General features: G+C 43.6%; 1 protein-coding gene, 1 long non-coding RNA gene and 2 other non-coding genes across 8 annotated transcripts; 3 read left to right on the top strand and 1 right to left on the bottom strand.

The window, feature by feature from the left end:
* Window positions 1–196,948: 196,948 nt before the first annotated feature.
* On the bottom strand, window positions 196,949–210,157 carry LOC117981510 (uncharacterized). 2 transcript variants are annotated; one of them, XR_008626516.2, is made up of 4 exons: window positions 208,190–210,057; window positions 204,375–204,775; window positions 201,255–201,499; window positions 196,949–200,459 (listed from the first exon to the last, which is right to left on the bottom strand). It is a non-coding gene; the product is annotated as an uncharacterized LOC117981510 (long non-coding RNA). The 2 variants fall into 2 exon arrangements; XR_004673076.3 differs by lacking the exon at window positions 204,375–204,775 and having other exon boundaries at window positions 208,190–210,157.
* A 27,567-nt stretch (window positions 210,158–237,724) lies between these two features.
* On the top strand, window positions 237,725–237,794 carry MIR30D (microRNA mir-30d). The gene has a single exon (NR_106588.1). It is a non-coding gene; the product is annotated as a microRNA mir-30d (primary transcript).
* A 4,264-nt stretch (window positions 237,795–242,058) lies between these two features.
* MIR30B (microRNA mir-30b) lies at window positions 242,059–242,146 on the top strand. Its single transcript, NR_106526.1, has one exon. It is a non-coding gene; the product is annotated as a microRNA mir-30b (primary transcript).
* A 6-nt stretch (window positions 242,147–242,152) lies between these two features.
* ZFAT (zinc finger and AT-hook domain containing) lies at window positions 242,153–563,843 on the top strand. Of its 4 annotated transcripts, none has more exons than XM_063606918.1 (18): window positions 242,153–243,510; window positions 280,052–280,267; window positions 325,426–329,954; window positions 385,336–385,512; window positions 405,549–405,800; window positions 432,728–432,913; window positions 434,506–434,656; window positions 440,450–441,906; window positions 442,716–442,948; window positions 453,388–453,475; window positions 455,348–455,497; window positions 459,725–459,898; window positions 478,300–478,388; window positions 510,756–510,894; window positions 522,752–522,870; window positions 531,117–531,243; window positions 533,972–534,102; window positions 562,910–563,843. In XM_063606918.1, the coding sequence occupies exons 3-18, from the start codon at window positions 329,936–329,938 to the stop codon at window positions 563,147–563,149; spliced, it is 3,732 nt and encodes a 1,243-aa protein (XP_063462988.1). In that variant the 5' UTR covers window positions 242,153–243,510; window positions 280,052–280,267; window positions 325,426–329,935; the 3' UTR covers window positions 563,150–563,843. The 4 variants fall into 4 exon arrangements, with proteins under 4 accessions (XP_063462988.1, XP_054972947.1, XP_024785713.2 ...); XM_055116972.3 differs by having other exon boundaries at window positions 280,052–280,277; XM_024929945.4 differs by lacking the exons at window positions 242,153–243,510; window positions 280,052–280,267; window positions 325,426–329,954 and adding an exon at window positions 345,991–346,388.
* Window positions 563,844–576,716: the final 12,873 nt, after the last annotated feature.

Genomic DNA, 576,716 nt, shown 5'->3' with positions numbered 1-576,716 from the left:
AGATCCTGGAGGGACTGATGGCTGGAGGCTGCCTGCTGACCTCACTGCCCCAGCTGGGCATCGAATCCTCTCTTGAAGGAGTATCTGGGGTCATCTCCATGTCTGCCCCAGGCCCCTCCTTACACCTCTCAGGTCCGCTTCTCCATGTGGAGCATTCTTCTCAGGCACTACAGCCACTTTGTTCATATCCCCATCCTTCCAGGCTGGGGTGACAATGACATATACAGGCCACTGTCAAATGGGGGGATCATTGCGTCTCCTTGTTGTTTGATGATGTGTGCTCTCTGATGGGCGTTAGACTGTAAGACAAAGATCTTCAACGATTGAGCCCACTCCCTCTACCCAGCCGCCTGCCTCCCACTGAGACTCTGTTGCTCTGGTTTTCTAATTGCTCTCCTTCCAGACCTCCACCCAGGCCATTTGCCATTGCCCATAAATCTCTATACATCTAATGTGATATGGTTTGGCTCTATCCCCACCCTAATCTTATCTGGAATTGTAGCTCCAGTAATTCCCATGTGTTGTGGGAGGGACCAGGTGGGAGATAATCGAATCATGGGAGCAGATGCCCCCATACTGTTCTCATGGTAGTGAATAAGTCTCATGAGATCTGACGGTTTTATAAGGGGTTTCCCCTTTTGCTTGGCTCTCATTCTTGTCTGCCACCGTGTAAGATGTGACTTTCACCTTCCACCATGATTGTGAGGCCTCCCTAGCCATGTGGAACTGTGAGTTCATTAAACCTCTTTTTATAAATCACCAGTCCTGGGTATATTTTTATCACCAGCATGAAAACGGACTAATACATAGCCTCAGGCCACTTCTCCTCCCATGCAATGTAGATGACCAGAGGCTGTACCTGAACTTCAGCCCTTTGGGGTAATTTTCTCTCACCACTGTCTTTCAAGGCCACCCCGAGTGAGGCTATCAATTCCAGTTTGCAGTCACATCTAAGGAGGTGATCTAAGGAGTCACAACTAATACCAAAACCAATCTCAGGCTTTTTCCTCTTCCTTCAACTGGTTATAGGGCACTGTCCCAAACAGCCAGAGGCATGGGCTGAGTGGGGGGTGCTGATGGCACAATGACAGGGCTGTGGGTTTCTGCATGACCCACTCATGTTCCTTACCTGTCCTTCTGCCTCTACTCAGGCTGGGTCCCAGATGGACCAATTCTAACACACTGCAGAGTAAAACTGGGTGTGCCCAATGCTATAACTCAGTGAGTCGCCTAGGACCCGGCTCGTGATACCCAGTTCTGGTTATTTGGCAGCTTGATGTCTCATGGGGAGATGATTTATCTCTCTCAGGGCCCAGAAGCACGACAGGCATTGTTTTCATAAAGTGAAGCATTCCCTGCTGGGGATGGCCTGGCCTTTCTCCCCATTTCCAGGCTGTGCTGATTCTCCCTTTGGAGCTTGCCATAAATGCTACATGGTGTCTCTGTTCCCATCACTGATACCCCCACCATCTGTGATTAAGGTTAGGACCTTGAGATGCAGAGACCATCCTGGGTTATCCCAGTAACCAATTGAATCACATGAGTCCTTACATGTGGAAAAGGAAGGCAAGAGAGTCAGAGGCATGCAGAGGTGAAAGAAGAGGCTGGAGAGATTTTCTTGTGTGAGAAGGACTCCAACTGCTGCTGCTGGCTTTGAAGATGGGGGAAGAGGGTTACGGGCAAAATAAAAATTTGGGGGCTTCTATAAGCCAAGAACAGCCCTCAGTTTACAACCTATAGGAAAAGGGGAACCTTGGTCCTACAACTGCAAGGAACCGAATTTTGCCAACAACCTGTATGGAAAGGAAACAGATTCTCCCTAAAACCTCTAGAAAGGAAGGTAACCTGCTGATGCCTTGGTTTAGCCCAAGGTCCAGAGACCCACACTGCACTTCTGACCTACAGAAACAGTGAGATAGCAAGGTTGTGTTGTTTCAAGCTGCAGTTTGTGACAACAGTGATGGGAAGTGGATATACTGTCTGCGCTCTGCCACTGCCAGCAATGGGGTTCACACGGTCAGCTGGGAAGTGAATGACCCAGCTCCAAAACCCCATCTTAGCTTCTGTCACAGATTCAGTATTGCAGAAGCAAATGCTGAGATAGAGATTGGGGTGCGAGATATTTAGTGGGAATTTGCACTGTGAAAGGAAAGGGAGGAAGCAAGACTAGGCAAAAGGAGAAGGTGAACTGCAAGACAAGCTTGACAAAGCCTCAGCCAAGCCAGCACGGAGCTCTGGAACAAGCTGCCCATTAGAGTTGTCCAGTGTCAGGCCCAAGTGACCAGGACTTAATATCATGCCTCAATTACTCACAAGATGTGGCTGCCCCTGCTGGAGGATGTGACTTAGAATGAAGCTGATCCTGAACGAGCCGACAGCTGGAGGCTGTCTTCTTACTGTAATCTGGCCAACTTCTGATCACGCTCTTGTCCTGAGCAGCTAGTCTTGCCTTGAAGGAGGATCTGCATGGCACCCCTCGATGTCTCTCATAGTCCCTTCATGCTAGAGGTAATAAAGATTAAACTATTTGCTCAGTGTCACACAGAAAATGATGGGCAGAGTTGGGTCTACAGCCCAAGTTTCCTGAAGCTTTTCCTAATATCACAGTTTTGACTAATAACACAGTTCTGCCTTTGGAGAACATTATGGGGCTTCTAGATAATGTGCCAGAAGCGAACATAATCAGTGAACTCCAATCAAGAGGGACTTTAAGGGGCCTTCAGTATAACCCCTGGCCTAAGACAGAGGTACCCTGTAAAGCATCCCTCATGCTGCCGGCCTGGGTCCCAAACTTGCCTACCTTCCATTGAAAAATGTTCTGATCCTTTCTGACTATAATTCCTGGTAACTTACTAATCAGTAAGGCCATATATGTGAAACATATTGAAATTTGCAAAGCATAGTACCTCAGTCTCTAGAGTGTTCAGTGCCATTCCTATTTAGGACAATGCCTCTATCTGCATCTGGGCAAGACTGGGCTTTGATTTTCATTTCAGGCCTGTGGCTCTGTACCACCCATTCCTTTACTGTTCCCCTAGTTCTTTCCTCCTCTCACTTTTGGTGGCACTGCCTGGGTCTCTTGTTCATCCTGCTTATTTCCTCCATCATGTCTGCATTTCTCGGCAGCACCACACTGCTAGAAGTGGGACATGAATGTACATAATGGAATATAATTTCTGGGCGTATTATATTCATAACAAGAGGGGTAATGCCACACAGATGAGGTCACATCTGGATATTAGGTCCAGAAAGGTGTGAAGATGTAGGATCATATGACCAGAGGGTGCTCTGATATGATACTGATAAAATACATGAATACTATATGCCATGATATGATACTAATAAAATACATGATAAAATACTATATTCCATGCCATGAGAAACTATAACATGTGCATAGACCAACATAATTTACCAAATACTTATATAACAATCTCCTCACTTGGTTCTTCCTATAACCCTGTGGGATGTAAGAGACCTATTTTATTCTCCTGGAACTTCCATTTCCTCACCCGGAGCTCCAAGCTACCTTTGTGATAAGAAATGACTGAAGGGAACAAAGAAGCTAAGCGTGGATGGAACTATGTTTCCACATTTAAAGACCTATTGTCTGGAAGATATATTAGAACTCGGAGGACACTGAATCTTTGGCCCTAGTTTTCACCATCAGCATGACACACACAGCCTCATCTTGCATGGCCTCACTGTGGGAAAACTGTACTCCCCGCCTCTTGACTTTGGGCTTCACCATATAACTTGATTTGGTCAGTTGCAAATGTGACAAAACCACAGTCTTGAGCCTAAGCCCTAAGAGTCCTCACATGTTGCTGCTTGCCTTCTTATAGTTTTACCATTTGCCATGAGAGGGGCATGCACCAGCTGGCCTGCTAGTCCTGGGGCAAGATGGGAGACCCATGAGGCAGAGCTTTCCGGCCACCGCAGGCTGAAGCGGAGCCGCCCTATGCAACATGGAGAGCTTCTGCTGTTCATAGTACCATGGACGCAAAGAGAAATTGTCTTAACCCTTGCGGGAGCTGAGTCCAGTAGAGAGGTATAGCATCATCAGCCACTGAGTTCACAAAGCTTGTGGTCCATGTAGAGTCTTCCCTGTCTCTCCTACACCTCCTAGTAGATTGTTTCTTTGTTCCAAATATTTGCTGCACCTCTCTGAGATAAAATTACACTTCCTGTCACATTAATGCCAGGCTTGGCCATGTGACTTTTTTTTGGCCAATGGTGTATGAGTGGAGGTGACATGTGCCACTTCTAAACAGAAGCCATTCAAGGGCCATTGCATAATACTATTATTTCTCTCTGCCACAAGCCTAAGACAGGGCTTCACCTTCAGCTCCAGCGACAGAAGGAAGACCACGTGGATCAGAGATGCAGTTGATGCATACAAGCAGCCAAAAAGCATATGGAAAACATGCTCATTACCACTGATCATTAGAGAAATGCAAATCAAAACCACAATGAGATACTATCTCATACCAGTCAGACTGGCTATTATTAAAGTCAAAAAGCAGCATGTTGGCAGGGCTGTGAAGAAAAGAGAACACTTATTACGCTGTTGATGGGAATGAAAATTAGTTCAGCCACTGTGGAGAGCAGTTTGGGGATTTCTTAAAGAACTAAGAATGGAATTACCATTTGACCCAGTAATTTCATTACTAGGTATCTACCAAAAGGAAAATAAATCATTCTTCCAAAAACACACATACACCTGTATGTTCATCACAGCACTATTCACAATAGCAAAGACATAGAACCAACCTAGGTGCCCATCAACAGTGGACTGTATAAAGAAAATATGGTACATATACACTGTGGAGTAGTATGCAACCATAAAAAGAATGAAATCACGTTCTTTGCAGCAACATGGATGCAGCTGGAGGCCATTATCCTAAGGAAACTAATGTAGAAAGAGAAAACCAAAATACCCCATATTTTAAGTGGGAACTAAACAATAAGTACATATGGGCATAAAGGTGGGAACTACAGACAATGCAGACTCCAAAAGCAGAAAGGGAGAGAAAGGGCAAGGGCTGAAAATCTACCTATTGAGTACTATGCTCACTTTCTGGATGACAGGTTCAACTGCACCCCAAACTTCAGCATCACACAATATACCCATGCAACAAACCTGCATATGTACCTCCGAATCCATAATAGAAGTTGAAAAAAATTATCACAAGCCTAATAATGTCATCCCTAGCTTAAAATGCAAGGCTGGGCACGGTGGCTTATGCCTGTAATCCTAGCACTTTGGGAGGCCGAGCGGACAGATCACTTGAGCCTGAGAATTCAAGGCCAGCCTGGGCAACATAGTGAAACCCTGTCTCTAAAAAAAAAATTTTATTTTTTAATTTTAAAAATGGCCATGAGGGTATGTGCCTGTAGTCCCAGCTACTGAGGAGGCTAAGGTGGGAGGATGGCTTAAATCTGAGAGGTGTAGGTTGCAGTGAGCCAAGATGGTGCCACTGCACTCCAGCCTGGGCAACAGAGCAAGACTCCATCTCAAAAATGAAAAATAAAATGCATCTGAAACTCAAAACTTTCAGAAAGCCTTCAACTCTGGCTGAACACAGGAGGCTGTTCCTGATGCAGTCTCCAGCCCCCACTTACCCCTTGCTCTGACCACGCCTCACGCCAGAGTCTGCCCTTGGTCACTCAGAGCTGCTGGCCTTTCCTCTGGCAGGTCCTGCACTCCTCTGACCCTTCCTCCAAGAAAGCCCTTCACATAGATAGCCTCATCTTCCTCCTCCTCTCTGCCAAAGACCAGCCAAAGCTCTGCCTTTTGTAAGAATCATTCCCACATCCCTCAGCCCAATATTGTCCTCTCAATCTTTGCTGCAAAACAAAATCTTGTGGGGAGCTTAAAAAAAAAAATACTGACACTCAGGTCCCACCACCAGAGATACTGAATTAATTGTCTGGGACAGGACCTGGACAACAGTATCTTTTTAATTCTCCCCGGGTGATTTTAATACGCAGCCCGGGCTGAGGACTATTTGCATTCTTCTATTTTAATTGCACTTCCCCTGAGCACCCGCACTCCCTGTGTTCCCCTACTTATTACTCTGTATTGTAATATTCTGTTCATTTTTCTGACTCCCTAACTCATCTAAGGGCTCTTCAAGGGCTACGCTCACATCCTTTCCATCTCCTATCCTCCAGGGCTTAGCTCACAACACATGTGTGTTGACAGCTGCAGTTCCCCAAGTCAGGTAACTTCTCCCTGCACCCCACCCTGCCTGTGCCCCCTGAAGCCTCACTTTCCAGCCACCTCAAACTGCAGTGCTTGACTCAGTGGCTCTGAAATGACTGAATTGCTCAGCTGCATCTTTCTCCAGCAGTTTTTCTTCTGTCTCTGCTCTCTTGGGCTTTGACACTTGGGTTCTCCAATGCTTACAGTATCAGTGTGAACAGCTGCTGCTTTGCCTAAAAGCACTTCAGTGAAGTGCTAGAAAATCCCTGGAAATTGCTCTCCCCCATCCCCTGCCAAGCCAAGCTCACTGCGTTGAAGAGAAAAGGACTCCAGGGGAGGAGGTGCTGCTGTCTCTCCTCTGAGCAGAGACCCTGCAGACCTCAAGGCCAAGGGCCCCCACCCTCCTTCCAAACACATCCAAATCTCTGCATCCATCTCACTCCACCATTCTAAGGCATAGCTCACTTCTGCTTCCACATTTGATTTAATCTTAAGGGAGAGGGGGTTATCATTCTCACTTTACGGGTGAATAAAGGTCAGTCAGAGATCCTCCCATTGCAGCTTGGCCTCTTCATTGCCCTGTGACCTTAGGTTACTTAACCTCCCAGGTTAGAAGACAAAAGGAGGAGGGCAGAGCTCCCAGGAGTCAGGCTGGTCTACGGGGCCTGCCCATCTCTTTCCCATCTTCTGAGTCACTATTTTGCTGAAGCAACCCTGCTGTTAAAGTCACTGACAGCGGGGCAGTTTGAGCTAGCCACAAGGCCCTCTTTCCTCCCCCTGAATGGTGGGGCACCAGCTTTGGAGTCAGACAGACCAGAGTTCAAATCTGGGCTGTGTTTCTCAATACCTGTGTAACCTTGGGTGTGCTTTTTACCCTTCCTAAGGTCCCCTTTTCTCTTCTACCAAAATGGAATGGTACAATTTGACCTCCCAGAGGAATGGTAAATAAACAGGGAGCTGGGCCTATGTGAGGGCCCCTCAAACCTCAAATGCTGGCTCCTCCCCCGTCCCAGCCCTGGAGATGGAAAAAGTCTCCAAGGCAATTGCTGCAGGATGGAACCTGCCCCCACCCACTGAGTTCTCCCCTGACAATTCTGTATTTGCTTCCCTGTGGCTGATGCCATTCACAGCCCCAGCAGTGAGCACCTGTGATTCACAGCCCAGCCATGAGCCCTTCCCTTTCCCAGGGACACCAGCAACTTCTAGCAACCTCCTCCCAGTCTTGCTTTGTCCTTAGCTCTGACCAAGGTGCTGCCAGCTGAGAAAGCTGCTCTGTAGAGCAGGCTCCAGCTACCATCAATTTCCCCATCAGTGGTAACTGCAGCATTCCTCCTGGACACGAGATCAAGACTCTGCAAGCTCACAGCAAGTGAAGGCTGCACAGTTGCAGCCCATCGCAGGGGGGTGCCTGAGTGCTCACTCAGAGTGGACCCTTCTTTTCTCCATTTGCTCCAAGAGTTCAGGGACTAGTCTCTGGCTCAACACTTTGGAATCATTTTTTGTTCTGATGTCCTGTGTCAAAACTAAGTTATCTTTTGAGCCTGGGGGAAGTGGTGGCTTTTCCCTGGGTGCTGTCTGCTCCTCTGCCTCCTCACTGTGTGTACAACAGAGCATGGGAGTCATTCCTGTCTTCAAGACTCAGCTTTACCACTTCCTTGCTGTGTCTCTTTGGGCAAGTTACTTAACCTTTCTGGGCTTTTGTCCTCCTCCATTATGTGAAGATTTGGATTGTTAGACTGTTCTTGCAAGGTTGTGTGAAGATCAAGTGAACTGCTGCAGATGAATGTCCAGCCCGGCGGGTGGCATCAGAAGTGCCCGCTAAGAGGGTGTAACTGTGGCCAAGAGAGCCAGCCGCAGCAGGGCACATGTAGAAGGCAGCTTTGTTCTTCCCACCTCTGCCTTTCGTCCCTGTGGGGCTGACTCACTCCTTGGTTTTGGGGGAGGAAAGGACTCTGACTCTCAGACAGTGCTTAGGTACTAACAAATCATTTCATGTTGTAGCTTTTAAAATGTCCAGTCCAGTCCAACATCAAAACCTGAAAGCCTCATCCTATTTAAAACATCTCTTCCCAAATATCCACCTGTCCTCGGCTGAGACACCAGTTCTGCAGAAAGAGCAGTGCCAGCTCTGTCACTATCTCTCCTCTCTTCCTCCTCTACCCTGGAGGCTGCTGGATCCTCCAGACCTGGATGGGAAGATGGAGAGAGACTACTGGGAGGAGAGATAAGGGGCGTAAAATGTCCTCTTTGACTCTAGTTGCCATCCAGCATGGATGTGCTATGGGTGGGACAGGTGTCTAAATGCTCACCCCTTCCCTCATGGAGCTCTTTTGTGAGCTGCTTGGAGATGTATACACTGGGGACCCATGACTGCAGTTCCATAGCTTGGGTGATGCTACTTCTCACTCATGATTTCTGATGTCCTCATCCCCTGGCTTCCAGGGGACCATCCCAGGACATGCCTGGGCCCATAGCTGGCTCCCGGGCCCTGCATCCTCTACATGTCCCTTATTCTATTCCCAGGCACCACGCCTACCTCCAAGTGCCAGAGGCAGGGCTCTCCACAGGGTGCTCAGGGAGCCCTTCCTCCCTTACCAGGCATAACGTGGGGGAAAGCCTGCATGCCTGCCCCATGAGGAGGACACAGGAATCCCCAGCATGTGACATTCTCCCTAAAGAGAGCCCTCACCTTCCTACCGATCAACTTCCCAGTGACTCTGTCCTACCCTTCAGGGAAGTGATGAGTTAGGGTTTTTGGACTCATTTGGGGGCCACACCTTAGTAAGTTCATAAATTATCCATTATCATTTTTTAGGATCTGCAACCACTTAATACCACTTGTTCTCAACCCTGGAGGTTTGGCCAAATTTAGGTAACAAAAAGCCACCATTTACCTTATCATTAGGTTAGTTGTAACTGTCATTATTCCCAAGCAGAATGAGTCCCCGGCTCGAGCTCCCAGGGCCCTCACCATCCTGTCCCTTCCATGACCCCATCCCAGTGCTTCCTATTTTGTGCTTCATGTTTATCTTCCCACCAGACTATGAGCTGCTGGAGGGCAAGCCTGTGCCTCCTTCCCCTCTGGGTCCTCAGAACCCAGGATATCACAGTCATCAACCAGTGCACTTTTCTTCAATTAATGGATGAGCATCTTAAATGACACTGGTATCATTTAACAGCCAGATACCAGGTCTCGCTTACATGGAAGGAGCAGCCTACGGGTGCTGCGAAGTGTAACAATAAATGGATGTGATGCTAATCAGAAAGCTCCATGGCAACAGCAGGAATAATTACTCCAGTAACTAATGCTTGCTGAGTCAGATGAGCTGCTACAGCTGGCACACCTATAGTCTGTCCTGACAGGTGGCAAGGGCATTATTAGTTTCCCATCTTACAGATGAGGAAACTAAGGTATGTAGGGCTTAAGTATGAGCTAAGAATTCTAGGATTATAAAGCCAAAAGCTGAGCAGATTTCAGAGAAGGGTTCAGAGCCGTGAGGGATCTCCCCTCTTGAAAATGTTCAGAAAAGTCTTCATGGAGGAGAGGACAGTGTGGCAGTTCCTCCAAGAGCTAAAAACAGGACTACCATTCAATCTGGCAATCCCATTACTGGGTAAAAACCAAGAGGAATATAAATTCTATTATAAAGACACATGCACACATGTGTTCATGGCAGCACTATCCACAATAGCAAAGACATGGAATCAACCTAAATGCCACTGGATAAAGGAAATGTGATACGTATACATCATGGAATACTATGCAGCCATAAAAAAGAATGAGATCATGTCTTCTGTGGGAATATGGATGGAGCTTACCCTTAGCAAACTGACACAGGAACAGAAAACCAAATACCACATGTTCTCACTCATAAATGGGAGCGAAATGATGAGAAGTAAGAATACATAGACACATAGAGGGGAACAACACATACGGGGGCTTATCAGAGGGTAGAGGGTGGGAAGGGGGAAGAGGATCAGGAAAAATAACTCATGGGTACGAGGCTTAATACCTGGGTGATAAAATAATCTGTACACCAAACCCCCATGACATGAGTTTACCTATATAACAATCCTGCTCATGTAGCCCTGAACCTAAAATTAAAGTTTAAAAAATGTGGGTCCGAGTTGCATGAGTGGACAGGGAAAGAAGCCTGCCAGGTGGATAAACTGCGGCCTGGAGAGGCAAAAGCACATTGACCAACAAGAACCCATGGCATGGGGCATGCTCTGGGGCCAACCAAGAATTCCATGTTGTCCAGGATATGACGGATTTGAGATCCAAAGGGGTGCAGGAGTTTGGATTTGTTCACAGGCAATGGGAAAGCACTGAGGATTTTGAGTGAATCAGAGCTCTTTTCTAGAAGATTAATCTGACAGCTCGTTTCCTGAAGTGAGAGACAGAGACAGACTGGAGAAGGCAACTAATTAGAAGATACTTTAATTATGCAGCAGACATTCACTGAATAGAAAGGGCCAGAAGAAAACTTAGAAATCATTGTTTGTAACTTTGCTCCGCACACTAGACTGAGTTCTCTCAGGCAAATGAGTGTTATGTTCAACTACGTTTTTCAAAACTGAACACAATGCTCAGTAATAAGGCGGTAAGTACACTCATCCTGAATGAATGAAGCAATAGGTGAATGAACAAATGAATGAGTGGCACCTTCCTTGAGCGAGTCACACCTGAGGATCAGCACTGATTAAGGGGAGTGGGTGGGAGGAAGGGATGATTTGACAGAACTGAAGGGTGCTCAGTTGTATCCAGAAAGGAGAAGGAAGAAGGCACTCGACAGTGAGCTTTTGCCTCCCAGGGGCCTAGTTTCTCCACTTGTCCATCAATCAGTGGCAGAGAAGGGTGGGCAAGATGATCCCCAAGTCCCTCCTAGATCCTCTATTCTGGGATTTGATGAGAACCCAACCTCCTTGCTCTCCACCCCTGCTGCTTCCCTTCAATGCTAAAAAGACCCAGGAGGAATGGAGTCTCTGCTGGCAGAAAGGGCTGGGGGCACAGCCTTGCAGGTCCAAAGCCGACTTCTTTACCTGCCTCCAAAGGCAGCTTTGCCTGGGTTATTCTGGGCCAGTGTCATGGCACCAAGCTCCCTTTCTTCTCTCCATACCAGGCTTTTATGAAAGTCCCTAACGAGCCTTGTGCTATTATACATTTTAGAAATCTCATCTAATAGGGCTCATGAAGTATAAATTAACCCTAAGGAGCAGAACTGCATTAATCCCTGTGGTGATTATGCATTAGCCAAAGAATTTCTTTGCCTATTTTAAGCAGCTGAACCCAGACCGTCTGGGGTGCTTTTCTACTTTGTCTCTCTTGCCAGCCATTCATTTAGATCATCCCATGGTACATATCCCCTCCACTCCCTCCCCCACCCATCCACGCACGCCAGCTGCAGAGGCTGTGTGATGCAATGGAAAGGGCACAGGCCTTGTGTCCAGCAGAACCTGGCTCTCAGGCCAGTCTCTCACTGTCCACATGATCTTAGTCAAGTCACCTAGCTGCCCTGAGTTCTGGCTACCCGATTTGAATCAGTGGTATTAAAAGCAACTTTCTGGGGTGTCTGAGATTCTAAATAACATTAACAGAGCACCACATGCATAGTAGGCCCTCAACCCCAGCGAGTTCTTTTTCCTCCTACTGTCATTGCCTTACTGTGTTAATAGCACCCAAGCTGAGGATGGCTGATAAAAAAAGTCGCTTGGGGTGGGAAACAGCCAGAAAAGTTTCAGCTTCAGGTTCATGCTCCACAGCTGAAAATAGAATTAATTAATATTCTGAATGCATTAATGAGGTCTTCGAAATCAGGTAAAGAAAAAACTACTGTACATTCATCAAAGGTGTGTTGTACCTAGCTGAGGACTTTCTGGGAAAGAAACGAAGGTGTGCCAACCCACATCACCCGCCACTTTAAGCTTGCGTTATTCTACTTTCTGAATCAAAAACTATAATTATAGACTTGTCTTGCAAGCAGCCAGAGATTTTCTCCTGAGAAGTTCGAAAACACTGCTATTCCAGGGACATCAGCTCATGAGGAACAGTATCACCCGGGTCCCCAGCCACTCAGTGAATGGACCCCCATCTACCATTGCAAACACAAAAAACAAGACACAAAAGACACTGGGTGTGGCCTGACCCCCTCACCCACCACCTGACATGAAGACAACTTATACCTCACCGTGCTTTACCCTACACAAGACCATCTTGTAGATTTTATCTCCTGTGAAAATCCCAGCAATTCTGAGGGCAAGGCTGAGGGAAGAAAGGAACATCATGCCCCCTTGACAATTAAGAAATCACAAAGCCAAAGACAGAACCAGAACCCAGTCCTGTGTTTTCTGCACCACCTTGGACAGCCATGGGCAAATGTGGCCTTTTATCATCCTCAAATGTTGTCAGCTCCGAATAGTGAGTGCAGCTCCCTGATTAGCCTGGATGCTCCTTGAAGACCAGGATCTTCGGCTCCATGTTGAACAAAGAAGAGTCTTGAGTAGAGAACCCATGCTTAATCCTTGTTATTGCTAATTGCATATCAATAAATAAGTTATTGTAAAATGATCTCATTCTGTACTTCCTCCTTGCAATGAACCTGTGAGGTAAGCACATTTTTATCCCCATTTTATAAAGGAGAAAACTGAGTCTCAGGAAGGGTAAGTGGCTTGAACCCAGGACTTGGGTATTAAGCAGCAAACCTGAGAGTCAATGCTAGGTGTGACTCCAGCTCTTTCAATTCAATGTGGTTTATTTATGCATTCGCTCTATAAACACTTGGGTGCCAAGCCCAAAGCAACACCACAGTGGGCAGACATGCTGTTGTGGAACTGCTGTGCCCCATCTGGCCGTCACTCATCTAATCCAAACATCTTTGTGCAGATGCAGCCACATGAAACAAAACAAATGCATCTTACTAGTTGAGCAAGTACATTGATGCCCAAAAGGCCATATTGACTTGGTTTCGGTCTTTGTGAGTATTCCTTTTATTTGTCTTTGGTTCCTCTTTAGTGGAAAGGGTGTCCTAGCACCTTCCCAGGCAGCTTCTCTGGAGATCGGCCCCCAATCACTAAGGAGGATCCACATGGGACAAGGGGAAAAGCAGCAAGCTGGAATTCACATAAGCAGGGTCCTGTTCTCATTATGGTCCCACCTAGCATGTATGTCCTTAGGCCAGTCATGTGGCTTCTTCATTTTTACACCCTAATTTTTAAAATGAAAAGTTGAATTAACAAGTCTATTTTATAAGACCAAATGCACAAATCCTTTTGAAAAAACAACTCAGTTTTTCAATTTAATTTTTATTGTAGTAATGTGTATATAACATAAATTTTAACTATTTTAACCATTTCTAAGTGTACAATTCGGTGGCATCAAGAACTTTTACAATGTTATGCAACTATCATCACCACACATTTCCATAACAGTTTCATCTTCTCAAACTGAAGTTCTGTTCCCTTTAAGCCCTCACTTCCCTTTTTCCCTACCCCCAGCACCTGGTAACACAATTCTATTTTCTGTCGCTATGAATTTGACTATTGTATTCAGCTGTTCTTTCATTGCTATAAAGGAATACCTGAGACTCCGTAATTTATAAAGAAAAGAAGTTTCATTGGCTTACGGTTCTGCAGACTTTACAGGAAGCACGGTGCTGGCATTTGCTTGGCTTCTGGTAAAGCCTCAGGGAGATTTCAATCATGGCAAAAGGCAAAGGGGGAACAAGCATGTCATGTGGCAAAAGCAAGACCTAGAGAGGGTGGGGAGGGGGAGCTGCCAAACACTTTTAAATAATCAGATCTCGCAAGAACTCACTATCACAAAGACAGCACCGAGCCATGAGGGATCAGTCCCCATGGCCCAAACACCTCCCACCAGGCTCTACCTCCAGCATTAAAGATTACAATTCAACATGAGATTTGGGTGGGAACAAATATCCAAACTAGATCAACTACTCTAGGAGCCTTATATAAGTGGAATCATATGTATCCAATGTGTATTCTTTTACATCCTTTTTTTTTTTTTTTTTTTTTTTTTTTGAGATGGAGTATTGCTCTGTGGCCCAGCCTGGAGTGCAGTGGCACGATCTGGGCTCACTGTAACCTCTGCCTCTCGGGTTCAAACGATTCTCCTGCCTAAGCCTCTTGAGTAGCTGGGACTACATGTGTGTACCACCATGCCCGGCTAATTTGTGTATTTTTAGTAGAGACGGAGTTTCACCATGTTGGCCAGGCTGGTCTCGAACTCCTAACCTCAAGTGATCTGCCTGCCTCAGCCTCCCAAAGTGCTGAGATTACAGGTGTGAGCCACTGTACCTGGCCTCAATGTGTATTCATTTATGTCTGGCTTATTTTACTTAGCATAACCAGGAATCACTATTGAATACAAAGATCAACCCATCATACCAACCCCACACCTGGGAATAGAGCTGTAGAGATTATAAGAGTTTCACATGCCTTATCTCCTGTATGCCTTACCACAACTTTGACATGATCTCCACTTAACCAATAAGGAAAATGACATGAAGCTCGAGTAATTTGGTCAAAGAGTGACAGAGACAAATCTGTCCACAGATCTTCCAACCAAGTTCAGGGATCTTTCTAAATTTACTCCTGAGACTTCAAACAGTGAGAAAACCTGAGTGTGTTAGGCTGTTCTTGTGTTGCTATAAAGAAATACACGAGACTGGGTAATTTAGAAAGAAAAGAGGTTTAATTGGCTCAAGGTTCCACAGGCTGTACAAGAAGAATGAAGTGGGCATCAGCTCAGCTTCTGAGGAGGAGTCAGGAAATGTACAATCATGGTGGAAGGTGAAGGGGAAGCTAGCACTTCACATGGCTGGAGCAGGAGGAAGAGAGAGAGGTGGGGAGACCTGCTACACATTTTTAAACAACCAGATCTCATGATAACTCACTCACTCACTATTACAAGAACAGCAGCAAGGAGATGGTGCTAATTCTTTTTTGTAGGGGCAGTCCTGGGCGTCCTAGGATGTTTAGCATCATCCTTGACCTCTACCCACTAGATGCCGACATCACCACCCAAGTTCTGGCACCAAAGATGTCTCCAGACACAGCTTAGTGTCTCCTGGGTGCACAATCGCCCCTAGTTGAAAACCACTGGTTTAACCCATGCCAGGTACTGGAAAACAGAGATGAATGGAACAAGGCTTTTCCTCTGGGAGATCCCAGTCTAGAGGCTCTGACATGAGGACCAGTACTTACCTTAGGCAAGCATGAGAGCAGGAAAACAGTTGGCATGTGGGAATCTGATGTTAGCGTGCTTTGACTGCAGTAAGATGTGTAGGCTGGAGGGGGCAGTGGGTGGGGAATGCAGTTAGGAGGCAACCATGATGAGGTGGAGAACAAACAGGAACAGGGGTGACAGGCTGGGGGGTCTGGACAGACCCAGGAGATTAGCCCAGTAGGACAGCAACACACGCATAGAGTGGAGGGTAAGGTTGTGGCTGTAATTAATGCAATGTGGATAGGGTCTGAATAGGGCCAGATTTTCTCCTCTGTGAATCGGGGGCCATATGAGCTCCCAGGTCCCTTGCTGTTCTGACACTCTGCAACTTGAACATTCCAGAGACAGGAGCCCAGGGACTGACAGGCTGCTCCTCTTCCTCCCACTCTCTCACTCCTTCCTCTCCCTTCCCTTGTTCCACACATCTCTACAAAGCAGAAAAGAGAAAGCCAATGTTCCTCCTGGATCCCAGGAGGCTTAGGCCTAGGGCTTTCCTGTTCCCAGTCCTCCCACTGGGAAGGCTCACAGAGCCTCCTCCAGCTCCAGCGTGTGGGGGCCGCTGAGCAGGACATGGGTGACTCACACTGAGCAGATAATGAGCTCTGGTGACAATGGACCCAGCATCAAAGGGAGAAATGGTACCTCTCCCAGGGCTAGGGCTTGGGCCCATGGGGCTCCGTGGGATGGAGGCTGAGTGAGTTTGACGGTTTCCCAGGCATCATCCTGTCCTTCCTCCCCCAGTCCTACCACCCCCACCAGGAACTGCCAGGAAGTCTTGCTCTTTTAAATGGTGCATTTTGCAGTTAAAACCGGAGGCCCTTTGAGGCTAGAAACCGGAGGCTCCATCCTTGACTTCAGCTGTCTAGCTTTTCCTTTCAGTACAAGCTTTAGCCCTGCCTCAATGCTTAAAATATCAAAATGTGTGTTTTCTATGCCCATCTGGTCACTGATCCTCTCAGCTCAGTCAACCCACTCATTCCACAGACCTTGGCTGACCATTAGAAGTCAGCCGTGAATAACTGCACATGTTCCAGCCATTATTGCAAGGTGACTGGCATATTCTCTACACGTGGTGGCCTTGTAGCTATGTCAAGTACCGTGTTGTTAAGACTGCAATGTTGTAGTCTACAGTGTTGTTAAGATCACAATGAAAGAATAATAGACTGATAAGAAAGCAGGACCCTGAGACAAAGAGAATGTAGGCAAAGGATGGCATATTTTTTAACCTGCCACAAAATAACCCTGACTACATCAGGAAGGCGTCGGTCATGCCGAGAAACAATGGCACATGCACGCTGGATGTGTGACAGTGTGATCATGAAACTGTGTGCAGGAAGGAAACCAACAGGAAATAGTGCAGAAACCATGGGCTAGCAAAAGCAGGGAGCGGTTATCACCCCCACATCCAAAGAAGCAAAGGGGTGAAGGGAGAAGTTACCAGAATCCACAGATAGTAGCTGCATGGAGAATGCCTCCCAACAGGAGCTGGGGTCTTTGGTAAAGAAGTGCTGCTGACAGAGAGGGTGCCAGGAGAGAAAATTCCCCAACCCCGCTTCTCTCCTTCCCTTGTGTTTCATCCCTGAGCTCCCTACTGGTCAAAGGCAACTTTAAATCAAAGCACAGATGAATCTGTTGATGCAGTTCCTACAGCCAGCATCCCCCAACTTCCCTTAAAGTTTATGGTCTGGGCCTCATTGGCAGTCCTTTACTTCAGACAGATGGGAAAGGAAAAAAAGGGATGGGCAATGGAGACAAAAGGCAGTGAGTCCTCCCCTCCATACCCCGGCCAAGTACTTAGAGATGAGGAAATACTTTTAGTATCTTTAGTAGAGACTTCCTGTTGGTCTCTTCAGCATCTCTTCAGTAGTTTCCCCCTACTCTTTCATGACAGCTCCTATAAAGCTAACCCCAGCTCCAGGTATGGAAGAGGCAGATTTCACTAAGCCAATCAGAACATTCCATTCCCCTGAATGATAAAATGAGCATTTGATATAATCCAGTCCAATTTGACTATACAACTTTTCCTTGGAATTCTGGAAAATGACATTCCAGGTTTTCTGCTGGATGTAAATAAGGAAGAATGGGAGAGCCCTAGGAGGTGGGGGCAGAGAGCTTGGGGCCATAAAAAAAAGTCAACATCAAGTTGAGGTAGAGACCATCAGAGGCAGAGTAGAGAGATAGATTGAGAGCAGGGACTTGGTGGCATCACTAGCTATTGAACAAGCCTCTCAGACAGAAGCCCTGCCTTCCTGCTTTTCAGCTAAATGTCAATAAATTCCCAGTGTGAGCTGGATCTTCTTGTACTTAAAAGCAAAAATGCTTCAGCTGAGACATCCTCCAAGAATTAAGAAAATAACCAAATACGTAATTGAAAGAGACAATGTATCTATCAGGCCCATGAGGAAACATGGATTGAAGGGAGTTTGGTCAGCAATGTTTAAGCATCTTACTTCCGCATGGAAAATGGGAAAGAAGGCTATCTTCAGCTGAGTATGACTAACACTGTCCAGACAGAGATACCATCTACAGGGGGACAAGACCATTTTTGTCACCAGAGAGGCCTGAACTATATGAGCTTGGGCAAGTGAGCTTTAAAGCAATGGAATTCTAAGAATTAACAAGAACCAAGGACTCTTCATTCTCAGTTCCATTGCATCTGTGTACGGCTGATGGGGCCCATCTAGGGAAGAAACTGCAAGTGGTTTTAGATGATGAGGGCACATCCCAGAATGTAAAAAGCCACAAGCTTATAGGACATTCATATTTCTCACTGAAAAGAAATGACCCTCTTTGTAAATGAGTGTTTGGGTATTTGGTTTGATATATAAAGCGGTGTGTGTGTGTGCATCTGTGTTTGGCTCATGTCAGTCCATCATTGCAAGTTTCTTATATTGTGCTCAGAAATTCCTGTTCAAGAACCTGTAGAAGCTCTTGGAGTCAAATCCATGACAGCAATGCCACTCATGAGGCTTTCTGACAAGTGACCACTCAGCCTCCTCCTGGCACTTTCACCCCACTGCCTTGCTGCCTTCTTCCCCCGGACTGAGCAACATGAGGAACCAAGCTAACTAGGGGCAGGCGAATGGGTGAAAAGATACAGGCTTAGGTTTGAAAATCCATGATTATCAACCCATGTAGTCTGAAACTTTGAGAAGGGAGGCTCCATAAATCAACTGGGTGCCCCTGGCTTGATGTCATGGAGGTGTTACCTCCAGACATCAACACTTACTGTCCTTAGGGCAGGCTGCAACAGCTCAATGTCATGATAGCTAGTGGCTCTCTCAGTCCATCTCAGCACTTGAACTGCTGGGCCAGGCAGAAAGAAGTAAAATGGGATATCAGGGGGGCCTGAACCTTGGGCAGAAGCAGAAAGGACTATAAGGATTCTGAGCCTTTTCATTTATTTATTTAACAAACATTTATTTTTGTGCATCTTTTATATGCAAGAATTGTACCAGGTAAGGAATTAGTCATTGCTTCATTCAATAAACATTTATGGAGCATACACTTGCCAGGTACTATGTGAGATAAACATGAACAAGTCAGGATCTAGGCCATTCCATTGTGCCCATGGTAGAGTGTTCCTAATTCTGTGGGATTTGTCCTAACTGGACACAAGTGGTTTTAGATTTTAAATGCTACATGAAGAATCTTTCTTTATGCACAGATAGGGCATTAAATATCTGAATTGCATAGTATGAAAGTCATTCATTTTTTCATGTTTTTCCAAACACTTTGATTACTTTGAGAATAAAGGCTCAGCCTCATGCCATGTAGCAGTACTCGTCTTATTAAAACTTGCCGATTTTCCTTTCTGAGAGAGAGAGAGAGAGAAAATTTGTCTTAGGTACAGAGCTTTTAAAAACAAAATCCAAAAAAATGTATTTTTTCCCATACACACTTATGTTTTGTTAGAATTGGTTAGCTTTTACTTGACACTTGACTTTTTGTCATTTTTTTAATTGACATGAAATATTTGTTAGGTGAAATAAGCCAGGCACAGAAAGACAAATATCTCCTGTTCCCACTCATATGTGGAAGCTTAAAAAGTGGATTTCAGGGAGGTAGAGAGTAGAATGCTAGTTAACAGAGGCTGGGAAGGGCGTGAGGGTGATGGGGAGATGAAGACAGGTTGGCTAGTGGGCACAAAGGTAAAGTTAGGTAGAAGAAATCAGTTGTAATGTTCAATAGAGGAGTAGGGTGAATATAGTTAATGACAGTGTATTGTATATTTCAAAAGAGCCAAAAGAAAAGACTTGAAATGTTCCCAACAAATAGAAATAATAAATGCTCAGGGTGATGGGTACCCTAAACACCCTAACATGATCATTACACATTCTATGCATGTAACGAAATATCACATGTACTCCAGGGAGAATCTAATACTATTGTTTTGTTATTCCTAGTTTTTATTTTTATGGTGACTTCTTTAAGTAATAATACTTGTTTTTAAAGAAAAATTACAAATAATAAGTCAGCTGGCACATAAGTATGGTAAAAATTGTAAATGATTGAATTTTAGGAAAATAACAACATTGTATTGTGCTATTCTTTACCAAAGTTTTAGTAAATTCTTCACACTATGGGAGAATTATACAGCTCTACCCTGATTAACTCAGGAGTGGTCTTGTGACTTATTGGCCAGCAAAATGTGGGTAGAAGTAGCATATGTCATTTTCAGGAAGAAACTTTAAGAGCCATTATGTAGTTTGCTGTGCCCCCTTTCTTTCTTCCATGAGACAAGCCATGTTATGAGAGAGCCTGCCCCATCAGTCTGGATGCTGCATTGAAGATGACATTGAATGGAGACAATCAAGCCTTGATGAACATGAAGCATGAGTGTGAAATAAACTTGGTTGTTGTAAGCCACTGAGACTTAGTCCATCCTGACTGATACAAAGAGCCACAGCAGGATCTGATAAAAAGATGCAACAGCCCAGAACAGTCCAGCCCCACTCCTGGAAAAAAAACTTTAGTCACCTTTAGTTACCTGTTTCTAACTGTACTTCCCGCCAAACTACTCACCTGGTAACTCTGGCTCATACCCCTGCTCTCTTTAAAACAGTCAGTCGGAATTAGCTTAGACTGTGCAGTCCAACCCTAGCCAATAGGGGAAAAACACAGCAGTAGGGGCTACCTGCATCAGGAATAAAAAACTCTTCCCCACCCTTGTTCAGGTGTGCTCTCGCCATTACTCCATTCACGAGTCACACCCTTCTATAGAAGTAAAAATTGCCTTGCTGAGAAAATTAAATTTATGCTTGAGTGCTATTTCTTTGCGGCACTGAAAATTTATTTGTAACAGAAGCAAAGTGCCATGCACTTTGTACCTTTTCTCTCACTGGATCTTCTGAGGACTGATTTATCTCCCATTTTATAGATGAAAACACTAAGACTCATCCCACAAAGTCAGCCAGCCAGTAACTGATGGAGCCAGGACTCAAATCCAAAGCTCTTGAGCTAAATCTAGTAACTTCCTGTTGTGGTTTCTGTATAAGACACTGGAAACACAAGGCTGGAAAAATGCCACCAGCTACATGCATTTTCATCATACGTGCCTCGATATTTATTGGAAATGTGGACTATAAAGGCTTCAGCTAATGAAATTAGATTCACCCCCACATTCATCATCTTCTCTGCATTTGCAACATCCAAATTGAATCTGGGGTGGAGATGGAAGAATTCATCAGGACTGAGATAATTCAGTGAATGCTGCAGTGGGGTTTCTCAACAGCCCATGCAGGCTGAGTGTCACAGTGATTGGAGAATATACAATCATCTTTCTAAAGCCAGGGATTAGAATCTTTTTAACCATGACTAGATGGCCTAACACTTGGCTAAACCCAGTGACATAATACTCAAACAGTTGTTAATCATAAGCTATGCTCCCAAAACCTCTCCTTCCTTTTCTTCTCTTTCTCCTTCCTTTCTTGCTTCCCTGTTTCACAGCCTCCATTCTTAACCTGGGAGTAAGTGTAGTAGTCAATCCATTCTCTGTTGAGTGGCTGAAATAAGCAAAGAGGAAGGATGAAGAAAAGGTGGATGGAGAGGAAGAAATGATGAAGAAAATGTGGAGAAGGAAATGGAGGTAAATTGACCACCTGCTATATGTTATGCACCCTTATAGACATGAGTTTATGTACATTCTGTGGTATCACTCTCAGGGCACTCTGGAGAGATGGCCCCAACACCATCACCAAATAGTGATGCTTTTTCTGCAGCTGCTAGGGTAAGGAAGAGATAAAAGCACTTTAAGGGAGTTAACAGATTCAATCTCTTGGCCACATAGCCCAAAATGGCCAAGAAAAAAAGTTGTGTTCGTGGCACAAACTGTCAAAAAGAATATCTTTGAAGGTAAAGTAGGCTTTCCCAGTCCTACTCTGTAACCTTACTAACCACTGCAATGCTGTTTTAAAAGTGTAGTTCTCCTACCCATGCTTAAATGCCCTTAATATTCTTCAGGTTTAGTTGATTCATTTACTCAATATTATTTCAAGAAGTAGTTACTGAGTGCCTGCTATATGCCAGGCACTATTGCAGACGTTAGGAATACAGCAGTGTACAAAAAAAAAAAAAAAAAAAAAGACAAAAAAATATTGTCCTGCTGGACCTTGCATTCTGGTAAATGGAGACAGACATTAAACAAAATATCAAGCAAAATATAAAATACTTTAGAAAGTGTTAAGTGTATGGATAAAAGTTAAGTAATTCAGAGAAGTCAGGAGTGTTGGAGGGAAGTGGGATGTAATTTTAAATAGAACACTCAGGAAAGGACTCACTGGAAATACATTTGAACAATGACTTAAAGAAAGTGAAGCAGCCAGTTATGCAGATGTCTGAAGGTGCAGCACTTCAGGTAGAGGGAACAGGATGTGCATAAGACCTGAGGCATGAGGATGCCAGTGTGTTCAAGAACAACATGGAGATTCAGTGGAACAAAGAGCAGTCAGCGGGAGAGGGGCAGCGATGGGAGATTGCATCAAAAGGAAAACAAGAGGATAGATCATGTTGGCCTCAAAGGACTCTCTCAGCTTCTACTCCAAAGACTGTCAGCAGCGGATGAGTTTTGTACACAAGAATGACATAATATGACTTGCATTTTAACCAAATATTTCTTACTGTTGTGTTAAAGATAAGACAGGTGGAAGCAAGGGCATAGGTCAGGGGCTATTCTATTAATCCAGGCAAGTTGCTCAAGAGATCAGGAAACTGGCTATGCTACTTCCACAAAGTTCTGGAAATTTGTTTCTTCTTTCTACTCTCCACTGTCTCCATCATAGTTCAAGTTCTTATTGGCACTAGTGTTTCTATTACATTGGCTTCTTAACTGGTCTCTCTGTCTCTAGTCTTGTCCCCTGAGATAGTCAGGATAGGAGAGGCTGTGTTGCAGCAACGGATAAATCCTGGAATCTCAGAGACTTGATACAAGAAAGGAGTATTCTTATTTATACCAGCATGTGATGTGAGTCAGGCTAGCTTCTTCCACCTTTTGTCTGTATGCTTTGAAGCATGTGGCCTCCAAGCTCTTCACAGAAGAAGAAGAAAGAAATGAAAGATCTTAGTAAGAAAGTCCTTAGAAATAGCTTACAATTCTCTGCCCACCCTCTGTTTGGCCAGAATTCCATAATATGGTTCCAACCTGCTTTCCCAGAAAGCTGGGAATGTAGAGTGGCTCCTAAATATTGGATGTGCATTAGCATTCTCCACCACACATCCTTCCAGTCATTGTGCTCTTTCTAAAGCAGAAATATCTCCGTGTCCCCGTCATGCTCCTAACTTGGTGATGTAGCTCTACCCCACCACAGTTTAACATATTATCAGTGGGTCTTTCCTTAGCTTTTCCTCCTCTTCCTGATGTCTTCCACTTTATAAATAGATACTCTTGCCTAAAGCTTCCTGACTATCCTTTCTCCTGTTTTTAAGATGGAGTCTCACTCTGTCACCCAAGCTGGAGTACAGTGGCCCCAGGCTGGAGTACAGTGGCATGATCTCAGCTCACTGCAACCTCCGCTTCCCAGGTTCGAGCGATTCTCCTGCCTCAGCCTCCTGAGTAGCTGGGATTATAAGCACCCACCACCATGCCCAGCTAATTTTTGTATTTTTAGTAGACACAGGGTTTCACCATGTTGGCCAGGCTGGTCTCAAACTCCTGACCTCAGGTGATCCGCCTGACTCGGCCTCCCAAAGTGCTAGGATTACAGGCATGAGCCACCACATCCAGACATCTTTAACTAATAAAACCATGACCACAAGATGTAGTTCTTAAGCTTCAATGTACTCTGAGGAACACTATTGTTTTTGTAATTAGTTCTAGGATATTGCCCAGGAATCTGGATTTTTAAAACAAATAGGTAGTGGTTCATTGGCCACATGTTTAAAGAACTGATAAAAGACAACCAACAGTGCCTTCAGAGTCCAGAATGAAGGCTCAGAAAACTAAGATGGCAGGTAGGTACCAAAGTCAGGGTTCAAATTCAGACTTGTCTCAAAAACCAGTGCTTATTTAAATAAATTCAGGAATAATGTTATAACCCAGTACGAGAATGGGGATTTAAGAATAATAATGGTCTTTATGATTGCCTTCGAGTTCTTCCATTCTCCTTTTCATGGCTTTTCAGCCTGTGGAGGATTCTGTCAGGTTCAAAATCCCAGACCTCACTGATATCTCAGTGACAGAATGAGAACAGCTACATATAGCAAAGAGTGAGGCTGAACAACTGTCCACTCACTTCTAGTTTCACTAAGAGAAAGATTCTTACAAAGATTCAGGTGCAACACTTCTGTCAAGAGTCCCTTTTAATCATCCATTTATGCATCTGTCTTCCCTGGTAGACACTCCTTTATGGCAAGAGTTAGGTCTTATGCATCTCTGCATTTATGGGATAACTGCATTTGGAATAAGCGTGCACCTGCCTTATAAAGGGTCTACAGCAGAAAGAATGGAAAGGAACTGCTGTTCCAAGGATTGCTAAGACTTGTCCAAGATTCTAACCCTGAGAGCTGGCCCTATAGCCTATGGCTTCATCCAACACTCTGAATGTCTACACTGTGCAAAGCACCATGCTAGGCTAGAAGATGTAATGAGAAATGAACTACTTTTCTTCTCTCAAAGGGCTCATGGTTGGGCCCAGCAGCGGTGTGAATGGTCAGTAGGATGCCAACAACTCTATATTCCTTCCCTCCATACCTTCATACCCAGGCCTTTACATACTTATCTGTATCACAAAGGCTATGTCCAAAGAAACTCGAATATAACCACTGTAAGTACTAGCCTTTGCAGGGAACCTAGGGTTCTCCACTCCAGTGTAACTTTCCACAGCCTACTGCTATAACTTTAGTTTCTCCATATGTTAAAAAATAGTGTTGGGCCAAAGAAAAATCTGAGGCTTCTTTGAGCTCCAAAATTCTATTCAGACCTCTAGAATTGGATGTCATGCAGAGGCCACCTTGTTAATTCAAACCTAGAGAAGAAATTCTCCTAAGTATAGAATCATTTACCACTTGCAGGAAGAACTGAACAGAACTCAAGCTGTTCAAGTTTCTTTCTCCTTGGCCAAGCACGATTTCATTGCAAAACTCTTCGGTGGGATTTTTTTAAGTTTCCAAAGAGGCTCTAAAGACTTTTTGGACATTCATCTGTACTTGTATACCATATGGTTTGAATTTAGTAGGAAGAAGTCAAGAACAGACAGAACAAGCCTCTCGTGCCAAGCACCCAGTAATTTAGAAAGTTTCAAGAAAATGGATAGTTCAAAAATGTCATACAAAAAAAATTGGGGGCAGAATGGACATATACAATTAAACAGAGAGAATGAATGTTCTGGAAGTCTGAGGTATCAGACTGTCTGCAAAATAAACGACCCCAAATCTTCATGGCTTGAGTCAACAACTACTTACTTAGCTGACTCTTCTGTAGGTCAGTGGTTTGGGTCGGGGACCTGGATAGCTTTTCTGGTCTTGGCTGGACTATCATGTCCAGGGGTTTGGCTGCAATAGCTCATCCTAGCTTCATGGGGCCTATTGTAAGCGCATGATTGTTCACATGTGCCTAGTAAGAGTGCTAAGAGAGTAGATGTTTCTCAAGTCTCAGGGTTGCTGCTGTCCCATTGGCCAAACAAATCCCACGGCTGCTCCAGATCCTAAGGGTAAAGAAAATTCCCAGTTCTTAAGGGGACGAGCTTAAAAAGTGATGTAAATTTGAAGATACAGAGAGTGGAAGAGTTTGTGCTCAGTTTTACAATCTACCACACTTAGACACATGGGAATTGGATTAAATTTGCTGAGATTTTACCTTGAAAAGTGAAGACTCGAGGTGAGGGGATGTTGGAAGAAATAGGTCAGCAAAATGTGAGCATTATTTTCAAATTTCTAAAGAGATATCATTGGTAAGAAGAATGGCATATGTTCTGAAGACAGAAGTATTATGGTTTAATGTGTACAAGCCACATGAGGCAAAAGGGAGAGTGCTTGAATCATCAGAGCTGCCCATAATACATAAGGAGAAGGGTGCAGACATTTATTGAGCACCTACCATGAATCAGATAATATGACATTTTCTCATTTAATGCACTCAATAATACATTATCTCCCATATTTTAGAGATGAGTCTCAAAGGGGTGAAGTGACTTTGATCAAGCTCACAGAACTAAGAAGTGACAGCTCTGAGATTTGAACCCAAATCTCTTCGATACCAAAATCCATGCTCTTTTGACAATATCATGCTGCTTTAGAGCTCCTGAAAGGAAAAGAGGCACCCAGGTTCAATGTGGAAATAGATGTTTGTAGTGAGGGTATATGGGGCAGTGCAGCCGTGTGGGGAAATGTCTCAGCAGCTCCTCACATCCCTGTACCCATCTCCTGCCTCTATTTCCAGCCCCCTGTCTGGCTCCCTTTGCCCTTCCAACCCCAGAAATCAGAGACATCAATCTCCACTAAGAGATACTGCTTTACAGCTTGTAAATTGCATTCAAGTTCAGCTACAAGGCTGGGCCTTTCTCTGAATGGTTTGTAATTTAAAGAATCCACATTATGAATTTCCAAGATGTCATAATGAGTGCTACCATTTTCTTAGCACTTGATATACCATCCCTTATCCTCACCAAAACCCACTAGGTCACTACAATTATCATTTTACAGATTTTTTTTTTTTTTTTTTTTTTTGGCGACAGAGTCTCACTCTGTCACCTGGGTTGGAGTACAATAGCACGATCTTGGCTCACTGCAACCTCTGCCTTCCAGGTTCAGGCAATTCTCTTGCCTCAGCCTCCCAAGTAGCTGGGATTACAGGCACCCACCACCATGCCTGGCTAATTTATTTTTTGAATTTTTAGTAAAGATGGGGTTTTGCCATGTTGGCCAGGCTGGTCTCAAACTCCTGACCTCAGGTGATTCACCCGCCTCAGCCTCCCAAAGTGCTGGGATTACAGGCATGAGCCCCCACACCTGGCCCATTTTACAGATTTTAAAAATTAAAAACAAAAAAAAAACAAAAAAAAACACAAAAGAAACTAAAGCTCAGGATTCAAGTTTATCTAAAAAAAAAGAAAAAAGAAAAAAGAAAAAAGAAAAATCAATACTTTTCCCACCATACTATACCCCTTCTTGAAAGAGTAGATGTTGGGACCCTCCCAGGCTATATGAAAGTGGATGGTAGAGATAGTTTTTTATTGAGTAGATGTTCCTTGAATTATACCATACTACCATAGCTGATGCATCAGAAATTCTGGTGCATAAATGAATTAGATCCAATAATTCTTGTCATTAACTTTAAAAGGTTTTAGCAGATCCTTAAAACTTTCTTTATTATAGAAAATTTCAAATACATATAAAAGTAAAGCAAATAGCATGATTAACCCCCTTGTACCCGTCACCTGGCTTCAGTCATGTTTAACATATGGCCAATTTAATTTCTTGGCAGATTTTTAAGAGATAATTCCCAAACCTATGATTGATAATGTGCTGCTTCTGCTTCTCCAAATTAATAGTCAGGGAGTGTTGGAGCAGGAAGGCCCTTCCCAGCATCATCTTGGATGAACTTTTCCTTTTCAAAGAAGAAGGCTGGGGCCCAGAGACAGAACTGGCTTTCCTCAAGGTCACACAAGAAGGTAGTGGAAAAGGAAGGCTTAGCACCAGGGCTTCTGGCTGCCTGGACCAGCCACCTCTGAGGAATCAGGGTGCCTGCTCGGTACCCACACCCTAAGCAACCACAGCCACCTCCAGAGGAGAAACAGGAGGTCAGAGTGGATTGGAATTGGACTCCAGCCAACAGGCTCAATGGACTTTGTCAGCCAGGCCATCCTCTGACCTCCCTACTGTTTCAAGGGTAATTAACCAGCCAAATGTGTTCCCTCTGCTGAGACTCAGTGCCCAAATAATTACACCCCCCCCCAACTACTGGTGACCAGATCACCCCTGAGAGGTCCCACTCGGCCCTCCAATGTCACATTCTTCATTAACTCAGCTTTCCTGATTTGAAAATGTGATGCTTCTCAAAACTGGCAGCTCCTGAAAAGACTTTGCCAGTTGGTGCTAGTGGCATATTACCAGGTACAAAATGATCTTCTCCCCTGGGTGAATGGGAGACAATAACTCAGGGTTTAGATAGTGCTGAGACATGGCATGCAATGGTCCTTCTCAAATTGGAAACCTAAAGAGATACCTGGTCTTGCAGGGGGATCCTGGAAGCCACGAGATACACATCTTCTGGAAAAGAAATCTACTTTAACAGCAACCACCAGATCTGGAGTTTGTAGAGGTAGAACCACATGTTGGGTGCTATGCTAGCTGTAAAGAATTACCTGCATTGATTTGTTTAATCTTCACAATAACCCAATGAGGTAGGTACTATGGTTTTCCCCATGGTAAGGAAACTGAGGCACAGAGAGATTAAGTAACTTCTTGAAAGCCACAGAGCTGCTAAGTAGCAGGTAGTACTAATTAGAATAATAGGGCTTAAAATGCTATATACATTTTAGGAGAGAGTTATCACATGTGCAAGGTTATTATTAAAGCCAAAACTATGAAAGTTCAACAGAGATGGGTATAAGCCAGTGTGTATTTGAGTCCTTGACTCTGTGATCCAGATGTGTATTAGTCTGTTTTCACACTGCTGATAAAGACATACCCGAGACTGGGAAGAAAAAGAGGTTTAATGGAATTACAGTTCCACGTGGCTGGGGAGGCCTCACAGTCATGGCAGAAGGCAAGGAGGAGCATGTCACATCTTACATGGATGGCAGCAGGCAAAGAGAGCTTGTCCAGGGGAACTCCTCTTTATAAAAACATCAGATCTCATGAGACTTATTCACTATCATGAGAACAGCATGGAAAAGACCCGTCCTCATAATTCAATTACCTCCCACCAGGTTCCTCCCACGACATATGGGAATTGTTGGAGTTACCATTTAAGATGAGATTTGGGTGGGGACACAGCCAAACCATATCATTCTGCCCCTGGTCCCTCCCAAATCTCATGTCTTCAAATTTCAAAACCAATCATGCCTTCCCAACAGTCCCCAAAAGTCTTAACTCATTTCAGCATTAACTCAAAAGTCCACAGTACAAAGTCTCATCTAAGACAAGGCAAGTCCCTTCCACCTACGAGCCTGTAAAATCAAAAGCATGCTAGTTACTTTTTAGATACAATGGGGGTACAGGTATTGAGTAAATACAGCCTTTCCAAATGGGAGAAATTGACTAAAGCAAAGGGCCTAGAGGGCCCATTCAAGTCTGAAATCTAGCAGGCAGTCAAATCTTAAAGCTCCAAAATGATCTCCTTTGACTCCATGTCTCACTTCCAGGTCACACTGATGCAAGAGGTGGGTTCCCATGGTCTTGGGCAGTTCTGGCCCTGTGGCTTTGCAGGGTACAGCCTCCCTCCTGGCTGCTTTCACAGGATGGCATTGTGTGTCTATGGCTTTTCCAGGCACACATTGCAAGCTGCTGGTGGATCTACTATTTGGGGGTTTGGAAGATGGTGGCCCTCTTCTCATAGCTTCACTAGGCAGTGTCCCAGTAGGAATTCTGTGCTGGGGCTCTGACCCCACATTTCCCTTTTGCACTGCCCTAGCAGAGGTTCTCCATGAGGGCCCCACCCTTACAACAAACTTCTGCCTGGTCATCCAGACGTTTCCATACATCCTCTGAAATCTAGGCAGAGGTTTCCAAACCTCAACTCTTGACTTCGTGGGCTCGCAGGCTTAACACCATATGGAAGCTGCCAGGGCTTGGGGCTTGCACCCTTTGAAGCCACAGCTTGAGCTCTACATTGGCCCTTTTCAGCCATGGCTGGAGTGGCTGGGACACAGGATGCCAAATCCCTTGACTGAACATAGCAGAGGGACCCTGGACCTGGCCCACAAGACCATTTTTTCCTCCTAAGCCTCCAGACCTGTGATGGAAGGGGTTGCAACAAAGGTCTCTGTCATGTCTTAGAGACATTTTCCCTATTGTCTTGGTGATTAACAGTCAGCTCCTCCTCACTTATGCAAATTTCTGCCGCTGGCTTGAATTTCTTCTCAGAAAATGGGGTTTTCTTTTCTATTGCATTGGCAGGCCGCACATTTTCTGAACTTGTATGCTCCGTTTCCCTTATAAAACTGAATGCCTTTAACAGCACCCAAGTCACCTCTTGAATGCTTTGCTGCTTAGAAATTCCTTCCATCAGATAGCCTAAATCATCTCTCTCAAGTTCAAAGTTCCACAAATTGCTAGGGCAGGGGCAAAATGTTACCAGTCTCTTTGCTAAAACATAACAGGAGTCACCTTTGCTCCAATTCCCAACAAGTTTCTTATCTGCATCTGAGACTACCTCAGCCTGGATTTCATTGTCCATATCATTATCAGCATTTTGGCAAAGCCATTCAACAAGTGTCTAGAGAGTTCCAAACTTTCCCACATTTCCCTGTCTTCTTCTGAGCCCTCCAAACTGTTCCAACCTCTGCCTGTTACCCAGTTCCAAAGTAGCTTCCACATTTTTGTGTATCTTTCCATTAGCACCCCACTCCTGGTACCAATTTACTATATTAGTCCATTTTCACACTACTGATAAAGAAATACTCGAGACTGGGAAGAAAAAGAGGTTTGGCGGAATTACAGTTCCACATGGCTGGGGAGCCCTCACAACCATGACAGAAGGCAAGAAGGAGCAAGTCACATCTTACATGGATGGTGACAGGCAAAGAGAGCTTGTGCAGGGGAACTCCTCTTTATAAAACCATCAGATCTCATGAGACTTATTCACTAGCAAGAGAATAGCATGAGAAAGACCTGCCCCTATGATTTAATTACCTCCTACTGGGTCCTTCCTGTGGCATGTGGGAATTGTGAGAGTTATAATTCAAGATGAAATTTGGGTAGGGACATGGCCAACCACATCATTATGGAAAATGCCAAAGGAATTTAGAAAAGTAAAAAGAGCAATAAAACTTGTGGAAGAGGACTTCAGGATGGGACACAATATTTGGAGAGAAACTACATTTACGCAATCTTTTCTCAGCTCCTGTCACTTAATCTTGAGAATATATTTTAATGTGGGGATAAATATATATACCATTTTATAGATAAAGAAAGCAAGACTCACTGGTGATAAGTGACTTGCCAAGTACCTAAGTAGGCATTAGGTCTGACTCCATATCCAGAGTACTTTCCAACCCATCCCAGCAGAGCTGATTTTAAATCTGAGGTATGCCCTTGTTTCTCAAGAGGGTATCACAGTTACAGCCCCAGGGAAGCCCACAGTGAATAGGGTGATCCTAATTCCTGCCTTGTCCAGGACAGTCCTAGTTTATACTTGTTGTCCTAACATAATTGGTATCAATACTCTTTTTCACTTTTAAAGGTATTCCTGTTTGAAGGAAAGATTATAAAGCCACCTGAAGCCTGAGCACTGCTTTCTCAGATACAGATTTTTGCAGTTACAGATAACTGCAAAGTGGAACAATGAGTCCCTGCAACCTTCCTCCCTCTCAGGAACATTGTTGGAGAGCCCTTAATGAGGAATAAGAGCTACAGATGAGACTAAATTTAGAACAACATGTGTAGAGAAACTTTCTAGTTTATTCCACCCACTCTCACCTCCAGCCCCAACTAACTGTGGTAGAAGTGATTGTTTTCTGGTGGAAGGTTCAGGAAGAAGCAATCTAAGAAACAAGGGTAAGAGAGAAACAGAACTGGCTGTTTGCCCTTCCCTGGCTAGATACTTGAATTCATTAAACATTTGGGAATTACAAGAACCTTGCAGCAAATCACCTAGCCCCTTCTCTATTACTAAGGTGACCCAGATTCCTTCACCTGTTAGATCATTTTACAAGTCATTGCCAACATCATTCTGCAAACCAACAGCAACTTTTCTGAAATGCCTTTCCCACCACCCATCCATTTCTCAGGAAGACAGTGTTAAGAAAGCAAACCAAGATAACTTTGATGCCCCAGGGCTGCCATTTCTCAGGGTGCAGGCTAACAAAAGTCCAGTGCAATAGAGTTAGAAGACCAAAGGCTTAGAGCCAGGCAGACCTAGGGGTAAATCCCAGCTCTGTGCCAAGCCAGCTGTGGGCTCCAATATTATTTTTTCTGACAAAGGGAAGAAAACCAAATTGCCCCTGATGAGATTGGAAACTGTGGCTCTAAGAAGTCTCACGTTGGAGTCTAGCATTTTATCTTATCAGAAGCTCAGATGGTCACTTAGTTCACCTTATTACTTCATTAAGAATGAGCAGTGATTAATAAAATAACATCTTCCCATACACTACTTGTAGAAATGTTAATTTCTACAAGTGTTAATTATTAATCTGTAGAAAGCATTACAGATTCAAAGTTCTCAGGTCCTATGAACAGAATTCAGACAACTGCTCCTTACCTGTTTATAGGAGAGAGACAGGAATATGTACTTTTCTCCCTTCTTTCTTTGAGATACACTGGGTGAGGCCCAAAGCCCAGCCAAGCTATGTTTAGAGAGGCATAATGATGCAAAACTTTGGAACAAGGCCAATTAATGTTCCAGCAGGTGGCTGTGGACCTTCAGCTAATTATTTTAAGCTCTCTTTGCCTCAGTATCCTTAGCTATAAAATGGAAACAATGCCATTATATACCTGCATTGTAAAACTTAGGCAATATGATTGTAACATGACTTAGGCAATAAAAGATGTGGGGAGAGCACACACAGGTGCTACCCATCAAAACGCTTATCAGTCATCCATTCTTCATCCCCTGCCATCTTCTTCCCTGAGTTCTCAGGGCAACATTGAAATCCTCCAGCTTCAGCTTCTGACTATCTACATGCTGTAGGGAGTTCTACCAATCAAATGTCACATGAGACAAACATAAGTGTTCACTGTGTTAAACCACTGAGATTTGGAAGTTTATTCATGATAGTATATATCAGTTAGCTATTTCTATGAAACAAACAACTTCTAGACTTAGTGGCCTCTACAAACTTCATACAAATTTATGTCCCTCCCTTCAATTTATATGTTAAAATCCTAATCCCCAACATGGTGCTATTTGGAAGTGAGGCCTTTGGGAGATAATTAGGTTATTAGAGTAGAGTCCTCATTATGAGATTAATGCCCTTATAGGAAGGGACACCAGAGAGTTTGCTTTCTGTTTCTGCTCTCCACCACCTGAGGATACAGCAAGAAGGAAGCAAACCAGGAAGAGAGCTGTCACCAGAACCTAACCCTACTGACATCCTGATCTTGGACTTCTAAAACTTCTAGTTTCTGAAACTATAAGAAAATAATAATAATCCCTATTGTTTAAGCCACCCAGTCTATAGTTTCATGTTAAAGAAGCCTGGAATGACTAGGACAGTGGCTTAAAACCACCATCATTAATTATAGCTCACAAATCAATGGGTCACGAGGGCAGTTTTGCTTATCTTGGCTTGGCATTATTTGACCTCAGCTGGGCTCAGTCATTCATCTGAAGTCAATTGCCAGGTTGGCAGTGGGATAGCTGGTCTAGAATGGCTTGGCTGAGGGTTATTTCACTTCACTTCATGTGGTCTCTCATACTCCAGCAGGTTAACCCAGGTTGGTTCTCATGGCAGTGGCAAGAGCACGCATGGCCTCTTGATGGCTAGGCTTGGAATTCACCAGTGTCACTCCTGCCACATTTTATTCACCAGACCAAGTCACAAGGCCAACCGAATTCATGGAGTGAGGAAATAGTAGTCCATTCTCTTCACTGGAGAAGCAGCCAGGTCACATTGAGAGAGGCTGAGAATTGGGATCATCTTTGCAATCAACCTGCGACATAGCAGCTAGTGTCACCTTAACTACTATTGTCACACACAGCTGGTCATGACAGAGACAGGATTCAGTTCCAGGCCTGACTCATGTCGAAATGGGAGCCCTTTTTTGGATTACTATTTTAGTACCTCAAGGAAAACAAAACAGATTTGATAAAATCAATAAAAACATTTTTATGCAAATGTCCTGAAGCTGCACATGGATGGAAAATTTTCCCTCTCTCCTCTCATTCTCCAGGGTATCTTCAAGGCTGCTGAAGAGGTGGAAGCAGCTTTATTTTACTACTTTCCAGGTTTAGTTCTTCAAACATGCAGTCACCTCCCTAACTAGTTTTAATTAGATGCATGGTTCATATTAGGTCACAACAAACACAAAAGTTGAGTAATTTTAATAGGATCCACGAGTCACTTCCAATAAAGCTGGCTTTGTGGTTACCTGGGTGATGGCTGTTCCATCTCTACCTGAGTTGTCAGGTAGCTGACTGAATTCCAAATGTGGGATGATCTGAACAGAAAGGTAGAAAACCTCCTGCATTCTGTGGACCTTAGGCCTCTTCGTGGCAGGGGTTATAACTTCCTCCACTTTCTGGAAGTAGGTGGCCCAGGTTGGCTTTAAAAGAACCAAGTTTTTCCACTTCTCTAACCAGACAAGCCTTTTCTGAAGCTTCAGGCATCCCTTGGAGCTCCCAGCTTTGCCCATCTCAAAGACCCACCATCAGAGAACAGCTAACTTAGAAGCACCTGATAAATCATTGTCAAGTTCCACTATTTCATAGAAGGGATGATTGATGTCCCAAGAAGAAAGGCTACTTACCCAACTCCAGCAGTGCTCAGACCAGTCTGGATGAAGGTACCATGGTATAACAGAGAAGGCATGGTCCTTAGATTCAGCCAGATCTATAAATTCCAGCCAAAGCTCTCCCAGTCACCACTGTGTGACCTGAGGCAAGTACCCAACCTCTCTGTGCCTTAGTTTGCCCTTTAAAAAGGCCAAGAAGGTTTACCTTTCTTGCAGGATCATTGTGGTATTTTAAGCGAGATAGCATATAGAAAGTCCCTACTAGATTTCCTGAGACACAGTAGGTGATCAACAGGAGATAATTAATATTATTCCCACAGCCAGAGTGGGAATGGAGGTTGTGGTGCAAAGAAAACAAGAGCAATGGATATTTCCTAAGTAGCAATGGACAAGAATGTCTTTTCCTGAAATCCATAATTGCCTTCAATATAATCCAGGTTTCTTAAAGAGCAGGAATTTGGTCTGTTTTATTTGCTGCTATATTCTCAGAAGCTGAATAAAGAGGACAATAACCATTTGTAGTATGAACAGAGAGATTACTCTTAGGTCACCGGTAAAATGTATTATGCACAAGTGGTTCTTTTCTCTCTAGAGGGTAGGTTAGAAACTCAAAAGAGATGCTATCCATAAAACTCACTTTCCCACCATCATCAAATTAACACATAAAGGAGGCAGACAGTGCAGCTGAAATGCTAAGTATAAGGTCCACAGACCAGAGAATCCTGGACGAGAAGTCCAGCTCAGTGAAACCTTAATGTGTTATTTAAGCTCTTTGAGCCTCCATTTTCTACATACATAATGAGAGTGATAAAATTGTCTCTTTCAAAGGGTTGGTGTAAGAAAGGTGAGCAAGGATGCTTGTTCAGCTTAGTGCCTGACACAGAGTGAGGGCTCTGTCAATGGGAACTGCAACATGCAAAAATAAATACAGCCCCACATCCTAATCTTCCTCTTTGTGGGAGGTGAGGCCAGCTTCTCTGTTGGGCATCCTCGTTGGCTCAGCTAAGAAAAGAGGCCAAAAACAGACCACGGGGACCCTCCCAAGGCCCCCTGCCTCACTGTGTGTCCTCTCTAGCTGTAAGCCACAAAAACCTAGTCTATTACAAATGAGCCAGTGGTCACAAGATATTTATCTGCCAGGTAGGGGAAAGGGAACAAAACGTATCAGCGGACACCAGTTCTGTACAGGGACCTTCTTGTGTGTTATGTGCCCCTCAGAATTAAGGATGAAAGGACCCAAGCCATGGATGATGCTTCCTCATTCACACTGAAAAACAGGCAAAGAACAACCCATGTCATGACCCAAATCTCATGACTGTTTGGAATCCCTAGGCTTGCGTGTTTATATCGTTTTTTCATTCAACCTTATCTCACTACTTTATGTTTTCTCTGTTTTATTATATAAATTTTAATAGAATACCTCAAATACTTGGTGAAGATAAGTATTAATCAATCAATAATCCCACTTAGCCTTTCAACAACCCTAGGAAAAAGGCATCATTATCTCCTCTTTATATGTGTAGGAAATAGTCCCACGGAGGTGAAGTGACCTGCCCACTATCTCACAGGTATCATCAAGGGCAGAGTGAAAGTCAAAACCATGTCAGTCCGGCCCCTGGGCCCATTTTGTTTCTGCTGCACCAGGACCCTCTCACCCAGATCGCTGGGCCCTCTGCACTCCTCGATGCTGTGGGCCTCCTCCTCCTCTCTCTGCAGGAAACCACTTCTGTACTTAGAATTAGCTCTTTGGGGTGAATTATCAGAAAAAGAATTCTGGAGTCGAAGGCTATGAACATATTTATAGCTCTTGCCCAAATGCTGTGTGAAGGTAGGGCTTCATGTTCCTGGGGCCCAAGGAAGGAACATGATTGCAAGACCACAGAGCCCATTAGAGCTGGAACCAGCTCTAACATTAGAGCAACCAGCTCCCCCCACTCAGAACCTCTCACTTTTTCTAAAACCTAGTGCCGCCTCCCACACGTGGAATGTTTGAAGGACACTGCAGTAGCTCCCCACCCTTTCCCAAAAGTCTCCCTGCTATATTACGGCATTCAAAACCCTCACAGCTGACCTGCAGAGTCCCAGCACGAGGTTTCCCAGGAAAGACAAGGAATGATCACCAGCACATCAGTGGGGAAGGCTGATCATTTAACGTCTGTACCACTGACATGTCAGGGATGTAGCACTCTATGAAACTGAGATCCAGGATGGGGTGAGGAGGCAGAACCACCATTTCTCTTCCAGGGATTCTGCTTAAGCATAATAGTCCCCTCTAATAAGGCAAAGTATGCAGACAACGTGCACTAGATGTTTGCACAGAAAACCATCTGTCTCAAACCATGCTGTTCTCCCCCTTGTTCCACTTTAGCTTGGCTTGGCCCCAGTTTCTGTATCTGCCAAATTTAATAAAGTACGGACTCAGGGCTGTTGCAAAGATGAAATAACACAGGTAAAGTGCTGTCACCATGCCAAACAAATAACCAGTTTTAATCAATGGGAATTTGCATGTGTTAACTCAATCTGTAGTGTTTTACAGTTTACGATGATCTTCACATTTATGTCAGTTACAATGGTTTCAGTAAGAGATAGGTCTTAAATGCCTGACACTAATCCCAGATGGGGTATAAGAAGGAGGAATAAGATCACCAAGACTGACTCCAGCTTTTACTTGACTCCCTCTACCTGGGTTCTAGGGTGACCAGATGTCCCTGTTTGCCAGGGGCAGTTCTGGTTTACTCCTGTTACACTGGGGTAATAATAGCTTCCCCCTTTATTCCCAAGAGTGTACTGGTTTGGATGACAAGCTCTATGATCACCCTACTGATCATCCTATGATCAGCAGTTCTATATTTAGAGTGTTGGTGATGAGAAAACGGTTAGAAGCTTGGATTCTGTATCCTGAGTTCTTCACTTTGTTGCTGGGTGAACTTGGGCACATTATTTAATCTCTATGAATCTCAGGCTCCTCATCTATACAGTGAGGAGAAATCAGGGCCCACTTTTGTAGAGTTGCTGTGAAGGTGAAAGGAGAGATGCACATAAAAATGTGTGCCCGACACAGAGTGAATACAGAATAGGTATTAATCAATGATATTAGCTCTTCTGGAAAAAATAATTACTTGCTCAAAATGCTTCCGGAGTCATGTTTTGGCAGGTTTGACCCATCAGAAAGTTCAAAAGGTAAAGGACCTAGTAGTCTCATAAATAATAGTCTCATTCAAACATACAGTCAGCAGGGCTCCAGGCATTTCTGAGTCATTAAAGATGCTGGCTGAGAATGTTGACACCAGTGAAATTTTGCCCTCAGCTTTCTTCATAGAGTCACTGCTGATGATTGCTGGTGATTGGCGGCTGTTTCTTCCACCACAGGATGTGTTAAATAGTTGCAGTTGGTCAGCGTTGTATGGAAGTCTTGGATGGCTATATTTAACTTGGACTGTAACAATGCTGGAAGGAGTGAAGTTGTCCATGACCTTGGCTATTCATTACCCTCTGTGACTCCCTCCTAGTGAGCCTGACTCTCCTTTGGTCTGCTTTAATCCCTGTACATGCAGAACAAGGGACACAGGCAGGAGCTAAGGAAGGATGACTTTTCATCTGCATAAAGCCCTAGGGCTCCAGCACAGAAGAGCTGCAAAGGGCTCTGCCTGGACACAACTCTCATTTCACACATGGGAAATCGGGGCACAGAGAAGTTCAGAAATGTGCACAAGGTTACAAAGCAAGTTAATAGAAGAGTAGGACCCAGGACTTCTAGCCTGCAGCCATTCCTCCTGCTACATCAAGCTTTACTTTCTGTTCAAAGGAGTCCTTAAAGGCTTACCAGATCCTCTTCATGCCCCTTCCCCAATTGGCTCAGCCATGCTTTGCCTCGAGGAAGATCACCTGCCACCAGTCATATTCTTGGAGATCAAAAGAGAAGATTTCCATAGAGAGAGGCTGTGTGCTCCTTACTAGCCTTACAGAAGCAATCCTGTTGTCAACCCCTCCCCTGGCTTAACCAGCCAGAACTTCTGCCACCATGGTCCCCCATGTCATGTGGCTTGACCCAGTAGTGCCCTGCCTCATGCCTCATACCACCAGCCTCTTGCCTCATATGCAGAGCTTTGTCAACACTAAGGTGCAAAACATTTGACAGCCCCTTTCATACTCTCCAGCTCACCCAGCTATGTCCATTAGGCTGCAGGCTAGCTGGGAATGTTTGGCTCACACCCAATCACCATTACCACTGCTATGGTGGGCCTTGCTTTCCAGAGGATCGGTTAACGAAACTCAGCAGTGCTGGAGAATTAACTCCTACTGGGTGACCTGTGACCATTTAGAGATGGGAGACAGGAAAAAGCAAGAATTTTATTCCCTTTCTTCTCTGAATGGACTCTTTCAAGATGCAATGTTTCTGTGTGGCCCTCTCAAAGATGTCCTGCATGACCCAGCAAATGGCTGGATTTCTTGTGAAGCTGTGGGCAGCTCAGTGCCTCACCTTATATGTGTTTTCCCTCTATCCCTGCCTCAGTTTCCCTTTTACCTCCAGTCTTTCTTCTCTGAGATCTTACTCGCCAATAAAGCCTTAGCGTATGTGTTTTGCCTCAGGCTCTGTTTTCCAAGAAACCCATACTAAGACAAAGGTAAATTCTGGTGAAAGTCACATTGAGACCTGAGGTCACAGCAGGACTGGGAAAGCCCAAATAATGATAGTGTGAGCACATAAGGCCAGGGGTGGCTGTCTACTTCATTCTCAGATGTACTCCAAGCTTCTAGGACAGTGCCTGGAGACAGCAGCACTCAGTAAATATTTGTAGAATGGACAATTAATACTGTGAATTTTTATAGGGCTTTCTAGTTAAAAAGTGCTTTCACATACATAATTATCACATGATTCCCAGGACACTCCTATGAGGGATTGATAAGAAGCTTGGACCCATTTTTGCATATGAGGAAACTGAGCCTTGAAGAGCTAGTCCAAGCTTCCACAACTGGCTAGTTGGAACTTGGAAACTTGAACAAAACTCTCTGGGCTGTCCTTTTGGAAGTGTTTTCATTCTACTAAGGAAATCAGTCCAACAAGGCAAATATTAAGGGTTGAGAAACTACTAGAGTCTGTGGTTGGCAGAAGGTCTGAAATTTCATTAGATGGAGAAGTTGAATCCAAGCATCAGAGGGAATAAGTGGTGACGTCACTCTGCTTCTGTGGCCAGGTCTCCCTCTGTCTCCAGCATTAAGGAAGGAGGGGCTGATTCCACTGATGTAAGGAGGGGTCTTTGAGAGTGAGGCAAGAGAGACAGTGAGGTTTACAAAGTTTACCAAGCGCTCACACACATTATCTCACTTAATGCACACAACCATCTGAAGTGAGTGAATGTATTCGTTTGTTTTTGCTGCATAACAAACCATTCCAAAGCTTAATGGCTTAAAACCCTGATTTATTTAGCTCATGGTTCTGCAGGTTAGCAGTTTAGACTGGACTTAGCTGAGAGGCTTTCTGTTCTTATTGGATTCACTCATTAATATGTGGTCTGCAAAGTCAGCTGGGGGCTAGCTGGCCAAAGGCAGCTCCACTAGGGATAACTCGCCTCTGCTCCATGTGGGCTCTCATTCTCCAGCATGGAGGCATGGGCTTAATCTCATGCAGGAAGCAAGGGTCCAAGATGGCTAGAAGAAGCATGCAAGGCTTCTTGAGTTTCAGACTCCAGACTGGCACACTGTCATTTCCACTGCATTCCGTTAACAAAAGCAAGTCAAAAAGCCTGATCCAACTATAGCGGTAGGGACACACACACCAACATTGAAGGAAAAAATTGCAAAGTCACATTTCAAAGAATACAAATGTAGAGAAGTAAGAAAAATAGTAACTACTTTTCATTTTACTACAATGATGTTATCCTAGTTTTACAGCTGAGGAAATAAGAGTTCCCAGAGGTGAGTGATTTGCCCACAGCCACACAGCTCAAATGCGGAAGGGTTGGAACAGAAACCCAGGACTCTTCCTTCTAAACCCAGAGTAGGTAATAGGGCAGAACATCCTGTTCAGCCCCGAGGAGGATCCCCAAGACCAGCAAGGTGGGTCCCTGCCTCAAGACACTTACGGATGAGTAGAGGAGAAAAGTCAGGCAGAAAACTAAGGTCCAATGTGCTAAAGGCCAGGAGAGAGATGCCAAAACTCACTGGCGGATGCAAAGATGAAAGATATTCTGCAAGAAAACAAAGATTGATAACAGGCAATGGAGTATTACTCACTTAAAAAAAAATCACATTCCCACAGAAGGCAGCTCTGTGCTTGGGTGTGGAAGTCTGAATTGAGGGACAGACTGTAAGTAGGAGGGAAGGAATTGTGAGAGAAGGAAGTCCCATCCCTGAAGCCATGTGTGTGTCCATCCAAAGGTGCCCGTGGGAACTGGACTGGAATTGCTGTCCAGTCATTATTGCAGTTATGTCTGTTGCTGCTTGGTTAGGTTTGGTTTTTCTTTTGGATTTTGTTTTGAAGCTATCAAAATGGCCACTTAAAAATTTTGAAGAGATTTCTGCCTTCTAGGTTGGGGAGCTGTCTATAGGACAAACTGCTCCCCTTGTTCTGGAAGGATCGTCATAGATTTGCAAGTTAAGGTAGGTGCCCACCCATTGTTCTTTTGAAAACAAGCTTCAGGCCTCTCAGAGGCCCAGGAGTCACTGGGCTGGCCCAGAGACTCAGAGATCCCTGGAGGTCCTGAGAAGAGGTTGGTTGGAGGATTAGGGGATGCTTTCCGCCATCTTACAGGGCAAGCCAGAGCCAAGTGGGGACACAGCAACTGCATAAGAGACCATGAGATGGGGTTTAGGCCCCTAGACTCCAAGGACAGTTGCCTGCAACTGCAATGGAAATGTGTGTGCCACATTTGGAGGAGGTATACGAGGGAATAGAGATGTGGCCTCCTTTATCAAGGCCAAGATGGGACTCGGTACTGATTAGCCTCAGAGGAGCACTGTGCCCCAAAAACAGGCAATGTCCTGTGGATACTTGGCTTAGACATCAGTCAGATTAGGAAGGATGAGCTCATGCAGTAATTTGGTTATAAACAGAAAGTACTGTAGTATTTTGTAGTCAGAGATTAGTGAGACCTGCAGCAGATTAGATATACATGGCTCTTACAGGGCACTCAAAATATAATTGGTGCTCCAGAGAAGATTATTTAATTAATTAATTAGGTGAAAGTAATACCTAAAAAAAAAAAATTTAAAAAACAGGTCTTAAAGAGCAGAGGAGAGGAATTCCTTTACTTAAAGGGAAATGATGAACTCAGTGATTCAACCAGACTAGCTATCATCTCTTTGTTCCAGCTCCTACCAGCCTCCTCCTCAGCAGACCCTCCCTGGTGGTAAGATGAGCAAGAGCAGCCTCAATGCCCTCTTCCAACCTCCCAGCAACATCTCATGCACCTCTTGGCTCTAATGCATTCACATGTTTGTCCCTGAACCATTCACTGTGGCCACTGTTCTAGGTCATAGGATCTAGAACACACAAAAGCAGTACTGGCATTTCGTTCCACAAACAACAGCAAAGAGGGAAAGGAGACTGGATCTCCAGACAAAAATCAGAGGTTCTTGCAAGAAGAAGAGTATATGAACACTGGGCCGAGCATCCACGTCCACCATCCGAAACACACAACGCTGTGTTCCTTTATAACCCCATCTAAACTCTGTTTGCTTATGGACAGAAAGATGATGATAAATGAAACCTTGCAGAGTTTTTTGTGTAATTTAAAATAAATAACATAAAAGCCAAGAACAGTTTCCAGCAGAAAGCAGGAATCAAGAGCGTCACATGAAATATAATTTTCTTCAGTTTCATCAGACTTAGTTTTATTATTATTATACAGATATTTATTCCCCTTTCTTTAAATAAACTTGTCAGTAATCTCTTTATTAGGACACAAATGTGACTTCTTCTGAATAAAACAAATGTATTATCCCCTGTCAAGTTCAGAGACATCCAAGGTTAGCAACATTCTTTAGCATGAACCATGAAGGAGGGCCAAGAGTAGAGGCTCAGGGAATTTTCCACAGGCCTTGAAGAGCAGTCCAAGTTATAAAAAGAATGTTCATGTTTAAAAATTAAATGTTTGGTTTAAATATTTAAATGTTCCATTTATCCCCCTGCCTGGTTGTTAATTCAGTATTAAAACAGAAGAGGAGTTGATTTACAACCCCTGACATTGGCCTCCAGGGCTTTCTGAGAAGGAGCTCTGAATTCTTTCTTCAGAGTAATAATCAGTTTCCTAGTTCACCACTTCCTGGGCATCGCCTCTATTCTAGCCATCAGAATAGATGCTTTGCATCTGTCAATTCATTTCCTCTTTACCTTAGATCTGCAAAGAAACCATCATCCCCCCATTGCACAGGTGAGGGGACTAAGGCTCAGAGAGGTTAAGTTAGTTTGTCTAAGATGACCCAGCTAGCCCCTGACAGAGATGGGATATGGAACACTGATCCAGGCCTGCCTGATATTAAAGTCTATATCATTTTATCTGCAAGATACTGAAAAATCACAGGTCAGAAAATCAGATGTCAAACCTGTCTGGATGTAGGGTGGCACCATCCCTGGGATACCTATTTGGCCTCATTGCCAGTTGCTCTAGGGAATGTATAGAAATCTGGTTAGGGTCCAAGAAAGTGCTTACAAAAAATGAAAGATTGAAAGATTAAAATGAGTCTGTGTTATAAATCAAGCACAGCAAAGACGGGCGTTTTGAAGTAGCACTTAAAGACACATCATCAGCAAAGTAATGAGATATTTATTGTCTTCAAGATTTACTGGCATTCTAATAAATGCCAGAATTGACATCCATCGGCGTGGGCATACGATTCTGCCAGAATGAGAAGCTTGAGCATTCCTCTTAATACTTAGGAGGAAAACACTAGTGCAGGCTGTGGCTCACAGGATGTGTCCTTTCTGGTCATTCTGTGGGTCTTTGTAGGAGAGAAACTTGTGCCAACTTCAGAGTTTTCAATATCAGAACAGGAAGGGACCTGAGAACTCTTCTCAGCCATCCAGGGTAAAGTTAGGACCAGAGAGGGGAAGTAAGTTGCCCGAGGCCACTCAGCAAATTGATGGTGAACAGTGAGCTCTAACCCAAGATGCCTGACTCCTATGCAGGCCTCTGCCATCAGCTTCTGCAATGTGCACTTATAGGTGCCTATGCCTTCAACACCTCCTATGTTTGGCTGAAATTTTCCAATTTGTGGCTTTTTTCCTAAGCCTTTCAAAAACAGAAGAAAGTATTTTCTAGTAACCCCTGATTGACAAGAGACTGCAAGCTGGTGCTATGACACAGGCCAGAGGAGGTAAGAGTGAAGTCTCTTAACCAAGTAAGAAAGAAGAGTGGTAGACAGAGCTAGTCATTCACCTTGGGAAAGAGCAGTCCACAGGCCACACCTGTATAATTATAGCAGTCACAGGGGGTGTCGACAGCTCTAGGAACTCAGAAAAGAGACAGATGACTGTATACCTAGTGCTTCTAATGGCCACATAGGAATGAAGAAGTAGAGACCAAAAGTCTTTCCAGACAGGGCCTAAAGAGAGCAGAAGGTTTCACAGTGACATAAATTCCCGCAAGATTGTCCTAGAGTCATAGATGGCATGACCAGCATCTCACACACACACACACACACACACACACACACACTCATATGCCAAACTTAAAGGATGTCCTGTGCATTGTAGGATATGTAGTAGCATCCCTGATCTCTACCCTGCAGATACTTGTACCCCACCATGCCTGCCTAATTATAAATAACCAAAAAATGTCTCAGGCACTGTCCAATACCACTTTACCTCATTTATCAATGACCTAAGATGATCATTGATAATATTTCATGAGTTCAGCTTAGCATTTATTTAAAAGTTGTTTTGATAGCATTCTCGATTTGAATGGAATAATGATACTCAAAGTACCTTAGTTCTCTTAATGAGGAACTCTATCTATGTTTTCAATTATATACATTTAAGGCAAAAGCAAACCACCTCCATGGTTAACAATGCTTCTGAGAAGTTCAGAAGTTTGAACCATCTGGTCATCACTGTATTACATCCTTCCACCTGGTACTAACACACATTTTGTTTGAGAGCAAAGCAAATAAACAACAATTCAAAGGTTTTCAAGGGCTGCTTTGAGAAATTGCATTCTGTCTACACAGTGATTGAAATATTAGGCTGATTTTCAGAATCTCCAATAAAAACTCTGTAAAGGTACAATTTTGTAGGCCCTTTCTGGGCTTTCCAAGGGATGCGGCCCTGTAATCTGTATTTAACAAAAGAAATCTCCCCAGGAGGCTGGGCGCAGTGGCTCACACCTGTAATCCTAGCACTTTGGGAGGCCGAGGCAGGCAAATCATGAGGTCAGGAGATCGAGACCATCCTGGCTAACATGGTGAAACCCCATCTGTACTAAAAAAAATACAAAAAATTAGCTGGGTGTGGTGGTGGGCACCTGTAGTCCCAGCTACTTGGGAGACTGAGGCAGGAGAATGGCATGAACCTGGGAGGCGGAGGTTGCAGTGAAAAAAAAAAAAGAAAGAAATCTCCTCAGGAGAGACATGTCTAGATGGGTGAAGGAAATATTGCTACAGGATTGACATTCTTTGTTGTTACTAAAGATCAAAAGGACCCTGTTCCTACCATTGCATCATTGCAGCAGTGGGTGATTCGGTGATACATAAACACAGCATTTTGCAATAATTAACAGTATCCAGATCTATTCACCAAAGAGCCACTTTATAAACACAAGTTGAGAGCCAAGTTTTGTAAGTCCATTTTTAAACAAATGAAACTGATCAACAACTCCTGCTAACACAGTGAATTATGTCCTAAACAGTGGGGAGGGTGTCCAGCCCTGACCCCTTACTCAGGGAGTACTTGAGGCTCTCCCAGACACATCTATCGAGGGCAGGACCAAACAGGAAGTCAGGAGGTCTGCGTTCAAGACTTTGCCCCACCACTCACTAGCCATGTGACCCTGGGATGTTATTTTACCTCTCCAGCTCTCAATTTCCCTATCTGTAAAATCAAACTAAATAACATGGCCAATGAAACAAATTCAAGCCTAAAGTGCATTACATAATTGCCCAACAAGGCACAGCTATATAGAAGCGGAAGTGGGACCGGAACTCCAACTACCTACCTTGTGCTCTTCTCCCCACATGGCCTGCAGGGTGAGCCTCTCTGCTTGTACTGAGCAACTTGCCAGGATCATGAGCCTCTTTCGATTATTTCTTTAAAAGAATGAAGAGATCTTGAGGACTGATAGCCTAACTTCTATCTGCCCCTCAATCAAGATGAGCCCTTGAAAATTTCCTCATCCTTGGGCATTGCTCTCCTTCCCTAGTAACTGAGTGGGTTTGACTAAATGAATGAGGAAGACATAAGGAGGCCTCATTCCCGCAGCAGGTGCTGCAGATGCTATTCATTGCCACCCAGAAACCGCTCTCCTGACTTTGTTCCTTGCCCATGGGCCTGCCCTTTGTCCCGGATGCCATATGTCAGGCCCAGGGGATGGCTCAGGAGGATTCCCAGGCCCTTTTCCAGCCACTTCCCAAGAATCCCTTGAAGCTAGGGGTGACCCCGGAATCCAGCTTTGCCTAAAGAAACCTACAGCAAAGTCTGAGGAGGAGTTTCTGGGAAAGCTTTTGATTTCCTGGTGAAAGCAACAGACAGAAGACGAGAGATTCCTGGCTCTGCCCCTTTACCCTGACAACGCACTCAGGCTTCCTGGAGCAGCTGCAGACATCATGGAAATACCAGGAGGCAACAGGCATGAGATAAAGCGAAGATGGCAGCAGGGAAAGCTAGAAGCTGCCAAAATCCTCAAAGACGTGGCAGAGCTTCCTAACCAACCCCAAAAATGCCTCCCTGGGGACCTCTAGTTACATAAACATTAAATGTCCTTTTGGTTGAAGCAACTGTTAGCTAAAGGCCCTGTAAAGCTGTACAAATGCAAACATCTGTTTGCTTTGCTTTGCTTGGGGCTGGAATTATATTCATTGATGTGGCCATGGTGATTATCTCCTGCTGATCAGAAGCTCTTATCAGCAGCTCCATGTGTCTTTGAGTAATAACGAACGGGTCAAATGTACTGCTTTATAATAAATGCAGTTTGTTTGGTAGACAGAAATATTTTCAAATATGGAGCCCCTGAGGGGAGAAGAGAAATATAAACAAAGCTGTGGTGGTGACAAGAGAAAAAGAAGGCTGCTGTCCCCATGCCAGCCACTCCATTTCTTGGTCATGAACCTTAATCTTTGAGCACTTACTTTGTGCCAGGTTCTGTACAAGGTTATGGGGGCCAATATGAACAAGACAGGCAAGGGCTCACCTTCTTACAGGTCAAAGAAGAGTGTTGTCACAGATTATACAAGAAGGGGTTATAGGTGAGATGAAGATTACAAAGGAGGCTTTAACAGCAGAGGGGACTAACTCACTGAAGGCCAGAAAGATGTTTCTCAGGAAGGGACTTTTTGTCTGATACCTAAAAAGTGAAGAAGAGCCTAGAGTGGTGAAGGAAATTGTTCCAGAACAAGGGAATAATTATTCAATTCTCAGAACAATCCTATGCTATATATATGATGAGATTATCATTTCCATTTGTATCAGTCAGGATAGGTTAGGTTATGCTGTGGTAACAAACAACCTAGAAATCTTTAAAGGTTTAAAGCGAAACAGTTTATTTCTCACTCATACTTACATGACCACCACAGGTCAGCAGGGAGTTCTGCACATCATAATTCCTCAGGGACCCAGGCTGATGGAGACTGCCTAGATCCATTCTTCCACAGTCACAGAGACTAGGAAAGAGAAACATGGCAAGCCGTGCACTGACTCTTTAAAGCTTTCCCCCAGAAGTATCACATGTCACTTTTGGACACGTTTCATTGGTCAAAGCAAATCATGGGTTCACAAAGGTAATCCCCCAGCAGAAATGGGGCATACAATATAGGTGATCAGCGATATATTCTACTACCCCATTGCAGAGATTAAAAAGCAGAGGTGTGCATGGAATACTATGCAAACATGAAAAAGGATGAGTTCATGTCCTTTGCAGGGACATGGATGAAGCTGGAAACCATCATTCTCAGCAAACTAACACAAGAACAGAAAACAAAACACCACATGTTCTCATTCATAAGTGGGAGCTGAACAATGAGAACACATGGACACAAGGAGGGGAACATCACATACCAGGGCCTGTTGGGGCATGGGGGTCCAGGGGAGGGATAGCATAAGGAGAAATTTCTAATGTAGATGGTGGGTTGATAGATGCAGCAAACCACCATGGCACGTGTATACCTATGCAACAAAACTGCATGCTCTGCACATGTACCCCAGAACTTAAAGTATAATTTTTTAAAAAGCAGAGGTGTGAAGAGGTTATGTGATTTATCCGAGGTCACGCAGCTAGAAGGTGACAGAACAGAAGTTCAAAATCAGGATTTCGAACTCTTAAGTCTAGAGCACATTCCCCAAATGACCCCAAATGAATCTAAGTGATTGTCCATCTCGGAAATGCTATTGCAGACGCTCAAGAAGAACCACACTTCCTGTGGCTACTAATCTCTGTGTGCTGGCCAGACTAAGCAAATTACTGACCATAATACCCATTCAGAGAAGTTTCCTTCTCACCAGCTTGGTTATCAGAACAGACAGTCTGGGTTCCCCAGTCCTGCCCTTATGGTTCTGAGCCATACTCCCCTTCTTAAATCTGCTGCTGTGAAAATTAAAGACATCTGCGGGTCTGTGCTGCCAAGACCGCACCCCCGCCCCTTCCACAGGCACCTTCTTCTTGGAACAACAGGTTCCTGGTTTACCCAGCGCAGAAAGCTGCTGTCACCACCATGGCTTGTTCCCAATTGGTTTCTGGCTCCTCACCTCCTCCGAGATGAGCTGCTGCTTCCGATTCTTAGATCCCTGGCAGAATTTTCTTGGTCTCTGTCCCCGACCCAAGCCCAGAATCAGGTAATAGTCACATACACTGTAGACATCTGTGAGGACTGCAAGCCAAGACCTTAGCCAGTCCCCACATTTGTGGTGGCAAATTGTTTCTCCAAATGCAGTAACATATCATCAAAATATTTAAGAGACCCGGTTAGACCTCCAGTGACCCTTTTGGGAAACCACGCAGGACATTTTAAAATCTATTTAAATAAATTCTGTCACTGAAATAAATTCAACATTGCACTCCACATCCAATCAGACAGGGAATTCTGCTGGCTTTGCCTTCAAAGTACATCCACTTGCCCAGGCCACCGTCAGCTCTCGCATGGATGCCTGCAAGAGCCTCCAACCTGGACTCCTCATTTCTTCCTGTCTTTCCCCTGCTTTCATCAATTTTCCACATGCCACAGTAATTCTTTCCAAACACAGGTCACCGCAAGGCACTGTCTGCTGCAAACTTTCCAGTGACCTCCCACACCCTCCAAGTGGAGGCTGAGGTGAGTAGAATTAATTGGCCTACTGGCGCTCACATGCTCTCCTTGTGGCCCTCTGAGTCTTTGCATATGTGTCACCCTCTCTATGGGGATCCCTGCATGTCCCCCTTATTTAAAACTGAGCCACCAACCCTAACCACCCTGCCCTCCACTGTACCCCTTCCCTGCTATATTTTCCTCCCTAGCACCAGTCACCATCCAACACAGAATATGTCTATTGTTTACGTAGCTTATTGCCCACTCCACCCACTTGAATGAAAGCTCTGTGAGAATAGAGTTGTTTGTCCTTTTTTGTTCAGTGCTATAATGATGCTGTCCATAGAACAGTGCCTGGCACGTGGTAGGTGCCCACTCAATATTGATTCAATATAGGAATTCTATGACATCCTAATGGCAGTCACCTCAACCATGAACCTTCCTAAGCCTGAAAAGAAACAATGGTGAAGGCTCTGCCACTTAATGGCTGTGACACTATGGGAAAATTACCTAGCTCCTGCGAGCTTCCGTTTCTCTGCAAAATGAGACACTTACCATTCTGCCAGGTGTTTGTGAGGAGTAAGTGAGACAATGCATGTGGAGCATAACACCGTGTCTGGCCCAGAATTCACGCTTGAGAATGGTAGCAGCTCTTCTTAATTATTACATGATAGCACATAGATGCCACACGGCTGTGGCGAGTGGCAATGGGGCCACTTGAGGCTCACTCACCAGCTGGGTGCTTGCTTTTAGTTGATCTTACAGCCCTTGAAATTCAAACTTAGCCTCAATAAAGTTACAAATTATCATATCACATGAATGCTCAGGGACTCTGCCAAATAGTCAAAATTACAAGGTTAAGCTTCAAAAACCAAGGTTTCCTGAAATATTAATTAACATTGGAAAAAGAAGCAACACCAAGGGAAATGAGAAAAACTTGGAGATAATTTGTAGAATTGTAGAATTGCAGAATTTCAAGTAGCAGAAACCTTACAGAATGCCCATTCTTAACCCTGCTGTACAGATGACTCTTATGGTTCTTTCCCAGCTCATAGGGGACATCTGAATTTGCGGCGACTGCTTTACTTCCAATTGGCTACATTTGCAAAACCTATCCTGGACAAGGGCAGATGGGGAGCAGAAATCCTCAGCCCGAACTGCAGTCCCATGCAGTAGCCAACACCACAGGCCTTGTCTCTTTCTCTCATCCCCTTGAGCAGCAGCCACACATTTAAATTGCAACATCCCTCTTGTCCTTCCAGGTGGCTCAGCACTGGTATGGCAAAGCTGTGTCTCTTCTGTCACTGCCACATTGAAAGGAGGGAAGTCTTCAGAGGCCATCAGATCAGCATTGGGTTCAGGTATGAGATCCACACGAAGGTGCATGGGTTTTGGGGCCAGATGTCTCTGAATTAATCACTGGCTCTACCTTCATTAGCTGTGTTTTTAGACAAATCTACCAGCCTTTCCCTCCTCAGAAAGAAACGGGGGTGTCAAACACAATGTTCAGGGCTACTATGAAGAACAAAAACAGCATATGCAACAGTCTGGCTCAGAGTAGGCCACTGATAAGTTGTAGCATTTTTATTAGATTATAAATTATCTCTTGCTTCTATCCACCCTTCTGCATCTCATGCCTGGACCACTGCAGAATCACCTGCCAAGTCTACCTGCCCATAGTCTTGGCCTTCCCATTCATCCTGCAATGCAGTCAAAGAAATGTTGTCCAAAGCCCAGACACAGTCATGCCACTTTTTTGCTTAAATCCCCATAATAGTTCCAAAGGGCCATAGAATTCACTGTGCAAGAGAATATGAAGAGATGGGCACCACCAGAGCTGAGAAAACCTAGTCTTTTAAATACTTTGCAAGGACATGCCCTATGGGCTACGCCAAACTTGCCACAATCATATCTTCTTACATAGATTCTTTGATTCAACAAACATCCATTGGGCACTTATTCCAGGGACGTACTGCGTTGAGTGCTGAGCATGCCGACATGGAAAAGGTAAATTCTTGCCCTCAAAGGTGGCAGTCTACTCAGAGAGGCCCAAGGGCTTTTGGGTGTTACATCTGCACAGTGCAGAATAGGACCTCAGAGAAGGTGTTTATCACCAGGAAGCAGTCAGGAAAGATTCTTAGAACAGGTTATATTTGTGATTATAGGATAAGATAAGTCCCTTCCTTGAGAGAACACAAGATTCATCAGAAATGTGAGTCTTCCTCTAAGAAGAGAATCAGCTTTCAATTAATGGGAACCTATGAGGCAAATCACCTGGATTAAAAGTGCTCTGTTATTCAGATGTGCTATAAAATATTTTAGGTTATGCTGATAAGAAAACAACCAAAGCTTCTGCCCTAAACACTGACTAATTGAGCTGAAATGAAGGTCTCAAGCAGGATTTAACCATGTTCTGATGTTGATCCTAAGCAGAAAATGTCCTCTATGGTTTTCCTTTTTTTTGTATTATAAAGAGATATCACTGTCAGAGCTCTTAGTTGCAAGCAACAGAAGCCAACTCTGACTGATAAAGCAGTAAATAAGTTGCTGAAAGAAGTTTGGATGCATAATAATTACAAAAGGAGAAATGGTAACTTTACAGTAGAGAAAGAGACCTGGCTGACACCACCTTAATCAAGTGATCAAAGAAACACCAGGAGTAATGAGGCTGATCAACATCGTGTGCCTCCCAATATGATACACTAAGAAGAAGATATCACTTCTGTGGTACTCCTGACAAAAATGTATGATATGACTTAAATCATGAGGAAATAACAGACAAACCCAAACTGAGGAAACTTTTACAAAATAAAACACCTGTTTGCACTCTGAACCAGTGTAAATATCGTTATAGAAAAATAAATACTGAGGAACTATTTGGATTGAAGGAGACTAAAGATTTATGACAATAGCCAGGCGCGGTGGCTCACGCTTGTAATCCCAGCACTCTGGGAGGCCGAGGCGGGCGGATCACAAGGTCAGGAGATCGAGACCATGGTGAAACCCTGTCTCTACTAAAAATACAAAAAATTAGCCAGGCGTGGTGGTGGGCGCCTGTAGTTCCAGCTACTCGGGAGGCTGAGGCAGGAGAATGGCGTGAACCCGGAAGGCGGAGCTTGCAGTGAGCCAAGATCGCGCCACTGCACTCCAGCCTGGGGGACAGAGCGAGACTCCGTCTCAAAAAAAAAAAAAGATTTATGACAATAAAATATCATATGTAATCCTAGATTGGATCCTGAAACAGAAAATGATGGTTGTTTGTTTTTTGGTTTTTATATTTGTCTTTTGGGTTTTGGTTTTTTGTTTGTTTGGTTGTTTTGTTTTGTTTTGTTTTGCTTTATAGGACAATTTTGATATTAATCAGAATTTGATAAATGTCTACAGATTTGGGTGATAGAATTATATCCATATGAATTTCCTGATTTTGATCATTGTACTAAGGGTGATACTAGAGAAAGTGGGTTGGAAGGAGGGTTAACTCAGAGACTTGCGAGGAGAGCTGGTGAGTCAACTTTGAGCTTAAGCTTTCAGGAGCATCCTGAATGGCTGCTAGGGAAACCATGGTTCCAGCTCTTACTGCCTTTTAGCTGTAGCCCACCTTCAACACTAGAAACCAAAGGCCCTCAGCAAAAGGAACTTCTGAGCCAGGAACCTGATGGGCACCCAGGACCCTCCCAAAGCTGGTGCTTCTGCCATGACCTTTTGCAGCAAAATGGGCCAGTAGAGAGTCAGATTTTTATTTCTCACTTTCAAATCCCATCTTGTGCAGGGGCTAACGATCAGTGGAACTTGTTAAACATATAAATGGTCTGGGTTTGAGCTGCAAGGGAGGCTGCAAAATCAAATTTGCTCATTCTGTGTTGATGATGTGAAACTCATAAAGCAATAATTTCCCCCCAAACATCGAGAGGTTGCCAATCAGACAACATGACTAATGTCCACTAAAAGGCAAGCATTCTTTTACAGTCAAATTATTTTATTACAGAGTCAGCCTTTACTCACCTAAGTTGTAAATCTTTATGTTTGTGTGGTTGTCAAAGTTTGTAAGATATGCTTTAGCTTACTTTGGAAAGTCATAAAATATGGCTAAGGAAAGATATAATGATAGTTCATAAATTCTACTTACTATTACTCATTTCAGGCACAACTGAAGTCAAAATTGCCCAGTTTAAAATAAACTTTTTTTTCTTTTCTCTCTAGATATTTGTTCTCCAACCATTATAAAATCTGTTCGTTTTCGAGGTGGACATTACAATTCATTGTCTTCTTTCTGCAGAAGTTTACAACAAGCTTGAATCAAATAAAAATGCTTTTGACCATTTCTAAGCCTAAAGCAACAGGGAGCCCTGTTTATTTCTACACGCTGAAGCAGTAAAGAGAAAGATGAATAGGTGTTCCCACACAGAAAGAACAGGGCAGCCAGCAGTTCTCACACCCTGGTATTACTACTAAGAATCACCCATCATATTTGCCAAAATCCAGATCCTTGAGCTCCAGCCTCCAGAAAGTGATTCAGCAGGAATGTGCTAAGGTCTGGGTTCCGCACTTTCAGCAAAATTCCTAAGTTTGTCTAAGGTAAATGGTACACAGTTGACACTTTGAGACACTCCAGAGGAAGGGGTATGGAAGAGCCTCCCAGGCAGGTAGTGTAGCATGAATAAAATCAAGCAGGTATGGATCTCTCTGGCACCTTCAAAGGATTGCGAGCAGTTCAGAATGGGGTGGCCAGGGAGATGAATCAGGAGACCACAGCTGGGAGGAACTGGGCAAGTCCACGTGACTGACAAAAATGACCTTCCACAGAAAAACAACAGAAAAGATATTTCTAAACTCAACCTGACCAGTGCTGCTTAGTCAGCCCATGAAAATCACACCTGCTGGCTTCCTACAGGTCTCTTTTAAAAAATTTATGTATTTATCCATGTATTTTTGCCACCTTTGGTGCTGATTATCCACCCCCCAATGTTCATCCCCCAGCAACAAAGACTAAGATTCTCGCTTCGACAGCCTCTCCCCTCATGGTGTGCCTTTTGTCCTGAGAAGAAAACAATGTGCTTTTATCTGGTGCTCCACCTCTGCGCCCAGTAGAGTAGGGTTGCCTTCCACCCCAGGCATGCTGAGCCTCTCCTCCCACAGAGTTCAGATCCCAGGTCCAGAGCTGTTTCTTTCTCAGTCCTCAACACCCACATTGTGACAGAAATGCATTTGCCTTATTCTGAATCAAAAGCCCCTTTCTCCACCCTCCACAACTCTCTTTCCCTAGATCGATGGGATTAGAAATGGCTGATTTAATTAGTCCAGTCACAGCCTTGCTTTATTACTTTCTCATTTACAATGAAATAATGGGGAGCAAATGAAAGCGATTTGTCATTATCTAAGGACCCAATGAGGCTGGGGAGGATGCCAGTCTCTGGAATCAGCTGCAGTCCTTCCTGGAGGCAGACAAGGGAAATCGCTGCCTTTCGAAGAAAATCAGGATTTGTGACAGTTTGTGGAGTCCAGCAGGCAGCTTCACTGCCCGCAAAGGCAGCTGAGACCAATAGCCCCTGGACCTCAGGATTCCTAATAATCACCCCAGGGACCTGAGTGGGACATTCATTCCTGCCACTTTCTGTATGACCATGGACAGTGCGCTGAACTTTGCTAAACTTCAGGCTTGAGTCTGCATTAGAATCACCTCTGGAGAATTTCTACATAGTGATACTCAGTTGCCACCCCAGTGATTGTGAGTCCTCAGGCCCAAGTGGATCCAGGAGTCCTCTATTTTAGATGATGTCCAGATGATTCTGATGCATGCTGACCCTGAGAACCCCTGAACTGGACATACACAGCCCTTGGTCCTCGTGGACCACACTGGCCTCATTCCTGATGCACACACTTGTATACGTCATGAGAGAACATTTCCCAGCTCCGTATTATACATGTGCTGTTTTCTCTGCCTAGGACTTCCTTTTTCTCCTTCACTCTCACTCTTGTCTTCAACTAGCAAACTCTTCCACATTATAAAAGGTTCCAAACAAATATTACCACCTCTGTACTGTTTGTCCTGATTCTCACAGGCAGAAGTTGTCACTCTCTCTTCTTTGTGCACAGAGCACTTCCTACAACCCTTCCTCAGAGTGCACATTTCATTACGTTTCACATATCTTCCCCTCCACTAGATAATGAGATCCATGGACTCGTATTCCACTCATCTCCATATCCTCAGAACCCAAAAAAGCATCTGGCACATGAGCAGATGTATTAGTCCATTCTCACACTCCTATAAAGATCTACCCAAGACTGCATAATTTATAAAGAAAAGAAGTTTAATTGACTCACAATTCCATATAGCTGGGGAGCCCTCAAGGAACTTACAATCATGGCTGAAAGGGAAGCAGGCACATCTTCACAAGACAGCAGGAAAGAGTGTGAGCATGAAGGAAAAAATTACCATTTATAAAACAGATCTCATGAGAATTCACTCACTATCACAAGAACAGCATGGGGGAAACGAACCACATAATCCAATCACTTCCCTCCTTCGACACAGGGGGATTACAATTTGAGATGAGATTTGGATAGGGATACAGAGCCAAACCATATAAGTGGGTATTCAAAATGTGCATGTTGGGTAAAATAATGAATAAAAAATAAATTTTCAGCCAATTCTATTGTCTATTAAGCCCCAGCTTAATATAGTACAAGATAAAATGTACTATTGTCTGAGTGATGTGATTTCAGAGAGATCAATAACTCTCTCTACACCCCAAAATAGCTTCCCCCAAATCCCATTATGGTGCATGAAATTCTCACCATTACTGTATTCATTTAATTAAAAAATATTGATTGTGACAAGAACTCTATAAGATAAGCTTGAAATTGTGGTTGGATCCAGTCTAGCATTCCCATCTGAGCACAGCAGTGGGAGGAGCTCCTTTTAATATGGAAGGAAACACTATACCATGGAAGGTTTTAAGGAAGAGTTTCTGGCACTTGGAGAATTGGTGGCCTCATTCTCTGAGAAAAGGAAGAAACCCAGGAGGAGGAGCAGATGGAGTGGATGGAAAAAGATAATGAGTTCATTTGGGGGCATAATGAGTGTGCCTCAAGGGAGGTGGCCAGTAAGTGATGGATACAAGGATCTGGGGCTCAGAGGAGAAGTGCCCTGGGAGATTATAATTAGGAAGTTACCCAAGTGTGAGCAGATCCAGACCATGCAGTGGAGTAGATGACATCACACGTGGAAAGTTTGCAGCATAAGCCAAAGATAAATATAGGAGAAATCTTTTAGTAAAGAGAAGTTAAGGCACCTGACATTTAGCTAAGCACTTCAATGTAATCCTCCCCATATGCCTACCACTGTGCCTGTCATATCATCTTGCTCAAGTAACATTGTTGAATGACTGAATAAATGGACTTTGGGTTGTAAGTACTATTACTATGTTCATTTTCTTGGTAAGGCAACTACAGCATAGAAAGCAAAATGACTTAACCAGGATTATAAATAGTAAGAGGTAGAGCTGTACTTCAAACTTAATTTTGTCTGATTTAGGGGTCAAACTTTGCTATCCTTCTTATGACATCATTTGAGGTGACAGCTGCTGGCAGCCATGCTAGTTCCTGACAACTACATAAAGAGGTTGACAGTGACATGCTGGAGCTGGCTCAGACCAGCTCATGGAAGCTGACTGTGCACACCTCATCCCAATGCTGTAGTCAAGCGACTTCATGTTGGTAGCTTAAAATTGGCTACCATTGTTGGAAGTGTTTACACCATGGAAATTTGCAAATGCTACAAATCAGGGGTTTTCGTTGTTGTTGTTTTGTTCTTGCTGTTGTAACTTGTTTGCCTTTAGAAAGACAGTTTTTAAATCTTTGCCTGGACACCACTGAAGGGAAGCCAGAGCCTATTATTCCCATTTTGCAGAGGAAAGAGACCCAGGTGGTTAAACTGTTGAAATCCTCAGGTGGTTACAATTCTCTTTTGTATTGCACATGATAAAACTGAAGCCTCTAAAATTAAATGAGTCAGATGAAGTAACATAGCTAGTGAGTGCATATTGTTGTATACAGCTGGTATGCATTTATTTTGTTTGCTGTAAAGTGTTAAGGTGGGAGGTGGAGAGGAGATAAGATCAGTCCTCCCCAGTTGCAGGGAATAAGGGGTGTATTACCTGTAGAGAATTTAAAATCTTCAGTAAAGTTGACAAAATGTGTGTCTGCTCTTTATTAACACCATATTCTAGCAATTCTAAACAATGTCAGTAAGAAAGTCTCCTCCCCCTGGGAAGAGACTTGCTCTCATCCTCCTTTTAGTACACCACCAGCTGATTTTTTTAAATACATGTATCTGTTTCATAAAGGTTTTCACATACATTGGCATAAGTTGTTCATAATGTCCTTTTTGTCTTTTTAATGTAAGCTACAAATTTTATCACTGAATATATTTTTAATATGTATTTTAAATATTTTTTACTATCTCCATCACCCATTCCGCAGGTTTGTCCATTTTGTTAATATTTTCAAAGAACCAGCTTTTGGATTTGTTGATGTTTGCTATTTTTTATTTTCAATGTCATTAATTTCTGTTTATATCATTATTATTTTGCGCTTTTCCTTCTCCAGTTTACCCTGTTGTTCTTTTTCTAACTTCTTAAGTTGGAATCTTAGCTAATTGTTTAACCCTTTACTCTTGTTCTGTTTCTAACTTCTTCAGTTGGAGTCTTAGCTAATTGTTTAACCCTTTACTCTTGTTCTGTTTCTAACTTCTTCAGTTGGAGTCTTAGCTAATGGTTTGGCCTTTAGCTTTTTCCAATACAAACATTTCAGTCTATAGTTCACTTCCAAGTAACCATTTTGATGCATACCATGTTTTCAAATGAAATATTTTTATATCATTTTCTCCTAAATATTTCTTCTTGGGCGCATGAGTTGTATAGAATCAAAGATTTGTTTTCCAAACGTATGAGGGTTTTAGTTATACTTTTGTTAATAATTTCTTGGCTATTCTCATTGAAGTCAGAAAACAAAGTTTTTATGATAGCAAATATCTGAATGTTTTGCTTGGTTTTGTGGCCTAATGTATGTTAGTTTTCATATGCTCCTTGAACGAGTGAAAAACTGCTGTTTTCTGCAATTGTTGGGTAAAACGCCCTAGATGTATCTTTTAGCTCAAGCTTCATAATTGTATTGTCTGAATCTTACTTATCCTTACTGATGATTTGGGTATTTACACTATCAATTATTGAGAGTAAAGTGTTAAAAATCTCCTGTGGTGCGGGAATTATCTATTTATTTTTCTAGTTCTGTCAATCTTTGCCTCATATAGATTGTGGCTATGTAATTTGATAGACACAAGCGTAATTAGTTTTATCTTCCTAGGAATGGAAACTTATTTCATTATATAGTGAATCTCTTTATCTCTAGCAAAAGTATTTTCTTAAACTAATTTTTACGTAATATTGCAACAGTTTTGCCAAATTCTTCTGTGTAGTATTTGCCAAGAATATAATTATGGGCATTTTTGTCTTTTTCATGTCCTATGTTTGAGGTCATTATGAATATCACGTTGATAGATTTTTATAAACAAGTATGATAATATTTGTCTTCATAGCACTTGTGGATATACTTGGGTTTATCCCTATCATTAAGTTCTGTGCTATGTGTATCTTACATGTTTCCTTTGCTCCTTTTCCTTATATTATTTTACTTTTTAATTGATATTTTTCTCATTCCATGTATTTCTATCTACTGGATGAGAAGTTATGGCCTATATTTCTAGCTCATCCTAGAAATTCTAAAATGTTTATTTAGCACACTTAGCATTTCAGAATCTAAGATGTTGGAACATTTTTATTCCCTTCACTCCCTTCTGATCTTATGTTCTATTATGCTTGTGTATTTTACTTACATTCTTTAAAACTCCACAACATATCATTTTTACTGTTCTATATTATTAAAGTTTGTTTTGATTTACCCATATATTTACTGCTTTCCTTACCATCATTTCTTCTTGCATCTCAAACCTTCCATCTGGAATTATTTTTGTTCTGCCTAAAATACAATCTTCATGATGACTTCACTGAGTGTTAGTTGGTGGTCAATTTTCTCAGTTTTTGCCTATCTAAAAAAGTCCCTTCTTTTCTCCTCATTCTTGAGAGATATTTAAATTATCAGTTATTTTTTCATAGCACTTTGAATATATTATTCTACTGTTTTCTATGTTCCATTGTAGCTATTAAGAAATCAGCTGTTGGTGTATTTGCTGTTTCTTTGTAAATTACCTGTATGTTTTTTCTCTGTGCTCTTATGATCTTCTCTCTTTGGCATTCTGCAATTCTATCAGGCTGTGCCTAGGTGTGTTTTTTATTTTATTTTATCCTGCCTGAGATTCACCAGAACTTCCACATTTGCAGATGTGTGTCTTTCATCAATGTAGGATAATTCTCAACCATTATTTTTTCAAATATTACCTCTACCCTGTTCTCTCCCCTCTCCATCTGAAATTGTAAACTGATGTTCACAGCTTCTCATTTAAATCCCACACAAGTTAATCTTGCTTCCTTTTTTTTTTGCATCTCTTTATCTCTAATTGGTACACCCTGAGTAATTTCTGTAAGTCTATCTTCTGGTAAACTGATTCTTTCTTCAGTTGTGTACGATATGCTGTTAAATTCTATCTATTGAGTTTTTAATTTCAATTATTTTTCATTCATAAAAATTGTTTTGGTTTTTTATTCAAATCTAATTATTTACATTTGTTGTTCTTATGCTTTCCTCATTTTCAATTTATTTATTTATTTCAATATAGAAACATCTTAACTGGGTAACCTGGCCCAGATAACTTCAATATCTGATCTCACAGTCTGTTATTTATTCTTACTGGTTCTCACTCAAGATGCCTTGGTGTGTGTGTGTGTGTGTGTGTGTGTGTGTGTGTGTGTGTGTGTGTGTGTGTGTGTATGTTGGGGGAAGATTTTGTGACTCTTAACATCAGCTCATATTTCTTGGAACTCTATCAGTGGGAATTCTTTGAGGCCGGAGTTAAAGGTGAGTTCTTTCAGAAATAATTTGTATTTCCCTATAATAGTCTTCTGAAAGTTCTATCAACTTAGAGCCATTTAAAATTAATTTATTGGCTTAAAATTTTGTTGAACGACCCAGAGAGGGTGAATTTGGGCTGCAAACCCCAGTGAGGACTGGTTTCTCAAATTTTCCTCTGTTGTTGATTTCTAATGTAATTCTTCTATGGTCAGAAAACATACTTTGCATTATTTCAATTTATTTAAATTTACTGAGACTCGTTTTATGGCCTACCACATAAAGAATATATACTTGAATGTGTATTTTGTGGCTGGGCAGACTGGCTTATGCCTATAATCCCAGCCCTTTGGGAGACCTAGGCAGGAGGATCTTTTGAAAGTGAGGAGTCCAAGACCAGCAACACAACACAGCAAGACCATACTCCACAAAAAAAAAAAAAAAAAAAAATTAAAAATTAGCCAGGCATCATGACATATAGCTGTAGTCCTAGCTACTTAGGGAGACTGAAGTGGGAGGATCACTTGAGCCCAGGCACTCAAAGTTACAGTGATTTCTCATTATGCCATTGCACTCTAACCTGGGTGACAGAGCGAAACTCTGTCTCTTAAAAAAACAAAAAAAGTGTACATTCTACTATTGTTGGGTAGAGTGTTCTACAGAGGTCAGTTAAGTCATGTTAGTTGAGTTAGTTGGTAGTGTTATTTTAATTCTTCCATGTCCTTCCTGATTTTTTGCTTATTATATTTTCTATTAGTTATTGCGAGTAAGTACTGAAATCTTCAATTATTATTGTCAAATTTTCTATTGCACCTTTTAATCCTTTTGTTTTTAGAGCTCTGTTGTTAGTCGCATATATGTTTATCATTTTTATAGCTTCCTGATAAACTGAACCTTTATCACTATTAAATATCTCTCTTTGTCTCTAGTAACATCCATTTTATTTTAAAGCCTATTTTGTCTAATGCTACTATAGCCACTCCAGCTTGTTAGTAGAGACACTCCAGCTTGGATACTGTTTGATAATATATCTTTTTAATTTTTTTTACTTTCAACCTACTTGTGTTTTGAGTCTAAAGTGGTTCTTTTGTAGACACCATATGGTCAGATCCTGGGATGTTTTCATCTAGTCTTACAATCTCTGCCTTCTAACTGGAGTATTTAATATAACAATCGATGTGATTGGATTTATGTTTGCCCTGTTGTTGTTTATTTTCTATATGTTTCTGTCATTTTTGTTGCTCTGCTTCTCCTTTACTGCCTTCTTTTGTGTTAAATAGATGTATATTAACCTATTATTCTCTATAACTCAGCTCAGAGTTACCTCCACCTGGAATCCTTTCCTGACACAGTCCCCAATCTAGCCCATGTCCCGGACTAGATTGGAAGTTTTTCTCTGGGTTCCCATTGCCAAAGCAGAAGCAACAGTAGTCTCTGAGCTTCTCAAAGGAAAAAAAATTATTTTTCCATCACTACATTCTCACACAGAGGCTGGCACATATAGGAGTTCAATTAATGCTTGTTTAGGGATAAAGAAAATAAGTAAACAATTGCAATTTTTTGTGCTGAGATGAAAAAAAGCACAAAATGCTCAAAGACCCCAAGAAAGGAAGGATCTAACTTAAACTTAAGGTCAGGGCATCTTTCCTAGGACCCACGAGATGAATAGCAGTTAGTCTATCAGGAGAGAATGATATACCAGGAAGACAGAACTAATGTAGTGTTTTGCAATATAGAGATTATGTGCCATCATGGAAGATAATTTTAGGTGGTATACGGAAACCTATATATATATATATATATATAAAATATATTATATATTATATTCTATTATTATTATATATTATATTATATATAATATTATATATATTATATATTATATTATTATATATTATATATAAATATTATATATAAATATAATATAATATAATATTATATTATATTTATATATAATATTTATATATTTTATATATATATATATATATTTTTTTTTTTAAGATGGAGTCTCCCTCTGTCACCCAGCCTGGAGTGCAGTGACACAATCTCGGCTCACTACAACCTCTGCCTCCTGGGTTCAAGTGATTCTCCTGCTTCAGTCTCTTGAGTAGCTGGGACTACAGGGGCACACTACCATGCCTGGCTAATTTTTTGTATTTTAGTAGAGATGGGGTTTCACCTTGTTGCCCAGGCTGGTCTTGAACTCCTGAGCTCAGGCAATCTGCCTGCCTCAGCCTCCCAAAGTGCTGGGATTACAGGTGTGAGCCACCATGCCCGGCCAAAACCTTTATACTTTTATTTCATTGGTTATACATTTATTTTCATATGAATTAGAAAAAAACTATGCACCCAGCATATGCGCACATACACACATCTACTATGTCAAACCCATGCTCTCACACCTATTGTTGCTCAAAATCTACTTTGTAAGTAACAATTAATCTTAAAATAAATATTAACTGAATAGTGGCTCCATTGGTATATGAAAGTGGCAGCATTGTGAAAGTGATATTTAAATGCCTGGAGTTTGGGAAGCACTGAGCTAAAACACAGAGATGTGAACAAGCATGGTGAGGTAGATGCTGCAGACAGTTGAAACCGGCAGAACTATCAATTATATGTGGGGATAGTGTGAGGAAGAGGCTGAGTGGCTGGAAAGGAGCCATATCATACCCTGCTTTAAACACTTGCCAAATAATTTGGGGTATCCTCCAAGGGCAGTGTGTGGGGGAGAGGACAGAATCAGCGAGATCATTAGGATTTGGGTTGAGCAAATGAAACACTCAGTCCAATACTTTAAAAGTCTTGAGCTAGAAGAGAATAATTTGAATGTCCCTACCCTAAAGATAAATATTTAAGGTGATGAATATCCCAGTAACCCTGATTTAATGTTTACACATTATACCAGTGTGTCAAATTATCACACATAACCCCAAAGTATGTATATCTATTACATATCAATAACAAATAAAAAGATTTAAAACAATAAAAGCCTTGAGAAATACTTACCAGCTGAAATAATCAGACATGTAAATCAAGATAAATGTAGAGCATATTCATGGTAACATCATCTATGTTGGTGAAAAACTATAAACTAAATAGGGAACAAAAGATCGAAGCCAGGCATGGTGGCTCACAACTGTAATCCCAGCACTTTGGGAGGCCAAGGTGGGCATATCACTTGAGGCCAAGAGTTCAAGATCAGCCTGGCTAACATAGTGAAAGTCTGTATCTACTAAAAATACAAAAAATTAGCTGGGTGTGGCAGCACATGCCTTTGATCCCAGCTACTCAGGATGCTGAGGCACAAGAATTGCTTGAACCCAGGAAGCAGAGGTTGCAGTGAGCTGAGATCACGCCAATGCACTCCAGCCTGAGTGATAGAGAAGACCCTGTCTCAAAGAAAAAAATAAAAAGTACACCGCAGTAGATCCATGCCTGAAGGATACAGTCATCAAAGTCATTTTTAAAAAATATGCTATGACATGGGAGAAATGCTCACAACTAAAGTTAAGTTTAATACATGAATATAAATCTGTATATTCAGCAAGGCATATGTTCATTACAGGAAAAATAAATGGTAAGAAAAAGTATCTATAAGTATATTTATATCATGGTTCTATCTGGGAATATGCTCACCATTTTAAAAAAAACTTTTTTAAAGTTTACTATTTTCTACAATTTCTACCACAAATAATACTATTTTTTATTTACTTTTATAGATGGAGAAAAGTTATTTTAAAAAAGAAAAGGATATTTTCACAAAGATAGAACCAAACACAAAGAAGGAAGCTTTGACCTCTCCTAAAACCAAAGCCAAACAGAGGCTTTAAAGGCCAAGAAGGCAGTGCTAAAAAACACTCATGCCAAAAAACAAATGAAAATTGCATATCATCCACATTTCAGTGGAATAAGATACTGTGGCTCTCAAGGCAGCCCAAATTCTCTAAGAGCACCACCAGGGGAAACAAGCCTGACCAGTACTCCATCATCAAATTTCCCCTGACAATGGAGTTGGCCATGGAGAAGATCAAAGGCAACAGCACACTTATGTTCACTGTAGACGTCAAGGCCAATAAGCACCAGATCAAACAAGCTGTGATGAAGCTCTATGACCTTGACTGGCCAAGGTCGACACCCTGATCTGGTCTGATTGAGTGAAGAGGAGTGCATTTGATTTGCCCTAAGATGCTTTGGATATTACCAGCAAAATTGCGATCATGTAACAGAGTCCAGCTGACTAATCCTAAATATAACAATTTTTTTCACCACCAAAATAAAGGAGAAAAAAAAAAGGAAAAGGAAATCACTGAGGACTATTCATTGCTACCCCTGTAATAATCTCCCCCGAAAAAAAGAAAAGGAACAGATCTTGAGACTAATTTTAAAAATCAGAGGGTGTGTTCAAATTTCCTTTTGTAGTCACTCCCCTTTTGTCCCCTGCTGTGGGAGTGCTAATACAAGGATCTGGGCTTTTGTTCCTGGAACCCTGGGCTAATCTTTGTCAATAATGGCTTCTTGGAACTATTTTCTGAACCAAAATGGAGGGCATGGAACAGAAGGAGAGATTTCTGACCAGTCCCCAATGTCTGTCCTGTACAAACGAACTTTTAAAGGGAGACAGAATAGAGAAAATGAAAATTAAATGTAAGAAAAAAATAACTCTTTCTTATATTCATGCTAATTATTTTAATTATCTGATCCTTTTTTAAGGAATGGAGTAAAATAAAATTTAGATTGCCGGGCACGGTGGCTCATGCCTGTAATCCCAGCACTTTGGGAGGTCGAGATGGGCCGATCATGAGGTCAGGAGGTTGAGACCATCCAGGCTAACATGGTGAAACCCCATCTCTACTAAAAATAAAAATAAAAAAATTAGCCGGGCGTGGTGGCAGGCACCTGTAGTCCCAGCTACTCAGGAGGCTGAGGCAGGAGAATGGCGTGAACCCTGGAGGCAGAGCTTGCAGTGAGCCAAGATTGCGCCACTGCACTCCAGCCTGGGCGACAGAGCGAGACTCTGTCTCAAAAAATAAATAAATAAAATAAAATAAAATGAAATTTAGATTTATATTTTTTATAATTTAAGGATAAGCATTCTTTAATGTTATCCTTTTCCTCTTTATTCATTAGTGAAATCACAGACTCTCAGGCTTGGGAAGGGCCTTCAAGTTCATCTGGTGCAATCCTTTCCTTTTGCAGAAGGAAAACTGAAACTCAATTCCGAGTTGATTCGGAATTTCATAAAGGAAACAACATAAGGATGAGAATGAGGAGGAACAACTGGGTTGTTATAAAAAATTACATGATTTGAAATTATGCAGAATGTTAATATTTCTTAGCCACATAACCTTAAATAAAATGTCTTATTGGCACTGAGACTCAACTCTATAATTGTAAATTGGGATAATATTAATCACTGAGTGAATGTCTGGAAAACAGTAAGCAAGTCCTGTGTATACAGTTAGGTCTTGAAATCAGCCAGATACTGTGCTACGCAGGTGACACAAGCTTCATACAACACTGCACATTGAGCGTTCATACCAACCACATAAGGTCAGGAGTTCATACTGCCATCCCTGTGTTACAAACCAAGAATCCAAGTTACAGAGCTAGAAAGCGGCAGAGTCAAAATGTATACACAATTCACCAATTCAAGAATCAGAGCTATTAAATGTCAAAAGTACTATAAAAATTGCCAAGTTCTCAACATGTAAAGATTTGGTATTTTTCTAACTATCCAAAGTGATTGGGGTTTTTCTCAGGTTCAAACTCAATCTGAACTGGCAGCTTTGCCTCCAGAATGCTTTGCTAAGTGATAACTCAGGCTCATTCCAAGTGGTCTGTAAAGATCATTTCATCTTAGATGTGCACATCTTGATCTTCTCTTGGTGTAGACAGACACAGGACCAAGGCAGTCCCAGGAAGGAAACTGAAGTACAACTCTTAGAGATGACCACTGACTGGGAGCCAAGAGTCCACAGTCCTATTACTGGCTCCACCACTGATAACCCTCATGACCGTGGATGTGGTCATTGTCCTTGCCAAACCTCAATTTCTGCATCCAAAAACGGGAACTGAGATAGCAGAGTTGTGCAGCGGAAGCATGCTGGGCCCATAAAATGGGAACTGATGTCAAATAAGGACCCATGTGTCTTAGCCAGATATTGACAAGTTTAGAAGGGAACTTCAAGATCCCTAAGCTCCAGGGGTCATAAACTGAATGCCTCTAGGGGCTAGGCAGGCCACATAAATGAGGGAAACAACTTCAGTGTAGTACAGTAGGGAGCAGTGGGGATTGTGGTAAACCAAGGAGATTCATGAAAAGAACTGTCAAGTTCCAGCTCTGTTGCAGAAATGTGGACCTACGACTTCTAGATCTCTCCGTTACCAAAAGAAGGCAGCAATTTGGTGTTTTATGAAACCTATTCTAAATTTTTAGTGTTGACAAGTAACTCAGTTTTTTTTGTATGCGTACTCTCTACACTAAACACACAAGTCTGAGGGTAGTTAAGGCCCTTGGGCCGATGGTTTGCACCCTCTGACTCAAACCCACATCCTCCTCATCCCAGGCTAAGGCACTGAGGTTCAGTGAGGTGAATAGAGTGGCCTCTCATGTCCAGTGCTGTAACCCAAACGTCCTATCACCCACTTGTAGCTTTTTTCATAGCACCTTGCCACTGCTCCTTTGAGTCCTTGGCGAAGACTGGAAAATGGAAGATTATAAATTAACCTAGCGAGCAGCAAACTTCAGCCTCCCCTCTCAGCCTGCCAGTGTCATGTGGCTAGAGTGCAAGGCACAGAAGAGATGATTCAATATCTCATTTTCTGACATGCCAGGAGTAACCGGTGGGAGGAAAGAGATGCTGGGCTCACGTCACAGTTGCAGGGAAATTTATTTCTGTTTCAGACATTGATGTATCTGCATATTCATAAAAGTCTCAATCATTAATCCAGCAATACCCACAATTTCCTGTCTATTTTCTCAGGTGTTACCTCTTTCTTATCTGCTGAGTAAAGAATACCCCCAAATGGCTGTGTTCCTTTCTCCCACAGAAAGATACGCTGTTGCCAAGAGAACCAGATTCAGAAGTCAGAACCATGGAGAATAAAAGGCATCAGGTTATGCTGGAACAATTATGCCCAAGACCCTAATTGGATTATCAGTAGCCCAAAATTCAGCTTTAAGCAATTATCTATTCCATGCCCACTGAAAAAAAAAATGCACAAGCACAAGTCATTTCTTAGCTGTCCTTCCTGGCAAGGGGGAGAAAAAGGTTCTTCTTGCAATGTGTGGGAGATTTCTATTAATGAGGCAGAAAACAAATTCTTGGAGGAAAAAAAAAATTACATACATCCACACAACGTGTTACTGCATTTTCTTCCATTATAAAAAGATTTTTTAAAAGTCTAAGAAAGCGAATAATTTAAATCTCTATTCATAGCCCAGTACTGTACTGAGGCCTGCAAAAGATCAGATAATTCTTTTCAAATTTCATAAATTATTTCTGTGAATCATCAGACTTCAATTAAAGACAGCATGAATTACAGGCCTTCCATGTGCCAGCCCCTATGCTGGGTACAGAGCTGAGTGGGATTAATTGGTGAGCCCTCCCAAGAGCTTGGAGTCTCTGAGCTCAGAGCCTTGGGGTTAGAGAAACCAGCACTACCCAGACCATTATAGAACCACGAAACTTGGGTGAGTCTGGACATGTATATCAAGGGCTTTGTAAACAGGAGACAGAACAAGGAACAATGCCTGGGAAAGTCAAGGAAGGCTGCCTGGAGGAGATGACACAAATATTGAAGGATGAGTAAGAGTTCGCAGGACTAGCAAAGTAGTGGATTGTCATTATGATCAGAGAAGACAAGTAATACATGGTCACAAGGTTGAAAATTCTTGTTGGTTCAGGGGCCCCTGGGTAACTGACAACAGGGTCCCATGGTGCACAGGATGTCATGCAGCTCCTGTAATTTTGTGCAAAGTGTTTTTGTCATCATTATCTCATTTAACCTAGAATAGTCCAAAGCCCATGAGGCCAGTACTTGAACTGAGAACTTCCCATATGCCAGCCACATGGGTAAGTGTTTTTATATATAAAATTTCACTTCCTTTTCCGATCAAGCCTTTGCAGGAGATTTCCTTCCTAACCCCGTCTTGCAGACTGGGGAAGGCAGTGGGCCATTGGTAACCTTCCCCAGGTCATGAAGCAGTAGAGGGGGAGAGCTGGGATTCATACCTGGGCAGCTGGCTCCAAGACCACACTCTGTCCCATGCATGTGCCACCATGTGACACCAAGCAAAGCCCATTAGTGAGTTGTTGCTAGGATGAGGACTGAAGCCCCAGGAGGTCAATGGAGAACACGAGGCCCACATTATAAGACAAACTGCCTCAATTGTTCACTCTCATGATGGCTTGTTAATGCATCCTCTGTGCCATCCTGGGAATGGTGGGGCAGATGGAAGCCAGGGTCACTTGAGGCTGGAGTTATTGAAATTGGCTCAAAGAATTAATGACTAGCTACAAAAAGGCACAGAGGATACAGGCAGGGTCTGAATTTGGGGCTCTATCCACATCTCCAATGCTCTGGCTCTTTCTACTTGACTGTGTGGTCCAAAGTGAGCAGCTTCCAAAATGCCCCATGCAGCCTAAAGTCTCTAGGGATAGCAGAAGCTTAGGAAAATAGGGATCAGATAGCACCAGCCCCTGTGACATTTCTAATCAGTGGCTGCCCTCCTCCTGTCACACAGGCCTTGGGATTGCCTCTTCCTCAGCACAGTAGCTCTGATGGGAATTCTCCTTGTTGGCTTATCAGAGTGACCCTCAGAAGAGGGGCTGACACAAAAGTCTCCCCAGGACATTTCTATTTAATTATTTATTCCTAACTTTGGCCTCTTCCTCCCTCTTCACAAACACCAACAAAACCTCATCCCAAAACCTTTTAAAGAGTAGGAAGTAGGCCAACTCTGAGGCAGGGAGTAAATTTGAGTCTTGACTCCACATTTTATTAACCTCTTGGGAATAGAGGCTCCTCAGCTATAAAATGGGATTTATTCATTCAACACATATTTCTTGAGCACCTACAATGTACCAGAGACATAGAATTCATAGTTAGCAAAACAGAGTCCCTGCCTCATAAAACCTACAGTCTAGCAGGAAAGAAAGGCAATGAAATCAGCCATTACAATCAATTTGATAAGTGTTTGGGCAGAGGAAGCCTAAGTCTTAAGCTAGGAGGGTGATATTTCCAACCTTTATCCATGCAGTTTGAAAGCAGATCTTCCACATCCAATGACTGGAAGCATTTTGAAAGAAATGTGGTTAGGACCAAGAGGCTGTGGGACAAGGATAAACTTTAGATTCAGACAAGACTAGGTACCACCATTTACTAGACATGCTATTCCCTATCTGCAAAATGGGTATACTAGCAAGACCTACTTTCCAGGTTGATTTATTTATTTATTTATTTATTGAGAGTGAAATGAGATCATGTCTGTTATTCTTTTCTTTTTTATTTTGTTTAAGACAGTGTCTCACACTCTGTCACCTAGGCTCTTTAGTGCAGTGCCACAGTCACATCTCACTGCAGCTTCAAACTCCTACAATTCTCCCACCTCAGCTTCCCAAGTAGCTGGGAAGACAGGCACATGCCACCATGCCAGGCTAATATTTTTATGTTTATTTTTATTTTGTAGATATGAAATCTTGCTTTGTTGCCCAGGCTGGTCTTGAACTCCTGGCCTTGAGCAATCCTCCTGCCTTGGCCTCCCAAAGTGTTGGGATTAGAGGCATGAGCCACTGCACCTGGCCCATGTCAGTTCTGAATCTGGCACATTGCAGGCATTCAGTCCACACTCATCCCTGTCCTCCGTGTCCATCAGTGCAGGTTGCAGCACATGGCAAGGCTTGAGCTTGGAGTAGTAACAGGAGACACACAGTCACTGAGACAAATCCTCTTCTTTTAATCAGTCCCTTGTAAATGTAGTAAATCCTACAATGTGCAGGAAGCAGAATGAGCCCTCAAAAAAGCATATATTAAAATACAAAAAAAAAATCTAGTTTTAATCACAACTGGGGGACCAATTTCCTGTGTTAATTAATCTTGTGAAGATCAGAGTTTGATGAAATAAGTAAATTACAAGCGATGGCAAAACACTGAAGTGGAAGTGGTTCATGCTCTTATAAATGACGTTACCGTAATCCTGCCCTTATCCTCAGGGGATACGTAACAAGACAACCAGCAGACGCCTGCAACTGAGTATTGAACTGAACCCTTATATGTACTGGGTTTTTTTTCCTATGCATGTGTATCTATGATAAAGTTTAATTTGAAAATTAAGCACCATAAGAGATGAACAATAATAACTAATAATAAAATAGAACAATGATAACAATATGCCAACGTCACTACTCTTGCTCTTTGAGGTCATTATCAAGTAAAAGATGGATTACTTGAACACAGGCACTGTGATACCACGACGGTCGATTTAATAACTGAGATGGCTGCTAGATGACTAATGGGCAGCTAGTGCGTACAGCATAGAAACACTGGACAAGGGGATGATTCATGTCGTGGGCCGGATGGAGCAAGATAGTGTGAGACTTCACCATGCTACTTAGAATAGCATGCAATTCAAAACTTATGAATTGCTTATTCCTGGAATTTTCCATTTAATATTTTTGGGCCATGATAACTGAAACCACAGAAAGCAAAACTGTAGATAAAGGGTAACTGCTGTATATTTGTTGTAGTTTCAAAGCTGGGCCATGTTGGGTTTTTTGTATTTTTTATCAATATATCATAGTTATGTATATTTTAGGGGGTACATGTGATATTTTGATACCTATGTATAATATATAATGATCAAATCAGGGTAATTGTAATGTCCATCACCTCAAACATTTTTTTTCTTATTTGGGAACATTACAATTCTTTTCTTCTAGCTTGGGTCTTGTCGTTTAATGGAGTTTATGATAAATTATGGTGATGATGTGCTGATGAAAAAAGTCACTCTTAGTTCCATTTATGTGGGCATCATAGAAAGACAAGGACTGTTGCAGACAGAAAGATTAAGATAAAAATCTCATCTCAGAGGCCATGCGTGGTGGTTCACACCTGTAATCCCAGCACTGGGAGGCCAAGGCAGGTGGATCATGAGGTCAGGAGATAGAGACCATCCTGGCCAACATGGTGAAACCCTGTCTCTACTACAAATACAAAAAGTATCTGGGTGTGGTGGCACATGCCTGTAATCCCAGCTACGCAGGAGGCTGAGGCAGGAGAATCGCTTGAACACGGGAGGTGGAGATTGCAGTGAGCCAACATCACGCCACTGCACTCCAGCCTGGTGACAGAGTGAGACTCCATCTCAAAAAAAAAAAAAAAATCTCTTCTCAGTCACTTTCAGCTGTGTGATCTTGGTGAAGTTAATTTACGTCTCTAAGTTGCCATGTTCTCATCTGCAAAACAATACATTTTCTGTAGCATGGTGTTCTAAGGATTGAAAATGACAGCCCATGTCAAGTTCCTGAAATATCACAGGAGCTCAAAAATATGTGAATCCTGGTTAGTGACATTAGCTTCCCTGCCACACATCTGGATGCCTGAGTCCCAGCCTCTTAGCCATTTCACATAGCCAAGCATTTTCTGACCCAGGAATCATGCTCATCTCTGCAGAACTTGCTGTATTAGGCTGTTCTTGCATTGCTGTAAAGCAAAACTTGAGGCTTGGCAATTTACAAAGAGAAGAGATTCAATTGGCTCACAATTCTGCAGGCTATACAAGAAGCATGGTGCTTACATCTGCTTCTGGTGAGGCCTCAGGGAGCTTTTACTCATGGCGGAAGGCAAGGAGGGAGCAGACGTGCCATTTGACGAGAGCCAGAGCAAGGGTGGTGGGAGGTGCCACATACTTTTAAACAACCAGATCCCACAGAACTCACTCACTATCACAACAACAGCACCAATCCATGAGGAATCCCACCACCATGACCCAAACACCTCCCACCAGGCCCCACCTCTAGCATTGGGGATTACATTTCAACACAAGATTTGGGCAGGATAGATATCCAGCACCCCTAAAACTGCCCTTCTACCCATGAACAGCAGCACCCTCAGCTCCTTCCTCTTCCCCTCAACATTCTCCTGTGTCTTCAGTCTTCCTTTCAGGTAAGGGTATCTCTTCTCCTATCTAAGACCAGCCCCTCAAGACTATACTTTCAGGGAACATTTCTATGGTTCATTACTAAGACAAGTCCCTCAACCCATGCCCGCAGACCTGACCAGTCTAAATCCACCCTATGTTCACCCTCCTCACGTTCTAGCAGGGCAGCAGGCACCCTCTACAGACCTCCTCCCACTGCTTAACATGCTTCTGTCAGGCCTCTGAGCCCAAGCCTGCATGAATACATCCAGATGTCCTGAAGCAAGTGAAGAATCTCAAAAGAAGTGAAAATGGCCGGTTCCTGCCTTAACTGATGACATTACCTTGTGAAATTCCTTCTCCTGGCTCATCCTGGCTCAAAAGCTCCGCCACTGAGCACCTTGTGACCCCCACCCCTGCCAGCCAGAGAACAACCCCCTTTGACTGTAATTTTCCACTACCTACCCAAATCCTATAAAACGGCCCTACCCCTATTTCCCTTCACTGACTCTGTTTTCGGACTCAGCCCACCGGCACCCAGGTGATTAAAAAGCTTTATTGCTCACACAAAGCCTGTCTGGTGGTCTCTTCACACTAACCCATGCGCATGAAAGCCTCAGAGGGCCTCTCCTACTCCCCCCTCCTTTCCATGCTCCTCTATCACTCCTCACGAAAAACAGAACGCATTTCTTGCCTCTCAGCCTAAGTCCATTGAGCTTGCACCTCCAGGCTGTCCCTTAATGTCTCAATCCTTCATCCAGGCCATAATGCCCAAGTTCCTTTGGCTCTGAGAAGCAACAGGCCTGCCCTGGCCACTGCCCAGCACACTCATCCAATAGAGCCATGTCCCCAGCCCTTGGCAGGAAGGACCTGACAGAGCGCCCACACTTTATCTGTGACTATGCTCCATCACCAGCTTTCTGTCACTTGCAACATAAGAGTGCTGATTATTGTACTCCTAATTTTTTAACATCTAGCAGGTCAGGCTGGTCACAGTAGCTCATGCCTGTAATCCCAGCGCTTTTGGAGGCAAAGGCAAGAGGATCACTTAAGCCCAGGAGTTCGAGACCAGCCTAGGCAACATAGGGATACCTTGTCTCTATTAAAAATTTAAAAAATTAGCCCAGCATGGTAGCACACACCTATAATCCCAGCTGCTATGGAGGCTGAGGCAGGAGGATCACTTGAGTCTGTAAAGTTGGGGCTGCAGTGAGCTGTGTTTGCACCACAGAACTCCAGCCTGGGCAAGATCTTGTCTCATAAATAAATAATAAAATAAAATCTAGCAGGTGAACTAATAAGTCCCCTAAGCCTCCCTTTTGGAGGTGATCAGTGATGTCCATCTGAAACCTGAAACTAGGAGTCCTCCTGGACTTGGAAGATTCCGAGGCAGGAGGATAGGGCTCGGAGGCAGGGAACATAATGCCGATCCACGCTGACTTCCTGGAACTAAATCAAATGACAGCACTTCAGCAATGACAGGAATGTGAATGGCTTTGTAACTTCATCCTCTCCATTCACGCCATTTACACTTTGTAACTTCACACTCATCCTCTCCATTTACATAGACCACACGCACTAAGTAACATCCTCTCCATTTACAATAGGGCACATTCTGAGTAAATGACTCTGTTACTTCACTTCATTCTCTTCATTTGCACAGAAATACACCAAGTAACCAATGGGAAACATCTAGAGAATTGAAACCCAAAAAAATTCTGTAACTGAGGCTCTTGAGGCCCTATGCTCAGGCTACTCCTACACTGTGGAATGTACCTTCATTCTCAATAAATCTCTGCTTTTGCTTTCCTTGCTTTCTGTGTTTTGTCCAATTCTTTGTTTGAGATGCCAAGGACCTGGACACCTTCTGCCAGTAACAATTCCATGGGGCTGGGAGACAAGCAGAGGAGCAGGGCCTCTTGTCCACAGCTGCAGGTTGCACTGAATCAAGAGTAAATTTAGAGTCAAGAAGGAGTGAGGTCCGGAGGTCTGTAAGCCCAAGAAAGGTTTGGACAGCTTGCCAAGCTGAGAGGAAGGCCTGGGAAAGGATTCAGAGCCAGCATGTGAGGCCAGGGAGTCCTGGAGCCCAGGAGCCAATTGCAGAAAGTGAGAAGCCAGGAAGCCAAGTATCAGGTGGACCTCAAGTGGGCTGCTGCTCATGGGCCTGTGGAGAAAGAAGGCTTTACTTAAGAAGCCAGAGATAAGCATGGACCACCTCCTCACTGCCAAACTCAGTGATTGCTTCCCTGAACTCTTCCTCCACAAATGCCTACTGTTTGATCTTCTTCACCACACTTCCTGCCTGAAACTCCCCTCTTTGGCATCCTCCTCACTCTTGGCTTCTTCTCTGGACCCAATTTTCCCTTGATTCTTTGCTCTTCATCCTCTCAGATTTTCCATGGCCAATACAATCACCAGACTAGTAGGTGAAAGAATAGGACCTGGGTCTTCTGACTCCTGATGACTCTGCTAATGCCATTGCTATTGGACAGCAAGCAGCTAATAAAACAAAGACCATTCCATCAAAAATATTCATCAAACACCTTGTATGGGACTGGACTACACCAAGCGTGATGGAGAGTTCCTATGAGTGGCCTCCAAGGAGCATTAGATTAGAAGGTGGCTGGAGGGTGGATATTTTCATACACAGAGACAAAGCTCCCCATCCCACAACAGATCCAGAGTCTGTTTTGGACCACAGGGAAGGAAGGCCCTTCTCCAGGATTCTGATGAGCATTTGGTACCCAACAACTGTTCCCACATGCACTTGTACTGGAATTGGCTTTTCTGTGGCTGCTGCATGCTGTATCTGCAAAACTATCAGCTTCACCATCAATCCCCAAGCTTGTATGGTCTCTGAATTATTTAATGCCACATTCCAAGAGGCTGTGAATAATGGAATGGTGTGTAAATAATCTTATCTCTGTCTCTACATGCAGAGATTGTGGAGGGGGCATCTAGAGAGGCTCTATGCTGCCAGAATCTTACAACACCTGTGCATGATTAAAAACCAAGCCAAATGCCCCCTAGATAACTGCTGTTCCCCAGTGGGTGAAAGAATCAAGCAAGCGTCTCATCATATTTCTCATGTGGAGAGAAGCAATTATATATCAGGTTTCAGGTTCAAATGCCTCTAGGATAATTACAGCACTACTTTAGAGCTGTATAGAGCCTGACAGATTTACCCAGTTCTTTCCCCTGCCTGTGAGAGGGGCAGGCTGGTTTTCCTAATTGACAAACAAGGACTGAACCCCAGAGAGATTACCTGGCTTACGGGATGGGCAGACAACAAACCTGGGGCTCAGGCCTCCTGACAACTCCTCCAGCATGCTTTCTTCCCGTGACATGGCTATCTGGGCATCGTGCAATTGTGCATTTGCCTTCCAGTCATTGTGCAGTAGCACTGTGACCTGCCCACATATCAGGTGCCTCTTAGTTTTGGCCAGATTTTTGTGTGGGTATGGGAAAGGGAATTCTGTTTTCTTGAAGTCCCATACCATGTATCAGACACTTGACCTACTTAGGTAAAGCAAGCCATTGAGGTAAATGAAAGAGAATGAGAATACACAGGGAATATAGTGCTTTTTCAATGCACTATAGTGTGGCGGAAACAACCTTTGGCCCAAAAATCAAGAATTATAAGAAAAAGTTCTGATTCTGCCATTACCAGCTGTATCCTCTTAGAGAAGTCTCTTATCATTCTGAGCATCCATTTTTTATTCAATAAAATAGGATAAATAATAATTTACCCACAGTGTTGCCGTGCAGCTAAAATGGGAACCATGTACATCAGTGGAAGTGTTATCTCCAATTATTAACTCATGTCTTCAGGATTGCCAGGGTGATGCAAAGATTACTCAACAGGCTGTAGTAATTGGGGAGAATTTTCAATCCTTCTAGAGGCAAGGGGCCCCAAAGAGGCAGAAACAGTGCCTCAACTATGAGGCACTGAAACAGTCCAGGTTAATCAAAAATCTCCCATTTTAACCCTTCCAAGTCCTCTCCCAATTTCAAAATCTCCCATGATAAAAACCCACTTCCCTTGGTGAGGATGAAGGAAAATATGGTCAGAAATGATGGAAGGAATAAAGTTCCCCCACTGTGATCTTCACCTTCATTTCTGAAGTATTTATCCTCAAAGGTCTTCCTTCTTTTCTTGGAGCTCTCGATCTCTTGTGATAACTCATCTACCTAAGACCTTAAAGGAGTCCAGTTGGAACTGTGTCTCAGTAGACATCATGGGTTCTCTCTCATGCCCACCTCCACAGGACATCTGACTACCAAAATCACATAGATATCAACTAGGTGGTGGGTGAACAACATTTTAAGTTAATTAAGGAAAGTGGGTTATTGTAGGGAGGCTCTATTCAAAAAAGAAGGAAATCCGGTATGACAGAGAGATGAAACATTGCCTAATTGGGAGAACAATTGGGAAGAACTATTAACCAGAATAGACTCAATTCCAGACACCCCACCGCTTAAGTGTCAAGACCAGAATAGCTCCTCAGGTCTGATCAATGATTCCACTTCCTCCTCAACACCGAAGGAGTTTTAAGGTACGATAATAAAGAATTATACAAAATGGGAGGCTCACTCCACCTGTTCTCACACTTTCTCCCCCTCTTCTCTACCCAGTTTTATTGCAGCATTGAATTGTGATTATATCTGATAGTTCTGTGAGCATTCCAAAGGGAGAAATTGTATTTCTTTTTCTTTTATTTACAAAAATGTGCTGAACATCTCCACATCACACAATTGGTCCACAGATAACTTTAAAACAGCATATAAAAATAAGTTTCTTACCTACCCCTTAGACTTGTTCTTCCTCCTAATACCCTATCTCAACTGGTGACACCACAGACACCGTAATCACCAGGCAAGAAGGTGAGGAGTGACCCATGACCCATCTCACCCCTTCATGTCCTACATCTATCAACCCTAAATCTTAGTTTTCTCTTAGTCTTCACTTAACTCCTTGATATGTGTTGAGTTTCTTGTATGTGCCTGCCATGCATTCTGCAAGCTCTAGGAAAATCATGGTGGTCAAAATGGACATAATGCCCTCCCTCATGGTTCAAATTCAGCTCCACCCCTTACTAGCTTGGGCAGATTATGTATTATCTGTGCAACTCAGGGTTCTCATCTGAAAAATGGAGATAAAAATAGCACCTACCTCAGAGGATTGCTATGAAGATTCAATAGATGGTGTATCAGTCTGTTCTCATGCTGCTATAAAGATCTATCTGAGACTGAGTAATTTATAAATGAAAGAGGTTTAATTGACTCACAGTTCAGCATGGCTGGGGAGGCCTCAGGAAACTTACAATCATGGTGGAAGGGGAAGCAAACATGTCCTTCCTCACATGGCAGCAGCAAGGAGAAGTGCTGAGCAAAAGGGGCAAAAGCCCCATATAAAACCATCAGTTCTCATGAGAACTCACTCACTATCATGAGAACAGCATGAGGGTGACTGCCCCCATGATTCAATTACCTCCCACCAGGTCCCTCCCATGACAGATGGGGATTATGGGAACTACAATTCAAGATGAGATTTGGGTGGGAACACAGCCAAACCATATTAGATGGGTTAGTATGTGTAAAGCACATGGAACATAGTTAAGTGCTGTGTGTTTCCTATCATATTAATTCCAATTGCAGTAAGTGATACTAAAGAATTTAGGTTCCTCCAGGGTGTCCTGTTGACCTCACACGTATCTACTTAAAACAGGTAGACAAAGCCCCAACTTAGTCTGAGTCTTGGCGGAACACTTATGGATCCTTCCAGAACAGGGGAGGATGGATAGCTTGTAAGGGGCTACTCAAGTTCCTGTGACTCACCTCCCCATCTGCCCGAGAGGCTGTCTGGAGGCACTTTCTCATGACCTCTCCAGTTCTGATGAGTTATAAGGCCTCTTACCCCACCCCTCTAGGGTATGGCTGAGAATAGATAGAACCATGTTGCTGCACTCAGCCATGGGTATCCCACCACTTGTGTTGCATTGTCCTCTGGCCCCTATGGCTTAGGACTTCTTGGTATGTGGAACAAAGACCACAGGGAGAGGCATCTTTGGCTGCTTTTCCTTTCACTATATAAGTAATTAACTGCTCAAACCTAAGCATGGCCTGTTTTTCCTTTACTGGACAAATCCATCGGGACTTTGGCCTCAAATTGGCCTTGTCCTTAAAAAAGAGAAGGAAATTGTTTTGTGCAATTAGAAGAACAACAGAGAAACCAGGGCGGCTCTTCACTGACCGGCCCCCACCTTTAGCCCATCAGTGTACACTGTCATTTCTGTATTTAATGTACCTCATCTGATCTCTCTGCCTCCACTCTTGCTCCTTCCTGCCAAGTTTCCTCAGAGGAATCAGAGCAACACAGAGAATAATATTTGTCCCCTGCTTCTTCAAGTATCTTTAAAGACTTCTGATTTTATCAAATAAATGCAATTTTTAATCAATGGCCTACAAGAGCCATCATGACCTGGTTCTGCCAATGTCTCCAGCATCAGCTGAGACTCAACTCACCCTATCACCAACTGAGCTCTCGTCATGCAGGCCTTCTCCTGCCCGGTCATCAAACATGAGGAGATCTGCACCTCAGAGCCTCTGCATAGGCTGCCCTTCCCTCCTTCTGAGATAAGGGGAAGAGAAGATGGCAGAGGACTGCAAAGAGTAGGGGAGGAAACACAACAAAAGAGCAATGACAGTGAGCAACTGGAAATGTTGGACAGTAACCCAGAGAGACTGGTACCAGGAACTCGGTGAGGGGAATGTGCTGGAAGGAAAGATTGCTGTACTCAACAGCACAACGAGAGCTCCTGTAAGGAGAGGGCTCCCAAGTATTCAACAATTCAGCACCATGTCTGGTCATGGGTGGGCTGATGAAGACCAGTCCTGGCACATTGCAGAGGGTGGGGTATGTGGGCGGTCAAAGCCAGCCCAGAGTGGGTTGAAAGGAATCAATGAAAACTGAGAGGGAGAGGTAGGCTGCAGATGCAGGAGAAAAAGGGAAAACCACCAGAGTGAAGCTGTGAGAAGGTGGGAGAGGATAGATTTCAGAGGACAAGTGGAGGGGGTAGCCTTGATGAGAGGAAGAGGCTCTAGAAACAAGAGGGAGAGAGAGAAGAGAGGGTGTCTTAGATGCTTTATCTGCCATTTGTCTCCAATTTGACTCCAGACTTCTCAAAATTCACCAAATACATCATATTGGTATTCCTTTCTGCAGGCTTTTGCTTGGGCTCTTCTCTTCCGTGAATGTCCTTTGTTTTTGTTTTTTTTTTCTTTTTATTTTTTTTAAGATAGGGTCTCACTCTATTGCCCAGGCTGAGTGCAGTGGCAGGATCATGACTCACTGCAGCCTCAACCTCCCAGGCTCAAGCAGTCCTCCCACCTTAGCCTCTCAAGGAGCTGTGACTACAGGAGTGCACCACCATGTCTGGCTAATTGTTTACTTTTTGTACAGACAGAGTCTTGCTATGTTGCCTCGGCTGGTCTCGAACTCCTGGACTCAAGCAGTCTTCCTGCCTCAGCCTCCCAAACTGCTGGGATTACAGGAGGGAGCCACCACACCCAGCCTATGAATGCCCTTTCTGCTCTCCTTTGCCTACTAACTCTCAGTGACTTTATGTGCATACTTTAAGGACACCCCTTCCCCTCCTAGGTGCTATATTTCTCATCTCACTTCCCAAAACCTAGTGTGCCTCACTCCATCACTACACTTGCCAATTTGTCTTATATTTACAATCTTAGCTATTTATTTTCATCTTGAGGGGGCATTAACTGTATGTGGGTAAGACAGTAATCCTATTTATATCTGCATCCCCAGTGATGCCTAACACAGAACTGGCACACTGTAAGCATTTGATGAATGACTGGAGTCAGAAGCCCTGGATTGAGTCACAGCTTTGTGTTTCTTTTCTCTGTGTACATTTAAGCAAATCATTTCATCTGTCTGTGCTTCTGTTACTTAAACTACAGATGAGGGGCTAAACCCAGTTGGACACTGAAGGAATTCTGTGGGATATTGAATATCACAGTGCTTTGAAAAATAACACAATTTAAATGTTATATATTATCACCCATTGCCATCATGTCTTATGGGGAGCTGGCCCTTTCAACCTAATTAGCTCCAACAGGGGTATCTATGATACTATACTTTGATTTGGATTTTTGAGAAATTGAAGAGGTGAAGATGTAGTAAAATAAGACCTGGAATTGAGACCAAGTCCCTAAATAGACTTGGGACTTGAAGCAAATCACTTAGTTGGTCAATTTCATCAATCACAAATACTTACTGAACAGTGACCATCATCAGCCACTGGAGATGCCAAAGTGAAAAGAAGGTTCAGGCCCCACCTAGAGGGTGAGAGACTTGCAAATCAACAGTAAGAGCTCAGTATCTCCTGGTAACTGCCACAGTGGGAATGGGACAGGGAAGGGCACCAGCACCACAAATGTAGCAAGAGGCATTTGGGAGGCTTCTAAAGCTGAAGCTGCAATTTGGAGAATGGGTGGGGCTGGCCACAGAGAGCCCAGGTGTATTACTCAGTGTTCTCTAAAGGGACAGAACTAATAGGATATATGTATATAGGAAGGGGAGTTTATTAGGAGAATTGACTCACACCATCGCAAGGTGAAGTACCACAATAGGCTGTCTGCAAGCTGAGGAGCAAGGAAACCAGTTCAAGTCCCAAAACCTCAAATTTAGGGAAGCTGACAGTACAGCCTTCAGTCTGTGGCCAAAGGCCCAAGAGCCCCTGGCAAATCACTGGTATAAGTCCAAGAGTCCAAAAGCTGATGAACTTGGAGTCTGATGTTTGAGGGCAGGAAGCATCCAACCCGGGAGAAAGATGAAGGCCAGAAGACTCAACAAGTCTCTTCATTCCACTTTCTTCTGCCTGCTTTATTCTAGCCATGCTGACAGCTGATTAGATGGTGCCAATCCAGATAGAGGGTGGGTCTGCCTCTCCCAGTCCACCAACTCAAATGTTAATATCCTTTGGCAACACCCTCACAGATGCACCCAGGAACAATAATTTGCATCCTTCAATCCAATCAACTTGACACTCAATGTTAACCATCACACCAGGGAAGGTTCTTTTTTTTTTTTTTTTTTTTTTTTTTATGAGATAGGGTCTCACTCTGTTGCCCAGGCTGCAGGCTGCAGTGGTGCAATCACAGCTCACAGCAGCCTCCACCTCCCCCACTTAAGTGATCTTCCCACTTTACCCTCCCAAGTAGCTTGGACTACAGATGCACACCACTGGCTAATTTTTTATTTTTCATAGAGATGGGGTCTCACTATGTTGCCCTGGCTGGTCCTGAATTCCTGCATAGACAAAGGGGTAGAAGTGTGAGACAGGCAGACATTAAGGGGTCCCCTTAACTACAGCCTGGTGAAATTCTGAAGCAGAGAAGCCAGCTAAGGTATGCTCAGACTCCGGTCTTGCAGAAACTGAGATAATAAATATGTGTAATTTAAACCTACTAAGTTTGTGTCAATTTGCTACACAGCAAAAGAAACCTATATAAAGTGTGGGGAAACAATGGAACATTGTTAATCTCAGAAGGGACATGACCATCTCCTAAACTTTGGTTTTCCCAGGTGTAAAGTTGGAACTGTAACAACATCAGACAGCCCTACTTCACAGAACCATTGCAAGCCCCACTGAGATGTTAGCCTCAGAAGGGTTTGTAAATTGCCACACACCATAAGGTTGCTGGTCAGTAGCATTCCATTTCCTTACACACACTTAACCACAAAGTTCCCAGAGTGGACCTCATACCTACTTAGAAAGAGTAACACATTGAGAACTAGCCAAGATCTTTTCATACTCCCAAAGCAATGCTCTTTCTTGCCTCTGAGCCTTTGGCTGGGCTGTTTCTTCTGCTGGAGCACTCTTTCCTCCCCACCTCCTATTCACCACTCCTGCACCTGGCTAGCTCCTACTTCCCATACACTTTTCAGTTTCTAGCTCTCCCAGCCTCCCTTCCAAGGCAAGGTGACCATCCACCATCTCACCCTCCCTCCATGCCCCCCGGCACCCTCCACAAACTTGTGTCATCCTTGACTACAGTCTCCTATTTGCCTGTTTGTCTCCCATCCCACATCCTTATGAGCCGTGACCTTCTTAAAATCAAGAATTATATCTGAAGTCACCTTCATGCCTTTAATATCTGGCACAATGCCCAGTGTGCAGTAGGTGGGATTATACTAACATATAAAATATTTTATTAATATATATATATCAATATACATAGTGTGGGCCGGCTTCCTTTTCTAGCAGCACTGATATGCGCAGGGGAGCAAACTCCACCAACAGTCTTCCCCCAGGGAAATAGATACATTTATAATGTATTCCCTGTAAGAAGAGGGTGTGTGGGGGCTTGTTTAAACTTTTTTCTTAAAAACAAAAGCAATTGGAGAGTATTTGGCTTTCTTACAGGTACAGGCAGCCCTCCTGCTCTGGGCTCCCTCAGGCAGCTGCCAGAGAAAGTTTGCGGCTGCCTGAGTCGCTTTCTCTTCTGAGTTGTCAACTCAACAGCTTTGGAGCAGCCTTCCTGAGAGGTGGGAGGAAGGGGTGGTGGCTTTGCTAGTATTTAGATTGAGAAAAGGAAGCCTTCATTACACAGAGACTGGGACCGTTCCCACTATCTCGGGAAGGTATAAGAGAGATCCAGGTAGAGGGGTGAGGAAGGAGGGTGCGTGCCAACCCCACAGCAGAGGCACCAGCACTGCAGGCCCAAGGGTCCTGGTGGAGCTGAAGACAGGGAGGCAGTGTGATCCCACTTCTGCTTTACGCCTCCCCTGGGAGCCCTGGGACTCTTCTTGGATGAAGCCACAAAACAGAGCCAACACCATTCCCCTCTCACTCCCACTTGTAGGTGGGACTTTGCTGCCATTCCAGCCTGGATTTGAATCCAGACCCCACTATTGCCAGCTGCATGACCCAAAGCCAGTCAACCAATCCTGCAGAAACCCTGTTTCCCATCTAAGAATGGAAGTGGTAATCCCAGCCTCACAGGGTTGTTGAGACAATTCAACGAGGTTAAATATGCATGAAGCCCAGAACATGAGATGATTTCTAAATGTCAGTTCCCGATCTCCCAGCTACTTCCCCCTGGCACGGCAGCCACCTGAGCCCAAAGGAAAATGTATTCCTGAAAGAAAATGAGATGCTACATGGGATGGTCCTCGGAGATGAGTAAAACTCCAATGTGCAAAGTGTAGTCACCATGATTACTATTGAAGAAAACAAAATGAAAAACAAGTATCGTACAAAGGAAAAGTGCAGTGCCCGCGAGCCTGCTGTGTTCACTGCTTGCATGTGTATAGAGCACTGCAGAGCACCCAAGCTGCTACACACATTTTGTTTCACCTGACCCTTGGACAATATCCATATTTCAATATTTCCTGCATCTTACAATAGTGGAAACTGAGGCTCCACTATTGTAGGACTCAGGGGGACTGGAAATCAACTTCACGTTCCTAGAATTATATGTTCTTTCCTCCCCACCACACTCTATCCATGAACACTTCTGATCATCTCAGACAGGGAGGAATCCACCAGAGACTGTCGGATCCCTTGCCCTGTGTGTCTCCCACCGTGGAGCCAATACACACATTCCCCTGGTCTCTCCAGTCATTGCTAAATTAGAGCAATTTCAGTTGCACATGAAACAAACCCAACTCAAACAAGTTGAACAGAAAGAACTGATTGACTCCCATGCCTGAGATATGCAGGGGTAGTCAGACTTAAGTCACAACTGGGTTCAGGTGACCCATGGATAACGACAGTCAGGTTGAAAACACAAGGTGTCACAGACATCTGCTGTCACACTCCTTCTTTCCCAGTCTCAAGCCTTCTGCAGCAAAGCCGGCACCTTCCCATACCCTCCACTCCAAACAAAACAGTCTACACAGCACCCCCCAAACACACACGGAGCATTCACACTTCTGAGAATCACCTTAAAGAGGTTGTGCCTCTGAAAATCTCTGTCTCACCTCGTTTTCTTTCTTTCTAAAGTCTTTCTGTTACTGAAGACACACAGTGATTATCCCTCCTCTGTGAGGCCTTCTCTGATCTCTCTTTGCTGTGAGCTACAGTTTTCTAAGGTCTTAGAGGATTGATGTTGCATGGGGTCTGATGGGGCAGATTTAGAGTCCTGGGGTCTGTTTTTAAGTGAGAGAAGCTGTTACTATTCGCAAGTTGCCTACTACTTTTTTCTATATTTATAAAGAACACAACAAAACTTTAGATAAACCACTTTTAGTGGCCCTTTTAATTATTTACTTGTAAAGCTAGTAGGAAGAGTGCAGTGTGGGAGGGGTACACTGGAGCTTTTTTTTGAGATGGAGTCTTGCTCTGTCGCCCAGGCTGGAGTGCAGTGGCGCAATCTTGGCTCACTGCAGCCTCTGCCTCCCGGGTTCCAGTGATTCTCCTGCCTCAGTCTCCTGGGTAGCTGGGATTACAGGCACATGCCACCACACCCGGCTAATTTTTGTATTTTTCGTAGAGACAGGGTTTCACCATGTTGGCCAGGCTTCTCGAACTCCTGACCTCGGGTGATCCGCCTGCCTCAGCCTCCCAAAGTGCTGGGATTACAGGCTTGAGCCACCATACCTGGCCCACTGAGGCTTTTTTAACTTAACTAAAGTGGTCTTTCTCCTCTAAGAAGGACACAGGGATATTGGCCTAAGGACCCAAGAGCCTCTTGAGAATAAAATTACTTAGACCCAAATCCTGAATCTTTTGATGTTCAATGTTGATGGAACTTGTCTGGATACCTAGGGGGCTGCAATGGGGGTAGCCAGCAAACGGAGCTGATGAATCTGGTCCACAGGCCAGACCGACTCTTCTGCCACCTGGGCCCAGAGTGGGCTGGCCCTCTTGAGCTCTCTCCTATAGCCCTTGAGTGGGTGGGTAAGTCAGAGCGCACCTGCTCTGCAGGCCTGCTGTTCTTCATTTCTGCAGGAGGGGAAGAAAGATCCACTTTCGTCTCAATTAGAAGCCATAGTCTCCAACTCAGTTTTACAGAGGCCCCATATTTTAGAAATCCTAATGTATTTGCCCAAAGTCGTAAAGGTGTACTTTCTCATTTCACCTCTGTTTTTTGCATATATGCTTCCTCAGTTTGAACCCCAAACATGAGAAGACTGAAGATGTGTGTTTTATGGTGCCTTTAGAACTTATCCCAGGTCTCTGTTTTGCTTTGTTTCTTTTTTCCTACTGGGTTGGGGGCAGCAAGGACAAAACCCAGAACTTCCCCAGGAGCCTCCCTGGCCTGTGGCTAGGAGAGGATCCCAGCACTGAGGACTCTGTAGCATTGTGGGTCTGTGTCCTCCCTAAGCCTAATACACCTCCCACTTGGAGGTGCACACTCCCATTCATTCCTCAGCAACACTTTATTTATGGTGCCCAATGTCTGGGATAAAGAAAGTGGATTGAGAGGGACTAAGCAACCAGCCTGAGGCTGCACCCTATGTGAGTGGCAGCCCCAAGCTTCCGGCCAGATCTCCATGTCTAGGTCTAGTGCCCAGGGTGGCTTTTTATTCAGGAGATTAAGGTGACATGTGACACCTGCTTCTAACTTGTCAAGCATTGGTTCCATGTGCTTTATACAATAAAAGAACAAGATATATCTTTAAAAAATAATTGGTATACAACATTCAAGAAATTAAATAGACAAATCAACTTTTGTTTTGTTAGGAAGCTGATCTTGTCAATATTCTCCTTGGGTCTTCTAGACCCCTCTCTCCAAAATCAATTGAAAGGGGTTCTGAGGAGCAGTGAGTTGGCCCTGGGCTGAGCTTGCCTTCCTGAGGACACTCCTCTTTGCAAGATCTTCCCGACTCACCCCTGATGCCTGCTCGCCCTCACCCCACTGCCCCACACCCTCAGCTTTGCTGTCACTCTGTGTTCATTTCTTCCCTCTTTCTCTGTCTCAATGTCCCCACCTCCCTTCTGTTTGCCCTGTCTCTCTGCATCTCTTTCACAGCCATACACATAAATTCACTTTATGTTTTATGCATTGAAGCTAGTTGCCTTCAATGGGGTGGAGGGACAGCTGTCCTGAAAAAATAAAATTTGGCCAATATCATCAGGTGGTGGTAGTTTTCCTTAAGCCCTTAAATTCCCTTTTCTCTCTCTGTGTCAAGACAATCTTCTCTGAAGAACAAAAGCATATGGATCTTAATAACTGGGGAGGTTGCTGCACTGAGGCCCTGATTCTTCCTCCTGTGTCTTTACTAATCTGCCTCTACAGTGCCTCAGGCCAGTGCCCTGAGTGTCCTTGCTAGATATTAGCACAGCCTCTCCCAGTCCTTCCCTGGACTTCAAAACCACTCAGGCTCAGCTCCTTGGCCCAGGGCAGCACAGGCTCTCCCTGTTGGACAGCCTCAGCTGCGTCTGCCTATGGAAGAGCCTCCATTGGGGAATGCTCACCTGGGGTAGAGATGGGGAGGCCAGCTGAGGGAGAGAGACTGTCCTGCACTGATTGAAGGGCTGTTGCTGCAAAGGTCAGCTCAGCTGTGCAGGGCTCTCCATCTGTTACAGCTGATGATGCCACAGCTGGCCAACAATGGCATGACCCTCCAGGGAATTCCTGTCTCAGCATCCATCTGACTTCTAAGGAAAGCTGCACTTACAGACGTGTCATATGCAGGTCTTGAGTGACAGGCCACCTGTCACACTCACTGCCTCCCATCGAGGTCTTCTCTCTCTTCCTCAGCATGGTGATTTTTTTTCCTTGCTTTGATTGGACCCATGGATGTGTTGACTGTAGCAGAAATGGGAACCGCAGCTAATCAGCCCACTGATGGCCATCCAGGCGCCGCCCCCACACCAGTTCCATGATGCCGCATGGAAAAGGCATAGGCCTAAAGTGAGACCTGGGCTCCAATCCCAGCTCCACTGCTCCAGCCATCTGACCAGGTCAGTTACTTGGTTTCTGTTTCCTAGCAGGAAATAGGTGTCTCACTCAAGCTGAGTGTGGTGAGGAGAGTTTAACCAAGGACTCTTGGTTGCAAGGAAGAGCCGGACTTGAGGAAAGCTAAAGGATGAATGACAGGCAGGGATGCTTATCGACTCAAGGCTACAAGGGCCGAGAGGAGGGGCTACTGTTTGGGGACAGCTGCCTGACGAGAGCTGTGGCCTTCAGTAGAGGGACACAGCCAACCCACAGCATAAATCCATGGCATACTGTCCTCCCACTGACAAACCCGGCCAGAAGCCAGAGGACCAGGGGGCCCATGGAAGCAGTCCATAGGGGTCAGCTCTGCGAGCACAGGGCTAAGGATTTGGAGAAAGGACAGGAGATATCCAGCTTACTCTATCTAAGCTGCAGTTTCCCCACCTGTAAAACAGAAAAATAACTATAGGATTATCAGACAAGTCAACAAAATAACACAAGCAAATGTCTTATTGTGGCATCCGGAACACAGGAGCTGGACAATACTTTCTTTCACCATGACCCAGAACCCTGCGCCTGTCTGGTTCTGCCTTAACCCAAATCAGGATACATCCCTTCACCCAGAATCTCCCCTAGGAATGGCCTGGTTTGCAGCAAAAGTCAATTCTCACTAGCCATTCAGGATGTAACTTTGTTTAGAAAACACTGACAACTTTTTATTTTATTTTTTTGGGGATGGAGTTTTGCTCTTGTTGCCCAGGCTGGAGTGCAATGGCGCCATCTGATCTCAGCTCACTGCAACCTCCACCTCCCAGGTTCAAGCAATTCTCATGCCTCAGCCTCCCAAGTATCTGGGATTACAGGCATGTGCCACCCTGCCCATGTTAGTAGAGACAGGGTTTCACCATGTTGGTCAGGCTGGTCTCGAACTCCTGATCTCAGGTGATCCACCCACCTAGGCACCCCAAAATGCTGGGATTACAGGTGTGGGCCATCATGCCCAGCCGATAATTTATTGTATATTTCAAAATAGCTAGAAGAGAATTGTAATGCTCCCAATACAAAGAAAAGATAAATGTTTAAGGTGATAGATATCCCAGTTTCCCTCATTTGACCATTATACATTGTATACAGTTATCAAAATATCAGATGCACCTCCAAAATATATGCAACTATTATATATCAATAAAAAACAAAACATTGATACCTAATGTTTAAACAATGGGTTACACAGCACTTAGTCTGATTTAACACTCACAGCCACCCTGGGAAGTAAACGTGTGCTCGACTCCATATTACAGATGAGGAACTGAGGCTCAGATTAATTGCTTTGCCCAAGATATTTGCATCATGAATAAGAGAGCCAAGAATCAAACACTAATCTTCACCTTCCAGGTCTGTGTCTCTTTGCATTTATTCTACACTTCTCACCTATAAGGGGAGTGTGGTATATTCCCTTCTTAGTTTTCTGACCCACCTGAAGGAGATGGGCCCCCTCCTCTGTGGCAGACACTGGCGTATTCCACCCAAATCCCCTCGGAACTCTTTCCTGAGCATCCTTCCCCGGGCTTCAGTGTGCTTTGTGTTTGCAACCCTTAACCTGAAACTTTTCAAGAGAGGAGTCTCCTCAAGGTACTGGCACCACTTTGTCCTGTGCTCAAGGAAAGTGGGATGCGCCTGGGAGTTCGTATCTCCCTCGTGGAAACCCTTAGCTCTTGACTGTGACCACAGCCATGGGCGCTGGAGACTGATCACCCTGTTCCCTTGCCTCAAGGCATGGCCACTTTGAGGCTGAGGGTATCCATAGCTTCTTTATGGAATCAGGCTGAAGGTGCCTATCTCAGGACTTTGCTGAAATCACACCCTTGCTTGGCCTCTTCCCTCCCTGACTCCTTCATTAGCTTCTCCTGAGAGCACTTTCTTAAGAAATCACCTGCATGCAAGTTCTCATATCGAGATCTGCAACTGCGGACCCCAACCCAAGACATCCCTTATTCTAAAGCCTCTTCATTGGAACTAGAAATATCCTCATAACAGAGTGATAGTCGAATGGGACCACCTCTCCCCAAGTCAGAGGCAGCTTCTTTTCTGCTCTAGATCTTCAGGCTTTCTGTGAAATCACACACTATTCTAAAATTGCAAACAGTCATTCTCCAGCAGAGCCCACAAGAATCCAGGAGAATCTCCATGATTTCTGGCCACAGGTTCACCCAGATAAGCATAGCACACAATTTCTTACATGACTTTTCTCAAGGACACACAAATAGTCCTAATTCCCCTCAAATTCTATCTCTCCTTTGCAGGCTCAGGCCTGAAATTTCACTATCAGGGTTTTGATTGCTGCTCCAACAAAACATCCTCACTGGAGTCACACTTGAAGCTGTTATCTCAAAGCTGTTACACTTTAATTTGAATGAAATATCAGTTTCTTCATCTACAAAACAAAGATAACACCACAATCTTGGGAGCTTGGAGCAAAGATATAAGGGCTATGGAAAACTATCAAAATTTAAGTAAGTGTCCTTATCCCCATGACCATTTCACCAGGGGCCTTTTTAGGCTGAAAGGCATTGTTGCTTTCACCCCTTCCAGCCTGTGGAGATTGAGGCTGGGTAAACCAAGCAAATCAATGACAATGCTTTCTACTGCGAGGAGCAGAGTACCTGACTCAGAATGCTTAGGCAATAAGGAAGTTCACATAACCCAAATCTCAACAGGTTTTCTAGCACAGGTTAAGTCACAGCTCAATGACCTTAACAAGGACCCATGGTCTCCATGTTGTATTTTCAGCATACCATTGTCAGTCAGATGGCTTGTTCCTCAGGCTAGACACTCTCATGGTCAAAAGAAGGCTCAACATCAATTTCCAATTTGCATTAGCAACTTTTCAATTAGTATTAGAAAAATGCAAATTGACACCACAAGGAGATACTCTAACACATCTATTCAAATAGAGAAGATTTAAAAATTTGACCATACCCAGAGTTGGTGAGGATGTGAAGGAACTGGAATCGGAAGGAAGGAATTGGAAATTTTACACATGCTGATGAGAATGTAAAATAGTACAACCACCTTGTAAAAGAGTTGGCAATGTCTTTAAAACTTAAATACAGGCTGGATGCGGCAGCTCACGCCTGTAATCCCAGCACTTCGGGAGGCCGAGGCAGGCTGATCACTTGAGGTCAGGAATTTGAGACAAGGCTGGCCAACAAGGCAAAACCCTGTCTCTACTAAAAATACAAAAAAAAAAAAAGAAGTCACACGTGGTAGCACATGCCTGTAATCCCAACTATTAGGGAGACTGAATGAGGCACAATTGTTTGAACTCAGCGGGTGGAGGTTGCAGTGAGCCAAGATCATGCCACAGCACTCCAGCATGGGGGACAGAGCGAGACTCCATCTCAAAAAAAAAAGTTAAATACATACTCACTATATGATCCAATCATTCCACTACCCAAGAGAAATGAAAGCATGTGTTCATACAAAGGCCTGTATATGAATTTTCATAGCAGCGTCACCTGTAATAGCCAAAAACTGGAAACAGCCCAAAGTTCATGAAGAGAATAAACAAATTGTGGTACATCCACACAATTGAATACCACTCAGCAATGAACAGGAATGATACACTTGGCAACACAGATGAATCTCAAAGGAATTACACTGTGTGAAAAGAGCCAGACAAGAAAGAGAACATATCATACATTTGTATAAAAATCTAGGAAGTGCACACTAACGTACAGTGACAGAGAGCAAGTCAGTGGTGGCCAGGGGATGGGATGGCAGAAGGAACAGGAGAGAAAAATCAAAGGGGCCTGGAGAAACACTTTTGGGGCCGATTCATGTGTTTGCTATCTTGATTGTGATGACAGTTTCACAGTGTACATATCTCTTAGTTTGCGCTGCTATAACAACATACCTGAGACTAAGTACTTTACAAAGAACAGAAATGGATTTCTCACTGATCTAGAGGCTGGAAGTCCAAGATCAAGGCACCTGGAGGTTCTGCTGTCTGGTGTGGGCTGTTCTGTTTCCAAGATGGTACCCTGATGCTGCGTCTTCCAGAGGGAAGAAATGCTGTGTCCTCACATCACAGAAAAGACAGAAGAGGAAAAGGGACCAAACTCCCTCAGTCAGCCCGTTTTACACCGGCATTAACTTATGATGAAGGTGGACCTCTTGTGACCTAAACACCTCCCAAAAGCCCCACCTCTCAACACTTGCATTGGGGATTAAGTTTCCACCACATGAATTTGGGGGGACACATTCAGACCATGTCACTACATATGCTAAAATGTGTTAAATTGTATGCTTTAAATATATGCCATTTACTGTGTATCAATTATGCCTCACTAATGATCTTTTTTTTAAAAAAGTACTTCAGCAGCATGGAGCATGGAAAATAGCAACAACATAGAATGGTTTGGCAGAGGTCAAAAATAGTTCCCCTCCCCTTGAGAAAACCCAATGAAATATTTAGTCACGGACCAGAAAACATCCTTTAGCAAACAGAAGGATTGTGTTCATTTGTGTCCACCGACATATTTCTTTTTTTTTTTTTTTTTTGAGATGGAGTCTTGCTCTCTCTAGCCCAGGCTGGAGTGCAGTGGTGCAATCTCAGCTCACTGCAACTTCCACCTCCCGGGTTCAAGCAATTCTCTTCCTTGGCCTCCCGAGTAGCTGGGATTACAGGTACCCGCCGCCACGCCTGGCTAATTTTTGTATTTTTAGTAGAGATGGGTTTCACCGTCTTGGCCAGGCTGGTCTTGAACTCCTGACCTCATGATCCACCCGCCTTGGACTCCCAAAGTGCTGGGATTACAGGCATGAGTCACCGCGCCCAGCCTGTTCACAGACATATTTCTTGAATGTCTATTATGTGCCATTCACGTGCTAAATGTCGGGGACTCAACAATGAAGACCTCCCTCTCAATAATCCAAACTCCAGCAGAGAAGGCTGGCAAAGAGCAGCAACAACAAAGCAGCATCTGCACTCATGCCCCAAAGCATCACATCTCCTGGCCCTACACACTGATCAATTTTGCTGAACTGCACTCTTTCTTGTGCTGACCACCCAACCCCTTTGGGGAACATATCCTTTGTTTTAATTATCTTCTATCATTGGTTAAGCTACCATTGGTTAAGCTATAATCAAGTGACTGTCAGTAAAGATTATACAATTCTCTGTCTGTTCATGTCATACACTGACTTTGAAGACACTCAACCATCATACCCTGAACTCATCAACCACATCTACTATTCCCTCTTTGAATCCACCTTCCCTCCCATTAATAGAATGGGAACAAGCATGTTACAGCAATAGGAGCATAAATAGGTTATCAGACATAGCCAGATCCTAACCCATCTCACCACTACATTATCTATATAATTTTGGGAAGGTAATAAACCTCACTGGGCCTTCATTTTTCTATATATGCAATGGGGATAATATATAATTTCCAGGGTTAGTGGGAAGACAAAAGATAATGCATGTGAGAACCAAGCACAAGGCCTAGCACATAGTAGGTGCTCAGCAAACTGAAACTATCACCATGATCATAATGATTCCCATTCAACCTTCATGATTTATTAGCATCGTGTCCTTGGGTGATTATGTTACTGCTGTCATGCCATTTCTTCATTTGAAATGTGAAGGTTATGATGCTTATTTCACAGGCTGTATGTCAGGTTCATTATGAAAGTAGCATTAGAAAGTTACTATATTAGCATCAACTGAATACTTGCTAATCGCCAAGCAATGTGCTTTGTGTTGATGCAAAAGAGATGAAAAAAGGCATAGTCCCTGGCCTCTAGGAGCTCAGAAAGTGTAGGCAGCAAGTTAAGCTATAGTGAGAGAGAAGGAAGTTCTTGGAGGATATGGAACATAGAGAGGTACTTCTCCCAAACTAGAATAGACGAGAGATCAGAAAGGGCTTCCTGGAGGGTGTACTATCTGTAGAGTTTCTCCAAGGAGTAGGGGAGATGAAATGTCTTCCAAACAGATGGTCAATAAGAGCCGGTCATATCAGAGAACTGCACATGGTTTGGCCCAGCTGATGCTGAGAGGTGAAGTGCTGCACCCACCATCCTGACCACAGAAGGCACCCAGAAAAGGCTGGTCTCCCCTTCCCTTCTCTTCCCCAGGCATTGCCTGCCCTGTCAGCAGTTGGCACGGAGGTGCACTTGCAGCAGAAGCCCACCTGTCACTATTGCAGGATTGACCCGTGGGCAGGTGTCCCCCGCAGATATGACATCCCTCCTCCTGGCAGGCCCTCTGAAGTGACTCCCTGCTGTGGGCACTGACACAGCCTGGTGACAATTACAGAGTGAGAGAGACTCCTCGCCATGGGGCTTTCAGATTGGTGCCATTATCCTCATGTAACATTTATATTCCCCTTTGTCCTCCGTGGCCCTTACGACTTCTGCTCATGATTACTCACAGAGCATCATTTCTGCGGAAGAATTCAGGAAAGAAAAAAGTTCTAGATGCCTTTAATCTGCTCCCTCTTCAGGCCCCTTTATTAAGCTGCCCCCTGTTTCCCACCCCACACCCCTGGGATGGCTGATTACCCATGACAGATTGAGAACCGGGGAGAGAAGCAGCCAGCATCATGGAACGCATGCTGGGCACCATATGACACCTCACACGTACCCATGGTCATATGGTGAAACAGATATCATCATCTGCATCTCCACTTTACAGACGGGGCCTTAGAGGGGGAAGCGACTTATCCAAATCACAGAGATCACGGATAACATAGCTAGGATTTTAACCTGAGTGTGTTTGGCTCCAAAGTGTTTGCTCTTTCTCCATACCAAAATAGCTTCTGAACCCCAAACATGAGGTAGAGACGGAAGGAATGTGCTTAGCTCTTGTAGAAGTTCTTCTAAAACCATTCAGTGGCTTGTGTGCCGCTCCTTCCAGGACTGACAAAGTGAGTGGTGATGATGCTGTAAAGAGCAGCAAAGCAGGAGTCTTAAGAAGTTCTAAAGTAAGTGAGTGATGCTCAGATTTACATTTTTAAAAGAGCACTCAATCTTCTGGGTAGAGGACAGATTATAGAAAGCAACACAGGCAGCACAGAGACCAATTAGGAGGCTGCTGTCAAAGTCAGAGGGAGCACTGGTGGAGCTTGGCGCATTTGGAGCAGCAGGGAAGATGAAGAGAAGGAGGTAGATTCCGAATCTCTCTGAAGGATAGCACCCACAGGTCTCACTCACTTGTGGGCTGAATGTGGGGGTGAAGTGGTGACATGAATTACAAAGGATTCCTGGGACTTGGGCTTGAGTGATTTGGAGGATGGTGGTGACATTTCAAGATGGTAAACACGAAGGGTAGAACATCCGTGGAGGTGAGGTGGGAAAATTAAGACTTTTTGATATATTAAGTTGAGGTGCCCATTAGTCATCTAAGTGGAGACGTCAAGTAGCAGGAGATGTGAGTCTGCAGCAGGGGTGTCAGTGCTGAAGAGAAATTTGGAAGTTATTATCATGAAGATGGTATTTAAAGCCGTGGAAATGGATGGAGTCACCTAAGGAGAGCGTGTATAGGTAAAGAAGAAAAAAGGACCCAGAAGTGAGCCCTGGCATGGTCATCAGACTGGGGCTCAGACCCAGAGCAGAGGAGGGAGACCCAGCAAAGACAACAAGGGAACACAACCAGGGAGGGCAGAGCAGGGCCTGGACAGGGCTGTGAGTGAAGCCAACGTCATTATCCACGTGGAATATTGCAGGGAAATAAGGGAGATGACTGACAAGACCCTTAGAGTTGCTGGTCTAGAGGCTGACCATGACCCAACAAAGCACAAGTGGAGGGTCCCATTCAGCCCAACTGGAGGAGGTGGAAGAGGAAATGAGAGATTGGAAGTAAAAATGCATGAAAGAAGTGATTCTCTGATGGAGAGAAAAGTAACAGAAGCAAGTGGGGAATATGAAAAGGCAGGAGATATTAGCACATGGTATTATTCTGAAAGAATAATTCTAAATAGAGGAGTAAAGTCCTATAATCCAGTCCACAGTGAAAGTTTGCCCTTTGATAGAAGCTGGGGCCATTCATCGGCTGAAAAGGGAGGAAAGGAAGGTGGGAAGAGGATTCCCAATGGGACTGCTTCTTGTGAATTACGTAAGCAATTCAACCAGCTGAGAATGAAGATGGGGAAAACCTAGTGGGGTATTGAGGAGAAAGTCCTTTTCTGAGCATGAGAAATAATATCTAAGTGTAGCAGGGTTGTCAACCACACTTGAGTGTCCATCTGCAGTTACACGCCATACTCTTCCTGCAGGACCAGTCTCAGTGCTGTCTCCAGTTCATTCGGCTGCGTAGGAACAGATAGGATGGACAGTGCACATCTGAGCTTAATCAGGGTTGGGGTTTGGCTGGGTCAGTTAAGCAGACGAGAGATGCATGGACATTAGAAGTATTTGCAAAGAGTGATTTTAATGATGGTCCTTAGAAGATAATGTGTGCCTGAGAGGAAAAGAGGTCATGAGGGGGTGACTGATCATGAAAATGGGGTAGATGGATGAATGGCAATGAAATGGAGCCACTGGGAGCTGGGGCACTGAGTCTGTCACCTGCAGGGGTCAGGGGTGTGCCCAGAAAGCACTGTATTCTAAAGGGATGTTTCAAAGATGCTGCAAACACCAAGGTGTAGCACTGGAGTGAGTGGCTGGGGGAAGAGGTGGAGGAACACAGAGGCCAGTGAGTTCCAGGGCACTGTTCTGTTCCAGGTGCTAGACTCTGTCTGGAGGCCTCTGCCCAGAATCCTCATCACCAGCTTTGAATTGCCTGCTTCTTACCCTCAGGTCTCAACTCAAGTGCCTCCTTCTCAGAGGAGCCCCCTCCGCTACCACACCATGACCATCCTTTGATGCATCAGCCCCCTCCAGCCCTCCATTATTTTCCATCACAATGCACACAAAGTTTCCTTCTTCCATTGCACCAGATGGCACTTGCAATTATTTTGTGTATGTGTTTACTCATCTATTTGTTTCCTTACCCTTCCCTCCCACAGAAACACAAATGCTCTAACATCAGGACCTGCATCTTGTTTTGCCCTGAACCCCCAACACATTATATGCATCAGTAAACCTTTGTTAAATAAATGAGAGTAAGTCTGAAGTTCCTAACCTGTGCCTGGCACAAATGAGATGCCCTCCCCTGCAGAGGATCAATCCCCCTCATTCTTCCTCACTTGTAATCTCTGAGGTCGACAGGGCAGGTGGGTGCTTGAGCATTAATCAAAGTATGAAACAGGCAGACGTGGGATGTGGAAAGTGAAAAACACAAAGGCAGAAACGTGCCTGTGCAATCGGGAGGTCTGTGCGCGTGGCCCAGGTCTGAACTGGATTCTCTATGTGACCTTGTAGTACCTCCCCTCTCTCTACCTCCCACTCCCCAGGCTGTGTCTACTCACCTGTCAAAGGTGAGGACTGGACTAAATCTGCAGTTTTCAAATCTTTCTTTTTGAATTAGCAGAACTTCTTGGATAAACCCTTTAGCGCTGATTTAGATATAAAATAGATCAATGGGGCTAGTAATATTAAGAGGTTGGTAGAATCCAGCACCCCACAGATCAACCCCCCTACCCAGGGACCTCCACACCAGTTTCTCAGGCCTCTCCCAGGGCCCTGTGGCTCCATGGGACACAGTTTGGAAGCTGCTGGTCTAGACTCCTTGGATCTCCATGGTGGGCATGCCCTGCAGGTGCAGCCCTTTATGGGTCCCTCATCCTCCTAAAGAGACCGTCTCCTGGTGACAGAGCTCAGCCCTAAGGCCCCTCTGGCTGGGACACTGCTTTCTCCGTGATCCTGATGGGTGCTAACAGCAATTAGCAGGGAGAGAAATTTCCCTGTAGAAAGATGGGAACATTTATCAGGCACTTCACGCCAGGAGCCAGAACACGGCACAGAATTCATTAGTGTTTAGGGCAAGTAAGCTGTCCCATTCTCACCCAAGGGTTAAAGGGAAATCCAAACTCTATAAATAAGGGCTATTAGGGCGTTTTAAATCTTGGTTTGCACCAAAGTGGAGTTTCTATCTCTTTAATTTGCCATCCTATTCCCTGGGCATGTCAGGGCTGATGTGAGTTTAGGGTTTTTTATTAAATCAAGCACCTGTCAGGTGGAAGTTTGTTTCACTGGCAATGTGTGGCCAAACCAGACACCAGTGGATGTCCAGCAGGTCCCTCAGCTGCAGAGCTTCTGAACAGCCTGCCTCTGCTAGCATCCTAACGGCTCGACTGTAACAAATCACATTAAGGGTTCTTAGCATATCCAAATACTGGCACCTTGCATCTGTCTTTCGTCTCTCCTTTCCCACTCACAGGGATGGTTGTGAGTCATTTCATGAATGTGTGTTGAGCACCTTCTATGTAGCAGACACTGTGCCATACCCTGGAGATGCAGAGCTATTTTATTCATATCTAAAGTCTCTGCTTTCAAGGAAATCTGAGTATTGGAGGTGAGTCAAGAAGGAAACTGGCCCCTGCAGGAGAGTGTGATGGTTGGGGATGTGTCTGTTACGCAGAGTCAGAGGAGTGGCACCCAATCCAGGCTCAGGATGTTCAAGAGAGCTTCTCAAAGCAAGAATACCCAAGGAAGAAGCAACCCACGGGGAAAAGCATTCCCAGGAGCAGGAACTGCATGTGCAAAGTCACAGAGGAGGATAGAGCAGGTTGGACTTGGGGTGCTGAAAGTGTGGAGAGGCTGGAGATTTGCAGACAAGTTGGTGCAGAGAAACGAGGCCAAAGAATGAGGCAGGGCAGGGCCTTGAAGGCTTGGAGGCTTCATGAAGGAATCTGAACTTTAGCCTGAAGAAACAAGCGATCAAAAGAAGTTCTAATGCTGTAATAGCAAGCAGCCTTATGTGGAAATATTCACTGCAACAGTTAATGCTCTAGGCCGGGCGCAGTGGCTCACGCCTGTAATTCCAGCACTTTGGGAGGCTGAGGAGGGCAGATCACGAGGTCAGGAGATCGAGAATACAGTGAAACCCCGTCTCTACTAAAAATACAAAAAAAAAAAAAAAAATTAGCCGGGCATGGTGGCAGGCGCCTGTAGTCCCAGCTACTTGGGAGGCTGAGGCAGGAGAATGGCGTGAACCCGGGAGGCGGAGCTTGCAGTGAGCCGAGATTGCGCCACTGTACTCCAGCCTGGGTGACAGAGTGAGACTCCGTCTCAAAAAAACAAAAAAAAAAACAAAAAAAAAATAGTTAATGCTCTTCTAGTCGCAAGTTACAAAAATTCAACTCTAACTGGCCTAAACAGTGAAACTCTAGAGATTCAGTTGCATTCAAGCATAAATGGATCCAGGTGCTCCAGTGATACCACCAGGACCAGTCTTGCCGTGGCTGGGATCTGTGCTAGCTTCAATGCCAGAAAGACCCTTTTCCTTGTACCTGCAGGTAGTTCCAGGCCAACCTAACAGCTGGTATTAGCTAACATGCATGATTGCCTACCCCATCCTGACAGTATTCTAAATATTTTCTAAATATTCAGTCATTTAGAACTCAGAATAACTCTGTAAGGTGGGTGCTTTTTAAATGCTTTTTCATAGATGACAAATTGAGGCACTGAGAGGTTAACTTACCCAAAATCATGCAGTTAATGCTGCAGTATAAATGTGTCCCCCAAAAATCATGTATTGAAACATAATTATTGATGTGATTAAGAGATGGGGTGTTTAGGAGGTGATTAAGTCATAAAGGTGGAGCCCTCAGGAATGAGATTAATGACTTTATAAAAGAAATTTGAGAAAGCTGCTGTCCCCTTTTGCCCTTCCATCTCTTCTGCAACAAGGACACAGAGTTCCCGAAGAGGAATGGGCCTTTACTGGATGCCAAACCTGCCAGCACCTTGATCTTAGACTTCTCAACTTCCAGAACTGTGAAAAATTAATTTTTATTGTTTATATATTACCCAAACTAAGGTATCTTGTTCTGGCAGTGGGAATGGACAAAGGGCTAGTAAATGGCAGAGCTGAAATAAGAACCCGAGTTTGATTCTAGAGCCCATACAACTTACAGGCACCTTTAACCACCCCTGTGGGATCTTTCCAGCTTGTAATTGCAGCAGAAAGACTGTCTTCCTGATTGTTCCAGCATAGACTCAGTCGTCAGACTGATTTGGGATTCACGCCCATCCCCCTAAACCAATCACTAAATCCAGAGAAATCGAATTTGACAAATGGCCGGGCCTGGGTGCCTCCTGAATCCAGGAGAGTAGGGTAGCCTAACCCAAATCTCATGAATTCAGAAACCAGAGGAGGGGTCCCCCCAAAGAAAAATCAATGTGGTGTTACTGGAAAGAAAAGGGATAGCCAGAGAGAAGAAAACAAAAAATCAACAGCAACAACAATAACAATAATAATAACAATAACCTGATATGCGCACCTCTCATTCCATTTTACAAAGCCCTTTCTCATTCATTAGGCACTATGATCTCCAGTACAACTCTTTAAGAAAATAACAAAGGATTATTAGATCCACCTTTCAAATAAGGAACCACATTTGGAGCAGTAAAACAAGTCTCCCAAGATCACAGTGAGGAATTGAGGGCCAGAACTTTCTCAGATGCCATTAGTCATGCATTCTCAGCCTTCCATGGCTCACTGTCGCCTCCCCTTCCATCCTTGCTGCACTTGGAGCAAATGGGGGTGTTAATGACAAAAACTGGGCTTGAGCTCTGGCTCTGTCAGGTTCTCTGAATTTTCCCACCAACCCCAGGCAACAGGTGCAATTGATCCATCTTCAGATCTGAGGCTCAGAGGTGGGCAAGGGTGCAGGCCACACCATTGGTGGAGGTGAAGTATCTCCCCGCAACTCCCATCCAGACCATGCCTTATAAGCAGGAGACATCCTCCCCAACCAAACTCCCTTATTGCTTTCCCCACACGTTTCCCTGGATCCTTGGGCCTGGCTCCCACTGCTCCACATGGCACTGTAGTATAGTGTGGAAAACAGGGTCCGGGCAGAGGACACCCCACACTGAGCAGCAGGGGAGCATCTGTGGACAAAAGGTGGTCAGAGGCTGAGTGAGGAGGAAGCTGAGTGACACCAAGGTCAGGTCTCAGATATCAGAAGCAGCATTTGTAAAGTAAAATAAAAACAAATGTCCTCTAAGTCTCTATCACATGCTGAGCCCTGTGCAAAGCACTTAAAGCCCCTTGTATGCCCCATACCATGTCATCTCCATCACCACTGCACAAGGGAGAAATCAGTGTCTCAACTCAGCTGAAGTTACAGCTAACCCCCTAGGCGGGCTCAGCGCTAAGCCCCTTACATGTGTCTGCTCATTTAATCCTAGTAGCAGCACAAGGAGGCCAGGGCTACCCTCATCCGCTTTTGCAGATGAGCCTTAGTGTTGTGAAGTCACTTCCCTAAGGTTGCTCAACAAGTAAATGCAGAGGCAGTCCTGGAGCCATATCTAGAGACCCCAGAACCCATGACCTGGCCCCACATCCAATCTGTCCCTGAGTCAGAAGGGCGAGGTGAAGCTAGAAAAGAGAGAGGGGCCCTCGCCAGAAGCCGGGAGAATCAAGGCAGGACAGAGGGTATTCAAGGGCAGTATGGGCAAGTGGTGCTGAATCAAAGCCACAACCAGAGACAGGAGGCTGCAGGACTCTGAGGTGTGGGCTCAGGGCCAGCACAGGGCAGGGTGGTGGCTTAAAAGGTCTATCCTGGACACCATGCTCTTCTTGCCTCTCTGTGGACACCCAGGATGTCCCCCTGTCACCTCTGGAAACCATGTCCTTCACTGCCTGGCCCAGCCCTCACCTCCATGGAAGGCTTCTGGCTTCTCCAGCTGGTTCAGGGTCCCACAATTGTCCGAAGCCCTCTATCACCCTTGGTCTGCTCCATTACAGGGCAGCACTCCATTTACTCTGTTATTCAGTGGTCATTGTTTCAGATGCCACAGAACTGGGAAAGTAGGAGCTGGAGGGAGAGTTCACTCATTCATTCAATACAAATGCATGGCACCTCCTGCATGGTGACACAGAGGTGGATGAAACAAAAATGTTCCCTGTCACAGATGCAGATGCTGTTGTTTTCCTGCCATGACCCCCTCAGCCCACCTGGAGTGAGCTCCTGATGACGATTCCCATACATGCCAACAGCTCACTGCATCTCTCTATCTGAGAATGCTCTCATCTCAGAGCCTGAGGCAGGCTGGATATGCCAGGAATCAATGTTTCAGGAGCAGTCATAGACCAACGAGGTTGGAAGTTGGTGGATAAAGACCCCAGCATTGTCATCCTGAAGTGGAAAAGTTGTCAGATGTGTCTAAAACAGTCTCCCAGAGGTCCCCAGTGAGACAAAGTCCCAGTCACCTGCTGACAGCAGTGACCACTCATCAATAAGACTTTCCTCCCTTCCTCACATTCCTTCCCTCACTTATTCCAGGGCTTCCTAATAAACTAACTGCCCCCAATACTTATCTCAAGGTCTGCCTTGTAGGGGAACTCTACCCTTGTATAGTCCAGTAAGAAGACAACATCTAGAAAATCCTAACTCCTTATTTTACACTTGAAGGAGCTGAACCCCGAAGAGAATAAGCTTCCTTGGTATGTCCATTTTAACTCCATGTCTGTAGTAGGATCTTCTCCAAAGCTGAGACAACTCCTGTCGTATATTTCTTTGGTGTTACTCAGTGCTGGGAACATGGTTGGAGCCCTATAAATACACATTGAGTTGAATTGAATAGTAAATGCTATAGACTTCCCCCAGTCCTGAGGGGAACAAAAGGGCTGGTTTCCAGAGGGCTGCAAATTAGCTCCATCCAGGTGCATGCACCTGGGCTTAGCTGATTCTATCTTGAACACCCGGAAATGAATACATGCAGCTGATTCTTTTCAGTGCAATCGTACAGACCTGTGTTTATATTATGGTCCCCGGCACTGGGCAAATTACTTCATGCATTCATTCCACAAGTATTTTCTGAGCAACTGCAAGGTGCCAGGCACTGTGTGAGCCACTGGGGACATATATAAAGATCATTAAGGTCATCACTGCATGGAGCTTATACTCCAATGGGGGAGATAAAAACAAGCCAGTAAATAAAAACCATCATTTCAGATTCCTAATCTGTAAAATGGGAAGAGGGGACGTTCCTCTTGGCACTCCAGAGAGGCGTGAATGAGCCAAGCCAGGAGAAGCACCTGCACAGGGTTTAGGGTGCGTAAATTTAGGTTCTTTTCTTCCCCCACCCCAGGTTTGAAGCCAAGGTTTTCTAAGGGAGGAGGCAGAGGCAGGAACAGGGACTAGAAATAGTAACTCGGAGCTATATTTCAGGCACCTCTTTGCTCCTACCTTTCTCCATCTCTCCAAGGAGGGAAAAAAGCCATTCTAGTTGACAGATTCCAGGACAACAAGCCAATGTTGCCAGTAATGAAGATTTCAGAGAGTAGAGTTAAAAGGTCAGTAAGTGAATTAGCTCTTGTTTCTCCTCCTTCTGCAAATCCAAAGTGCTAAGAGCTAGGGTAAGTGATAAGAGCTAGGGTTAGGGAGCTGTCCTGAGCTCGGGTCTCATTATCTCTCCCTCCCTCCCTCCCTCCCAAGGTTTTTGCCTTCTCCTATAGGCAACCTAAGCCGGCTCAGGGTTAGATATGAAAGAGGACAGCTCTCTCTCCTCTCTCTCCTCTCTCTCTCCCCACCACCTACCCCCTACCTGCCCCCTGCCCTGTGTTCCTTTCCCACTAGGTATCAGAGCTGCTCTCTATTCATTCTAAGGTTTGCCCACTGAGATAATAAAGAGTTTAGGAGGACAAACTCCACAGACAAACTGCCACCTTTAGTCACTTGTGACCTTAAGAAAATGACTTAGCCTCTTCACAGCCCAATTTTTTCATCTGTCAAATGGGTGCAATAACAATGATTTTCATCTCAAAGGATAACGGAGAGGTAGCTCATGGATTGCTAGGTGTAACTCTAACTTCCAGCTGTTTTGAATAGAACGGGGCAGGAAGCTTCTTAGGCTATTATCAAGCCAAAGCATCCCCTATAAATCCCTGGGCCCCGTAAGGCTCAGCTGGCAATCCTAGGCTGTTTGCCTTCCCGTTTCTATTAGTGCATATGTTCCTCCCTCCACTGCTGTTTACTTGGGCTCCATTTGGTTATTCATGGGATAATATCACCGAGAAACACCCCAGCCTCACCCCGATGTCTAACATAACCCCTTCCCTCTCTCTATGATCGCAAAGATTTTGTTGTGATTTTCCCTTCTGGTGGGAAGGCTCAATACATCAAGAAATGCCTCCCCTCTCCTACCTTTGCCCTGACAAGCATCAAGACAGAAAAATAACCACTTACCCTTTCCAGACAAGGCCCCCAAATCTGCTAGGAATTGCCTACCTCTCCCACTCCCCTGCTCCCACTCACACACGCTTTTCCCCAGTCTCTGGGGCCAGGCAGAGGTGGGGCTGGGGAACTCCAACTCCTAACCACCCCTGAGCTGTGGCACTGACTGAATTAATTCAAGAGGTGGATGGCAGCCATTCAGCCTGAAGGCCACCTGTGCTCCAAATTTGAAAATCCATTCACTGGGGAAAAGCTGAGAGTCCCAAAGAGAGTCAATGGATTTTCGTTCACCGAACATTGCTTTGGGCAAATAAGCAATTTTATTTCCCCTTCCCCACCTCCTTGAAAACATCAATGAAGTGTTTTGTGGTGTTGCTGACAGCACATGTCACTTCGGAACTGAAAATAAAGTCTTCTTTGAGCTATTTATAACTGACTGGCAAATAGAAGATGGTGGGATGGGAGCTATGAAGAAATCCGAGATTAGTGAAGCGAGCTGAGAGCCAGCCCCTTCAGCTCCCAGCTGTGCAGCTCTGCAGGAGCCACTTAGAGTCTCTGGCCCCAGGTCCTCATCTATAAAGGAGGACAGATGAACCCCGCCCACCTCCCTGAAGAGGGAGCAAGGATGGGGCATGGAGAGGATGAGGAAGGGAAATAAGAGAGAGACATGTACATGCTTTGCAAGGAAAGGTGGGGGGGTCTTTATGAGCTGTTAAGTGCCCATGCAAGTGACATTTCAGAGACCTTGAGGGATCCTTCTTAAAGCAGGGGTTTTTAACTTGAGGTTGAAGATCTAAACAGCTTTAAGGGGCCCGGGAACCACCTGTAATTATATGCATTGTTTGTAGTGCAGGGTGCATCTCTCAAAAGAGAAGGTCTTTAAATTACATCAAAGTCTCAAAAGAAATGGGGTCATGTTGTTCAAAGGGTACAAACTTTCAGTTATCAGGTGAATAAGTTCAGGGGAATCTAATGTATAGCATAGATTATATATGTATATAATGTATAGCACGGACTACAGTTAATAATACCTTATTTTTTACTTGAACTTTGCTAAGGGAGCAGATCTTAAGTGTCCTTTCCACACACATAGACACAATGGTAACTAAGTGTAGTGAAGGGTGTGTCAATTAATTTGCTTGTGGTAACCATTAACCAATGTATACGTATATAAAATCAACATGTGTATATCTTGAATATATACCATTTTGATATTTCAATTATACCTAAATAAAGCTGGGGGAAAAAAATTATCAAAAAGCATTCAGAGGCTGGGCGCAATGGCTCACACCTGCAATCCCAGCACTTTGGGAGGCTGAGGCAGGCGGATCACAAGGTCAGGAGATCAAGACCATCCTGGCTAACATGGTGAAACCCCGTCTCTACTGAAAAATACAAAAAATTAGCCAGGCATGGTGGTAGGCGCCTGTAGTCTCAGCTACTCGGGAGGCTGAGGCAGGAGAATGGCATGAACCCGGGGGGTGGAGCTTGTAGTGAGCTGAGATTACGCAGCTGCACTCCAGCCTGGGTGACACAGCGAGACTCCGTCTCAAAAAAAAAAAAAAAAAAAAAAAAAAAGAATTCAGAGAGTTTAAATCCAACATCCTAGATGGGGAAGAAGGCTGCAAACTCAGATGCCCACCGAATCCAGGTAGGTGGTTTGGGTGGAAGCTGGGCAAGGAACCAAATGAATGGACCCGTGTGGACAGCGGCAACCTGGCAGCTCCAGCCCCAACAAAGGCAGTAACCACTACTCAGAGATTATTGTCAATCTGGAATGTGGGCCCAAGAGCTCCTGATTCTTTATTTGTTTTTTCGGTTGTTTCTTTGTTTTTGAGGCAGGGTCTCATTCCATTGTCCAGGCTGGAGTGCAGTGGCACAATCTTAGCTCACCACAGCCTTAACCTCCTGGACTTAAGCGATCCTCCCACCTCAGCCTCCAAATCAGCCAGGACCACAGATGTGTGCCACCATGCCCAGCTAATTTTTGTATTTTTTGTATAGACGGGGTTTTGCCATTCTGCCCAGTCTGTCTTTATTTGGTTTTAAGACAAAAATAGAAAATCCAGATTTTTATTTATAATCATCTACCTATTTTCTTTCCTTTAGCTAATTCACAGCTTTAAAATTGTTTGGGTTTGGCCAGGCGTGGTGGCTGATACCTGTAATCCTAGCACTTTGGGTGATCAAGGCGGGTGGATCACCTGCGGTCAGGAGTTCAAGACCAGCCTGGCCAACATGGTGAAACCCCATCTCTACTCAAAATACAAAAAAAAAAAAAAAAAAATTAGCTGAGTGTGATGGCACACTCCTGTAATCCCAGCTACTTGGGAGGCTAAGGCAGGAGAATCACTTGAACCCGGGAGGTGGAGGTTGCAGTGAGCCAAGATCGCACCACTGCACTCCAGCCTGGGTGACACAGTGAGACTCCATCTCAAAAAAAAAAAAAATTGTTGGGTTCAATACAACACATCAGCAGGCTGCATTCACCCTGAACACCCCACTGTGTAAATTCTATTCTAGAGTCACTTGGGGAGACGTCTCATAGCTGCTCAAGAGGAACCCAAGACCAGCATCGTGATTCCAAAATGATGCCATCATAAGCTCTCTTGAGGCCCCTGATGTCACCATCTTTCCACATGTTCACCTCTTCTGGGAACTGTACTTTCCATCAGCTCCTCCCTCTGACTCCCATTAGATCCATTTCCAAATACCTATCCACTGACCCTCAGAGCCTCCTCTGATTCAAGCTTCTGCTCATCTCCTGGACCTGCCTGGTGTGTACCTACCTATCACTCCATCATCAGCATGGCAGCCAGCTGGTTCCCGGCCACAAGCCTTTCCCTTCTTTGTGCATACAGGCAATCATGAGATGTGGCTGTCCGGCCTCTGCTACACACAACAATAAAGAAGTTACTTCACCTCCTTGAACCTCAGTTCCCAAACAGGTTCCAATTCATGTTGATGGTCCTATTACTCACCAGGAACTCTAGGCCCCACTCCATTCTTTCCCTTGAATTCATTAATTGGATCCCAATTGTTTTTTTTTATCTCTGGGGAGGAATCAGTGTGTTGTAGGTGTGGAGAAAGATGCCAGAAGTGCTCCTCCAAAACCTTTCCCTCTTGAGAAGTAGGATTTCCATTCTCCCTGCAGAAACACTAAGAGTTGGAGATAAGAGTTCCCTAGCAATGCAGCCATTCACTATTTGCAACAAGACTGAAAACGAATTGCTTATCCTTTGGAGACAAGGTCCAAAATCTGTTTAAACAACACCCTTGCTGTTGTCTGCATGGTTTTGGCCAGGCATAAAGAAGGGAATGTAGTTTTTTGTTTAATGCCCTCATCTTCCTTGCTGGATCCTAAGTTTCACAAGGGCAGGGTCTGTATTTGTCCTGTGCACTTCTGAGACCTCAGTTCCTGGCAGAGGTCCTGGCATGTGGCTAGAGCTCAAGAGATGGTTGTTGAAATGAATTAAATCTGCTGACAGTGACACCTGGCAAGCTACCACTCCCAAGTTTTCTCATCCCCAGGCTAAATGTGCCTCAGAGTCTTGAGCCTCTCCTGACCCCACAATCACTCCAGGGAACGAGTCCCCACTTTATAGTGACCCCACCCAAACATAATACTCCACAAAAGGTTGAGCGGCCCAAGGCCCTCAGCGCAAGACTTTCCTCTCCCCTGCAGACCGCCTTCTTCTCTGCACATGCCTGGGACAAGACTTATATTTCTGACAGCACCATCACTTCACTGCCTGTGGTCCAGGACAGAGCTGCAAGGAAGAGGTTCCGGAGCAGCCTGCTAAAGCTAACAAAATGGTTCCTGTGTATGGAGGGAGCTGCTGCCCCACAGACAAGTGACAGAAAAATTAATCTTTTTACAGATGAGTAGACAAAGGCCTGGAGACAGATGTGTCACCTCAAGAATGGGGTGTGGAATTGATTGTAGAGAGAAGGGGTCCCCCAGAGGGATAAATAGTGAGCTGTCGTTGTTCATGCTCTGTAGTTTGAAAACAGCTAAACCTCCAGAAACAGAAAGACAAGATTAGAGCAAAATGTGTCACTGAAGGTTTTGTTTTTTTCTTCTATTTTAGACAATTTATTGGGGTATGATTGACATAAAAAGCTGTACATAATTAATGTATACAACCTGATAAGTTGTATTTTTGTTTTGTTTTTTTGAGACAGGGCCTTGCTATGTTGCCTAGGCTGGTCTTGAACTCCTGGATTCAAGCAATCCTCTTGCTCTGGCCTCCCAAAGTGCTGGGATTACAGTTGTGAGCCACCCTGATGACTTTAGATTAAGTATACACTCGTGAAATCATCACCACAGTCAATTCCATAAACATACGCATCACCTCCAAGAATGTCCTCCTGCTCCCTTTATTTTTTTTACTTGTGTCTTTCTTTTGTAGTAACTGGTAATCCCATTTCTAGATCTATATACCCAGCAATTGAAATCAGGATCTCAAAGAACTATCAGCACTCTCATGTTTATTGCAGCATTATTCTCAATAGCCAATACCTAGAAATAACCAAAGTGTCCATAGGAAGACGAATGAATAAAGAAAATGTGCTATATACATTCAGTGGAATGTTATTCAGTCATTAAAAATAAGAAAATCTTGCCAGTGGTGAGAACAGGGTTGGAGCTGGAGGACATTATGCTAAGTGAAATAAGCCAGACATAGAAGGATAAATACTACTGGAGGTTTTCATGAGATCTGGCTTGGTGACAGGGCAGGGTAATGAATGGAGAAGTAGTTTTGACTCAAAAGATTTACCTTTAGGTCCTATAAAATCCATGGAAATAACCTTAATTTCTTCAAGCCGAAATTTCTTTCTCCATAGTGGCAGACTGAATTGGATCCAGTTCTTCAGACTCCAGTACAAATACTCTGCATCCACCCTCCCTAGCCATGCCTTTGCTTTGACTCGGCCATGTGCCCTGCCTTAGGGAATGGAATGTTAGCTGTCATGACAGGAGGGGAGAATTGAGATGAGATTGGGCTGCCATTGGGCCTACTTCTGTGCTCTGGTGATCTGCCTTGACCTGAGCTTCCCTGAGGTGCAGTATCTATTCCTTCAGCCCAGGACCCAGAACTGAGTTCAACCTGCAGGCTGGAGCAAGGCTCAGCCAGTCCCACAGAGCCACCCTACGGAGCCTAGCCGAGATCAGCCTATCCACAGTCAATCAGAAAACCCATGAACAAAGGGAATAAATACTCATTGTTTTATACTAGTGGGAGTCTATGGCTGATTTCTACACAGAGAAAAAGACTGAATACTGGTGAAATGACAGCAGCATCAATTCTGATGAACTCTTTGCATCATGCTCTGAATCAGAAGTCATGGTAGTAGACAGAGTCTCTTGCACATTATAACACATGACAAATGTAAGGTGTTTATTTATTGTTATTGGGTAAATAATCCAAATGTGTCTCAAATGGAGTGAAAAGAAGAACGTGATTAAATGTAAACAAAAAAGTAAAGTATATTATTTAATTTGTCACTTCAGTCTTTTTACAAAGATCTGCTCATACCCCTTCTCTACTTAAAACTCTCTGTTACTTACAAGGTGTCATAGACGCCTTGTCAGGCACTGGTGGCTTTTAATGTGGCTTCATCATGCCTCTCCCACCTTCTATTTGGCCTCTCACTCACCCCACATATGGCTCACTGTATATTCCAAGAGCCAAAATTGGACTAAAACATGACGCCCTAAATACCTCAAAACCTTTTACCCTCTGTGAGTTTGGACAAGGCATTGCTATTTCTCAAGTGCCGCCTCCTCTCTGAAGCTGCTTCTGCCTTCCTTGGGCAGAGTCAGCCACTCTCTCCTCTAGCTCTCACAGTTCATAATCCTTTGAGCATGTATCCCGTGCTGTGGTAGACTGCTGCCTAGTAACCCTTCAAGGAACTATTTCTTCCAGAATCCATGCCCTTATAGAGTCCCTTCCCACTAATAGATTATAACAAAATTGTCATTGTAACCTTTCTAGGGCTAGCCCGTAATTTAGCCTGGCAACTTCTGCTTCCTCCCTCTCAGAAGTTTCTTCTAGAAACCCAGCCACCATGTCATGAGGCAGCCCAAGCAGCCACGTCGAGAAGGCTACATGAATGAGAACTGTGGCCCCTGCCTGACAACTCCAGCTAGGCTCTGATCAAGCCTCTCAACGATTCCAGCCTTCTAGACACCCCCAAAGTTCCAGCCCCAACTGAGCTCCCAGTTGAGTTTCCACATGAGGGAAGCCTTCTCAGCACCCCAGCAAGGCAACGTGGAGAAGAAAAGTTGCCCAATAAACCCAGAAAATCATGAATAGTAATATGCCACTAATTGTTTTAAGCCACTAAATGTGAGGGTGGTTTCTGATGCAACCAAAGATGACTGAAACACCTCTGTCTGTCAGGGCTCTCAGTTGCGAACAACAGAATTGATTCAGTCTTTTATTAAAGGAAACTTAGACAATGAAAGAATTTCTGAGAGGGCCCTAAAATCATGCCTGAAGGCTATATATCCAGTAACAAAATCTTATTTACTGCACTGATGGCTCTGATGGAGTCCCAGTGTTGCTGGCCTAACATGGTCACCTTGACTAACACCATGTTTACTACAGTCAAGAGGTCCACCCCTTAACCTGAATGTCTCTTCATCATCATCACTAGAATGGATTTCAAGTTTTGTCTGCTTCTTTATGTCCCACTTTTAAATCCAAGTTTGATGTCATTCCTTCTGAGGAATAGAAACTGGGTCATGTACTATATCCTACCTTTAAAGGAACCATGAAAAGTGAGTATATTAGTTTGCTATTGCTACCATAATAATACACTTGGTGGCTTACATGGCAAAAATCTATTTTCTTTCAGTCTCAACGTCAGAAGTGTCAATGGGCTAAAAATCAAGATATTGAGCAGTCTGTGTTCCTTCTGGAAACCCTAAGGGAGAACCCATTACTTGCCTTTTCCAGCTTCTAGAGGCTGACTGCATTCCTTGGCTCATGGTCCCCTTCACATCATTCTGACCTCTGTTTCCATCCTTACGTCGTCTCCTCTGAATATGCTTCTCTTGCTTCCCTCTGCTTATAAGGACCCTTGTGATTGCTTTGGGCCCTCCAAGATAATCCAAGATAATCCTCCATCTTGATATCACTAACTTAATCAAATCTTTAAAGTCTTCTCTGCCATGCAAGTTGACATTTGATAGGTTCTGGGGATTAGGACCTGCACATCTTTGGGTGGCCATTATTTTACCCAACATAGTGAGTTTCTGAATTTAATCTTAGAAAGATAGAATTCAAAAAGTAGAAAATTCTTCAAAAATGGAAAACAAAATCAGCGACTTTACTAGTGCTGCTTACACATATGTTATGTTTCTGTTTCTTTCTGGTTACATAGGATATTGCACATTCTTGTCCCTATTGAAAAGAGTCATGCCCATGCAACTTGCTTTGGCCATTGAAAAACAAGCAGAAATGGATGGCAGTCTTACTTTTAGCAGTGCAAAGCTCATCATGCTCTTTGTCTTTCCTGTCATAGTCACTGGCGAACAGCAGCCTCTCTACCAACCTGAGTCCCAGAGTAAGGCAGAACCCCCAGATGACCTATGACGGACATGCAACATTGATGAGAAATAAATTTTGTTGTGTTAAGCTACTAAGATTTGGGGGCCTAAATTAGCTCATCCCAGTGTTCAAAATATTCAGGAAAGCCTAAAGCAGGTTTACTACACACTATTTTGTAATTGTATGCTTCCAAGTATGTCTCTAAGAATGTTTATCCACTGGTCACAATGGAGCTATCTTGATCAAGATCCAGCAACAATTAGTGAATTCAAAGATCAAACTAAAATCCTCTCAATGCAACTTGGTATATAATCCCATAACTCCTGAATGCATTCATGCATGCCCACACATACATATACACACACACACAGAGAACAAGGCTATCTGTCATCACAGAGAAGCTGCTCCTTCATTGCCTTCTTCTAGGTTCCCAGCTGTTACACGACCCCAGGCCAGGAAAGCCAGTGGACTGCAGGAGAGAAATGACAACACTGATTCTAACTTGCTAGGTTGCTCGGAAGCCTAAATGGGGATGAAGAGCTAAGTCAACTGACAGGGAAGAGAGATGCCCAGCTGAATAAATAGACTTAACAAGCTGGTTATAACTGTGTCTGCCACAACTCCGCACCTCCAGGAAATATAAGAAGACAGAAATCCAGACAGCCTGAGTCCTGGTGAGGCAAGCTAGTTAAGGGCCAGGAAAATCCTCCCCCACATATGTACTCACTAGAAAGGTCTTTACTGAGGATGGGTGTTTGCCAGAGAGCCAGGCCTGGAAGACAGCTTGAAGGAAAAAGGAGAAAACTGTTGTGTGCGGGGGTGTGATGTGGGGGCCTGTGTATGTCAGCATGGGGGTCAGGATGGGTAGGGAATATAGAACACAATTTGTCCTAGAAATCAGTCCAGAACCTTTCCTCCAATGGGGAAGTTAGCACAGGGGCAATTCTCAGTGAGCGTGGTAGAGACGGGCTTCTGTAATTTGGGGGTAGCTCGGTGGTTAACATGATTTTACAATCACATAGCCAGGCTTAAATCCTAACCACTGAAAATGTTCAGGGAGCTAAAAAGACCAAATTTAAGCTTCATGTATGTCACATATCTTACTGATTTTTGTTTATCTTGCGTTTAGTACTGTGCTGAAACATAAATGCCATTCCTCTATTCAGTCATGCATTCATTCATTCATTCCTTTTTTCTTTCTTTTGAGAAACATGAATGGAGCAGCTACCCTGAAATCTTGGAAGAAATAAATAAGGCACAATATTTTCCCTTAAAGGACATGCCAGATGATACAATAATATAAAAGTTAACCATAGAGCAAGGGTCTCCAAAGTGGAAGAAGGGGCACATTTACCAGGATACTATAATATAAAAAGTTAACCATAGAGCAGGGGTCTCTAAAGTGGAAGAAGGGGCACATTTACCAGGATACTATAATATAAAAAGTTAACCATAGAGCAGGGGTCTACAAAGTGGAAGAAGGGGCACATTTACCAGGATACTATAATATATAAAGTTAACCATAGAGCAGGGGTCTCCAAAGTGGAAGAAAGAGCACATTTACCAGCTGTACCCAAGACAACCACTTGGATAGAAAAAGAAAATATTCAAACTTCTATTTCTATTTATTTTTCTCTAATATTTTCTAAGTTTGTATTTTATGTATGCCTTATAATTTGTACAATAAAACGACACAGTGGCACTTGTAAATAATAAATAAATGGAGGAATATGCAAGAAAATATATTTTGAAGATGTGTGCTCAAAATTTGATAGAATGCACAATCAAAATCCTGGAGATTTTAGATTTCCTGGTTAAGAGGACAGCAAGATAAGAGCATCGGATTCATCCTCATCTACCTTCCGATTGAAATACTTATGAAAATAGACCCAAGAGAGCTAAAGGTACAATAACTGTGAAAGCCAGAAATAATGTTCAGTTATCTACCACAGCCCAAGAGAAATTTCTACTAAGTGAACAATAAGTGAGGCTATGAAGCAGAACAATAACGTCAGCAAGAAGACAGATTCCCAAACATCTCCATGGCATCCACCTACCTCAGAAACCATAGCTTCTTTATCACAAGGAAGGACAGCCAGGGAGCTGTATTAACTATCCAATGCTGTGTCACAGATAATCTAACATTTAGTGGCTTTAAAAAACAATCAATTCTTACCTCTCTTAGTTCAGCACATCAGGAACATAGAAGCAGCTCAGTTGGGCACTTCTGGCTCATGGTCTCTCCGGTGACTGCTGTCAGATATCAGCTGGCATGCCAGTCATCTATAATGATGGACTGAGGCCAGAAGCCCCACGTCCTTCCAAGGATGCTCACCCACGTGGCCAGCAAGTTGGAAATGGCCAGTTGGTTTCTTTTCAGGCAGGCTCTCCACAGAGCTTCTTGAGTGTCCTTTCAACATGGCAGCTGGCTTCTTTCAGAGAGAATGATCTAAGAGGCCATGCTGGAAGCTGCAATGCATTTTATGACCTAACCTTGGGAATCACACACTATTACCTCCACCATATTCTGTTGGTCACACAGGCCAGCCCTGTTTCCATGTGGAAAAGAACTACACAGGGCATAAATATTAGAAGTAGGGATCACCAAGGCCACAGTAAAGGCTGACAGTAAAGGCTGACTGCCACAGAAGCAAATTCACTGAAGGTAAGTTTTGATGGGACCAGGGCCCTTTTTCTGTCTCTATCACTTTCTCTCTCTCTTTCTCTCTCTCTCTCTCTCTCTCTCTGTCACATGTATCTCCTCCATTAGTTTTTATCTGTCCACATTTTCCTAAGGATTACAACATCCATTTGTAAAAGAGGGAAAATTTTTATGGAGTTCGCAACTAGCACCAACGAAGGATTTATATGTAGAATCTCTATAGACATATCCCTAATAGGTTACTTAGGAAAAAAGAAAAACCCCTGTGAGTATGAGTTCAGCGAGAACCAAGGCAACAAAGGAGATGCCCAGACCACTGCTCGAGACTAGAGAGATAACTTTATTTTTGAAAAGATTTCTCCTACATTTCCCTTAATTCTGCAGCCTCCACTGGCAGAGGTCAGTGTTCCAAGGACCAACAAAGGATTAACTTGCAAGGGACACTGGCATGGATTTGCCAACACAGAAGACAAGACTTCCTTTCCCAGCCAGCAGTGGGTGGGTTCTTGCCTCCTGATGCCCGACTACCTCAATGAAGCCATTTCCATATAGAGTATAAGGTTCTGTAACTTTCAGAACCCACTCCAAGTGAATTCCTACACCAGGGAGGTATACTCCCCGTATCAGGGAGGTTCTTAGATGCAAACAACATAATTCATTCTGCCTAATATAAGCATGAAACAAATGTATTAAAGGCTGGTGGATAGCATGAAACAAACATATTAAAGGCTGGCGGATAGCACAAAACATCTCTGAGAAGAGCAAAGAACTGACCCTGAAGCTACAAAGTCCAAACACACTTAAGAGGATTATTTAACCAAATCATCACCACCATTGCTACAGTGTAGCTAGATGATCAGGACTGGATGACAACAATCCTATCACTGCTGCGCCCGAAGAACCCAATAGCCCCACCACTTTCAGAACAAGAATCTTCCCTTTCCAGACTAAAGCTTCATATTGCTCATTTTGGATTCCACATCTCAACCAGATTGATCTGACTATAAGGACTGAGGTCTCCTGCCTTTATGCAGCTGGAAGCAGGCCTCAGGATAAAATATTCTGGATTCTACTTTGAGAAAGCAGGAGAAATAATTAAGATATAGTGATGTTATTTAAAAGATACTGGGCAGCTACAAATGACATATGTCAATTGCAGAGACAAAATGAACATAATTAATATAAATTAGTGAGAAGGAAAAGGGAAGGTGTTTTTCCCCACCTACCCCGTCCAGATCAGAAGTAGGTATTGCTAACATTGCTGTTTATTGGACCTCATGAAATCCCAGTGAAGTAAACTGCTCAGGATTATGAGGCTCAGGAAGAGATCAAAGTAGACAAGATATCCATCACAGGAGACCCTGCTAAACATCTAGACATAAAGAAAAGATGTCTCCCTCAGCACTTGTATCTGCATCTCTACAGGGGATTCCACGGGCATTTATCTTGGACCCAGAGATAGAAAACCTCAGCCTTGTAGGCTAAAAATGTGCCCATCTTCATCCACAAGCATCCTGTTATAATTTCTTTCACATAGACTCTAGGAACGCACATTTGTTTTATTTGTTTGTTTTTGTTTGTTTGTTTTTGAGATGGAGTCTTGCTCTGTCGCCCAGGCTGGCGTGCAGTGGCACCATCTCAGCTCACTGCAAGTTCCTCCTCCCAGGTTCACACCATTCTCCTGCCTCAGTTTCTGAGTAGCTGGGACTACAGGTGCCCGCCACCACACCCGGTTAATTTTTTGTATTTTTAGTAGAGACGGGGTTTCACTGTGTTAGCTAGGATGGTATCGATCTCCTGACCTCGTGATCCACCTGCCTCGGCCTCCCAAAGTGCTGGGATTACAGGCATGAGCCACCGCGCCTGGCCAGGAATGCACATGTTTTATATATCAAAATGCATGTGTAAATTTATTTTCCCATTCCTTTTCACCAAAGCCACTCCCAAGCAGAGCTCCAGATAAGCAGAACAGAACCAGAGGTACTAGGTGCAGTGGTTCTTTGTCATGTTTTGGCTACCCAAAATGTAAATTTCCTTCCTCTTTGGCAGTAATCCCCAAACTGTATTACAGTCTTGGTGATAAGCACAGTGTATAGAAACCTCAGGAGCCCTGGTAACCCCTCTCCTCGGTACGCAGCAGCTGGGCAGCCACACAACCTAGGCTTATCCAACGGGATTCTCCTATCTTGAACGCTGAAGCTCCCGTGTGTTCTCAGCTACCTTCCCTCCCGTGGTGTCTGTCATTTTTGTGAGCCTGGTTTCCAGCCTTTTCATCAGTCCTGTATCTCACCAGCACACTTCCCAAAGGTCATCTTCTTGCTTAAGTTATGCAGAGTCAGTTATGCAGTCAAAACACCCATGAGCAGTACAGCCTTAATGTAATTCTAATCATTAAAGAATTCAAAGTTTTGTTAGCCTACCCAGCTTCATCAGGGTCAACGAACAGGTTTTGTTAGACTTTCTGAAAGGCCTTCATGTTTCAACAAACGTCATTGTTTGCACCCTCTGAGCCAAGCACTGTCCTAGATAATGGAGACTCAAAGATGAATCGGCAGCCATTCTCTCTCTCCAGGAGTTTGCAGTTAGAAGGAGTTCAAAGCTGTTTTAATGCCCCCCATGATCATTACTATCTTTCAGACACCTAGGAATCAGGTTAGAAACCACTAATCTAATCAAATCTCATTTTATATAAGAAAAAACTAAGAACCAGAGAGGTAAAGAGATTTCTCCAAAGTTAGGACCGGAACTCAACTTCCAAAATCCTACGCCAAAGCTCTTTCCACTTCATCATCCCACCTGCATGAGACTGAAGCAGCAGACGTCACCTGCCCATTTGTTGATTTTTGCCAACTGGCCGACACTGAGATGCTGGCAAGCAGACTTGTGAATGCCCAGTTAAGCCCAGCTGGGGTCATCTGCAAAATGGAACACTACCTGCGGAGGAAAACAGTCTCACGGAGGCCCTGCAGAGACGCTATGGAGGACAGGCTTAGAGCAAGCGAGTCCAAAAGAGGAACGGGAACGGAAGAAGACATGGAAGCTGATCTGCCTGCCTTCCCAGCACACACCCAGGAACATATGGCCTGTAATTAGCCACCCGGGAGATGGTTATGGAGCCACAAATGGAGAATTACGGCTTCAGGGGCTTCAGGTGAGAAACCTCGGCAGGAAGCCCAGCCTTCAGAAGACAGAAAAGCCTGTTTTCATGCAAATGCCTTCAGTAATCATAAACAAAGGGAGATAGGCAGGGGCTTAGGGATGACAGAGCACGGGGAGCTGTGGCTCTACCAGATGTGTAACTGGAAGGTCTTCGAGGCCCCGCAGCCCTTCTGGCATTCCTCACCTGGGCACCCCACCTGATTTATCACAGGACTGCAATCTGGCAACCCTCAGGGACATGACTGAGCCTGTGGTTCCAATAACCCTGATTTTCGTGGTTGGGAAGATCCACTTTACACATAAGAATTAGCCACCATTCCTCTGAACCGAGTTCATTTTGCCTCTTTGCCTCCAGCCCCTTCTACCCCATGCTAAGTGGAGGAGGAGCAGAGGTAGCAGACACTCCCCAGGCCTGAATCCTGTGACCACCACTTCCTGGCTAAAGGCGGTCACTTCACTTCTATTTTCTCGTTTCCTATCTGTAAAATGGGGACCATGTTGTACGGAAAACAGGAGCTACTACTTTGAAAGCTGTTAGGCATGTGTCTTGCTTATCATACAGACTCAATAAGGGTGAGAGGTCTCTGTCGATATCCCCACCTCACAGATGCCTTTAGCTCACTCGTATCCAATTCGGTTGCACTGTCTTACTGCTCTAGTCCTTCTCGGCTTTCCTCTCACCTCACATACCCTCCCACAATTCAAACTCCCCTCCACCTCTGTGCCTTTGATAATCACACTTGGAGTTCCTTTCCCCCTCATTTCTGCACCTCTATAACCTACCCCACCACCTAGACTCAGAACCAATGGTAGTTCTTCAGAAAGCATCCCGCATAGCAAAGACAGAAATAACCAATCCCTTCTCAGCTGTCGTGATGAATCCGCTCCCTTATGGCTCTGGGCACTCTCTTCCCTGTATTAGAATCATTTATGCCTGTTACCTCTCCCAATCCCCAACTACCTACTGCGTGGAGCAGCAGGGGCTTGGAAAATATTCATAGAATGGGTGCACAAAAGAAGAAAGGGATAATGTTTGCTCTGTGTAGGTTCCGGTTTCCTCTGACCTGTCCCCGTCATCCTCCACTCTGCCCAAACCTTCTTGCTCAGCCAAGAAGCACCATTCACTCACTCTTCTGCAAGCATCTGCAGATGTGCGCTTTCAAACCCACCATATGCCAAGTCCTGAGAGGGAGGTTTCAAAGGAAAGTCAAAGCTCCAGCTGGCCTTGCCTGAATGAGAAAAAAGGAGTAGGGCAGAAGTGAAGGGTGCAAGTATGTACACTGATGGGTCAGGGAGCTGTCGACACAGGCACAGACTGCAGAAGTTGGAGTAATGGAAGATAAGCCAGAATTGGCTGGCTGGGCCCGGCGCAGTGGCTCATGCCTGTAATCCCAGCACTTTGGGAGGCTGAGGCAGGTGGATCACTTGAAGTCAGGAGTTCGAGACAAGCCTAGGTAACATGGAGTAACCCTGTCTCTACTGAAAATACAAAAAATTAGCCGGGCGTGGTGGTGTGCACCTGTGGTCCCAGCTACTCAGGAGGCTGAGGCTGGAGAATCTCTTGAACCCAGGAGACAGAGGTTGCAGTGAGCTGAGATGGCACCACTGCACTCCAGCCTGGGTGACAGAGCAAGACTCTGTCTCAACAAAAAAAAAAAAAAAAAAAAAAAGGAGAAGAAGAAGAATTGGCTGACTGAGGTCAGACCATGAAGCTCTTGCTAAAGAAATTAGGTTATGTTCTATAAACAGTGGGGAGTCCATGAGGATTCATTGGAGATGATTTCTAATAAAGTTCTGAGCATGATGACTGATACAGAGTGAGTGTTCAATAAATGTTAACTATTATCATCATTATTAATTTAATGGACATCTTAGGTCTAGGGAGGTAGCCATTGGATGCTTTGAAATGAAAATATCCAGGTAATTATACTCAAGTTCTACTTCTTCCCCCAACTCACTGTATGACCTCATGCAAGTCTCTCGACCTGTCTGAACCTCTCTGGGCTCCAGTTTCCTTATCCGTAAAATGAAGGGGCTGCACTTGGTCATCTCTGTCTTTGTGAACACCAAAAATCTGAGACAGGTCTCAGTCAATTTAGGAAGTTTATTTTGCCAAAGTTAAGGATGCGCACCCATGACAGACTCAGGAGGTCCTGAGGATATGTGCCTAAGGTGGTCAGGGCACAGCTTGGTTTCATACATTTTAGGGAGACATGAGACATCAATCAACATACATAAGATGAACATTGATTTGGTCCAGAAAAGTAGGACAACTCAAAGCAAAGGCAAGGCAACTGGCAGGGAGGGGGCTCCCGGGTCATAGGTAGATAAGAGACAAATGGTTGCCTTCTTTTGAGTTTCTGATTACCCTCTCCAAAGAAGGCAATAAGATATGCATTTATCTCAGTGAGGGGTGACTTTGAATAGAATAGGAGGCAGGTTTGCCCTAAGCAGTTCCCAGTTTGACTTTTCCCATTAGCTTAGTGATCTGGGGGCCCCAAGATTTATTTTCCTTTCACATCTTCCTCCTTTAACGATCCCTTATCCTGAGACTCAGCTTCTCCTGCAGATCTCGATGACCTGTCCTTTCTGTGAACACCCCTTCCTGGGCTGTGCCACACACATCTATGTTCTCTTGCATCATTCATCATTGTTCCAGTTTCCAGAGTTTCTGATCCACCCAGAAACCACATCTCTATTCAGATCTTCCCATCAAGACCTACAAAACAACTGAGCACCCAGAACATTCCCAATAGCTATTGATTTAGGACGAGTCACAACATTAGGAAAACGAGGAGTCAAAATTCAGCCTTGTCTTAGCAATAATAATGATAAAAAGGAGGGGGACCAGGAGGAGGAGCTAATACTGAGTGTCCAGCCTGGGCCTGGCTATTCAAAGCATTTCACATCTGTAGCAGACATGGCTGTCAGTCCAAAGAGTCAGATGTGTAAGGTCCTTGGAGCAGGCTGCGCTATGGTCAAGCCATTGTAACCCCTGTGACCCACACATACACATCCAGAAGGTCTCCTGGAGTCAGAAAGTCTGGGACAACGGGAAAACCACAAAAGAGGAAAAACAGCCAGTTCCTGTCTTAGCTGATTAGCCAACCTTGCCACATTCTACCATTGTAACATGCTCTACCCTAACTGATCAATCAACCTCGTGACACTGTGCTCTGTGACCCCTCCCACCTTGTGATAATGTACCTTGGGACATTCTTCCCCTGCCCACAATAAAGGGCCCCTAACTGTAACTTTCCACTGCTTACCCCTAACCTGTAAAACTAGCTCCAATCCCACCACCCTCCACTGACTCCCTTTTTGGACTCAGCCCACTCACACCCAAGTGAATAAACAGCCTTGTTGCTCACACTTAGCCTGTTCAGGTTGTCTCTTCAATTAGACGCACGCGTAACAAGATGGTTAAGAAATATGTATCTTCTTTAAACTCAACATAATTTCAGCGTTGTACCCCTATCCCATGTGGGCTGTCAGAAAATCCCTTTTTGATCATTTTTTAGGCCCCTTCACTTTTTAAGGTGGACCCAGTCCCAGGAATCCCATGTGGTTCCCACAGGGCAGGGAGCAGCTTCTCCTCCATACTCATTCCTAGTTGCCAATGCCACTCTCATCCTCCAACCACACGGTGGCCCCTCAGAGTCAGGTGACTGCAGCTGCACAGCTTGGGCATGGGGAAACCTTTGATGACATCAGCACCCCAAGACCCAGGGCCCCGTTTTTCAACATCCTTTCTTGTCATTCTGCTCCTCCTCCTCTCCAGGCTCTACTTGCACTGTGAGCACCCTGGCTGTGGTCCTTCCTTCCTCTTTTTGATATGCTGGAGTCATGGGCCACACCTGTTTTCCCTCACCCTCTAGGAGCCTAGACCCTTAGCCCTCCTCCTACCCAACCCAACCCTGCTCAGGGAAATCTCTGAGTCTGGCAGGCAGAGTCCTCACCTCTTCCTGCTCCCAGAAGTTTCTCCTCCCTCAAGTCCTGGCCTCCTTCTTACTTTTGCATTTTGATTACTCACTACTCCTAGAGCCTAAACATTTTGAAAAAAAATAAATAAATATCTTTCCTAGAAGAAAGCCTTCTTCAGATTTCCTAGAGGGTGAGGGGGAAATGGGTGTGGTCCATCATTCCAGTACATCAAAGAGAGGAAGGAAGTGCCCCAGACAGGGTGCTCTTGAGGGCCATCTGAGAGCAGAGCCTGAAGCACAGCATCATGGACGATAAAGAAACAAATAGACATGGGTGTGTGCCAATAAAACTTTTTTATGGACACTGAAATTTTTCACATGCCACAAAATATTATTCTTCTTTTGACTTTTTAAAAACCATTTAAAATGTAAAAACAAATCTTAAAAATGTTATTAAAAACAAACACAAAAAGTGCTCACAGGCCTTACAAGAAGAGGCAGCTCAACAGACTTGGCCCAGGGGCCATAGTTTGCCAATCCCTGGTGTGGAGGAACGAGCACTGGATATGGAATCCGGCAGCTATGTTCCATTCCTGCCTCTACCTCATCCTGGCCCTTGAGCAAGTCATTTCAGGTTTCTTGGTTTCTTTTATCCTCAAAAGGCTTGAGATATAATAGCGTACTTGTCATAGGACTGTTGTGAGCTTTAACTGATATACAGTGGAAAGGGCTATTAGGCACAAATACCCCAAGATTATAAAGGCTAAGTTAGGGCAGCAGTGACCCTTTCTTATTATGGAAGAAAAACCTGGCATCTGGAAAGTATGAAATAGTAGGGGAGAAATAGGTTCCGGAATCAGAAAAGTCCCAGGTTCCAGCCCTGACCCAGCCACACAGAAACATATAACTTTGACAGAGTTACTCGGACTCTCTGAACCTTCAGTTTCTTCATCTATAAAATATTGTTAACATGCCCACCTTACAAGCTTTTTGGAAGATTATTTCAATGGCATAAAAAGTACTTGTCATATAGAGACAGAAAAAAATGGCAGCTATTATTTATTCCAATGCTGTCTTGATCTTTTTTTAATTTCAAATTTCTGTTTTTCAGAGATGAAGCCAAAGTTCTTTATCAAAAGCATGCCTGCTTGCTGTCTCCAAAACATCTCTTTTAATGGTTCCCCTGGGCTTCAACACAACATGCCCCCTTCCTCCCCAAGGGAAACCTTGTTGCTGGAAAGTGGGGCAACCCTTTGAACTGGCATTCTTTTTCCATGCTGAGAAATAACACTGGGCAGCATGCTGGGAGTTTTTTGTTTCCTATCTCTCCTCCCTAGAGTTGCCCTTTCTGGGTCTGAGGCTGACAAAGGACTGGCAGGGGGAGAGGCTGCCCACTGGCATGGCCTGGGGAGGGGGAATTATCCGCTCAGGCCTCGTTGCAGCTGCAGGGGCCTCAGGGCCCTGCCGGCTTTGGGGTCAGGCTGATTATGTGTTCCAGCCAGCTGTGTCTTTGATCTGACACAAACAGGCCTGGGATGGACCAGGCTTCTCTTCTTGCTGAGAAAGTTTCTGGATGTGTCATTTTGGTGGAGGCCTGTTTGGGGCTAGAAGCTTGATGTGACTAAAGGATCCATGATGCTTTAGTAGAGGACAGGCTGATGGAAGAAACTCCTGGTTGTCTGATTGTCTTGGTCTTCACAGGGAGATGGATGGGCCCAGGGCTGGGGTTTGCAGCCAAGAAACTGGAGTCAGGATAGAGGCCAGGATCAAGAATAGCCAGAGTGACATGAGCCCTAAGAAAGCTGTGGCCAGAGAAAAACAGAAAGCTGGGCTTAGGCACTGACTCCAATGAATGAGGATAGAGCCCAAGGTCAAGGCAAAGTCCAAGAGTTGGGTGCCTTCAGTCCATGTGGGTCAAGCACCTTCCCTTCCCCAGAGGCTGGGACAGGTCCTGGGACTGTGTGACAAATATGACTCCAGTCACCTGAAGAACTTGCTTTCCAGGCAAAGAAGTGTTCACATGTAGGCACCGAGATGTGTTCCCTAGCCCATCTCACTGTATTCATGGGCACACAGCTAATCCTTATTCCCTAGCTTATTTGCAATGTGAGCCATGTGACCAAGCTCCAGCCAGCGGATGCGGGTGATGGGGATGTGGTCAGGCCTGGCCCACAAAATGCTCCCACAGCCTCTTCTTCCTTTGGTGGCCAAATGCAGGGTCTAACAGAGGGCCCCCAGGCCCAGGACGAGAGCAGATCCACAACATGGGAGGAACCTGGGTCACTGAATGACCCCATAGAAGACCACCTGTGACTAGGAGCATCTGCAACAGACTTGGTGAGAATAAGAAATAAACCTTTAACAGGTAAATCACTGGGATTCAGGAGTTGGCTTGTTACAGCGGTTAACCTGTCCTGACTAATAATCATGTTCTAAAAATATATAATAAGAGCCATGGTCACGGTGCTATAGAACAAGATGACTGAAGAAAATAAAATCCAACCTCCTTCCAGCTGCAAAGTTTTAAGATTTCAGCATTCTCCAGGCCCTAATCTGGGATGTTCTTGGTCAAACCTGAGCTGCTGCTGGAATTAGTCTCTGGGTCCCCCACAGATTCAGCCTGCTGTCCACTCCTGATTCATTCAGCCCCCCGCAGGTGCTGGCTGCTCCCACAGCTCCTAGAGGTCCTCAGCCTGTTTCTTCAGGGTCTCTGACAGCTGCCCATGATGATCTTCCCTAGGCAGAGTTGTGCCTTCCTCACCAGGCTGTGGTCTCCTTAAAGACAAGGACTGTCTGCTTCTCCAGTATCCAACTGAGAACAGAGAAGAAAGCAAGGCTTGTCTCTCTGCTTGATTAACAAACAGATGGCATGCTTCCGTGTCCTCCAGAGCTGACCAGGTGGATGACTATCATCTTGCACTGTTCTCCACATCTTACTGCCTGCCCTGGCCTATCTATCTGTGCTGTGGTAGCTTGCAAGTGGCCATGCATTCCCTCCACTTGGGCACGTGCTCCTTTGCAATGGGTCTTAGCCACTCTTTCTATCAAATAGTGGGATTTATTGCTCCCACCTTGAATCTAGGCATGGCCATGTGACTTGCCTTAGCCTAGAGGACAACAGCAAACATAATACAAGCTGACACTTGAAAAGCATATGTACATTGGGATCTGCTCTTCTTTGCTCCTCAGGAATCTTCTGCCATCATGTGAACAAGCTTGGGCTACCCTCTTGGAGAATGAGGCACCAGGTGGAGAGTCCCAGCTGTTGCATTAGAGACCCTGATAAGAGAGCAAAGCCATTCTAGAGCACTCAAACATAGCCACACCAGCTCAGAACAGAAGACCACCCAGTCAATCCACAGAATAATAGAAAAAAAAAGAAGAAGAAATGCTTGCTATCTTCCCCGACTACATTTGGCATGGTTTGTTATGCAGCAAAAGTTAACTGACACATGTGTGCAGTCACCCATGACAGATCTTTCTGAGAATTAGGAAACCGAAGCTGTCATGGATGAACTCCAGCCAGCCATCCCCTAAAGCCCTTCCTTCCTGTGAGGCTGGGAAAATGGGAAAGTAGATCATTTCCTCTTTTTTTCTACCTGCATGGAGTGCTGTAGGTGAGAACTGCCTTGAGAACTACGTGCCAGTAACTCTCGCACGGTCAGCTCTCACCAAAACCTTGAGCACTGGAAAAGAAGAAAAGGTAGCCAGCGGGCTTCCATTTGCCCTGCACACACCCATGCACACAGATGCACATATACACATATGCACATGCCCGTGTTGCATGCACACACACGGACACATGCACACAGTTTTTGCATCACTGGCAGCAGAGCGGAACAACTCCGATTCATTCACGAGCTGGGAGAACCTAAGATGGGAATCAGAGGTGTCAAATAAAAGCAGAAACAGATGAGTTAGTATTCAAAATTCACTTTCTGAAATCCTAATGCACTGTTCAAGCTGGAAAAGCAAACTTTGGAAATGAACACTTTCTCCAAGTTTGTCTTTCCTAGGCAAGAGTCTCTGTGCACCAGCAAATGCATGCCTGGCACTTACATTACATTATACTATATTATGTCATATTATACTACATACATTAATAAATTTAAGTATAAAATATATTTAGCCTAATTACTTCATGTTTCAGGGCTGTGTTGGGGCCTGTACATAAACAAATAAAATAGAAATAGTCCCTACCTAAAAGAGGTGATTATCTGGTGGCTCTGTAAAGTAGTTCTTCAATGTCCCATTATTCCTATATGTGACCATTATTTATTTAACATATATTATGTGCTACTCCTTGTGATACAGAGAGAATAAGACACAATGCCTGCTCTCATTAAGTTTATATCTGGTGAATATCCTCCGGACCCATAAGCCAGTGAGGAAACCTGAGCTCAGAGAAGTGTGATAACTTGTTGTAAGTCACACAGAACAGCTGAAATTCAAGCCCATGTCTCCTGCTTCCATCTGGGAGTGATCATTCCACACATCTCACTGTAGTGAATCCAGAGGGAAGGAGGTCATCCCTGTCTTTACTTTGGAGCAGGTGGCAGAGCCTCTCGCTCTTTTGCTTTAGCTATTGGTTGGTGGAATACAGCACTAATGGCAGTTAATTGCATTATAAGAGTGACAGTGTATTAGCATTTTAAATAGCAACGGTGCCAGTTAGACTTTGTTGGTTGCAAGCAACAGAAAGTCCATCTGGCTAACTTTAGGGAAAAAAAAAAAACCCAGGGAAGGATATGGAGTAGCTCTAAGCATCTGCAGCAAAGCGGAACAGCCTGCTTCAGAAAGGTCAGCAAGGAGAGCAGCTTCCAGGTCCTGGTCACCACCAGGAGAAATGGCTCTAGCCATTTATTCTTTCTCAGTTTCTGCTTCCTGTAACTCCACTCAAGACTCAGATTCCTGGAGGAGAGAACCTGACTGGCTAAGCTTGAGGTTCATGCCCACATTTGACAGTCCCACTGAAACTTCACATCCTGGGGGAGCAACTCCCAAATGGGAATCAGGGTGCAGCTGCCAGAAGGAAGTAGAATGGCTGGTGAGCAGGCCAAGAAAATAATCACTAGAGACCTTGTCCAAGAAAATAATCACTAGAGACCTTGTGGGTACAGGAGCCAAGAGTCATGCAAATGGTGGGATGTAGATTGTGCTTTCCAAAGATGGTTGCACCAATATAAATATCATCACATATACTTTTCTTAGAGTGTGACACCCCTTCATCAAGGAGGATCTCTGTTATCTTCCCTTGAACCCAGGCAAACTTTTGTAACTCCCTCAACCAATAAAATGTGGCAGAAGTGATGCTGCATGGTAGGCGTCCCCCTGGCTCACCCACTCTGTGTCAGCATGCAAGCCTTTGGGAGCTGTGAGCCACCATGTTGAATAGGACATTCAGAAGGGTTGAGATCCTAGCTATATGACAGGCACTATGATATATGTTCTCATTCTCAAGTTTTAATGCTCATAACAACACTGAAGATAGGTGGCATTATTCTCTCCCTGCAGGAAAAATAAAAATTAAATTAAAAACCATGAGACTCAGACAAGAAGAGATTTGCTAGGATTGATACCCAGGTCACTCCTGACTCCAGAGATCCTAAGTCTTTTTTTTTTTTTTTTTAACCAGTAACTCGACCTGATTCTCTGATGATGTTTCTGTTTTCTAAAAGCACCCCAGTTATGCTGCCTAGTGAAACCAGCTGGAGGTAAGCTTGGAAGGCCAGGGATCAGGACCCAGATCTGCCTTGAAATCACTGTGTGACCTTGACCCCACTCTGAGACCATTTAATCATAAAGAGGGACAGCAAGCCTGGCTCTGAGACCTTGCAGGGGTGGAGTGGGGATCAGATGTGTTTCCAGATATAAAAATGCTTTAAAGAGGAAAACGGCCCAACCAATATAATACAGTACTTCTCCTGCGTGCATCAGATCTTGCTGAGAGCAGAATTCTAAAACCGTCTGAACTCTCTAAGCATTCAGAACTTGTGGAGAGGAAGAACAAGGTGTATAATTTTTTGTTGTCATTGCTTTAGAAGCTCAAAGTAGGATTGGAAAATCGCGACTTCTAAGGCTCACAGCTTTGAGTTTCTGCGGACAGCTGGGCCTGGAGATGATGTCATCTGGCATGAGTGAGAAAGCCTCCCTTTAGCAAAAAGTGATTTGCAGGAAGGGAATTTCTGCACTCTGCGTGTGGGCAAGAGATGACCAAATGTTCCCTGACATTCGTGCTTGATTACCTGTAAAATGAGGCCCCATCCTTAACCGTCCATGGGGAGAACAGAATATCAAACCACAGGAGACCATGTCCACTCTAACCCCAAAACTGAGATCCTGCATGTGAACATACTTTGAAAACAGAATATCGAGAAAGAATTTGAAATATATATGAAGATTTACAGGCATGCTTATCAGGTCACTGTTTACAATATAAAAAGTAGACAGAGCCTGACACTTCACATGAGTGAATTGATCAAATCAATTTTATGATATATCCATGTATTAGAATATTGAGATGCTACTAAAAGGATGTTTGCAAAGACTTTTTAATGGGTTGAGGAAATGTTAATAATGTTGAAGGTAATGCCAGGGGACAAAGCGGCCTGAGCATAATGGCTGAGCTCCAGACGTACACGAGTAACTGATTGGGATGAGAAAGAACACAGCCAGCAGACAGGGTTAGGGAGGAAACTGACTTTTCATCATTCATCTTTTAGTAACTTTTGAATCTTCAGATGGAGAAGAGCCATCGATTCCTAGTGCAGTAAAGTAAATAAGACCCACACTAAGACAAAGTATTCTAAGATCCTGCGAACTTCCACATCAAGAAACAAAGTCATGTACAAAGAAACTGGAATCAGAATACCATCAGACTATTTTCAATGGAAGGATTAAAATAAAGACATTTGCAAATATTTGCAGTCAAGAAGTTATCTTTTCTGTTTGTTTGTTTTTAGGAGACAGGGTATTGCTTTGTTACCCAAGAGTGCAGTGGCAGGATCATAGCTCACTGCAGCCTCAAACTCCTGGGCTCAAGCAATCCTTCCACCTCAGCCTCCCTAGTAGCTAGGACTATAGGCGTGAACTACCACAGCCAGCTAATTTTTTTCATTTTTTTACTTTTGTAGAGACGGGGTCTCACCATGTTGCCCAAACTGTTCTCAAACTCCTGTTCCCAAGCAATCCTTCCACCTTAGCCTCCCAAAGTGCTGGGATTACAGGTGAGCCTCCACACCCAGCCTAAGAAGTTACCTTGTTATCCTGTATGCAACTTTTCTTGGAAAGCTACTGGAGGTTACACTGGAGCAATCCAAGAAAGTAAGTCAAGAGGAATATAGGAAATGTAATGCAGGCAAAGGGAGGATCTAAACAGCACAATATCCAGGCCTGGAGGAGCCCCACTCTACACTGGGGAAGGGGCCAAAACATACCTGGAGGAAGGTCTTCAGGCAAATAAAATGGGTTGAGGGCATTTGTGACCTTAGTTCATGTAAAAATGGTAAATAGTAGATACTTAGAAAACTAAATGAAATACATGACACAATTTTTAACTACAGGAAAGTATAGTACACTCCTTAACTCAGAGTTGGAAAACACCTACAAAGTATCATGAAGCATGTGTTAGCTGCGGTTCTCTGAGAAGTGTACACTACAAGAGGTAAAAGAGATGTGTTGGAGAAAACACCTGTAAAGGAGAAAGGGGAGGAAATGTTAAGACCTGGCAGTTCTGATATTTTGGAAAAAAAAGAAAGTTAACAAGAACATTTTGGATAGGCCAATGTGGAGTCTTCCAGCCAAAGTTCCTCATTAAGAATCTCACACCTAGAAGAAAGGTGCCAGAATTACTACCCACGCATTGGGTACTACTTGACTGGGGACAGCTGAAGGAAGCCTGATGTGGGGCAGTTCCAATAGGACAGCAGCTTGGAACCACAGCAAGAGACTGGAGTGGTGAATCTTCAGGACCACTGTCATGTAAATACTGAGTATTGATACAAACAACTAACACTGAAGGAAAGGAGAGGGGAAATTGGAGGCGGTGTTGCAGAGAGAGGGAGCAATCACAAGACTCCTCCAGGTGATGCCCTACATTTCTCAGCTTCACGAGAAGTAAGGGTAAGGCCATTGACAGGACCACAGGCGATGAGCAGAAGTGGAATGTGTCCCTTTCAAGCGAAGGAGATAAGAACCTGAGGGCTTTATCCATCATGCTTTTTCCCTGGGCAGTGAATTTTGCAGCCACATGTTGCGATGGTGATGGCACATGATGGAGTTAAGCTTAGGTCATTCAGTCACTAGAGGGAGGGCAGCCCCCACATCCAGATGCACATTCATCCCACCTACCTGCCTCCCCAGGACACAACTTGGCCACTTAAAGAAGACCCTGGCACTGCCCTCCTTGCCTCATCTCCTAATACCAGCAACTGTCCTCAGCATCCCCCATGACACCCTCTGCAGTGGGAGCCAAAGCACCTCGGACGTTCAGATTCAACCAGAACAAGCCCAGGTCTGGCCCCCCAGCCACTTCAAGATGCAGGATGAAGGATTGTGCTCTGAGTCGTGGAGTCTGGTTTCTCCATCAGCCCCCAGAGCACCTGCATATCACATCCGGAAAGTGCAGAAGAGTTAACCCTCCTGGAGCAAATTTTGACCAATGAGAGGCAGGAGATGAGAAAGAGCTGGCAGCTATATTCTGTCCCTTCTTCCCCGTGATGGATTGTTCTGAGTTGTGGTTCACTAAGGACACCCTACATGACCAAGTAACCAAATGTGTATTGCTTTTTTTTTTTTTTTTCTGAGATGGCTTTTGCTTTTGTCACCCAGGCTGGAGTGCAATGGTATGATCTCGGCTCACTGCAACCTCCTCTTCTTGGGTTCAAGCAATTTTCCTGCCTCAGCCTCCTGAGTAGCTGGGATTACAGGTGCCCACCACCATGCCCAGCTAATTTTTGCATTTTTAGTAGAGACGGGGTTTCACCATGTTGGACAGGCTGGTCTCAAACTCCCGACCTCAGGTGATCCACCCACCTTGGCCTCCCAAAGTGCTGGGATTACAGGTGTAAGCCACTACATCCAGCCCCCAAACGTCTTTTCTTGTGGAGTTCCAGTAGCTCCATGATGCATCCTTGCCTTCATTTTCTCCCCCTGTCTGCTTTTCTTCTGTTCACGCTCTCTTGCTGTCCTGGGCTTGCACCTCACAACAAAGCCCTGGCATGTAAGCTTTGCCTTGAGCTCTGTGTTCTGTGGCTAAGACGCCTTTGGAGGATACTTCTTGGGTCTTTGGGAAACAGGGAAGATCAAGGGGAAGAAGTGACTGAAGATAGGAAGAGGCCAAGCCCTGTGTGTAGGAGTCAGAAAGCAGAGCCTAGAATGGACAGCATTTCTGAATAGCTCAGAAAGGGAATAAAGAAGCACAAAGCAAGAAAACAGCTGAGATAACAGCTGGGATGGGAGAGTGATGGGAGAACACTGAGCTGTAGGACACCTCATGATGGCGTCTGAAGCAGGACAGCGGCTGAGGCCCTGGGCCTGCAGAACACCACACACCCCAGTGATGATGACAAGAGCTGCAGTGTCTATGAAGGGCTTCATTAACACTCTGGTGCCAGAAATGGCATATTTTCATGTATTTTTAAATAAAAATAAATTTGTGTCAGCCTCATCAGCCAAGATTGGCAATGAACCCATTCTCAGATAATGAGTGGAGGGATCTGGGAGACCTCCCACCTCCCTGGAGACTCTAAAATGATGCAAATAGTTAGCACATTATTGAGCGCTTACTGTATACCACCTGCTGTTCCACCCACTTCATGTATATTAACTCATTTAATCCCCATGACAACATTTTGGGTTAGGCACTATTAGCATTTCCATGCAATTGATAAGGAAACTGATTAACTTGCCCAAGGTCAAGGTAGTGACAGAGAAAGATCTCATCTCAAGTACTGTGCCTCTAAATCTCATGTTATTAACGCACACACCATAACACATGTGATGTGAGGTTTTTACAATCAAAAACATGAGGAAGTTCCTCTGGTCTATCAAGGCTGCCGTGGCAGCTCCCAGTTCTCCTTGTCAAGTACTTTAGGGTCCATTTGAAGGGAAAGGCTTCGTTGGGGACCACACTTCCCCTGAACCTGGAGATCTTTACCAGGAGAAGTCAACCAGAGCCCACACCACAGCACAAGTAGGCTCAGTCCACCCAGAACCTTCCTACTGTATCCCATCTCAAGGTCTCACTGCCTCGGCATCTCCCTCATCCCACCCTCCCATATTCATCGTTGTGGCTCAGGAAGTTCAACGCTCCTTTTCCAGTGTTGAGCCTGTGTCCTTCTCTCCTCTGGAAAATCAGCTTCCACTCCCACCCCAACCAGGAAAGAGCTGAGCCTCCACCCATGGGTCAGTTCCACCCTGGGAAAAGGGAGAGCAATCCCCCAAAGATATGAAGTCTTCCTCTTACTTTCAGGAAAAGGAAAATAGTGCTTTGTGATTCGTGATGGTGGGGAACTATTGTAGAGGTTTCACCCTGTATAACCCTAGAAAATGCTGTTCATATTCACAGTCATCATAGATGTAACTATTAAGAGCATCTCCAGAAGACAAAAACAGAGTATCTTGAGGGAGGGAAGGACTTTGCAAATTCATAGCAAGGTATCTTTAGGGCTAGAGGTGGGGTTGGGAGGAGTCTATTACAAAGCAAAAGGGGGAAATTCACTACACCATTAATTTCTCAATAAGACATCCAGTTATTGAGTGAACATTTACTGGGCACCTCCTATATCCAGGTACATGTCTAAGGACTTTCTATTCAGTATGTCAATCTTCAAAACAATCCTGTGAAGCAGGCAACATCATCACCACCATTTTACTGATCGGAAAATCAAGAGAGTTATTTGTTCAAAGCTATACAGCTAATAAGCAGCGAAGCTGGGATTTGACCTCATGTCTGCCCACTTTGCCAGCCCTCACTCTTCTGTGGATGACAAAGGTGCACCAGGACTCAGCCTTGTGCAAGAAGCAATCAAAGGAGGCCTGCAACAACAGAGGCACATAATTTTTGCATGAAGCCACAGTCTTACCAATGGCCCTTTTCATGGGGTTTCTTGATGGTGGGATCATTCATGTGGAGGCTACATGCACAGAAACCTAATCAGAGACCAGTACTGCCAACTGACATGCATGACTTTGGACACACTGGTTAACATATCAGAGCCTCAAGTTTCCTTCCCTGCAAAACTGGGGCTGATGCTGGTTGTCTTGCAATATGAGGGGGATTAGAAAATGTATCCTATATAAAGTGCCTGAAACATTAACAAATGTAACTTTCTTTACCAATACCAACTCTCCTCATTCTTAAATTCCCTATCATTGAGTCTCTAAGGAATCTGCCTTTTCAGTTAAATTCCTTGAGTGAGCTTTTTAAAGAGAGACTTGAGCTGGGTTTTATTATCCGATGCTGATAACACTTTTGATGTGTATCAATCATTTTCATTTGTAAGGTGGGTGGATTTTATATATCCATATCTATCTGCTGGGAGAAAAATCTTTAAAGCTTCAAGATGGGATTTTAAAAACATCTTTATAAAAGAAAAAAAGCAAAAGTTTAACCTTCAAGGAAAATAAAAGAGAACATGAAGTCTATACTTGAACACACACAACATCCAAAAAAAAAAAAAAAACCTGAGCCTGAGATTGCAAATGTACAACCTCGACACCAATTGTTTGGACAGTATAAAAAGGATGGTTTTCATCTGCATTGGTAAAGGAGGCAGCTTAACACATTGCATGAGGCCATAAAATCTGTCCCTATCAGCAGCACTGACGTGGGGCCGGAAACCCCCTTATTAGAGATGTTCCATTCATTCATTTATTCTTTCTGTCATCTATTCTCCTCACTCATTCTTTCATCTAAAAATCTCTTCTCAAGTGATTACCATGTGCCAGGCACTGTGTTAGCTGCTGAGAGTATGGAAATGACTGACAGTCCCATTGCAGATATCCACTTTACAGATAGAGAAACAGGCATGTTCAGATAATGACAATATAAAGTGAGTTTTATCTATGACAGGCTAAAAGAGCAATAGAAACGGAAAAAATAAGACTCAATTCAAAGACAAACACGTGACAAATATAATTTTTGTGTTGTGAGGTGTAATGAACAAGCACAGAATTAAGAAGACTTCACATTGGCTGAGGGTATTAGAAAAAGCTGGGCACTGGGGTCAGAGGGGGTGGGGTGGTCTCAGAGCTGCAATAGTAACTCTCTAGCAGACCAGGAAAAGAAAGTGTCCTGGCATTTTTGTCCCCTGGTAAAAGATGAATTATGCTGCAGGAGTAATCCAGGTCATCCTGATTGCCCATTTGTGTACTTGCTTCTGTATTCTTTAGTCTACCTGATTATTTTCCAGGTTAAGGCTGTAAAGATGTAGAACACAGGACAGGTTGAAGTGTAGCATGGAAAAGACCTGAAGTGGTGCTATGGTCTGAATATTTGTGTCCCTCCAAATTTCATGTGTTAAAACTTAATCACTAATATGATATCATTAAGAGGTGTTGCTCACATAAACAGTTATGAATACATGATCATCTCAATATACACAGGGAAAGCATTTGATAATATTCAGCATCCCTAGATTAAAACCCTCAACAAAATTGTCATAGAAGGGACATAAGTCAAAGTAATAAAAACCATCTATGACAAACCCACAGCCAACATCATAGTGAATGGGGAAAAATTGAAAGCATTCCCCCTAAGAATTGGAACAAGACAAGGATGCCCACTTTTACCACTTCTAGTCAACACAGTACTGGAAGTCCTAGCCAGAGCAATCAGACAAGAGAAAAAAAATTAAGGGAATCCAAATTGGAAAAGAGGAAGTCAAACTGTTACTGTTCACCAATGATGTGATTGTATACCTAGAGAAACCTAAAGACTCACCCAGAAAGCTCCTGAATCTGATAAATAAATTCAGTAGTCTCAGGATACAAAATCAATGTACAAAATCAGTAGCACTGCTATACACTAATAGCAACCAAGCTGAGAACCAAATCAAGAACTCAATCCCTTTACAACCACTGCAAAAAATAAAACAAAATACTTAGGAATATACCTAACCAAAGAAGTGAAAGATCTCTACAGGGAAAACCACCAAACACTGCTGAAAGTAATCATAGATGACACAAACAAATGGAAACCCATGCCATGTTCATAGATGGATAGAATCAATATTGTGAAAATGATCATACCACCAAAAGCATCTACAGATTCAGTGTAATTCTCATCAAAATACCATCATCATTCTACACCTAACTAGAAAAAACAATGCTAAAATTTTTATGGAACCAAAAAAAAGAGCCTGCCAGCCAAAGCAATACTAAGCAAAAAGAACAAATCTGGAGGCATCACATTACCAGACTTCAAATTATATTACAAGGCTATAGTCACCAAAACAGCATGGTACTGGTATAAAAATAGGCATGTAGGCCCACAGAACAGATTAGAGAACCCAGAATAAAGCCAAATACAGCCAACTGATCTTTGCCAAAGCATACCAAAACATAAAGTGGGACAGGACACCCTATCGAATAAATGGTGCTGGGATAACTAGCAAGCCACAGTAGAAGAATGAAACTGGATCCTCTTCTCTCACCTTATACAAAAATCAACTCAAGATGGATCAAAGGCTTAAATCTAAGACCTGAAACCATAAATATTCTAGAAGATAACACCAGAAAAACTTCCAGACATTGGCTTAAGCAAAGAATTTGTGACTAAGAATCCAAAAGCAAATTTGACACAAATAAAAATAAATTGGACCTAATTAGACTAAAAAGCTTCTGCACAGCAAAATAAATAATCAGCAGAGTAAACATACAACCCAGAGAGTGGGAGAAAATATTCTCAAACTATGCATCTGACAAAGAACTAATACCCAGAATCTACAAGGAACTCAAACAAATCAGAAAGAAAAAAGCAAATAATCCCGTCAAAAAGTGGGCAAAGGACATGAATAGACAATAAAAAAGAGGAAATACAACCAGCCAACAAACATGAAAAAATGCTCAACATTACTAATTATCAGGGAAATGCAAATTAAAACCACAATGAGATACCACCTTACTCCTGCAAGAATGACCATAATTTAAAAAATTAAAAATAATAGATGTTGACATGGATGTGGTGAAAAGGGGACACTTTTACAGTGCTGGTGGGAAGTATGGAGATTCCTTAAAGAACTAAAAGCAAAACTACCATTCAGTCCAGCAATCCCAGTAATGGGTATCTACCCAAAGGAAAATAAGTCATTATATGAAAAAGACAAATGCACATGTGTGTTTATAGCAGCACAATTCACAATTGCAAAAATATGGAACCAACATAAATATCCATCAACCAATGACTGGATAAAGAAAATGTGGTTTATATGCCCCATGGAATACTACTCAGCCATAAACCAAAATGAAATAATGGCTTTTGCAGCAACTTGGGCAGAGTTGGAGGTCATTATTCTAAGTGAAGTAACTCAGGAATGGAAAACCAAATACCATATGTTCTAACTTATAAATGGGAGCCAAGCTATCAGGAGGCAAAGGCATAAGAATGATATAATGGACTTTGTGGGCTCAAGAGGAAGGGTGGGAAGAGGGTGACAGGTAAAAGACTATACTTTGGGTACAGTGTGTACACTGCTTGGGTGACAAGTGCACCGAAATCTCAGAAATCATCACTAAATAATTTATTCATGTAACTGAAATCCACCTATACAAAAACTATTGAAATATAAAAATAAAAATAAATTTAAAAATTTTTTTAAATGAGATGTTACCTTTAGGTGCTGATTAAGTCATGAGGGCAGAGTCCTCGTGAACAGGATTAGTGACCTTATAAAGAGGTGCAAGGCCATGGAATACTATGCAGCCATAAAAAGGAATGAGATCATGTCCTTTGCAGGGACATGGATGAAGCTGGAAGCCATTATCCTCAGCAAATTAACACAGGAACAGAAAACCAAACACCACATGTTCTCATTCATAAGTGGGAGCTGAACAATGAGAACACATGGACACAGGGAGGGGAACATCACACACCAAGGCCTGTTGCCGGGGGTGGGGGGTTGAATGGGGGGCGGTGGGAAGGGGAGGGAAAGCATCAGGACAAATAGCTAATGCATGTGTGCATGTGGAGCTTAATGCCTAGGTAACAGGTTAATAGGTGCAGCAAATCACCATAGCACACGTTTACCTTTGTAGCAAGCCGGCACATATCCCAGAACTTAAATAAAATTTAAAAAATAAAAATAAATAAATAAAAAATGAAGAAGTGAAAGGGAACTATTGGCCCCTGCCACCCTGAAAGGACTCAGCAAGAGGCCTCACCTGTAAAGTAGAAAAGAGCCCTCACTAGACACTAGATTTGCTGGTGCCTTAATCTTGGAGTTCCTCACTTCCAGAATTGTGAGAAAGAAGGTTCTATTATGTATAAATTACCCAGCCTAAGATATTTTGTTCTAGCAGCCCAATGGACTAAGATAAGCATCATCTGCTCTAACCTTGTCTTTTACAAATCAGTGATTTTAGGCCCAGAAAGGTTAAGAGATTTGCTGAACGCCACAAGGCAAATCAAGACCTAGAACATAGGTTTCCCAGTTCCTCGAAGGGCCTCCCACTTTAAAAGCATATCACAGTATAGGAAGAGCCTCACATACCCTGACAGAGTGGCTATTAGTGTCCCTATACTACAGAGGAGAATACAGAGGCCGGAGATGGGAAGTGAGTTGCCTAAAATCACACAGTGCAAGTTCCAGGCAGAACCAGCACTAGCTAGAACCGAAAGCTCCGGAGCGCTTTCCGTTATGTGACACTGCCGCCTAGGGGCAGTCTAGAGCAAGTGACCCAAGGAAGGCGGACTTTGGGCAGGTGGCAGGGCCACAGTGGGGAAAGAGGGATGCTGGGAGCAGCCTCAGAGGCGACTTTCATCTACTTCCACCCTAGCCAGGGGTGGCCACAGTTCTGCCTCCCGCTGCTGCCCACAGACTTAAAACGTCCTGCACGCCCCTCCAGGGACACTCTTGTAAGTTATACACTCTAATGTTGCCAAACTAAAATTGAGACTGAAAGTAGGTGCAGCTTTCGCTAAAGGGATCATTTTTCATCCACCTCATGATGAAGCACATGGAGCGAGGAAGACATATTCCTTTGAAATAGTTGGCAGCAGCCTGTGGGTTTTCACAATGAATCTGTGACTCACGGCATAGGCAAGGTGGTGGCGTTCAGTCCTGCAGGTACCATCACGCAAGAACAGGTACAAGGGAGGTGGAATGCAGCTAATCATCTGCCCTGTGCACAGATGCAAAATGCATTGATCATTTTTGTGTAACATTATACACAATAAATCTAACTGTTGGTAGCACCACCCTTTTGAATAATGGATCATCACAGAGCAGATAGAGGCAACAGAGGGACCCTACTGCAGATCAATAGCACAGCCTAGTGGCGATCTAAGAGATGGCAACTTCATCTCGCCATCATCACAGGCTCATAGGAAGCACAGGATATCCTCATTTTTGGTGGGATATCAAATTCTAAAAAAGGCTAAGCTACTCAAGCTTAACAGTTCTACCAACATTTTTGTCTTTTTAATTTTTTTATTTTTAATTACTGTGGTTACATAATAGTTGCACATATTTATGGGGTACATATATTTTGATACAAACATACAATGTGTAATGATCAAATCAGTGTAACTGGGGTATCCATCACACCAAGCATTTATCATTTCTTTGTATTAGGAACATTTGAATTCTACTCTTTTAGTTACTTTGAAACATACAATAGATTATGGTTAGCTACAGTCTCCCTATTGCACTACTGAAGCTAAATCTTATTTCTATTTAACTGTATTTGTATACCCATTAACCATCTCCTTTATATCCTCCACCTCTACTACCCTTCCCAGCCTCCGGTAATCATCATTCTACTCAATCTTCATGAGTTCCATTTTTTTTTAGCTCCCGTAAATTGGTAAGAACATATGATATCTGTTTTTCCATGTCTGGCTTACTTCACTTAACATAATGTCCTCCAGTTCCATCTATGTTGTTGCAAATGACAGGATTTAATTTTGTATGGCGGAATAATATTCCATTGTGTATATATACCACATTTTCTTTATCCATTCATTCATTGATGGACACTTAGGTTGATTCTATGTCTTGGCTATTGTGAATAGTGCCACAATAAACACGGGAGTGCAGATATCTCTCCAGCATTTTAATTGTCCTGCTCTGTGCCAGACACTGACCCAGACTTCAGAGAATCAATAATGAACAGAACATAGTAAGAGATGAGACTCAAATTATTTGAGAAGGATCTGAGAGAAACTAGAAGAGCGAGGTCACAGTGCCTGACCTACTCAGCAGTTCATAATCAGGTCAACAAATCTTTAGCAATTCTGCCCTTTTTTTGGGGGGTCACACATGCAAAATTATTTCCTCTATGTAACAATTCTGAAGAGTAAATTATATACATAAGTGTAATCCTTGATATAATTTTAATTACCTGAAGGAGTTGTCCTTAGCTCTTCTGAAGTCACATACCCACTGAAAGTCTGATGAAATCTATGGATTCAGTCCACCAGAAAATGCACCCACATAATATATAGCAAAATGCTGCATACAATTCAAAAGTTTTTCAGAAACTATGATGCTTCTCCAAGCACTCAAGTAACAGTTCCTATTTGAAAGGGTTTTTCTGTCTTGATCACTTGGAAAGCTATGCTTTTTGCTTTTTTTTTTTTTTTTTTTTGAGACAAGGTCTCACTCTGTTACCCAAGCTGGAGTGCAGTGGTGCGATCGCAGTTCACTGCAGCCTCCGCCTCCTGGGTTCAAGCAACTCTCCTGCTTCAGCCACCCAAGTAGCTGGGATTACAGGTGTGTGCCACCATGCCTGGCTAATTTTTGTATTTTTAGTGGAGACAAGGTTTTGCCATATTGCCCAGGCTGGTGTCATACTCCTGAGCTCAAGTGATCTGCCTACCTCTGCCTCCCAGAGTTCTGGGATTACAGGCATGAGCCACTGCACCTGGCCTGAAATCTATGCTTAGAGAAAAATGACATTTTCTACTTTAAAGTATTTTGACATTAACTTGAAGATAAGGGTAATTCATTAATTAAATAAGAGAAATTATCAAGCACCTGCAACATACTCAAAGCTACTTGTAGAGTTGGCAAGGGATGCAGAAGTATAAACTCTATGCCCTCCTATAGAGAGCCTGGATAAGACAGATGTTCAGGGCCCAGGCTGTGGGTTCACATTCTTGCTTCATCACCAGGACAACCACTCAACCTCTCTGAGCCTTGGTTTTCTCATCTGCCAATGAAAGTGATGATTACAAGTCCCTCACCAGGCTCTTGTGGGAATTGATGTAAATCACAGTGTCTGGAAGATACTAAAAGCTCAATGAATGGTTTTTTATTGTGAACATTACAGTTAGGATGAATTAATGATTTAATCCACCCAATAACAATTTACCCATTGCCCACTGTTTACCTGGTGACTAATACTAAGTGTTGGGGATACAGATTTGGCCAGGTGTCTGATTGCGTAGCCAGACCCTAGTTTCTGAAGCTTAGTCCAAGGACAGGCACCAAGGTTGTCACCCAGAAGCTTGTTAAACATGTGGGATATCTCAGGCCCCTCCCCAGAACTACTGAATTTTAGCAAGATACCCAGGCGATTCATAAATGCTTTAAACTTTGAGAAATCCTGCAGTAGATCTTGAAAAAAGGGAGACTCCCTCTGAAAAAGTGGCCTTGCTTCCTGGTCTAGATGGATTCAGAAAGAGCTTGAAGCAAATCCTCTTTGTTCTACAAATGGTGACTTTTGTGGCCCCTCTTTGTAATATAAATGTGTCCCTGGAAGAAAAAATATAACAGGACTATTTGGTGACATCACAAAGGTTGTCTCTCCAAGTACCCCTCCTCTGTAGACAAGGCTTGGGAGAAATGCTCATTCGCCAAGAGACAAGGAGACCAGAAATTCCCACACATTCCTTTTGAAGAGTCAATGCTATTGGAACCTCTCTTGTAAACTAAGGTGGTCACAAAAGGTCCCCTGGCAGGAAAGAGAACCACAAGGGAGCCCAACACAAAGGAAGAACTGGGACAACCTGCTCAACTCCAAGGCCCAGGGGAGGTTCTGGATTGAAGAAGCAGGTGCTGGGATCATGTCTGAAGAGGCCAGAGGTCTACCCTCAGGCTAAGACAAGAACAATGAGAGAACATGCAAAGTCAGACGAAAGAGAGCATGGAAGAGCATGCTTGGTGGAGCTGTAGGGGGTAGGTCATCTACCTTGTGACACCCTGTGCCCCCACAGAGACCTGGATTCACAAAGAGGTCATTGCAGAAGTGGGCAAGAATACGCCAGACTTGGGACCCACTGGCAGAGGTAGCAGGAGCAAGGTAGCCAAATGCCATGGCCCCGCCGTAGGTTCATCAGTCTCCAGTTCCCTTTCTAGCTGGCATATGTGAGCAGGACAAGTTCCGTGGGAATAAATAAGCACCAGGAGTTTAATCAAATCCAGACTCTGCCTCAAGATCCCATGGTCTAGTGGGGCTGTGGGCATGTGAATACAAAAATGAATCCTTACAGCAGGAGCCACTACCCCCATATCCCAACAAGGATTTGCAGCCTGGAAGAGGTTAAAGCCCTTGAAGAAGGCCACAGACAGTGTAGGTGGAAAAGCCAAGAGTGACATCCAAATCAATCCCAAACTCTGCTTTTTACAAACTATCCACCTGCTATACAGGGTCCCTCTGCTGAGGAGAAAGCCACAACATTTTTGTAAGTATAAATTCAGTAACCAACAAAAAGACCATCAACATTCTCCAGGAACACAAAAGAGGGACCAAGTTGGTGTTAGGACATCAGGAAAACAGCCCACTCTTTGCACCATGCCTTGAAGAATTGGGGCAGCCAGAGAAGGAACAGAGAAGAGGACTTAGACCTGGGTTACATCGAGCTGAAGCTTGAGGATGAAGTGAGCATGAGGCTACAAAAGCAGGTGAAGGCCAGATCTCTGAGGAGCTGGAGGAGTGTCTTATGAACTTGAGCTTAGTTGGGCCACAGAAGGAAGCAACTGGGGCTTTGGGGAAGGAGCCCTACTTGGGCCTTTGTTTAAGAATGATCTCCCTGGGGGGCCGGGTGTGGTGGCTCACGCCTGTAATCCCAGCACTTTGGGAGGCCGAGGCCGGTGGATCACGAGGTCAGGAGATCAAGACCATCCTGGCTAACACGGTGACAACCCATCTCTACTAAAAAAAAATACAAAAAATTAACCGGGCGTGGTGGCGGGCACCTGTAGTCCCAGCTACTCGGGAGACTGAGGCAAGAGAATGGTGTGAACCCAGGAGGCGGAGCTTGCAGTGAGCCGAGATCGCGCCACTGCACTCCAGCCTGGGCAACAAAGCGAGACTCCGTCTCAAAAAAAAAAAAAAAAAAAAAAGAATGAGCTCCCTGGGGACCACAGGAAAGATGGTTTGAGGTAAGAGATTGAAGGCAGGAGATTCCATGAGAAGATGTCCCCAGGACTGAACTAGACAGTTGAGAAGAGGAGAAACTCTTGGGAGGCATTTTAGAGGGAAAACAGATAAGTCTTAGTGACTCAGAGGAGAGGAAATGAGCAGGAGGGGAATGAATACGCCTCCAAGCTTCAAACCTCATTAGGTTCGAAGCCAGTTGAAGAAGAGCAGCTGTTGGGAAAAAAGGGAAAAGTTCTGAGGGCTGGCCCCTGAAGCACTCTGCCTAGTGGCTTGTCACTTTCTTTCTTTTCTTATTTTGCATTCTCCTGGCAGTCCAGCAAGAAAATACCCTAAAACCTGAAGCACCCAGAAAGGTCAGAGAGAGCAGGCAGAGCCCCACGAGCAGGCATGTTCCATCAGTTTGAGACATGAGGTATCTTCTGCCAGGGTCCACAGGAGCAGAAGACCAGAGAATAAATCCATCCTCTCTCTGATACCATCTTTATGTGGTTTCAGCACACTTCTGTCCGAAATCAAGTCAATTCAATTCAGCAAACATTTTGAGTACCAACTATATGCCCCGGCTAGGCACTGGGGGTATGCAGATGATAATAAAAAGCCCAGTACAGTAGAATGAACAATGTGTCCCCAAAATTCGTGTCCACCTGGAGCATCGGAATATGACCTTATTTGGAAGTAGGGTCTTTGTAGATGTCATTAGTGAACCTAAGATAAAGTTTACTATTGGATTAGAGTGGGACTGGTATTCCTTATAAGAGAAGAAGACACAGAGACTCACAGAGAAGAGACTATGTGAGGATGAAGGCAGAGACTGGAGTGATGCGTCTACAAGCCAAGGAATGCCAGGGATTGCTGGGAGTCACCAGAGCCAGGAAGAAGCAAAGAAGGATCCTCCCCTAGAGCCTTCATAGGGAGTGTGGCTCTGTCCACACCTCAATTTAGGACTTCTAGCCTCCAGAACTGTGAGAGAAAGTCGCTGGTTTTAAGCCACCCAGTGTGTGATAATTTGTCTTGGCATCCCTAAGAAATTAATATACCCAGCATATGGAGAGAGGCCACCTGCAGAACAAAGCCAAGAAAAGACATGGAAAGAAAGAGAGCTCTAAGGGCTTCAACTGAACCCCTGGATCTAGCTGTGCCTGAAGCTAGACTGTCCTTGGACCTGGCAGCTACAGGAAATGCTCTGTTCCCTTCTATGTAGCTATTCTCACTTAGTTCTCCATCAGGGCAAGTCAAAGAGGCCCGATTATTCATTCTCTTGTTCCTACTACTAACGGTTCTGAGAAGCTGAGCTTACTACCAATTTGCCAAGAAAAGAGTCAGCTCACCAAGCACTGTGGCAAGCCACATAATATTCCCGCAGTGACAGCATTGAGGTCTTTTGAAAATGTTATGAGAGTCAATTTCTGCCATATACTTACTTCATTCAATTTATTAAACAAATTTTACCATCTCTGAAAAGGGTAGAAATGAATTTTCCTTAGCTCTTATGTTTAAAGTTTGATTAAAACTAAAGTTGTACAACCAGACACCACAAACGTTGTTCTTTACGAAGAATCTTAACGAGAAGCTGTTAACCCAAATCCTTTTGAAAACTTGAAGTGCTGGATTAACCTTTACCTTTTATTTAGGAAAAAGAAAAAAAGACAGAGAAAAAGTTTGCAAATATTTATATAGCAATTATCAGAGTTAAGTTAAATTTACACTTTTTTGTACCTGAGTCATCAGGTTACATTTTTACCTATACCTATTTACCAAGGGATATTATTTCCAATAATATTAATGATTCCAAGGGTCATCGACTTGTAACCTTGGGACTATAAATATTTGTTATATGAAGCTACATGTGCTAGAATGCTTAACTATAGAGAACCATGTTCATTCACTTAAAGCTGTCATCTGTGTTTGCCATAAGTAGGCAAGTCCCGTAAATTGCCATAAATAGGAAAGTCATCCTGACCAACTTTGTCATAGTTAACCCATTGCCTATGACCTCACTCTAGATTTTAATATCTCAGTAGTATAAAGATGATGCAGATTTTATTAGAATTAGGAAAATATCTACAGGAGTTTCTTTTTCTAAAAGTTATCTGCAAGTAAAAAGTGTAATAAATGACCTAAAATATTAACATTCAAACAAGACAGAATCTATAGGCAAGACTCAATGAATGCTAAAACTAGTGGTAAAAGTTGAAGGTAACAAGATAATTACCTAAGTTTCTAATAATTTCCCCAGAATAGCAATTTTGGAGCAGAAAAACTTGGCAGAAATTGCCTTAACCAAGTGATCAAAGTTAACATCCTCAATTATAGAAAAAAACATCATCATGTGCCTTCTGATATGAAGCACAGTGAAGAATAAAGCATCACTTCTGTGGTCTTTTTTGTCAAAAAGAAACCTTAATCTAATCACAAGGAACCATCAGACAAATTGAGGAAAAATCTACAAAATAATTGTCTTGCACCCTTCAAAAATGTCAGTGTCAGTCTGGTGCAGTGGCTCATGCCTGTAATCTCAACACTTTGGGAGGACAAGCGGGGAGGACAGCTTGAGGCGAGGAGTTCAAGACCCACCTGGGCAACATAGCAAGACCCCATCTCTACCAAAAAAATTAAAAATTAGCTGCCTGTGCGGGTACATGCCTGTAGTCTCAGCTACTCGGAAGACTGAGATGGGAAGATTGCTTGAACTCGGGCGTTCGAGACTGCAATGAGCTATGATCACACCACTGTACTCCTTCAGCCTGGGCAACAGAGAAACACCCTGTCTCAAAAAAATAATAATTTTATTAAAAAAGAAAAAAAAAGTCAGTGTCATAAAGACTTAGGAAGTGTCTCAGATTAAAGGAGGCTACAGCAATGTGACAACTGAATGCAATGAGAGATCTGGATTGTATTTTGCTACTAAGGGCATTATGGAGACAGTGGATAGAAGAGTACAATGATAGCATTGCATCAATGTTAGTCTTCTGATTTTAATGTTTACACTGTGGATTATGTAAAAGAATGCCCTGATTTCAGGAAATGCAAACTGACATATTCAGAGAGAGATAGGAATTGTATCTACAACTTACTCTCAAATGGGTCAGAACAAAATATAATAGGAGAGAGGGAGAGAGCAAGAGAACTTCCTATATTCAAATTCTCCATCTCAAAGCTTGATTCCTAAATGACACACTCCTATTCATATAAGGGGTGATCTAAGAAAGGAGATTCTAAAAGGAAACTTTGAACTGTATCATCTGCTGGCCAACAAAGAGGACCCATTGCTGGTAGCAAATGGAACACTCATGGTTTCCTGCAAAGTAGCCACGCAACTGTGAAAACATTCGCCAGGGGTGATATGGGATTCTAGAGAGCTGCACCATTCAATATGGCAGGCAGTAACCACATGCAGCTATTGAGTACTTGAAATGTGGAAGGTGGAAGGAGAAGAAATCAAAAGGCTCATAGAAATGGACACGCTAGAGTATATATATTATTTAAGACTAGAACCCCAGCAGATGACTATGCATCATGGGAGGGCCTGAAAGACTCTCCATTAGAGGAACAGCAGCATTATTACAAAGCTCAATGGTGGCTCTCCTCTGTAGTCCTGAAGGTATGGCAGAGGATAGGAAATGCTGTTATGTATCTGGGCTCCCTGGCAAAATGGAAATAATAGGATCTTGAAATAATAGGGGCTGGGTGGTGGTACTTTTCCACCAGAAGCAAGTTGAGTACAATTGTCATGATGAGTGGCAAAGTCAGATGACAGCCAAGGAGACAACAAAGAATATTCATTACAGAAGAAGCACTAAACAAGAAGACAGAATGACTCAGCCCATTGATGTCGTTCAGACTACATTACCAGCCATTCGTTAATGGAACAATGGATACCTAAGTGAAGCAGTCATGGTGGCAGGAATTATGGCCATGAATGGGCTCAATTGTATCTGATAGACTCACCAATCTGATAAAGACATGGACAACAGAGAACAACATGGAACCCCTGATACATCATCATTCCTCAAGGAAACCAACCAGCCTCTAAATGGCAAATTGACTATATTGGACCCCTTCCACTTGGAGGGAACACCAATTTATCTCCACTGGAATCAACACACATATTCCAAGTATGACTTTACCTGTCCTTGTAAGTCAATACCACTCAGCCAAAACCACTACATGAGGACTTACAAAGTATTTGATCTACTGGCATGTAGACCTGTATAACATCACCTTGGACCTAAACAGATACATTAGTAGGCACTAACCACAAGATCTGCCAGTCCTATTATATACCACATCACTTTGCAGCTGCTGGTCTGACTGAGCAGTGGAACAGCCCGTTTTAGATACCAACTTGGAAAGAATGTCCCGTTAGGACGAGGCACCATCTCCCAGAATGCAGCATGTACTCTAAATCAACAGTCTTATACAACTGGAGTCCCAAACCATAGGTCTGGAAACCAAGAGGTGGAAGAATGAGTGACCCCACTTACCATCACTCTCAGTAACCTACTGGGGGATTACACGCTTCCTGTTCCCACTCTTCTGGGGTCTGTGGATTGGAGGTCTTGGCTTTAGGAGAAAGTGCTCAGACCCACACTGGTGAGGGTCTGGGTCTTGTTACCAGGTAAGTCATTAGCACATAGACAGAGGGTGAATGATTCTGATTGTTGTGGTTTGGATTTGTGTCCTGCTCAAATCTCATGTCGAATTGTAATCCCCAATGTTGGAGGAGCGTGATTGGATCATGGGGACAGATTTCCCCCTTGCTGTTCTGGTGATAGTGAGTGAGCTCCCAAAGGATCTGGTTGTTTAAAAGTGGGTAGCACCTCCCCATTTGCTCTATTCCTCCTGCTCTGACCACATAAGACCTGCCTGCTTCCCCTTCTACCATGATTGAAAGTTTCCTGAGGCCTCCCCAGCCATGCTTCCTGTACAGCCTGTGGAAACATGAGCCAATTAAACCTCTTTTCTTTATAAATTACCCAGTCTCCAGGAGTTCTTTATAGGAGTACAAGAACAGACTAATACACTGATTGACATGAAGAAGTAGGTTTGTTCTACCATGGAGGCAGGAAGCTGTGCTTCAGGAATTCATTCGAAGAGGAGCAAGGCAGGTGGAACAATTGGAGGTCTTGGTGCCTCCAAGACCAAGAGTAGCTACAGAAATCCCACCAACCAAACACTGATGAGGACAAAGCAACTGAGGACCTCAGTGCTATGGAGATGAAGGTCTGAATCGCCCCAGCAGGCTGACTCATATATGGTTTGCTTCACTAATCCTTGTGTGTCTTTTTTAGACTTGTCTGGACACCAAGAGGAATGTGGGAGCCTTTGGAATGTTTCGAGCAGAGCAGTGACATGGCCTGACTTAAAATTTACAGGACATAGGTGCTGGTTTACAAATTCACAGAAACAGACTACGATGAAGAGAATAGACAAGGGAGGGCAAAGGCAGAGGCAAGAGTTGTCTGGGGGCTGTGGCAAGCATCTAACCAGAGACAGTGGCGGATAGGCAGGGAGCAGCAGCGGAAGCAGAGGCAGGAGACTTTCCTGTCTGATCAGGTGTGGAGCGTGAAGATAAAAGATACAGCAAGATGACCCCAATGTATGGAGCCTGAACAACCAGAAGGATGGTGGTGCTGGTAAGTAAAATGGAGGAACCTATGGGTGAGGTGAGGTGAGGAGGATTGGGAGTGCAGTGTTGGCCTTGTAAAGTCCATGTTACTGGCTCCTGGGAGGACTCCTCCTCTTTTCTGAGTGTTTCTGGTGGGCTCATCAGTCATGGTACACAACAGCAAAGGCAAATGACTCAGTCTGACGAAGCCTCAGCTATTGGTTCAGAGATGGGTTGCAGCCCAAGTGGGGCCAGTTAGATTCCTCTATGGGATTGATATGCAGACAGAAAAGTTCTCTTCCTATGACGTGCCTAAGCTGAGAAGCCACGAGCCTAGAGCTGCCAAAAGCTGCCTAGCCCAACTCATGGGAAAGAACTTGCCTGTGAAATGAAATTCAGGAAAGACAAGTGGAACAAAGAGTTGAAAAGAAGTTTTATTTATTATGTCTTTAAACTACCCTGGATCCAGCCTTACCTGGAGGTCACAAATCCCCACTGATTACTGAGCCAATCATCTATCTATTGCCTTTCAGCATCAAATGTCTTCTCCATTACCTACTCTGCAAAGATAGACCTGGATCTTTTCAATACCCTTCTCTTTGCCAGTTGGTATAACATTAAGATTTATCAGTAGAGGGGGTTGGAGAGACACTACAGGAGGGAGTGAATTTTTTTTCCCTCCTGGTCCCAGGATGCAAATTGGGCCAACTCCTAGGACACACACAGCTTCCCTCTGGGTCTAGCTCCAGCAGCACAGATGGCTCCCCGAGCGCCTGGCTCCTGCAGGGCGCAGCAGCATCCCTTGGCAGCCCTCAGGTGACTTTGCAGCACAGTGCCGCTGGTGAGACATCTCCCTGTGAGCACCTTTCCTTGAACCCCTGAGAGCAGAGATTTCTGGCAAGTTCTGGAGGGCTTGTTTCCAGTAACACTGGCATGGCAGCACAGCAACTTTCTGCTCTTCAGCAAGCTTCAGCCAAGCCACTTCCAACCCAGTTCTGATCTCAGCCTCAGGAGTGGTGGCTGCTCCTTATATCAGCTAGCGCTATATCCTTTCAGTTCTCTTGCTTTTTTCAAGCCAATGCCTCATTACTCTAATCCCTTGTTACAATCAACGCTTCTTTATATCAAACTGACCCTGTTCATGTGTATTTGTGGATTTCTGTCTCTTTATGGTAGCCTAATACAACACCATTTACATGATAAAGCCCCTGTTTGCTTAAGCTACTTTATTTCTATCCCTTGCAGCTGACAGAGTCTGAAAACTGATGCACAAGTAGAGAAACAATTAAAATTACTTTAATATTGCCGAGGCCTGGCTGCCATGAGTAGTCAGGGAGGATTCTTAATTCATCTAGAGAAGATGATGCCTAAGCTGAATTTGAAGGCCACACCACCCACATTTATCCCCTTTCTACACCATAATGCCTGGGCCACTGAGGCCTAGCTGAGAGGATGGTTTGCTCCAGAAAATGTTCCCAGGGCTCTCAGTTAGAAGTTCCCCTCCTCACTCAGAACCTCCCACCAACTTGCCCGTGATCCGTCATAGGACACTTGGCCCCTCCAAGCTTGCATCACAGCCATGTACATGCCTGACTTAGGTGGCAGAGACTGCTGGTATGCACCAGCATCCGTGCTCTCTTCTTCTCCCAGAGCACAAAAACTGCATTTCCAACCTCGCTTGCAATTCAGTGTGTTCACATGACTGAGTTCAGGCCACGGGAATATGAGCAAGTGAAGTACACATCTGAGTTGACCCACTGTGCCCTCCCATTCACAATTCTGACTTCCTTTCCCTCTCTATCAAACTGAACGCAGAGAATTCCAAGGACCCAGAGAAGAAGGGAGCCACAAGATTGGAGGAACCTGGGTCTCTGAATGTCTGTGAGGGACCCGCCCTGACACACCCTGCATCTGAAAGTGATGTGTGTGAAAAATAAACATTTGTGGTGTTAAGTGACTGAATTTTCAGTGAGATTTCATCTGTCATAATCACATATCTTTATTTCTCCACTAAGCCAAGAGGTGTTCAAAAGAAAACCCTGTGTTGTACTCATCTCTGGACACCAAGTCCCTGGCTGCAGTATGTACTCAGCAAATATTCTTTTGGTATATTCCAAGATATCTGCCTTATTCTCAGTCTTTTGAAATTTAAGTGAAATGTGTTTAAGCTTCACCTCCATTGCAATCTCTTTAGGGACTTAGGAGAAGAGTGAGGGAGAGAAGTAAAGAAGAGTTTTTGTTTTCCTTGTTGTCCGTGGCTCTAAGTTCTTACTTTCCTGCTTCTTGTCCCTGTTTTGTACCCTCTTGCCCTAGATGGGACTCTTGACTCTTCCTCTTGATTTGTACAAAGAAACTTACTTGTATGAGGTATGTGACTCTCTGGAGGAATTTACTGAATATTTGAGGAGAGAAGAAAGGGAGTATTGCACACAATGCAAATGCAAATAATGCAAGTTAATTGTTCCTAAAAATTATTTTGGAGGATGACATCAGTGGCAATGGTGAGGTAAGGACGTCGAAAAATCCACTCTTCCATAAAAGCCACACGAACACTGGCAAGAATTGCCAAAATCTATTTTTTCAGGACTCTTAAACAAAGGCTTGTAGCAAGCTGGGAAGCATTTACTCAAGTAAAGCAGCTGAATCTTATTATTATTTTTTTTAACGTGAGCCATGTAGAATCTTAACCTGCCCTATTTCCATTCCCCCATTCCTCTGCTCCACACCACGCTTGAAAACCAACAGCCCTAAATCACAGTGAAAAACAGCAGACTGCAAGCCACTGGAAGGCAGTAGAATTGGACTGAAGCTCTTCCAAATGCTCATTTTGAAAAGACTGAGACTATTTGACCTCTCTGGTATTTCACTGGAAAACTTTATTTGCAGAACTTGTCTTTATTTGACTGACTCAGAGCTTTCCCAGTGGGCATTTGTGAAAAATATTTAGTGGCAATTGTTAAACATGGTAGCTGCCTGAGGCAGTAATCACAGTTGGGACCAACAATAGGCTGACCAACTTAAAAAAGGAAAATAGGGGAATGAGATGTCCAATGGGGGCTTTGCAAAGTTCCTGGGAATCTAGAAGGTCACATGCATGTGTGGGGCTGTACTCATGCCCAGGAAAGACCCAAGTGGGCCCTAAGCTCTCACTTCTGACTCACCTTGAGGTTTTATGCAAACAGGAAGTAAAGGCTAAGGCAGAATTGTAAGCTACTTAAACGAACATTGAATGCATGTCCCAAACACACAAAGAGCCCTTTGGTATAGTCTAGGAGACTCATTGGTCCCAGGCATTAAAGGAAATAACTCTCTGATTATTCACTGACCACTAAATTAATCAAGTGGAGATGGCAATGGCCCCAAACAGCAAAGAATAGAGACTTTATATAATTAGTTTAGGGAAGTCACTCAGCAAACCAACAGCAACAACAATAACAATAAATAATAATGGCAGGTACGGTGGCTCATGCTTGTATTCCCAGAACTTTGGGAGGCCGAGGTGGGCAGATCATGACGTCAGGAGTTCAAGACATGCCTGGTTAACATAGTGAAACCCCGTCTGTACTAAAAATACAAAAAAAAAAAAATTAGCCAGGCATGGTGTTGGGTGGCTGTAATCCCAGCTACTTGAGAGGCTGAGGCAAGAGAATAGCTTGAACCCAGGAGGCAGAGGTTGCAGTGGGCAGAGATCATGCCACTGCACTCCAGCCTGGGTGACAGTGCAAGACTCCATCTCAAAATAATAATAATGATAATAATAACGACAACAAAAGTATTATTGTTTAGTGACTTTGTTTATTGTTGTTGTTATTATAAAAGTCTTTTAAATAATGATGGTGATGATGATGATGATGCCTGTGCTACTGTGCTATTCATGGAAATACCTTAGGTTTCACTTTTCACAGCTGTAGTTATCCAGGGTCAACTGTGGTCCAAAAATTTGTGAAAAATTCTAGGAATACACAATTTGTAAGTTTTAAATTGTGCACCTTTCTGAGTAGCACAATAAAATCTCATGCCATCCCACTCCATCCCACGTGGGACATGAATCATCCCTTTGTCCAGGGTGTCCACACTGTATGGGCTACCTGCCCACTAGTCACTTAGGAACTGTCTCATATATCAAATCGATTCTGACAGCACCATCGTGCTTATGTTCAAGTAATCCTTATTTTACTTAATAACAATTCATCTATGCTAAAGAGAAGGTGTAAACTGTTTTCCTTTAAGTAAAAAGGTGAAAGTTCTCTAATTAACAAGGAAAGGAAAAAGATGTATGCTTAGATTGGTAAGATCCACAATGCAAACAAATCTATCCAGGAAACTGTGGAGAAGGAGAAAGAAATTCATACTAGTTTTGCTGTCATACATCACACTGCAAAAGTTGCAGCTACAGTGTGTGCTAAATGCTTAGTTAAGATGGAAAAAACATTAAATTTATGAGTAGAAGACATGAACAGAAAACATGTTCCAACTGAAGACAATGTGTTCTTCCAGAAAGTATTGAGCCTGTACAAAGACTTCAGCAAGGAGGTCCCTGAAACAAGTGGCACCAAGACATTTACAGCAAGTAAGGGATGGCTACATAGATTAAGGAATATAGAAGGTCAATAGTAGGCTAATGTTACATCTCAATGCCTACATCATTCACTTCACTTTCTCTCATTACATAGGCATTGTATCATCTTATCACAAGAAGTGAGTGAGTACAGTACAATAAGATATTTTGAAAGAAAAAGAGAGAAACCACATTCACATAACTTTTGTTACGCATATTGTTAGAAGTTTCCTATTTTATTGTTGTTCATCTCTTACTGTGCCTAATTTATAAATTAAACATCACTATAGATATATATGTAGAGAAGAAACATAGTATATATAGTATTTGATATTATGCACGTTTTTAGGCGTCCACTGTGGATCTTTAAATATATCCCCTGTGAACAAGGGGGGCGGGGGTGTTATTCTGTCAGAAAAATGAGATACAAATTATTTTCTTAAAAGAACCAGATAGAAATTTTAGAGATGAAAATTATAATAACTGTCCCAAACTTAAGAGATGTAGTTTAAAAAAACAAAGCAAATGAAATGGAAAATTCACTAGATGGATTCCACAGCAGATTTGAATAGGCAGAAGAAAAAAATCAGCGAACTTGAGGATGGATCAGTTGAGATTATCCAGTCTGAGGAACAGAAGAAAAAAAAAGAATGGGCCGGGCGCGGTGGCTCACGCCTGTAATCCCAGCACTTTGGGAGGCCGAGACAGGTGGATCACTTGAGGTCAGGAGTTCTAGACCATACTGGCTAACACGGTGAAACCCTGTCTCTACTAAAAATACAAAAAATCAGCTGGGCGAGGTGGCGGGTGCCTGTAGTCCCAGCTACTTGGGAGGCTGAGGCAGGAGAATGGTGTGAACCCAGGAGGCGGAGCTTGCAGTGAGCCGAGATCGCGCCACTGCACTCCAGCCTGGGCGACAGAGCTAGACACCATCTCAAAAAAAAAAAAGAAGAAAAATGAACAGAGTCTCAGAGACCTGTGGGACACTATCAAGTGTATCAACATACACATAATAAGAATCCCAAAAGTTAAAGATAAATAGATGAGTGCATAAAAATATTTGAAGAAATAACCAAAAGTTTCTCAAATTTGATTTAAATACATTAATCTGCACCTATAAGAAGCTCCACAAACTCCAAAGAGGATAAATTCAAAGATATCCACACTTACACACATCATAATCAAATTGTTCAAAGCCAAAGAGAAAATCTTAAAAGAAGTATAATTAATAATATAATTAATTAATTAATAATTTTACTTCTATTAAGATTTCTCACCAGAAACTATGAAGGCCCGAAGGAAGTAGGGTGACATATTCAAACTACTGAAAGAAAAAAACTCAAGAATTCTATCTCCAACAAAATCCTCTCATGATAAAAACAGTTAACTAGGCATAGAAGGGAACTTCTTCAACTTCTAAAAGCCATCTACAAAAAGCAACAGCTAACATCATACTTAATGATGAAAAAATGAAAGTTTTCCCTTTAAGATCTGGAAAAAGAGAAGAATGTCCATTCTCCCCACTTATATGAGCATTGTACTGGGAATTCTAACCAGGACCATTAAGCTAGAAAAGGAAATAAAAGGCATCCAGATTGGACAGTAAAAAGTGAGTCTATCTTTATGCAGATGACATTGTCTTGTAAATAGAGCTAATAAATGAGTTCAGCAATGTTGTAGGATATAAGATCAATACAAAAATCGGTTGTATTTCTTTCTGTACGCTAACAATGAATCATCTGAAAATGAAACTAAGAAAACCAGTTCACTTATGAGAGCATCAAAATAAATACTTACGAATAAATTTTTTAAAAGAAGTGCCAGATTTATAAACTTAAAAATGCAAAATATTGTTGAAAAGAATTAAAGACCTAAGTAAATGGACAGCAGTCCATGTTCTTAGATTGGAAGACTTAATATTGTGAGGATGGCCACACTCCCCAGTACGCGCATACTCCCCAGAGCCCCCTACAGATGGAATGCGACCCAGTTAAATCCCAGCTACCTTTCATGTTGGCAGAAATTAACAAGCTGATCCTAAAATTCATATTGAAATGCCCAGAACCCAGAGTTGCCAAAGCAATCTTGAAAAGGAAGGACAAACTTGGAGAACTCACACTTACCAATTTTAAATCATATTACAAAGCTATAGTAATTAAGAGAGTGTAGTATCGGAATAAGGATAGACATGCAGAAGAATGGAACTCAGAGCCCAGAAACACACTCTTAAATGTATGATCAATTAATTTTCAGCATGTGCCATGATAATTCAATGGGGAAAATAAAAACCTTTTCAACAAATGGTACTGGATATCCACATGCATGCAAAAGAATGAATGTGGACCTTCACCTTACACATATATAAAAACGAACTCAAAATAGATGAGACCAACACGTAAGAGCTAAAACTATAAAACATTTAGAAGAAAGAAAGAGATATACATCTTCATTACCTTGGATTAGGCAATGACTTCTTAGATGTGATACCAAAATCACAAATGACACAAGTGTGAAAAAATTGGACTTCATCAAAACTAAAAACTTTTGTATTTCAAATGACACTATCAAGAAAGAAAAAGCAACAACCCACAGAATGGAAGAATATATTTGCAAATCATATATCTACTAAGGGACTTGTATCCAGAATATATTTTTAAAAAACTCTTACAAGTCAACAATAGAAAGATAAATAATTCCATTTTTAAAGGGTAAAAAATTTAAGTAGATATTTCCACAAAGAATATATGCAAATGGATAATATATACATGAAAAGATAATATTATTAGTTATTAGAGAAATGCAAATCAAAACCACAATGAGGTATTACTTCACACACACTAAGATGGCCATAATTTTTTAATTAAAAATAACAAGCATTGGCCAGGAGGTGGAGAAATTACAACCTTCATGCATAGCTAGTGATAATGTAAAATGGTGTGGCCACTTCCTCAAAAAATTAAACACAGAGTTGCCATATGACCCAGCAATTCCACTCCTAAGTATACACAAGAGAAGTGAAAACATATGTTCACACTAAACCTGGACAGGAATGTTCATAGTAGTGTTACTTGAATAGCAAAAAAGGAAGAAACAATCCAAATGCCCATCGACTGATGAGTGGGTAAACAAAATGTGGTCACTCCATGCAGGCAAATATTACTGAGCCATTAAAAAAAATGAAGTACTGATCCATGCTACGACATGGATGAATTTTAGAAACATTATGCTAAGTGAAAAATGACAGACACAAAAGACCACATATTGGTGATTCCATTCATAATGTCTAGAATAGGCAAATGTGTAAAGACAGAGGGCAGATTCATGGTTGCCGGGGCCTGGAGGGCGAGGTGGGGGAATAGGGAGTATTGCTAATGGGTACAATGTTTCATTTTAGAGAGATAAAAATGTTCTGGAATTAGATAGAGCTGATAGTTGCACAACTTCGTGAATACACTAAAAACCATTCATTTGCACAATTCAAGAGGGTAAGTTTTTTGGTGTGTGAATTATATCTTAATTTTTTAGAATGTAAGCATAAATTATTTAGTATTTATCTCCTCAAATACTAGCCTGTTGCTGCATTGCCTGCTTTCCCCCCTCTCTTCTTCTATCTCTCCTTTACCACCAGCAACAACATCAAATAACTATTTTATTCACCTGAGCAATTCATCTCTCTCCAGCCCATACCCCATGACTTAGCTCTGTCTGCATACTTGCACCCGAAGGGCTCACCAATATGTTTTAATATTATGACCCATGTTCTTCAGTCATATCAGTCAGAAAAGAGGGGTGCAGAGGGCGATTCTGTAATCAGGCTCTGTGTTCAAAGATTGGCTCATCCCTTGGGCAAGCTCTTGACCCCTCTGTGCTTGAGTTTCTTCATTACATGGTGGGCCTAATCATAGCAGTATTTCAGTGTTTTGTTGGGCAAAGTAAATGAGATGGTAAGATTAATATCTTACATTTGTTTTTTCATGGCATGTACTGTTATAGTAATTTAATGCTTATTGGGCTATTCGTATATGCCAGGCATTATCATCATTACTCATCACAACAAGATAGGTATTTTTGTTATTAAAATCCCATAAGCCATAGTCACTTTCAAGGAAATGGAAGAGCAGGATTCAGACACAGGCCCCTCTTAATCACAAGACAGCATACTCAGCAACTCAGCTAACTCTTGCACCGTTCTCTGTGCACTAAGAACTATTATCTCCATTTGACAGATGAATAAGTTGAGGCAGAGAAAGACTCAGCCCTCAGGCCTGTAAGCACTCAATAAATGTTAGCTAGCAGCAGGATCAACTCATAATGATTTCTTATTCCAATTCTGTGTGAATTGTTACACACACACACACACACATCCCTTTTGAAGGCACTAGTGGCCAGCCACCTTTGCTTTGGTTCTAATTAATGTTATTCCTCCTCTATTAAACACAGAGGGTAATATATCAGACTCGGTGCCTTCCAGAAGCTCATAGTATACCCAGGGAAGACAGATGTGTCCTCCCAGATCGCGCAAATGTAAGGCAGGGGCTGAAACATAACATCTGCAGGTCCTGCACATAACAGTTCTCAGTAGACAAGTGAAAGCTGGGTGGATGACCACTGATAACTGAGAAGGCAGAAGTTATTTCTAGATGGAGATACAGGAGAATATCATGGAAGATATGGTGTTTGCCAGGTGTGTGAATGGAAGGTACATGGAGTGAAGCACAGTAAATATGCTGATTGCTAAGTAAACAGTGTAGAGAACAACACAACATTCTGTTTGGGAACTATAGGCTTGTCATTTTGCATGTAGCCACTAGAGGGAAGTCCAATACACGTTGGCATTTAGAAGAAAGTTGGTTTTGGTTTTAATCTTGTTTCTTTCTTTACCAGGCCAGATCTTCAACAAGGTCTTCTAAGTTTGTAGCATCCAGGGATTTGATTCATTCTGAGCACTCCTAATATCCCTGCACATTAAGGGGTCTTGGCTAAAATGTTCATTTGTGACATTCGTATGAAAGAATGACAAAGATTTTTTTTTTCTAAGCATGACCGGCTCCCTCTCCTCCCCACTCCAGTGCTCCAGTAAGAGGATCCTGAGCACCTTCTCTTCTTCCCCGAAGCTTTCCTCACCCTAAACAGCTTCTACTCATTTCACTTCCCTGTGAGTCTCCCCAAGCAGAGCAGACAAACTTAATTGTTCCATTAATATTTATTACATTGCATTGTAATTGTTTGTATTGTCTTCAGATTTCTTCATAGTTAGAAGATTACTCTTATTTTTTAATGTATCTCATATGCATTTCACAAAAGGCTGGAGGGCTTGATCTGCCTGTGTCTTTTAGCTGTCGGGGAAACCAACTGTCACACCCCTGCTGGCCTGTGCTGGACCAGTCGTTTCCCTGTCTCACCCACAGAAGGGGCACTCCTGGAGGCTGGGGGTGTATTATCCCAGACTGCTTGGTATCCTCAGTGCTAGCTAGCAAAGTACCTCAGTGCTAGCTAGCAAAATAAAGAACAAGAGAATGAATGGAATCACCATTCTGATCCCTGACCAGGGCTCTGGCTGTCAGGACTCACTATCTTGCCACAAGGTTTTTACCTGCTGGAATGCCTAGAACCAAGGTCAAGGGACTAGTGTCCATGGAATGGCAGCATCTCAGCATATCATGTCCCTACTCCATCTTCCAGCCTTCATGGCTTCCTAATACACCTGGAATAAAACTCTGACTCCTCCTCATGATCTACAGGGCCCTACATGATTATTCAGCCTCCTCTTTTATTTCGTTTCCTACTGCCCTCCCCACCCCTATGCTCCCAACTGCACAGCCTCTGTCTTCACACACACCCTGCCCGTCCTGCTCCTACCTGGGCCTTGGCACACACAGGTTCCTCTCCCTGTAACACCCTTCCTTCCTATGATCCCTGGGCTGGCTCTGTTTTATTATCCAGATCTCATTTTCAGTGTCACTTCTTTGTGAGGCCTCACCTGGTCATCCAACCCAAAATAGACACTCATCATCCCTGCTCACAGCATCCAGTGTTAATGCTCTGCATAGCATCCACCTGGGTTTCCCTGTGTTGGTTTGCTTATTGTCTGGTGCCCCAGCAAGACAATAAGATCCAAGAGAGCAGGGATCCAGGAGAACAGGGACCCTTCACCAGCACATCCCTAGTGCCCAATACAGAGCTTGGTCCAGAGCGGACCAAGATTTCTCGAACAAATGCTCCCAGGATGAAACCTGCAGCTTCCTCTGGATTGATGTGTCTGCCCTCCTACCCCACACCCTGCTGCCTCCAGACCTTGCCCTTCAACCACAACAAGACAAGACACACAGAAGGAGGCAAAGTTTCCAAGAAGAAGTAAGGTTGGGGGAAAGGGTGCTGGGCTGATGGAACAGGGATCTGGGATTTAAGAGCCAGCAAATGCACCTCTGGAAGCTTTCAGATGGCTCTGCATTTTCAGAGGTCAGCAAGAGAGCAACACAGCAGCACAGAGCAGGGGCGAGGCAACTAGAGGGCCTGGATTTGAACCCCAGCTGCTCTACTTACTAGGGATGACCTGAGACAAATTATTTCACTTCCCCATGCCTCAGTTTCCTTGCCTTTAAAATGGAGATGATAATTATAATACTTACCTTGAAAAGTTTTGGTGAATGTCATTTACTTAATGCTTTTACAGATTATGAACAAATTTTAGCTGTTATTATTAATACTTGCCCTATTATATCAAGAGGGTTATTTGTGCATGTGTGTGTCCCTAGAGGAACTGTCAACTCTAGTAGGAAAAGGAGGGTGACTGTGCCCTGTTCTTCCCGAGTGCCCAGAACCTTCCACCATGTGTGACACATCCTTTGATCAACTGGTCTCTTATCTCAGTTGAAAACCAAGAGTTCCGGGATGCAGGGGCCTTTGAGTCCTCTTGCACCTGGCAGGAGCTCTGTTCTACTTGGACGTGCTTCTGTTTCCTCACCTTTTAATTTATCTACCTTTAACAAGCCATGGACAAGTTCCCTCATTTTCTAAAAGGAGCCACTTTGCAAGAGTGGGCTGGACCCATACGCCAGGAGATGCAGCTATGTCAAACATTGAAATAGAGGCCTTTCCTTTCAGGTGATTTCAACTTCCCCCAACTCCTCTTGAACAGCATTGCTCCATCTCAAGACCTCACAGAAAATCTCTCTCTGAGAGGAATGTAATGTATGTCCCATGGAATTGCCAATATTGCAGCCAATTTCCGAGGAAAATTGCCTCTATCCATCAAAGCAGCCCTGAGCCAATGTGCATTAGTGAGGAAGACCCAGGCCAGACTCTCCGGAGGGTTGTCTCAAAGGCAGTGGGAAGAAAGCCCATTGCTTGAATGAAATAAAATAAGACAAGAAAGGAAGGAAAAGAAGAACCATCCCAAATCAATAAAAGTCTCCTCAGATAGTCCCTTCACCACCCAGGACAAAACCAGGGCCAGACACTATCCTACAGTCCAGGCAAGTGGGTTTTTCAGCCACCTTCTCCCAGGTGGGAAACAGGAGTAGTAAGACAGGTCAGGAGTTTAGGAGGCTGCAGGACCATCATTGCATGGGTGGCTACCCCTAAGCAAGTAGACTCTGGGCCAGGCCCCTTCAGGGAGACCAACCAGGCTGCTCTTCCCTCCCCTCTCATCCATCAATTCCAAGCCTGCCAGAGAGGGGTGATGCAGACATCCCTCCAGAGAGATCAATAATGAAGAACACAACCAATAATCACATTCCTCCAGAATCCATTCGGGCATTTCCTCAGGGTTGATAGGATAACCCAGTGGTAGTCTCGAAACAATGAGACTCAGCTGAGAGGGGCACCTGAGCTTCTGTCACTCACAGGATCTTCTGAGCTGTGAGAGCAGTGACTCTGTCCAGCACCGAGCTAACCCCTTTAACACCTGTACCTACCCGTGGAACCTCACGACTACTTACTTACATTTACAAATGACTCAACAGAGGCTCAGAGAGGCTAAGAAAAGTGTCCAAAGTCTCAGGATTTGTGGCTAAGGTTTGAACCCAGCTCCCCCAGAACCTTTCCACTCCAGTGCTCTGGCTCCTCTCTCTGGGCCTCGGTTTCTTTGTCTGTACAATGGGAAGAACACTGCTTCTGTCACAGGGTTTGCCAAAGATAATTCAGGTCATGAAAGCATCTGGCAGCTGACACGAGGCTTCACACAGTATGAACTCAAAAAAGGAATTGTCTTTCATGCTCATGTCAGGCAACTCAGCCACAGCTTAACACAGACAACTCTGCTTTGGATTAACTCTTCCTCTGCTGGGCCAGATATTGTGCCCTCCCTGAGAGAAGATGGCCCCACACTGACTTCCACATCCCTACTCCTGACACAGTGCTTGGATACGATGGTGCATGATTACTGTTTCTGGGACTGAACTGCATTCACTGGCCTTAGCCTGAATGGGGAAGATGAAGAGATTGAAATATTTTCTGGTGAGGCTTATAACAAGCAATAAACTCTGAGCCTCGTTAAGCCCGGCAGCAAAATGAAAAGATGAAGCCAAAAAGGATCCTGCTCCTCAAAGCAATCAGTGCATTCCAGCACTTGATCTGTTCAGGTAGCTCAGCCACAGTGGAAGACACATTTTCTTTCTTTTCATTGAGAAAGAGAGCGGCAACTTGGGCCTTGGCTGGAATCAGGAGCCTCTCCGTTTACATGGCTGTTTGGATGGAAAATTTGGATCAAAGCTGCAAGACCCTTGCAGGCTACCTCTTGAGTGAGTTGGGAGCTTAAGTGATCAAATGACTTCCAGGGGTGGATATCCCTAGTTGGCCAATGATGAAAGCCAAGTGCTTCCTGCAGTCACCCAGCAAAACTGCTGGAAAACAAAAAATCGTATTCACTATTCTCATGTGCACAACCTCAGCTTCATTCAGGAAGCACTTACAGAGCTGACTCTTAATACATTCACGGAACTGAGCTAAGTACTGCAGGGAAACAAGGGGCTGTGATAGTACAGTAGAAAGGGTGTGCACTTGGAACCTAGAGTCTGGGTTTAAATTCTAGCCCTGCCACCTTGCCATAGAATGACCTTAGGTGAGTCACTCCAACCCTGAAGACCTAGTTCCCTCTTTGGCAAAGTGAGTCGGGAAGATTTGGGCAGTCATAGTCAGATATTACATGTCATATGATTCCATTGGAACAGACCATAGACAAATGATACCTGCTCTCAACTCTGCTCTGCAGATCAATCACAATCTTGGAGGCAGCAGGTGAAACCAAGCAGGTTTGCTGGTGCTGATTTTATGTATTATCATTTCATCAAGAGTTGTGTGGATGACAAAGAAGAACCTCTACCATACAGGATGTTCTTTTCCTAATCAGCTTTCTCTGACCATTTGCCAGCTGCCTCCTCTTCGTTCAGGTTAACTATACCTGGTTCAGGTTAAATACACCTGTCTTAGGTTAACTAAGGAGGCCCTTTTATTCAGAAATATTTCAGAAAATAAAGAAATCATTGAGAATGACAGAAACCAAGCTAGAATGAAACATATACAATTTGAAATCTGGGCTAAAATACAACATACCACTACATTGGGGATTTCAAAATATCAATACACAGAAGAATATTGGCAACATTTTGGAAACAGTTGAGAATGTTCATGGGATTCACTTCAGTGCCTTCTCCCTAGGAGTAGGGAAAGCCTCAGCTATGCAGGAAGATGGGAGATTTTTCTGTCCCTCTCCTGCCCAGCTGCTTTTCTTCATGCATCATGCCATGAACAAGGCAGATTGTTCTCCAAGAGATGGAGTCTTCTCAGAGACAGCATGACGGTGAGTCAGCTAGGGGTGTTCGAAAGAACATGAGTAGAGAACCCAGACCAGGGTTTAAATCCACATCACATCATCTGAGGTTGTGTGGCTCAACTTGAACCACAGTTATCACATTTATAAAATGAGAATAACCATACCTAATTCATAGGGTGATAGAGATAACTCTAGGCAACACACTGGTAAAGCACTCAACACATAGAAGCTCCCAATATATGATGACGATTCTTATGATCTCTTAGTGGAGAGTCCGGCCAAGCATATGTTATTCTATTCAGGATGCTATAACAAAAATGCCATAGACTGAGTGGCTTAAACAACAAACATTTACCTCACACTGTTGTGAAGACTGAGGAATCCAAGTTCGAGGTGCTGGCAGACTTGGGGTCTAGTGAGGGCTTCCTGGTTCATAGATGGCCATCTTCTCCCTGTATTCTCACATGGCAAAAAAATAAAAATAAAAATGAGAGTTCTCTCTGGGGTCCTTTTTCCAAGGGTAATAATCCCATTCATAAGGGCTTCATCCTTATGACCTAAGCACCTCCCAGAGGCCCCACCTCCTAATAACATCACATTTGAGGGCAGGATTTCAACATTTGAATTTTTGGGGGACACAAACATTCAGTTCATTGCAAGGGGCTAAGTCTGGTCAGCTTTGCAGAGTCAGAAATCAGATTGTATCATCCCATGGAGAGTTTAAGCCACATACCTTGAGGCTGAAACAAATAAAAATGTTAATTTACTCATTTACACTGAGAAATCACTGCTCTGGTGTATTAGTTTCCAACAGCTGCTGTAACAAAACCACAAATTTAGTGGCTTACAACATCACCAGTGTATGATCTTACAGTTCAGCAGATCAGAAATCTTGCATGGGTCTCATTGTTGGCAGGAAAATTACTTTTGGGGGCTCTAAGGCAGGATCCCTTTTCTTTCTCCTCCAGCTTCTAGGGGCCTCCTGCACTCCCTGGTTCATGGCCCCTTCCTCCGTCTTCAAAGCCAGTAACAGTGGGCTGAATCCTTCTCAGCTTACATCCTTCTAACCTCACTCTTCTTCTGCCTTCCTCTTCCACTTTTAAGGACCCTTGTGATTACCTTGAGCCCACCCAGATAATCTAGAATAACCTCCCTAATTTAAAGTCAGCTGATTAGAAACTATAATCCCATTTGCAACCTTAACTTGCCTTTGCTGTGTAACACAGCATAGTCACAGTTCCCGGGGATGAAGATGTGAACATCTTTGGTTCCACCTACCACACATGAGAACAAGAATACTTGAGTCCATTTCACCACTCCATGATTTCCCCGTAGGCAGGCTTACCCACAGGCTTGGTGAGCATGCAACTGGAGCCTAGGTGGTGTCAGGCTTACACAGTCAATGGTATCTACCTCCACCATGGGCATAACTTGACCAATGGACCCAGAAACCAGTATGACTCCCACCCTGATGAAAGCTGGATAGGGTCCTGGTGATATTTATCATCTGTGACTCCCTTTGCCATCCCTCCAAGTCCGACAAACCACTGCTGACACCACCAGCCAGTGCCAACTTCTGATGGTCCCATCCATTTTCTCCCTCTTTTTTTTTTTTTTTGGAGATGGAGTCTTGCACTGTTGCCCGGGCTGGAGTGCAATGGTGCGATCCCCACTTTCTCTTTAAAGGTTAATCCTAAGTGTTAAGTGGCTGTGTAGTAAATGTGTCCCCTGCCCCCTGCCAAAAATTGATATTTTGAAACTATAATTCTCAGTGTGGTGGTATTTAGAGATGAGGTCTTTGGGCAGTAATTAGGTCATGATGGTGGAGCCCCAGGATGGAATTAGTGCCCTCATAGGAAGAGATAGGAGTTTGCTTCCTCTCTCTGTGCTGTCCACCATGTGAGGACACAGCAAGACGACAGCCGTCAGAAAACCACGAAAAGAGCCCCCAACAGAACTCAATCACACTGACACTCTGATCTAGAACTTCCTAGGCTCCAAAACTGTGAGAAATATTCTCTGTTGTTTAAGCCAGCCAGTCTATGATAATGTGTTATAGCTGCCCTGGCCAATCAAGACAGGTGGCCTGAGTGTCTTCATGCTAAAATCGCTACATTTTGCACCACTCTTTTCTGATCCATTAAGTGTGGAATTTAAAGTTCAACTCTCCATGTGTAGAAGTATGTTTCCCGATTCTTAGGAAACTTCTAACTATGACCCCTAAGTCCTCACAACATCATTGATTCACTCCTGTGCATACTCATGGGGGACTTCTTTGTGTCAAGCACAGTGATATAACAGGGGGTGAATCAGACATGGCCCATCCCTCAAAAACCTCACCCTGCTTTGAGCCACATAGGACTGCACAACACTGATCATATAAGACACACCATACCACAATCTTCAAGAGGGGAGAGACAACTGTAAGCGAGGGTGAGCAGGGAAGAGCCACTAATGCCATGACGTGGCCATTTCAACACTAATTGAGTCATTTGACTGTGGAAGGCTTTGTACTGTGACCCATTTTTATAATGCCCAGATTTCAATTGTAAGCAATTTTCCCTTAATTTTGAATACTAACTAAAAGGAAAAGAACAAATGGTTTGTTCTTAGGATCATACAATAGGTATGAAACCGTATGCTATATTTTTTCAGTTGCCAAGTTCTTAATTATGTTCTTTATGTTGTGCATAATGATGAGTATCTATTGTGTTTTTTTTAGGATCACTAGGCAGGTATTATCTTTTATCAGGTACCAACAACAGCTGACATTTACTGAGTGCTTACTTCTTGCTGGGCACTGTGCCTAGCATTTTACATGTCTCTCATCACTCAATCTTCACAACAATGCTATGAGATTGTGCTGTTATCTTGACTTTGCATATGAGAAAAACGATGCTTACAGAGATTAAAAAAATTTCCCAAGACCACATAGCTGGTCAAGGGTAGAGTCCAAATTTGAACCCAGGGAGTCCAACATCAGAGGCTCTGAACTTACAGACTTTGCAAACTCCATGCATCACTTACCCTTAAATATAGGGTCTTACTAACAAAAGATAAACTGGAATATTAAAAAAAAAGAGAGAGAGGCATGTCAGCAAGGAGGGCTACTTGGAGAAAGCAGTTTAAAGAACAATAAGGCTGGGTGCGGTGGTTCACGCCTGTAATCCCAGCACTTTGGGAGGCCTAGGCAGGTGAATCGCCTGAGGTCAGAAGTTCAAGACCAGCCTAGCCAACATGGTGAAACCCCGTCTCTACTAAAAATACAAAAATCAGCCGGGGTGGTGGCATTTGCCTGTAATCCCAGCTACTCAGGAGGCTGAGGCAGGAGAATCACTTGAACTTGGGAGGTGGAGGGCGCAGTGAGCTGAGATTGTGCCACTGCATTACAGCCTAGGCAACAAAGCAAGACTCCGTCTCAAAAAAAAAAAAAAAAAAAAGTAGGCTTTTTACAGGAGGATTTGCACTACAAGTAGAAGAGACAGTAATCATAGTCTGCATTTATTTATTTATTTATTTATTTATTTATTTGGAGACAGTCTCACTCTGTCACCCAGGCTAGTGCACAGTGGTGCAATCTCGGCTCATTGCAACCTCTGCCTCCTGGGCTCAAGCAGTTCTCATGCCTCAGCCTCCCAAGTAGCTGGGACTACAGGTGTGCACCATGATGTTGGCTAATTTTTGTATTTTTAGTAGAGATGGGGTTTCACCATGTTGCCCAGACTGGTCTCAAACTCCTGAGCTCAGGAAATCCACCTTCTTTGGCATCCCAAAGTACTAGGATTACAGGTGTGAGCCACTGTGCCCAGCTGTAATCTGCTTTTTAAAGTCGTGGTTAAAGTATATATAACATAAAATTTACCATCTTAGCCATTTTTAAATGTACAGTAAATAAATTCACATGGTTGTGCAATCACCACCATCCTTTTCTGGAAGGTTTTTCATCTTACAAAACTGAAACTGTATCCATTAAACAATAACTCCCTACTCCTCTCCCCTCCAGCCCCTGGCAACCACCATACTACTTTCTGTTTCTATGAATTTCACTACACTAGATACCTCATAGGAGTGGAATCATAAAGTACATGTCTTTTAGTTGCTGGCTTATTTTACTTAGTATAATGTCCTCAAGGTTCATTCACATTGCAGCATGTGTCAGAACTGTCTTCCTTTTTAAGGCTGAATAATATTCAATTGCGTGTGTATGTCACATTTTGGTTATTTGCTCACCTGCTGATGGACACTTGGGTTGCTTCCACCTTTTAGCTGTTGTAAATAATGCTGCGATGAATATTCATGCACAGACTTTTTTTGAGATCCTGCTTTCAATTATTTAGGGTACATATCCAGAAGTGGAATTCCTTGATCATACAGTAATTCTATTTCTAATTTTTTTAGTAACCTCCATATTGTTTTCCACAGCAGTTGCACTATTTTACAGTCTTACCAACCGTGCCCAAGGGTTCCAATTTCTCCACATCCTTTCCAACATTTGTTATTTTCTGTTTTTTTTTAAATGGTTGCTTCTAATTGATTGCAAAGTGGTATCTCATTGTAGATTTGATTTATATTTCCCTAATGATTAGTGATGTTGAGCATCTTTTCAGGAGCTTCTTGGCCATTAGCAATCATAATATTGATGTCCTCACCAATGTCTACAATGAAAATACTGATTAGACACAAACCCTCATTCAGGGCTCCTTTGAGGATTAAATGAGAAAGTAAGCATGGAAAAACTAACATGATACCTGGCAAGAAATGGGTATGCAATGAATGGTAACACTGTATCCATTATCTGTTGACAGCACAGTGCTGCATAAAAATCACCTAAACTCAGCAGCTTTAAAACAACAACCACCTATTACTCTTCACAAACTTATGAGGTAGCTGATGATTCTACTCTTGACTGGGCTTTCTCACACATCTACAGTCAGCTGCAGGTTGGATAGGCAGCTCTGATTTTGGTCAGACTCTTTCACACTTTTGGAGTTTGACTGGCTCTAAGCTGGTCTAAGTTTCAGCTGGAATGGCTCAGCTCTCCTTTACATGTCTCTCACTTTCTCTCCCAGTAGATTAGCTCAGGCATGGCCTCAGGGCAACGTTAGGGGCCCAGCAGAAACCTGCAAGCACATTTCTGCTAATGTTAAGTTTGCCACTTCCCACTGGCTAAAACAAGAGTGGTAGGAAGGATTCTAAGATGAGCCCCCAGTGAGTCACGCCCGTGTATAATCCCCTACTCATGGATACAGGTGGAACCTAGGACTTGCTTCTGGCCAATAGAATACAAGGAGCCCTTCAAAAAGTTTATGGACATGGCATATTTAAGAAAACTATGCATGGATTTCAAAATTTTTGCACCAAAATGAAACCATACTGCCTTGTTATGTTAACAGGATTTAATTTGAGGCCCTAAGAAGGATAAAACATCCGTTTGAAAAGAGCCCCTATCAGAGCAACATGAATTCTGCTAAAAATGAAGCAGGAACAAACATCAAATTTACAGTGAAGCTTGAATGAAAGAATGGTGAAATCATTGATGTTTTGTGAAAAGTTTATGGGGACAATGCCCCTAAGAAATCAGCAAATTACAAATGGATAACTTGTTTTAAGAAGGGATGAGATGATGTTGAAAATGAAAGACCACAGTGGCAGACCATCCACATCAATTTGTGAGGAATAAATTAGTCTTGTTCATACCCTAATTGAAAAGAACCAACAATTAACACCAGAAACAATGGCCAACACCATAGATATCTCAGTTGGTTTGGCTTACACAATTTTGACTGAAAAATTAAAGTTGAACAAACTTTCCATTCAATAGGTGCTAAAACTGTTGCACTCAGATCAACTGCAGACAAGAGGAAAACTTTCAATGGAAATTTTAAACATCTGGGATCAAGATGCTAAAGCTGGCTGGATAAAGTGGCTCATGCCTTTAATCCCAGCACTCTGGGAGGCTGAGACACGAGTATCATTTGAGACCAGGAGTTTGAGACAAGCCTAGATAACATAGTAAGACCTTGTCTCTACAAAAAATAAACAAAATTAGCCAGATGTGGTGGTGTATAACTGTAGTACAGCTACTCAGGAGGCTGAGGTGGGAGTATGGTTTCAGCCTCAGAGGTTGTGGCTGCAGTGAGCCAAGATCATACCACTGCACTCCAGTCTGGGTGACAGAGCAAGACCCTGTTTCAGGAAAAAAAAAAAAAAGGACCCTAAAGCATTTATTTAAAGAATTTTAACAGGAAATGAAACATGGCTTTACCAGTATAATCCTGAAGACAAAATACAATCAAAGCCATGGCTACCAAGAGATGAAAGTTTACAGTCAAAGCAAAAGTGGTGGGGTCAAGACCAAGAGTCATGGCAATGGTTCTGGGGGATGCTCAAGGAACTTTGCCTGACTTTCTGGAAGACCAAGGAGCAATAACATGTGCTTGTTTTGAGAGTGTTTGGAGAAAGTTAGCCAAAGCTTTAGCAGAAAAATGCCTGGGAATGCTTCACCAGAGTCTTTCAACAGTGCTGCTTCTCATTCTTCTCATCAACCAAGGAAAATTCTGCAAGAGTTTTGAAGGGAAATCACTAGGCATTCACCTTACACTCCTGACCTGACTTCTTCTGACTTATTTTTTGTATCCTAATCTTAAAAAAAAATCTTTAAATGGCATCCATTTTTCTTCAGTTAATAATGTTAAAAGACTGCATTGACATGGTTAAATTCCCAGGACCCTCAGTTCTTTAGGGATGAACTAAATGACTTTTTTTTTTTTTTTTTTTTTTTGAGACGGAGACTTGCTCTGTCACCCAGGCTGGAGTACACTGGCCTGATCTCGGTTCACTGTAACCTCTGCCTCCCAGGTTCACGCCATTCTCCTGTCTCAGCCTCCTGAGTAACTGGGACTACAGGTGCCCACCATCACACCTGGCTAATTTTTTGTATTTTTAGTAGAGACGGGGTTTCACCGTGTTAGCCGGGATGGTCTCTATCTCCTGACCTCATGATCTGCCCGCCTCGGCATCCCAAAGTGCTGAGATTACAGGTGTGAGCCACCACGCCCGGCCATGACTTTTATAATCACTTACAAAGGTTTCTTGAACTTGATGGAACTTGTGTTGGGAAATAAAGATTATACTTTTAAATTTGTATCTTTTAATTCCATTTTTCTGTGAACTTTTGGAAGTCCCCTCATATGGTATATAGGTGTTGGAATAGTCATTGTCATGATCTCATTATGTTCTGTAAGACTCCATCACAGAGAACATAAATAAGAGATTCTCCTGCTGGCCTTGAAGAAGTGAGCTGTCACAGTGTAAGAGGGCCATGTGGCAAGGAACAGCCAGTGACATCTAGGAGCTGAGAGTTGTCCCCAGCTACCAGCCAACAAGAAAATGAGGACGTTAGTGCTATGACTGCAAGGAACTAACTTCTGTCAACAAACGATGTGACCTTGGAAGAGGATCCTGAGCTGCAGAAAAGAAGGTAGCACAGCTGATTCCTTGATTGCAGCCTTGTGAGACCCTAAATAAAGGGCCCCTTTAACCCTGCTCAGATTCCTGACCCACAGAAACTGTGGGAAATAAGAAAGATACTTTGTTTTAGGCTGGTAAGATCGTAGTAATGTGTTACACAACATAGACATCTAATACAGCAGTTGACGTTGTTAATCCCAGAGTCAGCATGGGAGAGCATTACTAAAAAGTAGAATAAAAAGAGGCATGAATAATTGGGGCTATTAATGCAATCAATCCGTCATACTCTCTAAGCGCTGGGGGTGGGGGCAACCCTTTGTTAAAATAGCACTGCACCAACATGTTTATATGCTCTACAGACTTGGCATCGCTGTTCTGTTTCTTATTTTCCAGCACTCATAAACAACCTGACTATGACAACTGCAGACTCAAAAAAGGAGTGAGCTGAGAAACAGAGTCAGTATACTGCATAGGAGCAAGAACTCTTGAGCCAGATATCATGGGTTCAATTCCCAGCTCTCACACATGTCAGCTGTGTGACTCTGGACAAGTTCCTTATTCTCCCTGTGCCTTAATGGTATCAATGAAAAAAATATTATAATACTATCCACTCTCAGGGTTTTTGTGGAAATTACATAAGTTAATTTAATATATGTAAAACACTTAGAACAGTGCATGGCACACTGTAAATACTACATTTGCCACATCATTCTAATTATTTTCAAATGATTAGCCAATATAACAATTACAGTCACTCCAACAGAATATTCAAGTAAGAAGAAACCCTATTCCTTGATACTACAGAGGAACACACATATTCTTTATGCACTTCAAAATACAAGACATGGCCGGGTGTGGTGGCTCACGCCTGTAATCCCAGCACTTTGGGAGGCCAAGGTGGGTGGATCACGAGGTCAGGAGATTGAGACCATCATGGCTAACTCGGTGAAACCCCATCTCTACCAAAAAACAAAAAATTAGCCGGGCGTGGTGGCGGGTGCCTGTAGTCCCAGCTACTCGGGAGGCTGAGGCAGGAGAATGGCGTGAACCCGGGAGGCGGAGCTTGCAGTGAGCCAAGATCGCACCACTGCACTCCAGCCTGGGCAACAGAGCAAGACTCCGTCTCAAAAAAAAAAAAAAAAACACAAGACATATAGAAAAATATACAACTAAATTACTTGCCCCTAAAATATATAATCAGTAAAATGTCTTATAGAGAAGAACAAAAAATAAACAAGAACCTACACCATTTTCACAGTAAAATTTTTTTAGTACTGCAAGCCTCATAGAATAATCCTATTTTATTGAGATTTTGGAACTTATCATGAAGACTTACTAACAAATTCTAGTTCTTGCCCTTTCATTTCCAAGGAATATATCATTTAAAGCATAGTCTTTATAATGCTTGTAATAGAGCACACAATTGCCTCATTTTCGTAAGTCAACGTGGGAGTTCTGCATTTTTCCCCTGTAATTAGGACAAGCAGTCAGGCTTTGGAAGGACAGGCAGTGCTCTTGGTGTCAAAGAAACTGGAGTCCTTCAGGCTCTACCACTTGCAACTTGAGGGAACTTCGAAACATGGTCAAAGCTGCCTGAGCCTCAGTTTCCCTGATAACATTAACACACCCTGCTTCACAAGATAAGAATAAAGACCAGAGGAGGCAAAAGGATGCAAATGGGGCTTTTAAAACAGCATGTCTAGTTAGGGTCCTATCAAGAGACAGAAACTCTACCAGTTATTTTAACAGAGAGACCTTGATACAAAGAATCATTAACCAAGTACTGGGTAGAAAAAAAGGGGGAGCACTAAGAAGTACAACAGCAGCAACTGTCAAAGCAGCTCCCAACCCAAGGGCTAGGAAACAGAAGAAAAGATCGGGATTATTAGAATGTAGAATTTCTGAGGAGGGAGGCCCTCTGGAGCTTGAACGCAGATGTCTAAAGAAGGGGCTCCAGTTGGTAGGTACTGGGGGTGCAAGAAGGCTGATCCCAGGAGTGTGGAATGCCTGCAACCTGAAACCAAGGGGACTCGAGTCCACTATTGCTGCTGGGGTCATTCTTGGACAGAGGATGCAGAGATGCCCAAGGCTTTCTTCCTCTCTCACACCCCCATCCAAGAACCTAAATTCAGAGCCAGTGGACAGGGTAGAAATGTGGTTTGCAGAGTCCCAGCCCCAGCATCATAAATCAGAGTAGCAAAGGGTGGGTTTGGAGCTGAGAGTCAGTAACTCAATGTCCAACAGAAAAAGATAAAGTATTAAACCTGTAGCCAGAGCCAGGTGTGGTGGCGTGCTACTTGGGAGACTGAGGCAGGAGGATCGCTTAACACAATAATCTCATTTTCACAAGTCAAGGTGGGACTCCTGCATTTTTCCCTTGTAATTAGGACAAGCAGTCAGGCTTTGGAAGGACAGGCAGTGCCTTGGAGTCAAAGAACCTGAAGTCATTCAGGCTGCACCACTTGCAACTTGAGGAAACTGAAACATGGCCAAAGAGCCCAGGAGATCAGGGTTATAATGCACTGAGTGCACCTGTGAATAGCCACTGCACTCCAGCCTGGGCAACACGGTGAGACTCTATGCCTAAAAAAATTTAAACACATGGTCAGCAATCTCCTGGTTACAGTGGCAAGCCCCTGCTCTCTGGGCCACAATTTTATCTGTAAAATTGCAACACTGGACTTAGGCACTAGATGATTCATCGCTAACACTGGAGCTTCTGAGAGTGTGACCCTTATAAAAACTTCAACAGGCTTTCAGGTTCCCCTTCTGGAAGGGAGCCTTTCCCTGGTTTATTTTTCTTTAAAAGAGAAAGAGAATGAGAAAAAGAAAGACACACAAATGGGTTTCCTGGAGACTAAGCTTGGATTGGAAGAGTCCACAGGTTCCTGGAATCTCAGGAACCAAAGACAGATCCCATGATTTCCAGGTGTGGGGATCACAGGAAGGGGCCTGGCCAGCCTGGGGATAATCTCCGGGTCTTGTGTGGACGTGCCAGACTTTCTCAGGCCCCTCTGAGAGTGACCAGTGACCAGGTGACCTCTGAAGTCCTCACCTGGACCACTGGTGCCCACCTATTGTGCTCGTCCACGCTAGCTTCTGACTCTGCCTCCTACAAAATCCAGCCACATGGACCTCCTGCCTCTTTCTCACACTCACGGAGCTCCCACCCACCTCAGCGCCTTTGCACAAACCTTCTTTCTGTCTGGAATGCCCTGTGTCAGATCTTTGCAAGCCTCTCATAATTCAGGTCTCAGTTCAAATCACCCTTTTTCTGAGAGACAGTCATCCCTGCCTTCCACCTCTCTCCTACGCTTTGACATTTGACCTTGCTTCCTCTCCTTCATAGTAAATATCACCATTTTACATTTATGTAGTTGCTCACTTGTTCATCTTCTATTTTTCCCACGTAGGATTAAGACACTGAGAGTGAGCCAGGTATGGTGGCTCATGCCTTTAATCCCAGGACTTTGGGAGGCTGAGTCAGGCAGATCACCTGAGGTCAGGAGTTTGAGACCAGCCTGACCAACATAGAGAAATCCTGTCTCTACTAAAAATACAAAATTAGCCGGGTGTAGTGGCGGGCCCCTGTAATCCCAGCTACTCGGGAGGCTGAGGCAGGAGAATTGCTTGAACCCGAGAGGCAGAGGTTGTGGTGAGCCGAGATTGTGCCATCGCACTCCAGCCTGGGCAACAAGGGCGAAACTCTGTCTCAAAAAAAATAAATAAATAAAAATAAAAATAAATTTTAAAAAAAGACACTGAGCGTGGCAACCTTATCTGTCTTGTTCACAGTTCACCAAGTATCTTGTTCACCACATCCAGTACTATGCCTGACCCATGATAAGTCCTCAAGAAATATTTATGGAATGAATGGATGAATAAGTAACATACTTTCAACTGCTTGAAGGTGGGCTCTGAGCCCTGACTTTCAAATTCCTGAGAGCATATAGCAAGGCATTGAGTACACACATGGCACTTAATAAATTCCTGATTGAAGTATTCCATCCAGCAGCTCTCTCTGTGCCCCTGGAACAATGTCAATGCCTTCACAACTTCAGACCAGCCACTCGCTTTGGGAATGGGGGAGGAACAAGGAGACCTAATCTCCAGGTTAGGGAAGACACCTAACCTGCAGTCCAGTGGTTCTTACACACGAGTTCACATAGAGTCACCTGAAGGGTTGGTTCAAACAGAAATTGCTGGGTCCCACCCTCAGGGTTTCTGATTCAGTAGGTCTGGGGTGGGACTCAAGAATTTGCGTTGTAAACAAGTCCCCAGGGATGCTGATGCTGCTAGTCCGGGGACCACACTTGGAGAATCACTGTTTTACAGCTCACCAGGTAATTACAGGGGCAGCCAGAGTTGAGAAACACTGCTGCAATTTGCACCTCACAAAATTGTTGTAGAGATCAAATGTAATTATTAGGCAAAGTGTGTAGCGCCATGGCTGGTACCCAGTTAGTGCCAAATGGTGTTCCCTCGCACCCTTACCTCTTACCTGGAAAGCCAAACAGCCTCCCAGCCATCTGTTTGCCTCCACTTTCTTTTTTCTTTTCCTTTCTTTTTCTTTTCTTGAGACAGAGTCTCACTCTGCCCCCTAAGCTGGAGTGCAGTGGTGTGATCTCGGCTCACTGCAACCTCCACTTGCCAGATTCGAGCAATTCTCATGCCTCAGCCTCCCGAGTTGCTAGGATTACAGGCATGTGCCACCATGCCCAGCTAATTTTTGTATTTTTAGTAGAGACAGGGTTTTTCCATGTTGGCCAGGCTGGTCTCAAACTCCTGGACTCAAGTGATCTGCCCATCTCAGCCTCCCAAAGTGCTGGGATTACAGGCGTGAGCCACCTTGCCCACTGCCTCTACTTTCCTCTGTGCAGTCAATTTCCTCACAACACCTCCAGAAACATAATCCTTAAATGCAAATCTGACATAACTGCTCTCTTTAAAACACTGCAATGCTTCCCTAATGCCTATAGATTGAATCCAAATGGAATCCATGAAATAGAAGGCTTTTCACAATTTACACCCACCCATTTATTCTTCTTCTCAATAACTCTAAGCAACCCTAATTGAATAGAACCAACCCTAATTTGTTGAGAGAAACCTGTTGTGGTATTATCTATCAAGTATTCAGACTGGTACAGGGGGAAGGAATGGAAGCTGTGTGGTTAGGTGGCTGTGATTCACATTCTAGCTCTGCCCCTTCTTGCTGTGTGACCTGGAACATGTTAGTTCACCTCTCTGTCCTGTGTCTTCAGTCATGAAGGAAGGAGAAGAGCAATCCTTTCCTGGTGCGTTGTTAAGTGAAATAATCTATGAAAAGCACTTAGCACGGGGCCCAGCATGCACTAAGTATTCAGTAAAATGTTACTATCAGAGAGTGCTAGAAACAGAAAAGATAAAAATGACCACTGATGTTATCAGCAAAGTACAGGAGAAGACTTGAGGTGGAGATAAGAGAGTGGAAAGATCCATGCCTCAGAGTGGATTAGGGGCCTTCGTCTTCCTTCTCTTGGTTGTTATATACACCCCATCCCAGGACAGAGTATCTTCATATACTTTTCCTCCTAGATCTCTCTTGTTCTCTATAGACTATGATCTCCTTGTGGCCAGGGACTATGTCTTACTCACCCAAAGGAAGGAAATTTCAAAGAGCTCTCCTGTATGAGAGATACCACACTCATTCTTTAGCTCCATGGAATGAAAACAAACAAGATAGTTGTCATGGTCAGGCGGGAAGGGGGTCCTAGGAAGAGTCATCCCCAGCAAGCCTGCTCTCCTTTCCCACAAATTGAGTGGTCTTCTCCCTATTGGCCATGCCTCCATGAGACCCCTGAAGATGAGTGCCCAGTGTGGAACCTAAGAAAGTCTTGCCTCTACCCTCAGCCAGAATTTTCCCTACTCCCTTCCCCTCTCAAGCTCTCCATCACATTTCTTTTTTATTTCAGACAGGGTCTTGCTCTGCTGCTCAGACTGGAGTGCAGTGGCGCAATGATGGCTCACTGCAGCCTTGACCTCCTGGGCACAGACAATCCTCCTTCTTCAGCCTCCCAAGTAGCTGGGACCACAGATGCATGCCACCAGCCCTGGCTAATTTTTGTATTTTTTGTAGAGATGGGGACTCACTATGTTTCCCAGGCTGGTTTCAGAATGCATTTCTTATTTACACGTCTCTGTTCCTAGAGTTTAGGCTATCTCTATGAAGTGCTATTAAGATAATGTTATCCATCCTTATAACTAGACATAAACAGAAATAAAACAAAAAGCAGTACAAGAAAACACAAGGAGTATTGGTACATAATTCAATATAAGAACAAGCTTGCAAACTGCTAAAGCTGTCAACAGAAGCAAGGTTTGTGGTGGAGGGAGTGAGCCCCTGCATTTGGGGTCTGCAAGTAGAAGCTGCAACCACCTATTCAGAAAGCTCTGCAGTGTCTTCTGCAAAGCCAGATGTGAAGTTGGACTAAGCACTGGATGTCTTCTCTGGGCTCTTCCCAGTAAAATATCCTGTGTACCAGGGTGAAGAGTTCCCTCTCTGAATTTCTAGTTATTTTGTTCACACAGAAATGGGAGAGAAACCTGGGAAACAGCCATCCCAAGTCAGAGGATCCCCAGCCTGGTCTGCTCCACTGTCCCTGGACACTGCATGCTGGTTGGCTCTTTGGGCCTGGCTGACCCTCACTCAGGACACACTCCTAGGCCGGCTCCATAGAAATGCCAGGTATGTAATCTCTTAATTGGAAACTTGGCAGAGAATAAGGGCAATTCATTGGCTCCACTGCCTATGCCTACAGGTAGGCAGGCAGGGGAGAAAAGAGTATCTGGCCAGAACAAGGAATGCCAATTTCCACTTGGCAAACGGGGCAGATATTTCAGAGAGGACCACGGGGCAATTCTAACCAGCTATCACAAAAGCCAGGCATTGTTCTAACCCTTTGCCCCCATGTGAACCCTCTTGTCTAGCCAGGCCAGTCTGACCTGTCCTCTGAACATGTCGTGCTTACCTCTGCCTCCGCCCATGCACACGCTGTTCCCTCACCTGCAGTGCTAACAACCCACCCACATCCTACCCATCCTCCCAACCCCAGCTAGAGCCCAGCTCCTTTCTGAAACCACCCAGACCCATCAGACCACAGGGGTCTCTGCAACTCCAAGACCACCTACTGGCTATGGTAATAAGAACAACCACAGCTGTCATGTGTTAAGCTCTTAGTATGTGACAGACGACAACGTGGTGGACACTTTACACACATCTTGCCCATTCTCAAAACAAACATGGAAGGAAGGGAGGATGAGTGTCTCACTTTAGAGACTTCACTATTTGCTAAGCTAGTACATGGCAAAGCCAGGGGGCTTCCTGGCCCCAAATCCCATATTCTTTCTATGCCAAAATCAAATGTAATTTTTTTTTTCTTATAGGCTCCCCTTGCCCATGGGAAAGAGCACAAGCTTCTTGAGACCTAGGATTATGTCTTCTTGTCATCCACTGTCCCACAAACTGCTTAAAGTCAGGTATGGGTAAAATTTCCCTATAAAATTTCCCTTGCATCTGATCTATTTCAAATTAGATTTCTTGACACCAAAGAGTCGTAGAAAATACAATTTGGAGGTTTACTTCTTACTGTACAGCCATAGATTCTTGAGCAAGAGCGGGCATCAAAAGGTCAACCAGAGTGAGTAATAAGGCTACAGCCTGGGCATTCTCATATGAAGGAACGGCTGTGTCTGTGCAAATGTCCAGCCCAGGCATTTGAAGGACTTAGGGAAATAAATGAAATCTTCTCAAACTCTTTTGGGAAAGGTATAGAGATATATATTTAGAAGGCATGTTATGCAAGAACTCTCAGGGCAGCTGGACCATGAGAAAACATCACTTTAGTGCTGTTCAGACTGTAAGTCATGCAATTAGCCAGACAATGTTGTTCCTCTCACTGCTCGGTCCCACTCTGTGCCAGCCCCACCCTGTGAATGCTCCATACCAAGCCTGTCCAGCATTTTAATTAAGAATCTTGGAATGTTTTGCCTCTGTGACACACATAAACTGCCTAGCATTATGCCTGACACGTGTTAGGGCCCAGTTGGAGGAACATATTGGCATTCATGTAAAGAGACCTTGAAGAGCATCTAGAACAAGGTCTAGAAACTCCAAGGTCTCCAGGGCCTGGCGGGGTTATATAGAAGAGTGAAAAACCACCATACAAGTTTAGTGATGACTGGCAGCTAACTGCAACCTCTGCCTCAGGGAGCCCACACAGAGTAATGGGAGCCTCACAGTGGACAGCACAAGGGCTTTCCCTAGCTAAAGACACAGTGGCTCCTCTGTCTGCCTGGTAGCTACCAGATAAAGCCAGGCCCAGATTTGTTGGCCTGACTTCAGGGAAATTTTCAGGGAAGCCATAAATCCTCATTTTTGTGTGTGAAATCTGCCAATTGTTTTATATAATTTTTGTTTTGTTTTGTTTTTTAGACAGGGTCTAGCTCTGTCACCCAGGCTGGAGTGCAGAAGCAAGATCTCAGCTCACTGCAAAATCTGCCTCCCAAGCTCTAATGATGCTTTCACCTCAGCCTCCCAAGTAGCTGGGACTGCAGGTGTATACCACCATGGCCGGCTAATTTGTATATTTTTTGTAGAGACCATGTTGCCCAGGCTGGTCTCAAACTTGTGAGTGCAACTGATTCGCCCACCTCAGCGTCCCAAAGTGCTGGGATTACAGGTGTGAGCCACCATGCCTGGCCAAAATCTGCCCATGTTTTAATATTGGCAATTATTTAAACCATTTTGTAAATGTTGCCTGGGTCAAACATACCTGGTTGTGGGTCAGATCCTGCCTGAAGATGGCCAGTTCGTGACCCTTCCATAGACGCAGGACCTGAGTCCGGAGAGGTAAGACAATCTGCCAGGACCACAGCACATGATCACCAGAGGCAGCACAGGGACCGGAGCTCCCGCTGCCAGGCCAGGCCACTTTCCACTCCAGCCCTTGCGCTGCAGTGTCTCAGCAGGTGCAGAGCCCCCACCAGGGTTGCTCCACTGAGACACACCTGCAAGGTCACTAGAAGCCCACACCTCTGCCAAAGTCCCTGAATGTCACCTCTCTAACCCACAACTCTGCTTCCCAATTGCTTCTTGGAATCACACCTAATCTTCTGGCCTGAGCATAGCCTTCTTTCCCTTCTACCATGCTTCCTCCAAGGTCATTCTGGGAGCTTTAGAATTTGACTCATTTATTTGCCAACATGCCATGAGCAGCCAGTCTATGCCAGGAACTGCACTCAGCCTCAGAGACACACAGTGAATCAGACCCAGGCTCTGTTTTGCAGAGCTGTGATAGTTAATTGTTACTTGTCAACTTGGCTAGAATATGGCACCCAGACGTTTGGTCAAATATTGGTTTAGATGTCACTGTGAGGGTATTCTTTAGATAAGATTAACATTCCAATCAGTAGACTTTGAGGAAAGCAGCTTATCCTTTATAATTTGGGTGGGCCTCATCTAATCAGTTGACAGGCTTAAGAGAAAGAGACTGAGGTCCCTGGGGGAGAAAATTCTGCCTTTACGCTGTCTTTGGACTCTAACTACAATATCACCTCTTCCCTAAGTCTCCAACCTGCTGGCCTGTCCTGTAGATTTCAGACTTGCCAGCCCCAAGAATTGCATGAGCCAATTCCTGAATATAAATCTGCACACATACATTCTATTGGTTCTGTTCCTCTGGAGAATCCTGACTATTAATAATATAGAAGTTCATAGTCTAGTGAGCTGCTTTTTACCACTTCTTTTCATCATGTTAAATCATGTTGGATATGAAGGCAAATGAAGCAATGGGTGATTCTTCCCCCCAGACTTGTAAGCAAGATTTTGTGTATCTGTGCTGTGTGGATTTTTCTAAGAAAAGTGTCAAAGCATTTTGAAACTCCACAAAATTCAAGGAATACAAAATTTCCTAGTCTTGAACAGCCCTTCTAGCTCTGGTATTCTGTAATTCTGTGGGACGTAAAGTGTTTCTGTGGTTTGTTTTTCTCTTCTTGGCCAAGGACCTAGAAAGTTTTGGTATTCATTCCAAATAGAACCATTGAGGAAAAACATAATGAGCCCCAAATCCAGAATGTGATGTTTGTGGGTCTAAATTCTATCCTGGCCATTTGCTAGCTCAATGATCCAGGGCATGCCACCTCTCTGAGCCTCAATTTTCTCATCTGTAGAATGGAAATAATACTACTACTCCACAGTTGCTGTGAATCTTAAATGAGATGGCAAATGTGACTTTGGCCAGCAAAGGGTCTGACCAACCAAGGTATCAGTAAATGTTAATTTACTCATTTATGCATACAGATACCTGCAAGTCTTGGGGAACTACCAACCTCAGCTTGCAGCTCTTCAGCACAAGCCCTCCAGGGTCAAGCTGCTGTCCTCTCAGTCATAGACACCCTTGCACCCTGACTGGGTTTGATCCCAAAACCATAAAGAAAAAAACATAATCCATATGCTCTTTTAAATATAAAATAAATACTTTCTTCTTGTAGAGGCAGCCTCACTTTTCTTGTCTGGCAATTGGAGATAATCAGACTTCCCCTAAAGAATTGTCACAATGCCAGGATGCAAGGTTCTTACAAATGCCTGTGTCTGTCCTTCCTCAAATCCAGAAGGCAGAGAGCAAGTGGCAGCCTGGAGCCTGATACCTACAGAGACTGGATTGTGCCTGACAGCTTTCTGGTTCCCAGGCCCTGTTTGTCCCTATATAAGACAAGGTTGATAAAACTAGGCACCTCAGTAGCTGAGCTCAATGGCTCATGACTGTAACCTCAGCAATCTGGGAGGCTGAAGCAGAAGGACTGCTTGAGCCCAGGAGTTCGAGATTAGCCTGAGCAACATAGAAAGACCCTGTCTCTAAAAAAATTTTTTCAATACAAAATAAATTAGCTGAATGTGGTGTTGCACATCTGAAGTCCCAGCTACTTGAGAGACTGAGGCAGAAGGATCCATTGAGCCCAGGAGTTACAGGCTCCCGTGAGCTATGGTCACACCACTGTACTCTACCCTGGGAAACAGAGACACTATCTCTAAAAAACAAACAAACAAACAAACAAATCTAGGCATCTCAGAGTTTGCAAGGATTTAATGAGACAAGTCATTCAAGGCTTAGGCCCCCATCTAATGCAGTTATAAGCAGGGATTATTATTATTATTATCCTATGTTTTGCAGGGAAATGTGGGCACTAAATTGCTCAAAGTTCTTGCTATGAATTTATCTTTTGCCTAATCTCTTATGAATTGACATTCTCTTACCTGCCACCAAGAAAGTCCTGGCAAATGCCTTTTGAAAACATACTTCTCACTTTACATCTTATTTTTTTTGTTTGTTTTTGTTTTTGTGGGGTTTTTTGTTTCTTTCTTTTGGAGATAAGGTCTCCCTATGTTACCCAGGCTGGTGTCAAATTCCTGGGCTCAAACAATCTTCCCATCTTGGCCTCTCAAAGTGCTGAAATTACAGGTGTGAGGCCCTATGCCGGGCCTTCACTTTACGTCTTGGATTATGGAGCTGGGCAGGCAATTAGGTCTCATCTCCAGTTCCAGATGGAACATTTGTGATCCAAGAGGTGAAGCCACTGCTGGGTGAGGCATGGCTAGGAGGCAGTGGAAGAGTCAGCCCTGCCCAGTTGTTTCTGCTTCATCTTGCTGACAGCATGAGAGTCAGCAGCAGCAAAGAAACTTGGCAAGAGCTGCTTGGTCAGGGGGTCACAGAGCAGGAGAAGGCATGGGAATTCTATCCTTAATTGTATCCTGTTTGACTTGGCCCTCCCTATGGCGGGCAAAGCCAAACTGCCAGCAGAGCTCTTGCCCCTTGGTGGACATCAGGAATTTTGACTTCTAATTCTGGCTGATTACTTTGGAGAAGTTGCCTAGCCTCTCTCTTCCCATCTTCCCATTAATAAGTCTGGGATAATAATAGCTTCCTCTCTTTGGGGGACATTTCAATGGCTTTTTTAAAAACAAGGTTACATCATTTGTTCTCCTTAATTTGTTGTGTTTGGATAGGCAAGGAATGGTTTGAAGCCAGCAGCCAGTAATCGCTAATAACACTGACAATTTGTAAAAAAAAATGAACAGCTAAATGCATTTCAAGACTGGATCTCTATCTCTTACTGAAACAGTCCCCTGGAAGTGGGTTTAGCCTATGTTCAGTTATGATATGGCTGTGGTAGAAGCTGAACTTGAATAGAAAGAGCCTCTTGAACGGAGAGTTAGAAATCGCCCAGGTGAGGCTGGGAGACCTTGGTGAGGTCATTTTATCAATCTGAGTCTCCATTTCTTCCATTATAAATCAAGAAAGTTATACTGATAGACTTTAGGGTCTTCCTCAGTGATACTGCTCAGACTTTCCTGTAATAATCATTTAATGAAAGGAATTCTCAGTAACTCTGGCCCCTCTGAACCCACACTCTTTCCAGTCATCCTCCAGGCAGCTACCAGCACAAATCTCATCATGTCACTCCCTGGTTGAACTTCTTCTGATGGCAGAGAAAGAAACATGAGAATCATTGTGTATCCACGCAAAGGTATAGCATGCAGCTATTTAAAATGATATAGAAAACAGAGCTTTCAACAATATGAAAATAAAGAGTTTATATTTGGTGACGAAGTCAGAATACAAAATCATGCACTAGTATCTCAATGGTTGAAAATGCTAAAGACAACGGCTAGAAGGAGATATCACAAGATGTTAATAGTGGTTCATTGACTCGACCTACTAAGCGCAAAAGCTAGGACTTGAACCTGGGTCCCAGTTTAGAGAGGATGTGGGTGAGTTGTTCGAGAATTTGCATGTGATAGGAAGTGCCCAAATGTCCTGAAAAGTTCAAAGGCAAAGGAGTATTAGAATTGCGACATGGGCCTAGAGAACCTATTTAGAGAAGTCACCTCTACTTTGTGTCCATGTACTTTGCCATGGACTTTAATAGTTAATGCCTTTTTTCTAGATCATTCATTTTATTCCTTTTCTTCAACAATATTTCTACACATAATAAGACAGCATGTTTTATTCTTCCTTTAGACTAATTCTCCAAATATCTGTGGAAGATGAGCAATACATTTTTGGTAACTTAAGCAGTGAATCTTTTTTCATTAGATAACTATTAGAGATCCTAATTTGAGAGTTCAGACAAAAGTCATGTCCAGTATCTTTGGGCTAGACCACTGTTTTTAAAATTATACTCTCTTTAAAATGACAAGTTATGTATTCTGGTCTTAGCATTTCAAAAAACCTGAGGTGCTCCAGGGCACCAAACCTAACAACCCCTCTTCCACTAATTACCTATGGTTTTCTGGACACAGGAATAATTGTCACACTCATTGGTTGCAGGCATGTCTCTTGGGCTGAGGTTCACATACTAGACAACAGGGGCTAATATGATCTAGATAAGTATAGTCATAAGAGGTAGGCAAAAATCACTGGGTGTATTATTTTCTTAAAATAAAAAGGTCAACTTAAACAGACAAAACTACTCCATTTCATCAGATGATGGGTTACAAGGCCTTGATGCAGGAAAGCACTTTCACCGAAATGATCAAGGAGGAACCATTCATTCAAGTTAAACAGTACTCTATAGGGTGAATCTCTCAAAACAGAAAAAAACAGGACAGGACACCAGGCAGTATTTTCTTGGAAGCAGTATTGTGTGTGGATCGGGAGGCCTGTGCTTGAATCCCAGCTCTTATACTTCCTCACTGTGGGGTTTTTGCAAATTTCCAGCCCCTGCCAAGCTTCATTACTGCCATCAAAACAAATGGGGTTAACAGATCTAGCACATAACTGGCACTCCAGAAGTGAGTGGAATATAAAATTAAACATGGAAGGAAAATCAATAGCCCTTGTTACATATAAATTTTAAAATATTATGTATAATATTATATATAGATATTAAATATAATTATATATTATATATAAATGTCATATATATATCCAAAAGCTTTCAAAAATAAGAACACCATGCTTATCTGTCATTGTACATTACTAAGAGCAACTTCAGAGCTCGTGGGTTCAGATGTTTTCAACCTGGGGCCATGCACCTCTATGGGTTCCATAGATGTGCAGCCTTCCAAGGTAAGATGTTATCTGTATCCTTGCCTTCCCAGTATTTATTGCTCTGTCTTATGGTAACAATGGCCTAATTTTCTTTTGGGAAACCACCCCCATTCTGCTCTCCACCAAGATCAACTGGAGCCCACCCACTCCATGTAATAGTGACAAGCATGGGGCCAGCCGAGCATCCAACCCCCTACCCACAGGGGTTGTGTTGGGGCTGGGCCAGACATTTACCAGGACCATAAAAAAAGGTTGTGCTTTTTCTATTGGGGTTGCTAGGTGGGTAGAATACCAGCCTGTGCTGCTGATGGATATCTTTGCCATCACTGGGAGAGACCCTTCCTAAAAAGAAAGCCAAAAACTCAGAGAGCAGAGGCAAGATATAGACCTAAGTTCCTCCTGGCATCTTTGAGCTCCTGGTGCAGCATGTCTAGGCCACTTCTACTCCAGGATTTATGAGGACCATGAACTATTACATTGCTTTTTGGTAGGTGCCAATTTGAGCTGGGTCTCTGTTACTGGTGAAGAAAAGAATCCTAACCAATACAGGAAATTTCATCAATTCCTTGAAATATATGCAAATTTTGCATAAGTATGCTTATTTTCCTGGACAGAAGGAAAACCCATTCTTAATGGGCTTCTGCACTAGAAAAATTAAAACTGCCTGTTCTAATCCAATGCCCTCATTTTACAGATGAAAAAGCCAAGACCCAGAGAAAGAGTCATTGCCCCAGGTCACATAACAAGTGGGTGACACGGACCGGAACCCAGTTCTACTAACTCTTGTCCTCACCAGTGGATCCCAACATCGGACCCCCCAGCGGCATCACCGGGGTGCTACTGACCATCACCTGCTCAGGTTCTCCCCTAGATCAGGTAAGTCAGAATATCTGCAGAGCAGATTTGAGCACTAGTATTCTCAAAAGCTCCCTGGAGGACTCACATGTGCAGCTAGGGTGAGAACCCTTTCTTAGGATATGAAAACAAAGATGAAGAAACACAATCCAACTGATCCAATACTCATAAATTAAAATTAAACAAATACCTAACATCAAATATCTTATACCACTTGAACACTGAGCTAGGTGTGGGGGTGCAAAATTGAAAAGGACACAATACCTGCCCTGAAAATAACTTCCTCTCTTGTGTAAAAGAAAGTGAGAACCATCCATCAAAGAAAGTGCTGCATTTCATCAGCCGCAGAATGGAATTCTTGGCAGCCCTGCCTTCAAATCTCAGCCACCTGCCTCTCTCTTCATCTCTCGAATTGAGTAAACAAGTCCTTTAGAAGACACAGTCAAGTATTTGCGTCTGTTTGAAATAGTCCCCTTTAGGGAACGTAAGGCATTTAAGTATATTTACAAAAATTCCTCTTGAGGAATGCAGTATATAGATAAGTTCATTCCTATATTTTTCAAAGGAGACGCTACTGTTATGAGGTCTTTTTACATCATCTCCCTGAACTGTCTCACCCTATTTCCACTCGATTTTCCACCTATTACAGGAATTGTCATGTGTTAAGACTTCAACCCAATAAGTATTTACGAATCCCCTCCATGTCCCAAGCTCTTTGCTGAGTGCTTGGGGATGGAAAGGATAAACAAGGATACCAAAAGGAAAAAAACAAAGTTACTGCTTTCAAAGAGCTAACAGTCAAATGAGGGACAACATGTTAGTATTCATTTCTAACAAAAGCAAGCTGTGATAAATGTTTAATTATGGTTATAACTCCACTTATTAAGTGTCTGCCATGTGCCAGGCACCTTACTAAGTACTGTACATACCTTATGACATTCCGTTCTTATGACCCCACTGTTGAGTAGCTGTCATCTATCTGCATTCCACAGGTAAGAAAACAGACTTGGAGCCACCTACTCATCTACCCAGTCTCAGCTAGTTAGCAGCAGAGCCATGATTGGCTGTTGGGTCTGCTTAATTCCAAACAGGTCCTGAGCACCCCCAGCTGAGTACGGACTACATCAGGATCCAGGAAAACCAGGTTCATGATGGAGCCTCACTGCACATTTCTCCATACTGGAATACAGACGTGAAGATAAGAAACAAGATTCCTGCCCTTAAGGAGCTCATGTCTAGGAGGGAAACTCAAACAACAATTTTAGGGAGTGTTAATCACTTTTTAAATCAAAGAATTGGTATCATAGAAAATAACTGGTACTGGGGAAAGCATAAGAAATTGTATCTGGGGAAATTTTTGAAGTCAAGATCGGCAGAAATGGATGAAAGAAATAAGGTGAGGGATCTAGAAATTGGGAGGTAGTTGTAGCTAACAATGCTAACACCTCTCACCTGCAGCCTTCTCCAGAGGATGGCCCTTGGACAAATTGGAGTCATCTCACCTGGAGATCACTTTGGTGCAAAGACAAAAGGCACCCCACCCCTCAACCTATAACAAATACATTACTGAGTCTTATCAAGGTAAAGTAACTTGTCCAACGTCATGCAATCAATAGGTGGTGCACCTGGAATTCAAACTCCCAAGCTGGGCCAAGCTGGGCCAGCACGTTTGTTCCTCAGCCTGCCTTGTCCCATCGCATTTGATAAAGCCACACTTGAGAGGGAGTGACATCATCTAAGCCATGGTAGTATTTCTGGAGCCCATGGAAATGCCTGAATCCTGCCCCATCAATTACCCTTCCTGAGTAAAGAAGTCCTAAAAGATAGATCTACAAGAAACAGTGGTCATATAGGAAACAAACGAACAAAAAACCTTTTCGTTATTAGCTAAGCCAGCAACTGGCACCTGAATTCAATCTTCCCTGGTACAGGTGAATTAAAATACACAGATTAGATCAGAGGCTAAGTGTAGCCTCTCTCGCCCCCACCCCCCGCCCCGGCCAAAAAAATCAAATTTTGACTCTTCTCACTCTCTTCTCCATATTTAGGGTGCAAAAATGTGGGCTGACACTATGTTAGAAGCAGCTTCATTAATACTGCTCCCCTAAATGGAAATGATAAAATTTGTGAATGAGGTTGCCTGCCAGCCTTTTCTATCTGGCACAGTTGTGCTGTCCAATACAGGAGCTATTAGCTACATGAAGTTATTTAGATTTGGGCTTAAATTAATTAGAATTAGATACAATTGAAAATTCAAGTCTTCAGTCACATTAGCCACATTTCAAGTACTCAAAAGCCGCACACAACTAGTGGCTTCCATAGCAGACAGTGCAGATGTAGGCAATTTCCACCATTGCAGCAAGAGGACACAAGAGAGAGAAACAGAGTGGGGAGAAGAGTCTCAGACCCTCTGTCTCAGAGGGGCAGGCAAAGCTCAGTTTACCCAACCAGCTCTAGTTGCAAAAGGGAAGTGTGAAGAGGGACAGGAGAACCAGTCTCTACCCTTCAACACACAATGAACCCACCCAGTGGCACTCGTGGGTGTAGCCTAATCTGTACTTCAGGCTCCAACCAATAAATGCACATTTCCCCTCAAGGAGGAACAGAGGTAGGGCAGGCAGCAAAGGATCTGGTACTACTTTCAAGGTGTATATGATACTCCTATTAACCAAAAAATCAAATTAAAGATAAAGGAATGATCTGCAGCCTGGAGTAAGTTCATTTGCCATCCAGAATAAATGCAAAATTCTGGAGAAGACTGAACTGATTGACCCCATTAGGGTTAGGTGCCCAGCTTTGGATTAGTCACGATGGTGGGGTTTTAAGAACCTGGCATCCAAGCATGTGGCTGTGTGATTGAATCATGACTACTACTTACGTACTTCCCTCTACAACAGACAGACAAAAAAGCAGGGACTGCTACACTGAGGCCTTATCCCTCACTTCCCTTCTTATGTTTGTAAGTCAGCCCTGGCTGGTTTGTCTCTGGCCTTTGAGATTTTTGAGAACAAACATTCTGTTTCCTTCCTTCACTGTGCCCAGCATGATACCTAACTCATAGCCCTTCATGCTTCTCAATAAATGTTTAACTGCATGGCAGGAGATGGCATTTACTGAGCCTACCTTAGGCCAGGGACAATGCTATGTGCTCCTGATATGGTTTTGATGGGTCCCCACCTGAATCCCATCTTGAATTGAGGCTCCCATAATTCTTATGTGTTGTGTGAGGGACCCAGTGGATGATAATCAAATCATGGGTGTGGTTTCCCCCATACTGTTTTTGTGGTAGTAAATAAGTCTCATGAAATCAGATGTTTTTATAACGGGTTTCCCCTTTAGCTTGGCTGTCATCCTCTCTTGTGTGCTACCATATAAGATGTGCCTTTCACCTGCCACAATTGTGAGACCTCCCCAGCCACGAGGAACTGTGAGTCCATTAAACCTCTTTTTCTTTATGAGTTACCCAGCCTGGGGTATATCTTTATCAGCATCGTGAAAATGGACTAATACAGCTCCATACACACTGACTAATTTAATCATTACAGCAATCTTATGGGGTGGATTTTATTCACCCTCCTTTCCAGATGAAGAAACAATCTTATCCAGGTAAAATAACTTGCTCAAGGGCACATAACGAGTAAGTGATGAACTTGGAATTCAGACTCGCATCTATATGACTTCTCATGATGCTAAATATTTTAAAATGGACGAATGAATATTACCACAATTGATTTGATTAAATATCAAAAACTACCCACAAAATAATTGTTTAAAATTTTATTCAACTGGGCAAAATGACTCACACCTGTAACCCATAATTTTGGGAGTCTGAGGTGGGATGATTGCTTGAGCCCAGGAGTTCAACACCAGCCTGGGCAACATGTGAGACCCCATCTCTACAAAAACAAATTTTTTTAATTAGTCAGGCCTGGTGGCACACACCTGTAGTCCCAGCTACTTGTGAGGCTGAGGTGGGAGGATCGCTTGAGCCTGGGAAGTGGAGGCTGCAGTGAGCCATGACTGTACCACTACACTCCAACCTGGGTGACAGAGAAAGACCCTGTCTAAAAAAAAAATGTGCTATCAGAAAGTGGATAAATATGAGGCTATGTTCAGAATAACTTTTGAGTACTGCAATTGATGTCTGTTTTCTGTGAAGACAAAGCCATAGTCATACAATATTTAAGAAGCAAAAGCGTGGGCAGGTACTACATTAAATACAGCTTAATTAATAATGATGTTCTAAATGGAAATGATACAAGTATGAATAAAGCTGCCCACCAGCCTGTTCTATTTGGCACAGCCAGACTATTCTTAGGCTCTTACCTGTTTTCATTATGTAGTTGACCTCGGAATGTCAATGATTTATGGTATAATTGATACATAATTGGCATCCAGGGTTCCCTTGCAGTTTATATTTCTTTGCTGGAACCAGTAGCTAAAGAATAAAAGTTATCTCTAACTTCTTCAAATTCTTTGTTTCCTAACTCAAACCTTAGCTCCTACAATACTCTTTGACATGTAGCCTGTATTTTAGTCTGCTCACTAGTCCTAAGAGAGGCCTTGCACAGTCCTTCTTCTACACCTTTCCTCCTGCTATGAGCCCTCACCTAGGACTCATTTAGCCCTATACTTTCTTCAAGACTCAATTAAACTCACACAAAGATGAATGTCAATAGGTTCAAATATTCCTCTCCTACCACTGCCCTAGGAAATATTTAATATTTAACATAGAAAGTGCCAAGCGCTGCAAAATGTGAGCTCTAGTTTCATTTTGGACTTTGTGTCAGTCAGCTTTTGCTGTGTAACAAATAAGAACAAAAATCTTGGTGTCATCTACATGACAGCTGGAGTTCATCTGATCCAGCTGATTTAGATAAATAAGGCATGTTATTCTCATGGCAAAAAAAAAACAAAAAAAAACAAGGGCATGAGAGCAAGCCTAACAATACTAGCATATTTGAATCTTCCACTCATATCACCTCTGTGAACATCCTACTGGCCAAAACTAATCACGAGGCCAAGGCCAAAGTTAGGGAGTATAGAAAGTACTTTCCTGCCACAGGGTAGGGGGAGGAGAATGCATATTTACTGAACAATAATCTAATCTTTACAGACACTACCATATATTTTAAATGTCCCTTCTTTTGCCACAGCAGTCTAGAGAATGCAAATTAAATGAGAGGAGAATACCATCCAAAGCACTTAGATCTCAGAGAAACACAGCAGAGCTGCTGCACACACAGCCTTTCACTGGGTAATGAGTAAAGTAGATGAAACACTTGGAGAGCAAGTTGAAAGGCAGCAAAGGCTTCTCAGCAATAATGTGTTATTAGCAGGGACTTAGAGGGAACCCCAAGCTGGTGGTGCCATACACAGATGATGGGAGCATAAATTGATGAAAATATTTTATAGGGGAAGTTGACAATATGTATCACAATTTGTAAATGTACATGCCCTTTGATCCAGCAATCCCACTGCTAAGAATATGCTCTATGGATAAAATCAAGTAAGTATACACAGATTATACTCATTTGTTTGCTGTAGCAAAATAATTTGAAAATAAAAATAAATAAAAGCAGAAAAGAAAAATTGAGTATCCATCTCTAAAGCTCTGGTTAAATGAATGATGGTATATTCATGCAACATATTATAGTCATTAAAAATAAGTCTATACATGCTAATTTGTTCATTCAAAAAAATATGTACTGTATGCTCACAATATACCAAGTCCTGTTCTTGGCACTGACAATGTAACAGAAAATTAGATATTCAGGATCTTTCTTCTCAAGGAGAGAGAGTAGTGGGAGATGATTAATAAGTCAATACATAAATGTGATAATCTCAGGAAGTGATAGAGCAAAAATATAACAGGATGGTATGCAAAAGGGAGCCTAGGAGAGAGATCACCTTGAATGGGGGTCTCTGGAAGACCTCTATGAGGAAGAGATGTTTGTACTGATTCCTGCATATCAAGAAAGGAAGGCCAATCCTTCCTCAAAGGGCATGAAGACATAGGGGAAGAACATTCTAGAAAGAGGAAACAGCAAAGGCCCTGAGGTGAAAATGAGCTTGTTTTATTCAAGGAAATGACAAAAAGTTAGTGTGGTTGGAGCAGTGAGTGGGAAAAACAGTGGTAAAAGATGAAGTAGGAGAAGAACTACAAGATCTAGGTCTCTGTTCCACCGCCTACATTTTTGTCTTCGGTTTCTTCATCTGTAAAATGGAGTTACTAATCATTGACAGCTTTTATCTCCGGCATGTCCACAAGAAGTTCTGTGCAATAGGCAGGGCAGGCATTATCATTCCCACTTTACAGATGAGGAAACCAAGATTCCAAAAGTTTTGTAACTTTGCCCCCAGTCACATATTTTGTAGTCAGCAGAATCAAGACTCAAATCCAGATTCCTGATGGCTATCACAGCACTCCTTTTGCTGCAGCACAATCTATCCCACCTTGTTTGTGTATTTCAACTCACAAAAGCCCTAAATTTGGCTGTGAATCTTTACCATCTCCAATTCTTTTTTTTTTTTTTTCTTTGAGACAGTATCTCACTCTGTTGCCCAGGCCAGAGTGCAATGGCCCCATCAAAGCTCCCTGTAGCCTCGACCTCCCAGGCTCAAGCAATACTCCCACCTCAGTCCCCAAGTAGCTGGGACTACAGGCACATGCCACCATGCCTGGCTAACTGTGTGTGTGTGTGTGTGTGTGTGTGTGTGTGTGTGTGTGTGTGTGTAGAGATGAGGTTTCACTGTTACCCAGGCTGGTCTCTAACTCCTGAGCTCAAGTGATCCACCTGCCTCAGCCTCCCAAAGGGGTGGGATTACAGGCATGAGCCACCATGCCTGGCCTCCAATTCTTAGTAAGAAGGATTTAACCCCAGTGTTGTGGATAAACTGAGTTTTCCCATCTGCAGCTTAGAGTCGCCCATGGGTTTTATTTCCAATATAACTTGTTGCTTATATATTTATCTCTCCTACCAAAATATGAAAAGGCAACATGCTGAAACTGTCCATGGTGTAGGACACAGATGGACAGAGAAGACACAGGGTTGAATGTACACAGAGGGACACCAACAGTACCTGCACTATACATCCAAGATCAAACAGCTTCTAAATTGTGGGACTAGGATTTGAACTGCTATCCATCCAAGTCAAAAGTGTGTGCTTTTTTCAATCCTTGGGATAAAGGACCATGTGAAGTACCTGATTCACGGAACTGGCTTGATTAACTTTAGCTGCAATTGTGGTATTGCACACTGTGTTCATAGAAGGGTCTCTCCCTGGCCAGCAGTCACCCAGTATGATGGCAACGAATCCAACTAAAGGATCCATGGGATTAAAAAGGTCAGATTGTGGGGATTTCAGATGATTCTCATGCTATCAATCCTCCCGCCATAATTTGCACAAAAGCCTGGCAGTCTCGCTCCATTTCTCAGAGCAGAATCTGCTGGGGATCGGGAGATTAATCAGACTTCATTAATTCTGCAAAATAAACCATGACATGTTTACCCGTGCACTTAGAGGCATTATCATAAATCACCAAAATTAAATCTCACCTGTCTAAGTAGAGGAGCAGCCTGCAACAGAAGGTCACAGCATCAATGGCTTCTTGATGGCTTCATTTCTTTCTGGGGCCTTCCTGTGACCAGCAGGACCAGCTGCACTGTGCTCCAGTTTGGTCATTAACAGAATCATGAACATTATTAGCCCAGTGGTTTTGAAGAGACTCTAGTGTGTGTGTTTATTTTTGCATAAAGACTAAGCTACATTCAGAGGAGATTAGCATTTTGAGAGGCAATTATTTGTTTTTTCATGCCATAGCTTCTTAAGTTAAAGCCTGCATATGCCTTAGAGATCTCTAGAACAAACATGAGGCCCAGAAGGGGCTAGTATTTTGTCCAAGGCCACACAAGTCATTCATGGCAGGTCTGGGACTAGAACTAGGGACTTCTAATTCTCAGTCTGGGGCTCTTCCCATTCCAATGCATCTGCATAGGGACTTGGGGTAAATAAGAACATATTCAGAAATATTTACTCCCTCCTGGAGGACTGTACTGCCTAGCTTTTGTCTTGGCCATGTGACTTCCTTCAGTCAAGGGAATGGAAGCAGACCCACTACAAGCAGCAGTGAGATGTGCTTCTCTGCTTTTGGCATGAGAAGGCTCTACCCTGGTAGGCCCACAAGTCTGAGGAAGATGGAGAACCATGGAGCAGACTCAGACCCAGCTGTAGCTTGGAGGAGTCCAGTCCAGCCCAGCCTAGAGCAGCTGGTCTCCAGTTGACTCGTAGACATGGTAGTAAAATAAGTGTCTAGGTCTCAGAGTTTTGTGGTTGCATAGTATGCAACAGTAGTTGGTTGATTCAAGGCTCATCCTGCAAACACATGTGGGATTCCTGTGATGTAGAATGATGCATTAGAAGCCTGGGCTTTGGCAGGGTTGAGTTTAAATCTTGGTTGGGGCATTTAGTTACCGAGAGATCTCGGGAAAGTCACTGAAGCTCTCTGAGACTCAATTTCTTGAACACAGAAATGAAAGAAATAATACTTACCTGTAGAGGGGTGATCAGAATTTGAAATTCAGAATTTTATTGTAATTTCCTAGCCCATTGCAGGTTTTAGATTGCAAACCTCTGGCTGGAGAGTTGGGAAAGGTTTGCTGTAACATTAAAAATCAGTAATGTCAGAAGTGCATTCTCTTCTGCCTTGATCATAAAACCTTGATTTTTAGCTGGGCATATGACACCCCAAATAAAAACTATATTTTCCAGATTTCTTTGCAGCTAGTGTGATTTGTGAGGAAGTTTTGGCTAAGAAGATGTAAGTAGAGTGTCACATACAACTTCTGAGATATGTCCTTAAAAAGAGAGAAGACATCCTTTCCCCCTTCCTCTTTCTTACTGGTTTGAATGTGGACATGATGGCTGTAGCTCAAGCAAACATTCTGAAACATGAGTAGGAAACCAAATGCCATTTAAGGCAGGAAGGAGAGGGGGAAAAGCCTAGGTTCTGAAACCTTGGTACTAGGCTGGACTATCTGCCTATGGACTTCAACATAAGAGGAAAAAAAATCCTATTATACTAACTTGACTGAGCCCCTACTATTTGTGGCAGCCCTATGCAGCATCACTTGGGAGCTTATTAGAAATGCAAAGTCCCCCCTCCAGACCCACTGAATCAGAATCTCAGGCGAGGGGCCCACAAATCTGTGCTTTAACAAGCTCTCCAGGTGATTCTTATGGTCACCGGAGTTTGAGGAGCATTGATTTAGAGTTTTCCAGCACATACACCTCACCTGCTAACTGATAGAGCCGTCCTTAATTGCAGGTTTTGTCAAGAACTTGGTGAAGGTTTAAAAGGCAGATGAAATAAAGCCAGGAAGGATGGCAAAGCCAATAACTGACAGTGTCAAGATGGAAAATGATTCTGACAAGGTGGAACACTGGACCAAAGCCAAGCAGATGAAATTTAATGGGGATATATATATAAATCAAATAAAAAGGTTCTTTTTTATTGAAGGAAATATAAAATGTTCCATTCTTTGACTTCTTAAATTAAAAAGAGAAAATATAAAATTACATATTTTAAAATACAACAAATAAAGCTATAAATCAATCCCAATTATGGCTAGTTAAAGGAATGAGAGGAGGAAGATCAGGAGAGGAAAAGTGAGAAAAACCCAAAGTAATAAAGAGACACAGAGTCAATGACAGAAAGGAAGAGGACTGGGAATCCACTTTCGAATCAATCTGTGGATCCTGAGATGATCTTCACACCTAGAGGGAACCATAATTACAAGTCAGATTTTATTGAGACTTACCATGGGCCAGGCACTACATTATGTGTGTTACTCACGTTTATCCTGTGAGGAACTCTATTATTATCATTGTTTTCCAGATGCAGAAACTGAAGCCGCCAGAGGTTGAGTATGTTCCCCAAGGCCACACAGCTAGCACAACTGGAAGCAGGATATGAACCCCGTGGCCAGATTTCAGGGCTGTGACCTGCAGCTGCCCTGGTATTTTCTACTGTCTGATGCTGCTTCATGAAGCATGCTTCACGCTTGATACTGATCAGTTTCACAGAAACTGGTTTTCATAAGAATAAGGAAATCGATTGCCTCACATAACATTAAGTCCAGAGGTAAGAGGCATCCAGGTGCAGTATAATTATCAGTTCAAAGATGTTATCATAGACGTGAGTTCTTTCCATTCCTGTGCTCTGCTGTCCTCAGCACCTGGCTTCATCCTAAGGCTGGGTCCCCTCATAGTGCCAAGACAGTAGCTAAAAAATCCGTGGTCTTAAAGCTTTGTGCTCCATGTTCATGTCAGCAACGGTGAGAAATCTTTACATGAAGCATGTAAAATACTGAAGTATATATCCTTTAATTTAGTCTTATTGTATCGATTTAGGCAAATGACCATGCTTAAACAATAGGAGACATTAAGAAGAATGCTACGAGCTGATTGGGATAGATGACTCAGGACTTAATGCTGCAGTCAGGGATGGGGTCACCAACCGGGGCTCTCTGGTACCCAGAACAGATGGGCTCTGTTATTAGTTATAGTGATTCTCTCTCTTTTTTTCTCCAAAACAAATCAAGTTTCCTCACTTGTTTGAATCCTACAAAATTATCAAACAGTGAGAAAAATCATAAAATATTCATTAGAAAGCACTTTGGATATAAAACAATAAACCCCTCTTTACAACTCTTAGCCTTACCACACCTTCAGAAGCATCATAAGGGAAGATACTCTGGGGCAGTAAACCTTGTGCTTTGCTTTGACAAATAAAATTCTAACCTGTAAAAGGGGCCAGCCTGTAGAGGTGGCAGATACTGGAGGAGGGAGGCAGCCAGCATTTGCTGAAAGTCTATTTGCCAGGAATAATGCTACATTCTTGATTATTTTAATTATTACAAGGAGGTACTATTGATGCAGGATTTTTTGGGTGTTGCTTCACCAGTTGGTGACCTCTGCAGCCAGCGATGCCCCTGCCCAGTGCCATGCTTGGCTCTGGGCTCACCGCAAGAGGTACTCCACCACTTGGCCCGGCAGCTGTGTTTGGCCTGCACTCCAGCCTGTGGGTGGGCCGGGCATGTCTTGACCTGCTCCCACATTCGGCACCAACATCTGGACAAAGGGAACATGGTGGCAACCGAAAAACTCGGATGCCAGCTACCCCAAAGCCCCTAAGGGGGTATTACAGCATGTTAACAGTTCTTTCAGTCCTGTCCCAACAAACTGGGGCATGTGGCACCCAGCAGCTCCCTCTCCCATTGCTTGGTGAGCAGGAGGGGAGTGCTACAGGGTTACAGCTCTGTTCACATTCAACATTTGGTGGGTCCTGAGTTCTTGTCCCACACCCAGGAAGAATGAGGTTATGCTAACAGCTGTTGGGTGAGCAAGATGAAGAGTTTTATTGAGTGATGAAACAGCTCTCAGCAGAGAGGGGAACCTGAGTTGGCCTCCCCCTACCCAAAGTTGGGGAGTCTCACCCACCTGAAGGCGGGAGGTCCTCCAAGTGTGGTTGAGTCTGGGGTTTTTATGAGCTCAGAATGGGGGAGTGCATGCTGATTGGTTTGTGAGTATGCAAAAAAAGGCTGAAAAAAGGCACCACTCAAGGATGGGCATGACAGTGCAAATAACAAATTAGGGAAGGGTAGGTATATGTAAAATAGGTGAAGAGTGGGGATCAACCAGAGGAAAGCACACCAAATAGGAAGAGAGGATCTCAATCCAGTCCGTGGATTTATCTGAGACTTGTAGCTTGGCTTTCAGGCTTTAAATTCTCTTTGGTTTGAAGGTCCAGTTTCACCAGGGACCTGCCCCTATTTTCCTAGGCATTTGACTGCCTCCTGCCACTATCACTATTATCCCCATTTTATAAGATGAGGGAACAAAGCCTCAGAATTGCTTGCAATTTTCTCATTGTCATTCAGATGGCAAAGTGGCAGAGCTGGACTTCAAACTCGAGTCTATCTGACTCTATAACCCAAGTTCTATCCACCACATCATACTGGCTCCACCCCAGACCCTTTCTGTTTGCTGAAATTATAAGTATTGAACTTTTAAACTGTGAAATCTTGGCTACTTCTTACTTTCTGTCTGACCTATGTTAGTTACAAGAGCTACTCTCAGATTATAATAGATTTTATTTTTTAAAGTCTATTTATTGAACACTTACTATGCACAAAGAAATGCTTTATGTATATAAACTCAATTTATCCTGCCAATAAACTCATGATGCAGTTTATTACAGAGAATGTTTTTAGTTACAGGTGATTAAATCGGAAATCAAACTAGTTAAAGTCAGAACCAACAGAGGAAAGGGGAATTTATTTCTCAGAAAACTGGGAAAATGGGAAAAGCAGGGATGCAATAACTTCAAGCATGGCTGGATTTGGACTTCCAGTGGAATTATCAGGGATGTCTCCCTCTGATCTCTCTGCTCTGCTTGTCTTAATTTGGCTCCATTTACATTGGGTCTGGAGACTCCTAGACATCTATCAGGATTGTGTCTTTCTTGGTTTTCCTTGGCTTCATTCTCCATATAAGGTCTAACTATGTAGTAGACAAGATGGCTGCCAGAAATCTCAGCATCTCCTCTGCATAGCTGAGCATCCCCAGAACAAGAGTCTAAGCCAGTTTTCAGTATTCTTTGAAGTTTGAAAATGCTGAAATCCTAGGGTGTCGTTGTTGTTGTTGTTGTAATATAGTCTTACTGGTTTTTAAAATAATTTATGTCTTTAAATCAACCACTCAATTTACATTAAAATGTGCAGATTACAAATCTGGACACGTCAGTGAGTCATCATAGGCAACCACATTGTATATTATCAAGCTTCCATGGCTTACTCTAGTTTGAAGACTCTCCAAAGAAGGACAATATGGCTGTGACAGCACTGAAATTGAGATGTGTCTCTTTACATCAGCATTTTCAAATATTCATGATGAAAAACCTTTGAGAAATGTTCCTAAAAACAAAACCTGGAGATTGAAATTTTTTAAAAATTGATGTCTGCCCCTTCTATTAAAAAAAAGTTTCCAGCTTCATCCATGTCCCTACAAAGGACATGAACTCATCATTTTTTATGGCTGCATAGTATTCCATGGTGTATATGTGCCACATTTTCTTAATCTAGTCTATCATTGTTGGACATTTGGCTTGGTTCCAAGTCTTTGCTATTGTAACCATCATTCTCAGCAAACTATAGCAAGGACAAAAAACCACACACCTCATGTTCTCACTCATAGGTGGGAATTGAGCAATGAGAACACTTGGACACAGGAAGGGGAACATCACACATCAGGGCCTGTTGTGGGGTGGGGGGAGGGAGGAGGGATAGCATTAGGAGATATACCTAATGTTAAATGACGAGTTAATGGGTGCAGCACACCAACGTGGCACATGTATACATATGTAACTAACCTGCACGTTGTGCACATGTACCCTAAAACTTCAAGTATAATAAAAAAAAGTTGTTCAGAAAAAGACCCTCAAAGTTTTCAAACAGGAAATGAAACTGTTTTAAAGTTGAAAATGTCGGGGTTAACTATCTGTAGTCAGCTTATGCCTCTCATTGCCCTTGCCCCAGTCCCTCAGTGGGTACCGCAAGAAGTAGCTGTCTTTGCTATGTGAATTTTTCCCCCAACAAGTATACTCATGATTCACAGTTGTCTGAAACCCACCCTGATTTGTAGAATTCACCTGAAATATTTTTTATCTGGAATATATCTGCCACCCCATTTTTCTAGTTTTTTTTTCCTTCATATTCCCAAATCTCTAAAGATTCTAGAGAACATTTGCTGAGTAGGTTGCATATACCAGGTGCTGTCCCAGGTCCTGGGAATACAGATGTCTTCATCTGTTTTGTGTTGCTACCTAAGCAATTCAATTCTGTTGAATACCTAAGACCGGGTAATTTACAAGGAATAAAAAGAGGTTTATGGAGCTTACAGTCATGCAGGCTGGGAAGTACAAGATCCAGCAGCCCATCTGGTGAGGACTTGGTGCTGCTTTGACTCCCGGTGGAAAGCAGAAGGAAGGGGAAGCAGAAGCGTACAAAGACACCAAACACGAGAGGCAGCCTCACTTTATAACAACCAGCTTTCACGAGAACTAATTCATTCCCAAGAGACCTAATCTAGTCTCTCCAGAGAAGGACACTAATCATCTTAATGACCTAATTAAAGTTTGGATAAAGGCCCCACCTCCCAACACCCATTACATTGGCAGTTAAATTCCAACATGTGTTCTGCATGGAAACTCATGCAAAGGAAAAAAAAATAACACATCCAAACTACAGCAACAGATGAGAACAAAATACAGGCATGTTCTGCAGTGGAGGGGAAGACAGGCAGCCTAGTGAGTAGATCTAACTACCTGTATCATAGAACCTGCAGGATACTGTGGGAGCAAATAGGAGGGCAGTTCCCAGATCGCTCCCCCAACGCTGGGGCTCATTCTACTTTTCCTCAGTGGTAAATGCACCATCCTGGAGCTGCTATCACTCACAGGACACCACCTCAAGCTGGAGATGTTGTACCTCTGTGTGACAGGGTATTAGGTACCAAGTGGATCTTGTTTTTTCCTCTTTGGGCCCACAGCAGAGAACCCAGGTCCTTAGTACCCCATACTCTGAGTTCAGAGAACAGGCAGAGAAAGGCCTGGTTGCTTCCCTTCCTGCCTTTGCCCCCTGCCCTCCCACTCTCACAAGCCTGACTGAGCAGAGTCATTTCAGCAAAACCAGCACCCCAACCCTCAAAGACAAAATAAGAGGAGTGTAGGGAGGGAGTAAATCGTTACTTCTAGCTGGAGCTGTATGAGGGGGTGGTGGGCACTACCCAGTGGATTTCTTCTCCAAAATCAAGGACAGAACTTGTAAGGTTTGGGGATGCTTTGTCACCCCTCCTGCACTTCTCCACACACGTTCTCCACTGACCTGGAGACTGGTCATCAGTGGTCATCTTTTGGGGGTTGGAGAATGAGGTGAGGAGATGGCACAGTGAGGTGGTGAGGAGGACGATGACCAGGTCAGGACTGCCCCCAAGTTGCAATTCTCAAGACCTACAGGAAGGCGATCCTCAGGGGATTTTGAGCCCTGGAGTTGAAGAGCTTGGGAAAGCCAGTATTTTTGGAGCAATGGCATCCCTAGGGACCCACGCAGCAGAAGGGGAAGGAGGACCATACAAGGCCCACAGAGGAATACACACGGTGCCTCCTGCTGGGGGACCCCAGAGTCTGCTCCTGGTGAGGGAGGCACCCCAACCCTCATGAAGCTCAGTGGACAGGAATAGCAGTCATGGCCACCCAAGGGGAGGACAGCAACTATACCACGGACATCCACGTGAGGGAGCATCTGTCTTGCTTTCTTTCCTCCTCTGGGGGAGTAGAGACAAGTACAGACTGGGCCCCCTCTGCCACTTGAACTTCCTATGCCACGAGTTCCACCTGTCCTGACAGGAATGGAGAGGGTCAAAATATTAAAATAGACAGAGGAACTAGAGGCAACTGTTCCTTTGAACAGAAACAACAGGAAAGTTATGGAATTGAAACCAAAGTTGCTATGGAGAACAAGAGTAGTAGCAACTATTGAAAAAACGAAACCATGTTATGTTTATACCCCCAATTAGTTAATACTCCTCACTAAACCAGGGAAAGTATTTTGTTGCCTTTGCTGAATTTAAAATAGGCTCTTACAAGAGTTACTGATGAAAAGCACTTAGAACCATACTTGGAACATAATAAGACCTCCAAAAATATGAGCAAATATAGGAAGTACTAGCAGTAGTAATAGTAGTAGGGTATTTTCATCATATAACTGGTGTCCTAGTCAGTTCAGTCTATCATAATAAAATACCATTAATTGGGCAGCTAGTGAACAGTAATTTATTTGTCACTAGTTTGGAGGCTGGTAAGTCCGAGATCAAGGTGCTGACAGATTCCACGCCTGGTGAGGACCTGTTTCCTGATTCTTACATGGCTTCTTCTCACCATGTCCTCACATGGTGAAACAGGCAAGCTAGCTCTCTTTGGGGCTTCTCTTATGAGGGGTTTGTGCCAATCACCTTCTAACAGCCTTACCTTCAAACACCATCACATCAGTGATTAGGTTTCAACACATAAATTTTGAAGAACACAAACATTCAGGCCGCAGCAACTGGATAGAATTTTCAAAACATATATAAAGGATTTCCATAACCTCTCTTTCATGTGATCTACAAAAGAACCCAGCAGAATAGGTAAAGAGGGTGTTATTATCCCCACTTGAAGATGAGGGAACTGAGACTCCTTGAGAGTATGAGTTTTTTCCAAAAAATCTCATACATATGAACCTAGAATCGAAGCCTTCTGACTCCTATGTTTTTTTTTCCATGACCAGCTTTGTAAATCACAGAGAGAAGAAGGAGAATGAGATGAAAGAGAATGAAAAGGAAAGATTGGAGAGGGAAGGATGAAGAAAGAGAGCTAATCATTTCATTGACTATGCACCATGAGCCCTGAGTATCCTGGGATTTTCAGATACTCTTTTTTTCTTTCTTTTTTTTTTTTTTTTTGAGGCTAAGATTACATACACTTCCATGTATACATAGAAACTTGTTGTATTAGTCAGCTTGGGCTGAGTTGTGTTGCAATAATATCCCCCAAATCTTCAGGGCTTACAACAATAATGGCTTCTCTCTGGCTTGTGTTCATGCCCTTTGAAGATCAGCTGCAGCCCTGCTCCATGTTCTCTTTATGCTAGAATCAAGACCAAAGGAACAACCTTGAGCTGTGGCACACCAGAATCGTGGTAGAGGCACACGAGAAATGTCAGAATCAGAGGATGGCACTTAAAGTTTTTATCTGGAAGCGGCAATTATCATTTTCACTCACATAAAATGGACCAAATCCAGAAACATGGCTAATAAGCCTGATGTCAATGGAGCAGGAAGAATACCTTCTCACAGTGGGGGCCACCAGGCAGGCCCTAAAAAAAGAAGAGAAACAAAGTTTTGGATAAATAGTGCAATCTACCAGAATTCTGCATCATGAGTCTCCACTTTCCTCTATTTGTAAGCAAAATACATCTATTCTTTCCCATAGGGATGCCAGATTAAATACAGGATGCCCAGCTAAATTTAAATTCCAGATCAACAATGGGTAATTTTTTAGGTTAAGTATGCCCAAAATATTTTTTTTCTTTTTTTTTTATTATTATTATACTTTAAGTTTTAGGGTACATGTGCACAATGTGCAGGTTAGTTACAAATGTATACATGTGCCATGCTGGTGTGCTGCACCCATTAACTCGTCATTTAGCATTAGGTATATCTCCTAATGCTATCCCTCCCCCCTTCCCCCACCCCACAACAGTCCCCAGAGTGTGATGTTCCCCTTCCTGTGTCCACGTGTCCTCACTGTTCAATTCCCATCTATGAGTGGAAAATATTGCACAGTGAGATATACTAAAAATTTTTTCATTGTTTATCTGAAATTCCATTGTAACTAGGAATCCTATATTTTAATTTACAAAATCTGGCAACCCTACTCAAGAAAAATAACCTAAAGATTCCATTCGGTTACAGCATCAGGCTTGAATTCCATGAGCTCATGGAGTTCTCTACACCAGGCCCAGATGTTCATTCTCTTGAGAGCAAAACCTATGGATCAAAAAGACAAGTTATCTGCCCCTCATATGCCCAGTGTATCATGGTGAAACAGGATACCTAAAACAAACACTCCCATTCAGAAAGTGAGAGGAGAAGAGGAACGCAGAAGTCACCTGTCCATGGCAATTCTGAAAGTCCCTTGGGCAGAAGTTGCAGACTACCTTCCACCGAGACTGGAAACGTTCTTTGATTAGGACTTGATTCTGGACCTAGAACAATAACACTCGATCTATTGTTCTGCATGGTGCTTGGCACTGTCCTCCGGGAGGTTTTTCCTTTTCAATTGTTCTCCTAAAGCATTTTTTGTAAAGGACAATATGTCCTCTTTGGAAGCTGGCCAGGCTTCTCTGTCTTCTTCCTACAGAAAGTTGGAAATCCAAAGGTCATTTCAAGTCTCAAACAGTTACAATCTATTTTAGTATGAGCCGGTGACTCTTTTGGCAATATAACTTTCTCACATTCTTATCTATTTGATTCCAAACAGCCTCATGTGCCAATGGCCACATCCGTAATTCTTTCCTAGTTGCGACTTTCCCTCTAGACTTAATTGCAGGTAACTTAAATTTATCTGGCTCCAATGAAAGAACTACACTTAGAATCTCTTTTCCCTAAGTCATTTTGTCCAACTCGAAGGATTTAATTGGTGCCACTGTAATCAGTTGAGAGGTTTTAATAGAGGAACAATACCTTTGATTGGTCCTTGCCACAAGGCTCAATTTTAGTCAGTCTTTGTCACTTAAAGACATTTCCAGTTTTATCTTTTGTTGTTTGGAAATCAAAATCAATTACACCCTCTAGTCCTCTGAGTTCTGAAATTTCTGGACCCTTTCTACTCCCTTTGATCTCCCCGAAATGGACAATTCCTACCTAAGCTCAACTTTCATATCATTTCACTACGTGCAGCCCACAGCAACTTAGGCATGAGAGTAACATTCCGTTTCACAACTTTGCCTAAAGCCATAAACTCATTTAGTGCATTATCTGTCTTCCTAGGGATTAAAGGTGACAGTTTTACCTAATACCTTGCCACTAGATAACACAGGTTGCCATTTTTCCATCCAACAATGTTATTTTTTGCTTTCCACTCCCAAGCCTCAGAATTCATGCGACATAATTTAGGTTTCCTGCTATGGCAGCAACTCAGTGATAAGTCTTAATTGCTGTATTAATTAGCTTAGCCTAAGTTGTGATGGAGTAACAACAAACACATCCAAAAATCTTACAATAAGAAAGATTTATTCCTTGCATATGTCCATGTCCTTTACAGGTTGGCTGTCATTTTGTAATATGTCATCTTTTTCTAGGACTTAGACTGAAGAAGCAGACATTATCTGGGACATGTTGGCTTGGGGCAAAGTAAAAAGTAAAAAAAAAAAAAAAAAGAAGGCACATATTCCTCTACTTGGAAATGGTATATGTACTTCTGGCTACATTCCATTGACCAAAGCAAGTCACGTGGTCAGGATGAACTTTTTTTTCTTTTTTCCTTCTATGCACTTTATTATTTTTTTAAATTTTCCCATAGGTTATTGGGGTACAGGTGGTGCTTGGTTACATGAGTCAGTTCTTTAGTGGTGATTTGTGAGATTTTGGTGCACCCATCACCCAAGCAGTATACACTGCACCATATTTGTAGTTTTTTATCCCTCGAAGATGGACTTCTGATGGGTGAAAAATATACTAGTCTCACAGGGAAGAGTAGTGGGGAGTAGACCCACAGTGAAGGACAGCAGATACTTTTGAGCAAATAATAGAATCTACCCAGTAATGTGCTGATAAATATTTAACAACTGCCTCTCTGGAGGAACAGAAGCCCTGATTTGTACATTTGTCAATTTCCATGGTATAAATACTCTCACCGTGGCCAATTTCAAGTCACCAGTGTCATGTCATCAAATGTAAAATTAGAAAGAGACATGTACAATTAGCTCTTGTGAGCCACTATGAGCATGCTACAGCATACCACTGAATCAACCTCAGTTGAAATCAATTATTTGCTAAACATAAGTTGACTTAGGCCTGTTCCACAATATGAAGAACCCCTGCAGTCTTGCTGTGGATTATAACAAGGGAGGAGACTATTATGTGACTCAGCATAAACCTGCCTTAAATCTAAACTGAGGATTTGCAGTAGGGATGAGGAAGACTAGACGACTCAAAATTAAGTCTTCATATTATTTGCTATTTCAGCATTAATTGGAAAATTCAAGGGGACAGTAAGAATGTGAGATTGAAATAAAAATAGTATTTTGCCTCTATAAATAAGATTCAGCCCCAGGCTCCTCTTCTGCAGAAATTCTTATTAAGGACTTGGCTCTCCTCCAAGAAAAGTAAGGTAGAAATCATTCAAAACCCTTTACTTCCAAATTATTCCTGATAGGAGCTGCTTGATGAGTATAGCTCTCTAGTTTTGTATGTTTACAATTTTCTAATAAAAGGCTTGTTTAAAATATCCCTGAGCTAGGAAGTAGCTCTTACATACTTAAGTCTTAAGCCATTTTTTTTCAAAGACTATTCCTTTTTTTTTTGAGACTGAATCTCTCTGTAGCACAGGGTGGAGGGCAGTGGTGCAAACACAGCTCACTGCAGCCTCCACCTCCCAGGCCCAAGTGATCGTCCTGCCTCAGCCTCCCATGTAGTGGGAACTACAGGCACCCACCACCATGCCCACTAGTTTTTGTATTTTTTTGTAGAGACAGGGTTTTGCATTTTGCCCAGGCTGGTCTCAAATTCCTGGGCTTAAGCAATCCTCCTGCCTGGGCCTCCCAAAGTGCTGGGATTACAGGCGTGAGCTACCATGCCTAGCCCATGTATTCTTTAAGTACACTGACATCATCTCTGTGGGTGGTAACACTGGGCAAGTTGCTTATGTGTACTGAATTTGTTTCTCCAGCGATAGGACGGGATAATAACATCTACCTTACAAAGCGATTACGAAGCTTAAATATCTGGCATACATAAAGTATCTAGCAAAGCACTTGCACATGGTGGTCACTCAATAAACAGTTATTAGCATTCACTAATGAGGATACTGATTAGAATTATCATGATTATTACTGAGCCATGAAACTAGAGGTTTTAAGTTACTATTTAAAATAGTGCAAGACTTTATTCAATAGCCTCAGAGCATTTGGCACGAATAATTTGGCTGTTGATTTTGAGTGCATTTGACAGGAATGACTTTTGCAGCTCCCCTGGATGCATGGATGTTATTGTAATTTAACAAAACTCACCTCTCTAGTTGCTAGTGCATTTTGTCTGTTGGCCTCAAGTTTGGCTCAAATTGTCAGGCCAATGGAAAGACTGAATGCTTTGCCTCCGGGCAAAATTGTGGCCTGCAGAGGGTGGACCCTGCATTGCATCTCAGCGAGAACGGAAAGCTCACTCAGCATGCTGCAGTCTTTCATACTGACTTTGACATAAAACATCGGGCGGAAATTCCACTTCTGACTCTGCAGTAATTGTGGAGGAGCCAGAGGGCCATCCAAACACAGATGTCTGGCATGACGCTGCACACCTCATGAGGTCACAGGACAGACATTGCAGAGAGATCGTGATGATCATGCATAAAGGAGAGCCCACCATCTTCAGGACGCAACTCATTCATTCTTCCTCCTTCATTGTTCCTGAGTTACTGTGAATAGTCAAGATTATTGTTTCAGACTTTTTCCAATGTCTTGACTTACAATGGCGAGAAAGATGTTGATGCTGGTAATAATAGTAAAAATGGTGAAAGTTTTTCCAGAGTTTCAAATGATGGAACTCTGCATCCTACTATTCTGTAGCATGTGTGAGTACGTGTGTGTGTGTGTGTGTATGTGAGTATGTGAGTGTCTGTGTGATTCTACATATGTATGTGTGTATTGATTCCTCCTGAGTAGCCCCCCCCAACCCTTTTTTTTTTAACTAAGTATGTCAGCTTCTGGAACTGCACATAACAGTTTTCCAGCAGTGACACTCATGCATAGCACAGCCATCAAAGACCTGGAAGCCATGTAATACAGCTGACCTTTGAACTAGGGGAACAACCCCTGTATGCGCAGTCAAAACTCCCAAGCATAACTTTTGAATCCCCAAAAACATAACCATTAATAGCCTACTGTTAACCAGAAGTCTTACTGATAACATAAACAGTCGATTAACCCATATTTTGTTTGTTATATGTATTATATACTGTGTTCTTATAATAAAGTAAGCTAGAGAAAATAACGTTAATGAAAAAATCGTAAGGAAGAGAAAATATATTTCCTCTTCATTAAGCAGAAGTGGATCATCATAAAGCTCTCCATCCTCATCATCTTCATGTTGAGTAGGATGAGGAAGAGGAGAAAGAGGAAAGGTTGGTTGTACTGTCAGCAATGGCAGAGGCAGAAGAAAATCCAAGTATAGCAGCTCAACGAAGGTCAAACCGGGTGGTTCAAGGGTCAACTGTAAAGACTACTAGAGGCAGAGGCTCACTTAATTGCGTGTTCAGAAATTAAGAGTTTAACATTATTAGAATATGCAAAGGCATACAGAGTGACATAATGGACTTTATATCACTTTATATCATTTATATATAATGGACTCAGAAGCAAGAGGGTGGGAGTGGGGAGCCAGGGATAAAAACACTACACATTAGGTACAATGTACAGTACTTGGGTGATGGGAGCACTGAAATCTCAGAATTCATCACTATATAACTCATCCATGTAGCCAAAAATGACTTGTATCCTAAAAGCTATTGAAAAAAAGAATTTAAAATTGTTACTATGAGCAGCTCCACAAATTTGGGGTGCAAATATGGTCATATTATTTACTTTTCCAATTAATTCACTGAGTAAAGCCTGCTGCTATAACAACAACAAACAAACAAATTTTCAGTTATTTCTCGCTCATATAACCATCTAAATTAGATGTTTCTGGTTGGAGGGCAGCTTTCCTCTACAGAATGATCCAGGGCTCAAAGCATAATTATACTCTCTTTTCTGGCCAGTGGGGTCTTGCACCCACTCTACTAAGGTAGCTTTCCCTAGGGCTCCCAGAAGACTCCTAACGAAGCCAACTTAACTTTCTGTTAACCTCTTCTGATAACGCCAGGAGGAAAAAAATTATGTAAAAGCTTTATATTCACTGAGGCATCCTACTATATTGAATTGTCTGAAATGAAAGAACATTTCATCTCCAGATTTTAATAGATGATTGTCTATGAAATAAAGAGGATTTAGAGGCCAGGCACGGTGGGTCATGCCTGTAATACCAGCACTTTGGGAGGCTGAGGCAGGCAAATCACTTGAGGTCAAGAGTTCTAGACCAGCATGGCCAACATGGTGAAACCCCATCTCTACTAAAAATACAAAATCAACCAGACATGGTGGCGGGCGCCTGTAATCCCAGCTACTCAGGAGGCTGAGGTAGGAGAAGTGCTTGAACCCTGGAGGTGGAGGTGGCAGTGAGCCGAGATCGTGCCACTACACTCCAGCCTGGGCGACAGAGCCAGACTCCATCTCTAAAAAAGAGGATATAGAGGGCATCTTCATATCATAAAATGGCATAAACTGAAAAAAACATAAACATAAGCTGAGATTTTAAAGAAATCAGTTAATGGTGTTTCTAAGATTTGTAGTTGGTGCTCAATACATTTATAGAACCAGGCTTTTGAATCATGCCTGAAACTTAGCAGCTCAATTGTCATTTTTTAGAATAAATAAATGGTAATGACATCAGTCTAATAAGCATTTTGAAACATGCACAAATCTTTAGATATAAAATTTGTACATTAAAATAAGTTTTTGAGATGACCATTGGTAGATATCCTATAAATGTTTATTTCTATTATCGAAGATACCATCAGGATAATTTGGATTGCCAAAGTAGACAGAGACATGCCATGTACATGTCACTCAGGACTGCTACATATGTTCATAGAGGTTGAGCACTGCACAGTCCCAGAGGATGCCATTCACAGACTCCCATGCAAATAGCTTCCCTGGGTTTGTGCAGTGCATACTGTGCATGCAGCTGCCTAATTTGAATACATCAGTCCTAACAGGCCGTAAGGGTAGTACAGCTGATTCACCCTGTTCATCACCAGGACTGATTGAGCTGGTCTGGCTGAATACTGCGTTCTCACTTCATGTCCCCGCGGCTTCCTCGTTTACCACCTCCTCCCACAAGCTTACGTTCTTGGAAAGATATTGGCCTTCCCTGATAGAAGCACCCTCCTGTCAAGGGTGTGCTTATAACCTCACCTGAGCCCATGCACACTCCAGAGGACTCTCAGTAATCCTGGAGCAGGAGAGCCCCTAAAATGGGAACTGAATGTTCTTTCTCTCTTAGTAATAAGGTACTTAAATACACACACAGTGGCATTTTTTTTTAACCCAACTTTTTGAGGATTGCCTATTAAATACCAAGAGACATCTTAGCTCTGTAATTCACAATGTCACTAATTCAAAGATGTTCTCATTGTTTAGCCTCCAAAAAAGCCTTAGATGGGTCCTTCAGATCCCAAAGGCCAATTTTAAACATCTTATCCTTATATGTTCAATATTTATATTCTAAAACATAAAATGTAAGTTCTAAGTCTCTCTATAGAGTCTGGGGTGTGTTGGAAGTTGGGATAGATGGGCCTAAGATGAGGCAAAAAGACCAGTTAGGAAGGAGGTTTTGGTAAGAGTCCAGGTGAGAGATACAAGAGCTCACCCTAAGGTAGTGACCAAGGGCGTGGAGGAGAGTTAATCGCTCTCACTACCATTTAAGAGGAAGACTTTATGGGACTTGAAGACTGACAAATAAAGATAAGGATAAACTGCAAATAACTTCAAGATCATGCTACTGGGCATTTGCTCGTGCCATAGTATGACGAGGGATAAAAGGACTAGGTATGGTGAGGACTTGCACATGGAGAGAGTTAAACAGCATATCAAGAGGGGAACAATACTGGATGCAAGCATACCACCAGGCTTTCCATTTTTGTGCCAAATTAGACAAAGGGACAAATAGTACAAATTCAAAGTAAGCAAACGCTGTTTGATTTCAAAATTCCTCTTTGAGCAACATCACTTACCTACCTTGGAGTAATCTGTCTCTCATTCTTAACAACATGTGGAAAGCTCTCATCCTAGATCCATAGTGGCAGCTGTTGAAAACATTACAACTTCTTCCTCAATGCATTTCCTACTTCTTCTTAATGTCTTATGCTACTGCCAAAGCCTTCTTTCATTGCACGAGTGTGACCATGTAATTTCTGGTGCATTTTAGAGTAATCCAAGATTTATTGGAAATTCTTAACTTCCCAGAAAATTCCTGGTTTTGAGGTATAAATATAAAAATAAAGTATGCCCCTAATAATTTTATAAGATAGGCAGGGAGCTCACTCAGCCATTCAATAGCTAGTTGTTGAGTGGTGTTGTTACTGAGGAACAGGTTGGAAATTCGATGTGGAACTAGACAGGGTTCCTGCCATTCAAGAGTTTTACAATCTGAAGGGAAAGGAAAATAAATCAAGCCTTAAAGGATTGGGTAATAAGTGATATATTGATCCATATGAACAGCCAACTCATACATGAATGTTAGAGAAACTTTTTGTAGGTGATAATATGCATAAATAGTAGAACACAAAACTAGAAACAGTGTTTAAAGCAAGGTAGCTGCCAAATGCTGTAGAAAAGATACTAATGTATTCCAAAGAAGTAGACCACCAAGATTTTTTGGAAGACACTGCATTTAACTTGGGAAGGTCAAGTGAATAATTCCTGGGACATGGGAAACTTCAGGGCTTATTTAAGATACTGGGTGACATCATTTACCAAGATCAAGTATACGTTTGGGGCTACAAGACAGGGAGACAGACACATACTTTTTTAAAAAGTTAACAGCATAGCTAAAATTACATAGTACTACAACATTCAAGAAATACTGCCTGGCAGTAAGTGATTAAGAGCTAAATTAGAGGAATGGGCTGGAACTCTCAGTGTGTCTGAATCCCAAGGTGCCTGACTGCACAGCCCTGAGGTCACAGGATCCTTGCCTGCTGGGAGAACCTTACTACTTGATGGATGCTGGGTAAATGCTGGTTAATTGAGTTAATCTTTCTTCAGCTAGTTAGAGACGTGGAGGACCTGGAGCTCCTTGCTGTTTACACCTTAACCAAAATGTAGGGGCCCCAAGGGAACTGAGGAAAGCACCCCACCTTATTGCTCGTTCAGATGCAAATTCAGAAGCTGAACAACTGCCCTCCAAAAGTTGCACCAAGGCCCTTATGTCCAGCTCTAAACCTTTGCGGGGATGGGAGGGAGGTGAGGACTACCAAGTGATCCACAGATCACAAGCGATGCTCGTTAAGGTGGTTTTTCTGAAATGTTTTATTACCCCTGCTTAAGGGAAGGCTTTGTAGGACAAAGAGTATTGAACTTGAAGCCTGGGTCTCCACCACTACCTGACCTTGAGTGAGTCATTTAGTTTATTTAATCTCTTTGAGTCCCGTGTTCCCAGTTGTACAATATGGAGGTTGTGGGCTCCATAATAATAGCTAGGCATTTAGGATCTATAACGTGCCAGGTGAGGCGTTTTCCGCGTTATCTCTTTTGATCCTCACAACTACCTTGGTAGACTTCACTAATCCCATTTTACCCGAGACGTTCGGTTGAGAGCGCTTTGATGGCATGCCCAATATCACGCAGCGAAGGTGGCGGATCCGGATTCCACTTCAAAGCTGCCTGACCCTAACACTACGCAGCCCCAGTTTGATCGCAGGTAACCTCCTCCGAGATTTCCCTCAACTGCCCGCTCGGTTCCTTCTCCGCCTCTCCTCGCTTCACGGGCGTCCAAAGCGCCCCTTCGGGTACCGGACATGCTCAGTAACGCATGAAGACTTTTCGCTCTGCCTCGGGAAATTTTTCACGCCGCTCCGGGAGCCGAGCCCGCCCCGCCCACGGCTCCTCCTCACGGGATTGGTCAAATTCCCGGAGGCAGCGAGGGAAGGGAGGCAGGCGGAGGTCCAAATTACCTCCCAAACCCCAGCGCTCTGGGCGCGCGCGCCCCGAGAGTGCGTGCCTGCGTGCGTGCGTGTGAGTGAGCACGTGAGGGCCCCAGAACGTGCACAGTGGGCGGGGACAGGAAATGGGAAGCGAGGGGCGGGGGTTGCCGTTGCCATGGCAGTGACGTCAGGCGTCGGGGAGCGAACCCGGCCCCTTCCCCACGCGCGCGCGCACACACACACAGAGACATGCACACGCGCGCGCACAGCCGCTCTCCCTCAGACACACTGGAGGGAAAGGTCAAACTAAAGGCGAGGGAGCAGAGAGACCGGAGGGAGCCGCTGCCGCCGCCGCGCGCCATGACGGACGCGGCGGAGGCTGCTTTCTCAGTGCGGACGCCGCCGAGCCCCCGCTCTCGCCGCGCCCCCTGCCCCCCGCCCCTCGCGCGCCCCTCACCCCGGCGCTGGCGCGTCCCCGCGCCCTCTCCCCCGGCCGCTCCAGGCGCGCCTCGGGCTCGGGGCGCGGGGCGCCGGGAGCGGGAGGGTGGGGGCCGCGGCGGGCCGGCGGCCTCCTCGCCCGACCCCCGACCCCGGGCCAGGTGAGTGCCTTGGGGCGTGAGAGGGCGTCCGGAGCGGAGAGGACACCGGGCGCTCAGCCCCCCGCCTGACCCCCTTCCGGGGCGCTGACAGGCTCTCGGGACACGGCCTCTGGGGGGCGTCGTGGGGTCACTTGTGTCGGTGGGTGCTTTTTTGGCGCCCCCGTCCCTCAGGGTCGGGCGTCCGAGTCGTGGGGGGCTCGGGGCCGGGAAGTGGGCGCTGCGGTGCGGCCCTGGAGTGCAGCCGCGGCGACAGGGCATGGGGCGGGCGGCGGGAGGCAGGTGGGCCCCTCCCCGGGGCTCGTGAAGTGGGGGGACCTGGCGTGGGGGCCGCGGGAAGCTTTCGGGAAATGTTTGTCCGGCAGTTGCAAGAAACTCTGCCCTCGGGACGAGGCGCCTTGCTTTTTGCCGGGGCCAGCGAAAGTGGCGGATTTCACAGCAAAACTCGGGTGAAGCCAGGCTGGACCGGCCGGGAGTGAGAGAGGCCGGGAGCACCCGTCTGGATGGGGACCAGAGATGAACGAATCCGCCTGTGTGTAGCACCAGGGCATGATGTGTGCACGTTGCTATGCCAGTGTTTAATGTTTGTTGCTTATGGTTATTTTAGGACTAAATGATAAAAAAGTTACTTGGGAGAGAGGGAACTGCTTGATTTGACATGAGTTCTTCACTTGTGCATGCAGGAAATACATTAATCCTGTACACACACAACTGAATTTATGTCCAGTGGACTTTACAAATAATATACACAAAATTCTAAAGCCCCGAAGCAAGGTGATGTGTGTCTGAAGAGTTTCAGGTGTCAGGCTCCGTGTTCCGTGGGAACAAAATAGGAGGACACCGAAGTACTTGATATGCCCAAGCAGTCATCTTTTTGTAATAAGCTTTGGATCCCATCAAAGTGGAGTTTAGTTGTAACTGCCAGGGTTAAGTAATCGCATTGACCCGGTGCCACCCACCAGTTTGGAGCTTCTCTGAAAGTAATTTACGAGACAGTCCTGTGCTGATTGTGAATAACCAGTGCTTTTGCTGATTTTTTTCCTTTTTAATTTTACACTGTCATCATGTATGTGTATGCTACCTGCTTACCAAACGTTAGAATGAATTATGCATAGTTAAACTCTCCACTAAATCACTAAATCAGGTACTAGTTGTGGCATGTCTTTAAAAATATATATATTTGAATGTTACCTGGAAATTACCGATATAATGGTTTCAAGCTGATAGGGATTTTTTGAACTTAAGTCTAGCATAAACATTATCCCAAGTGGATGTGTTTTAAAATTTAAATCTCATCTAAGAAAACTTCCTGGTTTGTGAAAGGTGCAGGATTGTGATGATAGCTGAGGAAATGCCAGAGAGAATTTTTGGTAGAGAATAAGAGAACGACCTGTGAATTTGGTGTTAACCAGCAGTCTCGGCATATACACACTTGCTCCTTACCTAAGCATTTCTGATATGTGGGTGCTTTTTCTGTTGATTATGTATCTTTGGTTATTTGTCATTTTCAAAAAGTTTCCTCAACAGAGGACCCTCACTTTGAAATTGAGTCCCTGTGGCATGTAGCCGGGATACCAAAAGTTTTCAGCACCAGATGCAGAGAGAGATCAGTCCCTTTGGGATCTTGTTAATTCTTTCTGTGCAGCTACTTTTGTGCTGTGAGGTCTCTTTTACATCTTGCTCCTATTGGCCATAGCTGACATATGTCTGTATACAGTCCTGTAGTGGGGTACTTAATTGTTACAACCTGAAAAGATTATTTCTTGTAATATATAAATAAGTTTTTATGTTTTTCTCTCTTCTCTCTTTTTCAAGGGAACTGTAGAATTGGACAAATCAACACTTAGCATGTCCCCCTCCTGTAGGTCTTGTTGACCTTGGTGGCATCGTGGAGGTCATATGTTCATGGAGATAAACAGTTGTTGAACGGTTTACTCCAGGTGGTAAAAACACATGGATGGGAAAGTGATTTGGGCTGTGCGTATCTTGGTTTTTTAAAAAATCATTTTTATCGAGCGTTTATTGTGATCATGGCCAAAAATAAAATAATTCTTTGACTTTTTTTTGAAATACTATACACACATTTCTATATTACATTTTTAAGAATTGCTTATTTTTCAATTTTTCTAGTATTTCTTGTATATTCTACCACAGGTGAACAACTCATTTTTTGGGTGACATTTTTAGAGCTTGCTTGAGGGGCACTAGAAAGAAGGGCAGTAATGTGATGTGAATGTTTCAGCTTAGGAAAACAGCTGTGCTCTACTTTAAGAAATTTGACATTTAAAAGTGTAAGATTGCAAAACAAATTAATTACTAGTTGGTTATATTATGTGAGAATTTTAAAAAAGGGATTCACTAAAAGTTGCTTTCAAATACTTAATCCCTTTAAATGGTATTTATCAAATGTGATTTGATTTGTGAATAATCAGTTGGCATACAACAATTTAGGAACAGATTTTTGGCATATGTAAGGGTTATCAGTGTGTTCTTTGAATTCTCTCTTTACCAAAAGTATTTGGGGACAAAGTTAAATTCAGTGTTGTTCCACTTATATGCCACCTATAATGGTTTAACTGAGTGGGAAAATTGTCATCTGATTTATCCCATATCATTTAAGGCAGCGGTGTCCAATCTTTTGGCCTCCCTGGGCCACATTGGAAGAAGAAGAATTGTCTTGGGCCACACATCAAATGCATTAACAATAACTAATGAGCTTAAAAAATTGCAACAAAAATTTCATATTTTTAGAAAGTTTACACATTTGTGTTGGGCCTCATTCAAAGCTGTCCTGGGCCATGGGTTGGACAAGCCTGATTTAAGGAGTACATTGAAGCCTAATTAAAATGCTTTTCACCACTGAGTAAAATTTTATGATCAGGTTTGTCAGGAACCTCATCCAAGGTAGTTTAGTTAGTGGAGTATCAAAAGCACCTTGTTGTCAGACACTCTCACTAGGACAGTGGTCCCCCAGCAGAGGCCAACAAGCAGTTATACCCAAACTTCAGCAAAATCAAAATAAGTAGATTTGGTCTAAAGTCCACAAGCAGTAAAAACCGTTACCTTGAAATTTTCTGTAGGTGCAAATTATTCTTCAGAATTAAAGGCTTGATTTTCCTAAGCTGTAATTCTGTTTGAGTCACTTGTGAAAAATGCTATTTTGGTAAAAGAACAACTATGTATTCTTTCAAAGGAGTTTTTTCCCTTTGTGTTAATGCATTTGCGTTTATTTGGAATTGCAGGAGATGATGAATGAAGTACTTGGGAAGTTTAATTCAGAAATCATTTTGCTTTGCTTATGTAGAAAAAAAAGGAATGTGAGGTTAATAGGAGAACTTATTTGTGGGTTAGTTCGTACTTCATGTGGGGATAAGGAGGAAAGGGAAGAAGTAGCCGCAAACTTTATTAAGGATAACTAATCAAGTTTCATTTGATTTATACTGTTCATGCCTGGCTTGGGTAACAGTGACGCCTTCACCTTTTCCTAGTTTTCGAGAAATTTTATTCTTAGAGAAGGGATTTGAAGGATAAGAGCTAAGCATCAGGGCATACAAGAAGTAAAAATTATCTTCAGAATGCTTAATAGTATTTTGTTTTGTTTTTATGCATTAGAAAGCAAGAAATTATTTTAATACTGAATATGGGTCAAAGCCCAACTTCGGGATACTGGGCATGGTTTCATACCTCTTAGCAAAATTGAATATTATAAAAATGGAAGGAACAGCTTGAATGGTGCCATTGATTTTTTTAGTACAGGCTCTTAGTTCCTCAATTGAACAAATGAGTAAAAATGAAGATTAAAGAAGAGATGATATTAAAAGAAGTGTTTTCCATTTTTTAAAAAAATCCCAAGGGACTGTCTCAAATGATTGTTAATTTCAGAACATAGATTAAAAAGTACATTACATTGGATTTATGATTAATGAGGACACAATTACAATTTTTAAAAAATACATGTAAAAAAGGTGAGTATACTACTGCAGTTTACAAATATTTGTGCCAAGATATGTGAGGCTAGCGGTAATGATTAGAAATTATAATTGGAAGTGAAGACTGATTTATGTTCTCAATTTCATTATTTAAGCCAATGTCACTTTTAAAATGTCACTTAATTTTTCTGTTCCCAATGTTCTTTTCAATAAAATGCAATCATTAGTGCACCATACTTTATGTAAACTGGGGTTTCAAAATAATATTAACTAGACTTTTTTTTTTTTTTTTTTTTTTTTTTTTTTTTTTTTTTAGACAGAGTCTCACTCTGTCACCCAGGCTGGAGTGCAGTGGCACGATTTTGGCTCAATGCAACCTGCGCCTCCCGGGTTCAAGCAATTCTCCTGCCTCAGCCTCCCAAGTAGCTGAGATTACAGGCACCCACCACCACGCCTGTCTAATTTTTGTATTTTTAGTAGAGACGGGATTTCACCATGTTGGCCAGGCTGGTCTCAAACTCCTGACCTCAGGTGATCCGCCCGCCTGGGCCCCCCAAAGTGCTGGGATTACAGGTGTTAGCCAGCGTGCCCAGCCAATTTACTAGATTTCTTAAGCATAAAATATTATCTAATAATATGTATATGTATGGGATTTTTTAAAAGTTTAGATTTTGTGATCTGCAGAACTGTAGGCAACAGTTTTTAAAAATAAGAAAGGCTGAGTTCAGGCCAGGCGTGGTGGCTCATGCCTGTAATCCCAGCACTTTGGGAGGCCGAGATGGGCAGATTGCCTGAGCTCAGGAATTCAAGACCAGCCTGGTGAAACCCTGTCTCTACAAAAATAACAAAACAATTAGCTGGATGTGGTGGCACACGCCTGTAGTCCCAGCTACTTGGGGGGCTAAGGTGGGAGGATCGCTTGAGCCCAGGAGGTTGAGGCTGCAGTGAGCCGAGATCACGCCACTACACTCCAGTCTGGGATGACAAAGCAAGACCCTGTCTCCCTCTCCGGACACCCCTAAAAAAGAAAGGCTGAGTTCAGAGTTTTAGTCATGGGTGACCCTATAAATTGCAATTTCTTTTTCTCCCTAAAGGGTTTTCTTTCACTATTACATGTTTGTGTTTTCCTGATTCCACTCATGCTACTGTTAGGTGTTGAATCATCTTACCTATAGCGTCAATACAAAGTTCATTTGTAAAAACTGTTCCGTTTATTTTCTCCCAGCTGTTTCATCTGAGAAATTGTTTGAATTTCAGTTGCCGAATGTAGTTTAATCGGTTACTCTAAATAGAAAGGTTATTGCAATTTTCACAAACTAGGGGAAATATAAATTTATCTTAAGTTTATGAACATTTTTATATTCCTGTGGGGACAACTAAGCACAGTATGTATAATTTAATATCTCTGTTGGCATTTGTTCTAAGTTAAATTTATTTGCTGTATTGTTAAAATCAATGTAGTAAGGTGTACAGTCTTTTAAAAACAAATGTTTTTCTGTGGAATATTTTTCAAAAGGACCTGAAAAACATGCTCTTAAATAGATGGAGTGGAAATTTTACTATTAAATTGAATATATAGTTAAATGTGTGATACTGGTATTGTTTTGATTGTTTTTATTTTACATGTGAGGATTTTTTACATGTTTCTGTGGAACTACGTTTAAGTAGGTTTTAATTTTGATTTATAAACAAGCTTCTCTAAAAGAAAAAAGTTGTTTTGTTCTTTGTGATTATATGGTAGTCCTCAGACTTTTGTAGTTGAAAGAAGTAGAAATGAGTGATTTATTAAGCTGTTTATGTAAAATGACTAGTTGGAGCATGTGATGTAATTTATTTTTACTATAATGTGCGGAGATGTCTTCATCCCAAACAAATTTATAGCTGAATCATTTGCTATTTTTTGCAAATTTAGGGAATCTGGAATGTGCCCAGAAATGAACTGTTGATTGCCAAGTGTTCGATTGAGTAAATATCATATGTAAATGGTATTTTGCTTGTAATGACATACTGTTACTGATTAAGGACCATTTCTTTTTTTTTTTTTTTTTGAAACGGAGTCTGGCTCTGTCGCCCAGGCTGGAGTGCAGTGGCGCAATCTCCGCTCACTGCAAGCTCCGCCTCCCGGGTTCACGCCATTCTCCTGCCTCAGCCTCCTGAGTAGCTGGGACTACAGGCGCCCGCCACCACGCCCGGCTAATTTTTTTGTATTTTTAGTAGAGAAGGGGTTTCGCCGTGTTAGCCAGGATAGTCTTGATCTCCTGACCTCGTGATCCGCCCGCCTCGGCCTCCCAAAGTGCTGGGATTACAGGCGTGAGCCACCGCGCCCGGCCTAAGGACCATTTCTTAAGTATGCCTGTAAGTAAATATACTACACATATTGGTCAAATGATGTATTGACAGCTTTAATTTGTAGCGTATGCTTCTCTCACTCCTTTCTCCTTTTAGTAATTGTCAATTGTTTGTCTTCAGCCGTATTCTGTGAGTGAACTTTTAATGCGCTGATAGAGTGCTCCAGGGTTGTTGTTTTCTAATGTTTTATGTGATGGAGTAAAGAAATAACTATCTGAGATCCTTGTGTAACTCTTATTCTGTGTTAAACATTGTTTTGAACATTTCTTTTCAAACTGTTAATTATAAAGCAGATGATTCTTTAAAAATTCTTAAGACTGAGTGATTGTGTTCCCCACAAATGTTAGTACTGGGAGGGAAGGGGGTAAAGGTAAAGAGAAAGATCATAGGGATTAGTTTAGATTGTATAAAGTAAGTGTAATTGTTTCGTTCTAAAACATGTTGAGCTAATCATTGTATGCCTTTTCCCTGGGATTATAACCTTGATTGTTAATTCACGCTTCTCACTGTGAAGAGTCAGGAGTAGTGAATTGTAAGAGAGGCATATGTACCTCTTTAACCAGTTTTACATGTTATTGCTGGGAATATTAGATGGCAATAAGGAAGATAAATAGTTTCACAATGATGATCATTTTTAGTAATCACATTTAGATTTCCAAATTTTATAAGGTGGAAGAATAGACACCATAGCTATAGATGGAGAAGGGCTTTTAGACAGAAGGTCGTTGTTAGGAAAATTCAAGTTTATCAATCTTGGAAAAAAAATTACAGTTATGCCAGTTACATTCTATGCCTTACAGCACTGCACTGTACCAGTTTTGAATATTCTGTGCCCATAAATACACTAGTATTTGTCCAAACATGAATTCTGACTTTTAGGTTAGAAAATGTGTTCATTTAAATTATAGTTTTAACTTGAGTGAAAAGGCTGGTAATTTTTATCTTCCTTTTTCTGTATTATAATTTTTTGTCATTAATTTTGAAGATCTCATGCTCTATATGATTAGTTCTTTATATGACTATTTCTGTAATTGATGAACAACTACTAGAATGAATTATTGTACTTGAGCACTTAGAATCATGTCAGGAGAGGCATGAAGTAAGTAGAACGTATTTGTGTAGAGATAATAAATTTACTTTCTAAAGCAGTGATTTTGAAACTCTTTTGCCGAGAGTGTGCTGGAGGAAGTCAAGCATTTCATCCCGGTTTCAACCAGTGCTGTTTTATTTTGATTAATTTTAAGCGTGGAAGTTTGCATAGTATTTCAGTTGAGCAAGGTTCTGTTGTTTAAAAATACGGTAGCCTCTATTGTTACCATATTTGATCTTATCACTTGCCTGCTTAAATCCTTGCTATTTTTTTATTGTTATTACGACTGATAAGACTTTTCTTTCCCTAGCTCCAACTTTGTTCTTTATCTCTGATCACTTTTTCCTTTCCATGTAAACCCTGCATTCTAATTCTACTTAAATTGTTTGATGTTCCCTGAGAGGAAAATGTTATTTTTACATCTGCATGCCTTTGCACATGGAACTGCCACCATTCTCACTTGAGCTAGGCAGCACTCAATTCCCTTGGAACCTTGGTCATCTTTCCATAAAAGCAGTTATTACATTGTTTTGTAACCGTGGCCTCCCTTGAGAGCAGAGACCATCTAATTTATCTTGTATTCATACTACTTGGTGTTTATTCAGTATTCAAATGTCTGTTGAATTATTGCATTTAGAATTTGAGAAGTAGTAAAATTACTTTAATAAACACTAATGTGAATAAAATATCCCAGATCTAGTTCTGTGCGAAAGAGTTTTAGTGACAGTGTCAGACATTATGCTAAATATATAAAAGGCACCCATTTGCACTTATCATGAAGTATAATAAATCCAAAATATTTTTTAAAATTATATGAGGTTCTAGTGGCTTAAGTGATATCTTAGATTCAGTGATCTGATCTTAAAAGTTGATTGTGAAAGCATTTTAATAATTCTATACAGCCTTGGCTGCCTGTGATAATATTTTATATGTGATTAAAGCTGATAGACTTAAAGGGGCCTTCAAGTGTCAAGATATGTAATTCAGCAATACCAACTCTAAAGGTAGAATGGAACCTGGAGCTATCCTGCCTGAATTCCTATCACTCTCCTGTCTCTCAGTAGCTGTGTTGTCTTAGGCAAGTTACTTAACCATTCTATACCTCCTTTTTCTCATCAGTAAAATGAAGACAATGATAATATCACTTTATATGGCTGTGGTGAAGAGTAGCCAGGAATTAATGTATATAAGCACTTAAAAGAATGCCTGACATACAGAAAATACTCAATACATGTTAACTGTAATTAATTTGAAGTGGCTTCTTAAATCAATATTTATTGTGCATCATTTTCATCTTTTAAAGATAATTGCTTTCATACTTGAGCATCTAATTTTTTTAAAACTTAAGATTTTTAGTTAGTTACTGTGTTTTAGACTGGCAATTGTTTCAGTACTTTCCAAAAGTACTATCTCTACTGAGGTATTGTCCTGTCTCCCAGTGAAATGTAGGCTGTTCCCGTTGGATGGATTGACATGGGAGATTTGAAACTAGTTCTCCTGATTTCTGAGCTTATCATTGAGTTCCCATGACCAGGTGTTGGTAGTGTCCACAACAGAGCAGGAAGACAAATAGTACAGAATTCCAGTGGCAAGTTCTTAAGCCTTAACCTGTACTCTAAGTCAGTCCTAAACTTTCATATTCCTTAGTAGAGAACAGATGTTCCCCTTTTTTTCCCCCACATTTTCCTTTTTTGGCTTGGGAGAATAGATTTTTTAAAAATCTGAATTTATATTCCAAAAAGGCATGTGCAAGTTAATTTTCCTAAGTCAATGAAGCCGCTTTTTAATCTTACTTTGTAAGATGCATACCTGCAGTGAGAGAAGTAGGTAGGGCTTTAGTAATTTGTGTCAGGAACCATGTCCTATTAAATCCTGTGAAAATATGCACATGTAGTACACAAAGAAAAATTTAAGGGAAGAAGAGTTTTTTCCGAGTTATTTTATAAAGTATTCTTTATAAAAGTATATTTCTTGTAATAATCCTCCATCTGTCCTTCTAGCCCACCTTTACTTTCTCACACTTATGCTCTCATAACAATTAAAATATAATCAAAGTTACTTGGGTAACTTAAAAATTTTTCATTATAGGAAGGAAATGTGTTTTGAGAATCAGAAATTTTTCAAATGTTAATAAATTTTAGTGTTTTTTATGCCAGCTGTGAGTTGAAGATGAGGGGCTGGGATATAAAGCTAAATCAGGTACTTATCTTTATTACTTATGACCTACTAGGGTGTCCAGAGTATGCAGAGAACATATGGGAATTTGGAAGCTGGGAATGGAGACTGGAAAAGTGCTGGATTTTGAATAGTGCCAGGAAATAAAGGAAGACTTAGCAAGGGATCATTTTTCAATGCCAGTGACATGCTGTGTAATAGTCTACCATGGGAAATTTGAATGCTTATACAATTGGTCAGTATACTAATATTGTCTTGTAATTTGAACACTAACTCTTAATATTAACAATTTTTTTCTCGACAGCCGTCGTAGGAACTTTTAAAATAGGTTTTGCATTTCCCCTGAAAATGGTGAGTCAGGTCATATTAGGAAAAATAAATTCTAGAATAAATACAATTTTGATTAAACCTGTTTTCTCTATAAAAACCCAAGACGCTGTATCTATCTTTAATGTTATCTATTGTTAAAATTTCATTTCCCTCAACAGCATGCGTTTCCATGTTTATTAGACCAAACAACTCTTGTTTTACTTCTTACCTTTGTTTTTCCTTGTTGTTGTTATTTAATTAGAAAAGAAATGCTGTTTGGGCCTTTTCATATGCCTCAAAAATGTTTGGTTACACAGAGGAGTGAGTTAGATTTATAGGACTCACACCCAATTTGATCTCCTCAAGTGCATTTCTAACCATGTTTTCATCCACTTTTCCTTGTTTTAGGTTTCTCATAGAAATAGCTTTTCATTGAGCTAAATGTATTTCCTCTCTTACTCGTTCTTGGAAATCTAGGACTATGTATGTGAAACTTCTTATTCTTGTACACAATAACTCTTAAGTATTTGAAAATGACTGTTCTACTTCAGTCTTCTTTTTTGCCAAACTGAGGGAAAAAATTCTTTTTTTTTTTTTTTAAACTGCATGCATGTGACGTGGTTTACAGACCTTTCCCCATCCATATCGCTCTACTCATGACAAAGTTTTTGTCAGTTTACCTCTGAAAATACAGTGGCCAGAACTGAACTGACTACTTCCGATGTGGTCTGACCATTGCTGAATACAGTGAAGCTATTATCTAGGATACTGTGTTTCTATTAATGTAGTCTGAAATTTGCATTGCATTTTTTTGGCAGCCACATTACCCTTTGATCACATTCAGCTTATGATCAACTAAAATCTTGTCTTTTTTTCATGTGAATTACTTTAAGTCTAATCTTTGTCACTCTTTACTTGCCAGTTGATGCTTTGAAAGTAAATGTAGGATATTATGTATTGCATTACTATAAAACTTTAAATGAATTTATATATCTGAAGATGTCACCATTTGTATAAAATAGCACAGTTTTCATGGTGTTTTCACATCTATTTAATCTTCACAACAACCATCTGAGAATCAGAAAAACTGACTTTCCACTAAGTCTAGAATTGGCACATGTAGAACTTCATTGCAAGCTTTTTGATTCCAGATCTCATGCTCATCTCATCATTATTCATTCACTTAATATGCATTTAGTGTGTCCATTCGTATATGGTAGGTACCATGTGGTGCTGGTGTGTCAGGGGCGAGACACATTACAGTCTCTATCCTTGTGTTTATGATCTGGTGTATAAATACTACCAATTACTAGGCACTTTTCATAAGGAAGGCACTGTGGTAGACTATTATTTCAAAAATATTTATTGCTTCTCTCTATCAGGGTTCTTTCTGTAGTCGGATTATACTTCTCATTCTGTTGACATCAGGTTTGACCATTTGGCTTTCCTTGACCAATAAAATGTTAAAGTGACATGTCCCATGTTTGAGCACATATTTTTCATCCTGTGGTTCTGCCAGTGGCCCTTGACCCTCTGTCATGGAACCAGCATGACTTAGCTATGGCTGGTCCCAGAATAATGGAGCAGAGCTGAAGCCAATCTGTGATAAGTATATAAGTGTGAGATAAATACTGTGCTGTAAGGCACCATGATTTTGGACATTTGTTACCATGGCAGAATATAGTTCAAGCGATGATACTGGCATCACTCAAGGTGCTGTATGATGATGATAAGACTTGGGCATTGTCCTAAAGGAGCTTACAGTCTTGGTAGATGTATTACATTTCCACAGGTTATTGGGAGTTGAGGAAAAGGAGAGTAATATTACATAAGGATCTTTGAAGTTGAGGATCTTTCCTGACCTCCATCTCATCCCTAGGCTGAATCAGTCAATATGTTTTAAACCCTGGGTTTGTGATCCACTACTCACTGTCACAACCTCTTATTGTCCAAAATTTGATAGGCATATTTTCTATGCCCTCATTCAAATCACCTTTTTTAAAACAAACATTTAAGAGGATGAACTTCTACAGAATTGTGATTATGAGCTTCCTTCATAAATCTATTAATCAGCATTTAATAGCAAGCTAAGAATATACCCAGTTAAACTGTTTCTCTATTATCCAGAAAGATATCATGATGTCCTAGATTCTATGTGAATTTTATTTGTGAGCATTTAAATTTCCCATTGTCATGTCTATGTGTGCTTCTCACTCTGCATGGGATTTTAAAGAAACAAAGCCTTGGCTGGGATTCCAAAAGGAATCTTTTTTTTTTCTTCCCCCCCCCCCGAGAAGCTAAGGAATACATACATGGCCAGGGTTCAGAAGAGTTTTGAAACCTTTGAAATAATTACATGTAAAATTTTATGTAAATATACATTGTTCTGGTCCCTAGCTTTCATCATATTATCAAAGGAAATCAAAAACTCCCCTGGAAGGTTGTAAACCCTGTTGAAGAGTGAGACTAGAAGTAGAACAAGGATCTGAAGAGCACCAATATTTAAGGGACAAGTGGAATAGGAGCCCAGAAAGAAGTCAGAGAAAGTGTAGTTAATTAGAATATTTGAGGAGCGAGAGCAAATGTAATGTCAGAGAAACCAGTTCCTTATTAATCAGAGCTTTTGTGGCGTGTTGGGGGGCGGCGGGGGGGGTGGTAAATCCGGCAGTTCTCATGGCGTTTCATTGTGATTCCTTGGAAATTACCAAATCTGCAGATACATTTAATGTCTTGGGATAATATTTTTCTTGACCTATAAACATGAATGTAAAGTGATTATTTTTCTTTTGCTGTCTCCTTCCTATCTTGGACTTTGATTTTTCTTTTAATCCGTATCCTTCACAGATTAAAAGATCATTCTTTTTTTTCCTTTTTTTTTTCCTTCACCCCCTTCCTCTTCCCCTTCCCACTCCCAGACCGATTCAAGGCAGGAGTAAAACAATTATGTAGGTTATCTGTTAGCAGTTTTATTGCAAGTAAGTAACCTGGCTTTTGTTTGTTGTTGTTGAGAATGTATTTAAGTCTTTTTATTGTCCTTAACACTTTTGGCAAGTCTCTATTTTTATTGAAACAACTTTATTGACATATAGTTGTTATACAATAAATGGCATATATTATAATGTGCAGTTTGTTAAGTTTTGACATGTGTTTATCCATGAGACCATCACCACAGTCAAGACACTAAACATATACCCCAAAAGTTTTTTGATGTCCCTTGATAACCCTCCCCTGCATTCTCTAGGCAACCATTATCTGTTTTCTTTTACTTTACATTGGTATGCATGTCTTAGAATACAATATGCACTCCTTTTGTCTGGCTACTTTCACCCAGCATTATTTGGAGATTCATCCATGTTGTACCATGCACCAATAGTTACTCTTTCTTATTGGTAAGTAGTATTTCATTGTATGGATATACCACATTTTGTGTATCCATTCACCTTTTGATAATCTATTTGGGTTGATTCCAGTGTTTGACTTTTAAAGTAAAGCTTCTATGAATATGTATGTACATGTCTTTGTATGGACATAAACTTTTCATTTCTCTGGGCATACACCTAGGAGTAGAATGGCTGAATCATATGGTAGCTATATGTTCTATATCTACCTAGTTTCTTCTTAAACTGCCGATGGTTTTCCAAAGTGGCGGTACCATTTGACATTCCCACCAGCATTATGCTATCATTTGGTGCAGTCAGTCTTTTTAATTATTGCCATTCTAATTAGTGAGTAGTGGTGGTTTTAATTTGCATTTCTCTAATGACTGCTGATGGTTAGCATCCTTACATATGTTTATTTGCCATCCCTTTCTCTTTTGGGAAGCATCTGTTCAAATCTTTTACCCGTTAAAAAAATCTGGTTGGTTGTTTTCTTACTGCATTCTGAGGGTTCTTATGTATAAATCCTTTATCAAATTTATGATTTGCAAATATTTTTCCAGTCTATGGTTTGTCTCTTCATTCTCTTAGCAATGTCTTTTGAAGGGCAAAGGTTTTAATTTTGATATCTAATTTATCAGTTCTTTTATGGATTGTACTTTTGGTACTGTATCTAAAAATGTTTTTTTGCGTAATTCAAGGTCAACAAAGGTTTTCTCCTGTGCTTTCTCCCTGTAGTTTTAGGTTTTCTATCTAAATATAGTGATCCATTTTGAGTTAAGTTTTGAGTATAGAAAACTTTTCTATCTGGATGTTCTTAAAACACCATTTGTTGAAAATTTATCCTTTTTCTATTGAATTCCCTTTTCCCCCTGTGAATAATCAGTTGACTTTATATATGTAGTAGTTCTATTTTGGACTCGATTTTGTTCCATTGAGGTATTTGTTGATCTTGACACCAGTGCTGCACTGCGTTGATTATTCAGTGTTGAAATCATGTAGTCTTCCAATTTTCTTTTTTTCAAAGTTATTTTTGCTAGTCTAGGTATTTTACATTTCCTTATGAATTTTAGAATAAGTGTCAGTTTTTTTAAAAAGCTTGCTTGACGTTTTGATTGGAATTGCAGTGAATCTGTAGGTCAATTTGGAAAGAATTGACATTTAAAAATTATTGAGTCTTCTGACCCATGAACATGGTATAGCACTCGGTTTAGGGCTTCATTAATTTCTCTCAGTAATGTTTGGTAGTTTATAGGATGCAAGTGTTTTATATTTTGGTCTCGTATATGCCTCTGTAAGTTGGGTTCTGCAGAGAAACAATAAGGGTGCGTTTGTGTGTGTGTGTGTGTGTGTGTGTGTGTGTGTGTAGAGAGAGAGAGACAGAGAGATTGATTTTAAGAAATTGGCTCGTGATTGTGGTGGGTGGCAAGTCCAAAATTCATAGAATTGGCAGGCAGGATGGAACCTTAGGCAGGATTTCTCTTACAGTCTTGAGATAGAATTCCTTCTTCCTTAGGTTATCTGGTTTTGCTCTGAAGGCCTCATTTGATTGGATGAGGCCCACCCAGTTATGGAGGAGAGCTCTTTTTCTTAATGTCGACTGATATCGTTAATCACATCTACAGAATAGCAACAGCTAGACTAGTGTTTGATCAACTGGGCAGCATAGCCTAGCCAAGTTGACACATTAAGTTAACTACTAATATCATTGCAATCTCTGAATATTTCATATTTTAAAATACTATTGTAAATGGTATACTTTTTTTTTTTTTTGAGATGGAGTCTTACTCTGTCGCCCAGGCAGGAGTGCAGTGGCGTGATCTCAGCTCACTGCAACCTCCGCCTCCCGAGTTCAAGCCATTCTCCTGCCTCGGCCTTCTGAGTAGCTGGGATTATAGGCATGCACCACCATGCCCAGTTAATTTTTGTATTTTTGGTAGAGACTGGGTTCCACCATATTGGCCAGGCTGGTCTCGAACTCCTGACCTCCTGATCCACCTACTTTGGCCTCTCAGTGTTGGGATTACAGGCATGAGCCACCGTGCCTGGCCAGTGGTATGCATTTTTAAGCTCAGTTTCTGATTGATGCTAGTTCACTATTGCTTTTTAAAAAAATACTTTAGCCTTCTTTTCATTATTAAACTCATATGACTAGCAGCCTTTTCATTTGAAATTAGGATTACCCTCTATTTTTAGACATATCCTTTAAAAATATGAATTTTTTAAAGAAAAGTCCTAATGTTGTTACTTAATCTCTCACTTTTTTTTATCTTTTTACTGGAATCATCTGACAGAAATGGCAATTTCATTTCAAGAGTCTTGTCTTATTTTTCTGGGCCATGTTCTGGTTGTTTTTTTCATCACAGGATTGTAACAGTCCTTAAATATTTTAGAGATTAAAATTCTAGGTCAATTTAGAGCATAATTGGCAAAATAGACATGTTACCAAAAACAGAGATATAGGAAGTTTGGGAGAGAAGTTAAGGTTCATATTTTAGGTATGACCTTTCTGCTAGTCTCTTTCTTTGATAAAGTCATTTAATTTCTTTGAGTCCTAGTTCCTCATCTGTAAAGTAGAGTAATATCCACTTCCTGTGGAGTTGTCATGAAGTTAAATGAGATGCTTTGTGTAAAGAGCCTGGACTAGTGCTGCTAAATAGATGCAGCTCCCTTTACTATATTTTTATTTATTCAGTAAATATTTGACACTCACTATATGCCAGACACTGTTCCAGACTCTGGAATTACAGGAGTGAAAAGATAGGCAACATTCCTATTCTTACAGAGCCTCTATGTTGGCTGTTCTGACAGAAGAGGAAGATAAACAAGGAAAGGAATAAACTAAACAATTTCAGATTGTAGTAAGAAGTGTAAAGAAAATCAAAGAGTGCTTGGTAATAAAGAATTGCTGTGGTGAAAGCCCACTTCAGGCTAAGCAGTCAGGGAAGACCTCTTTAAAAAGGTGACATTTGAGTAGAAATGCCCTTAGGATTTTGGAGAAACTAGGCATGTGGAGATCTGAGTGAAAAAGTTTCCTGGCAGAGAGAAGAGATAGTGCAAAGCCTCTAAAGTGAGAAAAATGTGACAAATTGAGAGAATTGAATGAAGCCTAGAGGTGCTGATTGCAAGTAGTGGAGAAGTCAGAGAGGACCAGCTAGTGTAGGGTCTTACAAGCCACAATAAGAAGAATGGATTTTATTCTAGGTGCAGAGAGAAGCCACTGGAGGGTTTTAAAACAGAGGTGTTGTGATCATTAGGTGGAAATGTTGCTGTGGACTTTCAGAAATGAGAACTTAGCTGTGAAACATTAGCAAACTAAATACTAGCAACTTGGATTTCTAGTTGGCCAAGAAACATGAGGGTAAACAACTTATTTTCCCTGATAAAAAAATCCCAGCAAGTCTCTAACAAAAGCAAGTCTAGGTTATCTAGAGCAAATACCATTTTATATCTTTTTAATTTTACTAAGACTTGTTATGCAATTATAGATATTACAGATGTTTTCAAAAATAGTGCTTTGTGGATTGTTTTCCTTTTATGAGTCCATGTGGCAATTGACTAGCATAGCAGTAAAAAGTACAACTCTGGTTTCAGATACGAGCATGATGATTGATCACATAGAAGCATTAAGTTAATATTAACAAGGATCTATTGCCAGAATATATTTCATTATAGGATTTTGAAATTATTTAGCTGAATGGACCTTAAGAGTTGGTCTTTTTTCCTTTATAGAAGAGGGAACTTAGATTCAAAGGGGTTAAGTGATTCACATTATTTAAACATTTAAAAAATAAACCTGGATTTTACTATTCTTCTAGTTGTAGGATGACAGGTTCTTGAGGCAAAATGTGGAATGAGAGAAGATAGTGACATCTGTTTGCTTTGTATCTGCTGCCTTCTCTGTTGCTCATTTATTTTACATCTATGCTGTTTCACACTTATCTTTGGACTTAGGGTATTGGGATGTGTCAAACAGTTGCTCCCTTAGTGTGGAAACAGACAAGTAAACACAGTTGCTACACAAGTTGCAGGCATCATATGATAAAGGCAAGCTTAGTGTGTTGTGGAGGGCATGATGGGTGTGTCTGTTAAGTGTCCCTGTTTAGAATCTGTTTACATACAGAGTTGAATGTCCTTGGCTTCTCATTTCAATTTAATATATATTATATTGCCTTGGCTGTTAGGCCTTTCTTGCACTTGTTTGCCTCCCAGCCATAAGCCAGTTTGAAGGCCATGATCCATCAGGTCTAGTGGGTTAATCCATGTCTGACCAGTAAGACCTACCTATCTTGACAGTCACCATGATGACAGCATGTCTTATTTTAAATAGAAACCTGGTTAGAGACTAATATAAGAATAGTTGGTCTTGAATAGATGTATTCCTTCTCTTAAGCGAGGTAGGTTTTATTAAGCCTTGTATTTTGAAAAATCCTGAAAGGAAATTGAGAAACAGCTATCATTTTGTTAATTTTGGCTCCTTTTACTGTATTTTATTTTGAAGTATAGCCATTCCTAAGAACGCTAGCACATGAGTTCATTGTTGATGTTATAACATATTCTGAATCTTAAAACAAGGTACCAAAAATACATTCATAGAACAAGTAGATAAAGTAGCACTGCTATAATTAGGGAAAAATGGTAGTTTTCTTGTAAGCCCTTTCTCTTTCAAGAGCTTATAATTTTCTGTAAAAACCAAACATTATCCTTTGGGCACGTGTGTTTTATTCTTTCTCTTGATTCTGTGTTATAAAGTTTGATTAAAAAGGAAAGATATTAACTTTTTGTCTCCCACACAAAGAATGTTCATAATTGTAATTTTTGGGTATGACTTGTTGCCATACCCTTGAGCCTCCCTTTGTTTAAAGAGTAATAATATATATATATATTTTAATCTATAAAGAAGTATCTTTGACGTGTGTGTGTGTGTATGTGTATAAAATCAAAACGGCATACATTTTTGAGAATATTTAGTGATTCCTGAAGACTGTATTATAGTTGTATAAAGAATTAGATGGCAGGCCAGGCACGGTGGCTCACGCCTCTAATCCCAGCACTTTGGGAGGCGGCTGAGGCAGGTGGATCAACTGAGGTCAGGAGTTGGAGACCAGCCTGGCCAACATGGTGAAACCCCGTCTCTACTAAAAATACAAAAAAATTAGCTGGGCGTGGTGGCCCACACCTGTAATCCTAGCTACTCAGGAGGCTGAGGCAGGAGAATCACTTGAACGGGGAAGCGGAGGTTGCAGTGAACTGAGATTGCGCCATTGCACTGCAGCCTAGGCAACAAGAGTGAAACTCTGTTTCAAAAGAAAGAATTAGATGGCAATAGCTTTAGCAATCTAATGTGGTAGGTGTTCTGGCATTATCTATCTCTTTGGTCACATGAGGATAAGGCTGCCCATCTCGGTTATCCATGTCCTGGGCCTTAGGAAGAAGGGAGCCAGAATCTTAGAAATTTGAACTGAGAAAATTGAACGCAAGTTAGCAGCCTAAAATATAAAACCGATATAAAAATACAACCAGATTGTGTATGAATTATTGTTTTCTCATCTTTATTTTGTGCAGATCAAGAAACTGAACTGTGCAAGTATTTTCTGTGAAAGGGTGAATAAGCTATCCAAAGTGAGTGATTTTAGCCTGTGTAGAAAACATCTCCAGCTGTGTTAAATATAAAGCTGTCAGTTCTTTGAATATCTCCTTGCAATAATTAATCATCCTTCTCAGTTAACAGCACAGACAGTACAGCACAGGTAAGAGAGTAGGCTCTGGAGCCAGTCTACCAATGCTGTTGTGACTCTGGGTACATTGCTTTCTGTCTCTCATTTCTCATTTACAAAAAGAGGATAGATAACACTAGTACCTACCTAATAGTGTTGTTATGGGGATTAAATTAGTTAATATATATAAAACACTTAGAACATTGCCTCAGAGATAGTAAGCACCATGTATTTACTGTTTGTTGCTGCATATCTATTATACGATTGATTGATTGATTGATTGATTGAGACAGAGTCTTGCTCTGTTGCCCAGGCTGGAGTACAGTGGCACAATCTTGGCTCACTGCAACCTCTGCCTCTAGGGGTTCAAATGATTCTCCTGCCTCAGTCACCTGAGTATCTGGGATTACAGGTATGCGCCACCATGCCCAATTAATTTTTGTATTTTTAGTAGAGACAGGGTTTCACCATGTTGGCCAGGCAGGCTGTTCTCGAACTCCTGGACTCAAGTGATTTGCCCGCCTTGGCCTCCCAAAGTGCTGGGATTACAGGCATGAGCCACTGTGCCTGGCTGTATAATACATTTTAAGTGGCTGGTTTTATTAGTTAAGTTCTCGCAGAGAATTTGGCATTTGAACTGGTCCTTGAAGGATAAATAGGATTTGTAAAAGTGAAACATAAAGAATTGAAAATGGTAAAAGCTATGTGAATTAAGTTGTTAAGAGGAAGTAAAGAATCTTTGTTTCCATTTATTGCATACTAGCTATGTGCCTGCCTCTGAGCTTAGCATTTGATGATCATTACATTATCTTATTCAATCCTCATAATAACCCTCCAAGATAGGTATTTTATTTTATTTTATTTTATTTTATTTTATTTTATTGATACGGAGTCTTGCTCTTGTCGCCCAGGCTGCAGTGCAGTGGTGCGATCTCGGCTCACTGCAACCTCTGCCTCCCAGGTTCAGGCTATTCTCCTGTGTCAGCTTCTCGAGTAGCTGGGATTACAGGCGCCTGCCATGATGCCCAGCTAATTTTTGTATTTTTAGTAGAGACAGAGTTTCACCATGTTGGCCAGGCTGGTCTTGAACTCCTGACCTCAGGTGATCCACCCGCCTCAGCCTCCCAAAGTGCTAGGATCACAGGCAAGATAGGTATTTTAAATTGTCATTTAACAGATGGCAAATAGCCACAGAAAAGTAAAGCCACTTTTTCAAACTCACGAAGTCAAATGTTTGGCCTAGTTCTGTCAGACTGTAAAGCCCATGCTTTTAATTGTTATCTAATACTGCTTTCCTATCAGTAGACTATCAGATTATCATTCCTAAAGATATTTAAAAGAATGGGTGCTCTAGGGTTGGAGTTCAAAACATTAATAGAATTTTACTATTAAGGATGCATGTGATCACTTTGCTGCTGTGAGAGACTCTGGATGCTGTGTTTGCTGGTCATTTCAAAGGCTGAAGAGAAACAGACATGCCTGTCCTTGCCAAATACATTGTTTCCCCTATCATTCTGTCACTATGGAAGTACTTGTTTTTTCTGACCTGGGAATAATGGTATTGTGGTTATTGGCGTTTTTGTTATCTTTCTTACTAGAAATTATGCAGATATCCCCAATTATATCCAGATGCACACCTTAGATTCCAAATTTTGTTGCCTGGGATTGACTGAGTACCCTTTTGAGTTCCCTGCATCAGAGACATGTTTACAGTTGTGCTTCCCAGTCTTCAGCATTTATGGTTTCATGTTTGTCAAATTTGTTTGAAGTATAAAAGCGATAATCTTAATTCTGTTACTGATCATTCCTTCATTCTCTAGCTTAATTTGTCACATCATCTTTCTTTTGAAACGTTTAGGGAATTAATAAATTAATAATTTTATACTCATTCTTTTTCCACTCACATATCTCACTGGCTTTATTCAGAATTAAATTTTTTTTGGTCCCTGTGTACTATTTCCTTCTATTAATTAACTGACGGTTGTTTCTCTCTTCTGTGTTTTTGATGCTTTTTTTTTTCTTTTACTGTTTAAAACTTTTTCAGAAGATGTAGCGAGTGACTCAGGTGCTAGCTAGTGTTACTGATTTCCCCCCCATGTTAGTTAATACCATGTCAAATATAACTGAAGAACTCTGTTGTACTCACAGATTATGCCCCTCATGGTCAGCAGACTATTCAGATACAGACTTTCAGGGGGAAGGTTTTCAAAAAAGTGTGGCTGCAATCTGTAAATGCTTTTAACATCTGCACATTGCATTACTGTTTTTAAATGTTTTTATACCCACATCATTTTATTTAATATTCACAACTATTCTGTGAGAGCTTTATTCTTTTATGTTGTAGGGTTTTCTTATTTTACAGATTGGGAAACTGGTGTGGAGCGGTTAAATGACTTACTCAAGATTACATAGCTAGTTATAAGTGGAAGGACAAGGATTTGAAGGAACAGGTGTGGCCTCTTCCAGGAAACAGTATAAATAGTCAGACTTTGTGAAGGATAAATTGGTAGGAGAGTCATTTATCTCACTTGTCTGTAAAGAGGATTCTTTTTCTCAAGTAGAGCGTGAAGTAGATTATTTACTAGAAAAGCTTGAAAATGCATTTCAGAAAATTAAAACTGCTTTGAAATTAGGTGCATAATAAGAATTGTTTCAGAGCCTGGCATCCGTTGGACATTACACACATATTCTCTGTCAATGAGGTTTACAGTTAAGGTCTCTTCAATCCTTATTTTCTGAAATCTCTTTTTGCTTATATATTGAGACTGAAGTTAGCAATTTTCCTCCAGGTGTGGACTTTGAAAATTAAATATACTTATTGAAATGTAGGTTGTGTTTATATAGTGCTACCCTCCAGGATTCTTGGAAATTTAAATGTATTATTGTATGTATGAATCATGGAATGCACTATAGAATCTATAGTGGTTATCAGTTTTGTTTTGGGTGTAGTTCATGGTGTTTACTTAAGTCTCTAAAGCAGAGTTTAGGATCTCTGCATTTCAGTTATCTGAGTGCTGTGGGGCTACATACCCACTCAGATTCTCTTGTTCTAAGTGGTCTTAACACTCAGTTAGCTCTATGTGTTGGTGGTGACAAATTTTACTATATTTATGACCTAGGTCTTTGAGTGGGCACTGTTTCAAGAATCTAAGAAGGTACTGGCTACTATTCAACTCACTATCGGTTTCAATTATGGTCAGAGAATTTTGAAAACAAAAATTCTGAATGCCCTATAGTTTAGTAAAAAGTAGTTGATCCTTTTGTTCAAAGCACTCTCCCACTTCACCTCCCCTCTAGGTTTGAAGCATTCCTATGCAGACAGTTTACCGACATGATAAACAAAATTATCCATCCTAGGATTTTAATGTTACCATCGCCCTCCACTCAAAATGCAATATGCATTTAGTCTGTAATAGCATCACTCCATTTTAAGTGAATAGTTGTTTCAGCTTTGATTTGTAATCACAATTAAGGTAAATTATCCTTGTTTGCCTAGGACTGCCCTGGTTTTAAAACTCAAAATCTCTCGTCCAAGGAACCCTCTCAGTCCCGGACAAACCAGAACAATTTCTTAAAATACTATTTAGGACAACTGGTCACCCTAACGGCAAGGCTGTGTTGTTGATTAGGCTTTAGGCATGTTATTGAGACTATAGACTAAGCTCAGATCAATGGTTTTGAAGATTCTGTATGGGTCAGGATTACCTGGAGTACTTGTTAAACAGACTGCTGGCTCCCATCCCCCTAGTTTGGATGGAGTAGGTCTGGAGTGGGGGTCTGAGAATTACTTTAGTAACAGTTGCCTAAGCCATGCTGACGCTGCTGGTTAGGAGAGTGCATTGAGAACCACTGGCCTAGATCAGGCTGTGTGCTGTGTGAGTATATGATGATGCTTGGTTCAGAATTGTGGAGAATGGGGAGCTGTGTTTCTCTGCCTCACAGGTCTAAGCACCAATAACACCAAAGGGTATTTGTATCTGAACTGTGCTCATACAGCACAAGAAGAGACGTGCTCCTGTTAGAGGTGACAGAAGTAGGGGAAGGATTAAAAACAGTCTAGCTGCCGAATCCTTCATAGTATGGATATATTTTGATTGTTTATAGTATCTTAGGCAAACTTTGATTTGATAATTAATTTGAGTCTTATAGTCACAACATCTGAAATGGATACTTCAGAAAGCAGATATTCATTATTATAGCAGAACTGATTATAGCTGGGTTTAGCAGGGATATAATGGTAGCCATCTTGCCTACTTCTCAGTTATCACTGTAAAAATCTAGTTACATAAAAGGTGTGAGCATGCGGTACAAATAAGATGTCATGGTGATGATTAAAGCGTACTTTGTTGTTGGACAGTATGTTTCACAGTGCTTTCATCTTCATGTTCCATTTGGTTGTTTTCAGGTGTCTTCAGAATTCAGCAAAGTAGATGGGATGCAGACGTTACCATTCCCTGAGACTCTTGCTACGATCTTACAGACTTCATTGTGCCAGGCTTAGATGTCTTCAGAGTCACCAGGTACTTGGTTGTTCCTAGATAGTGGGCCTGCCTGATCAGGATTTGGTACTTTTCCCACTGAAATAAAATTGTTTTGCCTAAGCCTCATTTTGTGTGTCAAGAAAATAAAGGCAAAAGAGTAAGTGCTGTGCTCCTAATCCACAGCTAGCTGGTAGTCAGCAGCCTGGGAGGCTGAGTCTCTGGTCTCCTAGTCTCAACCTTCTAGGCAGTGAGCATTGTTAATCACATAACAGGCCCTCCTTGGACTCCTTGGCTTGCTCGTCTTTGTTTCTTCCAGGGCCTAGCGTTCACATCCACACACATACTACATACGTTTCTGCATGTGTGCGTGTGCATGTCAGGGAAACCAGAATTTGTTCTCAGCTCCTTACTCATGTGAGCTTAGCGAAATCGTTTCTCCAATCTGTACCTTCTTCTTCATCTGTAAAATAGAATTATCATCTGCTCTGCTACTAACCTTAAAAGTAGTTACTGCATAAGGATGAGAAAATGTATAAAAACACTTTGAAGCTTTTGTTACAAAGGGCAGTTAGTAATAATGAGTAAATGATAAATAAGCCTTATAGAACAGGAAGCCTTTTCATCTTTCTGTCCTAAACACCCTTCTATTTTATAAATTTTTCAAGTAGATTAAGTTTATTAATTTAGATAATGTTTTCTTTTTCTTTTTGTCTCTGCTCTATTTATTTAACATTGGATATATAGAGAATGGTAATTATTATTGAATGGATTGAAAACAAGAATAGAGTCTCTTTGGGAGTATCTGTGTGTGTGTGTTTTTTTTTTTTTTCCATGTAATTGGAGGCATTTTCTGCTCCATGGTCGGTTTCTAGTGGTTTGTGAATTCTTGCCTTCTGCCAAGTGTTTTCTCCCTGTCACCACCCTGCTACTACTCTTTGTGTTTACCTTCCCAGCTGCCCTGCCTTATTTCAGAGTTCAGAGTCAAATTGTAGCCAACCATTTCTGAGAGCCTTCCTAGACATCACTGAATTTCAGCTGATTAATAGATTTAAGGGATGCGAAATCTAGGCCAATTCAGAATTTTACTTCATTTGAGGGTTTTTTTTCCAGAATATTTATCTTAAGTTACAAAATGTTGTTTCCTGTTAATTGTTTTCTTATGTATTCTGGTAAAATTTTATAAACCCAGTAAAACTCTCTTATAACAATACTCTTGGGGGATAATGGCTTGTATTCGTTCTGGATCATCACATAGGAAGAGATGTGTTTAGGTATCTAACTTGGTTTCAGCATTGTACTTGAGACATCTGTGGTAGGACAGAATCTGTGGCAAATGTGGCATGGCATACATTATATATGGATATTCATAAACTGCCTTTGATAGATTGACAAACATTTCCAGTTACTGAACCAGTAGCACTGTTCCAGTCAGTAGCTCAGTAATATCCATTTTTTTGTCTGTACAGCAGATTGTATGTATGCATGTGTGTTTTGCCCATTTTTATAAAAATGTGTTAAAAGTAAAATGCTAATGCTGATAGAAAATTGACCCGCAAATATGTAATGTTTTTGACAAAGATGGAAATCATAAAGCATGCCAAAAATGGTAAACCTTTAGCTTCAGCTATCCCCTCATTAGACTTTACCTTCTTACTGTGTATTATTACAAAGATTGTGTCTAGAAGATATTTTATAATGATAGAAGGTATTTTATAATAGGGTTTCTTATCACATATACTTAATATTCAACTTCTGTACATTTAATTTTCATGTTTCCTCAAGAATATATTATACAAAGTCATAGCATTTGACAAAATTCCTTCATAACGCTGAAGAAAATATTCTATGTATTGTTTGTGTGAGTTAAATACAGTGGCTCTGATAAAAATGTCTTTTGATCAGTCTTTAAAAAAATTAAACTGAGAACAGGAAGGTAAAGGAGAGATTTGGAGACTTGTGGTAACTGGTTTATTGCAACTTAATGTGCAGCATCCTCATTAGTCAAGTATCATGTGCCTACCTAGGCATGAAATAGCTATTTTTTTCCTGATTTAAATCTGGAAAGTTTCAGTTGTAGTACAGTTTGAATAGTTGTTGTTGTAAATAGCCACTGGACTTTTTAAAACAGTATTTTTCTTCAAAAACAGTGAAGGTCATCTTGTACCCATAGAGACCACATGTACTTTCCTCATTATTTCCAGCATTATTTATATAATGGGTAGAGTTATTTACAACATTAAACAAAAAGTATTTCAGAGAGCAACCATTAAATATTATCACAGGGTAAATATCAGCAACTGAAATCCTTTTCTCATAGTTTCTCAAAAAACTTGGTATTAGGAAATTAGTAGTCTCTCAGAATTTGTATATTGGTTTTCTTCAGTAGTTATTCTGTAGAGTGTGTGTGTACATATGCATGCTCATGTATGTATGTATGTTCATTTCTTAAATCATTTCATAAATCACTGTGACTTAATTGTGGACTTTAATTGTTTTCATAGTTTTTTTCCCCAAAAGAAGGTTACTTTACATATTTTATTTTATTTTTATTTTTTTTGAGACAGGGTCTCACTCTGTCGCCCAGTCTGCAGTGCAGTGGCATGAGCTCAGCTCACTGCAGCCTCCACCTCCCAAGCTCAGGGATCCTCTTACCTCAGCCTCCCGAATAGCTGGGACCACAGGCATGCACCACCACACCCAGCTAATATGTTGTATGTTTTTAGAGATAGGGTTTTGCCACTTAGCCCAAGTCTGGTCTTGAACTCCTGGACTCAAGCGATCTACCCATCCACCTGCCTCGGCCTCCCAAAGTGCTGTGATTATAGACATGAGCCACTGTGCCTGGCAATTTTACATATTTTAAGTTAAAGCAAATCTTGGTTTTTGATGGAATGCAGATTTACTTATATTTCACTTAGTCTTTTTCCTTTCTTTCAGAAAAGTGGTGTGGAAACAAAATGGTTTTAGTATATTGCCTTATAAACAAATTTAAGATCCTGAGTTTCTTTTATTATCCTCTTTGTTTTGCTCATTTCCTTGAACTGTACATCCCTAACCTAAATCAGCTGGAGACAGGGGAAGAAAGTGTTAGATTCTTACTCAGTTTAGATCCTCTGCCAGGAAAACCCACTCTATTCATTGTCAACTAAATTAACGCTTTTTTAAATAAAAGGAGTCATTTTTAACAATAACGTCAGGGCAGCAGGCATCCATGAGATGTATGGTCACTGATCATTAGGGTTATCATTCTAATGCGTTTACTATTTTGAAACTCTAGGGAGAAGAAAACAGAAGAAAACTTATTTTTGCATATGTTGGAAAAATGTGTCCTCATGTAGGATATCAGGGTAATATCTTTAATGTTTCATACTTACCAAGATAAATTTGTAATGCATATTTTCTTTTAAAATTAGATTATTTAGGAGAAATTGCACTTGGTGAACCACTTACTCTTTAATTATTAGCATTAACTTTATCATTTTTGTTTCAAGATGTCACAGCTATTGTTCAGCACTAGAAATTATATAAATTATTAGCTGAAGATGATGACTGGCAACATTTATGTCTGTTCCTCCTCTTAAATTTCTTGTTCAGAAAGTCTGTTGTTGTAAACATCCCCGACTGGAAGCTGTAAGACACAGCTAAGCTTTCAGTCAGATGTTTGCTGCTACCGGCTATTCACAGACATCCTCTTGATATAATTCTGTCCCGGAGTGGAGTTGAGGAGGCTATAAAATGTGTGGGAAAACCTCAGAAATCTTTAGCTGCATTCTTTTACTGCACTGACAGTGCACGTATTATGATAGTTGAATGTAGGGTGCTCTCCTAATAACAGGATATGCCGTCTCGAGCTTCCCAGACTTAGCGTGCTGCTGCTGGGCCTTAGAGAATTTAGTTAAATAAAAAGTGTCCCCGCCTATTCCTGTTTCTGCCCTGTCAATGAAATTTTAGTCTTTATAACCTTTCCAAGTAGGCTGGAGTTTAACATCCCAACAATTCAGGAGACTGATTTTCTCCATTGTAAATTCTGTGGAAGTTCTGGAGAATAATTTCATCACTACCACCCAGCAGTATGCAATCTAGAAATTTCAGCTTTCCCTACACTTAAAAGAGATGTGTGTGCAACATTTTTCTCCGTCCTCTTAGCCCCCCACTTCCTGTTCCCCTCACCCTGAGTGATATTACAGCTCCTAATCAGAACTCTCCTCTAAGAAAAACTGCAAGACGTCAAGCCACTAAGCCTGTTTACATTTGCTAATGGGTATGCATGTCTTTTTATATTAATATTTTTCCTAAGTATTTTCAGATTGTTGCTTTCAGATTTATTGCTTCCTCCTTAAAATATAGCTGCCCTGAAAGCAGCTGTATTGTATCTATTTTTTGTGTTTCCCCACAGATCTGAATAATCCAGGGCTTTTCTCACAGATGACACTCAGTGTGGACTAATTGATAATGTATAATTTTATAGCAGCTATTTTCTGAGTTTTAAAAAATTGTTATTTTATTTCTGTTAGTCTTTCAGACACTGGAAAACATTTCTATTTTATTGGCATTTTTCTTTTCAATAAAGCATTGGTTTTTTAAAATCATTTAGTTTTATTAAACTGCTAAACATACTATGTTAGGTTCCATACATGATTAAACCAAAAGATAAAGGTCTTGCCAATCTAATGTATTTACATGCTTATTTTCTTTGATTAGATTATAAGCTTTCTGAGGTCAGAGACATTAAATCTTGATAATTCTATTTTTTCCTGTTATAAACAGCAAGTAAAGCACCTTGCATGTATAGTACTTTAGTAATGATTTTATATTATCTTATTGCAGCAGTGTCTACTGTTTCCTCTTATCTTTTATCCAGATGAGCAAATGACAGTTTTGGTCATAATGTAGTTACCCAAGATGTATTTGTGCTACAGCTTTTATTTTTTAAATGCTCTTTTGTTAGAGTAGTAGTTTATAAGACTTATTTGGGGATGGGGGTCAGTTGCTTCAGACTCAGGTGGCTTTCCAACTTGTAAATACAATTTTCAGGCTGGATGATTAGCATGCATCAAGCATCCCTTCCTATGAACTCTAAATAAAGCAGATTTATTGCATATTCTGTGGCCCTCTGTTTTAGCACATTGGAAACCTTAGACTCAAATAGCAGTGAAAGGATAGTTATTGCTGAGCTCAGAAGTCTTCCCTGCCAAAGGTAGAATGTAATGTGTTCTGTGGTGATAGGATTATTTTGTTTGACCAGGTGACACTGTTTATTTCTTATGAAAAATTTTGATATACAGCTTTAAAATTTAGTAAGATGGATGCATAATTTATACAGTGAAATTTGAAAGGTTTTTCAAAATGATAAGGCCAAACCTAAGCTAAATGAGGGGGTAGGCATTCTTTATAATAAAGCTGTTATACTCTGCCCAGCTAGGCCAGTTATCCCTAGATGCTACAGATTAATGGGGCAATCTGTGTTATGTAACATTTGTTCTATATTATTCTGCCTCTAATGAGGTGAATCAAAGACGACGTCAGTTTTAATTCTGGATGCCCTTGCTTCAGTGTAGTATAATACATAGGTACAGCCTTTTTTAGTAGTCTTCAGATGGCTTCTTTATGTTTTTATATTGAAGAACCACTAACTTCCCATTGGCCTATAAGGTTAGCAATTGATTATTTATAGCAAATGGCTTGAAATGTTAGATCATCAGTATTTGTCAATAAGCCTGTAATAACTTGTTTCCCTAGCCCTTAACTTAGTGTTGAAGAAAAAAATTGTGTTATTCATTGATAGGACTTAGAAAGCACAGAAATTACTTATTATTTAAGATTTGTTCTACCAATTGATATTTAAAGTAAAACATTTTTAGTTACTGAACACCATTCTGTAAATGACAATATTTTATCCTGAGTATATGGTCTGAAATGACTTAGGGACAACTTTTTAAAGCAAATAACTAATTACAAAATTGGGTCTTCCAATTTATTTCAAATTAGATGCTTTTGTACAAATATTCTTGGTTAGAAATAGTCATATAAATACACTGTTGGACTTGTTCTCATTGATCTCCATGCTTCAGTTCCTTCTACATGAGTCATGGGCTTGAGGTTACCCAGAAATGGACTGTGAACCTATAAACCCCAGCATGCATGTGGTATTGCATCGAGCATGTTCTGTGATTCCCTTCTACTCTTGTTACAGCTTTATTCATTGGATCAATGTGCATTATTTGCTGTGTGTGCTCAGGTAATATTTTTGTTTCTTTTTTTTAGTTTGAATATCAGTTTGGGCTTAGTTACTTTTTAAAATAAGGCTGTTTCAGATAGTCTCTGCCACACTTTGCCTAGCCTGGTTAATTGTGGGTGGACCCATGCTACATGTTTTGGCATTGCCTTTTTCTTATCTGTACCATATTACAAACTTCCTAGTAATTTGACATTCACTGCTGTCTTTGCTTTAGCTTTCCAACAGGTTTGGTGAAACAGTCCATTGCTGTTCAATATCAGCTTGCATCAGAATTACTTGGAGGGCTTATTGATTAAAACACAGATTGCTGGGCCCTGCAAAAAAAGTTTCTGATTCAGTAGGTCTGGGGTGGAACATGAGAATGTGCTTTTCCCCCCACAGTTCCCAAGTACTGCTGATGCTGCTCCTCTAGGCCCATGCTTTCAGAATCACAGAGCTCATCTTACATTCTTTTCCTGCTAGATATTATGCCCAATTAATACATGAAGTAAAACAGAAAAATCCTTAACTTAAAAACATGTATTAATCCAGAAGTTTGATTATAAAAAGGTTTGTTGAAAATGTGAGACCATTTTTTCTCCCAGAGAAAAAGTATATTAATTGTCTAGCTGGGAGGGGCCTATTTGAATGTGTTTTCAGAGAAAAGCAGAAGAAAAAAATACGGTTGTAATAGAAGTAGTTAAAACAGAAAAGCAGTATGGTTGTAGAGTGGGGTGGTGGGGAGGTATATGTGTATTTAATCTTGAGAACCAATGCTTTTGGAAAACAGCCCGAAGGGACAAGAGACTAGTAGAGACTGGCGAGGTTCCTGAAAGTCCTGGGTTACCTGTGAAATGCCAAAGATTTTTAAAGTTTGCTGGCAGTGGTTATTATATGTAGTTTTACTTCCAAATTTGAAGATTTCCTCTTCTTTGATGCAAGTGTGTTGGTAGGACCACGGATAATAGTTAGTAGAGATATTTGTGGGAATATATTTTTAATCAGAAAGAATGCAAAAAGAGGGGGAGACATTTCTTTGAGACACCTTAATGACACTGGGAACAGTAGAAGGTGGAAAGAGATCAGAGTGTGGGAAAGATGTGCCTGAGATGAAATTATCTGAATTCTGAATGTGGGGGAGAAGATGAGGAGAGGGTTGAGGGGGAGGAGAGATGACTAAGCTCCTCACAGTGTTTCATTAACTGTCTTTTACCTAAAGGAGGAATCTTCTTAATGAAGATTGGTTGATGCATCATACTGGTCATCAAGTAAGTTCTTATAAATGCAAGTTTGATTGTTTTGAAGGGAAGGATATAGGAAGGCTGGATAATCAGCTACATTTAGATATGGAACGCTACAGGATGTCTGCATTTATTGTTGTAAATTCCTTTGGTGAAAAACGTTATCACTTCTTTGTGACTAGCCTGGGCAATATAGTGAGACCTTGTCTCTAAAAAAAATTTTTTTAATAAGAAAAATTAGCCAGGCATAGTAGCGTGCCTGTAGTGCCCCCCACCGCCCTGGACACGCCCCCACTTCCAAAAAAACAAACACCCATCTCACTTCTGCCTTTTCCTTGGATTCTACACTTTCTCTCAGGATATCTTTCCGATTGAGTCTTGCCTCATTTATGTGAATGCTGTGCCTGTTCTTTTTTTCAACAGAGTCTTATGTAAAGAACTGTACAAACTTAGTAAAGAGTTTAAGTCCTGCTTTAAACCAAGTTTCAGTTCATGTAAACATCCTACACTCAGCTGTAATACATGGATTGGCTGGGAGGTGGATGTTTACTTCAGCTGACTTGGAATATCAACCAATTAACATTGATAAAAGATTTGGCAAGAATAGTATACAGAGGCTTGAATTTTTAATGTAATTAATGTAATTAAAGGTTTGTGGAAATGTGAGACCATTTTGTTCTCCCAGAGAAAAAGTGTGTTAATTGTCTAGCTGGCAGGGATCTACTTGAATATGTTTGCAGAGAAAAGCAGAAGAAAGCATGGTTGCAGTAGGAGTAGTTAAAACAGAAAAACAGTATGCTTATAGAGGGAAAATTACCCTAAATTTATTAAAAATTTATTAAAATTCCTTTAAATTTGTTACTCAATTTAAATTTTTATTGTATCTTTTCAATTTTGCTATAGCACTAACATGACATAAGGCTCTGGGTATTGGGACAAAAGAATGCCCTTGTTTGGTAGTTGGGGTCGGGTTTGTAGTATTGCAGTGTGCTTTAGCAAGCATGGGCTTTGACATCAGACATTTGTTGCCATCTGGACTCCACAAGTGAATTTGCTACGGGATTTGGAGGAGGGAAAGGCACTGTTTCCATACCTCAGTGGTTTTCTCATCTGCAAAATAGGTATGTGATTGCATGGATTGACTTATATGATGAATATAAAGTTGTTCATTAGTACAGTACCTGTCATATTAAGTACTCAATAAATGCTAGTTATTATTAATGCTGTGTTTTAGGTGTTCAGTAAATAGTTGCCATAATGCTTAAAGCAGACATAACTTGTTTTTATTTTAGCAATAAAGATGATGCCAACTTTTTGGTTTAATGGAAATGTTTTGAATCTTTGATATTGTTGTAATATAGTGGCAAAGAATTTTGAATCCCAGCTTCTGGAGCTCATATCTTGATTCTGCGAGTTACTTCGCTGTGTTACTTTGGGGGAAGTTATTAATCTCTCTGTGCCTCAGTTTCCTCAGTCAACTAAATTGAAATTATAATAGCACCTACCTGATAGGATTGTTGAGACTAAATGAGGTAACAATTTAAAAATAAGCTAATACCTGATAATTAGTTCTATATATGTATTGATTGGTCTAAACGTTATTTCCATTTTCATGTCTTTACTTAAAATACTGAAAATTAATTTTTTATAGCTTTGTTTTTCAGTTCCATGAAATCAGCCTGCCTTTTCTTTTTTTGGTGATGCATCCACATTCTGTATAGGTAAAAAGCAAAACAAACAAGTATAAAACGAGAATTATGTAAGAAGTACACACATCCTAGCAGCTTGGCAAGTGTCTGTATGCTCTTGCCTGTGCCTAAATCCAGAATTAGAATTCATGTTTGGTGCTCCTGTGGAAGATGTCTAAATGTTATGAGAAATACATGATTAAATAAAAATGTGAAATGAAAGCATGGAGACTTGTTGAAGGTGAGTGCTGCTTTTCTAATTATATATTTTGTTTGTTTAATGAACAATTTGTTATTTTCTTTGTCATTACGAGACAGCTGTTTTATTCTGTACTTAGGTGCAAAGCATACTGTGTTTTAGTGAGCTCCACATGTTAATTTGAAACTTGCCAAATTTTTACATTATTTTATAATTTATAGTACTTTGAGAAACATATTGCAATGCATTACAAAGCATATAATGTAAAGGTAGTTTTATGAAGTGTTTTTCTCCCAAATTAAGCATATTTGGGAATTGCCCATCAATTTGTTTTTGAGCCTCAGTGCATAAAATATAGAATTTTTCTTTCATATGCTAGATGTGAAAAATACTCAGCATATGCATGTGGTTTAGGCTACAAAATAGCCTGTAGGTTAAATTCCTAATTCTAGTGTTTAATTCATTGCCTTTTTTCTTCTTGTTTAATAGCCATATGTTTATATCTTTATATTACATACATTCCTGATTATATAATAAGGTCTTTGATCATGTGGGCTATCAGATTTGCCTCACTTTGTCTCTTAGAAGAAGCTATACGTGAAACTATGTTGTACTTAAGTGAAAATTTGAGTATTTTTCTTGTTTGAATTAATGCAGTGAAACATTCTACTTACAGTTAACTGTCTCCCACCCTTACAGGAAGGTACATGCCTTCATTTTTTAAAACACTGTATATTTATTAGAATTGTTACAGAATTTTAGTAAATATATTCTAATCACATATTTTCTGATTAATGTGTGCTTATCAGTTTTAAATGTTATGAAATCTGGATATATGTTAAAATGTCTCAGTTTTCCCCTCTTGTTTACCATATTGCCATTTGGTATTAATAGATAACATAATGTAAAATTGGATGTCTTTGATAATTTTGGGATATGTTCTGAAATTAAACTTGAACTTTTTTCTGTGAATTTTGAAGATATGGTATCTTATAATTATTTGGTGAGCATTTGGCATGAATTATTTAGCTTCTCCCCTGTTTATGATTTATTTCTCTTCTCATCGATTTCCAATAGGAAAATGTTATGATTCTAAATGTCTCCTGTAGACTTCAGTAATTGAAAAACGTCAGTTAAGATGGAGGGAATCTGTAATATATAATAGAGTTTATCTTTTAGTTATGTTCATTTCCACTTTTTTAATGTTTTTTTTTTTTTAGTAAATGTCAAAGTGTTACTCAGTGCAACATATTATGCAATATTATAATCAACTAACCTCTTCATTGATAATGACTTCATATTGAGAGGTTTTTTAAATCTAGAAATATTCTTGTTTTAAATTCCAGGTTAAAATGTAAAGGTATTTTTATTTTTTTAATTTTAATTCTTCTCAAAGCTACTAGTACATTATAAAACAACAATTTCACATTTAGAATTTTTATATGTCTATAAATTAGGATTATTTTTTAATATTAGCCTTAACTTTCTTTAACTTTTATGGAAAACAACTAGTCCCAAGGGTATTTTTACTGTTTAATATACATTATTCCTGTGATTCAAAATCTGAGCAGTAGAACCTGTTGAGCTACTTAACTTTCTGTCTTGGGACTATCCAGGTGCAGTTATAACTGGTTTCAAAGTTGTGACCTTTTCCTTGCTTGTTTCAAAATCATTCCTTAAAAAATGTTCAGTATTTTTCTTTTGTCAAAAAATATTTAAAAACAGGATTTGTGGGTTGTTCTGTTTTTTAAAATTAGTTTGAGAAACTTCCTTTGCCACTTGTTTTCTGTGAAAATGTTGTAAGAGCTCAAATTCCCTGGGGGTAGGGAGGACTTTTATAAGGTTTTTTTGGTTGAAGGGTATAAAAGGCATTTAAAAGGTATACAGTTACTTTTATTTCGATATCCCAGTCATTTTGACATTATGATAAGCTTTCCCCACTTTATAGGTTATCTGAAAATTTGGTGGGGGGCGGGTATCTTATTTATACTTAATATAACAAAATTATTTTCCTATGTGTAGTCAATAGCACATACAAAAAATTATCTCCTGTTTGTAGTTAGTAGCACAGTCAGTAGTCACCAAAATACTGAGTTATTTTTCAAGTAAAGGTATGAGTATGAATGAGAAACAGTTTGTGGGTTGGGTATTGTCAGTCCTTCTTTTTCAGATAACTTTCTAAATGGTCATTCAATCTGTAATCTTAAACTTTTTTAATGTTATAAATTCTTCAAATCAGTATTTGTATTAAATGCAGTGACCAGACTATGTCACTGATATAATATCGTGATTAGATGTGCAGAAGACTATGTTACATGGATGATAAATGAACTTTTAACATATAGAAATTAATATCAGATTAAACTAAAACATTAAGCAAAGTTAATACATGCTTGCATACATATATATATATTTATTTATTAATGATATGTGGAGAATCTTTGTGCTTCATAGTCACTAGACCTAAAGTAGAAGCAGTTGTCAAGAATGTCCAACTGCTATTCATCTTCGTGGCCAAAGTAAATTTCAGATTTTTTTTTGTAATGGTTTTCTTTAGTCTCTTTATTAACCCATCATCATGACAAGTCTGTCAAGTGACACATGTGAAAAGCAGATGTCCTTTCTTATTCCTGGTGCTTCCTGAGGAGGCAGTGCAATGCAGGAGAAGGAACATTATTAGAGATAAAGGAAAAAACCAGAAGTGCTTTCTCCTCTCACATTCCACTCAACACTTCTCTCACCAAATGTGTGTGGGGATTTCTCTCCACCAACAACCAGCAGTTCTTTACCGCAGATTCTCCAGTGGATACCACCCAGGTGTCCTCTAATTCAGTTCAATTCTGACATTATCTACTGGGAGATAGTGTCAGATCCCGCAAGTGGAGGGCTCAGTCCTACAAGACTACCTTACTTCAGATGTCAGTCACAAGCAGTTAGCGGTTTGTGATTCTGACCAACTGGCTAGAGGTCCCCCTCCTCAAGTGTGATTAATTTGCTAGAGCAGCTCACAGAATTCAGGGTGAACACTTTATTTACATTTACCCATTTATTATAAAGGATATTATGAAGAATACAGATGAACTGCCAGAAAGACAAGGAGCATAGGCAAGATACTGAGAAGGGTCACGGAGCTTCTGTGCCTTCTCCAGGTGCACCACCCTCTGGGAATAATCAGTTCATGTGTTCAGCTATCTCGAAGCTCATTCGAACCCTGTCCTTCTGAGTTTCTGTGGAGGCTTCATTACGTTAAGGTTCAGAAATCAATACCCCAAAATATGGGGCTTTGACATGCTGAATTAAAGAAGCAGCCTCAAGGCCTCTTGGCCTTCTCCAGCTCTCCTCACCCAAATCCTGTCTCTCCCAAAGCACAAGATGAGGCTGTTCACCAAAGTTCCCTTATTTACCTAGAAACTGGACCTTAAAGAGGAACACAGTTGCCTGCGATTCCATCCCTGTAATTTTATTAACCAGAGATTAAAACTTATATCACAGAGGAAGAGACTGAAAATTAAACACCACACCTGGAGCCCAGATGACCTGTCCCAATCTATTATCTGTTCTCCAGTCCCATTTAGTTCCCAAAGGGAATCATTTACAAACCATTGTCTGATCTTCAGGCCCATTTATTTACAGCTCCCCCTCTTTCCCCAATGAAAATGATACTTAAGTGTCAGCCATCTATCGGCTCTTTGAGTTTTCACATTTTGTATGACTCCTGTGCACACACATGCATGTAATAACTTTGTTATACTTGTTAACTTTTTTTCATTATAGGGGTATCCACCATGATTATATATGATGGGGAGGAAAGGGATTACTCCATTTCTGCCCCTGCAGTCTGTAGGCATGATTGATTACATCATTGGTCGCCGGTGATTAACTCAATCTCCAAGCCCTGTCGTGTCCCTGGAGGTTGGAGGGTGGCACTGAAAGCTCCAACCATCTCATCATGCTTTGATCTTTCCGATGACCAGACCCCACCCTGAAGCTATCTACGGGTCCCCAGCAACATTCATTTCGTTATCATACAAATGACATTCTTACAATTTCAGAGATTCCAAGGGCTTTAGGAAATGGAGATGAAGAGCAAATATATATTTCACAATATCACAAACATACCCTTGGGAATTAGACCTCTGATCTAATCTAGGCTCCCTCACTTGCGATTTTTGTGACCTTGAACAAGTTGTTCATCTTTTCTGGATAGTTCTCTGTTAAAAAAATTAAAATAAAAAAATGGTGGCTATCAGGTTGTTAGGAGGACTAGATAAGAGAACTATGTGAAGGACCCTGCACAGTGCTAGCAACAAAGTTGTTTAGTAAGTACTATTTCAATTTATTTTGCTTCCAAGCTCATGTGAGCTCCCTCAGTGTGTACCACCAAATCATATGATGTGTATCCCAGTCAAATCTTAAAGGTCATCCACCTTGAATCTTTAAGTTAATTGATGTGTGTTTTTAAAACTGCATTATAAGAATGTTAGGGTTTTTGTTTTGATCCTATGGAAGTTAAACTTTTTTACGCAAGCATTCAACTGTTTAGCTTCAAACTGAACAGATAAATAGTCTGTATTATTTCATTATGTATTAAAAAATGATTAAGCCTGCCTCAGGCAGTTCAGACAAAGCAGGTAAAAGATTATCAAGGAGTAACATTAGAAAACACTAATCAGAGTGCCTAAAAAGCTTTATGCGGTCCAGGTTGTACAGGGATGTTGGAACAGTAAAACAAACAAAACATTACAAGGTATGAAGCGTTCGAGATAGGTAGAATAGAGCAGGTTATATTAGAGAAGTCTCTTCTAAAATTGTGTTGGCTAGCCTGGGATTTGAACTTATACCGTGTATGTATGTCCATGTGTAACAGGTTGAACATGCAAGAAGCAGTGTTCATAAAAGGTGGCAAACTTGTTTTACTTGTTTCTCAGTCTTTTCAGATCAGTACTTATAAAACACTGGTATTTACAGTAAATATCTTATATTAAATATTAGCTAACCCTATTAAATTGTGTGTCCTTGTGCTGCAGTCATTTAATGACCTCATTCTTTGGTAAGTTGGCATGTGATTTGAGATAGCTCTAAGTGCTAATGGATTGTTTGAAGGAGTTAAAGGCAAAACCAGGAAGAGAAAACTATTTTTAGGAAAAAGGGATCATACAACAGGCCTTAAATAGAAGAAATGAGATATCTCTGTCTTTACTATGTAACCTTTAATTCCTTACACATTTTGACTTCATGTTTTTTGTATGTAAATGAGAATGTTATAGTCTTGTAAATTCCTTTTCCTCTGTGACTACATTCAGTTATTTATTTTATTGTGTGTTTGTGCATGTCGATAGAGCACAGTATTTAGTAGAATGAGTTATTGGTTAAACCACCTGGATTCATTTGTAAAATGGGGCCACCTGTCTCTTACATTGTAATGAGGATTTGATTCGATAATCTAGATAAATCACTTAGCACAAGAGTCTCCAGCCCCCGGACTCTTGAGTGGTACTGGTCTGTGGCCTGTTAGGCACTGGGCTGCACAGCAGGAGGTGAGCAGGGAGCAAGCTAGCACTAGGGCCCAAGCTCCGCCTCCTGTTGGATCAGTGGCAGCATTAGATACTCATAGGAGCACAAACCCTGTTGTGAACTGTGCGTGTGAGGGATCTAGGTTTCGTGCTCCTTACAAGAATCTAATTAATGCCCGATGAGCTGAGGTGGAACAGTTTCTTCCCAAAACCGTCTCAGGAAACCCGTCCCTGGTGCCAAAATTTGGGGGACCTCTGACGTAGCACACTATCTGGCACATACCAAGCACTCAGAAAATATCCAATTTCTCAAAACTCAGTTCCAGTGTCAAGTCTTAATAGTATATCTTGGAACTCCAAGGTAGTTGGTCCTCTCTTTGTGCCATAAATGTGCCTTGTACTCAGTAGTGCTAAATTGCTATCACTAGTGCTAAATGTACTACTAATTCATCTGTGTGTCCACTTCCCTTCTTAGATTGTGAGCTCCTTGAGGACAGAGATGGGTTTACTCATATTTATAAATTCATTGGCATGATAAATATTTGCTGAAAGAATAAAATTGTATTCTTATTTTTTAAGCAGGGTCCCCTCCACCTCTGAGTGGAAGATGGTCTGGGAGCAAAGGTGTCAGGTCTTCTAAAAAATCTGGCCACATTCTCAACCCACCACACCCCCGCTTTTTTAAACAGCTGTTTAATTGCCATTGTAATCCTAAGGATTGGATCCATTTTTCACTTCCCTTTTTCACACTTTTTTCTTTTACTAAGAAAATAAAGTAATAAAGTGACTGCCAAATGGAGAAAACTGTCCACTAAATATGAATTAATAAGTGCTATGATCAGAAATTGTGTAAAAGCAACATAATGGCACTATAAAAAGGTATTATCTTAGAATCAAAAACCTTGGGTTTATATTATAGCCCTGCTACTTTCCAGTCATATGACAGTGATCAAGCTATATTACCTCTTTGGCTTGACAAAATAGGGGTCATCTCTATTTCTGGCTTGTTATGATTGATGTGAAATATTCATACAAACTACCACTGTGCTTGGTAAGTAGAAGACACTCAAATATGTCTTGGAGTTACAGTTAATACTGTATCGTTTAAATTTGAGAAAAACCAACTTTAAAAAATCACATAGATACAGTTTTTTACTGCTAGAAATTTTATTTAAATTAGTTGATACTCTTGGTTAGGTAATGAAAAACAATGGTTTTATCTCCATTATGCTGTGATAGGGAAGAGTAACACAGTTAAAATGGCAAAGGCATACCTGACAATTAAAATGCATAGTTAAAGGCTAATACTTCCTGAACACAAGAAGACAAGTCTCTGCTTGATACTACTCTCCACAGTTAAATCATTGATACTTTGTGCCATACAGTGAAAACAGAACCATCTAGGTGTTCACAGATTGTATTTTTCCTTATGAAAGGTAGAAGGTTAGAGAAAATTATTCTCAATACAATTAATATAAATAAAATTGGTTATTAGGTGCCTTTTACTTAGGCAGTAAGGGCATATGAAGCTTCATTACCAATGAGAATTTTGTCAAAATTATTTCCCAGTTACCGTGTTTTAAAACAACCTCTCAGAATTCCCCACTTCTAATTTCTCCTTTCTATTCTACCAGTTTTACTCCATACCTTTTTGCTAAATAAACATTTTCTTCCAACTCTGAGTTTGGTGTTTTTTTCATTTGATCTGCTCTTCAAAGTGTATCAGCTAGTGATTGAATTAGGCTATGGTGTAACAGAGAACTCTAAGACAGTAGCTTAAACAAGATTTTTTTTTAACCCCTAAGTCTTGCTGCCTTTTTCACAAAGACAAAGCTTTTTCAGAAACTCCCAGCTTATGTCTCATTTGCCACAACTGCGTAACATGGCTATCTTTTAGCTGTAAGAGATGCTGAGAAACATAGTTTTTTTGCTGGGCATATTGTCACTGAGCAAAATCAAAGTTTTATTTGGATCATTGTACTTACAATTCACCTTTTATGGCAATTTAAGTAGTCATTTGTCATAGATTGGAGGATTTCCTGGAAGGGTGAAGAACTTCTATATAGGTTACTTATTCTGACTAACATAAATTATCCTACCACCACCATCCCATAACTCTAAACTTATAGAGATGTCATAGAAAACAACAAATATACACACAGCTAACCACAAAAGAAAAAGGAAATCCCAGCTGCCAGAAGTGAAGAAAAAACAGCCAGAATAGTGAACTCAGCAGCTGAAGGTACACTGACCTAGGGGGATGATAGTGTTGGCTGTGGGTCTCACCAATGGACCCTGAGACTTTAACAGCAAGAGATATGGCCTGACTATACAGGGAAGCTGGGACTGAGACCTACACAAAGCCAAGACCTTAGAAGGTGCTCCAGCCTCAGGAAGGAGGATGAGCAAACTTCTACACAATAACCCAGGGAAGCTACAAAGTTGTCTGAACCCAAGACTTTAGGGTGGAGAAAGAGGAAGGTGTCTGTGAGAAAGAGTTGAAGTTTACATTTCAGTTTTGCTTTCAGAATATCCATGCTTAGCTTAAAAATGTGAGGCACATTAAGTTACTGCTTTAATAAAGGAATGAATGAAATGTACAGAAGTATGTGTTCTCGGGGCCTCTTTTAAAGTCATTAGGGGAAAGAATTGGCATATATTCAGACACATTTGAAGAAATTATATATTTTTGGAGATGGAGTCTTGCTCTATCGCATGGCATGATCATGGCTTACTGCAGCCTCAATTTCGTGGGCTCAGGTGATCCTCCCATGTAAGCCTCCCGAGTAGCTGGGACCACAGGCATGTACCACCTTGCCCGGCTAGTTTTTAAAATTTTTATAGAGATGGAGTCTCACTGTGTTGCCCAAGCTGGTCTCGAACTCCTGGGCTCAAGTGATCTTCCCACCTTGGCCTCCCAAAGTGTTACGATTATGGGCATGAGCCACCATGCCTGGCCTGAAGGAAAATTTTAAAACAGAAGGAATAAGCTAGAATGCAGCACAGAAGAAGTAGAAAATTGAAAGTAATTCATGGAAGATCCAATATATATATTTCAGGAGTTTAAGGAGAAAACAGAAGGTGACAGAAGGTGTGAGGCAGTTGTGAACTAACCTAAGAATGTGTAGTATACAACTCTTGGTAGATAAATGGTACGCACTGAAGTTTTTGAGGCATGGGGGACAGGTAGCTTCCTTCTCTCACGCATACTCCTGCTGCCAAATTACCCCCTAACGGCTACGTTATAATGAAAACAGTTTCATGCCAGCTTCTGTTATATTAACCGAGGAAGAAAACTGATCTTAGCATGTTCTGCAGGCTAAAGGAAATTGCTCTCGGCCCATTTAGGTGCTCTAACCACCATCTTGTCTGAAAGATTCCTTTAAGAAGCAGAATTCTATTACTTTAACAAAAGGTGTGTTCATGGCTGGACAAGAGCCTTTTAGGGGGTTAGACTAGGACATCATCCCAAAATATAAGGGCTACAGGCCATGCTGGATTCTTATGGCCTCTTCTTGCAATGGTGGTATGTGTTACTCTACTATTAGTCAATCTGAAAACCTTTAATCTCACCATCGGAGGCCCATTTAAAAAATTACTTTAGCAGGTCACTAATTAATAAAAATTTCTACCATTTAGTATGAAAATTAAAACATTGTATGTTGATCAAGATGCAGTCAACAATACCTAGAATAGCTTCCACTAGAGTATGCATTCTCTGATTAGAACACTAGTTCATCTTCCTAGTGAACTGTTCTATCAGGATGGTAGCAAGCCTTAAGCGATGACTTTACGTAAGTTATGTGTACCACACTGTGTATACTGGAGTATTTCCATGTAAATTACAGACAACAGCTATCCTGGAAGCAATAAATGGCCAAGAAATTTCCAGAGTCGACCAAAGACATCAGGAATGATACTTGCTTCCAGAAAAAGAACCAATGTAACATTGGCTTAAACTGTTGTGCTTTTGCTTTTCTTTCAGATGTAGGCTGTCCAGGTGTCCGGTACTATAATTCCACAAGATCAGTAGGGCCCCAGGCTTTTTCTGTTCTTTATGATCCACTCTCTACCATGTAGCATTTGTCTTCAAGATCAAAAAATGGTGGCTGTAGTGCTCACATTCCAGATAAGGAAGAATGGGCAAGAAACAAAAGATCCACTCCAAATGTGATGGCAAAATTAAGATTTTTGAGTGAAAAATGGAAATTTGTCTTCAGTACATACACACTGAAAGAAATGTTGAAGAGAGTTCTTCAGGCAGAAGCAAAATCATTCCAAGGGAAATCCTGGAATGCAGGAATAAATGAAGAGCAATGGAAATGGTAAATATGTGGGCAAATTTGAAGGAATATTGGGTGTATTAAATTCTGTGGTTTAAAATATCTGTGGAATTAAAATGCACCTACAATAACGAGACAGGAGAAGTTTGTACTGGAGTTTGTCCTCAGGTTCTAGCATTAGGTAGGTAAATGGTAAGATTACTTTTTTTAGACTATGAAGACAAGGGTGCATGTTGTAATCTCTTAAGCACTAAAAGGCTAATAGAATGTACACCTAACAATTTAATGGAGACAAAAGCATTTAAAAGAAGGCAAGAATAGAAAAGGGACATAAAACAGATGGGTCAAATTTAAAGTTGCAAAATAGAAACCCAAATACTTTAAATGAGTCATTAGTTGAATTAAGTTTAAAAATTTATCAGGCTGAAAATTCCCTACTACATATTGCTTACAAGAGGCATACTTTAAATACAAGGCCACACAAAAAGATCGAATGTAAATGGCATAGGGGAAAAAAAAAAACAGCAAACCAAATAAAAACAGTTTGTGGTATTGTCAGGCAATGAGATTTAAGGCAAAAAGCATTACTAGAGATAAAGAGGGACATTTTATAATGATGAAGGAATTAATTCACCCAAAACACATAAAGATCCTAAATCTGTATGTGTTGAAAAGAGATTTGAAATACATAAAGCAAGAATGACATATAAGAGGAGAAATAGGTAAGTTCCTAACCATAGCTGGAGGCTTATGCAGCTTTTTCCATAGCTGATAGAATATCCGGACCCTACCCCCAAAAAATCAGATGCAGAGGATCTGAACTTTACATATATGAATACTTGATTTAAAAAACATAATTCATATTTTCTTCAAGTAAATTTATCAAAATTTACCCTATTTTGAGTCATAAAGCAAACCAATAATCTCAAAAGATCAAAAGCATTCATCTTACATTCTCTAACACAGTGGAATTAAACTAGAAAACAGTAGAAAACAGTAAAAAAGATGATTAGAGAAACCCTCAACTACTCTGAAATTATGTAATAGATTTCTTGATAGTCCCTGGGTCAAAGAATAAAACAAATTTAAAAATATTTTCAAGTGAATAATATGACATACCAAAATGTGTGTTGCAGCTGAAGCAGTATGTGGAGGAAAATTTATAGATTTACATGCGTACATTAGAAAAGAAGCAAGGCTGAAAGTCAATTACCTAAACTACTTTCAAGAAGCTGGAAAAAGAAGAGCAAGGAAATAATAAAAGACGAAAAGTCAGTGAAATAACACACAATAGAGAAAGCCAAAATGTTGGTTCTTTGAAGTCTAAAAACAATAATAACCTCTACTGTTTAACATATTTGGGATATTAGCCAATAACATAAGGCCTGAAATAAAAAGATACAACGTTTAGAAAGAAGAAAATAATACCATTTATAGACAACTGGTTGTGTGCATAGAAATTTCAAAAGACTCAACAAACAAAATAACTTATCAAGGTCACTGAATACAAACTATACAGAAATTGTATTTCTATATATCAGAAACAAATAGAAATTGATAAAATGATACCATTTACACTAGCATAAAATAAATACAAGAAATGTTCCAATCATTTAAGAATTTTTTTTTTAATTCTAAATATATGGATATACCATGTTCATGACTTGGAAGTCAATTTTGTAAATTAATCTGTAACGTCAATATATGATATTATCAAAATCCCAACAGTATGTTGGAGAAATTAACAAACTGAAGAAATGCAAAGGACCGAGAATATCCAAGATAAACTTGAAAAATGTTCACCAACGGACATAAGACCTGTGATTATAAAAGTATAGTTGTAATTAACACTGATGTTGGCTGGCATAAGGATAGACAAATAGACCAAAGTAACAGACTAGAGCAAAGTAGACTAGAACAAAATAGAACAAAGTAACAGAATTCTGTATACATGGTGATCCACACATTTAGGTCATCTGTGATTTATGAGAAAAAGAAACTATTGTAATGGTACAGTCAATTAGATAGCTGTATTGGGGAAAAAAGTAGACCCCTTCCTTGATAACATATATATAGAAAAATCAATTCCATGTGGAATATGGTTTAAATGCAAAAGGAAATAATGAAACAGGAGAGTGTCTTCATGTTTTGGGGTAGGCAACTATTTAAAGGACATAAAGCATAAAGGAACATTTTAAACTAATTTGTGGTGATAGAATCAGGGTAGAGGTTATCACTCGCCTGGCAAAATTAATCAGTAAGAAAAGACAACTTAGCCAGACACAGTGGCTCATGCCTGTAATCCTAGCACTGGGAAGCTGAGGCATGAGGATAGCTTAAGGCCAGGAGTTCAAGACTAGCCTGGTCAACATAGCAAGACCTTGTCTCTACAAAAATTTTAAAAATTAACTGGGTGCGGTGGCATGCACTTGTAGTCCCAGTTACTTGGCAGCCCGGGGCAGGAGGATCATCTGAGCCCAGGAGTTTGAGCCTGCAGTGAACTATAATTGTGTCACTACACTCCAGCCTGGGCAACAGAGCAAGACCCTGCCTGTCTAAAATTAAAAAAAAAAAAAGACAGGTTGATATCAGGAAAGAAATAAGGCATGAAAACGGATAAAATTAAAATTATTTGATTTAGAAAGTGTGAATTTATGTGAATAAATTTGAAATTTTAGATATTTTTTGATGAGTGTTGCCAAATATGTATTAGTAAATAAGTCTCAATCTGTTTTTTAAAATCTACTCTGAATAATGCACAAGCTCTGGATGATTTATTAAAATACATTCATTGTGACCAAGTAAGGATTATTTCCATATGGGAGAATGATTTAACACTGAAAAATATTTTCACATAGTATATACCATGTTAATAGGTTAAAGAGAAAAGGCATGTTGCTATCTCAGTGAATGCAGGGAGTTGGAGGGGGAGAACCAGCAAAATGCAAGTTATATTCACTTAGGATTTTAAAAATAAAACATCCTCTTAATAGATGAATAAACGTATTAGTACGATAAATGATAGCTTACCAAAACCCATAGTTATTGTTACAAGTTAATGGTACAACTTTAGAGATGTTCCTTAATGTCAGCAATAGTACAGGAATGGGGTATTGTATTAATACATCTGTTCCATGTTGCACTGGAGATCTTGGCCAGTGCAGTGAGACTAGAAGAATAAATAATAGGCATAAAGACTGGAAAGAGAGAATCAATTATTGTTAATGGGCAAGATCATTGTTTATTTGAAAGTCCAAGGAAAACTACAAAGTAGCAAAACTAATGTGAGTGTTGAGCGATTTTGGATATAAGAGCAATCTGCAAGAATTAGTAGTGTTCTTTTCCACTTCAGTGTGTTTGAAAGTGTATTATTTGAAAGAATTTCATTCACAATTAAAACTCTAAGGGGACCTAATAATACATCCAATAAAAATATGCAAGATTTTGTAAAAGTAGACTAAAATGAATGGAGCAATATTCTATGTTAGAGAATGGGGAAAATCAGTGCATTAAAGTACCAGTTCTCTCCAAATCTATAAATTCACTGAAGTTCCAATCAAATTCTCAACAAAACTTTTTATGGAATTTAATCAGCCTAACCTAAATGTGGAAAGACAAAGTTGAGATTTTTTTTTTTTTTTTTTTAACAGGAAAAATAGCGGAGTACCTATCATAAAAGACAGTAGGGCTTATAAAACTATAGTGATAACACAGCCCTTGTGATGCCAGGATAGGCATGTAAATCTATGGTACAGAAACAGATACATGAGAACCTGATACGTGACACAGTGGAGAAATTAGTAACTTTTCAATAAATGGCACTAGGACAATTGCATGTCTGTATGTGAAAAAATTATATACCCTTCTCACACCATATTTTTAGAAACTGGTAGATTAAAGACCTAAATGTGGCGGGGGGGGGGGGGGAGGGGGGCGGGAATACCATTTTAAATATTTTAGGAGGTAATACAGGAAAATTTGAACCAATGTAAGGAAGGAGTTGTTGGATGTGACTCAAAGTGGGAACCATGAAGAAAAAGAGTCACACATCTGACTGTATTAAAACTAGAAACTTAAGTATGACAAAAGACACTGAATATTAGAGGGCCAGCCACAGACGTGGAAGGTACTTACCTTGCAATTATCTACCAGTAACTGACAAAGGAAGTGTCCAAATTACATAAAGGACTACTTAAGGGGGGAATAAATGAGTGATAGAGAGAACCAAAAGGTCAATTAACAGAAAAATGTTTTAGCTCACTAGTAGTCAAGGAAATGCCAGTCAGCACAGTTAGATACCATTTCACATCCAGTCAGATAATATCAGGGATTGGCAAACATGTCGAGAAAATAATTCATACTTTAGTAAAGTTGAAATTACACATTGCTTATAACAGCAGTTCAACATCTGTCTTTTTATAAGACTAAAGTTTTGCATCATATTTAGGTACAGAAATTGTCAGAACACTTAAAGCTTGTAGGCATTTGTTGCAGGGAGAAGACTGAATTGCCTTTTTCAAAAACTGAAAATCACATTGACGTGTTGTAAAACAGAACCTTAGCTTTAGAGAGGGAAAAAAAAAACTACAGTATTTTGTTAAATTTAGCTACATTTAAAGATACTAATAAATGCAGTTTATGAACTACCAGTCTCCTATGTTGGTCATATTTTGACAAGTAAGGCTTTTTTTTTCATAACGTCGATATTCACACAGAGGTTACAGTTCAGATTAGGAGAACATATGTATGATAAAACAATTAGACTAAAAAGTTCCTTTCTTTTTATATGAAATGGCAGAAAAGCAACAGCAGTTTATTGCTTATGATAGAATACATTGATACTCGAATATTTCTTGAGATCTTTGCTTAAATCTACTAGTATCTATACAAAATTTTTATGTTTACTTCACTAGATTGTAAATTCAGTTTTCTTACTAAGAAAGACTGAAATTTACTAATAATTTTGGGGTTCTAGTGATTAGCATTAGAGACTGATTTGCTTTTAAAGAGAATCGCATATTTTATATATTTCCAATTTTACATACTTCTGAAAGAACATAACTTTGTCATTAATATATGGCATATGTATACAATGAAAAATGTACAAGGATGTTTCTTACAGCAGTTATTGAAATAGCAGGAAGAAAAAGGTAACTTAAAATACACTTAGCACTAGAGTCTCCAGTCACATCTACTCCCTGGCCCATGAACTAAGAACGTTTTTAACGTGTGTATGAAAGGAGTGACTTAATAGATCTGGCGTGTTGAAACCTGCACCTTTCAAAGAAAGGTCTAGCCCTCAACTTGCTCCTGGGAGATCACAGCGCTAAGCCCCTGGAATATCCTGCCTGACGCAAGGCCTTTGTTTACCTGGGGCCTTGGATCACACCAGATAGTTTATGCTACAGATTTATGGTGAGGGCATTGCACCTTGCAGTATCAATTTAATCGCCGGGGGAGGTGGAAACTGAATAACATCTGCCATTTCTGTTCTCCATGCCTATGTGACTAACACCCAATAAAAACCTTGGACACCAAGTCTCAGCTTCCCTGGTTGATAATATTTCATAAATGACCCACACTCATTCAGAGAGGATTAAGTGCTGTGCATGCATCTCCTGTCAGATGGGACAACTGGAAGCCTGTCCTGCTCTCTTCTGAACTCTTTCCTATCTGCCTTTTAAAACTGTACTGATTTTAAACTGTACTTTTGCTCTAATAAACTAATTGTCAACGTAACTTTTCTGAGTTCTGTGAGTCATTGAACTGGACAGTGGTCTTGGGGACCCTGCCATAACTGTGTAAAGAACTGTTTTTTAAAAATAATATTTGATAGAGACTGTATGTTCTGCAAATCCTAAAATATTTGCTATTTGGTCACTTACAGCAACAGTCCCCAACCTTTTTGGCACCAGGAACCGGTTTTGTGGAAGACAGTTTTTCCATGGACAGGGGTAAGGGGGGAGGTGTCGGGATGAAACTGTTCCACCTCAGATCATCAGGCGTTAGATTCTCATAAGGAGTGTGCAACCTAGATCCCTTGCATGTGCAGTTCACAGAGACCACTGCTGATCTGACAGGAGGTGGAGCTCAGGCGGTAATGCTCACTTGGCCGTCAGTCACCTGCTGTGCTGCTTGATTCCTAACGGGCATGGACCGATACTGGTGCTCGGCCCAGGGGATGGGGACCCTTGACTTACGGAATACTTTTGCCAACCGCAGCAGAAATATAATGAAAAAATAAGTTTGTTTCATACATTGAAAACAGCTAAAATGGACGAAATCTCAAACTTTAAACTGGAGAAAAAAGTAACAGAAGGTTGATATAGCGTATTATTTATGTGACTTAAAACAATTACGAAAAATGTATATGCATTAAGAAAATCACAAAGGTTTTTATTTTCAACATATATATGTTGAAAATAAATGTGTGTGTGTGTGTGTGTATATATATATATATTTACATATTTGCTCATAACAATAGTTTGAGGATGTCCACAAACTTAAAGCTTGGCGTAGGGGGTGGAAATGGAATGGATGATAAAACTTACTTCTCTCATTTTTGTTTCTTAAAAAGAGATGCAGGGTGTATTAGTCCATTTTCATGCTACTGATAAAGACATACCCGAGACTGGGTAATTTATAAAGAAAAAGAGGTTTAATGGACTCATAGTTCCACGTGGCTGGGGAGGCCTCGCAATCATGGCGGAAGGCGGAAGGCAAAAGGCACATCTTGCATGGCAGCAGACAAGAGAATGAAAATCAAGCAAAGGGGGTTTCCCTTATAAAACTATCAGATATTGTGAGACTTATTCACTACCTTGAGAACAGTATGAGGGAAATCACCCCCATGATTCGGTTATCTGCCACCGGGTTCATATCTCAGGGAAAAAACAGACCTTGTAAAACAAATAAGGTAGTTATTTTAATTAATATTTTCATGTATTTCCTTAAATCAACTTAGCTTAGAATTATGGAAAGTCAGAAACAGGCCTTGGTAGGTAAATTGCCCAAGTCATGGTGAATTCTTAAAGACAGCATTCTATAGGAAATATTTTAGTGCTGGCAGATTTAGTTATTTTGAATGGTGGAAACTTGAAATTTGATCTTTGAAATATAAAGGAATAAAGATATAAGGACTGTACTGTACATTTTAGAGACATCAAGTTCTCTTAATTTTGTGACTACGTTGAGAAGAACATTGAGAGATTACATGAGTAACAAGAAAGAGAAACTTTCTGAGAATGCACAGCTACCTCTTTTACAAATAACAAAGCATTGCCTTTGCAGGGGTTAGTTTTCTTTAGGCTTGGGGCAAGACATTAAATCCACCCCTGGTTTATAATGGAGGCAATATACAGTTGACCTTTGAACACCGTTGGAGTTGGAGTACCAATCCTAACCCCACCCTGCCACCCCCTGAAAATCTGAGTGTAACTTTTGACTGCTCTCAAACTTCACTACTGCTATTGACTGGAAGCCTTACTGATAACAAATAGTCTATTAACACATACTTGGTATGCTATATGTATTATATACTGTATTCTTTAAGCTAGGGAAAAGAATGTTAATAAGAAAATTGCAAGGAAGAGAAAATATATTTACACTTCATTAAGTGAAAGTGGATCATCATAAAGGTCTTCATCCTCCTCATGTTCACGTTGAGTAGGCTGAGGAGGGGGAGGAAGAGGGGGGTTGATCTAGCTGTCTCAGATGTAGTAGAGGCAGAAGAGGTAGAAAAGGAGGCAGGAGAAGCAAGGCACGGTTGGTGTAACTTTTATTTTCCAAAATCCACATATAAGTAGACCTGTGCATTTCAAACCCGTGGTGTTCAAGCATGCACTGTAACCAATTGGTATTTTCTTAAAAATAAAAAAAATCTTGGTTATTTGTAGCTGCCACAAAACACAGATCACACCAAGTTTAGTGTCCACTGATATCTGGAAGACTTTAAGGGTATTACATTTTAAGTGCTATTAGGATCTTGAGTAATCATCAAATAAGAAAATGGGTATTAAAATGCTTTGTAAACTGTAAGTTAAGGTAAAAGTGGTATTCCTGATGTTAACCACTCTCAACTGAGCTTAGATTTCTAGTATATACCAGCTTGGGTGACATAGTGAGACCTGGTCTCTACAAAAAAAAATTAAAAAATTAAGCATGGTGGCACATCTCAGTAGTCCCAGTTACTCTGGAGGCTGAGGTGGGAAGATTGCTTGAGCACAGGAGATTGAGACTGCAGTGAGCCACAGTCACGCGACTGCACTCTAGCCTGGGCAACAGAGCAAGACCCTGTCTCAAAAATAAGTAAATAATAAGAAGATTTCTAGTATATAAAGTTTAATGATACCTTCCCTACCTGCATTCCAAGAGTTACTAGAAAAATCAAATGAAACAACATCCAAAAAAAACCCCACAAAACCTCACCTTTAAAAATGATAAAATACTATGCCAATTAGTCTTATGAAAAGTATTACTAGTACCCTGACTGTGATGACACTCATGCGGGTAATTATAATTGCAAAGGGAAAAAAGCATTACTCACTTTGGTTTCCTGAGACAAGAGGTGAGCTATATAAGGAAAAATAACTAATAATCATGTAGGTCTTTCCTTGTAGCTCATGCCAGGTTTATTAAGGGATGAGAGAAGAATAAGACCTGGGTCCTGCATTTTTTTCAATTCAGCATTTATTGAGCATCTACTATCTGTCAGGTGGAGGAAAGCTAAGTACTTAAATATATTAACTATTGTCCTTGTTTGCCTGAAAAAGGATTATCCTTGTTTCTCATGTGAAAATTGAGATTCAGAGAAGTTAAGTAGCTTAAAACCTAATAGGTCCTGAACTAGCATTTGAACCCCTATTTCTGGCTTCTAAACATGTGTTTCACATAACAAACAATAAGAAAACTAGGATCCAAGTGTTAAATAGTAAAGAGACACAATTATTGTAGGAGACAAGGAAAGAATACATTCATGTGGACAAGGAGCAGGTAGGGGAGGCTTCCTGCAGCAGGTGGAACTTGAAAGAAGCCCCAAGGATAGGAATTTGGTAGGTATAGGAAAATAGGCATTGCTAGCAAGGGAGAGTGATAGCTAGAGTTACCATTTACTGAGTTACCTGCCTAGGTGAGCCAGTGTGTGTGTCTTGGAAGATTAGAACATTCACACTGGTTGCCTCTAGCAACCATTTGGTCCCAGGACAAGAAATAGGTGTGGGTGAATGGGAGAGTCATTAAGACAGCATGTAGAATTGAAGAAACCTGAAAATAATGGAAGATTCTAGTCATTTTCAGAACTCAAGAACAGTCCCAAGGTCTGGGTAAAGCCTGTAATGTAACATACATAATTTTGTAAACACACCACATCAGATAACTACTTAAAGATGTTTTGGACAGCAGCTGATTGTTTAAAACTCATTTCAGAGTACTAGGTATTGGAGGGAGGGAGATGGGGGTTGGAGAAACAGTGGAGGTAGAATTCAGTGGACCAGGATTCTATACCTTTTCCCTGAAGGCAATTCCTGATTATATGTATTTATAAGAATGTATTGAGCCTCAGTCACCACATTTATCCTACCTTCAGGGTTGCGGGTATAAAACGATCAATATAAAAATACTTGGAAGATATAAAGATTGATGTAGATGACAGGTTTTATGTTCAAGCAGCATTGACATTGCTACTGTAAAAGTATAATAGGGAGTTTATCATAACATGCTGTAATATGGTTTTAAAGGCTTTTTTTCTAACTTTGAAAGGTTTTTAAGATAGATACTTATACATTTTTTGTCTTTTGGCAATGATTTTTAGGGAGAACTAAATCATTCTTGTAGCCAGACTTTGCAAATGAAAGAAAACAAGCCAAGGGAACCTCACTTAGGATATAAGACATTCACAAGCATGAGTGTTGCAACTGCCCAGTTGTCGTGTTTTTAATAACACATTTAAAAAGTATAGACGGTGAATTCCCACTAAGTGTGTATTCTTTGCTGTTTACCAGGGTCAGGAGGGTACATGAGCTGCGAAATAAGTACGTTTCTGCATCTTCAGCGTGTCTGTCCCACATTGTGGTTACCTGTTTGGCAGTTTTGCAACATTTTAACCCATAATCCACCAACCAGTTTTATAGGGTTTTGTTTTGTGTAGTCTGTATTGTTAAAACAGTATGCAGTTTTTTCATGATCTAAATTGTTAATTTTATTATTTTTCAAACTCATTCTCCTCCTCCTGTTGAGACTCACTGTCCTGCGGGGAATGAGGAAAAAAACAAGACAGTTTCTCTGTCACTCAATCTGTTGAACATCTATTTGAGAATTAGGTTCAGATTCCCTGGCTTAAGCACAGACACTTAATTATCTAAGCCAGGAGTTTTCAAATATTTTTTATAGTGGAACCTGCTCTTTAAAAAGAAATCATTCACCAAAGCCCACCATGTAAAGCACATGAATGTGAACCCACCTGCTAAGCTGATTCCCTGGTTACCCCTTTTAGCACCTGAGGCACACAATTCCAAGACCACTGAGTCAAGCCCACCTTCGTTGTGATCCTCATCTCTGGCCACTAGCCTGAACAGACTCTCCAATATAGCCATTGTAAACCACGTTTACTTCCCCACCATGTCCTGTTTTGTAATCCCGTGCCTTCGTATATCCAGTTCTTCCATTGTGAATGCTTCATCATCCTCCTGCCACTTTGATATTTAGTTGTCCTTGATATAATCTTTTCCTAGAAATCTGCCCTGATACCCTTGTCTGTGCTTCCTTTGCATTCATTTCATTCCTCTATCATAGACTTTGCTACACTGTAATAGGTAATTTATTAGTCAGACTCTCCCACACTGCAATAGTGTTCTTTTTGGAACATGTGCTTATTCAATATTCTGCCTCCAGGGCCAGGCCATGGTTGGTAATCAGGTATGTTTGATGAACAGATAGACTGACGAGCAGATGGATGGATGAAGGAATATTCCAGCAGACCAAGTGAGTGAAGTGTCCCAGTGCCTTAAACTGAGAAAGGAAATAGAAGGAACTGAAAAAAGAGAATTCTCTTCATATGGCCGGCTGGATTGGGATTTGTCTGTGGGCTAAGAGTAGACCTGACATACTTCCCAGAATGCAGTCATCGCTGAGTTAGCCCTAGGGAACAGTCCAGCATGAGTCATATGCCTTCTCTCCATATCTGGTGCCATATATTTATAGCTAATGCTGGTGGGTTTTCTCTTGTTAAACAGCAAAAGAAAAATGATTGCATGAAGGCCAAACAAAAGACTAATGGAAGCGGTTTTAATAATTAATTTTTAAAAGGCTTACAAATGACAATTCAGCTGGGAAGTTATAGAAACATTTTAGCTGAAATTTCAGCTACAGGATGCAGCTCTTTGGATTGTTCTTCTGTGGATAAATGGGGGTAATTTGAAAGCTGGCAGGAAGAAGGCCAGTGATACTTGTTTGTCTACATTTTTTTCTTTTAAACAGTGAAATAGCTCCTTGGAAAGAAGAGTGTTTTGCATTTGAGTGATACGAGATGGTCAGAGTCACTGAAATGTGGAATGGAATGAACTGGAAGCTGCACTAAATATATATTGATTGTATAACACAGGTTTCAAAATCATTTAGATAATATTAAAGCTTCCTTTTCCTTATAGCCTAATTGTCATATTAGTGCACTCAGACAATGTCATAGAAGCAGAAAGTTCTATGGAGGTTTTCTACCTAAATTTTCCTTTCTACATATAATTTTATTGAAGGGTCTAAATGAATTCTCAATAAACAGTTGACAAAATTAAATTTATAAGGGCAGCAATTCCCCTATATGAGACAGAGAACAGAACTTGCATTTAAATAGCATCTACTATGTCCAGAACACCATTAGGCATTTTTTTTCATGAGGTATCTCAGGAAACCTTCACCATTACCCTAAAAGGCTACCCCCATTTTAAGACAGAGAAAGAGTCTTAAAGAGGTTAGGCAATGTTCCCATCCACACAGTTTGGCCAAGGTACATGTGACTTAGTTATCTATTCTTTCCCCTTCATTACCATGTTGTGTTCCAATGGCCATGCAGTAAGAAACCTTATTAACAGAGTCAAGTATGTTACAGGAAGCAAGAAGTGCCCTGAGTTGTTCATTTCCTCCCCTCTAATTCTCTCTTTCCTCTTTGGAGAAGATGAGCAAATCTGCACCCCCTGTTCCCTCTTCACTAATCTCTATTCAGTGCCCAGATTGATATTAGTTTATAAAAGATTATAATTTTCATTTCAGTAGCAATTTAAGAGTTCACAAAAAATTTGCAAAATCTTCTTTCATCCTCATTTTACAAAGGAGAAACTAAAAATCAAGATAAGTTTCTGATTTACCCAAGGTTACAGAACTAATTATTAGCAAAGGGCTTTTCCCCTCCCAGAATTTCTGATTTCACATACTCTTTCTACCGCATCCTCAAATGAGAATATGTGGGGTTTCTCTGTAAGGATGGAAGAGAATTTCACTCTCCAGAGTTCTGTTTGTTTCTTCTCATATCTTGAGAAAAGTTTATTTTTCTAAGGCATGAAATGTATTAAGTACACAAAAGCCTCTCCATATCCCACTGTAATTATCTGAACGTGCAGATACCACTCTGCATCTTGGAAGATTGCACAAATGGGTGTGGGAAAACACATGCAAATAGTTAACCACCGTTATTCATTCCAAATGATATGAAGGTGGTCCTCAGCACAGCAGAGAAAGGAGACTTAGAAATCTTCCCACTAAAAGGAAGCTTCTAGCGCAATTTTCTTCCTGTGGCTTCTTATGTAACTGCTACAAAAGCCCATCAGCTATGCAGGCCTAGCTGTTTTCCAGATGTCAGAGCAGGAGGGGGGAACTGTAGAAGTCTTGTTGTCTCATCTCATTTTACTTTAAAAAATAACAACAACAACAAGAACAAAAAACGAAGCCTCGGCAACATGGTGAGACCCTGTCTCTACAAAAAAATAAAATAACTGGCCGGATGTGGTGGTGCGTGCCTGTGGTCCCAGCTACTGGGGAGCTGAGGTGGGAGAATCGCTTAAGCCTGGGCGGTCAAGGCAGCAGTGAGCCATGACTGTGCTGCAGCACTGCAGCCTGGGTGACAGAGCAAGACCCTGTCTCAAAGAAGGAAAAGCTTAGGGTGGAGGGGTGACTTTGAAAATGAGCAAGTAAAATAATAGAATAGGAAGAACATTGGCCTTGGATCACAGAAGCTGGGATTAGAGCAGTCTACTTCTTTAAGCCTCATTTTCCCTGTCTACAAAATGAGTATTATAATACCACACAGTGTTCATCATGTGAATCAGATAATATGTGGACAGAGGATCTTCTGTTTCTATTTAAGAGGACTTACAGGTTGGAAATTGAAAAAGCTGGAAACAGCATTTACCATAATGCTTTATTCAAGTGGTATAGCTTTGGCTATCATAAAGATGAAGATGGCAGTAACAAGATGAGTGTAAAATCCGGTATTTCCTTTCTTCCAGGCTATGGATCCTTTCACTTCCTTTTGTTGCCCTGAATATTGAACATGCATACTTTGATGTACAGTTTTTATGCCTTTATTCTATAGAGAACAGTTCTTTATCAAATAATTTCAACTATTATGGGGTCTGGGAGGAAATAATAGTGGGGTTTTCTCTCCCTGGTGGTGGAAGTCTCAATAATTTGGACCAATCTTCCTACATAAGACAACCAAAAAACCTGGACCAAATACAAAAATTTTTAAAGCAAAAAATAAAATAGCGAGAAATTACCAACTGAGATCTGAGAAAAGGTGCAAACTAAGAATGATAAACCCAGTACTTGCAACCACTTTTGTCTTGGGAGTATTTGCCAAGCGAAAGAGAAACACGAAAGATCAGAGCTGCATATTCGTAGCTCTCGGGACAAGGTACAAAAGTCGAAAGTTCAGGGCTTACGAAGGTGGGTACTCTCCTTGTTAATTCCCCCATTTTTGCCTGGGACGCAAAAGGTAGAAACATGAAGGAACCAGAAATAAACCAGCCATCAATCTGTTTAACCAGGCTTTATGTCATATGAGTGGCCAAGACAGAAAATCTTGAAACTTGTTAGCACTCTCAGGTGTCTAGCAGAAGCAAACAAAAATCCTTATGCTTCAAATTATTTCTACAAATAAATTTTCAATTGTAATATACAGCACACAATCAGAGATAATCAGGCCCTAAGGGGACAAGACAGTATAAGAGAATATAACAAAAATAGATCCACGGGGACTTCATATATTGGTATTATCAAACACTGAAAACAAGTGGACTGTGTTTTTTTTGTTTTTCTGTTGTTTTTGTTTGTTTGTTTTTGTTTCGAGATGGAGTCTCTCTGTGTCACCCAGGCTGGAGTGCGGTGGTACGATCTCAGCTCACTGCAAACTCTGCTTCCTGGGTTCAAGCGATTCTCCTGTCTCAGCCTCCCGAGTAGCTGGGACTACAGGCATACGCCACCACGGCTGGCTAATTATTGTATTTTTTAGTAGAGATGGGGTTTCACCATCTTGGTCAGGCTGGTCTTGAACTTCTGACCTCAAATGATCCACCCGCCTTGGCTTCCCAAAGTGCTGGGATTACAGGCATGAGCCACCATGCCTGGCTGACTGTGTTCTAAAGAAAGTTCATTGGAAGGGTTTAGCAGCAGATTAGATACAGAGTTGGCGAATGAGAAGATAGGCTAGGAAGAAATTATAGGCATTCTTTGGAAATATTGTGGGTTCCGTTCTAGACCACTGTAATAAAGTAAATATTGCAATAAAGAAGGTCAAGTTTTTTGATTTCCCAGTGCGTATAAAAGTTAAATTTACAATATACTGTAGTCTGTTAGGTGTGCAATAACATTATACCTAAAAAGTGTACATATCTTAATTTAAAAAGTATTGCTAAAAATGCTAACAACCATCTGAGCCTTCAGAAGTCATAATCATTTTCCTGGTGTGGTGTCTTGCCTTGATGTTGATGGCTGTTGATTGATCATTGTGGTGGTTGCTGAACGTTATGGTTGCTGTGGCAATGTCAAAAGAAGACAGCAGCGAAGTTTGCTGCATTAATTGATGCTTTCACGAAAGATATCTGTAGCTTAGGATGCCACTCGATACCATTTTACCTACAATAGAAATTCTTTCAAAACTGGAGTTAAGCCCAGGCGTGGTGTCTCACGCCTGTAATCCCAGCATTTTGGGAGGCCGAGGCGGGTAGATCACCTGAAGTCAGGAGTTCGAGACCAGCCTTGCCAACATGGTGAAACCCCGTCTCTACTAAAAATACAAAAAATTAGCCGAGCGTGGTGGTGTGTGCCTAAAATCCCAGCTACTCAGGAGGCTGAGGCAGGAGAATAGCTTCAACCCGGGAAGCAGAGGTTGCAGTGAGCTGAGATCGTGCCGCTGCACTCCAGCCTGGGCAACAAGAGTGAAATGCCGTCTCAAAAAAAAAAAAAAAAAAAAAAAACAAATTAATCCTCAAGCTCTACTGCTACTTTATTAACCAAGTTGATGTAATATTATAAATCTTCTGCTGTCATATCAACAATGTTTATACCATGTTCCCAGGAGTAGTTTCCAACTCGGGAAATCACTTTCTTTGTTTATCCATAAAAAGCAACTCCTCATCTGTTCAAGTTTTATCATGACATTGCAGCAATTCAGTCACATCTTCAGGCTCCACTTCTAGTTCTCTTGCTCTTCCCACCACATCTGCAGTTAATTCCTCCACTGAAGGCTTGAACCTTTCAAAGTCATCCATAAGGTTTGGAACTCACATCTTCCACATTCCTGTTAATGTTTTGACCGCCTCCCATGAATTATGAATGTGCTTAATGGCATCTAGAATGGTCATTCCTTTCCAGAAAGTTTTCAACTTACTTTCCCCAGACCCATCAGAGGATCACTATTTATGGCAGCTATAGACTTACAAAATATATTTCCTAAATAGTAAGACTTGAAAGTCTGACTTATTCCTTGATCCATGGGCTGCACAGTGGATGTGTGTTAGCAAGCATGAAAACACTCATCTTGTACATCACCATCAGAGCTCCTCAACAACTAGGTGCATTGTCAACAAGCAGCAGTGGTTTGAAAAGAATCTTTCGTCTGAGCAGTAGGTCTCAACACTGGGCTTAAAATATTTAATAAACCAGGCTGTAAACAAATGTGTTGTCATCAAGGTTTCATTGTTCCATTTATAGAGCATAGACAGAGTAGATTTAGCCCTAGGATTTTCAGAGTGGTAAATGAGCATTGGCTTTAACTTAAAGTCACCAGCTGCATTAGTCCCTAATGAGAGACTCAGACTGTCCCTTGAAGCTTTTTTCTTTTTCTTTTTCTATTTTTTTTTTTTTGAATTGGGATTTTGCTCTGTTACCCAGGCTGGAATGCTGTGGTACAATCATAGCTCACTGCAGCCTCAAACTCCTGGGCTCAAGCAATCCTCCCACACCTCGGCCCTCCCAGTAGCTGGGACTACAGGTGTATGCTGCTATGCCAGGCTAGTTTTTGTTGTTGTTGTTGTTGTTGTTTTGTTCTTTTTGTTTGTTTTTAATTTTTAGTAGAGGTGAGGTCTCACACAGGCTGGTCTTGAACTCCTGACCTCAAGTGATCCTCCCATCTCAGCCTCCCAAAACACTGAGATTACAGGTGTGGGCCACCACATCCACCCCTTTGAAGCTTTGAAGCCAGGCATTGACTTCTCTCTCACTATTAAAGTTCCAGATAGCATCCTGTTCCAAGAGAAGGCTGTTTTGTTGTTTAATGTAGCCACCTTTTCATCAGTGATCTTAGCTAGACTTTCTGGATCACTTGCTGCAGCTTCTTAATCAGCACTTGCTATTTCATCTTGCACTTTTATGGTATGGGGATGGCTTCTTTTTTTAAGCCCTCATTAACAAACCTCTGCTAGCTTCCAACTTTACTTCTGCAGCTTTCTCATCCTCTGCCTTTATAGAATTGAAAATAATTAGGGCCTTGCTCTGGATTAGACTTTGGCTTAAGCGGATATTGTGGTTGGTTTGATCTTCTATCCAGACCACTAAAATTTTCTCCATGTCAACAAAAGGTTGTTTCCCTTTCTTATTTGTGTGTTCACTGGAGTAGCACTTTGAATTTCCTTCGTGAACTTTTCCTTTGCATTCACAAGTTGGCTAACCAGAATGAGAGGCCTAGCCTTAGGCCTGTCTTAGCTTTCAATATGTCTTTCTCGTTGAGCTTAATCATTTATAGCTTTTAGCTTTAAGTGAGAGACATGTGACTCTTCCATTCATTTGAACCCTTAGAGGCCATTGTAGTTATTAATTGGCTTAATTTCAATATTGTTGTGTCTCATTTAATAGGGAGTGATATGGTTTGCCTGTGTCCCTACCCAAATCTCATCTTGAATTCCCACGTGTTGTGGGAGGGACCTGATGGGAGGTAATTGAATCATGGCAGGTTCTCCCCATGCTATTCTCTTGGTAATGAATAAGCCTCATGAGGTCTGATGGGTTTAAAAAGGGGAGTTTCACTGCACAAGCTCTCTCTTTGCCTGCCTCCATCCACATAAGATGTGACTTGCTCCTCCTTGCCTTCTGCCATGATTGTGAGGCCTCCCCAGCCATGTGGAACTGTAAATCCATTAAACCTCTTTCTTTTGTAAATTGGCCAGTCTCTGGTATGTCTTTATCAACAGTGTTAAAACAAACTTAATACAGTAAATTGGTACAGTAGAGTGGGGAGCTGCTGTAGATACCTGAAAATGTGGAAGCAACTTTGGAACTGGGTAATAGGCAGGGATTGGAACAGTTTGGAGGGCTCAGAAGACAGGAAAATGTGGGAAAGTTTGGAACTTCTTAGAGACTTGTTGAATGGCTTTGCCCAAAATGCTGATGGTGATATGGACAATAATATTCAGGCTGAGGTGGTCTCAGATGGAAATGAAGAACTTGTTGGGAATTGGAGCAGAAATGACTCTTGTTATGTTTTAGCAAAGACACTGTCAGCATTTTGCCCCTGCCCTAGAGATCTGTGGAACTTTGAACTTGAGAGAGATGATTTAGGGTATCTGATAGAAGAAATTTCTAAGTGGCAAAGCATTCAAGAGGTGACTTGGGTGCTGTTAAAGGCATTCAGTATCAGGGAATCTGCCCTGATATTCACGTAGGTTCTTTTCTATTTTCTTTAAGCATCAGCCAGCTTGAGAAATAAAGGGACAGAGTACAAAAGAGAGAAATTTTAAAGCTGGGCATCCAGGGGAGACATCACATGTCGGTAGGTTCCATGATGCCTCACAAGCCACAAAAACTAGCATGTTTTTATTAGAGATTTTCAAAAGGGGAGGGAGTGTGCGAATAGGTGTGGGTGACAGACATCAAGTACTTAACAGGGTATTAGAATATCACAAGGCAAGTGGAGGGAGGGCGAGATCACAGGACCACTGGACTGAGGCAAAATTAAAATTGTTAATGAAGTTTCGGGCACCATTGTCATTGATAACATCTTATCAGGAGACAGGGTTTTGAGATCAACCGGTCTGACCAAAATTTATTAGGTGGGAATTTCCTCTTCCTAATAAGCCTGGGAGTGCTATGGGAGACTGGAGTCTATTTCATCACTGCAGCCTCGACCATAAGAGACAGCTACGCCCAGGGGGCCCAGTTTAGAGACCTACCCGCAGGTGCACATTCTCTTTCCCAGGGATGTTCCACGCTGAGAAAAAGAATTCAGTGATAGTTCTGCCATTTGCTTTTGAAAGAAGAGAAATATGGCTCTGTTCCACCTGGCTCACCGGCGGTCAGAGTTTAAGGTTATCTCTCTTGTTTCCTAAACATTGCTGTTATCTTGTTCTTTTTTCAAGGTGCCCAGAATTCATATTGTTTAAACACACATGTTCTACAATTTGTGCAGTTAATGCAATTATCACATGGTCCTGAGGCAACGTACATCCTCCTTGGCTGACAGGATTAAGAGATTAAAGTAAAGACAGGCATAGGAAATCACAAAGGTATTGGTTAAGGAAGTGATAAGTGTCCATGAAACATTCACAACTTATGTTTAGAGATTGCAGTAAAGACAGGCATAAGAAATTATAAAAGTATTAATTTAAGGAACTAATAAATGTCCATAAAATCTTCACAATCCACGTTCTTCTGCCATGGCTTCAGCCGGTCCCTCCGTTTAAGGTCCCTGACTTCCCGCGACAATTCAGTTTTATGAGGGAAGTAGAATATAAAAGTTTGGAAAATTTGCAGCCTGACAATGCGATAGAAAAAGAAAATCCCATTTTCTGAGGAGAAATTCAAGCTGTCTGCAGAAATTTGCATAGGTAAGGAGGAGCTGAATGTTAATCCCCAAGACAATGGGGAAAATGTCTCCAGGGCATGTCAGAGACCTTTGTTGCAGCTCCTCCCATCACAGGCCTGAAGGCCTAGGAAGAAAAAGTGGTTTCGTGGGCCAGACCCAGGGTACCTGTTCTGTGTGCCACCCAGGGGCTTGGTGCCCTGTGTCCCAGCTGCTCCAACCGTGGCTGAAAGGGGTCAACATAGAGCTCAGGCTGTGGCTTCAGAGGGTGCAAGCCCCAAGGTTTGGCAGCTTCCACATGGTGTTGAGCCTGTGAGTGCACAGAAGTCAAGAATTGAAGTTTGGGAACCTCTGCCTAGATTTCAGAATATGTATGGAAATGCCTGGATGCCTAGGCAGAAGTTTGATGGGTGGGGGATGGGGGGAGGCGCGGCTCATGGAGAACCTCTGCTAGGGCAGTGCAGAAGAGAAATGTGGGGTCAGAGCCCCCACACAGAGTCCCTACTGGGGCACCACTTAGTGAAGCTGTGAGAAGAGGGCCACCATCCTCCAGACCCTAGAATGGTAGATCCACCAACAGCTTGCACCATGCACCTGGAAAAGCTGCAGACACTCAACACCATCCCATGAAAGCAGCTGGGAGGGAAGCTGTACCCTGCAAAGCCACAGGGGTGGAGCTGCCCAAGACCATGGAAACCCACCTCTTGCATCAGTGAGACCTGCATGTGAAACATAGAGTCAAAGGAGATAATTTTGGAACTTTTAGATTTGACTGCCCCACTGGATTTCAGACTTGCATGGGGCCTGTAGCCCCTCTGTTTTGGCCAATTTCCCCCACTTGGAATGGGTATATTTACCCAATGGCTATACCCCCATTGAATCTAGGAAGTAACTAACTTGATTTTCATTTTACAGGCTCATAGGCAAAAGGGACTTGCCTTATCTTGGATGAGACTTTGGACTGTGGCCTTTTTTGGGGGGTGGAGGTGCTTGAGACAGAGTCTTGCTCTGTTGCCCAGGCTGGAGTGCAGTGGCATGATTTCAGCTCACTGCAACCTCCACCTCCTGGGTTCAAGCGATTCTCCTGCCTCAGCCTCCTAAGTAGCTGGGTCTACATTGCACGCCCCACCACACCTGGCTAATTTTTGCGTTTTTGTAGAGATGGGGTTTCATCATGTCAGCCAGGCTGATCTTGAACTCCTGGCCTCAAGCAATCTGCCCACCTCAGCCTCCCAAAGTGCTGGGATTACAGGCCTGAGCCACTATGCCCGACCTTTGGACTGTGGACTTTTGAGTTAATGCTGGAGTAAATTAAGACTTTGGGAGACTGTTGGGAAGGGATGATTGGTTTTGAAAAGTGACGACATGAGATTTGGGAAGGGCCAAGGCAGAATGATATGGTTTGACTGTGTCCCCACCCAAATCTCATCTTGAATTCCCACATGTTGTGGAAGGAACCTGGTGGGAGGTAATTAAATCATGGAGGCAGGTCTTTCCTGTGCTATTTTCATAATAGTGAATATGTCTCATGAGGCCTGATGGTTTTAAAAAGGGAGTTTCCCTGCACAAGCTCTCTCTTTCCCTGCTGCCACTCATGTAAGATATGACTTGCCCCTCTTTGCCTTCCACCATGATTGCGAGGCTTCCCCAGCTATGTGGAACTGTAAGTCCATTAAACCTCTTTCTTTTGTAAATTGGCTAGTCTTAGATATGTTTTTATCAGCAGCATGAAAATGGACTAATACAGAGAGGCCTGAGAAGAGGGCAAGAGGTTGGGGAACAACTGGTCAGGGGAGCAGTCAGAACACACACGACATTTATTAATTATGTAAATTGTCTTATAAGAGTCTGTTTTGTGATGCCTCAAAACAATTGTAGTAACATCAAAGATCATTGATCACAAGTTACCATCACAGATTTAATAGTAATTAAAAAATGAAAATGATGTGAGAATTTTCAAAATGCAACACAGAGGCATGAAGCGAGCACATGCTGTTGGAAAAAATGGAGCTTACAGACTTGTTCAACAGAGGGTTGCCACAAACCTTCAATTTGTAAAAACAAAAAACAGTATCTCCAAAGTGCAGTTGAACAAGGTATGCCTATATACAGAATGAAGAATGAAAAGACAAAAAGATGTGGGATAGAGAATAAACAGAAGAGAGAGTAAGATCTTAAATAATATAGTGGAGAAGATCTGTTATATGTTTAACTGGAGTCCCAGAGGAAGGAGAGAAGAATAAGATGGGGTCAATTTTGTAGAAGATGATGCCTAGGAGTTTTCCATAACAGATGAAAGGCATTACTCCACAGATTCAAAGACCATAGAAATGTCAAACAAGATAAACGGAAATTTACAACATAGTAAAAATTGTAGATAACTAAAGACAATGAGAACATTTTAAAGGCACAAAATAGAGAGTGCTTACCTTTAAAAAAAAGTGAGAAATAGACTTCTTAACAGTAAAATCGAAGCCAAAACATAATTTTTGTAGAGACAGCATCTCATTATGTTGCCCAGGTTGGTTTCAAATTCTTGGGCTCAAGCAGTCCTCCCACCTCAGCCTCCCAAAGTGTTGATATTACAGGTGTGAGCCACTGAGCCTGGCCAGTTATGTGCTACTTAATAGGTACACCTAAAGCCTGTGTACTAGGTTGAAAGTAAAATGATGGAATTAAGTTATACCATGGTATTATCATGTAAAATAGTTTAAGGCAAATGGCATTACTAAGAATAAAGAAGCTCACTTTGTAATGATTAAAAAGTCCAGATCACCAGCAAAGTATACTGATTCTAGATTTGCATCTGCAAAAAAAGACTCCAAAACCCATGAAGCAAAAACTGACACATCTACAAGGCGAAATATGTAAATCCACAGTCATGATGAGAAATTTTAACATTTTATATGCATATAAAGCTGAACACATGACTAACAATCTAGTGGATGTGTATAGAACCCAACAATTGCAGAATATATATTCTTTTCAAGCACACATTGAATATTTATAAAAACTGATCATATACTGTGCCGTAAGTTTCATCTCAGCAAATTTCAAAGTTTTGATGCCATGAATGAAATGAAACCTGACATTTCAAAATTATAAACAGAATATGCCCTGGAGTAACTTGCGGTATTATTTGGGGATGAGGAGAGCCATCCGAATAGTGTTTTAAGGAAAGTCTCTATTCATTGATCTGGGGTTACAGGGCAGGAACCATTCCAATGCAGAAGCTTTGGCTAAGCAGTTGAGTGTTCAGTAGTGCATGTAAATTCCTGTGTGAAGGCTGTAGTGTCATGGCTAAAGGCATAGCCTCCGGAACCAGATTGTCTGGGTTCAAATCTCAGTTCTGCTGCTTAACTCACTGTGTGATGGTGGGCAAGTTGCCTAACCTCTGTGTTTCAGTTCCTTCATCTGTAAAGTGGTAGTATTCTACCTCAAAGCATTGTTGGTACATTATATGGTTATAATTTATAAATGTATGGTGGCACGTTCTATAAAAGTAGTTGTACAGCACCACACATGTCTGCTTGCTCTTGTGGAACCCAGTGTGTAGAGTACAGTAGATGAATGTATCCACTTAGGATATATATGTAAATAATAAATTGAAAAGTGAAATGCCCTGGCATTGCTGGGATTGGAAAGGCAGACAGGTTTGGAAGCAGACACGCATCAAACAAGATGGGCATGACAGATGATTGACCATGAGTTAATGATGGTTGAACCTCGACAATAGGTACAGGGAGATTTGTTGTACTGTTTTCTCTACTTTTGTAAACACTTGAAATTTTCCTTATTAAAAATACTTTTTTAAAAAATGTTGGCCTACAAAATCCAATTAGGAGCTCATGTCAGTTCACCTTTGCATCTGACCATTTAGTCGTCCTGGAGGTTGTTTGCCTCATATTCACATTTTAGAGAGCATTTGATTCATGAAATATTTTCATTCAGTCATGTTAGAAAGGATTTTTCCCAACTCTTTTGGTCTCAAGTTGCATTCATCATTTTCAATGTTTATTGATGACTGAATGAATGAGAGAGAAAGTAGATAATTGACAATGAGAAGAAAATGTGACTAAATTTCAAGCCAAATGTAGGAAATAGTGTAACTTCTATACAAACACAAAGGTTTGTGACTCAAGTAGAGACAGGGTCAAGGCCTCCAGTGTGCAATAGCATTATTTATTAACAAATCTTTTAAAGTTAAACAGTAGCTAAAATATCTTAGCTGTCATGTTTAATGATTAGTTTATGTAACCTCACAGCACTAACCTGGAAGCTGAACTCATTTATTTTTCTTACGCACTGTAAGCAACAGCACCTGTGGTTCAGGACTGGGATCTCACATGAGGAGTTAATGAAGCTCAATCAGTAAGCAGATGTTTCTAAAAACTGTGCCGTTTCTTGATTTCACACTGTACTCAGGTGCAGGCAGCCATAGACTTTTTTTTTTTTAAACAAAAACATAAGTGCAATGTTGGTGGTAAAGTATTGGGAATTTTATAGTCTAAACGTTATAACTCACTTCTAATTTTCATCAAAGTCAAGTACAAGGTCTGAGACAGGCTTGGGTCTGAATCCAATTTGCACCAGTCACAAGTTGTGTGGTTCTTGGCAAGTTTCATAAGCTGTCTGAGCCACATTTTTCTCATTTGTAAAGGGGAGTAATACTAGTCTCCAGTGAACTGGTAAATGTTTAACAATTAGCTGTCAGGATTAGCCAAAATAGGGTTTGCTAATTTCCATAGTGTAATTATTCCCACCATGGCCTCTTTCAAGCTACCAACAGGACATCCCTGAACACAGAACCAGCAGAGAATGGCAGCAGCAGACCACCATGATGTGGGATGTCCACCACGGAGATACAGTAGGCCTCAGTGACCCCAGAAGCCAAGGTGATGGTTCAGTCTAGTGAAAGCACTAGGAAGCAGTGTGTTTTAAGTATTTATTACTTTTAAAAATATATGTTATTTAGTGGTAAGTTTATATAATTTGATTTTAAATAATAATGGGGTATAAAAACTAGCTCACCAAATTCCTGAAAATTTAACAGTTGGCCCATTTGAGCTGTATACATCCTACCTAGTTCAAGCACATTGCTTTCCATCTCCAGCTCCTGGATTTCCTAAATAACACTACAATGAACATTTATCCATGATGCATACCCAAATCACAGGCTGTGCGACTGGAATGTGACTGAGTATACTGCCATGTTCTTCTCCAGAATGGCCAGGCCAGCTTGCCTTCCTACTAGCAGTGCCTGCGGGTTCCCGTGCTTCCCTGACGAGGTGCATAGATATATAATAAAGTGTAGATGGACACAGCAGATGGGTGCTGCCATACCACACTTGAAGCAACAGTGAGGCCTCCAACTTGGAAAGTCCACTGATAAGCATAGTGCCTGGTGATAAAAAGTAAAAGCAGAATTAGATGTATAGTACAATACTGTACATTTAAATGCATACAAAACAATAGACTTATTCAAGAATATTCAAATTAAAAGATGGACATCAGATGGATTTGAATGGTGGCTCATGGAGGGAAGTGATTTATTATATCAGTGAGCCACATTCAAGCTTGTATTCCTATTGTCTCTAATAAATCTGTGAAAGTTTACACGTTTATCTAATTTATTTTCCAGGAAAACCACATGGAACCTATATTTACTGTATTTGCATAGTTAAGCAATATTTCCAGTATAGGAGCTACATACAGCAATCATTAAACTTAAAACCATTCAAGCCAATTTATCTGTTTATTGGTAGGATTTATTATAACACTTGCAGAACTACAAGCAATTTAACTTCTGTCTTATGTATATTATCCCACTTAACCTTCAAAACAAAGATTTGAAGCCTAGAGGAGCTACATGTTTTACCCAGGATGAGAGAACTAGCAAGGACAAGGGCAGCAGCTACTTAGCAAATACAGAAATTACCTGGCAAGAAAAAGAAAGATTGACCTGGACTTCGCTGGGTAAATGTGAGACCAGTGGGGTCTTCATCTTTATTATTTTCTCAGGCATTCTTTGCCCCAAGGCAGAAATCAAATATTATAACAATGATTATCTTGTAAGTGTGAATTATTTTATATTTATTTAAATAATGGAGCTGGCAAGGGCCTTGGGGATTTTAGAAAACCCCTTGCTGTTACATACATGATCAGTATAACAAGGCTTAGAAAATGCAAGTTTTCTAATTTGTCTAAGGTTACACGGAAAATGTTCTAAATATCCAGGACAGGAAACCTGATTTTCTAACTCTTGGGCCAAGTGTGGTTTAATAGAATCAGATAGACTTTTTAGATTCTGGAAAGACAGGACCATCATCTAACTATAGAGCTTAGACAAGCTGCTGGACATTCCCAAGCCACTGTTTTCTGTCACCCAATAGGAATAATACCTGACTCGGATAGTTGCGGCAAAGATCATTCTTTCGTGCATTTATGCATTTATTGAACAAATCTTTAGGGAGGCAACTTCTATGGGCCAGGCACTGTTCTAGGCACGAGGATATAATAATGAGTATATAAAAATTCCTGTACTTAAGGAGCCTACATTCTAGCAAACTTATATTCAAATGGCTGAATAAATAAACGTGTAAATCAATCAATCAATGAGTGCTATAAAAAATAAGGCACGGTAAGGAAGTAGAGGTGAAGAAGGCTGAATTTTTAGTTAGGGAGGTCAAGTGTATGTCTTTAAGAAGGTAGGATTTGAGCTGAGACCTAAAAGAAATAAGGGAGCAACCATTCTAAAGTCTGGAGGAAGAAAGATTATGAGAGGAAACAAGAAAAAAGCTCCAAGGTTGTAATAAACTTGTCTTGTTCCAAGAAGAACATTGTAGGGGAACCGAGTGAAAGAGATTAAGTGTAACAGGAGGTGAATTCAGTGAGATACGCGGATTATGTTAAGGCCTCATAGTTGATGGTAAATAGAAAACCATTAGGAATTTTGAAAGAGAATTGACATCATTATATCTGATATATATTTTTTATTTGTTTATTTATGATGATATTATTTTTATTTCTATCACAAGCCCCTTCACATTTCTTCTTTCTAATGCAGAAGACTTTTCAGTCTGATTTACATTTTTTAAAGATTACTCTGATGAGATTGTAGGGTTCCAAAGGTGCTAATAGGGAGACTGGTTAAGAGACTGTTGTGGTAGTCCATATAAAGAGATGGGGTGGCTTAGACAGGGGAGGAAGTGCAGAGGGGCAGTTGCATTCAGGATCTATGTTGGCCTGAGCAATGGGTAATTCATTATCTATTTATCCACTTGGCTAAATGATGCTGCTATTTACCAGAGGAGGACTGGGAAAAAGCAGGTTTTTCAAGGGTAGAGAGGTATGGATAGGGGAGCAAGTATTCTGTTTTAGACATGTTAGGTTCAAAAAGTTATTAGACATCCAAGAATAAAGATTCCAGGTAAGCAATTGGATATATTTCTAAGTTGCATGGAAGAGGATGAATCTGAAGATATAAATTTGAACATAATCCATGTTTACAGGTTGTAAGTGAAGATACAGATGGCAAGACACACAAAGACCAAATCCCAAAGCACTTCAACATTTAGAAGTCAGAAAAAGAAAGAGAAACTAGCAAACAATACTGAGAAGAGGCCAATGAAATCAGGAAAATCAGGAGATGATGGTGTCTGAAAGCCAAACAAGGAAAGGCTACCAAAAGGGATGAAGAGATCAACAGTGTCAAATTCTCCTGAAAGGTAGGCTAAGGTGAGATTTGACCATTGGCAACCTTGACAAGAGTAGTTTCAGCTGGAGGTTGGGAAAGAAAGATGGCTTAGAGTGTGCTGAATGAATGACACTGTGGATACAAACAATTCTGTCACAGAGATTTTGTTTTAAAGAGGTGCAAAGAAATGAGTGACAATTAAGAGGGGTTTGTAGAGACCAGGAATGATGTGGTAGATTGGATATTGTTCCTAGTTATTTACTGCCCCTCTGATTTGGGTCCTTGCTGTACATGAGAGAGGGTGGAGCATATGTCTCAACCTACTTGATGTTGGACTTAGCTCATGACTTACTTTGGCCAATGGGGTGTTGTAAGATGGGCCACAAACAAAGGCCTTAAACGTATTTGAGAAGTTTGGCTTGGCCTCTTGTGGTCCTGTGGAAAGCACACATTTGCACACACACACACACACACATACAGAGAGAAAGAGAGAGAGAACTGAATAGCTGCTGGTCCAGAAAAAATGTGAAGACATGTGGAGGGGATCTGGCCTTAATATGAACCTTGAATCAAGTTTAGCCAACCTGCGACCTGAAGTGGAGCTCCCCAAAAGATCATGGGCTGATAAATGAGAAAAATAAGTGCATATTGTTGTGACTTATTGTTGAAAAATAAGTGGTTATTGTTGTGACTTATTGTTGAAAAATAAGTGCTTATTGTTGTGATTAATTAATTTATTTTATTTTACTTTTTTTTTTTTGAAACGGAGTCTCGCTTTGTCGCCAGGCTGGAGTGCAGTGGCACGATCTCAGCTCACTGCAACCTACACCTCCCAGGTTCAAGCGATTCTCCTGCCTCAGCCTCCCAAGTAGCTGGGACTACAGGCATTTGCCACCATGCCTAGTTAATTTTTGTATTTTTAGTAGAGACAGGGTTTCACCATGTTGGCCAGGATGATCTCGATCTCTTGATCTCGTGATTTGCCGGCTTCAGCATCCCAAAGTGCTGGAATTACAGGTGTGAGCCACCATGCCTGGCCTGTTGTGATTTATTGCACAGAAAATCCAGATTGGGCTAAGCTCCCCTACTACGTGCTTCCATAGCCCTCATTCTTCCACTGTCATAACTCTAGATGCATGTATCACAAATGCTTGCTCTGTCTTCCCTCCCATCATACCCTCAGTCCTTTGAAGGTCTTGGTTGTGCCTGTATCATTCATAGTTGTATCCTCAGTGCCTCATGCAGTGCTCAGCCCACAGTAGGGGCTCAATAGATATTTGTGGAGTGGAAAGGATAAAGTACAATGATTTGAGCTTGAGAAACACCAATCAGCAGGGCTTTCTGTACATACCAGGCTCTTTGTCTCACTATGGAGAGTTGTGTGCATTGTTGACATCTGCTATAGGCAGTTTGTCTCCTCTAAGATAAAAGACCAGGAAAGACTATAACATGTGATCCATTCCGGTGTCTGCTCATCCATACTGTCAAAATCCTAACCATCCTTTAAGACCAAGCTCAATTCCCAGCTTACTTAGGAAAGAAGCCTCTCCTGGATCCCAGATCCAGCTGGAATTTTTCCCCTTAGTATTTACAGCAGTTAGCACCTGTCTTGTAGCCTTGAGCAGATGTTTATTTAAAATTCTCGTATGTTCTCATTGTAATCCCATCCCCCTCCTTCCTTCACCAATTAGACTGCTTTTTGAAAAGTATCCCTGGAACCTAGCCCAATGCTGCACACATAAAACATCTCAATAAATGTTTGTTAATGAATAGTTACTGAATAAATCAATGAATGGATACTTTCATTCACGCCTTTATTCCTCCCAGCATTTAGTACTGCTTTGCACATTGTAGGTACTTGAGAAATCTGCACACTCACACCCCCACTCACCCGCCACTCCTGCAACTTCTCCAATATATGGGAGAGGACTGATAATTTTATCTAGTCTTCTGGGTGATTCCTGAGTGATTCTCCAACAGAGAACAGATAGAAATGAGATAAGTGTGGTCCTCTCTCATTCTAATCCCTTGTAATCTGGGCCTGCCAATAGAATTGTTGTGTTTACCAAATCAATGGTGTGGTTCTGACTTTCTTCCCTATGGATGTTCTTTAGCATTTTGCATTGCTTATAGTCCATGGGAAGATGTTTGTTTGTTTGTTTTTTGTTTGGTTTTTTTTTTTTTTTCTTTTTGAGACGGAGTCTCCCTCTGTTGCCCAGGCTGGAGTGCAGTGGCATGATCTCGGTTCACTGCAAGCTTTGCCTCCTGGGTTCATGCCATTCTTCTGCCTCAGCCTCCCGGGTAGCTGGGACTGCAGGTGCCCGTCACTGCGCCCAGCTAATTTTTTGTATTTTTAGTAGAGACGGGGTTTCACCGTGGTCTCAATCTCCTGACCTCGTGATCGCTCGCCTCGGCCTCCCAAAGTGCTGGGATTACAGGCATGAGCCACCGCACCCGGCCTCTGTTTTTTTTTTTTTTTTTTTTTTTTGAGACGGAGTCCTGCTCTGTTGCCCAGTCTGGAGTGCAGTGGCATGATCTTGGCTCACTGCAACCTCCGTCTCCCAGGTTCAAGCAATTCTCCTACCTCAGTCTCCCGAGTAGCTGGAATTACAGGTGCCTGCCATCACATCCAGCTAATTTTTGTATTTTTAGTAGAAGTTTCACCATGTTGGCCAGGCTAGTCTAAACCCCTGACCTCAGGTGATCTACTTGCCTCAGCCTCCCAAATTTCAGGGATTATAGGCATAAGCCATCGTGCCCAGCTGGGAAGTTATTTTAAAAATTCAATTCTAAGTATGAATTCAGTTGTAGAGTTTCCTGCAACTCTTCAGTTTGTTTCTTGATTTTTTTTTTCCTAAATGAATAATTATGTTCTTTGCCTATGGTCATATACTAAACCACAACTCTCTTTCAATACCACCATCCTCCCTCCACCAAAGGTTTGATTTGCTATAAACTATCAATATTGAATTGGCAATTTACTACTGTTCAGAATTTTGATGTCCCAGATAATAGGAATCTTGGGGTTCCAGGCCTTTCAGTGGTGGAAGAAGAGGTAACCTGGGATTTACATCAAGGTAGCTGCCTATTCGTGGGGGTCCCAAATCTACCTGGCTCAGTAGGAAGAATGTTGGCCCAGAATGAGGCCTGACCCTTCTCTCACTTAATGATTTCTGAGTCCCTCTTGCTGGATCTGCAAAATGGAAATTCGACTTACCTCCCAGGTCTGTTGTGAGGGTCAAATAAGAACCTGTGTAAGTTTTCATAAACTTTATAGTGCTATACAAATATATAGCATTGGTAAAGCCATCTCCTCTATTGATGAGTCCTGCCTCGTGTCTGAATTCTAGCATTCAAAATGTATACCTTTCCCTAAAGAAAGACTTTCATGAGTTTTGATAGACAATGTTGTTTGTCACTCCAATAGTCAGTCCCTTCTCCCTTGCTAACATGACTGCTTTTATTTGGGGCAGTGATGGGCTGTGGATCATGGATCCTGGATCCATCATGATTCATGACACATCATTGCCCCAAAGGTGGAGCACCACATCACTGTTTCCCTGAGGTGGAGCACCCACCTTGAGGTGGACCACCACATCATGCTTTTATTTGGGGCAGTGATGTGCCACGGATCAGGATGGATCATGATCAGTATCAGTCAAACGAATCCTTGATGGAACATTTGCTCTCCCAGCACCCCCATGCAACAAAGAGTGGTCTTGTAACCCAACCCTGGCCAATGAGATATAAGAACACATTCGCTGATAAGTTGCCAGAGACAAGTTGTCTCCTAGTAAGAGGAAAACCAGCTTTTCCATTCCATGTCTTTCTTTTCTTTCTGTCTTGAACATGGTTATATGTAGACACAATGGCCAGGGCCATGAAAAGCCATTTTGCAAACATGAGGCAACAAGCCTAGGGACAGCAAGCTTAGGCAACAAGCCTCCTCTACCTTCCCCAAAACAGAACCAAAGATTGGAGCCAGTAAAGCAAGACGCTTAGTGCTGACTCTTAAACTAAGCACAGAGAGGTTAAGTAATTTGCCCAACATCACACAGCTAGTAGGAGGTAAAGCGGAGAGTTGAACCCAACTGTTTTATTCCCAAATGACTGTTTTGTTTTGTTTTGTTTTGTTTTTTCCACTGCATCTTTTTTCTTACCTGTAGTCCTGGTCTCTTCCTGCACTCATCCTGGGTGATCATACCCAGGATCATGCTTTCTAGCAAAGAACTCCAAATCTACATTCCTAGCCCCAGGCTAATAAGAGCCAATCCCCCTCACATTTCTGCTGGATGGTCTCAGGCTGTCTTACTAGTACATCAAGCTCCTGTGTCTAAAACTGAACTCATTTATCCTTGCAACTTCAATACTTTTTCCTTCCCTTGATTTAGTTCATTTGAGTTCGTGGAATCTCAAGTCTCCTAGTCATCACATGGTGTTGAGGACAGAATATAGGTTTTGAAATCAGAAGATTTGACTTCAGATTGATCAGCAGTCAGTTGCAGAATCATTGAAAGGGTTGAAGAAATCGATCTCTGTTGAGCTTGCAGGAACAATAACCAAAGCCACAATGCTGATCTGAATTGCCAAGAGAGCTGTTCCCCTCTCTGGTCCCCTCGGGACCATGACTGTACTAGGGAGAGAAACCAGCATCACCAGGAGGCAGCCACTGCCACTGGCAGCTCCAGCCCCAGGACATATCTGCTACAATTCACCCCAGCAAAACAGGATGGGATGTCTGCCACTTATCCTGAGTCTGTTTTTATCTCTTTCCATCAAATCATTGGTACCCTGCAAAAGCCCTCAATTCCATTGTCTTTTTAGGTACCATTCTTCTCTAGTGCCGGAAGTATACCAGGAGACAGGAGCACGTCCCCTGTCACCAGTGTCCCATCCCAATTCACTGCCAGTGACAGCGGGACATTGCCAATACCCCACCCACCACAAGTGGTGGAATCTTCCCTGCCAGCTGGCCAGCAAGTAGTTCATGCCTAAAATCCCATTTTAGAGTGTGCTTCCTAGGATCACTTCTCTTACCAACTGCCTTAGACAGGAATCCCTGCAAACAGACTCTTAGCTGGAGAGTGGAATGCAGAAAGTTTACTCAAGTGCTTCAGGAAATATGCCTCTAAAGAAGGAAGGAAGGGCTGGGCGCGGTGGCTCACGCCTGTAATCCCAGCACTCTGCGAGGCTGAGGTGGGTGGATCTCCTGAGGTCAGGAGTTTGAGACCAGCCTGGCCAACATGGTGAAAACCCATCTCTACTAAAAATACAAAAATTAGCCGGGTGTGGTGGCAGGTGCCTGTAGTCCCAGCTACTCGGGAGGCTGAGGCAGGAGAAGTGCTTGAACCTGGGAGGCAGAGGTTGCAGTGAGCCCAGATTGCGCCACTGCACTCCAGCCTGGGCGACAAGAGTGACACTTTGTCTCAAAAAAAAAAAAAAAAAAAAAAAAGGAAGGAAGGTGGGAATGGGCAGAGGGAGAAGCTGACTTGTGATTTGGTTGTAATTGAGGCCGTACTCAACCCAAAGCCTCCACTCACAGCATTCCTATCTGCCATAGAGGCTTTACATACCTTCACATCTGCTGGATTCTGTGGCCACAGTGGAAGAGCAGCTAGCACAGCAACTGCGCTTGTGGAGCTGCCTCTCACTCCAGGCGTCCCAAACCTGGCAGCTTTCAGGATCCTGCAGGGAGCTCTGGAGCAGGGTTGGCCCTTCACTTGTCCTAAATTGAAGCAAGAAGGTCAGTCACTGGCCGTGGGCTGCCCCTTAGGAGGAAGCAGAACTGTAGGTGGGGCAGCCCCTGCCACTGACCACAGTTCCCAGAGAGGGGTGCAGCTGTGAAAATCGGCAGGCAGTGTGCCCAGCATCTGGAGGGCAGGGCACCGGACCTGAAGAGGGATTGGAGGTGGAGCACCACAGCATCCACTGCACATGAGCGTTTCACTCTAAATGAAGGAAACAGCACCATGCTGGAGAACGGGGAGGGCAGTGAGTTTGGCCCTGGGACCTGTGTTTGTGTCCCAGTTCCCAAACTTACTCACTCCGTGACTGTGTTCAAGTAATGTCCCGTTCCTGAACGTTTGATTCCTCATTTGAGTCATGGTTATGATCACAAGAACACCTTGCCCTGCCTCTGCACGTGGCTAAAGTCAAACCAAATGAGAATCTGGAGGTGAGAGCCCATGGTAAAATATTGTATAAGTGTGAGGAGTTCTGATTAATGGGGTCTCATTTCAAAGAAATGTGCAGGGGGGATGTTGAGGTCTAGAGCAGAGCTCACTGAGGCTTATGCCAGAGTCTTAGCTGGCAGAGTTTTACAAGGAGGCAGAGAAAGCTGCTTATCTCTGTGCTTCCAGGAAAAGAGGACTGGTAGGGAAAGAGCCCTACAGGAAGGAGGAAACTTGGTGATGAAAGAAGAAGTGAAGAAAAAAGAGATGGAATCCCAGTAAGGAAGACAGAGAAGAAAGTGAAGTCAACATTTGTTGAACAATTACCATGTGCCAGATGCTAGGCTTGGCACTTGTACCTGCATTCTCTCTCCATAAGGGAGGTGATTCTCAGAAACTTTCGGTTGCAAGTGAGAGGAAATCCAACTATCTTTTATCTTTTTTTTTTCTTTTTTGAGATGGAGTCTTGCTTTTGCTCTGTCGCCCAGGCTGGAGTGCAGTGGCGTGATCTCGGCTAACTGCAACCTCTGCCTCCTGGGTTCAAGTGATTCTCCTGCCTCAGCCTCCCAAGTAGCTAGGATTACAGGCATGTGCCACCACACCCAGATAATTTTTGTATTTTTTGTAGAGACATGGTTTCACCATGTTGGACAGGCTGGTCTTGAACTCCTGACCTCAGGTGATCTGCTTGCCTCAGCCTCCCACAGTGCGGGGATTACAGGCATGAGCCACCGCACCAGGCAGGAAATCCAACTATCTTAAGCCAAAAAGAACTCAGTAAAATCCCAGAATTCACCACTATGTAATTCATCCATGTAACCAAAAACCACTTACACCCTAAAAGCTTTTTTTTTTTTTTTTTTTGAGACAGAGTCTCACTGTCGCCAGGCTGGAGTGCAGAGACACGATCTTGGCTCACTGCAACCTCTGCCTCCCAGGTTCAAGCACTTCTCCTGCCTCAGCCTCCCAAGTAGCTGGGACTATAGGCACATGCCGCCACGCCCGGCGTTTTTTGTTTTTTTTTTGTATTTTAGTAGAGACGGGGTTTCACCATGTTGCCCAGGCTGGTCTTGAACTCCTGAGCTCAGGCAATCCGCCTGCCTCGGCCTCCCAAAGTGCTAGGATTACAGGCGTGAGCCACCACGCCCAGCCCCCAAAAGCTATTGAAATAAAAAATGAAAGCAAAAATCCCTCACACTTGCTTAGGTAAAACAAACACCAACAGAAAAAAAGGAATATATTGGCTCAACAACCAAAAAGGTAAGGCTGGCTTCAGGAATAACTTGGTTCTGCGATTTTTGCCCTATCTCCGAGACCCGCTTTCTCCATCTCCCATCTCTTGGCTCTGTTCTTTGACTGCGTGTGTTGGCCAAGATGGAGGTCATGGCAGCTGAAGCCAGTGGCGAAGAGGACTTGCTGCATCCTTTGTCATTGCCGAGATCTCACCCCTCAGCCCCTCTCATCAGGTCCCACATCCTTCCTGACCCAGCACCCAAGTCCCTGAGAATATGATGTGCTCTTGGGCTCAGGGCCTATTCAGAGCCCATGGGCTAAGGGTTGGTGACAGGTGGCTCTTCTGGGTGTTTTGAAGAAGGGTGAGGTGGGTGGACAGCCACAGAGGACCACAGCAGAGGCCTCGTACTATTTTACAGGTGAGAAAATTGACGGCAGGCAAGACTGAGTGACTTGTTTGAAACACACGTTGTCTTAATATCTGTTTGAGGGAATGCTTGATTAAGACATAGCTGGGAAGGGGCAGTCCTGGAGTTGGACGTGCAGTCGTGTGACCGGCAGCCCATGTTTATATTCCCATGCTGTATACTGACTGGATGACCTTGGCCTAATCACCTACCCCTTTTGACCTTGGTCCCCTTATCCAGCTCTGAAATTTGACAACTCTCCTTTGAGGAAACTTATTACTAGATGAGCTATAAATCCAGTAATGTCATAACTGTTGCCAAATATCTGCTTCTCTTTCTCCTCAGTATTTGTTCTAAGTGAGGGTAAACATAGTTCCGCTCGGGCATCATCTGATGGTTTAGGTTCCCTTTGGTTTATTTATTCACAAGGACTCTGTTTCTCATCCTGCCTGTAGGCGATAATGGATGCTTTGGCCTGGAGCGTGTAGTTCATTTAGCAGTTTAAATCCTCTTCCTTTTTCGCCCTGCTTCCCCAGTGACCATTGTTCTGGGCTTCATTATAAAACAAATACTTCTTTCCACTATATTAACCCCAAATATTTCATCAATTCACTTGTGTTACTGAAAGCCAAGTGTTGATTCAGGCTGGGACAAACAAAGTCTACTTTGTGAGGCCGTGCTGCAGACAGGCCAACCAGATTACCTTGTGCAGGACTGGTTGTTTTTTCATTTTCAAAAAGGCAGTGTCTTTTTAAGCATAATATCTTAGTGGCACATAATTACGCCACCGTAACAAATAGTCTGTTGTCATTTTAATCTATATTTACTTCTAGTGTTGTCAGTTTTTTCACGGTATTTATATAGTTGCAGTGTTATATAGCTATAATTTAGTATTTTGTTTATTTTACTTCATAGATTTTTCCATTCTGTGAACCTGGACTTCACTGTTCCCATTTTTACTTTATACTCAACAAGCATTTATTGGTTCATTCAGAAACTCTTTAGCTAATAACTACTTAACTATTCCACTATGAGTTACTTCCAGTTTTTATCATCATAAATAATGTAACAAATATCTTTGGACACATACCTCTCCTGATCTTTTGGATTATTTTCTTAGGATAAATTCCCAAAAGTAAGATCATTAGGGGGAGAATTTAGATAGCTCTTAAAGCTAACAGCCAGTCATGTGCGAGTGTGTCAGTGAACCTGTTTCCTCATGATCCTAGTCATTCATGAGTTATAATTCACCTTTTTTTCGTAAATACAGGACCCCTCCATGAATTGGCTTTTGCCTGTCTCTCCCTCCTAATTTCCCAACAATCCTCAACTTTCTCTTCTATTCCTACCACCCTCCCTCTGCCCCCCAAAAATAGATAGGTTTGTTGTTGTTGTTGTTGTTGTTGTTGGTTGGTTCGTTGGTTTTGTGTTGTTTTTTTTTAGAGACAGGGACTCACTCTGTAGCCCAGGTTGGAGTGCAGTGGTGCGATCACACCTCATTGTAACCTCGAACATCTGGGCTCAGGCGATCCTCCCGCCTCAGCCTCCTGAAAAAATAGGTAGTTTTTTACACACAGAATACCTTGTTTTGAACATGAACTTCCTGATACCATAGGTGCTCTACTGGAGCAGGACACTGGATACCAAAAGTCACTATCAACCATAATCCCTTTGCTCAGTGTTATGGGCTGAATTATATCTTCCCCCACCCCCAAATTCATCTGTTAAAGCCCTAACCTCCTGTGTGATGGTATTTGGAGATGGGACCTTGTGGAGGTACTTGGGCTTAGATGAAGTCCTGAGGGCAGGGCCCTTATAATCGGATTATAAGAAGAAACACCAGAAGACATGCATGCTGGCTCACATGCATGCCCTCCCTCTCTGCTATGTGAGCACGCTGCATAAAGATGGCTGTGCACAAGCTTGGAAGTGAGTTCTCACCAGACATCAAACCTGCCAGTACCTTGATCTTGGACTTTCCAGCATCCAGAACTGTGGGAAATAAATGTCTTTTGTTCAGGCCACCCAGTCTGCGGGATTTTGTTTTAGCAGCCCAAGCTGACTTACACACTCAGGATCCATCAGTCTTAACATTTGCGATGTTATTAGATAATTAGTTATCTAAATAGATCATTTAGAATTTGTTTCCACATTTCTTATTTGCTTTTCATGACAGCCTTGTAAATATCCCCATTTTATAGAACAATAACAGTCAATAGAGACATCTGAATAACTCTAAGTTGTTCAAGATGGCTCAAGGGCGGGGGTGCCATGTGAGGTAAGTCACTGGACAGAAGAGAGGACTGCAGAGGCTGGCACATGTAGGGCCTTTTGTGGCAGGTTCAGGAGTTTGACTTTTGGCTACAGAGGCTGGTGTTTGAATGGTTTTAGGAAAGGAGTAACATAGATTAAGATGTTAGAGAGAGCTCAGACAGCAGTGTGGGGTGGGCAAGGCAGAAAGCAGGGGTCCCAGCTAGGAGATCTGCAAAAGTGAGCAGTGGTGAAGGCCTGAAAGAATGCAAAGCACTAGGAATGAAGGAAGACAAAGTTAAGGGAGATCTTAGAGTTGATCTAGCCTAATCCCCTCATTTGGTAGAGGAAGAAATTGAGGAGTGAAGAGAAAAAAAGAAATGTGTCCAGGGCACTCCAGCTAGTTCAAGAATTCAACAAACATGTACTAAGTCTACCATGAGCCAGGTGGATTCCCTGGTGTGCAAGAGACACGTTCTCATTTCATAGTTTATTGAGGGAAATGGTCTTCTGTAGCACTGGGCTTTGAATGAATCAGCTTCCTCTGGAAAGAGTTGGGTTAGGCTAATGCCACCAAACTCATGCTACTTCTCTCTCTCTTATATTTTCCAGGTCTGAGCTTCAAACCATGTCCAGGCCTCCTTTTCTAGGGATTTTAAGTTTTTCAGGCAGCCCAGTCTATCTCAATCCCCAACTGCCTTCACATTCCCCCACCTGGCGCTACTTGATCTGTCTTTGCAGGTACAGCCCTACTTCCAGCTCCTAAAATCAATCCTCATGTGAGATAAGAGATTTAAGTAGCTCCAATTACATCTCTCTGGGTCACTTTTACTATTTTTCAGATTCTGATGTAGTGTTCTCTTCTAATAGCTCACATTTTACTGTGGTTCCTGTGTTGGTCACAAGTTCATGCTGCTGTCCCAGTTTTGGACTGGGTCTCTGCCTTGTTCTTGTCAATTCCCTTCCTCCTGCCCCAACCCACGTATCCCGACTGGTGTCCTGATCCAGCACTTTTAAGGGTTCTGAACCTGCTGAGGACCTTTGTCCTTGATGTTATCTGTCCATTAGGATTCCCCAGCACTTGGTCTTGGAGCCCCCTGACCCCAGTGAAAAGTGCTTCCAGGATGGGAAACTGTTTTCAGACCACTTGAATCCCAACTCAACTACAGCCTCCTTTCAGCACTTAGAGTGGGAGAGAAGTTTCAAAACCCTGCTTGTCATTTTGAGTAGGTATATTTCAGGTCCCATCCACCCATGTTCTGCTCTTTCCTGCTGCAGTTAATTGTTTAAGTCTGGAACCCGAAAAAAAAAATGTATTTAGCAAGTGTTAAATAAAAATACATTTATTGAAAATAAATTAATGTGATTTGCCACATTTACCTGCTAAAGAAGAAATTAAATGATCATCTTGGTTGATGCAGAAAAAGCATTAGGTGACATTCATTATATATCTCCTTTGTAGCTAGAAATAGAAAGAAACTCCTTTAATTTGATAAAACATATCAACATAAAATTATCAGCAAATCTTATAGTATGTGATAGAACATTAAAAGATTTTCCTTTGGTGCATATGTTAATTAGCTTGAGTTAGCCATTCCACAATGTATATATACATTTTTGTTTGTTTTTGAGACAGGGTCTTGCTCTGTCATCCAGGCTGGAGTGCAGTGGTGCAATCACGGCTCACTGCAACTTCAACATCCCAGGCTCAAGCAATCCTCTCACCTCAGCCTCCTGAGTAGCTTGGACTACAGGCATGCACCAACATGCCCAGCTTTACATATTTCAAAACAACATATCTTAGATGATAAATATATACAGTTTTTTATTTGCCATTTAAAATATATAAATAATTATTTTTTTAAAAAATATTTCACTTTGAGATTAGGAGCAAGTCTGTACTTCTAGTCAATGTTGTACTGGAGGGCCTATCCAGTGAAATAAGGAAGACACATAAATATAAGGCACAAGAGTTGTAAGGAAAAAACTGTCATTTTTCTTAGATGCTATTATATATACATTAACAAATCCAAAAAACTACAGCTAAACTATTACTGATAACAAAAATACCAGTATACAAAAAACATTGTATTTCTCTATTCAACATTGTATTTCTCTATTCCAGTAAAAACACAGTTAAAAGTAGAATTTAAAAAGAGATACCAATCGTAATATAATTTAAAAAGCATTAATGACTTAGGAATAAATCTATGAAAAGATGCAGAAGACCTCTAAAGGTGAAAAATTAAAACTTACTGAGAGATATTTTAAAATATCCAAATAAAGGAGTTATACCATGTTTATGGAATAGAAAAATGAATATTTTTTAAATGTTTGTTCCTCCGAAACTGATCTGTAGATTTGACACAACCCCAATCAAAATTCCAATTGATTTTATTTTGTAGAATTTGAGAAGCTACTTTTTGAAGAAAAAGAAAAATGTAGAAGGATTTGTTTTATCAGATATCAAGATACATTACAGTATTTTAGTTATCAAGATGATGCAGTATTTATGCAAAGATTTTAAAAACAGGCTGCAAGTAGTTCCTCTAGAGTATAGAAAATGAGGGGAAAAAATACAATAAAATAAAAATTGACCAATGAAACGGAATAGAGAACTTAGATTTCACATACATGGGCTTGATCTATGACAGAAGTGGCTATAGGTAAAGGATAACATTTTTAATAAATAATAATGGAACAACCGGAAATTGTTCATATTGGAAACATTGAGATTTTATTCCTTCCTCATACTGTATGTAAAATCAGTTCCAAGTGGATTGAAGACTGCTTTGGTCTGAATGTTAGTGTCCCCCCCAAATTCATATGTTGGAGCCCGATACCCAATCTGATGGTGTTGGAAGATGGGGCCTTTGGGAGGTGATTGATGAGGGCTCTACCCTCATGAGTGGTATTAATGCCCTTATAAATGAGGCTTGAGCTCCCTTGCCCCTTCTACCATGTGAATACATAGAAGGCACTGTCCATGAGGAACAGGCCCTCACCATACACCAAACTTGTTGGCAACTTGATCTTGGACTTCCCAGCCTTCAGAACCATGAGCAATAAATTTCTGTTGTTTATAAATTACCCAGTCTAAGATGTATTGTTGCAGTAGCTGAATGGATCAAGACAAAGATCTACTGTGAAAGGCTAAATACTAAGCTTTTGAAGGTAGTATAAGAGAATATCTTAATAATTTTGGAGTAGATATCTTATGTAGAGAGAAAAAACACTAAACACAAAGGAAAAGTTATAAATTGGTTATAGTAAAAATTAAAATTTCCATTCTTCAAAAGATGCCACAAAAAGAGTTAAAATACAAGCCACAGAGTGGGAGGACACATTTGTAACATATATAATTTTTTCACCCATTTCCCATTTGCCCCGAGAAATGAGCACTGGCAGTAGGCTGCACTTTTTTTTTTTTTTTTCTAAACAAGAAATAGGTTAAAAGGGCTAGCATACAGAATATATAAGAAATATTAAAAATAAATAAGGCAGAAAACCTGATAGGAAAAAAAATAGGCAAAGACTTGAACATGTACCTCACAAGAAGAGATATTAAAATGGCCAAAGAACATATGAAAAGTGCTCAACCTCAACGTTAATCAGAAGAATACAAATTAAAATTATAACATAACACAACTACACACCTGCGATTGGTAAAAATTAAAAAGACTAACAATACTACGTATTGGCTAGGATGTGGAGATTTAGAAACTCATAATCCTGATGATAAGAATGTGAATCAGTAAACCTGCTGTGGAAAACAGTGTCACGTTGTATAGTGAAGTTGAATATTCCATGTTTTTTAGAGATACTCATACGTACATTCACTAAGATAAGTGTAAAAGGATGTCTAAAGCAACATTTGTTTTTTTGTAATTACCGAAAACCAGAAACAAACAAAATGCCCATGATATGGTATATTCATACCGTAGATTACAGCAGGAAAATAAGCAAATCAAATCAGTTTTAATGCAACAATGTGATGAATATGAAATGTTGAGGAAAAAAATTAAGTTTCAAAGAATAATACAATACAGTTCCATTTTTAAATAGTCTAGAACCATGTAAAACAAATACACACAGTTTAGGGATGCATCCTCAGGCAATAAACCTACAAGGAAAAGTGAGGAAATTATTACTATAAAAGGCAAGTGGTTACTTCTGGAGGGTGGAAGAGGGGGTTGTTATTATAGCAAGGAATAGAGAGAGGACCTCTGTGTTGCTCTTAATGTTCTGTTTCTTGGCCTGGGGGATGATTGCTTGGGTCTTCACTTAACTACCGTATGTTAAACTGTACATATAAATTTTATGCACTTGTCTAAGTAATATATGTTAAATTAAAAAATACTTTAAAAACTACCACAACCCCAGATATTTCTGAAATCCCAGATATTTCTGATATTATGGACAGATCTAACTAGCTGAACAAACTGTGCACATTTATTATCAGAAATAAGCTTTGATTCTTGTTATCCACATTTCATTAATTCTGGACTTCATCAAGACCAAAGCCCAGGTGGCTATCCACCAGCCCAGAGACCAGAGAGGCTTCAGATTAATTTACATCTTTGGTCTCCTTGGTAATATGATGATGATGCCTTCATTATAATAAAAAAGGAATTAGATACACAAAATTACAGAGCTGTAAAAAAAGGGAGGAAACGATTATCTCAAAATAAGAACAAAGAAAAACAAGTGGCCTAGATTCCATCACAGCTGACCTGAAGGCCATGATTTACCTAAATTTGTTCTTCACAGTTACAAGTTCTATAAATGTATTTCACAAACTTGTTATGTGTATTTGGCTATATTTTGGAGGGATGTGAGTAATAAATAATAGTAGTTAGAGACATTGTTAGGACCTTGCTGATTCGGTATTTCAAATTAAAAGAATAGTGTTAAATGCTTTTTAAAAATCTATTAGGAGAAATATTCATATAAGCCAATTAATAATCTATATAAGATTTCAGAAAGGATGCTTAAACAAGGTTTTCAAACACTCTAAAGATCTTTAGAGGCTGAGTGCCGTGGCTCACGCCTGTAATCCCAGCACTTTGGGAGGCTGAGGTGGGAGGATCATTTGAGTCCAGGAGTTTGAGACCAGCCTGGGCAACACAGTGAGACCTCATCTGTATAAAAATTTTTAAAAATTAGCTGGGTGTGGTGGCATGTGCCTGTGGTTCTAGCTACTTGGGAGGCTGAGGTGGGAGGATCACTTGAACCTGGGAGGTCGAGGCTGCAGTGAGCCATGATCATGCCACTGCACTCCAAGCTGGGCAACAGAGCAAGACCCTATCTCAAAAAGAAAAAAAAAAGATCTTTAGAAAAAAGGTATATTCCAGGAACAAATTATAATAGTATCAATCCCTGATAAAACATTAGGCTCTGATTTTTAACAGGTAGTTTATAATCATTAGTAGTGACTAAGAATCAGCACAGCTTTTCTAGGGAAAATTATTTATCATTAATCTCATTTCCATTTTAAGGAAATCACTAAGTTCATGAATAAAGGGAATGTCGCAGACATATTATAGCTCAATTTTCACAAAGCGTGGATTCTAGTTCAATTAAGGGATTAACAATTTTTAATTGTTCAGTTATTTAACTTGTCATAACAACCTTAAATAACTCTACTCTTCAACTCGTCCATTGTAACGCTTGATTGATATCTGGCTGAAGAGCTAAAAAACTTACTTATGAACTGTACAGATGACTCAGCACTGGGGGAAGAACTAAGACATTGCATTGGAGATTCAGACTTAACAAGGATTTGAACATGTTCCAAAAGAGGGCAGAAAGGAAATGAAAACTAGGTTAAAAAAAAGTTCAGCAACACAAGGTCAGTATTGAGAGGCTGTGGCTTGACATTAGTTTAGTGGAGAAAGACCCAAAGTGTTAGCCAAGTGCAATTTAAATACGGGCCAACAATGTGATTTGGCTGTTTAAAAAGCTAATGCGATTTTAGGGTACATTAACACAGCCATATTATCCATATCAGGTGGGTGATGGTCTTGCGGTGTTCTACGCTTTAGACATAGCACAAACAGTCTTCAATTTGGGGCATCTTGTTTTCAGCAGAAAATGATAAATCAAAGATTAACCAGAGGGCAAATAGAATTACAGATGATCAGGAAATCAAGTCATGTGAGGAATGGTGAGAAAACCTAGCAAGATTTAGTCCTAGAGAGAACATGAGAGCTGCTGTTAAACATTTGAATGTCTTGCAAAAGGAGGAGGTTCTTTTCATTGATTGGTTGGTTGGTTGCTTTTTCAATGTACTGCAAAGAGCGGAATTGAGAGGAAATCAATAGAATGGTAGATTCCAAATTAAAGAAGTTTTACACTCAGGGCCAATGAAACCTGGAAGGGGCTTTCTTGTAAAGTATTAGGCAGAGTCCCAGAGAGCAGGAAGAGCACAGGCAAAGGGGCTGATGTGAAAAACTAAGAAACTGCCTCATAAATGGTAACCAGCAAAGGCTTTGGAGCCAGACAGGCTGCAACCAACCCCATCTTTCTATACTAAATAGCTGTGTGACTAAGCAGGTTACTTAACCCCTCTGAGCTTCAGTTTCCATACTTATAAAATGGGAATAATAATAATAATATACTCATCTCACAGGATGTTTTGGATGAGTAAATAAAGTAATGCTATTATTGGTAACCCTTGAGGAAATCCCTTCAGTGGGACCTTAGATTGCAAACCTGCAAGGCAGCAAGCAAAATCCTGAACTTTGGCTTTTTATGATCTGATAAAAGCTCCTCTGCCTAGAAATCACATTTGCCCATGTTGAACATCACTGTGAAACTGGGGAGTCCACGGCACTTTTTGCTAACCAAAATAGGTCAAAGAACATTGTGATCTCATGTCCTCACTAACTCCTCTTTTCCCTTTCTCTGTCATAGAGAAAGTAATAAAGTCTTAACCCAGCTTTGACCATTACCTCTCCCACCTCCTTACTGGAACATTCACTCAGCTGTAGACTCAGGGCAGAACCTTTCTGCATTCGAAACCAAGCAAGCTAGGCCAGCTTTAGGGTCCAGGACTGTCTTAACCATTGCAGAATCCCACCCAGCAGATGGCAAGAGCAGTGCAAGGATACCTGGATCCTGCTTGGCATTGCACGTCTTAAGGAGTTAGACCAGGGAAACGTGGTAGACAGAATTCCAGGCTCCACCCCTGGTGAACATGCCATATGATTCCCTTCCCTCAAGTGTGAGCAGGGCTGTAAATGTGGTAGATGTCATTCCCACAATTAGGTAAAGGGGTGAAGGGATTTTGCAGATATAATTGATGTACCAAATCAGGTGACATAAGGTTAATCAAAAGGAGATTATCCTGAGCAAATTAGATGAGCCCTTACAAGAGAGTAGGCCCTTCCTGGCCGGGCGCGGTGGCTACGCCTGTAATTCCAGCACTTTGGGAGGCCGAGGTGGGCGGATCACGAGGTCAGGCGATCGAGACCATCCTGGCTAACATGGTGAAACCCCATCTCTACTAAAAATATGAAAAAGTAGCCGGGCCTGGTGGCGGGCGCCTGTAGTCCCAGCTACTCGGGAGGCTGAGGCAGGAGAATGGCATGAACCCAGGAGGTGGAAGTTGCAGTGAGCCGAGATCAGGCCACTGCACTCCAGCCTGGGTGACAGAGCAAGCCTCCGTCTCAAAAAAAAAAAAAAAAAAAAAAAAGGAGAGTAGGCCCTTCCTGAAGGAAGAGATTTGAAGTACAAAAGATTTTCCTGCTGACTTTGAAGAAGTAAACTGCTTTGTTGTGAGGGGGCCTGTGTAGAAATCAATGTGACAAAGAACTCTTAGCCTTCAGGCTGCGCGCGGTGGTTCACGTCTGTAATCCCAGCACTTTGGGAGGCTGGGGCGGGTGGATCACTTGAGGTCAGGAGTTCGAGACCAGCCTGGCCAATGTGATGAAACCTCATCTCTACTAAAAATACAAAAATTAGCCGGGCATGGTGGCGGGTGCCTGTAATTCCATCTACTCGGGAGGCTGAGGCAGGAGAATTGCTTGAACCTGCAAGGCAGAGGTTGCCGTGAGCCAAGATTATGCCACTGCACTCCAGCCTAGGCAACAGAGCAAGACTCCATCTCAAAAAAAAAAAAAAAAAAAAACTCTTAGCCTCTAGGAGTTGCTTCCAGCCAACAGCCAGCAAGAACAACAGCCTGCAAAAAGATGGGGGCCTCAGTCATACGGTCATAAGGAAGTGAATTCTGCCAACCACAAGTGAGCTTGGAAGAAGACCTTGAGCCTCAGAGGGGAATGCAGAGCAACTACCCATTAAAATGATGAGACCCTGACTAGAAAATTCAGTTAACTCATGCCCGGACTTCTGACCCATGGAGTGTGAGATAATAAATTTGTGTAGCTTGCAGTCACTAAGTTTGCAGTGATGTGTTATGTAGCAATAGAAAACAAACGGAGGAGCAAGAAACCTGTTTGGCCTGTCCTTGTCACCGTCTCGTGATAGCCACATGTTCTATGCCATTGCAATAAGAAACCAGTGTGCCCTTTTGGCCAGAAAGGAAAGGCAGTCTTAATTCTGGCAGCCCTGGGTGGAGATTTGCCTCCCCAGGAGCCTGGCAAGTAGGAAAAGGTGGATAAGTGGGTTCTCTTCTCCCTGTGACTGGGCAGGCTGGTGCCCAGGCTGAGGAGAGACAGATGCTTCTGGGGCAAAGCAATCTCCAAACCCCCTCTTCCCCTCCCCAGGTGAGAGACTGTGAAAAGCACTATTTTACAAATAACCAGCAGGCTGATTACAAAGACTTCTTAGCTGTTCCCTAAAGTGATTCTTCCAAGAAACACTTTGCTGCAATTAGGTATGTCACTGATAACAATAAGTTGTATATATTTTTAAAGTATAATGACATTTTCCTTCATTTATTTTTTATTTTTTTAAATTTTTTTCTTTGAGATGGAGTCTCACTCTGTCGCCCAGGCTGGAGTGCAATGGTGTGATCTCAGCTCACTGCAACCTCCACCTCCCGGGTTCAAGCTATTCTCCTGCCTCAGCCTCCCGAGTAGCTGGGATTACAGGCACCCATCACCAGGCCCAGCTAATTTTTGTATTTTTAGTAGAGACGGGGTTTCACCATGTTGGCCAGGCTGGTCTTGAACTCCTGACCTTAAGTGATCCACCCACCTCTGCCTCCTGAAGTGTTGAGATTACAGGCATGAGCCACCACACCTGGCACATTTTCCTTAATTTAGATTGGCCTTTGCCACAATTAACCCAAACCAGTGAGGCTTTGCAGTCAATCATGATGAGACCTGCAAGGGCATAGAGATGATTTCACCACGTGTTTCAGTCATGGATCGGCCACTTTTTGTGTAGTCTTGATTATGTGTCACTCTTTCACACCTGTCAACTGGGGTGAAGCAGTTGTGACAGTCCGATGGACTTTGTGAATGGGCAAGTCTAACGTGTACCTGAGACAGAGGCACACTTGGGGCGTGCACTGAATGGGTGTCAGGCTCCCAGACCTCTGGGTGAGGCGGTGGCGGGAGGGCCCTCCCCTTAGAGCTTGCTGGAGGGGATCTCAGCTCCTTAACTGCAACCGCCACTCAGGGCCAGAGTGGAGAGCCTGATGTGCTGTGTGATACCCTAGCCCAGCTCCAGAAGGTCTGGGATATGGCATCAGAGCTGAGACCAGAAGGACTAGAGCAGGAGTTAGCTCCAGGAAGAGAGGGAAGGGAGCACAGGGGGCCAGAGCTCACAGACTTGCAGTGCGAGAACGATGAGCTCAGGAATGAAATAATTGCGTGGTAGCAAAGAGCCGAGGGGCTGGGCGGATGCGAGTCTGGAGAGAGGTGGGAGCCAGGTCCTGGGAAGTCTTGCCACTGTGCTCAGGAATCTGATCAGAGGATAATGGGTGACTTGGAGCATTTTAAAAAGGAGATCAATGTGGCCAGATTGAACCCTGAGGACTGTGATTTTCACACAGTTCTGTAGAGCCCAAAGTTTCCTCTGAGATGGGAGAGAGGAGGGGATGAGGGCTTCATGATGGCACCTGCTCTGTGTCTCCAAAGCATTGCTGCTCTCACCTGGTTGACCCAGCGGTTCTGGGAAGGCTTAATTTAGTAAGACAGGTCTCCTTTAAAAATAAAGTTTGATATAACCTAGATGACGGGTTGATAGGTGCAGCAAGCCACCATGGCACATATATACTTAAGTAACAAACCTGCATGTTCTGCACATGTATCCCAGAACTTAAAGTAAAATTAAAAAAAAAAAAAGAAATGATCTGACACAGCAATAAATAAATGAAGCTTCAAAGACCCTTTTGAGAAAAATTTATCAGGTTGCAGAGAGGAGACTGGATTGGAAATAGCAAGACAGAGGGGAGCAGAGAGAGCTTGGTTAGGGCTGTTCCCATGATCCTAGAGGAAACTGATGAGGCACAGTTCTCAGGAGTGGGGCTGGGGAGAAGTACGCAGGTGAAGAGGTGTTTAGGAGGGGAACTCTGAAGGACTTACTGATCAGGGAGAGGGGATTGGGGAGGCAGAGAAGTGAAGATGTATCCTTGGTTTGTTTGTTTGAGTGGCTGGTGGAAAGGTATTGCCATTCTACTGGCATCAGGGCTGGAGCATGAGAGGTAAATTTGGTGCAGATGCTGAGTGAGATTTGGGTTTGTTCCTTTTTGGGTGTCAGTGACACAAACAAGTAGGCAGAGTGTATGAGTCTGGAGCTAAGAAGGAAGGTCTGGACTGCGTGTGGCTTTAGGAGGCCTCAGCATATAGATGGTAATTGAATCCACGATCCATGTCGCTGTTACCCAGGAAGACTGTGTATGGTGAGAACAGAGACATGGGAAAAAGTCCTGGGAAGCATCCACATTTAAGAAACAGCCAGAAAAGAAGAGGCTGGCAAAGCCAACTGAGGTGGACAGTCCAGGGCGTGGAAAGGAAATGTGAAAACGGTGATGTCATGAGAGCCAAGAAAAAGAGTAAAGAATAGAGAGTATTCGTACCCAGTAAGAACCCAACGCTGCTGAGAAGGCAAGTACAATCCCGACTCCGAGAAGTGTTCATTTAAGGACCAGAAGGTTGTTGGAGACCCTGGCTGGAGCAGTTTCAGAGAAGTACTGGAGCAGAAGCCAGAGGAGAGGATTTGAGAGGTCAACATGAGCCAATATGAAGTTAAAAGATCATTCTTTCAAGAACTTTGTCTATGAGGGATGGGGGCGAGATGGGGAGTAGGAGCTGGACAAGTGGGGTTATGTTTTTTGAGAGGTGAGAACTTGGGTATGTTTGAATTCTGATGGGAAGGAGTCAACATAGGTGGAGGGGCTCTGAATTTAAAACACAAACCATAGTATGATTTTTATTGATTCACTTCAGAACTTTCTTGAGCACTTACCCTTTGTAGGGCTTGGGTTCTGTTGGTTATGGTAGAGGGAAAAGGGAGGGAGAAAGGGTGCACATCAAGTTTAATGACTTTCCTACCTGCTCTCAAATACATACTCAAAGTGGTGTTGACAAGCTGGATCTGGTAGATGAAATGCCACAGCCCCTTTCATCCTATGTTATGGGGCTCAGTCTTCTAGACATTGTCTTACTGATTAGCTTCTTGAGCTTGTTGGTTGGCTGTACCAGAGTAATGAATAGGCTGTGCCTAGCCCTGCTGAGGGAGAAGCACATGAGCTCTGAGTCTTTGGCAAGCTGGAGGCCAGAGGTCCTTCCAAAGGCCAGAACATTCCATGGTTCTGGAAGCCTAAGGCTAAATTCCATGTGAGCGGCCCTTGTGCTTTGTTTTTTCTCTAGGTTGACCTATCCTGGAAAAGACTTGGGACAAAGCACCACTTATTTTGCTTGTGGACATGACAACAGAAAAAAAAACATGCGTAAGAAGGGAACTAGGTGTTCTAAACTGTGGTCAAACTATCTGTAATAAAGCTTTGCTTGTTTTGTTTAATTTCTAATCTGTTGCAGGCCAATGCTTACTCAAACAGAAAGTTTGAGTAATTAAACCAGTAATTCATTGTTTAGGGACCAGCATTTGTTCCAGGACCACGCTGTGGGTAGCACAATTTCACTTTCCCCTTCCATTGACAATGCTGATTCTGGCTCCTTACCCATGTCTAGCACTTAGGATGGTTAAGTGTGTTTGCCTTCAGGCTCTCAGGAGCTCAGTTCAGATGCCACTCTTCCTGCGAATTCTACCTCACTCACTCTTCCTAGAAGGGAATGGGTGCCTCCCGTCTGAGAGTGGATTTCCCTGAGACAAGGGTTTGAGTGTTAGGAGTTTATTGGGACAGAACCCCACAGAGTATTGGGAAGGGAGTGGGGAGATGAAATGAGAAGGGGAAAAGTCAGTAAAGGGATCAACTGAGCAAGTCATCTGGTAGACAACTGACACTTGGTTCTGCTGGGGGGATTCTGAGAAATAGGGTGGAGACACTCACCTTGGAGTTATCTCCCCCAAGGCATGAGGAAGCTGGGTATTGACACACCATGGTCATCCATAGGCAGACAGCTGCTCAGGAGGACATTAATTCCTTCTCACTACCAGCCTGCAGGGCAAAGTGGTCTCCAGTGGCCAGAGAAAGCCCCCAGGCAAGAAACTGCTGGTACCTTCCGTTGAAATGGTGGGGAGTCCTCAGCCTCTGCTACACTCTGCCTCCATCTGTAGTCCCATCAGACCCTATGGTTTCTTTCTGTTCCATGCCCATCACATTTCTTTGTAATTATCTATTTCCTTGTTCATTGTTTATCTCTCTTCCTAGAGTCTAGGACCTAGACTGGGAGCTCCTTAAGGGCAAAGGCTATATCCTGTATCTCTGCATCTCATTGTAGAGTGTGGTATTTTTCATCCCAGAAGATGAAAGAATGCATGAATCTGGGCCTTCCAACACTTCAGCATGGGCTTGCTTTTATCCTCATTTTAAAAGTTAACAAAATAAGACAGAGAGAGGCTATGACCTGCCCTAGGTTATGAAGCTAACTAGTAGCAGAATCAGATCTCCTAATTCCAAATCCTGGTTCTTCTCATTGATTACAGCTGCCTGCAATTTTCTCTTCTATTTCTTACTCCCATATCCCGGTTCGAGAGCATGCATAAAGACATGCATGTGTACACACACACACACACACACACACATCTCTACACACACCACTGAGTGCTTCTCTGTAGATACTTGCTGCTTTGTTTTTTCTTCTGGGCTGGTGGCAAGGTGGAATGAAAAAGTGAGAGTGGTCTTCTAATAGATATTTACAAGTTGCAAACCCAGCTGGGGTCTATGGCGTTATCCATTCTGAGGTGATCTAGAATGGCCCCAGATGGATTCACAAGATAAATGGAAGGGAAGGAGGGTGGCCTCAGCTCTGTCCTCTCAAGCTGATCTTAAACTCTGTCACCTGGAGTCCTATGCCATCCTGTATCTCCTGAAGGTGTTGCTGATTTGGGGTGACTCTCAGCAGCCTCAGCTGTTTTTCCCCTTGACTGGTTTCCTAAAAGGACCAGGGAAGCTTGCTTCTGAGCACAGGTTCTGTGCCTCGTCTTACCTTCTCCCCATTGTTCTCTGCTCCACAGCCAAATTGGGCTTCTGTTATTTATTATTTCCTTAACCATGCTTGGCTCTCCCCCTGGGCCTTTGCACATGCTGTCCCGTCTACCTGGAATTCAGCCCCTCTGCTTCCTGCTAGTTACCTCCCCCTCCTCGTTCATTAGCTCTGGTGTCCTTTCCTGAGTGTGCCTCCCCTCTCTGCACCCCTACATTCCTCTACCCCCTACACCTCACACCCTCTTACCTGGAGCCATCCCACCTCCTTCATGGCATTGATTCCAGTTTGCAAGTGTACACATTTACTGAAGTCATATCTTTTCAGGACAACCTCCCCTTTTAGAGTCTACATTTCTGGGAAGAAAGAGCTGTGTCTGGTTTTGTCTAGTACTTCACTCTCGTACATAGTTGGTACTCAAATATTTTGAATGCATGAATGGATTAATAATCAAATGAAAAGCTAAGCCTCACAAGCTCCTCCCAAGATAACCCTTACTCATCTTCTTTTATAGATAATGAGATGGAAGCTCAGAAGATTTGGGCTTGCCAGAAGTCCAAGAGCTCATGAGTTGGGACAGCCGCAGAATTCTACCCAGGGCTGCCCAATTTCAACCCCTAAGCTTGGTGATATTGGGAGAGGAGGCTAGGTGGGGCCATTCAAGGAAACTTGAGTCCTGTGATGTTTGTTTCCTTTGTTGATGCACACAAAATAATTTAGGTCTCTAAATCATTTTATGTGCATCAACACAAAAAGTAACACTAGACTACAAGAACTGAGCTAAAAGCAGCACTAGACTACAGGAACTGAGATAATGACAAGGTGATTTCAGCCTTGGTATGTCAGTCCTCAAAGGGTCATGAGAGGAAGTGAGATGCCCCACGTTTACCATGAAGAGACCTTAATGGTAGCACAATGCAGAGCAATGTCCAGACACAAAAAAGATCTCCTGGTCTTTTTGTCTCTCTCTTAAGGAAACTTAACTTCATTGCTCAAATAATTGATGGGATATAAATTAAGCAGGATTGAAAAACCCACCAATCTCATAGACAATGACTTGGATAGGAGCCGAGAGATAGAGGTTCTGGTTGTAGATGTATCAGACCTGCCTTATGTCACCACCCATGATGCTAGGTTCATCAACTGATGGATTCCCAGGTCCATCCTGATTTGAGGTTAAAATGAATTCATTAGCCTTAGCTCCTCACTATCCGAGTCAGGGTACTCCCCACTGCAACCCCTGACCCAGCTGGGCCGTCCTAAGTTTTACCTGCAATAAGGTCCTAAAGATGTGTCCTGAGAATCACATGTTAGAAAGCTGCTGTATCACCTCATTACTCTTGGCTTTGTAAGACACGCTTTGACCTTCCCCACTTCTTGTATCCCTTGAACTTTGTCCTCCCAGCCCCCATGACTGAACACACAGAGCCCTGGCTTAAGTTTGAAGAGCAACAGCATTTGGGCTTAGGAAGCTGCTGCTTTTGACCAGCCAGCATCTTACTATTCATGCCAGTATTTTCATTCCCTCACTCCATTTATTTTCATAAGGTAATAATTGTGCAGAGTACAACAGAACTACATTTTTATTTTTTTATTATTTTTATTTTTATTTTCATTTCTTTTGAGATGGAATTTTGCTCTTGTTGCCCAGGCTGGAGTGCAGTGGCGTGATCTCGGCTCACCACAACATCTGTCTCCCAGGTTCAAGCGATTCTCCTGCCTCAGCCTCCCAAGTAGCTGGGATTACAATCATGCGCCACCACGTCCAGCTAATTTTGTATTTTTAGGAGAGATGGGGTTTCTCCATGTTAGTCAGGCTGGTCTCGAACACCTGACCTCAGGTGATCTGCCCGCCTTGGCCTCCCAAAGTGCTAGGATTATAGGCATGAGCCACCACGCCTGGCCAGAACTATGTTTTTACATTTTAAACAAAAGTTGGTCTAACAGCAGAACCTTTTCTTTAAATGAAAGCCTACGCAGAACCTCTATATACAAGCCAATAAGAGAACAATGGCTCAGGCCTGGCATGGTGCCTCATGCCTGTAATCCCAGCACTTTGGGAGGCTGACGTGGGAGAATTGGTTGAGCCCAGGAGTTTGAGACCAGCCTGGGCAACATAGCGAGACTTTGTATCTAGAAATAAAAAAAAATTAGCTGGGTGTGGTGGTACGCACCCCACTACTCAGGAGGCTGCGGTGGGAGGATCACTTGAGCCTGAGAGGTTGAGGCTGCAGTGAGTTGTGATTGCACCACTGCACTCCATACTCCAACCTGTGTGAAAGAGCAAGACCCAGTAGAGAGAGAGGGAGAGAGAGAGAGAGAATGGCACATGTTAAAAGGCTTTGGGGGACCTGGAGCCCAGTCTATGCAAACCTTGCTCTGTGCGGCTGTGTGGAAGCCATCACTATCAAATAATACTTAATTTTGCATTCCATAATGTTTGTATAACAAAGATGACAACTTTGTTGAAATGGAGCTGTCAGATGGCAGGCAGGGCCACCATGTCACACCCTGATATGTTTGGTTGCATCCCCGAAACCTCTGATATGTGAACATATCTACTTTGCACATGAAAGGTCGTCATGAGGGTCACTTATAACTCATGAAGAAAGGGCCAGTCAGCAGAGGGAAGAATAAACAAGGCCACCTGCAGTAGGTTGCTAGGGTGTGGTCGTTTTTATTTATTCTCTATCCCATCCCTTCTTCATTCCCTACATATGTACTTCCATTTTAGTAACTGGGGCCCATGGCTGGCTCCCCTCTCCCTGAATCTCGCTGTTGATGGACTTCAGTTCTAACATTTGGGACCCACTGAGCCTTGATCCCTACTCCTCGGCCATCTTTTAGGGCTGTTGAGACCCCAGTTTCCCTCCAGGACAAGTGGCTGGGCCTTAACCTTGCCTGCTTGACTCTTTGGAGCTGATGTCCTGCCACTTGAAATGATTCTAAAGTGTATATATCCATGATGGATTTACAGGTAATATTCAATAATGTTAGACTTTTTTATAAATTCTAAAAAATCCCAACTTGTGCTTTATTTTGTGTAACACTAGCATTAGTGAAAAATATATTTTAACCTACTGGGCTCATGGCGTCAGCTTTGCTTGGGTGGAAATGGTATAATAATGTCATAGTGAAGTATAAGCTTATATGCATTTAAATCTCTATTAGAGGCCTCATGAGTGATTTACTTTCATTTTATAACAAAAACAAAAAATGAAACACAATCCCACTCACTCAGGTTGCACTAGTTTCTCAGCATTTCACTTCTAGATTCAGGTATCAGAGGAGTCCCAATGGGAAGTCAAAAAAGGGAATAAAATTGAAAACACACACACCTACTTAAGAAAAAGCCAGTTGGAACTGCTGTTTTAATGGAAATACCAAATAGTCAAGTACTGTCAAAGATGACCATTTTTTTCCTTCATTTTGAATTTTTGTAAATAAAGTGTTTTGTAAAAGGAAATCTTCATTTGATTGGACGTAGGATCAGCTATAGCCTGCCCTCCAATCCCAGTGCTAGCCTCAATGCTGCTACTTCCCATGTGTAAGCTTTTGGGGAAAAGACTTCAGTGACTCCTGGGAGGATTTGGCCATGGCTCCAGTGTCAAGGATCACACAACCCTTTCAGGCTTAGAGGAGAGCTTGGGAGCTCTTGCTAGGAAAAATGCCCAGATCAACAAACTTTTCTATATAATTTTGGAGTGTTTTTATATCCCCCAAATCCATGGACCCAGATTTTTAAAACCCTCCTGTAAAATCTTTCCAACATTGACACAAAAAGATTATTAAGGCCCAACTCACAGTGACATTGGCCTGTGAAGGCACACAAACTGGACAGCCTACCCTAATAAATCATAGAGTAGGAACAGGTGACAAGCAGACACTTGCACCCACACTGAGCACAGAACAAATGGCAGGTGTGGTTCATGGCCCTGGAGACTGAGCTGTTGACAGACTTGAGAGGAACGGAGCAGCAAGTGTGGAGGCAGGACAGGGCTATGCAGATCTGATAAGAGGATTAGGTTACACTGCCCTTCCACTATTCCTAATGCCCTCAGACTGAGCAGCTGCACCAGCTCGCTCTTTCTCAGTTAGAAAACTCTCTGTCGGAGCAGTAGCTGTGGGCCAGCACTCCCTGCTCCCGAGCACCTGCCTTTCCCGGAACACATGGTGTTAGGAATGCCGCCCCTCTGGTCCAGTTCCTGCATGCTCTGCAAGACAGCTCTCCTCTCAACTCACAGGAGCCACCAGCCTAATTCTGGGGGTGGTAGTTTAGCTGCTTCTCCAGTGCTCCCCTGGCATCCCATCCACCCCTCTTTTACTGCACCCACCACACTGAGCCACGAGGGTTTGTTCATGCAGCTTCACCAAGATAACAAAGCCTTGCTCTGTGCGCAGTGTCAGGCACACTATGACTACTTTTTAAATGTTTGTGAAATGCTCACAACTGTGTGATATATGTGAGCTGAAAGAATGTGACCTATATGATGCATGCAGGATGCAGACACTCTGGGGAGCCCCAACATTCATGAAAGCATCTTTCCTAAAAATAAAGACTGGTCACAAGGGTATAGGAACAGCCTGAAGTGGAGGGAGCAGCCCGAAGCGATAGGAGCCGCCGGAAGTGGCAGAAGTGGCAGGAGTATCCTGAGGTTGTGAAAGCAGCCTAAAGTTGCCAGAGTATCCTGAAGTGGTGGTGGGAGTCACCTGAAGTGGGGGAGAGCAGCCTGAAGTGGCAGAAGCAGCCCACAGCAGAGGACAGACGGTGCCCCAACTGAGCATGAGGCAGAACACTAACAGCAGCGTCATGGCAAAAACCCCTTAATAACGGCGTCCTGAAGCAGGAGGGTAACCACACTCTCTAACCAGGGTGAGCTCTCGGAAAGTTTAAGGGTTTCATCCAGGGATCTCATTTTCAAAATGCATCCCACAGACCTCATGTTTGTTAGGCCTCTGTGCTTTTATTTTCTTTGAATTAAACCTTTTGGCCTTCACCCTGAATGAGAGGGCCTTTGAGGAGCTGGGGTGGCCGCAGGACAAAGCTTGTCCAGTAAACAGGGCAGTCTTGGATGATGGGAAAGGAATGTTCCATGCACAAAACATCCCTCAAGCCATCAAGTCATGTCAGGACAGGTGATGGCACGGTGACCTACCAAGGACGAGACAAAGATGGAAAACTGGGTTTCTCATAGAGGGAACTTCAGAGGGACAATCAAGAGACACAGCACTGCCTCCACCTGCAAGCAACCACCTTTAGCTAGTCATCGTCCTTCTCAGCCTCAGTTTCCCTATCTGTTAAAGGAAGGCATTAGAAGTTGCATGTGTATTTTACCCACAGGCCAGTTTGTTGGGGTGAATCTTATATGATAAGGACAATAGGTCCAGCAGATAAAGAAGAAGGATCATAAGTGGGGCCCAGGGCCTCGCCCATTCATCCCCATTCCGTCTCTGGCCTCAACACCCCAGGGGCAGGAAACTTTCTCAGGAACCCAGAAAACCATTGCATAAACTGCTCGTTTTACCCCAGGGAGTCTCAAACTCCAATGACCCCAAAAGCCAGATGGTCACCTAAAGCGTGATATTGGCTCATTTTGGCCGTGGAGGACTTGGGGACTTGAGAAGCTGTGCTTCTTCCCCAGGAGCGGTTGTTGCTGGACTCTGGCAGCTCTAGGAATATTGGCCCTATGTTCCCAGACCAGATATTTGCATGAAGACAGAAATCCAGATTTTTTCATTGAATTCACCTAATTTTTATAGCATTAGGAGATGATTTTTTGGAGCAGTTTTAGGATTACAGAAAAATTGAGTGTAAAGTATAGAGAATTTCCATGTATGCCCTCTTCTTGGCCTCAGTTTCCCCTCTAATGAACACCTTATATTAGTGTGGCACATTTGTTACAATTGATGAACCAATATTGATACATTGCTACTGACTAAAGCCCATAGTTCACATTTGGGTTCACTTTGAGGAATCTCCTGTAGATTGTGACGGGGTATACTGACATGTACCCACCATTATAGGATCCTACGGAATAGTCTCACTGCCCTAACAAGCCTGTGCTCTGTGTGCCCATTCCTCTCCACTCCTCGCACCAGCCCCTGGCAGCCCCTGATCTTTTTACTGTCTCTATAGTTGTGCTTTACCCAGAATGTGATGTTGCTGGAACTGTAAAGTATGTAGCCTTTTCAGACTGGCATCTTTCACTGGGTATATGCATTCCTTTCTGAAACGCTCCTAATTTTTAACTATTGAGAACTAATGGAAATTGTCACAAGACATTCAAAAGTAGAACTTCACCCTACCCCATTCTCTGAGTTGGATGAGTAGGTACCTTTCTCTTTCTTTCTACAACTGGTACTGGGAGCAGGGGTTGTTGAGGGTGAGGGAGAGAATCTCAGAAGTAGAGTCGGACAGGAGGGGCAAGTGGCTCCTGATAGGAGAATGGTCTTAGTTTCCCTTTTGGACTGGCCCCTTATGACAAGCCCCTTCCTCATCAGTCTGCCTGCCTTCTGGTCTCCCCTGGCTGCAGAACCTGCATCATCCAGCATCTTGTCTGCCCTTGCTTCTCCCTCTCCCCTCATCCCACTATGCTTGCTTCAGCGAGGAAAGCCACAGTAAAAAACCTGCAGAGCGGGCCTATGTCCCAGCTGTGCCCATGGTCAGGGCTTGCCCAGAAGCAGCGGGCACAGCCTAATAAGATTTAGCAGCCCTGGCTGTCAGCAGCAGAAGCCAGTGATAACTGGATAATATTTCATAGTGTGGGGATCACAGTTTATTTTTATACACATGCAATGCTCATGTAGGAAATGCCATGTTTGCATTTAAAGCCTGTGGAGGAAACCTAAGAGCCTGGGGTCAGGATCAGACAGAGCTGGGCTCAGGTGGCATTGCTGCTCCTGATAAGATGTATGATCCTGGCTAAGTTTGTACCCACTCTGGGCCCCTGTTTTCTCATCTACAAAAATAAGCATAATAATGCCTTCTCTGAGAGTTATTATGAGGAATGACTGTGACAAGTGCATTGCATACTGGAAACACTCATAAGTATGAATTCCCTTTCCTTTCTGGGAGCCAGCGGCCTGAGTTTCAGTTCCAGTTTTGCTATTATCTAACTGTTTTATCTGGGACTAGCCGCTGAATCATAGACACACAGGCCAATAACTGCCCTGCCCCTATTTCTTTTTAAACTTGTTATTGAAAACCCTTTTTAAAAAATTGAAAACCTTTTTATATACATTCAGAAAGTACACATACCATAGCTGTGCACCTTAATGAATTTTCAAAAACTAAGCACACTGTGTATTCCATCTGCTTTTGTAAATTAAGGTTTTTTTGAAACACAGCCATGCCCATTTATTTCTGTATATGTCTATGTCTATGGCTGCTTTTGCACTACAATGACAGAACTGAGTGGTTGAGATGTAGGCCATATGGCCTGCAAAGCTGAAAATACTATCTGGCCCTTTACAGAAAAAGTCTCCTGATTTCGGTATAATATTCCATTGTGTGAATATACTAACATTTATTTATACATTTTACTGTCGATGAGCAGTAGATTGGGTAGTTTCTAACTTGGGGCTATTATGAGTAACCTGCTATGAAGTTCTCATATATGTGTTTGGCGAAAAATACATATGTGTTTCTGTTGAGTCCATTCCTAGGAGTGGAATTGTTGGAACACAGGGAAGATGTAAGTTTAACCTTATTAAAAACTGCTAGTTTTCCAAAGTGGTTGCACCATTACCTCTCCCACATGCAGTGTCTGAGGGTTCCCCTTGCTCCATATCCTTCTGACACTTGCTATTGTCTGTGTTTATCATTTCAGACATTTTTTCTGCCCCCGACTTTGATGCTTCTCCTCTCTCTAAGCTATTTCTGTTTGTGCTTGGACACCTCCGGCAATAGAGCACTCATGGCCTCAAGGGGCAACCGTTTCATCTTTGGATACTTCTGATCTCTTAGGAGCTTTTCTTCATATAGTAGCCCTTCAGATGTTCAAAAAATCAGTGCTCATATTCCCACGGAATGCTATCTTCCCCAGGAAAAGAAACCAGAATATTTCTAGCTTCTTTAAAGTTGCTCAAAAGACATGAATTTGCATGCCTTCGTCATCCTGGCTGCTTGATGAATATGTTTAGTTTCTCTGGGCTTCAGGTCCCCCGTCTGTAAACTGAGGGAGTTCAATGAAAAGATCTTTAGTCATTTGAACTCCAATAATTTGTGTGAAATGTTGTCATGGGGACCCTTGAAGAGATGTCCGCACACATCTTTAAACAGGGGATCACACCAAAATGCTACTGTTAATGTCTACTGGCCACCTGCTGACAGTAGAGAATGGAGACGTTTATTTATTCATCTTCTCCTCTAACAAATTGTTCCTGAACACGGAGGATGTTCCACATGCTGCCCTAGGAATCCAGGATGATGGGACTGATAAAGGTCTCTCTTGTGACAAATTCATCTCTGGCAGGAAGGGGGAGTGGGGAAGTGGACTGTGTGCCTGGGCAACTCTGTAGCATCCAAGGGAGGCTGTAACTGTGCCACGTGCACCTTTAAAAGGCGAGAGTCATGGGAGATGTCGAGGTTGATGCAGATAACTGCAAGCTGCAGGGTAGCTGGCTAGCTAGGCAAGGGAGGAGTAGGTTGGGCCTTTGCCTGGTCACTGGGGGCATTGGGCCCGGGGCATTGCTCCCTCTGGAGATGAGGAGAGTGCAGGCTTCACCCTCAGTATTCCCCGAACTTCCTTTGTAGCAAGAAATTCCCGGGCCAGACTTCTCTTCTGCTTTCTCCCTGACACAAGTGGGAGCAGTGCGTAACAACCAAAGGCCAGGTCACCAAATCCAGATGGCAGGCAGACAACAGGCTAATCTAACTGACCCAAACACTGTCAAAATGCAAAGGCAGGGAGGAGAAAATGAAAATATTGGTCAGGTTTGCAAGAAGCCAGATTCCACTGAATCTAATAGGAGCACAGCTTTGAATATTGCAAAAGAAAAATCCAGTTATTGTGTATTAATTCATGTAAGCGTCAGGACAAGCCCATGGAGTGGATACTCTTAAGTTTTGTTTTACAAATGGGGAAACCAAGACATACAAAGTTTTAGAATATGCCCAGGACCCAAGCTTGTAAGGGTAACCAGCCCATCAGGATTACAAACTCAAGCAGTCAAGCTTCAGAGGCATTGCTTATAAGGACGATGCTATTCAGGTGTAGTAACAGGGAGCTGCATTTGGGAAGAAAGTCCTCAGTGGCAGTCAGAAGCGGGGCCTGACAGCTTGGCCAACTCTGGTGGTAGAATGGTGAGGTGAGGCCGAGGTGGGTGGATCACAAGGTCAGGAGATCGAGACCATCCTGGCTAACACGGTGAAACCCCATCTCTACTAAAAATACAAAAAAAATTAGCTGGGCATGATGGCAGGCGCCTGTAGTCCCAGCTACTCGGGAGGCTGAGGCAGGAGAATGGCATGAACCTGGGAGGCAGAGCTTGCAGTGAGCTGAGATCACGCCACTGCACTCCAGCCTGGGTGATAGAGCGAGACTCCATCTCAAAAACAAAACAAAACAAAAAAAGAATGGCGAGGTGGATGAAATCTCAGGGGCAGCCCAAATCCAGCCATCTTCCAATTTTACAGAGGAGCCTGGGAATGAGGGTCCCAGGGTCACAGAGTTTACTAAAGTAAATTGTAGTGTTAAGAGTGATGTAAAAAATCATCCTGGTCGGGCATGGTTACTCTGCCATTCAGGGGTCATGTCTATAAATTATAGGCCAGCGTTCTTTACAAAGGTATTAGTTAGAGATGAAGCTATTAGTTGGAAAAGATATGCATTCTTTCCTGATAGTATAATTCTCCTAAGAATATTTAAGGATTATTTTAAACTTTTGAATGTGACAATTAGTGTATAGTATATTGCCACAATTTCAAAATTGAAAATAAAAAGTCATATATTTTCTTTCACTTTCCATTAAAAAAAAATCCAGAATGAGTAACTGGAAAAAAAGGAATGAACTCTCCAAAGCATCAAAAATTTACTATAAGAGGAGAGAGATATGTTATGTAATGCATAATTTACTTTAAAATGTTTTAGCATAAACATTCTTATATACGTGTGTGCAAACTGATTTTAATATAGACTCTGCAATTTTAACATTTAGAAGCCTTGCTCAGAAATGCAAACTTCAGGAGTGCTGCTATAAGTTATCAAAACTTTTGATTAGATCCTTGGCTAATTTTTCACCAGTAGTAAACATGGTTTAGGATCTGGGGTTGGATGTGCATCTTTGCAGGCACACCTGTCCTGGTGTGGATGGATGCAGGAGCCCGCTGAGCCCAGCATGCTCACACCCTCCAGAGTGGTGCCCTGGACTTGCAGCTGGGGATTTTCCAGCCAGTCCCTCTAAGATTGCTAAGAAGATTAGCTAAACCCTACTGCTGAATTATTGGTGTATCTGCTTCACATGAACCTTTCATGATTTACTAGATAGTCTGAAGGGCACAAAGCAGGGCCTCACAGACGTTTAGGAAAACTTGCATGCCTGTTTCTATATCTGCTTGCGTAGAAATATTTTGCACAATTCCATTTGAAGTTTGCCTTCCCTGTACATGCTACCTAGCAGAGATTGCCAGCGGGGTCTTTCAGGCCCTCACCTTCCTCCCTGTGATCATGGAAGGCTGCCAATAGCCACCGAGACCAGTCAGTTGTGAAGAGTCAACTGGTTTAAGCTTGGCCTTAGGAAAAATATTCCATAAACTTAAAAAATTTAATATTGGAATCTCAAATTTTTAAAAATAGAATTGCACCACTGGTAGTATATCCAGGTGAGGTATTATAGATTTCAGGTACTCTTCTGCTCATTACTCACATTGTACCTGGTACAGCATGTCTGCTCAGTACCAGGAGACAGGAGCACCCAAAAGTGGCCTGTTTGCTTGGCCCATAGCTAATGCTAAAAGAACAAGAAATGTATTTTTGATAATGATATTTATCATTATGATAAGTAGATTAGGGATTGGCAAACTATAACCTAGGGGGCAAATCTCACTTCCTACTTGGTTCTGTAAATAAACTTTTATTGGCACACAGCCACAGGGTTTTATTTACATTCCCTTTGGCTGCTTTCATGGGGCAGAGTGGAGTAGCTTCAGTAGACACCCTGCGACCTGCAAAACTGAAAATATTTACTATCTGGCCCTTTACAGAAAAAGATTCCCCGCCCCTAACATAGATGGATAGCCTTAGTTTCTCATCTCGTGACTTCTTAAAAAAAAGCCCTATTCATTTTGAAGTCACAAAACTGGCTTGACGTGTAAAATAGGTGGTACTTTAAAAAGCATTATAATTTGCAGTATGTTTTAAAATTTGGTTTTATACTTCAGAGTTTGTAGAAATCCCAAAAGGGCAGTTCCATGAGAGGAGGAGAGACAGGGTCTTCAATGATCAGAGAGAGAGAAAGGCAGATAGAGGAGACAGCGCAGTGACAGGACCCTTTCCTCTGCCTACGAATGAACTTGCCCCACAGCCGTTCTTCTCCTCAAACACAGCAGTGTCCTGACCTCAGGACCTTTGCACCAGCCGCTTCCTCCATCTAGATCACTTTTCTCTCAGGTGTCCACCAGCCTGGCTCCTTCTTATCACTCAGGTTTCAGCTCAAATGTCGCCTACTTGCAGAGACCTTTCCTGCTCACCCACTCCAAAGATTCATTCACTTCACTTCCTGCAGACACATTCTAGAAAACATTACTCCTTGTTTTTTTTTTTTTTTTCCACTTCGAGTCACTCCTTAGATGAAATTATCTTGTGCTTGTTTAGTGTCAGTCATCCAGTTAGAGTGGGTAGCAAGGCAGACATGAGCAGGGCAGGAAAAGGTCTCTGCAAGGAAGGTTAGGCAAGCATCAGGTAATGGTCAGATGGTTGTTAAACTGTCTCTCTAAAATAATGATTGATCACAGCCAGTGCCAGGGAAAGGCAGTCTCTCAATAGATAGAAAATACCCAGCCCTGTGTGGTGGCTCCTACCTGTAAATTCCAGCATTTTGGGAGGCGGTGGATTGCTTGAGCTCAGGAGTTCAAGAACAGCCTGGGCAAAATGGCAAAATCCCATCTCTACCAAAATACGAAAAAAAAAAAAAATTTAGCCAGGCATGGTGGCATTCACCTGCGGTCCCAGCTACTCAGGAGGCGGAGGTGGGAGGACTGCTTGCTGCTTGAGCCTGGGAGGTGAAGGTTGCAGTGAGCTGAGATCGCAGCACTGCACTCCAACTGGGGTGACAGAGTGAGACCCCATCTCAAAGAAAACCCTCCAAACCCTGAAGCTGGTGATCAGCAACTTCCCAATAAGACCTCAGGAGTTGGACTCAGGACTTGGGTGAGTGGGCTCAAGCACGTGCACTAAGAGGCAAATTGGTGGCGTTCAACTGGTATATATGACCTTCTTCTAGGAACACTCGACTGGTAAGGGGAAAATGCCTCAAGTGAGCATGTGCACAATTTCAGTAAACACACTGCACATGCAGCCCCTCCCCGATGCTAGCAGGCCACTGCTCATGCAGTCAGCTTGCCTGAAGGAAAAATCAAGGGAGGAGAGATGAAAAACCCTGGAAGCATGCCAAGGCATAAAACCCCAACTCAAAGGTCAAACAGGGCACTTGAATCTCTCAAGTTGCCCGCTTGGCCCTCTTCCAAGTTTACTTTACTTCGTTTCCTTTCCTGCTTGTCCTGAGGAAGGATCCTTCCTCAGATGAATTCTTTCCTTTGAGAAGCAAGAATCACGTTGCTGCGGACCCATATGAATTCCCCACTGTTAACAATTCCAGACCCCATGAAAGGAGGACTCTTGTCTGTTTCACTCACATTGTACCCACAGACCCTAGGCAGTGCCTGGCACAACATGGGTCTTAAAGGAGAAGAATGAATTAATGGAATAAGTTAATGGAATGAGTCCACTAATTAATTCATTGATAGAATGAATGAATGAATTGAATGGATTGATGAACAGTTAACCGCCACACGGTAATTACTGAGTCCTGGGTCTTTGCTTCTTTCCCAACCCAGCCTGGCTTCACAGTGGTGAGCTGAAGGCAGAGCTTTTCCTGTTTATAGGTGCATAGGACCAATGACTTAATTAACTTACCAAAAAGGGCTCTGGTTTGCCCATGCCACTTTCTTTAACTCCTATCTAGTTGCTTCATTCATTCAATATGTATGGGAGGCCCACTTGATATAGTTTGGCTCTGTGTCCCCACCCAAATCTCACGTTGAATTGTAATCCCCAATGTTGAGGGTGGGACCTGATGGGAGGTAATTAGATCATGGCGGTGGATCCTTTGTGAATGGTTTAGCACCATGCCTTTGGTGCTGTTCTCGTGATAGAGTTCTTATGAGATCTGGTTGTAGAAAAGTGTATAGCACCTCTCCCCATCCCTCTCTTGCTCCTACGCTGGCCATGTAATATGTGCCCATTCCCCCTTCATCTTCTGCCATGATTGTAAGTTTCCTGAGGCTTCCCCAGAAGCTGAGCAGATGCCAGTGCTATGCTTCCTGTACAGCCTGTGGAACCATGAGCCAATTCATCCTCTTTATAAATGGCCGAGTCTCAGATATTTCTTGAAAGCCATCTGAGATCAGACTAATACACCACTCTTTGCCAGGCACTTGAACTTGTGCCCTGAGGCAGCTTACAGTTCTGAGGGAGAAAGTAGTTAAACGAGCCATAACGATATGTGGGATGGGGCAGTACAGTGTGCCCAGGAAACAGGCAGGAAGGATGGTAGCCTTAATCTGCAGGGTTGGGGAAGCCTTCTCTGTGTAGGTTACCTCCAGCCCAGAGAGCTGGAGGGAGATCTGCAAAGAGGAGCAGGGGTAGGAGCAGCTGGGGGGCTGTTTTCTCAAGCAAGTCCCCAGGGAGTTGCTTTAAAGAACCTGCAGAGGTGCAACTGCAACTGAGCTTGCGGTGGAGAGCACAGGTGGAGAGGTGAGCTTGGTTGCCAAGGACTTCCATGGGTGAGAACTGCTTGGACTTCAGTCAGCAAAGGGAGAAGCGCTTTAACTGGGGAGTGTGGGGTGAATTCCCCCACAGCCCACGGTAATCTTGACTCTGCAAGGGGAAGGGAGGCGAGTTTCTCCCCCTTGCTATAGACAGCTCCCCTTTGAGAGCTTCTAGCCTGCACTGTGTAACTTGACTGGCAGGTAACATAACTGATAGAATGATACCCAGGGCAGGCTAAAGAGGTTCTGGGACTTTTAGTGACGAAACCAGGAAAGGCCCAGACCACCCGAGACCAGTTGGTCACCTACCAGCAGGGCTGCTGTTCAACCCATATACATGAGTTATGGCCATGGTGGTTATTATACTAACGAAATCTTTCCCTATTTAGTGATTTAGTAAATAGCACCTCCTTAAGCCCTGGCCCTGTGTCCCCATACTCTTGGCAGTATAGCCCACTGGCCCCAAACTCCTAGGACCTTCTTTCTCAGCTTCTAAAATTAAAGGAGTAACCCCTGGCACATCAGGGGCATGCGTTCTTTCTGATTAGCCAGTGTCCATGCTGTATCTATTGACAAATGTCACCCTGGGTCACCTGTGTTCCATTGTCCTTCCTTCTGCTATGCCTTGACTGGGCTTGGAGCTCACTGCATCTCCCTGCCTCTCAAGATGCCTACCCAATAATTTACAGGGCAGCTGCCATCACCCTCCAAGATGGTGACCAACGCACAGTCCCAAAGTTTCTTTACATGTCCACCCTCTGGAGTTCCTATGCAGATGGCACCTGAGCCTGCTTATAGAAACTGGCATAAGATTCTGCATCAAGAGATGCCCACCAAATGCCACCCCTGACTCCTAAGAATGGAAGTGAATCAAGTCTGGCTCTAAAGTGTAAAAGTAGCTGCGTAGGTTTTTGTCCACGTAGATAGCTTGAGGCAGCATAATGAAGGAAACTAATCCATCACCTCTTTTATGTGAGACACTGTTTTTAAACAATGGGCAATATTTGAGATTTCCATGGACACTTTATTTTCAGGGTTATCAATTTTCTCTCAGCTGTTACAGCAGCATTTCTCTCTGAGCCAGTTACTGCGGGAACTTCATAAATGTGCTTCTGAAGAAGGGTTCTGCTTGTCCACCCTGTTACAGGTTGAAATGTGTGTTCGTCAAGTTGTTCCTCATGCAGGAGGTTAGGGAGGTGACTGATCCCGGAGGCTCAGCCCCCCATGGTCCCAGTACAGTGAAGGGGTCCTCAAGGGGTGTCTTCAGGTTGGCTTCAGACAAGGGGAGACTCTGGCAGGAAACCAGGAGGGCAGGAGGGGAGTACGGTCTGGGCATTTATTCCTCAGTCTCCTTCTCTAAGTCGTAGAGTATTGGTGGTCCGTCTTGCTGAAGGTGGACTCCTCTGCACAGGCCCTGTCCTGGCCCTGGGTTCCAGCGGGCACTCCCTCCGCATGCCTGCAGGCCTGGGGTGAGGGGAGGTTGCAGAAGGGCTGCATCATTCCTCTCTGACCTCCCGAAACCCTGCCCACACCTTTGTAAAGAGCCCCTTCATTAAATGCTCCTCCAATTGCCCAGCTTGAGGGTGCCCTCTGCCTCCCGCTGGAGGCCTGGCTGCCAAGGAGCTGAGGTGGAGCGATGTGATAAGAGGGAGGTCCCAGGCGATCCTGGGGGATGGGGATGCTGACAGTGCTGCCTGCAGTCAGGCAGCTCACAGGAATCCCTGTTACTCCAGGGATTGGAGCAGTGTTCACGTCTGTTTCTCAAGGCTTGTGTACTATTTTTCTGTGACTGCTGTAACAAATACCGCAGACTGGGTGGCTTAAGCAACAGGAATTTATGTCCTCACCATTCTGGTGGCTAGAAGTCCAAGATCAAGGTGTCAGCAGGGTTGGGTTCATTCTGAGGCCTCTCTTGTAGAAGGTGGCTCGTAGATGGCCACCTTTTCTCTGTGTCTTCTGTGTGTCTCTGTCCTAATTTCCGCTTTTTATAAGGACCCTGGCCATATTGGATTAGAGTCCATTCATGACCTCCCTTTACCTTAATAACCTCTTTAAAGGCCCTTTCTCCAAATGCAGTCACATTTGGAAGTACTGGGGGTCAGGATTTCAACATACGAGTTAAGGGGGGCACAGTTCAGTCAATAACACGTTGTAAGCCCCTCAAGGTCGAGGACAGTGTCCTTTGCAGCTCCATCTCCAGGTGCCTGATTCCTGCCCTGTCACTCAATGCTTATCCTGCGGTGTGACCTTAGACAACTCCCTCCCCTCCTCTGCTTCCTCATCTGCAAAGTGAGAGGTGGGCTCTCAGCATGTGCTTCAGTGATTTTGAGACACTCGAGGTGACACCACGGATCGTTTCTTATTTGCCTTTTGGACCAGCTGTGCTACATCTCATGATCCAAGCAGCTGTCTTGGCAATGTAAGCTGCCAGTCACGAGGGCCTGGCCAGGTGAGAGCTTGTACACAGTCCTCTTTTGTCTTTGGTGGAGGCTGCCGGGAACAACTCAAAACAGCCACCTGAATGATGCTGGCCAAGAGAGCCACCCTTGAATGCGATAGGGCAAACCCGGTTTTCTTATACTCTTGCCTCCCCTTATGATAAAATTCCCCTGTGCCTGGCATGCTATTTCTCGCCTAGGCTGTCCCTTCTGCCTGAAGCACAGTTCCCAGGGACTCTCCACCCCTCTGAGGTGTGCCTCCCACATCTTCCCAACTCCTCGGGTGGGCTCTGTCCCCTTGCCATTGCTCCAGAGCTTTTTTTCTCCCGTGAGTGGTGTGCTGTATGACACTCACCTTGTTAGACATCACTTCCTCCACTGGGCTGTGAAATCCGGATCTGAGGACAGATCCTGTGGCCTCACCTGTGCCTCTTTGGAGCACACTTTGGGCACCTGGTGGGCACTCCACAAATGCTTAAGGAATGAATGAATGGCCTGATCCCTTTTTCATAATGAAGTCCTCCAAATGTTATTCAGTGAACTTGCTGACAGTTTTTTAAATTTTCCTACACCAAATTGTCAGTTTCTTACCAACTTCTTCAACCGTGAGGGCTGAAGTCATCTGCTGGGAGAGGGCACAGGGAGGTGAGTCCATCCCTGCTGCTGGCCTGCAGGAGTCCCCTGTTCAAGAGAGAAGTCAAGTATGTTACAAGATATGGTACAATATGTAAGAATCATGGAAAGGGGCGATGGGAGCCATTAACTTGCCTGGGAAGAAGGAGGGTTTCACAGAGCAAGGACATTTGGTCTGAGTTTTGAAGGATGGAAAGGAGTCCAGCAGGTAGAGAAATATGGGTAAAATGTTCTAGACACATGCAGAGGCTCAGAGTTGTAAGAAGGCTTGGCATCTCTGAGAAATGGCGAGCCGTCAGGTGCAGCATGGCTTGTCTGGTTTGAGATGAATCACGTATGTGCACTATAAACACCCGAGTGTAGCTGCCTCCACTCCCTGTCATCCTCTTCCATCAACCTGTGAGCTCCTCGGTTTGAAAGGCATGCATGAGAATTCTGTTAAGACAGGAATCTTCTTCCTCTTACAGCAGCATCAGTGGTGGAGGCTAGGCAGAGGCTGGCAGGTGCAGCAGTTGGCACTGGTAGAAGGAAAGGAGCTGACCATTTCACATCGGGCCCGGGTGCTCAGCAGCACGCTGACTGGTTGCTCAGCAGAAACCCTGGGACATGCGGCCCGTCCTGGGTAGAACACAGGCCAGTGGAATGAGTGGGCCAGGCAGCTCAGGGCACAACGTTGTCACAACGGGGCTTTCTTTCCTGTGGTTGCTCTCACCCCATACTTCTCACTAAACACACGTAGGGCTGGCACCCTCCCTGGACAAGTGGATGATAGAGGCACAGCAGAAAGGCCGGGATGGATGAGCTCATGTTTCCAGGCCCCAGCTTGCCGCGTGGTCTCACAAAAGTCCCTCGGCCCCTTTTGTTCTCTGTTCTTTCATCTTTGGGAGGAGGCTTCTTATTCATGCCCTCCCGACCCTACAGGATGGTGTGAAGGCTATGTGAAATGAAGGGCATGGAAAACTCTAGAAGACTGGGCCCATACCACCATTATTATTTTATTCCGTTTGATTTTTACTCACTTTGGCAGCAGCAAGAAGATTCACTCCCATAGCAGCTACCTCTGAACTCTACGGTGTATGTGGTCTGACAGTAGCACAGGTTAACTGAGAGCAGAACAGAGTATTTGCCTTCGGGATTCTTCTGGAAAATGCCTGCTTACTGCCAACTGCGGTGCTTTCTGCAAGGTGCCCTCTTGCGGCCAGGCCCGCCCTGGATCGTCCTCCTTGGCACCGTTTGCTTCTGTGGCTTCCTACTTTCAGAAGGGCCTCCTGGCTTGTCTTCCGTGTTCCAAATTCTCATCACACTTCAGATCTCGGCCAAGTTTCTCTTTTTTTCTTCAGTAAACTTTCTTTGGTTGAAAGACTCTTGGAGTCCAGCCAAAGGTCTGTTTATCTCATTCCCCTTTTGCTTCTGGGGAAGTAAGCTTAAGACTACATCCTTCCCCCAAATGGACTCATCAACTCTCAAAACCCTCCCTGAAACTGAAATTTTAGCTTCCCACAATACTAAGTTATCTTTTGCTGCCCAAAAAACGACTCCCACACTTAGTGGCTTAAATCAACAACTGGTTATCATGTTTTGCAATCCTATGGGTTGACTGGTTCAGCTGGGTAGTTCTTTTGCACAGTGCAGGGTTGCCGAGGTCACCCATGTGGCTGCATCGGCTGGGGAACAGCTAAGATTGAATGTCCATGAGGACTCCTATCCTCTGGGTTTTCTCTCCATGTCCTCTCATCATCTGGTAGTTTAGCTTGAGCTTCCTTACAGCATGGATGCTGGCTTCCAGAGGCGGCGTTCCAAAGACCCGGTGTCCAAGTGCTTATCAAGTTTGTGCTTGTGCTGTTTGTGTTCCATGGCGAAAGCAAGTCACATGGTCAATCCCAAAGTCAGTGTCAGAGGGGATTACACTAGGACATGATTACAAGGAGGCATAGTTCATTGGGGGCCACCATTGTACAGACTGTCTAGGTACCTCTCCTTTCTGTTGGCCTTTCCAAAAACGGCTGAAAGAGTGAACATTTGCCTGGCACCGGGGTCTGGGTGATTTAGGTAAAGAGACCACCAGTTTCTCCTTTCTGCAACGTCCTCTTCCCCTCTGCACATTCACAGCTGGAAGCGATGGTTCTGTGTTGCGAACTCCCTTGGGGGCTTTTTTTCTGCCTCTGTTACTGCACTGAGTCATTTCCAACCAATATTAAAATCATGTTTTATGTCTGTTTTTAGCTGAAGTGAACCATCTAGTGTCATTGCCACTCCCCACCAATGCCCTTTTACAGATGAAAGAACTGAAATCCAGAGACTTTAAGGTCACTTTTTCGAGTTCTGCAGCTAGCTGACGGCAGCCCTTAAATCAAACAGCACCCTGTATGTTGGCTGTCACTCTCGCTGCTGCTGCTGCTGGGCTTCTTTGGTCCCCAAAGGGGCTGAAACCACTTGATTCACCCCCACCCGTGGCACTCCACTGCATTTTCTTGTCTCATTTCCCTTCCACCAACCCCTGATGTGGGGCTCAACACCTTCATTGCCCAGAGAAGGGAAGCACATTGCAGATAAGTAAGTTGTCCAAAGTCAAAGCTACTGAGTAATAAAGTCAAAGCTACTGAGGACCAGACCTGGAGATTGGGCTTCCAAATCCTCCCCCTTCTTCTCTGAAAAGGCAGTATATGCATATGGTTAAACATCCCAATATTTCAAAAGGATGTTCAGTGAAGTCAGTCTCCCTGTAAGCCAGATCTCCAGGCCCAGACATTGTCTCCAAAGCTGTCTGCTCTAGCCGGTTTCTTTCCACATTTTCAGCTTTTCTGTGCAGGTACAACCGTGTTCACAAGCGACAGTGTGCTCCCGATGCTGTCCTGCACCTGGCTGTTTTCACTCAAGGATGCACTGCAGAGCACACCCCGGGTCTCTGCACGTGGCACTCTCATTCTTTCAAACCGCCACGTCATATTTCCCCGTATGGCTGAACTATCCGTTTAACCAGCCCTCTAGTCATGGACACCAGATGCCATCCTTTATTTGAAATAGTTATTCTCTCTTCTGAACATCCAAAGCAGTGCTGTTTATGTGACAGCTACAAATAAATGCTTAATTACGTATTATTCCTTTTCCTCAATCCCTTACTCCATCTTTCCCTCCCTCTACCCCTTATCCTTTTCTTCAGCAATGGTTTATTGGGTCCCAGCTGTGCACCCAACAGTGCTAGGCTCTGGTAGCTCTCCTGGTTTTCCGTTTCGTTGCTGGGATCCAAATCCCACTCCCTGCCCCTTTTTTCATGGCCCTGTTACTCTTATTCATAGTTGATTTAAAGAAAATTGGTTATAAATATAGTCACCCTTCTCCTAAACTATTTTTTTTTTTGAGACAGGTCTTAATCTGTCACCCAGGCTGGAGTGAATGGCGTGATCTCGGCTCACTGCAACCTCCACCTCCTGGGTTCAAGCAATTCTCCTGCCTCAGCCTCCCAAGTAGCTGGGATTACAGGTGCATGCCACCACACCCAGCTAATGTTTTATATTTTTGGTAGAGTTGGGGCTTCATCATTTTGGCCATGCTGCTCTTGAACTCCTGACCTTGTGATCCTCCTGCCTCGGCCTCCCAAAGTGCTGGAATTACAGGTGTGAACCACTGTGCCCGGCCTTTCCTAAACGATTTAAATACAACTGATAAATCAAAACTTAAAACTTTCAAAATAAAATTTTCCTAAACATTTACACAGTCAAATTATCTTGTTTCAATGTAACTGTCGAATGTAACTTCGAAATGCTTCAAATACCTTAAAATTTAACACAAAAGTTTTTACTGCACCCATACCTAAACCTACTGCACACATACCTTAACTTTGTAAAAACAGTTGTTATTACACTGGACATGGAGGCTCATGCCTGTAATCCCAACACTTTGGGAGGCTGAGGTGGGCAGATCACTTGAGGTCAGGAGTTCAAGACCAGCCTGGCCAACATGGTAAAACCCCTTCTCTACTAAAAATACAAAAATTGGCTGGGCATGGTGGCAAGCGCTTGTAATCCCAATTACTTGAGAGTCTGAGGCAGGAGGCCTGAATCCTGGAGGCGGAGGTTGCAGTGGGTTGAGATCTCACCACTGCACTCCGGCCTGGGTGACAGAGCAAGACTCTGTGTCCAAAAAAAAAAAAAAAAAAAAAAAGAGTTAGCTGGGCGTGGTGGCTCACGCCTGTAATCCCAACACTTTGGGAGGCCGAGACAGGCGGATCACGAGGTCAGGAGATGGAGACCATCCTGGCTAACATGGTGAAACCCCATCTCTACTAAAAATACAAAAAAAAAAAAAAATTAGCTGGGTGTGGTGGTGGGCGCCTGTAGTCCCAGCTACTCGGAAGGCTGAGGCAGGAGAATGGCATGAACCCAGGAGGCAGAGCTTGCAGTGAGCCGAGATGGCACAACTGCACTCCAGCCTGGGCGACAGAGTGAGACTCCGTCTCAAAAAAAAAAAAAAAAAAAAAAAAAAAAAAGAGTTGTTATTATTGACTTGACCAATTTCTTTGTCATCTCTACAAAACATATTTTTATACTTTTTCAGGACTGCCCTTATTGGACCACAGAGAGAAAGATGATCTCCTTCCCAGGTGCACTGAGTGGCAGCCTTGGGCCTGGACTGGTGGGTTCTTGGTGGCAGCGGGCATTTGCTGGTGGGGGCTCCCTCAGACCATTTTCAACTATTATGTCAACAGGACTTACAGCAAGTTCTTGCAATCTTCACTCCCACGTGCATGAAGTCTTGGGTCCATGATGTTCTGCCACAGTTTACAATGACCTTCATTATGCATCATTAGCATTTCATTAACATTAGCAGGGCCATATAGCAGTTTAATCTATCAGCTACTCCCTTAGGACATCTGGCTAATCCATTAACTTCCAACATAAATTATTGAACCCCCCTTTTAGCTGGTTATTTATGAGACCACTGGTCCTGACCTGCCCTTCCTGGTTTTGGCATGGTTCCTAGTCTTCTGGAAGTCTTTGACTTACTCTTAGTAAACTTATCTGCCCCTCGAAACTTACACAAATATACCATTCCATAAACAGACATACAGAACTTCAAGTAAGAAATAGGACCCCATATCTACCAAACCTGTCTCTTTACTAAAATATCCTATTTTGACCCTTTCTTTGAATTGTAGTTTTGTAATTACACAGTTATATGTCTATTTTTGCATATACAATGTTAACTTTTTATCAGTAAAGCCGCATGGCTCAACTTGTAGATCAACAACCATAGATCTACAGTTGTTGTGATATGCAAATTGTCACTGCCTCTTCCTTTGTCCTTTCAGCACTAACCCAGCATTTTTGGAAGGAACCTGGTTTTCTGAGAATAGCAATATGTTTCAGGCCATTCTGATGTTCCCTTACTCCCACACATGGAATTAGCTTCTTTGAAGGGGCCCTGGCTACTGCTAATGAAAACCACTCCGGAGATTAATACTTGGATACTGAGAGTACACACAGGTGTGCACAGGCAGACCGGGGATGTGATGGCACTCCATGGCCACTGGAAAGACAGGTGGAAAAGATGCTGTTTCCTAAGCTTGTAATTATGTTCATAGTGAGATTGCTCATGTAGTTCTAGCATTACTACATCCTTCTCTTTTATATGATTTTTAAGTGGATTATTTTCTACAATGTGCCTATTTAGATTTTTAACTGTTAAACCAAACTGATTATTCCCACCTCTGATTTTATCATTTTATAGATATATATGTGTGTGTGCATACATATGCATATATATATATATGTGTGTGTGTGTGCATATATACATATATATATATATAAATTTTAGGGACAGGGTCTTGCTTTGTTGCTGCCCAGGTTGGAGGAGTGCAGTGGCATGATCACAGCTTATTGCAGCCTTGAGCTCCTGGGCTCAAGCAATCCTCCAGCCTTGGCCTCCCATAGTGTTAGGATTACAGGCATGAGCCACCATGCCCAGCCAAGATCCATTATTTTGAGGTCGCCTGTATGTATCCTTTATCAAAACCTTCTTTCAAGAAAGCATCCTGTGAAATTATGTCCCTAAATTATTGTTTTCATGTAAATGTCTATTTCTCATAAAGATATTGGATATAATGATAAAATTATTGACACGAATATATTCAGTTGCGCAAATTATATTTCTTATATAACTAAATGCCATTTCATGTCGATAAATTTATTGACACAAATTAATTCACATACTAGCTTCAAGAGGCCAACTGCCACCAGTGGGCAGCTGGGAAGCTGCTCTCTTCTAGGAACCATCACCGAGGCAGCTTGCCATTAATTATATACTTTTGAGTGATTTACATCCAATTCCACAAATGTGTCTTCATTAATTGAAGGCATTCTGAAATATTACTGGCAAATAGAAAGAATAGAGATGTTTGCTGATTGAAAATGTGCAAATCACATAGGCCGTGGAAGAGCCAGCTGTGGACTCATCTCTCCATTTACGAACCTGGATTCCCCCATAGAAAGGGGCCATCTCTTAGTCATTTCCATCTGCCTATGGCCAGGACAGTTTCCAGTAATAATAGGTGCTCAGTAACTCTTCTCTGAATGATGAATGGGTAGGAGGAAGAAAATGCCATGGGAATAGTGGAGAAAATCATAGCTTTCCAAATAATTAACCCAGAACCATCATCCACAGTCCACAATTTCTTCTTTTAATTTGTCTTCAGCAGTCTGAGGTAATTGGGTTTTGAGACAAATTTTAAATTGTTTCATTTCCAAAATTCGTTTGGTCACAACATCTAGGAGCAATTCATCTGCTAATCAATAAACAACATTTAAATGCTGCTGTGAGAAAGGCAAACCGGCACAAAACCAATACTGTCAGCAACCCAGAACAACTCTAATTTCCTGACAGAAATCGATTCACAGCAAAATAATGATTATTGTAAATATTTATAGTTCTAAAAGGAAACGCTCATCAATGCAGCTTTTTGAGCAGTTCATTTCCAAATAAAGATTCTGATGGGCCCCACCTAGCCATGTATCTTGTGGTGGAGGACGTGGTGGCTGTGAAGCGACTCTGTGGCTGTCTTGGAACTGGCTCTCCTGGAGGCCTGGGGGGCAGTTTGGGTACATTTTAGATGTGGTGGGGAGAGGAACACTGGGCATGGAGAGGCGAGGTCCACACCTGGCTCTTCACTATTTTGCTGTGTAATCTCAGAAAGCCATTTGATCACTCTGAACATTCCATTTTCTCATCTGGAAAAGGACAACAATCATATTGCCCAACTTAACCTTCCAGATTGCGAGGATGAAATGAAGAAGGGGGAGGCTATATCTGTGAGCATATATTTAACAGACTGGACAACTTTAGGGTCTTTTCATGGTTCCGTATTTCCCAAGAACAGGGTTAAGGAGCAGGCGGGCAGTCTCCTGAGAAATCAGATGAGTCATCCTGAAGCTCAATGCCCAAGGGAGTTTTCCTCCTAAAAAATAAGTGACCCCAGAACGAAGTGTTCATTCAGTAATATGACTATGCAACAGGCGCTGAGAAAACAAAACAAAAGGACCTATAAGGGCTGCTCAGGAAGCTCAGTCTAGTGAGGACGAACGCTGTGCAAACAGAGAAGTGGAGGATGGAGCTAGGCCAGTGCGACCAGAGCTGCGGGAACGTGAAGTGTGAGCTTCAGGGATGCCCGAGAATTTCATGTTGAGCAGCAACCAAAGAGGGTTATTCCAGGAAAAGAAGAACAGGCAAAGACTAGCATTTCAGGGGAACCATGAACACAAATCAGTTTCCCAAACTTCAGTCTCCTGAAGTCTGCTTTTACACTTTTTTTTTGGGGGGGTGGGCATGTCTTTGCAGCATGTACACCATTTTAAGTTGACTGATTTTTGAAAATGTAACCGAACAATTTAAAAAGAAAACTTTATATGACTACTGTAAGTGAAAAACGTTATTTGTCATAAACAGAAAATGACCTTAGAACATGGACCACATCAACTCATTACTCATGAAATAAGTAACTGTCAGGCTCAGTTTGTTTCTGAGGCTAACGGGGTGACCAAGACAGAGGTAAGAGAGGGAGATAATGACAGATAGGAATGGATGCTACGTAGAAAATATGAAGTGTCTTGGAGGGTTACTTTAGATGGGTTTCGGGGGTGAGGGTTAGGGGCTGGAAGATATCATTTGAGCCGAGGACTACAGTGTTGGAGCTAAACACCTTAACATCAAAACCAAAAACAAAGTCATTAAATTTCCACCGGACTCAGCTGCCTGCCGAAGGCTGTGCCACAAGCAGAGAAATGAATGAGCGGGTGTTGGAGGCGCGCACATCCAGCGCAGACTTGTTGTGGGACACAAAGAGACGAGAGAGGAGGAAATCGTCTTGTCACGTGTGATCTTAGGCCGCTCAGTGCTCTGTAGCCCCTAAAACCCAGCCGGGTGGCCCAAAGGAAAGCACCCCACGCTTCGGGAAACGCCGCAGCTTTGAGCGGGATGCAGGTTGGGAGCACCCCGATGGACACATCAGTAAACTGAGAGCAAGAAAAGTTAATTCGCTGCCCCAAGTTAGGTAGTGAGAGGTAGAGCTGGGACACGAAGCGCACCCAGAACTCTCCTTGCACGCCCAGCTCGGCGGCCCCACATGCCGCGGGTCTAGGGTCGCGCTAGCAGAGGCCTGGCACAACCGCCAGACTCCTGATCCCGAGATCCGCGCTCCGGACCTCCCGAGGGCCCCTCCCTGGGCGTGGCTCAAAACGCGGCGCAGCGGAATCCGTGAAGTGGGATAAAAAGCACGGCCTCCGACTGCGAGCATGCGCGTTAGCTCGGCCCTGCCGGGCCGCGCTCGGCGCCGGGGGAGGGTCACCCGAGGCGGACGTCCGCTACGCAGGCGTCTGCGCCCCGTGGGGAGGAGGGCGAAGACTCCATCCGCCATGTTGGATGCCGCAGATTCGCCATAACCTCGCCGGCTCTTTTCTTAAAAAAATAAAAATAAAAAGCGAAGCGTCAGCAGGGCGCCCCGCCCCCTCGGTCGGCACGGGAGGGGGCCCGGAAGAGCCCGAGGCTTTTTTTTCCTCCGCGGTGGGGCGTTGCCATGGAGACGCGGGCGGCAGGTGAGCCGGGCTGGGGGTTGGGGTGAGACGGGGTGGGGGTGGGGCGCGGCGCGCGGAAAGCCGTTTCGAGCGTCGAGTCGGGAAGCAGTGCGCCGGCCGCCGGCCGCCGGCCGCGGAGGGATCCGGGTCTGGGGAGGAGAGCGAACGTAGTTGCGTTCTGCGGCTCACGTTCAGTCGCTGGGGTATCCCGCCGCAAAAAAAAAAAAGCAAGGCGGGAGCGAGTGGGAGAGCATGCGCCCGGCCGTTTCCACGGCAATGGGTGGCGTTGGGGCGCGGGCCAGCGACGGAACGCAGTGGGCTCGAGGTTCGAATCCCGGCGATGCCAGCTCTTTGACTGGACCTTGGCGGGGCTTCCTTCTTGCCTGGCCTCGGATTCCTCCTCGGCGAAATAAGTACCTCCTGCAGGCTTCCCGGCCGCCGGCTGGACCTAATAGAGTGACAGAGCTTCCACTTGACACCCGGTGCAAGTCATTTAACCTTGTGCTTGGGGTCCTTCACCTGTAATTACCACAAGCTTCCACATTTGGGCACTGACTTAACACGTTTTGCTGCTCAGCTCTCTTGAGAACTCTAATTTGTAGGTCATTTATTATGAGGAACAGAAGTTCAGAGAGGTCAACTTTACACAGTTTAAAAACGACAGAACTGGGGCTTTAAAAATTAACTTCCTCCAACTTGGGCTAAAATCCAAACTCCTGCGTGCTCGCCTGACTTGTACCTCCATCTTCTTAGAATAGGGCTTGGCTCATGTAAGTGTTCAGTATATACTAAGTGAATGAAAGAACGAACGCGCTAACTGATCACTCCTGCCCATCAGTCTGGCTTTTTTTTGCTGGAGTCCAAGTGACCTTTTGGAGATGCAAACGTCGTGTCACTGGGACTTGTCCCGCACAGCTGCCTCTCACCAGCTTTATCTTCCGAGCCTACCAGTTCATCTACTGAAACATCTGTAGTGTGTGTCCCCATGCTGAAGGAAGTAGCGTGTCCTACCTCTAACCCCCAGGGACACCTTTCCTGACTTTAGTTCAAATAACAGCTTTGCAAGGAGCCCCTCTGCACGCCAGGCAGGGGTAAAAAGCAGTCCCAGTCGTAGTCCTGCCTCCACCTGCTGCGGTGCTAGATGTGGGAGAATGTGTCCTGGAGTGACAGAGTGGGCCCAGAGCCGAATATTGGGTCAGGAGACCCGAACTATATCAGGCGTGCTTTTTTTAAATTTAATTTTTTTAATTTTTTGGGACGGAGTCCCGCACTATCACTCAGGCCGGGGTGCAATGGTGCAATCTCGGGTCACTGCAACCTCTGCCTCCCGCCCTCAGGTAAACCTCCCGCCTCAGCCTGCCAAGTAGCTGTGACCACAGGTGCGCTGATTAGCTGTGGTGCCCACCTGATTCAGGTGTGCTGTCTTAGGTTAGCCTAAAATGAGCACCGGAGAGACCTGCTCTCCAAATACGGGTTGAGCATCCCTAATCCAAAAATCCGAAATCGGAAATGCTCCAAAGTCTGAAACTTTGAGCACTGACATGAGGCCACAGTGGAAAATTTTCTATCTGACCGCGTGAAGGTTCTCAGTAGAAATGCAGTTCCATAGCTGGGCGCAGTAGCTCAGGCCTGTAATCCCAGCACTCTGGGAGTCTGAGGTGGGAGGGTCCCTTGAGTCCAGGAGTTCAAGACCAGCCTGGGCAGTGTAGTGAAACCCCATCTCTATTTTTCTCAAAAAACAAAACAAAACAACAGTTGCACAACTGTAAAGACGATGCTGTTAACACTCAGAAAGAAATGCAGGCTGAACAGCGGACTTAAAGCCAGCCGTTGTTTATTGTTCTGTTGTTTAGCAGCTGATGCATGTGTTCTGGTGATGCTGCTGTGCCGCTTAGGTACCTTGAACACCTTGTTTTTCACTGTATTAATGGTGTGTCATATTTTTTACTGGTAAGGACTTATGTGTAAATAAATGTAAGAAAGTGATTGTCTTATTGGTAGCATAGAAATTCAGAGTCGGGAATGATGGCGATGCCAGACAACCACAGATTGCCCATATGTGTGGCTGAGATAGTGACACCTTTGCTTTCTGATGGTTCATTGTACACTAACTTTGTTTCATGATCAAAATTAAAAATATTGTAAAATTACCTTCAGACTGTGTGTATAAGGTGCACATCAAACATAAATAAATTTCATGTTTAGACTTGGGTCCCATCCTCAGGTTATCTCACTATGTATATGCAAATATTCCAAAATCCAAAAACATCTGGAATTCTAAAACTTCTGGTCCCAAGCATTTTGGATATGGGATCCTGAAACTGTAGTTTATTTGGGAATAATAGGGGATTGCAATTTAGATACATGCGCTATGCTGGATCATAGGTACGTCCAAAGAAGTTGGGGCAAATGGAAACTTTTAAAGACCCAAAAGGGAAGTCCACCTAAGCGGTTTTGAAACAAAGACCATTGGTTTCAGAGGCTTATTGCAGGAGCTGGCGTTAGTCCATTGGAGACAGGTGCACCAGGCAAGTGTCCTGTGCAAGTAACAGGCTCTAAGGAATTCCTGGCATAGTTCCTGTCATAGGCATACTTGCATGAGGCATACTTGCATACTTCATATCCTCTGGCTCCATTTTGTTAGAGTTTGACATGAGTGACTCCATTTTGATAAACGTGAAATATCTTTTCGATTGGTGCCTTCCTCCTCCCACGTTGTTGCTTATATAGAGAGAATGAGTTGCCCACTTCTCCACTTCTGGAATTTACCCAAGAGTTTTAAAAAAGAACCCTGGACATATGTTGAAGTTTCCTTCAATTTCCAGCTGTACCAAATGAGAAAAGATCATATTTTAAAATGTGTTACTGTCAACTCACGGTCAACTAATTTCTGAAAAGAGTTTCCTGTTTTGGTTAATTTAGGAAAGGGAGTACAATGAATGATAAGGAGGTGGAGTTGCATGTGGTCTACAGGGCACAGCTGTAGGTGGCAAATGAGCTGAGATGGTCATTGTGTGAATTGGAGCCGTCTTACCGCAGTGCTCCCTTCTCAGTGGGCTTCTCAGTTGCCTCCGGTGAAAGGATTCCTGTTTCTTTTCTCCCCATACCTTGCAATTTACATAACTTTTCCAAGATAGCTATCGTTAAGTAGAATTAAGCTCTTGCCTAGAGCAAGGGCAGTCAAGAATCAGATATATTAAAAAGTCTCCTTAATTGCATTTCCCTTTGTAGATAGTTTCAAGCATACAGCCTCTGAAAAACTCTGCACCAAGATGGGCTGATTTAATTACGTAAAAGAGATTTAGCCTAGAGTTAAGTTTTCCCTCTCTTCTCAGCTGTTTACCCTGTTAAAGTTTCACTGTTTTTGCAATTTCTCAAGGGCAGGCATCAACTTTAAGGGCTGGAACATTTAGGAGGATGGAAAGAGCACGTGCTCTGGCTCCAGAGATCTGCCTCTCACCAGATTCCTGACCTAAGGGAAGTCACAGAACCCTTGGGACCCCAGTCCCTTCACCGGCAAAGGAGACACAGTCCTGCCACAGGTGGCTGCTGATGGCATTCAGGAAATGGGGTTTGTCTCTTCCCTTCCCAGAACCAGACTTCCCAGTGTATAGCTCAGTACATTGTCATCCACTCTCTTCTTGAAAGCATTTGTGGATGGAAAGGCAGAGACTCCCAGGCTCAGGCCACCCTCCCCCATCAGCCTCCCGAATTGCTGGGACTACAGGGGTGCACCACCACACCTGGCTAATTTTTGTATTTTTTGTAGAGATGGGGTGTCACCAGGTTGACCAGGCTGGTATTGAACTCAGCCTAAGAGATCCACTGGCCTCGGCCTCCTGAAATGCTAGGATTATAGGCTTGAGTCACTGTGCCCAGCCGAGTAATTTTTTTTTTAATAAGTCATTTTTAAAAATTAAATTAAATTAATTTATTGGCACGGAGTTTTGCTCTTTGCCCAGTCTGGAGCACAAAGGTGTGATCTTGGCTCACTGCAACCTCTGCCTTCTGGGCTCAAGCGATTCTCCTGCCTCAGCCTCCCAAGTAGCTGGGATTATAAGCATGCGCCACCACGCCTCGCTAATTTTGTACTTTTAGTAGAGGTGGGGTTTCACCATGTTGGTCAGGCTGGTTTCCAACTCCTGACCTCAGGTGATCCGCCTGCCTCAGCCTCCCAAAGTGCCAGGATTACAGATGTGAGCCGCTGTGCCTGGCCGAGTAATTTTTTTTAAAAGAGAAAAGAAAAAGCAGAGCAAAACAAAATAGACATTTTAAACATCTTACAGATTTAAAGTTGCCTCCTTTTTTTTCAAGGAACACAAAATATATAGATGATTGAGTTTACTTATAATGCTTGGCATATTTATAGAAAAACACGGACTTAAAATTGGGTAACATAATCTTCTTTTTTAAATTAAAAAAACTGTAACGACATATTTGTTTCTTTATGGGGTATAATGTGATGTTATGATTTATGAGTATAATGTGGAATAATTAAATCAAGCTAATTAACATATCCATCAGCTCAAATAGTTATCATTTTGTGGTAAGTAAACATTTAAAATTTACTCTTAGCAAATTTGAAATGTACATTATTACTGTATTCACCATGCTGTGCAATATGTCTCAAAGAAAAAAACGATTCCTCTTGTCTAATTGAGGCTTTGTACCCTTTGATCATCATTTCTTCCTACACCCTCAGGCTCTGGTACCCACCATTCTACTCTCTGCTTCTTTGAGCTCCATTGTTTTAGAGTTCACATGTAAGAGAAAACATGCAGTGTTTGTCCTTCTGTGCTGGCATATTTTACTTAGGACAGTGTTCTCCAGTGTCATCCATGTTGTCACAAACGTCAACATTTCTTTTTTACAGCTGAATAATATTCCGTTGTGTATATGTCCCACATTAAAAAAATCATTCATGTGTCGTTGGCCACTGAGGCCGATTCCATACTTGACTATTGTGAATAGCACAACAGTGAACATGGTTCAGTCATTCCTTTCAATATACTGGTTTCAAATCTTTTGAGTTATTTTAAATCATGTAATACATGGAGCTGCAAAAGGTGGAACTCTGGAATCGGATGCCTTTGTGTTCAACACAGTCTGATCAAGGCAGGATGGGTGGGGTAGGGACCTGGCCTTAGAGGATGCCAGTGGAAGCTGCGGGTTGTCTGAATAAGAAAAGGGCAGCATCCCATAGTGGGCAGTGGGGGAAAAGAGGACCAGCTCAGCCATGGGACCTGGAGCCAAGGACCAGGAGAGCTTGGGGTGTCCTGGCATTGCTGGAGGGCATTTTAATTCAGCCCCGAGACTTCTTGTAGGGCTCTAACTGGCTTCTTTCTTAGTGTTAGATATTCTCCTTGTGTCCTTGCTGGTGGGCCTCTTCTTCAGGAATGGCTACCATTTCTCTGCCCCTTAGGGTAATTATTATTGCTTATTAATTTTTTTTTTTTACTATTAGGCTGGTCATCAGTTTACCTAGATGTTTATGCCAAACTTTGTGCTGTTTGCTAGGCATGCAAAGTCCAATATGACATGTTTTTTCCTCTTGAGGATTTCATGCAGTCCTGGCAGTGGAACACGGATTCCTGTAGGAATGGGTCTAGGTGCTGTGATGGAAGTAAGCCTTGAGTATTGAGGGTTTCAGAGTGGGTGCATCTACCCCAGCTCCAGGGATTGTGGGAAGGCTTCCTGAAGGAGGAGATGTTTTGAGCTGGGTCTTGTAGGGTGAGCAGAGGTGCCCTGTAGAAAGGACAGCTGGTGCAGTGACACAGGCGTGACCCACCCTTTGTGACCAGGTGAGCACTGAGTTTGGGGAGGGGCATGGGGTGCTGGAGGTCTGTGATGAAGGGCCTTTGAGTAGTGGGAAGCTGTCAGGACTTTATTTTGGAAACGTTGAGGGACAGGAAGATAACAAGGCTGGCTAATTAGCCTTTCAGAAAGAAAGATCTCTGGCAGCTGCCAAGAGACAGGTTTTTTCTTTCTTTTTTTTTGGCGTACTATATACATGCTGAAATGCATAGACCTTAAGTGTAGAGTCTGACCACTCACATAACCCACACTCCTAACAATATACAGAACTTTTTCATCAGCCCAGAAAGTTTTCTCTTGCCCCTTACTATCCCATCCCTGCTCCTCACCCCAAGCAACCACTAGTCTTTTTTTGTTTGTTTTTGAGATGGAGTCTTGCCCTTGTTGCCCAGGATGGAGGGCAATGGCACGATCTCGGCTCACTGCAACCTCCTCCTCCCAGGTTCCAGCAATTCTCCTGCCTCAGCCTCCCGAGTAGCTGGGATTACAGGGGGATACCACCACACCTGGTTAATTTCTGTATTTTTAGTGGAGACGGGGTTTCACCATGTTGGCCAGGCTGGTCTGGAACTCCTCACCTCAAGTGATTTGCCCACCTCGGTCTCCCAAAGGGCTGGGGATTACAGGCGTGAGCCACCACTCCCGGCCGCAACCACTAGTCTTGATGTCACCATAGATGAGTTTCTTCTTCTATAGAACATCATATAATTCTTTTGTGTCTGGTTTCCTTTATTCAACATAAAGCTTCTGAGATTCAGTAGTTTGTTTCTTTCTGTTGCATGGATACAGCCCTAGTCTATTTCCAGTTTTTCGTTATTGGGAATAAAGCTGCAGTGAATGTTCCCGTACAAGCCTTTTTGTGGATATTTATTTTCATTTCTTCTGGGTTAATAAGTACATAGGAGTGGAATTTCTGGGTTATAGAGTAGTTATGTTTAACTTTTTAAGAAACTTCCAAATAGCTTTCCAGAGTAGTTTGTATCATTTTACATTCCCATCAGCAACATCAGAGAATTCTGCTTGCTCTCTGTCCTCACCAGCATTTGGTGTTGTCAGTCTTTCATTTTGCCTTCCCTAGAGGATATGCAGTGGTATCTCCCTTAATTTGCATTTCCCTGATGACCAATGATGTTGAACATTTTTTCTTGTGCTTATTCGTCATTTGTGTCATCTTTAGAGACGTGTCTATTCAAGTCTTTGGGCTATTTTAATAAATTGGGGGCTGGGTGGTAGCTCACGCCAGTAATCCCAGCACTTTGGGAGGCCAAGGCGGGTGGATCACCTGAGGTCAGGAGTTCAAGACCAGCTTGGCCAACATGGTGAAACCCTATCTCTACTGAAACTTAAAAAAAAAAAAAAAAAAAAAAATTAGCCAGGCTTGGTGGCTCATGCCTGTAGTCCTGTAGCTATTCAGGAGGCTGAGGCATGAGAATCGCTTGAACCTGGGAGTAGAGGTTGCAGTGAGCTGAAATTGCACCACTGAACTCTAGCCTGGGCAACAGAGTGAGACTTGGTCTCAAAAAAAATTAAAAATAAAAAATAAATTGGGGGCTGAGTGTGGTGGCTCATGCCTTCAATCTCAGCATTTTGGGAGTCTGAGGTGGGAGGACTGCTTGAGGACAGGAGTTCAAGATTATCCTTGGCAACATACAACATAGTGAGATCCCACCTCTACAAAAAAAAAAAAAAAAAAAAAAAAAAACCCAGCTGGGCATGGTGGTGGATGCCTTTGGTCCCAGCTAATCAGGAGGCTGAGGTGGGAGGATCGCTTGAGCCCAGGAATTCAAGGCTGCAGTGAGCTGTGAACATGCCGTTGCACTCCAGCCTGGGCATCAGTGAAACAGTTTCTCTAAAAATAAATAAATAGGTAAGTAAATACATAAATAGGGTTTATTGTCTTTTTGTTGCTGGAATGTAAGAGTTCTTTATATATTCTGGATATTTGTCTTTTGTTGTATATGTGTGTGTGTGTGTATGTTGTGAATATTTTCTCCCAATTTCTGCTTACCTATTTGTCTTTTATCTTTTGATGAACAGAAGTTTGTGATTTTATTGGAGTTTTATTTGCCATTATTTTTACATTTATCGGAAGTGCTTTTTGTATCTTCTCTTAAGAAATGTTTTCCTACTTTAAGGTCCAAAGAAAATCTCCTAAGTTTTTTTGTTTTTTTTAAAGGTTTATATTTCTTGCTTTTGTTAGGTGTACTGTCTATCTCTAATAAGTTTGTGTATGGTATGAAGTAGGGATGGAGAATGTTTTTTTCTTGCACGTGGATATCCAGTTTTTCTAGCCTCGTTTGTTAGAAGAACCTTTTCTTCCTCCATTGAGTTACTTTGGCTCTTTTCTTGAAAATTATGCATCAGTTCACTCCTGAACTGTCTGGTCTGTTCCATTGCTCTATTTGTTTATTCTTTATCAGTACCACACTGCCTTGATTACCACAGCTTTATAGTAATTTTTGAAGTATAAAGAATAAGCAAGAGAACACTTTTTGGAGGGACAAAAGTGCAGGCAGGAGAATTTCATTAGGTGCTGTCCTAGTGCAGTCCAGGCTGTAGGGATGAGAAGGGACAGATTTAGAGAAATAGTTCAGAGAGGAAGCCCCTGGGACTGGTGAGGGCTTGGCTTTTACCTTAGGGACCTGCAGGCATTCCATCCATGTTTGTTTCTAGGGAAAGAGGAATGGTGAACATAACAGGCTCAGGGACATGAAAACTCTGCAGGTTTCCTATGTGCAGCCCTGGGTCTGTAATCTTCAATTTCCTCCTGTGGTGGTAGAGAGAAGCATCTTTTGAATTCTGCCTGTTTTTGTTTCTGAGTTGGTGCAAGGGGCTTGTTCAGGGCTAGCCAGGTTCCTGGAAGCATCTTGGGAAGACCCTTCCTCAGGGAGAGAGCCCCACAGGGAACCAGGCTCAGGTAATGCAGGGAAAAGGGGCCCTGGGGGGAAGCAGAACTGGGTGAAGTCCTGGTCCTGCTGTCTAACAGCCCTGGGACCTTGGCAAGTATCTTGAGTCACCATCGCCTCCTATATTATATATTACATGAAAATGGTCCCCACAGACCTATTTGGTAGCATGCTCGTAGAGTTTTCATAGAGGAGGATTGGGAACATACCTGGCATATGGCAGGGGACTTTACTCTTTTCCACCATCTGTTTTTTCCTTCTTTCCCTCTCCTCTCTTCCCCTTCCATTCTCCCTCTGTCAGTCTTCACCTTCTTTCCCTGAACATTTTATCACTTTTAATAGTATCTGGGAGAATTAAATGCATGAGGAGGGATTGGATCTAATCCCTCATGCAGTTGCAGGGGAATAAGATAGGGTCTGGTCATAACTATCATTTCTGTAGACCTGCTCAGTCAGGTGCTTCACACCCATTCTTTAGTTTATTCTTCACAAAAGCTCTGCAAGGTGGGCTTATTATCTCTGCTTTCCAAGTGAGGATACAGAAGCTCAGGCTGGTCCCTGTGGCTGTCCAGCCCCACTCAATCTCTCCCTAGTGCTACTGGCCATCTGTGCTTGCTGATGTGGCCATAAACATCTCTGAAGTGCCTGCTGTGTGTGAGGCCCTATCTGGGCTGCGTGCAATGGCCAAGGCATGAGCCGTTAGGTGGCCGCACAGCACTACTCACATATCCTCTATGGGAATGGTACTCCCAGGAATTAGGCATTGAGGGGTCCTTGAGACCTGTTCTGAAGGAACTCATAGTCTGTAAGGCAGACAAAACTAATTAAAATGAGCAAAAGGTTTGAAAGATACTTTAACAGAAGAATGTATAAAAATGGTCAATAAATGTATGAAAAGATGCTCAATCTCACTAGTTCCTAGGAAAATGCAAATTAAAAGCACAATGAGACACTACTACGTACCCACTAGAATGGTGAAAATTAAAAAGACAATCCCAAGTGCTGATAAGGATGTGAAGCTGGAACTTTGATACATCATTGGTAGGAATGCAAAATGGTACAGCTACTTTGGAAAATAGTTTGCTGGCTTCTTACAATGTTGAAGGTACACTTATATATTAATCTGCTTTCATGCTGCTGAGAAAGACATACCCGAGACTGGGTAATTTATAAAGAAAAAGAGGTTTAGGCTGGGTGCGGTGGCTCACGCCTATAATCCCAGCACTTTGGGAGGCTGAGGCGGGCGGATCACGAGGTCAGGAGATTGAGACCATCCTGGCTAACATGGTGAAACCCTGTCTCTACTAAAAATACAAGAAATTAGCTGGGCGTGGTGGTGGGCGCCTGTAGTCCCAGCTACTCGGGAGGCTGAGGCAGGAGAATGGTGTGAACCCGGGAGGCGGAGCTTGCAGTGAGCCGAGATCGCACCACTGTACTCCAGCCTGGGCGACAGCGTGAGACTCTGTCTCAAAAAAAAAAAAAAAAAAAAAAAAGAAATAGAGATTTAGTGGACTCACAGTTCCACATGGCTGTGGAGGCCTTACAATCATGGCAGAAGGCAAAAGGCACTTTTTACTTGGGAGTAGGCAACAGAGAATGAGAATCAAGTGAAAGGGGAAACCTCTTATGAAACCATCAGGTCTCATGAGACTTATTAACTATCATCAAAACAGTATGGGGGAAACAGTCCCCAAGATTCAATTTATCTCCCATTGGGTTCCTCCTACAACGTGTGGGAATTATGGGGGCTACAATTTAAGATGAAATTTGGGTGGAAATGCAGCCAGGCCATATCAACTTACCATAAAAGGTAGCAATCTTATTCCAAGAAAAATGAAACCTATGTCTATCTGAAGACAGGTATGCACATGTTCATAGCAGCTTTATTTGTAATAGCCCTGTCTTAGTCTGATTTCTGTTGCTTATAACAGAATACCTGAAGTTGGGTAATTTATAAGGAAAGGAATTTATTTCTTATAGTTCTGGAGGCTGAGAAGGCCAAGGTCAAGGGGCTGCATCTGGTGAGGGCCTTCTTGCTGGGTGGGTACTTTTTGAAGAGTCCCAAGGTGGCACAGGGTATCAATGGCAAGGGGCCGAGTTTGCTAATGTACTATGATCAGGACTCTTTTCCTCTTCTTATAAAGCCACCAGTTCTACTCCCATCATAACCCATTAATCCATTAACTCTTTAATTCATTCATGAGAGCAGAGCCATCATGGTCCAATCACATCTTAAAGGCCCCACCTCTCAGCAGTGCCACATTGGGGATTAAGTTTCAACATGCATTTCTGGAGGGAACATTGAAAGCATAGCAAGCCCCAAACTGGAACCAGCCCAAATGCTCATTAGCTGGTGAATAGCTAAACAAATTGTGGTATATCCATACAAAGGAATACTACTTGGCAATGAAAAAGGATGAAAAAGTGATGCAGGCAACAACCTGGACTAATCTCAAGGTTGTATTAAAGAAGCCAGACACAAAAGGCAACATACTTTGAGGATGGGAGAAATTAGAACCTTTGTTCACTGTTTGTTGGAATGTAAAAATAGTGCAGCTGCTGTGGAAAACAGTATGGAAATTTCTCAAAAAATTACAGATAGAATTACCATGTGATTTAGCAACTTCACTTCTTGGAATATATTTCCCAAAATTGAAAGCAGAGTCTCAAAGAGATATTTGTATACCCATGTTCATAACAGCATTATTCATAATAGCTAAAACTTGGAAACAAACTAAGGGATGAAAGGCTAAGCAAAATGTAATGTATACATAGAATAAAGTATTATTCAGCCTTAAAAAGGGTGGAAACCTGACACGGGCTACCACATGATGAACCTTGAGGCCATTGTGCACAGTGAAATAAGATAGTCACAAAAAGACAATTACCAAATGATTACCCTTACATGAGATTCCTAGAGTAGTTAAATTCAAAGAGACAGAATGTGGGATGGTGGTTGCCAGGAGCTGGGGGAGGAGGCATCCGGAGTTAGTGTTTAATGGACATAGAGTTTCGGTTTTGTAAGATGAAAAATTTCTGGTGATGGATGGTCGAGATGGTTGCACAACAATGTGAATGTATCTAATGCCACTGAACTGTATACCTGCAAATAGTTAAGATGGTACATTTTATGTGTATTTACCATAAACACACATTTACGTGGGGGTAGGGGGTGAGGGCACTGACTGAAGAGGCACCGGGAGCTTGGTGCGGGCACTTGGGACTGGTCTGTGTCTTGACTGTGGTGATGGCGACACAACCCTGTCTCTCGATTTAAACTTATTCACTTGTACAAGGGTCGCTTGGGCAGTGCCAGAAGCTTCTACAAGGTAGAGTAGGGGGATCAGTGACATGGTCACTGCCAGTCACTTCTGCCTGGGCTGGGCGAGGGGCTCAGGAAAGCCACAGGATGATGTTTGAGCAGAGTGACCAGGCCAAGGGGATACAGCAGGGGGCAAGGCAGGGAAGCATGAGGGAGCCCGACAAGGTACGCAGCCTCTGCCTCCCCCCGGACTGGCCAGAGCTCCTCTGAGGTGGGGCAATCACAGCCCGGAGTCCGACAGTGAACTTCCAGGTCCGTGTGCGTTCTTTGTACAGGGGTCAGGCCTGAGCTGCCGAGCACTGGGGTGGAGGGAGGGGAGTGTGCTCAGCTGGCCGCTCTCCTGCTGGAGGTGCCAGCACTCTGGCTGAGCCATCCAGTAGCCTCTGGCTTGTGAGGCCCTGCCCACGTCCTGAGTCTCTACCTCCATCGGCAGGGTCAACTCCCCATCCATCTAGCCTGCCTTTCTCTCCTCTCCTTGGGCTTGCTTCTTGCTGAGTTGGGTGTTTGTGGGGTCCCCCACCTCAGAAATGTGGGCTCTGGGAAATAGCACCGGCTTTGGAGTCCCGGAGACCTAGCTTTGCATTTTAGACCAACAATGTGATAGTTCTTGTGACTTCTTTGAGCCTCAATTTCCATTTCTACAAAATTGTAGCTAAACATGTCATCTGAGGATTTTATTCTCTGAAGAACCAAATCAGGTGAGGTACACACTGGACTGGCTGGTGCTCAGGAAGTGTTTTTGAGGTGATCTTGAGAGTTCTTGCTGAGCAAGCCCATGTTGAACTCAGCGCCTAAGACTCCATCAGAGGCAGCTTGCAGCTTTTGAAAGTCTGTCGGGGAGTATCACTGCCTGACAATGCACAGGACTTGCAGCTGTCCTTGGCCCCACTTCCTGTATGCCACTTAGCTCCCCACGGGTGCGTGCCAGCCTTCTGCCTGAGCCGAGGCTCCTGCCCCGGTGCCTTGTCCATCCCGACAGCATGAAGCTCCAGCACTCACGTTCTTAACCACCAGAGAGGTTATCTGCAATCATAGCTTCCACCGTGTCCCAGTGCTGTGTGAGGTGCTCTCCAGCCATCGTTCTCTGCCAGCGTAACTGCAGTTCTCTCATGTTGGGATATTATCTTTGATTTACAGACAAATAAACGGAGGGGCAGAGAGGTTTGGTCACATGCTGGTAGGTGGTCCAGCCAGGATTTGAGCTTTGGGCTGTCCAATCCCAAACCAAACTGTGCTCTTTTCAGGCTACTGAGTGGACTCCATCACATTTCTTGAGCACCTGGGCCGTCAGCTCTTCCCACCCTACCTCATTTAATTTAATGAGGACCCAGGGAGGCAGATGCTGTTATTGCCATTATACAGATTAGGAAACGGGCTCAGCAGGGCAGAGTCATGGCACAGAGTCCACTCCTCACTAGGAGTGCAGCCAGACTCACCCAGGTCAGTGTGGTCCCAAAGCACAGGTCTTTATACCTGCAGGCTGTGGGTTAGCTCCTTTTATTTCCTCTATTGTCATTGCTTTCATGTCTCTGTTCCTTTCCCTCTTTGGGCCTCATTGTTCCTTAGAGATTGATAGAAGCATTTCATACTTTGGGGTTATTAACCCTTTCCTGCCAGAGTTTGCCGTTTGCCCTTGTGGTGGGTTTGACCTGCTCTCAGGTGTGGACCCTGGCTTTATCCTCAGTTCCCTACGCAATGCGGGGAGGGGGTGAGGGGCAATGATTAAGATCATTGGACTTTAGGGAAATGTGGGAATATAGAGATACAGTTGCAGAAATGCAAGGTGCCCTGGAACACCAGGCTTTGATTCTGCCTTTTTAATGTTGATCTCACTCTCCTCTTCTTCTCTTTCTCCTGCTCTAAATTTTTAGAAGACAAAGTAATCAAGAAAAACATTCTGTACTTTTCCTTTTTAATCTCCTTTGGTCTTTGCTCTCTAATGGGAAGACTATGTAAGAAATGCCCACAGAAGGGCTTGAATTGGGAAAAGAGTTTTGGTGATGGGAACTGATGGCTAGACATCAGGTAGGCAGGAACATTGATGGGATTTGGTGACTGCTTCTTGGTGCCCTTCCAGGGGAGGAGTCAAAGGTGAGAGGGTGGCCAGGAGGGTGCTGTGCCCTGGATCCCTGGGGGTGTCCGGGAGGCTGGTTCTGTTGAGTGGGAGGAGAGTTCCTCTTTGGGACACAGTGGCTTTGACGGTTCACCTGACGGTCTGACGCTTCTACCAGAATGTCCCAGGGAAGAGGGGGCATGAGCGATTTGTGTGGGGCATGGTGTTTGGAATTCTTGGATGCAAGGAACATAGATTTGATCAGGGCATTCTTTATTATTGGTCATATTATTTTAGTTCAGAATTCTTTAGCAAGACTACTGGAGTGTCTGAATAGTTGGCTGTCCTGCGCTGTCAGGTTCCCCCGCTGCCTCTTCTGGGCATGCTCTCTATCTCTTCTGCCTTCCCTTGCCTCCTTCTCCTGCTGCTATTATTTAGGTCATTCTTTTTTTTTTTTTTTTTTTTGAGATGGAGTCTCGCTCCTTCACCCAGGCTGGAGTGAAGTGGCGTGATCTCAGCTCACTCAGCTCCACCTCCTGGGTTCAAGCAATTCTTCTGCCTCAGCCTCCAGAGTAGCTGGGACTACAGGCATCTGCCACCACGCACAGCTAATTTTTTTTGTATGTTTAATAGAGACGGGGTTTTGCCGTGTTGGCCAGGCTGGTCTCGAACTCCTGACCTCAGGTAATCCACCCACCTCAGCCTCCCAAAGTGCTGGGATTACAGGCGTGAGCCACCGCACCTGGCCCCGGTTGAGTCATCCTTCTGCGTGTTCCTGACCGGCCCTGGTGGCTCCCTTATCCCAGGGCTTTTGGAGTTTGCTCTGTGTGCAGTCTGAGCAGGTAGGAGGGACTATGTGACATAGGGGTCTGTTGCTCAGCACTGAGCATGTTAAATATTGTTGTACTGGCTGGGTGCGGTGGCTCACGCCTGTAATCCCAGCGCTTTGGGAGGCCGAGGCAGGTGGATCACTTGAGCCCAGGGATTTGAGATCAGCCTGGCCAACATAGTGAAACCCCTTCTTTTTCTTTTTTTTTTTAAGTTTTTAGTTTTTAGTTTTTTGAGATGGAGTCTTGCTCTGTCGCCCAGGCTGGAGTGCAGTGGCGCGATCTCGGCTCACTGCAAGCTCCGCCTTCCAGGTTCACGCCATTCTCCTGCCTCAGCCTCCTGAGTAGCTGGGACTACAGGCGCCCGCTACCACGCCCGGCTAATTTTTTTGTATTTTTAGTAGAGACGGGGTTTCACCGTGTTAGCCAGGATGGTCTGGATCTCCTGATTTCGTGATCCGCCCACCTCGGCCTCCCAAAGTGCTGGGATTATAGGTGTGAGCCACCGCGCCAGGCTGGTGAAACCCCTTCTCTACTAAAAATACAAAAAAAGGTGGGCGCGGTGGCTCACACCTGTAATCCCAGCACTTTGGGAGGCTGAGGCGGGCGGATCACAAGGTCAGGAGTTCAATACCAGCCTGGCCAAGATAGTGAAACCCTGTCTCTACTAAAAATACAAAAATTAGCTGGGCATGGTGGCGGGTGCCCGTAATCCCAGGTACTCGGGAGGCTGAGGCGGATAATTGCTTGAACCAGGGAGGCGGAGGTTGCAGTAAGCCGAGATCGTGCCACTGCACTCCAGCCTGGGTGACAGAGCGAGACCAACGGAGTGAGACTCCATCTCAAAACCAAACCAAACCAAAAACAAACCAAAACAATTAGCCAGATGTGGCGGTGGGCACCTGTAATCCCAGCTACTCTGGAGGCTAAGGTGGGAGGATCGCTTGAACCTGGTGGGAGGAGGTTGCAGTGAGCCGAAATCGCGCCACTGCACTCCAGCCTGGGCGACATAGCGAGACTCGTCTCCAAAAAAAAAAAAAAAATTGTTGGATGAGTTTCCTGACTGATGGCAGCTCAGAACCTTTAATATGCCTGAGAGAGATACGTAGAGTCCAAGTTCTTCTAGACGCTGGGCGCTTCTCGCCTGCAGCCTCCTGGGACTGGAGCGGGCTCCCAGAGACCTAGGAGGGCCCCCTGCTGGGTGGGGGCGGCTACCAGCCTCAGGCCACACCCCCTCGGAGTGCTGGTTGGTCTGTGGATGGTGTCATGTGCTCATTCTGGGCCAATCAGAGCCTCTGTGGCGGCAGGATGCCCTGTCCCACCTGGGCAGGGCTGTGGCTGTATTGGAGAGAAGCGCGGGTGGGTGGCGCCAGCCAGGGATAACTAGGGTGGTAGGGCTTCCTGGGAGAGTGCAGGAGTCTGAGAAGAAAGGGTGTAGATGGAGAGGCGGTGGCCTCACCTCTGCATGCTCCGTGGGAAGCGGCGGAGGCGCCCAGCATCCCTCCTACTCTGCCCTTGGTGGAGGTTTACGAGGTAATTCTCCCGATGCGAGTTTCCACTCTGAACTTTCCTGTTGATTCTTGGGTGGCTTCAGAGGTGTCTCAGCTGTTCTCCACTCCTGGTCGCCTATAGCAACTCCTGGCAGGAACGCTGTGCTGCTTTGCAGGGTGGCCTGGGACTCAGGGGCTGCCTTTGTTGGCTAGAGATGCGGCCTGGGTCTGGGGAGCCTCCTTGTTTAGAGATGGCCCGCGCCTGGGGGTGGCACCTCCTTGGTTAGAGATGGGGCCAGGGCCTGGGGGTGGTGCCTGTTTGGTTAGAGATGCGGGCAGGGCTTGGGAGCAGCTCCTCCTTAGTTAGAGACGCAGGCAGAGCCTGGGGGTGGCGCCTCCTTGGTTAGAGACTTGGGCATCTGGGGGGTGGCACCTCATTCGTTAGAGATGGGACTTGGGCCTGCGGATGGGCTCCTCCTTGGTTAGAGATGCGGGTAGGGCCTGGGGGCAGTGCCTCCTTGGTTAGAGATGCCACCTGGGCCTGGGGGTGGGTGGTACCTCCTTGGTTAGAGATGCAGGCAGGGCCTGGGGATGGCACCTCCTTGGTTAAAGACCTGGGTGTCTAGAGGGTGGCACCTTATTCGTTAGAGATGGGACTTGGGCCTGCGGATGGGCTCCTTCTTGGTTAGAGATGCGGGTAGGGCCTGGGGGCAGCGCCTCCTTGGTTAGAGATGCCGCCTGGGCCTGGGGGTGGTGGTACCTCCTTGTTTAGAGAGGCAGGTAGGGCCTGGGGGTGGCGCCTCCTTGATTAGAGACGCAGGCAGGGCCTGGGGGGCGGTGCTGCCTTTGTTAGAGATGGCCGAGGCCTAGGGGGTGGTGCCACCTTGGTTAGAGATGCGGGCAAGGCCTGGGGGCAGCGCCTCCTTGGTTAGAGATGCTGCCTGGGCCTGGGGGGGCGGTGCCACCTTTGTTAGAGATGGCCCAGGCTTGAGGAGTGGCGCCACCTTGGTTAGAGATGCGGGCAGGGCCTGAGGGCAGCGCCTTCCTGGTTAGAGATGCCGCCTGGGCCTGGGGGTGGTGGTGCTTCCTTGGTTAGAGATGCAGGCAGGGCCTGGGGGTGGGGGCGGTGCCGCCTTTGTTAGAGATGGCCCAGGCCTGGGGGCTGGCGCCATCTTGGTTAAGATGGCCGGGCCTGGAGGGTGTCGCCTCCTTGGTTGGAGATGGCCGGGCCTGGGGGCGGCGCATCCTTAGTTACAGACGGAGGGCCTGGGCCTGGCAGCCGGGGAGTGGCTCTTGCCTTTCAGAGACAAAGATGGAGAGAGCAAGGGGTGTGGGATTTGCTCAAGAGCATGGCCAGGGGCCCTACTGGGAGCAGAGCCGAGGCTTCTCACTTCTCAGAGCGTCTGCGAGGGCCTTCCTGGCCGGGGTGCCTCCCGGGGAGGATGTGGACGCAACCCCCTTGCCCTGGGTCTGGAGTGAGCTCCTCCACTGCAGCCTGGGCCATGGTTGGTTCGTCCTCCTCTGGCCGCTGCCTTCTCCTGGGTTCTCCCTGCCTGGCTCCCTCTCCTGAAGCCCTGAGGCCCATCAGTTTGCGGTGCGACCATCCTGCTGTGGGCATGAGAATCCTCCCTTTCCCAGGTGACTTCATTTTCGTGTTTTTTTCAATGTGGAGATGTCTTTTGAGAACTAATTTTCCAACTTTAAAAAATGAAGACCTTAGATATATAATGAGGCAACATTTAGGGAATTGTAGTTATAGTGATAACTACGGTAATGGATTTGATAGCTTTTTCTATTTAATACTCCGAATGTCTTCTAGGGAGAAAGGGTTTGGTTACATGGACACCTTTTATTCTTTGAGCCAACTTGATTTGAGGATTCCAGTGGGGAGGGGGCACAGGAACACACGAGAGCTGAAGTTTCTGCAAGTAAAAGACCATGGATCTGGAGCTTCTGGAGCCTTTAGAGAGGCAGGGAAGATCCAGCGATGGGAAGGAGAGGCAAATGAACTAGGAGGATGGCTAAATGGAGCCTGTTGTGTGTTGACCTCTCCTTGAGATGCTCAAATACCGAAGGCATGTTGGATGTAGGGTTTGTTCTCATTTAACCTGTTATTATGACATAATTTATACTTACAGAAAAATGGAGAGAGTAGTACAAAAACTTTTCATATGCCCTTCACTCAGTCTCCTGAGTGTTAGTATTTTACTACATTGCTTTGTCCTCTGTCTCAGCCATTTGGGATAAAGTTGCAGAGCTGATGCCCCTTTGCCTATTCCTAAGTATCTTCGGTGTTTATTTCCTAAACACAAGGACATTCTCCCACATAACCACATTTCAGTTATCAAAGTGAGAAACAGCATCAGTGTAGCGCTCCTCTTGAGATGTCACTGATTGTCCCAGCGACACCCTTTATGGCGGAAGGACACGTCAGCCACGCGCCTCATTCCAGCGTCATATTTATGGCGGAAGGACACCTCAGCTGCGCTCCGCGTTCCAGCGTCATGTCTCTTCACTCTGAATGTGGAGCGCTGCCTCTGGCCTTGTGTTCCAGGACATTGATATTTTTGTGGAGTATGGGCCAGTTATTTTGTAGACTCCACCTCCCTTTGGCTGTGTGTAATGCTTCCTCGTGAGTGGATTTAAATTCTGCATTTCTGGGCAGGAATGACGCAGAAATAATGCTGCGTTCTCAGCACACCATAGCAGGAGGCACGTGATCATGATTTGTCCCATTGATGGTGATGCTACATATTTGAGAGGGTCAGGTTTCTTCACTGTAAAGTTACTGTATTTCCCCTTTGTAATGAAATGCCTTGTGGTGAGCTATTTGAGACCGTGTGTTTATCCTGCTACTCCTCACTCCAAGGACTTTCTTCATTCAGTAGTTTCAGCACCCATTGATGATTCTTGCCAGACTTGGTTAGCATCAGGATGGCTGCTACGTGATGGGTGTCTAATTCCGTCATTTCTTCCGCATTTACTAGTTGTCTTCTCCCACCCCCCGCGCGCCGTTTTATTGAGGTATAATTAACAAAAATTGTATGTAAGTAAGGTATACAATGTGATGCTTTGATACAGGCATGCATTGTGAAATGATTATTACAGTCAGCTAATTCACATAGCCGCACCTCACATTGTTACTATTTTGTTTTACTAGTTGTCTGTGTAAGGAAGAACGTTCTCTTTTCCTTTATTTATATTTGTGTAGACTCAGGAATGCTTATTTTAGTCAGTGGTCTGTAATCTTTTCTCATTGTTTAATTTGGTGCTCAGATTGCCCCATATTTGGCCAGTTGTGTTAAAGTGGGCCTTTGTATTCCTTCAGCGTGCCCCCGCTTTTGTGAGGACTTCCTTACTTTCTGGTACAAGATATTCTGGGCTCATTTTCTGCTTTCCCTGTTCCAGCTCTGGAATCAACTATTTCTACAAGGAGACCTGCTTTCTTTTAGTGGAGAGTGGCATTTAGAAACGGAGATCTGGGAACTAGGTGAGCTGGGTGTCATTGCCTCTCCACCCTCTCAGAAACACAGCTAGGAAACAGAAGTATGTATGTACATATACGAGACATACATGTATCTAAATTCAAGACACACCTACACAATCTGTATTTCCCTCTTAAAAATCATTGAGTTCACATGGATTTTTCCAGTTGCAATTCAACAGCACAGTGTATTCTATCCTCTCTCCTTTCCATATTGGTAACTCCCTTCTCTGACAAAGAAAAATCTGGATCTCACTATCCATAATATAGTTACTTATTTGCTCAGTCCTGGACTATACTAAAAATAGTTTCAGAATCAGGAAACCATGTCTTTGTGAAAAAGAAGCCCGCTACCTAGAGTTCAGTATTTAATTAGAGCTCTTCTTCTCTTTAGCCTGAGGCATCTGGTGTAAACAGCAGCTTCCAAAGTTACTTGGGTTGATCGTCTCCTATTTCAGTGCAATTATGGTTATTCATTTAAAGTATGGTTTTGTTCATTTGTTTGTTTGTATTTTGTTTTAAGATTTCCACCCATACTTGTTTATTGTATTTACTTTCATCCTTTGACTAGGTGAATTTTGGAGGTGAGCGTATTTCAGTGAAAGGACTGAGTTTCGCTTCTTTTTGTTTGTGGGGCATGAACAGAGAATGGCAGAGGCCTGAGGGTGTAAGTTTCCAGGAAGGAGTAGAAGTCCTGGGCGGCCATAGCCCTGAAGGGACTTGCCGCATTGAGGTAGGGCTGGGGAGCACCTGCTGACACCTGGATTCTGAAACCCTTCAGCAAGAGTCTTTCTTCCACTGCTTTGTCTTGGTTCTGGTTTCTCTTCCTTCAAATCACCATTCTGATTTGCATTTATTCCCATTTTATAGATGAAGAGTCAGAGAGTCAGAGAAGTTGTGTTTTCTCCTCTGCTGGGGATTGGACTGGGGGCTTTCCCACCCTGAGCCTGATCTTTCTTCCTTGGCACACCATCTTCCTTTTCTAGAAAATGAGCGTTAAGAATGACTTAGTTCAGGCCGGGCACGGTGGCTTACGTCTGTAATCTCAGCACTTTGGGAGGCTGAGGTGGGAGTTCGAGACCAGCCTGACCAACATGGAGAAACCCTGTCTCTACTAAAATACAAAATTAGCCAGGTGTGGTGGCGCATGCCTGTAATCCCAGCTACTTGGGAGGCTGAGGCAGGAGAATTGCTTGAACCCAGGAGGGTTCAGTTAGTTCAGATTATTCTCAGGGTTTCTTAAGTGAACACTCCGGAAATGTTCTGGTCTTCATGATAAAGGAAATGCAGGTAAATATCTTTTATAGCTTTAACATGGATCTTTTAAAGCACTTTACTATATTTTGAATTAAATGATATTGATGATTTTGGAGCTTACAATCTATTGAGGGAGACAGGTTAAACCAATAAGCACAGCATTAACTACATGATTACAAATCGTGGTCATATTACAAGGCAAATAAGCAGGAGGGAGTACCAGAGACCTCATTAATATTGAAGGGGATTTACGAAAAGTCTCTCTGAGAAATCTAGGATGGAGCTGAGACTTGAAGAATGAAGTTCCTGAATTAATAAAGTCTGAAAACCAGCGAGCAGGTGCTTGCTTACCCGTCCTCCTCACCTTGCAAAATTGCAAGCCTGCAGGCCAGAACAAGCTGCCCTGTGGCCAGAGTTCTCGTTTGTCTTTTATCGCCCCCTAGGGGACATGTGTGTGAATGGACCTGCTACAGGTGGCTTGGGAGACACTGTCTGTGGAGGCGCCCGCTGCAGCGGAGACTGGCCTCCTGGCCACCACCACAGTGCAGGCCCCGCCTGAGCGTGGGGCTGAAGGGCCAGGATGCCAGGCCTGCAGGAGAGAAGACCCAGGGCCACTGGATAGCTTGTTCATATGCTTACAGCACTTGGCTATGGGAGGGACTGGCCTTGCCAGGGTCACCCTGAGGCTGTACTAGCCTAGCATGGTGAGGGAAAAGGGGGGCAGCCTTTCTGTGGCTCCCAGTGATGTAAACACAGGTGGCAGCTGCCCACAGTGATGCCTCTGCATCGAGGGGAGGGCCAGGTAGGACTTTCTGACCTTGTTTGGATACAGGCTGGGAAGCTGGACTTGGACACTCTGTCCTTTCCAACAGCAAGAGTCTACAAAACTAGATTATAAATAACACCACAGTCATGTAAAATTATTCTCATGAACAAAATGGAATTGCTTATTTATGTTCCTGGAGGGGAGAGTCTGTGTCTTCCTCATTTCTGATTGCACCTAGCATGGTGAGTGACAGATGTCAGGCATTCATTTAGTGTTGAATTATGAGGCCAATGCACATAAATTCAAAGAATTCTGCTTTTTTCTCCTAATAAAAACTGAACAGCCCAGATATTTGGAGAATACATTAAATATTTATTTTATATTTTGGTTACCAGGAAAAATGGGCCAGATCATTTTGGTAGGCTGGGGATGGGTTGAGGGGATGGTTTGGAGAATTCTTCTTTTCCCAGTGGCTCTCCTTCCTTAAATTTAAAGCTCTATTCTGGAATTTGGAAAGACCCTAGACACATGTAAATACTAAGGGGAAGTTCTTTCTTCAGGATTTAATTTGAAAATCAGAACATTTTATATAACTGAGCCCAATATAACTGAGGCCAATCTCAGACTTTCATAAAGCGGACATTTGGAATTGAATTTGTATGTTTTCCACATCTGCCTCCAGTTCCTGCCCAGCCTGTTATTTTATCTCCTTGATCAAGACCTCAGGATCCCTGAGCACACAGTCAGCTTTTAAACCTGTGACAATAATAAATGAAAATGTTCGTCCGTCATCTGCCTCTCCTGTAACAGTGCGGACAGGGACTTGGTCTGCAGGTTCTAAGTCTGCTAATTCTTTGTCTCGATTTTTCTAACTCTTGAATCTCAAAGAATTTGGGGGTGGTGGAAGCCTTCTCCTACCCCGCTGGAGGTCAGGGAGTAGAACCTGTGTATTACATTTCTCTCGTCTGCAGGGAAAAGTTGCCTGGTATTCTGGAAATAATGTGAATACTGGGTTCATGCCTAGTCCAAACTTTGGTGTGCTGTAGGTGAAAAATAACACACTGGCTGTTGAAGACTTAGTACACAAAATTTAAAATTTCTCATTGATCTTTGAAAATAGATTATAAGTGAAATGATTCTATTTTGGATATACTGGGTTAAAGAAAACATCATTAAAATTATTTTTTCTTGATTATTTTTATTTTAATATGGCTACTGGAAAATTTTAAATGACATCAGTGGCCATGCTGTGTATCTGTTGGACAGCACTGGCCTGGACAAAGCATCCAGCCTCTTGCCCTGTGCTTTCACAGGCCTGGGCTGGAGTGCGTGTCCTTGTGCAGAGTCACACATCTGTCCGTGTCCTCCAGTCTAGGAGGTGTCCCTGGTGGGGGCCATCTCCAGGAATAGTGCCTAGCACCTTTTAAGAAAAAAGTAGCTGTTGACTGAATTCGGCCTTCTATATTGTTTTCAAGCCTGTTTCACCTGGTAGATTGAATACCTTGACTGCTGGAAATTCTACTTGTTTTTCTCTTTCATGGCTCCCTCTGCTCTCTATCGTAGTATGCGAATCACATCTTTGTTGAATTAAAACATCCCTGAATTAGGGGAAGGAGGCTGGGTAGAGTCAGCATTTCTAAGGACTTGGGTTTTGTCTGGCAGGAATTCTCACCCACCATGGTGTTGATGCAGGGCAGGTTCTTGGCTTCGCTCAGGAGGGAATTCAAGAGTGAGCTGCCGGTGGTAGTAGAAAACAGCTTTATTGAGGCAGTGACAGTGTTACCGCTCCTGTGGAGCAGGGCTACCCCGTAGGCAGAGCGCCAAGAGTAGCAGTGCTTTGCAGCCAAATTTATACCCACTTTCAATGATGTGCTAATTAAGGGGCAGATTATTCAGAAATAGCTAGAAAGTGGGTGGTAACTTCCGGCATTGCCATGGCAAGGCAGTAACTTTTGGGTGTTGCCATTGCAGTGGTAAACTGTTACGCTCTGGTGGGCGTGTATTATGGTGATGGGCAGTGAGGGGTGCTTTAGGCCCCTCTTCCCAGTTCTGGCCAGTCTTCAGTCAGGTCTGGAGTTGAATCCTGCCTGCCTTCTACCTCAGTGTGATGTTAGTAAACTGCAGAAACAGGGAAAAGGGCAGGCAGCACCTTCATCTGCTGTGTGCCAGGCACTGTGCTTGGTGCTTCACTGGAATAAACTCCTGCATTTTGAAAACCCCAGGAAGCAGAGTGAGGAAACCATGGCTGGACATGTCTAATGAACAAATGGGTTGAATCCCACCTCCTGCAGCTCTCGGTTCCCTGAGGCTGCAGCAAGCTCTTATTTGGTCTCTTCCTTCTCTTGATGGGTTGAGGATGCGATGGGATAGAAAATGCGGGTAGAATTTGAGGCCCCTGAGAGAGAGAGTGGAGGTCGAAGGTGGCATGTGTGGGACCCTGAACGAGTGTTGTCTTTCCAGAGCTGGAACTGGGTAACAATTCCCTGCTCCCTCCCAGGGCTCCTGATCGAAGGTGGCGTGTGTGGGACCCTGAACGAGTGTTGTCTTTCCAGAGCTGGAACTGGGTGACAATTCCCTGCTCCCTCCCAGGGCTCCTGACAGCTCCTCCAAGCACCTGCTGTGGCTCAAACTCTGGAAACCCAAGTCCTGGCTCCTTTTCTTCCTTTTGTTTCCTCCACCTTCCTTCTCCCCTTTCTCGTGGCTCTTTCTTTTCTCAGTTCTTGGGATTTGGATCCCTGATTTCCACTTTCTGTCATTATTGTTGCTGTGTTGTTTATATTGTCTCTCAAAAAGCTTCTGAATTGCCTGTGTCTTTGGTTTCCCTGAAGAAAGTGTGTGTATGTTTGTGTGCGCATGTGTGCTGTATGTGCATTTGTGTATGTACACAGGTTTTGCGGGTGCATGTGTGCGCATGTGTATGTTTTATGTGTGTGTATGTGTATTTGTATAGATGTGTGTTAAAGGACAGCAGAAGCAACTAGGGACCCAGTAGGTAGCTTTAGCTGTCTGGCTGAACGTTTCTGGATTTAAAAAATTCTCTGTTCTCTTCAGCATCGACACCATCTTTAGCAGTCTACAAAGCCCTTTTCCCAGTATTCCCCTACATAACACCCCCACCACAAGATCCCCCCCACCGCCCATCAGTCTTACCAGGGCAGCTGTGGTTATCTCCATTTTTGAGCTGAGTCCCTACAGATTCAGGAAGGGAAAGGTGGCTCCAGTCACACTGAAGTGGCTGATGCCATGGGGTTTGAACCAGGGCTTCTGAGCCGAGCTCAGCGCTGAGGCTGGCTTTCAGGCAGCCCTTTACTTCAGAAACAAGACGAGAGGCAGGCCCGCCCCACGGAGGAACAGAAATACACTAAAGCAACGCAGACCAACAGCTGTCAACCCGGATGTGCGGTGGTGATGGGCATTGCTATTTCTCCCCAATACGCTAGAAAATGGGAGAGGATTTTGCTCCTTTTACTTTTGATGTGGAAATGACCACAGAGACTTGGTTACTTAGAGGCATCACTTGAGAGCTGTGGGTAGGCGGCTCTTCAGGGCCACCTCGTCAGTTTGCAAATGGGGAGCTGTCCTGTCCAGGGTCTGCAGCGGGACAGGGGGTGTTCCTGTACCCTCAGCGCTTCCCACACATCTGCTCTCGGGGTGGGGGGCTGTTCCTGTTTATGTAAAATGATTTGTGGTGCTTTCCTGAGGGCCACATTTTAAAGCTATGATTATTGTGTTAAATGTGAATGTATTCCATTGCCCAGGGGCTCTCATTTTGAGAGTGCTTAAAAATAACTTAAAAGAATTTATGCCAAGTTTCAACATGGAAGAGATGTGTATGCATAAAATTATAATGCAACTGTTGGCCCAGCCTTAATTATAGCTGATGCTGAGTATTTCTCATTTTATTTTGTTAATCCAGCTTCAGCAAAGAAACACCCACGGGATTTCTCTCTTGCCTTTAATAAACACGTTAACTGTGTGAGCTATGGGAGTTGGCATGTTCATCAGCATTTTATGAGATGCATGATAATCATTTCACAAATTAGGGGTGTGCATTTATTGGAGCTTCAGCCCACTGAGCATCAGAGCTGGAAGGGAGGCACCTTGGAGATGATTTATGGGCAGGGGAGCAGCAGGAGGCAGGAGGGTTGGTTCATATTGTGTCCCTGCAGGGTGGAGGGGAGGTGGGTGCTGGTGGGTCTGCCCCACACCCTTGCTTTGGTTGAAGATGCTGTCTCTGTCTCTCTGCACGTTAGCCTCTGCATAGGGCTTGAAGACTAGGTTCCACTTTCAAACACTCCAAGGCCACTATTAATTTGGGCTGCTCTTCTTTGAGAAGAGACAATGAGGGATAAAGAAATTCAGAGACGTATGCAGAATCCATCCATTGGAAGTGTGAGAGCCACTTAGGAGCTGGGAGGCCTGGGCTTCTGACAAGGCGGGTACCCCTCATGATGCTTCATGTAGAATGGTGCCTCTGAGGGGCCAGGCACTAAGCTAGGCACATCGTCTTCGTGATGTCCTGCCGTCCTCTCTGCAGCCCTGTGCAGAAGGAAACTGAAGCTCAGAGAGGCCAAGTGTGTGTGCGCAGGGTCACACAGCTATGAGGGCCAAAATAGTGTTCCGATCTATGTTGTTTTAAATGAGAGGTTCACTTGTGAATCGGAATATCGTTTTTTTTCCTATATCTTTTCCTTTAAAATTTGCTGTTCACATTTTCTTAGATTAACGTGTAACATACATGTAGAGAAATATGCATAGGATAAACAGCTTAGTGAATGTTCACAAACTGAACTCACTGCATAACCAGTGAGTAACCAGTATCACATCTGGAAGCAGAACTCCCCTGCACCCCAGAAATCTCTGGTCCCAGCCCCCAACCCAGGATAACCAGGACTCAGGGCAGGGTGGTTGTGCCTTCCTTGTAGCCATGTCAGTGGAAGCATGCCACCTGGACCCTGGGTTAGGCTTATTCCTCTCCGTGTCATTTCTGTCACATAGAAATGTGGGCATACACGGGAAAGCCCCATAAGAGTTGAAAATAACTTACTCAGGTTGAGAATTGGCCAGGTGGCGGCCAATCTGTGGTCAAAGTTGGTCTGAGTTGCCTGCTGGGGCTGGCCAGGGCACCTGAGCTGTCAGGGCAGCTGCACCCCCTCTGGGGACCAGCAGCAGCAGCGACTCCACCTAGGAAGGGCAGCGGGGTCCGGTCCTGGGCCAAGGATGTGTGTTTGGGTTGTAGCCCTGCTGTGTGCCCACCTGCGGTATCACCTTGTAATCCCCTACCTGGCCCACTTAACTCGTCTTAAGATGGGAACAGCAGCCCCTCACTTACTGGGTTAATGTGAAAGTTAAGTGGGGTGACGGGGAAGGCACCAGCCAAGAGTTAGGCAATCAGTAAATACTAGCCATGTTTTTTAAAATTATGGCCTAGTCAGATGTAGTGCCCTGGTGGGCCACTGGAGGGTGATGTTAGCACGTATATGTCGCCCTCCCGTTGATGAAGGTCTGTGCTTTCTGCCTGACAGTAACTCCCGGTGTTGTTTTGCTAAAAGACTGTCTGCCTCTCACCTGGTGGTCCGCTGTTCCCTGGTTCTGGACCTGCTGCCAACCTGTGCAGTGGGCATGCTCATTAAGTATGTGGTCTGGGGTGGGTTGGTATCACTTACATCTGGCATACTGTTATTTTCCAGCTGTTGCTCCCCGAAATGAATTGCTGTAGTAAATTATAACAAACACAGCAGAGTCCCCTTCTCCATGTAGCTACTTTTCTTAGTTGTAATTAATCATTTGAAATGTCCCTCTAACCATGACGCTGGCTGTGGGCTGGGGAGACCAAGACTTGCATTCCTCGCAGTATTGCTCACTGGGAGCATTACAGGAAATAACAAGCGATTTCCTGTAGCAGGGCTAGGTACCAGGTGGGTGGGCAGATGTGGTGGTCGACTTGGTGGGTCTTGGTTAAGTTCTGGCTTTTTAATTTATCTGACTGGGGGCTCTTTGGCAGCTCACTAACCTGAGCCCCAGGTTTCTCCTCTGTAAAAAGGGGATGGTGACGGTGGTGGTGGTGGTGATGGGGATGTACTGGGCTGTTTCACAGGACAGCAGGGAGGGTCCAGTGTGGTCACTAATAGGAACGTCTGTGTGACCAACAGGAGGCAGCGTAAACACCTCATTGCAGCTGGTGGCTGGGGCAGGGGAGGGTGGGGGTGCCACTTCGTGCCATGAAGTCTTGATGTCTTCCTCTCCTTCCCATGGCTGACACGTGGAAACTCCTAGAACACCAGCTCTGGGAGCTCCTGTGCCTTTTCCTGCCTGGCCTCCTCTAATCCTGGTGGGCTGTCTGCTCACCTGGGCACTCCTCGCACCCAGCCCCCACATTTGCAGTTCTGGAATCTGGCACTTTGAGGCCAGGCTGCCCACACCTGCCACACTTACCAAGTTTCTCGTTGCAATTAATGAAACTTTTGTGCCAAGAATGCCTTTTCCCCACGTCATCTAAATCTATCTTGCTACCGGTTAAACTAGTTTCCTGTCTTCTTTTATTTTTTGGGTCATTTTATCAATCAAACATACCTTTATTACATAAAGGAAGGGAGAAGTGTAAGACATATCCCTACCCTGTCCTGTCAAACATCTAATCAACGTCAAGGAGAAATACCAGGAACCCAGCAGCTGTGTCTAGAGCTGGCGTGTCCCTATGGTGTGGGCAGCCCTGGCCTTGATCTCGGTCTTGAATGAGTGTTTGGTCCTGACCAAGACAAGTTGACATGTCTGAGGCCCAAGCTGTCTGGGGATCAGTAAGTCTTCCTCCTGTAAGATGGAGATCTTATTATTTTGTCACTTGCTATCCCTTTATTTCTAACACCCATGTAAGTGTTTTTTTAAATTTAATTTTTCTTGGATTACACATGTAATTCCTGTTGTGTAAGATGTGAAAAACTCAGAGAAAATCTCCAAACTAGAAAAATCACACTAATTGTCATCCACTTACCCAAGCCAGGCACTGGTATGGGGTCTTAGGGAGCTGGGTGGATGGGCAGAAGGTGCTGGGTCGTCTCCTCTGTCCCTTTCAATGTCCCTGTACTCTCTCTTTCTTGTGGTCTGTGTGTCTCTGTTTTTTTCAGACCAGTTTCCTTGGCTTTTCCCCTGTAAGTTAACAGCTTTCCCCTAGTCACCCAAGTGGAAAGCTTTTTATCAGAAATTGCAAATTGGCAACCCGCAGGCCAGACCTAACCTGCAGATTTGCTTAGTTTGGTCTGCAGGGGCTGCAGAGGTTTTTTTCTTTTCTTTTTTTTCTTTCCCAGAAAAATCTTATTTGATGGCCAGTGCTTAAAAATCAGGGGATTCCAACTACAAATTCAATATTTGGGCCTCCATTGACTAGACCTGGGAGGCAGCTACCCCATCAGACAGAGCAGGCTTTCTAAGTGCCCCACCCCCTGTCTCCAGACCTCCAGGATGGGCCTCCTGCTTGCAGGGCAGGAGCTTCTTGCATCCATTTCCTGGCCAGGTACTGGTCTGTGGGGGGGCTCTTGGTGGAGCCGCCACAGCTCTCAGTGTGCCTGCCCTGCCTTTAACCTGTCCTCTTTCCACTCTTCCAGCAGGCAACGCTCTTGGTTCTGCCCCCACTGGCTGCGTGGCTTCCACTCCCTTCTCCTTTCCTTCCTCCAGCTGTCTGGCCACCTCCTGGAGCACTTCAACTTCCCCTTTTCTGACAAACCTCTTCCAGGTGCTCCAGCCACAGGGATCTCTGCCTTCTCCGCACGTGCTTCTGTGGCCTGTGGTTAGTATGCTCATATGTAGATGCGCACACATACAACCTGCTTTCCTACCTAATTTTTAAGCTCCTTGTGATTCATCAAGTAGCTGTGGAACCATACAGGCCTGTATTTGATTCTTAGGCAAGTTATAGCTTTCTCATCTGTAACGTGGGATAATCATATCTTTGTGTCTGACACATTAGCAGAGCTACTGTGTACAGCTGTGCAGGTTACACACTGCACAAAGGAGCCACTTCTTTTGTTTTTGTATCCTCCATGCCCCCAAGGGAGCCACTTCTAAGGGGGCTCATTTCACATAGTGAATTTGTATGTTTATTATGAGTTTTCTACAAATGGCTGCAAAGTGTATTATTCCAACAAACTCAATATGTTATGACCATTTTCTGACAGGGGGTGCTAGTGTCTTAAGGAAGGGTGCGTTTGTCCAGTTCTCACAGAGGTGCCTTAAGGGCTAGCAGCAACCCAGCTTGTCCAGATCAAATGTGAGAGGGAGTGCGAAAGCCTCTGGTACTCAGGAAATGTTTATCTCCTCTCCCTTGAAAGTAGGGTTGTTGTGCTGGCATAGAAGTGAGCTCAGAAGCCAGGCTTACAGCCTGAGTGTGTACGGTGTGCAGAGTGGGGAAAAAGGGCCTTACAGGGGAGGGAGCCGAGGTTGGGAGCCAGGCTCTCTCCCCAGCTCACATCCAGCCTGCCCAGTTATATGGAAATGTTTCTGAACTTCATTGATTCAAAGACTTTTTAATTTAATTTCATTTTATTTTATTTTTGAGATGGAGTCTCACTCTGTCACCCACAATGGAGTGCAATGGCACAATCTCTGCTCACTGCAACCTCCGCCTTCCAGGCTCAAGCAATCCTCTCACCTCAGCCTCCCCAGTAGCTGTGACCACAGGCAGGCGCCACCACACCCGGCTAATTTTTTGTATTTTTGATAGAGACAGGTTTCGCCATGTCCCTTAGGTGGTCTCGAACTCCTGAGCTCAAGCGATCTGCCTGCCTCACCCTCCCAAAGTGCTGGGATTATAGGCATGAGCCACCGTGCCCGGCCAGACTTAGATTTTAGCATCTCTAAGATCAGGAGGCAGCTTACAGTTGGTGTGGTGAGAAACTAGTGTCTCTGAGTTTATTTGGCAGCGTTTTTATCTTTTTTAGTGGTATGTAAAATATCCGTGCTCCCTAAAGTAGATGTTGTCTTAGATTTGAGGAAATACAATAATAAAACCTATTTCACAGGATTGTTGTGAGAATTAAATAAGCCTCGTATGAGCCTCTGCTGGTGCCAGCTCATGGTGAGGGTTTAATTTAACCTCCCTTCTCATCGGCTTCTTCCTCTTTCAATGCCATTGTTTTGGTTACAGCAAGTTTTCCCTAAGTATAATGACGGTAATGAAGTTGATGACATAGTTTATTCACAGCTGATTAAAAGTTCTGCAAGATGAGCTAAATGGAAGGAAAATGTTTGTTCTAACCTGAGTCTCTTCCTGAATATATAAAAAAGATATTTTCAACTGTACTCAGCTGCACATATGAGACTTTATTGATTCCGCTGGATGTGACAGCAATCTGGCTTTATGTTGTTAAAATATTTCCATTCCTATTGGGAAGCTACTGGCCCTTATTAAATTAATAACTTAAGGGCAAATGAAAAACAAGAAAACGAAAGTATAACTCAGAAAGAATTTGCCACCCTACTCCTGTCCTCATAAGATAGATAATTTAATAGGATCTTAGCTTTGGTGGTTGTACTCTCTCTAAAGTTAATAAATACAAGTAAAAGATAGTTACAAAGCAGGGAGGATGATTTATACTAATCAAGGAGAAGAAGTAAGAGGTGTTTAATCTAGAGCTTTTAAACAGAGTAATGTACTAGTCTCATAATGTAGCATTTTGTCTTCTTGAGGGCATTGATAAATGGTTAATCATTTTGTAATAATCAGATCATCTAGCACTTATGGAGTGCCTACTGTGTCAGCAGCATCATCGCTAAGGGGAAGCTGGCATTGGGCTGGTGAGGCTGTCACTGCAGGTAATGAGTACAGATGGTATGAAAGGCAGTGGGTAAAGGTGTGGCAGAAGCCAGCCCTTCAGACCCTGCCTCTCCCCACCAGCTGGTGTAGAGGGTACTGGGCAGAGGTGTGGGGTCCACAGCCAGCCCTTCAGACCCCAAACCTCCCCACCAGCTGGTATAGAAGGTACTGGGCAAAGGTGTGGGGTCCATAGCCAGCCTTTCAGATCCCAAACTTCCCTCCCAGCAGAGATGGGCACATTCACTGGGCTGCATTCTGGGTGTGCCTCTGGGAGCTGCCTCCTTCTACCTTTCTGAGCCTTACATATCTTCCAGGGTAGTTGGGATTGACTGGGCTCATGGATAAGCCACCTAGCAGTGTACATGATCTTCTCAAAATTATTGTTTGTTCCAGAAGATCCAGAGTCTTTTTGTTTGCCACAGTTATTTTTTTAAATGTGTGTTTTGAAATAATTATAGATTCACAGGAAGTTGTAAAGATAATACAGAAGTCTCACATACCTTTTACCCAGTTTACCCAAAAGTGGTTTACATTTTTAAAATAAATATAAAATATACACAACAAAACACAAAATTTACCATTTTAATCATTTTTCAGTAGATAGTTTAGTGGCATCAGGTACGTTAGTGTTGTTATGTAACCATCACCATCCTTGATCTCTAGAACTTTTTTTTTATTATCCCAACCTAATAGTTACATCTTATGTAACTAACTATCATACAATATTAAACCAAGAAATTGGTGCCGGTGCAGTGTGTTGTGTATAGTTTGAATCCATTTTTATTGGTGTAGGTTTGTGTCATTACTCCTGCAGTCAAGATGCAGCACTGTTTGTTGCCATTTGATCTGTGTGAGTGAAGTGTAGAAAGCTTCCCACCATTTACATCCTTTTACCATCCCGCATTTTTTTTAAAAAAGGTACTCAAATATGTTAATTTTATTGTTTCTCAATACACACATTTATTTGTACTGAAAATTGTAAAAGTAGCACAAAGTTTCTTTTTATTACAATCCAAATTTTTGAAAGCCAGAAAATCCAATTATTATGCTCTAGCCAAACTATCATCCAGTGCTTTCTTTACATTCTTTCCCCACAAGTGACTTTGCTTCAAATTCTTTTTTTTTTTTTTTTTTTTGAGGTGGAGTCTGGCTCTGTCACCCAGGCTGGAGTACAGTGGTGCGATCATGGCTCACTGCAATCTCCGCCTCCAGGGTTCAAGTGATTCTCCTGCCTCAGCCTCCCAAGTAGCTGGGACTGTAGGCATGCAACACCTTGCCTGGCTAATTTTTTCTGTTTTTTTTGAATTATACTTTAAGTTCAGGGGTACATGTACAGAACATGCAGGTTTGTTACATAGGTATACATGTACCATGGTGGTTTGCTGCACCCATCAACCTGTCATCTACATTAGGTATTTCTCCTAATGCTATCCCTCCCCCTCCCCGACCCCCAACCCCCCCACAGGCCCCAGTGTGTAATGTTCCCTTCCCTGTGTCCATGTGTTCTCATTGTTCAGCTCCCGTTTATGAGTGAGAACATGCAGTGTTTGGTTTTCTGTTCTTGTGTTAGTTTGCTGAGAATGATGGTTTCCAGCTTCATCTGTGTCCCTGCAAAGGACATGAACTCATCCTTTTTTTATGGCTGCATAGTATTCCATAGTGTGTATGTGCCACATTTTCTTTATCCAGTCTATCATTGATGGGCATTTGGGTTGGTTCCAAGTCTTTGCTATTGTGAACAGTGCTGTAATAAACATATGTGTGAATGTGTCTTTATAGTAGAATGTTTTATAATCCTTTGGATATATACCCAGTAATGGGATTGCTGGGTCAAATGGTATTTCTAGTTCTAGATCCTTGAGGAATCGCCACACCGTCTTCCACAATGGTTGAACTAATTTACACTCCTACCAACAGTGTAGAAGCGTTAGTATTTCTCCACATCCTCTCCACCATCTGTTGTTTCCTGAGTTTTTAATGATCGCCATTCTAACTGGTGCGAGATGGTATCTCATTGTGGTTTTGATTTGCATTTCTCTAATAACCAGTGATGATGAGCATTTTTTCATATGTTTGTTGGCTGCATGAATGTCTTCTTTTGAGAAGTGTCTATTCATATCCTTCACTCACTTTCTGATGTGGTTGTTTTTTTTTTATTGTAAACTTGTTTAAGTTCTTTGTAGATTCTGGATATTAGCGCTTTTTCGGATGGATAGATTGAAAAAATTTTCTCCTATTCGGTAGGTTGCCTGTTGACTCTGATGATAGTTTCTTTTGCTGTGCAGAAGGTCTTTAGTTTAATTAGATCCTATTTGTCAGTTTCAGCTTTTGTTGCCATTGCTTTTGGTGTTTTAGTCATGAAGTCTTTGCTCATGCCTATGTCCTGAATGGTATTGCCTAGGTTTTCTTCTAGGGTTTTTATGGTTTTAGGTCTTATATTTAAGTCTTTAATTTATCTTGAGTTAATTTTTGTATAAGGTGTAAGGAAGGGATCCAGTTTCAGCTTTCTGCATATGGCTAGCCAGTTTTCCCAGCACTATTTATTAAATAGGGAATCCTTTCCTCATTGCTTGTTTTTGTCAGGTTTGTCAAAGATCAGATATCTGTAGATGTGTGGTGTTATTTCTGAGGCCTCTGTTCTGTTCCATTGGTCTATATATCTGTTTTGGTACCAGTAACATGCTGTTTTGGTTGCTGTAGCCTTGTAGTATAGTTTGAAATCAGGTAGTGATTTCAAAGCCTCCAGCTTTGTTCTTTTTGCTTAGGATTGTCTTGGCTATGCGGTTTCTTTATTTGGTTCCATATGAAATTTAAAGTAGTTTTTTCCAGTTCTGTGAAGAGTCAATGGTAGTTTGATGGGGATAGCATTAAATCTATAAATTACTTTGGGCAGTATGGCCATTTTCACAATATTGATTCTTCCTATCCATGAGCATTTTTCCATTTGTTTGTGTCCTCTCTTATTTCCTTGAGCAGTGGCTTATAATTCTCCTTGAAGAGGTCCTTCACATCCCTTGTAAGTTGTATTCCTAGGTATTTTATTCTCTTTGTAGCAATTGTGAATGGGAGTTCACTCATGATTTGGCTCTCTGTTTGTTACTGGTGTATAGGAATGCTTGTGATTTTTGCACGTTGATTTTATATCCTGAGACTTTGCTGAAGTTGCTTATCAGCTTAAGGAGATTTTGGGCTGAGACAATGGGGTTCTAAATATACAATCATGTCTTCTGCAGACAGAGACAATTTGACTTCCTCTTTTCCTAATCGAATACCCTTTATTTCTTTCTCTTGCCTGATTGCCCTGGCCAGAGCTTCCAATACTGTGTTGAATAGGAGTGGTGAGAGAGGGCATCCTTGTCTTGTGCCAGTTTTCAAAGGGAATGCTTCCAGTTTTTGCCCATTCAATATGATATTGGCTGTGGGTTTGTCATAAATAGCTGTTATTATTTTGAGATACGTTCCATCAATACCTAGTTTATTGAGAGTTTTTAGCATGAAGGGCTGTTGAATTTTGTCGAAGGCCTTTTCAGCGTCTATTGAGATAATCGTGGTTTTTGTCATTGGTTCTTTTTACGTGATAGATTATGTTTACTTATTTACGTATGTTGAACTAGCCTTGCATCCCAGGGATGAGGCCAACTTGATCGTGGTGGACAGGCTTTTTGATGTGCTGCTGGATTCGGTTTGCCAGTATTTTATTGAGGATTTTCACATTGATGTTCATCAGGATATTGGCTTAAATTTTTATTTTTTTATTTTTTATTTTGTCTCTGCTAGGTTTTGGTATCAGGATGATGCTGGCCTCATAAAATGAGTTAGGGAGGATTCCCTCTTTTTCTGTTGTTTGGAGTAGTTTCAGAAGGAATGGTACCAGCTCCTTTTCATACCTCTGGTAGAATTTGGCTGTAAATCCATCTGGTCCTGGACTTTTTTTGGTTGGTAGGCTATTCATTACTGCCTCAATTTCAGGTATTCAGGGATTCAACTTCTTCCTGATTTAGTCTTGGGAGATGTAGGTGTCCAGGAATTAGTCCATTTCTTCTAGATTTTCTAGTTTATTTGCATAGAGGTGTTTATAGTATTCTCTGATGGTAGTTTGTATTTCTGTGGGATTGGTATTGATAGCCCCTTTATCATTTTTTATTGCGTCTATTTGTTTCTTCTCTCTTTTCTTCTTTATTAGTCTGGCTAGCAGTCTATCTATTTTGTTGATCTTTTCAAAAAACCAGCTACTGGATTCATTGATTTTTTTTGAAGGGTTTTTCGTATCTCTATCTCCTTTAGATCTGCTCTGATCTTAGTTCTTTCTTGTCTTCTGCTAGCTTTCGAATTTGTTTGCTCTTCTCTAGTTCTTTTAATTGTGATGTTAGGGTGTCAATTTTAGATCTCTCCTACTTTTTCTTGTGGTCATTTAGTGATATGAATTTCCCTCTACACACTGCTTTAAATGTGTCCCAGAGATTCTGGTATGTTGTGTCTTTGTTCTCATTGGTTTCAAAGAACATCTTTATTTCTGCCTTCATTTCGTTATGTACCCAGTAGTCATTCAGGAGCAGGTTGTTCAGTTCCCATGTAATTGAGCAGTTTTGAGTGAGTTTCTTAATCCTGAGTTCTAATTTGATTGCACTGTGGTCTGAGAGACTGTTTGTTATGATTTCCGTTCTTTTGCATTTGCTGAGGAGTGTTTTACTTCCAATTATGTGGTCAATTTTAGAATAAGTGTAATGTGGTGCTGAGAAGAATGTTTATTCTGTTGATTTGGGGTGGAGAGTTCTGTAGATACCTATTAGGTCAGCTTGGCCCAGAGCTGAGTTCAAGTCCTGGATATCCTTGTTAACTTTCCATCTCATTGATCTGTCTAATATTGACAGTGAGGTGTTAAAGTTTCCCACTATTACTGTGTGGGAGTCTAAGTCTCTTTGTAGGTCTTTAAGAAGTTGTTTTATGAATCTGGGTGCACCTGTATCGGGTGCATATATATTTAGGATAGTTAGCTCTTCTTGTTGCATGGATCCCTTTACCATTATGTAATGCACTTCTTTGTATCTTTTGATCTTTGTTGGTTTAAAGTCTGTTTTATCAGAGACTAGGATTGCAACCCCTGCTTTTTTTTTTTTTTTTTTTTTTGGCTTTCCATTTGCTTGGTAGATCTTCCTCCATCCCTTTATTTTGAACCTTTGTGTGTTTGCACATGAAATGGGTCTCCTGAATACAGCACACTCTTTATCTAATTTGCCAGTCTGTGTCTTTTAATTGGGGCATTTAGACCATTTATATTTAAGGTTGATATTGTTATGTGCGAATTTGATCCTGTCATTATGATTCTAGCTGGTTATTTTGCCCAGTAGTTGATGCAGTTTCTTCATAGCATTGATGGTCTTTACAACTTGGTGTGTTTTTGCAGTGGCTGGTGCTGGTTGTTCCTTTCTATGTTTAGTGCTTCCTTCAGGAGGTCTTGTAGGGCAGGCCTGGTGGTGACAAAAATCTCTCAGCGTTTGCTTGTCTGTAAAGGATTTTTTTTCTCCTTCACTTATGAAGCTTAGTTTGGCCAGATATGAAATTCTGGGTTGAAATTTCTTTTCTTCAAGAATGTTGAATATTGGCTCCCACTCTCTTCTGGCTTGTAGGGTTTCTGCCGAGAGATCCGCTGTTAGTCAGATGGGCTTCCCTTTGTGGCTAACCCAACCTTTCTCTCTTGCTGTTGCCTTCATTTCAACCTTGGTGAATTTGATGATTATGTGTCTTGGGGTTGCTCTTCTCGAGGAATATTCTTAGGGTATTCTCTGTATTTCTTGAATTTGAATGTTGGCCGGCCTTGCTAGGTTGGGGAAGTTCTCCTGGATAATATCCTGCAGAGTGTTTTCCAACTTGGTTCCATTCTCCCTATCACTTTCAGGTATACCAATCAAATGTAGATTTGATCTTTTCACATAGTCCCATATTTCTTGGAGGCTTTGTTCACTTCTTTTCACCCTTTTTTCTCTAATCTTGTTTTCTCACTTTATTTCATTGAGTTGATCTTCAATTTCTGATATCCTTTCTTCTACTTGATCGATTTGGCTATTGACACTTGTATATGCGTCATGAAATTTTCATGCTGTGTTTTTCAGCTCCATCAGGTCATTTATTTTCTTCTCTAAGCCAGTTGTTCTAGTTAGGAATTTGTCTAACCTTTTTTCCAGGTTTTTAGCTTCCTTGCATTGGGTTAGAACATGCTCCTTTAGCTTGGAGGAATTTATTACCCACCTTCTGAAGCCTACTTCTGTCAATTTGTCAAACTCATTCTCCGTCCAGCTTTGTCACCTCACTGGCAAGGAGTTGTGATCCTTTGGAAGAGAAGAGGCGTTCTGGTTTTTGGAATTTTCAGCCTTTTTGCGCTGGTTTCTCCCCATCTTCGTTGATTTACCTACGTTTGGTCTTTGATGTTGGTGATGCTGATACTATTCCATTCTGTTTGTTAGTTTTCCTTCTAACAGTCAGGCCCCTCTGCTGCAGGTCTGCTGGAGTTTGCTGGAGGTCCACTCCATACCCTGTTTGCCTGGGTATCACCAGTGGAGGCTGCAGAACAACAAAGATTGCTGCCTGTTCCTGCCTCTGGAAGCTTCGTCCCAGAGGGGCACCTGCCAGATGCCAGCCAGAGCTCTCCTGTATGAGGTGTCTGTTGGCCCCTACTGGGAGGTGTCTCCCAGTCTGGATACACGGGGTGGGGAGGTCAGGGACCCACTTGAGGAGGCAGTCTGTCCCTTATCAGAGTTCAAACGCCATTCTGGGAGAACCGCTGCTCTCTTCAGAGCTGTCAGGCAGGGACGTTTAAGTCTGCTGAGGCTCCACCCACAGCTGCCCCTTCCCACAGGTGCTCTGTCCCAGGGAGCTGTGGTGGGCTCCACGCAGTTCGAACTTCCTGGCAGCTTTTGTTACACTGTGAGGGTAAAACCGCCTACTCAGGCCTCGGCAATGATGGATGCCCCTTCCCCCACCAAGCTCCAGCATCCCAGGTTGGCCTCAGACTGCTGTGCTAGCAGTGAGAATTTTGAGCCAGTGGATCTTAGCTTGCTGGGCTCTGGGGGTGGGACCTGCCGAGCCAGGCACCAGAGAAAATCTCCTGGTCTACCGATTGTGAAGACCATAGGAAAAGCGCAGTACCTGGGCTGGAATGCACCATTCCTCCTGGTACAGCCTCTCACAGCTTCCCTTGGCTAGGAAAGGGAAAATCTCCCGACCCCTTGTGCTTCCCAGGTGAGGCAATGCCCCACCTTGCTTTGGCTTGCCCTCTGGGGTACACCCACTGTCCAACCAGACTGAATATGATGAACTGGCTACCTCAGCTGGAAATGCAGGAATTACCCACCTTCTGCTTCGCTCTCACTGGGAGCTGCAGACCAAAGCTGTTCCTATTCGGCCATCTTGCCAGCTACCTCAGTTTTTTCTATTTTTAGTAGAGACGGGATTTCACCATTAGGCCAGGCTGGTCTCGAACTCTTGACCTCAGGTGATCTGCCCACCTCGGCCTCTCAAAGTGCTGGGATTATAGGCGTGAGCCACTGTGCCTGGCCTGCTTCAAATTCTTGATGTTGGGTTTCCTGTCACTGACTTTAGGCTTCTAAAATACATGGGAATACTTATGTCCTTTTGGTGCTTTTTTAGGTCAAATCAGTGAGTAGAGCTAAAATATACTGAGGTTATTCAAATACATTCAAACTACACAGATCACTTATAAATAACTGGTATCATGGTAGGAAGGAAAAGATACAAGCAGACAGAACACATCATAGAATTCATTATCAAAGTTATTGGTATATAGTTTATTCTAGCTATATATCCTGCTATGTAAAATTACCAGCAAGAAAGAAAAGTACAAGAATAAGGTTTATGGCTGAAGTGACTTGGTGTCATAATCCCCGATTCTAGCATTCTCAGAAGGATCCTATCTGTTAAATATGCAGAAACTGCAGCAACATTGGAATGGTTCACTTCTTCATTCATTCTGAAGTCCTTTAAGTTGAGTGTTTGTTAGTTCTCTTTCAAGCCTAGGAACTGTGCTGAGTAATGGGTATCTCAATTTTGCCATTCTTTCTTTCTGCACAGATAGCAGCGTTTTTACTCCTCTCCTCTTGTAAAGCAAGTCATCTCTGATTTACTTGAGGATCATTGCTCTTGTATGCTATTGTTGGGGTGACTATTGTTGGGGTGAACCTGTGGTAGAAGGGAAGGGAATTTCAGTACAAGGGTTGAGAGTCAAGTTATGAAGGTTATCAACATCTCAGAGCAGAAGTTTGAGAGGACTCCCTCCCTCATTCATGGTATAATTGTTGTATTTCTTCTACATACATTGAGAACCACTTCCCACAGAAATAGACTTTTTGTTTCAACCGTCAAACATAATTTAGAAAACTTAAGACGAAAATCTGGTGTATTTACCCATATTTTTATACTTTCCCTTCTTCTTTCTTTCTTTTTGATGTTCTAAGATTTATTGTTTTTATATTTTCTTCCTGTTTAGGGAACTTCCTTTAGCTATTCTATTAGGTTATATCTACTGGTGACAAATTATGCCAGTTTTTCTTCCTTTGAAAATATCTTGATTTCACCTCCATTCCTGAAGGATATTTTCACTGGACATGGAATTTTAGGTGGACAGTTCTTTTCTTTCAACATTTGAAAAATGTTGTGCCATTTCCGTCTGAGTTCCATTGTATATGATGATAAATCTGCTGTCATTCACATAATTTTCCTCTACAGACTTTTTTTTGTTACTTTTACATTTTTTCTTTGTCTTTAGTTTTCAGAGATTTGATTATGATGTGTCTTGGCATGGATTTCTTTTTTTTTATTATTATACTTTAAGTTCTAGGGTACATGTGCACAACGTGCAGGTTTGTTACATATGTATACATGTGCCATGTTGGTATGCTGCACCCATTAACTTGTCATTTACATTAGGTATATCTCCTAATGCTATCCTTCCACCCTGCCCCCGCCCTACAACAGGCCCCGGTGTGTGATGTTCCCCTTCCTGTGTCCAAGTGTTCTTATTGTTCAGTTCCACCTCCAGCTTTATGCCTCCGCTTTGTTCTTTTGGCTTAGGATTGTCTTGGCAATGCGGGCTCTTTTTTGGTTCCATATGAACTTTAAAGTAGTTTTTTCCAATTCTGTGAAGAAAGTCATTGGTAGCTTGATGGGGATGGCATTGAATCTATAAATTACCTTGGGCAGTATGGCCATTTTCACAATATTGATTCTTCCTATCCATGAACATGGAATGTTCTTCCATTTGTTTGTATCCTCTTTTATTTCCTTGAGCAGTGGTTTGTAGTTCTCCTTGAAGAGGTCCTTCACATCCCTTGTAAGTTGTATTCCTAGGTATTTTATTCTCTTTGAAGCAATTGTGAATGGGAGTTCACTCATGATTTGGCTCTCTGTTTGTCCGTTATTGGTATATAAGAATGCTTGTGATTTTTGCACATTGATTTTGTATCCTGAGACTTTGCTGAAGTTGCTTATAAGCTTAAGGATATTTTGGGCTGAGACAATGGGGTTTTCTAAATATACAATCATGTCATCTGCAAACAGGGACAATTTGACTTCCTCTTTTCCTAATTGAATACCCTTTATTTCTTTGTCCTGCCTGATTGCCCTGGCCAGAACTTCCAACACTGTGTTGAATTGGAGTGGTGAGAGAGGGCATCCCTGTCTTGTGCCAGTTTTCAAAGGGAATGCTTCTAGTTTTTGCCCATTCAGTATGATATTGGCTGTGGGTTAGTCATAAATAGCTCTTATTATTTTGAGATATGTCCCATCAATACCTAATTTATTGAGAGTTTTTAACATGAAGGGCTGTTGAATTTTGTTGAAGGCCTTTTCTGCATCTATTGAGATAATCATGTGGTTTTTGTCTTTGTTTCTGTTTATATGCTGGATTACATTTATTGATTTGCATATGTTGAACCAGCCTTGCATCCCAGGGATGAAGCCCACCTGATCATGGTGGATAAGGTTTTTAATGTGCTGCTGGATTTGGTTTGCCAGTATTTTATTGAGGATTTTTGCATCAATGTTCATCAGGGATATTGGTCTAAAATTCTCTTTTTTTGTTGTGTCTCTGCCCGGCTTTGGTATCAGGATGATGCTGGCCTCATAAAATGAGTTAGGGAGGATTCCCTCTTTTTCTATTGATTGGAACAGTTTCAGACGGAATGGTACCAGTTCCTCCTTGTACCTCTGGTAGAATTTGGCTGTGAATCCATCTGGTCCTGGACTTTTTTTGGTTGGTAGGCTATTAATTATTGCCTCAATTTCAGAGCCTGTTATTGGTCTATTCAGAGATTGAACTTCTTCCTGGTTTAGTCTTGGGAGGTTGTACGTGTCGAGGAATTTATCCATTTCTTCTAGATTTTCTAGTTTATTTGCATAGAGGTGTTTATAGTATTCTCTGATGGTAGTTTGTATTTCTGTGGGATTGGTAGTGATATCCCCTTTATCATTTTTTATTGTGTCTATTTGATTCTTCTCTGTTTTCTTCTTTATTAGTGTGGCTAGCAGTCTATCAATTTTGTTGATCTTTTCAAAAAACCAGCTCCTGGATTCATTGATTGAAGGTTTTTTTGTGTTTCTATCTCCTTCAGTTCTTCTCTGATCTTAGTTATTTCTTGCCTTCTGCTGGCTTTTGAATGTGTTTGCTCTTGCTTCTCTAGTTCTTTTAATTGTGATGTTAGGGTGTCAATTTTAGTTCTTCCCTGCTTTCTCTTGTGGGCATTTAGTGCTATAAATTTCCCTCTACACACTGCTTTGAATGTGTCCCAGAGATTCTGGTATGTTGTGTCTTTGTTCTCATTGGTTTCAAAGAACATCTTTATTTCTGCTTTCATTTCGTTATGTACTCAGTAGTCATTCAGGAGCAGGTTGTTCAGTTTCCATGTAGTTGAGTGGTTTTGATTGAGTTTCTTAATCCTGAGTTCTAGTTTGATTGCACTGTGGTCTGAGAGACAGTTTGTTATAATTTCTGTTCTTGTACATTTGCTGAGGAGTGCTTTACTTCCAACTATGCGGTCAATTTTGGATTAAGTGCGATGTGGTGCTGAGAAGAATGTATATTCTGTTGATTTGGGGTGGAGAGTTCTGTAGATGTCTATTAGGTCCACTTGGTCCAGAGCTGAGTTCAATTCCCAGATATCCTTGTTAACTTTCTGTCTCGTTGATCTGTCTAATGTTGACAGTGTGGTGTTACAGTCTCCCATTATTATTGTGTGGGAGTCTAAGTCTCTTTGTAGATCTCTAAGGACTTGCTTTACAAATCTGGGTACTCCTGTATTGGGTGCATATATATTTAGGATAGTTAACTCTTCTTGTTGAATTGGTCCCTTTACCATTATGTACTTGCCTTCTTTGTCTCTTTTGATCTTTGTTGGTTTAAAGTCTGTTTTATCAGAGACTAGGATTGCAACCTCTGCCTTTTTTTGTTGTCCATTTGCTTGGTAGATCTTTCTCCATCCCTTTATTTTGAGCCTATGTGTGTCTCTGCACGTGAGATGGGTCTCCTGAATACAGCAGCACACTGATGGGTCTTGACTCTTTATCCAGTTTGCCAGTCTGTGTCTTTTAATTGGAGCATTTAGCCCATTTATATTTAAGGTTAATATTGTTATGTGTGAATTTGATCCTGTCATTATGATGTTAGCTGGTTATTTTGCTCGTTAGTTGATGCAGTTTCTTCCTAGCAGCGATGGTCTTTACAATTTGTTATGTTTTTGCAGTGGCTGGTACCGGTTGTTCCTTTCTATGTTTAGTGCTTCCTTCAGGAGCTCTTGTAGGGCAGGCCTAGTGGTGACAAAATCTCTCAGCATTTGCTTGTCTGTAAAGTATTTTATTTCTCCTTCACTTATGAAGCTTAGTTTGGCAGGATTTGAAATTCTGGGTTGAAATTTCTTTTCTTTAAGAATGTTGAATATTGGCTTCCACTCTCTTCTGGCTTGTGGAGTTTCCGCCGAGAGATCCGCTGTTAGTCAGATGGGCTTCCCTTTGTGGGTAACCCGACTTTTCTGTCTGGGTGCCCTTAACATTTTTTCCTTCATTTCAACTTTGGTGAATCTGACAATTATTTGTCTTGGAGCTGCTCTTCTTGAGGAGTATCTTTGTGGCATTCTCTGTATTTCCTGAATTTGAATGTTGGCCTACCTTGTTAGGTTGGGGAAGTTCTCCTGGATAATATCCTGCAGAGTGTTTTCCACCTTGGTTCCATTCTCCCCGTCACTTTCAGGTACACCGATCAGACGTAGATTTGGTCTTTTCACATAGTCCCATATTTCTTGGAGGCTTTGTTCATTTCTTTTTCCTCTTTTTTCTCTAAATTTCTCTTCTCACTTCATTTCATTCATTTGATCTTCAATCACTGATACTCTTTCTTCCAGTTGATCGCATCAGCTACTGAAACTTGTGCATTTGTCATGTAGTTCTCCTGCCATGGTTTTCAGCTCCATTAGGTATTTAAGGACTTCTCTACACTCATTATTCTAGTTAGGCATTCATCTAATCTTTTTTCAAGGTTTTTAGCTTCTTTGTGATGGGTTTGAACTTCCTCCTTTAGCTCGGAGAAGTTCGATCGTCTGAAGCCTCCTTCTCGCAACTCGTCAAAGTCATTCTCCGTCCAGCTTTGTTCCCTTGCTAGTGAGGAGCTGTGTTCCTTTGGAGGGGGAGAAGTGCTCTGATTTTTAGAATTTTCAGCTTTTCTGCTCTGTTTTTTCCCCATCTTTGTGGTTTTATCTACCTTTGGTCTTTGATGATGGTGACGTACAGATGGGGTTTTGGTGTGGATGTCCTTTCTGTTTGTTAGTTTTCCTTCTAACAGTCAGGACCCTCAGCTGCAGGTCTGTTGGAGTTTGCTGGAGGTCCACTCCAGACCCTGTTTGCCTGGGTATTAGCAGCGGAGGCTGCAGAACAGCGGATATTGGTGAACGGCAAATGTTGCTGCCTGACCATTCCTCTGGAAGTTTTGTCTCAGAGGAGTACCCAGCTGTGTGAGGTGTCAGTCTGCCCCTACTTGGGGGTGCCTCCCAGTTAGGCTACTCAGGGGTCAGGGACCCACTTGAGGGTCTGTCTGTTCTCAGATCTCAAACTCCATGCTGGGAGAACCACTACTGTCTTCAAAGCTGTCAGACAGGGACATTTTTAAGTCTGCAGAGGTTTCTGCTGCCTTTTGTTCGGCTATGTCCTGCCCCCAGAGGTGGAGTCTGCAGAGGCAGGCAGGCCTCCCTGAGCTGTGGTGGGCTCCACCCAGTTCGAGTTTCCTGGCTGCTATGTTTACCTACTCAAGCCTCAGCAATGGCGGGCACCCCTCCCCCAGCCTCGGTGCCGCCTTGCAGTTCGATCTCAGACTGCCGTGCTAGCAATGAGTGAGGCTCTGTGGGCATGGGACCCACGGAGCCATGCACGGGATATAATCTCCTGGTGCGCTGTTTGCTAAGACTGTTGGAAAAGTGCAGTATTAGGGTGGGAGTGACCCGATTTTCCAGGTGATGTCTGTCACCCCTTCCCTTGGCTAGGAAAGTGAATTCCCTGACCCCTTGCACTTCATGGGTGAGGTGATGCCTCGCCCTGCTTCGGCTCACACTCAGTGGGCTGCACCTACTGTCCTGTCTCCACTGTCCGACGAGCCCCAGTGAAATGAATCCGGTACCTCAGTTGGAAATCCATAAATCACTCGTCTTCTGTGTCGCTCATGCTGGGAGCTGTAGACTGGAGCTGTTCCTATTTGGCCATCTTAGAGCTGCCCCCCTCTTTTTTTTATTATTTTACTTTAAGTTCTTGGATACATGTGCAGAACGTGAAGGTTTGTTATATAGGTATATATGTGCCCTGGTGGTTTGCTGCACCTATCAACCTGTCATCTATTTTTTTTTTTTTTTTTTTGAGACGTAGTCTCGCTCTGTCGCCCAGGCTGGAGTGCAGTGGTGCGATCCCAGCTCACTGCAACCTCTACCTCCCGGGTTCATGCCATTCTCCTGCCTCATCCTCCCAAGTAGCTGGGACTACAGGTGCCTGCCACCACGCCCAGCTAATTTTTCTGTATTTTTAGTAGAGACAGCGTTTCACTGTGTTAGCCAGGGTGGTCTGGATCTCCTGACCTCTGATCCACCCATCTCGGCCTCCCAAAGTGCTGGGATTACAGGTGTGAGCCACCGCACCCAGCCACCTGTCATCTATGTTTTAAACCCTGCATGCATTACCTGTTTGTCCTAATGTTCTCCTTTCCCTTTCCTCCCAGCCCCTGACAGGCCCCAGTGTGTGATGTTCCCCTCCCTATGTCCATGAGTTCTCATTGTTCAACTCCCACTTATGAGTGAGAACATGTGGTATTTGGTTTTCTGTTCCTGTGTTAGTTTGCTGAGAATGATGGTTTCCACCTTCATCCATGTCCCTTCAAAGGACATGAACTCATTCTTTTTTATGGCTGCACTTGGCGTGGATTTCTTTGGGTTTATCCTGTCGGGTTTGCTCAGCTTCTTGAATTAGTGGATTTATATCTTTTGTCAAATTTTGAAAGTTTTCACCTATAATTTCTTTGAATACTTTCCCACTTCTACTCTCTTTTTCTTTTTTTGGGACTCATATCACAAATGTTAATCTTTTGTTACAGTCCCACAGGTCCTTGGGGTCACTGTTCTTTTCTTTTTCAATCTCTTTTTCATGTTATTTTTCTCTCCTTTTCATTCTGCTTTGAGCCCATCCTTTGAAAGTTTTGTTCTTGCTGTATTTTTCTGTTGTAAAATTTTTATTTGGGTTTTCTCTTATATCTCTGATTTCTTTGCTGAGACACAATGTTTTTTCACTTTTGTAGACAGGCTTATCCTTGATCATGAAGTCATTTTTGTGATGGTTACTTTAAGCCCTTGCCATCTAATTCTGACATCTGTGCCACCTAGTATTGGTGTCTGTTGTCTTTTCTCATTACAGTTGATATTTTCCTGGTTCTTGGAAAATCACGAGGAATGATTTTTAATCGAATCTTGGGCATTTTCAGTATTATGTTATGAGAGTCTGGATCTTATTTAAATCTTCCGTTTTAGCAGGCTCCATCTGACATTGCTGTGGTGTGTACAAGGGGGTACTGCCTTGTTACTGCCAGTGGGGGGTAGAAGCTTAGGTTCCCCACTCAGTCTCTTTGATGCCTGGAGAAAAGTGCACCTCATTACTGGTGGATGGGGGTGGGAGTTCAGGCTCCCAACTGGGCATCTGCTGCTGATACCAGTCCTAGCTAGGAGGGGCAAGGGTGCCTTAGTACTGCCCTCCATGGGGCCTCCAGTGACACTTCAGTGGACGGTGATAGCTTCATTACTGCTGGATGCTGGTGAAAGTCTTGGCTCTGTACTAGGCCTTCTCTGACACTAGCCCAGCTGGGAATGGGAAGGGGTGCTCTGTTACCTGTTGGGTAGTGTATTTTGAGTTTTTACTTGAGGCCCCTGAGACCCTCCATGTCAACAATACCAGCTACCTCCTCTGCCGTCCTTCTGTGTCAAGCCCAGCCTGCAGGACCTCAGGGGAGGCAGAGGGGTATGGGGGAGCACAGGGCTCTGGAGACCCCAGTGGGGAAGGGTTTGTACAAGGTTTTGCTGCTGTGAAGGTGATATTCATCCCCCTTCTCCTGTCCATCTCTCTCTGTCTGTGATGCACAGCAAAAGGTCTGGAAGGATACAGGCACCACACTGTGCTCAGTGATGCTCTGACTCTCAGAGGGGATGCTCGGGGGCTGTCTGTATTCTATAGACTGCTGTTTTGTTTACTGTTACCATGAGCATGCACTTCTATGTACCTTTTGTAATAAACAATAATGGAAATATTAAAAGCCAGTGTAAGGGCTGGGGGACCCCATAAAGCCTGAACCCTGTCTTGTTTCACTCATCCTGCCCTTGAGACTCCCACCAGGTGGACGTACAGAGGACAGCAGCAGCAGCAGGAGGACACTCTGCCTCATGTGCGGGGTAACAGAGCATTCTGTGAGCTGGCTGGATGTGAGCTGGCTGTGAGCATCCGTGACTCCAGCTCAAGGCCCAACTGACCCTCATCACCCCTTTCCTTGAGGGCCTGAAAGTTGGGGAGGGGTCCCTCAGAGTAGGCCAACTCCATCTGATCATGTCTGCAGCCCATGGCTGGAGAAGTGGCCACCTTCTGCTGCATCCTGGAACCCTCCCTAAGTGCAAGGGACTCAGTCTCCCCCTCGGGGCCTATGAATTCATATTCCAGTTCATAGCTGCCTTCTGGAAGGAGTTGGGTCAAAACACCTTGCTTGTCCCAAGGTCCCAGAGCAGGCAGGGAGGTCAGAGGTTGCAGACAGGACTTGGCTGTTCTTGGCTGGGAATGTTTACAAATCAGAGATCAGAAATGAGGACTTATTAGTACAGTTATTTTAGGATTTTCCATTTTAATAGTACAGAGTAGCTGGCTAAAGCCTGGCAAACAGTTACTAGGAGTTGAATGCTCAAACCCCAAACTTTCGTGATTTTCTTTGTGCTGAATATGTCATTTTCCCTTTGAATTCTTTTGATAAGGATGAGTGCACAGTAATTGGACCTAAAAATGCATCCAAATTATAGCATCTTCATCAGGATTAGCTGACAACATAATTATGAGAATATTTCAGGGTGCAAGATATATTTTTTTCATATTAGTCCACTATAGAAAACAAAAGAGGCTCCTTTGTTGTTATTTTGGCGGATTAACAATTCTTAATATTTGGGGGATGCAGCCTGACCCGGCGCCCTCTCTGTGTGCTTTGGCATTTTGCCGTTTATACGCTGCTTTATGAACGTCCCCAGCGATTGCAGCTGCCCTCCCCGTGGGAGGCCTGGGAGGCACTCATAGGTTCTGTTGAAAAGGGAGCACCATGCTGTCTGCTCTGGGCTTTTGGAACAGGCTGCTTTTAAATATGAGATTGCAATGGTAGGAGCAGCACAGAGCGCCCCTGGGGAGTCTGACTGTCAGGACCAGCCCTGTGTCCAAGACCCCTGCTCCCTTGGGGAGTTTTGTGGCCTCGTGGGCTCTGTGTGGCCCTATGTTCTTTACTGGCACTGACCCTGGACAGGCCATGTGGCACTGTGGAGCCCTGGGCCTGGGTCAGGGAGATCTGGGTTCTGCTTGCCCCTGCACTTCCCTGGCTGAGGGGAGGTCAGCCTCTCTGACCCTCCGTCCTGTACTGTAGAGTGGGGATCATGGGCCGGCCAGCAGAGAGGTGGGGGATTGAATGAGGGAGTGTTCGTAGGGGTGGAGTGGGGGGTAGAGCCCATGCCTGATGCATTCTGGAGTCTGGGAGCCCCTTCCGTGACCTCCTGTGCAGGTCTGGCTGCCTTTCAAGATCCTTTCAAGTGCCTCCTCCTGTAACTTCCCAGGCACTTCAGCCAAGGCTTTCCCCTTTCCTCTGCTCACGGTCTTCATGATTTGCAGTGTGCGACTCAGCTTCCTCATTAGTTGAACACCTATCATGTGCCAGGCTGGGAACATGGACTTGAATAAGACACCATTCTTGCCTGAGCAGCTTAGAGTGGATCCTCCTGAACCATGTTGGGTCTGCTGTGTTATCCTTTACCATGCCTAGCAGTGTTTCCAATTTTTAAATGTTATTTAGACTCATTGTAGAAAATACAGATGTTATTATTTTTATTATTATTTTGAGACAGAGTCTTGCTCTGTCACCCAGGCTAGAGTACAGTGGCACGATCTCGGCTCACTGCATCCTCCACCTCCCAGGTTCAAGCAATTCTCCTTCCTCAGCCTCTCGAGTAGCTGGGATTGTAGGTGTATGCCCCCACCCCCGGCTAATTTTTTGTATTTTTAGTGGAGACAGGGTTTCACCATGTTGGCCAGGCTGGTTTCGCACTCCTGACCTCGTGATCCACCCACCTTGCCCTCCCGAAGTGCTGGGATTACAGGCAGAAGTTATTTTTTAAAAAAGTTTCACAGTGAAAATTTTGGTATGTTTCCTTTAATCCTGGCCAGCTCTCCTTCCTTCCATCTATTCATAAATAATATCTATCCATTAATAACAAAATTGTATTCATACCAAATAGCTGAGTATTCCATTCTTTAAAACTTAGTGTTCATTAGGAGCGTTTTCCTGTGCCATTCAGTGTTCTTTGAAATATGATTTTCAGTGGCTGTATCATAATTTGTTTTGTAAGTGTCAGGATTTGTCCACTGCTGAGCACTTCGGTTGCTTCTGGGAACTTGCTTGTGTGTTGAATATCTTAGTGCACAATCCCAGTTCTAGTTTTGGATGATCATGAAGGCAGGATCTCAAGGAGGAAAACCACTGGTCAGAAGTTATGAGCGAGTGTCTTTGGCGCTCTTGGCCCCTTTGCCATGGCAGTATTCGTTCATGAGAGCAGCAGACTCCACCACCCTTGTGCGTGTCTGTGCGTGCGTGTCTGCGCTGCAGAGCAACTTTGTAGGGAGAAGTGGTCTTGGGCATAGGGCTGGTCCCGAAAACCAGACTCCCTGGAAACCTCTGAGCCATCCTCTGTGGGCGGATGACCCAAAAGAGGCTGCCTTGCAGGCTAGAGAGATGTGGAGGCTGAGGACACACTGGGCTGCCTCCCCTCTGGCCTTTTTACATGCTGTCTGCACAGTCTTTCTGTACGCTTGCCTCCCTGCTGACCAGACCTCTTATTATTTTGTAATTTTAATATAGATGCTGGCCTTTTACTCAAAGGCTTGGAAGTCTTGGAAAGCTGGTAAAAGTCATTTGTCCAGTGTAGCCAGTGCTTGGCGGTGGCCATTGTCACCCAGCCGGGCAAAGGATGCTTCCTTTTATTAGAGCAAACCTTCCCCAGGCCTGATGAGGGTGCCTGCTTTCTGAATATCCCTGCCTTGATCTCAGCCACCTTGTGCGACTCTGTGGCCATGTTAGGGAAATCTCACTTTTTGAGGTTACCAGTGTCTTCCTCATGGCTGGATCCAGTGCCTGCCCTCCCCATTCTTGCTGCATTTTTCAGGAGCAGCCCCTCTTCTCTTCCACCTTCTCCCTAAGGGCCTTCTCTGTCACTAAGGACTGGGTCTTCTGTTTCTTGCTTGCTATGAGCTGAATGTTTGTTTCCTCCTAAAATTCATAGATCAAAACCTACCCCCTAATGTGATGGCCTAGCAGGTGGGGCCTTTGGGAGGTGGTCAGGTCATGAGGGTGGGGCCTTCGTGAATGGAATTATTGCTGTTATAAAAGAAACCCCAAAGAGCTACCTTGCCCCTTCCACCATGTGAGGACACAGCAAGAAGGCACCAGCTATGAACCAGGAAGCAGCCCTCACCAAGCACTGATTCTGCCAATGCCTCTATCTCAGACTTCCCAGCCTCCAGAACTGTCAGAAATAAAGTTCTGTTAATAAGCCACCCAGTTGTGGCATTTTGTGATAGCTACTCAGATGGACCGGGACAGGGCCTTTGGAAGGATTTGGCTTCTTGACACTTTCCATCTTTAGGCTTGATGTTCCTCCTTGCATGCTGACCCCATTTCTCTGCCCAACTGTAGCTGAACCCCACCCCGTCTTGCGCTGCCTGCTCCTAGTAGGCATCTGCATGCTGATGTCCTGCCCACAACCACCTGATCCTGCCCATCAGACCTGTCCTTGCTCCCCTGGGGGCACATCTGCCTCCCCTGTCTCTGTTGTTGGCCATGTCTAGTCAGTGATGGTGTCATGCCTGCTTGGCCTGACTCCTCTGCAGACCTGTGTCTCAGGCCATCATCTCTGTTCTCATCCCTGGACAGGCTCTTTGGTGTCAGTCCCACCCGTCTTGGGCCGATGTACTCCTTCCTTCTCCCTCCCTCATTCCGCCATGGCCACTTGCTGTCCTCCAGGTGCACCGAGGTGTCCAAGGCTAGCCAGATGCTGTTTCCAGTGACCTCACATTCTAGGGGGAGCCATGTGATGGGGCCATTGCAGAATCCAGGGTGTGGACACGCAGGGGAGCTGGCACAGCTCAGGCACGTGGGGCCTCTCCTTCAGGGCCAGCCCCTTCAGACAGTTTCTCCTTGCCTTTGCTCTGCTGGTGAACTGCTGGCTCTCTCAGGAGCTGCCAGTGCCTGCCCAGTGACTGTGCTGGGGATCTCTGTCCCTGTGGGCGCAGGTCCCTGTGTTGTCAGCAGATCCACTCATTTCCCTCCCTCCTGCCTCCACGGCACTCTGTGTGTTTCCTCCCTGAGCCTGCATGTCTCCTGCCCACGCGCCCTTCCTGGAGTTTCACTGCCCTGCAGCACTGAGCTCTGGTTGTCTCTCGGCTGAGAAGCCTCTCCTGTCCATGGCAGCCTGTCCAGATCGGTATCCACCCCACTCTCATGGCCCACGTCACGTGGCGGAGCCTTCTGTGATGTGAGAGTCGTTCCAGGTTCCTGTGTTTGTCTCTGCCTCCACCTCGGGAGCTCCAGGTCCAGTTTCCCTGCCTGAGAGAGCTGAGTACACAGACACATGTGTTAATGCAAATTCATAACAGATGGCCAAGGCCAGGTGCCACCCAGGGTCCTCAGGCCTTCAGGTGGTGTGGAATAGCTGAGCAGTAGTTTATTTTCAGTAGTCTCCAACACTTTGTCATATACAAATGCAAAATAGTTTTATTTATGTAATCTCTAGGCAGTGCTTTGTGTACCTTTGAACTAGGAGACCCATTGTAATAGCCCTGTGGTCCCCAGAAGTTCAGCTCTGTTACATGTCACAGAATTCCCATTTTCCTGAGAGCATCCTAGGAACCAAGAATACTTACAGGTATTGGGAAATAATTTCAGTAAAAACCATTACATGAGATTGTTCTGTGACATGTCTATAAAATAATTTCAGTAAAAACCGTTACATGAGATTGTTCTGTGACATGTCTATCTGTTCAGTGATGTGGTGGCCTCCTCTTGTGGCAGGGCCTGAACCTCATGCCTGATTCATCTCTGTCTCCAGTGTCTGGGGTGGGGCCCACCTGTGGTTACTGCTCAATGGACACTGAAATGAACACAGTTGAAGTTGATATGTGCTTTGGGGATTACGCTCTTTGCTGTAATGAGTTTTATTTCAGATGCTGCTGGGTGTAGAGTCTTAAGTATTTTAGCTATAACTTGGAGGAACTCAGCTCATGGGCTGTAGCCAAACATAACTCCTGTCAAATGCAGGTAGGAGAGAATCTGGTCCCTGCCTCTTGCCCATAATGACTTGAGCAAGTTGCTTTTCCTCTCTCGGCCTCAGTTTCCTACCTTTGGACTGGGGATTACAAACCCTTTCTGCCTAAATCATTGGATTATTGTAGGATTAGCAAGAAGCACATTGGAAACAACTTGGCCTCCTATAAAGAAAAATGTATTACTCTAATCTCTTCTTGTTCGGGAAGCATTTTGGGTTCCTTAGGAATAGAACGTTTCCTGGAAAAAAACAATATCGATTGGCAGTATCTGTGAGAGATTTTCATTGGCGAAGCAATGTTCTGCTTTGTTAAATTTTGATTTCATGTGTTGTTGGTAGGAAAGAATTCTCTCAGGTCGTTACCTCCCTGCTAATTCACGGAGAAAGTCTTTCTGTGAACCCAAGGAGGGGCTTGCTCCTGGGACTCCAGTGCCTTCCAAGAGCTCCACCTTCATGCCAGCAAGGCTGGGTTGGCCTATTGCCTTTCCTCATTTCCTCTTTCTGGTAGGAGAGTTTTACTGTAAAGAGGAGAGAAATGGGTTGCGGGAGTGGGGATCAGGAGATGTTTTCATTTTAAGATGGGAGAATAAGAGTATGCTTATAGGCCAATGGAAAGATCTAGTACAGAGGGAAGAATTGATGACCTGGAGAACAATCATCGGAGAGGGTGAGTTCTGCACACACAAGCCATCATGCACCCTTTGTCTAGTAGCCTTCTCACACAGGGCTGTGGGAGCATCTTCCTGGGTGCAGGCAATCAGGCATGCGCTATCTTTAGAGAATTTGGAAGTAATGATCACACAAGTGAAGTGTTGGTCTGCTTTTAGTATCTCCATGAACCAGCAATTCCAGACAATATCAGAGATATGATAGCCCTGCTCTGGGGTGGGCCACTGCTCTCACCCGCACACCTTGTGTCCCCCTCACTATGCCCACCTTCAAACCAGCAGGAGCGAGGTGGGGAGACAGCTGAAGACGCAGGCGGGTTGGAAGGGGTGGCAGAGGCAGTTGTTTTCTGGCTGCTTCCAGTGAGATATGAAGCAAGGTCAGCTGTTGAGACTGAGGAGCGAGGAGGATGAGATACTTGCTCACCATCACCAGAGAGCACAGAGCTTGTATGATTGCCATGTATTTGTCCAGCATCACCAGGCAGTAAATGGCGTAGAAGTTGCATGTGACTTCCAGGCAGCGTTGAGACTCCCCAGGAGGCTGGTGAGGGGGATGCTGAAGGGAGCCAGGTGTGGATTGCGAGCTGTCCAGCTGCTGGGCGAGGGCACACCATGGGTGCAGAGTTGCGCCGAGTCAGTGTTGTGCTTTCTGAGTGTCTGCTGGGTTCTTGCTGCTGAATAGGCATGTTCCATCCCCAAAGTTCCTATGGATTCCAGCAACTGACAGATGACTGCTTCTCTGAGGTCCTCAGCTTTCCAGCATTTAGGGACGAGTTGGGAATTTAACCTGGGCCTTTTGGCTCCAAAGCCATTGTCCTTTTCAGTGGACAAAGCCACTTCCTTTCAGTCTGAATGTAAAAATAATAATACAAAGATCTGGCTTTTAATTGTTATTGAATCCTGAATTTAATATTTTGTATATACCTATAATTATTTTATCAGTCTAAAAAGTGAGTGTTTTATTTCCCTTATTATGTCTTCCTGCCTAGTATAATGAGATGAACATAATGAACTATTGGTAAATTTTCTGAACAATGAGAATGCTTTAAATAGGAATTCAGTGGCTTTAAAGAGGCAACAAATTCCCATCGTTTCATCGAAAGGTGCTGGGCTGTTGAGAAATGCTATTGTGGTCAACTTTTCCTTGCGCCTAATTTGAGAGAATCTAGCAAGACTGCTTAATTGCCATCAGTGTGCAGTTCAGTCATTTGAGGGGTAGGATTTAGTTTTTTAAGTTGCAAATTTATTTTTTATTTTTTATTTTATTTTTTTTGGAGACAGAATCTCGCTCTGTCACCCAGGCTGGAGTGCGGTGGCGCAATCTCGGCTCACTGCAAGCTTCACCTCCCGGGTTCATGCCATCCTCCTGCCTCAGCCTCCCGAGTAGCTGGGACTACAGGTGCACGCTGCCACGCCTGGCTAATATTTTGTATTTTTAGTAGAGACGAGATTTCACCATGTTAGCCAGGATGGTCTCGATCTCCTGACCTTGTGCTCCGCCCACCTCGGCCTCCCAAAGTGCTGGGATTACAGGCGTGAGCCACCGCGCCCGGCCACATATTTGTTTTTTACTTGGCTGTACTTATCCCAGAATCTGGGCTGATGAGTAGATTTGGGTAACAAGGAGGTTTGTATTAGACACTATCCAGAAAGACTGAGGGTTGAGATACTGAATAAAGAACCTTCTGGCCCCTGGAGCTCCCTGAAGATGAAAGTGAGTGGCCTGCCATGGAGGTGACTGCCAGAGGGACACAATCTGGTAGAGGCTGGTGATGGCTCAGAAGGGCAGCTTTCGGTATTGTCTTTGGCAGTTGGAAGTAATAATTGTTTATGTGGAGATGAAATAACATATTTTCCTTTTTTTTCCTTACAGAAAACACGGCCATCTTTATGTGTAAATGTTGTAACCTCTTCTCACCAAATCAGTCGGAACTCCTCTCCCACGTTTCAGAGAAGCACATGGAAGAAGGGGTTAATGTTGATGAGATTATTATTCCCCTTAGGCCTCTGAGTACACCTGAACCCCCCAACTCAAGCAAAACCGGAGATGGTAAGGGGGCTGGGGGGCGGGGCAGGATACCTTCTGACACACCTGTTGATGTTGATTTGCTCCATGGGCATAGCAGAAGCCTAGAAAATCCACATTTCCAAATCAGAAGTCACAATAAGTCTCCAATTGTAGATATGCTCAAATAAGATTGTGCCTTTGAAATCCCATACCTAGCCCCCTGTAGGTTGGCAAATGAATGAATGAATGAATGAATGGAAGTGGCAGTATTCAATAGTGTGAAAAACATGAGCTCGTTGTCAGACAAGTGTGGGTTTAACCCAGCCCTAGTACCTACTGGCTGCATTACCTGAAGCCAATGATGTTACTTCTCCAAGCCTCACTTTGCTTATCTGGACAAATGAAGAGAAATATGCTGGTTACAAGGGGGTCTGTGAGGATGAAGTTAAAGAATATGCCTACAGGACCTAAGATGATGCCTGGCACACAGAACATGATAAAAGGAAGCTGTTGTTCTAACATACATGATTAATAAATAAGTCTATATAATCTTACAGCATTTTCCAACTGTTCCTATAAACCTGGAACAAGGATTCACATTGCAAAGCTTTGATTTGCACAGAATCCTTTGGGTTCACAGTCAATGTGCAAAGTGAGATGCATCTTGTCTGTAGTGTCTGGACATCTATCACTGTGTGGTTATCAGATGCAGCAGGTGCAAGGATCAGAGAAACCATCCAGGCACTGTAATTAGGTCCCCACAGACAGAGAAAACATATAGCACATGAGGAACCGCTGCAAAGATCCTCACAAAACACTAAGATAAAGGACAGCGGCTGGGCACCTGTGCAGAAGCCCAATGCATAGCAGTCAGTGTCCCATTGCAGAGTTCATCAGCCACACTAATAATCCACTGGCTCTTTCCTGGGAATATTCAGACTGGCATTTCTAAATAGGCTGGCTATTCATCATCTGTCGGACACCATTAACAAGGAGACATTCCAGACAAAAAATATTTTGGTTAATAAGTCCCTCTGGTCATTCCCAGGGTTCTCAGAGAAACATGCCTGACAGAAGATTAAGTTTTTGGGAAGTTAGGAAGTTCTGAGAGTTACTGTTAGTGGCATAAAGTGAAAAACGAAAAAGATGCAGCACCCGAAGCTAGTGGTGGGTGAATAAGGAGCAGCAGTTAGTATTTCTTACTTCTGTCATCACCGTCAGCTAATAGGGTGTTTGTCCATGGCGTGCTCAGCCCCTCACAGGCCTTGTGAGCAGACCTGTCCTCTCCCCATTTAGAGGAAGCAGGAGTGAGGAGGAAAGTTATGTGTAATTGCGTCTCAACCAGTAGCGCACACTTGAGACCCTTTGCTTTGGAGTAGAGGAGGAAAGTTTGCATAGGACAGTGAGAGTCAGAACCTCCTTGGTGCCAGGGGCCTTGCAGTTCTGCGCCCTCCCTCTGCCCACCCAGCCTGTGTGAGTCCTGACCCCTGGCCAGAAGCTTTGTGACACCCACACTCTCCATGGCCCACTTCCCTGCTGAGCAGTCAGTGACTTGCTTTCTGAAGAGTATAGCTTCACAGAGAGGGCTTTAGTCAAGAACTGTGTTTAGTCACCTCCGCCTTTTGGGCTCAAGCATTCCTCTCACCTCAGCCACCTGAGTAGCTGTGACTACAGGCGCCTGTCACCACACCCAGCTAATTTTTGTATTTTTTGTAGAGACAGGGTTTCATCTGGGTACCTGCCTCTGGGGTTGAATGTATATGGACTCAGAAAAATGGATAATGTCTCTTGTCTAATTCATATGGCAGATAGAAGCCATGTGGATCAAGGTGGAAAGAACTTCTAGACTGGCTCTTGCAAAGCTTTTAGTTCTTTGCTTATATTAAGATTCTCTTCTTTCTAAATGAGTTGTAGATAAGAGAGAAATTTTAATTTTAATTTTTTTCATTTTCTTTTTGAGACTGAGTCTCACTCTGTTGCCCAGGCTCGAATGCAGTGGTGTGATCTTGGCTCACTGCCACCTCCACCTTTTGGGCTCAAGTGTTCCTCGCACCTCAGCCACCTGAGTAGCTGTGACTACAGGCACCCGCCACCACACCCACCTAATTTTTGTATTTTTTGTATAGACAGGGTTTCACTATGTTGCTCAGGCTGGTCTCAAACTCCTAGACTCAAGCAATCCACCCACCTAGGCCTCCCAGAATGCTGGGATTACAGGTGTGAGCCACCGTACCCTGCCTTTCATTTCTTTTATAAATAGGAAATGAATAAATGCTAAAAAAGCAGAATTCACATAGAATTATGAGTGTCAGTGTTGTAAGGTGCATTTTCCGACTTCCACCCTTCCACGCCTAACCAGCATTAGTGAGAGACAGTGCCATTCATGTAGGAGCTGGCCCTGAGCTCCTGCCCCTTCCCGGAGATTCACCTCCCTCTCAACCGTCCCCCATGCCCCTCTCCTCCCTCTCATCACTGATCTACAGCCACGGTTCCCCGACTGCTGGCAGAGGAGCAACTGAATGCAAAGGCCACCCCTGCCTGGGAAGCCCCTTGCAGGTGTTCTTGCTGGTTCACTCCTGTATGTGGCTGGGACTCACTCAGCTTGGGGTCACCCTGAGGAACACTTCTTTGGTTCCAGGTGGGGCTGCAGGACCTTTCTCTGGGCTCCCAGAACCCCACAACTAGACTTGTTTCAGTTCTGTCTCACCTGGGTGTGCTTTCATTTGTCTCTATGTTTCTCTTGCTTGTCAGGAAATATCCCAAAGATGGGATTTGGGCTGTTCAGCTCTTAGCCTCAGGTCCTGGCATGGGGCCTGACACAGGGTACAGCCCCTTATGTGTGTGTCCAGTGAATGAATTACCTTTTGTTGTCCTTGCTTTCTTGCCTTGGGCCTTGCTGCCCTCCCTCCGTCCCAGCTGTCACCCTTTGCTCAAGAAACTTCAGTGGCTTTCGCCACCCAAAGCAGGGCTCCTCAAACTCATTTGACCTGGGGATCCTTCTGACGAGTATAAGACCCCTGACTTCTATGGAGTGCCCTTGGCAGCATGGATTCACTGGTGGGGCCCTTCTCTTGGTACTGTAGGCTCCTTCTATAGCCGAACAGCTGGAGGTCCTCTAGGCCCCCGGCTCCTTTTTCCCTCCGTGGTGTTGCAGGTGAACCCACACTTGTAAAACTTCCCTTAACTCCTCCAGACTGACTTTGGTGCTTCTACTGCGCGAATATACTATGTGGGTAAACCCATCAAAGCAATTACACTTTTACTTTGTACTTTTTTTTTCCAATTATAAGAGTAATTTTTTTTTTTTGACTTTGACAAGTTTGCTCTTGTCACCTAGCTGGAGTGCAATGGCGTGATCTTGGCTCACTGCAACCTCCGTCTCCCGGGTTCAAGTGATTCTCCTGCCTCAGCCTCCCAAGTAGCTGGGATTACAGGTGTCCATCACCACACCCAGCTAATTTTTGTATTTTTAGTAGAGATGAATTTGCCATGTTGGCCAGGCTGGTCTCGAACTTCTGACTTCAGGTGATCCACTTGCCTCAGCCTCCCAAAGTACTGAGATTACAGGCATGAGCCCCCGTGCCTGGCCCTGAAATCTTGCTGTAAAAGAAAATTAAAGCAATATAATATGGGGAAAGCACGTTTTTCTAACTGACCTCCAAGTTCTAGAAATAATGGTGCTAACAAGTGTTCTTCCAGACTTTTTCTCTGCATATGTAAACATAAATACACGGTTAATTGCTTTGTTATTTAATAAGAAACAAAAATGGGATCATAATATGTGTTCTGCAGCCTTAAAAAAATGTCAGCAGTATGTACTGGATATTTCTTCATTTCAGTACCAACATGTCTCCTAATTTCTTTTTTTAGTTTTATTGAGGTATAATTGACAAAAATTGTATGTATTTACGGTGTATATATGATATTTTGATATACATATACATTGTGAAGTCACAGCCAAGCTAACTCATTTATCTATCACCCCATGTAGTTAACTTTTATGTGTGTGTGTGTATTGTGAGAAGATCTGTTCTTTTTCGGCTGTGTGTGATGGCTTATGCCTGTAATCCTAGCATTTTGAGAAGTTGAGGGAGGAGGATCACTTGAGCCCAGGAGTTTGAGACCAGCCTGGGCAACATAATGGGACTCTGTCTCTAAAAAAAAAAAAAAAAAAAAAAACAGATAAAGCGGCTTGTGCCTGTAGTCCCAGCTACTCAGGAGGCTGAGCCAGGATGTTGAGGCTACAGTGAGCTGTGATTGCACCACTGCACTCCAGCCTGGGTGATAGAGTGAGACCCTGTTTTTTTTTTTTTTTTTTTTAAAAAAAGACATTTGGGTTGGTTCCAAGTCTTTGCTATTTGTAGCAAACCTGCACGTTGTGCACATGTACCCTAAAACTTAAAGTATTATAATAATAATAAGAATGAAAAAAAACCCCACCAAAAACCCGACCTTCTCTTTTAGCAAATGTCAAGTACACAATACTGTATTATTTGTATGTCCTAATTTTTTTTAGTGTCTGTATGGTATTTACTTCTATGGATAATGCATAATTTACTCAACCTTTTCTTTTTTTGATGACATATGTTTTCTCTCTAATTTTGTGCTATTATAAATAATGTTACAATAAATGTTGTCATGAATATCATTGTACATTGTACATTCACGTTGGCTATATTGCTAGGAGAATTGCTGTGTAGAGGGTATGCTTATTGAAAAGTTTGCTAGGTTTTATCAGAATGCTCTCTGGAAAGGTTTTATCCATTTATATTCTCACTAGGATCTAAGATCTTCTGTTTTTCCATATCCACATCAACCCAAGGATATTATCTTATTTTAAAGAGTTTTTGCCAATTTGATAGACAAAAAATGGTGTATCATTTTAATTTGCATTTTGCTGGTCACTAGTGAGGTTGACCATGTTTACTGTTTAATGGCTATTTACACATCTGTGAATTACTGTTCATATCAGTTGTCTATGTTTTTGTTTGCTCTTTATTGATTTGTAGGAGCTCTTTGTATAGAAAATATTAACACTTGTCTTTAGAGAATCTGTGTGTACTCATTTTAAACCTCACAATGCATGATAATGATTGTTTTATACAGTAAGTGTTCATTTAGATTTAGCTACATATTTATGACTTTCTGGCTCTTCAGTCCTTGGATCTGCATCCATTCCATCTCCATCCATGGATGAGTTTTTTTCTGCTATAGAATACACTTTAGATTTCTTTGTAAAGAAATCTGAATGGAGCTGCTCATCATGAACTCTCCTGGTTATTGTTTATCTGATGTGGTCCTAATTATTGCCTTTATTATTATTATTTTGAGACAGAGTCTCGCTCATTTGCCCAGGCTGGAGTGCAGTGGCACGATCTGGGCTCACTGCTACCTCCACCTCCTGGGTTCAAGCCATTTCCGGCTAATTTTTATATTTTTACTAGGGATGGGGTTTTGCCATTTTGGCCAGGCTGGTCTTGAACTCCTGACATCAAGTGATCTGCCTGCCTCAGGCTCCCGAAGTGCTGGGATTACAGGCGTGAGCCACCATGCCCAGCCTATTGTCTTTATTTTTAATATATGTTTTTCTTGGGGATAGGATTGTAGGTTGGCTTTTTTTTTCATTTCAGCACATTGAAAATATTATTTCATTGAATCCTGGCTTTTATTGTTGTTAGGATGCCAGCTGTCAATCTGACTTTAAGTGCTTTAATTCCCTAGTCTCTTTGTTTTTGGTTTTCTAAAGTTTTACTGTGATGCATCCAGGTAGGATTAAGTAAATTTTTACATCGATGTTAGTTGGTCTTCTTAAACCTATAGATTTATGATTTTTATAAATTTTAGAAGAATATAAACTGTTCTGCCTTTTGGTATTGCCTCTGCTTCATTATCTTTCTGTGACTTAAATATTTGCTAGTCCTTCTCTATACCTTTACCCTAACTTTTATGTTTTCTTTGCTTTTATCTTGTGCTGCATTCTGCGTATTTACTTCTGATCCATTTTCCAGTTCACTATTTTTTACCTGTTATTTTTAGATAAAATTCATATGAGATAAAATTAGCCATTTTAAGAATTTTAAAATATAAAATTCAATGGTGTTAGTGTGTTTACAAGATTGTACAACTTCTACAAGTACCTAATTCCAGAACATTTTCATTACTCCAAAAATAGCTCTGTACCCATTAAGCAGTCATTCAAGATTCATCCATATTGTAGCATGTATCAGTGCTTCATTCCTTTTTTATGGCTGAGTGATATTTCATTGTATGCATATGCTACATATTGTGTATCCATTCCTCTTTTGATAGACATTTGAGTTGTTTTCACTTTTAGGCTACTGAATAATGCTTCTATCAGCATTTGTTTACAAGTTTTCACATGAATATTTGTTTTCATTTCTCTTGGATATATACCAAGGAGTGGGATTGCTGGGTCATATGGCAATTCTATATTTAAGTTTTTCAAGGACTGTCAAACTTTTTTCAATAGGAGGTGCACCATTTAAAAACATTTCAGTCAACAACATATAAAGGATCCAGTTTCTCCACATCGTTGCCAACACTTGTTAATTTTCACATTTTGGTTTGTACCCATCCCAGTGAATGTGAACTGGTATTTCATTGTGGTTTTGGTTTGCATTTTTGATGATTAATGATGTTAAGCATTTAAGTCTTTGATCCATTTTAAGTTAATTTTTGCATATAATGTGAGGTAGGGTTCCAAATTTGTTCTTCTACATGTGGTTATCCAGTTGTCTCAACATCATTTGTTGACAAGACTGTTCTTTTCCCATTGAGAGGTTTTGGCACCCTTGTCAAAAATCAATTGAGTACAAATGTATGAGTTTAATTCTGGACTCTTAATTCTATTTCATTGATCAATACGTCTCTTCTAATGTCAGTAGTATACTGTTTAGATGGCTGTGACTGTAGTAAGTTTTGAAATGGGGAAGTTTGAATCTTCCAACTTTGTTCTTCTTTATCAAGATTGTTTTGACTTTTCAGGGTCTTTTGCAGTTCCATATGAATTTTAGGATCAGCTTGTCTATTTCTTCAAAAAAGACAGTTGGATTTTTGGTAAAGATTGCATTAGATCTGTATTAGTCCATTCTCACACTGCTATGAAGAAATACCTGAGACTGGGTAATTTATAAAGAAAAGAGGTTTAGGCCGGGCGCAGTGGCTCACGCCTGTAATCCCAGCACTTTGGGAAGCTGAGGTGGGCGGATCATGAGGTCAGGAGTTCGAGACCAGCCTGGCCATTATGGTGACACCCCGTCTCTACTAAAAATACAAAAATTAGCTGGGTGTGGTGGCACGTGGGCCTGTAGTCCCAGCTTCTCGGGAGGCTGAGGCAGCAGAAGAATCACTTGAACCCAGGAGGCAGAGGTTGCAGTGAGCCAAGATGGCACCACTACACTCCAGCCTGGGTGACAGAGCGAGACTCTGTCTCAAAAAAAAAAAAAAGAAAAAAAATAAAAAAGAAAAGAGGTTTAATTGACTCATAGTTCCTCGTTGCTGAGGAGGCCTCAGGAAACTTACAGTCATGGTAGAAGGCAAAGGAGAAGCAGGAACCTTCTTCACAGGGCAGCAGGACAGAGTGAGTGCAAACAAGGGGAAGTGCCAGACGATTATAAACCCATCAGATCTTATGAGAACTCACTTATCACGAGAACGGCATGGGGGAAACTGCCCCAATGATCCCATTACATCCACCTGGTCCCACCCTTGACATGTTGAGATTATGGGGATTATAATTCGAGGTGAGATTTGGGTGGGGACACAGAGCCAAGCTGTATCAAGATCCATTTAGAGACTACTGCCATCTTAACAATTTTAAACCTTCCAATCCGTGAACATGGAATATCTTTCCATTTAAATTTAGGTCTTGTTTCATTTCTTTCAACAATGTGTTGTATTTTTCAATGTACAAGTCTTATACCTCCTTGATTACTTTAATTCCTAAGTATTTTATTCTTTTTGATGCTACTGTAAATGGAACTATTTTCCTAATTTATTTTCAGATTGCTCATTGCTAGTTTATAAATACAACTGTTATTTGTATATAGATATTTTATCCTGCAATTTTGCTGGACTTGTTTATTAGATCTTGTGAACTTGTTTATTAGTTTTTTAAAAAAACTTCTAAAAACTTGTTTATTAGTTTTTTAGTGTATTCCTCAGGAGTCTTTACATATAATCTTGTCATCTGTGACTAGAGATAATTTTACTTTTTCCTTTCTAATCTGGATTCTTTGTATTTTATTTTCTTGCCCAATTTCCCTGGCAAGAAACTCCAGTACAGGGTTGAGTAGAAATGATGAGTGGACATTCTTGTTCTGATACTATCTTAGAAAGAAAGTATCCAGTCTTTTACCATTAAGTATGATGGTGTGTGTGTGTGTGTGTGTGTGTGTGTGTGAGAGATAGATGTTCTTCATTAGGTTAAGGAAGCTCTTTTTATTCTTGGTTTGTTGAGTGTTGTTTATTTTTTAAATCATAAAATGGTGTTGGATTTTGTCAGATGTTTTTTCTGAGTTTGTTGAGATGACCATGTGGTTTTTTTTCTTATTTGTTGTATTAATATGGTATATTACACTGATGTTTTTACATGCCAGGATGCATCACCCTTGTAACTTTTGGATAGATCTCATTTGGTCATGTTGCATAATCCTTTGGCTGTGCTGCTGGATTCAGTTTCCTAGTATTTTGTTAAACATATTTGCATTTATATTCATAAGAGATATTGGTCTAGAGTCTTTGATGTCTTTGGTTTTGGTTTCGGGGTAATAGTGGCCTCATAGCATGACTTGAGAAGTGTTCCCTCTTCTTCTATTTTTTGGAAAAATTTTTAAGTATTGGTGTTAATTCTTCTCTAAACATTTGGTAGAATTCACCAGTGAAACTATTTAGTCCTGGGCTTTTTATTTTTTCACTGATTCAATCTCTTGTTATAGGTGTATGCATCTTTGCTATTTTTGAATTAGGTTCAGTAGTTTGTCTTTCTAGGGAATTTTCCATTTTGTCTAGATTGTCTAATTTGTTGACATGTAATTGTTCTTAATATTCTCTAATAATTATTTTGATTTTTGTAAGATTAAATGGTAATGTTCTCCCTTTCATTATTGATTTTAACAAATTAGGTCTTGCTATCTTTTCTTGGTAAGTTTAGCTGAAGGTTTGGCATTGTCTTAATCTTTGAAAAACATTGGTTTTGTTGATTTTCTCTTTTCTTTTTCTATATTTTATATAATCTCTTCGCATTCTAGGCATTATTATTTCTGTCCTTCTGCTTGTATTGGATTTAGCTTGCTTCTGTTTTTTTTTCTTAGGTTGGAAAGGGTAGGCTATTGATTTGAGATAATTCTTTTATCTTTCAGGTCCTTCTCTCTCTTTCTTTCTCCAGCTTTATTAAGGTATACTTGACAAAATTGTGTAAGTTTACAGTGATGATTTGTTATACGTATATATTGTGAAATGATACCACAATCAGGTTAGTTAACACATCTATTACCTCACATAGCTACCATTATTTTTGTATGTATGTGGTGAAAACATTTAAGATATGTCTTAGCAAATTTTAAGTATATAATACAGTGTTGTTAGTTATAGTCACCATGCTTTACCTTAGATTCCCAGGATGCATTGAATCTATAGGTTGCTTCTGTTAGTATGAACATTTTAACAATATTAATTCTTCTGATCCATAAATGTGGGATATCTTTCCATTTATTTGTGTCATCTTCAATTTCTTTCATTGATATGGTTTTTAGTATACGGATCTTTCACCTTGATTATATTTATTCCTAAGTATTTTTTTCGACGCTATTATAAATGGGATAGTTTTCTTTTTCAGTTGTTTTTGTGTAGAAACACAACAGATCTTTGTATGTTGATTTTGTATCTTGTAACATTTGTAACTTTATACATTATCCAAAAGCTATTAGAAGTATAATCTTTAGGGCTTTCTATATCTAAGATTATGTCATCTACAAACAGAGACAGTTCTACTCCTTCCATTTTACTTTGCATGCTTTGTATTTTTGCTTACCTAACTACTCTGGCTAGGACTTCCAATGCCAGGAAGCATATAAGTGGTGAGAGTAGGCACCCTTGTCTTATTCCTGATCTTAGAGGAGAACTTTCAGCTTTTCACGTTGATTATTATGTTAGCTCTGGGTCTGTCGTTTGTTGAAGCACATTCCTTTATTATGTTGTGGTACATTCCTTGTTATCTAGTTTTTTGAGAGTTTTTATCATGAAAGGTTGTTGAATTTTGTCAAACTTTTTCCCATACTTATTGATATGATCATGTATGATTTTTGTCCTTAATTCTATAAATGTTATATATCGCATTTATTTATACACATATGTTGAACCAGCCTTGCATCTTAGAGAAAACACCCTCGTTATCATGGTGTGTAATTTTTTTAATGTGCTGTTGAATTTGGTTTGTTAGTATTTTTTGAGTATTTTTGTTTATCAGGAATATTGGCCTGTAATTTTCTTTTTTGGTAGTGTCTGTCTAGCTTTGGCCTTACAAAATGAGTTGGGAGGTATTCCCTCCTCTTTAATTTTTTTGAAGAGCTTGAGTAAAACTGGAATTAATTCTTTTTTAAATGTTTGGTAGAATTCACCAGTGAAACCACCTGGTCCTGGGCTTTTCTTTGTTGGGAGATTTTGATTACTGATTCAGTCTCCTAACTTGTTATTGATCTATTCAGATTTTCTACTTCCTTATGATCCAGTCTTGGTAGATTGTGTGATTCTAGGAATTTATCAGTTTCTTCTAGGTTATCTAGTTGGTTGGCATATAATTGTTGATAGTAGTCTTTTATGATCACTTGTCTTTCTGTGGTGCCAGTTATAATGTGTCCTTTTTTATTCAAAATTTAATTCATTTGTGGCCTCTCTTTTTTTCTCGGTTAGTCTAGCTAAGGGTTTCTCAACTGTGTTTATCTTTTCAAACAACAAGCTCTTAGTTTGTTGATCTTTTTTATTCTTTTTCTATTTTGTTTATTTCTGCTCTACTCTATTATTTCCTTCCATCTGCTCACTTTGGGCTTATTTATTCTTCTTTGTCTAATTCCTTGAGTTGTAAAGTTATGTTGTTTATTTGAGATTTTTCTTTTTTTCTAATGTAGACAATAAACTTTCTTTTTAGAACTGTCTTTGCTACATCCTATAAGTTTTGGTATGTTGTGTTTTTGTTTTGTTCATCTCAGAGTATTTCTAATTTCCCTTATGATTTCCTTTTTGGCCCAATGGCTATTTAAGAGTACCATTTAATTTTCATAAATTTTTGAATTTCCCAAATTTCTTCCTTTTTATTTCTAATTTAATTCCACATACTTGAATGATTTCCATTCTTTTTTCTTTGAGATGGGGTTTCACTCTTTCGCCCAGGCTGGAGTGCAGTGGCGTTATCTCGGCTCACTGCAACCTCCGCCTTCCAGTTTCAAGCGATTCTCCTGCCTCAGCCTCCTGAGTAGCTAGGACTACAGGCGCCCGCCACCATGCCCGGCTAATTTTTCTGTTTTTTTTTTTTAGTAGAGACGGTGTTTCACTGTGTTGGCCAGGATGGTTCTCAAACTCCTGACCTTGTGATCCACCTGCCTCGGCCTCCCAAAGTGCTGGGATTACAGGCGTGAGTCACTGCGCCTGGCCCAGTTCTTTTAAATTTATAGAGACTTGACTTATGGCCTAAAATGTTGTCTGTTTTGGAGAATTTTTCATGTGGACTTGAGAATACTTTGTATTCTGCTGTTGCTGGGTGGCATGTTCGGTATATGTATTAGAATTTGTTGGTTTATAGGGTTATTCACATCTATTTCCTGGCTGATGCCCAGATTTTATAATTGAGGAATATGTGGCTTAGAGACTCAGAGGAGTTAAAACAGCATGTTCAAGATTACCTATATAGTAAGTGAGAGGGAGGGATTTAGGCCCAGCTGATTTGATGTTATTTGCATGTTATGGTGGTAGTCCAGGAATAATCAAATTCTTATCATTGAACCTACTTTTATAAATTATTTTCCTTTATTAAATAATTTACTTTTGACAAATTCTTCTTCCATATGTTTTCTTTTGTGTGTGTGTGTGTATACTAAACTACTTTTGTCTGTGTAGTTTAATTTTAAAACGCATGAATTCCTTAGTTAAACTCAGCCTCTTAACATGACAAAAAATTTTAAAAAGTCTTTCATTATGAACTTCAAGTCTTTCCTTTTCTCTTTGTGAAAGTTCATAAAATTTGAGGCTTGTAGAGGCTTAGTTTCTCTCTAATGATTTTCATCCAGGTTTAACCTTCACAATTCATTTTAAGTTGAGAGCTACTTGAAATGGTTTAATTAAACCTTTAACTGAGTAGTAATTGATTTATTATTTTGGTCTCTCGTTATAACGTGAAGCCACTGAAATCCTCTGGTTTATTTTATAGCCTTTTAATCTTTTTTGCTCATGTAGGAAGTGGTCTGCAGAAAGACCTTTCATTTTCCTTCTCTTTTCCTCATCAAACCTCTGGCTGTGATCCAAGAAGAAATTTCCTAATGGACCAAGCTCATTCTCGTGTGTGTGATCCCATGTGCGTGTGAGTGTGTGATCATATCTCTGTGTGTATGTGTATGGGTGTGTTTGTGAGTACACAGGTATGTGTGTATATGGGTGTGTTTGTGTGTGTGCCTGTGATTGTGTATATAGGCACGTTTGAGTGTGCACGTTGTGTGATTATGTAGATGGTGTGTGAGTGTGCATGTGTGTGATACTGTATATGTGCGCATGCGAGTGTGCATGTGTGTGATTGCATATCTGGGCACATTGTGAGTGTACGTGTGTGTGATTGTGAATATGGGCACGTTTGTGAGTGTGCTGTGTGTCGTGGGCATATGTGTAAGTGCACGTGTGTGTGGTTGTGGGCACATGTGTAAGTGCACGTTTGTGTGTGAGATTGTGTATACGGTACATTTGGGAGTGTGCACATGTGTATGTGGTTGTGTACATGGGTTGTGTATGTGGTTGTGTACGTGCGTGAGTGTGCATGTGTGTGTGGTTGTATAGGTGCTTGTGTATGTGTGTATGATTGTGTATATGGATATGTGTGTGCACGTGTATGATTTTGTATATGGGTGTGTATGAGCATGTGTGTGTGAGAGTGTGTGTGCACACGCATGCATTCATTTATCCTGATGGAGGCTGGGGCAATTGAGGAAGAATGTACATGGGTCTCCCGAGAGCCTCGTTTTGGCTCTCCCATCTTCTCTCTGATTTCAGACCCTCTGCAGGAATTCTTCCTTTCTTATCTTTCCTCTCCTCTCCCCTCCCCCTTTCCATCTCTTTAGTCATTAACTGTTTGTTGGGTGCCTGCTGTATGTCTGGGTGCTGTGCTAGGTGCTGGGGCTGCAGGAGGGGCCCACAGGCTGTTGACTCTGGCCCCCTAGCTGGTGAATGGCAAATAGGCAAAAAGGCAGTTTCAGTGCAGCAGGGCGAGTGCCTCTGCGCGGTTAAGTTCAGGCTGCTAAAGACGTCCTCTAATGTGAGGGTAAAAGGAGGCTTCCCAGGGGAGGTTGATGTCTATGTTTAAATCTGTATGTTGTCTCTTCTGGGCATTTACCACAAATCCAGTCATTCTGAGTGCATGTACGAACGTTGAGCACTCTGATCTGCCCTGGTCAGCAGCGCAGTGTAGTGGAAAGGGCATGCGTCCTGGAATCAGACTTAGGCTCCGTTCCTGGAGCTTTCATGTGATTGCTGGAGCCTTGGCTGGCACATAGGGACCTTTGTGCAGATTACAAAAGGCGCCCCCATTCTGAGGGGATGAGCTAGTAACAGGAGCTGTTTCTGGGTGAACAAACATAAAACGTGCTCAGGGCTGATGCAGCCAGTGCCGGAGCACACAGCTTGGCTAGTGGAATTTGGCCCTGGTAAGTCTTCAATCACTGCCTCACAAAGGGTACAGCCTGCACCACAGCCTTGAGGCTCTGCTGGGGACTTAGACAAGTGGCATGGCTTTGACTTTTGTCATCTGTCAAAGAGAGATAAGATACTGACCTTTTTCATAGGTTCTGAGACAAGTGCATGTTCATACATGATGCCTTAGTCCATAGTGACTGCCTGTTAGACATTGTACCCTCCTGTACCTTACATCCGTGTACTTTCCAGCCCAGGGAGTGGGATCACACTGAAGCTTGTCACTGCATGAGACTATCATCATTTTCCTGCAGAACTTAGTGAAGAGGTCAAAGTATATTATTTCTGTGCTTAGATATTAATTGAACTGTCCAAAGGACTTGCTATGACATGGGTATGAAGTTCACTGACTTTGAGGCAAACAGGTCTGTATTCAATTCCTGATTCTGCCATTTATTAATTCCCTGACCTTGGAGCAAATTAGTTAATCTTCTTAAGCCTCAGTGACCTCTACTATATGATGGGGATCATACTAATGCCTCCCTTGGGGATTAAATGAGGACGTGCATGTGAAGTGCTTAGCATGGTGCCTGAGATATATGTGCTTAATAATGATTAGTTATCGCCATTATTTACATGGCATTTCCACGATGTGGCTGGTAAAAGTACAAGGAGCAGGCCTGCGATGCCTTCAGCCTCCCTGGTGCCTGGCATTGTGGAACAGGATGCAGTCTGTCCCTGCAAAGGGGATGTTGCATTCCTCATAAACCTAAGAGGCTTGTGTTCCACTATTTATGATAAATAATTCATTGTCTCCCCTATTGCTTCCTGAGCTTTGGAAATAAACGTCAGGGAGATTGACTGTCAGGGCCTTAAAATGTTAGTCTTTCAGGATTTTCCAAAATTCTTGAGTTGGTGTGACTAGAGATTGAGCTGCCCTGTGCGAGTGCTGGGAAGCTGGCCGTATCCAGGGTTTTAGGCATAATAAAATTTGTGTGCCTTTAATTCTACATTGGATTTCCTGGTGTGAGAGCTATTTTAAAATGAAGAACTCAAGGAAAAAATGCGTATTGAGTCAGAATGAATGAGAATGCATGTCCATCAAGAAATCACATTATCTAACTGTGGACCAGGTGGGGGGATAATAGTTTCTTAAAAGAGATATTCTAAGTCAGAATCTTAATGACTACGGCCATAATATTAAACAGTTGCCATTTATCAATCACCTCCTGAGTTCTGTGCCCAGCATCGTAATGGATTGCTTTTATCAGTAGTGACTCGATAAAATAGAGGCAGTTTTGTGTTTATTTTTCGCATTGGAAACGGAGGCTCAGGGGAGATTTGAACCCAGGTCGGTCCAGCTCCAAGCCAGCATTCTCTGCACAGCACAGATTGTCTCTATTAAAGTGTGTAGTGCTGACCTTTTCTTACCCATGCTTCAGGGGTATGTGATTCTGCACAAACATTTTTGACTGGGAATAAGGAAACCCACGTTCCAGTTCTGTGTGCTCAGCAGCTGGTTCTGGAAAATGTGCCAAGCCTCTTGAACCGTTGTGTCCCTTGTTTCTTTTCCTATTGAGGACATTGTGTTTGCTGCATCCATCTCTTAAGATTTTTATAAGGCTAAAATGAGATAATAGCTGGGAAAGTGCCTTGCAAACTTGAGTGATGCACAAATAAAGGGCTTACATTATTAAATTGTTGATAATGTTGGGCTGTTTTTTCATAGTGTTCACGTTGTGTTTTGATTGAGTTAGAAGTAATCCTTTGGCCGATTCTCTGCCCCTTGCCAGTTTTTGGCCTTCGATCTGCAAGGATGATTTTCTGACTAAGAGGAAGTTGTCCCCAAACTGTGGATTTAGAGCAGAGTTAAGAGGCACTGTGGCTCAGCCCTTTCTTCCTTTTGGAAACTGGGGACACAGGAAATGGCTTCTTTTCCAGATATTTCTTTTTCTGTCATCAAACAGTGGATCAGTGTGTACTTATTAATTGTATCTACTCCACATCCAGCTCCGTTCAAGACCCTGTGGGACCCAGGAATTAAAAGGCCAGCTCAGACCTCAGGGTTTGTCATAAAAGGTGGGGAAAAATAGAAACAATCAGGGAGTGGTGTGGGCGCATACACGCCCTACGTGTGTGTGGCTCACACTGTAATTCGCATCAAGCTGTGGGGATAGTCATCCTGCTCACTTAGCTGGGGACACCTCATGGAGGAGGCACTGAGGTCTTAACTGGACCGGACATGTTAGGATTTGAACTGGGGCTTGGTGTCTGATTGGTAGTGAAGGAGGTGGTCACAGCTTGGGAGAATAGTACAAGTAAGTGAAAAGAGACGGGGATTCTCTGTGTGTATTTGGGGAGGTCTAGAAAATTGCCCTGAGCAGTTAAGGGGGAGGAAGAAGGAAGTGGGGGCACTGAATGTGTGTGTGTGTGCAGGTGTGTGTGTCTGTGTGTGCATATGTGCAGGGTTGGATCACGTGCTAAAGGACCTTGAAGGCCAGGCCTGAGAGTTGTGGGCAAAATCATCCAGAACGATGGAAGGTTCTAGAGTGAGGGAATGACAGATGAGGGATGGAGGCAGAGAAAGCCCAGAGCAGGAGGCTGGAATCTGGACACTGTGTGCAGGCATCTGGGTGGTGAGGTTGCTGTGTGAACAGAGAGGGGATTTACTGGGCAGAAATCTTTAGGGCAAAGTCCATAGAGTTTAGTGACAGATTAAATAAAGGAATTCAGAGGGAGGAAGAGGGATTAAAGCTAACTCCATGGAAATGTTTTGATTTAGAGGTTACATGATTTTCCTTGCCCAGTCTCAAGATTCTCAGCTCTGCCATAAAATGCGAGTAGTTGACAGCAGCAACTCATTTTCAGAGCTTAAATTATTCAAGTTCATTTATGAATATTTCATTTTTAGCTAGCTAATTGGTCTTGAGGATCTGAATTATGGATGCAGCAAGCTGGAAGATTAGTTTTGTCACCATCGTGTTTGAGGTTTTCCAAAGCTTTCAGGCCGATTTTATTTCTTCCTTGTCTTGGAATTAATTGTGCATTGCTCATCAGTTTAATTCACCCAGATTTGCTGGCTGCCTGCTGCGCAGGGCACCAGGTTAGGTGCGAGGGGGATAAAAAGTAATCAGGACAGGGACTCTGCCTTCGAGGAGTCTCCAGTCTGGGGGAGCGGAGACTCACGATGGCTGCTGTACCGCACGCTGTGCTGTGCTCCAGCGAGTGCAAACACTGTGGCTGTCTGTGCTCCATTGAGTCTGTGTGGAGAAAACACTGGCTACCCGGCAATAGTAAGTTTGCCAAACTCAAGCTTAAGGGCACAGTTCTCCGCAAGACGACCAAGTCTGCCCAAGACTCCTGATACCAGCCACAAGTTTGGAGGGTCTCCTGGACCACCTTTACTTCTTTCTTACTACTACAGATTTGGAAGGTCCCTGCGGCCTCTCTCAGCTTTGATAATTTGCTAGAATAACTCACACAACTCAGGAAAGCCCTGTCCTCATGATTATAATTTGATTATACTCAAAGGATGCAAATCAGAGAGCCAGTTAAAGGGAGAGAGGTGTGTGGGTAAAGTCGCAGACTGGGAAGGTTCTAGACGTGGAGCTTTTGGTCCACCCATGGGGTCCTGAGCAAAGTTACCTCTCTCCCAACTACAACATAGGACAGCACTCAAGAGTATTTCTAATCAGGGAAGCTCACTCGAGCCTTGGTATCCCGAGTTTTTATTAGGACTCCATGACACACTGCCCACATGCTGCCTTTTAGTCCCTGTCCCTCCTGTAGGTTCTGACCGATGCCTTTTATTTTCCAAAGTCCCCATCATAAATCCCATTGTCTGGTGGCCAAAGTCCCTGGGTAAACAAAGATGCTCCTATCAGGAGGGACATCCGGGGGCCTAGAAATCACCTCCCTGTAGCCAAGGGCAAAGGCCAGACTTCTCTTTGGGTAAAGTTAATTCTTCACTCACAATCACATCCTCATAGAGTGTTTCAGGGGAGTGGCTTGTGTCTGCGGGATGGCAGAGTCTGTCACTGGGTTTAGACCTGGGCCACAGGCTTCAGTAAACTCTTAGGCACCCTGTTTCTGGAACTCAGCTGACATGACACGAGGTGGGTGTTTTGTAGCCTCTCTGCTAATTCCGCTTCTCTGATATGAATTGCTGCTTCAGTAGGTTGTGCAAGTACACGTGGTTGTGAAGAAGAATAAGGAGGAAAAGTTTTAAAGATTCCAAGGGAAATGGTTTCTTACTCTGTACCTTGTATTTCTTTCCTCCCATCTCCCTTGCACACAGGCTGGTTCTCCTGTAAACACAGCCTTTTTTCTCCTTGTTTAAATCTAGGGAGGGCTCCCAGGGCCTTCTGTCCCTTGTTTTATCTGGTTTGCCTTCCTATCATTAAGTACCTTCTCCTCCTTTGTGCTCCCCTGCCCACCATGCCCCAGGGAGATAGAGCGAAGGCAGGAATCTCGCTGGTTGCCTTAGTGCAGGACTCTGGTTTGGATCTTTCAGCCAAGGCTGACCCACTCACCAGTGGTGTTGCAGTTCGGTTGAAGCTCTGTTCCAGCAAGGGCCCTCCTTTCCCAGGAAATCTCTTGCCTCATTCTGGTGCCAGGTTTCCCTGAGGTCTTGGGTACCCCGTAGCAAGGCAGGCTCCTTTGTTCAGATTCCCTGTGGTCAGGCTGTTGTGTCCCTGCAGACTCTGCCCCAGACTGTTCTGCCCATCTCTGCTCCCCTTTGCCCCTGTGGCCTCCCTCTCTGATTTGTGAGCACAAGTGACTTACTTAACGGGTCCTCATGGTAATAGCAGTAGGTAAAGTGGCTGGTGTCCTACTGTGCAGAGCAACAGCTTTAGAGAGAGCAGGAAGGGACCTGAGAGACATTCTACAGATGCACGTGTACCCAAGATGGTGCCAGAATCTAGTACTCCTTCCTCTACCCCAATGTTCAGGTTCAAAGAGGGTTGCTGAAGTGCCACTCCTCTGCCAGACAGATGACTGGCATTGGGGATGTCAGCCAGGCTGCTGGCGGCTCTCTGCTTGGTCTCGCTCAGGGACATCTCCTAAGTCTCATCGTTGAAGACCACACCCCTCCACCTTCACACAACTGGATGAGATGCTCTGCTCCCTGCCCTACTCACCCATCTTTTTTTTTTTTTTTATTTGAGATGGAGTCTTGCTCTGTTGCCCAGGCTGGAGTGCAGTAGTGTGATCTCAGCTTACTACAAGCTCTGCCTCCCAGGTTCACGCCATTCTCCTGCCTCAGCCTCCTAAGTAGCTGGGACTACAGGTGCCCGCCACCACGCCTGGTTAATGTTTTTTTTTTTTTTTTTTTTGTATTTTTAGTAGAGACAGAGTTTCACCATGTTAGCCAGGGTAGTCTCGATCTCCTGACCTCGTGATCCGCCCACCTCGGCCTCCCAAAGTGCTGGGATTACAGGCGTGAGCCACCGCGCCTGGCCCCCGCTCACCCCTCTTAATTCCCACCTTCATTCCGGAGATGAATGCCTTAAAAATTAACACTAATTGAGAAGAAACACAAGTTGTAAAATGATTTTAAACTTGCTCTAAAGCAGCTGTGATCATGCCATTGAAAATCACTAGGTCGCTAGGAAACTGGAAAAATATTGTTATTGTCTTTAGTGCTATAATTTGTGGCTTTAGATTGTAATTATTTTTTCTTTTTCTTGCCAGGACAATTTGACTCTAATAATTATGACTCCTTGAAATAATCTGAATAGTTTTGTAACTCATTAAGGGCGTGACAAGCTCAGCAGCCTTTGAGAACGCTTTGCAAAGAAGTCCCTAAGCAGTTTCTGAGAACTGGATTTCAGTGGAAATGGTGCTTAACAAGAGGCAGGATTTGTGAATGGGGGGTTGACAGCCGCAACTTAAAATCCTGTTAGCATTGCTGGAGAAGGATGTACAGAGATGCTGATAAACTGATTGTCTTGAATCAGAACATTAGAAAATTGATTACCCATTAGTACACAGATGCAATGATATTAGCACCAACGATAATTGTTTGCAGCTGTTAATGTCTGGAATCACTTTAGATTTTTCATTTTTAATAAAACGTGAAACCTGAACATATCCTCACACTTGGAGGGTGAACGTGAACCCTGCACTGCCATCTCACGTGATTCCATTGTGCCCTCTTGTTTCCTCTGTAGAGTTTTTGGTCATGAAGAGGAAGAGAGGCAGGCCTAAGGGGTCCACGAAGAAGTCCAGCACAGAAGAGGAGCTGGCAGAAAACATTGTGAGTCCGACTGAGGACAGCCCGCTGGCTCCGGAGGAAGGGAACAGCCTGCCTCCAAGCAGCTTGGAGTGTAGCAAGTGCTGTCGGAAGTTCTCCAACACGCGCCAGCTGCGGAAGCACATCTGCATTATCGTGCTGAATTTGGGTGAGGAGGAAGGAGAAGCAGGTAAATGCTGCCAAAGGGCTGAACATGTCAATTTCTTATGAAGAGGTGTATCTGCTAATATCAGGTTTCACTGGGTCAGTTTTTACTTGGAAATAGCACATATTTATTCAGCTCTCACCCATCTGGAAAAGTGCTTATTTTCCTAATGATGTCTATTACCGTAAGTAGTCTTTGAAGTGAATGTGTCATCTGGGAGTTGATGCCCATGGCATGCAGGTCAGGGGACTGCTTTGCTAGATGCTTCGAGAGTTGCAGGGATGGTAAAACACAGCCTCTCTCTTTGCTGAGCTTATGTTCTGGGAAAGAAGACAAGGTTTTAAATGCATCATGTTAATCGATAACAAATTGTCAGCAGGAGAAAGCATTCTGATGGAAAGTCAGGAGTGAATCTGGTGTCACAGTTTGGGTGGCATTGAATTGAAGGAAGGACATCTTAGTGGGCCGAAGTGCAGAGATTAGGATCCTCAAGGCTCCTATGAGGGACCTCGATGGGCCAGCATTGGCTGAGGACTAGATTTCAGTGAGCATTCTCGAAGAAAATAAAGACTATCGGGTGCCTCCTTCAGATACGTTCTTGACTAGGCTTCAGCTCTGAAGCAGCTTCTAAAAGAGGCTGAAAGGCGGATAGATGTGGTCAGGGAATGAAGTCGCTGTGGGGTAGTGTGTCTGCAGATGGCCTTCGTCGGAGGAATGAAATAGCAAGGCTGTGCTGGAGCAGTTGGGGCCTCTGCTGTGGGTTCTGTTGTTGTTGAGTCCTTGCACCATTTTTGAAGCCTTCAAACTGTACCCCATGTTTAAGTTCTTTCTGTTTTGTATTGTGCTAACCATGTTATGTGGGAAGCAGTTCTCATTAAGAACATAGGCTCTGGGTTACGGCTGTCTGGGTTTGCATTCCAGCTTCAGCACTTACTAACTTCATTTTGCCTCAGTTTCCTCATCCGTAAAATCGGAATAAAAGCAGTCCTGTCTCCTATGGTTGCTTTGACAATTAAGTGAGATAGGACTTAGAAAGTGCTTCCAGTAGTACCTGCTATATCAAAAGCACCAAGTGAATGCCAGCTATTACAGCGAGCCGTTCATAACCACATGGATACAGTATTGTTGTCATCCTTCCTGCTTCCTGGATAAGGGCGTTTAGACTCTGAGAGATGAAGTAATTTGTTTAGGGTCCTTTAGTTAGTAAGGGGACCTGGCCTTTGAACCCAGGCCATCCTACTCTGACCCTTGTTCTTAAATTCCTCACCATAAATGCCTCCCTACAATAAGCAAGACTCTTGGTTTGCAAAACCCTATCATAGTTTGGGTGAATTATTGAGTAACTCATCAACTAATATTTATGGAGCATCTAGGTTGGTGGCCAAGGCTCATTGCCAACATCTGTACAAGTTGTAGAAAATACCAGACACTGTTCCCTCTCATAAAGAACTCTCAAGGCAATGATGTAAAACCTTGTGGGGCTGCACGGGCTCATGAAAATAACCCATGAGGATCAAAGGAGGTGGAGCTGTCCCTAAATGGAGCCTGAGTAATTGCCGTGTGAGAGCTGTAGGCCGGGAGTGCTGTCATTTCAGAAGGATCCGCATCGTGTTTCAGAACCTAAAGTCCTTTTGGGAAATAAAGATAATTTTAGAAATGAGATGGTTGAAAGAGGAAGGATTAGGATGGACCTCCCCTGAACCCGAAGCTCTGATTTCCAGTGATTTGTTAATCACTGGATTTGGGTTACAGAGTCTTTCCCCCACCCTCTTGTGCGTGCATGCACACTCTCTCTCTCCCTGTCTCTCTCTCTCTCTCTCTCTCCCTCTCTCCCTGACTCTCTCTCTCTCTCCCTGTCTCTCTCTCTGTCTCACATGCATACATATGCATGCCCCCTGCTCCGGCACAGCTAGGTAACGATGTTGCATTTTAATCAGTGCTAGCCATCGAGGCAGCTCTGCTGTCTGTAGTTTCTGCACTGCCTGAGCCCTTCAGAGAATCTAGTTCTCTCCGATCATTTTCTGCTGTCTTCTCGAGAATCCGTTTTGTTTGTACCTTCACAGGGTTTTTCCTGTCAGGTTCCTTCTGAGACACTCGGGGACTTTCTGCACAATTGTGGCTAGAAATCAGAGACTTTGCTCTTTGGCAACACTGAATTTTTCTGCTTTCCGTTCTTCCAGACCTCAGGTCAACCTCTGGGTTTGAGGCTCAAAGTCAACAGCACGGACCCTGGAGGCCCAGAAGTTCGACTGGGTCTGTGGCCGTTCCCCAGTCTGCACTGCCCTTAGGGTCAACTCTCTAAAACAGGGGTCCCCAATCCCTGGGCTGCAGGCTTGTACCGGTCTGTGGCCTGTTAGGAACCAGGCTGCACGGCAGGTGAGTGGTTGGTGAGCGAGCATTACCACCTGAGCTCTGCCTCCTGACAGATCAGCTGCGACACTCGCTTCTAATAGGAACATGAGCCGTATTGTAAACTGTGCATGCCAGGGATCTAGGTTGCGTGCTCCTTATTGAGAATCTAATGCTTGAGATCTGAGGTGGAACAGTTTCATCCCCAAACCACCCCACCCCACCATCTGTGGAAAAATTATCTTCCATGAAACCAGTTCCTGGTGCCAAAAAAGTTGGGGACCGCTGCTCTAAAACACAGTGCCTTAGTGTCTCCCCATCACAGCAGAGTGCAGAGTCTTTCTCCCTGCATGTTCAAGACCCTCACCAAAACCATCTTTCCGTGTGGCTCTGTGGCATCATTTGTCAGTGACATAAAGTATTCTGTTTTTTGTACCAACCAGGGTACACTTGATGAAAACTTAGGTTTTTATCAATTTTTCACTGTCGTAAATACTGCTTTAATAACTATTCCTAAATGTGTGTGTGTGTGTGTCAATATGTATACATATTTGTAGACTTGTGTTATGATTTTTGTAGGATAAATTCCTAGAACCGGATTGCTGGGTTGGAAAGTGTGTTAATATTGCCAGATTTCTCCCCAGAAAGCTCACATCAACTTAGATTCCAGAAGTGTCTGAGAATGCCTATTGGATATTATTACTTTTGTTTGTTTTAGTTTTTAATACCTGTAATGAAACAGAAAATACTAAGAAAGTGAAAATATTCCAAAATTTCACTGCCTGGGGTCAATGACTGTTACACTGAAAAAGAGAAGGCCCTCCTCCATTCTTTGTAGACCCATATGGATTTTTCAGAACTGAGATTATTCATAATATTCTGTGACCTTTTTTCACTCACTAATGTGGCAGATAAATTTTTCATGACAATATTTTTTATTTAACAAGCTGTTTTCTAGCGCTTTTTTATGCTACAGTTGCTGTTCTCAGTGTTTTACAACTAATAGTCATTTTAATTCTCATGGTAGCTTAAGAGGTAGGCACTATTTTTGTTGTTGTTGTTGTTTGTTTTGTTTTGTTTTGTTTTTTTGAGATGGAGTTTTCCTCTTGTTGCCTAGGCTGGAGTGCAGTGGTGCAATCTCAGCTCACTGCAACCTCTGCCTCCCAGGATCAAGTGATTCTCCTGCCTCAGCCTCCCAAGTAGCTGCAATTACAGGCATCTGCCACCACGCCCGGCGAATTTTTTGTATTTTTAGTAGAGATGGAGTTTCACCATGTTGACCAGGCTGGTCTTGAACTCTTGACCTCAGGTGATCCACCTCACTTGGCCTCCCAAAGTGTTGGGATTACAGGTATGAGCCACTGTGCCTGGGCAAGGTATGCACTATTGTTATTCCCATTTTATAGAAGAGCAAACTAAGGCACAGATGTTTCAGCCGTTTGCTTTGGTCACACAGCCCATATGTGGTGGAGCTGGTTGTGAGCGAGGTGGGCTGGCTCCAGGGTCTGTGCTTTTGACTGCTTTGCTGTGTGTCCTTACCCAAAACAGTGTTACTTGTTGTCATTTTTAAAGGCTGTACAGCATTTCTTCATATGCATGGGCATACCTCATTTTGCTTCATTGGTCTCTAGTTGATGGGCATTTAGAATTTAGAATTGTTTTAAAATTTTCTCTCTGATCAAAAAGCACTACTCAGGTGAACAGTCCTGAGCATGCATTTTAGATTTATTATATTATTTTTTGCACTTATGCCATTATCTTAAATGACTAATAATGTAATGCTTGTTAAGTTTTTATTTAACGAGCTGTTTTTTAGTGCTTTTTATTTTGCAGTTGCTGTTTCTCAGTGTTTTACAGCTAATAGCTCTTTTAATTCTCATAGCAGCTAAGAGGTAGGCGCTATTGTTATTCCTATTTTATAGAAGAGGAAACAGAGACACAGATAGTTTCAACAGTTCGCTTGGATAGATCACACAGTCTGTAAGTGTATCTTTTAGTTTCCTTTGTAGCATTGCTTTTTTTTTTCTTTTGCATTAGGAAAATGCAAATCGGGCATATTTTACATTTTGACGCGCATACGTATTGTCAAACCGCCCTGTAGAATGTGCGTATCAATTATTTTTCCGTCATGGGCCATGTCCTCAGATAGCCTTTATCCTTTTCATCCTGGGTTGTGTCAGCCTCTGTCCTTGCCAGTCTCTTTTGTGAACAGTTTGCTTTAATTGTTTTAATTTGCTGCTCCTTGGTCACTAGTGGGCTATCTCTGTTACAGTTTTTAGTTATTTGTGTTTTTTGTGTGATTGGGGGCATTCTGTGTTCATGCACTTATACCTTTGAATGATCATATATGCTGAAAATATTTTCTGCAATTTGTCATTTGTCTTTTAATTTTCTTTGTAGCATTGCTTTTTTTCCTTTTGCATTTTGCTGGAGTTTTAAATTTCTGTATTGTCACCACTCTTTGTATCATATTGTCAAATGTATCTTTTACATTTTTTGTCCTTTTATCATAGTTTACAAAATTTACCTCATATCCCCTCCAATTTAAAAAAATGCTTCTGTTTCTCTGTTATCTGTATGGTTTTATGTATATCTTTGATTCATTTGGACATTGCATTTTTGTTTTCTGTAAGTTGTGAAGTAAGGCAGTTATATAGTTGACTTTTTAACAAGGTGGGGATTAAGGGCACCATCCCACTCTCAACAGTTATTTTCAAGTATAACTTTTGACTCTCCTCAAACTTAACTAGTAATAATCTACTGTTGGCCAGAAGCCTTACCAATAGTCAATTAACACATATTTGGTATGTTATATGTATTATATACTATTTCCTTATAATAAAGTAAGCTAGAGAAACAAAAATGTTACTAAGAAAGTCATAAGGAAGAGAGAATATGTTTACTGTTCATTTAGTGGAAGTGGATCATCATAAAGATCTTCATCTTCATTCTCCTCATGTTGAGTAGGCTGAGGAGAAAGAGGAGGGGTTGGTCTTTCTGGAGGGGTGGGAGAGATGGAAGAAATTTCAGTACAAGTTTCCCCTTGCAGTTCAAACCCATGTTGTTCAAGGGCCAACTGTATATATTTGACCAATAAATCTAGGGAGAGGAATTATCTTAATAAATACAATTCAGTAGATAAAATATTTGAAGTCATAGATAGGGTCCACGGAGAAAATACAGATCTGGCAGTTCAAAGTCTCAAACACCCCTTAAAAAATAAAACTTTGTGTTTTGAAATAATTATGAATTCACAGGAAGCTACAAAGATACTACAGAGGAGTCCCATGTGTTCCTCATCTGGTCTCCCCCAGTGGCTACACCCTGCACAACCCTAGCGCAGTATCAGAATCAGGACTTTGGCCTTTGAGTGCACGTTGCTTGCTGCCAATTTGCCACTCACAAGTATGGCCTGTGCTCACCACCAGGAGGCAGAACTGCTCTGTTGTCACAGGGCCATGCACCCTGTCCCTCAATTGTCACCCTCGCCTAGCAGCTGCCAGCCTGTTCTCCAACTGTGTGATTTTGTCATTTTGGGAACACTGTGTAAATGGACTCACACAGTATGTGACCTTTTGTGGTTGGCTTAAAGAACTCCCCTTTTAGACCTAAGTTCTAATTTTATGACTGAAGAATTTGAGATGCAGAAGTGATGATGATCAGGTCACATGACTCATTTGGGGCTGGTTGGGGCCCGTGTCTCCCGACTCCTGCCCCGCTACCAGTTTGCTCTATCACGTCTGTGCCTTAAGACCACTCTCATTTCTACCTCATGGATGGAGATTTTCTCCAGTTCAGCATATCTCTGTCATATTTTTGTCTAACCTTATAAGCGATGGAAGTGGCACCCTGTGTGGATTCCTGATGCTTATTTTCTACTCTGTAATAATTAGGCAGTCTCTTCAGCAATGGCAGACAGACAGGGTCCTTTCTAATCAGATTATCGGCTTCCTCCAGGAATAGCTGTAGAGAAAATGGCCTCCTATTCCATTGATTTGAATGACCTAAATTGACTTTAATTTAACAAATACCAAATGGAAAGGTAGACGCTCTGGGTGTTTTTTCCTTTCCAGCCATGGTTGAAGCTCTAAAATATGCAGAAATGACCTTATGCCCAGCTGCCTTGTGGCTGGCATCCATGTGATTGCACCGTGTTCCCTAGTTTGCCAAGCACAATATCACAATTTGGAAAATTCTCGAGTAATTGTTTTAATATGTGCTCTGTCAAGAGCAGTCTAGTGACATTTCAAACAACTGACCTTGGCTCTATAGCTTGTTAAAACAATTAGAAGAAAACAAAATAAACTTTTTCTTACCCTGAACCATGGCAAGTTAAAATAACTCTTTTGATATGTTTTCAACATTTATTTATTTTATTCTGCATTTGAATGGTAGCAGAAACCAGGAAAAGAGATTTTTTTTTCCTGTAGTTATGTAGAACAGCTGGTGTTTTGAAAATGTTTTGCAGCCTACAGAAATCAATATGTCAAATTTATAAAAGTGACTTCTGAACTTTTCTAAGCTTGTTATTTCTGGGGTCATTTTATGCAAGGAGAGTTGTGAAAATTTCCTCTTATTCTTGTTAAATTCTTCCTGTCAAAGACAAGGCATTCATTTTATGGTCTTAAGATCCACCTGTAATCTTCATGATGATTTTTTATTACAGTGTTTCAAGTCTCTGCCTTCTACTGTATTTGTATTAGCAAAACAGATGGCTTGATAAATACCTGCCATGACTGAAAATGGTTTTGAGTGAGTCATGTTTGAAAATTTGCAGGTGAAAATGTGTTTCCGAACATCCCACATTTGTCTGTGGAAAGATGGATAGTGGTAATGTCTGCTTCTTTTTGCTGCCTGTAAACCCTCATTTTTTCCTCTGTACTAACTAGGTGAGTGGAAACCCAGTGGTCTCCAGCCATGCTTGGTCTTGGGCGTACTTGTGAGTGTGGCTTCTGCATGGCCCAGTTCATGCCACTGCTCCTGCCTGCCTGCTCTGTGAGTGGCCCCTCTTCTGCCTATCATGTCACTGTCCCTGATTAAGGGGAGACCTGGTTACACCTGATAGCAGAGCTACCCTGAGTGACAGTGGCTCTATATTCCTGTGTTTGCTTTCTTGTCGGTGTTGCAGGTCCTCAGGGACTCTGCTTACTCAGGGACCCAGGTGGAGTGAGCAGCCACCATCTTGAAGGTAGCTGGTCATGGTACAGGAGGGAAGAGAGCCTGGGTGGTTTCACCTTGGCTCAGAAGAGCATCTGTCATTTCTTCTCTCCACAGTTCACTTGCCAGTGTATTAGTCCGTTTTCACACTGCTATAAAGAACTACCTGAGACTGGATAAGTTATGAAGAAAGGTTTAATTGATTCACAGTTCCACAGGCTTAACAGGAAGCATGACTGGGAGGCCTCAGGAAACTTACAATCATTGCAGAAGTTGAAGGGGAAGCAAGGACCGTCTTTATATGGTGGCAGGAGAGAGAGTGAATGAAGGGGGAAGTGCCTCACACTTTTAAACCATCAGATCTCATGAGAACATCAGATCTCACTATTATGAGAACAGTAAGGAGGAAATCCACCCCCATGATCCAGTCACCTTCCACCAGGCCTCTCCTCCATTCAACATGAGATTTGGGTGGAGACACAAATCCAAACTATATCAGCCAGCAGGGAATCACATGGCCCCACCTGACTTCAAGGGCCCAAGAAGTGCAGTTCTGCCCTGTTCTCGGGGTAGGGGAGCCCTGGAAATGCTTGGTAACCGTCACTGGTGACGGCCGCATGGTTCTTATCCATTTGCCTGATTTCACCACCAGCTGTGTTCTCATGTCTTGCAAATATCTTCCTTGCCCAGGTTTCAGTTTGGGTGTCCCCTAGGCAGTTTAAGTTATGCAGTGTGTTCAATCCGAAACTCATCCAGCTCCCAACTGATGATCATCCTCTATTTCATCCTGCTGACTGGCCCCCACCATTCAGCCAGAAACATCCCCGTCACATCCCGACACTTACCGTGGTCGATTGACTACCTGCTGAATATCACTTCAATCCTTCCCCTATCCCTGCTGTTGTCCTCGTGGGTCCATCATCTTTTCTGTGGACTCTGTGACAGCTCCAGTCTGCCTATTTACCCCAATTCATGCTCTGTGTACACCAGTGGTTTGCAGATATTCTGGGGGATTTATCCCCATTAAATATTTATTTAGTAATAAGCTGCATTTTTAAAATTGAATAAGCATCTGTAGAGTTCTTACTATGGGCCTGCCTCTCTTCTGAGTGTCTTACAAATATTAATTCATTTCCTCTTCATAAAAGCCCTATGAGGTAGTTACTGTTTTTACTCCCATTTCATGGATGAGGAAACTGGGGCAAGCATCCTATCCAGTGTCACCCTGTAGTAAGCAATGGACCAGGGATGTAGACTCAGGCCTTTTGGCTCAGATACATAGACTGCTGTATTAATATGCTATAGGTGTTATAATACACACATAAATGGTAAGTTTCAAAAGGATGAGTTAAGAAAGGTAAAGAAGAATTCTTTTTTATTCCCGAATTTCAGTGGATTTTCCTAGGCATCCCCTGGCTATATGCCTTTCACCTTCCACCTTGTCTCCCTAGCGTTAAGCATCTTTATGACATATGAACCCATCTTATCCTTACTCTGAACGCACCCCTTTGTGACACCCACTGCTGTTCAAGGACAGCCTAAGCGCCTTAAGAACCTGCTGTGTTACTTAGGACCTAGCCGCTGCCTGCTCTGCACCCTGACTTCTTACCCTCTCCCACTTTGCCCACCTCCAGATCTGCAGTGAACCTCTGAAAGCCTCCAGTGTCCTGTGCCCTCACCATCTCTTGTACATGTCATTCTTTTTGCTTGTGATGTCCATTTGCCCTTTTACCTCTGAATATGCTTGACCTTCAATGATCCTGGCATATGCAGAAGCCCCCTGAGCCAGCGGGGCCCCATCTTGTCATCTGTCCCTTCTCTATGGAATGCCACAACCCTCTCCTGTGCCAGTGATTCCTGCTGGTCTTCAAGTCACAGCTTTATTTCCCCTTTCCAGGCCCAGCTCCAGAGTCCCCCTCCCTTGTGTTCAGCTTCCCAGCAGATCTGGGCTTCTCATTGTGCCGCGCACGTGCCTCAGTGTGTTGGAATTGCTGGTGTGTGTATTTGTCTCCCCATTAGCTGATAACTGAGAAGGCAGGAATCCACACTTGCACCACGGCCTGGTTCCCTGTGGACAGAATAGGGACACATCTCTCTTTTCTTTACCAAAGTCCAGGGCCAGACTCTAGTCCTTGGTGGATTCGGCACAAACAGACCAAGTAACTTGTTCTGTGTGGGTGTATCACTTCCTGGCTCTGTCTGTAGCATTCAGAACAGTGCCGGGCACACGGCAAGTGCTCAGTGAATATCTTTTGAGTGAAAATATGGATTCTCATACAGCAGACACAAGAACTGTACAATATCTAATGGGTGGGAAACCCAAAGTTAATTATTTTATACCTTGCATTTGTATTTCTCTGTGGTGTGGCCCAGTGACTCAGATGAGGCCCTGGGTAGGTACATGTTGTGGCTGACTGGCTGCCATCTATACTTGCTCCCATGCATTTCTGAATCTGCGGCTGCTATAGTTCTTTTTCCTCCTGCTCTCCTGCTTTTCACATTTCGGCTTCAGCTATCAGTTTTTTCACTGGTACTTAAGGGTTACGTATGGAAGTTACCTCTTGTTTGCCGTCTAATGCAGCCATTTGAATTGGAAACCTTGGAGCCATCTCGAATTCCTCCTTTTGTCTCATCTACAAATCTCTCAGTCCCCAGTCCTGCCAACATTTCTTCCTTCCTCTCATTGCCCCAGGTCCACTGTCATCACCTCTAATGCAGACAGTTTTGCAACAGTCTTCAGACTGGCCGCTCTCCTTCTGAATCTGCTCCCTATAAGCCCGCACTCCCAGAATGGTGTAAAATACATGGGGTCACGCTGCTTCCTGCCGGTGGGCCTCCCGTGGCTTTCCCTCCCCTGCTCTTGCTGGGCATGGATGGATCTCACCCTGTCCTGAGACTGCTTCGTCTTAGGCCACTGTCTCTGTATGCAATTGGCCCCCACTGGTCTTATGAATTCTTTTGTGCAGGCAGAGCTTTCTTCCTGGGAAGACCCCTGTACCCTCAAAGCTAGCTAATGAATTCTGTCTCATTCTTTTTGGCATGCACAATCCCTCAATGTAGGCAGTCCCGGCAAACATCTGCCTGGTGAAAGTACCTGTGTATGACCTTTATTACTCCAGCAGCTTCTTATACTTTACATAGTTCAGATAAAAAGCTCAGATAAATGACAGTAAGCTACGTTATCAGAGTTGTTTAGAGAAGGAAGAAAGTGTGGGCCCCAGAGCCTTGAGCCCATGGGGAGCTCCAGCATGCCCAGAGGTGGGCCTGGATGCGCAAACTGCAGTGTTAATCAGGCTGCTGAGTTTTACATACTTGTGTTTACACACTTCCAAATTTCCCTGAGCCATCCCCTCCAGAACTTCCCAGAGATCCGTGGAATCCCAGTTCTTGGCTCAGCAGGGATTGTGAAGCTCACCTGCCCCAGCTGGGCTCCCCAGTGACGCTGCCTCTTCTTCTGTGTGACCATCTGCCTCTGCTGCTGTGTGGGGCACTGTGTCTCTGCTCTGATTCGGCCACTGGGGCAGGGCACCATTCTCTTTTTTAGATGAAGAAGCTGAGGCTCTGCTAGGTGAAGGAAGTTGCCTAAGCCCAGCTAGAGAGCACCTGTTGGAACAGGGATTCTGGTCTAGGACCCTTGGACTTTCCAGCTCAAGCTCTTGCCACGTGGATCCATCAGTCTTCAGGGATGCTGCTGCTGATTGGGTGGTCCTCCGATTCTCCACGCTCCCCTGCTTCAGAGTCGTGTGAATTCAAACCTCCAGTCCTGGTGGCAGTGATGTCTTCCTGAGAGACATGTCAGATAGAAACAGGGCTGACACTGCAGCCCCCCTCTCCCACTGCTGCTTACTGTGACTCTTAATGACCAAAGGGCACTCAGGGCCTTTTGCAGGGGCAGAATCCCACCCCAGCAGAACTGTGACAGGAAGACTTTCTTCCTCAGCATCTTGGAGGTCACCCTGCGGCTGCTGGCTCTCAGGGACTATGTGGTAGGCTGCTGTCTGGAGGCAAAGGGAGTGGCCTCATCCTACAGTTGCTCTCTGAAGTGCAGCGATTTTCAGTGTGGAGGGTCCACGATTGATCCAGTGTGATGTAGCCCATGGCACAGGGGGCCTTTGCTCTAATTAACGGTCTCACGGTGACCATGCCTGAGACCGGAGAAGTACTGGAACGCGTGGCTCACGGCTCGTGCCCAGCAGCCTATACATCTGGACATACTGCTGGGGCTGAGGCTTCCCATCACAGGGAGATTGGCTAAAGCCAAGGGCTGAGTGAGACTCCTGCAGCAGGCAGAATCTCTTCTCTTTTTTTCTCCCACTTCCTGAACTTGTGCTATTGTTGGGCACCAAGTCAGACTTTGGGGATCGAAGTTGAGTAAGACAAGTCTATTCCCTTGAGCAGCTGAGTGCCTGGGGAGGAGGACAGTCATGTAAATAGACAACCAAATGTGGTGAGGTGAACCACCTGCAGAGGGAGCAGGGCAGGACCACTTGCTGGAGCGTTTCCTGGAAGGCTTCTTGAAGGAGGAGGTAGCCCTGAACTCCATCTCTGAGGATGACTTGGGACTGGGGGAGAAGGTGGAGAAGGAGATGGAACAGGCATTTCTCTCGTGATGGTTCATACAAAAGCCTGCAGATAGGGGAATGCAGGCACATTTGAGGTCTGGGACAATCACTGCAGTTAGTATGTAAGGCCGCCATGGGTGACCTGTGAGACAATGGCCTCGTGCCCTTCACAGGTTTATTTTCCTGGCAGTTTCTCTTTATTGGGAAGAGCACGTGCTGGAAGCAGGTGCCTGCCTGTTCTTCCCCTGTAGTAAGAGAGAGAGGAGGATGCGAGAAAGCCTAAGGGAAGAGGGCGAGGAAGAGCACATTCGGCAGGTTCGAATCAGTGTGGGTGTAATAAATACTTAAAACTGCTTTATTAGCAGTGTGGAGTGAATTGGTGGCAGAGTCCCAGAATATAATCCCTTATCGGTCTGCGGTTCTGACAACTGTTGTGGGCTTTTTATTAATGTGGCTGATAACACTTTACTCTCTGGGGCATTCTGAGATTTAATTAGTTCTTGGGCAATTTAAAATAGGTACTTTAGAATATTAGTGCAGTGTTAATTATAAATGAATGCATATGAACTAATTTCTACAAATGTGTGATTGCATTTACATTAAACTCTTTAGTTGCCTGCTTCCAATTCAACATACTTTGAATTACGAGTTACATGTGAGATACTCTGTTCTGTGGGGAATTCAAGGGTAAGAAATGCAGAAGCAAATCCTGCACTAAGAGTGTAGGGCTGGAAAACAAAGCAGGACCCCTCTTATTTTTTTGAGACAGAGTTTTGCTCTTGTTGCCCAAACTGGAATGCAATGGTGCGACCTCGGCTCATTGCAACCTCCACCTCCTGGGTTCAAGCGATTCTCCTGCCTCAGCTTCCCGAGTAGCTGGGAATATAGGTGTGCGCCACCATGCCCGGCTAATTTTTTGTATTTTTGGTAGAAGCGGGGTTTCACCATGTTAGCCACGCTGGTCTCAAACTCCTGACCTCAGGTGATCTGCTCGCCTTGGCCTCCCAAAGTGCTGGGATTACAGGTGTGAACCACCATGCCCGGCCACAGGACCCCTCCTGAAGAAGCACTTCTAGAAGAGGTGGGATGGTAAACAAAGAACAGGAAGATTTTGAGGTAAAAGGAACTTACTTGAGAGATTTTGTATCAAATGGGCTTTGTTTTTCTTAGTAAGGTGTGGGAAGCTCATCAGAGTTAAGGGTGTGTGTGTGTGTGTGTGTGTGTGTGTGTGCGCATGTGCACATGTGCCTGCACGTTAGGGGCTGAGAAGAATAGGAACTTTTTGAGCCCTCCTGTGGGTCATTCATGAGTGCATCAGAGGCACCGAGCGCCTACTCTTTGTGTACCAGGCATGGGGTGGTTGCTGACTACAGGATGTCGCATGAATGGAGGTCTGTATAGTAGTTTCTTAGAGTGTAGTGGGCTGGGCAGAAATGACTCTGACACTCTGAGATAAGTGTGGGGAACAGCTGGTGGGGGCTCCACAAGGTATTGGGGGAGCTTGTGGAAGGGGCTTCTCTAGCAGCCTGGAGAGCAGGTGAGGTGGGTGCTCTCTGGTGGCTCGCTGGGGCAGAGAGTTGAAGGCCACAGAGACGTCGAGCACTGAAGAGTGGGGCTGGGGGTAGAGGAGGGCAGGGAGAAGAGGGGAGGAGAGGAGGGGAGTACTACCCTTGCAAGAGGAAATAGCATTTGCTCAGACACAGAGGAGGCTGATGCAGTGATCCTGGGAAGTGTTCTGTGGCATCTGAATCCAGCAGTGGGAGTTGAAATAAGGGGACATATTGTGGAGATGTCAAGGAAGTGCAGTTCACAGGACCTGGCAGAGTTCGCAGAGGGGAGCTGCCTTGGTTTTGGCTGGGGACCAGGGTGAATGGTGGCATCCCTGCCAACCTTGAGAGACCAGAGGAGATGCAGATTTGGAGGAAAGAGGGTGAATTGTGGCATCCCTGCCAACCTTGAGAGACCAGAGGAGATGCAGATTTGGAGGAAAGAGGGTGAGTTAGTTGTGGCCACACATTGATCTGGGGACTGCAGGATATCCAAGAGGGCATGCCGCCCCACGTGGAGTCTAGCATGAGGTCCTCAGTGGAGGAGGGGCATAAGTAGAGACTGGGTGGAAGCAGAAGGATAAACCACCAAGGGCAGCCTCCTGAGGCCCCCACAGGGGAGTGTCCAGGGATGGAGAGCAGGGAAGGCTACCTTGAAGGAGGAAGCGGATGGCTTGAGGATGATGAGTGATGCAGGGAGTTCAGTGAGAGGAAGCTGGGGTGAAGACTCCATTGATTGGGGGTGTGCCTCGTTGCTGACTTGAGCCGGAGCAGTATCAGTGGAAGGAGGTCAGTGGGAGATGCTTGTAGTGGGAGGGAATGAAAATGGGAATGGAGCGAGGAGTCATCCAGAGATGACTAAGAGGATGGCCTGGGGGAGCCATCAGGGTGCCAACAGGAGGCAGGTGGCATGCTCAAATGGGTGACTAGAGAAGCTAAGGAAGAGACCCTTTGTAAAGGTATGTTCTGGTCTAGGTACAGCATCAAGTCATGGTGTACCTGTGGGACCGAGGGCAGCTGGGAACAGGAGGGTAAACACGCAAGAGGGGAGAGAAGTCACCAGAACACCGAGGGAGAGAGCTGTGGCCTTTGGTAGAGGATGAGGTCAGCCTGTGATAACCTGGCAGGGAGGGAGCCTGGAGAATAAATACTGCTCCCCATCCCCGACTTTCCCCCTTTCCTTTCATCTCCTGCTGGTGCCTCCATTGGTCAAACCTAGTTGGAAGCTAGAGAGCAGTAGGGCCCATTGTGTGGCCCTTACTGGTCAGCCTTGGGAGCTGGGTGGAGAGGGGGGAGGGGCGACCTGGAAGGGCAAGCAGGACCTCACCACAACTTCAAGGGACTCTGGATGCTTGCTCATTATCTGCCCTTAAAAGGGACACGCTCGGGTCTCTGTTCCTTAAGTAATGGCCCCCTCCAGTTTGCATCAGAACATCTCACTCCCTGCAGGGGCACTAGACCCTGTCGTCATAGAAAGGGCTTCAGCCCCGCGGGGCATGCACACCATTTGCCAACATCTGCTTCCCTCTTTAAGGTTTGCATTCCACGTTGTGCGATGTCATCACTTTTTCAAATGCTGTCTTTTCCAAAGGAAATGAAATATAAAGAAGTATGCTAATGTGCTAGGGTTGAAGAGCAGTGCTGCACAGTGAAAGTTACAGTTCTTGGAACATCAGCACCTGGGGAAAACGCACAAAGCTAGGTGGTAGGGGGAGAAAGGGGCTCTGTCGCAGCTCATGATTAATACAAACCGAAAGAAACCAGAAAGAAGTCATCATCCCAACCTCAGGCCTGAGTAGGACTTTCATGTATATAATTGGGCGTGAAGTCGACAGACTGGCATGCAGCCAGTGTTTCCTGAAGGCCTACTGTGTGTGCTCACCATGTGAGAAGGTTCTGCATCTGTTCCCTCATGTGAACCTTACAGTGACTCATTCTGCAGATGCAGATAAGTTTAGAGTGTTCCAAATTCATCCAGCTGAAAGGCAGAGCCTGGATCTTAGCTGAGATGCCTTTAACTCCAAATCTTGTGTTTTTCATCATGCGTTCTCAAAACAGTGACTTTTTGTTAAAGCCATATTTCACGTAGTACACTGTACCTCTTAATTCAGTAGTTTTAATGCTGTTTCCAGGGCTCTTCAGAGTTGCTTAGTGGCTGGGACTAGAAGGATACTGAGGACAGGTGTGGGAGGCTGGCAGGGAACTCATCCACTTTAATCTGAGAGATTGTACTTTTTTTAGATTATTTATATTGAAATTGCCTAAAAAGCAGGAAAAAGCTCCTGCCAGTTAAAAAAATTTGAAAATTACCATCCCAGTATGCTGACAATGACAGCTGAATTCAGACAGTGGTGCTGCATGATGTAAAACTTGATGGACAAGGGGACTTCAGCTAACAGCCTTGTTTTCTGGAAGAGCACATTTATAAGAGCCTTGGGAAAAAAGTGAACCCTTAAAAGACTGGTTAAAAACACATGCCATGTACATAATAGTAGAGATACAGGTGCTAGTTAATGCTCAAGACAGTGCTTTGTAAACTGTCATGTGCCACTCAGAAGATAAGGTATTGTTATTATAATAGTATTAATAGTATAGTTGATCTCCCTTCTGTGATATTGACTAAAGGGAAAATACTAGACAGGCATAGACTACTGTTAGAAATTTCCATTTACACCCACTGTTGCTGATGGAATTAATGCTGGCCTCCCTTCCTGTGATCTGGCTTACCCAGGGTAGGGCCATAAAGAGCTCACTGGGGTTTGATGTCATCTAGTCTGCTCTTCCTCTTAAGCATCTCAGACAGATTTCAGCTATTGATCTCACTAAAATTACATTCTGTTTTCTCTTGGCTAAAGAGTCTTTTCTAGAGCTCAGTGAAGATATTTTTAAACATTCAATACAATGAAAACAAAATACTACCTTAGAATTAACTGTGTAATTAGCACATGTACATGAAGAAGCAGGATATTTGAAGAGGGTTCATTTTGAAAATGGCATCTAGAGGACTTGGAGATTGACCTGGGTCACCCCAGCAAGCCCAGAAACCCCTGGGGCTCCCTTCGGTGTCCTTATTTTCCACATTAGGATGTGTTTGTTAAAAGACATTTGCTCGTCAGCTGTTCTTTGTCAAGCACCCTGCCTAGGCCCAGGGACTCAACCGGGTTTTCTCTGAAACAAGTGTTAGTAAATTATCCAAAATTCCCCGTCAGCATCAGCTAGGGGGCTTGGATTTCAGCTGGGGGTCTTTGGCCCTGCGCTGTATCCTACCATCTCGGAAGAGTGACTTTTAGCAGCCGTGCTTATTGCCAGAGGGTTCATTGTATCTCAGTGCAAGGGAGATAGGCATTTATTTGTTGAACAGAACTCTGGCTTTCTTCAATCCCCAAGAATTGCCTCTTCATAGCACAGAGAATCACTGCAGAGCTGGAAGGGCTGGGCACACCATTGACAAGCCAATAGGGGACTTTAAATGCCTGGGCCTGGATGCCAGGCCAGAGCAGCAGCCTGTTGCACCCGGGAGCCAGCTGTGCAGTTGACTGTGCAGCGTGCCTTCTCAGGCTGGAGTGGGGCCGTTCATCTGCATGGAGTGATTAGGAGCAAATGGCCTCTTGCTGTGTATGGGCGCTTGGCTGAGGGTGCACAGAGCAAATGCCAGCCTTACTTCATCTACCTCAGCCTTTAGCACAGCTGGACCCAAGCCCCTGCTCAGAGAGAGGTGGGTGAGGAGGAAAGGAGCAGTGTTTGCATGCTGTGGTACCTGAGCTTCCTGTAAGCATTTCACACCTCTGCCTGTGGTGAAAGCAAAAATGCCTTTTATTGAAACCACTTATAGTCCACTAGCCAGGCCCCTCTGTTCTCTCCAGCACCTTAACACAGTATTACACGTTGCCATTTGACCATCACCTCATCTCATTGTGGAGCCAGCTGTTCGGCTGGTTCCTCTCTGCACTCTTTCTAAACTTCTGCTCCTGCAGAGCATCAGAGGCAGGAGGGGTTGTGGGAAGCGCTCACCTTGCAGGCTGCTGGACTTCAATGTGATACTGGGTGTACCACTCATGGGGACAGTGTCCAGGCTCAGTCACCTCTTCTCCTCACCGAGCTTCAGACTCCTTATCTTTATAAGGGGCTTGGGAGCAGTCCTGCCTCACCAGGATGGTGGAGACTGAGGGAGACCGTGGCATGTGCAGCGTCCTGAGTGGCTGCAAGAGGCCTTCCCTTGCTATTTGTTTAATGACTGGATGACTTTCCCACTGTGTGAGGTTGGAGGCCCTTCCTCTCTTTCCCCACTTTACTATCTATGATGTTTTGGGCACGGTGGAAGACTTCCAGTGAAATAGGCTAAATCCTGCCAGGCCTTACTGAACTTACATCCACCTAGGGGAGACAAACAAGAAATAAGTAAACAAATACACAGACAAGCCACTCACAATAACTGTCCTTATCGGTAGGGACTGTTTGTGTGAGATGTGTTTGTGAGATGTGTTTGTGAGATCAGACAGAGCTTAGAGCACTAGACCACAGTTGCTGGTGGTCCGCAGCTGCAATGGGTGGGATTACGGTTTTTCAACTTTACTATGGTGTGAAAGTGACATGCATTTAGTAGAAACTGTACTTCGAATTAGAAATTTTGATCTTTTATTTTTATTTCTATTTTTTATTACTATAAAATTTATATTATTATTATTATAAAATAGGCTTTGTGTGAAATGGTTTTGCCCAACTCTAGGCTAATGTAAGTGTTCTGAGCACATTTAAGATAGGATAGGCTAAGCTATGATATTTGGCAGGTTCGGTGTTTTAAGTGCATTTTTGACAATGATATTTTTGACTTAGGATGGGTTTATTGGAATGTAACTCATCGTAAGTTGAGGAGCATCTGTATTTAACAACACAAACTTTTCCTACTTCCCAAAGGCCTGCACTCTACCAGACTCAGGTAAAATGATTACCTTCTAACATACTGTGTGGTTTAGTTATTTATTATGTTTTAAACTGATTGTCTCTTTCCTCACTAGCATGTAAACTCCAGAGGGCAGGGCTCTCTCTCTGTTTTGTACACTAAGGTATTACAAATGCTAGAACAGTGCTGACTACTCCATAAGTATCTGCTGAACAAACTGTGGCTAGTAAAGAAAAAATAAATGCTATAGTGTGTACATAATTTCCAAGTAATTATTTATTTCTTTTGTGCAGAAATGATATTTTGCTTGAATATGGACACTTAAGAAAATTTGAAAATGGAAAGTGAGAAAGGAAAATCATCTCATAAAGAGAATATTTTATTTAGTAGTAGGGGATAATTGTTAAACTTTGTATTGGAGACAGAAATTCTGTTTTCAGAGGAGACACGCTTGGTATGAATATTTAATCAAATTGAGGAGGGGGTAACCAGCAAGCAGGCACAGAAACTGAAGAGGCAGACTTGAAATCAGACCCAACGTTGACCTGGCCCTCCCTAGTCACAAGCAGCCACTCTTTTGCAAATAAAAATGCACAGAGACTGGAAACCAGGGGTGTGACTCCCCGCCTCATTCTGCAGCAAACACCACACATACCAGGACAGCCTGGGGTAGGAAGCTGGCAGACACTCAGACAACCCCAGTGCTGCACCTCTCTTCTGTTGCCACGATTGCACAAGATGACGAATGGCTCTGGAGCAGGAGTATGGGTGTCGCAAAGTGTCCTTCTCTGTTCGTGTTTCCTGAAAACTCATAGCAATGAATTTGCTCATAGTAACTGTATTAGTCTGTTTTCACACTGCTGATAAAGACATTTTTCTTCCCGAGACTGGGAAGAAAAAGAGGTTCAATTGGACTTATAGTTCCACTTGGCTGGGGAGGCCTCAGAATCATGGCGGGAGGTGAAAGGCACTTCTTACATGGTGGTGGCAAGAGAAAAATGAGGAAGAAGCAAAAGCGGAAACCCCTGATGAACCCATCAGATCTCATGAGACTTATTCACTATCATGAGAATAGCACAAGAAAGGCCAGGCCCCATGATTCAGTTACCTCCCCCTGGGCCCCTCCCACAATTCGTGGGAATTCTGGGAGATACAATTCAAGTTGAGATTTGGATGGGGACACAGCCAAACTATGCCAGTAATCACGGTCGAGACTATCTGCAATTTAGTGAATCAAGCCTGTGGTTTACGGCAGCTCAGAGGGCTTTTGTGCACATGCAAGGTGGGTTGGGCAGCGCAATTTAGTGAATCAAGCCTGTGGTTTACGGCAGCTCAGAGGGCTTTTGTGCACATGCAAGGTGGGTTGGGCAGCGCAGCTTATTTCTAAGCAGGTCACCATACAAACTGTCTGTTTTGTAGTGGTGAAGTCTCTGTTCCCAGAGTGGTTCACAGGTAGTGTAGACAGCATTCCTTTGAGATGGTTGCGTGATAACTGCCTGATGATTGGAAATTGTGCAGAATGACCCTCCACCATCCCATCTGCCCCTAAAGGCTTGGGGTCCCTGAGTCTACATTAGAACCCAGACTTTCTGTCATGGTTCTTAGTGTGTTGCCATATCATTGTCCAAGAAATATCTAATCTTAATTCTTGTTATTAATACTAGCTGGGACATTATGTTGTATATTTATTTAATTTGCATGGTAGAGATGATAAAAGTCTTAAAAACAAAGCTGAATCTAAAACAAGATATTTTGGATTGAACAAACTGAAGCACTTCCAACATAGGAGGAGGGCTTTGTTCATTGGGAGAATGTGGAGGTAGGGGTTTTCTTGAGTGATTGTGCAGAGCCATAGTCCCTGCTCCAGGTGTGTGGGTGCATGGGACGCTCTCATGGCTGTCTAGAACCACCAGATGCTGAGAGCAGAGGTGGGAAGCTCTCCTCAAGATTGCCTCTGACAACTAACTTAATTTCATCTGGTTCTTAGGATTTCTAAATTTGGTGCCCATCAGGGTGGCTGCCAAGACAGGGGAATGAGAGTAGCTGTGGTGTGTGGTTGAGAGAGTCTTTGGGGTGGTGTCCCAGATATGTTTTCAAAAGGCAGAGAAGGCGAACATTGATGAGATATTTAATATGTGTCTGGGGTTTTCCCCGTAATTGTGTTCTTCCTCCTTACAGCCATCTTTTGAGGTCCTTATTTATATTTTATTTTTTATGAGTGATTTTAGGGAGATTCATCAATTGTCCAGAGTTCCTTTGCAAGTGGTTAAGTTGTGTCCTAACCCAGCCTCTCTGACTCCGGAGTGCTGCATGCCCACTGCCTCTCTGCAGTGGTTCCATTAACCAGCCCCTGTGCTGCTCAGGCCAGCTGGTTTGTAGCGAGCTCACGGCATGACTGAATGCAGCAGCCATGCGCAAGAGGGAGAAGCAAAACCCATCGACAGCTATGGAATTTTTAAAAGGAAGAAAGGAAGCTGGAGGGGAGCATAGACAGGAAAGAGTAGAAAAGTTTAAAAAGTCAGTAATTCAGAGGAAGCAGGAGACTATTGAAAAACACCTATTGAAAGGCCATGATACATGTGAGCTGAAGATGGGACATGCCAAGCCCTCAGAAAAGCATCATCAGCATGACTTCTAGGTCGGGTCCTCGAGGCATTTCAGGGGACAAAACGCAACTTTGAAAAGTACAAAGGTGGGTCAAGTGAGGATATAGGGAAATTGGTGAACAACCAGGTCAAATGGGAACGAGGACTTTGGTGTCCAAAAGGGAGTGGGCAGAAAATTACTAACAAGGCTGTTGTTAAAGTGTCTTTCTCTTTTACCCTGTACCCTCCTTGCTTTCCACGAAGAAGTATTGAGCATCTACGACACACCAGACCTAATGCTGGGGATGAGAAACACACAGTCATGTGGCTGTTGAGAGAGCTGGGTTCAGGGCTGTGAGGAGCATGGCTTGTACAGGAGTGCAGTGGAGAACCTGATATTTCTCTCCATGAAACACCTGCTTTTGTAGGCCAGAGTCTCTGGGTGGCGTCTGGGTCTCCATGCCAGTTCTTCTCCTGCCTCACCTCCCACCCCCCACATACTAGGTGTTTTACCTGGAGTTATTTGATACTCCCTAAATGCACCTGGCATTTGCCTCTGAGCGAGCATGCGTGTTCTTTTTTGTGAGAGCCTTGTTCTTTTCACAGTACTCCAGGGCTCAAGGGATCAGTTAAGATCATCTCCAAGAACCATTTTCAAGGCTGTTCAGTGCAGTGCCTGGCACCATGGTGCCTGAATCGGTTGGAAAGTTTAGTGTTGAAGCTTCTGAAGCTTTCAAGAATAGAATGTAATGTCCGTGGACTGTGGATCCATGTTGCATGAGGCCACAGAGAATTGATGAAGGATGTGGGGGCTTGGAGGTGTGTATTTGGGGCAGTCTTGAGTGGGCAGAGTCTTAGCTTAGGTTCCCCACTGGAAGCAGCTTTGGCTGCAGGTAGTTTACCTGAGTGGTATTCCCAGGAAGCAGGAGTGGGGGAGTGAGAAGAGTGAGACAGGGAAGGAGCAATGCCAAGGGCTTGTTAGTGGGGTCCCTGCTCTAGGTAGTGGGGATTTGACTCTCAAGATGTTGCCATGGGCCAGGCACAGTAGCTCACACATGTAATCTTAGCACTTTGGGAGGCCGAGGTGCATGGATCACTTGCGGTCAGGAGTTTGAGACCAGTGTGGCTAACATGGCGAAACCCCGTCTCTACTAAAAAAATACAAAAATCAGCTGGATGGGATGGTGCGCACCTGTAATCCTAGCTACTTGGGAGGCTGAGGCACGAGAATCACTTGAACTCCGGAGGTGGAGGTTGCAGTGAGCCAAGATCGCACCACTCCAGCCATGGTGACTCCCAGAATTGTCTGCCTGGACAGTGTCCAGAGCACTGGTTCCACCTTAGCCGCTGCCAGAGTCACGTTTGGGCCATGGGATACAAGGAGAACCCCACTGTCCCTGGCTGAGGGGAGGACCAGAGCCTGCACTCAGCGCAGACTTGAGGCTGGTGTGGTCCAGTGGGTTGAAGGTGCGTGGTGTTCTGTCCCCTGCTCTTTTGTCTCTTCCAGGTTTTTCTTTTACTATCTCTCATATTTTTCACTCTTTCTCCTTCTTTTCTCCCTGCAACTTCCTTTCTCCTACCTTCTTCCTTATGTAATAGTTCCACCTATTTGTATGTGAGGGCCTTAGAATTTAGAGATTTAGACGTTGTTTGGTCTGACTTCCCATGTGGTTCAGAGTCTTTTCCACAGCATTTCCAATGGTATCTGTGACTTCCTGGAAAACCCTCCTCATAAACGTGTCTGAAAAACACCCTTTCCTTGGACAACTCTAACTGTTGGAAGTTCCTTTCTCTGCTCTGAGATCTATCGCAGGGGACTCTACCCATTGGTCCTAGCTTCATCTTTTTGAACACAACAGAGCAGGTCTTCTTCATTGTCTGGCTCTAGCCCTCTGGAGGCCTACGTTAGGCTTCATAAAATCCCAAGAAGTCATGGACCCAACCTCCAAGAGGTCACAATATGGATAAGGCATGTCAACAGATAATTGTAAGCAGTGTGGGAAAGTCCAACCGTTGGTTCGGTGCTCTGTGTGTGTGTAAGGAGAATGGAGGAGGTAAGAAGGTGAAGGGTACAGAGTATCACAGAGGAGGGGAAATCTGAGCTGCCTTTTGGCTTGTCACTCAGACAAGCAGAGGTGTGTGGATCAGGACGTTGTGCAATGCATGTCTGTGTGCCAAGGTCCAGGGGCTGTAAACAGGACCGGGTGTCGGTCAACTTGTGGTTCAGCATTGTTGGAGCCCAAAGGGGTAGGAGATAAGTACGTGAGGGCGTGTGCTTGCAAGTCATGGCCTTGATGGTACAGGGATAGTGGGAGAGGATTTATGGCAATTCTTGGAGGACTTTACCTAGCACTTTCTCCTAATGGAGATGGGAAGGAAGCCTGATGAAGGGTTTTAAGCAGGCAAGTGACAGGATTAGATTTGGATTTTTAAAACAGTTCCTCTAGGGTCTAGGTGGAGGAGGATGGTTCGGAGAGTGTGTTAGTCAAGATACTGTTAGCAGAGGCACTGGTTAAAAATGAGTTTAACAATGAGAATGTTCTCTCGTGTAACAAGAAGTCCAGGCACAATGGTTCAAGGGCTGGTTCAGAGGCATATCTATGCTGTGGAAACCCCAGGATCCACCTCTCTCTTTGTGATGCCCAAGGCATTATCATGGTCTTTCACTTGGCCTCTCCTAGCTGCTGGGTGGATGCCTCAGTTCTGGCAGTGGACATAGCAATACCCAGCTGAGGAAGAGAGGCGGTACTTTTCTCATGAGGAAGGAAAACCACTTCTGGAAGTCCCTGGACCCTTCTCCTCAGAGCCCATTGGCCAGGCTTGGGTCCTGTAGCCCTAGCTGTTCAGACGGAGCAGCGTTCCAAGTTCCTGGAGTGGGAGGTGGCATCACACTCCAGGAGGGACGGGTGTTGGGAATGGGTAGGGTGGATACCAACAATGCACACCCCGAAGCAGCCGTGGGGAAGGAAACTCAAATTGGAGCTGTAGGAATGGCGAGGGGAGAGATGAGATTCTTGTGCAGTCTTCTCTTCTCCACCAACGCCAGCTCAGGTCTCCATTGGCTTTTAAAACGGCATGGCGCCAGACCTTCACCCACGTCCAGCCCCCCGGTTCTGCAGTGTGTTCCTAACATACAATGCCTAAAGCAGAGTCCGGACGCGGTTTATCCAGACACAGTTTATCCGTTGCAGAGCGTGGTGATCTCTTCAGCTGCTTCTTATTAGTGTAGGTGAATGTCGTTTGGTTTTTGTTGATTCATGCTGTTAACCTGGGTTGAGCTTCTGGCAAGTTCTAATTCTCAGGTCTTTTTTTTAAATGTGAACAAATCTGTTCCTGGCATATCACCCACATATTGAATTGTATCCCATGGTGAATTCCGGTATAAAGCAAGGCATCATTTTAAAAGCAGAAAATTCTGTAAAATGTTGTTTCTACCTTTTTATAGCATTCAATATATTCTGCTATAGTTATTTATGCGTGTGTATCACCCAGTATGTAGGCCACAAAAAGAACTTCTGTGACTCAGGCAATTTGTAGACCTTTTGAAATGTTTTTATTATAGGCACTAAAAAGTAAAATAAAATGAAAACTACTGTTAGGCATGATGCAAATCAAGCCTACAAAATGTAGGCACTGCCAGTGACTTTGAGATCACTTGTTTTCCTCATTCTCCGGCTTTATAGGAGTCATGATGCTCTTCAAAGGAGGGACACGTCTGATGGTCTTGACTTTTTCCGTTTAGCCTTGGAGAGTGATGCAGTTCTGTCTGATTCATGATCTCATCTATTCGTTCTTTTTAGCTCAATGTTACCATATTTAGTGCTGATACTAGTTATATGATTAAGGACCTTTTCCAGTGAATGAAAGAACTTCTATAAAACTGTTTCACTAGGTCTAAAAATGGTCCAAGCACCTGGATTGTGGGACGAACACCAAAAAAACTTTATAGAACATAGAAAATTAGAATGTTTGTTTTGATCAATCTGCCATTAGCCAAGTTTTTTCTTGCCTCTTCTTGAGTGAGCTTTCCTCGAACCAGCCTGCCTCCCTAAGAAAGAATACTCCTCCATTTTATCTTTTCCCTTCAGGCATTCCTTGGTACATTTACTTGGGGTACTGGCTTTAGGCAGAGTTGAATCACTGGAAACAGACGGACCAAATGGACTCTGGCTATCTCCCTTTGGTTTCTCCTGTTTCTGCCATATTACTGCATGGTTCCGATCTCACCTCCCTATGACCCGACCTTGCAGCACTTTCTGGACCCCCACCTTGCGCTTGCGCACCCTGCTTCCCTTCATCCGTTTCCACACTCATGGCTGAGAAAGGCTTATGTGGAATTGTTCCCTGTGCATTTGTCATATGTTCTGAGGAAGTGAATTTTGGGCAGGTTATTTGAGGTTTTGTGGCTCTATTTCTAAGAAAGAGAAAACTCCTTTTCCTCCCTTAGGGATCTCAAATACTGTACATTCAAGAGATGGCTCTCAAATAGTGTGCATTCAAGAGGTGGCTCCTTTGTTCTTCACTTGGATATCGAAGCTTTTCTTACCCCTCAGGCTAATGCCAAGGGTAGCCATGTGGAATTAGCTGTTGTTCTTTCTGTGGCTGACACGTTCCCTCTTCAGTGTATTTCAACATTTTTTGAACCCGTTGACTTTGCTGTCTGCAGCAGCGGCACAAATATAATCCAGCCCTTCCCGGCTTAGACACCTGTGGCTCTCCATGGCCTTCCAGAGGCAGCAGGCAGGCCCCAGGCATTGTTTCCCTTTGCTCTTCCATTGTTTTAAGAAATTTTAGACTAGAGTCAGCCTTGAAAAATCAGAAGATTTCATGTAAATCTCAATTTCCAGTCTCTCTGTGAGCCATCAGAAGACCCAGCAGGCTGGTCCTCTGTGGGAACTTGAGCCTCCTTTCCTTCCAGCTTCTCCCCCTCCCCAGGCCTGACTGGTCTCCATGTACATTGATGTTTCACCCCCGATTCCCCAAAGGAAGGTTCCAGGCTTCTCATGGCCATTCAGGGCCCTCTAGGGCCTAGCTCTGATGCCCTCCCCTGGTTTTACTTCTATCTCCCTGCTTCCTCATGGAGTTGTCACCACCCGGGATACTTGGGCACTGGTTTATACTTAGGCTCTGCCATCTGTCCCTAGATTGGAACACCATTGTTTCCACCACACCCACTCCTCCTTTGCCCTATACCCCTTGCCTGTATTTCCTGACCATTGCTTCGCACATGCTTGCTTTTTATGTGAACCAAGGGTTTACCTCCCCACGAAGTGGAGAATCTACCATCCTTTCCTATAAGCATCTCAGACCCTTGCTCATTTCATTCGGTGTGCAGCAGACTGCCCTGGACTGCCTGTGCTGTTTGCATGTCTGCCTCTCCCCCTGCACGGTGGGGCCCTCAAGAGCAGGGTCTGTACCTTATCACTCCTTTTGTCCACCATGCCTGGCACCAGACAGTAGCTGATAAGTGTAAGTTGAATAAGTGAATGATTTATTTCTTAGAATATAAATCTTGGAGACCTTATCTTCTGTGCAGTGTTGTTTATTAATGATTCTGAAGTCTGCTAGGCCTCATGAAGACAAGACAAGACAAGAAACTGTGTCTGCTTCACCCAACAGTGTACGCCCAGGGCCTAGGTGATGGCCTGTGGCGGGGAGCAGTGAACATGTACTGAATCGAGTGAAGGAGTGAAGAGCCACCGTGGTACCTACAGTGATTCCGTGGTCTGCGTGGCACTGCAGACCAAAGAGCTGTGTTTCCTTTACTGTCCCGTGAAAGAGTAGTGTTTACCCTCCAACTCTGCCACTGATATAAAAGGATACCTTATGCATCTTGGTATTTGCTCCTTAGGTAACGAGTCTGACCTTGAACTAGAAAAGAAGTGTAAGGAAGATGATCGGGAAAAAGCCTCGAAAAGACCACGGTCACAGAAAACAGAGAAAGTCCAGAAGATCTCAGGAAAGGAGGCCGGACAGCTTTCTGGGGCGAAGAAACCCATCATAAGTGTGGTTTTAACTGCACACGAAGCAATTCCAGGTGACTGCACCAAGCGGGAAAGGACAAGGCAAGACCCTTGGCAAGTCTGTGCCAAGGGCAGCCTGATGTCACAGTCTGAGTCAGAACACAGAGCTGGTGCATTGGTGGGGCTCTCCATTTAATCACCCACTAATTTGAGAGGATGAGACTTACTTTACTGCCCAGGTGTTGTGGTTAATGGATGGAGGAGAAGCTGTGAGGGCGGCTGTGAGGGCCGCTGCTCTCGCTGTAGTCCCACAGCTCCGCCGTGCTGCTCCTGCTGGAGTAGTGGTTCCGGCAGCAGTTTGTTTTCTTCGTCCCCTCACCCAGCTCTTCTCCTGGGTGTGTGCCTTCCCCTCCTGCTCTCAGCCATGCTGTCCTGCATGTGAGGCCGGCCCATTCAGCCAGACGCATGCAGGCTGCTGCTCCAAAACCCATGCTAACTCTGCCCACCGTCTGTTTTGTATTTTTTTCCTCTCTGCACATAGAAAAGATGTAAACTGACATAGATACCCACTATTTCCATCTCTCAAAGGTTAGAGTTCTATTCTCATTTTTCTTTTCTTTTAAGATCAAGACAGTGGGAAATGTCCTAAGGTGGTATCCTGGGGTGCCTCTGATCTTTTTTTGTATTTTTAGAAGGGTTCACCAAATATAATACTAGAAATTTCCATCTCTGTATTCTTTTACATGAAATAGCTGGTGGATATGTGACACTATATTTTTAAAAAAGATCTCCTCTAGGATAGGACCCTTAATTTAAAAAGCAGTTTATAATAGTGTTTCAAAGTATAATATTTTTTCCCTATGCGCTTGAGGTGATTGCTGTCAAATAAAATTTAAAAATTAAGTTTAGGATTTTAAGGACAGCTACAGCCTTTTAAGTACCTATTTTCAATGCTAAGAGTAACTCATTATTTAAAATGAAAACTCTGAATAAATTCTCCTTCTGTACGTCACTGCAGACCAAGGTGATCGGTAGAGAACAGACCATATAAAATCGTGTGACTAGAAGAACTTTCTGGAAAGTCACTTTGTCTGCCCTACTCACTTCAGAATAGTATTATTCTGGAAAATAAGAAGCCCAGAAGAGAATTTCCTATTTTCAATTGTTGCTAGAGAAAGTTTCTATGATTTTTCTAAAAATTAGTGGTAGTATTTTGATATTTCTTTAAGCAAGGGTGAAAAGTATAAATAATTCCTTTGCAATTCGAGAAACAAGGGGTAAATTGGATCTTTTTCTTTAATGCAGTTTGACACGGGTGATCCTATATAAAACCTTGCAAGTAACATATATGTATATGTATATACATATATATGTATATGTGTGTGTGTATATGTGTACTTTTTAATATAAGTAGATCAAGTGAAAATATATCTCGAGGACATTTAGACAGATTATTGAAAAACTTGTCCTTTCTCAAACACATGCACACACTCACACACACACACTCGCCCAAAAAATGTAAATGTGCGAGCTGAGTGAAAACTATCTCGCGTGGGTATCAGACAGTATAGAAATAGACTTCCCAGCACCATCCCCTCTGCTGCGATGGGGTCAGTGCCCACTTTCGATGCCTCTCAATAAGCAATGCCTTTTGCATCAATCTCAGGTGCTACCAAGATTGTGCCAGTGGAGGCTGGGCCCCCTGAAACAGGAGCTACAAATTCTGAGACCACTTCAGCAGACCTGGTGCCTCGGAGAGGCTACCAGGAATACGCCATTCAGCAGACACCTTATGAGCAACCAATGAAGTCAAGCAGGTAAAGTGTTTTGTTCTGTGTAACTTCAGCCAGAGGTTGCATGTGAGTGAACTCCACAGAGTGCAGGAAGGATCAGCATGCTTGTTCGTTTGGATTCTGCTTATAAACTTGTTTATAAGAGATACTGACTCCTTGATTCAGCAGTAGAATTACCCCTCCATGGCAGCCCTCGGTGTGCTCGCTGAGCCTCCAGTGTGTTGCAGAGTAGCATGCTTTTAGAACTGAGCACCAACTGGCTTAATGAAGCCAGAGCATTTTATTTAAAGAAAACCTATTTTTTACCTTAATAAAAAGAAATAGAAACATAGCTTAAGTAAAGGTTTAGACATTTATAGCTTCACTTACTACCGTTTAGAAAAATCTTTATTTCCTTCCCACTTTCAAAAGTAACACAAGTGTGTTGCAGAAGGCTCACATGTCCCATATGATGTGGCATTAAAGTAACCTAGAGTTACTGTTTCTGGAGGTAGTTTAGTTCATGTGCTTCTACAAGTTTTTTGAAATATACTAACATATATTGGTTTAATTTTGTTGTTTTTTGCAAATACTAAATACCAAAAGTACTGTTTTCAACTTTTTTTTAAAAGCTTACTACACCTTGAAAGTCTTTCATTTTTAGTACGCAGTTTAAAAAGCTGTGTTTGCTATTATGTGGATGTATTTTAGTTTATATAGCCAGTTTTTACTATTACGGACAACGCAGTGATTAATGTTTTGGTGTATACATCTTTCCATACTTCAAGACCTCCTGTGGAATCAATTGCTAGAGTTGAAATTGCTACAGCAAAGGATATGAGTGCCTAGTGCTTAACTGACATTAAAAACTGTCCTCCAGATACACTGGATCAGTTGACCACCCATAGCAAACCAGTGTGTTTCTCTACAGTCTCCCCAAATTGTCTGTCTTTAGCCTGTACCTGCTGAAGTCAGTTAACAAACTCTGATCCCCAGAGGTCTGAAAACATTTCTCCCAGCTAGAAGGAAAGACAAAGAAAATGCCAGTTGCCAGTGGTTTTCCTCTGTTTCTGGAAGAAGAGAAATGGGGTGTTTTTGAGTAGAACATAAGCTTCAGAATGAAATAGACCTAGGTTGGCTCTAGACTACTCTGTATGAGTTCAGCTCAACAAATTGAACACCTCTTATGTGCTGGGCACTGGTGATATGACAAAGAATCAGTTGCAGCCCCTGCCCTGATGAAGCTTACACTCCAGTGTAACTTGACAAACGTTACTTTGCATCTAACATTTGTTGCACAATTTTAAGACTGTCTAATAGAATTTTAGTTTAGTAGTGAGAATAAGAGATAAAATATGCAAAGTGCCTGGCACATGTAGTGCTCTCATTAAATTATATTATTATATCATGTGGTATGCTTCATTAATTTGTAGCTTCAATCCTCTATTCTTGTAAATGTGAACAATTGAATTTATTGATGAAGTTGTAAAAATACTCATTCCTTTGGTGAATTCATAATAGAATTAAGTCTCTAAAATCATTCTGTGTTTCAAGTCAGGTTGATTTGTAGACCTTAATTAATTATCTTCACAATATTTCAAGGTCTGTTGGGGGGGAGGTTCAGCTAAATGTTAATCTAGTTACAGGTAAATACACTGAATATTTAATCAACAGATCTAGGCTATATTTTTGTTGTCATGCATTCTATTAATATTTTATTGTGCAAATTATAAGATAACTATAAAAGAGATGTTTTTGCATAAGGATTTTACTTTGTAAAATACAGATAAAAACTTTTAGGTTATATAATTCTTCTCTCATAACAAATGATACAGAGTTATTATATAAAAAATTTTGGAAGTTCAGAAAACTGAGGGAAAAAAAGTCATTTATGATCTTATTGCCCAAAGATAACCACTTATTATTTTAAATGTGTTTTCTCCCAGCCTTTTTTTCAGCATGTGTATTTTATAAAATTGAGTTTATATTTTATAGCGATTTTGTATCTCACTTTGTAAAACTTTTTTTTTTTTTTTTTCTGTGACAGAGTCTCACTCTGTTACCCAGGCTGGAGTGCAGTGGCACAATCTTGGCTCACTGCAGCCTCTGCCTCCCAGGTTCAAGCTATTCTCTTGCCTATTCTCTTGCCTCAGCCTCCTGAGTAGCTGGGAATACAGGTGTGCACCACCATGGCCAGCTTTTTTTTTTGGATTTTCAGTAGAGTTGGGGTTTCACTGTGTTGGCTAGGCTGTTCTTGAACTCTTGACCTCAAGTTATCCACCAGCCTTGGCCTCCCAAAATGCTGGAATTACAGGCGTGAGCCACTGTGCCCGGCTGTCACTTTTTAAAACTTAATCACATTACATTTATATGCCTTTGTACTCAAATGAATCACAAACATTTTGCTTTATAGCAACAAGGCATAACTTCATGAGGATATAGTGTTATCAACTCAACTCTTGACATTGGAGCCAACAAGATCTTTTAAAAATGCGCATCTGATTGTTACCCTTTTAGGCTTTGTCTTGCTCTTAGGGGTACAGGGGGCTTCCAAGACTAGCCCTGCCACCTCTGAGCCTTGTCCACCTGCTGTGGTTCCCCAGTACTCTTGCTGCTGCCATCTGTTCCAGCCATCTGGGCCTCTTTTCACTTCCTTAGTCTCTTCTTGCAGGCACTGCTTCCTTTTCCTGGATGCCTTTCCTCCCTCTTGCTTAGTTAATGCTTATCTGTCCTTCAGCTTTCTGCTCAAATGTCTTGTCCTCAGGGAGGCCTTCCCTGTCCCTAGACCAAGTCAATCTACCCTGACTGGACTCTCAGAGTGTCTGGCCGTTATCCTTCTCACAGGGAGCCTGATGGTCCTTGTCTGCTTACTTTTATATTTAGTACGTAGGCTGGCCTATGGCACTTTCTGGAAGATGAGCTCCAGAGAGCAGGGCTGTGCTTGTTTTCATTCCCTTTTGTATCCTGAGTACCTGGAACACTTTTTTAAGGGAATGAACAAGTGAAGAAAGATAAACGTGCAAACAAACTAGTTCCCTATGTTGGTACCTTCGAACAGCTTCCCATTCTTAACTATTGTGGAAAATGAGCCATGAGCACCATCATCTGAATTTTGTATTCTTTCTTTTGGATAAATTCCCAGAAGTGGATTAACTAGATTAAGGAGTAGGACCTCTTAAAGTTCTGCTGGATTTCTTTCTTTTTTTTTTTTTTTTTTGAGATGGGGTCTGGCTCTGTGGCTCTGTCTCCCGGGCTGGAGTGCAGTGGCGCGATCTGGGCTCACTGCAAGCTCCACCCCCTGGGTTCACGCCATTCTCCTGCCTCAGCCTCCTGAGTAGCTGGGACTGCAGGCGCCCACCACCACACCCAGCTAATTTTTTGTATTTTTAGTAGAGACGGGGTTTCACCGTGTTAGCCAGGATGGTCTCGATCTCCTGACCTCGTGATCCGCCCTCCTCAGCCTCCCAAAGTGCTGGGATTACAGGCGTGAGCCACCGTGCCTGGCCGGATTCCTTTGTAAAAGCAGTGGTGAGAGTACCTCTCTGAGGAGGCAGCATTTGGAATAAAGTGACTTCATAGAACTCGCATGGACATCGAAGCTCTGGCATCAGTTCGCTGTCACAGTCAATGACTTGGACTTAAGGGTCAGATGGAGGCTGTGTAGCATCCTCATCAGACTCACTATCCTCAAGGGGAACCTGGGCACTAAGGGCTTTACCAGGTATTTGCCTAATAATACAAAAAGTCAGAGCAAAAGATTCTCCTAAGACCATTTAGATCTTGCAGTAGAGGAGAAAATATGCAAAGTCTTGATTTATTTATTTGATTAATGTTATGAATCCAGGGTTTCTTTCTTTGGCATTCTTTGTGCCAATAATATGTATCATCTTCTGGATATCTTTGTCATTTGAGAAAGATCCAAATTACTTTCCTTAAATTAGCCTTGGGCTTAGCATGCAGGCATACTAGTAACTTCCAAATTTAAATATTGTAATTACATCATGTGGATTGTACCCTCTGGTATTTATGGACTGCAATCCATTTAAATATTTTAAATTTAAAGACAAGGCCACCTGTGTTGTGGATAGTTTTATAACTATAGACTTTACAGTGAGAGTGGGTACAGTTGAATGGTATCTGGTTAATAGCACAACCTGATTATTAGTATGTTTGAGGTCCTTTTTGGATAACCTGGACACATTGTCCAGAGAAAGCAGTTACGGCTGGAGAAGAAGCCTCATTTGCCTCCTTAGACTCATCTGTCAGTGCCTGTCCCTGGTGCCTATTGTGGTACTTTGGTGACTGTCATTTGCTGGTTTCAGAAACAAGGCTTGGCCATTCCAACAGCAATGGAAACCCCACACAGGGAGACTTCTTTGCAGTACAGTCACTCTGGGGCAGGGTCGCTGCATGTCAGTGATTTCAGGCAGTAGAGAGGATAAGCATGCACGTGTAGGCTCTAGAGTCAGAGAGTCTTCCTAGATTCAAGTCCTGACTTCACCACTTACTAACTGTACAACATGGGGCAAATACTCAGTTTTCTCATCTGTAAAATGAGTATAACAATACAGTTGGGATTAAATACTTAGCATAGAGCTTATCATACTACACATACTCAATAATTATTAGCTGTTATTGTTACCATCTCATTCAGCACACACATTAGTGAAAGAGACAGAATTCATGTGGCAGGCAGACCATGCTTTTGTTCTTCACCACATACATAAAATCTAACGCAGTGTCTGAAACACATTGGCAGGTGTTAACAAATGGTGGCCATTTATGAATAAATGGAATACAAAGTTAATAAACAGCAACCCTATTTTCCCCATCTACGTTCTAAACCAACCATGATAGAGGAGGAGGAAGATGGAGAGCCACATGCCAGCTCTATTACTGACAGAGCTGTGGAGGAGAACAGTGTGGTACAAGTCAGCAGTAGCCTCCTGTTACTGCCTGCAGAGTGAGAAAGACTTTCTCTCCCACCCGCAGTCCTGGATTGCTCCAGCCAGGCTCACAGAGGCCCAGTTGGCTAAGTGCCCGCTGTACCCCATGCTCACCCCAGGCAGGCACATCCTCACCAGAAATAGGCAGAGCTCAGCTTGTGACTTAGGTCCTGCTCTGAAGTCACCAATCAAACACATTGGTTCTCTTTTCTTGGGAAGAAGTAAGGATGTGAAGAAAGGCCAGGGGTCATTCCCTAGTGGTTGGCCCTCACATGGAAACTTGCAGAAAGGAAAAGAGTCACCCCCAACAGTTGGTTGAATGAATAGGCAAGTCTGGCTTAACCAAGCTATTGAAAAGATGGTTGCATCCAGTCTTATGCAGCAGACTGAATTCATTCCATTAAGACTAGTCCTGTTAAAATATCACAGAATCCACCTAGATCAGCTTGGAACACAGCTCATTATTATTGTGCGAGTTGTGGATGGCACACCTGTCCTTCCTCTTCCTTCTTCCTTCTCTTGCCTCCCTCTTTCCTTTTCTTGAAGCCCAGTCCAGACAGACATCTCTTCCTCAAGTTTTCTCAGCTATCCTAATCCAGGTTAGAGGTCTCTTTCCTTTTTTGTGGTGTGCATATTCCTATCAATACATACCACACTGTCATGCAAATATTTGCCAACCTGTCCTCCCTACCCCAAGACTGTGAGCTCCTGAAGGACCATGGCACACACGAGCCCTCTGATCCTGTTTGTTGAGTGAGTGAATGCACCCATCCAGCGTCTGTCCAGTTTTGTTCACTTTTCAGCCTTTAGTGTTTGGTTCATGAAAAGGATGTAGAGTTCATGAGGAACATTCAAGGTCTCCAGATGTAACCATGCTGTCATCTGTTTCTAGGCTAGGTCCCACTCAGCTCAAAATCTTCACTTGTGAATACTGCAACAAGGTCTTCAAGTTCAAGCACTCGCTGCAGGCCCACCTGAGGATCCACACCAATGAAAAACCATACAAGTGCCCCCAGTGCAGCTATGCCAGTGCCATCAAGGCCAACCTCAACGTGCACCTGCGCAAGCACACTGGAGAGAAGTTCGCCTGCGACTATTGCTCGTTCACCTGCCTGAGCAAGGGCCACCTCAAGGTGCACATCGAGCGAGTGCACAAGAAGATCAAGCAGCACTGCCGCTTCTGCAAGAAGAAGTACTCTGACGTCAAGAACCTCATCAAGCACATCCGAGACGCGCATGACCCACAGGACAAGAAGGTCAAAGAGGCCTTGGACGAGCTCTGCCTGATGACGAGGGAGGGCAAGCGGCAGCTGCTCTATGACTGCCACATCTGTGAGCGCAAGTTCAAGAACGAGCTGGACCGCGACCGCCATATGCTGGTCCACGGAGACAAGTGGCCTTTTGCCTGTGAGCTCTGTGGCCATGGGGCCACCAAGTACCAGGCGCTGGAACTGCATGTCAGGAAGCACCCCTTCGTGTACGTCTGTGCCGTCTGCCGCAAGAAGTTCGTCAGCTCCATCAGGCTGCGCTCCCACATCAAAGAGGTGCACGGGGCTGCCCAGGAGGCCTTGGTCTTCACCAGTTCCATCAACCAGAGCTTCTGCCTCCTGGAACCTGGTGGGGACATCCAGCAAGAAGCTCTGGGGGACCAGCTACAGCTGGTGGAAGAGGAGTTTGCCCTCCAGGGCGTGAATGCACTCAAGGAAGAGGCCTGTCCTGGGGACACTCAGCTGGACGAGGGCCGGAAGGAGCCGGAGGCCCCTGGGGAAATGCCTGCCCCAGCTGTGCACCTGGCCTCCCCGCAGGCCGAAAGCACAGCCCTGCCACCCTGTGAGCTGGAAACCACCGTGGTCTCCTCCTCAGACCTGCATTCTCAAGAGGTGGTTTCAGATGATTTTTTGTTGAAAAATGATAGCTCCTCCGCAGAGGCTCATGCTGCTCCTGAGAAGCCCCCAGACATGCAGCACAGAAGCTCAGTCCAGACGCAAGGTGAAGTGATCACACTACTGCTGTCCAAGGCCCAGAGTGCTGGGTCAGATCAGGAAAGCCATGGCGCCCAGAGCCCCCTAGGGGAAGGGCAGAACATGGCTGTGCTTTCAGCTGGTGACCCAGATCCCAGCAGGTGTCTCAGGTCAAACCCAGCTGAAGCCTCAGACCTCCTCCCTCCAGTAGCTGGTGGTGGGGACACCATCACACATCAGCCTGACTCTTGCAAAGCTGCCCCTGAGCACCGGTCAGGCATCACTGCTTTCATGAAGGTCCTGAACAGTTTACAGAAGAAGCAAATGAACACCAGCTTGTGTGAGCGGATCCGGAAGGTTTATGGAGACCTGGAGTGTGAATACTGTGGTAAGGAAAGGCAGCGCCGGTGCGTGGCCCTGTCCACAACCATCATGCTGTGGTCACCTTGCATTTGATTTGAGCTCATGTCTGTTTGCAAAGAGCACCTTCTAAGTGAGCCACCCTCCTCCATTGTAGATAGGAACGGTGACCCTGTGTGGCAGTTAGCGCTTGGAGTCTTGTGGAGGTGGCCGGGATGGCTGCACAGTTGACGGTGTTGGCCTGGTTAGGTGTGTGTGCTGAGGGTTACCCATGACCTCTACCAGAACTCTAACCAAGAAGAATCTTTCTTCTGGCACATGACAAGTTTAAAGTTGAGCTTTAAATTGTGGCCAACTACTATATCAGCCAAGAGAGGTTATGAAAGTGGCTGCAGCTCTCTGTAGGGAGGTCCCAAATAGCACCCTGCAACTCACAATGAAAGCATGGCTCCTGGAACTCCTGGGGAGCTGGTGGTCAGGATATAGAAAATCCAGCTCCAGACCTGCTGTCCCAGGAGGGCCGGTAGAACTTAGAGACTTGTAGATTTATGCATGTGCATCATGGTATTTGGAACCATAACTGGTTCTCAGTAAACACTGGCTTCCTCCTCTCCGGGCCCTAACATCATGCAAAAAATAGTAGCACCCTTAATATTTGCAACCTCCCACCTTTGAAGAGTAATTTTCAGACAGAAATGTGGTGAAAAGTATGAAGGGTGACCCGGACAAGCGCAAGAGGGAGATAGATATTGTAGATAAAAAAATAATAATAATTTAAAAAATTCAAAATCAGTCAAAATGAAACTTCCTTGTTCTCATGTGAAAATATTTTTTTAGGCAAACTTTTTTGGTACCAAGTGCATTTTGATATGCATGTCCGCACCCACACCCGGGAACATCTATATTATTGCTCTCAGTGTCATTATTCTTCCATCACCAAAAACTGCCTTAAACGCCACGTAATTCAGAAACACAGTAACATCTTGCTGAAGTGTCCCACCGACGGCTGTGACTACTCAACTCCAGATAAATATAAGCTACAGGCACATCTGAAAGTTCACACAGCACTGGTAAGTAGCAAGCCCAAGCGGCAGCCCCGTCTCCCCTGGGTGCTCATTGCTTTCTCAAGTTTATGCTTATATGTAGGTGTCTCCGCTGCAGGTCAGCCCTGAAAACATAGAGAGGTCCTTCTCCTTACACAGCTGTGCACGTGGCAGAGGCTTCCCAGGTTCCTTTCATAGCAAGAGTCTCTAATACGTTGAAAAAAGAGATTAGATGGAATAAATTGTTTCCTGTGCAAATTTTTTTAGCATCAGATAAAGTCTACAGAAGAGATATCTATAGAGTAGAAGTAAAGTCAGAATTTCTCAAATGACATTTTAAAGAATAATTAATAGCAGAGATAACAGTAATAGCTCCTACTGAACGTGGTTGAGAGGTTGAATTAGATAATGCTGTACAGTGATGAGAACAGTATTTGGTTCAGAGTAAGAGCATAGTAGATGTTGATGACCGCTGTTGTCACAGTGTTGTGTTATTTATTTTAGTCTCTGGGAGAGAATGTCTTTGAAGCACGTTTATTTTAAAAAAGTGAAATGTTAATTCAATATGCTGTTAATATTCACAAAGGTAAATTTCTTTAGGTCTTTGGTGGAGGATCTTGTAACACAATGAATGAATGCTTATTTTTGCAAATTCTAATCTAACTCAAGAGGCTGACACCTGAGAGTGATTTGAGACTTCTTCAAGTTATAAAGGAAGCACATCTGGCCCCAGGTGTGGTTCTGTTTTAATTGAATGCCTTTTTATGCTACAGACAGCAAAAAGTGAAGCTTCAGACATTTGATGTGCTACCATGGTTTCCTGGCATAAAAATCATAACAGTTTGTCACTAAGGGTAAAGTCAGGTGTTTGGGTGTGGTAAGTAGGTCAGAGCATGGGCTTTGGGGTTGGATACCTGGATTCAACACTGTCTCCAACACTCTCACAGGCCCTGTGGCCTTGGGCAAGTCACTTGTCTTCCCTGAGACCTGTATGAAATAGCCTTCTGTATAAGATACATATTTTTAAAAAATGTATTTTATATACATCCACACACATATGCATACACACACATATACAGATGTGTATATACATGTATTTATACACGTGCTTATACACACCTACACACATACACTTATATGCATGTGCGCACACACACACACACATATGTACAGTACTCTAAAGAACTTGGCACAGTGCTTGTCATGTAATTGACTGTGTACCGGCTATCGCATGTCATTTGGCACTTCTCATTACACATTCTCTGTCCTTCCTTTTCTTTCTGTCTCTCTCTCTTTGAGTAGCATGTGAAGGCATGTTGTTTGTAATTCTTCATGGAACCGCTGTTACATAGATACTGATTCCAGTACGCTATTATGGCCGGGAAAAGTGAGGTGGCAGAATTCATTAAAGTGATTTTGCTGGAAACTCATATGAAGTCGGGAGGGAGTGAAGCCAATATGAGAACAAGTTCTTGGGAGAAGCCTTTGAATATGGCAATAAAAACTAGGAAGCAGACTGCTGGGTTTTCACCCTGGCTCCCTATTTACCACGTGTTTAGCCTTGGGAAAAGTCATGTGACCTATTTGCCTCAGTTTACCCATCCTTGGATGAGGATGAAGTGAGAGAATAGATGTAAATGCCTTAGAACAGTGCCTGGCATGGAGCAAGCACTGTGTGTCATGGACTGTTATCATTATTGATTCTACTTCTCCTTTTGGAACTTGCTGCTCTGGATTTAGAGATTTTGAAACATAGGCTGAAAAAATGACAAGAAAAGGGAAGTTGTAAGTGAGCTTTACCACCTGGGACTGTATGTATTTTTCCATGCCCAAATCTTGCCTGCCTGTTGTTAGGGACCCATCGTTCAGCCCAGTGATTTTCTTACCCCAGCTGCTGATGCCCGGCCTCCTGGCCACATCCTTGGGCCTCATGATCAGTGGGGGAGTGTCAGGAATGTGCACTGAGATCTTTGGCCCCAGTCACATCTGCCTTCATTCTTCTTAATAAACCAGCATTTAAAGACGTTTCTCTTTTCAACTTTCTATGGTTATCTTCCTTCTGAGAGGCTTATCTCTTCAATGTCAACATGTAGGATGGCATCTGGGGAAATACATGTTGGGGGAAAGGGAAGGAACAGCTGCTGTCTTTATCCTGTGGGTCAGCTCCTTGTGCAGTCTTAATTCTCTTATTACTTCTAGGAGTTGGGGTATTTCCTCCACTGGGCAGATTAGGGGCCTGGCATTACAGAGTCGTTTGGTAACTTGCTCATGGTCGTACCATTGGTAAGGGACAGAGACAGAATTCAAGCCCACATTCTCACCACTGCCCAGGGTTGCCCATTTTGTTGTAGTTGGTCATTAACAGCAACCACATGGTTCTTGGTAGGTCTCTTGGACACTTGTCCATCATCTGAAGGAATGTGGTTGAGGCAGATGTTGTGCCGTGAGGGCAGGGATTGTGCTGATTCTTTCTGTGCTGTTAAGTGGCAGTTGTGCTTTATGCTACGATAATAAAATTTCTATGCAACTAACTGCAGGAGAAGAGCAGTGTGCTGAATAAGGGGGTGTGACTCAGTTGACCTTATAAAAGAGATATGCTAGCCTGCTTCTCATTAGCTCTCACGTTTTCTTAGAAGTTGTAAGTTTAACTTCAATCTTTTCCCTTACTGATATTTGCAGTTCTTCCAGCTGAAACGCTTTTAAAGGTGAATGTGTTGCCGCTGCTCCCAAAGCCAGCCAGCGCTGGCTGGAGGCCCCCTCCTCTACGTGTCAGGCATTGAGATTTTCAAGTAGGATCTGGTCCCTGCCTTCAGGGTGCTCTTGGTTTTGTGAAGGGGGAGCTAAACAATAAACAGTAATGGCAAAATGGCAACGTGAGAGGGACAGTGACGTCAATGCAACAATGTACTGTCCGCCCAAAAAAAATTTGCCTGGAAAGGGCCTGGGAGGAAGGGTTCTGAGGGCTGTCTGGAGGAAGGGGTTCTGAGGTTATGAGTAGATTTGGGCCAGGAAAGAGAGTGAGGAGGAAATTCCCAGCAGAGTCAACAGCACAAACCAAGGGGAAGCTTTTTGTATTTACTCCAGGTTATTGAATTACTGAACATTTTCCATGAAGCAGGTGGACCATATTGCCAACATAGTAAGATAGCATGATTTATGAAAACAGGTTCCAGGATTTTTAGTTTAGACATTTGTCTTTTGAGCCTGCAAATTATTTTTGTAATGAAGCCAAGGGTACCAAGAAAATGTTGACACAGTACAAAAAAAAAAAAAAAAGATCTGCTTTCCCTTAATGAAGACTCTTTTGATCTGATAATAAAGTTGCTATTGCAAAGTGTTTTAAATAGAATTCCGTATTTTCAAGGACAGTTAACGTGGATTTTTTTTGGTAACAGCTTTACTTTATCAAGATATATTTTACATAGCATACAATTTGCTCATTAAAGTGTGAAATCAAATTTTTTTTTTTTAGTATATTCACGGAGTTGTGCAATTATCACCACAGCTAATTTCAGAGCTTTTTCATCATCCCATAAAGGAACCTGGTACCCATCAGCTGCCATCCCTTGTTCCCCTCCCTGAGCCCTAGGCAGCCACTAATCTACTCTCTATATCTGTGGATTTGCCTGTTCTTTCTTTCATATGAAATTTCTTTCATTTCATATGAAAGAAATCATAAAATGTGTATATTCAATACAGTCTTTTGTGACTCATTTCTGTCACTTAATTCATCCATGGTTTCCTTTTTACAGCTGAATAATATTCCATTGCATGGATACACTGCATTTCATCAGTTGATGGCATTTTTTTAGTGGTAATTTCACCAAGACAGCACCTCCCAACTACAGAGTGTTTTAAATCCACAGGATTCAATCTAATTCTTTGTGAAATCACCTAAGAAAGCATGGAGGTTAATTCTAGGAGGTTAAGTATTAACCTTTCCTTAAAAGGGTTTTCAAAAATTATGAAGCATCTAAGAAAAATTCTGAAGCATCTAAGAAAAATTATTTTATTCACTACCCACCAGTATTTAGCTGTGTCATTGTCACTGTTTTGACACTTGTACCATTATTGCTGCCATGAAATGGATAAAACTGGGAATTTGAAGTTACAGGACAGGGTTCTGGCTCTACGTCTGTGGTCTGTGCAGACTGCTTGGTCTTTATTTCCCTTTACCTGAAAGTGGAGTGAAAAATACTTCCCTGCTTTCTCTGGATGGTGGCAATGCTCCAGTGGGATAGTGTGATTGTGCTTTGTGATGTGAAAGTGCCTTATGGATGTCCATGTGGTTGATCTTAGGACTGTGATCATGGCAGGGTCTAGCTAGGTCAGGAGAATGGTGCTGTTCTGATCAGGAAAGGCATGGGACCTGGGGCGAGACCTTGCACCGGCGTGGGGCTTGGTTTCCTTACCTGTGACCCTGGAGATGGAAGCAGGTATTATAATTCTGGCTGCCTGGCCTTCTGCATTAGTTTCAGTGTTTACTGCTTTCAGCACAGATTCCCATGAAGAGCAGAAACAAAGGAGATTAAAAGTAGCCATCTCTCCCACCTGCCCTTCAAATGGGCCCATATCCAAGTTCTTTCCAGTTGCATCAGGACTGTAGGATAATCTGGCTGAGTGCCTGTTTCTGTGACTCTTACAGCCATTTATTAGCCAAGGATAAACCTAATGATTGGAAAGAATGTGTACCTTTAACAAAGTTTCTTCCCACTACCTCCTTCTTCCAATTAGTAACTAAATAATGTCAACTTATAGTCAGAGATGTCTTGGCATTGAGGAAATATGGGGACCTAGTCAAGAGAGTTAGTCAGTGACATTTCTGGAGCAAATCCACTTTTAACAGCATTGTGCAAACTTTATAAAGGGGGCACTTGAGACGATTTTAGTAGGATGAGAGGAGGCTTTAGGTTCTGATGTGCCTGAGTTCAGCCCCGTATCTGTCTCTGTGATCTGGGGCAAATCCTTAGCCTCCTTGAGCCTCAGTTTTCTCATCTATAAAAACGGAGATAAAAAGTACTTTCCTCTGCCTCTTTGGGCTGTGAGGACTGCATTAGAAAATATGTACTGTACAGAACACCCAAGTCAGCATTCTCTCTCTGTCTCTCAAAAAAAAAAAAAGATCCATTAGAAGGTCGTGAAATCAGTTTAGTGATTCACAGCTAGGATATCTTATTAATGAAACAGAATAAAATAAAATAGAACTTGTCAGCATTATTCACCTCTACCAAGGGTAAGTATTATTTTCAGAGACCTTTGTTTCAGCGTTTAAATGTTTATCTGTCAGTGTGTGTGCATGAATGTGCTGGGTGTTGCTGTCAGATGGGTGACCCCTGTGGGTCTCCTTAAATACATATTTAGTGGCCTAAATCACATAATTCATGACCTCCTCAGTCAGAGTCTCATGGGGATAATTGTTATGAATGACATTCCTGGGCTCCTGCCTCCACCATAATTTGAGGTGGGATCTGAGAATCTGTTATTTAAAGTTCCTTCTGACACAAAAGTGTGAGGCAGCAGGAAGTGCAGCATCTGGCAGATGTTTATGATATGCCAGTTTATTCCGTTTATTTCTGGCCTGTGTTGCTTCTCAGAAAACTTCAAAGATACCTGATACTAAGGGTCTTGTAGCAGTTACAGTCTGAGCTTGGGAGTTGGTAAGTTTGATGTTACTTTCTGACTCTGGGACTTAGAAGTGGTGTGGCTCCGTAACCTAACAAATCCCCTGGAAATGATGACAACAGGACCCACCTCCATGGGAATTTAGCGAGATGATGTTCGTAAGGGACACGGCATATAGGGAGGGGCCTGTCCAGAGTAATTCATCCTTCTAATCCTCCTTTTTAGTAGGAGGAGGAGAAGGAAGAAGAGGAATAGTAATAGTGATTGGCGGTGGTGCATCTATTGAGTCTGATGGTCTCTCAACAAATGTTTAGAATACTTAACCTTTGTCATTGAGAAGTGCATAGTCTTTCTTTGGCTATCAAGGTACACATATTCAAAAGAAATCTTACATGTACTTTCTGGAGATAAGCTAAAATAATATATTGCCAACAAAGCACTGAGAAGGTAGACGAAGCTACTTTCAATCTCCTTCTGGAAATAAATGGGTACACCCGGTCAGTATGTGTACTTTTAAAGTAGAGGAAATGTTATTTAATTAAAATGATTGCACATAATGTTTTCCCTTCCCAAGAGCTATAAGAAAATGGTCTTTTCTTACTTGATCACCAAACAAGTTTGTTTCTGTGTTGCTCCATTTAGGTGTTTTATCCACTGTCCAGGAAACCTCAGGCTACCAGAGCAAGTTGTGTATAGAACAGCTTCATTTCAGCAAAAACTGAGATTCTAAATTGAAAGGGCATCACATGGCAAAACAGACCTATTTCCAGTGGAAAGGAAAACCCTTGAGTTGAAATCCCAAATCGAGCACGTTTCTGGCTCTCTTCTAACTTGTTCAAATCAGTTGCAATTTCAGCATCACTTTTCCTGTGCTTTGCTGCACTTTCTGCAGACATCCTCACTGATGGTTGGGTTCCACGTGTTGACACATCTCTTTCTTGATGAGCATTCGAGCGCCTGAGAGTCTCACACCTCTTCCTCATTGCAGCGCCTGACACATAACAGGGGCCCTGTAGCAGTTGAGGAATGAATGAGTGAGTCCATGGAGGAAAGCACATGCCATAACTGTGGCCTTTATTCCTGAGAAATGGTTGAGTAGAAACCCCCACCTTTGTTTTTTTTTTTTTTTTTTTTTTTTTTTGAGACGGAGTCTCGCTCTGTCGCCCAGGCTGGAGTGCAGTGGCGCGATCTCGGCTCACTGCAAGCTCCGCCTCCCGGGTTCACGCCATTCTCCTGCCTCAGCCTCCCGAGTAACTGGGACTACAGGCGCCCGCTACCACGCCCGGCTAATTTTTTGTATTTTTATTAGAGACGGGGTTTCACTGTGTTAGCCAGGATGGTCTCGATCTCCTGACCTCGTGATCCGCCCGCCTCGGCCTCCCAAAGTGCTGGGATTACAGGCGTGAGCCACCGCGCCCGGCCCACCTTTGTTTTTTAAAGCACTTGCCGCTAAGGCATAGACCAGATGAGGTTTGCCCGGAGCAGAGAGCTGGGCTGTGAGCCTCAGGCTTGGGGCTGACCCTGCACCCCAGGCCATGCTGCAGCTTCGTGCAGCGTCTCCCTTCTTTCAAAGGGTCCTGATTGCTTTGAAGGCCATTTCCGTCAGAGCAAACAGACTCCAAAAGCTGGGCTCTCCTACCGTCATTAAGGCATGGGTCTCTCAGACTCTCCATCTCTGCTGGGAGCTCTTTTAACCACCACTCTTTTTAAGTTTGCTGTGTCAGTCTGAATTTTCATCTCTGGTATGGAACTGAGGTTTTGAAAAAGAAGTAAATGAGTCCTAAGAGTTCCCCCCACCACCCCCACCCAGTACCCTTTACCACCATCTGTGTCCTTCTGACAGTCTTCAAAGGCATCAAAAAATAAGGGCCCCTGATAAGCTCTGAGATAAATTGCTTTCTGACTATCAGAGATTAAAAGAAAAAAAATCAAATAGCAGAGGCTCAGGGGAGATCACCGTAAACTCCTGCAAAGCCCTTCTGAATGCCTCCATCAACTCTGATGATGCGGGCACTGAGAGGCAGCCAGGGGTGGTGGAGGTCTCCTCCAGGATGCCCGCCTGACCCGGGGCATCTCGCCCAAGGCCAAGGGCAGAGGAGGACAGTGACAGGAGTGCTCTGAGGAGCCCTGAGCCTGTGGTGTAGCCTGTGTGGGGATCTGTGGCATTGCCTGGCCAGAAAACTCAGGACAGTTTCTTAAGTGGTGCCTGGATCCCTTGGACATGTGCGGTTGGCTGTCGTTGCTTGGTGTTCAGATGTTTGGTGGGAAATGCATTGAAACCATTTGGTTGTTCAGAAGGACTTTTGGTTGGTTTGGTTTGGTTTTGGTTTTTAATGTAAAGTACACTTTTTCTAAGTGTACGCTGGGGAACACCAAAGGAGGTGGAGGGTGCTCCTTCAGATCCCGCTCTCGGAGACTCCCAGGGAATATTAGCCCATGAGAAGGGCTGCTGTCTCAGGCTGAGTTGCATGATAGCAATGCGGAAACCACAGCAGCAAAGTCTTTCAGATTTATTGAGCACTCACTATAGGAGAGGCTCCATTCTAAACACTCTATGTCTTTTTCATCTCCCTTATCCTTCCTGTGACCCTGTGAAGGAGGCATTGTTTTTTATTTCCATTTTATAGATGATGAAACGGAGGCACTGAGAGGTTAAATCATTTGCGCAAAGTTCCACAGCTAACAAGGGGCAAAACCAAGATTTGAACCCAGGGGCTCTGAGCCCTGAACCTGTTCTGCTAGTCAGGGTCTCATAAGAGCAAGAGCTCTGGAGTCCAGCTCTGCCCTCGGTGTAGTGTGAACCTTGGGCAAGTTTCTAAAGGCCTCATAGGATATGGTAATGTAAAGCACTTTGCATCCAGTGAGTTCTTAAGAAGTGATAGCTCTTGTGCTTTTTATTATTTAGAGTAGGAGAAGACTGCCCGGTGGGGAGCACAGTGAGGAGAGCATTCATCACACAAGGCATGGAACACACTTGGTGCCTTGGGGAGCTCACAGTAGGGGCTCCACAAGTAGAGGGAATTAGTCCTTCTGTAAATCCAAGTGAGCGTGGAGTGGATTAACTTCCCCCAAAACACACATAGCCCAAAACATTTCCTTGCAGTGGTAGTTCTGAATTTTTTGTTTTTACTTTTTATTCACTTATCTGCGCAGAGTCCTCCCTACCAGGCTTTGGCTCTCTGTAAGCTGTGGGCTTGGTAAGCTTGGCAATCGAAGTGCCACATGCTGGTGGTATAAACAGCAGATATTTACTGTCACACTGTCCTGGAGAGCAGAAGGCAGAGGTCAAGGTGTTGGCAGGGCCGCTTCCTCCTGAGGGCTGTGGGGGAGGATGTGGTCCGTGCCTCTTTCTGAGCTTCAGGTGATTTGCTCTCTGTCTTTGGCATTTCTTGGCTGGCAGATGCATTGCTCTGGTCTCTGCCTCCATCTGCACATGGTGTTCTCCCTGCATGCAGCTCTGTGTTCAAATTTCCTCTTTTTATAAGGACACCAGTCACATTGGATGAGGGCCCACCCTAGTGACCTCATTTTAACTGGATTACCTCTGTAAAGACCCTATCTCCAAATAAGGTCACATTCTGAGGTATTGGAGGTTAGGACTCCAACATATGATTTTTTAGGGGATAGAATTCAACCAATAACACCCACTCTAGGGGAAAAGAGTGATATGAAATCGCCCTCAAGTGAGCGCTGAGAGCAAAGGGAGGTGAGCAAAAGCCATAGCTTGGTAATTCACAAAAGCTTCTTCCTAATTGAGAATGTTACACCATGGTGGCCCTGGCTGTGAAGCTGCAGCAATGCTGGATGAACAACCTATCTGCAGCCCCAGTGGGACACCGAGGGGCAGGAGGCATCCTGGGTGGGCATCTGCACACTCTACTTCCAACACTGGCTCCTCTTCTCAGACTTTGGGCTTATCTCCTGGGCCTTGTTTTCTTAATCTGTAACATGAGCATGAACTGCGCCTATCTTTTGTGAGTGGTTGTGAGTCTCAATAAAATCACTTGCCATGCAATCCCTGCGTTGAGTGCTGGCGGATGTAATATGCTCTTGGGTTGTAGAGTAGCACTGGTGTGTGTGGTAGACCCGCAGCCTTGAGGTTGAGTACCACCCGCCTCCACAGAACTCTCCCCTCTAAGCCCCATCCCTTCCTTCTGAAATGGAGCTGATGCCATTCCCCCATTCCCCTACTCTCGAGCTCCCCAGGCTGTGCAGCGCCAGGTAGAGGGTGTATGTATGTGCTTGGAAGGATGTACTTTGTCTGGTTTTGATGAAGCTGATGATAATGATGGTGCTGATGAGAATGCTAGTGTTGATGATGGTGAGGGGGGTCGTGGTGATGTTGATGGTGGTGGTGGTGGTGGTGATGGTGGCAGTGCTGGTTGTGGTGGTGGTGATGGTGGCAGTGCTGGTTGTGGTGGTGGTGATGACTGTTGATAGTGCTGGTGGTGGTGGTGATGGTGGTGGTGGTGGTAATGGTGATGGTGGTCGTGGTGTTGTTGATGGTGGTGGTGGTGGTGGTGTTGGTTGTGGTGGTGTTGGTTGTGGTGGTGGTGATGACTATTGATAGTGCTGGTGGTGATGACTATTGATAGTGCTGGTGGTGGTGATGATGATGGTGATGATGGTGGTAGTGGTGATGGTGGTGATGACTGTTGATAGTGCTAGTGGTGGTGATGGTGGTATTGATGATGGTGATGTGATGGTGGTGGTGGTGATGACTGTTGATAGCGTGAGTGGTAGTGGTGGTGGTGGTGGGTGATGATGGTGATGATGATGGTTATTTTTTACAGACCACAGATTTAAATGAGAAAGTCAACTGATTATGTTCTCTTTCTATTAAGGACAAAAGGAGTTATTCTTGTCCTGTTTGTGAAAAGTCTTTTTCAGAGGATCGATTGATAAAGTCACATATCAAGACCAACCATCCTGGTAAGGTTGTGCATTTTGGAGTGGAAGATTAATGTTAAAAATGCTTATGTTTATTTTAAAACAATGTTTTACATTAACTGCACTATATAGAAATAAAAAGGGATGAAGCTGTGAATATATTCATGGGAAACAAACATCTTTATTCGACGCTGGGAAGTTGATGTAATTATTTATTTCCTTTTGTTCTTTTATCTGGTCTTCAGATGCATCAACCCTCACCCCTGCAATTTCAGTGATACCCTCTGCCCCTTTTAATGGGAACTTTGCATGCCTTCGGATGGGTCGCATGTGAGGCAGGGCTGTTGTCATAAGCTTGTGTTACCCATAGTGGTGGTTTGTAAGGGGTGTTGGCTCCTGCCCAGGCTGAAGAGCATCCTTGAGTTGGAGAGACCATCACCACGGGTATTCTCATATTCCACACTGCTCAGGTGCATGAGGCACCAGCTACCTGGGTGTTCATACCTTGTCGTTTCTGTTCGTGCCACCTGGAACATTTTCCCTTCTGCCCTGCCTGGTTAATTCCTGTTCATTCTTTGCATTCTTCCTCAGAGCCCTGCCTCCGGGGAGGCTTTTGTAGCTTCCAGCCTGGCCGAGGGTCCACCCCGCGCCCCTGCTAACGTCACACAGGGCGCACTGACCGCTGTGCTCAAGTCACTGTGACTCTCCAGCAACTCCCATGGGCTCCCTGAGTCGGGGCTTATCCCGCCTCATCTCCAGTGCCTCTACAGGCAGGCCCAAGAAAGCAGACAAGTGTATTGTGTGTTTTATGAGGGAGTAACAGGTACTTCTTCTAAATGTGCCTCTCCCTTCGTACATGTCTCTTTTTTCCTGTTCTTTATTTTGTATTTGCTCTTGGTATAAGGGAACTGACTCACTGATTATAAATGGAGGAAGATAAAGAAATAACAGAAGGGCACTAACACTCATGTTCCAGCTGGGAATGGACAGAGTTGTGAGGCCTTCGTCTGTGTGGGCTATGTGCTTCTCTGAAGGCCCAGCTCTGTCCTTCTCATGTTACCTCATGTCCTAAGTGACATGGGATCCAATGTGAGCCAAAGTTATTCTTAAAACAGCTAGCCTTTGCTGATGAACAGATGTAAGACATTATTTTGTTATTATTTTAAGCTTTTTATTCCAGAAAATCCCAGAATACAAGAGCACACAGAACAATGCCAGGAACCTCCTGTATCTGTCACTTAGCTTCCACAGTTATCCACATTTTGTCAAACTCTTTTTCATGTATCTACCACACGCACTTTTCTTCTTCTAGGATATTTTAAAGTATATTCCAGACAGCATGTAATTCCTCCATAAAAACCTTTAAAATGCATCTCCAACTAATAAGGATTGCTTTCAACATAACCACCATGTTACCAGTAAAGCAAATAGGATCAACTGTCATTCATTATTGCCACCTATTATCAGTCTGTTTAAAATTTCCCCAATTTCCCCAAGATTTTTCTTTTTAACTGTTGGTTCGCTTGAACCAGCATCCATGCATTTGCATCTAGTGGTTTAGTTCCTTACGTTTCTGTTTCTTGTTTTCTCTAGTGCCCCGCTGTGCTTTTTTCCATGACATTGACTTATGGGGGAAACTGAGTCACTTTTCCTTTAGACAGTTTCACTTTCTGCATTTGTGTGGTAATTGCCTTGTGATGTTGCTTCTCCATTCCTCATACGTGATGTTAACAGATACTGAGATCTGAAACTCGATTTGGTTCTGGTTTAACTTTTTAGGTGAAAATCCTGTCTCTGGACACCATGAGGCGCACCTTGATTCCTCCTGCGGGTGCTGCTTAGCAATGAGGTTTATTTATGTCTAACTTCCCCTGAGGTGCTCTGACTCCTTTTGACATCCTGCTTTTCTTCTAGAGGTCTCCATGAGCACCATTTCTGAGGTTCTCGGGAGGAGGGTTCAGCTGAAAGGGCTAATTGGAAAGAGAGCCATGAAATGCCCATATTGTGACTTTTATTTCATGAAGAATGGCTCAGACCTTCAGCGTCATATTTGGGCTCATGAAGGTGAGTATTCATCTTTCCAAATTGGGCACCTTTCTAACTTTGTGCTTCCATCCTTCATTTTGGGAGTACATTGAGAGGAAGCTGTATCTTCACATCCCTGCTGTTAGAATTTGCTTAGCACACTGAGAGGTGTGTCCATCAACCAGCTACAAACAGTAATTTAAACCGTTACTTAATTAGTTGCAATTGCGATGAATAGAGGTGTGCACTCCTTCATAGGTCTCATTGCAATTGTAGTGAAATAAATCACATGACTCCTCTGCTGGAAAGTAGGTACCTTGAGAACAGGAACACCGGAGACTCATTCATGGCAGGAACTCCAGTGCCCACCCTGTGCCCTGTGCATAGCGGGTTTTCCAGAACTGTTGGTATTATGAATGAAGCAAGGAGGGCAGCAAGTAGTTCTCCCATTCCAGCAGTGTAGAGTGTTACCATTCAGGCTATGGAGAAGGAATTCAGAAGGTGGAAGGGCAGAATGGAGATGAGGGAATGGAGAGAAGAAGGTAGGCTGTGCTTTTGGGTTGCTTGCCTGTGAAGGGAAGTGTGGGGCCACTCTCAGGGCTTCGGGAAGTTGGAAATGAAGATTCTGCTAGGGCAACAGACCGTCAACTTTGTTTTCTCCCCCTGGATAAGGACATGGCCCTCCTGGGGATTAGGGTAGGAGCCAAGGGGCCAGGGAAAGCCCTTCCAGACACCTGCATCAGGTCCCTGCCTATTAGGAACCTGGAATGCTGCAGATAGGAAAACAAGAGTAGAGGGGATGAAGGATGAAGTATTTTCTACAATATGGGATAAAATGACCTATTTGTAGGTCCCAGGGAAGGAACTATTAGGGAGAGAGAGACCAGGGGTTCAGTAATGAGAATTGTAACTGACAGATTGGGAACCTGGAGAAGGCAGAAGGAGTTGAGATAAATTCCAAGGTTGGAAGCTACTTTTTTGTTTACCAGCATATAATGAACACTCCATCTCCAGAGTGCCATTCCGAGAAGGCAGAATCCTTTGTAGAAGGCAGTCACAGTGTTGGGGTGCCTATGGACTGGGTGCTTTGTGTCAAATGTTCACTCCTGGTACAAACAACTCAGCTGTGGAGAGGAGAGTGATGATTACATTGTAGGTACTATTGCCCCTTCTGAAAGCCAAGTGATGGGAAGAGGTTTATGATGCATGTGGACACCAAAGTGCAAATGCTAATGGCAGTCCTATGCCCTGAGCACTCTAAGAGTGACCTAAACAGACGCCAGTGCTCAGTGTTTGACTCACGTTATTGGAGTCAGTATTCTCAACAACCTTAAAGGTGGGTGCTGTTACCATCCCCATTTTACCAATGAGGAAAATGAGGCTTAGAGAGGTGAAGTAATTTGCCCAAGGTCACACAGCTAACAAGTGGCGGAACTGGGATTTGAACCAATGCCATCTGTCCAAAACCCTTGCTCTTCTCTTCTGAACTGACTTGTTTCAGAAGGAGGAGGCACCTCCTACACTGAGACAGGAGTGAAGGGGGTGAGGGTGGTAGCAGGTACATGTATATACACGTGTTGTTTCTTTGTTATGAAGTTGAAGGCATTCATAGCTGATGGTCACAGTTTGCTCAGCAAAGAATGCCAAGAAGGCAGGCTTGGAATGGCGTTCATGGGAATCAGCAGGGAGCTGACCCTGATGGAAGCACAGAGGGCCCAGCAGAGGCTGGAGACCATGGGCTTGTAAAGGCATCAAACTGTAATTGTACTCACATGAGAAGTGAGAGAACTGGGTTCAAATCCCACCCTCACCATGTATGATGGACAAATAATTCCATCTCTCGAAACTCAGTTTGTTTATCTGTAATGTGAACTGCTTTGGGATTTGTTGCAAGGATCAACGAGATAATTTATGTAAAAACCTCAGTAGAAAGCTTAGCACATATTGGGTACTTAATACATGGCTGATGCTGTTGTGTTAAGTAAATACTTGTGATGATGCAGTAATGTTGCGTATTTGCCATTTGAAAGTAATCTAATATTTTTAGCGACTTCAGAATTGATAAAGATTCAGAAAGCCAAAGGCTGCTGTATCCTGGCATCTTTTCTTTTTTTCTCTAATTTATGACTTTCTCTGTAATGAAGGAATCACAAAGGAAACAGGATATCAGTACACACACCATACATTGGGGTTCTTTGGAATTGATCCCCTGTACCATAAAATATCCCTTGTCTCTGTTTACTCTCAAAACATAGGACAAGAAAAACAAATTTAAAAACCCAAAAAATTAAATTGAAAAAAGAAAGAAAAACAGAAAACACAGGTATTGATTGTAGTCACAGAAATTAACCATTTGTGTAGAATTTTGTGCATACCTGCGACATTTGTTGCTTAGAGGACCTGCAACTTTGTTCAAGGTTTCCTAATAGTCAAGCAATGGACCTGGGACCCATCCACTACAGCAGTTCTAAACACTGGCTCTTAGGGGAGAATTTAGAGTAGACAGTGTCTTGGTATATCGCCTTGGGTGAATGCCATGTTGTGGATGATCTGGAGATCCACAGCTAGTTAACCTGCACCATCTCATTTTCCATGACCATATGTCACAGAGTCCACGGAAGTGCAGAGCTGTTTAGGTGACTCCCCAGGGTTCCACAGCCAGCCCGTGGGTGGGCAAAGATGTTAATGGAAATATGTATACTTCGGTCTCTGTGTTGCTTTGCTTGGTTCTTCTCCTTCCAGTCATAATGAGAAACAGATAATAGGAATTTGGCTTCTCCAGGACTGGGAGACAGTGCATGTCTTCATTTTTGAGTTCTTTTAATGTTTTAGAAAAACACCAGGTCAAATAGTGCCTGAGTATACTCAACTGTTCACACATTTATAAAGGATCTAAAGACAGCAGGGATGCACCATGTTCCCTCTTTGTGTGGTTTGTGTGGTCTTCTTCTCTGTGGTTGTGGTAGTTCTGAGCCATCTGTAGCTTTGACTCGGGGTTGAAATGCCTGCTAAGGGCAATGTGAGATACAGAAAGATGCTGCTTGACCCAGGCTATCACCACAGCTGTGGCCCTGCTCTTGTGAGAGTGTGTTGTAAATGACCAACCCAGAACGATGGATCTGGTGCCCTGAAGGCTTCTTGGGAAGTGACTCCTGGTCCTGTCATTTTACAGAGATGAGAACTATGACCCAAACATAAATTCAAGGGCACACAGCCTGTTGACACTTATGGTGAGATTATTACTTCATGTCTAGAAACCCAGACCAGAGCTGGGCTTTGCATGGGCCCTCAGGCACGTCAGACCCCAATGTGCAACTCAGCTGTGCACCCCTGGACATTGCCCTCAGCCTCTTTAAGCGTTGGTTTCCTCAACTGCAAAGTCATAGGTAGTGTAGATAATGGGTGAAAACGTTTGGCTTACTAAAAATTGTCTGCTTCATTACTATGTGCAGGTTTGTTCCCCGCCCTCTTTCCCCTTCCCCCAGCCCCAGCCCCTGTCCCTATAACACATCACACAATATTGTAACGGCCTGTTTACCTGTCTGCATCTCCCACCGGACAGTGAAGGCTGGGATTCACTCTTCTCTATGAAATTTCCTACTATGAAAATAGGTCCTCAGTAGACACTTGGTGAATGAAGGAGTGGTGAATGCCAAGATGCCCCTACAGTCAGAGTCAACAGCCCATCAGCCACCAGTTGGTAAAGCTCAATTTGTTTTACAAAGTAAATGTGCTTCCACATTTGGTCCTGGTGCCTGATCCCATTGAGTTTTTGCAAAGGGCCTTGGTGCCTTTGTGTTTAGTTTAACTCAGTTCAATTGAATTTAGTGACTGTCTGCTCTGCAGGTTGCTCAGGATCTCTGTCCTCAAGGAGTTCCCAGACTATGGGGAGAGGGCAGATATGAAGGACTCACTGTAATGTGCAGTGAACGTTTCAGCTAGGAGAGAGTTACAGGAGTTGGGAACATTGATAGGGAGGTAGGGAAATCTACCAGGGAAGGTCAGAGAAAGCTGCAGGGTGGAGGCACCTGGTATACCAGGAGGCAAGGGCATCCCAGGAGGAAGGTATAGCCTGGGGAAGAACCTGGCATGGGAAGTGTGTGGTGTGTTAGGGCCAAGCAAGTATACTGCTGTGTTCAAAACGGATGTTTTATATATACATATCTATAAGTGTATTTAGATATGGATATATATATTCCTTCAGATTCACACATATGCATAAACATATGTAAATATATAGAGATATATACATTTTTCCCTTGGCAGGTGTGAAGCCCTTCAAGTGTTCTTTGTGTGAGTATGCAACTCGTAGCAAGAGTAACCTCAAGGCTCATATGAATCGTCACAGCACTGAGAAAACCCACCTATGTGACATGTGTGGCAAGAAATTCAAATCAAAAGGGACACTGAAAAGTCACAAACTCCTTCACACTGCAGATGGTGAGTAAATGGCCCAAGGTGAACTTTCCCCTCTAAATGTGTGGTTTGAAGCTGATGTTCCAGTTCGTTAGAAACTTGCTGTACCAGAGGCAGGAAAGAGCACGTGCCCATTAGGAGGAGCTTCTGGAAGAGCGGTGAAGACCAGGCCTGACTTCCTCCCATTCCTGTGCTCAGTGCCTCACTTCCAGCAGGTGCAGGATAAACACTTACTGGGTGTGTCGGTGCCAGTGGTGGAGGTATGCAGGGAGGGAAGCTGCTTCAGGAAAGGAGGTGTCTTCAGGAAGCCTTGATCCATGGTTCCGAAGTTTCCATCCTTTTTAGCCCTCCATCCCCACCTGGAGCTCAAGGATCTTGAGGGCAACCTTGATCACACCTGGCCTGATTTTTCAAGTGAGTCTCTTATCATCCAAGCTACCTCAGTGGTGGAACTAAGTCTAAAGTAAAACCAACATTTGGGCAGATTTGACCTAGATAAAGCATACTTAAGTGGATTTCTAATTTCATTCATTCATTAAGAACCATTGATTGAGTTCTTATATGTGCTAGACAGGGAGGTAGGTTCTAGGGATACCAGGTCAAGTAGAGACAAGTTCCTGCGTTCAAGGAGTTCATAATCTAGAAGGCAGGGCAGAAGAGCAGGCAGGCCATGGTAAAGGTAAGTGCGGTGATGGAGGGGAGCTCGGGAGCCCTGGGAGCAGGGCATGGGTCGAGGTGGGTGGTGAGCTCGGTAGGCAGTGGGCACAGTCTCCCTGGCACAGGCTGGATAGAGGGAAAGAAGATTTGTTCTAGGAAGACAGGCAGCTAAACCGTAAGAGACTTTTAACATTTTTGATTTTACTTAGAAAGACAGGTTGTGTGAGGGACTTGTAAATACTTCATGTAACAAGATTAATAAACTTTATAAATGTATTGTTATTTACCAAAATTATGTATAAAAATTGGAGTTTACTATAGAAATCCAAATTATTTCAACAGTGATTTTTAATTTCAAAATTTAGTGGATGATATAGCTCTTAAGTTCTATCTTTATTTTAAGATTGTTCTGAAAATCAATCCTGTTGTGTGTGTGGGGGGGGGGGGTTGGGCCCTCAGCAAGTATTCAGGTGAGCTCGAGGGACTCAGTGCAAAGGCTGAATACTTGGCTGGGATTCATCAGAATTAAAGATCAAGGGCTTGCCTAAGGCTGAAAAAGAGCCAGAGCCATAACTATTAAAACTTAAGCAGTACTCTCTCTAAAAAAAATCCATAATCGAAATTAAAAATACAATGACAGTAAAGCAGTCATACTTGAATAATGAAAGCATTAAAGTCATGTAGTTTTTTATGATTCTACGCCTCCACAAACAATAAGCCTTACTGACCGCTCAGCTACCTGAACGTTTAGGCAAGAATTACATTTCTTAAGATGATAGCACATAACTACTGCAGTCCTTCAGTAATGAAGAGCAGCTGTTCCCAGAGGCAGGGAAGCCTGGAGTATCCAGTAGGCCACGGTGACAGGGTCAAGAAGGCGTTCACAGGCACTGAACAGGGTTCTGTCGTCTCATGCCTGGTTCTGCAGTCTGGGCTTAGCCTTTGAGCAGACAGAAGCCATTTAATCTGGCAGGCTCTGGACCAACTGATATGGAGGGATGGGGTCGGTGTGAGTAGTTGGTGGTATCATGGGTCCACAGCAGCACACTCTGCCTATCCTCTCTGTCATGATTCTCTGAGTTCTTCGGCAGGAAAGGGAGTTCAGATGGACAAAGATGTCTTGTTGTCAAAGCAGGAATGCAACTCCTAAAAAGGAATGGTATTCAAACATTATGAAGTATTTTCTAACAAAACATTGGGAATTTGTATTGTTTCTCTTTCTTTCTTTCTGCTGACATTTTTGGGAGGGTGAGGTATTTGTAAAGTCGTATCTTTGTTTTCAGCACTTTTCAGTTGTCTGGGAAGAAGGGCATCCAGGTTGGGCGCAGTGGCTCACGCCTATAATCCCAGCACTTTGGGTGGCCAAGGGAGGTGAGTGGATTGCCTGAGCGAAGGAGTTTGAGACCAGCCTGGGAAACATGGTGAAACCCTGCCTCTACCAAAAATACAAAAAATTAACAGGGCATGGTGGCTCACACCTGTGGTCCCAGCTACTTGGTAGGCTGAGGTGGGAGGATTGCTTGAGACTGGAGGCGGAAGTTGCAGTGAGCCAAGATTGCACCACTGCACTCCAGGCTGGGTGACAGAGTGAGACCCATTCCCTGCACCCCCACTCCCAAAAAAAAGAAAGGCATCAGTCATCAGGTGCAATGAGAGGACCACTGGAACAGGTAGCTTGCCTCAGTGCCAACTTTTTCCACTACTTGGGTCTCAGTTTTGTCACATCACAAAATAAGGAAATGATACCTTCATGTTTCTTGGGTTTCTTTCAGCCTCAATTCTCTGATTCTAGGAAGAAAGGGGTAAAGTAGAGCAAAAGGGATGGAAATAGGAGGGGCCGATACAGCTTTATTTCTAAATTCCAGATGATTGCTTTCCCACAGGGCTGCTGTACTTCATTATTTGTGTTTCTCTTTTGACGCTTACCAGTCTCATGTTTTGCCTGGGACTGGCTTGGTAAACAGGGTGCTGAGTCATAGACCCGTTGTTCTAGCTCTATTGCTGATCTAGGATGTAGCTTTAATTAAGCTATAGGTGAGTCATTTCCTTTTTAATTTTCTCCCATAACATGTCTATTATAGAAAATTTGAAAAAAGTTTATTTACATCTCTTGCTTATTTCTGTAGTGCTCATATTTTATCTTGTTGATGTCTTAGAGCTCTTTGTATCTTAATACTTTGTCATCATTTGCCTCTATGTTTTGTTTATGGTATCTTTTTATATACAAAGTTAAATAACTTTGTTCATTTATTTTCCTTTATGTTTTCATCTTCCATGATTCTTTCTGTCAAAAGAAACCTTCCTCAGTTTGGGGCAAAATTCTTTTACTTTTTCTTTGAGTTTTATTTTATGATTACATAACATTTATGAAATTTAATATTCTTGCAATTTATTTTAGCATATGGTATGTGGTTGGAATCTTTGTTTCCAAACAGTTATCATTGACTCAGTATATTTATAGAGAAATCAGTCCTTTCAATTTTATTTTGCAGTGCCAGAATTTCCCAAGATATTGGGTCTAATTCTGAGATTTTGGTCTGTGTCAGTGATTTTTGTACTAGTACCTTATTTTTCAAGCTGTTCTAGTAATTAACTTTATTTTTATCCAGTAAAGTTAATTTTTTTATGAAGCTTACATAGTTTTTATCATTTAGTTATTATTCCTTTGGATAAACTTCAGAATTGTTCATCAAGTTAGGACTATCCCTGGGGATGACCTTGTGAGCTGTTTGAGGATGTCTGTAACATGCTTTGAATCCATTGGTCACCTGTGCTTGTGCAGGTGCCTTGGTTGTCTTGATGAGGCTCTCAGCCTTTAACCATAGAATTAGCTTTTTACTTAGAAGCCAAGATTGCCTTACAGCCTGCCTGGAATTATTTGGTTTTAGTTGTATTTGTGGTATGAGTAATAACTGAATAGGTTGCTCTGTAGAGAAGCCGTGTAGAGTAGGTAGAGCTAGAGAGGCTTGGGTGTGGATCTGTTTGCCCCTTCCTAGTAGGGTGATTTTGGTCAGATTACTTCTCTGAACCTCACTTTTCCTCATCAGTAAACTGGGATAGGTATACCCTCTTGTTGAGTGGGTCTGAGGATCAAAAGACAGGAAGTGCACGCCATGTTTGCCTGGCGGCCTCCTGCTCTCCTGGCTGCCCTGCCTCGGCATCCTGTCCTGGTTCTGCCTTAGCTTTCTGATTACCTCTCGGAGGCCACAGGGTTCAGCCTGTGGGCATTGTTCTTTTTTTTTTTTTTTTTGTTCCCTGTGTCAGAGTCTCACTTTGTCAGCTAGGCTGGAGTGCAGTGGTGCGATCCCAGCTCACTGAACCCCACCTCCTGGGTTTAAGTGATTCTTGTGCCTCAGCCTCCCGCCATAGCTGGGATTACAGGCATGTGCCACCATACCCAGCTAATTTTTGTGTTTTTGGTAGAGATGGGGTTTCGCCATGTTGGCCAGGCTGGTCTTGAACTCCTGACCTCAAGCGATCTGTCTGCTGTGGCCTCCCAAAGTGCTGGGGTTACAGGCATGAGCCACCATGTGTTCTTTTTTTCTCAACACCTTAGGTGATCCCCGCAGTCTTATGGCTTTAAACACCATTTAGATAGAAGATGTATGGTTTGGCTGTGTCTCCGCCCAAATCTCATCTTGAATTGTAGCTCCCATAATTCTCATGTGATGTGGGAGGGACCCAGTGGGAGATAATTGAATCATGGGGGCAGTTTCCCCCATACTGTTCTCATGCTAGGGGTAAGTCTCACGAGATCTGATGGTTTTATAAGGGGTTTCCCCTTTCTCTTGGCTCTCCATTTTCTCTTGCCTGCCACCATATAAGATGTGCCTTTCACCACGATTGTGAGGCCTCCCCAGCTACATGGAACTGTGAATCGTTAAACTTCTTTTTCTTTATAAATTACCTAGTCTCAGGTATGTCTTTATCAGCAGTTTGAAAACGGACTAATACAGAAGGCTTCCAAACTTGTATTTCCAGCCCTCTTGTTCCTCCCAGCCTTGGCACTGCCATGTCTGAAACTGCCCACTCAACATCTGCATTTGGATGCCCACCTGGCCCCCCAAGCTTAGCGTGCTCAACATTAAGCTCCCAATCTTCGTCCCTAGACCCGGTCTCTTATGGCCCAGGGGTTGCCAAAGTTTGTAAAGAGATTGTAAGTATTTTTGGCTTTGAGTGCCACATCCAGTTTTCTCTTTTTTGTAGTTTTTATTTTTATGAACTTTGAAAAGTGTAAAAGCCAGACTTCTGTACAAAAGCAGGAAGTAGACTAAATTTGGTGCTTGGGCATAGGCTGCCAACCCCTGCTGTACCCCATCTTGGGAAATGGCTACTCCTTTTCCTTTGCTCAAGTCAAAAGCATTGGGTCAGTCTTGACTGTCTCATTCATACCCCACACATGATACATTAGCAAATCCTGTGCGTTCTGTCTTTAACATGATCCAGAGTTCTCCCGCTTCTCAACACCCTCATGCCATCCTTTTTATACCGGCCACTGTCATCTCCTGCCTCCATTCTTGCAGTAGCCTCCTAACTGCTTTCCCTAGAACCTCTCCTGGTCCCCACAAGTCCATTCTCAACAGAACAGCCAGTGATCCTGTGGAAACAAAGGCCAGGTCGTGTCATTCCTCTGTTCAGAACCCTCCTGTCTATCTGCTGTCACTCTGAGTGGAAGCCCAATTCCTCACCATGACCTGCTTGATCCCCCCATCTCTCTGACGTCTTCTCCTACTCTCCCCCAGCTAGCATCTCTCCACACATATTGTATTCATTCCTTTTTTTTTTTTTTTTTTTTTTTTTGAGACAGAGTTTCGCTCTTGTCGCCCAGGCTGGAGTGCAGTGGTGCCATCTCGGCTCACTGCAACCTCTGCCTCCCAGGTTCAAGCGATTCTCCTGCCTCAGCCTCCCGAGTAGCTGGGATTACAGGCACCCACCACCACACCCGACTAATTTGTATCTTTAGTAGAGATGGGGTTTCACCATGCTGGGCAGTCTGGTCTTGAACTGCTGACCTCAGGTGATCTGCCCGCCTCAGCCTCCCAGAGTGCTGTGATTACAGGCATGAGCCGCCATGCCCAGCCTATCTTCATTCTTGTTCCTCACACCTGCCAGGTATGTGCTCATCTCAAGGGTTTTGCTTTGGCCCTTCCCTCCTCCTGGAGTGTTCTTTCCCCCTGTCTGAATGGATACCTCCTTCATGTCCTGGAAGTCTTTATTGACGAGTCACTCTGAATGAGTCTTCCCTAGGTGCTCACGTATGGAAGGTCTCCATACCCCACCAAGTAATCCAGAGCTTCCTGTGCTGCTCTCCTTGGCTTATCTTTCTCTAGTGTATTATATAGTTTCCTTATTTACTACTTTTTTGTCTCTGTTACTGGAACTGTCCCACTAATTACTTCATACTCTCTTTCATGTTTTTTACTTTCTCTTTAAACCAACCCTTCTCCAATGTACTGTATAATTTCCTTATTTATGATGTTTCGTGTCTTCCACTAGATTGTAAGCTTCACAAGCAGAGATTTTTGACTTACTACATTTATTTTGTATCCTCAGCACTTAGAACAGGGCTTGGCTTATCATAGGCACTCAATAAATTTGTGTTTATTGAATGAGTGGAAAATGTAAAGTGCCTTGCATGAAGTGGTTGCGATATAGTAGTACTCACAAAGTGTCAATGATTTTCTCCGTTTCATCTTAGATCATTCTGTTAAATCAAATGCTTGTGAATTAGGTATTTTAAAATATGGTCAAGGAACTCACCATTAAATGAATCTTCTTGGGCATTTTTTAATGAAGTAAAAAGGAATTGAATAATTACAATTACCCTTTCTTCTAACTACTTGTGAATCCAATTTTTCACATTTGCTGGCTTAAAGTGATAGATCCCTATCTGTGGCATTCCTGTTTCCCAAAGGAACTCATTACTGTACCTTAGAAAAGATAGCTCATTCTGGGTGAAGGTTTCAGTTAAAAAGGTTTGCCAGTCAATATGTACAAAGAGAGAAATTGATCTATAAAGGGCTCGATTAAACCCTTTGTGTGTATGCCAACAGGATGTAAGAATTTAATGCAAAGATCATGCTGTAATGTAGTTTCCCACTTTTGACTTTAAAAAGCCCTAGACATGATGTGCTGTCTGGAGGTTTATACACGATTCTGCCCACCCATAGCAGATGGGGAAGGTTAAGCTGTACAGTGCCTTTATGTTATGTAATCAAACAGGAATCCTTAAATCATGAAATAATAAAAGTCTTTGGAGTTTATTTCTAATTCCTTTGGGTCTCTCCCCTCCCCCTGATCCAAACTGCCCCTGTACATTTTAATTAAGAAGTTTTTGGGTAAAATTTGAAAAGAATTATCCAGGCTTCAAGCACTCTTGTAATAGACAAGTGGAGAGTTGAGTATGGAAATTAGGTTTGAGTGTAGTAAGTACCCTTTTTTTCTGTCCCTTCTTCAATTTATGATAAGAGATCTCATGGCTGCAGATTAAAATATTCTAGGAGATCTAAGTATGGAGTTTTGTTTTGTTTTCCTCCACTGTCCTCTAAAAAGCAAAGCCACTCTAGGATAAAGTAGCTCCATGGCCTTTTGCCTCTAAAAACAGAACCAGGAAGTAAATAGAAAATGGTCCCTGAGCACCTAGCTGGATTGATCTTACAAGGTTAACTTGGGAGACTTCAGTGAGACTGGTCTTTCCACTGCATCCTTGTCCCTTTTGTTCCTCCTCCTACTTGCCCTTGGAGAAAAGGTGAAGAGGCAGGTGTGGAAGTGTGGCTACTGGATGAACATGGTAGATTTCTGTTGCTTATCATTGGGTTGGAGTCTGGGTGGTGGGCAGGAGAAGGCAGGGCTAATTTCAGGGCCCACAAATACTGTTTAATAGGTTCACCCTGTTGGTGTTCCTATGTAGCTCTTTTTCTCAGGTTTTAATAAACCACAAGATCCACTGGGAATAAGTGGGCCCATACTATAAAATGAACTACGCAGCTTACTGAGCAATTAGCTTAGATTGATATACAGATTTAATTTTTTAATGAGGCTTGGCCACCTAAAACCTCACCAGGTAGAGGGTCTCAGCTGCAAATGTCTGGCACAGTGTCTGTAACTTTCATCTAGCCCTGGTGCTGTGCTCTGTCCTTTATGTGGCTTTGTGCTGCCTTTGGTTTCTTTCCACCTCTGTCTCATGCTGATCCATCCCTCCTTATATCAAAACTGATGTACTAATTACAGAGAATCATCAGGCCCTAAGTCTGCAGTTGCTTGAAGTTCAGCCTTTAAAGTACAGAGACTTCTTTAACTGTATTTTTATTGCTGTAGCTATTTCTGTTCTGATTTGCCACTGCATAAATCACCACAGATGCTAGAACTGTGAAGATGTGTGCTTTGCAAAACACTTGCTGCAAAATGCCTGTTATGCTTCCTGCAGGACGCTTTTCTTACATGAGGCAGCAAACCTCTGTGTGCTGGGCTACATGGAGAAGCGAGGAGGTAGAGTAGGAAAAACCTTGTGCTCCAGAGGCAGGCCCAGGCTGGAATCACTTCTTGCCTGAACAGCCTTGAACAGTGATCCCCATTTGTAACATGGAAGTTACATGTTTCCCTGTGACTCCTGTAACAAATTACCACAAAGTTAGCGACCTAGATCAACACAGATGTATTATGTTGCAGCTCTGGAGGTCAGCGATCTAAAATCAAGGTGTCAGCCTGGCTGCATTCCTTCTGGGAACTCTGGAGGGGAACCTGTCTCTGCATCCTGTGGCTTATGGACCTGTTCCTTCACATTCAAAGCCAGCAGTCCAGCATCTTCCCATCTCTTCTGTCCCTGCTTCCATCACCACACTCCTTCTCTGACTTTAAGCCTCCTGCCTCCCTTTTATAAGGACCCTTGTGATTTCACTAGGACTACCTGGATAGGCCAGGCTAGTCCCCAGCTCAAGATCTTTAGCTTAATCACATCTGCAAACTCCTTTTTATTTTTTTCCCATATATGATAGCATGTATAGGTTCTGGGGATTAGAACCTGGATATCTTTGGGAGGGCCATTATCAACCCACAGCATGGGGTTGCAGGAAGATTAATTGGGTTCATACTATGGATGTCAGCTCGTGTACCCATTCCTCTGGTGCATGAACCAGTAGCTCTTAATGACACAGTATAAGAATGGATATCTGTAGCAGTTAATTTACATCATTAGGAAAGATTAAGTCACTTTTTTTTTCAAATATTCTCCTATTAGGAAGGCACAGTGCAATAGTTAATATTTAAAGAGTATCACTGTTGGAAAGGGTAAAAGTCAGTTTTCTGAAAAAAAGGTAAAGTCAATTTTCTAAAAACTCTTGAAAATTTACTTATGTAAAATACCACCTTTTTCAGTAAGACTGGATAAACAGTCGTAAGGAGGCATTTTTACTTTTATGCCTCTAGAATAGTATTACTAATAACAGTTGAGATTTATAGAAATTCTTTCCTCTAAGTACTTTAGAGCTCTTTCAGGTTTGAGGTGCACATAAAATTTGATTTGGCAAGGATGATTTAATTTAGCAGATACTTCAAACAAGTTGCCTTAAATCCCAAGGAATTTTTCATTGCCGTCTCTCTCTGTGTTCTGATGGACTCCAAATGCCAAAAGCTGAAGGTGATGTTTTAAGTTTTTTTCTTTCCTACCATTCCATTCCTTCTTAGTTTTACATAGAACTCTATCTAAAGTAAGCAAGCAGCTGGAGTCATCCTCAGGGAAATTCACCAAGCAGATGAGGCTGTAGTAAGAAACAAAGGGAACAACAGGTGCCGCACATACTGTTAGTGCCAAGTCGCCAGGCTGGGGCTTCATAGATCCCACGGTGGCCCGCCCACAGCTGCCGGGAGGCAGGGAGCGATTGCCTTTCTTTTCAGGAGCAGAGAATGGGAGCTCAGAGTGTGGCTCCCTTGCAGCTGAGCTTCAGAGGTCTAGGGCGACATGGGTGCCTTTGTGCTTCCATATCCAGCTGGGAATAACTTCCTGCTTGAGCCCAGGGGCTTCAGCAAGGCAGGTACCCTGCTGGCTCCCCCACCTACCACATTGACATCCCCCTCTCCTTCCTTCAACGTGGAGGTCAACGGGAAGCGAAGTTCGAACTCTCGTAGGTTTGGTCGGTCACATCTCTCTAACCTGAGCCAGGATGACAAGTATTCCTGTTTCTTCTTTCCTTCTCCTATTTTCAAGTCCCCTCTTCCCTTTCTAACAGGACAACGTGGGTAATGTTTTACCTGGGTAAGGCTGGAGTAAAGAGCAGAGCTCAGATTCTCTGACTCCAGACCCTGTGCTGGTTTTCACTGTCTGGTGATCTTTGAATTCAGCCAGCATCCAGTTGCCAGGCCCAGGCAGCACTGAAAAGGACAGAGGTCAGCTTTGCTTCATCAGTCATGGACATGCAGTCCCAGCACTCATGGTTAGGCAAAGAAAGAGGCTCCTTCCAAAAGAACACTTGAAAGTGGAGAGAGATTTTGCAAAGATATGCCTCACCTTTGGAGAGATGAACAGAAACAATGGAAATGACATTTTCGTGCCTGCATCCCCATCTTTGAAGGAGAGTTCAACCAGATCACACATGTTTTAAGGGAAATGGAGCTGCTAGTGAAACACTGTATTTCCAGAAAGAGCTGCGGTGTCTGCAGTGGAAACCTCCAGCAAGCCTGGCACTCAGAAAGATGTCTAACTGAAAACTACAGGGCCAGGAACACTGATGGGATCCCTTTCCTTCCACCAGCAACATCAGCCTGCATAAGTCCACAAATTGCCATACAGTCTTCAAAGTTTATCTTTGAACTACACGACACATCTTTCCTTTCTTAAATGAATTTGTTGCCGATTCTCAAGAACCTTCCAAGGAAGGTGGCCTGTTTTGTTGTGTTATTTTTCTTTTTACTTTTTTTAAATTAAAGTAACACGTACACACACACACATGCACACACACATGCACACACACACACACACACACAGAGTTCAGAAGTGTACAGCTCAATGGATTGTTACAAAGGAGGCACACCTGTGTAACTGCAGCCTAGGAGAAGAAACAGCACACTGCCAGCCTCTTGGCAATTTCTTCCTCCTGCAACATTATTGCCTGTCTCTCCTCCCCAGAGGTAACTACTTACTGCCCTGACTTCTAGCAGCATAACTTGCTTTTCTCTGTCTTTGAACTTCATAGAGTTGATTCATACAATATGTGTTCTTTTATGTCTGGCTTCTTCCTTTTCACATTGTGCTTGTGAGATTCATCCAGGTTGTTATGATTTTGCGTTTTACCATTTTACCATCTGGGCCTGTGGGTCAAATAAAGAATTTCATAAGGAAATGAGATTCTAAATTCTGTAATTTCTGACCGGGAAGTCTTTGTTCCCACAGTCGGCTTTTTTTTTTTCCCCACCGTGGCAATATTCTTGCAGTCAGCTTGGAGCGTGTGTTCTGCAAGAGTGTTTCTCCAAAAAGTGGTATGACTCAGCTTTGCTTTGTCCTTATTTACAAGGTGTGGCTCAGAATGACATTTGACTGCTTACAGAAATTAAATCCTGCCCAAGAGGAAAAGAAGCGACTACTCCTGAGATTATTCGCACAATTAGGCCACTGGCTCTTTTTTGTGAAGAAGAGGGAGAAAGATGCTTGGTCAGAAAGAGCACCCGTAAGTCAGTGCGTAGCCAGTCAAGGCTGGGGGGCTGTTTTTTAAAAGACAGTGAACTTTCAGGTTCAGAAGCCATTGGTATCATTTTATGGCTCTGCGTTGAAAGGTCTGTCTTCTGGTTTGTGTGCAGTAGCGGAGGAAACATCTCAGCCTTTCAGAGATGCGTGCTAATTATCTGAAATGCTTTTCTGTTAGAGCACAGACAGCACGAAAACAATGTTCATAAAAATCCAACCGCTTCCTACAAGTATGCCCACAATTCTATCACCTAACAAATAAATGATTCTTTAAAAATCTTTATTCATGCTCATATGGAATGGCTGTATAGTTGTAATGAAAGGGTATCATTCTTATAGCCTTGAAATTAATATTATAATAATTCTTCGTTGCTGTACAGTTCATTAATAACAAGTTTAAGAGTTGTATGATGCACTAAGGTGATCCATGAGTTGTGTAACCATTCCCTTATTTTCGGACAATGTGTTATTTTCATTTTTCCTCCCATTATTTTAAGTTATGTGGCAGGGGCTTCTTTCTTGCATGTAAAGTTTGTCTTCTTTTGAATTAACTCCTTAGGACACATTTCCAGGAGCGGGATGGCTATTTTGTTTTGGTGGTTTTAATTGTGCATTGCACTGCCAACTTCCTTTCCAAAAAATTGTACCAGAAATAAGAAAGTGTCCCAGCTTAACTCTTCCATTTTTAACACTTTGTTACTAAAAATGTCTAGTTTCTTAGTTTAATGGGTATCAAATCTTACCATGTTATAATTTTTATTTATATGATAGCTCATAAAGTCAAACAGGTATTGTGACAGTTAAATGAGTTAATGGTCATAAAGCATTTGTAGCTTTGGTTCATAGTGCTGTGTAGGGGAGTGTGCTGTCATTGGACTTTTTTCAGTTAATTAAGTCTCATTCTGTCCTCTCTAGAGAACACTGTTTGGTCAAGCCCTATTTTTGCCTGGTTTCTGGGGTCTTGGTGTTTCATAGTCATACATTCACTGGTTCATTCAACAGCTATACTTCTTGGACTCTTGGTTGCAGCTGACAGAAACTCATATTGGTTGCAGTTGACAGAAACTCATTTGAGGTCACAGAAGTCGCCACGGGGCATTTATGGTAAAGTTACCTGGGATCTTACAGAGACTCAGAGCCTTTGTGTTTGAGTTCCTTCTTCCCAGTGCTGTGTTCACCTCTTCCTCATGCGGCTGGTCCTCCTCATCCTTCCATCTTAGTATAACGTCACTTCCTCACAGAGGCCTTCCCTGACAGCCTGGCCACATGTCCACAGCCCCTTCCACACTCTGTCATGCTCCACCCTGGCTCCTTGCCTTTGTCCTTCGTGGCGTGTTGCAATTGGTAATTATTTGTTGGAATACTTGCTGGTTGTCCATTTAGGTGATGAGTGCCAGAGGCAGGGCCTTTGCTGTCTTGTCCACTCTCATCTCCTGGGGTCAGGCATGGTCCTGGCACCCAGCGGCCCCTCCGTGAATGCTCGCTGAGTGAATGGACACAGCCAGCCAGGCGATTGTCTTCATCCTCCACCTTTGGTCCTCTCTGCTTCCTTACTTCATTCTGATGTCCTGTCTCTGTCTGTCTTCGCTGTGCTCTCCTCTCACCCCCTGCAGATTGGCTTGCTCACTTGTTTCACCCACAGAGTGAAAACACAACTCCCATCCACTCCTGAGTTGCAAGCTTCATATCTGGACAGTTCTGATTCCTGGCTCAGCTAGAGTCTCTTGTCCACTGTAGTCCAATCTCCTATGACTTTGGGTGGGGAGATGGTGGGTATGACGACATATCACTGGCCCTTGTGATGCCCTGTGTGACCATGTTGATTATGAGGAGGGGAGAAAGGGTGGCTGAGCAGACTTCTGAATGGGGTGCTCCTATAAATTAACTGCTAGCCTTACCTCCAGGATGCTCTCACCTCCAAGCACTGAGGACATGGCATGAAAATTGCAGTCTTGTCTCAAAGTACCCACAACCTGCAAGGGTGCCAGATGGACCAACCAAAGGTGAATCAGTGCACTGCTTCGGTGATTGCAACCAAAGCCCAAACCCAAAATCTCCACTGTCATGAGGCGAAAATTCTCGTGAGTGAGATGGATAACAAACACTATAAATCAGCAAAGTGTGTGGTATATTACAATGGAAATATGAGTACATCTAAAATATTAAGAAAATTGAGAGATGAAACTAAAAATACAAATATGAAATGATTCCATTTCAGTATGAAAATATAGGCTGAGAAATGCTAAAAATGAATCAGTAAAGGGGCACAGGGACTGATTTTAAACAGAATGGTCTAAAAGGACTCAGTGTGAAGGTGACATTTGAACAGAGACTTGAGGGAGATGAGGCAGCAGAGCACAGCATATCTGGGATGGACACCCCGGGCTCTGGGAACAGCAGGTGCAGAGGCCCGGAGGTAGGTGCGTGGACTGTGTCTATGGAGTGGAGAGAGGTGAAGGCAGTACATGAGCTCTGAGAGGTGACAGGGAGTCATACACCCCTGTGCCCTGCAGCCACTGTGAAGCTCCTGGCTTTTGCTCTGGGTGGAGATGAGGCCGGATAGGGTGCTGGGAAGAGGAGCAGGAGGTTTTCTGTAAACTCTGCTGTTATAACTGCTTGCTTACACTTTGATATAGTTGTACAAACCTTTTCCTTTGCTCTGCTTTTATGCTTTTTGTTTTAGGTATATTGATTTAGGCTGGCTTAATTAGAACTGAATATTTGGATTGTCTCAGGGAGTGTCAGGGAGGTACAGGTCTGGAGGGCGCTGCGCTCAGCTGAAAGGTCCACTGCGGGGTCACCTGTATGCACCCCCAGCCTCATCCTTCAGGGGGCTGCTTTTCAGATGCTTGCAGGCCCAGTCCCTGAGCCCATCCTCACAGCAGATGGGGATTACCTCCCCATTTTTCTAATGGGGACTCTGAGTAGCATAGAAGAAAGAACCCAGGGTCACTCAGGGTGAGCAGGACAGGGCCAGAAAGAGAACATAGTTCCCCTGCAACTGGCTCTTCTTGGGCAGTCTTTTCTGATGGGTAGTCACCTTCTGATGGGCAGTCACCTTATGTGTTAGTGGCACAGATATGCCATTGCTGGTATAAATTCCTCCTTCCATTTGGGAAATTGTATCACACCCTTATTAGCTGAAAAGATTCTTATGTGGCTGTGAATGGGGGTGTTGGGGTCAACAGACTGAGGGCCAAATCTGGGCTCTGCCACTTATTTGAAAATATAAGCTGTATTTTCAAATAAGCTTATATTTGAAGCTTATTTGAAGCTTCATGATCTGGCAAGTACTCAGAGTCTTGATTCCAGGTCCTCATCCATGAAAGGGTGACACTGCCCGCCTCCTGGGTTTTTGGTGCGTGGTAAGATTTTACACGTCATGCCCCAGTGCAACTCATGATGCCTAGTAGTCCAGTGGGTAGACCTAGCCAGGTATATTTTAGGGAAAAGGCATTACTTTTTAACAGTCAACCTCTTTTCTTTGTAATCATTCTTTTCTTCCCCTGGGATTCTGGGAGATTCGCATCCACATACAGCCATTCGATGTGCATCTCCCAGCACTCTGAGGTCAATCTCACCTCGAGAAAATACTAGGTTTTGCAGTTGACTCTGGTTGTAAGTCTCAGAAGTCTCTTGATAGAAAGCCATCTGATGGTCTCAAAGTATTGCTCTTTTATGATTAGTCATGAATCTGCGTCCCATTATTTTAATTAGGCAGCAAATAATTATGTCAGATGCCCTCCCAGGCCTGTTTGATAGGTGCTGGCAGTGGTTGCTGAAAACATTAGTAATATTTATTGCCAGGGCTCTGATGCTTCAGTAAGGGATGGCTTTTAGCTTCTGCCTTCTTTTCTTGTCTCTTGCAGAGCCTTGGAAGTACATCCATAAAAGGCTGACTCTTGATTTCAAACGAGGCAATTCCATTTATTCATTTTAGGACTCTTTTTTAGCTCTTAATCTGTTACTCTTTGACCCAAGTGTTTGACAATGAATGACAGAATATTTATCAACTTAGAGAATGGTTCCATCAGCTCTGCTTCCCCCACTCTAGTGGTGAAGAACACAGCACAGTTTTGCCCAGGCTGCCCAGCATAATGATGCTGTATGCACATGAGCCATGTGTCAGTGGAGAAGTGTGTTTAACTGAGATTCAACTGGAGCTGTGTAGAAATGTGTGGCCCTGTGTTTGAAAGAAGATGTTACTGTATTTTTTTTAAGTTCTAATTGCTCTCTAATTGTAACTTGTGTGACTTACAAGTGAAAAAGTTTCCTTACACTTTGGGCTTGTAGAATTAATAAAATTTAGAAGTTTGGGTTCATTCACCTGGAATAATAGATACAACTGTGGTAATAATATTTGTTTCCTTTTGCTGCTGTTATTGAGGCTGATGTTCATATAAGATGTACAAAATTTTCACTCAGTTCAGTTTAATGAAATGCATGGAATATATTCAGTCTATGTGTGCACTCATGTGCTGGGGTACCAAGATTAGTAAGATGTAGTCCCTGCCCATGGGCAGCTGAAGGCAGCCCTGCCTTGTACAAGGCTGTAGAGGTGGGGCATAGACTGAAGCAAGTGGACAGTGTGTAGGGGGCCTATGGAGGGCTGCCTCTTGGCCCAATTACCAGATTGTTCAATTTGAGTTCTGAATTAACAGGAAGAATGACCAGATGCTGCGAGACAGTGCATTCCAGGCATGGAAAATGTTAGCAAAGGCTCAGGGGTCTGAGATTGCAAAGGCAAGGCAGAAAGTTTGGAGAACTCAAGGAGTTCAGTGTTAGGAGCCTAAATACAGAAGGGGCAGGCACAAGAGAAAGTCAGAGAGAGGGGTGGGGTGGGTTGGGGAGAGTTGGTTCTGATTCTGGAGGGCCTTCTCTGCTGTGCTCTGGAACGTCAACTTTGCTGTGAAGTTGGGGCCATTGGTTGGTTCTGATGGCTAGACTGTGGGATGGTTTATGCTGTAGATCATCTGGATAGAAGTTGAGGCATCAGGATGCATGTGTGGATAGATGGGTGGATTGTGGTGGATGGATGGATGGACGGATGGATGGATGGATGGTAGGGTTTTATGAAGGCAAGGAAACCAGCTTAGGGGCTTTTGCTGTTGTCTAAGAAAGAAATGAGGAGGACCTAAACCAGTGTGGAGGTATTAGAAATAGAAATAGACAGACATGAGAAATATTTAGGAGATGAAATCAGGTGCTGAAAAAATGAGGTGAGTGTAAGTTAGGGCCATAAAGATTTTGAGGAAGGCTATTGGGTATCTGATGTAGGTGATCAGATGGATGATAAACTGGGAAGGCTGGAGGTGGAAGCCATTTGGTGAAGAAGATGTGTCCAGCTTAGGACATTTGGGACAGCTAAGTGGCTGGTCTAGCAGGCAGCTGGATACTCAAGTCTCAGATTCAGAGAAGAGATCAGAGTAGAAGATGCTGATTTTGGCATCAAAGGTTTACAAAAGTCTGAAGGGGTCAGTTAGGGTCAGTTATATGCAAGGATGCTTGTAGACTTAGAGTAGGAGTGTGGGCTGGAACACTGTGGAACATCAGGGCCTAATGATAGCTGCCCTGGTGAGAGGGAATGCCTCAGGGGTACTCAGAATGAATAGAGAGGCCCAGAGAGGTGGTATTGTTGCAGAGTCAAAGGAACAGAAGATTTCCAAAGTGTGGACTATTAATGGAGTCACATGCAGTACAGTCATCCAGTAACATACAGACCAAAATCTGCCATTGGCTTGGCATCATAGTGGGAACAGGTTTCCAGGTGAGCTGGCAGTGAATAGAGGGGAGGGGGAATATCTAAGAGGGAAAGGTGCAAGAGTGCTCTGGGAGGAGCCAGCACTTCTGGGAACTCAGCCACAGCAGCTGTGGGTGTCATGCCCTGAGGAGGTTTACACCATTAGAAGCTGCTTGTTGAATTCTTTACTGCTATACGAAGTAGGCCACATTTACATTTGGTTACACATGTTTGTGTTATTGCTTGTTGAGGTTTTATTTATGCTAATCAGAGTCAAAATGAAGGGTACCTCATATATCTATTAATTTGTTTTAACATATCCCATTATTGAATGTTTAAATATTGCTAAAATCTTAATCTTTTTTTTTTTTTTTTTTTTTTGAGATGGAGTCTTGCTCTGTCGCCCAGGCTGGGGTGCAGTAGCGCGATCTCGGCTCACTGCAAGCTCCGCCTCCCGGGTTCACGCCATTCTCCTGCCTCAGCCTCCCGAGTAGCTGGGACTACAGGCACCCGCGACCGCGCCTGGCTAATTTTTTGTGTTTTTAGTAGAGACAGGGTTTCACTGTGTTGGCCTGGATGGTCTCGATCTCCTGACCTCGTGATCTGCCCGTCTTGGCCTCCCAAAGTGCTGGGATTACAGGCATGAGCCACCGCGCCCGGCCTAAAACCTTAATCTTTTTAAGACCAGTGGTTTACTTTTCCCTAGTTTTCTTTCTAGCATTCTCCCCAAAATGCCTTTGGCACTCCAACCAGAGTTAGGAGTTCTGCAACGCAGATCCTGGACTTTGCTGGCCATCATCCTGCAGACTCACCTGACTTTCAGGGTTATGTCTGAAGTCCTTGTGAGATGGTCCAGACCCTTGATATTCTGGGCCAGCAACCTCTCTGGCTCAGCTCTTGAATTTCTGCAGACCTCACACTCCAGGAAGGAAGATGCAGCTGCTCCTCTCCAGGAAGGAAGATGCAGCTGCTCCGCTTTCCTGAGCACCCTGTGGTCCATTCCCCTGCAGTCTCATCTGTGTGTGCCCCTCTCCCTCGATGCCCTTCTCTCTGGGCAGCTGGACACACCCTTACTCTTTCTTTAGGAGCCTGATCGAATGTCATTGCTCATGGGGCCTCCCCAGGTGGAGCTGGCTGTGCCTCTCCCTCCCTGGGGAGCGCCTCTCCACTCCCACCTGTTGAAGACTGAGCATGCTGCATTGTGCCTGTGCACCTCATCGCTGTTCCCTTCTGAGATTCTGATCCTCACATGGCAAGGAACACCTTTGTGTACCTGGCTCCATGCCTGGCACTTCATTCACAGTGGGAGCTGTTGGCCTGGTGACACTCATCTTGTCCTCCGCTTCTTTCCAGGGAAGCAGTTTAAGTGCACGGTGTGTGACTACACAGCGGCCCAGAAGCCACAGCTGCTGCGGCACATGGAACAGCATGTCTCCTTCAAGGTAAGAGGGCTCTGGAGAAGGAGGCAGATGTTCAGACAAAAAAGGCGTTGCTTTTCAAAGTGAAGATGGAGAGAGCATTCTTTCATTATTTGTTGGTTTTACCTTCGCTTTGGGGCCCCCTTAGCTGGTACACGTGGAGTCTGAGGCATAGTGCAGCTTATTTGTGCTCTCTCGTTCCAGAAGCGTAGCATTGCTCTGTAATTTGGAAACCAAGTCAAAGATGTGTAAGAGGATGCAGACAGAAGAAAAGGCACGATCTTTGCATAAAAGCACTGGAGTGATTTAGAGGAAGGCTTGCAGGCTTTAGGGACACGTATTTTTGCTTTCAGATCCTGGATTGCTGCAGGTGAGTCACCCGATAAAGCAGGTGTGATGAAGCCCACCCGGCAAGCAGTTGTAAAAACTGGAGATTGTGTTCGGGAGTGTCCACCACAGTGCCCAGCATGTTGCAGGGGCTCAGGAGATGGTGGCATTTCGTATTCTTTTAATGCCTCTAATTGGTGTTTCTTCAGTGTAGGTGGTAATGCTTGCTTAGCCACTGCTTATGATGCAATTATTGACAACAATAACTAGGGTCCAGTAATGTGTTCAGTAAAAAGTTCTGCTCAGCACTTGGGGAAACTTGACCCTTAGAATTACTGCTGTTGCTGGCACAGCAACATGGCACACATGGCACACATGGAAAGGAATCATCAAGATTTGTAAACTTGTTGCTCTAAAATGGTTTTTGAAATTATGTCTACCATTACATGCCAGAGAATCATAGAACATGGGAGGGACTGCAGGGCATCTGTTTTGTCCCTCTGGACTTGCAGCTGGTATCACCCCAAAAGTGGTGGCAGTGGAGTTCCTACCAGGCAGTGCCCCAAACCGTCCTGATATAGGGCCTGTTGGGATTCCAAAGAAAGAAGCACTAAACACTGGGGTGATTTGTTTAAAGCAATTACTAAGTCCTTGCCACAGACAGCAAGGGGACAGGGCATGGGGTGTTCTACTGGGATATGTCCACAGCAAGGTGGTCAGGGTATGGAGTTGTATGAGCCTTAATGGAATTTGGCTTAGGCAGGGCCAAGGCTAGTTTCTTTCAGTGGTGTCTTGGGCAACAATCTAGATACTCATTTTTTTTTTTTTTTTTTTTTTGATAAGGAGTCTCACTCCTCTTTTTTTGAGAAGGAGTCTCACTCCTCTGCTCCTCTGTTGCCCAGGCAGGAGTGCAGTGGCACGATCTTGGCTCACTGCAACCTCTGTCTCCTGGTTTCAAGCGATTCCCCTGCTTCAGCCTCCCAAGTGGCTGGGACTACAGGGTGTCTCAGGTAGCCTGCTGCCGCGCTCAGCTAATTTTTGTATTTTTAGTAGAGACGGGGTTTCACTATGAGCAACCTAAATATTTTTATTGGTGCCTGAGAATGTTCGAGGCTTCAGTTCTGGTTCAAGCCTGCTGGGAAATCCTGCAGCTGGCTGGCTCACAGAACAGTCAAGGCACCCTGATTTTTGGTCAGGACACAGAAAGAAAGCACTGGGGAGCTGGGCGACCCTACACCAGCACACTGCTAGCTTGTGTTTATTGAACATCCATTGCGTGCAGGCACTGTACCAGGAGCTGCATGTTCATCATCTAGAATCTCCTTCATGGTACATATTATCTTCCGTCTTTGAAATACGAAGATTCTAAACCTCAGAGAAGCTAACTGATCACCTGTCAGTCTTTTCTGCCATGGCTATATCCACTGACTTCAGTCACCATGATGATATTGACTCACCTGCATTCAGCACTTCTGAGGTGACGAGGACCTTCCCCACTGGCAAGTTTATTTTATGCTCAGAACAGCCTTGTGGGAGGTGAATTTTCATGGTTCCCCCTCTTGTAGTTGAAGACATTGAGTGTCAGAGGGAGGCTCAGAGGGATCTGCTGGTACGTCTTCAATATCCAGGAAGTGAAGAAGCTAAAACATGGACTTCATCCTCTCACTCCTAGTCCTGTGCTTTTCTCACTACATGTTCTCAGTTACTTGTTGGGGGCAGAAAGGGAGAAATTGGAGAAACTAAGGATGTTGAAAGGTGTTGCTTGTATAGCTGCTTTTTAAAACCACCCGTACTGACTGTGAGTTTCTTAGGTAGGACTCATATGTCACCTAGTGGGATTGTGGCAGTGTCTGAATCAAGAAGCGTCTTTAGCGTTATGCATATTCGTATACGTATTTAAAATTAAGAGCTTTATTTCACATTTCACAGCATATAGGTGTACTTCTTTGGGGGCCTAGTGCAATTATTTTGCTAGAGAATAGAGAGCTAAGGCAAATTTCACTTTAGAGGTGAGAAAATTAGACCCAGTGAGGTTAATTATTTTCCTGGCTTTTGCAGCATTGCTACTAGACTTTTCAATCATTCCTTGGTTTACACTGTGAAGCATTTTCCTTCCCTAATCAGACCTAGCTGAAACAGACTTTTTGCTCTGAAATCCTTACTGGTTTTTATTGTTGTTGTTTTGTTTTGTTTTTAAGATTGTGGACTATCTGGTTTATGTGCAGAGGAAATGGATTTGGGGGTGGTTTCAGTTAAGGAATCACTCACATATGTATTATTAACTTCTGCCATTACATAGTTGGTGTCCGGTGCTGGGCCTCAGGACCTGCTGCACTGAGCTGGACCTGGGGTCATGGCTGGTTTCCCTTGGACTCCCTGTGGATTTTAGCTTCCTCCCTATTGAGTGGTATTATAGATGGGAATGAGATTCAGACCTGAGTGAGAAACAGTAAATCCAGCCTTAGTTTCTCTCATCCCACAACTTATGGTATTCATCAAATGCATATCAATTTAGGTAGTGTTTCTCAATTAATTGGGGCTGACAAACAAAATGAAATTGCTTCATGCCAACCCCTCATCCAAATAGTGATAATCACTCTCTCCCTGTCGTCTTCCCTTCCCACTCTCTGTGTTAATTTCCTATTGCTCCTGTAACAGATTACCACCAATTTAGTGGCTTAAAATAGTTCAGATTGATTATCTTACATTTCTGTAGTTTGGAAGTCTATCACACATCTCACTAAGATAAAATCAAGGTGTTGGCAGGGCTGCATTTTTTCTAGAGGTTCTGGGAAAAAAAATTCACTTCCTTGCATTTCTGGCTTCTACACGTGACCTGTATTCCTTGGCTCATGGCCACTCCCTTCATCTTCATGGCCAGAAATATGGCATCTCTCACCATGTCTCCTTCTCTGACTCTCCTCTTCTGCCTCCTCTTCTACCTTTAAGGACCCTGGTGGTTATATTGAACCCACTGAGATAACCCACAACAATGAATGTCCTTATCTTAATCTCAGATGATTAGTAACCTTAATATCACCTGCAGTCTTAATTTATTTTTGCCATGCAAGGTAACATATTTACGGGTTCCGGGGATTAGGACATGGACTTTTTTAAGGGCCATTATTCTGCCAACCATACCCCCCCACTTTTCTTCCTTTTACGTCTACTCTGTGGTAGATCATTTTCAGCAAGATCAGAAAATATATGATATTCATACATATACCAATGGCAAACATTACTAAGAAATCAAGTCTCGCTTTTTTTACTAATCTTAGATTAGAGCTCAACATCCTCACACAGATGCTACTAATCAATTGTGATTGGCTTACAAGATGAAATCAATTTGCTTTTCTAGATGTAGATGTACAATTTACAATATATGATTTGTGTCAGGGAATATTATAATAAGGGCAGATTCCTGTATTGCCTTTTAAAAGTACATATTTCTTATTTGTGTACTTATTTTAAAAATAAAATTAATGTGTTCACTAAATAAGATTTGGAAAGTACTTGTTGATTCCTTTCCATATGGAATTTTTTTGATATTATTTAGACATGGTTGAGGTCATATTATAAATGCAGATTTTTTTTTCTTTTTGATGGAAATCGGTGCCTAGGTTTACCACTGATAAAGCTCTATTGGAGAATGCGGCTTAGATGACTGGCCTGATGGTTTGCTGCTAGGGTACTTTACCAGTGAAAGGCAGGGCCAGAGAGCTTATATGCAATTTTTAATATTGCCTTTTAAATCAGCATTTTGTAGGTGTTTTCCATTTTATGAAAATGTATTTATAAACTAGTTTTAATGGCTGCTTAAGGATGATTATCATAGTGTAACCATTCCTTTCACAATTGGATAGTTTGGTCATTCCCAGTTTCTGTTGTTATAAGTAACCCTGCAGTGGATATCTTTATGCCAAAAGCATTTCCATGTCATCCTGAAATCTAAATAGCTATAAAACGCTGGGTGAAGCCCATCGAACATCTGAGAATTCACAAATAGTAAAGATGTTATTTTCTCTTCTTGCAGATGCAATTAAAATGCATTCCCTAGGATGGAACTGATATTTTCAACCTTAAAAGAGGTGCCAGAGAAGATACTTAGACAAGATGAATGTTACTGAACTAGGATTCTCTAAACAAAAATAGGCTTATTCCTTCCATCTAGCTATTCGACTCTTTGCTTTCTTCCAAATCCTTCCATCTAGCTATTCAACTCTTTGCTTTCTTCCAAATCCTTCCATCTAGCTATTCAACTCTTTGCTTTCTTCCAAATCCTTCCATCTAGCTATTCAACTCTTTGCTTTCTTCCAAATCCTTCCATCTAGCTATTCAACTCTTTGCTTTCTTCCAAATCCTTCCATCTAGCTATTCAACTCTTTGCTTTCTTCCAAATAGATAAGTCCACGTATCATTATGTAAGGCAGTGTAGTTAGGCAGGAATCACCTTGTGGAGTTCTTTCTCATTTGGCTCATTTGGACCCCTAACTCTGTTGATAGAAATGTTCTCAATGACAGAGCCGATTCAGTGGCATTCTCCTTGCACATGAATCAAAAGTGAGTTTATTTTAAAATAAAATTTTATCTTTTCATTTAAAAGGGACACTCATTTTCATCTAAAGAGGATACCTCTTTGTGCTAACCTTATATGTATATCATTCTATACTAAGTTTGAAAGTTGTTATATGTTGAGTTCATGGGATTCATACAACCTGTGAAAATGCTGTCGTGAGAGACATTGAGTTTGGGATGGGTGGTGTCAGTGATAGAGAGGGAGGGAAAGAGAGAGAGAGTGAGAGAAGAAAAACAGATGAACATGAGAGGAAAGTCTTGCTAGGGCTTACATCACAACCCCATGACAAAATGGTTTGTGAGATCTGCCATTTTAGCTGATCTTGAATCTCTCTGCCTCCCTCCCCAGATAGATTGGTAGATTGATTGAATGGCCCATTCATTCTAGGAAACTATGCTAGATTTCTCTTAGCATATTTGTTAGATGTCAAAGCCTGAGAATGGATTTTAAGATAATACTTTCAAAATCCAAGAAAAAAATATTGACTGGACAGCTGGAATTATTTTTATTTTCATATGATATTAGCTCTTTAATATTTGTCTTATTTTTATGAATATCTCATATTAAAAATAAACTGCTACCAGTAACCCAGTTGAAAAATAGGCAAAGGATATATAAAAAGAACAGATCACAGAGAAGGGAATAACTTTGGGTATATGATAAGTTGTCCAACCTCACTGATAATTAAAAAAAAATAGTAAAACTATATTAAGATACCATTTTTCACTTATCAGATTGGTAAACATTCGGAAGTTTGCAAGCATGCTCCATTGATGAGGCTATGAGGAACAGCCATTCTCACACATTGCTGGTGGGAGTGTTAGTGCCTTTGACCCTGTGGAGGTCAGTTTGGCAGAATCTGTCAAAATTGCAAATGCATGTGTTCTTCGACTCACCACTTGTAAGATTTTATCCTACAGATATACTTGCAGATGCATGAAATGCTTACTGTGCAGGGTTATCCATTAGCAACAACTGAAATGTCTGTGAATTAGGGTAAGGGTTAAATAGGCAATGGGGCACACAAACAACAGAATGATGCTTTGTGGCTACAGGAAAGAATATGGGATCTCTCTGCTTCTATAGAAAGATATTTAAGATATATGAGGAAGGGCAAAAAGTAAGATTAAAAAAGGGCAAAACCATATTTGTATTTACTTATGTTTGCTTTCAAGCCTCTGCAAGAATACATGCAAAATAAACAAAGAAACATAACCTGTTGCAGGTGGGTGAGGGTTGGAACTGGGTAGACTGAGGGACAGGGCTGAGAGTGAGACTTTTCCCTATATATATATTTTAACCATGTCAATTAATTGCTTTACCTATTCAATAATTTAAGTAAAAAACAGCAACATAGTAAATAAGAATATTATCCTAGAAACTATCTAAAGTCAAAGCAGAATGTAAACATGTTTCTCATCCATGATACCATCCTATGAAGATAGTGCAAATTGCCTTTGGAATTTCATTGAGATTCTGTTTGGCATTTGAAAATCTCTGAGAGTGATGAGGTCTCATAGCAAAGCACAGGATTTAGAACCAGGCAGATGAAGTTTCAATTTCTGGCTGCACCACTTGTAGGCTGTGTTATTTAACAAATTTTATGATCTGTAAAATGCTGATAGTGATGTTTGTCTTCTGGTATTGGAGATATTAAAAACAATACCGTTTTTTATGAGTAGTAAGTATGGTACATGGTACCAGGCAGGTGATCAAAAATTGTTGGCTCTTGTTTCCTCCCCTATCTCTTGAAAATGACTCTAGTTCTCGAAAGAACTACAGCAAGGAATATAACCCAGCCTGATCGTGGTTTATATACTTTTCGGTGAGATTACATTATGTTTAAAAATAGCTCACTCTAAATATTTTTCTAGGTGTTATATTGTATTTTTTATAAGTTTTTAGATGTTGTTTTACTTTTTTCTTGTTGTTCGGAATTGTTGGGTTAGGCAGATTGGGGCCAAAACGTTGGTGCTGCTGCTTACTAATTAGTTAACCTTTGGGAGTTCCTTTACCTTTATGAGCCTCTGTCTTCTTATTTGAAAAATATGAACACTGATATAATTATTTCAGAGGCTTTGAAAGAGGAGTTGCTTTGAGGGAACAGACCAGAAGGAATGTCTCCACACAGCTTTGGGAAGGCTTGGCCCATCGGCCCTGCCAAGCCATTCCTGGGGAGGAAGTGCTGGGGTGCTGGGGAGGACCTCAGGTTTGCTCTTTCATGAAGAGAGTTAGGGGGCTTTCTTCTTACAAGGAGAAACTCTGGCCTCTTGCCACCCTTCCTGCAAGATTGACTTTTCTGTAACTTTAGTCAACATCAGAATTACCTTGGGATCTTGATAAATGTTCACATAATGCGTTTCTAAACCCAGAAGATGCTTTCAGTAAGCCTAGAGCCCAACCGAGGATCCTTGACTTGAACACTTCCCTGTGAGGTTCTGATGCAGGGGCCCCACAGCGCATAATCTGCTAGACAGTGTACTGGGTTTTGAATTCTGCAAAGAAAGGCCCTATTCAAATATTTTTACTTAAAATGTTCTCCTGTAAACAGCACACAGCTAGTTCTTGTTTGTGTCTGTGTGTGTGCCTACATGTGTGTATGTGAATTATGTACCTGTGTGTAACAGGGTGACAATCACTGCCCTTTAATTGGAGTGCATAGTCCATTTACATATAGTGTAATTATCAACATCTTTTAACTTAAGAATACGATCTTGGTGTCTATTTTCTATGCGTTGTGTAAGTTCTTTGCTTCTCTTTCCTTCTTTTCTGTCTTCTTTTGAGTGAATCAAGTATTTTTTAGTATTCCATTTTATCTCTTGTATTGACTTTTTATTTTAGAACAGTTGTAGATTTATAGAAAAAAATGTGACTATAGTACAGAGAGTTTCTATATACCCCACACCCAGTTTCCCCTGTTGTTACCATCTAATATCAATACGGAACATTTGTTATAACTAGTGAATCAATATTAATACATTATCATTAGCTAACGTCCATATTTTATTCAGATTTTCTTAGTTTGTACCTAATGGCATTTGCCTATTTCAGGATCCCATTAGGATACCACAGTGCCTTAGTTCTCATGTCCTTTTTAGGATCTGTTTGGATTTAACACCCTCTCAGACTTTCCCTGTTTTTGATGACCTTGGAAGTTTTGAGGATACTGGTCAATCATTTTATAGAATATCCCTCAGTTGGGATTTGCTGACCTTTTAACCATACTTTTTTGTGTTCGTCTTGTTTTAGTGGTTGCTGTAGACCTTAACTTATCTTTATTACAACATATTCTAGTTTCAAATATTATATTATTTTATGAACAATGTAAGAACCATAAAACACTCTAATTCATTTACTCTCCTCCTACACTTTGTGCTTTTGTTGTCACACATGTTCATGTTATGAACTCCTCAATATAGTGTTGTTATTTTTTGCTGTAATCAGTAAATATTTATAAAATATTTTAAAAATACATAATGAAACTAAAATTTTAAAAATACTTAAAATTAAAAAAGCATTTAATTAAAATATTAAAATATTTTTAAAAGGGTAAATATACATTTACCTGCATAATTCACCTTTCTGGTATTCTTCATTTTCTCCCTGCAGATCTGGGCTTCTATTTGATACATTTGTCTTTAGCTTGGAGAACTTCTTTTAGCATTTCTTATGTGCTGGTATGCTAGAATTAAATTCTCTCGATTTTTGTCTGTTTGAGAATGTCTGTATGTGGTCTTCATTGCTGAAAAATATTTTGATAGCCATAGACTTCTAGGGGGACATCACTCTAAAAATGTTCCATCCCTTTTCATCCTTTCTTGTTTCTAACCCTTATCATTGTTTCTCTATGTGTAATGAGTCTTTTTCTTCTAGCCGGCTTTAAGATTTTCCTCTTTTTTTTTTGGTTTTCATCATATTAACATCAGCAAGTCTAGGTGTGGTTTCCTTTATATTTACCTTACTTGGGGTTTGTTGAGCTTCTGTGGGTTGATATCCTTCATCAGTTTTGGACTGTTCTCAACCATTATCTCTTTATTCCTTCTGCTTCATTTGTTCTCTCCTTTCCTTCTAGGACTACAATACCACATATATTAACACATACGTATTAATACATATATGTGAGGCACTAATAGCACCTCGCATTCTGGTGATCTCTCTCTCTCTCCCTTTAATTCTTCTTTTTATGTTTCAGTTTGTATAGTTTGTATGATTTCTATTTGCCTTTCTTCAAGTGCACTTATCCTTTCTTAGGATATATTAAATCTGCTATTAAGACCACCAAATGTGATTTTTTAATAAAACTTCTAGGATCTTCATTTGGTTCTTTTCTTTTTCTTTTTCTTTTCCTTTTCTTTTTCCCTCCCTTCCTTCCCTTCCTTCCTTCCTTCCTTCCTTCCTTCCTTCCTTCTCTCCCTCCCTCCTTCCCTCCCACCTTCCCTCCCTCCCGCCTTCCCTCCTTCCCTCCCTCCCTCCTTCCCTCCTTCCTTCTTTTTGTATCTTGCTTGAGCTCCTGGGCTCAAATGATCCTCCTGCCTCAGCCTCCCATGTAGCACTTTCTTTTTGTAGTTTTTGTTTCTCTATTACATTTTATCATCTGTTCACACGTTTTTTTATTTTTTTTTTCCTAGAGCTTTTAACGTATTTGTTCTAGTTACTTCAATGTTTTTGTTTAATAATTTTAACATCTGGGGCACCTGCACATCAGTTTCTATTGACTTTTTTTCTTTTCTTTTTTCTTTTTCTTTTTTTCCCTGCAGGGCTGCAGAGATGTTTTTCTTCTTGGTTTGAGGTCATCTTTTCTTGCTTCTTTGCATGCCTCATAATGTTTTAATTGAATACCAGACATTATATGTGAAAAAACAGTAGACTGAGGTAAACAATAGTTGGCCTTGGGAAAGTATATGTTATTAGTGTGGTGGATTGTGTAGAAAAGAGTTAATATAGCAGGCTTGGCTGCTCTCCTTTGAAAGACCTGCTTACAAGCTTGGGCTGGCATCTGAGAACATGGACTTCCAAGACAGTTCATAGCACCTCACTGTTAAGAGGAGCTTACACTTTCTAAAGCATTTATACAAACAATGCGATTTATGCTGAATACCTGCCTTTTGTTCTGGGAGTATGGAATTTTGGTACATGCTAGGCAGAGGGTACTTACATGATCAGCCATCACTAAAGTTTCTAGTCACTAAGTCTCTAATGAGCATCTCTGGTTGACAGCAGCATTTCATAAGTATTGTCACAGTTCCTTGCTGGGGAGATAAGCATGTGCTGTGTGGCTCCACTTGGAGAAGACCCTTGGCAGCTCGCACCTGGTTTCCCCTAGCCTTCACCCCATGTGCCTCTTCCCTTTGCTATTTTGCTTTGTATTCTTTTACTATAATAAATTGTAGCCATGAGTATGACTATATGCTGAGTCTTGCAAGTCTTCTCAGTGAGTCATTGAACCTGAGGGTGGTCTTGGTAACCCCCAACTCAAGAATGAATAAATCTCATTTGTAGTTGAGCTGGGTCTGGGTCTGGGCTCTGAACAACTCTAGAGTTGGTTTTCACTATCTTCAGATATTCTGAGAAGAGGATCAAGGACTTTGCTTTCAGCAAGGTTGAGCATCTGAGCACCAGTGAGATTCCAGAAATCATGTTGTGTTTTACAGCCCAGCACTGGCCTTCTCAATCATACAGGCCCTCTACCAGCTTTGCAGGTCAGCTGCCAGCATTTCAGGATGCTGCAGAGTTTCTGTCTCTCTCCAGCTCCACCCCGGGCTTCCTGTTTATTAGGCATCTCTCTCCTGCCTTGCCCTGCCTGGGGAACTCTTTGGAGAGTCGGCGGTGCACTTGGTGAAGGCCTTGTGTACTTTGTAAAGAGTGGCTTTCCTCTCCTCTTTCATCTCTGGCCCCAGCTTCAGCCCCCAACCCTCTTGCCCTTGGTGAAGTTCTCCATTTCACAGGGAAGAGGTTGATGGGTCACTATGCTGGAGATAAAAGTAGGAGAAAAGGAACTGGTGGATACCTTGGTCTCTAGCATGGCGACCTATCCACCTCTTGTCTTTTTCTAGAATTAGTTCACTTAGGTTTCTTTGTATCCTTGGCAATCTGAAAGATCTGTCAAGTTGTTAGTGTGAGATCAGTGGTCTCTTGTGGTTTTCTGCATCCTAGCTGGAAGCAGGAATACTCCACCCCTGTGATTCTGACAGTGCCTGTCAGTGTCTGCACAATGTGGGTGCCTGTCAGATGTACCTATTGCCCCTGCTCCAACTACACAGAACTTGAAGCTGGGAGTAAGGAGCAAGGAGGGTGACTGAGACAGCAGACTGTGGCTCATGTGAGTAATCTGGGTGGGTGCAGAGTCACGAGGAGAGAGTCCTCTGCCAGCTGTCATGCAAGGGTATTATCAATGCAGCATTCCCCGTGGGTAGTTCAGGAAAGACTTGGAGATTCATGGACCCTTGGGACTGTCCCCATGAGAGAAACAACAATGTGCAGGTTTGATGGAAGGCCTGTATCCTACAGCACAAGACCTTCCTTTTTTGACATTAGAGATTGTGGCTCTACAGTCAGACTATCATAGAATCCTGGCTTCCCACTTACTGCCTGGGTGGCCTTGGGCAAGCACTCTCCCCTCTGCAGCTTACCTGTAGCACAGAGATAAAAGAAGTACCTCTTCTTGCCACTATACACATTGTGATTAGTCAGGAAGTAAGTAAAGAGGGCTTGTCACGTTGTTCTCAAATGTTAGTTCTGTAGAGACTCCATCCTGGTTTCTTCCTTTTTTCATCACAGGACTGTCCTGACTCTACAATCTTCCTTTCTTTCATGACTTTGTTTAAGATTCTTGGTGCCTGTGGCATGTTCTGTTTGTTCACACAGTCATATTCACTTAATTCCACTAATGTGGCACATTCTTTCATGATGTACCTGACCACATAAATATGTCACTGAGACAGAGTCTCACTCTGTTGCCCAGGCTGTAGTGCAGTGGCGCAATCTCGGCTCGCTGAAATTTCTGCCACCCATGTTCAAGCGATTCTTCTGCCTCAGCCTCCTGAGTAGCTGGGATTACAGGTGCCTGCCACCGCGCCTGGCTAATTTTTGTGTTTTTAGTAGAGATGGGGTTTCACCATCTTGGCCAGGCTGGTCTTGAACTCCTAACTCTTGATCCACCTGCCTTGGCCTCCCAAAGTGTTGGGATTACAGGCATGAGTCACTGCACTGGCTGAGAAGCTTTTACCAGGTATGTCTCCCACCCGGAGTTCTTAATAAACGGCCTCCTTCTAACAGTGAATGTCTCTCTCCTCAGTGGCCCTGCCCTTCACTGCTGGACCTGCTACCTATGCTTTCAAAAAGTGTGATTCTCCTGCAGAAGGGCCTTGCCCTGCCCTTGCCCCACCATTCTTTCCTCATCACTACCTCTCACCTATTTTTTGCATTGCACAGGACATGCCACAAGGCCCCAGCACTGGAGGAAGTTTGCCCTTTGGCTCATTCCTCTGTGAAGCTCCAAGTGCACCAAGAGCTTTTCCTGGTTTATGGAAAGCATGTCAAAATTTGGTGTGTGAATGTGCAAGTCCACAAAAAAGGAATTCAGGTCTGAAATCCACAGTTTTTGAAATCTGTGCATTTTGGAGATTCTTCAGTGTGACTTCATGCTGACCCTTCCTTCTTACTTTAGACGCTTTTGCTTCTGAAACAGAATAACCCTCTCTGCTGTTTGACAAATAGCTCAGATCACTCCTCTGTCCCTGACCTCCAGAAGGTGAGACTGGACTTCTCTTCTGTAGCCGTCAGCCTTTTGGTATAGATGAGTATCTTCTTTCACAAGGGAAACCATCCACGCCATCATCTTGAAAAGACACTGTTTAAAGTTTATGTTTGATGTATCTCTAAATGCAATTGAATCTTCAGAAATGTGCACCATGAAGCTGGAGAAATCTATTGCCTGTTGTCAGCCTAAAATTTGCATAACTAAAAGTATTTTCATAAAACTAGTGAGAGGCAAGGGAGATCTCAATCACCGATTTCATTATCATTGAGAAACTTTTCCTGAGAATGCCATATAGAATACATGATACCACAATTTGACATTCAGAATTTTAAGAAAAAACATAAGTACAAATAAAGTACTAACTATTCATTTGGTTTTTTGATGCAAAGCATATGAAATGTTTACTTATGTATTCAACACATTTTTTTTTCTGAATACCAGGCACTTCTGTGTCAGGCACCATGACAGGGGCAGAGGATTTCAGGATGAAGGCAGGCCTCTGGTCTGCCAGGGTTACAAGTCTGGGGAGAGCCAAATAGACATCAAAAGTAACAGCAAATACGTTAAGTGCTACAAAAAGTTATGTACAAGCTGCTGTGGGAACCCAGAAAACCAGCAAACTAATTATTCCAACTTTATCAGTTTTTAAAAATTATGTTTTAATTGGATTAATATATTATCCTGTTGTGTAAAACCTGTAACTTAAAAAACCTGTTGCAACCAGAAAGCTCTCTGATTGACCGATACCCACAAGTCAAAGGGAATTAGTGTAACCTCTTTTTGCATTCCTGATGATGAAATAGGTCCCGAAGGCCTTTATAATGTGTCGGTGTGAAAGGGAAATGGTTGTATGTACAAAATACACGAGGCATCTGAGCACCTAGAATGTATAAGGGGCTTGGGTGCTCAGTTGAACAAAGGTGATGTTTGGATGAGGTCAGCCGAGGATGTGGCTGTGTAATTTGCTCCTAGTTTCCAATCTAAACTTTGTCAGCAAGGAAGTGAAAGCAATAAAATGATCTCAAATAAGCAGATTGTTTGGAAGCCACACATTTATAAATAGTTCAAAGTAATCGTCTCAGAGTCTCAGCACCCCCTCAGAATGCTGAGTCATCTGGCATTGCTTATGGCATTGCAGTTTTATTTATACTACAACTCCTCCTGTTACCTAGAAGACGTTTTCATCTTTCCACAAGAAAGTTCCACCACAAGGTTGACTGTTTAAATATCTAGCATTAGAATGAATAAGACGGATGGACTGGTTTCTTTGTAATAGCCATGTGCTTGGCATTACCAGGTGTTTTCTGTGTATTACCTTATTTTGCCCTGAAAAACTCTACCAGGTAGGTAATTAACATCCCCGTTTTACGGATTAGGACACTGAGGCCCACAGTCTATTTTAGTAATGTGCTCAGGAGTAACACAATTTCTATGAGCTAGAGTTGGGATTTTGATCCATGTCTCTGTAGTGAAAACTACTCTCTGCGCGTTAGTCCACGCTTTCTCATTTTCAAGTGAAGCAGAGGAACTCATTTACCCCTTTGTCCTTTTTCCCCTCACTGCTATGCCTATTTAAGCCTGCAGCTGTATGTTTAGCTATCAAGACTCGAGCAAAATCTTCAATCAAAATGCTGATGGAGTGTAAAGTTAGCAGACAGAACATTTTCCAGGTTCAGTGGTAACTACTGAACCAAGGGGCAGAGGGAAAGAAGTAAAGCATAGAGTTTCTGTCGGTGGTGTTTGTCTTGCTTTTCAGTTCCAAATTTGCAAGAAAATGAGGAATCTGAGATTACACATGGTTTTCTTGTTAATTTTGAACGTGGCGGGTGGGGTTGGGAGCGGGATGCGTGGCAGGGCCATGTGGTGGTGGTAACAGGGGCCATTTATTAAATTGGTTTGAAATGCAAAGTCTCTGCTAAAAACCTCTTAGTGCCATCTTCAGCTTCATTCTATTTTAGATGTTTAAAGCACCTCTGAAAAAAAAGGAAATTGGATTGTTTTATGTTAAATTAAAATCCTGTCTAAGAGTGTGCAGTATATTCTCTGGAAATACTGCATTTTTGACACAAGCGATTACAAAAAAATCAATAATCAGAGAATGCTAAAGAGTCTTCTAAGCTTGCACAAAAGGCAATTAGTGTGGATTGATTTACTGTTATTTATTGTGATGAGATAATTGCCTCAACACAAGCCATTTTTGAACTTGTGGTATGCTGCGGTTTTAAAACATTTATTCTCTTAAATTGTTTAATTTGTCTCTGGCCTTATTTTAAAACCAAGATAGCTTTGTGCTTCGTAAATGATATGAAGGCCTGGCATTTTCTCTCTGGATCTTTACCCCGTGCTGTTTTTTTTTTTTTTCCGTTGTGACGAACCCTGGATGGAACGTAAGTCCCAGCCTCATGTTCTCAGGTTTATAAATCCTGAAGCGATAAAGCAAAAAATATATTAAAAGATCTTTCTCTCCCAGCATGGATGGTGTCCGGTGGACTCGGCCTTGAGCCTCTCCACTTTCAGGAAGACTTGGATTATAGACCAGAGTGTGACCTACCAAATCTGCCTGAATTATACTTGGCCACTGGGAAAAGGAGAAGGGAATGATGTTCTCATTCACCTGATATCCCGTAAACATCAACATTACTTTGAAATCTTTAGTACACTTCTTTACATGCTAACACGAGCCCATGAAAATCTGCTTCCCCCTCACTCCTTGAGGTCCTTGAAGAGGTCCGAAGGCCTCTTCCTTTCGGGCGTTTGTCTCTTGATATCTCTTGGCTGCTGCCTCTGTGTTTCTTTCCCCTTGTTTGTCTCCTGTGACTGTCAGTGGGTCACGGGGGTCTGGGTGTGTTTGTTTGGGTCAGGTGGAGTGCACCAGTTTCCCACATTGTCCTGTGTACATGTGGTTCACAATCCCACTGAGCTCAGGCTGGAGAAGAAGGTGAGCATTCTAGGTGAAAATGTTCTTTAGGAATTTTCCTTACGAGCACCACCATGTATCTTGTAATTTACAGTCTTGGTCCTTTGTTATGAATATGCATTTTTTTTTGAGTTGCCCACTGCCCAGTATAGGGGTGCAGATCTTTGGCCATGGGCCTAGTGATCAGTATTCTTCTTGCTGCGGGGTGGGGAGCATTCACGCAGCTCTGCTGCAATGACTCTCAGGCACTGAGCAGCCTCTGGGGATGAACTCCTATTTCTTCTTCTTTTTTTTTTTTTTGAGACGGAGTGTCGCTCTGTCACCCAGGCTGGAATGCAGTGGCGTGATCTCGGCTCACTGCAAGCTCCGCCTCCTAGGTTCATGCCATTCTCCTGCCTCAGCCTCCCGAATAGCTGGGAGTACAGGTGTCTACCCCCACGCCTGGCTAATTCTTTGTATTTTTAGTAGAAACGGGGTTTCACCGTGTTAGCCAGGATGGTCTCGATCTCCTGACCTCGTGATCCACCTGCCTCGGCCTCCCAAAGTGCTGGGATTACAGATATGAGCCACCGCACCCGGTCTGAACTCGTATTTCTATGAAACATTTCCATCTGTCAGCCTGTGTCATTATCCAGAACATTCTGGAAGAGTCACAAGCTTTACTGGGTGACCCTGGGTAGATAATGGGCCTTGGAGTTCAGAGATTCAATGTGATGGAATTCTTCCGAGTGGAAAAGAAGTTTCTCGTGGGCACAGTTAATGTGGAGTAGTGAGGTGAGTCCGGCAGTCAGCCAATCAAGCTTTTGTTTTCGCATGTTCAGTTCTGAGTCTCTAGTGCCCAGTGCTCCACGGGCTGTGGTGCAACCCAGCAGTAGCAGAAGACATGGCTTCTGTTCTCAGGAAGCTCAGCTTACCTAGGAGACAAGATAGACCCTCCCTGGAAGAGGCCGTAAGTCAGTGTTTTCCACGGTGTGCTCTCTAGAACACTAGTTCCCTGGGATGTCAGTAGGTATTAGGTGGTAGGGACACAGTATGCAGTGATTTTCAATCTCATTTGGCTGGAGAAGTCCCTCTCCTCCTATTTTTCCCAAAGTGCCTGCCAGCACTTACATTTTGTGAAACAGACTTTGGGAAACACTGGTTATCAAAGAACACAGAAGTAGAGAAAATAGTATAATGAACCCCATGTATGTTTGTCACTTCAGTGGCTTCTGGTCACACTCAGAGTTAAAGCCGAAATCCTACAGGTGGCCACAAGCACCTGCTCTGCCTGGCCCCTGGTTCCCGTGCCGCCTCGCCCTCCACCCTCCATTGCAGATGTGGCGTGTCCCACTCCATCTCCGTGCTTGGTTGCACCTGCTCTTCCCACTTCTCACTCTGCTTTTCTCCCAGGTAGCCACACGGGGCTTCTCTCACCTCCTTCAGGTCTTGGCTCAAATGCCTTATTTTTATGTGTTTAACAGCATCAATGGGTTATATATTTACTTGTTCATAATGCTAGAATGTAAATTCTTTGAGGCGCTTTGTTTAGTTTTTGTCCTACTCCCAGCACCTATGCAGTGCTTAATAAATACTTGCTGAATGAACAAATGAGTAAATGAATAGGTTCTGTAGAAATTTACTGTGATAGATTTATCATGGCCAACTTCCAGGTGGAAGTAGGACTCTGAGCTCCTTCAAGGGCTTGGAGCCACAAGGGAACAGCGTTCAACAGATCCTCTGTTTCTGGGCCATGCCTGGTCCTTCACTCCATTCTGTGGCTTTGAGCTCTCAGTTCTTCCCTCCTCTCACAGTTGCCAGAGGCCTCTTTAGGTTAATACAAGATAAAACATGTGTAAGTGCTTTAGAAAGGAGATGCTCAGCCCAGGATAACCAAGCATGGTCTCAAGGCTCATGGGATTCTTCACACTCACCAGATGCAGTGAGCCAGGCCCTGGAGGATGCTGAAGGATCACAGCAGAGGTTCACCGCAGCCCACCAGGAGCCCTCCTCTTAGCAAACAGCAGGTTTACTATCTGTAAGTGTATTGTTTTCTTATGTTGAGCACAGCAAACCTAACTTCATTATTGTTATGTTCAAGAAGCCTCAGTGGAGATTCCTGTAAGAGGGAGTGCATGTAATCTGTTTCTGGTGTGTTCTTTGGAAATCTATGCAAATGCAGTTATAATCAATCTTCACTACTGCAGTGGTGTTAACTCTGACCTGCAGTGTTTGGTAGTTCTGTGGGCAGTTCTGTGGGCAGTTCTGTACAGAGCCAGGTCCTGAGGAGGGAATACAGAGGGAAGGGGAATAAATGGTGAGAAGGTTATGCTACTAGAACTTTGGGAGCTGGAATTGCTGCTGTGAAAACAGCACCATCTTGTTGATGCTGTGATTTGAAATGCAAAGTCATCTGCAAAACTGAAAATACAGTATAAAAGCAAAAGTTGCAGAAATCATCCATCTGATCCGTTAGCAGGAGAGATTATTGCTGAAGTGAAGCTTGTTTGTGGTGAGCTTTGGTGATCAGTGCTCCAGCGGCCAAGGAGACCAGGGCGTGAACATTAGGATCCTACAGACCTTAGCTAGAACACTAGTTTGGCTGGTGACTAACTGCATGACCTTCAGCAAGCCGCTTAACTTCGCAGGGCCTTGTCTGCAAGATGAGAATGTTAATATCTCTATCTTTACCCTGGGTGACTGAGGCATGTAGTAGAAACTCAGTGACAGCTCTCATTATCTGTTGTGAATTTGGGGTCCCCTCCTTGAGCTCATCTTCCTCTATTGCTGCAAATGTAAACAGGAAGTGCTCAAACTCCAAATGCACGTTAAAAGAAATACCGTTGGTTCTGTTCCTTTAACTGAGGCGTTTCCACTGTTCTTTGTGTAAACTGTCAATGATAATAATTTGATGAACATCTCCATGCAGACTGCTCTGTTTACATTAGCTCCAGTCCTTGCAATAAAAGGAGCAAACATTCTCAAAGTTGCAAAGCTCTTAGACAGTAGAGCTAGATTGAGGTCTGACTCCAGAAACCTCTGCCAATTAGGGGTTGTGAGAAGTGTCACAGGCCCCAGACCTCTCCACTGTACATGGTGGGAAATATTTCTCAGAAGCATCTGTTCTGGTTGTCTTTTTCCCCCAGAAATAAAAGAGAGGTAAGACTGAAGAAGCTATCACTTCATCCTTTACGGGCTCTGATTAGATGAAATTGCTTTCTAAGTCTCAGAAGTAACTGAATTAAGTCTGAATTGAAAGTTCTCAAGAACTTGGGATCCCGCCCTCCCCCAGCCCAGCTACACACTTCTCAGGGTGACTTGGTGCTAGCTTGCATTTTAGGGGATTGATGGCCACCCCAGAAATTAATGAAAAAAACTTCATCTTCCTGTCGCATTTCCTCAGCTGCAGAAGTGCTGTTGTAAATCTTATAGGTGTCCTACCACCAAAACCCCTCGGGAAGCACTTGCATGATCAAGACCATCTCTCCACCTGGGTAACTTGATTTAAGCTTGGCAATGCCAGAGTTATAGTTAATATTTCCTCTAGGCCTGTCACTGGGTCTTTAGAGAGAAATTCCTACTATAGCCTCATTTTTGGAATATGTTATAGTATCAATGCAGTTTTTATCACACACAGATGAAAGAAAATAAACCTAAAAATCACTTTGCATGTGCTGCAATAAGTGTTGTTGTCGTCAGTGTTATTAATGTTAGTAATAACTACCAGTTGCATGCTATGTATCATTCTAGGCATTTAATGTAAGTTCTCTATAGTCGTCATAAAAACCTTGTGAAGGGGGCCTCTGTTGCCTATTTACCCATTTGGTCATACATTTCTTTTTACTGTCTTTCTTTCTTTACTTTTCTTATTGTGAAATAGAATGTATGTCCAGTATAGTACATATGACGTGAAGATGTGGTGTGATGAATAATTATGAAGTGAACACTTGCATAGCTGCTGCCCAGAAATAGACCATTGCCAGACACTGTCCTGTGGGGTCTTCCTGAACCCACCCTTTCTCTGTCCCAAAAGTCACCACTGTCCTGACTTCAATGACAATTATTAGGTTGGTGCAAAAGTAATTGTGGTTTTTGCCAGTAAAACACACGCTAAAGCACCTTGTTTAGAGATGCATACATGGATGGCCTTACTTTTAATGGCAAAAACTGTAATTACTTTTGATCAGCCTAATACTTTTTTATTTCATTATAGTTTTGCCAACCACGTATGCATCTCTAAACCATGTCTCATTTTTTTAATTTATTACTTTTTGTAGAGACAGAGTCATGCTGTGTTGCCCAGGCTGGTCTTGAACTCCTGGGCTCCAGGGATCCTCTCACCTTGGCCCCTGGACTAGCTGGGACTACCAGGAGGACGTGTGCCACCACATCTAGCTAATTAAAAAAAAATTTTTTGTAGAGACAGAGTCTCAGTATGTTGCCCAGGCTGGTCTCGAACTCCTGGGCTTAACCATTTCTCCCACCTCAGCCTCCCAAAGTGCTGGGATTACAGGTGTGAGCCACTGCACCTGGCCTTGTGTATTTGTTTTGAAGTTTACTTTGTTACTCAGAGTTATATTGGTCAGACTGACCAGTTCTCACATGTAGCCCTAGTTCACCCATTTCTTTGCAGTACATATACCATTGTGTGAAACATGACTCCACCATGTGAACCTAGCATGATGTAATTATTCATTCAATTGCAGTGGATAATTGGGTTCCTTCTGTTTTGTTGCTTTTATGAGCTCAGTTGCTGTGGACTCATGATGTGTGTGTCCCCTGGTATGCTTGTGCACCAGTTTCTCCAAGATACATACACCCACAGAGGACTTGCAGGCCATGGGATGCACAGCTTCAGCTTTGCTAGGTGATGCTCAGCTGTTTTCCAAAGTGGTTGCACCAGTTTGCAGCCACATGCATTAGCCTCTCTTGGTCCATATCTTGGTGTGAACATTCCGTGTTGCCAGTCTGGTGGCTGTGCAGTGACCTTCTATGTGGTTTTACTTTTATCTTCATGATTGTTAATGAGGTTGAGCGCCTTTTCATATGTTTTTTAGCTGTTTGGATTTCTTTACTTTCTTTTACTATCCTTCCCTCCCTCCTCCACCTTTTCTTCTAGTAAAGTATCTGTTCAACTATTTTTTCATTTTTCTGTTGGGTGATTTTGTTGTTATCTTGTCTTCAGGAATTCTTTATCTCTTTTAAGTGTGGGTCATTTTTGGTTATATGTTAGGAATACAGTTTCTCCTTATTTGGCTTTTCTTCACTTTCTTTATGATGTCTCTTAAAGTTCTTAAATTTAATTTTTTTTTTTTTAAAACATTTCAACCATATTTTTAGTTTTTTTCTTTTGTTGTTGTTGTTAGGAGGGTTTGCTGGACTAACTACACGTGAATCATTAACAGAAAGAGGCAAGCAATCTTCCCTTTTTCTTTAAGCCACATAACTATATTTGAGCATCTGCCTGTGCTGGGCACTGCACTGGCTGCTGGGGGAGCATAGGTGAGCGGGTTCTGATGTGGACTCTACTCTCAAAGGATTTGCAGCCTGTGGAGGGCGGACCTGGAGAGGCAGGTGGCAGTTACACCATAGCGGGGTTAATGCTTTACCAGGTGTTGGGGGACAGATGAGAAGAAGAACTTACAACTTCCTGGGAGAGTTAGGAAAATTTTCAGGGTGAAGGTAGGGGGAGTAAAGAGCAAGCTGAGGCTCGTGAAGAATGGATGGGAGCCTAGCTGATCAACATTCCCACTCTTAGTACCACAAGTCAATGGGTAGACATTTTTAATAACTTGAGGATAAAGAAAACGTTGAACTCATCAAGTTTGGCTCAAATCTGTGAAGCATAATAATATTGTCTTCTTTCAAAGCATAAGAGGGGGCATTGTTTTAAGTGGGGAGGGTGGGTATTTATACAATGTCATCCCACGATTTATGCTTTGGGGATCTAAGGCTTGATGCATTGCTTGGAATGAATGGGTCAGCATTGAATCCAACGTGATCAACTTGTTCCTTCAGACAAGTTTTGCTGACTTTCACAGTCAGTGGCATGTTTCACTAGATGACCATAGCCCCTTCTCACTTTGGTGTCATCTAGTATTAGAATCAATAGATTCTTTCTCAAGGATATTGAGGGGAAGATACACAGAGCCTGACCCAAGGAACTCAGTAGAATGGAGCAATATCAGAAGGACAGAAGTGGATGCCTGCATACAACAGTTGCGAGATCCGCTAAGGGGCAGGAACAGCCTCCTGTGTGCTGAAGTTGTCCTGAAAGTTAGTGAAGTAGAGAGAGCAGGTGGGGAGTGTTCTCAGTCAAAAAGGAATGGCTTGAAAACATGAGTGGCAGCTGCGGGAGTGAGATGGTTTGGAGCAAGCTCCTGCACATCTCCCGCATGTGCCTGGCTGACTATCACAGAGAGGTGTGGGCAGGTCATCTGGGTATTTGTACATGACCCCATCTCTTCTTCTGTGCAGTAACTGCATGTGCCCGGCTGACTATCACAGAGAGGTGTGGGCAGGTCATCTGGGGATTTGTACATGACCCCATGTCTTCTTCTGTGCAGAAATTGCATGTGCCTGGCTGACTGTCACAGAGAGGTGTGGGCAGGTCATCTGGGGATTTGTATGTTACCCTATCTCTTCTGTGCAGTAACTGCATGTGTCTGCCTGACTATCACAGAGAGGTGTGGGCAGGTCATCTGGGGATTTGTATATTACACCATCTCTTCTTCTGTGCAGTAACTGCATGTGCCTGGCTGACTATCACAGAGAGGTGTGAGCAGGTCATCTGGGGATTTGCACATTACCCCATCTCTTCTTCTGTGCAGTAACTGCATGTATCTGGCTGAGTGTCACAGAGAGGTGTGAGGAGGTTATTTGGGGCTTGGTACATGCTCTCCTTCCCCTGCTCCCCTGCCCTCACTTCTGTACAATACCTGCATGTGCCTTGCTCACTATTACAAAGAGGTGTGGACAGGTCATCTGGGGCTCTCCACAGGCTCTGGCAGACTTTGAAGGCTCTGAGCAGGGGGCTGATAAAGACACTTGTGTGAGATCATATCCTATGCAGCAACATGGATCAAGCTGGAGGCCATTATCCTAAGTGAATTAGTGCAATAACACAAAACTGTGATACCACATATTGTCACTTATAAGTGGGTACTTACTGACTACACATGGACACAAAGAAGGGAACAGTACACACTGGGGCCTGATTGAGGGTGGTGGGAGGAGGATGAGGATTGAAAAACTACCTGTTTGGTATTATGCTAATTACCCGGTAACAAAATTATCTGTACACCAAACCTCTGTGACATGCAATTTACCCATGTAACAAATCTGCACACGTACCCTTTGAGCCTAAAATAAAAGTTGGAAAGAAAAGAAAGACACTTGTTGTAGAGAGAATGGCAGGATCAAGACTAGGGTAAGAAGGGCAGTTTGGAGACTCGACTTTGGTCCAGGACACAGCTGCCTGAGGGAAATCTGCTGATGGGGTGATGGGGTGTTCCGGATAGAGGGAGAGTTAGAATGCAAATGAGAAAGGAGCCAGTATGATTTGAGTCCAGTGAACGAGGGTGACCATGGAGAGGGATGTGGTCAGAGAAATGGGCAAGTCTGGATCAGGCAGGCCTTGTAGGGAAGAAAGTTACCAGCTGGCCTGGCCTTCAAGGTCCTGGCATCTGGGAGGGAGGAGGTAAGATGTGAACACTCAGGACCTCCAGTAGAAGGTGGTGAACGAGGTAAAAGGATTTAGTGGAATGCCTGTGAATGTGGCGCCAGCCACCTCCAGTTCCTGACATACTGCTTGGCATGTAGTAGATACTCAGCAGATACTTTATTTATGAGTAAACATAAGAGATCTTTTTGGAAAGAAATGGCAGCATGATTTGGCATTTAATTTTTATGTGAGTTGATGACATATTTTGCCTATTTTTCTTATCTTTCAGTGGATCATGGTTGATTGATCCTGCGATTGTCATTCCTCAAACTCAGACACTGGCATTCTCCATTCTCTTCCCTTCCCCCTCTCTCCCTTTTCTTTCCTTTTTTCTTTCTTCCTTTCCTCCTTTCCTCATCTCTTTTTGTGTGTCTCTTTACTTGTGGTAAATGACGATTAACTGATGATTGGCTTGTATTAGTCCATTTTCTGTTGCTTATAACGTAATACTTGAAACTGAGTAATTTATAAAGAAAAGGAACTTATTTCTCACAGTTCTGGAGGCTGTGAAGTTCAGGGTGAAGGGGCTGCATCTGTTTGAGAGCCTTCTTGCTGGTAGGGACTCTGTAGAGTCCCAAGGCAGTGCAGGATATCTCATGGTGAGGGGGCTGAGCGTGTTCGTGTACTAGTGCATGTCCCCTTCCTCGTCTTAATAAAGCTACCAATTCCTCTCCCATGACAACCCATTAATCCTTCAATCCTTGAATATGTAAATCCATTCATGAGGGCAGAGCCCTCATAATTCAGTCACGTCTTAAATGCCCAAACTCTCAATAACCCTCAATAATCAGTAATACTACATTTCAATATGAGTTCTGGAGGGAAAAATATTCAAACTATATGCATGGCTATCTCCAAATCTGAAGTCCAAGATTTCCCTTAAGGTCACGTGAGGAAGCGCTGACAGAGCCTGCTGTCCTGGCCAGCACATGGAACTCAGGGCCCGGAGTCCTGCTGGGCCTACGAGAACTGGCCCCTCTCCCCTCTGGTGCCAGTGGGCAGGGCCACTTGATCCACGGAACCCTGAGCACATTTTCATGAGCCTAAAAAATGACCCCAAACTACAGGAAAACTACAAAATCAAGATGAACAAATGCCTACAGGCCGAAGTTTAACTTAATTGATGGTTAGATATAGTTCATAAAAATTTCATGACACTTGAAATCTATTTTTTAGGTTAGAGTTTTTTCACTTTTTCAGAATTTCCTAGTCCGCTAGATGGCGATTGAGGAATAAAGGCATATGAGAGTGATGGTTAGTGTTTCTAAGTGGCTTAACATGCAACATTTTAAAAGTCTTTTTACTTACATTTAGAGGAGTGAGTCTGGGGCAGTTGATGTATAAGTAGGTACAGTTTAATAGGGTCATGGTGGTGTAGGTGGGACTTTTCGTAGCCTTTGAAGGTGGTGGAGGGACTCTGTGCCTGCATGCTGCAGGCAGGCAGGCTCCTACACAAGGTCCCAGGCTACATGAAGAGAAGAGCTTCTCTAGAAGGGAAGAGAATGTTCTTGTCATGGGAGAAATTGGGAGGACACCCACCAGGAGGTTTCTTGGAGCCTCAGATGACCACATTAGACAGGGGAATAAAAATATGTGAACACGTTAAAAGAGAACATTTAAGAGAGATAGAGAGGGTAAAACCAGCCAGTCCTGAGGGCTGAGATGATGTGTGAGAGGAAGGAGATGGAGTTCCAGACTCCACACTCCCCTGATCCTCCCACCTACTGTCTGTCCTCTCTTGTCCTTCTTCCGAGCCCATCTCCTTTTGGCTGCCTGCCCCTGCATCCCAGCGTGCTGTTCCAATCCTGCTTCTCTTCTCACTTTATACACTCTCTTTCTATGGCTGTGTTCAGTCTTAGGGCATCTGCTAGTTGCCTGTGCTAATATGCTAATGAACTGATTAAAGACCACAGTAGTGAGACCTATGGAGTTTTATGATTCTCAAAGCACAGTCATACTCTTGTGTTTTTGGTGCCCCATCTAATCTCCGTCAGGTAGGCAGGGAAGGTTTGCTCTCCCATTTCACAGATATGGATTCAAAAGCAGTGGAGATGTAATGACTTGGCCAGGGTGACTCCACTGTTAGTGGTGGGCCTAACACCTGACCCTCTGCTCCTGCTCCTGGTTCATTCATGCTCCTGCACTCCGCTCTTCTACCCTTGCTTGACATAGAATGCAATCATGTCCTTGAGGAGGTCCTTCTGTGTTGTAAAGTTGTCCGCATTCTAAAAACACCACTTCTATCAGCAGTGTATAAATGGTCTTGTACCAACCAGTCCACTTCATGTAGGTCATAACCATTACATGGCCTTTTTCTGCATTTGAATCCAAATTTTCTGATACCAGACGGGTGGTTAGTCTCCTTCTGTATGTCTATCTCTGTCTGTATCTCTATTACTACACCAGCCAGGTTGTTAAACTGAGGTTGAAATAGTGATGTATGACCCCAGGTTTCACACACTAGTGTCATCTGGCACTTTTTATTTTGCCTTTATTCTTCTTCACCCTCTCCAAGGTAGGCCTATCAACAAAGGGGTGGATTCACATCTGATCTTTGAGCCTTTTGATGTATGTGCCACCTTAATACCATACTTGGTTGCACAAATTAGACTGCAAAAACCTTACCTGATGATAGCCTTCTTGCTTGCTGCGAATAGGAGCCAACAGAGCAACTCCTCTTTTTGCCAAAAACCCATCCTGTACATTGCAGTCAGTTGCCAATGTCATGACCTTGAACATTACCTCATCACCAGCTTCCCATCTGCTTTCAAACATTCCTCTAGGTCCCTTCCTTGGTGCCGATGGGAAATGTGATCACTTTAATGTAGTTAGAGGTTTTTAGATGTCTTCTAATCAGGTTTTTCAGAACCCAGTTTCACGGGTGAGGTATGATTCCCTGTCCTCTTCTACTCTCTTTCTTTCTGTTTAAAGAACCAAAACAGCAAAGTCTCAAATTATGAAAATGTGTATTTTACCTGCTTTTTATTTTTAAGAGACAGGGTCTCACTCTGTCACCCAGACTCATAGTGTGGTGGTGACATCTTAACTGCTTTCTTGACATAAAAATAAGGACTTAAAGAATTTCAGCTTTAACACATTCAATCTCGTTTTCTCTCAACTCAATTTGTAAATCTTCAATGTACGTCTTTTTAATCTTTATCTTTTTTTTTTTTTTCTTGTGACAGGGTTTCACTTTGTCACCCAGGCTGGAATGCAGTGGCACAATCTTGGCTCACTGTGACCTCTGTCTCCCAGGTTCAAGCAATTCTCGTGCCTCAGCCCCACAAGTAGCTGGGACTACAGGCATGTACCACCATGCCCGGCTAATTTTTGTATTTTTAGTAGAGAAGGGATTTCGCCATGTTACCCAGGCTGGTCTCGAACTCCTGACCTCAAGTGATCTGCCCGCCTCAGCCTCCCAAAGTACTGGGATTACAGGTGTGAGCCACTGCGCCTGGCCCAATATACCTTTTGAGAAAGATTTTTTTGATGCCACATTTTGGAAAAAGGAACATGACCCAAAGCCCAGCTTGTGCTCCTCGTCTTTTCTCCTCAACTTGCCAAAGCCTGGTTTTTGTGTTTCTCATGCTGCTGAACCTCTTCTTGGTAGGTCACTGGCGCCACCCCCTGATTGCCAGGTCCAGTGGACACTGGGGAGGCCCCTTCCTGTTGTATTTCTTAGAGCACTCAGCTTCGTTATCCTCCCCTACCTGGAGGACCTTATTCCTCAGATCCCGTGATTCCAGACTCCCCTGATCCCCGCACCTGTTATCCTCTGTCATCCTTTTTCCAAGTCCACCTCCTTTTGCCTGCCTGCTCCTGTGTTCCAGGGAGCTGATCCAATCCTGCTTCTCTTCTCACTTGATATACTCTTTCCATGGCCACATTCAGTCTTAGGACCTCTGCTAGTTGCTTGTGCCCTGATCTGTGTTTGCAGCCCGGAACTGTCCTCTGAGTTCTAGACCCACCCTGTGGGATGTTCAGCGTTCTAGAAATACACCCTCTCCCTCCCATTATCCATATGACTTCCTTCTTGCTGGTGGCCTTCCTTGCCTTCTGCCATCCATACTGGAAGCTTGGGATTCATCCTAGAGGCTCCATCTCCTCCCTCTCACACATCATCCCAGCCATCAGGTCTGGCTGGTTTTACCTTCTTCACCTCTCTTAAATGTTCTTTTCTTTTCCCATATTTTTATTCCCCTGCCTCATTTTAGGCCTTTAGCATCTCTCGTCCATACTACTGCAGTTAACTGGATAATTGGTTCCCTGCCTCCAGTCTTGTTCCTTTCAAGTCCATTTTTCCATTTAACTTCCAGGTATCCAGAGGGATATTTCAAAATGGGAAGTTGGCCATTGTCCCGCCTGACATCTACCAGGGGCTCCCATTGTCTATCATTACTTTCCTGACCCAGCACACAGCACACTGGCTGGTATCGACCCTTGTCTTCTCCCCTGCCAAGTCCCTGCCTCCTAATGATAGCCCAGTAACTGCCCACATCTCTCCCAGTCCACTGTGCGATTCCTCAGTTTAGAAGTTGATACTTAGATCTGGGCCACCTTATGTCCAGGAGACCCAAGAATACCAACCTGCCCCTCTCAGTTGGGGTTTTAGGGAGATATATGCTAGGGAAAAAAATGGCCAGTGGAAAACCAAATCATCTCTTTATTGTTGGCTGGGCCTGGGGCCCCAAATCTGATGCAAACCAAGTAACCAGGCTAGGAGACTGTGAAACTATGGCAAGTCTCTAAACCATTCTGTGTCTCAGTTTCCTTACCTGTAAAAATGAGGATAATAATTGCACGTACCATATGAGCTTGATGTGAGACTTATAGGAATTAATCCATGCAAAACATTTAGAGCTATCTGGCATATAGTAGCTATCAGTAAAAATTAGAGAAATCAATAATATTTATCATGTTAGATCTCATTACTTTGGTTAAGAACTTCTGTGCAACACTGAATAATAGCTATGCTAATGGGCTCCCTGTCTTGTTTTTTGGACCACGATAAGAACTTTGATGTTGCATTCCAAATGAGCTATGGAGCCAGTTTATATCTTCCTCCCAACTCTAGGCTGGATTCTGTCCTGAAAGCTCTGATTAAATAACTTCCCTTTTGAGATCTAGTGTCATTTGTTGTTTGCGAGTTTCTGACTTAGAAACCAAGTTCTATGATTTAGTTTGCCTAGATAGCATTTAATCTTTGGAGTTGATATTTAAGTCCCAAAGCCTGTATATATTTAGGGAATCACAAATCTGCCTCATTTGCCATGTATTCCTGGGGGTCAGAGGACAGTCAGAGGTCAGTAAATATATGCTTCATAAATGAAACCTTGAGACTCGCAGTTAGCGATGCTATTCCCTACCTCTGCCTGTGTCCTTCCCTGCATCAGCCCCAGGAGAATTCCCTGCTGGCCTGTGGCAGTGCCTCACAGGTCAGAACTTGTTTTGCTTGAAGAGCCTAGATGAGGCTCAGTTCCCACACTTTGGGAGAGAAGATCCCCAGCAGAAAATAGGTGGTAATTGACTTCATGTAGAGGTTCTAATGGATGTGAAGGGTAGAAGCAAGACCAATGAAGGAAAGAGTCTGGGAGGTTTATCTTCCTAACTCCCCCTGCACTGGTCAGCAGTGAAAAGGCTGCTGGGGGATGTTTTGAACCCCCTGCATCAAAGCAGAGGCTAAGTAGACAGCAGACTGCTAGAGAGGCTACAGAAGAAAGTCTTTCATGGAGGGAAGATTTCGCCAAGTCAAGTGTTTCTTTCAACTCTCAGAATTGAAAATTTTGATAGAAATTGCTAGCTCAAGAGACTGAATCCTCATTTGGGCTCACACACGCATTTTTTGCCAATATGCTTACGTTTTGGCAACTTTTCTTCTCGTTAGCAATTCTGCCAATGGATGGGCATGGGGAAGAAAGCGAGCTGAACTCACAGGAAGCTGTTTATCTGCTTTGCTGCAAGAAGGGTGAAATTGGCTCTCAAGTCTGAAGCTAGGTTTGCAGGACCATTTCTTATTTTCATCGCCCTTTTTCTTCCTGCCTTTTATGCCCACTGACTGCCCGATGCTGGCAATATAGCATTTTCACTTTTTCTTTTTGATTTCTATGTAAATGCTAACATTCCAAAAATAATATCCTCATGTTATTTGCTTATTTAGAGATGAAAGCATTTGAAAATGGTTTAGCTTTTATTTTAACTTTGCAGTAATCATATATTAGAATTCTAGACCTTTTGTTCTCTGCGCACTAGATAGATGAGAAAGCCCGACAAATTTTGCCTTTGTTCCAGGTCCTTTTGTTTAGTAAATGCTGTGGGCCAAACTCCAAGGATTCCTTACCCAGGGACTTAATGTAGAAACACAGCACATACGGTGCGGCACAAAGCATCCGGTAACCAGAGTGTGGCCTTGGTGTAGGGCGAAGTCCCTGGGGAATGTTTTAGAGCAGGTTGACTGACCAGATTAACTGCCCTGTGTCTTTCCAAGAATGGCCCTTCTGGGGATGGCAGTATTCCCTTCATAGGCTGGGAGAGTCTCCTCTGTGCTGGAGAGAGAGAGAGAAAGAGAGAGAGAGAGAGAGAGAGAGAAGGACAGGGGCACTCTGGAAAGGCTTCCCAGGAAGGCTGGACAAGACTCTGTGATCAGTTGAATAGTAAGAAAGAAGGAAAAATGAAAGATGGCTGTGGGTTTCTGTCTTTGATGACTAACTGATTTTGCAGAACGATGTGAGTCCATAGTTTAAGGTGCCTATAGAACATCCCTGTGGAGATACCTGGAAGGCAGTTGAAAATTCCTGTGTATGGTTCAGGAGAGAGGACCCAACAAAACATATAGATCCACCAATCAACAATGCAAAAATGATAATTGGGACCAGAACAGAAGAACAACTCCAGCCCAAGGCCAGCACCTTAGAGAGATCCAGCATTTCACATTAAACCTGGATTGCAGATCTTGTAAATAAATCTAAGAGGTTGAGCCCTGGCAGAACCTGGTGACAGTGGCATGACAATGTCACAGCTGTCACAGTGGAATGGGGCAGCCAGCCTAAGGAGATAGGATGGAGGAGCATGAGGTCTGAGCAGGGGGCATCCCCAGGAGTTGTTTGCTAGGAGATGGCAGAAGCCTGAGAAAGAGAGGTGACAGCATGAAGGGAGAAGGGGGAACTGCTCTTGGAGCAGGTGGTGGGCAAGGGGCCTACGAGGAAGGAGTGTGACTTAGGCAGGGGGCGAGATGGAAGATTTTCCTCTTCATTTTCTTCCTTTCCTCCCTCCTCTCTCTCTCTCTCTCTCTCTTTATCTCTCTCTCTTTCTCCCTCTCTCCCTCTCCCCCTCTTCCTTTCCCTCTCTTTCTCTCTCTCCCTTCTGTCCCTCTCCCCATCTCTTTCCTTGTCTCCCCTCTTTCTCCTCCTCTCTCTTCTTGTCTCCCCTTTCTCCCTCTCTCCCTCTCTCCCCCTGTCCTCTCTCTCCCTCTCTCCCTTCTCTCTCCCTCTCTCCCTTCTCTCTCTCCCTCTTCCTCCTCCTCTCCTTCTCCCTCTCTCCCATCTGCCTCTATGGGGCTACTTCATCACAGTTTTATACTTGAAGGGAAGAAACCTTGAAAGAGGAGCTGACCTAAGCTTCAAAGATGAGAGGACATTTTCTCTCTGTTGGTGCACTTCACATTCAGACATTGCAGTTGCTGGTTTAGCTCTTCTGGGCAACAGTGGTGAAAAGATTGATGAATTGGACAGTGGAGGAGTAAAGGTAGTGTTTGAGGTCTTAATAGATGCAGTGGTACATTAGCTTCCAGATGCACAGTAAGAATTGTGATAGAATTGTTGATAAAATCAATAAGAAACGCTTTGCATGGCGTTTTAGGTATCAGTTTATATGATACCATTTAATTCTCACAACAACCATATGACATGGGCATGAGCCTCATTTCCCTGATGAAAAGATCCATGCTAAGAGAAGTTTCAGGACTTGCCTGAGGTTCCATCATTGGTCAAGGCCAGAGGTGTGGCTGGACTTGCTCCATCTGAGTCCCCTGCACCAGGCAGAGTGCTGCTTCCATTGTGGCTGCTCCATGCTCTTCTGCTCCTCCTGGGCTAGAAGGCTGCTGGGTCATCAAACAGGCCCTGAATGACCCCGGAGCACTGTTGGAATCATACAGCACGTGGATTACAGGGGCATGCTGGCAGCTCCTGACCAGGGGCCGTGGCATGGAATTTGACAGTGATGGAGATGCCCATCCGTCGACCAGCCAAAGGCCAGGTCTCACTGAGCTTCCCCAGGGGCCCAGCAGGTGCTTCTTTCCCCAGCCCCACTATTTATGCAGCCTCCGAAGCATTGTGCAAGAGGAAAGGCAGGACTGCATGACTCGTTTGTGGCCTCATCCCGAAAGTGTCTTGTCTTGACCAGGTGGGCATGAGAAATAGATTTTACCTGCTGGACTTCCCTGATGGTTGACACTTGTGTATGCCAGTGCTTGCAGGCAAATACTGCAGAGGAATTCATTTAGCTAAAGAAGCAAATACAGTGACGCATCACTGAATGGCAGGGATACGTTCTTAGAAATGTGTCCTTAAGCAAATTCTTAGTTGTAGAACATCATAGAATGTACTTACACAGATGTAGAAGGTATAGCGTACTTGCACTTGCAGGCTGTATGGTAGAACCTACTGCTGTGACCACTATTGTGTTTGCAGTCTGTAGTTGAGTGAAATGTCATTATGTGACACCTGACTGTATATCAGGGAACCAATTGTAATGAGAGCTACTTTTAATGTCATTCACTTAAAAAAATGATAGATTAGTGTATTGCTTTTTTTGTCTTCTTCTTGAACAAAAACTAAATTCTCAGGTGGATGAAAAAAGAAAAGAAGTAACAAAAGCAAATTCACTTAGTAGAGACAGCTCCTCCTCTGGGGCACCTTGTCCCGGTCCCTTGGTTGGTCACTGCAGAGGCAGGTCTCAGCATTCCTGCCCTAGTGGTTTTCCCTAGAACATATCACAGGTGATGGGGCCTGCTCATCTCAGACTTTCAGGGTGTCAGATGCTCACCAGGTGGGAGCAGCAGCGAAGGCAGACATCTGGGGCTCACCTTTCCTAACTCCTCCTCATTGTCCCCGCAGCCTTTCCGCTGTGCCCATTGCCATTACTCCTGCAACATATCTGGCTCTCTGAAGCGGCACTACAACAGGAAGCACCCTAATGAGGAGTATGCCAACGTGGGCACCGGGGAGCTGGCGGCGGAGGTGCTCATCCAGCAAGGTAGGCGAGGGGCCAGCGAGCTGGGGCCCTGCCCGCTTCCTTTTAGGCCAAGTCCCCCATTGGGAAGAGCTGCTGACATCCTGCAGTTCAGTTCTGATACATAAGTGTGCCAGTGATGTTCATTCTTCATCGTCATAATTGTTGTCATCATCGTCCTTATCATTGTTTGTCAGCATTACTTCTTGCCTGGTTAATATTACAACAGCCTTAGTGGAAGTCTAAAATAACAGAAGTAAAAATTCACACACAAATTCTACTACCCTCCACAATGCTGATTTGTCAGCATTGCCTTCCATTCTTTGTGTGTGCGTAAAGTTCGCAGAGATGAAAGTTCGGTTGTCTTTCTTTACTTCACATTAGCAGGAACATGTTGTTTTTCTTTGATATACTGTCTTCCTAATTGTGATTTCTAAGGGCTTTTTGTAATTCAGTGTTAAATGGAAACACTTTAACAATTCTGTTATTGAACATTGTGGGATTTTTAGATTTTTCTTTTTTGCAGTTATAACTAATGCTATTGTAGGCATATTTATAGGTGAACTTTTTTGGATTATCTAAAAATATTTATTAAGTAAGCTTGTTACTTATTTATCCTGAAAAGAAAAAAAAAAGACAGTCTAGAACATTTAAACTAATGAGAATTGATGAAAACCTCTCTTCATTTTAAATTATTAAAACTTTGTGGGGTTTTTTGTTGTTTTATTTCAATAAATAATCACATTGCCACTGGAGAGGGCTTAGCTTATGTGCTGTTACCATACAGAGAATTCTGTTGTATTTATATCTACACTTCAATACTTCAGCTAAAAAATGATTGCAGCACACAGTTAGCTGCTCCTCTTTCCTAAGTCCTGTGACTATTTGAAGCTGAAGACAGATTTAGAAATCTGCCCCCAGTAAACAGAGATGTGGAATTGTAGACTGCTGCAGCTGGGGATGCTTGGAGTTTTGTTTCAGCGTGAAGCTCCGCTCGCTGTAATAGCCATGAAATGCATCTTAATGTAAAACAAATGAATTGACTATACCCTTCAGCACTTTCAGTGACAGGGCTGATGCACGGAAATAGATGAGCAGCACAGAAAACTCAGGATAATTTTAAAGCCATCCATCTGGGGTAACGGCGAGCATGTGCCTTCGTTTTCTTAATGGCAGTTTTATGGAGCTGGGGAGCAGGATATGCAGTGGGAAGGTCCCTGGCTCCAATCTGCATTCTTCTTTCTTAGCTGTGCCATCGTGGGCATGTTACCCAAGCTCTCCCTCTTAGGCTCTTCACCTGTAGAATGGAGTTCACACCAGCCATCTTCCATGATGGTGGAGAGGATTAAATGAAAAAACACGTGCATGCAGTACATGTTCAGTCCTTGCTTTTGTATATTTTTTTCAGAACATCTAGGAATTGTGGAGCCATCGCATTATTTTTTATGACCCACGCCAATGCCCCATGTCCAGGAATCACAGAGGGGAGAATAGATTGGCTTACAGCCCCAGTAAATAACTAGAGTTGCAGGTTAGGGATTCTTTTTCCCATCCTTCACACTCTTGGGTTGGATTGCCAGGAAATAGATGTTTACTGTGGCTGTTGGGACAGGCGTGAGGATCTGAGTGATGATACCATCATTGCCCTATGCTTCCAAACTTTCATCATTGCCTTGGAAAAAATGTGCTGAGGTTGAACTGTTTCATGCCCTAAGTTTCCAGTTAACTTCCTAAGACTCTCTGTAATCAGTCGGCATTCCCTGACAGGAGCGGGGTTTTATATTTTATCTTTGCAGGATTGCTTTTGGTTCCTCTTTCAGAGATACACACACAGACACACAGACACACAGACACACACAGATATATATTCACAGTTGTTCATAGGCATCCATGGGGGATTGGTTCCAGGACCCTCCGCAGATAACCACAATCCACAGATGGCTCAAGTCCATTATATAAAATGGCGTGGTGTTTGGATAAAGGCTACACACATCCTCCTGTGTACTTTAAATCATCTCCAGATTACTTATAATAACTAATACAATGTAAATGCCATGTGAATAGTTATTACACTTTGGTTTTTAATTTGTATTATTTTTTATTTTTATATTGTTATTTTTTATTTATTTTTCCTGAATATTTTCAATCTGCAGTTGGTTGAACCCATGGATATGGAGGGCCATCTGTACATATATATATATAGATGTAGCATTTGCATATGCATATGTACATGTATGCATATGTATGTATATATGTTTATCCCCCCATTCCCTTCAAGGGACATATTGAAGAAGGAGACAACCCAGCATCTCTTGACTCTTAAGAGGCCATGTGCCATTGTGCTCTGGCAGAACAGTCTCTGAAATCAGATGGCTGGTGGAGTATGAACACAGTTTAGAAATCTCAGAAGCACAAAGTTCACGTTGTTCTTATGTCTGGGAGAGAGGAGCAGAATGAAAGGTGAACATGAAACCAAATTAAATTACTGTTTGGAAATGTTGAATTGTTTGGAACCACTGGAATTTTTCATTTTCTTTTGATTAATTTCAAGTAACTCTCTCCATCCCCATTTGGTTTTATTTTCCTCTTCTACTCCCCCAAAAATATCTTCATGAGACTTTATAATTTCATGTTTTGATATAGAGGAAGATGTCTTAAAATAACATCATAAAAAACACAAATAACATGTATTTTTCTCAAAAGGATTTTACAGTCTCCTTTAAACCATGTGCAGGGATTCCTTGTGTATCAGCTGTGTTAAACAGTGTCACACTGTGACATGTGCAAAGCTATTGATTCCTAGGAAAGACCCTCCTGCCTGCTATGCCACAGGGATCCTGGAATTCCAGGGCGGGGTTCAGTGCACAGTGCTGCAGAGGAGGTCAGGAAAATGGCCTAAAAGGAGCTGAGGGTTCCCACATCAGATACTTCTGTTCTGTGTGGGTTTCTAAGGGAAGGTACTATGGCATTCTCCGTGGAGTTTGGGTGGTTTACAGTGTGTTCCCAAAGCTTGCTGGGAAGAGTGGCTGCTAAGGCTCTTCCCAAGTAGGAGGGAGGGGAAACCTGACTTGTAGAATTTGCCAATTTCTGTAGTGTAAATACTTCTACCGTGGCCAAGTTTAAGCTGCTCACATGATGTCCCTCAACGTGGAGCTGGGGGACATGTGCACATTTGGCTTATGAGCTTGCGTATCTTGGTTCCCACGTACCTTTCACCCTGAGGGCACTGGGTGACATTGCCAGGTGTCTGCCACCAGGGCCTGTCTGGATGTACTGATCCCTCAGTACTCTGATACTTTGTAGTAATTAAGGTAGTACTGAGCACTATGTAAATATTATACTCCTGGCTTATATTTTATGTGCATCTGATGCTTTGAAGACAGATTCCTTTTAGCCATCACTTCTTCATTAATATGGATTTGAAGCATTCTCCCACACAAATGCACATTTCATGCTGTTTAAGGAAGAAATACTTGTATTGCTTCAGTGGGCCTGCCCCTTTCCTCCCCTTAAAATACACCTGATTAAGCTAGCTCAAGAACTGGTTCAGTAAATCACAGGCTGTGAGAGGCATCAGATACTTTGGTGCTAAGCTTTATGAATCTTTTGCTCACTCCTAGAGCGTGTAGCAGGGTGAGGATGGGGTTTAGTGGGCTTTCCAGTGGCTTCCAAGCCCTCCCTCAAGTCTCTCTAGGTTATTGGAGTGACCACACGCTTGGGAGTCAGATGGACCTGGGCCGGGATTTTTGATCACTGTGGACCTTGGACCAGGTACTTAACCTCTCTGAATCTTGGTTTATATACCACCAAAGAGGAAGGCTCATAACCTACCTCCACAGCAGTTGCAAAGATTAGATATCATTCTCTAAGATTCCCAGAGAGTGCTGACAGTAAGTTCTTGATGAATGGCTCAAATCCACTATTACATTTATCTGCATATTTCTACTTTGAGCATGTATCTCTCAAGCGCCTACAGTGTGCCTGGAACCATGCTAGGCACTGGGACTTGGTGTCAAACAAGGCAATCGTTGGTGGTATTATTGTTATTCCTGCCCAGGTTGGGGACCAGGGCTAGGCAGCTCCCGCCAAAGCTCTGTATTCTAATTACAGCAGAAGGAATACATCCCCTTCAGCTGTGCCCTGGAGCGGAGTTAGCTGCTTCTCCCAGAGGGCTGTGTCCCCCAGTTTTAGAGTCATTGAAGTGTAAGGGTGGGTAACTGGAGGAAGAGGAAGCAATAAGAGGAGAAGTGTCAAGGAGACGTCTTAGTATTTGGCATCTGCTAGAATCTTTATGTTACTTTGAAGTGCTATATTAGAAAAATGTAAATATGTATGCATGTGTACCTTGGATGTATATTTGTGTATTAGTTTTTTACACCAGATTCAGGGAAAATAGCAGAGCAGGAAATCCAGAAACTGTGAGGTAACCCACAGGTGATGTGTTTGATTTTTAGACTTCTTAATTTTAAAATTGTTTTTATTAGGGCCCAGATTCAATAAGTTCTTGGCACATGCTTCTAGTGATGTTATATAATGCTGTGTTATTGATTGTTATTTTATGTGTTAATTTATCTCTCACAATGGCCCTGTGAGCTTGGCATAATCGTTCCCATTGTGAAATAAGGAAATGAAGGGAGTGCTAATGACTGACCTCAGGTCACACCAAGTGAGCAAGTGGCCAAGCCAAACTCAGTCTCCTGATTCAACGTCTGTGCCTTTGCCACTCCCATGTTTGATGTCCCCTAAAGTTTGTAGATGTTTGCACTTATTAGAGAGGAGGAGGAGAAAGAGGAGGAGAAGGAGGAGGCATGGTCATCTCTTAAGCAATTGGGCCACATTTGCTGGTAGTTGGTGGAAAAGTCACACACATGGCTACTGTTTATTTTCTCTTATTTCTTCATCCCCGAGGCTAATTGCTAATCTGACCCAAGACTGACTCTGAAACCTATTTCTTTGCAAGTCCTTCCCTATGGTAATCCAGAGTGTCTCAGATCCCAAGATTTGGGGGCGTATGTGAGGGGAGGGGGCGGATGGGAAGACCTTGCTTATGCTCCTCTGCCAAGTGTTTCTCATTGGGTTTGGGATATCAGCTTGGCTGATAATAAAATGCACTTTGTTTCCTCTGCTGCATTTTCCCTTTTGCTCTTTTTCTTGAGGATCCTGTGGGAAGAGGGGCTGGGATTTAAATAGGATTCAGATAGTCCCAGGTAGGATCTAATATTGCATGCCATGTCACCAGGAACCCTCCACCTCAGTGCTTGCATGTGACTTCCGGTTAATTTCTACCCTTAAGCACTTCCTAGCTCTGAACTGGGGCCCTGGCTGGGCCTAGGACAGACACTGAGTTAAGAGACAGTAGGAAGTGCAAATGTCAGCAAAATTCTATTCCATATTCACTTGTTAATCTGTGTAATACAATTTTTCCATATCCACTTTCCTTGGATAATTTACCTGCTTTTGTTCCTTGTCCTTATCCGTATTCGTATCTGTCAGTGCCTGTGTTAGTTGCCTGTAGCTACTGTAACAAGTCACCACACACTTCGTGGTGGATTAAAACAACACAGTTTTATTATCTTAGTTCTGAAGGCCAGAAGTCCAAAATGAGTCTCACAAAGTTAACATCAAAGTGCTAACAAATATTCCTTCTGGAGACTCTAGGGGAGAATCCCTTTCCTGGCCTTTTCTAGCCTCTAGAGGCTACCTACATTCCTTGCCTTGTGACCCCCTTCTCCACCTTCAAAGCCAGAAATGGCCAGTGGAGCTTCTCTCAGATTGCATCTCTGTGCCCTCTCCTGCCTTCTTCTTATAATGACCCCTGTGATAGCATTAGGCCCACTCGGAGAAACCAGAATGACCTCCCCCTCTCAAGATCCTGAACTGAATCACATCGTTTTTGCCATGTAAGGTAACATGTTCACATGTTCTGGGGATTAGGATGTGGCTGTCTTCAGGGGCTCATTATTCTGCCTACTGTACTCAGTGCCTTTTTTAAGAATAGGAACTTTATTGCAGTGGCTCATCTCAAAAAGAAATAAAAAAAAAAAAAAAGAATATGAACTTTAGCATCTTCACCTTCATAGAAGAGAAAACCAAGACCCGAGAGTTTCAGGAAGCTTTGGCTTACCTGAGCAAGTGCCAGATTCAGGTCTTGTGACTGCCCAACCCAGTGTTGTATGCCATGCTGGGAGTTATATTATTGAAAATGAAATTGAATTTTCAATAACGTCAAGCACCACAAAGGAGCAGAGATATTTTAATGCCTGAAACTGCTCCAGAATATATTGCATTCCAAAAAGAGCAAAGCGTACCATCATCAGTTTTTTTAAATTTCTCTTGAAATTCTATATTTTCACCTGATTAATCAGTCCGTGGGAGGAAATTGTGATTTGAGGACTCCTGGTTTTTATGTGTGCACTTAATATCAGTGCCGTAAGTAAATTCACCAAGTCTTCCGTTGACCTTTACTGTGCATTGCCTAAGAATTTAATGAATCCAAATAGAAATTAATTTCTCTCAGCTTTGATGTCAATTAACTGGCATAGTTATACATTCAGTCTAGATTACGTATTTTCATTTGTTATTCTTTAATTAAAGTCACTGTGGCAAAGGCTGAAGTTTTAATTAATGTGGGGGCATTATCATATTAAGTTTAATTTAAATATAATATAAGAATGTTTTCCTCTCTGAATTAGTTTCCACTAAAGACTATCCCAGAAGGAATCTTTAATTTCATTTTAAAGCCTAAGTTTAACGTTTAAAAGTTTGCCTTTGTTCATCATCGCATATTAAGTCTTTATAGGAGAAGCAACATCAGCTTAACAACAACAACAACAACAACAAAAAGTGGAGGTCTTCATACCTTGGAGGTTTTTAAAAGGTGATTGAAGGAAAAGACATGATTTTATCTGATTTAAAAAAGCGATAACAAAGGAAGTTAAAAATGAAGTTTATCCTCTGGGCAAGAAAGAAACTCATTTGTTTTTGCCTAAAAAACAGCACAGTATGTTTGACTTTCAGAAAATAAACATCCATCTGAGCTGTCTTTTCAGCAGAATATTCTAGAATTTAAGAATTTGGTGTTTGTTGCCAGTCTTTCTGCTGACAGCGGGCGCCTTCTGCCTCAGTGCCCTCCTCTGCCTCCACCAGGGTTGGGGCCAGGAAGCAGTGGGCGGAGGTGCTGGGGCTGCATGTGGCTGGCAGGTTGGCCTCTGTACTAGTGACTCTTTGGAAAATTACCCACAACCTCAGCTGATAGAACAGAAACCCCAATAATAGAACACTGCTCTGTCTTGATTCCACTGACACGGAATTGATTTGGAGATTGAGCGCATCAAAACTGCATCTGGGAGATGATTAAATGTGGGCCACATCCCCGTGAGGTTTATCTGGTATAATTTGTCCAGACAACCTTGATATCAGGACAGAATTCCTCCATTTCTTCCCGAGTACCCTAATGAGCAATACATAAACACAGCAGCCTGAGATACACTCAGTGGTCAGCTCAGCTCTTTCGTTGCCTAATTATAAGCATCTTAGTGATTTGTTCAGCTCACATGTATATTGGGGAGGTGGGATACTTTGGGACATCACTGGACCTGCGTATCAGAGATATAGAGGGGACTGTTTGTGAGGCTTTAGGACTCCACACAGAGGATGAGAAGGCTGTACAGGGATTTGAGTTGGAGAGGTGCTTGGTAGAAGAACCAGGAGTGAGTGGTGTCACAGAAGCCCTGAAAAACTAGATCTTGACTGGAGAATGTGGTCAGCATTGCCATATAATGCAGAGAAGTCACAGTGGACAATAGCAAAGGCTGGGGTTAAGGATGTGTGTTAGACTTAGATTCAGTTCTTAACTTTGCCAGTGTGACCTCAGTAGGGTTACTTCACCATCCCAAGCCTCTGTATAAAACAAGCTAAGCATGCCTGTGTCATTGCGCTGTTGTGAAGAAACCATGACTTGATGTATGAGGTGCCTGATGCATGGTAACTGCCCAGTTAGTGGAAGACATATGTTGTTATTGTTATTAGTAGTGTTGGTGGTGGTACTAGTGGTAAGATAAAGAGTGAAGAGTATTCATTGGATTAACCAATGAGGATGTTAGCTGATCCTGACATGTGCAATACCAGGAGAGGACTGAGTGCAGGAAGCAGCATGCTGTGGTGTGAGGCAGGGCTTCTCAACCTCAGTACTGCTCACAATCGGGGCCAGGCCAGTGTTTGTTTTGGGGGCTGTCCTGTGTGTTGTAGGGTATGTAGCAGCATCCCTGGCCTCTACCCACTGGATGCCCTGGGCACCCCCCAGTTGTGCCAACCAAAAGTTCCTCCATACATTGCCTGTCTGGGAGGAAAATTGTCCATAGTTTAGAACCACTGGCCTAAGTAATGAAGAGAGACAGGGAAGTGAAGAATTCATATTATTTTTCTAGTTTAAATGTATAATCTTAATTTCAGTAATTATTTTGAATAGGGCAGTTACTCTCCCATGGAATAAAATTTGAAAGATGGAGGAGATGTGAATGCTGGCCTCCTCCACTTGCATCCCAGCCTGTTGTCCACCCCAGAGCATCACTAACAGCACCTCTTTCTAGTGAGTTCTTGGAAGTGGAGACTCCACAGAATCCTGGCTGTGAAGGAAAGGGGAAGATAGACCGGCACCAAGGCAGGCCCTCGGATAACACCGAACACACTTATTTGGTGAGGGGACAGATGTGTACAGAGGAGAGGTGCAGAAGTCCAAGGAGAGCAGGGGGATGGTTGGAGAAGGAGCTCAAGAAAGAAGAGGATTTGCCAAGACCCAGAGTCAGTGATGCAAGACAGAGTGATTGAGGAGAAGCTAGATGCCGGGTGCTGGGACTTGAACAGCGAATAAGTGGATGATGCCCCTGAAGTTCCCGCTCTAGGAAGGTGCCACTTTAGAAGGGAGAAAGGACAATGAAGATGTGTAGGAAAGATAATAATACAATGTCAGACTGAAAGTAGGGAAATCCATTAGAGAGTTTTGATGGCTCTATGTGTTTGGTGGGGCTGCTTTCGCTAGGAGTCCCAGGAGGGCCTTTCTGAAGAGGTGGTGCTTAAAGATGAGGAGAAGGTCAAATGGAGATCTTGGGGAAGAGTTTGTGAACCAGGAGGCACAGCAGTTATCCCAGGAAGGGAATGAACTTGGTCAGTGCAAAAGACAGAGAAGGGAGAGAATGAAGGCGAGAGGGAGGGAAGCGGGACTTGCAAGCCACAGGGAGGAGTCAGGATTTTATTGTAGGTGAGACAGAAGACCATTGGAAGGGTTTATACCTCTGAGACTGTGATCTAGTCTATGTTTTCGAAAGACCATGTTGTGTGCTGGGTGGGAAGTGGACCAACAGTGGAGGATAGACAATAGCTGCTGAGAGAGCACTTAGGAGCTGGTTGCTCCCATCTGTGCAGAAGACTGCAGTGGCCTGGCCAGGAGGCGTGGGAGACACTGGGATGCACAGTCCTGTCTACCTGTGGGGAGGCATCCCAGGCTGGAGTTTGGGACAGGAGTCTGGGCTGGAGCTACAAATAGGAAAGTCATTAGTTTGTGGATAATATATGTCCTGGGCAGGAGGAAGAGCCTGAAGAATGTCTGGATACCGAGCCTAGGCGACACGGGACAGAGTAGGAGGGCCCAGCCACCCAGCCATGGGACAGGGAAAGCATAAAGGTGTGGAGGCTGGAGGAACAGAGTGTTCAGTGGAGTGGTACTTGCACCCATGCAGGGTTTCAAAACTTGAGGGGCTTTTAAAAAACTTCAGGATGATGGAGGAATCTTAAACTGCTTGTTGTAGAAAGGGGCATTGAGTCTAACAGGGCTGAGGATCAGTGCTCTAGAAAGAGGAGAAACGGGTCTTGGAAGGTGGAGGGGAACTCTCACCCACAACTGGTGTCAGGCCAGGCATAGGCAGGAGCAGAGGGACAGAACTGTATAGTACAAGAAGGTCTGGAAAGTTCTTACCTGATATTCTCATTATGAAGCAGGAGACAAGAACTGAGGCTGAGATTGAAAGAGGAAGTCGACAATAGTGTAGGGGACTTAATGAGATGGATGGAGAATTGCAGTTCTTCTTCTGGATAATTGGACAGAGTTGACTAGGGAAATACTTGAGGTTGGAAGTGTGGCCATAAGAATAAATAATGGCTTTGTGATTTGCCTCAGCATCCCAGGGTCAGAGCAAGGAGGGCTGGGGCTTGGATTGATGCTGGGCTGTGGATTTGCCAGGCAGGTTTGAGAGAAAGAAAAGTAGCTGAGGACGTGGAGGGCTTTGCCAATAAAAGTTGTAAGTTTTGGGCTCTGGAGTGTGCTCTTTGGAGAGGGGAGCATAGTTAGGGGTAGGTTGAGAGAAAATGGGAGGGGATGCAAACTGAAGATCCTCCAGAAATTGAAGAATAATGATAGTGAAAGTAAGAGATGGCCCGAGGGCCGATAGTCGTCAGAGTGGGATGCTTGGATTTAGCCCCATGGGTGGTGCTGAATAATCATATGGGTGACTGAATGAAACTCCACAGATTGTGAAATGGTGGGGAAGGTTATTGGCCTTAAAGTCAATGGATGTTACAGTATTTAAGTGGAGAAGGCCAGGTGCCAAATTGTCTGATGGATCTGGCACTGTGGGTAGCAGGGACAGGATGGGGAAATGCTCCTGCTCTACCGTGGAGGTGGCATTGCTGCCCTGCCCGGGCCTGGCATCCTTCTTACCTGGGGCTCAAGAGCATGAGCAGCCTCCACTTGGGAGGACTTAGCAGAGAGTGTGGTCAAAGAAAGACAGGGAAAGAACACGCTCTCTGGCAAGGTGAATGTTGGGGATTTTGTTGGCCAGAAGGTCTGAGATTCCAGGATGCTGCGGAAGCATTGGCATAGAGGAGAGACCATGTGGACCCCAGAGAAGACATGGCAGAGAAGGATGGGAAGCCAGAGTTTGCGACTAGGGAATGACCTGCTGGAATCGGGTAGCTCACAGTTCCAGACAGCTGTGGTGTTGGGGATGTTGGTGAGAGGGCTCATTCCCCTGGCCCAGCTCAGGGTGGTGGCCCGGTGGTGCCAGCATCAGCCTGGCTCAGGCCAGTAGACTAGAGGCCTGGCACCAGCACTACCCTTAGTCTCCTGAGGCTGGAGTTTGCTTCTGAAGGCACAGTCTGTTCATAGAGACTTTTGTACAGGCTGCAGTTTAGTTGCTGCTTCTGTATAATTGTAGAAAGATATTCTTTTGTGTGACTCTCCAGTTTTTGTTTTTTTTTTAAAACCTAGAGTTGTACATTCTCTTAATTAAAGCATCTAAACACTTCCTGGAACATGTGCAAAATTTAATCAGTTCAATAAATAATGACGTTTCAGGATGTGACCAGCTTTTAAATTTGTTCTTTACTGGGTAATTTGCATGGGAATTTATGCTAATGACTTAGCTTCTGACGTGAAGGAGACTGAGAATCAGGCTCCTGGTCTTAGTGTTTTGGGACAAAGGAGATTAAGAAAAGCAGACACTCCCTTTCCATTGTTCTCGTTTTCTAAATTATTTGTTACTTACAAGTGAAAAATGAAAGAATGATTTAAGCCACTTACCCACTGGCCAAGGGAATTATGTTACTTATCTTAGTTCTCTCTGGCATTTAAACTGTTGGGCACATATTGGGCTGTCTACAAAAGCTTATTCAACAAATAAAAAAAGTACATTAAGTTTTAAAATCTCTGCCTTGAAAAACATATACTGTTGCTATTGTGTTCCAATACTAAGGTAAGCTTGAATTGAATACAAGTGCTGGAGACAAAATAATACTTACTAGATTTGAAGCATTTGAACAGGAGGAGGAACTGTTGCATTTTTCTGTATTACGAACACATTTTTCTTTTAACCTCTGTCTGTGCTTTCAGGTGGTTTGAAGTGTCCTGTTTGCAGCTTTGTATATGGCACCAAATGGGAGTTCAATAGGCACTTGAAGAACAAACATGGCTTGAAGGTGGTGGAAATTGATGGAGACCCCAAGTGGGAGGTAATTTTTTTAAGTATGGTATTAATCTTGACATTTCTAAACACAGATGACAAACCAGGCAAACCCAAATACGGGGCACGGGCAATCATTCCTCAGAACATTAGATTTTCTGTTTGGGGAACTTCTGAAACTTTTTCAAATGATGTCTCGCGTCTGAGGGGTATAACTGGGTTAAGATCTGGGCCAAGCCTGTGAATTCTTGTTCTGGGTTGAATTTAGACTCTCTTGTGAAAGTTTGTGTTGACCTCCTTGACACTTTTACTTATGTTGTTCACAAATCCAGAGTTTCAGATGTTGCATCTGAAAGAATGGAAGGCAAGGATTCTATTGTATTGCCATCCTCACCGAGAGAATTGGAAAAGGCTCTGTTTCCTGAATCTAGGCCCTGCTCTCTTTCTGTGGAGAGCTCATGCTCCTAGCTGCTTTTTTGTTTTTTTTTCCCTTAGGAGTTGGAACCAGTCACCTGCTGAAAACACGCCTTTATTATAAGAGCCAGTAACCATCTCTCTTTTCAGATACTAGGTATTGCCACCACGGACTAATTGCAGTTATCTAAGGCAGGGTTTCTCAGACTCAGCACTGTCGACATTTTGATCTGGACAATCCTTTGTTGTGGAGGGCTGTCCTGTGCCCTACAGGCTGTTTAGCTGCATTTCTGGCCTCTTCCCACTAAGTTACTAGTAGCATCATCCCCCCAACCCCATCCCCTGTTGAGATACCCAAAAATGTCTCCAGACATTACCAATGTTCAGTGTTTCCTGGGGATAAAAATCACCCTCACTTTATCTAAGGACTTTACAGAGCATCCAGTGGTTAGGAGAAGGCTTTTTAAACAGAATCCACAACATATGAAAAAAATAATACATCATGACATTGTGGGGATTATTCTGGAATGCAAGGCACAAGTGGTCTCTTGGAAAGGTAACATGTTAACATCCGTTATAATATGAAACAGTCACCTTCATAGATGCAGATTCAGTGTTCACTGATGAAAAAGAGTAAATAGAATTTGATGGATACATCCTTAAGATGAAAAAAAAATGTGTGTCATCCAAACACCAGCATCTTACTTCACTGGGAAACCCTAGAGTGTTTCCACAGAAGTCAGAAGCAGACAAGAGTGCCCGGTGGCTCTGCTGTTCTTTAACAGCATGTGGAGGCATCAGTGAGTGTGGCTAGACCAGACAAAGCAGATGGAGACCTAGAACTGGAAGGAAAGAAAGAAAAAGTATCTCTCTATACATATCATAGGATGATATTTTCAGAAAATCCAAAAGAATGAATGAAAAGCTAATACAAACAAAAAGCAGCAGATTAAAATATCAACATACAACAGTTAGTTGTAGATACATGTACACCTGCACATATGAATGTGTATACACATATGTGTAAATATAAGAATATGTATATGCTAATATATGCACACATATATACATATATAAAATCAGTTTCAATGGAAACAAAACCCCCGTTTGATACAGGAAACAAAACCAAGATAAATCTAGGCATAAACCTTATAAAAAATGCCCAAAATGTAAATATGGGAGACTATAAAACACTTCTGAAAGAGACATAAACCTAGAGTTGAGGAAATTAATGGGAATACTCAATATCATAAAGATGTTAATTCCCCTGAAAGTAATTTATACATTAATTTATCAAGGTAATATGATCTATTACATATTACATGTAATCTAAATACCATTAGATTTTTTCTGGAGCTAATCAAGTTGATTTCTAAATTTCATTTGGAAGAGTAAGTACAATTAACTAGGAAACCCTTGGGAATAACAACCATAAGAGGAGAATCCTACCAGATATTAAAACATATTATGAAATCTCTCTAAGTGTGCATGAATAGATGGTTTAATGGAATCGAACAGAAAATTTAGAATAGACCCAATGACATATGGAAATTTAGTATATGATAAAGATGGTGTCTCAAGTTGGTAGGAGAAAGGTGGGCTTTTTGATAAGTGACACAGGATAGCTAAATAGCTATCTAAAAAAAGATAAAATTGAATCTGTTTATTATAACATATAAAGTTATATGAGAAAAATTTCAAAAGGGTCAGATTTAAATATAGAAACAGTAATATTTTACAAATACTAGAAGAAAGCATAAGTGAATTCATCTATAAACTGAGAGCTCATAAATAAGTAAAAAGATAAATGATAAAAATATTTTTTATATAGAAAAAATTAATATCTTTATAAAAGGCCTATAAAAAAAATAGTGATGAGAAAGATCAACCCTTTAGAAAAATGGACAAGAGATAAGAAAGGTTCAAGGAAAAGGAAATGTAAATAACATTGAATATCTGAAAACATGATCAGCCTCACATGTAAGGAAAGAAATTTTCATTAAAATTAGCCCTGGATGGAATTTCTCACCTGCTAGCTTGACAGAGATCCAAAAGTTTGACATTATCTCTGCTGGAAAGGCTGTGGGGAAATCTGCTCTCATACGTTGCTGGGGAATGTAAAATGGCCCAGGCTTATGAAGAGAATAGCAATATGTAACAAAATTACATTTGCATTTCTTTATCCGTTAATTCAATAATCCAACTGTTAGGAAACCATCCCAAAGTTTCACTGGGACACTGTGTCCATACTGACATAAATAAATGATTGAATAAATAAATGTGGGAGAAGGAACTATGCATTTCCTCCAAAAAATAATGATTAATAAATGTAGAAGGAATGAAGGAAATAGAAAGTTACTATTAGAATACCACAGGAACAATCATAGCAGATGAGATCCGTTAATGAGTGCTAAAGTTAGTAGGCAAAAGTTTAAGGAGAAATGAGATATTCACATAAACTCTGAATATCTCCTTCCAAATATTTATTAATTACAGAAGGCAAAAATAGGAACTTTACGGTGGAGGTACCACCTTCACCAAGCAGTAGAGGTTGGCATCATCAGTAATGAAGCATGCTGACATCATGTGTGACCTGATACCATGTGATCAGATGAGAAGACACTTCATCTCATGGTATTCTTAACTGAAATCTTCAACCTCAGCTTAATTATCAGAAACCATCGGACAAATCCAAATGATGGGTGTGGTCAAATACCTCATCTGTACTCCTCAAAAGCGTCAAGGTCATGAAAGATATGGAAAGTCTGAGGAACTTTCACAGCCAGGAGGAGACAACGGAGGCATGATGGCTAAATGTGCTGTGGGATGCAGAATTGGATCCTGAAACAGAGAAAGAACATTAATGAGAAAACCGGAGGAATCTGGAGAAAGCCTATTGTTTAATTAGTAATAGTATCCAAATGTTAATTTCTTGTTTTGATCATTGCGCCATGATTATGAAAGATGTTAAGATTAGGGGAGGCTGGGTAAAGGGTCTCCAGGAACTCTCTGTTGCAGCACTTTACATCTTTGGAAGTCTTGTGTAAGTCTAAAATTATTTCAAAGTAAAGCAGTTACAAAAGATAAGAAATGGGGTCATTATATGTAGGGAAAGGAGACAGAGAGCAAGATGGAAGGGATGGGGAGAAGCTAAATTTCTCAAAATACCCTGCTGTGTAGATTTGACTCTGATTATATATAAAATATTGTAAAAGTATTTTATATAATAATAAAAACAAAATTAAACTTAAAAAGCAAGTCTTAAACATTGTGAGTAAAATGAAATAAATGATTCTAACTGTATATCAAATTGGTGACTACGTGGAGAGGAACAATTTCAAGAGACTTCAAAACAGTTATTTGATTGGGATGTAACCTAAGGGCAAAACAAACTGCAAAAAGGTTGGTAGTAAGGACAATATTGTGATTCTGAGGCTGTTACTAGTGTTTAATAATGACAGCAAAACACATAAAATATGTTTAATTCTGTAAGTTTATAATGATATTTGGAAAAAACAACTCAGTCACCTTTGTAGAATGTTAGAGAATCAACTCTTTATTTTGAAAATTGGTAAATTAAGACCAAGAATCAAGCCATTGTTCTACCTTTATTTTTTAGTTTTTTTTTGAGAGATAGGGTCTGGCTACCCAGGCCGGCATGCCATGGAGCCTCCCTTCATAGCTCACTGCAACCTCGAACTCCTGGGCTCAAGCAATTCTCTTACCTCAGGAGACAGTAGATAGTCCTGTCTACTATCTTCCAAGTAGATAGGATTATAGGCAAGCACTATAATTTTTTGAAAATTTTTTAAAATAGAGACAGGATTTCTCTTTGTTGCCTAGGCTGGTCTCAAACTCCTGGCCTCAAGCGATCTTCCCACCCTGGCTTCCCAAAATGCTGGGAATACAAGTGTGAGCCACAATACCCAGCCCTATTCTACCTTTAAAAACAAAACAAAACAGAACAAAACAAAACCCTATGTAAATATAACCAAACATTCAATGAGGGGAAGTTTTTTCTTTTGAAATATTTCAACTAACACATGAAAAATTAGAATATTACCATGTTGCAACCTTCTAATGATGTCATGGGTTTAGCAATGATCATCAGTTACTGCTAACATTACATAAAAGAGACCACCATCCAAAGCGTGTCTCCTGAAAGAACTGCCCAATATAACCCATGAAGCATTCTTTGCAAAAAGGAATCTGAATCTAATTAAGCTTTCGTATTTGTATCCAGTGACCAATTTACAGAAAACACCATGGATGGAGGAACATTGGTCAATTCCATGGTGATGCAATCAGCGAAACTTAGATTGCTGACAGCTCTCTAAGGCAAACATCCTGCTGTCTTCAACAAATAAACTACAAGGGGAGAAAAGCCAGAAATGGAGGAAGAGCATATGGGTTTTAAGTCTTATGAGACGTATTAATCAGTTCTAATGTGTGAACCTCATTTAGATTTGATTTGAACAAACCTAAAAAATGAGGTAATTGGGGAAATTTAAACATTGTCTAGACCATTGATGATGTTAAGGATTTATTGTAAAGTTTTTGAGTGTGACAGGAGCATTGTAGTTCTTTTTTGGATGAGTTTTATTTTTTAGAGAGACAGTATGAAATATTTATAGGGCAAATAATGATTTCAGGATTTGCTTCAGAATAATCCTGGGGCAGGGCATGGAGTACATGGAAACATAGTCCAAGAAAGTCTGGCCATGATTCAACCTACAGAATGGGAGAAAATTTTTGCAATCTATCCATCTGACAAAGGGCTAATATCCAGAATCTACAAGGAACTTAAACAAATTTACAAGAAAAAAACAACCCCATCAAAAAGTGGGCAAAGAATATGAACAGATACTTCTCAAAAGAAGACATTTATGCAGCCAACAAACATGTGAAAAAAAGCTCATCATCACTGGCCATCAGAGAAATGCAAATCAAAACCACAATGAGATACCATCTCACGCCAGTTAGAATGGTGATCATTAAAAAGTCAGGAAACAACAGATGGTGGAGAGGATGTGGAGAAATAGGAATGCTTTTACCCTGTTGGTGGGAATGTAAATTAGTTTGCCCGTCGTGGAAGACGGTGTGGTGATTCCTCAAGGATCTAGAACCAGAAATACCATTTGACCCAGCAATCCCATTACTGGGCATATACCCAAAGGATTATAAATCATTCGACTATAAGGACACATGCACACACGTATGTTTATTGCAGCACTATTCACAATAGCAAAGACTTGGAACCAACCCAGATGCCCATCAATGATAGACTGCATAAAGAAAATTCAGTACACATACACCATGGAATACTATGCAGCCATAAAAAAGATGAGTTCATGTCCTTTGCAGGCACATGGATGAAGCTGAAAACCATCATTCTCAGCAAACTAACACAGGAACAGAAAACCAAACACTACATGTTCTCACTCATAAATGGGAGTTGAACAATGAGAACACATGGACACAGGGAGGGGAACGTCACACACCAGGGCCTGTTGGGGGTGGAGGGCTAGGGGAGGGATAGCATTAGGAGAAATACCTAATGTAGATGACGAGTTGATGGGTGCAGCAAACCACCATGGCACGTGTATACTTATGTAACAAACCTGCATGTTCTGCACATGTACCCCAGAACTTAGAGTATAATTAAAAAAGGAAAGACTTGCCATGATTGATAATTGCTGAAATTGGTTAATGGACACGTGGAGGTTTATTAGACCTGTCTCTCTGCTCTTGTATATTGAAAATTTTTTATAAACATTCTTTTAAAAAGTAAGAGTTTTGGAGTCTGACAGACTTAACTTTGAATCCTCTGTCACCTATAAACTGCTTGCCCTTGAGCCATTTTTTAACCCTCATGGCTCAGTGTTCTCCTCTGTACAGTAGGCTGATAATCCCTGAGAGCTCAGAAGCACTGAGAGAAACCATGTGTAAAATGCTGAGGCCTGAATGAGCCCCTGGAGGCCCTCAAAAATGGCAGCTGCTATGATTATTGCGGATGTTGATGATGATCACTTTTACATCTTCATCTATGCAAAAGCAATTAGTCACCTAGTGTTTCAAGTATTAGTACATACTGGAAGAATTTACTCTTCATTAACAAAATAGACACTCGAGTGTCAATTACCGATGTAAAACTCAATCCATCTTGTCAGTCGGTGCTTTTATAAAAACATGCAATAAAGCCTCGCTTCCAGCTAATGCTAGCACTTTTTGCAGAGCCGTGAACCCAACAGAAATAGTTGACATAAGGCTGGGTAGTTGACTCCATACTCATCTCCATGAGATGGTGAACAGCCAGGAAGCTGCCATGAAGTGGTCACCAGTGGAGTAACAAGCCACCTCTTCCAGCAATGTGTGTGTCACCTGGCTCCCAGGAATGCCTTGCAACGAGCACCAGCCTTCCTGACAGCAACTATGACATGCTTTCCCCAGAATGAGGAGGAACCTTTCAGGTTGCGTCCTGTCCTTTCACGGGCTCAGACATTGCCTGGATCTACTGTCGGCTAATCTGTTGCCTCATGGTACTGAGAACAAAATGTTCTTCTTTTTGTTCATTTATGCATTCATTGAATATTTTTTGGGTGACTATATGTCAGGATGGAAACACCTAAATGGACTTGGCCAGTTGGCTGTGAAGGAATATTATATGCTATTCTGAACCTCTGTGTCATTTACTGATATGTGCTTATAGAGCATAACTTGGCACCTGTCGATTTTGTCTGAAGTCCTTCTTTTTGTTCTTCTTGATTGGTGACATTCATGCATCCAGCCTTACAGTTTTGCTTGCACTCTCTGTCCCTTCCAGAAAGAGATAATTATTAACATCTAGTTCTGTAAAAATTCTGTTCCACCTCTTCTCTCTTTGAGGCACGAGGTACCTGTGAATGCCACTTTAACTCCTCCTACCCTCACAAGTCCTGATTTTGTGCAAATATATTTCTTGTAGTCAGTTTTATTTCTTACACTTTCGTGTTCGAATAAGAATGGCACAGCTGAGCGTGGTGGCTCACACCTGTAATCCCAACACTTTGGGAGGCTCAGGAGATCAAGACCATCCTGGCCAACATGGTGAAACTAAAAATACTAAAAATACAAAAATTAGCTAGGTGTGGTGGTGCGTGCCTGTAATCCCAGGTACTCGGGAGGCTGAGGCAGGAGAATCGCTTGAACCTGGCGGGCAGAGATTGCAGTGAGCTGAGATCGCGCCACCGCGCTCCAGCCTGGGTGACAGAGCGAGACTCTGTCTCAAAAAAAAAAAAAAAAAGCACAAATAGCTAAGATTTTCTGAACTCTTACTCTGCTGGGACCTGGGACCTGTGCTCTCCACGTGCTGTGTAATCACAGGTCCTCTCCCTTCCACCATCAGCTGCCCTGTGGCTGCGCCCCTTCCTCTGTGTAATCACCCACCCTACCCCTTCCACCATCAGCTGCCCCGTGGTTGTGCCCCTTCCTCTGTTGGCCACATGGCACCCAGTCCCCAGGGTAAGGCACAGATTAGAAGTGATGTTGGTAGCAGTGGGAGGAAACAGAGGAGCCGTTAGAATCTGAGTGTATGCAAGAATATCTGAGCTGGTCAAATCTCTAATTGTGAACAGCATACATACTCTGTTTCCCACGACAAAAATGTACAGCAGGGGCTTTTTACCAAAGCTAGTTTTTAAAGGTCTTGATCCTCACAGAGAAGTTTTCTCTTTGGGAAGTGTGTTTATGGGAGCAACTGGTTTCTCAGGGGTGCCAGGTAAACGAGATGTTGCAACGTATTGCTTTCTTGTGTGCGTTTGTTCTATCTTAGTATGTTATCTTGGAACTTCGGGCAACAGTCAATCTTTTAGGAGATGACTTAGGTATTATGTTTTTATTTAGACAGCAACAGAAGCTCCTGAGGAGCCCTCCACCCAGTATCTCCACATCACAGAGGCCGAAGAAGACGTTCAAGGGACACAGGCAGCGGTGGCCGCACTCCAGGACCTGAGATACACCTCTGAGAGTGGTGAGGACGCCTGCTCTTCCTTTGCCATCTCAGAACTGTCTTTCCTAGACATGCTGAATGAATGCGTTTGCAGATGAATGATGTCCATCAGGTGATCTACTTCCGAATCCCTGACCCAGCGTTCAGACTGCAGAAGCAGCCCCCTTGCCAGCCCCCAGAGATCTCTGCCTCCAGAAATGCTCTAGAACAGAGCCAAAGCTGAGGGGAAGCCTTCGAACAGGGCCACAAGAGTCCCTCACATCTCTTACCACATTTAATTCTCTGAACCGCCTTGTGAGGAGAGGAGATCTGACTATTCTCACTTCACAGATGCAGAAGGTTGCTTTTCATTGTTAATGGTTGGCTAATGGTTAATGGTTGTTAGTGGTTGACTGAGGGTCACCCACTTTAGGGTGTTGGAGCTCATCCTGGAATCTGGGTCTCCTAACTTCTTGTCACGGCATCATCCCATTCCATGCTTCCTCAGGGACATCTCCTCCAGGGCCTACAGGGGCCAGGCAGGCAGTGGCAGGAGGTGGTGTGGGCTCAGTGGGTGGTAGAGAGTGGCAGAGACTCTGGCGTGCAGGGGGTCACTTTGCAGACCTGAAAGACCAGGATCGCTCATTCTCTAAGTCCTTCCCAAAAGGCCCAGTCAGGATTTTTACATCAAATGTCATGATTTTCAAATGTTAAATCAGTTCTAAAAAAAACAAGCCCACTGTACCAGCCTAGTGGCAGTTGGGGCATTATGCTTAGAAGACAGTTTTTCTTGACGCTCTTTTTAAAAGCTGAACAGAACACAAGTTAATGCTTCATACCACAGCCCTGTACATATCTGGAGGGCAGAGGTCAAGCAGGTTGGGTTAAAAGGGAAGCATTAGGTGAAATGAAACAGCGATAGGAAATAGGAGTTAGAAAGACACCATTTTTACCCAGTTCCTAAAACCCCAAACTCCAGATTGTAAGAAAACTGCACAGAAAACTCCTGTGGGCCAGTTGGTTTAGGGAAGATTAATTGACAGGGCTGTGTTCACTGCCTGCTGAGCTGCAGGGAATTCGGGAGGCAGTGCCTCCACTTCTGCAGACGAGAGAGTCGAGGCCCAGCTGTTAAATGTGGCTCTCAGCACTGAGGTTCTGTCAGAACTTGAGTTTCCTTCCATGATGTCCAGTGACATCAGTGATTGCTCATGGCCTACAAGATGCAGCCTGTCTGTCTTCATCCCCTATGAGCACACACACACCCCCCACACACACTCTCACTCTCAGACTCACTCACTCTCTCACTCCTTCTAAGGCCCTCCGATGTCTCTTCCTAGCTCTTAACTTTGCAGCTGAAAAGGCCAGGCTCAGCTTCTCTGGCTCCTGCCTGGCCTTGTCACTGTCTCTTGCCACCCCATTCCTGGGCTGTGCTTCCCTCTGCCAGATCTGCAGCTCTCAGAAGGGACACACGCTCCAGTGCTCCCTGGGGTATGGCCTGATTTCTTCTCCCTCACAGCCTTTTTCTGCCAAACTCATCCTCATCTTCAGTACTCAAGACTGCAGGTCACCTCCTGAGAACCCCGTCCCTTTTCTGCACTGTTTCCTAATTGCAGTCCTGACATGGGACCTGCCAGGTGCTGTAAGGATTTGCTTACAGTCTGGCTTAGGAGGTTGTGAGCCCTGGGAGGAGTCGGGGGGTGAGGGGGAAGGGGTACGGCTTTGTCTTTATTCTTATAAGGAGCAACAATGCTAGGGCTTGATAAATGGTCATTGAGGGAGTCCATGGATGCGGAATTAGAACCTCGCCTCAGTAAGTTGCACAGGTAAATGTTTTCGTCCTTGCATGTTCAGAGTGGTTGGCTGCAAGGTACATTTGCACCATTTCACTTAAGGGGCATGTGTTTGGGGGGTGCCAGGCGATGCATTGTGAATATAAGCCCGCCACTGCCTCAGCCACTGGCTTGTCCTACCTTCTGCATGAGACACGTTGAGTTCCCCTTCTCTGATCTCTTATTGATTGACTCACATTGGAACACGGCCCACAAAAAGCTGCCCATGAGGATGAAAATGTTGGCAGAGACTGCATAATATTATGCTAAGGTGGAGATCAAGCAGTCATTTCTCTTTTAGTAAATTAATGATCAGGGTCAGGGTGTGCTCAGGACGGTTGCAGATGGCCTGGCAGATGGTGGGAGCAGGCGGGGATACTAAATAGCTGCCTGATGATGCAGAATCCCGTCTTTAGAGACGGTTAAAATAGAACCCCCAGCTTCAATTGGTTTGGAGTTCCAAAGCCTACTGGTTGAATAACTGATACATCTTTGGATGTTTTGCCCATAACTTGTGGAATTTCTTGGCACACACTTTCATTGAGTCTGCGGCTGAACGGGCTGGCTGGCACTCCCAGGAGTTCAGCTTCGAGGGCAGCCACGTGTCCGCATGTTAGGACTCAGAGCACGTGGGTTCAAGTTCTGGCTTTGTGGTGTAACTGACTCAGTGGCCCAAATGAGGCTTCTACAAAATGCAAATAACGTCTCAATGTCCCATCCTCACAGGGTTGCTTGGGGTTTTGAGATGTTCTTATAGAAAATGCTTTGTAAGCTATAAAGCACTATACAGATTATTTCTGTTGTCAAAATGAGCAATTACGGAGAGCCTATGCATCCTCTGGAGAAGGCGTCACCCGAGAGAACAGACAGGCTGGTTTTGCATTCCATGTCCTTCAGCACCAGTGGCCTGAATGGTGTCCTCTTTGCTTCTTCCTCTTAAGGCGACCGACTGGACCCCACGGCCGTGAACATCCTGCAGCAGATCATTGAGCTGGGCGCCGAGACCCATGATGCCACTGCCCTTGCCTCGGTGGTTGCCATGGCACCAGGGACGGTGACTGTGGTTAAGCAGGTAGGGACCCTCCTTCTGTAAGTATTCATCTCTGTGTGTCTCACAGTCAGATTCTCTCCTTCTCCCTGTGTTTCTAAGTCTTTAACTTACCTGAGGTAGAACTTGGAATGAAATTGGTCTAGTCTTATACCTTTTCTTATTCTACCTCTGATCTCATGGGAGTGCTTCTTCAATAGCTCTATATGTGGGAGGTGTTTGGGGGAGAGATATAGTATATTAAAAAAAAAAAATTCTGGAAACTCTCCATTCATTTTCTTTCAAAGAGTCCCAGAGTGAAAATGAGCGTGATGTGGACCATTGAGACACATCTCTGATGAAAACAGCTCTCAGTGCCTAAGGCCCCATCAGTAAATTGAGCTAGTAGGATGCATGGGGGTAGCCGGAGAAGCCAGGAGGATTTCCCAGTGGACTGGCCTTCCTAAATAGTAACCACCCGATCAGATCAACACAGGATACTGCTCTGGTAGGAAGAGAAGATCAGTTTTGGAATAAAGGTTACTCCACTTAATTAATCCTTTATCTGCTTGGCTCATTTCCTTTTCTGCCCTCAGTGGAGACTTCACCATCTGTTAAAATGCAATGTGTTTGATAATTAGGTCATCCTTTTTATCTGTTTATACCTATGTCTCTATCTGCTACCTCCTGTTTCATTTTACAAAAGATTTTAGCTGGCTTACACAAATACTTTAAAAACAGAAAACCAAAATAGTAAATGCATCAAAACCAGGGAAATATATAATCTGAAATCAAAGTTCAAGTTCACAGAGAAAGTAGAAATGCAAACCATGGAGTTTCTGACATTTAGCCACTCCTGTATTGATTCATTTGGTATTTATTGAGTGCTTACTGTTGTCAGGCAGAGTTCCAGTTGCTGGGATCTAGGAGAGAACCAGTGTCTGCCATCATGGTGGTTATTTTCCAGTGGGGAAAAGGATAAAGCTCGAATAAACCAGTACGACATAAAGGATGTCAGATGGTGAACAAGTGCCAGGAGAAAAGTAAAGCAAGGGAAGTGGGAGAGGAGCGGGGTCCAGGAGTGTGGGTTGGGGTGATTTTGTAAAGGGTTGTTGGGGAAGATCTCTGACATCTGAGGAGAGACCTGGAAGAGGTGTGTATTACTAGAGTTGTCTGAAATTGACTAAATTTGTTACTGAATTGTATAACAGAAAACAAAAAGGAGACGTTAAACAGTTAACTCAGGAAGGGGGTTAGCTTTTCTTGGCACTAACAAATAAGATATTTCTTAATGAGGCACTCACATAGGGACGCCTGAGTGATGTGTGCCTGGTGACCTCATGAGCCAGGAGGGGACATCCCAGCACTGTCTCCACAACTGTCCCCTGAATGTGCCCAGGGCACAATGCAAAGCATGAAATTCAGGCCAAGTAGTTCTCTGGGGGAATTAGTAAGTACATTCAGGTTCACCTCTTGGGTTTCTTGACCTACAGACAAGACTTAGCATATCTAGATGAATGTTTGGATCACAGGTCCTAAAATCCCTCCTCCACAGTGTAATTTCTCTCAGGAGTCGAGCTGGAGAGTAGGCAGGGGGATGCTTCAGTCTGTAGCAACCTGGTATCTGCGTTGGCTGAGAAAAGATTCATACACTTCCAGGCTAAGTACCTTTTTAGCTTTTCTTGGTGTTTACTAGATTGCAGTCTTCAGATTGTCTTATAAATATCTTCTGAAACTCCTCATTTGCATCTTGACATGTGGAGTCCCCAGCTGGACCTGGAACTTTAGGAAGGGTCTCTCTGGGATGGTATCAGGAGGACTTTGAATGTTTCATACATGCGAAATCCTTTTGAGAGTGCAGGAAGGTGCTTCTGATTGTGACTTGTGTCTTGTTTCTGAGAACTAGATTGATTTGCTGCTGCTGGGAGACATGATTTATTGAGCCTCACAGGCAATGCAGTGATACACGAGGTCACAGGGTTTGGGTTATAGCTTAGATATGCTTCGAGGCATCAGACTGACAGCACAACAAGGGATGAGGCAGATAAGCATCCAGAACGACCAGTGTCGACAAGCTAAATGTGTTTGCGGGAGGAGAAAACAGTGCCGCCCTTCCGAGGATCTTCTTTCTTATTGCAAACACAGCAAAGAGTGGTGCTGTTGAACACAGTCGTGGGGAACTGCATTTGGAAATGTTCCCCAAGAAGGTGTATGTCCTGGCCATTATCTTGTCTGCCTGGCCCCGCACCTCGCTCACAGTGGCTGTTGATAAATGACAGAGAGGGGAGTGGGTGGACAGACTGATGGGCGGGTAGACGCTGAGCACCACTCCTATAGCAAAGGAAATGAAGTGTTTCAGGCTCTCCCAGGTGAAAGGATGCCCTCTGAATTCCATTGTCCTATAGTTTAAATTGAAATATAGCGGTCTTTATTAGAAAAATTGGTTTCAACCTTTTTCTTTTAATTAAACTCTGGTTTAGGATTTTTTCAGTCAAGAAATTATATCTGCTTAATAACTGTGCTGAAGCAATGAAATGTGAACTCTGTTGCACCAGTTGGAAAGAGGAAAGCTTTTCCTCCTGTGGGATGTACCTTGATCTCAGGGGCTTTCTCTTGCTCAAACCCAAGACATCACACACAGTAGTTGCTTAAAAAATGTTATGAAATAGAATTGACTATGTTGGAGGTTTTGATTCTTCAATTGTATCCTACAAATCAGTATTGCCGGAGAGAAAAAAGCAAGAATTCCTCATCATAAAGTATGTGATGTATATCGCAGAACAGTGTTTCAAATTACTATGGGATAGCATCTTTTGAGATCTTTTTAGATCTCTTTTATATACATCTTCCACAAGACCAAAAACAAAACAAATTCTACATTGTACATAAGTTGCTTCTGGATGGTTAAACATTTCAAAATTTATTTCTCATATAAACAAATAGATATATACTCTATTTATAATTTTTCATGACTTATTAATGTTAATTGAAAAGAATCTCATATATCAAAATTCATCAATAATCACTGAAAGGGATTAATCCCAAGTCTTCTGGGGTTTTCAGCTTCTGGGATGAAAGTAATGGCAGGCCTGGTGCGGGGCTGGCAGTGTTGGAGAGAAGAGAGCTGGGAAAAAACTGTTTGCTTCTTGGTCTTTAAAGAGACAAGGAAAAGATTTTGCCCATAATTGAGACCATTTAAATTCTTTGTTGGACACAGAAATCTGTCCTCAACGACTTCTTGTCACTTTCCCTCTTTTCTTGAGTGTTGGCATTAAAAATAGATCCATGGGGCATTAAAAATAGATCCATGGGGCCCGAGCATCTCCAAACGCTCAGAAAGAACCATGCTTGCGTGCCCCACTCCAGCCCGGCAGAAGGGCCCAGATGAGAACCAGAGTGCAACTAAATGTGTGTTTGTTAAACCTGACAGTTTTCATTAAATAAGGTGATTCCTTTTGTTAGTGTTGTTAAATCTTGCGTTAAGGTTTTATGAGAAGGAAATTTGAATTTGATAAATAGAACTGCCTAAGAAGGTAAATGGAAGACAGCTAGCCGCACAGGAAATGCTATCATGAGCATCTCTGAGTCAAAATTAGTTATTTAAAGGAAAAGAAAAACCAAAGAAAATAACAGCAGTGGTCATCACCAGTGGCTCATGGCTTAAATCACTCGTGGATGTTCTTATGGATTAAATTTTATTTTAGACTCAAAGTAACATTGTATGTATGGTTGACAGGCACTCATTTAGCAGGCATTTACTGAGCAACCACTGTGTGTTCAGTCTCTGGTTGTGTTAATTTCCTATTGCCACTGCCACAAATTACCACAAATTTATGGTTTAAAACAACACAAACTGATACCGTCTTACAATTCTGGAGGTCAGAAGTCTGCAGTGCTTCCTGTGCTAAACTCAAGGTGTCGAGAGAGCTACAGTGTTTCTGGGAAAGATTCCTTTCTTGCCTTTTTTGGCATCTAGAGGCCACCCGCACTCCTTGACCCGAGGCTCCCTTCCTCCATCCCCAGAGCCAGCAACGGCAGGCTAAGGTCTGACATCCACTCACTGTGACCTCTGTTTCCAGGGGCAAATTGCAATTGACAGCCTTCCTACTCCCTTTTTTAAGGGCCCTTCTGATGACATTGGATCCACCCAGATAATCCAGGACTGTCCACCTGGGATGGCTTCTCCTTCACCAGCTCCTTAATGTGATCACATTTACACATTCTTCTTTGCTGTGTAAGGCAACATATTCACAGGCCTCAAAGATAAGGACATGGACAGCTTTGGTTGAGGGGTGCGGGCATTACTGTGCCCACCACACTGGGCTGCAGAATTAAGATAGTTCCTGCTCTCAAGAGGCAAATAGTCTAACAAGGGAAATGACTTATTTTTTCATGCAACAAATACGCCTTGAGCTGCTTTTACCAGCCAGTCACTGTTCTCAGCACTTGGGATATTTCAGTGAACATATCAGATGAATGATATGGTCGAGAAGCTTACGTTTTAATTGGGGTAGATAGCCAATCCATATACATGTAATAAGTAAATTATAATAGTACGTTAGAGGCAAAAAGTACACTGGAAAAAAGAGCAATCAGAACTGGTCAAGAGGTATGGAAAATGCAGCCTTAAACAGGCAGTTCCAATCGAGAGTGATGAATGCTTCAGGGAGGTGGCCCAGGGACCCAGGAGTGCTGTGGGGAGCACCAGGGGCCCGTGAACCTGGGTCTGGGGTGGGGGCAGGTGCTGAGCAGGGAGGCCTTGTGAGTGTAGGGTGGGAGCAGGGCTCCAGGCAGGAGTGGGTACAGGAGCTGGTGGCTGGCGCCAGCTGAGTGACTGGAGGCAGAGGTAGGGGTGGTGGAAGAGGCCCTGCATAGAGTAATGACTTGCCTGGTTGTAACATGGGCCAAGGATTCCAAGTCTCGGAAGTATCTCAGCCTGGTCTCTCCCTTCCGCCCTTCTGCCCACTTGGAGTCCAAACAGTTTGTGGCCTTATGGCATGTCCTAGGGCATAATGTCCTTTGGCCATGGGCTTCCTGACCTATGATACCCTCTTGAAGTCATGTTGGCATTTTTAACAAATGACAATTTCTTGGTTCTTGCAAATAGTGAACCTGCACTGAGCATTCCTGCCCTTTGATATTTAGCAGAACAATCAGTGCCTGTCTAAGACTGTCACTGACATTTGTCTTGGCCTCTGGTTCCTGGGTTCACCAAGCCAGCTACTGCACCGTGCCCTTTCTTCTTTCCCTCGGGGTGTTTTAAGTAATAAGTACACCTTATGATGACACAGCATCTTCTTTTTAAGAAGGTCAGGATGATTGAACAGTTTGCCTTTATGATAATCTTCGGTCTTTCTGAGTTTTGTGTTAATTTTGTATTGTTTTTACTGCTGAGGGTTTGCCCTAAACAGCAGACTGGGGGTGCTGGGGCATTGTGGGGTGTCAGCCTCTGAGGTGGGGGAGGGAGTTGGGCTCCCAGTGAAGTGGTGTGGGTCATTCGTTCATTGTACAAGTTACTTTTCAGTCCATGTGCACATACAAATGGCCAGGACACTCCCCTGTGTACAAGAGCTTACCTGATGCAGTCTTGTCCAAGTGAGGCTGTCCAGCAGCATGCACTTTACCAAGCCTGCTTCTCTGTGACTCGGCCACCATTCCTGCTTTACGGAGACCTGATAAGAAATACGTTGTGTTTGTCAGAGTTTCTTAGAGAAACAGAACTCATAGGGGTGTGTGTGTGTGTGTGTGTGTGTGTGTGCGTGTGTTCAAAAGAAGGAATTGGCTGATGTGACTGTGGAGGTTGACAAATCCCAATGTCTGCTGTCAGCAAGCTGGGGTCCCAGGAGAGCCAATGGTGTGACTCCAATTTGAAGGCTGGCAGGCTTGGGACACAGGAAGGGCCAGTGTTTCAGCTTGAGATCAAAGGCAGGAAAAACCAGTGTCCTGGCTTGAAGGCTGTTGGGAGGAAGAATTCCCTCCTTTTCAAAAGGGGAGGGTCAACTTTTTAATTCTATTTAGGCCATCAGCTGATTGGATGGGCCCCACCCGCACTAGGGAGGGCCATTTGCTTTATTCAGTCTGCCAGTTTAAATGTTAATCTCATCCAAAAACACCATCACAGCCATACCTAGAATAATGTATGACCAAATATCTGGGCACCCATGGCCCAGTCAAGTTGACATATAAAATGAACTATTACACATGTACAAATATGTTTCAGGGTATGAGTGTCTCTTTTGTCAGTGAAAAACTGTTATTTGCTTCAAGGGTGAAATTCTCAGTTTCACAGAGACAATTTTGATGGACATATTTCATGGTGATTTAGTAGCTTCCAGAAAACACATCCATTGGCAGATCCGTATTTCTATCACAGCTGAGATTTTGGTTCAAGATTCAGGAATCAGCTCCATCCTGTGTATCCTTGAGAGAGGACTGTGCCAGCGTGGCACACTGACCCCCAGGAGTCCTCCATGGAGCACCAGCACTCCACTCAATCCTCCTGGCCATGAGCAAGCAAACCATTGTTGCCACTGCCCCCATGGGAGTAGATGTCTAGTAGGAACTAGTGTTAGCAGCACTCTACGTGGCAGACCTTTGTCTCTGTCCACATCAGGCATTTCCCCTGCAGCCCAGGAGTTGGCTGCCCTGGCTTATGAGCCTGGGGTGGGGATGGGGTGTCACACGCACTGCCTGCCAGTTTTAGTGCCTCCTGGGGTTGCCCCTCTCTTTTGTTGGTTGTTTTCCTGCAATGTGCTAGATGCTTCCACACTGTGTGCTGGGGCCTCAGTGGGAAGGAGCAATTTGGACTGCCTCAGACCCATGGGCACCCGCCTCTTCCCCATGCAGGCCCTTAGCCGGGCACAGCACAGAATTATTCTGCCTTAATCTTGTTCAAAATCCCAAGTGCTCCTCTGACATGCTTTAACCACTGATCAAAACGAAACAAACAGAAAACCAAGCAGGAACTCCAGCTTTGCCCAAATCACCCCACCTTCTTCTCCCAGCTGCTTCTACACAACCTTTGCCACCTTCAGCCTTCAAGTGGGTCCCCGTGATGGTTGGCAGTGTTGGGAGAAGAGCAAGCAGAGCCCCCACCCTGGGCTCAGCATACAGCGTGAAGCCTGAGAGGGAGCTTAAGTAGCAGTTCTTGCTGGAAGACATATGTTGGTTGCCAGCCAGGGTTGGAATTGCTGTTTGTTATTTGCAGTACATTGTTTTTTGCAAGAAAAGGCACTCTACTTCAGTGGAGACCACATACACCAGTTGCCTGTTTGCAAGGAAGTGCATGTCCAATCTGTCATGTTTTAATTTAAGGCACTGAGTAATGTGGTCCCCTGACCCCTTTCTCACTGCCCATCTGGACAAGGGCTCCTGGTGGGGAGAAGCCGCTCTACAGAAGAGACTTCTCAAGTGTAGCCTCTGGCTTGAGAGAAGCCTGGTGCCCTGTGGGCCACCTGAAGGGATGCTCAAACTGGCCTCCTCCCATCGGGGGGCAGATGTTGAACATTTTATAAGACTTGTGGTGAAATAATGAGGAGGGGGATCTAGAAAGTGACTCTATGAGGCTTCAAAATCTATTTTTATTTTTACTTTTAAAAACAAGCGCTCTATTCTACAACTGTGATTGTAGCTACACAGCAAAAGATCTGAAAGAAGAACCACATTGGTGCAAGATACTCTTCTAACTCTTTACAGATTGTGGTGTAAGAGAGCCTGGCCATCTGAATTGTCTTAAAGTGGGACCGAGATGAGATCTCTTCTCTAATCCTAGCCACAAAAAGGATTGAGCGAAGTCCATCCCATTTTTCTGTTATCCCTCTAAGCTCAAATAACTGGTGAGTTAATGGAATTTTCCTTTTCTTGTTCCCACAGAGGCACTTTTTTGACTTCTACTATAAACAAGTCTCTCCCTAACTTCAACACAATTCTCACAGTGCAGATAAAAGGAGAGTCACTGGCTGGCTTTTCTCTTACGTTTCTTTCCACTCACCTTTCCCCTTCAAAGCCTCCTTTGACCTCATTTCATCTTGCCTGTGCATGTGTGGTACATTACAATAGCAGACCTGTATTCTCTCACACCGTAATGGAACCCTAGCATCTTCAGTTGTATCATTTACTCCACTTTCCTGTAACAGTTTTTTTCTGTCATTATTGTAGCTCATCTAAGGAATCAAATCCTTCCAAGAAGATTAAGAGTATGTATAAGTGTAAAAGAATTGATGGTAACAGCAGTTTCCATCTGCCATAACTGCTTGTATTTTCTGTTACTCTTCATTGTATTTGGATGTCACACCCACTCCATCCTTGCAGGCTCTGTAGTGTAATGAGTCATGATGGATTCAAAGGCCTGTGGAAGACCCAGGCAAGAGAATTGCATGTGTCCTCTATAGGCAGGCAAATTGGTTGCGTATCTCCAGGACCGAGAGCATATGCACCCAGTGTGCTTCTTAGGCCTCAGATGATCTAATACTAGATTCTTAGGCATATGCTCAGGATTTCTAATAGATATCTATAATCCAGGTTTCACTTTTACCTTTTAATGCCAAGTCCTTTTGATCTTTGTAAAATACTGAAGTCTCACTGATGACTTTGTTTTTTTCCCTATATCCTAGCCCTTACTGTAATGACAACCACTTTTCAGCTGCACGCTTTTGTTGGTTGGTGAGGTTAGGCTCCTGCCTAATGAACTCTGCAGTGCAATTTATTTGATCCCGGGCCTCTGCCAACTTTAATTGTATGAAACTCCTAATTATACATGCAGGTAGCCTCTTAAAAGTGTTCTCATACTTGACATTCCTTATAGAATGTTCTTTCTGTTGTTGCGGAATGGTGACCTTTAGCATGTAGATTCAGAAACAAAAAGTTCATTCAGAATCTTGGCAATAGGTTACTCTCCCTTGTCACTTAATGCCAACTCTTGTCCTTTGTAGGCCTTTCTTAGTTCTCCTGTGGTTGTTTGAACCTTTTCTTTTTCTTTGTCTTAACTAAAACTTCTTTCAGAGACTTCTGCTTCTGGTATGACTTTGGATGGCTGCTACTCCACATTGCATCCTTTCCCAAAGCTCTTTTGTTACTTGCTGAGCTCTCTTACACCATAGTAGTTACGGAAAATTCCATTTCTTTGTGAAATTTTTAAAGTAAAAATAGGCCCCATGATATATCTGTGGCCATATGAGAAATGGTCTGAAAACATAGAGAACAAAGGTTATTCTCTGTTTCATTATGATGCCTTTTTCCCATACAAGCCATCCTTAGCTAACCTGAGGATGCTCATCTATCCAACTTCACTTTTCTTCCTTTTCCTAAGTCCCCATCTTTCTATTATTATGCCCCAAGAAGCTACAGCCTTGGTTGGTGCTATTTGCAGAATCCCACTTTATTTGAGTTTTAATACTGCTGAGTTTATTATTGTTTGCTTGGTGCCTGTTTCCTGACCCATGTTCTTAGCCAAGGCAGGTCGGTTTTAATTGACATCTCCCCTCCAGGCAGCTTCACCCTGGGAAGTTGTCCTTGCTGGCTGAGATCACTTGGTCTATTTCAAGTTTGGGGTCAAGGCCAGGCTGTAACAGCCCTGACGGGAGTGAGGCAGAGCTGTCCTGCATATGGAGGAGAGCGCTGCGGGCCCTCTGTAGACTTGTCCTGCCTCAGGCTGGCCCTTGTTTTTCATTCCCACCAAAACAGTAGTCTCCATCCTGGCTGGAGGAATTCCCGGAAACAAGAACTATTAGTGTCCCCCTCCTTCCTACTCCTCCTATCCATCTGGTGTCCCCAGCTGGTGGAGGGCCTCTTGCCTCCTTGCCTCTCCCACCGGACGTCTGCCCTGTCAGCACATGTGGTGGCCTCCTGCTTCACAAGGGGCCTCAAATAGTCCCTCTGGCTCCTGGCCTTACCGCCTTCAGTTAAGCCCTTGCTACTCAAAATGTAGTCCCCTGGCCAGCAGTGTCAGCATCAGGGGGCTTGTGAGAAATGCAGAGTCGCTGGCTTCACCGCACCCCTCCCAAATCAGGCTGTGTGTGTAACCAGCAACGGGGGCATCCCAGCTCCACCCCAACCCTACAAAATCAGGCTCTGTGTGTAACCAGCAGCGGGGGCATCCCGGCTCCACCCCAACCCTACCAAATCAGGCTCTGTGTGTAACCAGCAACGGGGGCATCACGGCTCCACCCCAACCCTACCAAATCAGGCCCTGTGTGTAACCAGCAGCGGGGGCATCCTGCACATTAGAATTTTAGAAGCCTGTTCTCAGCTGTCAGTCCCCCTCCCCTGGCTCACAGAGGATGCTGTTCTCTTTCCATCCTGCTGCTCTGAGATGCAGTTTTCACATAGAAGCCAGGGCGATCTTTTAGAAGTATCATTACATCACAGCAACCCTTACTTTAAAATCCTCCAATAACTCAGAACGTCTCCAGTAAACTTAGAATAGAAGCTCTCCATGGCCCACCAGGCCTGACAGCAAGGTGCCCGCCTCTCTCCCTCCACTTTCCTTCTTGCTTCATGGTGGGATGTTTCAAGAAGACCTACCCCACCCGTGCTGACTGTGGAAGGCGCAAGATCCTGGAGCAGCTGCCTCTGCATAAAAGCAAACACTCCAAGAAGGAGCACGACCTATGGGGGCGGGGGTCCCTGCATGTCAGGATAACCCCTACCCGTTAGGACACATCAGGTTAGACCCGGTGGTCAGCTTCAGCTGTTGGATTGTCAAGTCCTTCCTGCCCTGAGGGGGCAATTAGGAAGGGAATATTTTCAGAGGGGCAGAAGCTCTCCTCCCTCTCCAGGCAGTGGTGAAGATGGGGCCACGGGGAGGAGTACCCTCCCTCACCCCGTCACAGTTCTTAGGAACTGTGTCACAAACCATATCTAGTGTGGTTGGTTATACACATGGCTTTTCCCCCCAGCAAACTGGAAGCTCCATGAGAGCAGGTGACAATTTGGTCTCACCCATCTCTGGGATCTCTAGCACTTGGCTCAGGGCCTGGTACATTTTAGAGGCTTCATACGCATTCAAAACCGTGAATTCCAGATCAGATGTTGGGAAGCTGAGCTAGTGGGGCCCAGTTGCCCTGGGTGTGACTTGTGCTGAGCAGCCTCATGCTCTCCAGGCTGGCAGTGCATACCCTACCACAGGAGCTGCAGGCCTCTGGGACAGAGCTCCCCTGTCCCGGATGGACAGCACAACGGGGTATCTCTGGAGAAGCCCGTTTCATGGGAGTCACCCCAGCTCATGTCACAGTGGATGGAGGAGTCCTTGGCACAGCCAGTGGTATAGCAAGGGGCTAAAAGACAGCCAGACTGTTTGGGTTGGATCTGTCACATAATAGTGTGTGACCTTGGACAAAACACTTCTCTTCTTTGAACTTGTGTTTCCCCATCTGTATAATGGGAAGATCATGGAACTTACTCCAAGGGGCTGTTGTATGCATTATACCTAATTATGCAAAATGAAGCCACTGGCCCTGTGCCTGGCACGTGGCTGAGTCAATAAATCTTAGCTCCTGTGATCATGGAAACAGCATAGCTCCTTTCCTCTTACTGTGCATGTAGAATTCAGCCACAGCTGTTTCTGCTTCTGGTCGCTTCCATTTAGCAGGTGAGTGCTGATGCTGGTGTTGTCTAGGCTCTATGCTTGGCATCAGGAGTCCAGGGTGGATAAGACACCACCTTTTTTTTTTTCTTTGAGACAGGGTCTCACTCTGTCACCAAGGCTGGAGTACAGTGGCGTGATTATGGCTCACTGCAGCCTCAACCTCCCCTACTCAAGCGATCCTCCCACTCCAGCCTCCAGAGTAGCTGGGACCAAAGGTGTGAACCACTGTGCCTGGCTAATTTTTGTATCTTTTCTAGAGACAGGATTTTGCCATGTTGCACAGGCTGGTCTCGAGCTACTGGGCTCAAGTGATCTGCCCACCTTGGCCTCCTGAAGTGTTGGGATTACAGGCGTGAGCCACCACACTGTGCCAGGTACCACCTCTCATGGCAGAGCTTGTTGCTTGGTCCAGGGAGGTAAACACATAGTTACACAAATTAACATGATTGTGGCTCAAAATCATTTGACCCCTTACAAACTCCAGTTGTTGAGTCATTGTGAGTAATTCCCTTGGAGGAGGCCCTGGGGGAGGCATGATGAGGAACCCCCTTAATTCATATGATTGAAGTCTAATCCCCAAAATGGTGGTATTTGGAGATGGTTTCTCTGGGAGATGATTAGGTCTTGTGGGTGGAGCCCCATGAATGCAATGAGTGCCTTAATAAGAGAGGAGAGAGCTTGATCTCTCTCTTTCCACCATGTCAGAACACAATTACAGGTCAATAATCTGCCCTTGGAAGAGGGGCCTGCACTGTAACCTAACCATGCTGGCTCCCTGATCTCAGACTTCTAGCCGCCAGAACTATGGGAGATAGATTTCTGTCGTTTATAAGTCACTCAACCTGCGCTGCTTTGTGACAGCAGCCTGAGCTGAGACCAGGCTGCTTTGGAATTGCGGATGCTGAGGGACATTGCCCAGAGTCAGGGGAGCTGGGCAGGTGGTGGTTCTGTGTGAGAGAGACTTAAGACCAGGCCAAAAGAGAGTCGAATTAAGTAGAATTAAGTAGATCTTCCTACTCTGAGAGAGAAGTACATGGGTCATGTGGATTTGAAGAGCAGGAGCTGGTGTCTTTCTGGGGTTTCAGCATAAGATCGGAGACTGTCATGTCAACACCAGTAGGGTGAATGTCAAAGCTTCACTGGTGCTCAAAACAACAAGAGATAGTTTCTTTTTCTGTTCTTAGATCTACTTGCTACTAATGAACTTACCTCGATAAGTTTGATGAGTGATTTAAATGGTTTATGTTTTGTTATGATAAACATATTTGAAACAAAAAATAAAAACACTTTATTCCTGGGAGTTTGGTTTTTCTACCTTGGGCAAGGGCTGTTGCTCTGTGGTCATCCAGGGAGGAATACGACCTGGGTCCTGCCAGCTCCGTTTTCCTTCTCTGCTCGGTTACCAGCAAGGCCCTGGTGGGGTTCCGTGGAGGCTTCAGGTCACTCATGTTCAAGTACTGGGAAAGAAACTGCTAGTGGAAGCAGATTGCTTAATTAGGGGAAGAAGAGTGTGCGTCAGCTGAGGAAAGGAGCCAGGCGCTTCCCCAGCAGGCACCGAGACAGTGTCCTCGAGGTGGCCCACTAAAGGGCAGCGGATCGATCCTGTCCCCACAGCTTTATCGAGCACCTGCCCTTCAGGCTGACAAAGCCACCAGCAAAGAGAAAGGCCGGGGCCTGCAAGGGTGGTCACGGGGGTGATTTTGTGAAAGTCAGGCAGGTGGAAATGTACAAAGGAAACTACTCCTAAAGTACAGTGGAGGGGACTTGGGTGAGAAAAAGCTGAAAGGTTTGCCCAACCCCAACAGCCGCACAGCTGTGCAGGGATCACCAGGCAGGGGTGTGGAGGGAGGAGAATGTGTAGGGAAGAGAGTGCTCCCTGTGTGAGGACCGGGCAATGCTGTAGAGCTGCCACGCCAGGCCTGGCACTAAATCAAATAGAGATTCAGTGTGTGTGCACTTAAAGGGGAAGAAAGTCAAGTATTATGCACAATAAATGTGTCTAAATATCAAAAGATATTTGTGAGGAGGGGGAACTCTGCCTGCCTCCTTCCCTTTCATGGTGAATCTGCTCTGAACTGTTTTAGCACAGCTTTGAAATATCTCCTGGGGTCCACATTTGAATAATTCAATTCAGTGTTTATTGAGTGCCTACTATAAGCTGGGTGCCCTGTGGCCATGGCATGATGGTGCGGAGGGGATGTGTGAAGCACACGGGCAGCAGCTTAAGTGCATGGGAGCTTGGCTTAGCCGGGGAGGGAAGGGGGCAGCAGACCCTTCCTCCAAGGAGGGCCGGCATCCAGAAGCAGTCATGAGTGCCGTGCCTCACGCACCTGCCCTGTGCCAGGCACTGCCCCCTGCCCCGCCGTCTCTTCATTCCCATGCGCTCTCTCTACCATGTGGATCTCTCTAGTTTCCCACAATTTACGAGAGAAGGTTTCCTTTTCTAGTCAAATGATTATTCAGATCAAACTAAGCTATGCCTAGACTGCCAAGACATGCAAGAGGTACAAGATGTTCTAGTCATGGGCATCCTCTTTCTGTTGCCCAGTGAGTTGGTTTGGCCAGTATGGAAACCTTTTCATCCTCTTCTTACAGCACTGAGGCCAGGAAGCCTGCATTGCTCCTCTCAACCTGTTTCGAAGGCCCTTCTCTCTCAATGAAGAGAGCTGGCCCTTCCCGTTCCCCTCAGGCCCAGGGACCTGGTGGACAAGTCCGTGTTGCGGGTGGCAGCAGAGCTCTCCAGGGCCTGGGGCTTAGGAAACAGGGTTGCAGCTGTGTCGGCCGATAGTGGAGTCTCAGTGTTGCAGAGACCCAGGCAACACAGGAAATGGGTGGTGACTGCCATTAGCAGGTGGCCTTTACAGCTTAGGCTTTGCACTGTGCATGGGATTTATACTTTCGGGAAAGAAAATGTGTCTGCTGTCTACTTACAACCAAGACAAAAATAGGGTGGAGAGGCAGCATTATACTGTCTTCCTCCATGAAAGGTGTCTAGCCTGACAGTGGGATGAATCATGGCCTTCCTCACTTTCTGTGCATTCTTTCCTCCCTAAAAGGCTTTAAATCTCCGTTGATGTATGGAATGGCTTCTTCCTGCCTGTGAATATCTCCTGATATTTCCACAAGTTTCTTGCACATAATGCCCCCTCAGAACACCCTTCTTTTTGTCCTGTGCAGGTATATATTTCTGGAGTTAGGAATTTATGATGTTTTTTACAAACCACATTCATTTATGCATTTTCTTTCCTCTATAAATTCAGGATTGTGTTTGCTGTTTCCCTTTGTTTCTGACTTATACAACTCCACTCTTCACCTAGGGTTGTGAAAGCAAATGTCCTTACTTGTTAACCTTGTAAAATGGTCCTACCAGTCCCCCTTTTGAGAATGAAAAGGAAGCTATTGCGTGGTTATAATTTAAGCAGTGAGTGAAGCCCTAATCCCTGGAAAAAATAAGGCTTCTTCCCCAGAGCTTAAACACACACAGGGGAATATTCTACCTGCAAGAATCGACTGCAGGTAGATTCTTTTTTCATTCTTGTTGTTAGGTTGTATTTGGACTTTTGTCTGCAGTCCTCTAATTCTTACCATAACATGGAATCCGCGAATTTCTGAGTGGAAGGGACCATAGAAGATGTTGGCCATTTGGGAGGAAATAATGAATTGCACCCTTTCCTTTGATCTCGAGGTATGGAAGCATCTGAGAAACAAGACATGAGTGAATCAGATGGTAATGAGAACAACAGGAGAGGAAGAGGAATTGGAGACCAGTTGAGCCATCTAGTCACATGCAGGGCTGGGCAACAGCAGGGCAGCTCTTCCTAGGAGGGCAGTTGCTTGCCGTAGCACGTGGAGTCTCAACCCAACGGACCCAGGACTCCCCTTGAATAATGACTACCTTATAACGCTCCTTTTACTCACCTGAAATGAAATTCATAGATTCCTACACATGCATGACTGAAAAAAAAAACAAAAAACAAAAACAAAAACAAAAAAACTCTAGTGTCCTAACTGAAATAACAAGAAGTAAATGGAAAGTTATTAATTATAAAATAAAAAATTGAGTATTTTAATATTCAGACATGACTATACCAAGATACAGTGGTTGGCAGGACAGTGGTGCCCCAGAGATGTCCACGTCCTCATCCACAGAACCTACAAATATGTTAAGTTTTACATGGCAAGCGGGAATTAAGGTTGCTAATTAGCTGAATCCAAGATGGGGAGATTATCCTGGATTATGCACATGGGCTCACTGTGATCACACGTGTCCTTAAATGGGGAAGAGGAAGGCAGTAGGGTCAGAACCAGAGAGATGACATCGTAAGAAAGACTCCACCAAATGTCGTTGGCTTTGAAGATGGAAGCAGGCCACAAGCCAAGGAATGCAGGGGTCTCTAGAAGCTGGAAAAGCCAAGAAAGTGGATTCTCTCTTAAAGTCTCCAGCCGGGATCACAGCCCTGCTGAAATGTTGATTTTAGCTCAGTGAGACCCATTTCAAACTTCTGAACTCTAGAACTGAAAAATGATACATTTGTGTTGTTTTAAGCTGCTAAATTTCTAGTAATTGGTTAAAGCAACAATAAGAAAATGAAATAAAAACCTAACAATGTGGTCAGGTGCCTTCTCCTAAGCGTAGTGTCCACTCTGGGTGCACCAGCCACAAGCACAGGCCAAGAGCACATTGTGACTTGAGGGTGAGACTACTAGTGTGAGCAGCATCGCTGATGCCGGAGGGCTTTCCTAGAGCAAATGAAGTACAGTCTTCCCTTGCTGGAAACAGAAGTTGTATTTCTAGAAGAATGCAGCACACAGACTAAAGTACTCTGTGTTTACATGTGAAACAGTTAGGTTCTAGGTTCAGATCATCATAAATAAGGTTGTTGTTATTGTTTATTTTTATCCTTGTGACTGTTTGGGAGAAAAATTTAGAAGTCATGGTGAGAACAGAACAATTCTTGGTTGTGAGGGACATTCTGATGCATTGTTGCCCACACCTGCAGCTTTCTAAAAGATCTCTACAAGGGATGGAGGGTTCTGCCGCTGAGGTGCACTGGCTTCAGGCATGGTGAAGGAGAGCTCTAGGCAGGGGGAGGACAGCAAGGCAGACAGGAGGCCAAGACACCGGCTTGGGTTTCTTCTCCAGACCCTCTGAGGGAGGTATGTGAGAGGGTAGTGGGGAGGCAGGACTTGCCTCTCAGACTTCTGAAAGGGTGGGAATTCCTGCTTTATGGACTTAGGAATGCAGGGAGGGGTAAAGGGCAGACTCTCCTGTTAATTTCAGTGTCCATCCTGAGGAAGAATCCAGCCTGATGGTCTTGGAGCAGCTATTTGCATAACTTCAGTAATGGGGAGCTGGTTATATCAATTCCAGACAGCAGCCCGCTGTATTCTGTAGCCCCTCTGTCAGCTCTGGCCCCCGCCAGAACCAGCAGTACATCTGATGGCCCCTCATGTGACAGCTCCTTGTGTATTTGAAGGCACAGGCATCTTTTGGGCCCTGCAACTTCTATTCTGTAGACCAGACATCGCCAAGTACCCCAGCCATTTTTTTCTAGAACTGGTCAGCCTTCTTGGAATGTTGACTGATGAGTCTTTAGTCCTCTTCGTGGTTGAACCCAGGCATGGACTCCAGGGGAGGTCTGAAGCTGACGACAGTTGGAAGAGATTGGGATGGGACTTTGTCCCTCTTTTCAGTGAACTCTAAGCTGCCTTTACAGTGACCACGCTCACCATTCACTCACCTTGATCTTGGTGTCACCTCAAACCCCTGGATCTCTTTAACATGTTCTACTCTCAGATTCTGTGTCTCCCATCTATGTTTGTGGCATTAGGTGGTAAACTGAGGCACAGACTTCTATGCTGATCCACATAACTAAGAAGTCGCTTAAGGGCTCTTGTGGTCACACCTAGAGTGAGAAATAGCGTGGCCTGGCCGGGGTAGCCCTCTGGGGAGGGGAGGACTGGAGCGCTCTGGTCTGCATTTCACAGTGGAGCTGACAGGTCCCGCAATGCTTTGGACGTGGAGTGTGTGTGAGAGCAGAATCTGGGCTGATGCCTAAGCCTTTTGGTTTGAGAAGAGGGTGGATGGTGGTGCCTTCTACCGAGAAGAGGACAGGAGGGAGGAGCAGGCTGGGTGGGCAGGAAGTGACTACTTCCATTTTGGCTTTGTTAACTTGGAAATGACTATTTGACACCCACATGGATATGTCTAGTAGGAAATATGCTACACACATTTAAATTTCAGGGGAAGGGTTTGGTCTAGACATACATTTGGGAGTTGTCAGCCTGAAGACAATATTTGAAGCCATGAGCCTGGCTGAGATGATGGAAGGAGGGGATACGGAGAGAGAAGAGCCCTCCTGGGGCTGAACGCTGGGGCCCTATGCCACTTAGAGGTCCAGAAGCGGAGACAGATGCGGCAGAGATGGAGAGAGAACAGCCAGAGAGGACGGAGGACGCTGAGGAGGGAGCTGTGCTGTGGGGCAAGTGAAGAAAATGGCCCAGGAGAGGAGCAAGGGAGGGCTGGAGGCTGCAGAGGCCGAGCAAGGTGCAGACTGAGCTGTGAGGGTCGGACCGGCCAGGGTGGCAGTCACTGCACTCTGGAAGAGAGCAGGCCTGGGGAGCACTGAGCCTAAGAGCCTCCTAGAATGGGTTGAGGGGGGATGGGCAGGGCTCAGATAGACCATAGAGGCCCCTCTGCTGGCCCCCATCACTGCACCCTCTTGCCGTGTTCAGGCCCATCCTCTTCACGGGATACCAGACTGTCCCTGGCCTCCCTACCTGGAGGCTTTCTGCCTCCTCTTCCCCATAGTCCCCTCCTACACCTCAGGGGAGTGAGCTTGGGGGTCTGATCAGGTCTCTGCTGTCTAATAGAGAGGCACCCATTAATTTTAGAGTAAAACTAAAATTCCTATAAGATCCTTCATGATCTGGGTCCTGATGGTCTCTCTAGTCTTTTTTTTTTCCCTCTTTGTTTCATCTCTTCCCCACCCCCACCCCCCACTTGTTCTGTGCTCTGGCTCTACTGAATCTCATTGCATCTTGTTCTGTGCTCCGGCTATACTGAATCTCATTGCATCTGTCCAGCCCTTGGGCTGTTGCTACACCCTTTGCTCTGCCCGGTGCTTTTCCCCATCTCTTTACACCTCCTCCCATTCTTCAGACTCGTAGGAATCCCACAGTGTTACAGACCAGGGTCATCATCTTCAGGAAAGCATCCCTGGCCACCAGCTGCTTCCCACCCCACCTTTCCCCGACCCTGACAACCCAGGACAAGCCCCCTGTCCTTTTCTTCCCTGAACTGCAGCCTGTTAGGGGCAGGGACTGCATCTGGCCTCATGGTTCTGTTTCTAGCCTCCACCAGAGCATCTGACACATGCTAAATTCTCAGTGGACAGAAGAGAGGGCCCAGAAGTTGTCTGAAGTATATGTGGGAATTGAACACATGAGAGATGTGACACTCCAAAGCAGAGAGTGGGTGGCTTTCAGAGATGGCTTATTCAACAAATGGCCCATCTCTTAGCGGTGTCTAAACACAGAGGCCACCTCGATTTGTCTTGCAAATCAGGTGCTGATGTTATGTAACTTCACGTTCCTAACTCCACCCAAGGAGAGTGACAGCTTTCCAGTCTAGCAGCTCAGCACAAGCACTGGCCTTTCACACCTGTTCCCCATGTTAGCCTTGCTTTCTATCCATCTTCTGCTTTCTCAGTCACTTCCAGCCCCAGCAAACTTGCACCAACCTGCCTATCTGCCAACTTCATTAGCAAAGGGCCGCCGAATACCCAGCATGGGGGTGCTGTTTACCTGTACGAAGGCCCCACTAAGTAGCATCTGGGCCGTGAGGTGCCTCCTGAAGTCAGACCTCCACTCTTCCCTAGACGTCCCCCCGGAACCGCAGTGCCTGAGCTGCCCCATTTGGGGCTTGCTGCATTCATTCGCTCTCTAACTCTCTCTTATTCCTGTGGTTGCTCAGTATGGAGGTCAAGTCCTGATGGGGCGTCTTCCCTCCTCTTCAGCTGTGCCTCATCTGGTGGTGATTTGAGCAAGACTTCCACTCTGCACCCTTTATCCCAGTGATTCATTCGAGAAGCAGCATTCACTGTTCACCTTTGTGCCAGGAAGGCGAGGGAGAGCACGACACAGGTTGCACCTCCTCAGAGCGGCATAAAGTGCTAGCTGGGATCCAGTGCTGCTGGTGTTTAACAGGAGTCAGCACAGCGTTGTAGGGGGCACTGATGGAGCTTCCTGGAGGAGAGGGCATGGACGTGAGTTCTCAAGGGCAAGAAGGGATCTTTGGGAAAAGATGGTGGACCAGCACAGCTGAAAGTTCAGAGGCGAGAGGGCATGTGTGTTCAGGAACCAAAATTGAGTGTGGGGGAAGGAGTCAGGAAGGGAGGGCCTTGCCTGTCCAACAGGGGAGCTTGGCTTTTCTTTTGAAGGTTACAGGAAGCCGTGAATATTATAGAGAAGGCTGTGGGCTTTGGAGGTTTTTCACTTGGCTTCAAATTCCAGAATCACCTGTTACTAGCTGAGGGCTCACATCGACTCTCTGAGCCACCCCTTTTCAAAGGGATGCAATGGGAATCCCCTCACCCTGCCTTCCTCACAGGGCCCCATGAGAATTACAGGAGGTATAGCATCCACAAACACTGTAAACTGGGAGGGGCCTACCTGTTCAGGTCATTATGAGAAGTGACTGTAAACCAGGGGGCAAGTAGTGTCACAGGCTACAGAAGAGAAAGAAGGAAAGGAAGCATGAGCCAGGAGAGATGTCTTTTACCTGCAGGCCTTTGTTGAGATTTAAAGATGGAGATACACAAGTGTAGCAATGGACACAAAGCCATGCCCATACCCGCGTACATGTATACACACATATCACATCCATGTATGTGCACAATATTCATGTACACACACACCCATAAACCTCCACATAAGCATGGATATCCACGTAGACATATGCAAATATATGGACATATACAGACCCATATACATGCATATGTACATATAGACACATGGACACACACCTGTACATACAGATATACACATGAACACACATATACACACATGCACACCCATGTTCCTGCACACAGGCATGCACGTGTACATAGCAAACCCTCACACACGCCCCTCACCCCTATGCACACTGCCTGCATCTAGCCTTCGATTGGCTCCTGTCTTTGCATCATTGCCTCTCCCATGCCTGATCTCATCAAGTCCTGCTCATCATGGTGCTCACTACATTCTCTGTGGTGATGACCTTGACAGTGGCTGTGTTCTCCTGGTAGCTTTCTGCATTCCGTCCACCTCCCCTGAAACACGGAAGGCTGGATCTGGATCTGGGGCTGCCTCCCAGCAGGTTCTGAGAACTGATCCTGAGAACAACAGGAGTGCCAACAAGAGGCGAAGAAAAAGTGGCTTCTGTGTTCATTTCCTGAGCCACAGCCCCGGGTGCCTTCCCTTTCAAGGACATTAATGACATCTACGAGAGGGCTGTTCTCCAAGACATGGTTTAATAAATAGGAACCTGATTCAATTTATTTAAAAATGGATTTGAAACATGAAGGGTGCCTGAAGCGAAATGACCTCCTGGTGGTGGTGGCGACGGTGGCAGAGATGTCGGTGGAGTTTCTTTCCCCTGAAAAACATAAAGGATGATTCCTGTCCTAAAGAGACCACCCAGCTGGAATTCCCGAAGTGAAGGCAGTTCATCTTCCTCCCAGTGCCTGACGGAGGGCACAGGCTTGCGGGAGGGCACTGGGAATGTGGGCAGCATCTAAAGGCAGCTGCGTTGGCGGCAGCTTTGTTTCAAAGGGATGCAAACCCAGTAAGAGGTTAACTGATGCCATCCCACTGTCATTCTGGTTTTTCATTTTAGGGCCAACGGGTTTTATTTTAAATTCCTTTATTCATCACTTATTTATGTGTTGAGAGCTAAGTTCAAATAATTTGGCAGGTTCTGCGTGGTCTGATGAAACCCTGGAAATTCCAATCCCCTGTCAGGACTGAACAGGAAGGCGGCCCCAGCCCCTCTGCACAGGCATGTGGGGAACTCGGGCACCAGGAGGTTCTTCGCACCGTGTTTTGAAAGCTGTGATGCGAATTTGTCGTGTTTATCATATTCCAGCAGCAGTTTAAACAATTGTTACTTTAAATACCCAGCTAGTAAGAACATTTTCCCTTTCTCGTTGCTACCTCTGTGGGATTCAGCCATAAGATTCAGCTCTCTCTCCTCTTAATGAGTCTTTGTTTGTCATATTTTGATGTCCTTGAATGTGTCCTGGGGCTGTTTCAATGTCCTGGGGAGGGGTGTTGGTGCAGCCTCTGACACAGAAAGACCTATGTTAGGGAGTTGGGTTTCAGAGGCTGTGGGCCAGGTTATACACTAAGGTCAAGTGTCCCCACGGGCCACTGCCTTCCCCACAGTCTTCCTGTTTGGCAAGACACCTCCCCATCAGTGTCAAGGATTCCAGAAAACGTGTGTCAGATGAGGAGGGGTTGTCTTTCCTGCTTCAGCCAGCCTCCGGGCATTTTTGAGAACATGTTTCCCAGGCAGAGGGTACTTTGACAGAGGAGTCCATCAGTGTCTTCTCATTAGAGAGGAAAGAGAGGAATGAAAAAAGACTGTGCTAGGGTCAAATGCAGGAGGCCAATGGGAGAATCAAGAAGATTGTGTGGACCCTGACACTGCAGCCTCCTGCTTGGCCAAGCCCACAGCTGTGCACAGTGGCCTGGCTGCTGGGACCATCCAGCTCAGAGGCTGGGCGGAGCAGGGGGAAAGCAACTACGTAACTCCCCAGGACCCAGTGGGTGGGCAGAGCCCCCCAGGGCAGCTTGTCATCCTCCCCTGAGTCCGCCTCTCCTCTAAAGCTAGGACACTAAGACTTCTTAGGGTGCCATGAAGACTAAGTACCTAATACACATGGACTCTTCACACAGCACCTGACCCACAACAAGCACTTCTTTTCATTCCAGGTTGTAATCTCAGAGCCCTAGATCTGTCCTGATGATGATGTCTCCATCATCATCATCATTGTGTGTTTACTGCTTTCTTTGTTCATCCAGGGATGGTCCCAGCTACTCTGGAAGCTGAGGCGGGAGGAACTCTTGAGTCCAGGAGTTTGAGGCTGCAGTGAGCTGTGATTGTGTCACTGTACTCCAGCCTGGGTGACAGGGTGAGACCTTGTCTCAAAATAATAATAATCACTACAACTATTATAAATAATATTGTTATTCCGGGGAAAATCTACTTGGCGTTCGCCCCTGCCCAGGTGCCATGCTGGACATTCTGGCTCTGTTCTCCCAGTAACCAAAGTGCTGTGTGGCTTGGTGTGAAGTTGCCTCGTGCAGGCTGGGGAATTTTGCAGACTAGAAGTCAAAAAATCTGTGCTCTATTTCCAGCAGTGTGGCCCTGGGCAGTTTATTTTCTCTGAGCCTTGACTTCCCTTCCATAGAATAAGGTGATTGGACCTTTGGGACTTTTGGAGCCAAAAGGGACTCTCCTCCATAGACAGTGCACCATCTTCCCTACTTTCAGATCATCTGGGGGGCTCCTGCCAGACAGAGTTTGAACCAAGGGCAGGCAGCAGCTGGCCCTGGAGTCCGTGGCTACTCCAGATGGTTCTCTTTATCATCACTTCCAGGTTCTACACGTGGGCAGTTCTACAGCTATAGGTTGGTACAAAAACTGCAGTTACTTTTGCACCAGCCTAAATCACCATCACCTACTATGTGCCTACCAAGAGCGTGGCACTGGACTGGGCACAGAGGAGCCGGTGCTGTACTTGCTTCTGGGGAGATCTGTGCAGAGGTGGATTGTAATAGCCTTTGTGCACTGGCTCCTCGGGGCACCCTTGGAGCCCTGTGGGAGCAATGCAGGACCTACCTTCCTTAAGGAGGGTGTCCTGAGCTAGAGGAACTTCTGGGATTTTCTTAAATGTTGGGGGAAGAAAGCTTAACCTGAGAGGAATGGGTTTTACGAAGGAAGTGAGGAGAGGAGCTAGAGGAGAAGAAGGCAGAACAGGCAGGGGAGTAGGAAAAAAGCGAGACAATGAGGCAGCCAGAGCCGTAGCCACTGCCTGGCGCACCGCGGAGTATCCATCAGCGTTTGCTGGATGAATGGATGATGATGGGCTAAAGCCAAGGAAGACATGGGGTCTCAAGGGGAAGCTGCCTTTTAGCACGAAGAGAGCCCAGCAAAGTGCCGGTCCTGACAGTGATCTTGTCCAGACTCCAGAACACTGGAGACAGTGGAACAGCAGAACACGGTGCCTGATTCAGTGAATGATTTCTGCGTCCCAGGGGTTAAGGGTTTCTATCAAGCTATCTATGCTGCTGCTAATTTCTCTGATAGATGTGTTAGATACAGCATTTGGGGAAAATGGAGTACTCATCTCAGGGGATAATGACACTGTGAGCGCCATATTATTTCTGTGGTGAAGAACAATTTTAAGCCTGTGCTAATAGATTAAGCGACTAGAGTGATTATTTTGAACAAAGAGAGTGGTTGAGAGTTGTACAGCCAGCCTGAGACTAATCAGGAGGAGTAAAGAGTGATAATTTAATCATATCAACCCATAACATGGGATCCTGATAGTGGCTGTCACACTACACCAGCTGAAGGAGGTCTCTGAACCACCCAGACTAAGTTCCAGCTTTTGCTACTTTCTGGCTGTTTGACCTTACATAAGTCACGAGGCCAGCAGGAGCTTCAGTGTCCCCATTTGTAAAACGGGAACACAAATGCCCAAGGCATAAGACATTGTGTGTAAAGAATCGGGACAAGGCATGGGAGAATGTTCAGTAAACTGCAAGTGGCTGGGTGGATATTGGGTGCCGTGGGAGCAAGGAAGGAGGTGCATGGTTTGTAAAAACTGCATAAAAGCAAACAGAGTGTGATCATATACCATGAAATGCACAAAGGGGGTGCACTCTGCAGAAAGCCTTATGAACCCCTTCTGTAAAGCAACCCACTCTCCCTCCTTCGTCCTCTCTACACGTTAGCTTTTTGTGACGTGGACATCTGTGTGGGCAGCGTCTGCAGGGCCAGCAGAGCCACTTGTGAACACTGGGGAGAGTGTAAAGGAGGCCCAACAGGAGGCTGCAGGGGACCTTCAGGAACCCTGCGTGTCTTGGACGCTCAGTAACACGACAGGGCAACAGCGTGCCTCCCTGTCACATTTGTGCACACCGGGAAGCCTGCTCTTCGCAGGACTTGTGAAATACACATCACCATTGCCTCCATCGCTTTTTCTGGTGAATTAAGCCCAAAGAATGACATTGGAAAACTTTTTTGTACTCTGATAATTAGCAGTGGGTGAATTTCATGGGGATTCTGTTGGACAAACCCTGGAGGCTAAAAATTGAAAAAACAAAATAAAATAAATGGAGAAAGGTTATCTTTAAATAGATTTAATACTTAGAAAAGATACTGTGGGCAAACAAATAAATATTTAGAGGGCTAATGAGAGAGGCATACTTCTCAGGAGGGCTTCTCATGTTAGGCAAGTTTTGATTCATAAATGTCACGGATTGGATGACGCAGGGCCTTTCTTTGAAAACCTTTTGTGCCTTCCTTTGTAAAATAAAGGCTCAATCTGTCAGCTGATGACCAGGGCTTTTCAAGATCCGCCTGCGAACTTCGTTTCAGGCCTCATCTGCTGCTTCCGCCCCAAATGCCTTCTCTCCTGTGACTTTTGCACAGCCCTGTTCATGCACTGTTTGACAGACATCCCTGAACGCCTCCCACTTGCAGACGGAGGTATGATCTGGAGCTCAGGAGTGGTGGCTGGAGTCTGGCTCAGCCGGGAGTAAAAGTGCCCGGGGGGTCAGAGAAGAAGTCAAGGTAGGAGACCCAGGAATCCTCCAGGCTTTGTGATGGGCAGAAGGAGAAGAGCAGTGAGCCACCCTGCAGTCTGGGAGAGGGCGCGGAACAGAGCCCAGTGCTGGGGAGGAGAGTGGTGAAAGCAGTGAAGAGCGTCTCATGCCGGATGGTAGAGAGCGCTCTGGAAGAGTGAAAATGGGACTCTGCCCGGTGGGTTTGGTGACTGGGAGGTGGCCGGTGGCCTTGGTCGGGCTGTGGGGCACACGCCTGTTCTTTGCTCACTCTCTTCTCTCGCCTGTGATGTCCTTTCCCACCACAGACCCTCTGTGGCCAATGCCACCTTCCAAGAAGTGGTCCCAGGTGCTGCTGCTGCAGAGTTACTAACACATCTTTTACCTTCAGGTCAGGCACGCTGGCCTCCTCTGCGGCGTCCATGGGCAACAGCCATTTCCAGGCCAGTGAGGGACTCCTGCTTCCTCCTGGCTGGTTCTGAGAACTTGGAGTCTGTCCCCTGTGCTGCCAGGGGACAGGAGGCTGCAGCCGCTGCCCCTAAAAGGCCTGGTCCTGGCGTGGTTCTCCTTGTCCTTGGCAGTGATTTCAGCCACTGTCCATACTTGGGCATTGTGGTGTTAGTGTTTTTAAAGGGTGGGAGTTTTTAGCCAGTGGAAAATTTCCATCAGTGAAGGAGTCACTGTCCTCTTTAGGGTTAGCTTCGGTGGCAGTCACTATGTCCACAGAATGGTGCCATGACCCAGAGCCTGTGTTAAAGCTCATGGATGGGTTTGTCTCCCTGTATTGTGTGTGGTCTGTTTACCTGAAGTGTGGAGGGCTTGTTTGCACATGTGAAGCCCTGGGGACCTGGGAGTAAACCATCCCCATCCCCTCACCCTTTCCTTTGTGTGGCATTTACTGACAGGTAAGAGGAGAAAAGATTAGCTGCATGTTGCCTTCCCTTTCCCAGTCTTCTGTCAGGTTCTGTCTTGCAAAGTGAAATAAATTAATATTTACTTCTAAAATCCTGGTTCATGGTACATTTTCCCAGTTAAATGAAATTGAAACAAATAGGAAAAGATGAAAAAACAGATCTCAGTTCACTCTAAAAAAACAAATCAGTCTAAATGTATTGATAGTTTCCACTCAGAATAGCTCTCCAGCTCTGGGTGAATTCTATCAGTCCAAATCAAAAGTTCCTTCCAATCCATAATTTTGGAACCTCCGGAGCTCACCCCAGAGGAACCTTTTCCATTTTTCTCTCTGAATTAAACATGACCCACCTTTTGACACAGCCCTTCTCACTCACAGAGACTGGAATAATCACAGGGTCAGGATGAGACCCTCCAAGCCAGTTGGGCCGTCCCCAGAGAGAGTGCAGAGTCAGAAGAGGTGGGGAGTAGAAGGCCACCCAATGCCAATTTGCAGGCCAGGAAAGGACCCGGACATGTCGTGAGTGGGACCTCATGGAGACTGCCCGAGCACACTTGCTGCTCCTACACCTCCTGGGAGTCATGGCTCCCCGGTCCCTATGCCCATCCCTATGCCTCTCCTGGGACCCCAACACTGGCACAGGCTGCCCCTGCAAGAGCCCAGCTACTCCACAGCACAGTCATTCACTGTGCCCTGTGCCTGCACCATGAGACTCGGCTTCCTCAGAGGACTGTGGTTTTCTAGTGCACAGCGTGGCATCTGACACCTAGTGGATCATCAGTCAGTAAATATTGAGCACATGCTGTGTGCCAGGCATTCAGCTTGGCTCTGGGGAAACAGTTGTGACCAGGCAGACATGGTCCTGCCCTTGTGGAGCTTGCAGTCTACTGGTAGCTGGTAAGATGACAAAAGTTCTGTAGAGTGAAAGAATGAGTGATTGACATGCTAGAATACCTTCTTCCAGGCAGCAGCAGGTATTTAAGAAAGTGTGGTTGAGGCCGGGTGTAGTGGCTTATGCCCGTAATCCCGGCACTTTGGGAGGCCAAGGTGGGTGGATCACTTGAGCTCAGGAGTTCGAGACCAGCCTGTGCAATGTGGAGAAACCCTGTCTCTACCAAAAATACAAAAATTCATTAGGTGTGGTGGCACATACCTATAGTACCAGCTACTTGGGAGGCTGAGGCAGGAGGATGGCTTGAGCCCAGGAGTCAGAGGTTGCAGGGTTGCAGTGAGCTGAGATGGCACCACTGCACTCCAGCTTGGGCAACAGAGTCAGACCTTGTCTCCAAAAAAAAAAAAAAAAAGTGTGGTTGAATGAAGGGATTAAAAGGTCAGTACTGTTATTGAGCACCCACTTTGCATATAGAATCTCCTTCCATTCTCCCACGAATCCTCTGCAGAACACATTTTAGTCCCTGTTTTACAGATGAATAGACTGAAGGTTGTGGGCAAAAGTGTCTTGCCCAGGCCTCGTAGCTTATAAATGGTGGAATTGATGCTCAAAGCCCGGTCAGTGCAGGACAAAGCATGTGCTCTCCCCACCTTGCCATTCAGACTCACCTGGAAATGAATGGGTGTCCCTGACACCCCTCTGTAAGTCTGAAGACTCCCTTATCCTCCAGCTAGATAATTCCAGGCCCCTTTGCTTTCCTCTTGTGCCTGTTTTCTAATCCTTCACTCATTTTTGCAGCTCTAAGGTCTCAACTCCATGTCTTTTGTTTCTCATCTCAAGATCAAAGACAGTTGTTATTTAAAAACAGCCCAGAGCTGGCAGCATGAGGGATGTGGGGTATTAGCACCAGCTGGCATTTGGTCTTGCCTGGAATCTGGCAGCTTGGAGCTTCAGGGAAAGGCCTGGCCATACAATCCATGAGGTCCCATCCCCTGACGGATACCCAGAAGGCTCTCCTGTCTAGCCCTGTGGCAGTGAGTTTCCACCAGCAGGCCTTCCCCCAAATAGTTAAGGCATTAGTGTTGCTGGACGGACGACACCTGGGGAAAATCAGGCCTGCCAGGCGTCTGCTCCTTCCTAGTGTGATACAGATCTTCACACACAGGCAAGCTCCCTGAGTGTGGAAACACAGAGAGCCCAGGATAGACGTAGTGCCTTTATCACTGCCAGATGGACCAGCTATAAATTTCCAGGAGCACCCCCAACACCTACCACTGACACCTGCAGTAACTAACCCCCACCATGCCTTCCAGCCCTCATTCTCTAGGTAACCCCACACCTCCTGGAAGCCCCGGGAAGCAGCTCGGCATCAGAAACAACCTCGGACTCTGGGTTTGAACTTAGGTTCCACCATTTGCCACGGCTGGGGACCCTGACCACGTTGCCCTACATTGCTGAACCTCATTCTGTTCAGCTGTAAAATGGGCATGAGAGCAAGCACAGCCTGGTAGAGAGGATCCGTGGAGAATGGACATGCACTGGTGGCTCCTAAACTGTAGTTGTGACTTTGCTGTTACGCTGGACGGGGAAGTAGGCACTGTGTGACCTTTCTCTTGTCCTCCTCCCGCAGGTCACCGAGGAGGAGCCCAGCTCCAACCACACGGTCATGATCCAGGAGACGGTCCAGCAAGCGTCCGTGGAGCTTGCCGAGCAGCACCACCTGGTGGTGTCCTCTGACGACGTGGAGGGCATTGAGACGGTGACTGTCTACACGCAGGGCGGGGAGGCCTCGGAGTTCATCGTCTACGTGCAGGAGGCCATGCAGCCTGTGGAGGAGCAGGCTGTGGAGCAGCCGGTCCAGGAACTCTAGAGGACGTGTGACATCGGATGGCCACAGGGCGGGGCTGCCAGGCTCTGCAGGCACCCAGGGTGGGGAGGCCACCCTTCCTGCCCTACCCTCAGAATGGTGCTCTCCTTTGCCCTCCCTGCCCAGCAGCCTGATAGGACTCTCCTAGTCCAACTTGGGGTGGGCAAGGCAGTCAGCATCACCAGCAACACCACAGGTCCCTCACCCCAGCATAGACACACACCCCCTGACCCTTACCATCTGCTTCCTGAAAGACCTCAGCGTCAGCTCCCCTACACACACCCCACACCTTCACGCCTTGCTTCAAGTTTCAAACAGAGACTCCCAGTCCCCCTCAGCATCTTCCCTGAATCACAGCCCCAGCTCCTTGACCCCCATCTAGGTGCCAAATGTTCATCTGCAACCGCTATGCAGTCTGGTGAGAGGGAGACAGCCATCACATAGAAAGTGACCGTACGGGTTTTTAATCACTGCTGGGTGGGGTGGGGGTAGGGGGATTGTCCTGGCTTTGTCGACAAAGTCCCACTTCCCCGAGTATTAAGGGCCCTTGGTATCAAGTGAGGTAAATTCACCCATCACAGGGTCTCGCCCTACCATCCTGGAATTATTTCACTTTTAAGATAAATGCACTATTTCACTGTTCACCTCCCATTCTAAGGAGGTGAGGTGGATGGAATAAAAACAGTTCCTGTCTGAATGCTTTGGTTCTTCAGGCGGGATGGCTTACATTTCCCCTTCCCAAGTTGAAATCTTGGATTTGGGGCCCACCCAGAAGGACCCCATCCAAACCCAGGCCCTTAAAATGCAGATGGTGCTCTTTCCTCTGCATTTAGGTTTGCTTTGGAAACCTTTTGATGTTAATGATCTCACCTTCCATTTCCTGGCACCCAGCATTTGATTTGCTGCCAGCCAAGAAGTGGCAGTGCCCTCTTGTCCACTGTGTATTTGGGAGGAACAATGCAATGACCATCAGAGGTGTCATAACACAGGACTATGTGACCAAGGTTTCTAGTCTGGGTGCTTAACATAGATGCCATATGTTTGGAACTCCTGCTCTGTGCACAGCATTGTGGGGGCATTGACTTGAGTCCTGATACACCCAGCCCGGCCCTGGGGTGTCTTGACATCTTCACATCTGACACCCTGAGGTCAAGGTTTGTTTCCTCCGAGAACCCTTTCTTGCAATGAAATCTGATGCAGGTTTAGAAGCAAATAAAAGAGTAGCCACCCTGTTGAAGAGGGCAGAGTTCACTTGGCCCTCCTTGTTACCAGCCCTCTCACCTCACCCCAGCAGGGCCTGAGGGCACCTCCTGGGAGAAGCTTAAAAGCTGCTGCTCTGATTCAAGTAGAAAAGTGACTCCTTGCCTTAAGCAAGGAAGAGGGAGAACACTGCTGACTTGGGATGAGTTAGGGAAAGCTTCACGGTGGAGGTGACCTGTGATAGGGCCTGGGAACCTAGATGGGCTTTGCACCTCCAGGGATTAGGGTGGGAGGGAGTGGGAAAGGAATTCCAAAGAAGAGTCACAGCGCCCCCTGGGGCGGGCAGTGTGGGAGATGGACTTGAGCCATGAGAATTTGTGTTTGGCTGGGAGCAACTCTAAAGGGAAGGGCAGAAAGATCGGCAGAAAGATCAGCAGAAGCCAGATCCTAGAAGAGCAGGGATGTGAAATGAAGGATGTGGATTTTACTCTGTAAGCTGTGGGGCAGGCAGTGGCATTTGATAGAGGAGGGGAAGGGTGAGGAGGTCAGGGTGGTTCTCCAGAATGAGACATCTTGCCCATGCATCGGTGTGGTCTGTGTTGAGATAGGTGAGTGCCCAGCTCACAGGCAGAGGACCTGGGCTCAAACCCTGCTCTGTCACTTATCCACGTGACCTTGCCATGCCATCAGACCTCTTAGCCTTAGTTTACCCATGTCTGAAATGGGTCCGAGGATAATCGCTGACTCCTGATGATTAAAAGGATTAAATGAGTGAAGCCCCTGAAGCTGTTAGCAGTGTCCTGGCCCACACTCTGGAAATATCACAGATTGCTTGTATTCCTGGCATGGGGGTCTTAAACATGAGTATCCCTCACACTCCTCCCTCAAGGGCATAAGGTAGTGGGAGGGGGGGCCATGAAGGTGGCCTGCGAGGACTCCCGGGGTGTGCTCTGTGCTCCACGCAGCCTGAATGCGGAGCCTGCCCTGCCTGGACACACAGACCCTGTGTACTTCCCTTCCCTTCCTGTCCTCTTGGATTACGAGGAAATGCAGGAAGCTGAGGTGAAGCATTACCTGTGGTCCTGGCTGACCAGGCCTGGTAGGTGTGTGGGTGGGGCAGGCAGGAGGCCTGGTTCTCCGTGGTTCTTTCCTGGGGAGCTGATGCTGGGCTCAGAGGGGAAGCTTTCAAAGCCAGTGGTCCGTTCATGTGACTGTGAGATGCAGCTTCTCACTGCTCCTGACCCCCTTGGCTGTTGTTTTCGGGTGCTTTTTGACTCCAGGTGTTTTTTGTGTCAGGCAAGGTAAAAGCTTGTGCTAAAAGGCTGAATTCTCTACCTCCCTGTTTTAGAATGTGTGTAAAGTACCTGCTGTGTGCCAGATACCATACGAGGCCCTTTCATGGGCATCTTCCTATTCAGACTTCCTGTCCACCTGTGTCTTCCTAAGACTGAAGACTGGCACTTCTATAGAGCTTACTCTATGTCGGGAGTATGGGTGTTCTCATCACAGCAACCCAGTGAGTTTGGTGCTCTCGTTAGAATTTTATTGATGGGAACTGTTAGCATGGGGAGGTTAAGTAACTTGCTTGAGGTCACACAGGAAGTGGCAGAACCAGGAATTGAGCCCAAGCAATATCTGCACTCATAACCAACGTGCCTTCTGCTAACTCTTTTCTTGCTTTTACAGCTGAGAAGATGGTGGCTCAGTAAGTAACCTGTTTTGGGGGACACTTGAGGCTAGAAAGGGATGTGTCTGGGACTTGAACGCAGGTATGAAGTTCTTGTTCCCCCAGGTACTTTTTGCCCTCCCTGTGCCATCCTGTCTCTCTGTCAGCCCTGACACCAGGTAGGCAGTGCAGGCCCAGGACATGGAGGACAGAGGCGAGGTGCCAGTGTGGCTACAGGGAGCTGAAGTCCAGGGCCACGTGGCCAAGTGTGAGCAGAAGTCATTGCAAGGACAAGAGACCCAGGGCTGGTCCAAGGTCAGAGACAGGGTGGAGGCAGGAGCTGGGGCCCAGCCTGGAGTGCTCTGTAATGCTTGGGCTGGGGAGGAGGCCGAGGCAGCATACAGCTGGCCTAGCCCTGGGAAGAGCCCTGGCACTTCCCACAGATGCATCTTCACAGATGACACCCACCTCGCACGTGGATGGGCTTTGCCTCTGTCGTGTGAGCTGGCCCCCATACTCTCATCTACTGAGGAAGGGGAGAAGGGCAGTCTTTGAATTAAAGAGCTGAAGCGCAGGCAAGACAAACCTGGCCCAGCCTCACTCTTAGCAGGTGTGTCAGTTTGGGCAGGCTGGGCCACCTCTCCCCCATCAGCAATGGGGGTGATAAGGTAACAATTGCTGAGAGGCACGAACGCTCCTTGTGCATCAGGGACTTGCAAAAAACTTTCTGTTCCTTGAGTATTTGCTTCTCAGGACAGCATTGGGAGGGGTGGGTGTTATCATCCAGTGCATAGATGTACAAGTTTATCAAATAGCCGTAGTGTTAGAATTACTGGGATAATGTTTGTGATGTGCTCAGCACAGTCTCTGGGGTGGAGGAGAGGCTCCTGCCCCACCTAATAGCGCTCAGACATGAACGTGACCTTGCGACCTGGCTGTGCAACAGCAAGTTTGAGATGCGTTAGTTGCTCTGAGTTTTGCATTTTTGAGGAGAGAGTGACTCATTGTATAAACTGTATCTATGGGGCTAATTTGACAAATTAATTTTTCTTGTAATAAGTATTTAAAATTCATTAACTGTGGTCACTGATGATTTTCCCCTTGTTCTTCAGTTCCATCTTTCAAGGCTGGAGAAAAAAGACCATTTGATTCCAAATCCATCTCCCCTCTCCACCCCTTTTAAAATTCAAAATGAACTGTCCATCCTGCCCTTGGATGAAATCCAGGATTCCATCAGTCTACCCACAGTGGGAATACTTTTAGGTCATAGTGGGAAATCTTTGGGAATCAATTAACTAGACTAATACTCTGCTGGAGGAAAGGGAAAAAGTGCTGAGGGGGAGACTTAATTTACCATGCATCACAAAATTTTCTAGGTACATCATTTTCAAGTCAGCTCAGCCCTTCTCTTAGCCATGATGGGGACATGTTTGGGTTTGATTTTTAAAATTCTAATCTATCACTGTCACCATTCCTGCTGCAATTTAAGGCTTCGGTGGTTTGTGGTAGATAACAGTTGTTATACTTCCTGCAGGCTAAGAAGGCAGTGATGGTTTGGTTTATTAACTATCACAAAGCAGACAAAAGGGAGAAGAAAGGTCTGTGTAGACAGAAGAAGGTTGTGTCAGGCCAGAGGCGGCAGGGGAACCAGGCTGGAGAGAGGGTCCCCAGCTGCCTCCCCTCCTCCATTCTGCACCTCTTTCCTGAGCATCCAGAATCAGACCTATGGGTCATAGAGAGATGCCCCAGACATCAGCCCTGGCCCCGGGGGATTGTCATGGGCCAGGTGAAACTGATAAAGGAGCTGCAAGGGACAGAACTGCCTGCAGTGAACACTTAGGTCACATGCAGGTACCTAGAGGGCAGTTGGCCTCAAGAGACAGATTCTGCAGGGCCTGGGGGAAGGGTGCTCACCCAGCTTCTGTCCTGCGTAGGTCATAGTTATAGCATTATTGACTGTAATAACTAATAGAGTCCACCCAGTCCAGGCATATCTAGAAGCCTATCAGCTGGCACTCTGTAAAGAAGAAGTGTGGATAATCCCAGCACTTTGGGAGGCCGAGGCGGCCCTCAGAGGATAGGATGGACAGTTCATTTTGAATTTTAAAAGGGGTGGAGTGGGGAGATGGATTTGGAATCAAATGCTCTTTTTTCTTCAGCCTTGAAAGATGGAACTGAAGAACAAGGGGAAAATCATCAGTGACAACAGTTAATGAATTAACCCAAGGAAGGTTAATTCTTACAGTCCTTGTGAGTATTATCATCATTTGTATTCTATAGTAACCAAGGTCAAGAGTTCGAGACCAGCCTGACCAACATGATGAAACCTTGTCTCTATTAAAAATACAAAAATTAGCCAGGTATGGTGGCACGCACCTGTAATCCCAGCTACTCAGGAGGCTGAGGCAGGAGAATCACTTGAACCAGGGAGGAAGAGGTTGCAGTGATCCGAGATATCGCGCCACTGCACTCCAGCCTGGGCAACACAGCAAGACTCTGTCTCAAAAAAAAAGAAGTGTAGCTATGTCGTGAGAGACTGAATCTTGGCTGTGTTTGAGGTCAGAATTCCAGGTTGGAGTCATCGGTTCACCCCGTAAGAGCTGGGAACATCGCATGTTCTCTCTGAGCCTCAGTTTTTCCACTTCTAAAATGGGGATCACAGTAGCGCTTTCCTCATCAAATTGCTGTGAGCCTTTGATAAGATGATGCATGTCAATTTTCCGGCACGTGCAGGCATCCAAGGAGGGTTAACTTACAGTCCTTGTGAGTATTGTCATCATTTGTTTTCTATAATAACCATGTTGGATGCATGAGTGGCAGAACAACCTGGAGGGTGAGTTCCCTTGCAGGAGCCCCAGAGGCTGGGGGAGCCTGGAAGGGACGTCTCCATTTGCAGTGATCAGGAGCGACGGTCAAAGAGCAATGTGAATGCAGAACGGAGACTATGAAGCAAGGCCAGAAGGCCAGGGCCGGAGGGACTGAGGGAGACAGTCATGCTGCTTCATTTCACAGATGAGCAAACTGAGGCTCCAAGAGGGAAAGGGGCTAGCCTGATGGCACAGAGCAAGTGACTCTCTGAGACACTCCTGCTTGGCTCCATTAGTGAGGCGTGTGTCTTCAAGGGTCTGAGATTCCTGCCGCAGTCCCGGGAAGGCTTGTCCCTGGTGCTTCACCCTCTGAGAGTAGCCTCCTTCCTGGCTATTGCTGACTCACTGCCCAGGCCTTTCAGAGAGACACCTGGGAAGGGGTCATTACAAATCCACCCCCACTACAAGGACAAGCCCCTCCCACTGGGGGGGCGCTCAGAGGAGCAGCAGTCACTTTCATCCTGAGCCCACTCAGTCCTCCCTTCAGTGTGATGCAGACACCAGGTGTCTGCAGTGTTGGGAGCTCTGGCAGCCTGCAGAGGGAAGGGACCCTGAGCCTTGGACCCTGTCGGGCCAGAAGTCCACCTGGCCCATTAGAACTTTAAAACCTGGCCCACAGTGCCTTGTTTCTTTGTGGTAAGCAAAGATTTTCTTGGAATATCTATAAACCTAAAGCTATTTTTTCCCTCTGTTCTTCCCCTTATCTATCCCTGACCTTCCTCTGTAAGTCTTTAAAGTGGGAGGTTGATACTGATCTCCCAGTAGAGGGGACGGCTGTATGAGAAACACACATAATCACACTGGCAGAGGATGCACGCCTGACCCGTAGCAGCCGCCAGCATCCCACTCCTGGTGACAGAGCCATTTCTCAAATGGGGGCTGATCACATGGAGGGCTGAAGCACCTGCTCCCCTCATGTGGCATCCCCACTCCAAACTGCTCGGCTCCCTAGGTAACACAATGTTTGCTGCATCTCTAGAACTTAACATGTCTCCTGAAGGTATTTTCAGGTAGCCAACATCTACAGGTTGAGTGCAGTGTAACTGGGAGATGTTCTATGACTGAAGCCCTAGGAACTGTCAGGCACCTTGAGTGTGCAGAGGGTGATCACACATGCTGCAGGCCAGACAGAAAGACGAAGAGGACCAGTGTACACACTCTGCCTTTCATGTTCAGGTCAGGTTCGTTAACATGGTTTATTCTGCCCTCATGACACCTGGATTCCAGAGGCTCAAAAGATAAAGCTTGTGCCAGTCACAGACCTTCCACCAAATCCTAGATGTCAGGGAGGGAGGACTGGAGGAGGCTGTGGTTGGGAGAATGTTCTGGGCTAAGGGGAGCAGGGAGGAGGAGAGTCCCACAGACGTTGGAAGCTAATGTGCTGGGCACGCCTGCCATGAACCCTGGATCTGAACAGCAGCTCTTAACTTTGTAGGGCCGCTCAGCTCTGCGGGTTCTGATGCAAGCCATAGACCTACCCCCCAGAAAACTGTGTACACACACAAAACTTAAGCACAGTTGTAAGGCGTTCATGGGCTCCAAGTGAAGGATTTTTGTTCTAATTTAAATTAGTTGTGCAGCTTTGGGCAAGTCATTTGAGCTGTTGGCACTGCAGCTTCCTTCCATTGAAGGATGGCAATGACAGTGTTCCCTGAGTGCTGATTACGTCAGCCTCAGCCGCGGGGGCTCCCCCACCCAAGCCGACCTACCCCAGCTGGGTGCCAGCAGAAAGTGGATGTGGGGGACTCATGGACTGCCCTGAAGAGTGGAGGAGTGTGGCCCTTCTCTGCTTCTCGGATGGCCCCACTTTACAGCCTGGGCGGTGAGAAGAGAACAAGTTTGAACTCAGAGGAACCTACATCCATCCCTCAGCTCTACTAGCTGTGTGCTCTGGGACACATCGCCTTTGATTTCAGAGCCTCAGTGCCTTCTTCTGAAAAATGGAGGTACTAACATGCTTACAGCTGTAGTATAAGATCTGTTACCTGCCTAGCACCTCACCTGACCCAGAGCAGGTGCTCACCTGAGTATGACATCATTTTGTAGGGAGCCAGGAGCTGTGGTCTTTTTCCCCATCTCTGCCATGGACACTCTGAGTGACCTTGCATTGTTTGGGCCTCAGTTTCCCTGGCATACAGTCAGGGGTTTGGGGTTGGAGGATCTCCGAGGTCCCACCCAGCTCTCATGCATTGTGGGTTGGTGTTAGCCCTGGAGAAGGAAGGTGTCAACTCAGTATGGAGGAGTCTGGGATTGGGGTGATGGATATGGAATGAAGCTACATTCTCCAGCTTGCTGGCTTCACAGCCTCAGACAATGCTCAGTCTCATTGAGCTTCAGTTAGCTCGTTTATAAATGGGGATGTTTGCACCATCTGTAGAGTTGATACAGTATTCTACACCTTGTCATCTAGTATACTGAGCACACAGCATGTACTCAGTATTTGATAGCTGATACTACTCTGTTTGCTCAAAGACAGTGTTTTGGTTTTTCGATCCTTTGAGGATTCTTGATAGAGTCATGGCCTTCTGCAACCATGTAGGGTTTAGCAAATGTTTTTGGTAGAGCCAGGTAGATATTTTGTTTTGTTGGCCATATGGTCTCCACCACAGCTATTCAGCTGCACCATTGTAACATGAAAGCAGCCATAGATAGTATGCAAATGAATAAGTATGGTTGCGTTTTAATAAAGCTTTATTTATAAAAATAGGTGGTGAGCCAGGTTTGGCCCACAGGCCATAGTTTACTGACCCCTGTCCTAGATGCTCTGATCTCCAGGGCCAGGCTCACAGAAATTTCCAGGGTATTTGTGTTTTATTTTGATTTCCACCAACCAAGCACTTTTACACTCATAATCAAATTTAATTTTTACAAATGGCATGCCATTTTAAAGAAGAATAAACTGAGGTCACTGGTTGAAGAGTAAAGACCTTTCTGCTATGATGGATGGGAGATGGGAGGGGATGGGGTTAACCAAGATCTTATTCTGCCTCTGGTTCTGCATGTGACCCTAGAGACACCCCTCTTTGCTCTGGGCCTCAACTTCTACTGTGTGGAAAGGGCTTTGGGATGTGGCCTCATCCTCTTAGCACCTTTGTATCCTGAGATTCCAGACCAAAGTCTCAGGGAAACAGCTACAATCCAATCAGTTTTAGCGGCTTCTAATTCTTTTAAAGCTGCTCTGAGGAAATGAGACATTATTGTAAGGGGGAAGATCCTTTAATTAAATTGCTGGGAAATTAGAAGGATTGAGTGATTGAAACGCAGGGTGGGGCCGAGGCCGCAGCTCTCTCTGTGGATTAATTAAGAGGCTGCTCTGTTCCCTGCTCTCCCTGATGGTGGATACCAGGGGTCTGACCCCCAGGGACATTCAGCAAACCCTTTGATGGGGGGCTGGGAGAGTCTTGTCTCCTTGCAGCAACCACTCCCCGCTGGGTCTCCTTTCTCTCCCCCACTCCAAGCCACCCTCCTGTTCCTGCTGCTCCCACAGCTGATGGATGTTCTCAGGATGGGCCAATCTTAATTAAGTTGTATGATTTTTCTCAAGCTTGCAAAAGCAATTAATGCTTCCCGCCCCAGCCAGGGGTGGGGACTCTGTTTGGTTCCGCTGCCTTCCTGGCGAGGCTAGGCAATGTCCTAAAATTCAGACTCTATGTTGGTATTTCTGAGCTCCACAGATCCCACCCCTCACACTCCAATAGATCCACTCAACCCCCAGCTCCGGTCAGGGTGGGATGTGAATTTCGACCCAGATTGTCCTGTCCCTACCTGTGGCATCCCAACCTCAACACAGAGTGCCTTGCCTTTGTCTTGTCCTGGCCGTGCAGGGGTTGCCTCCTGCAGGTGAGATGCACTCTCCACTTCCCCAGGCGGTAGACGGAATATTCTGCTTATTGTTTTCCTCACTGACTCTAGCACATTGCATCTAATTTTTAAAATGTACCCAGTATTTACTGAGAAATTCTGTCCAGAGACCTGGGCACCTAGAGCTGAACATGACTCCATCCAAGTCCTCACTCGGGCTCCCAGATCACTGGGAAATGACAAAACCGAGTAATGCCTAAAGGTTTCTCCAAGGGCTTTGGCAGCCCTGAGGAGGGTCAGGCGAGGCTTCCTTGAGGTGCTGGGCCTTCCCAAGCCAAGTACTCCAAGTTGTCCAGGATCGAGCAGATGAAGGTATGGCAGACACAGAGACCTGGAGGCCAGCGAGAGCACGACCCAGGGGAAACAGTGAGAAGGAAGGAAACAACACAGGCCTGAAGAGGCAAGAAAGAAGTCAGACCAGGAAGGCATGCAGAGAAAGGGGATAAGGGAGGGCATGGGGGAGCTTCTTCAGAAATCCAGAGTGACTGTGGGGCTTGGTATGTCCCAGCTGGGTGGCTCTGAACACAGCATAGCCTGAGACTCTACCCCTTCCTTCCCATCAGCCCCCCAACACCACCCACACAGCCACTCTCCTTAGCCCATGACTGAAGGTGGACTCTCCGAGGCTGCTCAGGGGAGCCTGAGGCCTAGTCCCAGGTCACAGACCATTTGCTCCCATCTGTGGTGAGAGGAAGAGCTGCTCCAGGCCAGAATGAAAATTGGCCTCATCACTCAGAGTGCTGTGCATTCCCGTGAGAGAACTTCTGTGTGTTTGTTTTGTATTGAGACATTCTCAATGAAGGAAGCAGGGAAGCAGTGCATGGGTTTCTATGCTTCTATGTTGTCACCTGCGCCCTGTGCCCTCATGGCCCAGTGGTTTGGGTGGCATTGCCATAGAGGGCAAGTCACATGTTTCTACACAACCTGACTGTTGGCCTGGCAGTGCCTCCATCCCCTTAGGGAGGGCTGGTGGGCGAGCTCACTCCACCCCTGGCCCTTCGTTCCCGCTGGTCCCCCTGCCTGGAACACTCTGCACTCCTCTCCTCTGCCCCACCTGCAGTTCCCAGTTACCCCAGTGCAGACTCCTGTGAGTTCCCAGGGCAGTACCACTGTAGGACTTGTTACAGTGAATTATAGTGGCCTTTTTCTAAAATGTGTAGTAATTTCACAAGCAATCCACGATAACCTTCTCACTGTAGACAGTTGAGACTGTAGAGATAGGATTTCCCTTAACCACCTTCCAGAACAGCCCCATGAAGCATCTATCGGGTGTGGTTTACTATATTATATTTATTCATTTAATAAATATTTATGGAGGACCTAGTCTGTGCTGCCATTCCTCTGTGTCCTAGGGATACGACATTTTATAAAACTCAAAGGGTTTATAGACTGAAACTAAAAGCCAGCATGCAGATGAGATTAAAATTTGTTAAATGATGATTTGTGCTCTATTGAAAAGCAAGGTGAGAGAGAGAAGCTGCTGGGGAAGAAGTGTTATTTCAGATGGAATGGTCAGCCACGCCTGCCTGGAGTTGAGGGCGTGGGCAGACACCTGGCCAGGGGCCACCAGGTACAGGCGCCGAGGCAGGGACAGGCACAGTCTGCTCATGGGGCACTGGGAGGCAGGTGGCTGCACACACGGAGGAGGGACAGTGGGCAGCACAGTCAGGTGGAGAGTAGCTGGAGAGAGAGGATCAGAGACTGTGTGTTTGGTTCCCAGTGAGCTGGGAGCCTGTGCAGGGTTGGGAGTGAGGAGTGGCATGAGCTGACTTTCGTTTTGAAAGGAATGCTTGGCAGCTCTGTGGGAAATGGACCTCTTTTCAATGCATTTTTATGCCTACATGTTTTATATATACATATATTAAATATAAATACACATAATCTTTGTATCTTTCTCAAGCATCAACATTGTCACTCATTGTTGCTCGGCAACCTGCTTTTCGAGATCCATATATGTTGGAGAATGGAGAGCTTGCTGCAGGGCACATTCTTTTTAAACCATTGCATGCTCTTCCACAGACTCCTTGGAGTTTAGTTAACTCCTCCCCTATTGCTGGATATACATTGGGTCATTTCTTTTTATTTTAACTCCTATAAATGATGAGATATCTCCTCAAGGCAGGGCCTTGCCTGTGGAGGGAAGTGGCCACCGGGCACTGAGTCACCATTTTGTGTCATGTCCATTCAGCAGCAGAGACTTAGGACCAGTGACCATTTTTGAGCACTGATGCAGTGAATCCAGGCAGCTCTGTGCATGCAGAGTTCATTTCTCCACCACAGGAAACGGTGGCATCAAACCCAATCCAGGAATAGACTGCCACTCTATGTTGATGATCTGCAGAGGGAAACAGGCTTTGGAAGTCTCCCAGACCAAGCCCATGCTTCTCACATGAGGAAATGGAGACCGGGGGGTGGTGTCTTGCCCAGGGCCACCGATGAGGTAGTAGCAAAGCCAGGTCAGGAAACTGGTCTCTGCTTTCTTCTGCACCCAGAGTCAGTGCACGAGGTGGGGTCCTATGCTGTCATCAGGCACTGTGTCCTTTCATCCTTTCAGATGGTTCTTTCCCTCCCTTTCCCATGTGCATGTGGCCATTGGTATGCTGCAGGACAAGTACTCCAAGGGGTTGTGTGCATATGCTGATCGGTACTCCACAGGCCAAGTACTCCAGGGTGTTGTGTGCATATGCTGATAAATACTGCACATGGTGAGTACCCCAGGGTGTTGTGTGCATGTCCTCATTGATATTCTGCAGGGCAAGTACTCCAGGGTGTTACCTGCATGTCCTCATTGATACTCTGCAGACCAAGTACTCCAGGGCATCGTGTGCATGTGCTCATCGATACTCTGCAGGGCGAGTACTCCAGGGCGTCGTGTGCATGTGCTCGTCGATACTCTGCAGGGTGGGTACCCCAGGGCGTCGTGTGCATGTGCTCATCGATACTCTGCCTGGCGAGTACTCCAGGGCGTCGTGTGCCTGTGCTCATCGATACGCTGCAGGGCGAGTACTCCAGGGCGTCGTGTGCATGTGCTCGTCGATACTCTGCAGGGCGAGTACTCCAGGGCGTCGTGTGCATGTGCTCGTCGATACACTGCAGGGCGAGTACTCCAGGGCATCGTGTGCATGTGCTCATCGATACTCTGCAGGGCAAGTACTGCAGGGCGAGTACTCCAGGGCGTCGTGTGCATGTGCTCATCAATACGCTGCAGGGCGAGTACTCCAGGGCGTCGTGTGCCTGTGCTCATCGATACTCTGCAGGGCAAGTACTGCAGGGCGAGTACTCCAGGGCGTCGTGTGCATGTGCTCATCGATACGCTGCAGGGAGAGTACTCCAGGGCGTCATGTGCCTGTGCTCATTGATACACTGCAGGGCGAGTACTCCAGGGCGTCGTGTGCATGTGCTGATCGATACACTGCAGGGTGAGTACTCCAGGGCGTCGTGTGCATGTGCTGATCGATACGCTGCAGGGCGAGTACTCCAGGGCGTCGTGTGCATGTGCTGATCGATACGCTGCAGGGCGAGTACTCCAGGGCGTCGTGTGCATGTGCTGATCGATACGCTGCAGGGCGGGTACTCCAGGGCGTTGTGTGCATGTGCTGATCGATACGCTGCAGGGAGAGTACTCCAGGGCATTGTGTGCATGTGCTCATCGATACTCTGCAGGGAGAGTACTCCAGCGCGTCGTGTGCATGTGCTCATGGATACACTGCAGGGCGAATTCTCCAGGGCGTCATGTGCATGGGCTCATCGATACGCTGCAGGGCGAGTACTCCAGGGCGTCGTGTGCATGTGCTCATCGATACTCTGCAGGGTGAGTACTCCAGGGCGTCGTGTGCATGTGCTCATCAATACTCTGCAGGGCTAGTACTCCAGGGCGTCGTGTGCATGTGCTCATCAATACTCTGCAGGGCTAATACTCCAGGGCGTCATGTGCATGTGCTCATCGATACACTGCAGGGAGAGTTCTCCAGGGTGT

The sequence above is a fragment of the Pan paniscus genome, chromosome 7 (genome assembly GCF_029289425.2).
Source record: "Pan paniscus chromosome 7, NHGRI_mPanPan1-v2.0_pri, whole genome shotgun sequence".
Lineage (NCBI taxonomy): Eukaryota > Metazoa > Chordata > Mammalia > Primates > Hominidae > Pan > Pan paniscus.
This window is presented reverse-complemented; position numbering and strand designations above follow the sequence as displayed.

Excerpts from the sequence above, each read along its gene's own strand:
- ZFAT (XM_063606918.1), top strand. Across the intron at positions 441,907-442,715 it reads CCTGGAGTGTGAATACTGTG|GCAAACTTTTTTGGTACCAA; the intron begins GTAAGGAAAGGC and ends ATATTTTTTTAG. Across the intron at positions 478,389-510,755 it reads AACAGCATGTCTCCTTCAAG|CCTTTCCGCTGTGCCCATTG; the intron begins GTAAGAGGGCTC and ends TTGTCCCCGCAG.